This window comes from Tiliqua scincoides, chromosome 7 (assembly GCF_035046505.1).
Source record: "Tiliqua scincoides isolate rTilSci1 chromosome 7, rTilSci1.hap2, whole genome shotgun sequence".
Taxonomy (NCBI): Eukaryota; Metazoa; Chordata; class Lepidosauria; order Squamata; family Scincidae; genus Tiliqua; species Tiliqua scincoides.
The window spans coordinates 57,691,267-58,159,393 of record NC_089827.1 but is presented as its reverse complement, the minus strand read 5'-3'; the positions used below and the strand labels follow the sequence as shown (position 1 = coordinate 58,159,393).

The following is a 468,127-nucleotide window of genomic DNA, read 5'->3' as shown; positions in this document are numbered from 1 at the left end:
GCCGCCATGGCTATCTTCGTCTCTTCGCTCATGGAGGAGATGGCAAGAAGGCTAAGAGGGCTACAGCCATTTTTATCTTCTCCTCCTCATGGGTGGAACAAAGTGGTCATCACCCTAGTCATCTCTTATCTCCTCCTCTGCTAACGGACTGGAGTGGAGGAGACAGCAGCAGCAATGTGGGGGGGGGGGGAAGCAGGAGAATTTATGCAGCACTTCAGGAGCCATTTCCCCTTTGGGCCATGTCTGATCTCATGTTATAATGCAGTTAAATGATCAAAAATGAATTATTGACTCTTAGACTGGTTCCAATTGGCAGGAGATCTATAATGAACAAAAGGAAATACTTCACAGAACACACTTAATCTATGGAGATAGCTACCACAAGTTACATGATAGCCATTTGCTTAGACTGCTTTAAAAGGGAATCAGACAAATTCATGGAGAACAAATCTATCACTCGCTACTAGTCATGTCAGCTAAATGTTTCGTCCAGGTGTTCTGCCAAGCTCCCTGTTCTGCCTAGCAATCCTATGCCCACTTTAAGTCAATTAGTTCCCCCAGCTTAACCACAGCTACATCTAGCAGACTGCAGGAACTACTTGTGCCCCAGCACCAGCAGGAAGGAGACCAGTAGATGGCTTGCCTGTAAGTCTGCAGGGCCCCTCCTCCCAGCATTCCAAACAGCAGACCTTTCAGGTACAACAGAACCACCTCAGCTCTCTACACTCAGCAGTCTGTTTGATTAGTTCATTAGTCAGGATGCCAGTTAATCCATCCAAAAGTCCAGTAACTCATATGCTGGTCTGTTGGTTCATTAGCAAAGTCACAGGTCAGTCAGTGAGTTAACAGTCAGTTAGCCAGTCCAATAAGCAGAGCCATGAGTTAAAGGTAGGTAGGTAGGTAGGTCTATTAGAGACCTCATTGCCTTTAGTGCTGCAGCTGTGCTGCACACTCTCTGCTGAAAGCCCAAGTCTTAACCCTTAAAGGGCTGTGCTGACACTACATCCTATCTCCTCGCCAGATCTTCCGCAGTTCCAATACACCAGGTTCAGAAGCAGAGTACACACCTGACATGGTAGAATCAGAGCAACACATTGAACCAAGTATGTCACTCCATTGCTGCTGCTTCTGGATTGTTTCCTCCCAAAATGTCTTCTACATTCCCAAATCTGAATGACTGGGTTGAGGAACACTAGTCTTGTGCTGGTCTTGCTGCCTTCCTCCATCCCTTGACCTATGCTCTCCAGGGAGCCAAGGTGTCCTAGGTGGATGGAGGAGAAAAAAATTGTCTGCACAAAACTTGCACTGGCAATACTTCCACCTCCACTCAGGATCTCTGAAAGGAATTTTATCAGAGAGCACAAAGTTTCTTTGGAGCCCCTTCTCAAAGGGGGGAGGGGCAAAATGGAGCAGGGAAAGGGTGGGTGGAATGGGGGTAGGGAGGGAGCAAAACAGGGCAGTGGGGGAAGCAACAAGTCTCTGGAGCCCAGGTCTACCCAACTGGTAGACCTGGTCTCCTGGTTGGCACAGTTTCCATCTTTCACTCTCTGTGAGACCAGCTGAGAACTCAGGAAATTTCTGGTTCCACACCTTTGGCTCCCAAGTCCCCCTTTTGACCTCAAGCATGAGGAATCCCCTGCAACCCCCTTGAAGGCCCTGCTGCCACCAGACAATTCCTGTCACCTACACATGCTGCTGAAAATGATAACAAAGACAGTTGGAGTGAAGCTGAAGAGGAATGGAGGAAAGCAAGGGAAGTGACCACCCTTCCCCAGCTGCACAGGTGGAGGGAAAGCCTTGAGGATACCATGTGCATGTGCACATACGAGCCCTTAAGAAAAAAAGCCCAGGGGCCAGCACAGCCTGGTGCTGACACTGGACTGAACTGGACTGCCTCTGGCCATTGGATATCTGTTTGCTCATCCCCAGCTTGCCCTGGAGCATGGCATTTCCCTTTGACCATTGGGAACACCATCTGCCTGTTATGGAACCTGATCACCAGCCCATTTTCCCATACTAGTCACCACATACCACACTGGGTACCGTTATCCCTACAACCTGGTGCCTCTGCTGATATTAATGTGTTAGTACGGGGTTGAGAGTGGAAGAGTCATTTTTAAGTCAACTTACATTCTAGCCAATGTAAATTCGCATTGGGAAATGCAAACAGTGCTTTCAGAGTCATGAGTGAAAAGGTACAGCAGCACTAGGGCCACAACAGGAACAGAGAGATATGTGCTGTGTCAGTATCATGCAGATCAGGTTATTTTACTGAAAATAAATGCTTTCTTATCCTCAGTTCAGCATCACTGATTCCCCATCTTGTCTTAGGGCCCAATCCTATTCAATTTTCCAGTGCTGGTGTAACTGTAGCAACGGGGCATGCAGTGCATCCTGTGGTGGGGAGGCAGTCACAGAGACCTCCTCAAGGTATGGGAACATTTGTTCCCTCACCTCATGGATGCATTGCGGTTGCACCAGTGCTGGAAAATTGGATAGGATTGGGCCCCTAGATGAGAGTTTGGGACCAATTCTACCCGTTCTTCTCCCACCAATGCCGCTGTGCCAAAAAGACTTGTGCTGTATCCTGTGTGTGGGAGGGGGACAGTTCAGGAGGCCCCACATAAGCCTTCCACCGCCCTTGCCACCAACTCACCCTTGCCTCCCACTCACCAGTGGGAACTGCTCCATCCTCTGGCACACAGTAGACCTCTGGGGCCTGTTCACTGGTGCTCTGGTAGCACAAAGTTTTGCACATAACTGGAGCAGCTTTTATGACTGCCATAAGGCAGTCTCTGCTGCTGGAATGCCGCTGGAATTCTGGCAAAGGACAATAGGATTGGGCTGTCTAGTTTCAGCTTGAGATCTCTTGTGTCATTACCATCCATGTAGTGCCTGTGTGTCCTTCTCTACAAGTATTATTGATATTTTATTTATTATAAACTTTGGGTACTGTGTTTTCATTCAAAATGTTCAAACCAGATCATAATAGAAATATAAGAACACAATAGACTGCACAAATGCACAAATTTATGACCCATGCTAAAATCTAAAATCACAAAACAGCTTACACCACAAATAAGATAGTAAAAAACTGCATTTAAAACAAATATAAAATAATTATATTTTTAAAATCAGCAATTTAAGTCCACAAAAAAAAATCAGCATCAGAATTAGGGTTCATCAAAACATGTTAAGGAAAGCATATGTGCCTTCATGAGATATTGGAAGGTTTCCAAAGAAAGTGTCTAATAACTGTCTTTTCTGGAGTTTTCCATAAATCAGTTGCCACCTAATATCATTTGCTGACCATAGACAATCAGATAGTATTGGCACAACACAGGTGTCATGGATTGGCTGTGGAGGGCTCTGGCTGAGGCCTATGCACCCCTGAAGGCCCATCTAGGTATCCTGAGGGCCTCTCTACAGTACCCACCTTTAAGGAAGGTGGAAGCGGGGTAATGCACTTGACATGACCTTCTGTCACTACTTTCCAAGCATGATTGGCTGGTGGAAGGGAAAGATAGAAGAGCCCATGCAAGACTCACACACAGGGCATAGGAGAAGGGGTTAAAGGGCGTAATTTGTACCTGGGCCCAGGGTCAAAAAGGGGGCCCAGGAGCCAAAGGAGGGGACCCGGAAATTTCCTGGGATCTTATATTTTCCTGTTTCATCTGGACATGTGGAATGCTGGGTGCATGCCTGCTGCTGCCACTGAAAGCCATATGCTGTGGGCCAAGGAATGCATGCATGACATTCCTTAACACTGTCAAATCTGGCAGGAAACTGGTGTGCTACAGTCACTTTTTGGCTTGTGGGGCCACTCCCCATGTATCGGAGCTCAGGAACACAGATGCGGGGCTACAGCTGCTGCAGAAGTATGTATGGTGCACACAGGACACTTTCCACTCTACTGTGAGCCTAAATACAACGATGCTAATTTTCTGCAATGATTTGCTATGCTTAATAGCTTTTAGAGAGACTTGAGAGTAAGTTTGGTTTTCCATATTACGATATCTAGCTGCCAACACTGCACGGGCAGGTAGACCTGTGCTCCTCATTGGGAAGCCCAGTAAACCTGGGCTCCAAAGTCTTTTCCAGCTGTTGCTACCCTCCTCTGCTCTGTTTTGTTCCCCTCATTACTAACCTCCCTCAGTTTCTTCCATCTACTCTTGTTCCCCTTTTGGAAGGGGCCCAAAATAAACTTTATACCCCCTGATAAAATTCCTCTCACATAACCTCTTCCTTCTTTCCTCACTCCCCAATCAATCTGATTGAACTTCATCAACTCTTTGGATGCAGAGGGTCAACAAGCACAATTGACTGAGGTCTGAGTGGAGTCAGAAGAGACTCTGCAAGATTTGTGCAGGCTCTTTACCCACCCCCTCAGTCAATGAAGTTGCTCCCAGGGACCTGGATGCACACCATAGGGGAGAACGTGGTCATAGGAGTAACTATCCATACACTTTGTGCATGTGCAAGGGCTCTCCTCTTTGCAACTGCTCAGTGCAATTGACTCAGTGCAACCTGGCACTGCCCTTATATTGGCACCAAGAGCAATATCACTCCAGTGTATGCATCTGAAAGTTCAATCCTTATAATAAGGATTATGTATTATAAAAAATATAATTGGAGTTGAGTTCGCTGAGTCTTTCTGCAATTTTATTCTTCCCACAGATAAATAATTGGAAAAAAGCCATTTTTACAGATGCTACAGGGGATTTAAATAGGGAAATGCTATTCTGCACACAAAGGCACAAGAGCCCTATCTCATGTGGATCATGGCAAGCTCAGTTATGGAGGATCCTTGTACTCTGAGGACCTGCTTAAGGCCATGTGCATGGACATCTGAAGGCATCTTGCCTCTGGCCATTTTTGGAAACAGAGCACAGGGCCAGATGGACTTTGGTTTGATCCAGCATTGCTAATGTGCAGCAATGTGTAGAAAAAAAATTAGTTAGTTATTCAGGACCAGCCAAAGATCTTTTTGCATTTGAGGCAGAAAATTCAAATTTCTTTCTCCTTCTACAAAATTTTACTAGGGTTTCTGTTGACTGAGGTCACTGTCTTACTCCTTATGATGGGGCTGGCCAGGTATTTGGTGCTATGATTAGGTGACTATCAGGACTTTATTTAAATCAGCCCCAGAATCTGCTTTAAACACCAAGGTTCAGCCAGAGAGCACAAGAAGCAGTGATACTATCACAGGCTGAACTAATTCACTGGAATTTTCTCCCACCCCAGTTTCTGTGCACTGGTCTGAATGCTCCACACAGCACGGAGCTCAGCAACTGGGAATTTTAGCGATGACCTGATGTCAGCATGGCCCAAAGTCTGGAAGTGGCATCATGATGCAGTCGCGATGCTGCCCAGCTACAGAAGGGATCCATGCACTAGCTTGGATCCCTTACAGGGAACACTGGCCCTGGATCTTCTGCTATTCATTGGATAGCCCCAAGATCTAGTACTGTGGCAGAGGGAGAAAAACTTTTCTGTATCCACATCATAAACCTCTCTGTCATGTTCCCCTTAGCGACTGTTTTTCTAAACTCAAAAGCATCAATGGTACAGCCCACAGATCATTTTTTTTTGCCTTTCTCTGTATCTTTTCCTGTTCTGCAGTATCATTTTTGAGATGTAATGACCACAACCATACCCAGTTCTCCAAGTGTGGCCACACAATAAACTCATATGAGGTAATCACGATACTGACAGATTTATTTTTCAGTCCCTTTCCTACTGCCCACTACTATGGAATCAAACTTCTAGATAATAAATCTGATGGGTTTATCAAATAGAAAATGACCTGACCATGTACAGAGTGCCTTCCCCCCCCTCTTTCTGTGAGAAACCATAAGAACACAAGAAGAGCCCTGTTGGATCAGGACCAGGGCCCATCTAGTCCAGCTTCCTGTATCTCACAGTGGCCCACCAGATGCCTCAGGAAAAAGACAAGATACTTGGATCTTGCTGCCACTCCCCTGCATCTGGCATTCTATTTACTCTCACATCCCTTAATGAAGACACCAGCATGCGGCTTGGGTCTAACTTGGATGACTTTATTAGCTAACCCTTTGGTCTCTGGGACCAGGAATAAAGGTTTTCAGGGTAGAGAAAGTGACATCAAGGGCAGAACCTGTCACTGAGGACAGGTCAATGATGTTGCATTTCAGAATAATCTGTTTTTATCTGCTTGGACCACTCTGCGGTCATTTCTTTCCCCTGAAAATCACGATATAGTATTTATATTTTTATGACTAACAACAACAACATCAACAAGCAATGGAGAATCATTCATCTTTTCATTTTGTCTGGGCAAGAACTCTTGGCAGCTCACTAGCAAGCAAGCTTTCACTTTGCCCAGGAAACAGAGATCGTCATCATTTACAGTACTTCTATATTTTCAATTCCCAAGCATTTTACTTTCAAATGTGGCCTTTTTCAAAAGCACAATGCAATGCAGCGTAAGAGAAATATTTATAGGCCTTTTTTCAGAAACATTCCAGAGTACTTTTCAGAGATCAGGCTTTAGGGAAAACCTTTAACTTAAATAACAGAGAAACCCTGCAGTGTTTTGTATTTAGATTAAAGTTATGTGGTAGTGTCTCTTTAAGAAATGGACTACATTTTCCTTTTACGTAATCATCACTGAAGACTGGGAGGAAGCTTCAGCAGTCAGTGAATCAGAAAGCTCTCTTCAGAGAATGAAATCTCAGCTTCCCCATACAAAGTCTTGTACACCCACCTACTCATAGACTGCTGTGTCTGTGCATATGCCATGAACAGCAGCCAGGGAGTACTGGCTATGTTGGGTAGCAGATGTTATCCAATCAGTGCCTTTTTTTTCCTGAAAGGCATGAAGGAAAAAGATAATACAGTTTACCATTTGCAGCAAAGGCCAATCAAGTCACAGGCAATTTCACTCCCAGCCAGTCGGACAACTGGTGATTTCTGACTCTGCCAATCAGATGTATCCCTGAAGCTCCACTTCAACTCCCATAGGGAGCTGTTAATTGTAGGTTTGTAGCTGCCAAGATCTGTTCCTTTACGCCTGATGGTCCCTCGTTTCACCAATCGAGAAACATTACCCCCAAACTGAGTTCCATCCATGATGTCTTATTTATCCAAAAGAAATTCACCTGGAAATAATAAACATCAGCAAAAATGACATCCATTTAACCCTGATCCTTTTGGGCATCTGTTTTGAGCAGTTCTGGAGGTTTTGCAGTTCAACAATGAGACAAAAAATTCCCAAGCTTTTCCAAAATGCCTCATGCCACAGGGGCCTGTGGACACAGAGCAGATTAATATGTGTTAAATGATATGTATGCAATGATGTTAAATGGCATGAAAATATATGTAGGCACTACTACATGTTTAAGTATATTAAGCTTGTCCAGAGGTATGTCATGACCTGATGAGTTAATCCAGTGGTTCTCAAACTGTGGATTGTCACCCACAAGTGGACCGTGAACTGATTTTTGGTGGGTTGCGGGCCCGCGCCACAAGGTGTTCTGAGGCATGGCAGCTGCATCGTGCCCCAGAATGCCTTGAGGTGTTGCATTGCTGGGGTGCAACTCAGAAGTTGCAAGGTATTCTGGGGTGTGCCATGGTCACTGCGGCCGATGAAGTATGTTGTGGAGGTAAAACATTTGAGAACTGTTAAGTTAATACAACCTGCCTGCACAATCATTTTCATGCGAATGTTGCAAATTATGCTCCTTACCATATGCTAGTGTTTTATTTATTATTATTATTATTACCCGGTAATACTCGTTAGCCTGGGAAGGCAGCTCATCTGAAAGAAGGAAAACTCTGATCCCAAACCTCCACTGCCTTGTGGCTACATCCAGTTATGGAAAAGGCTTCAGGAGTCAACCTCGAGGCAAAAGCCGGAGCCGGAGTCCCTAAGGCAGTTCATGGCTGAACACAGTCACGTTCTGGCAACTCCTGCGACGCCGCTGGAACCAACCGTATTGGCTTCTGCCTTTCCATTGGACCATTTCAGTGACGTGGAGAGGGGGGATTTGCTGCATGGGTAACAGCCTATCCTCCATACCTACTTTACCCAGGCTTCGCGTACTGGAGAGGACACTCTGTTCCAGAACCACCATTCAGAGCGTGACACCATAGTCTTCCGAGACTGAAGGATGCCAACACGATTATTATGATTATTATTAACTTTATTTTTACCCCGACTTTCTCCCCCAAGGGACTCAAGGCGGCTTACAAACAAAGTTAAAAACAAATTAAAAAACAATTTAAAAACAGATAAAAACATAACGACATATCATAAAAACAGTAGTCAGATAAAAAAGTAGTCAGGCAAAAGAGCATAGCGCAGCAAATTAGAAAAGGCCTGTAACCAGATGTTAAAAAAGATGTTAAAAAGCCCAGCAACTCAGAAGGCTTGTCTAAACAGAAGGGTCTTCAGGCCTCGCTGAAAAGTTTCAATGGAAAAGTTTTATGGAATCAAGTTCCCCAAACAGCAAACTGACAAACTGAAAACTGTGCCGGGGGGGGGGCGAGGGGCAGGGGGGAAGAAAAGCACTGTATTGCTTTGCTTTCCCCTCCCTTGTTCCCCCTTCAGTGCATTGGCCCAAAACCAATTCAAAAATGCAACATTGATTGGGACCAGCCAACACTGATGTAGCTGAAAAAAGGGGATTCACACAACTCTGCTATTTGGATCTTGACCAAGACACTGTTTCCTGATTCTTACTGATATGATGCTGAGCAAATACAACCTATCACAAAGTGGGGTTCTCTACCACATAGTTGGATACTCATCTGTGTTATTACTCACATGGTGTAATATTTTCTTGTAATGTATTCTTATGTGTGGGAAGGACTGGGGTCCTAGCAGTAAGACTTCCTCCCGTTTTGCACATGTTGGATGGTCATCTGTATTAGGGTCAAAGCACTGCTGACTTTAAATGTGTGTGCTGGCCCAGGTTTGTCTGTTTTCCAAAATAGTGCTGGGGCGTGTCCAAAACTGGGCACAACAGGGACTGGAGCGGAGGGTGCTTTAATACTTGGTCCTTACTATTGTTCCAATTTCAATCATGTCCCCAGTGGCATAGCTAAAGCATCTGGCACTCGGGAGCACAGATATTTTTTACACCTACTATACAACAAAATCCAGAAGTAATTGCAGTGATGTGATGATTCCACTGCCAATTACTTCCAGGTCATGTTGTGCTTGGAGCGGTTGTGTGCTACTCCGAGCAGCCGACTGTTTTTTTTAGCTTTTTTATTTCTTGAAAAGAGGGGAGGGAAAGCAAAAAAAGCATAAGTCATCCAATAAAGTAGCCAATAAAAAACCAGTGATCAACTTGATGACACACAACTGAATAAGAGTTCTTCTACTATTAGCTCTAATTACTATTATTAAGAATATTTATGTACGTACTGCTTTTCAACAAAGCTGTTTACAGACAAAATCAAATAATTAAATGGTTCCCTGTCCCAAAAGGACTCACAATCTAAAAAGATGCAGAAGAACACCAGCAAACAACCACGAGAAAAGACACTGTGCTGAGTGGGTGAAGAGGGACAGTTGTTCTCACCTTGCTAAAAGTAAGAGGAGCACCACTTTGAAAAGTGCCTCTTTATGCGGTTAGCAAGGGTAACTCTATTATGATACAACTGCTGCAGTCTCATCTGATTTCAAGCATCTTCACTGCTATTTTTGAAAAAAAGAAAAAAAGATGAAGAAAAACTAGCTAACACATGCATGTAAAGTAATATGCAGCCTCATGCAGATTACCCATGCTCACTAGCTCCAGGGACTACCCGACTGACAGCCCAATCCTATACATGTCTACTCAGAAGTAAGTCCCATTAGATTCAGTGGGCTTACTTCCGGGAAAGTGTGGATAAGATTGGGTTGTGAAGCTACAGGATGTCAGCTGGGGGAAAGCTGGGCTGTGAAGCTACAGATGTCAGCTGGGGGAAAAAAGCAGCAGAACACTGGGTGGGAAAGAATGGACCAGCTTGAATATACGTATATAACAGCTTTATCCTGGAGGTGGACATTGGGTTTGAAGGAATGGAACATAAAAAGAACCCCCCTCCCCAAACAACCTGACATGTTTTGAAAAAGCTCAGAGGTCCCTAGGAGCCATTGAAGGTTACAGTGTCTGTTGGGGAGAAGAAACCAGTAGAACTTGGGGGAGCATGGCAGGGAGAGGGATTTGGCTTGCTTGAGCCAACTGGGCATTAGGGTTGGGGAGATGCAACTTTTGCAGTTGGGCTATCTTGTTACCTTAACAACAGTTTCATGATGACTCTTTTTCAAAGGTATAGCTTGTGTTTCCAGCTCATTATCTGTTTTTCAGATTTCACAGTATTGTTGATTGTGTATAAAATATTTAAATATGTGCAATTTTTGTGCTTGAATATTATTCTTTCTGAAGAAAACATATTATGATATCTTGAAAGCACGTGTGTTTGTGTATTGTGTGGTAAGTTAGGGGGTACATATACTATTTTATTTTTATTTAAGTGTGCAAAATAGACCTGGGGCAAACGCTCTCAGTGTTTATTTTTATTTCATAAGGATTGCGCACATGTGCACAATGAATAAACAGGACGATGCTTCTGTGAACATTACATACGTATTTGAAAACACTATTGTCCATATGAGTATTTAAGATTGTGGGAACATAATCCTCTACTTCTGTAGAAAAAGAACCTGTAAATAGTAAAAACAAAGAACTCAAACACTGCAGCAATGCGTGGAGGGATCGGTAACATTAATGTTTTACTCCATAACAGCAGAAGAAATCAGTAACTAGAGTTAGAGTCAAACCACACATGATATGAAATGTGTCCTTGCAGTTCTTTTTTTTTTCTTGAGTACAGTTGTGGAGGAAGAGTTTTACTATTCCCCATCCCAAATTTGCACCCAGAGCAGCTTCTCTCCCATGGTAAACAGCAGGGGGGGATAATGACCCCCTGATTCAGACTGAGTCCCCATTGCTGCTTTAATACATTCATCATCATCATCATCATCAGGACCACAAAGCTGAAAACGTTATTGAAAATGAACGAATTAATATTTTGTGGGATTTTCATATTCAGACAACCTAGCCAACAATATTCTGGCTTTGAAATGCTGAATTGAAGCAGGTCTGGACAGTAGACTGGCAATACCTGGAGATGCAAGAATTGAAGAGAAAGAATAGAAAAAGATCACAAAATATAAAGACTTGCAAACTGAAGTTGAACACCTATGGCAGAAAAAGGCTAAAATTGTACCAAGTGTTGTGGGTACCCTAGGCGCAATGCTTAGGACTTGGAAAAACACCGGACCATCCTAGGTGTAAATGAAATCACTACATACCAACAATAGAAAACAGCCTTACTTGAAATAGCACATATTTTACAGAAATATCTGTGAATATCCCAGTTCCTTGGGAAGGGCTTGATGTTTAACTGGCCAAACCCAGGCATCAAAACCTGGTGGGCTTTGTACAAGAACTATAATACTCATTTTCAAAAGAGACAGAAATACAAAGACACATTTCACCTCACATTAGTTTTACCCTTAGAGCAACAACACGCACCAAATACTACAAAACTAGTCCCAGGAGCCTGCATTGTGTGGCTTTTGAGTACGCAACTATGAAATGAACAAACTGCGCCACCTCTCCCACATGGTACGATGGGCATCAGTCATGATCTGAAAGCATAGCCAGGACAGTGGCTAGGGCTGGTGCTCCCCTGTATTCCGAGGTAAATTTTTTATCTTGTTTTAACTATAACTAGCTTGTCAGAGCTCACTGCAATGCAGTTTTATTAAGCTGGTTCATAGAGGAATTGATTGTTCCCTTGACAAAGGTTCAGCCTCAGAATGTTTGGCCTGCCAGTCCTTGCAGCCGCCCCAGTGATGGATTTGTGTCAGTTAACAGCTATCCTTTGGGCTATCAGAGCTTTCTGTGGCTAGCCAAGAAGCACCCATTTCAGGGGGCTCAACGCCGTCGCGGCGCGCTGTGCCTAAGGAGTGGGCCACGAAAAGTTAGCCCTTGGTGAAAGACAGGCGGCTGACTAGTTTTGGTTGCCATGGGAACTAGAGAACTCAGAGAAAGAGAGGTCAACCGGGAGGGAGAAAGTGACAGTGGAAAACTGGAAGGAGATCTGTCTGAGCCCCGGGAAAGCGCTCTTCGGAGGACCCTGCCTGGAAGTCAAGGGGAGAGCTCTGCCTGGGTGGAGGGAAGTCAGAGGATGAAGGGAACCAGAAAGGAGGCCCAGCAGCTGCACTGAAAGTCCCCCCACCAATAGTGGCTGCAAAGGATTGTCATCCAAGGGAAAGGCTGCCAGCAGAGCCTGGCAGCTACAACAGCAACAACTGAGGCTGCAGTGCAGCTCTGGGTGATGATATATGGGAGGAAAAGCAACTGTTGTACAGAAACTGGAAAACAGGGCGGTTTTATTTTATCTTTTTCCATAAGCCACCATTAGATGGTGGTTTGATAACTTTCTTTTTTCTAACTGAAGGGCAGGGTAAATGAATACAGCTCACAGCCCAATCCTATACCTATTTACTCAGAAATACATCCCACTCTGTTCAATAGGGCTTATGGGCAGGTAAGCATGTGCAGCAGCAATTTTCAATCTTTTTCATCTCATGGCACACTGACAAAGCACTAAAATGGTCAAGGCACACCATCAGTTTTTTTACAATTGACAAGGCACACTGCACTGAACAGCAGGGGCTCACATCCACCAGTGGCCCTAACAAATGATCCTCCCCCAAGCTCCCATGGCACACCTGCAGACCATCCACAGCACACCAGTGTGCCACAGCACAGTGGTTGAAAATGGGTGGTGTACAGGATGATAGCCTTAGATTTAGTGACATTCATAATAGATCCTATTTGTTCTTTAGTGCATGACTCACCAAATTCTGATTACTTACTTCCCAAATAAATCTCACCTCTGCTTCTGAAAGCAGGCTAGGGGTGTAGTCTCCTCTGACTGTTGAAATGTGAGGGTTTGAATATGCAGTTATGGAAATATTGTAAAGTCTGTGGAGGGGGGGAGGGAGAAACCACAGAAATGTGCTGAAAAAAACTTGATAGAGACTTCAATAAAAACATTTTTTATCACCCAGGGCATTTCGAGCAAGCTCTTCTTCAGAGGTGAAAGTCAGATTGTTCTGTTAATCATTCACTATAAAGAGAATAGCACCAATTGCTGGGAGTCTTTTTTTGATGTGAATTGCAACTGCATTCCTTTTTCCAGCAACTAACACAATAATCTTAGTTTCACTTCTGAAGAAGAACTCACTCAAAATGTGTCCGATGTGTTTGGTGTTTCTGTCTTTTCAGCACTTTGATGTGATTCTATCCACCCTTTGCACAGACTTGTCTACATGGTCACCCCCACCTTTTTCCCCAAAGCATTGTACATAAATTGGTGGTAGCAGTGGGATGGGGGGGGGGGAAGATAAGCAAATCACTTAAATGTCTAAACAGAAAACGCATTTATGTATAGTTATTTTTCTGTTAAATATTTAAGTGTGACAAGGAGCTTAACATTTCTGGCAGCTACAGCTTCAGTGGCCATCCACTATATGAAATCCTTTCCATTCTAAGGGTGAAGAGTAAACAGGGATTGATTTCAACACACACACCACACAAAGAAAATAGCAGAGCCAGAAGCATCACCCAAGTAGTACCACTTGTATTCAACCACGGAAGACAGGAATGAGTCACTATGATTCTGTCCATGTATTGCAGTGATGGGAAAGGAAAGCCTATCCACTCATCTCAGATTTCAATACAGCTCCCGAAGCAGACCTTAACATCATCAGACTCTGACAAGAAAGTTTCAAAGGTAAACTCCAATCTGAACCTGCCAAACTGGTATTTACTACTGCGACGTCAACCACTTTGGTTTTTTGTTTTTTTTTAAGCGTGTGCATGTATATACAGACCAAAAAAAAACATGCTTGTAAGCATTATAGGTAAACAGCCATGAAATGCAGGGTGTATTATCTGTGACAATTCTATGTGAAGCTTAAATGTATTTAAAGTAAGTGCAGTGGATTGTACCCTCAGATTGCAGAGTACAGTTCTGTTATTTAAAGCTTTTTCTGCAGGCAGGAAGAATGTTGGGACCATGCAAGGGACCTTTTTGCAAACAGGAATAGTCCAATGCCCCTTCTGCCTGTGGAAGAAGCTTCCAGTGATGTAGCTGTGCCCTGTATCATCTTAGGGTCACAACCCAGTGACTTCACATTTATAATCATTTATAATCATTTATAACAACAAAATTTCTTACATTTAGGTTAACACATGCAATGTGACCGAAAAAAAACCATTGCAATGCAAATCTGAGCAAGCAGAATCAAGCCTCCTGATAATTCTAATTTAGCAATTTCATGCTGAACTCTCACTCTAAAGCTGGACTCAGATCAGCAGCAGATAGCCTTAACAGCCTGAAATGTTTTCCCCATTGGTTTCTGAATGCTGCCATTTTTTAAATGTTGAAAACTGTCTAGAAACCTCCAGTAGTTCACAACAGCCTAGCCAAAAGATAGGCAGTGGAAAGTGGAAATATGTTCACTGGATTACAACTGCACTGGCAACCAGTATTTTTCAGACAGAATTGAAGATGCTGGTTCTGTCCTATAACACCATAAACATAGACTATAACACAGTCTCAGCTTGGAATCTCTCAGGGAAAAACTTGTATTTTCCTGTAATATGTCCCTGTAGCAGTGATAAAGGAAATTGGACTGTGCATGGATACAATGCATATGAACATTCATCACCATCTTGCCAGCAACTGTCCTCACTAAACCTCTGTTACTACCCATCAGGGTTGACAAGTTAAAAGGGCAGCAAAGTCACTGTCCAAAATCTACCACCAGGAGCAAGAGCTCTCCCCCCACTGCCACACACATCAGCAGCAGGCCTCTCTGGTCTCTCTGCCCTTTATCATTTCCAATAATTCCCCAACTGAGGGTTCCCATATTCCCTCTCCTCTTAGGCAGAGTCAAGATTTCAACAGATGACTGTATTTCTAACAGCCTATGAAATTTTTTCCTCTTTCTCCAGTTTAAAGTGATGCAAGTTTCATTGAAAAGACATGGATTCTTTTTTCCAATATTGTTGAGTTGTTCTGAATTGTCCCACTAGAGATATCAGATTACTTCCACCTGAATTCAGACAACGCAAGTAAGCTTCTGATTCATGGGCTACTATTACCTGTATCCTCCCAGTGCAGAGACGCAGACAACATGCTTCGATAATTCATCATTATTTAAAAATGTCTCACACTAATATTCTGTGTAGTAGTTTCATGAGTTTCCTTGCTGCAGCGTCCTGTGTACGTATGCTTTAAAGCCACAATGTCTGACTACCCAGTAAATATAAGCAGCAAATAAGAGTTTCTGCAGAGTTTACCATTTGTTGGCATCCTTCAGTCTCAGAAGACTATGGTATTGCACTCTGAATAGTGTTCTGGAACAGAGTGTCCTCTCCAGTGCGCAAAGCCTGGGTAAAGTAGATATGGAGGATAGACTGTTACCCATGCAGCAAATCCCCCCTCTCCACGTCGCTGAAATGGTCCAATGGAAAGGCAGAAGCCAATACGGTTGGTTCCAGCAACGTCGCAGGAGTTGCCAGAACGTGACTGTGTTCAGCCATGAACTGCCTCAGGGACCACTATCACCTTGTTAATACTTGTTTGTTGACAAACTCCCCTGCTAGCCATAATGGTGTGAACATGGCAACTAGGAAAGTAGTAACCAACACTGTTTTTGTTCTGCCTAAGTTGCAGAATTGCAGCATTGTATTAGACACACGACCTGCACCATGTAGCGAGGATGTGGGCTTTGCCCACCCCCAACCTTGGACTATATGCCACCGAGCAACATTGTACCTGCTTGCACGCGCTGTTGGAGAAGGACTGACATATGCCATCTTTCTGCTTTATTCTCTTCCCCTTCACCCTGAACATGACTTATTGTCTTGTATGTCACCTTGGGCTCTGATTTGTGCCCCACTGCTGTAATGCATGCTTAGAACAAACCCATCCACAAGCCAGACACACCAGTAACAACCAAAGAGGCCACCTACAGGCCACCCCTGGATCCCCAACCGGAGGCTGCCATCTGCGGAAGTAGCCTGGCGTGGAACAGTTGGCCACGTGCAAGGCAAGACTGGGCATGTCCCACTCTCTAGCCTTGGTCTTAGTGAGCTATGGACTCTAAACCCACCACTTGTAAACCCTGAAAAAACAAACTTGCATAGTATGCCTGAATGCTATGCTTATGATCATCAATATTTTCCCAATGTATATAACCGTATTTCAGGACTTCATATTTTCTACTTGGTTGTTCTTTGTTTGTAAATGTGAAACATTCTCTAATAAAAAGTCAATCTACATATAGAAAAACAAATCAATGTGATTATTAAGTGAAAATACATTGTGCAGTTTATGAACCGTCTTTGCAACAAGTAATCCATCATTCCACAAGAGCAAAACAGTAATGAAAGACCAAAAACTCTTCTCAAAAAACAGCTTCTAACACCAGTTTAACTTATCAGATTTGTTTGAACTTTTCTTATGCAAGTTCTGTTCATAAGCATTAATTTCTTAAAAAGCAATGTTATGCTGCCTGTGAGAAGTAGTGAAAACAGGGTGGGGATTGAATTCATTCTACCAGAATGACAGCAGCATTTTCTCTATCATTTGAAATCTCTTTTCAGTAGATGACTCATGGGTTATTACAACTTACAGGAACAACAGGTGAAATTTCATGCAACCTGTTCAAGATGGAGGCTCTCAAAAGCTTTGAGAGGGCTTAGAAGTGAGCCAGTGAGAAGAGGAAGTTGTTGCACAGGACAGACACCTGCAGAACAGGAAGTATAGGAAAGACTGGCTTTCATCCCTTCCTGACTCAAACATTTCTTACATCACCTTAAGGTCACACCACTGTATTCCAATTAAGAACTTAAGCATCTATTACAAAGCCCTAATTATACCAAATTGGTGCTGAGAAAGGAAAGTATCAAACTTTATGTATCTACAAACACAATCTAATGATCACTGCATGTTCTTGCATCACAGTGCCTTAAAAAACCAACTTAAATAGCTTATCTGAAAATGTTCAGGTATTAAACATTTCTTGTATTTTCTACTACTTCCTTATCAAAGCCTCTGTCCTCAGTCTAGCAAACTGTCTTAACAAGAGGTGAACCTCTCTGATAAACCCTGTATCCAAACCACCATTTTGAGTGTTCAATTGGTTAGTTTCAGAGATCTAGCTGCTTTTTAGGTAAACAAAATTGACTGTTCTCAAAATGGCAGCTTCCACTATGTTGGATTTTTCAGTGTCAGCGCAGTTGTCAAAATAACATATCATGTAGTTTTCAATTTTTTATCTAGGTCTAATTGCAGTGGACTAAGTTTCATGGAGTAGTGAAAACAGTGGATGCCATAGCCTACCTACCTGAGTTTCAACAGCAACATCCAATTGCACTGATGTATCAAGATTGAAAAGTAGATTTTTTTCCTAAGCCCTATTGGGAAAGCTTAGGGCAGTGCTATTCAAACTGAGCATCGCGACGCCCCAGGCTGAGGGCCCTGGTCTCTGCCCCTTAAGGGGCGGGGCAGCCTAGAGGTGGGGGAAGGCAGCGGCCCAATCCCTAGGTTTGGGCCGCTCAGGGAGTTGCAGGGGCTTGGGTGCACTTACCCAAGCCTCCTGCAGCCTCCCTGGGGTGCTGGGAGCCCGGTGCTACTTCTGGCAGGGCTCCCTGCAGCAGGGAAAGTGGATGCAGAGCGATTGCGCCCCGCCCCCGCTAAAGCATGGGGAATTGTTCCGCATCCACTTTCCCTGCTGCAGGGAGCCCTGCCAGAAGTAGCACCAGGCTCCCCGCACCCCAGGGAGGCTGCAGGAGGCTTGGGTAAGTGCACCCAAGCCCCTGCAACCCCCTGAGCAGCACAATCCTGGGGATCACGCCGCTGCCTTCCCCGGCCCCCGCTGCCTTCTCCTCCCGCCCCTGCAAAGACTTACTGGCTCTCAAACGCTCCCAGAGAGTTTGAGAACCACTGGCTTAGGGTAAGAAGACACAGGTAAACCTTTTAGGACACTCCCATCCTGTGCCAGAATGAGGAGTTTTCCTATCATTCTGGCCAGAGCACTAGATAGATCTAGGCTGAGACCTGAAAGCATGTATTTTCATATGTGTAGAACTATACAGAAGTGAGTACAAGCTTATGTGCCCCATTCCAAAGAGCCACTTACCAGCACTGTCAGTATAATTGCTCATTACTGCCATTAAAAAAAATTGTGGAAAAAGCTTAGGAAGGTGGTATGCAGAGACCAAACACACATGATCAAATTCAAGATAGCTAATATAATAAGCCATTAAGTAAGCTGCCATTTTGAATCTATGTGTGGAGTGCTATTTGTCACCAATGCTCAGACAGTGGTGCAACACAATACATCGTTTCTCCCTCCTGCTGCTGCCAGGGGGGGCCAGTGCTTTTATCCTCTGCACTGGGCAAGAAACATGGTACCTCAACACTCACTGAAACAGTTTATTTCAGAACTCAAAACTGTGTGAGAATTCTATCTTTTACCAGAGCCATTTGTGGACCTCAGTTGGGCTTCCCTTGAATGTCAGAAACTGCACCTCCCACCCCAATTACTTCAAGACGCAAAGCGTAAGAGGAAAATTATCTTCTTGCTTTAAGAACTTATGCCCCGTTAGATAATCAGTGATCAAAGAATAATCATACTGCCTCTCTTTACAAAATGAAATTGATTTTGGAATCAGGAGATAAGAACATTATTTTATTTTATTAAAAGTGGCCACCCTGGAAGTACTATCCATGTACCCTGGAACATGATATACAGTCATGTTTGGTGAAGACGGCTTTGCAAACCACTTTGAATATATTCTATCTATAAGAAATTCTTCACAATACAGAAGTGTAGCTCCAAAAACTTGCATCCAGTTTAAGATCAAACTAAAAAATAGTTCAGACAAGAGGCTAACACATTTTATTACTATACACAATGACTGTATTAAGTCGTTAACTCAATAATGACTGTGAAAACAGAAAACAAGACAAGTGTATAACAGCATATGGAATCGTCCAAAGATCCACCCACTTGCAGGTGAAAGGCTTAACTGATGACAAAACGAATTTGGTGATCATCTTTCTCTTGCTAGTGTCCATACCTAGGAGAAAAAAATTTAAGATTCAGTAGCAGTTATGCCAATTAAAATTATTGGCTTTCATTCCTATGATGAAATTTGATTGTATATTTAATTACTGAATTTATGAAATATAATAAGTCACTAAGTTATGATGACCAGCAGTCAAGGGGCCCATTAACTCTAAATAAATTTCAGGCATGTTCCTACCTCAGCTTTCCATTTAAGTCAATCACTTCTTATTTGTACAGGATGGTTACTCTGCCATTTTCAGGATGGTAAATGAATCAACTGGATCTGTTTAGACCAGGGGTTGCCAACCCACAGAACACATGCCACTAGTGGCACAGACACTTTCTGAGTGGCACATGCTAAATCATCATATATTTTTGAAAAGCACTTAAATAATAACAAAGAGTACCACAGCAGTTTATGGTTTGCTTTATTTCTTTTCTACGCCTTACACAGCACACCCCCAAGTTCCTACAGTTGACACACACAGGGTGGCTACACCTACACTGCTTGATTTGCTCTGGTTGGAAGATGGAGAGAAAGGTGAAGAAAGAATGATGGGCAGCAGAGAAAGCCAATAGGGCAGATGCTAGTGAGCTGCATTCCACTAACTGGCATATAATTTGCTTACCCAAGAAGGCCTGATTGGTGGAGTGCTGAAGAAGCAACAGGCAGGCTGCGGAAGGTGACGGGGTTGAGCGGGACAGCACAGAGACGGCTGATAAGATCAGCAAAGCCCAGGTGCCCCAGCCAGGTAGAGATACCATTTTCAGGTATCCATAAAGAGATCTTGGCTAAGATCATCTTTGAGAAGGTGGGCAGGCAGAGGGGGGCTGGGTTGTGCGGAAGAGCAATGAACACACCTTTAATAAACTTTGGAGCAAGTCTTGCTGTATTGGACTAAAGGTCCATGCAGGTCACTTTTCTGGCTTCATAAACTGGCAGCCAGGTGTCTTTAGAAAGCCCCAAATAGGCAAAAGTACTCCTGTATTTCTTACTCTGTACCTTCTGGCACTCAGAGATATACTGCCCTTGAACTTGGAGGCTCTATTGAGCTATCATGGTAATTGCAAAAAGTGATGTTAAGGTGAAGTGGAACATTCTAGATTCTCTACATAAGAAGTGGCATGTGCCATGCTGCGGTTTGGCCACCCCTGGTATAGACAGACATACTTAAACCACATTTAGCTAATATCTACTGTTCCCAATCCCAAATGGCACAGGACATGCACAGTGCAAATCTCACAAATCTAATCTGTATCAGACCTATGCAAATCCTTCAAAGCAAGCAGAAATATTGCCAGCTTTGCCCAGAGTGAAGAGGAGCTGCAGTCTTGTACAGGACATACACCTGTACCACACTGATTTTGGGGACAAAGCTAAATAAGGGTAACTTCTCTCTAGGTCTGTAGAGAACTGTGTAGTGCAGAGAAGTCATAACCTGCCACAGGCAGATAGTGGACAGCTTCCAGATACTACTCCACACAGCTCCACAACAGGCTCTCATACTTCAAACTTTTACTTGGTGTTTATTTCCAACAGCACATTTGTACTACACTAACTACAGGTCTTAAGATACAAACCATCATGCCAATAAATTGCTCTTTGATTCTCCATAGTAAACAATTTACTGAGCCAAGTTTACTTGTCAGACAATAATTAACACAGAGCAATTCTATGCAGGTCTCCTCAGAAGCAAGCCCCAATGGAACTTATCCCAAGTATGCATGCATAGGATTACAGTGTTTTTAAGCAGACAATACTAAAATTCACTGATTTCTGCCAACCAACACTCAAATTGATGTGGTTTTGAAAATCCATTTTACTCACAAAACACAATATTTATAAACACTTTTGTTTTCAATTAATTTAACCTTTTGCAGTGTAAAAGATGAAACTAACAACATTTTCACTAGTTAATCTAAGTTCCCCTAAGATTAATTTCAGAGTACAAAAGCACTTTGTCCCATAGAAACTGCATTAAGTCAAATCTGAGTCCTTACAATTACAATGAACAGCTCAAATTAAGGGGTGCATCATGGATGGTTAACTCTCTGCTTTGTTAAAAGCCCAGAATACTTACTTCTGGAACTCCCATTCTCTGTTGTCTAATGGGCACACCTGACGAGTCTTAAGCCAGCGAGAGATGCAATGAAAGTGGAAAGCATGCTGAAAAAAAAGAAGGGCCAAGTTACTCTAAGATAATACTATGTGCTGTGTATTTCAAACAAGTACAGTTGTATTATAAAGGGATGAGTTGAACAGTGCAAGGGAGAGAAGAAGTTGCCATCCAAAATGAAGAGACAAGGCTGTTGTGGAATAGCATCTGTCAATTAAACTATGTGAAAAGCCTTGTGAGGTCCTTGTGAGTTTTAATAGGTCAGAAAGGAAAATACATTATGGACAATCTTAGGTCTGTGGCACACCACCAGATTAATCGCCCCCAAATTCTGTTAAGAAACATTCTAGGCCTCAGGATTTATGGAAAGCAGTTTCATAATGCAGAAAACTTTTGGGAACAGGAAAGCAGAAAGGTGTTGGGAAAGTAATGTAAGGGGATAGAATTTATGTCTTATACAGTATCTTATCTCTCCCCAATGTCACAAGTTCCTGCTTTGTCACTGGCATCAATGCCCTTTCTAAACCACTCTTTTCACTATCTACCACCCTTTGTGATTACCTAAAGTAGATATTTAAAGCATGTGTACAGAAATATGCGTAAACAGGGCCTCTTTTGCAGTTTTCAGTGCTCCAATTCAACAAGACAAGCTTATTTTAAAACTCAAATTTTGATTCCCTTGTCACTCTTAACAGCAACAGCGAACATTATGAAGGAAGTTCTGAAGGAGTACCTAGTTCACAGGTTACTTGTGGGCTTTGGCCAATTTCCAAGTTAAAAACAGAACAAAACAGTGCAGTATCTGTGCAGAATTTTAGTTTCTTCCACAAAATATATGCTATCAGGTAGGCAGACGCCATCTTGTATGTCCCACAAGGCAGATCAACTTGCAAGTCATAGTCGTATGAGAAGCAGTGTCAAATTTGTTTCCAATAAGAACTGTGAACCAGAACAGGGCACACCTACCCTTTACATTTTTATTTTCTTTCCACCTATGTGGAACATCTCTTCAGTCTTATATCTCATTTACCCTTGACTTCTCAAAGCATCTATGATTTTGGTTCCAAAAATTTTGCTTCTGGCAACTGAGGCATCTGGATAGTTTACTTTAGAAGTCTAACGTTAAGAGTGGAAAAGGGATTCTTCACAAAGGAAAAAAATAGATTCCTTACGTTACAAACACCCCATGCAACGGTGCACTCTTCAGAGGTAGCTGATGCTTGGTTAGCTTGACACTCTATGCCTATGGGAATGAAATGAAAATAGATATATGTAGCATTTGACTCTTATAGCCAGGAAATAATTATTGTGAAAAAATATCCAATCTTGCGTGATAAATTATGCTCGTAAATAAAAGAGGCAACTACATTGTATAATAACACCAAAGGAAATGTGCAAGAAATAACGCCAGAGGAAGAATTGAATGCCAGTATGAAGTCATAAAAACAAGTTCCCCAGCTCCCATCTCTGTCACACCATGAAAACTGACTGCAGCCTGACAAGTTTCAGAACCCATGGGACCCAGAGCTATTTGTTAGCTACCTTTCTTCACCATGGCCGAAGGGGGACACAATTAAACTCCTTCTCTGACAGTTCCAGGCCTCAAATGGGTCTCCGAGTCAAAAAAAGTCAGAAAGAACAAAGCTGTTCTCTTCCTGATTATACTATGAGCTAGCAAGACAATCTCCAAGCTTCACTGGCTGTTCTGAGCTTTAAAACAAGCCACAGTGGCATGAGTGGGGTCAGTCATGGCTACCAAGCCTAGGAAGTGACTTGGAGCATGAAGAAAGATGTGTTATAGTCTAGCAAATATATTTTTTAAACGCAATATTTTTCAAATTTTTATACCACCCTTCCTCCAAGGAGCTCACGTGGTCTACATAGTTCCTTCCTCCTTTCGCCTCATGACAACCCTGTGAGGTAAGTTAAGCTGAGAAATAGTGCCCAAGGTCACCCAGGAAGTTTCATGGCTAAGAGGGGATTTGAATCTGCACCTTCCTGGTCCAAGTTCAACTCCAGAACCACTACACCATCCTGATTCTCAGATTCCTAGAGAACTGAAGGATGGAAAACCTGGCTCCCAATAAGAACACAGGATGCTGGATCAGACCAAAACCAATGTAATTTAGTTGTCAGCATGACATTTTTGAAAAGTTCATAATCAGATCATGATGGCAAGACAAATTCTGTTGAACGTGAAGGTTCCATTTAGCCAACGTGGCTAATGGCTACAGACCTTATTATCCCCAAGAATCTGTCCAATGATCTTCATGTTTGCTAGTGTTTTTTCCAATACAAAACAGAACATACAAAAAAGTGATACACACACTATTCTAGTCCCTCTTGCTTGTAAGCAAATGTTTATGATCGCACTGAACAAGTCCCACTGTATTCAGGGGAATTTACTGCTGGGCTAAGTGTGCACAGGGCCGCAGCCAACACCCATGGCCTTGCATTGCCTCTTCACATAAAGTCAAGGACAGTTATGGGAGTTGCTCCTACCCATCTTTCTAGTTCCAAGTGTGGAAGCTGAAGATGATTCTGAAGCATTAGGGGTGCATCTGCCATTCAATGCCAAAATGCCATCCAAAACCAGACCCAAACTTCCAATCTAAAACTACATCAAGATGGAAAAGCTTGACGTTTCCTTTGGTGCTGGCAAACCAAAGTATCCAGGATATCTGGATAATTCATTACCAACTCTCATCTTCCTTTCCAGCTTGGGGCTAGAGAAGTGGGCCTGCACACACGCTGTATGTACAATTCTACAAGCTACAACTGCTTTATGAAGATTTCCTGTTGTTATAGTTGCCCACCATCACCCAAGGAGCTACAGTTCAGTGAGGAGACTGAGGATCTGAGTTCCAAGACCACTATATCATCACAATTCCTGGGACTCCTGTAAGTAAAGTAGTAACAGTGATTTTAAGTTAGCACTGCTGATGTAACAATTTCATCTCTAGCCTAGCATCATAATTCATCAAGAGTTGGTGGGGCAGCTGCCTGATTATTTCCCGCATCACTACTTTGCTCAACCTTGGTACACTCATTATTGCACACACCAAGACTCTCTATATAGGTACTTACATAGATCCATAATGTGGTTTCTACAAATGGCACAGTTGTCAACCACGATGTCCCAAGCCCAGAGAGCTACTGCATTCCACTAGAAGAAAGAGACATTTCTCTAAGCTTATACCTATAGTTATGCTTGAATTCACTTTCACCATTCCTCCCAGTCAACTCTGACCTCCCAACCTAGCTATTAACTGAGAAGGATTATTTCATAATTAAACAGACAATACAGTATACTTGAAAATTACACAGAGAAGACAGGACATCTTGTTTAAGTGTGGAAACATGATTCCAGACTCATTCAACATTGCAGTGTAAATACCATCTATATACAGACTTTTTAAAAGTGTGTCATGAAACTGACAGACTGATAGCTCACAAGGAAAATGTACTGAGCCCTATGAAAACTAAAGGAGAGAAGCATATGCACATTTACTCATGATTTACACCAGAATGGTCTGAATTCAATGAACATAGAGCTCAACAATGCTTCAAGAGCAGGGTAACCAGATGCTATAAGTGCAAAAGAAGACAAGAAAATGTAGAACATCCAAGAAAAATACAAAATGTGACAAAAGCTAAAAACACTCATATCAATTTCATGTGGTTAAACACTATATAACTTACTATAAGTTTAAGACTACATTACATATAATTTATTAATTACAAGAAGGCTATGCGCTGCTTGCTCAGAGGGAAAAGGAGGACATTTAAATATTTTTTCAGGACACAAAGCTAAAAAAAAGATGGCATGTCCTGGAAAAAAAGAGGACATCTGGTCAACCTGTCCAGGTTAACAACAAAAAATTGCTTGACTTTTTGAGGAGTGATGGGGACAGTTTAAAAAAAAAAATGTAGAAAGCCCCCAAAACATGTACCTTAAAGTCTTTCCTTAATACCTCTGCCCTGTTTGTGAGGTTCAGTTGTCTCAACCATGAGCGCTTCGAGGAGAAAACAAACACTACATCTTTCTGAAAGTGAGGCTACATATAACTTAACATGTTATAAGTTATGTGTTACATAGAACATAACACATGTCACACATAACAGGCAAGTTAGATGGCAAGTTATATGTAACATAAATGTTACATATAACATGTGAGTTACATGTTACATATAACTTAGCAGACAACTTAACTTACGTTATGTGTAACATACGACTTATATGTGACATGTATGTTGTATGTTACATGTAACACAGCACAGGCCACGCAGCTGCAGGGGGCCTCAGCCACGAGGCGTCAGGATGATGAAGCCCCCTCTCAAGCCTCTCTGTCACACTCGCGCTTGCCCATCACCAAGCAACAACAGCCAGCGATTGGCCCTCCCATCGTCACGTGACGCGGTTCCTCCTCGCCCATTGGCCCAGAGTAACGCTCATCCACCAAAGTCCCACCTCCACCCCTTACCGGGGACAGAAAGCCGGTTGCCGAGAAGCCCCCGAGCCGCCCGGCCCACCCAGCTTGGCCAGCACGCTCCCACAGCCGCGGCCTCGAGGCCCTCGGCGCCCCCTCACCTTCTTCACTTCAAAGCGCTTCTTCCCCGCGCCGCTGTTGGTCCCGCTCGGGGTGTCAACATCCATCGCAGCGGCCATTTTGGATAGGCGAGACTCCCGGCGGTACGCCGTCAGCGCACATGCGCGAGAGTGGGCCTACGAAATCTCGCGATGCTTCCTCCGCCCCGCCTCTTTCTATAGACAGGTGTGCGCGAGGAGAGGGAGTGGGCGGGGCTGCTCGCGCCCCACCCCTCCCTTAAAGGCGCAGGTCAGGGTGGAGCCCTTCTGCGGGCCCTGCCTGCTCCTGGAGCCTTCGCTCATCGCGGAGCTGCCCAACCCCGGGCGGGGCGGGGTGAGGGGAAGGGCCCAGCAGCCGCCTTAAAGGGACACCCTCGCAGCAGGCGACGCTGAGGAGCGAGCAGGGTCGGCAGAGCCGCTCTGAGGGGTGCCCCTTCTCCGCCGCAGCCCTCAAGGGGGTGACTGACCCCGGCTCCACCGGCACAGCCGGTCTCCCCGGGGACAGCCCGCGATGGCCCAGCATTGTGTGCGCCGCCCGCCCCTCCCCTCCCCTCCCGCCCTTTGTCTTCCGCAGAGGGCAGCTCGGGCCCCGCCGCCTCCATCTTTACTCCCGAGGAAGCCCTCGGAGTTCTCTGGCCCTCCGTCAGGCCAAGCCGGCAGCAGCTCTGCTCGCCAGTCAAGGCCCACCCTCTGCGTGCCTACTCGGAAGTAAGTCCCGCTGTAGTCAATGGCACTTACTCCTAGGTAAGCATGGATGGGATGGCAGCCTCTGCCCCCACCCAGTTCGAGAGAATTCCACAGGGATCGCCTCTCAAAAGGCCCCTCTGAACGTTCCTGGCTAACACAATCCTAGGCGGTCTCCTCAGAAGTAAGCCCCACTGCGTTCAGGGGGGTCCTACTTCCAGGCAAGTGTGTGCAGGATTGTAGCCTTAACCCAGTCCTGCCCAGGCCACAGGCCTGCATGCTCCATCCCTGTGGCATCTACAAAAATGCCTTCAACTGCTGTTTTTGGCAGTCATTGTCAGTCTCTGCACATTTACTCAGAAGTAAGTTCCATTCTAGTCATAGGCTTACTCCCAGGGAAGTGTGGCTAAGATTGCTGTGAGCTGCCTCAGGTGCTTACCTGAAATCTCAGTCGACTTCCTCCAAGTCGCACCTCAAATTGTCTGTGCCCGTTGTGAGTCTGAAATTACTTTTCCACCACATGCAGGTGCGTGACTCTTGTGAAAGGAAAGCCCAGTGACGAAGGCATCACCAGGATTTCTGCTGCCACAATAGCTGGAACTGACCTGCCAGTCCCTTGACAGCAACCAACAAAGCCGAGGAGAAACATTGGAACATTAACATTGGGCGCAGTCCTAACCCACTTTCCAGCACTGGCATAGCGGTGCCAATGGGACCTGTGCTGCATCCTGCAGTTGGGTGTCACTCACGAAGCCCTCTTCAAAGTAAGGGAATGTTTGTTCCCTTACCTTGGAGCAGCACTGCCCTTACGTCAATGCTGGAAAGTGAGTTAGGATTGCGGCCATTATTACACTTGCTATTCATGCAGCAAAGGCTGTCGTCCTTTGCAACTTAAGTCAAGCTCCACCAATCTAGCTGGGATTTATTTCTGAGAAAACATAAAGGATCAGCCTGTTCTTCTGACCTCAACCTCCCCGTCCCAGCAGAGACAGTCCAAGTCAGTGTATTCTTAGTATCACCTCTGCGTATTAAGAATAGTGTGTGAGACTCCGCTTCAGTCCAAGAAACTGGACTATTTGTTTTTTTAATGTGATTTAGAAGTTAGAACATAAGAAAAGCCCTGGTGGATCAGGCCAAAGGACCATCTAGTCCAGCTTCCTGTATCTCACAGTGGCCCACACAAGCCAACAAGAGCCCTCCCTTGAATCTGGCATGCTGAGGTAGCCTACTTCTGAAATCCGGAGGTTGCACATACCCATCATGGCTTGTAACCCGTGATGGAGTTTTTCTCCAGAAATTCATCCAATCCCCTTTTAAGGCAACTAGGCCCGATGCATCACCAAATCCAGTGGCAAGGAGTTCCACAGACTAATTACACTCTGGGTAAAGAAATATTTTCTTTTGTCTGTCCTAAGTCTCCTGGCACTCAGTTTTAGCGGATTCCCCGGTTCTGGTGTGTGTGAGTCCTATTGAGTTCAATACGGCTTACTCCAAAGTAAGTATGTATAGGGCTGCAATCTTATAAAATCTCTTAACATATTTCAAAATCTTGAGTCTTCTTTCAACTCCTTTTTTTATATTGTGAGATGTCTTGTGGTAGGCACCTCAACAGGGGAGCAGTGGTGAAAGAGAGGTATGCTTTCATCTGTGGGCTTCCCATGCATTTCTGGTTGGCTATTCTAGGAAATAGGATGCTGGACTAGATGGGCCTTTGGCCTGATCTAGCAAAGCACTTACATTCTCTTCAGTAAAATGTTTTACCAATTTTCATAAATGCTTAAGCAGTTTCTGCTCAACACTGCATATACGCAACAGGGACCAAACGTGTACACCTGTGGGCTGTGCAAAAATGGGTTAAGATAGCTTAGCTTACGATTCAAAATAACTAACAAGTAAGTTTCTTACTGTGGCTTTTGAATCCGACTCTGCCACATGTTCTTCGTTAAGAATCTTTTTTCTGGATACCAAAACCAGTCAAAAATTATTATAAAAATAATATTTTTTATACATACGCATACAGAGGTTAGGTGGCACTTTGCATAGTTGCCAAGCTGTAAGCCCTATTGAAGTCACAGGGACTTCTGAGAAAACATGAATAGGATCTCACTGAACAAACAGGATTGAGAAATTAAGGCAAGTTTGATCGCTCTGCATCTACTTTCACTGCTGCAGGGAGCCCTGCTGCAGGTCGCGCCGGGCTCCCCGCACCCCCAGGAGGCTGCAGGGAAAGAAGGAAGATGTGTCTGGATGGATGAGTGCAAGGTGCCTATATGTGTATGAATGGATAGTGTATGCATGCATATGGATGGATGGGGTGAAGGAGTATGAGTATGTATGGGGCAATGGGGTTCATAATGTATGTGTATGGCTGGGTGGAAAGTGCTTGTGTATGGAAACTGTGCATGTGTGACAGATCTCATTTTGTGTGCTGGCAGCCAATTTATGCTTAATTCCACTCTCCTTGACAGCCAATTGGTACTTGGTAGTACCTAGTTGGTGTTTTGTGCTAACCTCCCTATAGTGGCCATTTTGTGGTGCTGCCCATAATTCCTTCTTAGAATTGCTGTGGCACCAGCAGCCTCCATAAGGCTAGGACCCCCTGCCCTAGATGTTCTGGGCCCAGGTGCTCTAAAGGACTGTTTTATCTTTTGCCCTTTTGCATGTGACAACACTTCATTAGTGCTGCTACTGCAACCTAAAACTGCATTCACTTTCTGTGCAGCTGCATCATGCTGCTGACTCATGTTCAGCTTGTTATCCACTGCAAAACACCAAGATCCCTTTCATACATTGTGCTGTCAAGCCTGGTAACTCCCATTCTATTCCTGTGCCTTTGAGGTTTTTTGCCTAAACACAGAACCCTGCATTTGTCTCTGCTGAGTTTTATTTTGTTAGTTTCAGCCCTGTATCCCATTCTATCAAGGTCCTCCTAGATCAGTGGCAAACCTATGACATGTGTGTCACAGGTACCATGCCATGACATTTTGGGTGACAGGCAGCGTTCACCAACACCCAACAACAATGGGGTTTGTTTTACTCTTATTTCATTAGTGTAATTATTTGATATTTCTTCTATAATACCCATGATTAGACATTTTTTTAAAAAATGAATATGTAAAAACTCTGGACTCCAGAGTTTTTTTGGAGTCTTTTGTTGGATGGGACACCAGCAGAGTCGTTAGGCATTTTCTGAATTGTTGACACGACAAGCCCAAAAGGTTGCCATTACCATTGTAGATTGATAGAAAGGGACCTACTGGTAGATAAGGGTCATTTGCAAGAAAACAGCAAAAGTATCTGATTCTCAATGATTTAACAAAAACAATTAAAAACATCTTTGCTGCCGTGGCTAGCCTTGTCTTACATTTCTCCACCTCAGTGTTTCTTTACCTGTAAAATATGACTATTAACCCATTTCTGCCCAGCCCACAGGTGTATACATTTGATCCCTGTTGCATATATGCAACACTGGGCAAAAATGGCTTAATTGGTTGCCTTTGACCAAGTCGTTATGCAGCTGTGCTGACTGGTTTTGTATTCAAATCCCTAACTCAGATTTAGATTTGTAAAGGTCATCCCAGTATGGGGCTCATGATGACTGCCTCTACTCCTTGTGCCACCGCTTTGTATCTTGCGCCTGTACAGTTCCACTCCTGTTTTTTACCTGGACCCATTTCATGAAAATCTAGATCCTAGTAAAAGACCAGAACAGATCCCAGAAGCCTAACATTCACTCCCCTGTTACAATTAGTATTCCAAAAACTACTGTTTATTAGACTTTGCAACAAAACTAGGAATAGGGAAAGAGAACAAAAGAGGACAACCTAGTTCTCAGTCTAGTTTTCCCTCCCCTATTAAAATTACTGGTTAAATCCTCACATTTTGTCCATCCTCTTTATGCTAGATCAGGGGTCTCCAAACTTTTTGGCCAGCGGGCCGCATAAAATATCTGGCACAGTGCTGAGGGCCGGAAAAAAATTTAAATATAAAATTTAAATAAATAAATAAGAGATTAAACTTAGATGAATGAATAAATGAATGAGTGGGCTCATTCACTCAGTCTGTCTGGCCCTCAGAACACCCTCCAGATGGAATCGGAGCACAGCTCTGGTCATGTTCAGTCAAGTGGGCCAGAGGCTTTCAGGGGACAAGAGGCTGGCTGCGGGCTGGATAGAGGCTCGCTGCAGGCCGCATCTGGCCCTCGGGCCAGGGTTTGGAGACCCTTGTGCTAGACAACTATGCCTTTCCTTAAAGGGCTTCTAATGTACTAGCGCCAGAGTTTTTCCCCAAATGCAAATACTCTGGGGATAATTTCTGCAACTCCTTGTTCCTAAGTTGGTTTATGTCAAATAAACCAAAAAGATGAACAGCCAAGCACCTATTTTACATCTTCTATCTAGTACGTTATGGCTGCAATCCTAACCACACTTTCCTGAGAGTAAGCCCCATTGAACAAAATAGGACTTACTTCTGAGTAGACCTGGTTAGGATTGTGCACTATGTTAGTAAATTCTTAAAGAAAGGTGAAGCAGTGTCAAACCTGGAGTATTTGACACCTGGGGTGGACAAAACTATGAGTAGACCTAGCCTTCATCTTGAGATCCTCAGGGGCAGCCAGGACTACTAGTTGCTCAGTAGCTCAACCCCAGGTGGATTTGACACAAAGGGTGGGCCATCCCCCCACCCCTGGTACACTATGGGGTGAAGGTCTTCTCTCTATGCTCCCTCACCACCATTGATAGCTTGTACGAATCAAATGAACATGTGCCAGCGGGTGTGTGTTGAACAAGATATAGTAGCAGAAGGAACATGAGCTGCCTATAAAGAAAGGAGCTGTCTAGCATCAGGTTGTCAGAGAGAATGAGTCCTTGATTGTGCATTCTGCATGGCAACCTTGCAGGGGGGGCATCTCAAAATTATATTTCTTGACGCTTGAGATTCTTCCTTTTACAAAACCCAGTGCTTAAATCGAGCTTCTGTTGTCTTTTTAAAAATAATCCATATCTGTACTTTCTCACTGCAAAATTAAAAAAGAGTTTACTTTCTATGGCTGCTACTGATGGTAAGCTAGAAACTCTCCACATGAATGATGTTATCACAAGAAGTTGGCTGCCAATAGTAAAAGTCTCTTGATTTGAAATCTCATGAGTTTCAAAGTAGTTTTTATTTTAAATTTAAAATGACACCTTTATTGATACAGAATTCATTTTGGTATTAGCAGAATAAAATATCTTTGTATATTATATATAAATATATATAATATTACCCTGTACAAATACAATACATCTCATTCAGAGATCCTAAAAGTGCTTCAGAGTCCAAGTCTAGTTGCTGGATTGTTCTGTAACATTTCTTCCTGTATAAAAGTGTTATGACGAAAAAATTTCCTTCTAACTAAACAATTCCAGGCTTTAATTTGCATTGGTGCCTGCTTGCAGCAAGTAGCCTGTTTTCCTACTTATTATGTTACCAGAGAATCAGAGCAGAACTGTTGCTGTTCCATGAAGAGGGCAGATTTGAACTCTAAACCTCAACACAAAAAATAACACATTTGTCTAAGAGCCACATCTCACTTCACACTTACAAACTGGGTATAAACATTCAAAAAGACACATTCATTTCATCACTTCAGAATGATAAATTCTTGTTTAAATTGCTGTATTTCCCAGAAAACTACATGAAAGTATAAGCTTGATCCTTTCCTAGCTGCTATTTCCATATATATTATCCAGACAAGTAGCAATTGGAAGACACATGCAACTGTTTTCGGTGAATACAAGGTGCATATATTATGTACTTAGAATCTGCACCCAAATACAATATGTCTATGCCTTCTGCCCAAAGACTCTTAGAAGAGTGAAGGAGAAGGCTGAAGAGAAAGAAGGCTGCAAGGCTGAAACTGTAGGAGGAGAAGGAAGAAAAACAACTGAAGCCCAGTGGCAAGGATCTTGAATCTAGTGAGATTCCATGTCCATCAACCAAACCAGCTCACAAGCTGTGACCTTTGTCTGCCTATTACTGACCTAACAGTTCAATCATATGCAGAATTAGGTGACCTTATTCAAACTCCAAAAAAGCATACATCAGCAGGAACATTTGCACTCATATTTTGAAAATACGTACATTTCACCTTTTGCAAAAGCAGGGAAAAACAACAACCAAAAGAATTCGTTTCTGCTCTTGAAATAAAATTAAAGCAATCTTCATGATAGATTGAAACTTAGCTCTGCCTCTCAGCTGAGAAACTAAGAAACAACTGGGTCACTGTTCAAAATACTGCTGTATGTAACAAGATTATGACAATACAGGCACAAGAGTAAAACTACTCCAGATAGTGGGGTGGGAAATCTAATTTCTGCATTTGATTTCTTTAGCATTTACATTGATCTAAAATCCCGTCTAACTTGGAAGTACATTTTCCCCAATTTAATACCAAGTTCTTGCTACCTAAAATCATTATATACTGAATTCCTTGCACGTAATGTTCTTCCAACAGCAACTGGATCCATTATTGTTGGCATCCCAATACTGCAGACTGCATTATATCTGAAAGAGCAACTTTCCTGATCTGTACCTGAGCAAGCTATAAAAGGAAGTGAAGAATGCTCAGTGGCTGCAGCCACAAACTTGCTCAATGTCATAGATCTCCTTTGGGCAGTCTGCAGACAGAATCAATGGTGCATTCTCTGTCACTACAACATCATCCTCTATGCGAACACCAGTGCCACGGAATCTTTCAGGGGCATTCATATCATCCTCGGGGATATAGATACCTAGATGTAAAAGAAGGTGATCCAAGGGCTTAGATGACAGGTTCTGCAGCAAGTTGATTGTATTATGGTTTAGAAAGTCACATAAAGGGAAAGGCCAAGGAATTGTACTGTATTTATTGCAAGGGCATGCAAAACTTCTCAAAATGAACATCTTTGGAGACGAAGAAGCCACCTGTCTAATTCTCTCTGACTTTCTTAGTTATGGGGGGGACCACTGCTGCAGGGTCCCCTCTCAGCCTAGGCTAATCCTCTGAGGCAGAGGGGCCACCAGCTCCAGGAGTCCTTGGCTGCATTACCACTAATGAAGGAGCTTCCTGCTAACTGAGCTGTGTGATGTGGTATTGTTGCCATGGTGCTGGTATTGGTGTGCCCAACCCCAAAAGCTCAGGTGTCTTGTGGGATCTCCCTGTGAGGTAGGGGAAACTGACAATGCTGAACTAGATAGACCAATGGGCCAAATAGGCCAACAGGCCAAAGTAGAAGTCTGTTCCCTATGCTGACGTATTTAAGGCCGGCAGACCTGCAGGCCAGAGAGGGAACAGCTTGGGAGACAAGCTGCCTGGGACTTGTCTCTGGGAAGGCTGAAGAGGAGAGTAATTACTCAGCACATTCAGTAATGACCAGATTTAGAGATACAGGAAGAAAGATGTTCAGCGGTGGCTTCCCTGGCATTAGAACCAAGGGGCCACATGGTGCCAGGTGCGAGACATCCTACGGTGTCTCAGAGCAGCCAGAAAGCCATCTGAGCCTCTGGAGGGGCCTTTCAACAGTACTCCAGTTTTCCAGAAGTACTGCTTAAGGGCCCGTCGGAGGCTCAGAAAGCTTTCTGAGAGCTCTGGGATGCCACATGAGGCTCTGTAGCACCCAGGTAAGCAAGAGGGGAGCACACTCTAAGGTTGTGATCCTGGGTGTGACATCACCCAGGGTCGCCACTGATGTTCAAGCACTTACTTCCAATTAATATATTTGTCTTTTAACAAAACAAGTAAAGAAAACTTGCATTGTCTGTAGGAGCTACTTGTACTTCGGAGAGCTATAGGCGGCTGTGCTTTTAGTCCCTTCTTCTATCTCTCACCTTGACTCACACTTTGATCAAGAACTGCAGCATGTCACTGGGTGTTTTTTTTTGGGGGGGGGGAGAGGGAGATGGCATGATATTGAGCCACGACAGGAATTTCCTTGTTCTTTTTAGGAATCAGCAAGGTGCTGCACAGTTGGGAGAGTAAATTCAAAACAACAGTAGCAGAGCAAGTGCTCAGAGCAAAGAAGGAAGAGGGATCCTCAAAGTAAGGCTGCTTTGACGACTGATAGTCACTACAGCCACTGGGAGGCTTCCATCCAGATCCTAATATACACACTTCCTTTTTTGAGGGTTGTTCAGTAAGTAGATCTAGGGTTTAGTTCATGTAGAATAAAATATATCTGAGCAGGTCTACATGACATGGCCTGTAGAATCTTCTTCCTTTGAGATTTTCATGAACTCACCAGCCCTACCTCACAGCATTGTAAGGATGACAAAAGTACTTTGGTTAGAAAAAACATGGTATTACTGGAGCCCCTGCCTCTAACCATTGAAGATTTGCTCAGCTCTCAAGCTATTGTCTTGGTTTTACTGGACGTTGTCTACATATTTTCTAGCTTTTTGCTGTACCCATAAAGTCTAGAAATATGTTTTCAAAACACAAAAAGCTGAGATTCTGAGAATGGCAACTGGAAAAAAAGAGACCACATATGACAACTGCATGAATGCAAGGAACATGCAAAGCCCCAATAATAAACATATACTCAGAATTCTAGCATTGCTGATGTGTCCTTTTACCTGGCTCGATGGTGATCACCATGCCTGGCTGGAGGGGGATTGATCGGGATATATCAGGTGTGTCATGTACATCCATTCCCAAATAATGTCCTACATGATGTGGGCAATATTTCCGAACAGCCTAGGAGGCAGCAAACAATCATTAGTAAACCACTGTGTGGAGAACTGCAGGACAGAAAACTCTTTCAGCTCTGAGTTTGATCTTGGAATTGTATGTTGAAAGGGAAGAATGCAACAAATAACTTGTTCTTGCTAACAAACAAGTAGCACACTTTGCGCAGACTCCATGCTTGATTGTACCTTATGAAGAGTTCAGTTATGGTCACCCTCACTAAAGAAAAATTTAGTGACATCAGTGAACTTCCAATCAGTAACTCAGTCTTATGTTCTCCCACCCCCACCCCCACCCCCACCCCACCGATGTAGCTGCATCAAATTGCCTTGCACTGCATCTCAGTAAGGCAACGTTTGTTCCCTTACCCCAGGGTAAGCCTCTGTGGTGTGGCAGGGTCTACTTGGACCTGCATCAGCAAAATTGCTTCCACAGGTCCATGTGGATCTGGGCTGCAGGATCAGGTCCAGGAAGAGGGTTTGGATTTGGTGGCGCCACTGCCACCGAACCTATCCCGTTCCCGGACTCATCTGCCCCTTCTCCATCCTGTCCCGTCATGCATTCTCCCACCGACTAAACTGAGTCAGTGAGTTTGTCTGGAGCCATCTCTGTGAGCAAGGCAGCTGCAGCCTCCCTGGTGGCACTCCAGCAGCGCATGGCTTTAGTCGCTGCTGGAGGCCCTTCTGTGTCTGCCATAAGACATACATGGCAGAACACTCATTCCATCAGAGGAAGTGCCCAATAGGATTAGGCTGTAAGGCTGCAATCCTATACACACTGGGAGCAAGGTCTATAGAACTTAATGAGGCTTACTTCTGAGTAGACATGCATAGTGTAGGTTTTCTAGTCAGATGGTGTTATTGCTCATTATTCAAAGCCTCAAGGGAGAAGAGCAGGAAATCATGAGAAAAAAATATATTGCATTTTTGCTCCCATTTACCTTATCATTTATGAGCCTCAGCATACACTTCCGTAACATATAACAGGTTTATTTCTGCAGCTATGAACACTGACGGAGGAATGGTTGGTGGGAGAGACTTATTCATCTCTCATATTTAAAGAAAGGGGGGGGGTCCTTCACTGAAATTCAGGCAGCATGTTTAAAATAAAACAGATGAAAGCATCTTTTTCATGGAAGCATGAGTTACACACCCTCTGTAGACATGTGATAAGGGAACCGCCACCATGTTCTAAACTAGAAGTTCAAGAGACTAGCATAAGGAAAAGTCCAGGCCCACTCTCCACATGGAGTGATCTCAGATAAATAACTTAAAAAACAGGAACCCCAAGCAGAAAAAGTCTCAGTTCCATACCTTACTTGGTGAAAAATTTATCCTGACCTGTACTTGCCAATTAAAACAGAATTTGATGCTCTCCTCACATGATATTATCTCCATTGACTTGTCTCCAGTTGTAACTGACCGCTTGGCCAGATTTAACCTGCAGGATCACCTCATTCATCCTTTAGTTTCAATATCTTTTGCCCCATGATGGACAAAAAATTTAACTCTACAATATACCATTATTATATTTTTATTATTATTATTTTAAAGCATGCTACAGTGGTGCCTGTCTTATTCCCCTCACCACTTCAGGGACTGTCAATAACAAGATGGGAATAACGTATGCTGAAACACAGTATTATCTGCCCTTGCTCATGTCCATCAAAGAGCAAAGCTAGAAAAACACACCTGTTGGGTGCAGCATTGCACAGCACAGCAGAATCAAAGTGAGTCATTTGCTAATGACACTTACAGAACAGTCAGTTTCTGACTTTTCACACAAACAAGATCGCTCCCCTTCCCCCCCCCCCCAAAGATATCCCATAACTCTCACCACCACCTCAAAAGGAGACATTTTTCTTCTGCCAGTCTGGCAATTCAGTTTAATGATCTCACAGGCAAGTTAGAACAGTCCCGCCTCCCATCTCCATCTCACTAAATTAAGGCTTGTCAAGAATTAAACAACTGGATGACTGAGTAATCTCAATGGCCTGCCATCTGCTGGGTGAAAGAGGCACTACCACCAGCCCGTGGCTAATTGACTGAACACATCGGATGGGCAACCTCTAGAGACGAAGCCTGTCAGAAGCTGGCATGTCAGTGCTGTAATGGCCTATGCAGTGAAATGCCTGTTTGTTTGGTCTGCTTATTTTCTTTGTTGGAGAAAAACAGTTTGGAGTGATGTAAAGAAGCCAGGTACCTTGAAAAGATGGTTCTCAGAGGAGCTGTTTAGAATCCCCAAATCTTTCAGCTTCTGTCCAATAAGGGTCAGCATGAGACTGTAGATGTTCTCGAGGCTCACGCCTGGAGAACAGAGCCTCAGACAGGCCTTCTGTATTTCCAGTACAGCCTGATACAGCTCTGCCTGGGGTCTCGTGAACCTGAGAATGAGAGGCGGGTGCAAGTCACCTCCAGTGGAGTTTAAACAGGAAAAAAGTCACCAATTGAACGTATGAAGATGCCATAAACTGGGTCAGTATAACTAAAGCCTGTTCCCTGAAATGTTACCTTTCTGCAAGGAGAGAGCTTCTGACTTGGGGGCGGGGGGGGGGTCAATCAAGAAAGACTTCCATCTGTATTCTGCAGTGGAACAGAACTGTGGAATATTTCTGAATGTGTGGCATGGCTCCACTTTACCACGGTTCTTAAGAGTCATAGAGATGTTTGAAAATGGTGTTATTTTACTCAGAAGTAAGCCCATTGTGTTCAGTAAGAGGCTGTAATCTTATCTTACTGGAAATGAGCACCTCTAGTCATCACTTTTGTTGCTTCTATACTAAGTCCCCTACGTATGTACTAGTTTGATTTCACAACAGAACTAGTTCCAGTTGTGGACATCCAGCTTGAAACATCCAGCTCTTGCTGGCCCAGCACTATCGTGCCTGCATGAAAACACCATTAAAGATGTACTGCACCTGTGCAAAAGCACCAAAGCAGCTCTCCGTAACACAGACATTTATAACTTGGGGAGCCAGGATATATTAAATGAGGGAGGAGAGTCTTTGAAGCACAGTGAAATTAGGAAATGACAAGGGTGAAACAGCCACATTGGGGGAAACCATGAAAGTAAGTAATCCACAATTTATTTATTGAAACTGTATCTGGCTCTTCTGCACCCACAAATACAGATAAGCATAGATATAACAATATTCACTGTTCCTTTAAAAAAATAGCATGTTATTTTCCCTGCTGGGAACAGAGCCTACCTGCCATTGATGGGCCAAGTGCGGGTGATGTCACTTACGTAACAGGATGACTCACATCCCCCATCCAGTAGAACCATTTCTCCATCCTGGAGCATAAGAAAAAGCAATTCCTTGGTCCTCAATGCAGAATACAACATTTTTTTCCTAGCTGAAACTTATGCCTAGTAAGGGACACAGGCTAGTCATGCTTTCTCACTGGGCAGCAGGCTAGGGCAGCGATTTTCAACCAGTGTGCTGTGGCACATTGGTGTGCTGTAAATGGTCTGCAGGTGTGCCACGGGAATTTGGGGGAGAGTCATTTATTAATAAAGCCATTGGGGTATGTTAGCCCCCCACCAGCAGCATGGTGTGCCTTGTCAATTATCAAAAAGTTGGTGGTGTGCCTTAACAATTTTAGCAACCTGTCAATGTGCCCTGAGATGAAAAACGTTGAAAATGGCTGGTATAGGGAATTTCCCAGTGTTTCCAGCTCTGGCCTTGCCCTTTCAAACAAACCCCATTCCATCCCCCATGCCAAGACATTTAACATTTGTTGCCTTGCTGGCTCCAGGTAGTAAGATATACAAAATTTACAGATTTATTTATTAAATGAAATTGTACCTGACCAACTGCAGCTTGTTGTAATGACCCATGGATCGAACAGCAGCCAGTTAACCCCTACTGGCAAATGAATTATACTTTTGAATGAAAAATGTTTTGCACTCAGGCAATGCTCTAAAACCAACGCATTAGATACTGTCTTCTTTCTGTTCTTTGTCCGTTCTTTCTGCTTCGCCAGATGAAGAGTTTTGTGGGATTGGAAAGTTCCATCAGATGAAGTTGTTTCAGTAGAAGACATCACCTTTCTTATTTTGTACAGTACATGTATTATTCATTGTGACCACTTCCTTACATTGTTTTCAGGTAGCACACATTCAGAACAGAGAAATGTTCTCTTAGTAGGATGTTGATGCTCTTCTGATTAATATTTTTGTCTTGATAAAACCCCGAGTTCCTTGAGAGAGCTAACAGTAGCAGCTGGAACCCCAGGAAGACTGGGTGGGGGAATCTGAGAGTTGCTATACCTGCACTGCCTTCCTTTTACTGCTGCTGAGAAGAACAAAACTGGGAGCCAATTACATCTCATTTCAGGTGAGGGAAGCTCTACCTTGTGGGACACAAACACCTGATGCTCCTGGGTCTATTTCTGGTTGCGTATTCTCTCCATGGGCAATGCCAGTGGGTTGTCCCAAAGGAGATGTTCTTTTGAAGCCTGAGTGAGGATGAAGGCATGCAGCCCACATGCCTTCTACTGAGGGACAAGCCAACTCTGTTGACAACTTTCTGGTGAGATGAAAGGGCTGGAGAGAGATGGACAGGCACTGAATTCAGGTGAGAGCTTGAGATACCATGGGTTATATATTTTGAATTTCTTTCCAACCCCTTGGGGACACAGTGAGAACCAGACTGTTTAGCCTTTTATTTGCCACTTGCTTAATTCTTTTCTCATATGCTTTGTGCATTGGTTTAGTGCTTTAAATTGAATGATTACTGTTCTTAGGTACAAAGAGGCAACCTTGGCTGAAAGGCAGGGCATACATACTATAAATAAAAAATGTAAAACTGTCTCCACACACTGACATAAAAAATAAGCAAAATTCTTTATAGATTCCACCTCTTGTACAGTATCATTCCTTCCCATTTACTCTGACATCAATGGCCAGAGTCATATTTGAGTCTATTAAAAACAAGAAACCACTTGTAATATAAAGCCTGATTGCAAAGGTGCAAATGGGATAACCTAATTATCATGTTCATAATCTACTGGGAGTCTAACCCATACCTTGGGTGCCATTGCACAAGGTTCAATCATACCATTTTAGATCTGGTTGTGAAGTCTGGGACAGTTTAACTCAATTGGATGGCGTGTGCACAAAAGATTCTGCTGTTCTGCTGAACATCAAAATCAATTTCAGAACAGCTGTGAACAGATATCTTAAGTTTCAGAAGAGAACAGTGGAGATAAAGGAAATTGTTTTTAAGATTTGATTTCCACTAATAATGTGTTAGTCAAGAAAAAGTACACCTGCTGTCTTGTAACATCCCCCCCCCCGTGCTTGAGTGCTTCAGCTGTTTATCATCATTCCAGTATTCCCCCCCCCCCCGCCAAGTGAAAAGATCAGAAGCCTCTCCACCAGTAGCAAGAGCCTCCTACTTATTTCCTAGGCATTATCAGTCACCTTTTGAAAGGCATCATGATTTTGGAGACTGACAGGCATAAAGTGGCCACAACTGCCAACCTCTTTGAAAGAAAAAAGGAGGTGAAAAGAATGTCTGCATCTGAGAAAATGGACCTTTCTTAGGAAATAACTGCAGAATAAAATATTGGACTGTAGATGGACAGAGTGGATAGGGAGATGCTCTTTACACTCTCACATAACACCAGAACCAGGGGACATCCACTAAAATTGAGTGTTGGGAGAGTTAGAACAGACAAAAGAAAATATTTCTTTACTCAGCGTGTGGTCGGTCTGTGGAACTCCTTGCCACAGGATGTGGTGATGGCATCTAGCCTGGATGCCTTTAAAAGGAGATTGGACAAGTTTCTGGAGGAAAAATACATTACGGGGTACAAGCCATGATGTGTATGCGCAACCTCCTGATTTTAGAAATGGGTTATGTCAGAATGCCAGATGCAAGGGAGGGCACCAGGATGAGGTCTCTTGTTATCTGGTGTGCTCCCTGGGGCATTTGGTGGGCTGCTGTGAGATACAGGAAGCTGGACTAGATGGGCCTATGGCCTGATCCAGTGGAGCTGTTCTTATGTTCTTAACATGAACAAGGATCAATACTGTTCGGGGTAATTTTGTAGGGGTTGTTCAAATAAAAAAGTGCATTATTTCTATTTTGTTAACAGTCTTTATGTACAGAAATACATTTCTCTCTCTTTTTTGCCAGAAAGAAGATAATTCTCAGTATAGTTATATCGCAGAATATTCCAGAAATTCTTGTTTTCCGTTCCAGGGAGCTAGTAGTTCTCCTCTCTAGACACAGGGTGCCCTGAAATGGGGCAGGTTCCATACTAGTAATGCTTATGTGAATGAACTATTCAGAAACAGGGAAATGTCCACTGGTTTGCTCTCTCTTTGCGTCAGCTCCTTTCATAACCCTGATTTGTACACTACCTGAGTAAGGGCCAAATCCTATTCAATTTTCCAGGGCTGGTGCAGCCATGCCAGTGGGGTGTGCACTGCATCCTGTGGTAGGGAGGCTGTCACAAAGGCCTCTTCAAGGTAAAGGACTATTTGTTCCCTTACTTTAGGGCTGCATTGCAGCTGCATCGGTGCTGGAAAGTTGGATAGGATTGGGCCCTAAGAAGGCAACCACTGCAAAACTGCTTTTGTTATGTGGTTGGGACTCCACATCACAGCAGTTTGTGTCAATACCATAAGCCATTCCACCAGGCAGTGTGGTCAGTTTCAACACTAGCACCAATATAACTGGATGGTTGATGATATCACTGCCATGAGAAGTAGCAATGCAATCTGGCCCAACCACACAATTAGCAGAGAACGTCTTTGAACCACAACCGTTTACCGTGAACTTGAGACCATAACACTAAATAATTCAGATGAGACAGTCTGGAAATTTGATGGGTGCTTCAACCTGTCATGCTCAAGTCATCTAAATAACTATCTTTCTAGCCCATTACAGGGACTAAAGACATTTGATACAGAAGGAGATTCTTTTGAAACTTTCTCTGAGGCCGCTTAATGTTTTCTATACTTCCTTTGAAGTTGACTTTCTAAATAGATTTGTGTTACCTCCAACATCTTCTTGTCAGTCGTCTGATACTGACTGATACTACGCAGGTAGGTAGTGGGAAATATTATACTATATATTTAGCCACATGGGTCTTACTAACTGATTCACTTACATCCAAATGATATAGAGAGCTGAAATTTGACATTAGTATAATTCAGGCTACCCTGTTTACTAAAAAATCAGAAAATGGAACACTTGTATAAATCTCCCTCAAAATGGGGGACTCGGTTTGTACCTCAAAGTCAAGGTACTTCCACACTAGCAAGAGATGTTAAATTTAATACACATGTGGCCTAAATCATTCTTATTAGGACTTCAACAAGCCCTAATTAAGTCTTAAAGGAAAAGTCTTATCCCACAACCCTATACCTGCTTACTCAGAACTAAGTTCCATTTTGTTTAATGGCAGTGACCCACATGTAAGTATCTCTGGATTATAGCCTCACAAGGATGATATTAATTCATTTCTTCTCAAAATGGAGGACAATGTGTTCCCTAAAATGGTTAAAATTTAGACTACCCAGAAAGCTGAAATGTGCTATACATGTAGCCTGAAAAATACTAATTACTAGAAAAATCTGAAAAGTGAATTTTTTTTTTTCTATCTAACAGCCAAGACTTGGGACATGAAGTTTTCATCACAACAGAAGCTTTCCAGCACATAGCAAGCCACACGTGGGATGGAATATTGGACAGCAAGAATTCCACTGATTCTCTGTCACTTCAGTCATGCTTGCCTTTGGTAGAAAGGGCGCATCCTGTAACAGGTGGGAACAGTAATCTGTACATGCCAAGTTCAAGCTTCCTTTACAATCTATATGCAAATAACAAACTCAAGTTTGTGTGCAGGCACACACTGAAGACATTTACTATTGTCACACAGAGATGCTTTAGGCATCAAATTAAAGATCTTAATGGCATGATTTGCCTGATTATGGTGTTTGGGACCAAAATGCCATATGAATGCAATAACCAAACAAGTTACCCACTTCCAGAAATCAAGTGATGCAGGCAGGTGAAAGTAGGAAAAGACATAGCAGAGTTGCCCAGTGTGTATTGAGGTACACTCCCTGACCACAACTCTGCTCCAGATTCTACCACTACTTCTAGCAGGACCACCACCCATGTAGTAAAGATCATGATATTGTAGGCTGCACAACACAACAAGCATCAATCACAACACACTTTTCCAAATAGTTCTGCAGGGTTTCATGGAGTTATAATATCAATATGCTGCAGGAAGAAGTGTGAGAAGCCACTCAGTTACCTTGATAAGTTGGTTGTTCTTCACATAATGCAAGGTGTTGGCCCTGTTGCCACCAGCAACCACAGGGGGATACGCCAAAATGTCAGCACCACGAGTCCGGCACTCAAATTCAAACTGGAATAAATTAAGTCGGAGGTGAGGAAAACCGTTAATTATGGCAGAGAAATTTAAGTTTCCGTCCAAAGCTTTTTTCAGTTTGTGTTAAGCAGCAGCCCAGACAGCCAGCTGGAGGGACAGAGGACTGTAGGTTTGCTAAATCCAGGATAGCTTTTCCATTTCTCCACATTGTCTCTGCCAATTCTCCTATTGGTTCTGTATATTGAACTCCATCATGCTTTTAATTTCAGTTCAGACCCACAGATACAGTAAGTCAGTTAATAGATTTCCTGCAGGAGAAGAAAGAAGCACAGAAATATAGATGCCGCCCCTCTGTTCTAAGCACAAGAAGTAATTTCTTCATTGCAGAAGAATTTGTTCATTTCTTCTCCCTCTCTACCTCCTCAGCAAAACTTTGGTCCATGCCCTGGTAATGTCTTGACTCATTTACCATAGCCTTCTTTTCTCTGTTCTCCCACTGGGTCCCCTCACTTCTGTCCAGGATTCTGCAGGAAAAATCATTCACCTCTCTCATCACTCCAACCACATTGCACTGACTTCCTACCTGCTCCTGGATCCAGCAAAAGTTTCTCACACAGTGGTCAAAACGCACTGTGACCGTTATGCCCCCTCACATAAATCTCTGCTCTCATATCCTGACACACCTGCCTGTGACCTTCACTCGTCCGGCTCTGCTATCTTCAGAAGTGTCCTGTTACCTCAAAGGTTTCTGCTCCTTGTGCCTGATCTGATCCACCCCGCCCCCCCCAAATGTCCACATACATCTCTTTTTTAAAATCCCTCTGAAAACTGCACATTTTCTGTGAAGCCTTTGGCCCAATCCCCTAAACTACATATTAAACTGTAACTAAGCCTAAGTAAGCATTCATGAAAGAATTGCACATTCTTTCCGTCTCCCCTTCCCTCCCTTTCATCTTTTGTCTCCAAGGGTTTCAAAGCAGGAATTGGGGGGGGGGGGAATTACCCCGGGTTAAACCCCAGCAGTCGCTATGCATCAAATCAGACCTGCACTAGCAATACCGCTGTGCAAGTCTGCGTTGACCTGTGCAGGCTGATCAGGCCCAGGAAGGGTGTTTGGATTTGGTGGATGCCGCCGACACCAAACCTGCTCCCCCACCTGGGCCCAATCCATTCATACCCCATTCCCTCCCTGTTCCACCCACCTCCGCACCATTCCCTCATCCTATTGTACCCCTGCCCTGGGTTGCCATCAGCATATGTGGGAAAATTCTGGCTTTCCTGCTGGTGTTTTGTGCTGCCACAAAGCACTTTGCAGCTACTTGGCAGCAGCCTGCACCACAGAACACACATTCTTACAATGTTAATCATGGATCGGATTGGGATGTTACACTGTGAAACATTTGGGGCAGTGACTTGTCTTCTCCCCTGACATAAAGTGCTAAGTTCATGAATGGAACTATAAAATATATTATTGCTACCACCTCTTTGTCTGTGTGTGTGTGCGTACATACACTGGAAGGCCTAAGAGGACAGGCTGGAGGGCCTAAGAAGACCTTCCGGATGCAACTAGAAGGTAAGACCTGTAGATAAAACTGAAGATTTTTTTAACAATAGAATTCAGTATCTGTAGGGGGTCCTGGAATGGATATCCCACGGATTCTGAGGGCCCACTGTACTTGTTCTTGAATATGCTGGTATAGATATCTGTCTACATGGAAAAATAACTGTTGCTCTTTCACTAATACATGTATCTTTTAAAGCAGGGGTGCCCAAACCCCAGCCCTAGGGCCACTTGCGGCCTTCGAGGTCTCTCAATGCGGCCCTCAGGGAGCCCCCAGTCTCCAATGAGCCTCTGGCCCTCCGGAGATTTGTTGGAGCCCATATTGGCCTGATGCAACTGCTCTCAGTGTGACGGCAACTGTTTGACTTCTAGTGTGAGCTGTGGGTTGAGGGCTCCACTGCTTGTTGTTTCATGTCTGTGATGCAGTAGCAGCAGCAAAGGAAAGGCCAGCCTTGCTTTGTGCAAGGTCTTTTATAGGCCTTGAGCTATTGCAAGACCTTCATTCAATCATATAAGTTCATCTTTAATATATTCATTTATGCAAATTTATTCAAATTTTAAATGTAAATTTATTCTTTTTTCCCCAGGCCCCCCCGACACAGCATCAGAGAGATGATGCGGCCCTCCTGCCAAAAACATTGGACACTCCTGTTTTAAAGCAACTGTTTACATTTGTCTTAACCTTCCATGAAGTCTGGACTCTATCACTTGTAGTGCTTTAGAGCAGTGATTTCCAACCTTTCTCATCTCATGGTACACTGAGAAGGCGCTAAAGTTGTCAAGGCATACCATCAGTTTTTTCACAATTGGCAAGGCACACCTCACTGTCAGCTGTGTGCTCACATCTCCCAATGGCCCCACTAATATATGACCCTCCAGCAGCATACCAGAATGCTGCAGTATAGTGCCTGAAAACTGCTGCTTTAGAGGAAAGGCTCATAAACAGAAGAAACATTTTAAAAAGAATGCATAAAGCAATGTTGGCAGTACAAAGGTGCTTGTTACCCACCCCTTGAAGCAATGATTCCATCTCACTCATGGGGACACTACGCAGCCTCTTCTTCCCTGCCCACCGGGCTGATATCACTCAAAATCTTATAAGAATAGAGGGAAGAAAAGGTTGTATAGTGCCCTCGTGAGTGTGCCGTGGTGCACACTTTGGGAACCTCTACTTTGAGGTTTACATAAAAGCCTAACAGTTCAGGGCAAAAACAAGCTGTAATGCAGAATTTCTTCTAGGACCCAGCCAGGCACATACCTTTGCATACAGAAAGGCTTCATCCACTGGAGCCTTGCTTGCAAACATTGTCTCTGTGAATGCCTGTCAGAAAACAGCAACAAGAGCTTTTGGTGAACAAGACTTGTGAAACTTTGGAACAAGTCCCTTGGATGTTCATTATGTTGGGCTGCACTATAATATTTGCTTAAAGAAAAAAAGAAAAAATGCTTCCTCCATTCTGCAAATGAAGAATCAATCTGAGGGGGATAAAGATTCCTCCAGGTCCAGGTTTATATTTGACAAAAACATCTGAAAAAAACAACAAAAGCGTAACAGGCAAAGATAAGTACTTGATTCATACTAAGCAAGTCCAGTGAGCCATACAGCATAGCCCCACAAACCTTATCTGGTAGTGTTTCCATTGTCTCATGGTTCAAAAGAATGTGACTGCGTTAGGAGTAGACTATTATAATGAGGGACTTATGGTATGAACCTAGGCTCCACTAAGCCCAAAGTTGTGCTGTACTCTTGAGCTATAGGTATTATTTACCCTTATGGTCCAATCCTAACCTTAAAATATGCCAGGGTATCTCCACATACACTGATGCAACAATACTGTTGCCAGCACATAAATCTACCCACCAGTGAACGCATCCTGGACACCACCACCACATCAGAAAAATACTGCACTGATGTAACTTGAATAGTGGTGTTACTTGGACGCAACTCCACCAGTGGACAGGTCAAAATGCTCCAGATTCAGGAGGAACATACTTTGGAAAACAACGTTTTAGCCGATATATTTTGATTGTACTTCCTGTTCCAAGACCAAATAAATAAATTTCAGTTGAAAATAAAGGACTGATGTATTTAACCCTTGCCTTCCTTCCCTAAGGCTGCAATCCTACACACACTAACCTGAGAGTAAGCCTCAATGAGCAGAGTGGGACTTTCTTTTGATAAATGTGTGTAGGATTGCACTATCAATCTCATTTTAACCACTTCAATTTTGTTCCTTCTTTATTCTTCTATCTATAAAATAAATCTATTCTTTAAGTGATTTCAGTGCAAATGAATCTTAGTAAGTATATCGGAATGGCATTCAATAGGGAATAAGTTGACTTATACCCAAACTTCCTTCCAGTCAGTACTGTTTGATAATGGGGCAGCCCCACTATGTACGAGATCTCGTATGTAGATCAATCGCATTAATAACCATGTTCCCAAAGATCTTTCACGGAGGCTATTCTTATAAGTCCCATTGCTGTGTGAGGTTTACCTTGGGGTACATGTGAGAGAATCTTCTCAGGGGTAGCCACTGTCCTGTGGAATTCCTTCCCACAAGAAGAACAACTTGCTCCTTTCTTACCAATTTTCTGGATGACCTTTTTGTTTCAGCAGGCTTTTCCCTTTGATTATTATCTTTGTATTTCTTAATCTTTCCCTTGCTCTCCTCTATTTGTTTTGCAGTTTTTTATATTGTTGCATGTTTTTAAACTTTTTTTATAAGCATCCTTGGCTCTGATAGGAGAGAGGCAGGATTTAGAGTTTTTAAATAAATAAATAAATACCCAGCTTTTCAGCAGAAAAGTTAAAGCAGCTAACAGGGCAGGTGGTCTGTATTAGACAGCCAGCTGGCTTGGAGATGTGTGTTTTATAAGTGTGTTTGGGTGCCCTTATGAAGAGATAGGGTAAAATCAAATACATAAATAATCTAATGAATAAATAAGGGTCAGCTGACTGTGTTCAGGCTAGCATTGCCCTCCTACAGATTGCTCTTTTTCTAGATTTATTTATCCTGGCTTGTTGAGAAGGCCGTATTTCTGGCCACCATCCCCCTAACCTCTCTTGACACAACCAATAGTGCCCTCTCTGAAGACCAAAGAGAATGGGCCGGACAGTCCGGAAGAAGACGATCTCTCAAATACACTAGTCCCAAGCTGTTTAGGGCTTTAAAGGTCAAAACCAGCACTTTGAATTGGACCCGGAAATGAACTGGTAGCCAGTGCAGCTGCCGAAGCAGTGGTGTAACAGAGTCAAACTGCCAACCTCCAGCAATCACACGAGCTGCACTAGCTGCACCGTCTGGATTAATGTTTTTTAAATGATGGTTTTTATTGCTACTGCTTGGCTTTTATTGTCTATTTTATTTTTTTGCATTTTATAGTTTTAATGTATTATCTTTTCTGTATTTTACTGTTAGCCACCTTGGGTGTCCTCGAAAGAGAAAGGCAGGGTATAAATCGAATGAATGAATCTTCCAGAAACAAGCCAGTTACATTCTGTACCCCTTTGCCCTCTGGCAAGTGCTCCAATTCAAGTTCCATGTCAGCTTTACTAGAAAACCCAGTTGGATGGAACTATATTACCATACCTGTGATGTCACCTTGCCAGCAATCTTCAATTTCTCAATCTCTGCAGAGGATTTGATCAGCCGTAGGTTTTCTACTAGATGTCGGATAGCCCGGATGTGGTTCTTGCTTCTAGCTTTTACCTCAGCCAGGGACACTAGGTAGTCAGAATGAAGCTGTGGATGGACTGGCTTAGCAAAGTCATACCAAACCACATTAGACCCATCTGTGAAACAATAAAATTAAAAAACAATGAAATTAGTAAACGTTATTTTGGGAAACACAAAACTTGCAAGTTTCTCCTAAACCAGTGTTTTTCAAACTGTGGGTCGTGACCCGATGTGCGGTGGGGTCACGAACCTATGTGCTGGGCCATTACACAATGCTCTCTCTAGCACAATACTGCTTTCTTGGGAGCCCCTGGAGGCTGCTTCAGGGTCACACTGGACCCATGACTCAATCCATTGTCCTCTGTGTGTCCCAGACTGCTCCGCGGAAGCAGCTTCTGTTTGCAAACGCAACTTCCAGTTTGACCAGAAGTGCTACAGGGAGCATCGAGTCACAACCCGCCAGAGGAAGAGATGGGTCCTGGTGCTAAAAGGTTTGGGTACTGCTGTCCTAGACTATGTGATGAAGGAGTAAGAAAAAAAGTCACTTTCCCCAATTTCTAATAACAGTTTAAATGTATGGATATCTGTAAAAGAGATGATGAAATAACTCTTAGACAAATTTCTTTGATTTTATATTTTGAAAGTATTTTGTAAATCTGCCTGAAGTAAACAATAATAACTGCTGCTATTCTTTTTATTCCACAGATACACCACCTCCTCAGAAAGGAAGATCTTTGTGTGTATTGAGTATTAATTGAGGAGAGGTATTTTATGATCAAAATTTATTTATTCATTCAAGAAAGATAATCTGATTCCTCAATCAGAGGTGGCATCAGGATTCAGCCAGACTGGACACTGGTCAGGGGAACACATTCCTCAGAGGGCCTTGAACTCCCCATACCAGAGACAGTGCAAATCAAATGAAAAACTTGTGTTGCTACAGTGCCTGCTACAACCATCTACAAATGAAAAATTCTCTCAGTCTTCTGCATCATTGCAGGACTTCTAGGCTCCCATTGACTAGTGGGATGAGTGCCTGTCACCTACTGCCATCATCAACTGCCAGTAAACCTGGAGGAATAGAGGCTCAGTGCAGAACTTTATCCCAGAGTCTCCAACAATCTGATGCCAGCACTGTCCTCAGTGTAAATAACTCGCTCCTCATGGATAACTCGCTCTTTAGATCAGATGCAATTGTAATAAAATTGTAAAAAAGACATGGGCAGCTGCCTGGCAAAAATGTCATATTGGTACACTAGCTCAAAGAGAGGTTTGAACTTAAGTTACAGGCATCTCTTGTTTTATGTGGAGGTTAGGTTCTTGAAAATCCGCACGTTTCAAAAATTAAAATTCAACAGGAACTCACACAGAATGCCAGCCGAACATGCAGGAGTGCTGGGAAGGTTTACCACATTCTTTCAAAAATTAGCGTGCGTAAATGGTTTCGGTATTAATTTTTGAAGCACGCTATTTTAAAAAGTGTAAACCAAACCCATCTAAAAAGAGATATAGCTGTACTTAAATTTTCTCTGTGGAACAAAAGACAAATTAAATTAATTGTGTTTCCATAGTAATCACTTCAATTATTTTACTATCCAAGTAACAATTAGTAATTTACAGACCGTTACATGGCCATAAGAGTATCTGCAATGTCGACTATATCTTTCCTCCAGTGTTTTCTCTAGCAGAGAAAAGTGGGGACGGGTGGAAAAAAGGCATCTAAGGAATGAGAGGTGCAAGATTCCTGTTCTTCTGGGTCCCTCAACCTGGGGGGGGGGGGTAAACTGCCAAAAGTTTGACCATATACCCTGCCAAATCTTCACCACTCTGTATTTTTTGCCTGCATCTTCTTACCTTTCAATTTTGCCACCAGGTGTCTAAACTCCTCTATGGTGTATGCTTCATCTACACCCGTAAGAGCTACTGCTCCATCAATACCAGACCGTGGCCCATCCCATAGTTCTCTGCTTGGATCCCGTCGTGGGACAAACAGCAGGGCTTTGTGAGACGGCAATGATTTGCCAGGCACACTCTGCAGCACCAAGATGCTGTCAGGCTCCTGGAACCCACACAGATAGAGGAAGTTAGTGTCTTGGTGAAAGGTGTATGGAATATCATTGCTCATGTAGTAGGTGGGATTGGATAGCAGAATCACTGTGTGGTCCGTCTCGCGTGCCTCTTTCTGTATCTGAGCCATCAACTTATGTCTACGGAGAGCATATTCGATTTGTGATAATCCTGGTGTTACTTCCCCTGTGAACAAAAATCAAAAGTATAATTCTTATTTCAAAAACATCTCCCTGCACTATTCAGTTTCACAGTTCTATGCCACGTTGCTTTCCTTTTTCCACCATGTTACTGCTCCTCTCAGCTGACCCTACTTGTTATCTCACATCTCTTTTTCTGCTCCTCAGTATTATTTTTCCTACTACCAGGGCTCCATATTCTCTGCTCATTGCTCTGTCGTAAGGAAAAAGAAAACTCTATTTTTAATATTTTATTCACATTATTCAAATATACTGCTGAGAAAACTTGAATACTCAAGGCATTCCAGAAGCAGACTGAAGTCGAAATATTAATTTTCAGACTGTGTAACCAGGAGATTAGCGGAGAGAAGAAAGAGGTAAACTTTAACACTTTGGAAATACTAGATTTTTACAACTTCTGAACATTGGACAGAGGGGGTTGTGCTGTTCACACACCCTTCGTGTGTTGTTAGAAGGGATATTCGACTGGCAAGGACAACTTCTCCAAGAACCACCAAGTTTCTTACTGTGAATACTAACGCAGTCTATTTTTAGTATTATTAGCTCTGAACCTAATCGCTCCAAGGACAATTTCTCTTTCTTTGAACTTGAGATTTAATTTGTTTAACCACATTTTATCTGCAAAGAATGCAAAATACAGAAGAATCTTTTAGGAAAACAGCACTGAAGACACAAGAACAGCTGATTGCAAAAAGGTACACATGGTATAAAAATACAGTTCTCATAAATCTTATGAGAACGACGTGGGCAAGTGTAGCTGGGAGGTCCTGGAGGCCAAATTTAGGCTTTTAGGCAGGAAGCTGAAAGCCAGGACCTCAAAGGTAGCGGTCTCTGAAGTGCTACCTGTTCCACGCGCAGGGCCAGCTAGGCAGGCGGAGATCAGGGGTCTCAATGCGTGGATGAGACGGTGGTGTAGGGAGGAGGGGTTTAGATTCGTTAGGCACTGGGGAACGTTTTGGGACAAGCAGGGCCTGTACAAGAGGGACGGGCTCCACTTGAACCAGAATGGAACCAGACTGCTGGCGCATAACATTAAAAAGGTGGCAGAGCAGCTTTTAAACTGATCCCTGGGGGAAGGCCGACAGGAGCCGAGGGGCATCCAGTTCGGGACTCCTCATCCCTATGGGATGAGGATGGGGAGGTTAGAGAACAACAAGACAAAGGCAGGGTAGGAGAAGAAATTGGCAAAGGTAGCGTGATGGGATGTGATAGACAGTTTGGCACAATGAGAGGATGCGGGGACAAAGGAGCGAATAAGCAGTGCATCCTAGGGCATTCTGTGTACAAATGCTTTTATGCGAATGCCCGAAGTCTACGAGCAAAGGTGGGAGAACTGGAATGTCTGGTGACAAGGGAAAACATTGGCATAGTGGGCATAACGGAAACCTGGTGGAATGCGGAGAATCAGTGGGATACCACAATCCCGGGCTATAAACTCTACAGGAGGGACAGGCAGGGGCGTGTTGGAGGTGGGGTGGCCGTTTATGTTAAGGAAGGGATAGAATCCTGCAAAGTAGAGATTGAAGGTGGGTCCGACTCCACCGTAGAATCTCTGAGGGTTAAATTACCAGGCTTGTGCAGCGATGTAATACTGGGGGCGTGCTATCGTCCTCCAGACCAGAAATCGGATGGGGACCTTGAAATGAGGAAACAGATCAGGGAGGTGACAAGGAGGGACAGGGTTGTAATCATGGGGGACTTCAATTATCCTCATATTGACTGGGTCAATTTGTGTTCTGGTCACGATAAGGAAACCGGATTTCTTGACGTGCTAAATGACTGTGGCTTAGAGCAGCTAGTCACGGAGCCCACCAGAGGACAGGTGACTCTGGATTTAATATTGTGCGGTATGCAGGACCTGGTTAGAGATGTAAACATTACTGAGCCATTGGGGAACAGTGATCATGCTGCGATCCGTTTTGACATGCACGTTGGGGGAAGAATACCAGGCAAATCTCTAAAAAAAACCCTTGACTCCCGACAGGCAGACTTCCCCCAAATGAGGAGGCTGGTTAGAAGGAGGTTGAAAGGGAGGGTAAAAAGAGTCCAGTCTCTCCAGAGTCCATGGAGGCTGCTTAAAACAACAGTAATAGAGGCCCAGCAGAGGTGTATACCGCAAAGAAAGAAGGGTTCCACTAAATCCAGGAGAGTGCCCGCATGGCTAACCAGCCAAGTTAGAGAGGCTGTGAAGGGCAAGGAAGCTTCCTTCCATAAATGGAAGTCTTGCCCTAATGAGGAGAATAAAAAGGAACATAAACTGTGGCAAAAGAAATGTAAGAAGGTGATACGGGAGGCCAAGCGAGACTATGAGGAACGCATGGCCAGCAACATTAAGGGGAATAATAAAAGCTTCTTCAAATATGTTAGAAGCAGGAAACCCGCCAGAGAAGCGGTTGGCCCTCTGGATGGTGAGGGAGGGAAAGGGGAGATAAAAGGAGACTTGGAGATGGCAGAGAAATTAAATGAGTTCTTTGCATCTGTCTTCACGGCAGAAGACCTCGGGCAGATACCGCTGCCCGAACGGCCCCTCCTGACCGAGGAGTTAAGTCAGATAGAGGTTAAAAGAGAAGATGTTTCAGACCTCATTGATAAATTAAAGATCAATAAGTCACCGGGCCCTGATGGCATCTACCCAAGAGTTATTAAGGAATTGAAGAATGAAATTGCAGATCTCTTGACTAAGGTATGCAACTTGTCCCTCAAAATGGCCACAGTGCCAGAGGATTGGAGGATAGCAAATGTCACGCCTATTTTTAAAAAGGGAAAGAGGGGACCCGGGAAACTATAGGCCGGTCAGCCTAACATCCATACCGGGTAAGATGGTGGAATGTCTCATCAAAGATAGGATCTCAAAACACATAGATGAACAGGCCTTGCTGAGGGAGAGTCAGCATGGCTTCTGTAAGGGTAAGTCTTGCCTCACAAACCTTTTAGAATTCTTTGAAAAGGTCAATAGGCATGTGGATTTGGGAGAACCTGTGGACATTATATATCTGGACTTTCAGAAGGCGTTTGACACGGTCCCTCACCAAAGGCTACTGAAAAAACTCCACAGTCAGGGAATTAGAGGACAGGTCTTCTCATGGATTGAGAACTGGTTGGAGGCCAGGAAGCAGAGAGTGGGTGTCAATGGGCAATTTTCACAATGGAGAGAGGTGAAAAGCGGTGTGCCCCAAGGATCTGTCCTGGGACCGGTGCTTTTCAACCTCTTCATAAATGACCTGGAGACAGGGTTGAGCAGTGAAGTGGCTAAGTTTGCAGACGACACCAAACTTTTCCAAGTGGTGAAGACCAGAAGTGATCGTGAGGAGCTCCAGAAGGATCTCTCCAGACTGGCAGAATGGGCAGCAAAATGGCAGATGCGCTTCAATGTCAGTAAGTGTAAAGTCATGCACATTGGGGCAAAAAATCAAAACTTTAGATATAGGCTGATGGGTTCTGAGCTGTCTGTGACAGATCAGGAGAGAGATCTTGGGGTGGTGGTGGACAGGTTGATGAAAGTGTCGACCCAATGTGCGGCGGCAGTTAAGAAGGCCAATTCTATGCTTGGGATCATTAGGAAGGGTATTGAGAACAAAACGGCTAGTATTATAATACCATTGTACAAATCTATGGTAAGGCCACACCTGGAGTATTGTGTCCAGTTCTGGTCGCTGCATCTCAAAAAAGACATAGTGGAAATGGAAAAGGTGCAAAAGAGAGCGACTAAGCTGATTACGGGGCTGGGGCACCTTCCTTATGAGGAAAGGCTATGGCGTTTGGGCCTCTTCAGCCTAGAAAAGAGACGCCTGAGGGGGGACATGATTGAGACATACAAAATGATGCAGGGGATGGACAGAGTGGATAGGGAGATGCTCTTTACACTCTCACATAACACCAGAACCAGGGGACATCCACTAAAATTGAGTGTTGGGCAGGTTAGGACAAAAGAAAATATTTCTTTACTCAGCGTGTGGTTGGTCTGTGGAACTCCTTGCCGCAGGATGTGGTGCTGGCGTCTACCCTAGACGCCTTTAAAAGGGGATTGGACAAGTTTCTGGAGGAAAAATCCATTACGGGGTACAAGCCACGATGTGTATGCACAACCTCCTGATTTTAGAAATGGGTTATGTCAGAATGCCAGATGCAAGGGAGGGCACCAGGATGAGGTCTCTTGTTATCTGGTGTGCTCCCTGGGGCATTTGGTGGGCCGCTGTGAGATACAGGAAGCTGGACTAGATGGGCCTATGGCCTGATCCAGTGGGGCTGTTCTTATGTTCTTATTAGGATAAAACACTCCTGTGACTTGTCAGAACCAACGGTTAGACTTAAATCGTAAACATTCTTACCTGAAAGTAAGTTCCACTGAAATCACTAGGACTTATTTCCAGACAAGTATGGTTAGAATAACGTTGTTGGCATTTTAAAATACTGTTATTTGGACTGTGCCTAAAACATTGTATGTTTTCTGTTTCATATAACTAAGTTTTAGAATTCTCTTTCTTTCCCATGTATTATGAAGGAATGGTGCTATCTGAACAGTTCATAGGCAGAATACCACTGAACACCAGTTGCTGGGAAGCCACAGCATGAGAAAGCTACGACTTTCACGTCCTTCTTGCAGGCTTTCCAGAGGTACAGGGCTGCTTACTGTTGCAAACAGACTAGACACCCTTCAGTCTGATCCAGCAGGGCTCTTGTTGTTTACACTTAAAGTAAAATACCTCAAAGTACTGTCTGATCTTGTATTGGGGGTCAAATATTTTCATTATAAGTTGTAAAAACAAAAAAACTGGGAGTTGCCTTGAGTATGCAAGTTGCAAAGAAAAAAAGCAATAACCTTTTATTAACTATTTCAGGAATAAAGCAGACACAAAAACAAAGGGGTCATTAATAGTGATACATACATTTAAAAAATAAAACAAAGCAGATGCATGCTAATTTCAGTTTCTCATTCAGCGCAATTAGAGTAAAAGTAACACAACACTTTCAGAGTATACAGCTAAATTTACAAAACAAATTAGCATGCAGGTATGAAACATCACAAGGCAACTATTCTCATTAACATAAAGGAATATATGCATATGGAGTAGTAGAAAACAGAAAGTTTACATGTTACATGAAAAAGTTTACACGTTTTTGTCCACTGAGTCATTCTGACCCCAGCAATTGGGTGAGATTAAAGAAGGGAAGAATAGCAAAAATTCAGCTATAGCTCATAGGATACAGTAGTTCAAAAATAAATACATGGCAATTTAACTCAATTACAAGATTGATTTTTATTTTTAATGGCACTAGAACTCCACCTGAAATCAATTGTCAACTATTAAAATATCTGCAGCATGACTTATAGAAATTGGATTTGTAATCAAAGCAAAATTGACGAAAATTGGTTTTCCAAGCAGAAATTTTTTTTAAAATATGAGACACTTTGGTTTAAAAATTTAGAAAGGACTTGTTTTGCATAAACCATAACATAATGTGCTTAAACAAAATCAATGGGTGGCATCTGACTAACGTTTCCATGATCAAGCACTCCCTCTGCAAATAGAAGCCTCCTCCATGAATGAAATGAAAGCCTCCTCCACGGTCCCTCACCAAAGGCTACTGAAAAAACTCCACAGTCAGGGAATTAGAGGGCAGGTCCTCTCATGAATTGAGAACTGGTTGAAGACCAGGAAGCAGAGAGTGGGTGTCAATAGGCAATTTTCACAGTGGAGAGAGGTGAAAAGCGGTGTGCCCCAAGGATCTGTCCTGGGACCGGTGCTTTTCAACCTCTTCATAAACGACCTGGAGACAGGGTTGAGCAGTGAGGTGGCTAAGTTTGCAGATGACACCAAACTTTTCCGAGTGGTGAAGACCAGACGTGATTGTGAGGAGCTCCAGAAGGATCTCTCCAAACTGGCAGATGCGCTTCAATGTCAGTAAGTGTAAAGTCATGCACATTGGGGCAAAAAAATCAAAACTTCACATATAGGCTATGGGTTCTGAGCTGTCTGTGACAGATCAGGAGAGAGATCTTGGGCTGGTGGTGGACAGGTGGATGAAAGTGTCGACCCAATGTGCGGCGGCAGTTAAGAAGGCAAATTCTATGCTTGGGATCATTAGAAAAGGTATTGAGAACAAAATGGCTAATATTATAATGCCGTTGTACAAATCGATGGTAAGGCCACACCTGGAGTATTGTGTCCACAACTGGACTTTTGAGACCACGCTGCATCTCAAAAAGGACACAGTGGAAATGGAAAAGGTGCAAAAGAGAGCGACTAAGATGATTACTGGGCTGGGGCACCTTCGTTTGGGTCTCTTCAGCCTACAAAAGAGGCGCCTGAGGGGGGACATGATTGAGACATACAAAATTATGCATGGGAAGGATAAAGTGGATAGAGAGATGCTCTTTACACTCTCACATAACACCAGAAACAGGGGACATCCACTAAAATTGAGTGTTGGGAGGGTTAGGACAGGCAAAAGAAAATATTTCTTTACTCAGCGTGTGGTTGGTCTGTGGAACTCTTTGCTGCAGGATGTGGTGATGGCATCTGGGCTGGATGCCTTTAAAGGGGGATTGGACAAGTTTCTGGAGGAAAAATCCATTATGGGTTACAAGCCATGATGCGTATGTGCAACCTCCTGATTTTAGAAATGGGCTATGTCAGAATGCCAATGCAAGGGAGGGCACCAGGATGCAGGTCTCTTGTTATCTGATATGCTCCCTGGGGCATTTGGTGGGCCGCTGTGAGATACAGGAAGCTGGACTAGATGGGCCTATGGCCTGATCCAGTGGGGCTGTTCTTATGTAAGGAGCCTTCAGATCATGAGAAGATTCCTTCCACTTGTGCAAGGGCACCTTTTGCAATGCTCCTTGTATTGGTAGAGGGAACTTCCAACAACTGAAGCCCTAGTTCAGATACTACTCTTTATATTTTTCTTCTGAAATAACCTGCTGGAAATAAGCCACCTGCTGGCATGAATTAGCCATGATGCTGCAGAATCAGAAGCCACCACTATGTTATCCTGCAGGCAGCTACACTAATTTCTTCCTCGGTCAGTAAGTCGAATGGTGGTCTTACTCTGATCAGTTGCAGCTCTAACAATGATGACAATAGTACAGGATTATCAGCCCAAGTATCCAGAAGACAGGCACTGAGATTATTAGCAACACGGAAAGGCTGTAATCCTACACACAACTTATTCATGACTAAGCCATTTCTGTCCAATGTTGCATATACGCAACAGGGGTCAAATGTGTATACCTGTGCACTGGGCAAAAATGGGTTAAGTCACACTGAAGACAGTGGGATTTACTTCCAGGCATATTTATATTGGCTCAGGCTGTAAATCTGGAGAAAGAGGCAAATTGCATCAGAAAAGTTGGAAATGATTAAGAATACAAAGAGTTGGGGAAAAGATGCTGGTTTTTGGTAGAAAGCATGGTTGGAGAGTTTCTTTTTTTTTCAAATAGGAAGAAAAGTTACTGCTACCTACAGAGTTGGTAAAATGATATAGGTCTAAATTACAAATATAATGTAATTAACCTATAAAGTATAGATATGGCTGACAAGAACTGTTGTTGCATTTGTTTCAGCTGCTGGAAACAGAAATTGCAGCTAGCCTTAACTGTTATCTTCTGAGGGGCCCAATCGTATTCAACTGTCCAGCACTGATGCAGCCACAATGGAGCCCTGAGGTAAGGTAACAAACGTTACCTTTCCTTGAGCAGGCCTCCATAACTGCTCCTCCACCACAGGATGCAGTGCATGCCCTGCTGAAACAGCTGCATCACTGCTGGAAAGTTGGATAGGATTGGGCCCCAAGTCGCATATTCCCTTTGCTCACAGAAATGCAAACTCAGGGATAAACCACCTTTGGGAAATACTTCCTGAGCTATAACCTTGGAAGTCACGAGTATGAATTCCAATAAGGATGTACAATCTGCTTCCTATTCAGGTTGCTTCATTAGAGTCACATAGAAGAATTGAACAGAATTCTAGTAAGAAGTCAGTATCTAGCAATCCTTACCAGGTTTGAGAAGGTGTGGATGTGTGAAAGGGCTGGGTTGGCCTAGGTACCGGTTTGGAATCTTCCTCCGATGAACAGGTTGGATGGATAACTTCCGAAGGAAACAGAACTTGCAGCCTAAACAGAAAACAGCAGAAAACAGCTGCATTGTATCAAGCAGAAACATCTTCCCCTTCCTAGCTATTCTACAGCAAACTCACACACCTGCCATCTCACTTTGCAGCCTAGGATTTCACTGTCTATGTGGTATAATTTGATTTTTCTTTGTAAACCGCTTTGTAGACTTTAAGTTGAAAAGCGGTATATAAATACTGTTAATAATAATAATAATAATACCAAAAATAGATACACTTGACATTGTTCAAACACCTGATAAAAAAAGTTATGTATATGCATATGTGAGTGCATGAAGAGCTCAAACCAGGTATCCTACAGCACTGAAAACCTGAATAGAGTTACACCATTAACTAACAATACAGTTTCAAAACTATACAAGATTTGGTTAGAGAGAGAATGACACTGTACTGTAAGCTTCACAGTAAGAGACAGTAGGAGACAAGATAAGTAATACAAGAATGTTGTACTGCATTTTAATATTTGTTTTAGAAAGGCATTGTTCCAATTCCTCTTTTTTAAAAGACGTGTGCATTGATTGGAGAAGAGTAGAGCTATCAGCTGACAAAAGAATAAAATTTCAGCCCAGTTCTAAACCCCCCTACTGACACAGACTTTATACATATTATTAATATCTGTCATTTGCTCCCAGTGTGGAAGGGATTGTCACTCCCGAATTGGCCTCTTCAGCCACACTAGACGCTGTTCCAGAACCACTTTTCAGAGTGCGATACCATAGTCTCCCTGATAGAGGGTAATACAGAATGACCAGGGTCACTCTGGTCATTTGCCATTAGGGCAAATGCTTAACAGCTTAATAGGTTAAAAAAGCCACAGCATTTTCATTTAGGGGAAAGGCTCGAAAATTGAAAACAGGCAAGCTCTGCTGAATTGGCAAAATGTCAAGGTTGCTCTTGGCAGCATAACAAGGCATCTTGCAAGAGATAAAATTTTGGAACAACACATATCTCCTGCCTTTGAGGCTCCCTGTTTGAATGGCAAACTAAAACAGATAACAATGAGCAGAAGAATGCCCATCTCAGCAAAGACAGTTTAAAATTATTATTCTTTCATGCTTTTTAGAGCAAAGGACAATGTTATTGTCTTAGCCAGAAGCCTTACATTGAAACACTGGAAAAATTGTTTGCTATTTACACAAAAGTCTCACAGAAGTGCCAAGATTATCACCATGTTTGCCTGTTAGTTATCCTTCCAAGCCTTTAAATTAGTCTCTGCCCTTAAAGCGTAACCAACATATATATAGAGAGATGGTAGCTATTAGAGTACATTTTAATTGCCTGATTTTTATTAGGTTTGATTAAAACAAAGAAACATAATAATAATGAAAACTATGTCCAGCAAAATCATAGTTAGCCTCACAGAGAAGCAGCTTAGTAAGCAGTTTTGCTAGGTTCACAGACATTGAAATTTGGACAAGGGAGTTGCATCTCAAAGATAAAACTCCTTTTGGCAGCAATATGCAGCCAGCCAACATGGGAAAACACACATATTTGCAACACTGTAGTAAGGGATAGTTATAGTTGGCAGGCTGAAATAGGGTTTTAGCTAGCGAGATACAGACACCTGCAGATACGAGTTTAGAACATTTAATGGAGATAAGCAAAATCTTCATGAGAAAATCCCTGTTTCAATTGCAACTGACATGAAATGCAATGTGTTTAAAAGTAAATGAGAAATGGATTTCTCATTTAAAAGAAATCCTTTATACAGGGAATGTTTGGCTTGTTTTATATTAAAATATACGAAAGGTGTATCATTATAGATCCCTTAAATGTACTCAAAGTAACAGGTCACAAATAGAATTAAGGCATAGAGTAAAAGCAAGTTCAAAGGACCTTGCTTAACAAAGGTTGGCAGAAAGCCCCACAGTGTTTTGCTGAGAACAGGAGAAGGAATGTGGGAGAAGATAAGGCAGGTGGCTCATGTGAGGTCATCCTAATAAGAAAAGAAGATGTATGCCAAAATAGGTCTAAAGACTTGCCAAAAAGCCCAGTTCTGAATAAAATAAGGTTACAATGCACTCTACTGGTTCTTGAAAACTTTAAATGTATAATTTTGCCTTATTTGGAACCTGTAACTTGAAGCTCACCAATCAAATGTCTCTAAGGCTATCTACAGCCTATGAAGAGTTAGCCCCATCTATGATGTCAAACTTCAGCCAAGTTCAAAATCTTCAAACAAAGGACCCAAAATGTTATAAAGGGTCTGGTTAAGACTGACACATGCTCTCAATGCTTTGGACAGGAGTCCCTTGAGAAGCCCATTGCTGGCAATGAAATAAAAGCTTGCAGATGATCACCATGACTACTGAGTCTTGCTTTTGAACCTTGCAACATCCCTAGACTGAAGGATGCCAATGCAATAAGTATATGCCACTTTTCAACAAAAAGTAGTTCACAAAGATATGAACCAGGAAGTTGCTAAGAACGTGCTTTGAGAACCACGTGCTTATTCCTCCCCCAATAATTTTTTATTGCAATTACTAAAGTGTTACATTTGAATAAACTGCTAAGCACAAAAGCCAACTACCTAGTAACTATATAAAACATTGCAGTTATAATACAACATAGACCAAGAGGCTAATCTAATTAAGGTTGTAATCCTATACCCATTTACCTAACATTGTCCCATTACATTAATGGGGTTTGATTCTGAACAGACATGCATAGGATAGTACTGGGAGCCTGTGTGCTACCTTAAGACAGTACATACTTGCAGACTTTAGCCCTTTTCCATCCTACCCAATATTGTCTATTTGCCCCATGACCCCTTTATTTTGCTTAACATTCAGCCTGAAGAAGAATTCTGGAGAATTCAAATGCTTGCTCCCTAATTTGTGACATTTTAGTTGATCCTAAGAAATGTCACAAATTAGAATTTTGTTCTAATAGAACGTAGCTAACAATGATTTTTTTTAAAAATGTTTATAAGAATGTCAGATTTAGATGTCCAGGAGAGGGAGGGGGATTATCTTGTACATCCCCTAAAGATGGGATTTAATGATGATGTAAATATTTTCAAAAGCAACTACAATACACTTTCATTTATGTGAAAATATGGTTGGGGAAGAATTCAAACCCTTCAGATAAACCATACTTGAATAAGTATAATTAGTATTTATATGCCAAGTAATTTTACCAACACAAGGCTGCATAAAAGACACTGGGTACAAAATAGCCAAAGGTTCTATTAATTTCCATAGGAGCATGTTTAAGCATCTTTTCCATTGAGGTCAATGGGACCTGAACTAGTTTATTTCATTGGGGTTGTGGTTACAAAACACTAAGAAATCAATGAATTTCAAAATGCACAAGATTTTAATTTGGAAAATTTTACTACAATATTTTGGAGTAATTAAGTTAATCCTATTCACCAAAATGATTATATAGTGTCTGAAAACCATAATTACCATAAAACCATAATTTAAAACCAGAATACTATAAATAACACAAAAACCATAATTTTAATTACGTCAAAATCATAAAAAGTTGATGTACTTTTAGCAGCACTGAAGTATCAGACAACTTGGACAATTTTCTGGAGGAAAAGTCCATTATGGGTTACAAGCCATGATGTGTATGTGCAACCTCCTGATTGTAGAAATAGGCTGATTTTAGAAATAGGCTGTAAGAATGCCAGATGCAAGGGCAACAGGATGAGGTCTCTTGTTATCTGGTGTGCTCCCTGGGGCATTTGGTGGGCCACTGTGAGATACAGGAAGCTGGACTAGATGGGCCTATGGCCTGATCCAGTGGGGCTGTTCTTATGTTCTTATATGTTCTTAACTTTGTCCTTCACCTTTATATGAGCTCTTAAGATCAGTGGTTGTCAAACTGCAGGTTTGTGGCCTGCCAGTGTATCACAACCCAATTTTTGGTGGTTTCAGAACTGACAGGGCAGATGAGGCTTTGTGCATTGAAGGTTATTAACCAACTTGGGGGGGGGGAGAATCACTGCTGCCCAATCACTTATAGCCACAGAGGCTTGAGCTGCTGGTAAACTGAAGCTTTTTATTTAAGGTGGGTCCTGGTGCTAAAAACCCCTGCTAATTGGGGAAGAGGCACTTTTTCAAGGGGGTGCTCCTCTTTTATTTAGAGGGGAGAGTAAGTGGCCCTCCTCACTCCCAGCAGCAGCTTTTCTAATGGTTGTTTGCTGGTGTTCTTCCATATCTTTTTTTTAATCAGTGTTTCTCAAACTGTGGGTTGGGTTCCACTAGGACAGTCACAACCCAATTACAGGTGGACCCCCAGTCATTTCAATATTTTATTTTTAATATATTAGACTTGATGCTACCATGATACGTGATTGCATTTGGGGAAATGTCACACATCTATGTAACATTTCTACTACTATGCACTATGCTTTTAACAATGATAGTAAATGGGTCTTACTGCTGAGTAACAGCCCAATCCTATTCAATTTTCCAGTGCTGTTGTGCCTATGGGGTATGCACTGCTTCCTATGTTGGGGGTGCAGTCAGAGAGGGCTCCTTAAGGTTTGGGAACATTTGTTCCCTTACCTGGAGCTGCACTGCGGTTGCTGGAAAGTTGGATAGGATTGGGCTGTAAGTGTGGGTAGGATTGCAGCCTAGGGTTGTTAAAAGTTTTCCTACTTGATGATGTCACTTCTGGTGGGTCCTGACTGATTCTCATTCTAAAATGTGAGTCTTGGTGCTAAACGTTTGAGACCCACTGTTTTAGATTGTGAGCCCTTTAGGGACAGAGAGCTGTTAGTTATTTGACTGTTCTCTGTAAACCACTTTGTGAACTTTTAACTGAAAAGTGGTATATAAATACTATTAATAACCAAAATGTTCCCAGTGGTGATTGGCGTTCTTGGTGCTGTTTCCCAAAAATCCCTGAAGAGCACCTGAACAGCTTTGGGGCCACAGAAATTACCACCAATCAACTGCAAAAAACAGCGTTGCTGGGAACAGCTTACATTTTGCTATGGTATTTATAGGATAAAAACCAGGCACCCCAGGTCCTTGTAAAGTACTTGATGTCTGGATAAAACAAACCAGTCAATAACATCTACCTGACTGTGCGAACATCTTGTAATAATAATAATAAGTTTAAGAACCACTGATGTAGAAAAAACACGCAGGGTCTCTCTTGGGGGAGTCTGGACTTCACTGTAGCCAAAATGATGTCTATTAACTGGGTAGAGTAGTCAAGTTAAATGCATGGGGGAAAGGCTGTTGGTGGAGACAAAAACAAGGAACACAGACTGGGTGGAAGGGGTGTGTGTGTGAGGCTGCAATCCTAACCACACTTTCCTGAGAGTAAGGCCCATTGAACAAACTAGGACTTACTTCTGAGTAGACCTAGTTAGGACAGTGCCCACAATCACTCTGCCCAAGAAGAAAACTCATCTTTAGAAGCAAGAAAAGTCTCTGACCTGAAGAGCTGCACTTGCCCCTTACAGCTGGGATAAGCCTCTGTGCTGGGAGCCACACCATGGCTGAGCCCCACCTGCAAGGACTGTACCACCTGCCACTACAGAGTGAGCCCTGCAGAGAAGCCAGTTCAGTCCCCCCCTCTGCTACTCCCCTCCTCCTCCTGGCCCCTCCCCCCCCAGCATGGCCACAGCAGCCTCAAGCCACAAGCATGGCCACACTAGGCACCACTGGCACTTTTGGGGACCTTCTCCCTTCCAGGCGCACTTGGATGACGTCAACTCAACGGGGGCATTGACTTTCGCCACCACTTCCTAGAGCGTCCCGTGAAGGTAGTTTTTCAGGTGTCTAACTACGACGCCTGATTCAATAAACGCCTCCCGTTAGGCGTCAAGGGCGCTTTTTAAAGCCCCCTTCGTTCCGATGAGTCAAGTTAAGCCAGTCTTGGTGTCCGAGACGGTGGTCCAGAGAGAGGTAGAAACAGGCTCTGTGAAGGACGACTAAAATTCCGTTTCTAGAAGGTTCCGGACCCCTGAGGCGGGGCCTATCAGGAGTGCACTGTGACGGGAGGAAAAGTGGGCGGGGCAAGAGTAACGGTATCTGGCGTGAGGGAGGGGCGGAGCCGGGAGGGGGCGCGCGCGACACCGAGGCGCGGGGCAGGCTGGGAAGTGTCGCTCGCCTGGCGAGTGGTGGCGGCTGAGGCGTGAGGGCCGCCATGGACCCGCGGAAGGTGAGCGAGCTGCGGGCCTTCGTGAAGCTCTGCAAGCAGAACCCGGCCCTGCTGCACGTCGAGGAGCTGCACTTTTTCCGCGAGTGGCTGGAGAGGTGAGCCCGCGGCGCCCGGCCGTGCAGGAGCGAGGGGGCGTGAGGCGGCTGGTGGGGCTGCCTCCCTGGAGCCCCCTCAGGGTCGCCCTCCGAGGCGCCGTCGCTGGGCCTCCAGCTGCCCTCAGAGCCTTCCCAGGGCGCCCCCCTCTCGGGGGCGTGGGGAGTGCTGGGTGCGGTGCAGGCGGCCGTTGCACTTCGAGCTGGGGAGTTGTGAAACTGCCAGCAGCGTCACAATAAGGCGGTGGTTCCCAGCCTGGGATACGTGTAGCCCCTCGCGGGGGCGGGCCCCCTCCCCTCCCCCCTCGGGGTTGCTTGAAAAGGTATTGCCTAAAGGCAGAATCTGTATTAGGATGCCTCTGGGGCTGCCAAAGCAAGAAGAAAGTCAGCTAGCTGGCTGCCAAAGCCCCACCAACTTCTAGTTTCTGGTCATCAATTTGTGCATTATCAGATTTGGGTCAGTAACTGGAAACATAAATTTGAAATAACAGCAGCTATATCTGTTACAAAAGTTTTGCTAATGCAAGGGATACAATTTATGGAAATGGATTACCAAGGGGTACACAAGTGGAAAAAATGTAGGGAAGCGCTGCAATAGGAGGTTGGGATGTCTTACTTGTTGGCCACCTACAATGCTTTCCCCTCAACCAGTGGTTCTTTTTAGCACCAGGTCCCAGTTTTTGAAATGACAATATATATCGTGACTAGAAAAATGTTTGTATTTATTAATAATAATAAGTTAATTAATAGCAATCAGGATTCTGTACTCCCAAGGATGCTAGAGATCTTACATATAGTGTGTGTTTAGACATTTGCTAGACTTCCTGGAAATGGAGTTCAAGGACCAGACGTTTCCAGGCATTTCAGGGTACCCAGAAGACTGAACTGGAGAGCAAGATATGCAGTAAGAGACTTCCTCAGCCAGACTAAAGGCTGAAACTGGGTTCACAGATTATCTATGGCATGCCAGTTACTAGAGAAAATCAGAAAATGTAGCATTTTAATTTGGGGTTTGAAGAATATCTCTTTCTACAGGTTAACTTTCAAGTTATTTTCTGCAAGAAGAACTGGGAAAGGATGCTTGCAAAGTGTTTTTTAATGTTTCAGTCCAGGGGCCTTCCCATGCTTAAGGAGAGAAGTCAGCTCTTTGATTTCTTCTGTGTTTACTGGAGGCCAATTTAGAGCATCCAGTAACCCAATATCAGAAGTTCCCATACGAAGTTCTTCACCCTTATAAAATAGGGTTAGAAAAGTGTTGTTGCCACATCTGAGGGATACTATGGACCTATAGTACTTTCCCTAAAAGATCGCAGAACAATAGCCCAAAATAGTTTGATATTATGAATTATTGCCAAAGTTTCAAAAAGTTTGCAACTCACCAAAAATAGGCTTGTGATGCACTGGTGGGTCCCAACTCACAGTTTAGGAAACACTGCCCTAAATCCTAGTGCGCGACTGGAATGCATTGCTGGTGTCCAGGACGGAAGACCTTGTCCTGTCATTGCAAATGGGTCATTCTTTTATTCGTCCAGTTCTTCCATTTTTTCCCTAAAGTGGGGACTTCAGGCTCTTAAAACAATAATGTATTCTGTAATCTGTCTATGAGTGCTTGGAACATGAATGCTTTTTGTACACAGAAAGCGCTTGTATGAAAGGGATAAAAATTACACCACATGTGTGCCTATTTGATTTTTTTTTAACCTGACCTGTATAAGTTATGGGTTATTCTTTGACCGCTTACTGCCCTGGAGCATATAACTATAGCGAAATATATATGCAGTCAAGTTGTACAACAAACACACTTTTTTCCTCCAATTTGAAAGTGTCTTTTGTGGAGAGCAAGCATTCTTTTCAAAGTAGTCTTGACCCTTGAATTGCTTAAGGTTGACTTTTCATTGTGTGGAACTGAATTTTACTTATGCCAGTAAGGGCACAGTTCAACTTTCCAGCTCCAAGGTAAGGGAGCAAACATTGCCTTACCTTGAGGAGGCCTCCATGACTCGCCCCAACTGCAAGATGCATCACACACCCCACTGGCACAGCTATGCCAGTGCTGGAAAATTGGTTAGGATTGAGCCCTAAATAGTTTTACCTATGCCAAAGTGTGAAACACAAGTTAGTGTAGCTACACGACATTAATAGAGATAATAAGGGGTATAAGGTAGTATTCCACCCTGTGTAACTGGCGTTATGTGGGTAGCCAGTTCATGTTAGAGTCCAGTGTTTTTCCTGTATCATTTTCCTGTATAATTGCATTAGTTATTCAGGACCTTTAAAGTACTTAACTGAATCACCCATCTCTTCCAGCACAGCAGCAAAATTTGCATTTAACATTCTCTAGATTGCTTTCCATAATCCGTTCATGATGTAAAATCCTGCTTGAAAGCAGTGACTATGTTGCCAAGAGTGCCATTTGTACAACCAACTGCATATCAGACAAATGTATAATTAAAAAATCAAAACCACAATAGCATTTTGTTTTGCAGTTCAGAACAAAAGTACTAGTAGCGTTGATTTACTGCTGTGAAAAACAAAGTTGGCTAGCATTGGTTTCTGAAGACCTTTAAGTGAAAGTATCATTCATGGCAATGCAAAAGTATGCATTTCTGAGCAGGACAGGAGGATGGAAAGAGCTATGATGTTGCACCATGATTCTTGTCATGTGGCTTCAGATTTTCTGCCATAGTGGTAGAGGTGAATGATTTCATGTATTCTTATGGCTTTGGGGGAATGGGGATCCACTTAAGTGTGTGCTTTATTTCTTGAGCTGTGTTCATGCTTGGAGAAGTCCTGTACACTTGAGCCCATTCATTTATTCATTCATCTAAGTTCCATCTCTAATGCATTTATTTAAATTTAATTTTTTTTCAGCCCTTGCCACTGTGCCAGGTATTTGATGCAGCCCTTTGGCCGAAAAGTTTAGAGACCCCTGTTTTAGATCAACTAGTTTAATCGTATAGTTTAGAGGTGTCATATTAAGGCTTTTGAAATCTGTGAAGGTGCCTAATTCTACATTAGGACTGGAATGTAAAAAATGTTTTTGAATGTTAACAAGAGTTTCATAAACAAAGTCACAAACATAGGTGCTCTTCTTAGCTGAGAAGTGTTTTATAGAATGTAGCTCAAGCTTTTCTTTTAAAAAAAGACAGTATATCATCCTGAATTTATTAAACATCAAGTATAATTTTCCCTTTTGTTCTGGTTTCCCTTGCATTCTATGGCAAACAGTTAGAGTGTAAAGCAGGTGCTTCAGAGATAAGCAGCAAAAGTATAGAACAGAATGGAAAGCAAGCTGAGCATCTGCATTCCTTGATTTAGTCAAGTTGCGAGAGTTATTCTGCATTCTGTTCATCCTTCTGGAAAAAGTGTGTGTTCTGTTGTGTGCACATGCTGTTTCTCCACACCAGTTTCTAGTGTTTCTAGTGTTTCTAGTTGATGTTTGCATAGAGTGAATATTCAGAATAATTTTTCTAGTGTTGTGAAATCTCCACAAATTGTTCCTAGATTGTCATGGACTGCTATGGTGGAAGATGGCACATATGGGCAAAGGGCAAAAGAGAGCAATGCCTAGCAGTTCACAGCAGCCCTTCCACCCTTGTTCTTCACCTTTTCTCTCCTGCTGGTTTGGCCTGGGAGTATTTGGGGATTTAGTGAATCTCCACTGCTGCTCCCACCTTGGAAAACCTGTCTACGTAATTTGAAAGGGATTTCCAAAATCAGTGGAATTCTCACTTGCACAAAAGCAAAAACCAGCAGTAGTGAGAACTGGGCAATCTGGGAAATTGCAGCAACCAGCTCTCAGTCTAGTAAATTGAGACCAGATAATCAGTAAAATGAAGAGGTGTTTTATTAAAGAGCTGATTTTTCCTGGCCCACAGGTGTACATAGTTGATCCCTGTTGCATATATGCAATGTTGGGTAGAAATGGCTTAAACAAGGTAAAAGAAAAGAAACTGGGAGGGGATGCAGGGGTAAAAAAACTCAAATAAAAAAATAAAAACAGGACTAACCAAAATGAGAGTTGTGCCCACATTTTGCCAGAGCTTGAGGACAAGCAGCAAATCAGAGTCCCTGAATGGCTGGGTACTTTTTTTAGCTGTTTGTGCTATCCAAAAGAAGGGAGAGGAGGGTCTGGTTCCTTCACCTCTAAGAGGAAAGGGTGAACCCTAATGCACAGGCACAGCACATCAAAAGGTAGCTGAGGCAATGCAGAGCATTTCTGTGCATAAATTAAAAAAAAACACCTACAGTTGCTGATGTGACAGGATCATCCAACTGGATCTTAGGATGACCTGGGCATCCCATTTTACCCCTAACCTTACCAGATGAGCTTGGCTGCATAGTTAGTTGGCACGTGCCAGTCTCAGCAGAAGGGTTGACCAGAATTCTGTGTTTGAGGGAAATCTAGCCTTGAAGATTCAAAATCCAAATACTTGTCTGGGATGCCATGTGGAGCTTCTGTGTAACGGTGGGGAATTCTCAGAGAAAAAGTGCCACTGCAGGAAGATGTCACAGTTGCTTTTAGATGCTGAGACAGCATAGAAGTCTTAGTGGGAGGCTAGAAATGTTCAGAAATAGGGGAAAAAAGCAGAAATGAGAGAATAAGTGGTTTTCAACATAACTGCTTAACCTTCTTGCCATTTTCCCCGTGGTTATTGAGTTTGGTGGCCGCAAATATCAATGAAATTGCCTTTGCCTTAAGGAGACAGAGTTGGAGGATCTGTTTTCGTAAGCTTTTATTTATTATTTTACTCAGCAAAATAATAATGAAGAAAACCAACTTGTGGTTAATCTGTCTCTAAGCTATCAATGTTATGTTTTGTAACTCCTTGAAGTCATGAGACCGTCATTGTAAAGTTGGCAGTTCATACTCTTGCACACATCTTAATCCAAACAGTATTAAACCCTATATCTCATTTTCCTCTTTTTTAAATTGTAAAGCATGGGAGGTACAATACCACCAGCTCCAAGCCACACTTCTTCAGAAAGACCTGATGAGGTAAGAGAGCTACTCAATTATTTGATAGCTTATTTGTGTATATAAATATTGTTTTATTAGTTATCAGATTGATGCAAAAACTGACCTCAAATGCATGTAAAAAGGGTTATATTATGGATGCTGCGTTATGACTAGTACAGCATTACAGCTTACATAGTGCCCACAATGTTTGGTTTCTTGTATTGAAAGGCAGGATAAAAATCTTATTTGTTAATAACCGACCTCTTAGAAAGTCAGTTTTTTGCATTATATGCTTGTTGCAAACTTGGGGGGTTTGGGGTGCTCAGAATTCTTGGTTCTTGAAACCTAAAGCCCTCAAGGCCCCTCTGTTCAGTAGTACTGCCACCACCCTGTATGTGCCAGTGCCTCAATCCAGGGACACTGAGACCCTCTAGGCTTAATTCTATCCCTTGCAGGCACTGAGTGCTTTCTCCAATTAAAACTTCAGTCCTCAAGTTACTAGACCTCAATGAGCACTTGGTAGCTTGCTGAACAGCTAGGCAGGATTCTGAACCTTTGTCCCCAACAGACAATGAAACAACTTAGCAAAAGTGTTTGTCTGGGTCCCTCCCAGATACCCTGACCCCTGATTTACCCTGGAGCGGGCACCCTATGCCCAGGGTGGGGAAGCTTCCCTACCCTTGAGGAGGGCAAAGAAGGTTGGCTCACCCCAACCAGACAGAGGGGGCTGGCAGGGCAAACAAGGAACACAGAAGGAAACAAGCCAGGAACAGGAAATGCCTTTTCTGCCCCACCTGGAGGAAGGGGAGGGGCCAAAAGGGGGCGGGCTTGCACCATAAAAGAGGGAGGCCAGGGGTAAGAGCGAGGCATTGTGAAGCAGGGAGCTGTGAGGTGAACAGCTCCTGCTCCCAAGCCAGGTGTGGCAGCTCTGCTAAGGAGGAGGACAAGGATGCTGGAACCCCTCCCCCCTCCAGCCAATCTGAGACCTCCCTGGGGGTGGAACAAGCCTGCTCCAGACTCCTCCAGGGGTGGGCCCCTACAGAGATTTTAGTTTATTAAGTACATAAGGCAGCAAATGCTAGAGGCATTAAACATCTAGGGAACATATCAGCAATAAAATAATAAAGCTAGCTGTCTATCTCTCTCTATTAATTCCTATCTCTCACCTGAGTCCGTTACTCTTGTAGATTTTTTAGCTCCAGGGCTACCTATGAGGCCAGGTGCCCATGTTGGACAATGGAGCTCCAAAGCATGCAGGATGTTGCACCCAAAACTCTGTCCAAGAAGGAACACAAACACCCCTTGAGGCACTCATTATTATACTTCTTATGCTGATAGTATTGAGGTGACTTCATACTTATTTAGACTGTCCAATCAGAAACTTTTGAGGACAGAACTGTCTTAAATTTGGCCTGGTTGCTAGCCCTCCTAGTTTTTACCCCTCCCAACTGGAGATCCATAGCTGCATTCCATTCCGCTTGATCAGGCGCCTCTCCGTCTACTAAGGTGTTAAACATTCCAATGGGTTGTAATTCTTGTTGTCTGTTCTTTCTGGCCAGCAAGGAGAGACAACAATCTTTTTGTTTATTTACTCACGTTCTTGCAGCTGGGAACTACTAGCAACTTCTCAGTTACACTGTCTTAGTGTGGTTCAGGTTTCTACTGCCAACCTAGGCCTAACATGTACATATTCATGACAATGCTAAACATGCACTTAGAGGGTTGCACTAGAACCCTTTACAGAGATGTTCCCTTTAGAAACATGCACTAGAACCCTTTACACAGACCTATCCAATATAGGAGAAACCATGGAAGCAGAGGGCACAATACTTAGATACATATGAAATAGTCTTTGTTTCTTTCAACAGACTTCACCAATGACTCTTGATATGCATTGTGAAGGATATTACCTAAAGGAATGCACAGTTTACAGCATAGATTTTTTTATGGTTCCTGTTGGTGTTTGAAATTGTCTAGGCCAGTGGTTCTCACATATTTAGCACCGGGACCCACTTTTTAGAATGAGAATCTGTCAGAACCCACCAGAAGTGATGTCCTGACCGGAAATGACATAATCAAGCAGGAAAGTTTTTAACAATTCAATGTTATAATCCTATCCACACTTACCCAGGAGTAAGTCCCATCTACTATCATTGTTGAAAGCATAAGCATGGTAGTCTGTTAAATGTACAGATGAATCACATTCCCCCAAATGCAGTCACTTGCCATGGGAGCATCAAGTCTAATATATTAAAAATAAAATATTGAAATGAATGGGGACCCACCTTATATCAGCTCGCGACCCACCTAGTGTGTCTCGACCCACAGTTTGAGAAATACTGGTCTAGGCGAATAATGGGATTTGAAAGAGTGATAAATTATTCAGGATTAATGAAGCATTTTGACTGCAGGATAGTATTTATTAGGAAAGTCTGAACTGGGCAATTGGGCATTTTTGTGTGTACAGGTAAAGCCTGTTTATTCATGAAATTTCTGTCTGTGAATCTTACTCAACGTGTATCCCCAGGACCTGCATGTAGCCAGAGTTGGCTCCACCTGAGCACTCCCGTCACTTTGGGCAAAACCAGAAGTGCCTCTCCAGGACCTCTGGGGGCCTTTCTGAGGCCCATGGAGGTGGCGCATGGCCTCTACGTGCCTCAGAAGAGCCTCCAGAGGCAACTGGAACACAGCCTCCACGAGCCTCAGAAAGGCCTCTGGAGGTCCCGTTTTCAACTTCTAGGAGTTCCAGAAGCCATTTTGAGGCCTGTGGAAGCTGCGCGCAGCCTCCACAAACCTCAGAACAGCTCCGAACACGACTGGAGGAAGGCACTGGTTGTGTTTGGAGCTGGGTGGACCCCAAATTTCATGTGACTTTGTGTGAAATTCGGTATTCATGTGGGTTCCAGGAATAGAAACTGAATAACAAGGGTCCACCTGCACTTGACTTTTCATATTTTAACATATGCCATACTTCTACCTCCTTTCTCATGACAGGGTGGGAAATGGTGTCATCACTTTCAACATTTTTTGTTGTGCCTTTCTAGTTAAATAAGTCCTTGAACTGGGATTGTACAGGTATGCCCCCTTATTTGCAGAGGTTCCATCCCGGAACTCCCACGGATAGTTGAAACCGCAGATACGGGTGAATGCCCTGAGGTCTGGACTTTCTGGAGGCGAGGGGAGCCCGGCATCCCTCCCTCTGGAGGGGCTTCTTAGCTCAGCAGATAAAATAACTAGGTATTTATATACCGCCTTTCTGGTAATCAGATTACTCCTTTGACTTTATTCAAGGCGGTTTACATAGGCAGGCGTTTCTAAATCCCTCAAGGGAATTTTTACAATCATAGAGGTTTTCTCTTTCAAGAACCAACAACATTTCAGAATGGATCTTCCTGGTTTGGTCTCACTTCTGGCCTCCCGTTCTCCCAGGCAGGCTGACAAGCAGCTCCATCTCTCACGTGGAGGGCAGCCAAGACACTCACAGCAAGAGCAGGTGGAATCACTCTGCTTGGCTTGTCAGCTGCTTCAAGGTCTCGCCATTCTCAGCTGTTCAGGGAGCTGCCGGTGCGGGCTAACGGAGGCTCTACCCTCTAGACCAGACCTCCTGCCAGGCTCCTGTTGAGCTCAAATTGAACTGTAGAGCTCAAAACACATGACTTCGGTTTCACAAACTGGAGGTGATGTTTATAATGCCTTATGAGTCATTAAAAACATCGCTTGCAATTTCTCCATGAAATTGGAAGTCACATGTTTTGAACTCTACAGCTCAGTCTGAGCCCGGCAGAGGCCTTGGACGAACGTCTGCTGTCTCTACTAAGCTCAGAGGACCTCTGGAGGTGAGGGAAGTGGGGGACACCCCATGTGCAGTTTTGTGTGACAGTTTCATCTTGTAAGACAAGGCAGAGCTATAAGAAACTATTGCAACTGTTATATGATACTGTTGGTTGGTATTCCATCCATTGTCAGTATTCTTCAGTATTCTGTCTTAGACCTGGTATAGCTGCCTCTCTTTAAGGATACTAGTAGTTTCAAACTAGTCCCAGTGGATTTAGTGAGTCTTTGTTAACTTGCTTTCCTGAGGCAGAGCTTTGCCATCCCCATTGCCTTACTGTTTTTCACTCTGTGGTAATTGGCTTGTTGCTGTATTGTATCCTAGATACTTTATTGTCTTTGTAGTTCTTTTTTAGATCTATCCTTCTGAACAATGTACACAGTTAAATACTGTAACCTGAACACAGTCTTAGCAATGCTGAAAAGAACAGTAGCGTTGTATTATAAGTGTTTGAAACAATTCTCCTTTTAATACTGCCTAAAGCATCACCACTAGTCTCTTAGGCGGCAACATCAGATTGTTACCTACTATAACTCCTAATTTCTCAGTCATGCTGTGGCCTAGCCTGCTACATCTATGTTGTGCCTTTTTTATTCTTCTGTGCATAATACTGTTGCAATTATTTGATTCCATTGTATTGTTGTCTGTGTGACCTTGTATTATGTTGAATCTTTATTCTATAAAGTTCCTTCCAGTTTTAGATCTGGAGAGCGTGATTCATATATTTATTGAGATAAAATGGGGAAGATGTTAACAGCACTAGGCTCAGTGCTAATTCCCATAGAAAGTTGGTGGAAGATTCTGTGTTCTGATTTAATTGTTTAGAAATTGCACATTCTTCATCCTGACCTTCAGCTAAGTTTCTTCCTTCTTGTGTTGTAGCTTTTTCCAGTTTGCTGCTGTCAAGTTTTTTTTTTAGGATAATGCTGTGTGATAGCAGGTGAAAAAGCTTGTGTACTGATAAAGCTCGTGTACTAAACCAGTAGGCCATAGGCCGGATCCAGCACCTCAGAATTACCTGTCTGGGTGCAGCGGTGGAGGCTTTCTGATCCATGCTGCAGACCTCTTTTTTTCTGCCAGTCTTCTCATACTTGTGCTGGGCGGCCACTTCCACCCAGAAATTGGGGTGGAAAACCTTCTGGGGCAAGGGGCAGTGGAAGCGGCAGCCTGGTACGAGTTTCTGAAAAAATCAGCAGCAAAAACAACGGAACGGAAAGCCCTTTGCCACTGTCCTGCCCAGACAGGTAATTTGGAGACGCAGCGAGTCATGGTTTGGAAACCACTGTTACTAAACCAATATGTTAAAAAAGAAAGCAAACCTGGTCTGGAATTACTGAGGCCCATACTGTGCCCACAATTGCCTCTGGGCACAGTGCCGAAACCTTACCTTTCTGGCATGGAGTGACCTGTTTTCGTGTCTAATTTGTGGAGCCTTATGCTGGGGAAGCAGTTCTGCTGCCGATCACCCCAGGAGGCTTTGCACCCTGATTTCTCAGTGAACTCTCCCTGGCGTAAGGCTTTGCTAATTCGCAGTGCGAAAAAGGGTAAGTCTTCAGCACCACTGCGCTGCACCCAGATGCAATAATTGGGCTCAGAAGATCCAGTCTGCAGACTGGGTTTGGAGACATGTGGTATGAAACCATTGATAGTATGATGGACTTAGGAGGCCAGTCTATTCCAGAATTTTAATGGACACATTGAATACTTCTTTCATTAGGCAAAGACAGAGGAAAAGAAACCAGAGGAGCCACCAAAACCACCAGAGCCTGATAGTGAAGAGAGTGATTTGGGTGAGTTTTATAGTGTTATGGTTTTTTCCATGTAGTTGTATTTGAATTTTGCCTCTTTTCCTTTTTTTTGTGAATAACTGAGAATTTGCTAATCAATAAAGTTTTTGTTTGCAGAAATTGACAATGAAGGAGTGATTGAACCAGACACCGATGAACCTCAAGAAATGGGTGATGAAAGTGTGGAGGTAATGTTGAAGCTTCATGAACTTGGAACCGTCCTTTAAAAAAGTTGCTTTTCAGATTGATCTGTCAACATGTTTTTATTGCACAGCAAGAAAATTGTTCTAAAATGAATCTGTAGACATCTACTAGAATATAGTACACCTACATAAAACTACAAATGTTTTTCCATTTTTTATGTAGGAAAATAACTGATAGTGAACAAAATCTTTCCAACTCTACCAACATTCACTAATATAAATAATTTTTGGTGGGGGGAGTACAAATTTCTGACTGCCTCTCCTTGGAGGATGTTTCTTTAATGCTAATGAACATTTTTATTTCTACTATTTAATGTGCTTCTGTTGAGGTGTTTTGTTTTGCTTGGCATGTCTTACAACTTGAGTTAGGCTATTCTCATTTATTAGATTTGGTCTGGATTCTTTGTTTTCTTCCCCTCCCTTAGGTAACAGAAGAGATGATGGACCAGGCTAATGAAAAGAAGATGGAAGCTATTAATGCACTAGGAGAAGGTGAGTTCTTTGTCCTTGGGTCATCTTAGAAAATCAAATGCATGATACCCACAAATGCTTCTTAGTGTTAGATCAGCAGGCACCAAACCCTGGCCCACGGGCCAGATCTGGAAATTCACGCCGGCCAGCCATTTCCTCATTCTTTTGCCCCAGCATATTCTGTTCCTGGATTTTTGACCAGACGTGGCTGACCAGTGTGAACTTTAAGGGAGATCCGAGAGGAAGATAGCAGGTTCCCTGGCCGAATTGTAAACGCCGTTCATGCCAGGGAAGGAATTTTTGATGTGCTAGATAAAATGTGACGTATTTGAGACTATTCCCACTTTCCAAAAGTGGTTTTTGACCATGTTAGAATTTTGGTGCAGTGCTTAGAAATTGATCCACCCAGTAACAAATCTCAGCATAGTTAGTCCCTTGTTCAGCAGTGGATAACCAAGTCATAATTTATCTGCCCAGAAAATTATTATGCTCCTTTTTGCATCATTACTTGCTTTCTGATACAGCACTCAGGTTACTCTCTGCTGTGAACAAAGCTGTCATCAGTAGTCTCCTGCTGTGGAGCCACATTTTCGCGAAGAGGTTAAGTGAACCCTTGTGAGACAGTGGGTTTTCTGGCCAGAGGATAGCATTATCATTTATAAGTAAATGACATCGCCATCTAACTCAACCAAGTTGTAATAGGCATCACTGGAGTACCTGCCTGCTTGCCATGTGGGACAGGGAGCTGCTTTCTCCATCCAGAGAGGGGACCTTGCCTTGAGACAACTGTATTAAGCCACTTCTACTCGTTGTTGCATATACGCAGCAGAGATCAAATGCATACACCTGTAGTCTGGGCAGAAATGGGTTGAGGACACTGTTGCAGTTGCTACATTCCATTCCTCTGCTACCTAAGCCATGACATCCTCCTCAGAGTGGTGTTAAATCCAATATATTACATTACCACATTGAAGATTTCCTTCGTAAATTACTAATTCTCTTGTTTCATCTGCCTAAGATGTTGGTAACTTTGCCCTTGCTAGAGAGCTTTAACTTTCTACCATATGTCCAGATTGCTCATTTGTGTGTAATCAGAATTTGTTCTTGAGGTACAACTGAAGTTTTATTATATTTTCAGGTGACTTTCAGAAAGCCATTGATTTGTTCACAGAAGCCATCAAGTTGAATCCTCATCTGGCTATCTTGTATGCCAAACGAGCTAGGTAAGAGCTTATATTTGAAGGCTTGTTCCTCTTGAGAAGCCAAACAGAACACATTCAAATACAGTTTGAATGATTTGAACCAGTTAACTCAAGAGTTCTTGTTTACTGTAGATATTTCCAAACTGATTACTGAATGTACTATTACTGAAATTTCAGCCAGTTTAACACATGACTATTTCCAATCCTGACCTGTTTGTAAAACCTGTTTAACCTCTTGGATTGCATTGCAGTCACTATTGGGTGCCCTGACAATCCACTTACAAGTCCTCTGCTACTCACTGACCACTGAGAAAATGAGTGGGCTTAGCATGTCATTTGTTAAATCTATTTTGTGAAGCTTATCTCCAAACTGGGATACTGTCGGATCACTGTTAATCACCTGAAACTAAAAAAGCAGAATTGTGACTGTGGAAATTCTTAGAAGGCAGTGTCTCTAGAAAACTGAAGGATTGCTAAATGCCTGTGAATTTCTGTGCCCTTCAAATGGACCTAGTCCATGTGATCTGGTTGATACTACCTTTTCTGTGTTATATTATCATTTCTGTGTTAATCTTTTCCTTAATATCACTTCTGTACTATACGTGGGAATCAGACTGTAGTGTGTGCTTTGTACATGTTTATGAAAAATAAGCATGGCAAGACAGGCCAGGATAGTGTAGGGTTTCTGGAGTTGGACTTAAACCTGGAAGATTCAGGTTCAGATTCCTACTCAGCCATGAGGCGCCCTGGGTGACCTAGGGCCAGTTGCTATATCTCAACCTCGCCTACCTCACAGGATTGTCACGAGAAGGGGAGGAACTATGGATAGCACCCTGAGTTCCTTGGAGGAAGGGTGGTATTAAATTGTGAAAATAACTTATTTGAACAGTATTGCCTCAGGAATCAATGACCCATGTTTTGATAGGGCAGGAGAGAATATGAATTGTCTATGCCTTTTTGGTTTCTACTAGTTGTCTTAAAATCTCAGTGGAAGGAAGCTGTCTGGCATAAGGCAAAACTAATTGAATAATAGCCAATTGTTCAATGGTTTGACTTTTGAGATCTTTCTTGTGAGAACAGCTTGTGATCCAAGCTTCTTTTTTGCAAGATAATACTCTTCAGGAAGTTGGGGTATGACCATTATTTTTAAATGGCATTTGAGATTCCAGTTTTTTGTCTTGATACATAAATAACTCAAGAGATAAAAGTTGAAGCCAATAAACTATTTTCATTGTCGCCTTTTAACTGACCAGGAAAGACAGAAATATAATCAACATTATGCCACTGAGATTGTGATGGTTTTAAGATGTGCATTTGAAGCTTGATATGCTTGTTGGAGTAGGATGTATAAGATCTGAAAACTAATGCAGGAAGGAGTGAGAAATCAGATGACTAAATATTATAACTGGCATGTAACTCCTTGTATGGTTCCTGAGTTCTCAGGTTGAGGATTCCAGCAATATGAAACTGGCAGTTCCTTCAATATGCATGCTTTCCTTTTTGTAATTGACAGTGTCTTTGTGAAAATGCAGAAGCCAAATGCTGCCATTCGAGATTGCGACAGAGCCATTCAGATTAACCCTGATTCAGCGCAAACCTACAAATGGCGAGGAAAAGCCCACAGGTAAAGAAACTGCAACCTTTCTTTTCATCCTCATCCATGAAGTGATGAGGAAGAAAACTTCCAGTCTGTTTTTCTCTTATAATATGAGTTAATTGCATGCCTGATATTCCATGCAAGGGCTGGAGGCTAGGAGAGAAGTGAGCATAACCCCACTGGTACCAGGTGTTCTAGACCAGTGGTTCTCACACATTTAGCGCTGGGGTCCACTTTTTAGAGTGAGAATCTGTCGGGGCCCTCCGGAAGTGACTTCATCAAGCAAGAAAATTTTTAACAATCCTGCCCACACCCAGAGTAAGTCCTGTTCGTTATAATTGTTAAAAGTACAGGTCTGTAACATTTCCCCAAATGCAGACACATACCAGGGTAGCATCAAGTCCAATATATTAAAAATAAAATTGAAATGAATGGGGACCCACCTGAAATTGGCTCACGACCCACCTAGTGGGTCTCAACCCACAGTTTGAGAAACACTGTTCTAGACTAACAGTTTGGCTGATGTGAGAGGCATGGTTGTGATCTGCATACCTTCCTCTGCTCATAAATATATCCTAACAAATTAGTTCAGATGTTTAATATGGTCTCTAAAGTTGTAACATGTTATTAGATATCAGTAGCTTGTATGAGGTGTGGGTTTTCGAATAGTCCTATACATGTTAGTGTTAAATGCTAAGTGCTCCATACCTTCCTAACTGTAAAACCTGAAAATTATCAACTTGTGGGGAAAATTCATGTAGCTTATTGCTTAGTTAAAGGCAAACTGGTGCAGATCCATCGTTCTTAGGTGATGAATGACATCTGATCTTAAAATGTAGTTGTCCAGGAGCATTGTCAACTCTGATGTTGGTATATTGTCATTGCCAGACTGTTGGGTCGCTGGGAAGAAGCCGCGCATGACCTGGCATTAGCCTGTAAACTGGATTATGATGAAGATGCAAGTGCCATGCTGAAGGAGGTGCAGCCTCGAGTGAGTAACAAGAAGAATGATGGCATGGGGAATTACTTGTGCTCCTCATAGTTGACTTCTGTGGTGTCAATGTAGTCTAGAAAGCAGTGCTTTGAAATTATAGATCATCTTGTAGTGCCAAGCACTTATTTACTGGCCTTGAGGTCCTATCTTCTGATTGCCAGAAGATTGGTTCATTTTCTAAACATCGGATGTTTGCAGCTTGTCTGCTACATGTGTCTTGTTAAGACATATGAAAAATTCAGAGACTGAGCATTAATCTGTGTATATGGAAGTGTGTTCCAGTTTTTACTTGGTTCAGTGGGGGTAGGGAGGAGAAGTAATGGAAATGCTGCAAACATATCTGCTGCATAAAGTAAACTGGCTCTGAAACCAGTTCATTGGGTGTTATTGACAGTTTGCTTTGCTAGTCTGCCACAAGGGAGCGCTGTTTGATTTGCTTAAACAGTTCAAGAAATTCTTCATCTGCAAACTGAGCTTGGTCAAATGGTCAAATTAATTTTGCACACTTGCTGAACTGTACTGTTGACTATGGTTGGAGAACAGAAGGAAACAAATTTTAAACTTGTACAGTCCTGAAATACTTGGAGCATTTTAATAGCTTTGTTTTAATATATCAGAATTGTTCATATCATTTGTTCATATGCACTTGAATATGCTTAAATCTTTGATTTGACTCTGCTTTGTTCTGCCATTGTGTAAGTAGAGCTGCTCTCTCTGAGTCTTGTACTCAAAGGGCAACTTGTTGAACAAAAAATTCCCACATACTTTAGTGAAATTTTGATTCCTGCAGTGTGGGAGGGGACTTGTCCCCCTCTCTCCTGCATGGGTTCTATGAGAGAAGATGCTTCAGGTCCTTGCTGAAGGGAGGTGGGACATGCATGTGTCCTATGTGCCTAGTTACAACGTCTTTGCCCATTTTCTTTTCCATAGGATGGAGAGTACAGGATAAGGGCTTGCCCCTTCAAACTAAATGTCCACCACTAATGGAGTTTGGTCACTTTAATACTTACTGCAATTTTTAGTCTGCGAGATAGTTCCATCATAATTGTACAACACTGCATGAAGTATAGGTAAACCTCCTGTGAAAACACTGAGGGCTTTGTCTTATTTAACTTACCTTGATGTCAATTTCCTTAGATTAAACTTAGAGGAATAACTTGGTTTGGCATGTTTAGTTGGCAACCTTCAGTCTCGAAAGACTATGGTATCGCGCTCTGAAAGGTGGTTCTGGAACAGCGTCTAGTGTGGCTGAAAAGGCCGATTCGGGAGTGACAATCCCTTCCACACTGGGAGCAAGTGCAGTCTGTCCCTGGCCTGTCTCCCTGGCTATGGGCCTTCCTTCTTTGCCTCTTTGCCTCAGACTGTTGGCCAAGCGTCTCTTCAAACTGGGAAAGGCCATGTTGCACAGCCTGCCTCCAAGCGGGCCGCTCAGAGGCCAGGGTTTCCCACTTGTTGAGGTCCATCCCTAAGGCCTTCAGATCCCTCTTGCAGATGTCCTTGTATCGCAGCTGTGGTCTACCTGTAGGGCGCTTTCCTTGCACGAGTTTTCCATAGAGGAGATCCTTTGGGATCCGGCCATCATCCATTCTCACGACATGACCGAGCCAACGCAGGCGTCTCTGTTTCAGTAGTGCATACATGCTAGGGATTCCAGCATGTTCCAGGACTGTGTTGTTTGGAACTTTGTCCTGCCAGGTGATGCCGAGAATACGTCGGAGGCAGCGCATGTGGAAAGCATTCAGTTTCCTCTCCTGTTGTGAGTGAAGAGTCCATGACTCGCTGCAGTACAGAAGTGTACTCAGGACGCAAGCTCTGTAGACCTGGATCTTGGTATGTTCTGTCAGCTTCTTGTTGGACCAGACTCTCTTTGTGAGTCTGGAAAACGTGGTAGCTGCTTTACCGATGTGTTTGTTTAGCTCGGTATCGAGAGAAAGAGTGTCGGAGATCGTTGAGCCAAGGTACACAAAGTCATGGACAACCTCCAGTTCATGCGCAGAGATTGTAATGCAGGGAGGTGAGTCTACATCCTGAACCATGACCTGTGTTTTCTTCAGGCTGATTGTCAGTCCAAAATCTTGGCAGGCCTTGCTAAAACGATCCATGAGCTGCTGGAGATCTTTGGCAGAGTGGGTAGTGATAGCTGCATCGTCGGCAAAGAGGAAGTCACGCAGACATTTCAGCTGGACTTTGGACTTTGCTCTCAGTCTGGAGAGGTTGAAGAGCTTTCCATCTGATATGGTCTGGAGATAGATGCCTTCTGTTGTAGTTCCAAAGGCCTGCTTCAGCAGGACAGCGAAGAAGATCCCAAACAAGGTTGGTGCAAGAACACAGCCCTGCTTCACGCTGCTTCGGATGTCAAAGGGGTCTGATGTGGAGCCATCAAAGACAACAGTACCCTTCATGTCCTTGTGGAAGGATCTGATGATGCTGAGGAGCCTGGGTGGACATCCAGTCTTGGGGAGAATCTTGAAGAGGCCATCCCTGCTGACCAGGTCGAGAGCCTTCGTGAGATCTATGAAGGCTATAAAGAGTGGCTGTCGCTGTTCCCTGCATTTCTCCTGCAGTTGTCTAAGGGAGAATACCATATCAGTGGTGGACCTGTTGGCTCGGAATCCACACTGTGATTCTGGATAAACGCTCTCTGCAAGTACCTGGAGCCTCTTTAGTGCAACTCGGGCAAACAACTTTCCTACAACACTAAGGAGAGAGATGCCACGGTAGTTGTTGCAGTCACCCCTGTCGCCTTTGTTCTTGTACAGCGTGATGATGTTTGCATCCCTCATGTCTTGAGGTACTCCACCTTCTCTCCAGCAGAGACAAAGGATTTCATGCAGCTCAGTGATGATGATCTCTTTGCAGCACTTTAGGACTTCAGCAGGGATGTTGTCTTTTCCAGGTGCCTTGCCAAAGGCAAGGGAGTCCAGGGCCACGTGAAGTTCTTCTAGGGTTGGTTCACTGTCAAGCTCCTCCAGCACAGGCAGGCACTCAATGTTGTTCAGCGCTTCTTCGGTGACTACATTTTCTCTGGAATATAGCTCAGAGTAGTGCTGCACCCAGCGTTCCATCTGCTGCGCCCGATCCTGGATGACCTCGCCTGCGGCAGACTTCAGAGGGGCAATTTTCTTCTGTGTTGGACCTAGGGCCTGCTTGATACCATCATACATCCCCTTGATGTTGCCCGTGTCAGCTGCTATCTGTATCTCGGAACAGAGTTGGAGCCAGTAATCGTTAGCACATCTCCTGGCAGTCTGCTGGACTTTGCTGCGAGCACCTCGGAGGACCTGCAGGTTGCACTCACTGGGACAGGCCTTGTATGCTGCTTGAGCTCTCCTCTTTTCCTCAATGACTGGTGTCAGCTCCTCAGAGTGGGCTTCAAACCAGTCTGCCGTCTTGTTGGTCTTCTTGCCAAATATGGACAAGGCGTTGTTGTAAACGGCATTCTTGAAATGTTCCCATCTGTTGGATGCGTTTGCATCGACCGGGCCTGGAAGAGATTCCTCAAGCGCTTGTGCAAATTCCTCCACTTTTCTCTGATCCCGAGTCTTGCTCGTATCAATGCGAGGTCTTCCTTCCCTTTTCGTGTGATACAGTCGCTTTGTTTGCAGTTTCACTCTGCTGCACACCAGCGAGTGGTCGGTGTCACAGGCAGCACCCTGATAGCTGCGTGTGATCTTGATGCTGGGAAGGCTGGAGCGTCTGGTGAGAATCAGGTCGAGCTGGTGCCAGTGCTTTGATCTTGGGTGTCTCCAAGAGACTCTATGTTGGGGCTTCGTGTTGAAGAACGTGTTGCTGACACAGAGACCGTGATGACAGCAAAACTCTAGCAGGCGTTGGCCATTTTCGTTCATCTTCCCAGTGCTGAACTGACCTAAGCAAGTGGGCCACGAACCGTTATCAGCACCAACTCTAGCACTGAAGTCGCCGAGGATGAACAATGGCTCTTTTACGGGGATCTTCTTGATAGTGGTGGCCAGGTCATCACAAAATTTGTCTTTGGCTTCTGCTGGAGACGACAGAGTTGGTGCATAAGCACTGATGAGAGTGACAGGTCCGGCTGATGACTGGAGCTGGAGGGACAAAATTCTTTCACTTCCCACAGTAGGTGGGATGATGGATTTCAGCAGGGTATTTCTGACCGCAAAGCCAACACCATGTTCCCTGGTTTTGTTTGGTGGTTTTCCTTGCCAGAAAAATGAGAAATTTCGCTCCTTGACAGATCCGGAATCTGGCAGCCTTGTCTCTTGAAGGGCGACGATGTCCATCTGCAGTCTGCTCAGCTCCATGTCGATGACAGCTGTTTTGCATGCATCGTCTATTGCTTGCAGGTCATCAGAGAAGCCAGGTGTCATTGTCCTAACATTCCAGGTGCCCAACTTTAGGGCAGGAGTTTTCTGTTTTCTATTGCATGGTGCAGAGTTGTCGATCCGCTTGTCGGTTTTCACCCTAAACCCCACGCACCCCGTGAGGTTAACGGACTGTGGCGAGGCAACACCTTACTGGCTGGGGACTGCCCAGCTTAAGGCGGGCGGTAGCTGCCCAATGAGATGCAATGATCTCTCCCACCGTCGGAAGCAGCCCCTGGCGTCATGCCCTACGCCAATCGAGCAAAGACTTATAACTGGTAACTGCTGCTTCCCGTGTTGTGCCGACGCCGTATGGCGAAGTTGGAGTGTCCTCTCCAGTGCGCGAAGCCTGGGTAAAGAAGGTATGGAGGATAGGCTGTTACCCATGCAGCAAATCCCCCCTCTCCACGTCGCTGGAATGATCCAATGGAAAGGCAGAAGCCAATACGGTTGGTTCCAGCGGCGTCGCAGGAGTTGCCAGAATGTGACTGTGTGCAGCCACGAACTGCCTGAGGGAATCCGGCTCCTGATTTTGCCTCGAGGTTGACTCCTGAAGCCTTTTCCACAACTGGATGTAGCCACAAGGCAGTGGAGGCTACACTTTGCCAAATAGGTTTGGCATGACCTATTTACAAAATGATGGTGTTTCCCCTCATTAATCTGCATGCTTCTGATGCAGATCAATGAGATCTGCATCAGATTCTTGATCATGTGATCAATGAGATCTGATTTCTGATTCTTGATCATGTGATCTTCTTGTGGAGGCTGTCAAAAGGAACCCTTTAAATAAAACTGAGATTCATGCAGTTATCTTCAAGAGCCCCTGGACCCAGGAAACCTCTGAAGAGGCTCTGTTACTAGAGTTTGTGGTTATTCTTTTTGCCAAGTGGCTTCTAATAAACCTGGTAACTTCTGATTCCTTGAGTTAATGATGTCTGTTAAGGTGTTATATTTTGATGTATGTAGACTCTGAAGCAAAACAAATCTTCTCTAAAAATGAGAGTGGCTTTACTGCTGCTGATCTGTGCTTTGATTCTGCAATCTTTTTGGGGGCCTCAGTAATATTGGTTTGACACGGGAAGGTGTGTGTGTTAAATATAATCAGTATTATAACAATAGAGAAAATAAGAGTACATGTCAGTTAAACAAGCTATGTCAAATAGAGTACTAAGATGGTTCTGTATAGATGACTTTGAGAAATCTAGGATACTTTTTTCACCTGTGACGCAGGCTCAGAAGATTGCAGAACACAGAAGAAAATATGAACGAAAGCGTGAAGAGAGAGAAATCAGGGAAAGGATGGAAAGAGTAAAGAAAGCACGAGAGGAACATGAAAGAGCTCAAAGGGTGAGATTTGCTTAAAGTGTTTACCTTGTATAAAAGAAGAAAAACTCATCATGACATTAGTTTGTGTTCCGAGTTATGCAAGGGTAACACACATGTTCCTTGACTTCTCAGAACCTCTTGAAAAGTTGCTCCTGGGTGATGGGAAACTCCTGGGAATGGTTTGGAATATGGTTGGGGGGAGGACTGCAGTGGGAGAGGGCAATTTCTGGAAACCCTGGCCCATTGACTGGTTTTCTGATGAGAACTCAGAGAATAGGTAGTATGAGTGCCACTGCACTACTTGGGGTACAACCCTCTTAAATTCAAGTGGGGTAATATGCATGAATTCTAGAACAGGCCCATAAAAGGAATGGGAACTGCTTCACCAACCATCTTTACAAGTCTGTTTTTAATTGAATCTGTGTCTAGTTGTAAAGAACCTGTATATGGTTGAGAACAAACAGGTGTATTCCAGTTTGAACTTTAGTGTTAGTATTGTAAAAGGGAACAGTGGGGAATTTTAAGCATTAAAAGAAATATATATATTGGAAAACTCCTGTATTCCATGGAAGGACTGGATACTTGGCATTGCACTGAAGTGAAGCAGTATTTCAGAAAACCAGAATATCTGGAGCATTTTGGGCTTTGCATCCGATGATCAATTTCCTCAGTTTTCTAGAAATTAGAAGTAGTTGAAGAGCATGTAAAGTATTTCCATGATTCTTTGAATACAGGAGGAAGAGGCACGGCGACAGACAGGAGGTCCTCAGTTTGCTGGCTTTCCAGGTATATACTCATTTCAATGCATTAACATAAATGGATAACTCGATCTTGTATGTAAGGCAATAAATGACTAATGGGAACAAACACTAAGGCAGCGGTTTTCAACTGCTAGTGTGCTGCGAGGCAGCCTCAGGTGTGCCACAGGGCCAGAGGAGGCAGGCAGCAGCCGTGGGCGGGAGAAGTGGCTGGTTTGACCCTCATGTAGCGGCAGCAACTGCTTTGCATCTCCTGCTGTGAGCAAGAGGCAAGCTGCAACCCGATCCTCCTTCACCTAGGACTAAACCCCATTGACTATTATGCGGCTTACTTCTGAGTAGACATGCCTAGGCTTGTGTATCAAGTCCCTTGTCTGCCCTGCCTGCTGATTGGGCAACCAGAAAAGCTTGGAAGATGTCTGGGCAGAGTGAGAAGGAGGAAGCTGGGCAGGCAAACAGGTAGGAAGCGAGCGAATCTGCTGAGGCCACCAGCCTAAGAATGGGCTGGCTGAGGGTCCAGGAAAGCCCCTTTTCCTTGCCACAGTTGCCTGCAGCTCCCCAAAGCAACCCTCCCTGCCTTGCCTTTGCCTTTCAGAGGAGGGGTATTAGGCCACAATCCTATTCACACTTTCCTGGGAGTAAGCCCAATTGACTGTAATGGAACTTATTTCTGAGTAGACATGCCTGGGCTGGGCTGGGCTCTCAAGTTCCTCTCCTAGCCCCACTTTCTTGGGAGTAAGCCCCATTGACTATAATGGGATGTACTTCTGAGTAGACATGCCTAGGGTTGGGCAAAGTGTCTACTAGTCACACTTGTTTCTGAAATACAGGAGCAGGCAATTGGGGGAGAATGTGAAGCAAGTGATTCTGGACCTTTGGAGGTTGTGGACTAGTGAGGGAAGGGATAGTAGGAGAGGTGTTAATTGCAATTATGAGATGAGGGGGGAATGTCCCTGTGGGAGAGGGTGGATGGGGGAGAGGAGGAGAAAGAAGTGCCAATTCCCTGCTCATGTATTTGAGAAAAAAGAGTGCAACCAAAAGCTCAATCCTAGGCATGTCTACTCAGAAGTAAGTCCCACAGGCACATCCCCCCCCAAGTCTTTGGCTGCAATCCTAACCACACTTTCCTGAGAGTAAGCCCCATTGAACAAAATAGAACTTACTTCTGAGTAGACCTGGTTAGGATTGTGCCCTTTGTCATGTAATGATTTAATTGTATTAATTATATTAATTAAAAATTAATTGTAATATAGTAATTTAATGTAAGTAAAAAACTAGGAGTGTGCCTTGACAATTTTAGTGCCTTGACAGTGTGCTGTGAGCTGAAAAAGGTTGAAAATGGCTGCACTAAGGGCTGTGGCCTGACAGGCTATAGAAAAAATGTGGGGCTAGAAAAGTTTTTTTAAACAAGTGAAATGTCCTGACTTTGAACTGTTAAGAATTGTGTAGGTTGTTGAATTTCTTGCCTCTGTACCCTTCAGCATTTTACCATGCTTGTAAAATCCTACAGAATAACAGCTTGTAGAAATTGCTATATTGCAATAGTTCTTGTATGGAATTGATAGAGTGTTGATATGTTGACGTTTCTTTTGTGGGAGAACCAAGTCTGAAGGTAGAATAACAGTTAAATGGGTACTTGGTAACTTTTTTTTCTGAGAAACTTCAGCTGAAATACTATATTTGAATACTGACTTTGTGGTGTAACTAAGTGTACGGGAAACATTCAAAATGAACTGATTGGTTTTCTGGGCAGACATAACTGACTTGTATGTTTGCTCTCTTGGCTGCAGGAGATTTCCCAATGGTGAGAGAATGTTAAAACATAACATGCACATGCCTTGCAGTAGACTAGATTCTCTAAATGTGTTGCTTTACATTTGTAGGTGGAATGCCTGGCGGCATGCCTGGAATGGGGGGCATGCCTGGTCTCAATGAAATTCTTAGTGACCCTGAAGTTCTTGCGGCCATGCAGGTGAGAACATTGCATAGATTATGGTCATCATGTAATGCTATACCAGTTCCTTAAATCTTCCCTCAGACATTTAAGGTCTTTCCACCATTTCATTGACTTGCAGGAATTAAATTTTTTCCCATTTAGAATGCTCACAACTGCATGGCTTTAATTACAAAGTGCAGAATTGCAACCCGTTTGGGTGGGGGTGACGGCAGGGTCTACTTGCAAATAGTACAGTTTGGTATATAGAGAAACTATCAGTACTTATTTTCATATAATGCTTGCTTCACAGAACACTCTTCTGCATAATTTTACATTCCTTAGCAATACTTTTCTCTTGCTTCCCCTTGCTATTAAAAATTCATCACATAATAGGAGGGTTTTACAATAGGGATACTGTCTGTGTTTTCTTTTCTTTTGGACAAATAGCATTGTAATATGCAGATTCTAAAATAACCAGTCATTCACTCATGTGTACCATTGGTGCCTTTGTTGCAAGGTACATAAAGAGTTTGATTTAGTTATCAAGCTAACGTGTCTCATAGGTGCTGCTAAAGGCCAAATACTAGGCAAGAAGATAATACATCTAAACTAGGCTTGATAATACTAACCTGAAATGGCAAATCTTCTCTTACTATTTTTTAAATCTATATGGCTTTTCTATAGTAAAATATTTTATACTGTCCTAAAGCAGTTGTAATAATGCTTATATGTGGATAAATATACCAGTTAGAATCAGGAAAAATATGGTTGCACTTTGGGGAAATAAAGAGTGGGTCTGAAAAGAATGTTTGATATTTCTGTTTATTTTGATCAGGGGATCAGGTTATAGGCTGTACTGAATGTGGCTATGCAATTTAAGCACATTTGCAAAGCAAAATATGTTTATATTTGAGAATGAAGGAAGGGACAGCTGTAGAATTCTGATTTTTCAAATCTAGCAGATGAGCAACACTAAGAAAGGAGCAGATCACTATGCTGTGCTTAATGCCCTGTCTAGTTACCTTTATTGCTTTGGCATTCACCATGCATGGCCCAAGACTTTGCAACTGGAATCCTGGGAATTCCAAATCATGCACCAAATATTCTTTTGCTCGTGTGACAATACCATCCATATGGAAGAACACACAATGATATAGTTTGAAAATGTAAATAGTAATTGTTCCAGATAACACTGTACATGAATATTTTGATCATAATTGATACATCATTGGCATTACCTATAATCTCTACTGGGATTGTATCTAAAAAGCATTTTACTTCAGCATCAAGGTAGCTTGATGTTTATCAGAGGTGACAGAAATGGCAACATACTGTACTTGGTACCCTCCACACTTTGCCATCAGATGAAGTTAGTGCTACTTCATGTGTAGTATTTTGTATTGAACCTTACTTTTCAAGAGCATAATGTGAGCTAACCTGGGGCATAACACTGAGTTAAGGATCCCATTAAAATTGCCTTTGGCATACTTGGTTCTTTGTTGCTTTGTGGCCTGAAATATAACACAGATAGTTCAATATCTTAGAGATGATTAAATAAATCAAGGGGGTGTGATACTTGGAGTACTAATTCACGGTTTGCTTATTTTTGGAATTCTTAATTTTATAAAATAGAATAAACTGAACAACTTCTGTCCTTCTTTTACAGGACCCAGAAGTTATGGCAGCTTTCCAGGATGTAGCCCAGAACCCAGCCAACATGTCAAAGTACCAGAATAACCCCAAAGTCATGAATCTCATTGGCAAATTATCAGCCAAATTTGGAAGTCAACCGTAAAATCCCCTTTCATTGCAAGAGTTGGGGGAAGTATTGATTACTTACCGAATGTTGCAATAACACCAACCCTTGTACTTCTGATTCTCAAAAGAACTGGAGTGCTCTGGGTGGAATCCGTCTTCTTCCTCCCTCCACACTTAGAAATGAATGGCAGTCAGTTCATGATTGTATTCTGTTTTTATTTCAAAAAAATAATTTTATCCACTTCCTGCCTTTGCCCAGGAGTGAGTTACTCCACAATATTATTTTATTCTTAAATTGTGTTAGTCTTAATCTGATCTTCCAGTAGATTGTACCAGAACATGTAGTGGGGAAAACTGGGGTGGGGTGGGGTGATGGTGGTTCTTTCTATGACTGGGTTTCTGCTGTCCATTAACTTGGGTAAAAACTTCTAACAGTGCTTAAGAGATTCTATGGTCTCTTTTTTATTTTAACTGGAAGTAATAGTACATAATTTGTGTTCATTTTTACATTCACAAGGGTGGGTTAAACTCTTCAAAGATCAGATGCCTGCAGCGATTGGAAATGTTCGTTCCTGTTTGATTTGGCTTGCAGTATGTTGGTACAAATGCTATTGAGGTTGAATTACTTTTCAGCTCTGTGTTAAGCAGAGTAACATGTTAATCATTTCTATCAGTGCATAAGAGATTCTATAAATGGCTATCCCTAGCATAAATAAGCTGACAGATCTCAATTTCTATTGTACTGATTATTCAACTGTGTGGCCTGGCTTAATATTGCAGGAGGATACAAACTGGTTCTCCTCACTGTCCCTCATCCATTGCATGAACAGTTCAGAATGCAAAAACACTGGAGAAATTCTGAGTTCATGAGTCCTAATAAGCCCAAAACATAAAGATGTGATATCAGTTTTCCACATTCCCCAGTTATCTGACTTTAACTTTGGTTTTATAGTATGTTGCTAATCTCATAATGTCACAGGGATGGCTGAGTATGGAAGGGAGAAGAAATGTCTGTGCTAGAAATGGCACACATTAAGTATAATCACAGCTTGTATATTCATTGAACACCTTGCTGAAATGTTCACTGATACTAATACAACTGAATCTTTGTCTATACTAAAATTCTATTTTCTGCTTTTAATGTTGGAAAACTGAATATAATTAGGTCTTGGTCACTTCTACAGCTTTGGAATGTTTTCTGTTCTGTGCTATTGTGATTTTGTCTGAATCCATAAGTGGGTTTTTTTTTTTAATTAAAACATGCATTGGTTTAGGAATTCAAAAGATTCTAAAAATAAACCCTAGAGTTTTTTCTCAAATGAAAGCAGAGATGAATAAATTTGTGCTTGAGAAATAGTTCTGAAAAATACTTCTAGTTGCCTTGAAAAATAAAAGACTGGTTTTGGAGAATACTCTTGGTTAATCTTGTTTTAAGTACTGTACAACTTACACAAAAGAATTGGAAGCTATTGCAAGCTCAAGTACTCCTAACAGTCATCCTGTCATAAAGAAATTGGAGGTCTTCATTTTGATTGAAAAAAATCCTGGGCAAACTGAAATAAGCATATCTGAAGTTCCAGGCAAGGAAGAATTTGTATGCTGAAATCCTTTATAAGTGTTACAAAACATGTTTTTAGTTCTTTCCTCCCTCTCTAGCTTTCTTAAGACGACAGCTGTTGGAGGCTATGCGTAAATGATCAGCACCATTCTCTTTAGCACTAGCCCTCTGGTAGTCTGGAGGTGAGCACTTGCCCACAGTCATAGCATAAATGTCATAAACGTGTCCACAGTCATAAACATACAGATGTAATTTGAGGGGTGCAAAATTGCAGCCACTTCCCCTAGCCCAGTACAAGGAAATTGAACCTTGACTAGCTTCTAGTTTTGTCAATTGACTTGCAAGTAAAACGTTAAAAAAAAAATTGTCTTAAGTGTGTTGAAGAGGGGACCCACACACTTGGGGAAAAAAAAACACCATTTAAATGTGTGTTAAAATTAATTCTGTGAAGGACAATGGGAAGCCTTATCTCCTATAATGTCCCTGCCCTGGTTATAGGTACTTGCATCAGCACTATTAACCTGCAAAAGCTATTTAAAACCAGAGGTACAAACACAGAAATGTTTACCATGCATAGTGATGATTCTACAGTAGCTGCTCCAAATCTCTGAAAAGATGTAGTTGGTACCCATCATGAATGTATATGACCCTTGGAAAATGCACAGTCTAATCACATCTTGTTGAACCAGGTTGATATGTATTCTACAAGTGATCCCTGCATGGCAAAAATAGTGGAATTGGCTTCTTCAGCTCTTATTTTTCACATTTTAAAACTACCCTCCCTCCGTGGAGTCCAGGTGGTATACATAAATCTCCCTCCTTTTGTCTTCACAACAACCCTGTGAGGTAAGTGAGCCTGAGAGATAGTGACTGGCCCAAAGTCACCCAGGAAGTGTCATGGCTAAGCAGGGATTTGAACCTGGATCTTCCAGGTCTGACTTCTGAACCACTTCATCATGTAACTGGATATTTTGCTGCTTCCCATGCCAAAGGTGAGTGAATAAGCCAGGAGAACAACATTAGAGGGATTGTATATGAGAAGGTAGTGGTGGTTAAAGTTCAGTAGTAGTGAATGGAAAAAATAAAAGGGTTCAGAAGTCATTACCAAATTATATTAAACATGTCATTGAGAGAAGTGCATGAACTCAACAGAATAGTAATCCATGTAATTATTTTATTAATGAATAAAATATCCATGCCATTTATCCATAATGAATCCATAATTTATCCAAATATCCATAATGAATCCTGCCATTTCCCCACACACTTGGGGCAAGAACAAATTTCTCACCCAAGAGGCTGCCAAATGTTTTTAACGAATGCATATTCTACCTTTCCATTAAATCTCTAACCTGGCTCACAAAACATAAAACAGTATTTTATTGGACATATCATAAAGAAACATCTAGGATACCGTGAAAAGACACCTAAAAATAATTTAGAAAACACTTTGTGTAGTAATGTTATTTTAAAAAAGCCATTCAGATCTCCCCAGGAAGGCGGTTCAAATAATTTTAGGGCTACCATAGAGAATACCTTGATCCTTGTCTTGTCCAACCATGTAGTACTAGTGTCTGTCAAGTGTGCATGCACACTTTTTTGAATGGTCTTGAAATCGTCATACTGTGGTCCTACACTTATGTTTTCAGTAATGTTCACTACAGCTTTGGGGCTAGCTTTATGGGCTTCTCAAACAGCCACCATGGGAAACCAGATGTAGATGATTGGTCTGGCTGATCCAACAGGGATTTTATATAGGAGTTTATATATAGTTTCTTTAGACTGCTTGAGTAAAGTTTTTGGAAAAATTGGGTAGTACAGGGATTTGTCTGCAAATAAAGGGTAATCAACTATTCCAGTTTAAAACATATTTTAGCATGTTGCTTTAGGCCAGTCTCCACACTTTGCAATATGTCCAATATGTTTGGTTGTGGAAATTTATCTTGGGGGGGGGGGGAATACGTTGTAAGATAACTAGACAAGAATTGCCTGCAGTTTCTGCTTTGGCAGAAATTGCCTAGGCTTTGGCTTGAGTAACTTAAGCCATTTCTGCCCAACCTTGCATATATGCAACAGGGATCAAATGTGTATGTGGGCTGGGCAGAAATGGGTTAAGTGTAGGAAGGTTGGTTTTGAACAAACCACCCCGTTGTGATATTCCAAGATAGTGGGTACCCATTTTGTGTTTTTCAAAATGTGCTGTTAGCTTACTGCAAAATAATGTTTCAAAGCTTGGAGGCAAGCCAAACTGCATAATATTTTAACAATTCTATTTCCAGTTGCAAGAGCTTTATTATGCGTTTCTGTATTTGGCCTAACATTTTAGTCCATGACTATGGGGTTTTTTAAAGGACTAGAGGTGAGAACCACAGTCTGTTCATCTCACCTCAGAGCAACTGACAATAACTGTCCACTGATCTTGTTCACTGTTGTTCCTTAAAGCAGAGTTTCTCAAATGGTGGGTCAGGACCCAATAGGTAGGTCACGAGCCAATTTCAGGTTGGTGAATATTTCAATATTTTATTTTAATATATTAGAATTGATGCTACTGTGGTATGTGAATGCATTTGGGGAAATGTTACAGATCTCTACTTCAACAGGCTACTTTGTATATGTTTAACAATGATAATCTGGCTTACTTCTGGGAAAGGGGGTACTTCTGGGCAGGAGGTCTGGTCTAGAGGGTAGAGCCTCCGTCTGCCTGAAGATAACATCCACAAGGTCGCCAGTTCGAGGCCACCAGCACCGTGCGACCTTGAAGCAGCTGACAAGCTGAAGCTGAGCTATTCCATCTGCTCTGAGCGTGGGAGGATGGAGGCCAGAATGTGAAGCCAGATCGGAATGAAACACCTGAATGTAGTGGTTCTTGAAAGAAAGAAACTTCTTTCAATTGTAAAAATCCCTATTTAATAAGGGATTTAAATAAAGCCTGCCTATGTAAACCGCCTTGAATAAAGTCTTGAATAAAGACCAAGAAAGGCGGTATATAAATACCTGTTGTTGTTGTTGTTGTTATTATTAAAGTGTGGCTAGAATTGTTAAATTTTCCTGCTTGATGATGTCACTTCTAGCAATGACATCACTTCTAGGTTAATCACTTCCTGTAGGTCCTGAAAGATTGTCATTATAATAAGTGGGTCCCAGTCTGAAAAGTTTGAGAATCACTGCCTTAAAGGACTATGAGCTTTCTTTCCACAGCCCAGTTCTGTTCCAGTTTCCTAGATCCTAGCATTTCTGAGGTCTAGTAGCCAAGCATTGCTGATCTCAGTCTCCTTCCTGTTCATATTTCAATGTTGTAGCTCTATTGCTTCCCTGTAAATTCAAGTTTGGTATTGGGTAGTCATGGACAATACTTGTGCATGTCAGAAATCCGTCTTTGCCATGTGTTCAGCTGTAGCTGATTTGTCAACTTGTAGCAACCCACAGTGCCTCATATTCTTTTACTCTACTGTTGACACTTCTTGTTATGCCTATGTACACATGACCAACTACATGGGATTCTATAAACCCCTGGTAAGGATAGGGGGTCCCTTGTGATTTTGCTGATTGTAATTTCTGCTGCATTTTGAGTGGGCTTCAAGATTGGTTTCAAATTCACCTGCAGATTCCTTCTGTGGGAAGGAGGAGACTTTGAGCATCAGTAATGCTTAGCCACCAGCCCTTAGAAATGATAGGATCCAGGAATTTGGAACAGGAAAAGAACTGGGCTGTGGAAAGAGCACATACTCCTTCAACCAGCCATTTTTAACCACTGTGCTGTGGCGCACTGGTGTGCCGTGAATGGTCTGCAGGTGTGCCACAGTAGTTTGAGGGAGGGTCGCTTATTAATAGGGCCATTGAGGGATGTGAGCCTCCCACCAACAGCATGGTGTGCCTTGTCAATTGTCAAAAAACTGATGGTGTGCCTTGAAAATTTTAGTACCTTGTCAGTGTGCCCTGAGAAAAAAGGTTGAAAACCACTCCCTTAAACAAACAACAGCGATCAAGATCACAAGTTATTGTCAGTTTCTCTGAGGCAGGATGACCAGATGTCCTCTTATGAGCCTTGTGTCCTGGAAAAGAACTTAAATGCCCTTTTCTCTGTGAGTGGACCCGGCAGGCAGCACATAGCCTTCTTGCAATTGATAAACTGTATGTAATAAATGATATGTAATATAGTTTTAAATAGGATGATAAGGAATATAATGTTTAGTTGAACCACATGAAATCAATTTGAGTGTTTTTTAAGCTTTTGTTATATCCCACATTTTCCCTGGGTGTCCTCAGGGGGGTGGGGTGGGGAGGCAGGTAATGCGGAGCCTCCCCAGGGACATGTGGTGGGTGGGGAGGTGGGTGAGGCAGAGCCTTCCCACTGGAGTCCTTTGAAAAGCAGCGCTGCGGCGGTGCTGCTTTTCAAAGGACTCCAGTGGGGAGGCTCTGCCTCACCCGCCTCCCCACCCACCACATGTCCCTGCATGTCCCATAGTTTGGGGTGCCTTGTCCTCTTTGGTGGTTATGACATCAGGTCACTAGACCATGGCCAATAAGCCTGCTCTTTTCTTACTTACAACACTACTAGTAGTAGTAGTGCCATTGGTCTGGGTAGGGGTGCACCTCCAGGGGGTGCAGAGCTTGCAAACCCTCGGCTGCCTGGTGTAAGGCAGCCCTGAGACTCCTGGGCCTCTGCCTCCCCTCAGGCCGTTGCCAAGGCAACGGGAGTGTCTGTAGAAGAGGAGGCTGGCGTGGTGGGCGGGGGGCGAGAGGACAAGCCCCTTTCTAGTCCTGATGCTCTGACTCGCTGCGATTGGCTGAGGCGCCACAAACGGTGGCTGCTCCCGTCACGTGGTGCTGGCCTGTCATGGGCGGGGGTGGCGCTGGTGACGTGCCGTCTGTCTTCCCTCTCCTGGCCTCTTCTCCCCCTTCACTCCTTCCACACCAGCGGGGAAGTTGGCGCCGAAGGGGTAGCTATGGCCGGGGTGCTGTCCTATGAGAGCCTGGTCCATGCAGTGGCTGGAGCTGTGGTGAGTGGCGGGGGGCGGGCCGGGCGATCGCGGAAGCTGCCCGGCTTCCTTCCCTGCATCAGGCGCACAGCCCAAGCCTGTGCTTGTCTACTCAGAAGTAAGTCCCATTATAGTCAATGGGGCTTACTCTCATGTAAGTGTGGATAGGATTGCAGCCTGGCAGCCCAATCCTATACCAGTCTACTGAGGAGTAAGCCCCATTATAGTCAATGGGCTTACTCCCAGGTAAGTGTGGATAGGATTGCAGCCTGGCAGCCCAATCCTATGCATGTCTACTCAGAAGTAAGTTCCATTCTAGTCAATGGGGCTTACTACCATGTGGCTAGGGTTGTAGTGTGGCTAGCCATGTACTCTCATGTAAGTGTGGCTAGGGTTGTAGTCAGTTTTAATCAGCTTGTCTCTACAGGTGATCTTTGTGTTTAGTCCTCAGGACAGGGTCCTTTATTTCCTACTCCCCCTGTGCTGATGCCTCCTTCCTTCCTTCGCACTCTCTTGGGACTCTTTCCACCCACCCCCATTACACCCGCCCAGTGCTGTTCACTGTAACCAGTGATCTTACCTATTTCATTCCTGTAAATCTAGTCCAGTGATCTTACCTATTTCATTCCTGTAAATTGTCCCAATCCCCCAACTGAGGCTTCGCAACCCTGTTGAGGTCCTGATCCCAAGGTTGAAGAACACTGCCTTATCCAGACTGCTTGGGACAGGAAGGTATCTGGATTTTGGATTTGTCTGGATTTCTGAATAATTGCATAAAAATAATGAGAAATGCTTCCTCTTGATCTTTTCACTGTTACCCATAAAGGTGTCTGTGACCCCCTTTGACATTTTTCAACAATTTCTATACAATTGTACAATTTGTATACAGGTATACACCACAGAGCAGAGAATAGAACTTATAGCCTGTACCTGCACTGTACGTGGGAATGAACACAAGACCTTCTAGTGTTCACACTACAGTAAACAAGGAACAAAAATGTCTGAATTTTGGATGTCTGGATAAGGGGTAACTACCTGTAGTAGGTTCTCACATTGTATGTTTCACCACTTGCTTAGTAAAGGTTGTCCTCTGTGATGGCTTGCCCAAGTGGTTAGGAGAATTTCATTGCTCTGGAGTTTCTGGGAACACACTTTTTTTTGATGTGGCAAGGATGGGAGACAAAATTATTCTCCCCCTTAGAGTAGGACATTATAGTTGACTAAATGCACATTGAGGCAAGTTTAGTGCCTAGTATAGTTCAAAGAGTAAGAGATTGAGCCCCTTGTAAAGACAGTGGGTTTTATTCCAGCAACTTTGTGACTGGAGTGCTGTTGGGGATGTGTCTAGGGAACTTGGCTTATTGGTGAACTACAGGGGTTCCACAAGACTTGCAAGGCTGGGGTCTAAAAACACCATTTGAGAGAATATGGAAATCAGATAAGACTGGGAATATGGTTGGCAACCTTCAGTCTCAAAAGACTATGGTATAAACCTACAGCACCCGGTATTCCCAGGCGGTCTCCCATCCAAGTATTAACCAGGCCTGACCCTGTTTAGCTTCTGAGATCAGACAAGATCAGGCATGTGCAGGGTAACAGTTGCTGCTGACTGGGAATAACTTGAGCAAGAAGATAGTTTCTAAGGAGTACTTTCTTTCCCAATCATGTTGCACTAAACTTATGAAAGAGTTTCTGGGACTCTAATAATGATGTACTAGATATTAGATGATGTACTAGATATTACAAAATGATATATTATGAAATGATATACAAAATGAAAATTATGCAGGGGATGGACAGAGTGGATAGGGAGATGCTCTTTACACTCTCACATAATACCAGAACCAGGGGACATCCACTAAAATTGAGTGTTGGGCGGGTTAGGACAGACAAAAGAAAATATTTCTTTACTCAGCGTGTGGTCGGTCTGTGGAACTCCTTGCCACAGGATGTGGTGAGGTGATGGCGTCTACCCTAGACGCCTTTAAAAGGGGATTGGACAAGTTTCTGGAGGAAAAATCCATTATGGGGTACAAGCCATGATGTGTATGCACAACCTCCTGATTTTAGAAATGGGTTATGTCAGAATGCCAGATGCAAGGGAGGGCACCAGGATGAGGTCTCTTGTTATCTGGTGTGCTCCCTGGGGCATTTGGTGAGCCGTTGTGAGATACAGGAAGCTGGACTAGATGGGCCTATGGTCTGATCCAGTGGGGCCGTTCTTATGTTCTTATGTTCTTATATACTAGATCAGGGGTGTCAAACTCGTTTCATACCAAGAGCCAAATGGCATTCATGATGCCTGCTGAGGGCCAGAAGTGATGTCATTAAACAACTCATAACCAAAAATTAACACTTTTCCTTAGGAATTCATTAACTTCAAATGACAGAAGATGAAACATGCAAATCTTTATCATATTTCAAGATATGGAAAAGCCCAATTTTTGCGGGGGCTGTCCTTTTAGCAGTAACACTTCAGCATTGCTCAGCAGCTGAGAGCCTGAGGGCTGAATGAAAAGCTTCCATGGGCCACATCCGCCCCCTGGGCCTTATGTTTGACACCCCTGTACTAGATGATGTACTGGATATTAGAAAATATTTACCCTCCTTTCCTTGTGAACTCTATAATTCCCTACAATAAACAATGCAAACAAAATATTTCTGCTGTAAATCAGTGCTTTGAATTTACTGCTGGTGTGGTATGTATTGCCTTGGTATCTACTAGTGTTAATGTGTGGCAGTTCCCAGAGTTTCTACAACCACAAACTTCATTCTTTCTTGAGACTCGGAACTGATTGCCACACATTTTCTGTGTTCTTTTCTGTGTCCAGTAATACCGCCAATAATGCTGTTTCATTATAGCACACTTTGTCCTTGGTGTGACTTCTTTACAGTACCATAAAAAAGCTAAAATCCATCAAACTGTTCTAAAGTTTGGTATGGAACACTATAGTTGTCTGTGCTGTGTTTTCAGCCAAAGGGAATTGCATATTTTCTAGAATGTTCTGCAGTGTATTCTGGCTAGCATGGGGTAAATTGTACCCAGGAAATGCTTTGGAAGAGAAAACAGTAGGCAAGGCAATCCTATCAAAGATGCCACCTTCAGCAAGAAGGATGAGTTCTTCTGCAGTTTCCAAGGATAAGTCACAACCTCCTCATCATTCTGAAAGTAGCTCCTCTTGTCATCTTCCACTGGAGTGATGGCAGTGATACCAATTATGCAGCAGGCTCCAGCCAATGAGTGAGTACACAGTACCGTGAACACATCTGCTTTAGAACAGTGTTATAATTCCCTCCTATAGCACTGTTTTACACAGTGCTGTTTTCCAGGAACATATCCACAGCATTAAGAGGGATTACTGTACTAGTATGTAAGAAGTCCTTCACAGGAGTTGCAAGCAAGGTGCTTGTTGCAACCTCACTCTGCAAAACAATTTGTGCTTTGCATCTGTTTTCCACCATTTACTCTTCTGGCTGCCATGTTGCTCTTGCTCCCTGCTTCTTTTTCATATTCTGATACTGCCCCTGACTTGCCATATTTTGAAGAACACGCTCTTCATTTGGCTGCTTTTTAGGTTCTTAGGTTTAGATAATACACTGTCATATTCTTTGAACAGTCCTATAGCTCAACATGGGGCTACTTTTGTTATTTTTGATCTCTAGCAATCAACTTGTGTTCAGTATTATAGATATTGTTTGTATTCTGATCCATTCTGTGTTTTGATCTTTTGCAAAAACTATCTTGAAATTAAGTAAATAATAAACAAACGTGCTCCAGTTTTATAACATACATAGAGAAAATCCACATTACTGCTGCTATCCATCTTTGCTTCATTTTTTTTAAAAAGCTAACTTCCAAAATATGTAAGATTTCAAAATCAAAAATCAGTTGTGTTACTTTTAAAACTAAATTTTGGGGATGGTTTAAAAGAGTGCAAGATATCCACACAATTCTCACCCAGGTTAACTTAAGTACTGATGCTAAGAAATTGGGATAACGATGATGAGCCCGGGAGACGCAAAATAAATTTTGCGTCAGAGGTTGGTGGATCTTGAAATGAGATCTGCGAGAGCCAGACTTTCTACATATGTTTTTCTTGGGGATCAAGCTCTTATGCTTTCTCCTGCCAGATATTTTTATAACATCGTTATTCCAAAATTCAGGATTGCTTTTACTAAAGCCAGGTGCAATGCACTTCTATCAGCAGTTCTTTTGGGACGTTATGTAAGGCGTCCTTATTCAGAGAGACTGTGCCCCTGCCATAATAATGTGGTGGAGACAACTGCCCACATTATTCTGCAATGTCCAAACTATGATGATTTGCGATCTAAATTTATTTCCCCGATTTTTGGCGCTGTAACGGGGATGCAGGTGGAGGAGCAGCTTGCTTTTCTGCTATCTGATGTAAATCCTGATATATTGCTCAGGGTGGCCCGTTTCTGCCATGCTGCACAGTTGATAAGAAAGAAAATCGAGAGTATAAACTGATGATTTTATGATTTTATATATGTGTAAAGGGATGTTGGTTTTAATTTTGTGTATTTTGTTGTGTTGATTTGTGACTAGCTGGTCGGATGACGGTTAATAAAGTATCTGATCTGATCTGAAATTGGATTCTGCAATCATCAGACTCCAGCTTGAATCTTGAAAAAATAAGGCTCAACATGCATTCTTTCTCTGCGAATGTAGATTTCCAGGGGTCTAAAGAGTGTACATTATTAGCATGCTTCACTAAAAGCTAAATTACCCAATTTTATGGGGCTTTACATCCTGTCCTAGATATACTAGTAAGAGCTTGCAGGACTAGTAAGGCCAGTCAGCATTTATTGCTGTAGCATGATGTGTGAGGCTGAAAGCGTATGACTTTCCTGCAATCATCTGAACAGTTTGTCTGTGCTGGGTTCTGAAGCAGGGCCTATAACTATGTATGCATATTTTAAAAACTGAAATAAAGCATTGTAATAATGAAAAGAATTTGCTGCATAGGAAATAAAGACACTTTTATTTACAAATTCAAGAGAAATAGTAAAAAAGTGTCTTCAGAATTGAGAAATCGGAGCTTAGTCAAAACCATGATGAAATCATACCATTTCCACATTCATACCATTTCCACATTCATACTACTTAGCAAAGGCAGCGCATCCAACATTTTTTTTTTCTTAATTGCTAAGGCAGACTTTCTTTGTGCATGTGCATGTGCATGTTGGGGCAGTTTTGAGCACTGGATTTTCCAAACTGTTCAACCCAGGGAAGTGGTTTATAATACTGTGCTATAGAGTAGTTCAGGATGGATTTATGGGTAAAATAATTACCTGGCTTCTCCTGTCCATCCCTCTCATAATTTGTTCATGTTTGGGCTTGTACAGGTAGAACAGAAATTGGAATGAGCTAGAGTTATTATGTATGCCTAGTGACATTAGACTTACAAAAATACCATTTAAAATCTTCCAAAGCTTTTGAAATCATTACATCAACCCCTTCTCTAGGTGCATGATTGAAAAGTCTTTGTATTCAGTGGAAAATGAGAATGCCTTTTAACTAAAGCCAATAAACTTGCCACAATATCTGCCTCTGTCTAGTGACTGCATAGGTAATTGTTAACTGAACATTAGTGTTGCTTTGCAAAAAAATTACTGTCCTAAGATTCCTATGCAACATGAAAAGTTTATGGTTTCTGAAAAAAATAAAAACCCTAGGAGTGCCATCAGTTGCATATGAGGGTTAAGGTAGCGTCAGAAAGCATGTTTACCATTTCAAGTCCCATTGTCTACCAGAAAGCTACTTTTAATATGTAGCACATATTAAATACATTTAATACTTGTATGTAAAGCTACATACTTTTAATATGTAGCTGGTATTTGGTATAATGTAGAGGTGACGTAGTATGTGGTCAAAGCTGTGCAGCTTAAAGGAAGAAAAAGGGGGAAAGAGGAAGGCAGGATCCTTATTGGTAATGCTAAGTCTTTTTAGTGGTGGACATTTTCTTCCTGAAATGGACAAGATTAGTGGCTGCCCTTTTCACTGTGGAATTTCTTTCCTCTTAGAAGTCTGCCAAAACCTGAGCCTAGGTTTCTTCAGGAAGAAGTACAGGACTTTATTACATTGACTCTTGACGTGTATCGTGGGGCTTAAACCATTTAGACCCAAATCCCAACCAATGTTTCAGCACTGCCATAGCCGTGCCAATGGGATGTGTGCTACTTCCTGCAGTTGCATGGCAGTCATGGAGACCGCCTCAAAATAAGGGGATGTTTGTTCCCTTACCTCGGAACTGCATTGCTCTTACGTCAGTGTTGGAAAGTGGGTTAGGATTGCGCCCTTAGTAGAGTTAGGTTATTAGCATTGCACACTCTTCCGATATGGTAGATAAACCAAATAGTGGCTCTCGTCTAATTCACTATGGCTTCGTTCTCTGCAAGTTCTCAGTCTTAAATGCATTTTTTCAAAAGTAAGTTCCACTCATAGCAATGGAACTTGGTTTTTCTAGTAAAATTTTTAGAACCATAACATTCATTTTACAAAGATCTATGTGTTTTATTGAGGTGTTCATTTAGATGCGGAAATTCATGGCCCAGAGCCATGGAGGGGGTTATTCTTTGCTGATATATACGTTAATGGACTTGCCGATTCATCTGCAAAATCCTGTCTAATACAATGAAGCTGAGTATCTATGTTTAAACATTTTAGGGTAGCATGACGGCAATGACTGTGTTTTTTCCTCTGGATACAGCTAGACTAAGACTTCAAGGTAAGTAAATATGTACTGTTACATTTATAATTTGCCAAACTTGTCTTCAGCTTTCCTTTTAACTACTGTATTTATTGTGTTATGTATCCTAATGCTGACTTAAGGAATTCAGGGCAACGTACATGATTTTATCCTTGCAATGAGCCTGTGAAGTAGGTTAGTCTGAAAGTTAATGGCTTGTTCAAACCTCTGCAGAGAGCTTCATGGCTCAGCAGCAATTGGACCTTGCAGTTCCCAGCCCATCCCCTCTAAAGTGATACTGACAGCAGTAGTTCTTAAGGATTTTTTCTCAGTTCTGAAGAAATTCTGTTCAAATATATGTAACAGACATAGGTTTGGATCCTGCATTTGGAAAAAAGAGATTGATGTGCCTAGCTTTGTGAAGTGGCCATGAAAGTCATGGTGGTATTTTGAAGTGTTATTAAGCTCTCTTTTTCAATTGTCCTATATTGTATCTTAATTCAGCAATTGGGTTTTGGAGAAAAAAACAGTTCAGTTTGGAGGCAGAGAACAAAAAAATGTTTTGAAATTAAGAGCTGGGGAAGAACACGTTCACTTCTTATAGCAGGCGTAAATTAAACTCTAGAAGTTAATCTGCAGTCTCTTCAGGCATGACACAGTTGCAAATTGGGTAGGAAGCACAAATGTTATCTTCATAGTAGCTAAAATATAGCTTTAGTGTCTGACCCTATTTCCTTTTTTATGATTGGCTTGTACCTCTATCTATGGGAGTGGGGGAAGCAAAGGTTATTTCAGATAAGACAGAGAAGCTTGGAGATGGGGAAAACAAGGCACATAAACATTAATTCCACCTGCTTCTTCATTACATCTTACCTAACTCCCAGAGCAATAGTGTAATGAGAAATTGACATTCTATTTCTTTCAGTATTAAGATTTGTCTTGTCTTCCAGTTGATGAAAAACGCAAATCTAAAACAACGCACACAGTTTTATTGGAGATTATAAAAGAGGAAGGCCTGTAAGTAAAGAATGTTTTTGTGAGCAGAATCTTGTAAGCATTCTGCATTCACATGTACTATGTCCATCTACTTCATATGTAGTAGTTTCATCATTTGCCCAGCATTTTGTATTTCACACTGAAAATATATAAACTCCTTTGCAATGAAACTTTAAAGAGCAAGGTATGATGTTGCAGTCACAATTGTGTTCTTAGTCCACGGTCACTTTAAATTTGGCATCATCTAGCTAGGGGTTTATTTTCACTGAAAAATATAAGCTATGTAAGGGACCAGTCCAGACCAGGACTGTGATGTAGAGGAAGGGAGTTCCTTTACAAATCCCCCGCCCTGGCAACTACTTAGTGCAAAAGTTGCCATTTGCTACAAAGGCATCTTCAAGTTTTAAGTAGCTGCATCAGGGCTGCAATTTTTGATGGGAAAACGGCACTGAAGTAAATAGCTGCTACTATAACACTATGTAGTTCAAATTCAAGTTGGGCCCTTGCATGTCTGCTATTTTTCCATGAAAATAAGTCCCCAGCGTAGATAGCAATGGCATATTTTATTATTTGACTACAGTGATGGAAAGTAGGCTGTTGTAACTTTCTGCTACAAAGACAACAATGTCCTGTCTTCATCCCTAATCCCGCTGACATAATGGTGCCTGAGGGCTTAATTTAGGCATGGGAAACTGGGAGAAGGGTGGTTTACTGGAGTCCAGTCCTCTTCCTGTGTGTGATCTAGAAAAATATATTGAACTTTTTGAAAAAGTGAAATTTTGCAGGAAACCAAATACAATATACATGGGTGTGTTCTTAAATTTATAATTCAAGCTATTCCTGTTATACAAATAAGTAATCAAGCACTCCACTGTTAGAGACTTTCTGTGGTGTAAGAAAGAAGCCCCAGGCAGACAAGGGCATTGAGAGGGCTGAAACAGTTTTCTCCAGTGGCAATAGCACTGTCTGATCACATGAAACTTTCTATCATCCTCCTGTGTAAATTGGGTCTAAATGAATTGGTGATAGAGTGCCTTGTGGTTTGTTGTTTTCAGTTATAAGGAGTAATGTCTGATAGGAAATCTTTGAACACTTATACTGTAGATTCTTGCAAATTTTAGAAACAGTTTGTCTATAATGCATCTTGAATCTAAAGCAGCTCAGGGCTATATACATTTAGTTGGAAGTAAGTAATCATTCAACAAGATCAAGAAGACAATCTCAAGTGTTTGTAGGATTGCCGCTTTACTGATATAAGGTAGTCAGGATCCACAATCGTATCTTAAACGGTTTAAAACTTACCTAAGGGCCTAAACCCTATTCAACTTTCCAGTGCTAATGCAGCCTTTCCAACAGGATGTGCCATGTATCCTGGGTGGGGGCTGTCATGGAGGCCTCCTCAGGGTAGGGAGCATTTGAGGCTACATTGCAGCTGCATTGGCGCTGGAAAGTTGGATAGGATTGGGCCCTAAATGTTATCACTTTTATCCAGTGGTTTTATTTTGCTGCTATTAGGTGTTTTAAGTTATCCTTTTAATCCACTTGTATGGTATTGGTACTAGTTGGTTTTAGTGTTTGCATTGTTTGAATTTTGTACAATTGTTTGTACAAACAATTTTATGCAAATATATTTGCATTGTTTGTATTTCATTTTTATTTTAAGTTATGTGTTACACTATGTATTCCACTTTAAACTTTTTGGATAAAGTGGAGTAGAAATAGAAATCTTTTAAATAAATGGTTAATATAATTAGTCACTGTGCTTTTCAAGGGCTAAACAGAAACCTGTTTCTACAGGCAGGGCTGTCACTTTGTTTCCTGCCAGTGGTGATTACATGATCTTGAGTCTTTGCTTTTGTCTTTCCTCCCTTAGCTTGGCACCATATCGAGGGTGGTTTCCTGTCATCTCCAGCCTTTGTTGTTCCAACTTTGTCTATTTCTACACATTTAACAGTCTAAAAGCTGTATGGGTCAAAGGTGGTCATTCAACCACAGGAAAAGACTTGATGCTTGGGATGGTTGCAGGTAATTGGATCTACCAACTGTGCTACAAATATGCTAAAATTGAAGGGGTTTAAACCTATTATTATAGATACAGTCTCTTGTTTCATGATGGTTCTTTAAAGCCATGAGATCTGACTGTTGTGAACTTGATGCCCTCTTTAACACAGAGTCCTGATTTTCTTTTTTTGACTTCTCATTATTCCCTCACTGGTTGAAACTGGTTGAAACCTTTCCCTGGTTGAAACCCCTCACTAACATTTGCATTCTTTGTCTTCCCTGATTCAACCTTTGATTGTGTAACATTTGGTTGAGTGGGGGAGGGGGGGAGGAAGGTAATTGGGTACTTATCCTTGTGAATACAAGAATATGTGCAAACCAAAGATTAATAGTATATTTTATATATCTTATTTTCTTAAATCAATAACTTGCATTTAAGTTGTGTCCTAAGTTTAGTTGGTCGTAGCTGACTTTCTTAGTCTTTCTGACTGATTAAACTTAGGACAAAACCCTGTATTTGTGGCACACTAGCATACCTGGCGGGAAGTCCAGGGGAGCAAAACCCCAGGGCACCACAGCTCCCGCGGCAGCAGTGCCGGCCAGCCCCCACCATCATTTTTCGTCAGAAAACCAGAAGTGACATTTAAAAGCCCCCAGAGGAGGTTGTGTGTGCCCCAGACATGACGGTAATGGGGGTGGCATTCTCCAGTCCTGGCCCCAGGCAGCACAGGATAGCAAGTATGGGGGTGATTGTGACCAGAAGTGATTGTGAGGAGCTCCAGAAGGATCTCTCCAGACTGGCAGAATGGGCAGCAAAATGGCAGATGCGCTTCAATGTCAGTAAGTGTAAAATCATGCACATTGGGGCAAAAAATCAAAACTTTAGATATAGGCTGATGGGTTCTGAGCTGTCTGTGACAGATCAGGAGAGAGATCTTGGGGTGGTGGTGGACAGGTCGATGAAAGTGTCGACCCAATGTGTGGTGGCAGTGAAGAAGGCCAATTCTATGCTTGGGATCATTAGGAAGGGTATTGAGAACAAAACGGCTAGTATTATAATGCCGTTGTACAAATCTATGGTAAGGCCACACCTGGAGTATTGTGTCCAGTTCTGGTCGCTGCATCTCAAAAAAGACATAGTGGAAATGGAAAAGGTGCAAAAGAGAGCGACTAAGCTGATTACGGGGCTGGGGCACCTTCCTTATGAGGAAAGGCTACGGCGTTTGGGCCTCTTCAGCCTAGAAAAGAGACGCCTGAGGGGGGACATGATTGAGACATACAAAATTATGCAGGGGATGGACAGAGTGGATAGGGAGATGCTCTTTACACTCTCACATAATACCAGAACCAGGGGACATCCACTAAAATTGAGTGTTGGGTGGGTTAGGACAGACAAAAGAAAATATTTCTTTACTCAGCGTGTGGTCGGTCTGTGGAACTCCTTGCCACAGGATGTGGTGCTGGCGTCTACCCTAGACGCCTTTAAAAGGGGATTGGACAAGTTTCTGGAGGAAAAATCCATTATGGGGTACAAGCCATGATGTGTATGCGCAACCTCCTGATTTTAGAAATGGGTTATGTCAGAATGCCAGATGCAGGGGAGGGCACCAGGATGAGGTCTCTTGTTATCTGGTGTGCTCCCTGGGGCATTTGGTGGGCCGCTGTGAGATACAGGAAGCTGGACTAGATGGGCCTATGGCCCGATCCAGTGGGGCTGTTCTTATGTTCTTATGGGGCAGTATATTACCTGACCTGTACAACACACTGCTAGCTTTCCTCATATATAATCCTCCTCCTTTGGTTGTCCCTGTCGAGATAGACCCATGTGCCTTATATATTGCATTACATGAGCTCTTTTACCTAAACTATTTTATAACTCTTAGTCAATGGTATTGCTTCATGTCCTTGTAATGAATGTAAGTAGATACATGAAACCTAAATATGACATGTGCAGCATGTTGAAGCATTAATTTTGTCTTATAATTTATTTTTTGGGAGTTTCTGACAACTTGATTTTATCACATTTATAACGATGCAATCCTAGCACATGGCATAATGGGAAAAGCTTGGAACAAGCCAAGGGAAATATTTGTGAGGGTTAAGGTGTGTACTTGTTACATGGAAGAACTTGTTTTTCCTGATTAACTGTGTTGATCACATACCTCATCCCATGGCATGCTGCTGGTTCTCACCAGCAGTGAAAAATTTTGAGAAAAGCAAGCTTCTCACCCTTTCATAGTTCTTCATATAGAATAGTGTGTATATATACATGTGTGCTTTTCCATACTGTATACATTAAGGGCGCAGTCCTAACCCCTTATGTCAGTGCTTTCCAGCCAATGGGGTGTGTGCTGCATCCTCCATTTGGGTGTCACTCATGGGGGCCTCCTCAAAGTAAGGGAATGTTTGTTCCCTTACCTCAGAGCTGCATTGCCCTTATGTCAGTGCTGGAAAGCACTGACATAAGGGGTTAGGATTGCATCCTAATTCTTGTTTTTAAGTGAATTGTACCTCTTTTCCCCATTTGTACCTCTTTTTCCCCATAGGGGTAGTGAATGTATTATTAACTACTCCACTCTGGGTAGTGAACACCCGCCTGAAACTCCAGGGGGCAAAATTTAGAAATGAAGACATTATACCAACCAACTACAAAGGCATCGTAGGTAAGTGTTGGCTGCTGTCACTTCTCTTTATGGATTTTATGTTGCTCCCAGGCTTGACAGCCTTTTTGACTGAAGGTCCCTATTTACAGGCAGGGGGGCAAATGTTGTCTCTTGCTATTGTGCATTTTGACATAGGGATATATACACTGCCTACTCGAAAACTGTGAACCAGTAGATGATAACCTAAAGCAGCGTTTCTCAAACAGTGAGTTGGGACCCACTTGGTGGGTCACGTTTCAATTTCTAGTGGGTCCTGCAGAGCCTCCAGAAAACGGGTGATGGTAAGATCGGATAACTAATTGCCTCAAGCCTTGGGGCAATTCTAAAATCAGATAGCTGCTAATTGCCCTGTAAAGAGCTGAGCTCCTGCAGTTTGCAAGCTTGTATAATATATACACATAAAAATATTAATAATAATACAATAATTCTATACCGCCTTTCTTGGTCCTCAGATTTCTCCTTAGACTTTATTCAAGGCGGTTTACATAGGCAGGCAATTTAAATCCCAGTAGGGATTTTTACAATTTGAAAGAAGGTTTCTATCTTTCAAGAAACCACAACATTCAGGTGTTTCTTTTTTGATCTGGTCACACATTCTGGTCTCCATCCTCCCACGCTCAGAGCAGATGGAATAGCTCGGCTCAGCTTGTCAGCTGCTTCAAGGTCGCACGGTGCCGGTGGCCTTGAACTGGCGACCATCGGATGTTATCTTCAGGCAAATGGAGGCTCAACCCTCTAGACCAGACCTCCTGCCCCTATATATATAGGGACATGTCTCTTTTCTGGTGTGTTTTTTCCAAGTCCACCAATGACAGGGAGTGAGGGCAAGTGAAGACTGGGTCACATAATTAAGTCCCTCAGGCCTTGAGGCTATTCATTAGGGCTGCCTCACTATGAGAAATGGATTGTGTTTTTTTGCAAATAAATAAAATGTTGTAAATAAAATATTATTTCTTTCTAGATCACCTTTTAAAAAAGTTTTATAAAGCTTGGTTGGTCCCAATAGAGTGTCATTTTAAAAAGTGGATCCTGGTGGTAAAAAATTTGAGAACCACTGAACCAAGGTGTAAAGAGAGGCCTTGTAAATGTGCTTTTCATCCATGGGGGGAGCCCAGCTCTGCAGCTGAAATGACAAATGTATATACCAGCCAATCAAGCACTGATTCAGCTATTACCTTTTCTATTTGTCCCTGTGCTTTAAGGAGCCTTCTGCCTCAGTGCCACATGAACATTCATACACTCTTCCATTCCTTTGTCCCTTACTAATTTAAAAAAAGTTTTATTTAAAGTTCTTCTCAGTGGCAAAACCACTAAGAAGACGGCTTTTTGTGATACCATGGGGATGAGGCAGTGAATCTGTGCAGTGCACAGACAGGTTCTGCTTCAGCCTTGCAAAATTATATTTATTGGTGTTCATCTTGGGAGAGGAATGAGATGTTTGGACTGAGAATAATAAATACACTTTTACAGCAGTGCTGCAAATACTGTGTGTGCCCTTAACCTGAAGTGGCATCATTTTACTATCAGTGTGAACTATGGTATATTAAACCATTGCTTCATTTCATCTTTCTCTTTAGATGCTTTCCATCAGATAGTAAGAGATGAGGGAATCCTGGCTTTATGGAATGGTACTTTCCCCTCATTGCTGTTGGTGTTCAATCCCGCCATACAATTCATGTTCTATGAAGGTCTTAAACGGAATATTTTGAAGAGGCAAGCACAGGTGAGATGTGAAAGCCTGCAAGTAAGGTGATATTTAACTCTAGCTTCAGAAGTTGATCCTTTTTTGTTAAGCTTAAGTATTACCAAATATGTTTCTACTTTCATATAACCATTTTAAATACTGTTTCAGCTTTCTTCACTGGATGCATTTATCATTGGAGCAATAGCCAAAGCAATAGCCACGACCCTCACATATCCCATGCAGACAGTACAGTCAATTTTACGGGTAGGTACCCACCACCAAGGCATTTTTATTTGTTGCTTTGTATTGCTACTAGATGCGCTTTTCAGACAAGCATTAACAGGCACACACAGGGTAAATTATTTTGTGTGCTGGGAGTCTCTGCAGTGGCCAATGTTATAGCTAAGTGATTGAGCAGAGAAGGAAGGGACTGCACATGAAGTAAAAGATAAGGTTTTTCTTTTACTTTTCTCAAACACAACATTCTTTGTGTTTGTTTACTCACATTCTTGCAGTTAGGAACTGCTGACCACTTCTCCGTAACTGACTTAGTTTGGTTCAGGCTCCACATGCTAACCAAGGCCTAACATGTACATATTCACGACAATGCTATTGTGGCATGGGTGCAGCCACCCATGAAATTTCCGAAGAAATGAGAGTCAGGCAAGGCTTCCAAGCCAGCCTGCTAAAGCATGGTGTGGTATGATGATTGCTCTGACAATTAAGTGTCCCTCCTGTAAGCCTATAGGATATACCTGTGTCACACTTCACACATTCAAAATAAAAAGGATCCTGTGACCAATGTTGACAACCCAAACTGACAAACATTCATCCTATCTGATGTTTGTTTGTTTCTGCAGTAGCAGGGCACCAAGTCCAGGTAAGCTTTTAGGAAGCTGTTTAGTAGAATAACACAGGCCAACACACATTTTGCTTCCTTTAACATTACACCAATTCCTGGGTATATTTGGGGTGCCAATTCCAAAAATGGCATCCATTTTGCCCTATCACTTCTAGTTTTGGAGACACGGCATAGCGTCTTTAGTGAATGGTTCAAGCAGCTTCCTCATGAGGAAGCCTGCACCATGGCTTCCTCACGAGAAAGCAGCTTGAACCATTCACTAATGAGGCTATCAGTGGTTCTCAAACTGTGGGTCGGGACCCACTTGGTGGGTCGCAACCCAGTTTCTGGTGGGTCGTGAGAAGCTGACGGCAGCCTTCTTGGAAGATGGCAAAAGACCTAGGTGTCACCATTTTAGAAGTGGGCAAAGCCTGGGCATCGCCATTTTAAACTTCCCGGCATTGAGACGTAACTAAGAGTGGCTTGCACATGTGCAAAGAAAGCAGCGTGCTGCTGCCTTATGGCTGGACCTCCCTCTGCACTTGGAGGCTTCCCTCAGGGGGGCCAATCACAGAGTGCAGGCTTGGATTGCAGGCAAAGGAGGACTGGGAGAGACGTGGACAAGCCAGCCAGGCTTCTCCCCACCAGCCTTTGTCAGCTTGGCTGCCTTGATGGGATGGACTGCCTCAGGGTTGCAAGACAGAGCAGCTCCCCCTCCCCACAGCTGAACTGAACTGGAGAGTGTGGGCGGAAACCTGAACACAGGGCTTGGGTGAGTAGAGGCAGACCCGCGTGATCTCCCCTCTTGTGAGCCTGCTTTGAAAGCAGCATTGCCGCCACCGCCACCTCACTGCCATTCGTGTCCTCTGCATCACAACCTCTCTCCCTTTCTGAAATCACCTGGAAGCCACGATCCTTTCCTGCCCTGGCTAGCATGTCCTCTTTATATCTTTGCTGGGGTGAGGGGGGATCCCTGGTTGTCTGGCTGGCAAGAGAGCACCCGGGAGGTGGGGGAGGAGGGAGGGCAAGCCTGGCATGTGCGGGAGGGAAGCACTCAGGGAGAGTGCTGCTCCCCCAGCTGCTTCTCTGACGTGCACCCTTCCCCTCTTCTTACTTCTCTCTTAGGCTGCAATTCTGTCTACTCTTACCTGGGAGTAAGCCCATTGCCAATAATGGGAGTCAATTCTGAGTAGACGTGCTTAGGCTTGGGGGAGATGAGGGGAAGCGTCCCTGTTTATCTTCCTTCTGAGGGAGATACTACTGTTTTTATTTCCTTTATTTACAAAAGCTCAGGCTACTTCTTGTATTGAGGTGCATGAGTAGAGTGCACTTGTTTCTTCCTAGTGCTGAGCACAGTATCAATAGCCACATCAGTGTTTGTTAGTTTCAAGCACAATGCAAGAAGTAGTTTGAGATTTTGTAAATAAAGACAGAAATAAAAACAGTAGTAAATAAATACACAAATATTTTGTTCCAGATGTTTTATTTTTTGCTTAATAGCAATGGTAGCGAGGGCAGGGAGAATAAGAAGAAGCTTCTGAGCTGGAATACTGTCTCTTGTCATTTACAGTTTGAGTTTCTAAGAACTTCCTGCTTGATGACATCACTTCCGGCTCTGGCATCACAGTGATGTCACTTCCTGTTTGATGATGGCATTTCTGGCTATGACATCACTTCCGGGTTGTTGACATCACTTCCGGTGGGCTCCAGACAGATTTTCATTCTCAGAAGTGGGTCCCAGGTTAAAAAGGGTGAGAACCACTGGGCTATACTATATCTGCAAAACTAGACGTGATAGGGCAAAATGGATGCCATTTTTGGAATCAGCACCCCAAATTCATATCAAACTACCATAAAGTTTGGGAAAACTTTTCTCACCCTCAATTTTGTAGGCCTGTGTAATCAACACTGGTTAGTCTACCTGGGCCTTTTTTTTTGTGGGGGGGGGGGAGGGAAGAAACTTGCTCAAATTAGAATTTACACTTATAAGCATGAAAGAAGTAGATTCTATCTTTAGGAAAAACAAATGCACAAACATTCCAGAGCTAAAACCGTAGGGGTAGCATTCTAAGAAAACAAGTTCTCATTTAAGTACCATTGAAATTAATGGGACTTGTTCATCATAACTTTATAAATGAGTGATAATGAACAAGTCTCTTGATTTAAATGGTGCTCAGTGAGTACTTGTTTGAATATGATCTGAAGTCTGTTAATTACATACAGTAGCATGTGGCCTCCATAATGGATGCTGCTGCTGTCTAGGTAAGTTACCCAACTTCACAGGCTGTGTAGCTGCATTTGGCAATAAAGTACGTAGGATTTGCTTGCTGCATAGATTGCGACATTACTTGGTGGTTTTCCTGCTAGCTATGGGCAGGGCTTTGCAGAATCAATGTCTGTCTGTCTGTCTGTCTGTCTGTCTGTCTGTCTCTCTCTCTCTCTCTCTCTCTCTCAGTATATGTATATATTTGCTTTCAGTCTTTACTATAACCTCCACTCACACCCAAGTGATCTGCATAATTTTGCTGTGCAGTTTAGGTTCTGTAGGTCAGGGTTTTATTGTTGTTGTGTTTAGTTGTTCTTAGCAAGTATGAGCAGTCCTGGCAGGAGCAAAGAGTATTATTAGCACTGAAAAATCAGGTATAGTAGATGAGTATTCAGTACAGGGCTGGTTTAGATCACAATCATAGCAAATGGAATATTGTGCTGAATTTGTTTGTAGATAAGCTAAGTAGCTGAAGCTTGCTCACACTATTCTGCATTGCTGCCTCATGCCTGAAATATCAAAGATTGTTCTGGTGTCATATCCTTCCCCAAACAGAGTGGTGAAATCATGCAGAAGTAATGAAGGGAAAACGGATGATTGTTTTGTTTTGTTGTCTTTTCAGTTTGGACATCACCGACTGAACCCAGAAAATAAGAGACTAGGCAGTCTTAGAAATGTTCTCTACCTCCTTCGACAGAGAATAAAGTGAGCTTTTTGTTTTTTAAATTCTTTAACTCTTTGTCTTGAACCGTTAATATTAAACTTTCACCCTGTCCAGTTGAGCCTGGTAATCTGAAAATTGAGTATGTTGCTACAAGGAGTTGCCTTCTGTAAATGTTTAAGTAGTTTTTTAAATGGATAAAAAAGTTGGCCTCAGTGTTGCATCTTGCATACAATATTAATATTTCTCTATATCTTGAGTCCATACATTGTAAATACATCCAGAGCGGAATCCAGTCCATTCTTTCTCTAATAATGTCTACCTCAGGTTAAATGTACCAATGATTTATTCACTTTTTCAATTTCTACCTCACCTTTCCACAGCAAAACCTAGAATAGTGTATAATATATCAAAATACTGATACATCAATTCAAGTTACATAGAGCAGCATGGTGGAAAAGGGGAAGCTACTACTGTTCTCCAAAGGCTTGCCAAAATAGGAAAATGTAGTTCTGTCTCCAGCTAATGACTTCAAAGCCTGGGTGCCACTTCTCTTCCTCTTCCAAAGTAGAAGAGGGCATAGAGAAGTGGCAGGTGGGAGATGGATGTTAAACCTTTTCCTTGCCTGCCAGTGTTTCCCTTGAACTCATTTTATCTCAGCTGTTTTTCCTCTCAGCTGGAGATGAAATGTGTAGTTTTCCATTGACCCCAGAAAGCCTCTTAGGAACATAAAAAGAGCCCCGCTGGATCAGGCCAAAGGCCCATTTAGTGCAGCTTCCTGTATCTCACAGTGGCCCACCAAATGCTTCAGGGAGCACAAAAGACAGCAAGACACATCCTGCATCCTGGTGCCTTCCCCTGCATCTGTTATTTTGAAGTAGTCCACTTCTAAAATCAGGAGCTTGCACATACCTGTCATAACTTGTAACCCTTTATGGACTTTTCCTCCAGAAATCTGTCCAGTCCCCTCTTAAAGGCATCTAGGCAAGATGCCGTCACCACTTCCTGTGGCAAGGAGTTCCACAGACTAATTACATGCTGGGTAAAGAAATATTTTCTTTTGTCTGTCCTAACTCTCCCAACACTCAATTTGAGTGAATGTCCCCTAGTTTTGATGCTGTGTGAGAGGGAAATGAGCGTCTCTCTCTATCCACTCTATCCATCCCCTGCATAATTTTGTACATTTCACTCATGTCCCACTCAGGTGCCTCTTTTCTAAACTGAAGAGCCCCAAGTGCTGTAACCTTTTCCATTAAAGGAAGTGCCCCGGCCCAGTAATAATTTTGGTTTCTCTCTTCTGTACTTTTCCCATTTCCACTATATCCTTTTTGAGATGTGGCGACCAGAACTGGATGCAATACTCCAGGTGTGACCTTACAATTTATTTTACAATGGCATCATAATATTAGCTGTCTTATTCTCAGTTCCTTTTCTAATAACCCAAGCATGCCTTTTTCACTGCTGCCGCACACTGGGTCAACACTTTCATCGAGCTGTCCACCAGCACGCCAAGATCTTTTGTTACTGACTCCATGAGAGTCTTTCATGAAATAATCTTGGACATCTTTGTTTTATGGCTGTTAGATGTGTATACAGTTCTCAATGAGCAAATACTTTATTGTCAAAGCACAAAAGCTGAAGTTTGGCTACTATACTATAGTATCCCTATCCAAAATCTAGCATAGTTGTTAATAGTGGGTGGTGGGAAGAGGCAGGTAGCCTTTTGGAGACCCTAGGGACAGATTGATAAATTGTCTGGAATTGTGTTATATAGTAAGCAAACACTTTCAGTTACATTAAATGTATTTCTTTATAGGCGTTTTGGATTAGCAGGACTCTATAAAGGGCTTGAAGCAAAGCTGCTGCAAACAGTTCTCACTGCTGCACTGATGTTCCTAGTCTACGAAAAACTTACTGCTACCACTTTCACAGTAATGGGATTAAAGCGGTCACTGAAGCACTGAGGTTTTGGAAGAACGTTCCTGAGAAGCACAAGAGTGGTACTAGTGGAATGGTGGGGTGCCAAAGAAGCTTCACCTCCAAGTCTGCAATACTCTTTCACCAAGTTCCTGTTCTCATTGAACGCTTCAGAATATGTCCAAAAAGAAACTTGAAGTGTAGTTTTGAAGTATCTGTTGCCAGTCACTAGCGTGGTTTGATCAATATTTTGGGAGGCCCAGTTTTAGAACACAAAATGGAAGAGAATATTTCCGGAACGAGATGAAAATCAAACTCCTTGGAGGGATTCAGTTTCTCTTTATTGGAAATGAGGGTGTTTGTCACTATACTTAATTTTTTCTTCAATTTGAAAGTACCTGCTGTAATTAATTCTTCATCTGCTGTCATAATGTGTTACAAGGATTTGATGGTGTATAATCTCCTTGATAAATTGATAATTAAAATTTTTTATTAGAGAACCATGTTTTTGTTTAAGCTTAATTTTCTTCTCATGGCTAAGAACTAATTTTGGGACTGATTTACAAGAGCCACCCATGTGATATCCTATAGACTGTGACTGCCATCAAAATATATTTATTTAAGCACAGGTTTTGTTTGTAATTCCTAGTTTAAATATCTCATCAATCTTCTCAGTGTATTTTGATTCTGTGATATGCATTAATGGTGAATCTTATGCAATCACCTGGGAAATGGTTTATCTCTGATCACTATTCATTACAGATGCGTAAAGGTTAATAATTGGATAGTTCCCTGTATTCTTCTTTCCCTCATCTGTCCCATAATATTACAAACATAATGAAAAATTAGAACTTCACCTTTTATTATCTTAAACATGCAAAAAAATTGCAAAAACTATCCCTTCAGCTTTAATTCTTTTGTCTCAAAAAGCCTTGTATTGATGTTTTAAAAACCCTGAACCACTGAATAAAACTTAAGTGGAGTGTACCTTTCTCGTAGTGCCTCCATCCTGCATAACGACCATGGCTTTTGATCATAGCACTAGGTAGGAAATGGTCAGATTTGAGAGTAGGGCTTCCTCCTTGCCAGGAAAATCATAAACTTAATTTGTTCCCAGTTGATAAGCTTGGGTAGTCCTCAGAATCTCCTGGAGAATGTAGGACTTCTCAGAGAAAACTATTAAGAGAATGGGGAGCTGCCCCAACCTTCTCAAACTTTCTTTTGTCTCTGAAAAGAAAAGCTCTTCCGCAGACTCACTTCAGCCCATCAGCAGTAAGTCTCAGATGAACCCCCAAACAGTTGCTATTAATGCCCTCTGCCACATAGCCAGACACTGTCCTTTGATCCTACCCAAGACGCTAGCATTTATATATTGTTTACATTACACAGCATTCATCCTAAAGGGAGTTTGCTATTACTTGGATACACTGCTTTGTACAAAATGCACAAAATCAGAAGTGAAAACCACAGAAAACAAAAATATGCTGTATTTTTGTACACAGTTCTTTGTGTGTGGTTGTTTTGTTTGAGCTGACTCCATGTTCCAAATACCCCATGGCAGCCTAGCAGAGCTTAGAGGAAAAATTTTCTTCAAATATGCTACAATATACACATTTTTCTAAATAATGTCTAATGCTTTGTCTTTTTCAGTTTAGAGGCTAATATTGGATTAATTTATAACTTTCAGAGAAAAACTGATAAAGTTCCCTGGTAAAGGTGGGGGCATTCCTTGACCAGTGGGATTGCCTCTTGTGCTTGCTGGAGGCAGAGCCATTGAAAAAGTTGGTTGAAGTCCTTGCGTGCAGGGATCCGGTTTCCAGACCGTCCCTGCCTAGCATGGAGTTTGGTTGCCTTTTGGTTAACTTTTCCTACCACTTCTATTTGAACACATTTACTTCAGCTTTATTTCTCCCTTGTCTCCCTTAGTCAGGCCTGGGATCAACAAGGGTAGTGAGGTGAGGTTGAGCTCTGGCGGTGATCATCTCGGTGCGGACCGATAAGAACAGTCGTGCCTATCTCTGTTGGGGCAATGGACTTGGCTTTTCTTCAGCCACAAACCTGACCTGCTGCTTTGAAAACAGTCTGGTTAAGTAGCGCCATTAATTCTTACAATATACACATTTTTTTCTGAATAATGCCTACTACTGTCCCTTTTTCAGTTTAGAGAGAACTCAGCTCCTCCATGTTGGATTAGTTTATAATCTTCAGAGAAAAACTTCAGAGAATTTCTGACAATGAAGGAAGCAGAGTTGGTAGGAGAGGCAAGCAGGGACATCCCGCAACACCTCTGTGAGTGTGCTGTGGCATCCTAAGGCAATGTGACAGTTTGGGAACCACTGCACTAGTCTGGTACCTGAGAAAAATAGAACAAAGCAGAAGGGGTGACTTTGACTATGTGAAAATAGTATAAAAGTTAGGCACTGTGTGAGCCACTTTCCTTTTAGCTTTGGCAGTGCTGAGATACTCAGGCTCTGCCAAGCTGTATAACCAACAAGGGTATGAAAGGATGTAGTCAACAGACAGATTATACACTCCTACTGTTTGATTATCTTTATTTCTTACAACTGTAGTAGAACTAAGGAAGAAATCCACACCAGTGTATTTCAACTATCAATGCTCATTTTCCAGTCCTGAACCCATATCCCTGTAGTAAGTCATAGTCTGTATATATGTTTGAAACAATTATTCCGCTTTTGATTGTGATAATTCTGCCTACACTTCAGTGACACAAAATGAGTCTTTCTCCTCTTCCCCCATCTTTCAAATTCTTGAAATATGTACATTCCAGTATATATTCAGTGTGCCTTTTCTTGGCATAAAAAAGCATGTCTTTGTTATTGGGTGCTACTTTTCGGAACAATTGGGTGAGTGGAGTTCATAAGAAGTGAGGAATGTGGAATGAAGTAGAGCAGTGTGTGTACACTGTGGTAGTTCCACAGAATGAAAGTAAAGTGGGAAATTACAACGTATGGATATAGGACTGCAAAGACCATTCACAACTTTACCTATATAGTGCCATGAGGAAAGGCATATCTGAAGTGCCTATTTTCACATGTATTCTTCTGAATATACATGTATGGATTGCCAGTGACATCCAGAGAATCTTGGCACACTGTTTAAAACATTTGAACTATTGTGGTAGGTTGCCTACAACCATTGTAGACAAGAAATTAAACCATTAAACTGAAAGACAGCCAGATAACCCAAAAATTTCAGCAGAATAGTGTTTCTCTATCATGGGATCTGGTGAAAACTATTTAACTAATGTGTGTTTGCAGGCTGTTTTGTGTGATCCATTTATATAGTTTTTAATCAATGTCTTAAGCTCTGGAAATAACAAAACAGCTGCATCTGAGTGGAATTATTAGACTGGAAAAGAATGTAGACAGATTTCAATAAAGCTTTACTCCTCAGGGTGACAAGTTCAGACAATACTAAAATAATAAATGGGAGCCAATTGATAGCAATTTTTTTTGCCAATGACCCATTTACAACACATTTTTCTCAAAATACTGGCAAGAGATCAAACATACCATCTCTCCAGTCCTGCAAAGAAGATTGAGGGCCCAATCCTATCCAACTTTCCAGTGCTGGTGCAGCTGCAACGCAGCACATAAGGTGAAGGAACAAATGTTCCCTTACCCTGTGGAGGCCTCCATAGCTACCTTTCCCCCCACAGCATGCAGCGCACACCCCTTTGCACAGCTACACCAGGACTGGGAAGTTAAGTTAGATAGGATTTGGCCCTGAGCTGTCAATCTCATTTGTCTGAAGCTGCTGGATTGGAGGGAGTTATTCTGGGTACATTAATGTACATCCCCACACTGCAGTGCTTACCTGGGTTCTGCTGAAGTGGCTGGATGTATAGCTGGATACAGATGGAGACACACATTCCTATCTTTGGTCACTGGTTACAGTGCTTGATCAGTGAGTTCAGAGCCAATGCTCTCAAAACAAGCAAGATGTCGCTTTTTTGTACTCCTGTTTTCTGAATAGTCTGAGAGTATTTAATAATCTTCTGTCTCTTGCTACAGGAATAGATGTCCACTCAAATACACCGCTGGAAGGAGCAAGTAGGAAAGGGGTGGGCACTCCAGATTTTAAAAATTCTTTTTTTATTTTTATATTGTTATATGTTATCTCTGCCTTCTCACAACAGGCAAAAACTAGATCGTCCATTATTTATTTAATAATTTATTCATAATATATCCCAAGTTTCCTCTTCCCACAAAATTGTGTCCAAGATACCTTTTGTCGCCCTGCCACCCCACATACTAACAGAATGTAATAATAAGGGGGTTTGTGCACTCTGGCTGCTTCTCCTCCTGAAAGGGCAGTTGGTGTTTTCCAGGGGGAGAGGCATAGTTCAACTCAACATTTAGAATTGGTGTTTATTTTGCTACTATGCAGAGGCGTAACGCCGTGCCCTGGTGCCAGGGGCAGTGACGTCATGCTCTCCAAAACATCAGCACCCTGGGGCAGTGATGTTACATGATGTCATTTCTGGGCTCTCCCCCAAGGAGAAGGCTCTGGTCACATGTGCACGGGAGAGCCCAGAAGAGACTACCTTTGTGCTACAAGTGAAGGCAGTCTCTTCCAGGCTCTCTCTGGATGAGAGGGCAGGTGCTGTGGCAGCTTCGTGTGCCCCATTGGTTCTTCTCTGGAGGCTGGGAGCCTCCAGAGATGATGGAATGGGGTGCAGGAAATAGCCACAGCATCCTTTGTAACTAGAGTAGAGCCTAGGGCCAGTCTTGCACCCCACCCTGGCAGGGCACCTGGGGAAGGTGCCCCTCAGACTATTCCCTAGTTATGGCTCTGCTACCAACTGCAGTTCTCAAACTTTATCTAGCTACACTTTATTTTTTCCAGTTGCAGAACCAAAATCATTTTCCAGTATTAGATACACATTTCTGAATATTTCAGAGCTGCCTATACCACATTTTACATGCACACACTCCACGCTGGATGACAAGCTCTCATAGTTTGTACTTGTGCATCAAAAATACATGCAAAATGAGAATCATCTCCCAGCTGTACTTTGAGAAGCTGGAATCATTTTTTTTTTTTTGCCACCCTCATCCCAGAAGCTGCTCACTGGGAGAAAATGTGAGAAACTTCTAGCAGAAGTCATGGCTGAGATGGGACCTGACCCTTGGATCTCTCAACTCTGCCCAATAGATCACACTATATGGGTTTGATTCCAACATTTTTTTCCCCCGCTGAAGAAGTTATGTGGGAAAATACACAAGGGCAAGCTGTCAAGAATCTAATATCATGTTTGTTTTTATAATCTCTCCAGCAAAATTCACATGGATTTTTTATTTGGACTATCTTTCTCAGAAACAACTTGAAGGATACCTAGTCGTTTCCTTAACAAAAAGTGTAACTTTTGACTAACTATGTGTGTGTGTGGGGTGGTGGTGGCAAATGTTCCTAAAAATGAGTAATATAGAAATAGTAACCTGGATGTATTGCCTCACACATGACAAAGAAGCGGCAAAGCAAAGAACACAGACTTTCATTAGGTACTTCCTTTTGGCAGTACAAGAATATAACAGCAGCAAAATAACAGGATCAATAATTATATATTTTTGAACATACAGAAAGGACACTCCACAGTAGATTCAGGTCAGTTTCAATTTCCCATTCCGTGCAGGTGGGGTACAAAAAAGCTGCAGCATCTTAGTGCATACCCCAGAATTGCAAGGGATGCATCCACAAGGCAATTAAGGTTCCAATCCTATCCAGCTTTCTGGCACTGGTGCAACTGCAATCCAGCCCCAAAATAATGGAACAAATGTTCCCAAACCTTGAGGAGGCCTCTGTGACTGCCTCTCCACCACAGGATGCAGTGCACGCCCCATTGGCACAGCTCCACTGGCACTGGAAAACTGGATAGGATTGGGCCCTTAGTTCCTTAAGGCTATTGTTATAACATTTACATTTATATTAAGAAGGATGAGCAATAAGGAATTGCAAAAGGTTGGAATCAAAATGTTATCATTTCCCCCCACTTTTCTTGGCTCCATGGGGGGGGGGGGGAGACTAGGGCTAGTTATCTTAAACCATCCTGAAGGGAGAAAAAAAAATCCACTCAAAGGTGTCTAGCTATTTCTCAAACCAATGAGCTATATTAGGGGTAACTGGTTAAAACTGAGCTTGGGGTAAGGTACAAATTAAAAGCAAAAGAACCTGATGACTGGCTGTCTCAATAAAGTTTATGCACTCATTCTGCTTTTCAAATCTTTACAGAAATTTTTCCTCATAATGTGAATTAGGCAGGAAAAACTTTTCCTGTCTTTTTGTCAGCCAAAGGCTCATAGTTTTATGCATTTCTGCCAAACTCAGGAGCTTTGCAAACAAAGAACTAGAGACAAGCTCTAAAATGTTTTCTGTATAAATGAAAAGTGTGGACTTCACAGTTTTTTGTGGTCTAGCATTTATCTAATGGACCTAAATCAATTCTAAAAGGGGGGGGATGACTATCACCAACACTAAAACTAAGTTTAAAACTGAAAACTGAAAACAACTAAAACTAAAACCAAGCTAAAAACCCTGAAAACTAAAAACCAAAAACACTTCAAGTGATGGCTGCATTGGCTCTGGAAAATTGCACCGGACTGGGCCCTCATAGCCCAGTCCTATGCATGTGTACTCAGCAGAAAGTCACACTATAGTACAGAGGTTCTCAAACCTAAATAAAAAAGTTTCATTCTACCTCCTTCAAGCTTCTGTGGCTATAATGGTGATTGGGCAGCAGTGCCCCCCCCACCACATGGCAGACTGTTTAACCCTTGATGCACATACCCTAATCTGCCCTGTCAGTTTTGCAAACCACCAAAAAATTGAGTTGTGATCCACTCATGGGCCATGGACCCACAGTTTAAGAACCACTGGATCCCAAACTTTTTTACCTTCATCTACTAGGCCATTGGCTGCAGCTCCCCATTAGGACTTTAGTCCTATACAATGTATACAAGCTTAAAAAAGAAACTCTAGTTCACAGCACATACAATATTCTTTTTTCTCATCTGAGTTTTAAAGCTTTTGCAATTGTTCTTTCAAACATTCTCCAGAACAATGTAAGCTAGAAGTTTTACTTTTTAAATATAATGAAATTAAAGTTGTGTTGTCACAACAAACCCAATCTTGATGCTACCCCCCCAAAAAAGAAATTCTTTACACTTTGAATGCAGACAAATTTACTTACAGCACAATCCTATGCATGTCTACTCAGAAGTAAGTCCCATTGTGTTCCACGGGGCATACTCCCAGGAAAGTGCATTTAGGATTGCAGTCTTACTGCATTTTTTCTTTCCTTTCTCCACCTGAGGGTAACCAAAGCAGCTTACAACAGATCAAATAAAAAAGTGTATAAATAATTTAAAAACACAATTGAACAAATTACAACATAGCCTAAAAAACTCGTAAAATATTAAAACAACCTAAAAACACGTACAATAAAAAGGGCAGCAGCAAACATCTTATAAGAGAAGGATTAATCTGTAAAAGCCAGATGTTCTAGTTCAAAAAGGCAGAGAACTCAGAAGGCTCATCTAAAAAGAAATGTCTTCAGGCCCTGCCAAATACTGACACATAACAAAACTGCAAGAATTTTTGTTGTTTTTCAAATCTTGAAATAACTGATGTTGCTGTTGAGTAATGCTTAAGATAAACTGTTGTATCGTGCCGCCACTAGGGGTCATAGGATGTCAGCAAAAGTAATTATATGACCCTGTATTCCATAGTATCATCTAGAGCAGGCATCTTCCAAAACACTGGGAGAGCAACAGTCCCACTAGCAATGGAGAGGGCCCCCTTTGAGAAAGATCCTGAATTAATAATGACTTATAGAGTACTTTCATTGGCTCAAAGCATAATATATGCACTTTCCTTGATGTAATCCTTACAATAATTCAGTAAGCTTAGTGAATACTCCAGAGAGCTTGTGTAACATAACAGAGCTAAGAGACTGATCTGTACACGAGGACTTTCCTGGTTTGAATATCTGTAATGAACCAACAAAGTGGTTTGTAATATAGTACACTACTGCTGCTCCCCACAATCACCTAGCCAAGGCTGGCTCATCTATGAGGCTGGCTGAGTCACTTCAGGCAGCGGATTGGTGGGGAGTGTCCATCTCCATATGCCTACTTGCCTTCACTTCTGCTGTTTCTCCTCCTCCTTCCTGAACTGAAAAAGGAAGAAGGGAACGGAGCAGAAGTGTGGAGAGTGGTGGGCTAGTGTGTCTCTTCCCCTCCCTTCTTCCTTGTCAAATCCAGGAAGTGGGAGGGCCAGAGGCTGGCACAGCACCAGGTAAAGGAGGGCAGCATTTGCCATGCACTTCAAGTTGGACTGATCTTACACTCAGGCAGTGCCCCATAGGCCCTAGCTTAGTAGACAGTGGAGGGGAGCAACAGTGGACCAACTGCCTCAGGGGTTGGTGGGTCATGAATTTTGCATGAGCACCACCAATGGTGTCATCTCTGATGACCGCCCCTATGCTGCAGGTGAGATAATGAGAGGAGTGGCTGCTTACCTAAAGCCAAGGTCATAGCCAGAGGGAGATTTGAACTTTGGACTTGGATTCGTAGCTCAGTCTCTTACTGCCCAATTCTATCCATAGACCGTGCTGCTGGAACTCACTTTCAACAATGCAGGGCCAGCCCACCTGCAAGGCTGACTGAGGCAGTCAGCTCAGGAAGTAAATTAGCCCACCTTCGTCTGCCCACTCACTTCTACTCCTGCTTCTAAGCCCTGAAATGGAAGAGAGGGACATTTGAGGAACCATCTGTGTCACACTTTTAGGGTCTCAGTAGTTCCCAGTAGCTGAGAGGGTTGCCAAACGCTGCTCTCCCTTACCTGGGAATGCATGAGGCTCTGCTCCTCCCAAAGCCTGGATTGGAAGAGTGGAGGAGAGACAGTGCTAGGCTAGGGGAGGCAGACTGTAAGTGCCAGGCAGGCTTGAGTTTGGGAGAAACTCTAACCCTGCACTCTCCTCCACACATCCTTTTCTGCTCCGCCCTTCCATTTCAGGGCTTAGAAGCAGGAGTAGAAGTGAGTGGGCAGACGAAGGTGGGCTAATTTACTTCCTGAGCTGACTGCCTCAGTCAGCCTTGCAGGTGGGCTGGGAACAAATGGGATAAGCACATACCTTGAGGAGGCCTCTGAAACTGCTTTCCCAACACAGGAAGCAGTGCATACCCCATTGGTAGAGCAGCACTGGCACTGGAAAATTGGATAGGATTGGGCCCTGAGTTGTCCTTGGTACCTGAGATCCTTATGTGGAGATGTAAAGGATTATTAAATAAAGAACCATCTGCATACAGAGTATGTGCTCTACCACCAAGCTAAGGCCTCTCGAAAAGGAGCATGAAAGACATGGTCATTTAGATTAGCCTTCTGAGGGCACAATCCTGATGACTGTGCCATAAGGCATATCTGTGACCCTTACCACCAGCCCAGCGCCAGAGCTGGCTCAGAGCGAGCCCATGTTGGGACAGTGCTGATTGGAATCTGGTGGATCACCACCTGGGAAGCACCAGGCGGTGGTGAGTGGAGGTGCGAAGGGGTTTGAGTTCCAGGGTAGGGGAGGTGGGAGGAAGGCATGATGGCAGAGGGAGGGGTGGGACCGACAGAACTCCGCCCCATCGGTTCCAGAGCCCCGTGTTGGACCTCATAGTTAACATGAGTAGCCCAATTAAGGGGTCATGATGCCGCGTGACTTTGTGATGTCACTCAGTGGGCTCTCTCCCGGGGCAGTGATGTCATGATGCTGCGTTGTGATGTCACTCAGTGGGTTCTCCCCTGTGGCAGTGATGTCATGATGCTCCAGGGTGCTGCTGGAGGAGGAGGTGCTGCTGGCTTCGCACCCCGCATTCCTTCCCCTGTGGAGGCTCCCTTGCCTGGGGCGAGTGCCCCTGAGGCTCCCCAGTTCCACCTCCGGGATCGGCCGTATGGCTTCTACAAGGAAGCCCCGTAGCACTGCAGAGCTTTGGTGCACTTCCCTTTAAGAGCCCCGTCTCCTACAAGGCGCCGAGCCCTCCAAGCCTCACCTCCAGCTGATGACGTCACTCTCCTCTTCCGATTGGTCGCTTCCTACCTCAGTCACCTGTAGCCCCGCCCACTCCCTTGCCCCTTCGCACCGCTTGCCAGCAAGTCCGCTCGCCTCTCCGAGCTCCTCTGTAGGCGCTGAGGGTCGCGCGCCACTCACCCGCCCCCGTGTGTTGATTGGCTAGGAGACCCATCGGTCCGCCGGGCCTGTGGGGAGCTGGTGGGCGGGGACTTCCGTGGCTGTGAGCTGAGGAGAGCCGGCGACGCTGGTGGCGGGGCCGGGCCGGGTCGGGCCTGCTCCGCTCCTCGTCTTGCGAGGGAAGTTTGCCCGTTGGCGACAGGGAGAGGACCGCGGGCGCCGGCAGCGGGGATGGATCCGTGACCAGGTGAGTGGCGGGGCTCGGCCTCGCAGGGCGGGACTGCCAGCTCCTCAGCCCTCCGCTGATGGGGCAGGGAACCGCCCTTCGAGCAGGCGCGGGCCAGGGACTGCCTCCGCCGCCGGGCGGGCTGGAGGCCTGGCTGGCCGGGCCCTCCCCCCCGAGCCTCGCCTCGCCTCGCCTCCCCCCACCCCAGGCTGGCCGCCGCCGCCACCCTTGCCAACTGCAGCCGGTGAGAGCCTGGCGCCCCTCCCGCAGCGCGCCTCCACTGCGCCCTCTGGCCGTGCAGCCCCGCCCCCACCAGGCCCTTCCCCTCCCCCCGGCTGTCCCCCCAGGCTGGGGAGTCCTTGCAGTCCTGCTGCAGTCTGCACAGCGCGCTCCTTGCTCTTCTCCGTTCCCTGCATCCTCATCCTCCAAATTACTTGAAACTGGTTGTAATCTGATATTGAGCAATCAATAGAAGTCTCAGCCTGAGACCTGACTACGGAGTGACATCACTGCTATTAATATCAATATCAATAATAGTAATGGCACTTATAGGAACATCATACATACTGCACTGTTACCTAGTTGATAACGGGCTGAGACTAATAATAACAATAATTATTATTATGAATAATATGGATAATAATAATGGTACTTTTAGGAGTATCATACATACTGTGTCGATACCTAGTTGGTACTTAAATCTCAGGCTGAGACTTGTAAACTGGTGTTGAGCAATTGATACAATTGTGTTTCATTAATTTGGATAATAATAATAGTATTTATATTTTGCTTTTTCAAAAAAGAGGTTCACAAAGCAGCTTAGGCCCAAATCCTAACCAATTTTCCAGCACTGGCTTAGTGGTGTCAGTGGGAGCATTCTGCAGTTGGATGGCACTCATGGAGGCCTGCTCAGAGTGAGGGAATGTTTGTTCCCTCATCTTGGAGCTGTATTGCCCTTAGGTTGGTGCTGGAAAGTGGGTTAGGGTTATGCCCTTACAGACAAAATTCAAATAACTAAATGGCTCCCTGTCCCTAAAGGGCTCACAATCTTAAAAAGTTGCAAAAGAACATGAGGAGGCAGCCACTAGAAAAGACGCTGCTGGAGCGAGGAGGGCCAGTTACTCTCTCCCTGCTAAATAAAAGAGGAGCACCCACTTGAAAAAGTGTCTCTTACCCAGTTAGCAGGGGTGCATCTAAACTATTTAATTTTTAAGGATTTTTCTTTATGCATTGGAGTGACTTGTTAAAAAAACAACAACACAAAACATGGCTCTTTCAGTGAGCCAGCTTCTTCCCAGAACATTCCACTTCAGTTGCATAGGACAGAGATTTCTCAACCAGTGGTATTCGTACCACTGGTGGTACTTGAGGTGGTGTCTGGTGGTGCTTCCTGACTCCCACCACCTGGCAGCAAGACCATCAATGCAAGACAGCAAGCAGAGTTGGAGTCTCTGCTTGCTTGATGGGCAGAACTCCAGTGTACCTTTGCACATGCTTGAAGAAGCCATTCTGACTACTCTGAGCATCTTACTGGTGTTTGTCATATTGTGCCTGGCCTCCCAGTCTGGAAGTAACTCATGATGACATAATCGCCAGTTACTTCTGGTAGTATTTCCAATAGGTGGACAATGCGAAGTGGCACGGCAGGGGACAAATGTTGAGAAACGCTGACATAGGAGACGTAATGTGCTCTATTTCCTGTGTAATTAGTTCTGGGAGAGTATTAAGCCTCTGGTTCTATTCTAAAGAATGTGATCCTTTGCCTTTTCACATAATTGCTGGATACATGGGATGAGCTTATTGTATTCAGCCGCTAACATATGCAGGGTTTGATTTTAAGCATGTTTTAGGGAGGGTTTCCTATTTTTGATGCTTCCCAGCAAGTGCTGGAAGCCAAATGCTGTGTTCAGAGGTGGGGGCGTATGTGACCAGCTCATGGTAACAAGGCTGGTAAAGAACGGCTTCTGTACAGCTTTTTCCATGGAAATCATCCAGTTGGTAGTTCTGTGAACACACTTGTATTCTCTCTCCTGAATGTATGAAGTCATAGTTAGGGTTGCTTCTTGAGTCCTGGCTGACTCAATAATGTCTGATAAGGAACTAAGATGGAGTTAGAGACTAGGCACGTTTTGGAAAGTGAGATCATTGGCCACAGTATCCTCAGATGATGTAATGACTTTCCAGTGGAGTCCTGTGTGAAATACAAGACATCATCTTTGTATGACTATGGTTCCATCTGGTCCTGCAGTAAGGCTTTTGCTAACTTGCTGACATGCCCAGTGTGTTGAGCAGTAGTTTCCCACTTGCTTTCATGAGTGACATCCCATCGTATAGGAAGGGTATAATTGGGGAAAATGGTTCACAAAGGATTCTTGTGCAAGTAGATTAGAGTTGTTTAGGATATCAGAGGGCAGAGTTTGCACAAAGATGCAAGACCTGGCAGCTATCCAAGTCAGGAAGAATTCCAACTGCCTTCCATCTGGATTTCTATTCCATGCCCATCTCAACAGTTTGCTTTTCTCGCCACAGCAGTATGAATCACTTTCTTGCTTGTGTGCCTTAAGCAGACAGGCAGTCAGGGGATCGTTATTAATACTAGCATTTATCTTCTAATACTGCAATTCTTTGCGCAGTTAGTTGGAGTGAACCCCATTGAACTACTTTGTTTTTCCACATTTACATACTGTTCACCATGTATATGGTGAATATGGCTCTTCCCTCACTTTTAATCCTCTCACCAATCCTTTGAGGTAGCTTTGGTTGACGGATGGTGACTGACCCAGAATCACTCGGTAAACTTCATGACTGATTGGAGACTTCAACCAGGTCTTCCTGGTCCAAAACCAACATTGTAGCCATTACATTGACTTTTTGAGTGGTCCTTCTGAGTAAGTGAGCATTGAATTGTGCTGTTTGTGTCTGAGGGTGCAGATTTCCTGTATATGCTATATAGCTAATTGTACTTTAATCTGCTTCGGCTGATGAAGTCGGTGTTTCTGCACTGATGGATATATATTCTAGATATACATCTGCCTTGGATGTGTTAGTTGGCTATCTGACCTCACAAATGACAACTGTATGTAGAAAAAGAATCATCTACCAGTTATACTCTCTGTCTAGTAGGAGACTGATATTTGAGGTGAGGCATTTTCCTGCAGCAGTTTTCTGGAATCTGCCTCTTACCTTGCCCATCTGCTGCTGCCATGTTGGCATTTCCCTCTGTAGCTCCTCTGAAAGTATCATACAGTGTTTTTAAAAACTATTGAATGCATGGTGAACATCACTGAACATCAGTTCAATGAAAGTCTTGAACAACTGATCTATGAGGTGTTACGTAATCAGTGATAATTATGTGCATTCATATCTGCAGTTTGCTATCTAGTGTATAAAGCAGAAAGCTCCTTAGAATATACATTGCATATACACAGCTGTATTGTACTGTACAAGTAAGCTGCGTGAAGGTTTGTTCAGCAGATGGGGGAACAATGTAGAGCAGTGGTCTTCAAGCTTTTCTCATGCCACGACCCCAATATAAAGTATGAGACTGGGGACCCTACTGTCAATCCTGTCCCCCTCCCAGGACACTATCTAGCTACCCTTCCCCTCTTGCCACCCGCTCCCTGCCCCCATTAATGCCATCCCAGCACTGTTTGCTGTAGCCAAATATTCTTAATAGAGAGAGCAGAAAAAGTTACCATGAAGCCTGGCACTAGTGAAAGCTATTTTAGCACAATTACTAAGAACCTGAGCAGGCCTGGGTCACTTTCTCCTGGTACCTGAAGGGTACACCAGATGCCTCCCCCTTTACCTGGTAGTGCTCTGGGCCAGTCGTCTTTTTTCATTCCCCTATTTTGCCACGACCCCACAACTGAGAGTTTGCGACCTCATTGGGGTCCTAACCCCAAGGTTGAAGAACACTACTATAGAGTTCTGGGATTACTGTGGAAGCACACTCTTCAGACCAGTGGCTGGGTGAGGTCTTTCCTGCAGTTGCCACAACATGCAGATGTTGTGGTGGAGCTGGAGTAGGAGCTGGAGTGTGGAGTGTATACCTGTTGCCTGAATAATTTTTTTTTTTGTAGACAGTTGAATATTTTCAAAACATTGAACCACATATTTAATGTGCAAGTGCTTTATAGTCTTTGGCTTGTTCTCCAGCAGCAATTGTGGGAGATAGATATTTTATTATTTCCATTTATGGATAAGGCAGATGGATAATTACTTGCACAGTGAATCTGTAGTTAAGGTGAGACGTTGCCAAACCTAAACCCAAATCTGTTTACTTGATGCAGAGACTTGAATAAGATATAACAGGAAACCATAGTTTCCCACCATGTGAATGAACTCTTGAGAGCTGCAGGCTTTACACTTCTTCCCCTCCCCTCTTCTTTTCTGTGTGAAAGGAAGAATATCAAAAGTGCATGTTTCCTGTTTTAGACCAACTCCAGTTCTGGACGTTATCTAAGAGAACTGGTTAGTTATAACTATAGTTTAACAATTCAAGATTAAATTCTGGTTCCAGATCCTAGTTTGTTCATAAACCAGAGCTAAAGCTACCCATAGTGCCTGATGTTATATGAAGATGTGGTTTGTTTAAAATAAAAAGCTTCTGCTTTTGATACCTTCCTTTGAATCATGGAGGAAGATAGATGAGAGGAGAGTGCATAAGACTGCAGATGTCTGGAGTTCATTAAGATACCAGGTAATCATTTGTTTCTCATTTTTTCTGAAGTAAGCTAGTGTTTCTCAAAGGAATTACTGTTTAGCTACGGTGCTATGTATGGTCAGCCATGTCAGTGGTTTCACCAAATCAGGTTCTCTGGTTTAGAATTGTTAATTTCACATTTTTCACGTAACTGAATACCTATGATGAATTTGGCGTTTGCGTGGAAGTTCTTTTTTACTTTGGACTATTTGGGGAAATTTGTTCAGTAAATTTGAGAACTTGAAACTACTTATTGCAGTCCTTTCGGATTGTCTGTGAAAATAGCTTAGGCATTCTTACCTGTAGCCAAAGCAGAAATCATTTGTTTAATATATGCACAAGTGTTTTTTACATCCCTTCCAGTGTCCTTCTTTGTGTTTTACCTGTTGGCTTTTCTGGTTTAGGAGCCACATGAATCCATATATTGTTTTGATGGATAAAAGAGTAGAAGAATTGAAACCTCTTGCTGAGCCAGTCTACCCTACTGCAAGAATACTGAAGGACATGTTAAGTAGCAGTGGAGCGGGTGTATTCTCAGCCCTAGCACTATGAATCATCAGCTTTTAGGTACACTGTGAGACTTTGACACCTACAGAAATCCTGCATCTTGATAGAGTAGTTTAATGTACAATCTTTGATTAAAATAAAAAGGGGGGGGGAATGGAACATGAGGAGGTGGTGGAAAGTTGCATGCACATACCATGTTAGCAGCGAGCTCAGTAATAACAACATACTATAAGTGGATAAGACCACTGTAGCCCAGTTCTCTGTCTTCAGTAGCTTCCAAATGTGTACAGAAAAGTCTTAAGCCGTTTCTGTCCAATGTTGCATATATGCGACAGTGATCAAATGTGTACACCTGTGGGCTGAGCAGAAGTGGGTTAAGCAAGGAATGATAGTAATAACTTTCTTGTCCCCAGCTTCAGTGGTTGATAGACAAATCATTAATGGATTTCAGTACACCCTTTAAAAAGCCATCTTTGCTAGTGGCTATCATAACATATAACAAAGAATTCCTTAAGTGTACTGTATAAGGGACTATAGCAGGGGTGCCCAAACCCCAGCCCTAGGGCCACTTGCAGCCCTCAAGGACTCCCTATCTGGCCCACGGGGAGCCCCTAATCTCCAATGAGCTTCTGGCCCTCTAGAGACTTGCTGGAGCCTGCACTGGCCTGACGCAACTGCTCTCAGTGTGACAGCCAACTGTTTGACCTCCTACGTGAGCTGTGGGACGAGGGCTCCCTCCACTGCTTGCTGTTTCATGTCTGTGATGCAGCAGCAAAGGAAAGGTTGGCCTTGCTTTGTGGAAGGCCTTGTATATGCATTAAGCTATTGCAAGACCTTCATTCATTCATTCATTCATTCATTCATTCATTCAAGTTCCATCTCTAATATATTCATTTATGTAAATTTATTCAAATTTGAAATATAAATGAATTCTTTCTTTTCCTGGCCCCCGGCACAATGTCAGAGAGATGATGTGGTCCTCCTGCCAAAAAGTTTGGACTCCCCTGGACTATAGTAAAAACTGTGGTATTATCTAACTTTTGCTTAGGCAGCAAACTGTTAACTGGAAGTATCTGGCCAGCCACTGCTTCAGGCATGCAGAGATGCTTGTATTCTGAAATTCATGTAGTGTGTACAGAAATACTTGATAGTACACATTCTAAATTGTTACCTTTTGCTTGCTCCTCAACCATTGGAAAAAAACCAGCCCTGATGAATGTTTCTTAAACTTTTGCATTGGGCAAAGTTAAGTCACTTTTCTGGATGGTATCTAGGAATGACTTCATCCTTGTTTTGAACTGCAGTTGTGTTTTGGAATGAAAAAGGCAAAAGCTTTTAGTATTTGAATCAGATTGTAGTAAGTCTTGGAAAAGGAGAATTGTTATTACTTTTAATACTGTATATAATAATTTGAATTTTTCAGAAACAATTTTATAAGTACTTTATGGAAAAAGTACTTATCAGTAGTAAACCATCAATAGTTTGTGCCTGAGATATAAGAAAATTGCATCTTGCTCAAACAAATTTGCATTGTGTGGAAACTTAACCTTCGAGTGACAGAAGGGATAGCCGCTACACAGCCTTAAAAATAAAGATTGCTGAGACGTTATGTCCCTTTTGGTGGTTTCAAAATACCATGTAATTAAGAGGAAAAACAGACTTTAATGTCATGAAATGGTGTTTATGTTCTTGCATCCCTGAGTCTCAGCAGGAGTATAACAGCCTCAAGGAGAGAGACTGAAATTCCCACTAATAGAGAATTTATGAATTGGTTCTATTGGGGTTTTTCTTGTCCCTTGAATGTGGTGCAAAAGCTTTGGCTTGAATCTTTTGTTTGCATTGATCACAACTGTAATTTGAATGCCTGTATCGTTGCCTCCCATCCCAGTAACTTCCCCTTTTCTTTGAGTCAAACTGGTGAATGAGTGATTTGGGTCAGACTGGTGAAAGCCTGGTGAGTGCAGTTTTTTTCAACCTTTTTCGTCTCATGGCACACTGACAAGATACTAAAATTGTCAAGGCACGCCATCAGTTTTTTGACAGTTGACAAGGCACACAATGCTGCTTTTGGGGGGCTCACATCCCCAATGGCCCTATTAATAAATAACTCTCTCCCAAACTCCCACAGCAAAGCTGCAGACCATTTGTGGCAGCTATGGCACAGTGGTTGAAAATGGCTGACCTAGTGTTTCTTTTTCAAAGTAACTTGCTAGGCGCTCACGTGAAATGGTTGGGACCATGACAAATGGATGGGTTCTTTAGCACTGTGGCTTCAAACTAAACTGTGCCCTCTCGCCATTTTAATGAGGAGAAAATTCATTGATTTTCAGTTGACATTTGTATCTAATTTAAAATAGTGCAGAAAGATATGATCGGGTTCAGAACTGCAATGGGAGTAAAGTGCTAAAGGATTCCCAATCCCCTTGCATTACATCCCATTTTGTGGCTCCTGCAGTGCACTGGTTTGCAAAAGAAGAAGAAAAAAACACCCAGATTGTTATGCATTTTGTGTAGCGTCTAGTTAGACCCTGAAATTTGCTGCTTTACTGATCTAGCCAAGCATGGAGCCATAGAAATTCCACCTTTCATCAGGTTTAATAACCTTTTCAGAACAAACAGATGTGTTCTTTGGAGTGTTGTACTTAAAGCAGAGTAACTCTCTTGCTATGCCAGGCCTGCTGCCTTTGCCACATATTCATTAGTGGAAAAGAGAATGGAAAAAAGACTAGTGAACTGTGGATTTGTCACATGATGTCTGTAGTTATTTACTGAAAACACAGTGCATTTGTCTATTTGTAACTAGTTTTAATGTATTTACAGTAGTGATAGGGATTGCTAATGATGCTATATGTCTCTGACACATTGGAAAGGCCATTTTGACCATGTGCTTTTTTCAGAAATATGCAAGGATATATGATGACAAATAGAATGTAAAAATGATATTAGATGGTGAGGTTAAAAGCTGATGGCTGGAATTGACTGAGAAGTTGAGGCAAGAATAAGTGGAGGGAAAAGAGATTTCTTGATAATTTTAGATTCGATAGAAAATTTGCAATCATAGTGAGTGGAATTCTGGAGCTGTCACTTGAAAAATTGTATGTTATAGATAATATTATGAAGTAGTTCATAATTTTAAATATGATTTTAGTAGTTGACTCTTTACGATAGAATTGGAAATGACTTTATTTGAAGGTGACAAAGTCCAACTTCTTTGCTATCCTCTTTCCAACAGGCTGGCCCACTTGATGCATATTATAGTGCAGGGGTATCAGACATAGGACGCTCCTTATTGGGCCCATGATAATTGAACTTGTGGTATTTGAGCAGAGAAGTGACTTCTCAGCAACACCCAGTTTAATAGGAGCTGAAAGACATTACCGCCAAAGTGATTTTCTTTGTCTAATCTCTCTCATACTGGCCTTTCCCAGGCAAGGTGATAGAAGTGATGCTTCTAAGTAAGTCAGTAACTTAGGGCCAGCATGTGGTGACTGAGAGAGGTAGCATTGGAAGGGTGAGTGCTGCTTGAGAGAGGATTGTAGCATGTGGGTATTGTGGTCATTATAGTTAAGGACTACCCATTTTAAGATAACAGTAGTTATATACTGCTCAGGTTGTTAATTGCTCTGCATGATAGGGAAAAAAAAATTAGAGGGAACACTGCTTGGCAGAGGTAGCATTGCTGACGGGGCACCCCATGTGATAATTAGGCTCTCCCATATCTTGGAAATATGATCAAGATTTGCATATTTTCTTTTCTGTCATTTGCAGTCAATGAGTTCCTACGTGAGAACGAAGTGCTTGTTTCTGGTCATCACCTGCTTAGTGATGAAACTTCATGTGTAATGATGTCACTTCTGGCCCTCAGCAGGCACCATGGATGTTAACTTCAGCCTGCTGTATGAAACGAGTTTGACACCCCTGTTATAGTGTCTCAAGTTGGGTGCCCTCTGCAAAGAGACTTGTGATGCAACAAGTAAGTGTAGTATAAAAAATGAGATAGTTCATTTGGTTCCTGTTACCTCTCCATCTCTTTTGAAATCTGATTCATGGAAATGGATAGATGTAGAGCAGTGGTTCTCTCACATTTAGCATCGGGATCCACTTTTTAGAATGAGAATCTGTCATGACCCACTGGAAGTGATGTCATGACCAGAAGTGACGTCATCAAGGAGGAAAATTTGTAACAATCCTAGGCTGCAATCCTACCCACACTTACCCAGGAGTAAGTCACATTGACTATCATTGTTAAAAGCATATACGTAGAAGCCTGTTCAAAGTACAGGTCTGTAACATTTCCCCAAATGCAGTCACATCCCATGGGAGCATCGAGTCTGTTATATTAAAAATAAAATATTGAAATGAATGGGGACCCACCTGAAATGGGCTTGCAACCCACCTAGTGGGTCCTGACCCACAGTTTGAGAAACACTGATGTAGGATTTTTTTTTAGGCAACACACACCACGTTTGGTATTTTGAAGACTTAAAATAAAGGTTTCCGATATGTGGTGTCTTAACAGATCTGTTGCAGGACTACATGTTCTACATTTAGCTTTTGTTTAGCAGCAGGAAAACAATTTCTTCACAGAATTAAAATTAAGGTATAGTATGCCTTTGGAAAAGTTATGGTTATTTTTGTTTCTGGTTGAGATAAAATTATTGTTTCTATCTGGAAACTTAATCAACTTTACATATTCTCTAACTCGATGGTTCTCGCACATTTAGCACTGGGACCCACTTTTTAGAATGAGAATCTGTCAGAACCTACTGGAAGTGATGTCATGACCAGAAGTGATATCATCAAGCAGGAACATTTTTAACAATCCTAGGCTGCAATCCTACCCACACTTAACCAAGAGGAAGTCCCATTGACTATCATTGTTAAAAGAATATACATAGTAACTTATTAAAAGTACAGGTCCCCAAATGCAGTCACATACCATGGTAGCATCAAGTCTACTATATTAAAAATAAAATATTGAAATGAATGGGGACCCACCTGAAATGGGCTTGCGACCCACCTAGTGGGTCCCAACCCATGGTTTGAGAAATACTGCTCTAACCCTTCTGTATCCGAAGCTTGCATATAACTAAAGCTGTATATTACTTTAAATATAAAGCAGCATATTTACTTTCTTGCCTTTTTCTGGTTATTGTTGCTTGGATTTCTGAATTGATTTTTGCATAGTGTCCCCAATTTTGCATTTGGGCTAAGACTAGTGTGAGATCTAGAAACTGAACATTTAACTAGTATTTCAGGTGATACCGTTCAGCAAGAAAGGAAGTAAAAAGTAGAGTTGGGGGAGCTAAATAAGGGCTGGAAGAGAGTTATTCCCCAAGAAGACACATGCTGTCCAGAAATTGATGATCAAATTTGTAAAATGATAATTTCAGCCTTTTAACAAAGTTCACAAGGTTTACTTGGGCTTTTAAAATTATGCAGTAGGTGAGGCATGTTATGAATATCTTAGTTGATGGGGGGGGGAGAAAGGAATAAAACCTCAGTTTTTGCGTTCAGGTTAGAGACTCTTAATGCCAGTTGGAGAATTTTCATGTTGCTCAGCTACGCCTAAGCTCTTAGTCACTACTAGCAAAGGCAGATAACCCGTTGTGATTGTTGGAATAGCAACAGTTTGGCCTGGACATGTAAACAGTGATGTATAAACATTTCCACTGAATTGAGAAGTTTATTAGCTAGACAAGACTTCTGCATCTCTTAGAGGTGACGTTATGTTCTCAAGAAACCCAAAACTTGTGAACTCTTCTTTTGTAGTAGTTGTACTGTAAAGAGAGATTGGGAAAAACTGTTTTTGGGGTGCCACCATCGGATTTGTCAGCTAAATCTTACCTCCATCATTCATCAACCTTGTTTTATCTGAAAGTTGGATGATTGAAAGGACTGCTTTGAATCATGTAGGATTTATGCTGTCCAGTCCAACAAACCGTTTGGATCATGAACGAGAGAAAAACAACAAGCCTGTGTACTCTTTCTTCTCCTTTATGTTCCTGACTGAGTGCAAAGCTTCCTTGTTTAAACCATAGTTTCCTATAGCAACTGAACTGAGGACTAGGAAACTGTGCATCAAATGGTCCCTAAAAACCAGACTATCCAAAGGAGTATGCAGACACACTTGATCTTGATTGCCTGAATGGAGACATATGTTTCAACTACATATGTTTCTAATACAGTAGCCCCATGTCTGAAGTTGATGATTCTCATCCCGCTCTACCTACAGAAATACCTGAGAGTACCTGAGACAGCAACGCAACAAGCAGAAGGAAAAAAGGAGAGGAGAGGAAGCAGTCCAGAAGACAAAGTGTTTTTACTCCTTTAGTGTTCTTTCTGTCTGCTTCCTCTTGCTGTCCAGTTCCTGTACAAGCAAACAGCTTGATGTTGGTGGTCAGCTAGATGAAAGTGTTGCACCAGTGTGTGGTGGCTGTGAAGAAGGCCAATTCCATGTTTGGGATAATTTAAAAGGGGGTTGAGAATAAAATGGCCAATATTATAATGCCAACATACAAATTGGTAGTAAGGCCACATATGGAGTACAGGCATGCCCCCCTATCCATGGGGGTTCCATTCTGGAACCCCCTGCAATTACATGGAACTGCAGATATGGGCAAATGCCCCCCCATCTACTTGAGTCGAGGGGAGGTCCTCTCCCCTTGCCTCTGGAGGGTCCTCTAAGCCTAGCAGAGGCTGTGGACAGATGTCCATGGCTTCTGCCAGGCTCAGACTGAGTGCTAGAGCTGAAAAGGTCACTTCCGGTTTTACAGAGAAACTGGAAGTGATGTTTTCAGGTCTAGGTCTCTGTCTGAGCCTGGCAGATGCGACAGACATCCGTGACCTCTGCTGGTCTCAGAGGACTCTCCTAAGGTGACGTGTGGGGAGGGGACATGGACCTGATTGTAGATAGGAGTTATGTGGATATGGGGCCCCCCATGTTTCCTGTAGTTTTGGTTGCCAGATTTCAAAAATTATATACAAGTTGTGCCTGCTTATCCGTGGATTTGTTACCTGAGGTTTTGACTATCTGTGGGTTAGAGGACCCATGGTGCAGAGGAACATAGAGACCTCTGTGGACCTCAGAACACCTCCAGTTTGCAACTGGAGAACATTTCTCATTGCATCCGGAGGTCCTGTGGACCAGATCAGTGGATTTGTTTATCTGTGGGTTTTGGTATCTTGGGGGGTGGGATGTGTGCAGTCTGTGAACAGATCACCTGCAGATACCAAGGTCCATCTGTAGCGGCACTGGAAAAGGTGCAGAAGAGAGTGACTAAAATGTTTAGTAGGCTGGGGCACCTCCCTTGCAAGAAAAGGCTACAGAATTTGGGGCTTATAAGTCTAGAAAAAGGCATCTGAAGGGGGATATGATTGATATGTATAAAGTAGTTGCATGGGATGGATAAAGTAGATCAGTGGTTCCCAAGCTTTTAGAGGCTCTAAAGATTGTTGCCTGATTTATAAATGCCAAGAGGTGTGGCTATAATGGTGACTGGGCAGCAGTGCTCTCCCCAAGTATGGGTTTGTTTATGACGCTTGTAACCTAACCTGTCCTTTCAGTTTTGCGACCCAGCAAAAATTCAGTCATGGCACACTAGTAGGTCCTGTAACCACTGTAATAGAGGGATGTTCTTTTCCCTCTCACACAACATCAGAACTAGGGGGCATCCATTAAAATTGATTGTCAGAAGAGTTAGAACCAACAAGAGAATATTTCTTTACCCATTATGTAACTAATCTGTGAAACTACTTGTCACAGGATGTGGTAATGGCACCTGGCCTAGGTGCCTTTAAAAGGAGATTGGACAAATATATGGAGGAAAATTCCACCAGGAGGTAAATTCAACCTCCTGGTTGAATTCCAAGGGATAAATGCAACCTCCTGGTTCTAAAAGTAGGCTATATCTGAATGTCGGATGCAAGGGAGTTGCAACAGGATGTGGGTGTCTTAAGTACTCTCTGAAGCATTCAGTGGGCCACTGTGAGACATAGGAAGCTGGACTACAAGGGCCTTTGGTCTTGTCCATTGGGGCTTCTCTTATGTAATGCTAACAGGAAGTGGGCTAGAGGACAAAGAGATGAGCTATGAGTATGTTGTGGATATGCGGGGGGAGTGGCATTTTTTGTACAGTGAGTCCTCATCTGTGGGCTTGGCATCCATGGATTTGTGCTTTCACGGATGCTGAGCCCTGACCCAGGGGGCCTCCTGGATGTGAATGGAATCCACTCCTGCTTCTTGGCTGGCTGGGAAAGAGTGCGTGCGCACAGATTGCACAAGCATGGTCTCAAACAATTGAAGCCTGTGAGATCGCATTCTTGGTAAAGTGAGTTGAAGATAGGGAGCCCTGTGTTTTCAGTAGCTTAATTTAGGTATTGTTTCAGTCTTGGAATTGCTTGGGGTGACACTAAAATACTTAATTCCAGTAATGAGAAATTGCGGGAGTGAGGCAGAAGCTTTGATATTGGTAGAGAAAACCAATGTGGCTTGTGTTTTGTGGAAGAGACTTGAATTTGTATGTTTTCTTTTTCTCTTGCAGTGATCAGAGCTCCTGGCATGGAATTCAGCTGGATTGGTTTGTTGGAACTGTAAGGTGTGTGAAAGTTTTTCCTTCTGTCTTCCAACCTTGCTTCTTGGTTTTACAACTTGACATGTTTTAGTTTGTGTTTTACCCAGACCTTGTTGGTGGTGCCTGTTCTTTTGGTGCTGCTTTACAAATGTGTGGCAGAAGCTATGTAACTGTAATAGTATCTTAAAACCAAAGCCGCCTTTTATAAAGCATAGAATCTGGGAGAAGTTTCAGAACCCATTATTATCACTCTGACCTTTTTGTGGTTGTGAAGTTTTGAAGATGTACTTGCAGTACCTAGCAAAATTTTGATGGTTGGACTGCGCATGACATTCAAAGGCCCCATTTTCTTATTGTCCATCTACTTATTGTCCATCTTAACATTCATGTCAATCCTTAGAAAGCTACAGTAGACATATGACTGGCTATAACTTCCTGGTACATACCCACTGCATGTTTGGAGATAGATTTTCCCCTTCACATTTTCCAGGTAAAAGAAATATTGATAACTCATCAGTATTGTATGCAGCGAACTTCTGGCTCATAAAGGTAGCAAAGCAGCAGGTTTCTCAGTGGGTAGACATGTGAGGGAGTGTGAGGTTAGTGGAAATTGTTTTGGGGAAGATGAGGTTGATCTGTGCATTCTGGAATTGCAAATTGGCCCTTATCTCCCATTCAGTAGTGAGTGGTCATTATTCTCAGCAACTTCAGTTTTTCTGCAGAACAGATCAACACTACTGCACATGATTCTGGAAAATGAAGTATCCTTGATATGATGCAGTTCATGCCTCTTGTACAAGATTTGAAAGCTCTAACTTCGGTTGGTCTTTCTGCAGTATTGGATGGGCCTCTGCTGCTTCCTGCAGATCTTGCTCTGGGAGCCTTCTTATGTGTTTCAGACAAACTTCCTTTGTTCTGGTGTTGCACATACTTGATGTTTGGTGAATTCAAATTATTCTTTATAATGTGAAATTTTAATGTTACAAACGTGCTGTTATTTGATTCAGGTTTTTTTTTGGTTTTACTGATTTTTCTTTAAGAAACTTTAAGAAACAAAAACACAGTCTTTGGGGGACTCAGCATAGCTTATAATGTAAATCTTAATGTTTCATAAAAAACATTATTAATAAAGCAATTTCTTGAAAAGTACCAAGAATAGATTTGCTGAAATTTGAATGCTGCATGAAATGAAGCTTTTGGAGAAATTGATCTAAGAAACAGGAAATGAGGGCTGATTGGTCCAGAGTACACTTCTTCTATTGGTTAGAATCACTGTCAGTCACATTGGGACAAAAAAAGATCACAATAAGAAATTGGTGTTAAAGAAAGTCATGTTGTGAAACATACAGCTCTACAAAAATACAATAAAATAATTGTAACCATTACAACAAAATGATGTATAAACAAATGAATCATACTTGAGAAAAGCTTGTGTAAAGATCTAGGTTTTCAAACTCAAGTGTAAAACTAGTAAAGAGGGATATAGTGGCACAGTAACAGGTAGGAAATTCCACACTTTAGTGGCCGCCATTGAGAGGATCTCTTGTACTAGTGCTAAGTGAACATCAGCAGAGTGTGGGGTGCATGCAAGAACATTCATTCCTGAGCTTAATGGATGGGAGGATTAATATGGAGAAGAGCAGTCCCTCAGGTGTCTTGGCCCTAAGCAATGATTTTGTCTCTGGGCAACTGAGATTGCTCAGAGAGTAAGCTTTTAATTGAATTAATTAATTGAATTGAATTAATTGAATTGAAAGTGTGTCAAAGCTTCTAACAACATTGAAGATGTTGCTACTGAGTCGGTTGCTCTTTGCATTTAACAATACAGAATTTGCATGTTAAGATTTTCCCTATTCTGCAGAACAATATGCACAAAGTAGAGGAACTTCCTCTCTTTTTCTAGTAGTTGAATACATTCCTTGGCTTCATGGACAGGAGTGTATTTCCTTAAAGTGTTAAATGAGTTCCTATCATTTTTCTAACACCATATTCACTGTTTGAATATTGAAATGCCAGCTTGTCTGGGATGATCTGGCGAATAGCCTTTCACTTTAGTCTCTCTTGCTGAATCTGCAAAGAATATTTGGAAGGTAGGTGATCACTCTTTGATTTGGGATGCAACTTGATTTTTTAAAATTCAGTTAGTGAGCATAACAGTGTACATAGTAGTTTGGATGCATATCCCAGATCTGAACAACTCTCTGCTGTCCATGCGGCACACTTTCTCAGTTGGGACAAGTTCCTGCTTGCTAGTCTCCTCTCAGAAAACTTCATCCAGAAGGAAGTGTAAAACCTTGCTAACTATGTCAGCATGAAAATTCATCCACTATGTATCCATAAAAGATTCCACTGTTGAGCCTTTATCAATTCAGCAGAAAATCATTAGTTTGACAATTTAGTGATACTTCTGTGGTGACATCAGCTTCATTGGCTACGAATTTAGTGTTTTCAAATTCTTAAGGCCCAATCATGAGAGGTGCTGGTGCTGGTGTAGCGACAGTGCAGAAGCCTGCCCACTGATGGATGTACCACAAGTGCCAGCACAATGTCAGAACGCCATGCTGATGTTGCTTGAATGCTTGTGCAAATCTACTAGTGGAGAGGACATAGTGGGGAGATTAGGGTGTGATGTGGTATGGCTGAGGAGGAATTGATGTGCACTGTATCCCAACAGCTCTTCAGGGAAGACATATCTGTGAAATCAGAAAAATCCTATGCCAACTACTGAGCTGGTGTAGGTGGGACAGGAGCAATGGCAAAGAGAAATGGTAGCAAAATGCAGGACTTGTACTCGTTTCCACCCCCCCCCCCAAACTGAGCATAGGATACAGACTTTAATTTGGCAGCCGTCCCAGTATGAAAGCCCTTACTAAGGAGACTACAGCACAGATTTCAGATGTGCAACATGGGTGTATACTTCTCTAGCCCCTCAGAGGCACTTTGGTGATGGGAACCATGGTCAAAAGGTACTTGGTGCATCAAGGGAACACTTTTTATAAGTCCCTTAAAAACAGTGAGTATGTATCACAAGTTGGATAATAGCTGTGTCTGATGCTGTTGCTTCCCTGTTACTCTGTATTTCACTTTGATCCTCACAGACAGCTGTGTGTATCCAGAAGGAGGCCTTCAGCCTGCCTGAAATGACTGGTGTGAGCCTAGCTGCTACTCAGCGAGGTTGCTAACCTATTCCTTTCAGTCATGCCTGGGTGGATTTGCAAGTTCCATGGCAGACAGTGAACTAACTAGTGCAGCCAGACCTCAGTGATACCTTCTAGCTCTCTGTCTGTTGGATAAGTTGTTGTGGCAGGAACCCTGCTAGAAGAAGATGGTTGGCAAAGCTACCTGTGTGTTTTTCTTTCAGATGCTGCTCTGTTCCTGATACAGCTCAATAAAACTTTTGGCTGGATCAGCCTTGTCTCTCTTTTTAGCAGATACCTATTCTTGTTGTTCCTTATCTCAGCTAACCTCAAGGTAGAACTTTGGAGTGGGAGAGGAGGCTACTCTGCTCTCAGGGTTTTCAGCCAGTGGGATGCTTATATGGGTAAGATGAAGGGACTGGAACCCTGGTTAGATGGGTCCCTTTCATTTGTCCCTTTGCTGATGATGTCACTGTGACTCCTGTGTGACTGGGGGGGGCGTGCTATGCTATCCTTGTGAGTGTGTGCATTCCTCAGTTGTGCATCTACTATGTTCATCTTCACACTTCTGCAGACCGATCCTGATGAATGATAAGATGCATTATCTTACATTGTTTTTATACATTAAATTCATATTCTGAAAATACTATATGCAGTGAATGCGCTGGCTGATCTAACCTTAACAGACCAATACTAAATTGCCATACCAGCTGAATGAGCAGAATAGACGAGCACTCAGGTAAAGCACTTGGTTTGACAGAACAACAAAAAGATTGTGGTGCTTCTCCCTTCCTCTCCAGTGTGTAACTGAGACAGAAGGACTCTTATTCAAGCAGAAAGGAATTGCTGCATGTCCAGAAACACAAACAGAAGCAGCACCGCAATTAGCCTAGGTTAGCCCAGGCATCAGTATGCTAGCTCAGTGGTTCCCAAACTCCTTACTTTGGTGACCCACCTTGACTGCTGTGGGTCCTGGGTCTGCTGCGACCAAGAAGCTGCAAGAAAATATGGTATGTGATCTATGTCCTTGGTTGCGTTGTCCTCCGTTTCCCAAACTGTGTCATAACTCACCACTGGGTCACAACCCAATTTTTGGACCAGGATGCTGCAGTGCAGTCTGAATTGCAGGTGTGACCCAAAAGTGATTTCTGGGTTGAGTGCTATATTGACCTGCAGCTTCCTGGTTACCGTGAGCCTGGGGCCCACCAAAAATTGGGTTGCCACCCACAGTTTGGGAAATGCTGTGCTAGTTCCTTGACCAGTGCAAAGGTGTCTTGTTCCCTTTGGAGTCCCTGATGGGTCAGTGGGTTCTACAAAAATCCATTGTGCATGCCTGTCCTATTTTCCCTCCCTCTGCTCTGGTCTCCTAAGAGTTGTCACTACCAGTGAAGAGCCTTATGTTCCCCATTATTAAGAAAATTTATAAACTGCTTTTCAGTAGGAGCATTTCACGAAGCAGTTTACATAGTAAAATCAGCAAGGGTCTCCCTGTTCCCAGAGGGCTCACAATTAAAAAAATATAGAAGAGACATCAGCAACAGCCACTGGAAAAGGTGACATGCTAGGGTGAAAGGGGACACTTGCTCTCTCCAAATAGGACACCCCTTTGAAGCTGCCTCTTTGCCCAGTTAGCAAGGGTTACCATCACCACTCTTGCCTGTTAGGAGGGAAAAAATATGCCTTTGAGTTATCTTTGTGAGGTACTTGCCTGCTGACTTCTAGCTGGAAAGACCTCGCTTTCATTTGCAGGATTGAAGTTTCCATTCTTAAATTTTGCTTTACCTGGTTGTCGGTAGTCAGATTGGCGCAGTAAGACAATGACTGCCTTTTTCCAGAGAGAGAGTTGTGAATCTTTACAGTAAGCTGTACAGATTCTAGCCTGCGCTCATTAGTTGCAGCTACTTATGAGTAATTGTTTGCTATTGCTTTTTTAATATTTGAAAAACCTCCATTGTTAAGCCATCAGGAATAGTAGTTCTAGGTATGCAAGGGGTTTTGATGTTCTGGTTTTATCTGTAAATCAAGTTTTTTGTAGGTGTTCTCCTCTTTACCTTCTTACCCTTGTTTAACTGAGCCTCACTTTGGCTCAAGGAGGTGGTTATCAGGAACAGAATAGATTTGCACATTCAGTGTTTTTCACTTAATTTTTGTCTTCAACTTTTCTGCAGAAAGATGCGTGTATGCATAAAAGGAAGAATGTTATTTCCAGCAACATTTCTCTAAAGGCTTCTTTTCCAGATATCATGCTGGAGAAGTGTGTTATAGAAATGAATGTGCTTCAGTGCTGTTGTGTTTGCTGCTGAGGAATGATGTGCAGATAGAAATAAATAGTACTTAAATATGTTCAAATCTCAGTAATTTGAAATGAAACTTAAGTGCTCATAGGTTTACAGTCTTCTTTTCAGATAGGGTATCTTTTAGTTTGCTTGCTTGGTCCTGACTTGTTTGCTTCTTATCCTTTTGTTTGCTCAGGGCATCCCTGAAAAGATTTCACTGTAGGCTGCTTACCCCTTCCTGTTGAAGATAATAAGGTGATATCCAGTGTTGGAGGCCCTCTTTCTGTCATGACACACCATCTGTCAATTCCTTATCGCACTTCCCTGTCTACATGTATTGTAAAACTTTTTGGTTTTTCTCTAGGAATGGATAGACAGCATTTGACTCCTTTTTGCAAACAAGCTGCAAGACTAGTATAATACCACTTAAACTGTTGATATGTGTGCTTTTTAGAGCATGGGTATAGAAACAGGTACACATACCACAACATTAGGAGTTAACCAAAGCACCCATGTCTGTGGGCATTCTGTGTGTCTCTTACTCTGTTTCCTTGCTAGGCCAAGGAGAGCGTCAGTGTGGGCAAGTTACTGCATTTCTTCTTTTGCATCCTTTATTGGACTGTGCACCTGAGCATTGCAAAGCATCAGATAAATAAAATCTGTTTTTTTCTCTGCACACTTCAGCAAAACTTGATTGTAGGAATCGGAAGCCATTGTTTTTTCCCCATCGCAAGAGCTGCCTGTCTTGAGTTCTAGTGAGGTACGAACATGACAGGAAGAGAGTACAAACATCTGCTGTCTTTTCAGTATAGTGTCTGTACAGCATTTATGCCAAGAACTATGAACAAAAATCAAGGAGGTCAGCTTAAAAAGTAGAGACCCTGTTTCACTCTGCCTTTTTTGAAGAGGAAAGAAGACAAGACGATGTTACAAAGAAAAACTATTTATATTGTCAGCCCAGTGCTCCCATTAATTACATCTAAAATCTGATGATCAGACATAATGGATTGTATCCAGCAGTGCCTTGCGTAAGGACAAAGGCACTTCTGCTTGCCCAAGACTTTTCCCTCCCCCCCATAATTCTGCACCTCATCCTACACTGCTCCAGCATGCTCCTCTGACACTTAAGCATATTTTGGGTGGTCATGGAGGAGCTGGGAGGTGGGGATGGGCAAGTCTTGTTGCATCAGTTGAAGTCTGCCTGTGCGAGAATAAAATTGTTTGTTTTGCCATAGTTACACTTTGGGAGACTTTAATAATTTATTCTTGGGAGACCTTGTCAGATCTCTTGGCTTTCAGTATCACTTAGAACTGGCTGTGACGGGGGGGGGGGTGTCTTTCTCCCGAAGAACATTTTACCCTCCAGTTCTGATCCCTTATTGAAAGCAGATATCAAAGTGTAACCTGGCTGAATACATCTTCATCCACTCCCTCTATTGTCTTCTCTGTAGTGATTTTTAGATTGTAAACACTTCTGAATGGAGACACGTTCCTGTTGTCTTGCTTGTTCCATGCACATTCATATAAATAAATTATATACTTGTGTCCATTTTCATCTTTGTTTTGTATGTAGTTGGCCTCCAATTGTGGTGCAATAAATCTTGTGGAGCTCCTCTGGGAGATAAGAACATAAGAACAGCCCCACTGGATCAGGCCATAGGCCCATCTAGTCCACCTTCCTGTATCTCACAGCGGCCCACCAAATGCCCCAGGGAGCACACCAGATAACAAGAGACCTCATCCTGGTGCCCTCCCCTACATCTGGCATTCTGACTTAACCGATTCCTAAAATCAGGAGTTTGCGCATACACATCATGGCTTGTACCCCATAATGGATTTTTCCTCCAGAAATTCGTCCAATCCCCTTTTAAAGGCGTCTAGGCTAGATGCCAGCACCACATCCTGTGGCAAGGAGTTCCACAGACCGACCACACGCTGAGTAAAGAAATATTTTCTTTTGTTTGTCCTAACCCACCCAACACTCAATTTTAGTGGATGTCCCCTGGTTCTGGTATTATGTGAGAGTGTAAAGAGCATCTCCCTATCCACTCTGTCCATCCCCTGCATAATTTTGTATGTCTCAATCATGTCCCCCCTCAAGCGTCTCTTTTCTAGGCTGAAGAGGCCCAAACGCCGTAGCCTTTCCTCATAAGGAAGGTGCCCCAGCCCCGTAATCATCTTAGTCGCTCTCTTTTGCACCTTTTCCATTTCCACTATGTCTTTTTTGAGATGCAGCGACCAGAACTGGACACAATACTCCAGGTGTGGCCTTACCATAGATTTGTATAACGGCATTATAATACTAGCCATTTTGTTCTCAATACCCTTCCTAATGATCCCAAGCATAGAATTGGCCTTCTTCACTGCCGCCGCACATTGGGTCGACACTTTCATCGACCTGTCCACCACCACCCCAAGATCTCTCCTGATCTGTCACAGACAGCTCAGAACCCATCAGCCTATATCTAAAGTTTTGATTTTTTGCCCCAATGTGCATGACTTTACACTTACTGACATTGAAGCGCATCTGCCATTTTGCTGCCCATTCTGCCAGTCTGGAGAGATTCTTCTGGAGCTCCTCACAATCACTTCTGGTCTTTACCACTCGGAAAAGTTTGGTGTCGTCTGCAAACTTAGCCACTTCACTGCTCAACCCTGTCTCCAGGTCATTTATGAAGAGGTTGAAGAGCACCGGTCCCAGGACAGATCCTTGGGGCACACCGCTTTTCACCTCTCTCCATTGTGAAAATTGCCCATTGACACCCACTCTCTGCTTCCTGGCCTCCAACCAGTTCTCAATTCACGAGAGGACCTGTCCTCTAATTCCCTGACTGTGGAGTTTTTTCAGTAGCCTTTGGTGAGGGACCGTGTCAAACGCCTTCTGAAAGTCCAGATATATAATGTCCACGGGTTCTCCCGCATCCACATGCCTGTTGACCTTTTCAAAGAATTCTATAAGGTTTGTGAGGCAAGACTTACCCTTACAGAAGCCATGCTGACTCTCCCTCAGCAAGGCCTGTTCGTCTATGTGTTTTGAGATCCTATCTTTGATGAGGCATTCCACCATCTTACCCGGTATGGATGTTAGGCCTATAGTTAGGCCTATAGTTTCCCGGGTCCCCCCTCTTTCCCTTTTTAAAAATAGGCGTGACATTTGCTATCCTCCAATCTACTGGCACCGTGGCCGTTTTGAGGGACAAGTTGCATACCTTAGTCAAGAGATCTGCAACTTCATTCTTCAATTCCTTAATAACTCTTGGGTGGATGCCATCAGGGCCCGGTGACTTATTGATCTTTAATTTATCAATGAGGTCTGAAACATCTTCTCTTTTAACCTCTATCTGACTTAACTCCTCGGTCAGGAGGGGCCGTTCGGGTAGCGGTATCTGCCTGAGGTCTTCTGCCGTGAAGACAGATGCAAAGAACTCATTTAATTTCTCTGCCATCTCTAAGTCTCCTTTTATCTCCCCTTTCCCTCCCTCACCATCCAGAGGGCCAACCGCTTCTCTGGCGGGTTTCCTGCTTCTAACATATTTGAAGAAGCTTTTATTATTCCCCTTAATGTTGCTGGCCATGCGTTCCTCATAGTCTCGCTTGGCCTCCCATATCACCTTCTTACAGTTCTTTTGCCACAGTTTATGTTCCTTTTTATTCTCCTCATTAGGGCAAGACTTCCATTTACGGAAGGAAGCTTCCTTGCCCTTCACAGCCTCTCTAACTTGGCTGGTTAGCCACGCGGGCACCCTCCTGGATTTAGTGGAACCCTTCTTTCTTTGCGGTATACACCTCTGCTGGGCCTCTATTACTGTTGTTTTAAGCAGCCTCCATGCACTCTGGAGAGATTGGACTCTTTTTACCCTCCCTTTCAACCTCCTTCTAACCATGAGATGAGCAGCCACTTACTATTGCACTTTAGCAGATCATTGAAGACTGGACCTGGTTTTGCCTGTAAATCCTGTTAGGCTTGATGGTGCTTTGTAGTCAGTGGTATTGATTACAAATATATTCTACAGCATACAATCCTTTGCTCAGGCACAGTGGTCCTCAAACTTTTAAGCAGCGGGACACACTTTTTAGAATGACAGTCTTTTGGAACCCACCAGAACTGATGACATTAACCTGGAAGTGATGTCATGGTTGGAAATGACCTCATCAATTTAAGTTTCTAACCTAAGCTGTGATCAACCAAAGGTCCCATAACACAGAGTGCTCATGTTGTTACTTTGCATAGCTTGGAATTCAAACATTCCAGCTCAATAGCAAAACACAGTCTTGGATCCTTCTCCGGCCACACAGTCCTCCCCCCTTTCTAGCGCCCCATCTTCCCACCTATTCAATGTCAAGCACCATCCCTCTCTTCCACTGGGAGCTTGCAGTGCTTAGTTGCTCTGCACCTTGTATTTTTAGCTCTGTATTTTCAATTGTGACTGAGCTAGGTGCTATGCAACCCAACTGAAATTGGCTCGCAACCCACCGAGTGTGTCCTGACCCATAGTTTGAGAAATACTGCTTATGCCGAAAGCAGCATTTCATAGTCTGAGGCACAACATCTGGTTATCACTGGATGCAGCTCAAAAGATTGTATTGCCATTGCACTTACAACAGACCTATTTTTTCCCCTTTTAAATAGAAGTTATGTTTTGGATGTCATTTTGAGGTCATTTGGCCTCTTCTGTTTTCCCCAAATCTTTATTTTTAGTTTAGGTCCCTTGGGCACAAGACTATTTAATACGTAGTAAATACACTCTAAGCTTCTCTGAACCCATGGGATAGAACAAGATATAAATTGAATAAGTCAGTGGTTCTCAAACTTTTAGCACTGGGGCCCACTTTTTCGAATGAGACTTTGTCAGGACCCACTGGAAGTGATGTCATGAATGGAAGTGACATTATCAAACAGGGAAGATTTTTTGCAATCCTACCTACATTTTTGTAGGAGTAAGTCCCATTGACTATCATTGTTAAAAGCATATACATAGTAGCTGTTCAAAGTACTGATCTGTCACATTTCCCCAAATGCAGTCACATAGCATGTGGCATCACGTCTGATATATTAAAAATAAAATACATGTTGAAATGAATGTGTAAAATTGGCCTAAAATTAGCTTGTGACCCACCTAGTGGGTCCCAACCCAAAGATTGAGAAACACTGGAATAAGTAATTAAATCTGTGAATCTCACATGTGTAAAAGTTCCAGGTGAACTAAGCTAAATGCTGTATATACAGTAGGCAGATGCCTCCTCACACCTCAGAAGGCCTCCAGGACATTGCCAGTAGCCACTTCCAGTTTGTACCTGTGACTTTGGTTTTGTCCAGTAGTTGTTCTTAGGCACAGGGAAACCGGTGTCCAACTCCTTTGGCCTTTCCCTGGCCTCAAGACACCTCAGATGCAAAACACCTTCCTGGCCTCAAAAGTGGCTCCCGATCGCATCCAGGAAACTTTTCAGGAGGCATGGAGACTCATGGAGTGGGCTGGTATGACCTCCAGAGGGCCTAGCAAGCATCAACGTCCTGTAAGTTATTGTAGCACCAGAACCCTGCCTCTGACTGGGACTCAAGCACCCACAGATCTGGGTATCTGTGGAGGTCCTGAAACAAATCCCCCGCAGATTTTGAGGGCCCACTGTATATGATATATACATACATGCTGGACATCTCCAGCTACATCTATGGTGACAAGGCAAGGAAAAGACTTTTGCCTAAAATTCTGGATTGCTGATTGAAAGAATGATATTTTTGAATAAATGTACAATTTTCAGTGCTTGGTGCAGTCTGTTAGCAGCTTGGTGGTGTAATTCTCTGTCTCTGAATTGGGACTGCCTAGCGAATTGCTCTTTTGGCCATAACACTAGTCTACTGTGTCTTCCCTCTCTGTTCAACTTTAAAGCTTGATCTCCTTAACAGCATTCTGCTCAAAGATTACATTTTTTTTGTCTCCTGATCACACTTGCCTGTCGTTTAACAGATGACTGTTTTTCAGTGCATGAAAAGTAGTTAATGCTTCCCAAAATAGTCTCCTTCCACATGCCACCTGCTGCTGCTAGTTGATGCATGTTGCTTAACAATTCCTAAATGACTACCAGTTGCTATTACCCTGGTAACTGAACTCCTAAATAGAAACTGATTTAAAAGAGCAAGTAATAGCTAGAAAAGATTGTATAACAGTTCTCACTTGTTCGAGGAATTATTTTCATCTCCTGCCATAAGGTAACTTTGTTAGCAATTTTGGTTTAGTGCTGGGGTATGTGGAGGATGAAATTCTGTTATATGATGCAGCTACAGTCTTGAGCCTACCATGCTGGCGAACTTTATTGGCTGTAGATGAGCCACCTTTATTCATCTTTTGAGTGTTCTGTTTACATGTGAAAGGGAGGGAATAAAAGAGAAAAAATTTCTGTTGCTTCTAAGAAGTGATAGCACACAATTTAACAACTGATTTGTTATTGCAAAAAGACATCTATTTTGGAATGTTGGTAACATATACACTTCTTTAAATCAATTGGCATGTAAATTTAAGTCATTTAACGGCCTTTGATATCCATGGTTTTGTTTTTGGTCACCAGCATACATTCTGTTGGGGACAATGACATAGAACAGGTTCATGTAATTCCTGTTGTGAAAACTTGTATCAGCTGGAGATTTTAACTGAGAATTGCAAAATAGAGTTATATTTACCTGCATGAGGTGTTCCTGTGGAGAAGGGGTTTTATAGAAAACCACAGAACATTCTATAACTGCAGTATAACAACTGCACGAGCTCATCCTCAATACTCCTCAGAGTCCTGCTTGGGCAAGAGGGTAGGATGCAGAAAGGGTGTGTATCACCCAGAGACCCCTGCAAGGAATTCTTGTAGTTGCTTTCCATTCACATTGGGCAGCTAGATAGGTTGAAAGTTGGAGTCCAAGGCTCATGCGCACTGCTCTTGGTCTGGCTGACTGTGCTCTCCTTAAGACGTGAGTGATCCTGATGAGGCCAAAAACAATGTGTTAGAGATGCACGTGCTAATTTTAACTTTACTTTTTGCCCTGTACAAAACAAGTACTTCCCAGAGTTCTTCGTAACTTAGCTCAGAGAACTCTGGGGATGTGACCAAAAGTGGCAGCTAGACCTACAGGAGACCTCCCAGCAGAACTGTTGCCAGCCAAGGCCATAGCTCTTTTTGCTTCTTCCATTTGAGAGTTTTGTTTGGAAGCGCAGCTTGTTTCCCTTCACTGCTCTTTCACTGATTCCAAACTTTTAGTAACAGCTGAACTGTTTGATACTGTCCAGGCTGGTTTTCAAAGCTTTGAAAATGTAGTCTTACTCCCAAGTACTATATGAGGTTATTGTTATTGTTTACATTCAATGTGTGCTTTAAATAAGACTTAAAACTGTGGCTGGATCTGTACAGCTTTTTTACAAAGGGGAAAAGCTCATCTCTGGACTAAGAATTTAATAGAGTGCACTCTATTAAATTTTTAGTGAACTTTATTACTGTCACTTTTAAAAGAGGAAAAATTACCACTGTGAAATACAGTGCAAAAATTAGAAGGTCCTTAGGTCCTTCAGATGCTCTTTGACATTTGAAAATCTAATTCAATAAAGATAAGGCAAAATCTTTAAAATGAAGTTGAGATAAATTTTGTCTGAAGGATTTTTATTGCTCCCATATTCATATTTTTCTTTGTGGAATGGGGATTTCCAGCCTTATTTCTGCTGCTGCCCCTTGTACCCTCTGAAAAGCAACTACTTAAGATCAAAAGATTCTCAGGAATGACGTGGCATGTAGTATAGGAGTATTTTCCAACAAGAAGCTAACAGAACATACCAAGATCCAGGTCTACAGAACTTGCGTCTTGAGTACACTTCTGTACTGCAGCGAGTCATGGACTCTTTGCTCACAAAAGGAGAGGAAACTGAACGCTTTCCACATGCACTGCCTCCAGTGCATCCTCGGTATCACCTGGCAGGACAAAGTTCCAAACAATACAGTCCTGGAACGAGCTGGAATCCCTAGCATTGCTGAATCCCATGCACTGCTAAAACAGACGCCTGCGCTGGCTTGGTCATGTCGTGAGAATGGGCAATGGCTGGATCCCAAAGGATCTCCTCTGTGGAGAACTTGTGCAGGGAGACCACAGCTGCGATACAAGGACATCTGCAAGAGGGATCTGAAGGCCTTAGGAATGGACCTCAACAGATGGGAAACCTTGGCCTCTGAGCGTCCCGCTTGGAGGCAGCCTGTGCAGCATGGCCTCTCCCAATTTGAAGAGTCACTTGGCCAACAGACTGAGGCAAAGAGGCAAAGAAGGAAGGCCCACAGCCAGGGAGACACCAGAGACAGACTACATTTGCTCCCAGTGTGGAAGGGATTGTCACTCCCGAATTGGCCTCTTCAGCCACACTAGATGCTGTTCCAGAACTACTTTTCAGAGCGCGATACCATAGTCTCCCGAGACTGAAGGATGCCGATGATGATGTAGTATAGGAATTGGCAGATGAAGAAATTGGTAGAAATGGGAACCCCTCCCCCTTTATGCAAGCCAGAGTGCCTCCTGCTTCTCCTGTGTTTCTGAATTTTCCACTGTCACATATAGTTTAGTGCTTGACATGTCCCCTCTTCCTTTTGACTTTTTCCTTTTCTGCAAGAAGGAGGGAAAGGGTAGCTGTTTGCTCGGTTAATAATTCACACTATTAGTTTATGGTTGGTATTCTTGGTTGTAAGTGGAAGAAGTGTTGAAACCCTCCTTTCCCCCCTCAGAGGGCCATGTGTCATGTATTAAAAAGCTGTATAGAACATTCAGTTGTAGCTGTTGACTACAATGGGTTCTTATACTTCCAGATTAGATACTTCCTCTTGAATGTAATATATTTCTTTCATTTAGTTCAGACTTTTGCATTCTGTTGTGTGCTATTGACGATGGCAAACTGATTAATTGCTGCCGCATGACCATTGTAATGTAAGACTGACAACTGAACAAATCCTGCTTTTATCACAATCATGCTGGGAATGAGACAGAAGTACAGCACACTTGTTTTAGCAGATGCTAAACTTTGATCTGCTACTGGGATGTTGAGACACCTGCCTAAGGTGGGTTGCACTAGTACCACCACCACAAATTGCTGGAGAATTTCTGGAAGAACTAAGGAGAAGAACTGGATGTGAGGAAGAAGGAAGTAAATAAAAATTGTTTTACTGTATTATAACCTGAAAGTGAGCCACATGTTGCAGATTCGGACCACGGCTGGATCATAAATTGGGAAAATTATGAGAATATTGATGCTAGCAGTGATTTTATTAGTAGATATTGGTGGGACATGAAGTGGGGATTTGAAAGTCTAATCTCTCATGTGCCAGGGGTCTGTTGCATGGGCCTTAGACAAGTCACTGTGTTTACAGCCTTGGTTGTCTTACATATGATTGGGAATAAAAATGGATGGTTGTGGGGGTGAACATGGGATGTGTTTTAAAAAAGAAATCTTGACAAATTACAACTTCTATAAAAATGGTATGTAGTATGATGGAACCATAACACATCCCAACCAGAATTCAAGTTGAAGTTCTGGGTTGGTTCAAAAGAACCTGAGCTGCCACTTGCCCAGTACTGTTGGATTATGCGTCCAATCTGGAAATGATTCTAGAGGCAAGTTCTAGTGTTCCTGATGAAATCCCCAACTGTGGTGGGTCATGATCTTGACCCACTAATATCTTCAGTGTATTTATGAGCCAGTGTTGTCATGGAGACTTGTGTGCTTGTAGACAGAGGCCTAGCACAATCACTTGGGCAGCCCAATCCTAACCTTTACTGTATCCTGCGCAGGTGAGAAGGTGGCTGTGGTACAACTCGGAGTAAGGGGATATATATCCCCTTACCTCAAGTCGTGCACTAGCCACCCTGCGGGGCTACTTGGATCTGTACCAGTAAAATCACTGGCGTAAATTCAAGCAGCCTTTTGTAATACCAGGCTGTCTGGTAGGGATTAGGATCCGGCCTAAGTTTGCTAAGGCCAGTCCTACCCTCAGGCCTGGTCTGCCCACTGGCCTCCCTCTCCCACCTTCCCCCACCCCAACACCCCTATTCCATCTTCCTGCCACCCTCTCCAACCCCTCCCCCCCACTGGCCTTTGTGCACTGGTGCAATCTCACCCTACACTGGTCTGGATCTGGTGCTGAGAGGCAGGTGTGCATCCTCACACTGGCCAACTCACGAGGTGGTGCAAAACATGCTTTATGGCACATTTGCAACACCTGAAAGGTGGCACAAGTCTGTTGAGTCTGCCTAATTGCCAGTTAGCGCTTTAAGCCTCATAGCTCGTGTTCTTTCTGGAAACTTGTGGAATTTGTTCAGAGATTCCTGAATTTACTTTGGCGTTTGGGTAGACCGGAATGAAATTAGCATGTTTCAGGATCTGCTGAGACTTTCTAGGCCTAGGAGCAATAGTGGCATCCATCTGTAGTTTATCAATACTTGCAGGGTGTCACAGGAACCAATCCTATCCAATTTTCCAGCACCAGTGGGGCATGTGTTGCATCCTGCAGTGGGGAGGGGCAGTAACAGAGGCCTCCTCAAGGTAAGGTAACATTTATTCCCTTACCCCAGGGCTGCATTGTAGCTGCATCGGCACAGGAAAGTTGGATAGAATTGGACCTTCAGTTTCTATTACAACTTGGGGCACAATCCTATACTTGTCTACTCAGAAGTAAGTCCCATTGTCTTCAGTGGGACTTTCTCTCAGGAAAGTGTGCATAGGATTGCAGCTTCAGCATTGTGTTACCTTTCCTCTAAGGCTAATTCAGGGTTTGTTTTATCTGGAAATAGTTTGTATTTTGAACTTGTAATCTGTGTTCCCTGCAAAAAGTTAAAAAGACTGCACAGAGCCCTACTTTTTCTGTGTGGGGACAACTCTGGAGCCCTTGGTGATGATGTCATTGCAGTGTTCAGAGTGCTGTGAGGGCAGCTGTGTGGGGCTCCAACTTGAGCTGCTTGGCTGTGCAGCTTAAAGAGAACAGTGCTTGAAATGGTAAAGTACATACAAGCAAAGAGCTATAAATAAGTGTGTAGAAGAGCAACTTGGACTTTGGTATATAAGCTATTCTACCTTCCTGGATGCAAATTCTTCTACGATTTTTTTCAGGTTGCCATCACGAAAGCCAAAGTGGATTTTTCCAGTGTGCTGTGCTTGCCCCCTTCCGTCATTGCTGGAAATGGGCTGGACGGAGGAGGGGCTGGCGAGAATGAAGATGAGACGGCGTTGGGGTGTCTTTCAGCGGCACCAAGCCCCCAGAGTGAAGCTGTTGCCAATGAACTGCAGGAGCTCTCCTTGCAGCCCGAGCTGACCCTAGGCCTCCATCCTGGGCGGAACCCCAATCTTCCTCCGCTCAGTGAGAGGAAGAATGGTAAGTAGAACAATGATGGTTCATATCTTGCTATTCTTCCCTAGCTTCCAACTAACTACTCAAGCAAAATATTTTTGAAGAGTCTCTGGATGTGATGCTTCTTATATTTTAATAGTGCAAAACCCATATGTTTTGTATCTGTTGTGCAGTGGATTTAAAAATGATCTCTTTTGGAAAAACATTGCCTGTGATGGTGAATGGGGTGCATAGAATTCTGTCTCTGTCTAATTGATTGCACTGTAGTGATGCGTGTAAGCTATTTGCACAGTCACATTACTTTCACATGAAAATGAAAGTAGTACAGGTCTTTATATTTTAACTGTGGTACTGACAGTATCTCGTGACTCTTTTCAACTTTGGTGTTAGAGTTGACAATATTTTTTTTCCTTGTCTGCTTATATTCAGTAGAGCAACATGTATTAGCACATAGGGTAAGAAAAAGGACAAGCAAAGCCTTTATTTTTGTTGTTGGTCAGGATCCCAATGACATCCTGTATAGGCATTTGCTTTCATTGGAGCCATTAGTCTTATTTTTGTTTGACTAATGACATTCCTTTAATTATGAAGGACACTGCACGTATAAAGAAGGGGTTTGTTTTGAAATAGTTTAGTCACTGATCTCTTAGATTTCATTGTTAAGGCAGCTTGGCATCTTAACTTGGCATCTTTCCCCTATGGAATGGTACCAGAGCAAAGGAGAGATTTGTGGACCCCAAGCAATGGGTGTTGGCAACGCATCTTCATGGTTCCTTAATTTGGGACCTTCATGTCAGTTAATCATGCAATCTTTCTGCTTTCTTAAAGCACAATATTATCTTAGAGATGGAAAATCTTTTGTGTGTGTGGGCCATCCTCCATTTTGTAGCTTTCCTTCCATTGCATGTTTTAAAATCTAGAGTGATCTCTTATGGAGATGCACAAGGAAAAGTGTAGCATTTTAAAGAGGCTAACTTCTCAAACTCATACTGTATATTGGATTTGGCAGTTTCCAGCAAGATACATGTGGTTGGAACTAGAAGTAACCCAGGTAGTACTTTATAGTGTCATCCCAAGGAACATAAAATTGCTACAAGAATGGACATAAATAAATCATTATGTTTCTCCTTTCTGAGAAATTTTGATTTGGAATTGTGTAATTGGTAGGTTATTTCAGGTGATATGAAGCCCAGTATGTTCAGTTCTTGCAGAGCTGGTGTAATGCCTGGGAGACAGAGCTACAAATCAGGGTGACTGTGAAGGATAGTGTACTGAAGATAATACAAGGGGACCACTGTATCCACAGATATGCTATCTGCTGTTTCAGGTATCCGTGAATCAGATCTGAGGGGGTCCCTGCACCCCCTCACATGGCCCCTCTGAGGCGAGGGGAGCCCAGCTCCCCTTGCCTCCTAAGGGTTTTTGGAGGCTCACAGAGGCCACGCAGACCACCTGTGACTGCTGCAGGCCTCAGAATGACTGAAAAGGCCGAAAAACCTCTAATTCCAGTTTCTGGAGGGAAACAGGAAGTGACATTTTTAAGGCCTTAATTATAGGCATTAGGAGGCCCTTGATTAATTAATCAGTATACTGAAATAAATGTTATTCTTTAAGATGCTACAAGACTCTGTTTTGTTTGCTGGTCCCAACTAAGGACCCAATCATGTCCTCTCCCAGTGCTGACACTGAGCTCTAGTGCTGGTGCTGGGTGCAGTAAACATGCTGTAAAGCACATTTACGGGACCAGGAGAGCATGGGGCACTGGGGGATCGCAAGTGGTGAAGTCCATCACTGGATGGCGCAGGGTTTCTGGGTGGGAGGGGAGCATTCTAGGGCAGGAGGGGATGGGACCAGCAGAGCCCTGCTCCACTGGATCCTATCTTCGGCTCTGTGCTCCTGTGCTCTTCCCTCAAGGAGGCTTCCGGCAAGCCCAGTGGGGCTGCTGGATACATTGGTCACCATTTTAGCACCACTGCACCCAGCACCACGATTGCCATTAGGATTGGGCTGTAACATGGCTACCCCTCTGGAAGTTATTGTTAACTGGCTATGCAGAGTGGCATCCATGCAGGTAGATCTGTAATTTAACATATTTATTTATTCATTCATTCATTCATTCATTCATTCATTCAATTTATTCAATTTATTCGATTTATATTCGGCTTTTCTCCCCGAAGGGCACCCAAGGTGGCTATGCAGCTGTTGCCATGATTGTTTGCTGTGTAGGAGTGACTATTTCCTTCTTGTCTGAAGCATTGCTGTAAATCTCTGGTATTGCTGTGGTAATGAGTTGCTGTTCACTGTTTGAACTTTACAGACTTTATCAAATTGGCACCAGAGTACATCTTGTGCGGTGGAGTTGACTATGTATGAGTAATTTCTATGTATTGGGAAATAGGAAGGATGTACTAGGAGCAGAATATGGGAGAGACATTATAATGGTGGAGACAAATTGTCCGTGTTTAGGTTAAGTTTTCCTCTGTTCACAACTCCAGACAGTGACTGCTGAGTCAGAAAGGAGTTGACATGTTGTGCTGAGTAGGCTTCTAGCAAATTAACCCTTGTATGCCTTAAATTTATAAGTATTTTCTAGTAGCAACAGTTTAGTAGTGGCATAATCTAGTTCTACAACATGTGCACATTTCCGTCTCAAACTTGGGAGTTGGGAGCAGTTGTAGCACAATGGCTAAGAGACTGTGCTGTGAATTGGGACTTGCTTGGTTTGAATTTTTCCTCTGCCATGAACTCATTGGGTGGCCCTGTGCAAGCTACTTTCTTGCAGCCCTGGCTTCCCAGCTGCAAAATGGGGATACTAATATTTACCTTGCCAGCTTGTTGTAAGAACAGCATCAAGATAAAACATGAGAAACACTGCACCATCAGAAAGCACTACAAGTTTTGAGGATTATTTTTGAATCTGCATTTGTATGCAGTGTGATGCAGGGCACAATCCTAACCAAGTTTCCAGCTTTGACATAGCTGTGCCAATGTGGTCTGCACTGCATCCTGCAGTGGGAGGTAGTCAAGGGGAGCCTCCACAAGGTAAGGGCATGTTTGTTACCTTACCTTGGGCCTGCATTGCAGCTAGGTCAGTGCTGGAATATTGGTTAGGATTGCGCCCTTAAGGACATAAGAAGAGCACTGCTGAACCACAGGCTCATTTAGTCCTGCTTCCTGTCACAGTGACCCACCAGATGCCTGAGAGAGCACTCAAGACAGATATCCCTTACCCTGTTGCTACTCATTTGCATTTGGCATTCAGAGATAGGCTACCTCCTTTTCCTCCATAAAACTGTCCAGTCCCTCTTTAAAGAAATCTAGGTCAGGTACCATCACTACATCATGTGGCAAGAAGTTCTGCAGATTAATTACATGCTGGATAAAGAATTAGTTCCTTTTGTCTGTTCTAACTTTCCCACCACACAATTTTAATGACTCTCTCCTGATTCCCTCTGTCTATCCCATGCATAATTTTGTATGTCAAGGTTTTATAAGTCTCTTTATAAAGTCTTTAATTTTGATATCCAGAAAATGCAAGTACTTGGTCTGTATACTGGGCAATGCTGCTTTGAATTTGGTATTTAAAGTTCTAACAACATGCTAGCCTGCTGATCGAAAAGAACTGAATCCTAAAGCTGTAATAACTGTTGGAACCACTATCACTACTAGATTAGAAGTTACCTGTGCTGCTTTTGACAGCTATTACAAACAATACAGTAGGGCCCTGTATCTGCGGATCCCATATTCACGGTTTCGCTTATTCGTGGATATGTGGATACAGGACACCCCCCCCCGCAACTCCTCTGGAGTCAAGGTGAGCCGTAAGTTCCAAAAAGGAACCCCCACGGATACAGGGCATGCCTATATTCTCTGTTTGACAGACCTTAATTGTACTGTATTAAAGTCTGTCATAGGCTGTAATCCTTCACATAATACACTTTTAGGAATGTCTCTTTAACCTCAGTGGGATTTGCTTCTGAGTAGACATGTTTAGGATTATACTGTAAGTATAGGTGCTGTAGGATTAGGTTTGATGAATCTCTCAGTAGTTTCAGGTGATCTATGCTGATCTTGGTACAGTTTAAAAGCTGGGAAAAATAATAAAGATCTGTGAATAACACAGCTTGTGGCTGCCAAATCCAACAAAAAAATTTCATGGAGGTTGGATTGTCCACGTGGTTTTGTGCACCTTTTGCTGAGATGCAAAACCTGGTCATCTAAAACCTGTTCAACACCTTGTCCTCTTGTAGCCCTTTTCCCTTCCTAACCAGTCTGAAGATTTTTTTAAGGGCAGGAGGTCTGGTCTAGAGGGTAGAGCCTCCGTTTGCCCGAAGATAACATCCGAAGGTTGCCAGTTCGAGGGCACCGGCACCATGAATGGCGAGACCTTGAAGCAGCTGACAAGCCTAGCCGAGTTATTCCACCTGCTCTTTGGCCGCCCTTCAAGCGAGATATGAAGGAGCTGCTTGTCAGCCTGCATGGGAGGAAACTGGAGGCCAGAATGTGATACCAGATCATAAAAGATCCATCTGAAATGTTGTGGTTCTTGAAAGACAGAACCTTCTTCAATTGTAAAAATCCCTACAGGGGTTTAGAACAGCCTGCCTATGTAAACCGCCTTGAATTAAAGTCTGAGGAGAAATCTGACAACCAAGAAAGACGGTATATAAATATTGTTGTTGTTGTTGTCGTCATCGTCGTCGTCGTCATCATCATCGTCGTCGTCATCATCATCATCATCTCAGAGACAATTTGATTACTAGTCACTATATCTACCTGGATAAGACTGAATTCATTCCAAAACAGCAGATAGCTAATATTATGAGAAGAATTAATGTTAGCCATGCAGTTGAAGCTTTACTTTACCCTTATTGGCATAAAGCAGTTGAAGCCTTTATTTGATTGCATGAAAATATCTGAAATTAACTGAGTTTTGTCCAGCCCACAGGTGTACACATTTGATCCCTGTTGTGTATATGCAACATTGGGCAGAAATGGCTTAAGGTTGCCCAAAATGAATGTTGGCTGACTTTTTAAAAAAACTGTTCGGGCAAGTTATTTTCTTTATCCTCCATGAAAACCTAAATGTTTCTTCTTATTGTCTCTTCTCTCCCTGCTCCACTGTCCCTTACTGCTAGAACATCCTACAACTTTATGTACTGATTCGGGTAGTTGGGGGCATAGTAATGGAATCTTAAGGCACATACTCTTATGTCTACTGCTGAAATAGTAGCTTGTGTAACTTGGGCTGCAATCGTATTCATACTACCCTGGGTGCAGGTCCCAATGAACATAATGAGACTTACTTCTAAATAGAAGATTGGGCTGTCATTTGGCTTATGCATAAGATTGGTGTTTGCACAAATGTTTCAAACAGTGCCTGCATTCATTAATAGCTGCTTATTATGTAAATAGCAATTCAAGCAATTATTATTTGAGCATGTTGTATGTTGATACATACAACAAGATAAAACTTTGAATAAAAATTGATGAGAAAAATTTTTGTATTTTTTTTAAAGTACTGTAGATACTCGACTATAGTAGGTAAAATTTTTGCCAAGTAATCAAGCTCCAATTATCACTTCACCTTATCTCCAGGTCAATCAGAGGGCAGAGCTTTTCAACTCTGAAAAGTTTTCTTTCTTGGAGGTCATTAGAAGCAATGCAGAGATTTGTTTCTATAGTAACTTCCACTGTGAAATTAGCCTGGTTCTGTTTTGCATTTAGCAGAGATCTGTTTTTGTCAACACCAGGATGGGATCCTCCTTTCCATTTGAAGCAAAGTCCCAGGCTACAGTTCAGTGCACCATTTCTTAAGAATAACACCTATGGAAAGCAGTGGGTTTACTTCTGAGTAGAAAGGGTTGCAAATATATGCAACTGCATCTCTCTGCTGTGAATTGAATTGCACACTCTCAGTTATGTGTTATGGGTTGTATGTTGTATGTAGAGCTTCTGGCTTAACACACCAGACACCTTAAAGGTGCATTTGATTCATGGATCTCCTGCAGTGGTTCCCAAACTTTTTCACTTGCATATCACTTGGCAGCCCATTTCCATAAATTGTACCTTTCATATTAGCAACATGTTTGTAATTAATAATACAAGCCCTCATCTCCTCTCTATGAAAGCCCAGACTTCATGTATTTATCACAGTGTTTTCTCTTTTTATCTGTTTGAAGAACAGAAGACTCTGCCTTTGAATTCCGAGAACCTTTATTGGCATACAAAGACTCTGCCTTTGCACGGCTTTGCACCAGAAGTGTGCTGAAAAATTCTGGGTGATTGATCACTTTCCATGTTATGTTTCAGCTTTTTTACTGTGCTGGTTTTCAATCGCTGGTTCATACAGGAATTGATGATCAAAAACTAGCTATTGGTGGGGCTTTCACAGCCAACTAGCTACCTTCCTTCCTGCCTTGCTGGCCCTGCAAAGCATTCTGGAGTATGACCTGCCTTTTTCTACCATTATGCCATTCTTTTTCAAGTACCCCTAAAGGTCCTGTTGAGTTCCTCTGGGAGTACATGAATCCCAGGTTGGGAACCACTGTTTTACTGGTATGTTGTTTAGGGTGCACGGATAGTGTTTACAAAAAGGTAAAGACCAGAATTTTAGAAAAATAAAAATGTATTTTATGATCTTTTACTATGTTTTTAATAAGCTAGAGACTACAGTTCTTAGGTAACAATTCGTGGTAAGTTATTTTTCAGGATTTGATCTCGGCTAAAATCAGTCAAAACTATAGTCAGACACCCACTGTGGTGGGAACCACTGTTCTAGTAGGATCAGCGTGGATGGTAACAACTGGCCATGTCCTATGCTTGGTTGGTTTTTGGTTGTATGTTTTTGTGGGATGGCTGACAAACCAATAAAATGAAAGAACCAGGATCATTATGATTTGTAATAGGTTTCCTTTGTTGGCTGCGTCACATTATTTTATTCACATGAGCAGCCCTGATCATCCCCGGGCATACATGTATGTGAGCAAACGTATTGCATAAGCTTGGTTGTGACATTTTGTTGTGACAGTATTGCCTTACTGATTGTCTAGACACCTGAGCTCTTCAGGGTGACTTAAAAACATCAGTTAACTGCATTTTAGAGTCTGTAACCTGGTAGAAATCTGTTTCTGTACTGCTGGAACTCTTATCAAGAATTCTTATTCCTTTAAGTCCACTCCTTGTTTTTTTGCTGTCAAGGGCAAAAAAGGGCAATAAAATGATCACGTCACCATTTCCTTGGTTTTCATTCCCAGTGCAGTCTTTTAGTCAACAGTGGTGGTAATCTTTCATCTGTCCTAAGGCTGTAAAACCTGTGATTGTATCTGTTTGGGGCTGTCTTGGTTCTATTTCGTTCTGGACTGTTGGAATGACTCTCCAGGTTGTTCATTAGTCAAATAACTGATTAGGAGAGAACTTGCCTTAGCTTGTTAATCTGTGTTGATATACTTGACTTTGCAGAAAAAGAACATACCTTGGAGAAATTCAACGGTTTAGAATGTATGGAATTTCAGTCTTGAGACAATTAATGCAATGAATGTACTGCCTCGGGTAGTGGAGAGCTTCCACTCTGATGTAGAGTGTATGTGGCTTTTTCAGACATGCTGTGAAATTCTAGACACATTAGTAGAATTCTTCTTAAATTAGACTGTTTTGTAGCTAGTGCAGGGCCAGTGGCAAGTATGTCTACCCTTTCAACAATTAGAGCATAGGCTATTTATTTTGAGCAGAACTGTGAATGTTGATGGTTGCAAATGTGAGCAGTCTGTATTTAATGATGAAAAACCACATGCTAATGGGTCTTTGTGAAGACCTGATCCAAACTATTTTAGCTTTGTTTTACTAGAGACTCCAGGAGATATACTGATTCAGCTTGAATCATCTAACTTGGCTTAGAATTGTTCTAAGTTGATTTAGAATTGTTGACTTATGGTGGTATTGTGGCTCCATTTCTCTTTTTATATTTAGTTGAAACCAAAGGAAGTTAGGTCATAGCTTTGACTTGCACATTTTTTGTAGGGCTGTGATCTTTCCAGGACCCTGTGTGCAAATGATACAGTGTGTTGGTATAGGAACAATGACTGCTTTGGATACCAAACGTTTGGAGGCATAACCAGAGAAAGAAAACCTTCCAGGTCATACAATACATTTGGCTTAGGAGTGTGTGTTGTGGGCAGAATTTGCATATTTGAGTGTATAATTTGCAAATGGGTGATTATTTACAATATTTTTGCCATATCTTCCACTACCAGAGGGGAGGCACTCAAAGTAGCTTACAGTAAACTAAAAATCAAACAAAACTAAAAATCAATCAAAATAAAATCACAGAAACAGCATAAAAACATTTGGCAAAGGACCGAAAGCAACAAATCAATGCTAAAATCATACTCCAAGGAGAACAATGTTTTCAGCTGTCACCAGAGTATTGGCAGAGAAAGGGTCAGCCTGATTTTGGTAGGCAGGGAGTTCTACATACAGGGCCATACCACAGCGAAGATCACCTCCTGCATCATTGCCAGTCAAACTTCCACTACGCGGAATACACAAACAAAAGGGCTCCTTCTGCTGCCCTCTCTGTTCTCATATAGGAGGAGACAGTCCTTCAGATACCCTGGCCTTAAACCATATAAGATTTCAAAGATAAGAACTAGCACATTGACTTGTGCCTAGAAATGAATGGCAACTAGTATTGCTGATAACACAATCAAGCTTTCTGGCACTGGTCAAAAATGGTGCAGTCACATTCTGCATTAGTTGAAGTTTTTGAGTGGTTTTCATGGGCAGGCCCACATGAAGCACATTACAGTTAATCCAGTCTTGATGTAACCAGTCTGTGGATTACCATAGTGAAATCTGCTTGGAAAAGATGCATTTGGAACACCAACCTAAGGTGGCCAAAGGCACTTCTGAAACACAGCTGCCACCTGTACACCCAGTTGGACACCAACTGGTACCAAAATATTGTGTGTGTTTGTTTTTTTAATAGTATTTATTTAAAAGGTTTATATCCGGCCTTTCCTATACTGGCACAAATGCTCAAGGTGGCTTACAATTCAAGTCTAAAAATATACAATATATAAAACAATAAATAAAATCAAGGGCAACAACAAATTGGAGGAGTGCAATGATTTATAACCAAAGCACTGCTATAGAAACACAGGGGGCAGACAACAGCACAGCACTCAAATGCAGGAACAGAAATGTTTTGAGTCGTCACCAAAAGGCCATCAGGGGGAAGTTCTTAGTTCCCCTGTTAGGAATTCCATGGTTGTGGTGCCACTACAGACAGTGGCGTCTCTAGGATTCACGTCACCCAGTGTGGGAGGCCTGCGCATCACCCCATGCAGTGGGCAGGGCAACACTCCAGGTAGTGGGCGTGGTGATGTACTATCGCCCACCCCCACTGGTTTTTTGGCTGTACCTTTTGATAGAAAACAGTTATTTCAATGTGTTTGTTTCATTGCATTCCGCATGAAATTACACATTGATTGATATATAACATGATGGGATTATTCCTCCAAACTCTGATTTTAGTGATTTTGAAAACTTGCAGAGTCTCTCTCTCTCTCTCTCTCTCTCGCACACACACACACACACACACACACACACACACCTTACTAACACCTTATTGCAGCAATTCTCAATCTTTTAGCACTGGGGTCCACTTTTTAGAATGACAATGTGTCCAGGACCCATTGGAAGTGATGTCATGGCCAGAAGTGACATCATCAAGCAAATTAAAATAAATAACTATAAATAATTAAATTAAAAAATTAAAATAAAAGAAATAATTAAATAAGGGGGAGCCAGTCCTGTTCCACCAAGTGAATTTTCTCTGTAGTCTGCCTGCAATAACACCCCCCTCCGAAAAAGAATCAGTGAGATTACCAGCCCTCCCCAGTGCCCAGTTTAAATTTCTTCTGTTGAAGCATACCAAGATAAAGACCCACCTGACTTTACAAAGTGCAAAATAGAAAACATTCCCCTTACCAGTTCAAGCCTCTTTTTTTGGTCCTTTTTCGTGGGGGGGGGGAGAGGCTGCCTTCTGGAGCATTTGTTGCGCTCCAGTTCCGTTGGATCGGGACCATTCTGGTGTCCTCTCATTCCCCTTTGCCTGGCCTGATCACAAGCCAAGGCACATCTGCCTACTCGCCAGTAAATGCAACCATGAGGCTGCTTCGTTTTCCATAGGGCTCAATACATTTGCAGCTGGGAGGGAAGGATATCCTTCTTGGGTGTTTTTGGGGGGCTGCATACATTGGATAAGGACCATTTTGATGTTGTTGGAGTCCTCTCAGCCTGCTCTTTCTGACTGACCAAGGCAAGCTCACCTACTCACCAGTAAATGCAACCGTGAGTCACTTTCCATAGGGCTCAATACATGCTGGGAGGGAGGGACCTTCTTCTTGGGTGTTTTTTGGGGCCTGCATTCATTGGATAGGGAACATTCAGGTGTCGTTGGATTCCTCGCAGACTGCCCTTTCTGACGGACTATGGCAAGTACACCTACTCATGAGTAAATGCGCGATATGGCTCGGTTTCACTCTCCATAGGGCTCCATGCATTTTTTTCTTTCCGTTATTTTGGCCATAACTGTTGAAAGAAAGGAGCTATTTCACTCTGGTTTTTTGCATTGCATTCCGCTGGAAATTCCACACCCAACGGTTTATGGCATGACGGGGTTGCTCCTAAAACACAATTTTAGCGCGTCATCCCCCCAGTGCGCATCACCCCCCTTGCGCGTCACCTGGTGCGGCCTGCACCCCCCAGCAATGCCACTGACTACAGAGAAGGCTAACCCCTGTGCCACCATCCCTTTACCTTGAGATAAAGGTGGCACTTGAAGATGAAAACTCAGGTGACCTAAGAACATGGGCCGTAATGTATGGGAGAAAGTGGTTCCTGAGATAACCTGGACCCAAACTGTGAAGGGTTATACGTATTATAACCAGCTCTATTAATTCCTAGCTTTGTTGAGGGGAGATGTGGGAAGAACCCTTTTAAAAATCATTTCTAGGCTGAAATCTTCTTCACATAGTAGTTGATGTCCAGTAGTCAAGTGAAATACACACAACTTAGACTAGGATGTTCTCGGCGTGTGTTTCTTTTCATCTGTAAATATTATTGGATGCAATGTGGTCAAAGTTACTGTATGTCTTTGGGTGAGACACTACAGCTTTCAGACTATATGAATTTCTGAGTGTAGAGTCATGTGGGTCTTATTCCTGGAACAGAATTTCCTCCAGTGCAGCTCTCTGGGAAATTCAGAGTTCACATACAAGCTCCTTTTCCGTTCTCAACAGAACAGACTGTGTGAGGAATGAGTTGTTCCAGAAAAGAAAGACTGGAAAGGATTCTTGCTTCATACAAACTACATTTCAAGTCTGTTGGAATTTCTATGCCTTGCTCTTAGTATTAACTGGATCCTGGATTGTATCTGCGTAGGGAAAAGGACAGATCTTTGTTGTAGCATATGAGGATATGCAGTAACTTGAAACAATGATTTGGATTAGTCTGAAGTTTCAATCCTTCCAGCATTCATTTTTGTTTTCTAGATAGTTTTGGATAACGTGAGGAAAGGAATCAATATGATTCTGCTGGAACCAGAAACTCTGATGATGGCAGTTCAGTCAGGTAATTTCCCACTAGTTAAAACACTATTAATGTGCTATATGTTTGCAGTACTGATTATATAGGGAGTAGAATAGAGTGCTTTGTTTTGGACATTTAGTTGATTTATTTAAAAGTGGTAAATACTTCAGCTTTGTGATTTCAGTTTTCAAGTAAAGGTTCCCTTCTCTGTAACTTTGAATATTTGAATTATGTAGTCACTTCTCTGAAATGTAGGCAAATTGCTGCTAAACTTTGGGAGCTTTTATGAAATGTGGCCCTGTTTCCTGATCACTGGCTGTGAACATGCTGATGGCTGCTTTTAATTTTGGTCAGTTTTACAAGGAGCCCTTTTCAGGGGAAAAATTGCATTTGCTTCTCTTTTACATATAGCGTTTACTTCTGCAGTTCTTACCTCCACTCCTTCAAAATGTATTAAGTTTTTCTGTAATTGCATTGCTAATTATTAAACTTTCTTGTTAGGTAATTTTTTTCTTTGTGATTAAACAGCATGACGTGAGATTTGGTTTCTGTACAAAAATGATACCATCTGTATCATTGTATAATGCCTTCATAAAAAGATATATTACAAATTGCTGGATCAATTTGTGACCTTGGAGGATCCCTGGCAACTGAGAATTGCCTAGCTAAAAGAAGCCAGAATTATCAAGCAGTGCCAGTAAGAAAGGAAGAGCAATGACTAAAATACTGCAGTTTGTTCCTTCCCAGCTCGTATGAGATTAACAGAGGCATTTGACTCCTCTTATGGTGCATTTTGAAAAAAATGTTGGAAAAGTGAACCACTTTTTTGAAATGAAGCATCCGCTTGTTAGAGCTTCTACTGGTAATGCAAGATTTTCCCCTGGCTTACAGTAGAAGTGGATTCTTCATAGCTCTTGGGTGTTTGGAATGTTCTAATTTCATAACTCCTTGAAAAGCTGTTATGCTGTATTAAAAAAATAAAAAAGATGATTGGGAGGGAGGGCTGTACAACTCTTGGTTACTGATAGTGTAAGCTTTCCCTTTTTAGAATGTTGTGGTAGACTTTGAAGCCAAATGAGCCCTGGTCCTATTAAGGACCATGGCTGGTTTAAAAAAAGCAGGACATGAAGGACAGGAATAAAAGGACAGTTTTCACAATGGAGGGAAATAAACAGTGACATACCATAAGGATCTGTATTGAGCCTGGTACAACTTAATTTATTCAAAAATGATTTGGAGTCAAACTGTGAAGGAGCCAGTTTTGCAGAGTGAGTAAAACTATTCAGGAGGGTAAAATATCACACAGAAAGAACTCCAAAAACATTTCTCTAAATTTGGTTGTGGACAACAAAACAAGATGAGACTCACTGTAACACTGAAGTGATATATCTTGGGGCAAAAAAATCCACACTTTACATGTAGTTGGAGAGAGTTTGAACAAAAGGAAGTACTTCATGCAGCACAATTAGCTTCTGGAATGCTTTGCAAACAAAGCAGGAGACTGCTGGCACAACAATGCTGGCTTGCTCATTGGCTAGGGTCCAATCAGTACTGAAGAAATATGTCCAATGTCTTTTAAAAAAAACTTGTTTTAAAGGGTGAAACTCATGCTGTGGAGTGTGCTGCAATTCATAGACTCTGACTCACTCACCACCTGGTTGCTTGCCTGCTGTGTAAATTGTTAATTGCAAGCAGGGCTGGCCCATCCATGAAGTGGGCTGATGAAGCTTGCATCAATGGCAGATGGGGGGTGTGAGTGGTGGCAGATTCAGGCTTTTTTTTCTTTTCTCCCCCCCCTTTGGAAGGGTGTGTGTGCATGCTCTGTTAACCATGATATCTAAACGGAATCTCCCTTTTGGAATTTCCTGAATATGAGAGGCTGGGGACAAACTGGGGGGGAGGGGGCAGCAATTTCCAGAGGGTTACTGGTGGAAACAAAGTGCTTGTCTAGATACACTTTTAGTAAGACACAACAGAGCATTTTTATGGTAATGTTCTCTGTTTGGTCTTGGATGTACATGACACTGAGCTACAGAAAATATAGAGATTGCTTACGCTGTACCGTAATTTGGTTGACTCTCATCATGAGGTTAGCATGCACTGATTTAGTTACAGTTCAGACTACATTAAGCTAAGGTGTTACTTGTAAAAGTTCAATAGAAATTATCACAATAAAGTAGAAATTCTCCAGAAATGAATAACTAATTTTGTCTTACAGGAGGAGCCTCTTTATCCATGGGGGTTCTGTTCCTGGACCTCCTGCAAATACAGAAAACCGCAGATAACGAAATCTGTTTTCGTAGCCTACCTTTACTCCGAATGTGACCAGAGTCTTGCTCCATCTGGAGCCGTTCTGAGCCTTGGACAGGCCATGTGCCACCTCAGGCAGTCTCTCCCAGGCTCAGAATGGCCCCTGGAGCAGTTTTTGGATGATTTCTGGTAAAACTGGAAGTCTTCCGAAAACTGCTGCGGGTGGTTTTCTGAGCCTTGGAGAAGTCGCACACCATCTCACACAGTTTTCAGACGCTTCCGGTAAAGTTGTCAGAAAACTGTTCCAGGGGCCATTCTGAGCCTTAGAGAGGCCATGTGCAGTAATGTGCGGTCTGTCCGAGGCTCAAAACCCTCCAGACGTGACCAGAACAAGGTTTCTGTTATGTCTGGGAGATGTGCGGGGGGGACGACAATCTGGGGATTCAGTTTTCATGGTGGGGTAAATCTGTGGATACTGAATCCATGGATAAAGAGGCCCCACCTGTAGTTGAGTCAGGCCTGCATCCACAGGTGGTGCTTGAAACTATATCAGCTGCAAATAACATCTAAAAATGAATAACTTAAGCATCTGCTCCTCTTCTCTCTATGCCAGCTATATTGGACATCCCTTTTGGTCTGATGCAAACTGTCGTGGGAAGGTAGGTGGTAGGCATATGAAGTAGAATTAAGTATTTGCTGGTAGTTACTCGATTTGAAATATACCTTTTTCTGACGTATATTTTCCTAAAGCTTTTCAGTGTTCCAAGACCGTGTGTCAGTGTGTGGTTAATAATATGAGAGGCAGTCCCTAAGTCTTGCTGAATATAGTTGTGTGTGTCAACTTCCTCATCTTAACAATTAGTTCCAGTTGTTTAAATATAATCTTCTTTGCATAAGAGGAACAGGAGAGGGGAAAAATTTTTAATTAAAAAAACAAACAAAAAACTTCTTCCCTTCCCTTTTATATCGCAGCCTTTCTGCTGTATTGTTGCAGATTGTGTCCAGATTACAGTGGTAATGGTGGTGAAGTAGTAGTAAGTGTTGGTCTCAGCTTTCTTCCGGAAGGAAGTCACAGGTAGCAAGTTGAACTATGAGTCCTTTTCAAGCTACATTAAAAGCAGAAACGAAACAATGTTTTATCTTTTTTTAAAAATGATTTTTTATACATTTACTTTGCAGTGCAAACATTTTGAGGCATGTTGCTGCTATACCCCTTTTAGGGATAGATAAGTAAATGTGAAGCACAGGGAGAAACTGACCTAATGAGCGCTGTGAAACTGGAAGTATTCGTTTCAGTTCAAAAACAGATGCTCTTTTTGCTTTTCCCCTTTGTGAAAAGTTGTCGGTGTGACATGATTGTCATTTTTACTTAAATAAAGTTCTTTATGATGGCGGATCTCTATATAGTAGTAAACTTGTGTGGTATTTTGCTGAAACCCTCTTTATGTATTAGTGATGAGACTGAGAGAATGTGAATGTGAGCCAAGAATTGAATGTGGGGTAGTTCCCTCTGTAGAGTAAATGTTGTTGTTTTTCTTTCCCAGCATGTCCAATATATTGGATAAGTCTGAGATTTCTGAACTTACTTGGTTCCCAGGACACTTCTCTTTCGTTAAGTCGTGTTTTTCAAACCTTGTTTGGCTGGTACCACAAATGAGTCTTGTATCTTGGCTTAAGCAGCAAATGTTGCACAGTGATGAGCTGCTTCCTTGGCAGTTTTGAGTGAGGGAAGCACACTAGGCATACTTTCTCTTGCTTTACATTTTTTCTTCTAACAATAGCTTATAAGATCACTGCATATGTATTCATAGACATAACTGGCAGCAGGAATCCTGACTAAAAAAAAAAAAGATAAATCAACAAAGTAATGCTGATGTTTACTATATGACCTGTGACAACTATGACAATAGAGATGGAGATAGAAAGGGTAGACTTTTTAAAGTTCTCTTGAGATGATAATGAAGAAAAGCCTGTTGGAGGAGAGCACCATGCAATATCATTTTCCGGGATCCAGACATGTAATTGTAGTAAGGTGTTTTTGATCAGAGCAGCGTAGATTAGTTCTGGGGAAATTGATGATGCTGCTGCTAATTAATTGATACTGTGCTAATAGATAATGTGATGGTAAATACCTCAAGTATTGGTTACTTTTAATGTATGCAAACACTTTTCTTAAAATGTGTGTTTGGGTCACACAGGTAATATACCAACATGTATCTTAGACTCCTTTAGCTCCCCTGTTAGAAAAAGCTCTAACATGAGTTATTTGGGATGTAAAGTAAGTCTAAATTAAAAGGTGAGAATCTTTTTGGAAAAATGTCTTGCTGCCTCATTTAACTAGTATCATTTGCTAGTCAAGAGCATGAGTTGTGAGCTTAGAAATCTGTTAAAATCCCGGTCTAGATATGAAACTGCTAGGTGCTTTTAGGGAAGCCACCATCTGTTAACTACAGCCCCGTATCTGTAATATGGGAAAACACTGGCAGTTCTATAGGGTATGAACTTTGAGTTCATTTGTGAAGGTACTGTATAAGAACAGCCCAACTGGATCAGGCCATAGGCCCACCTAGTCCAGCTTCCTGTATCTCACAGCAGCCCACCAAATGCCCCAAGGAGCACACCTGATAACAAGAGACCTGCATCCTGGTGCCCTCCCTTGCATCTGACATAGCCCATTTCTAAAATCAAACGGTTGCACATACACATAACCCGTAATGGATTTTTCCTCCAGAAACTTGTCCAATCCCCTTTTGAAGGCATCCAGGCCAGATGCCGTCACCACATCCTGTGGCAAGGAGTTCCGCAGACCAACCACATGCTGAGTAAAGAAATATTTTCTTTTGTCTGTCCTAACTCTCCCAACAATTTTAGTGGATGTCTCCTGGTTCTGGTGTTATGTGAGAGTGTAAAGAGCATCTCTCCATCCACTTTATCCTTCCTATGCATAATTTTGCGTGTCTCAATCATGTCTTCCCTCAGGCGTCTCTTTTCTAGGCTGAAGAGGCCCAAATGCCGTAGCCTTTCCTCATTAGGAAGGTGCCCCAGCCGAGTAATCATCTTAGTCGCTCTCTTTTGCAGCTTTTCCATTTCCACTATATCCTTTTTGAGATGCAGCGACCAGAACTGGACACAATACTCCAGGTGTGGCCTTACCATCGATTTGTACAGCGGCATTATAATATTAGCTGTTTTGTTCTCAATACCTTTTCTAATGATTCCAAGCATAGAATTGGCCATCTTTACTGCTGCTGCACATTTGGTCGACACTTTCATCGACCTGTCCACCATCACCCCAAGATCTCTCTCCTGACCTGTCACAGACAGCTCAGAACCCATTTTCCTATATGTGAAGTTTTGATTTTTTGCCCCAATGTGCATGACTTTACACTTACTGACATTGAAACGCATCTGCCATTTTGCTGCTGATTCTGCCAGTTTGGAGAGATCCTTCTGGAGCTCCTCACGATCACTTCTGGTCTTCACCACTCGGAAAAGTTTGGTATCGTCTGCAAACTTTGCCACCTCACTGCTCACCCCTGTCTCCAGGTCATTTATGAAGAGGTTGAAGATCACCGGTCCCAGGACAGATCCTTGGGGCACACTGCTTTTCACCTCTCTCCATTGTGAGAATTGCCCATTGACACCCACTCTCTGTTTCCTGGTTTTCAACCAGGTCTCAATCCAGGAGAGGACCTGCCGTCTAATTCCCTGACTGGAGCTTTTTCAGTAGCCTTTGGTGAGGGACTGTGTCGAATGTCTTCTGAAAGTCCAGATATATAATGTCCATGGGTTCTCCCGAATCCACATGCCTGTTGACCTTTGCAAAGAATTCTAAAAGGTTTGTGAGGCAAGACTTACCCTTACAGAAGCCATGCTGATCTCCCTCAGTATTCGTCTATGTGTTTTGAGATTCTATCTTTGATGAGGCATTCCACCATCTTACCCAGTATAGATGTTAGGCTGTCTGGCTTTTCGTTTCCCGGGTTCCCCCTCTTTCCCTTTTTAAAGATCCGCGTGACATTTGCTGTCCTCCAATCCTCTGGCACCGTGGCCGTTTTGAGGGACAAGTTGCATATTTTAGTCAAAAGATCAGCAACTTCATTCTTTAATTCCTTAATAACTCTTATTATTCTTTAATTCCTTAATAACTCTTATTAGTATTAAGAATGAAGAATAACTTCATTCTTTAATTCCTTAATAATCTTCCAGCCTGTCTAGACGAGAAGTGATGTCGGCAACCTTCGCACCAGACAGGCAAGTTGCCATGCGGTCCTCACATCCGTTGCAAACCCCCCTCTCTATGTTTCTAATAAGCGAATCCCCCACTACAAGAAGCACTATAAATTTGAAGTTGTGTTATAAATTCCTTTCAGTCTACTTTCTGGTGAGTATGTCATCTTCCCCTGTAATATATGTCCCTGGACAAAATGTTCACTTAAGGCTCCAGAAATTGCTGCTGCTGAACTTGAGTCCACTTCAGACATCCTCTATGTTCCCCATAAACCACAAATGCCCACACTAATATGTTCCATTTATAGATTGTCAGATTTGCTTTATGTTTAAACTAGTGAGTTAAGCTTTACTCAGAGCTGCCATAGATATTCAAGGTAAGTTGCAAGAGAGGCAGTGCAAGACACTGGTTCTCTCTTTCCATGCTTCAAGGCATCAATGAAAGGGGGCCAATACTGCTTCTCCCCACTTTGGGCAACCCTGAGAACCCCTGGTCTAAGCCCTTTCAGGTATTACAAAATTATCTCCAAGCAACTATTTGCTGAGAGAACGAATAGTTACCAGGTTGCCTTTTTAAGTGTCAAAGTCCCTTTTAGTTTTGTGTTGTAGTTCTCACAAAGTCCTCAACAGTGTATTTGTCATGAGCAGCTTCAACTCACTCTCCTGGTGTTACGTTCAAATTGTATTAGATCTAGAGCACCCTCTGCTGTCTAAATGCTGAGTTGTTAAAAGGGCTTCTCTGTAGCTAAATTGTTTAATGTGCCCTTTTCTGTCAGACAAGTCAGGCTTGTCTACTTTTTGAGACATGCCTGATATGCCTATCAAGTGGCAGCTGAGGTGTATGAAGAACTGATCTTTGTTGTTGTAGAGTTGCCCTGTCAACCTCCCAGATTTGCTTCTAAGTCTATACTTGGAAATAAAACTTCACTTGATCTAAGCATTAAACTTTATAATAGTTGTATTGCATAGCCATATTTTGTCTGCGGAGCTCAAGTGCACCATGGTGACGTTTCTCCCATTTACTGTCACCAAATCTCATAAAATAAGCTGGCCAATAATGATTTGTACCAGTTCATTCAATGAACTCTGTGGCTAAGTGGCAACTTGCATCAAAGTCTCTCTAGTCAAATACCCAATGTATCTTAGGGTGCAATCCAAAAGCATCCTAAGGAAGTCCCTTGCGCCGGCCCAGGAGGGCCTAATAGTGCCTCCTCGAGAGGAAACCGCGCCGGCACTCAGAGAAGCACCGACCTGTGGAGTCTGACGCAAGCCTCCGCGCCAGCTTCCTCTCTGAGGCTTGTGTTGGCTCAACTGGGCTGACACAAGCAGAAAAGGTAGGTGGGGGGAAGCATTCCTGGGTGGGGGGAGGGTGGGCAGTGGGCGGCCCCAGGGTCAGGTGGGCAGGGAGTGGGAGGCGGGGCTGGGATCTGGCAGTTACGCCGGATCCCGACCCCCATTCCTGGGAGAATGGAGCGGCTTCAAGCCGTTCCGCTCTTCTCAGACTTGTGCCACCTCAAGTGGTGGCGCAAGTCTGAGAAGACCCATAGGGGCCAGCGGCCCTTACCCAGGGTAAGGGGAAAAGTTTCCCCTTGCCTCTGGCTGAGCCGCTTCTGTCCCCTATTCTGTGCTGGATACAGCACAAGCCTCTTGTCTTGCCTGTTCCAGCTGTTCCAGTGTCCTTACTGGTTGTCTAGAATATTCTGCTGTAGTGGTCTGCAGCTTGTCAAGAGCTGGAACCAGTGTTCCCTGTGACTTCCATAAGAACTGCGGCATGGAGCAAACTCTAATGGAGCGGCATGATGGCAGCTGCAGAGCACTTAGCAATGATATCATTGTCTTTGCTGATTTCTGTGGAAGCTGTGAGGGGCTCAGATTCTAGCTGTGTGGGTGGCTGGTGCACAGGTAAGGGCAAACGGTGGCTGGGAGCATCTCAAATGTGCAACATGTAAACTACATTCAAGAGCCCAGCATGTGAGAGTAGTGAGTGAGCAGCCACAGTTTCAATTTTTTTTTTTGGCCAAATGTTAGCCAATCAGTGTGTGCTGATACTGTGGTGTTCTGCCCCTTCCTTCCTGATCAGTTGAAAGGAGAGAAGAGGCAAAATGTGGCATGGCAATAGCATGCACTGAATTTTGAAAAGCAGAAGGAACAAGGGGAACCAATAAAATATAAGGAAAGTAGATGGTGATAGACTGGGGTGGGGGAGGTCTTAGCCAAACAACCCCTCCAAACAAAGTGTCTTGAATATACATTATCTAGATCTCCTAGCTCTGGTTACTATTCAAACTGCAGGCCTAAGCCACAAAACAAAATGGCAGCTGCAGCATAACCACAATCCATGTCAGATTAGGCCATAACCCTCTTCTGGATGCTAATTCACCTGCTGAATACCTCTGCTCTGCTCACTCTTCCAAAATATGCAGACTCCAATTCTAGTCATTTTGATACTTGTTACATCATTGGATAGGTGCAGGGAGAGCAGACAGAGGTAGTTTGAGGACCCATTCCTTTGTTGCACACAGTGAAATGTTTTGTGCATGCACACATTTTGAGCTAAACATACCAAGTTTTTTGGATCAGTCAGATGTCATCCTTCATTCAAATAGTTAATAGGATCCCTAAATCTTTTGCTGTTCTGTGCTGCTAGAGATCACTCTAGAGGTGGCTCTAGAGATCACTCCATGCATTGAGCAAGGTGCAACATCTGACAGAAACATCTTGTTAATCTGGAGTTCATTTGATTCTAGACTTCTGGAAGATAGAACTAGAGGTGAGATGTCTGATTGCACATCTGTGGCGGTTCTTCTCTGAGTGGGGAGTCCACATCTTTAATGCTGATCCCAGGGAGATTGTCCTCATGCCAGCTCTTGCATCATCTTTGTGCCGGCAAAGACCTTCTTGTTTTTCCAAGCTTTTAAATTTTTATTATATTTTATGCTACTTTTAACTGATGTTTTCATGCTGCCTGAAGCCATTTCTGCCCAATGTTGCATATATGAAATTAAGATCAAATGTGTACTCCTATGGGCTTGGCAGAAATTGGTTAATATTTACTGTTTTAGTTGTTTGAACATTGTTCTTATCATATATTTTGCTTCACAAATTATTCTTTGTAAGTGATCTAGGAAATGTATGTGTTGAAAGGCAGGGTAGAAAATGTATATAAAATGAATTCTTGAACTGAAGGTAAAAACACAAACAAAAACTGTTTCCTTTCTTTGAAACAGAAAAAGCTTACCCTAAATAGCTAACATCCTGCAGTTTCTGTCAGTTTATGTTTCAGTTAAGTTGATTTGTTCTGAGTTTTCAACCCTCCTTTCTCTTTGAACTTAGTCTCACTTCTGCCTCAGATATTTGCTAGCTGAGTAAAACACTTTCACACTCCTCCCACTCTTCCATGGTGACTTATGTTTTCCTCTGATTTAGAGTCTGGGAAGAATGGATTCTTGGATTCTTTTTGTGGAAACATGTACCACTGAGAAACGTTGGATTTTCTGGCCTTTTAGTGAGCCAGTCTAGAAGCATTCCTTACCCAAACCTTTGCAACTTTTTATGCACAGGGTCAACTGAGTCCTATGTGAAAAGCCTTGATGAGTAGCTAAAATTGTGTGGGGATCTTTCAGCAGGATTGGACCAGATAGCTTGGCATTCTGCATTTTTGTTTTAACCTCCTGAATTGAACCTATATTTAATAGGGTTGTTCTTTGGTTGTATAACACAAAGGAGTTGTGAGGAAACAGCTGGGAGAAAGTAAAGGATTGGTTTGAGCAAAGGAAAATTCAGCAGCCTAGCCACATTTTCCAGCTGACTCCAGCCTCTCATCCTGACTTCAGACGGGATACTGTGCCACCACAGTAAAGCATAGTGATATAAGATAAGGGGGCAGGAGTAGATAACTGGTCTGGGGAGGTCTGGCTCAGTTGGTAGAGCTGCCGCCTTGTATGCCTGAAGATCTGAGGCTGCCAGTTCGAAACAACCGGAAGTACCTGAGAACTGATGACACGCTGATTTACTGATGAGCTGACCCTCGGTGGCAGAGAGGAGTTGCTGTCAAGTGGAGCGTGGGAGGCGAAGGGCCAGAGAGAGGCCAGACCAGGAAGGAATCCAGCTGGAAGGAGGAGTTCTATGAAAGACCAGAACTATTTAATTGTAAAAATCCCTACGGGGGTTTAGAACAGCCTGCCTATGTAAACCGCCTTCGAGTAAAGTCTGAGGAGAAATCTGACAACCAGAGAAAGGCAGTATATAAATACCTGTATAAATAAATAAATATAAATAAATAACTGGTGAAGTAGATGAATCCCTGCATGTTTGTAAGGTGGGCTTCCATTTCGAAGCCTACAATCCTGTACACACTTTCTTGATTGTAAGTCTCACTGACTTACTTCTGAGTAGACATGCGTACGATTGTACTGTAGGACTGTGCAGAAGTTTAGATTGTTGGAGACTTTAATTTACACTCGTCTTGTCTTGTCTTCTGTGTATTAGATATGCCAGTAAAGGATTCTGATTGACTGACTAATTCACACTCAGATTGGAGTATACCTTGACTTTCATCCACTTCTCCTTCATCACTTTGCTCTTTCAGCTGCTTTGGTTATAATCACATTTCAGATTTCGTCCACCTGCTTTCATCCACTTCTCCTTCATCACTTTGCTCTTTCAGCTGCTTTGGTTATAATCACATTTCAGATTTCGTCCACCTGCTTTCCTCTTTTGTCCGATTTCATCCAGTCTTCCTCAACATTCTATCGACATTATTATGTTGATTTTCTTTTATTTCTGTTTATTTGGGTTTTGCACACATTTGTATGTGTTATGAATGTTTTTCATCAGCCAAAATAAACTTGCAAGCTAAATAAGACTATTTAGCCTTATCTATTATCCATTTTTTAACCTATGCTCAAGCTCTGATCCCTAACCAGTGAAAGTGCAAGGTATTGCTTTATAATTTAATCAAGATCACTACTTATGCAGCAAGTGTTCGCTTTGTTTACTTTAACTTTCCTGTCCTTTCTACCCACAAGGGTTCTCAGAGCAGTTTGACTTTCTTGTCCTGTAGATGATGGTAATAAAGAACAATTAACCTATCAGAATGTAGAATTAGGAAAGAAGTAAAAGTAATGTTGTAAGAGAGACTAAAAGGAAAAGAGGAACAGCAGAAGATTAGGGAACCTGTGAAGGAGCGTACTTCCATGGAGAAAAGGGAAATACTGTACAGTGAAGAGTACGTGGAATATTCTCTGGGGGGTGGGACGGAGAAAAGTGATAAAGAGCATTGTACCGAATAATATTTTGAGGTCATAGTAATACATCTCATTAGACAAATTAAATTATTGGCTGCTGAGACTTAGCAGTGAAGCTGCTCTTCATATTTTGTAGAAATGTTCCTTCAGCAGTATGCTTGACATCCTTATTCCATCCCTGTAAATAACTTTTTGTAGTGAGAATTGACTACAACCCTCTTAGTACTCTCTTCATTTGGAAGTGATACTAGACACAAGAAAAGGAACGGATCAGTTCCCTTATTAGAAGTACAGTCCCTGCTTGGCTTACCTCTTAAGACACTCATATTGTTCCAGAGCATAATGTTGCATTATGGGTCAGTTGTCAGCTTGAATCTCAGAACTGTTTGAGAAAGGAAAATCAGTTCATTATTACAATATATCTAGCAATTTTACTGTCAAGATTATGAAGTACCTATTTATATCATTTTATGTATCTGGAGGTAGAACTGTGACTTTTCAAAGTTAATAGCCCACAGCTGAGTTGGACTTTTTACACAGTGCCCATCTCTTAAGCAGAATATAAATGGTCAGGGGGATGCATGATCATTTTTCCCTTTCTGTGGGTTGTCTGTCTCATCTCTCTGAGATGATACAGTGGCACTTCTGTAGTCCATCAAGAAAGGGTGTTTCAAGAAGCAAGGTGCACAGTATGTGCACCTCTGTTTGGGTTCCTTCTGGGGTGATTGATAGACATGGCACCCTGGCACAATCCCATAAAGGGGAGTTAACTGCCATTGGGAAGGGAAAACACAAAACAGGAGGGCCCTTCCTCTGCCCCAAGTGCGGGCAGTCCTGCGTGGCTATCCAGAGGGCTCCTCGAAGCTTCACAAATGAAAGTGGATCGATCGCACTCCGCTTCTGCTAAACCGGTGCCCCTGTGTGTGTGCCACGATGCCCTAAGGCAGAGGTTCCCAAAGTATGTGTTGCAATGTCTTAGGCATTTTGGCGCACTTGCAGGGGCACTGTGGAATGTCCCCAGTGACCCCCCCTATACCTTTTTTCCTGGGTCCCACCATCTTTTATCTCGCAAAACCTCATGATATTTGGATGCTACCATCTTGAATCTTGTGATACTTTGCAAGATTGAAGATGGTGGCACCCAGTTGAGCCAGGAAGAAGAGGCTATGGGGATGCTGTGATCCAGGTAAGTTTGGGAACCACTGTCCCGAGGTGTCACAATGCACACTTTGGGAACCCCTGCATTAGCCTATATCAGTGGTTCTCAAACTTAGGGAGAGTTTTACTCCCTAAGTAAGTCTTTGCAGGGGAGGGGCTAGGGCAGCAATTCAATTCCCAGGATCGTGTCACTAATGGGGGTGAAAGGGGGCTATTTTTACTTACTGAGCACTAAGCACTTCCTGGTTGCTTGGTGACTGGTTTTTCTCAACATTCTAACATTCTTCATCAACAGTCTAAGCATTGGGGAGCCCTGTGGAGGCTGATTGGGGCTCCTCACTACCAATAGCCCTCAGTAAGTAAAAGTAGCCCCCTTTCACCCCTTTTAGCTCCTCCCCTGCAAAGACTTACTTAGGGAGTAAAACTGGGAATCCTCTCCCTTCCCCTTAAAGGAACAGGGGAAGCTTTACACAAGCTGGTGGGTCACGACCCACCAGTTTGAGACCCACTATCCTATATTGTGAGGGAGCAAGGAAAAAGTGGGGTGTGACAATAAAAGCCTAAGCAGTAAACAAAAAAAAAATAGTTCTCTGGGGTGAACTAGTAATACATTGTTTTATTAAGATAGATGTATTCCACTTTCTAGGCTCTAAATCATTTACTTAAAACTGTATTTAAATGTTATATAAAATATAAATACATAACAATTTAGATTTAACTTAATTTACCAATAAAAGCTACATCCCATGGTCCTCATATTAGCTGTCAAAGGCCATGAGCAATATATTAGTTTCGTGACACCTGAAAGGTACCATCAGCATTACATTCCTTTTGGTCTAACTCTGAAAGTTATTCCAGAACTGCAGTGATTTTCAGAGAGATCCCCAGAGAGATCCCCATTTCCCATAATAGAGAATTGCAGAGCAGGTATTTTAGACCCAGGTTGTGAAGGGCCTTTGAAAGTGAGTACCAGCATCACCACTGGCACCTCATCCCACTTTGGCTACATCACATGTACAAAATGATATTGTCTGTTGGCATGGACAAAAAGATGAGGAGTCTCTTTTGCATTTGTGCTGGGACTGTAAAATGAGTAGCACCTTCAGACAGACTTTGGTGGAGAAATTGCCAATATCACCCCTGGTTTTTACAGTAAGACTCTAGGCTACCTCCTTCTCTGTTTAGGTGGATGAGTGCAAGTGGTTTTTGCATAAATATCACACTTCATGCTAGTGGTGGCTTATGGGGACACTGCACATTATTGGAAATCTTCACTGAGGTTTTTTTTATGCAGAAGTAGTACTCTCATGTCTGACATTTGGCATTTTTGCAGAAAGTGATGTATGAGTTCAGGCTTTCTAGAGGTGCTGTTAGATCAGATGTTTATTGTGACAGACACCTTTGCCACCAGACACCTTATTCCTCCTATGTGCCTTCCTATCATAGATTGTTTTGGAAAGACCTTCTTCATTAGCAGGCTAAGGTGGTCTGTGATAACAATTACATTTCTGTATTGCATTGATATTGTCAGCCCTCTTGACATTTTGTTTTTCTTGTGCAGTGTGTACATGTGTGTTACTCAGTAATCCTTTAAAAAAACAAACATGTTTTTTAAAAGGTGAGCATCAGTACAGTGGGCTCTTCTTTTCCATGGGTTTGACTTAACATGAATTTGGCTGCAGATTTAACTCAACACGGGTGCCTACCCCACATCTGGAGGGACTCGAGGACCTTCTGAGTCTGACTGGAAGTCTCTTCTGATCATATCCTGGAGGTGTTCTAAGGTGCAGGGAGGTCACAAGTGACCTCCGTGGGCCTCAGAAGGCCTCCCAGAGGCATCCAGGAGGTCCTTGAGGCCCTCCTCATGGATTCCATTATCCACGGAAATCGGTATCCATGTGGGGTCCAGAAACAGATCCGTGTAGATAGTGAGGGTCAACTGTACCTAGGTATTGGCCCGGACGCTTATAGTCAGCTCATGTAATTACACAATCGGTTCTGCAGAATGTTCTTGCATTCCAGTATTTATTGGGGGGTGAGCTGCGGCATTTTGGCTGTCATATAGAGAGCTTCACAGAATTAATCCTTTTCGGTTCGGGGAAGAGCCAGTGTGGGGAAGTGGTTAGAGCAGCCATTTTCAACAACTGTGCCGTGGCACATTGGTGTGCCACAAGAATTTGGGAGAAGGTCATAAATTAGTAGGGCCAAGGGGGTGTGTGAGCCCCCCTTTGGCAGCACGGTGTGCCTTGTCAACTATCAAAAACCTGATGTGTGCATTGACAATTTTAGTGCTTTGTCAGTGTGCTATGAGATGAAAAAGGTTGAAAATCAGTGGGAGAGTGTTAGACTTGAACCAGGAAGGCATGGGCTCAGACCTCTGGTCAGCCATGGAACATTGGATGATCCTAGGCTAGTCACTGGCTCTCAACCTAGCATGTCTTTCAGGATTGTTGTGAGGATAAAAGCTGTGGGGAGGAGCTATGGAGGAAGGGCAATATATGAAAAGTTTCGTGAAGTTATGGCAATGTAGGTCAGCATTGTGAAATTCTTGTTCTAAGAAGGGGTGGAGCCTATTTAACAGGTGCAAAATCTCCTTATCCAGGAGGACCCCCAGATTCTTAACTTGCTGTAATGGAGATTAGTTGGTTGTTGGCATCCTTCAGTCTCGGAAGACTATGGTATCACGCTCGTAATAGTGGTTCTGGAACAGAGTGTCCTCTCTAGTACGCGAAGCCTGGGTAAAGTAGATATGGAGGATAGACTGTTTCCCATGCAGCAAATCCCCCCTCTCTACGTCGCTGAAATGGTCCAATGGAAAGGCAGAGGCTAATACGGTTGATTCCAGCGGCGTCGCAGGAGTTGCCAGAACGTGACTATGTTCAGCCATGAACTGCCTCAGGGACTCCGGCTCCAGATTTTGCCTCGAGGTTGACTCCTGAAGCCTTTTCCATAACTGGATGTAGCCACAAGGCAGTGGAGGTTTGGGATCAGAGTTTTCCTTCTCTCAGATGAGCTGCCTTCCCAGGCTATCGAGTCCCATCTACTAAACAGAGGCTGTTTAGTCGCTTCTTATGACAAGTACAGCCAAACTGAGGGCCTATTCCCCAGCCCCCAGGAGATAATGGAGAATAGTACACTCCATTGAAATAGGCATATCTCAAACCTTGGAAATTGTCCATCAGTGTTATCTCCATTTTGCTGGATTACATTTCAGTAAAACTGCATCAATTTTCCCCTAGACCTGCACCTTCTAGACCCTTTTCTAGGACTGAAACAGCTGTTCTTGGACACTTGCTTAATAAAATACACTGGTTCCCTGAGTTACAGATGGCATTGCAGATGTACAAGTTATGGACTGAGGTGCTGGCACTTTAGTTAGGGCACAGTACTTTTGTTGTTGCTTTTGAACAGGAATGATAGCGCTGGGACAGAAACAGCCAGATGTATTGAGCTATGAACATTCCAACCTACATGCATGCTCCTGGAATCTAACTGGTAGGTAGGGGACTTGGTGTATAGCACTGTCAGGAGTGTATGGAGCTTGCATAGAGATTTTCCATATGAGCAGGCTATCAACATAAGCAGATTTCAAGTGTGTGTGGAGGGTTGCCCTACAGAAACAGTTTTCCTGCAGCTTCTGTGTTGGAGTTCTTAATTTTGGATTGGCTTTTAGCTTCCTCGTTGCGGGTATTGGATTTATAGCTTAATCACAGCAGTTGCCATAGCTCAAAATGTGTTAGGCAGTTGTGGAAATAATCCATTTGAGACTCCAGAAAGGGAAGAGGTGATCCCAACCTATGTATGCATTACAGCTCCCAAATTAATTTGCATCTTAACTAGTAAGAGGGTGGTTGCCTGGGCATGCATATTTTGGTACGTAAAATAATGTGCTACCAAAGTCAAGTAGAGCTGAATCCTTGATCTGTATCATACTGACTAGAAGGGGGTAGGAATGGTAATCTGACTCTTGGTGTTTAGAGTGCACTTTGGCAGTTGAAAGATTTAAAGGTCAGTGTACACAGATCTGTGAGGTAATGAGTAAGTGACATGGAAAAGGAAGCAGGGAGAAGTGAAGTAGTATACAGAGCTCAGAATGTGCTTTGACGTCATTGGATAGGTTTCCAGCCTGCAGCAGCTATTCTTGCATTTACAGTTCATGATATTTAAAAAGTCAGTTTATGCAGAAGCTCTGCCAGTGTGAGGGTGGCAGTGTATCCTGTGCGCATGCATATTCATTATGGGGGCAGAGACTGCTCCAGGACCTTTTAGTAACTGGGCATGGATCCAGGTTCCCAGACTGATTCCCTCCTCTTCCCCTGAGGGAAAACACAACTAGCACTTCTCTTTGGCCATCTGTCCATCAGGACTAGGAAGCTCCTGAGCTGCTTCAGCAGCTGCAACCAGTTGCCTGAAAGGATAAGCTACAGTTGCTGGGCAAGCACGTACAATGTTGCATACCTAGGAGTTTTACTCAATCACTCCGAGCATCTTTATGAGCACCAGGTGGGTTCTTGGGAACATCCCAAGCTTACTAACCTGACTAGTGACTTGAAATGCTCTAAGTGTTCGACTAATCCAGGGTAGATTTACAGTAAAACTTTTGAAAAGATGTAATCCCATTTATGCATCATGGTGATCTGAGTTCAGTCATTTGGATAGATCCTTCATTTTTTGATTTCAGTCTAAAATTTAAATGCAACTTGCGCACAGGGAAAATGTTGACTGCCAGTTAGAACATGCCTTTTCCACTGTCCTTGTTCAATATTTGTTCTAGCCACAAGACATTTTTTAACCTTAATTCCCAGGGATGAAATGTTTTCATTGTTTTCTCACAGGTAGTAGGATTAGGATTTATTTCCTAGTTTTCTTTGCCATGTAGTTTCTCTGCCAGGATGTAGTTACTTGAGACTCCAGAGGCAATAACTTTTCTGGTGAAACATTTGTAAAAAGAATGAGGTGTTCATTTTAGCCCTAGTGAAGAGCAAGCTATCACCCTGGGTTGGCAGGCATCTGTCCTGGGTGCTTTAGAGCTACAGAGTTTAGAGCTGGAATTAGATTAGGTCAGTGGTTCTCAAGCATTTTGGCACCTGGACCCACTTGTTAGAATGAGGGCCTGTCAGGACTTACAGTAGTGATGTTCTTAACCTGGAAGTGATGTCATCGCTGGAAGTGACATCATCAATTGAATCTTCAAACCTAATTTACAACCAGCCAAAGGTCCCATTGCACAGCATGCTTGTGCTGATGTTTTGCATAGCTGGCATTCGAACATTCCAGCCCAGAACTCAAAGCAGAATGCAGACTTGGATCCTTCCCCAGCCACACAGCACTCCCCTCTTTTCAGCATCCCAGCCTCTCTCCCACTGGAAACCTGCCCTGCCCAGCAGCTCTGTACCCTGTATTTTCAGTTCTGTATTTTTAAAAGCAGCTAAACTAGGTGCTTCGGGGCCCACCTGAAATTGGCTTGCAACCGACCTAGTGGGTCCTGACTCACAGTTTGAGAAACACTGGACTCTCTCTCTTCTTTCCAACATGCTATATTCGAAACATTATGACATAAGGGAGAGGAAGGACATACTTCCTTTCTCATGGAGGTGAGCATCAAATGGATGAAACTATTTATATGCTGGATCTTCCTCCTTGCCATCAGTTGTTGTTCTGCAATAATTGGTAGAAAGCAATCACAGGACCTTGTTATCTAACTTAACATTGAGGCTTATTCAAACTACCATAGAGACGTATTCCATCCCTCCCCCAATTATAACATTTCAAAATTGAAAGAAATCAGGGCTGAGGTAAACTACACATTGTGCTGTAGCTATGTTGGGCCTTAATGCCCAGAAAATTATCTGTAGGAGTGTCAAGCCAGGAACTTTTCTTCAAGTGTAAAGATTCATTGTTGGTTAAATTGGGAACAGGAAGGCAGCTCAGTGTCTGCTTGATCCAGAGATTTTCCTCTCAACATTGTGAACACAGTTTTAAACTTCAGAGGAGAAGAGGGCTGGAACTAAGTCACGTGATTATGCTTGCCTGGCATATGTCTTGAGGTCTGAGAAGAGAAACCAACTGCTTACTATTTTGGGTGAATGAGGTTAGCTGTTGGAGCAAGCAGCTTCATGAAGGAATCTATCCATCTGTCATTGTGCACAGCCGTGGAGATTGAGACTCAATCCTCCCTAGCCCCTCACTGTGTGCATGTACATGCACCCATTCTTAGGGGAGGGAAGGCATTTCTGTGTCTCAGTATTCTGAGTCTGGCTTCTGCCAGGAGCTCACAGATTCTGAACTTCACATGTCTACTGTCTAAATGCCTTTGGTGTGTGTTCGACACCTAGCGTGAGCTCCGCTTCAAGCTTTAGACTGGCACCTGAGCTGGCAAGGCTTTGTGAGAGCTATACTGGCACTGTTGTGAGGATTAAGCAGCTTCTGCAGGCCTGAGGGGGGACATCTTGGTCCTGGGACTTGCTCCAGCATGTTGGACAAAACCAAAACTCTTCAGCCCACCTATGGTGGAATTGTGCCATTGGCAGAGGTTGTGTCAAAGGAGGGAAAGAATGTAGGCTTTGGTCAGGATTCTTACCACAGCTTGCGGGAAGGTTAGTAACCTCTCTCCTTTTTACTCCGGCAGTTCTTAGTACCTTGCATATTTAATCTATGGGGTGTCTGTGTGTTGCGTGCACACGTGCATGTCTTGCAGCAATGTGTCCTCCTTCCCTGTTCACTGCCCTATTGTGCTTCTAATTTATTACTCAGGTATGTCCAGAGAGTTGGGATCTGCTGGTAGTGCTTAATTGCTTAGATCACTTACTTTTCAGTTTCTGTTGGAATCTGCAGTATATTCCTTTTTATGAAAGACTCTTGTGAGCAAATAACCATTTTGTGATAAATTGATTTTATTTTTATAGCCAACATGGAAAAATTAGTCTTGAGAGGCACTTCTGTTTCAGCAGCACAAAGAATAGTGTTGGTTCAGAGTCCTGGGGGTGGGGGCTTAGTAAGGGGCAGAAAGCTGTTTTTTGCGTAATAGATATAGTTCTGTTACAAATATTTATATTATGCTGTTCCAGTATGATGATCCATGTTCCTTTTGAACTACTAGCAAGAAGAACAAAGTATGAAATGACATTCAAGAAAGGAATGTTACTATGAACAGCAGAAACAGATGCTTGCTTGAAGCAGCAGAAATCAAGTGACATTAGAAACTAGAGCAGGGGTGTCAAAAGTTTTTGGCAGGAGGGCCACATCATCTCTCTGACACCGTGTCGGGGGCCGAATTAATTTACATTTCAAATTTGAATAAATTTACATAAATGAATATATTAAAGATGAACATATATGAATGAATGAAGGCCTTGCAATAGCTCAAGGCCTATAAAAGTCCTTGCACAAAGCAAGGCTGGCCTTTCCTTTGCTGCTGCTACTGTATCACAGACGTGAAACAACAAGCAGTGGAGGGAGCCCTCATCCCACAGCTCACTCGAGAGGCCAAACAGTTGCCCTCACACTGAGAGCAGTTGTGTCGGGCCAGTGTGGGCTCTAAAAAATCTCCGGAGGGCCAGAGGCTCATTGGAGACTAGGGGCTCCCTGAGGGCCACATAGAGAGGCCTTGAGGGCTGCAAGTGGTCCCAGGGCCGGGGTTTGGGCACCCCTGAACTAGAGCAAGGGTGTGAAGAAATCTGGGAAGCAAGCAAAAGAACAAATTGTGTTAGAAGAACTCACACCAACTTCATCACTGTAACATATCATTGAATAGGAAGACTGGAAGTGAATTTGTTGGAATGTTAAAGAGAATTGATATGATTTGAGGAGTATAAACAATCTAGAAATGGGCTTGAACAAATTGGCTTTAGGAAGTGTTGAGAATTTGCAAAAACTTTCAGAGGCAAACCTTTGATCACTGTGTTTGGATCTAAATTGTTAGTTAATCCCAGGGCTTGTCCAATTCAAACAGCATGTGTTAACACACATTTTTTCATGAAACACACCTCATTCATTTGACTGGAGAAGATGCTCAGTATTCTGAGTAAAGGCTTTCTCAATGAAACTGATGTTTAGTTTATGAATAATTATGTGTAGTGTACTATTTCCAGGCAGTCTCTTGTCTTTTGGCCTATAAAATGGAATCAGATTTAAAAACTAAAATGATACACAAAGGAGTAGCCTTTTCTGTAATGGAAACTAGTATGTTCTCTTTTATATTTTACATTTATATCTCATTTTGTCCCATAAATGTGATGCCCAAGGTGGCTAACAGAGGTTAAAATACAAAATTTACAATAAGATACAATAAAATCATGAAACTCATGATTGCTAAAAGCAGAGGGACTGGAGATGATAAAAAGCAATAAAGCATTAACAATTTTAAAAAGCAGAAATAATGATAAATATAACAATCCAATTAATAGTGTTTTAAAATGAAAACTAAAAGCAGCTTAAAAGGCCGGGGAGGGGGCGGGGACACACTAAGTGGTAGACAAATGTTTAGTCCCTACTGGAAGGTTAACAAGGAGGATACTGATCTTAACTCAATAGGGAGGGAGTTCCAGAGTTGAGATGCTACTAAATAGAAAGACCTGCCACTTGTGGTCATCAATTTGGCCTTGGCCAAAGTCAGTATCCATGGCAGGACCCTCTCTGATGAGAAGCAGTATTCTCTTGGATTTTTTTTCTCCCCATGGTAGCTGTGTGGCTGTTGCCATCCTGAGCATTTGACAATTACATCGTTGTTGTCATCTGAGCAGAAGAAGCTAACGGAATCTTGAGGGAGGGAGGCTCAAATGCCACAACTGCCTAGACCAGTGTTTCTCAAACTGTGGGTCGGGACCCAATAGGTGGGTCACGAGCCAATTTCAGGTGGGTCCTCATTCATTTCAATATTTTATTTTTAATAGACTTGATGCCACTATGGTATGTGATTGCATTTGGAGAAATGTTACAGCTCTGTACTTTTAACAGGCTACTCTGTATATGCTTTTAACAATGATAGTAAGTGGGACTTACTCCTGGGTAAACGTGAGTAGGATTGCAGCCTAGAATGTTTTTCATCAAGCAGAAAAATTTTCCTACTTGATGATGATACTTCCAGTTATGACATCACTTCCGGTGGGTCTTGACAGATTCTTATTCTAAAAAGTGGGTCCTGGTGCTAAATGTTTGAGAACCACTGGCCTAGACAATTCAGCTTGGCCACTCCTGAGCTCAATGGCTGCCAGGCATGGAATCACCACACTTGCCCTCTTGCTACTGGGCTGCCCTCCCTCCCCCCAGTGCATGGCAACCCTTTTTAGCTGTATGGGACTTCTATTACAACCGGGTGGCCATGCTGTCATGCAGTATACTGGGAAGGCTGCTTAATGGGTCAGCCAGTTGATTTGGCAGAAGGCAATCCTTTAGACACCTTGGTCCTGAATCATAAAGGTCTCTAAAAGTCAAAGCCAGCGCCTTGAATTGTTCTTGAAAATGAACCAGCAGCCAGTACAGCTGCCGGAGCAATGGCTGGACAGAATCAAACTGCCAAACTCTGACTACCACACAGGCTGCTGTGTTCTGCACCAGCTTCAGTTTCCGAACAGCCTTCGGGGCAGTCTCATGTAAATCGCATTGCAATAGTCAAGTCTTGGTGACCAAGGCATGGGCCGCTGTGGCTAAATACAACTCGCTCAAGTATGGCTGCAGCTAGCACACCAGCCTTAGGGTCCAATTCTATCCAAATTTCAATGCGGTGGGGTTGTGTCAGTGGGGTGTGCACTGTATCCTGTGATGGAGGAGCAGTCACTAGGACCTTCTTAAGGTATGGGAACATGTGTTCCCTTACCATGAGGTTGCATTGTGGCTACACCGGAGTTGGAAAGTTGGATAGGATTGGGCCCATATTTGGGCAAAAGTTTCCTGGCCACTACAGCTATCAGGTGATCCAGAAGGAGCAATGAATTAAGAAGGACCACCAAACTGTGGGCCTACTTCTGTAGAAGGAGTGCAAGTGAATTGATAGTTCACTGTCTGTATTGTCAGTTTCCTAACAAAGACCACCTCTGGATTTAATTTCATTTTTTGTTTGGATTTAATTTTTTTTTTTTTTACCTTCATCAGTTCCCAGCCACCTCCAGGCAGTGCTCCAGGGTTCCTATAGCCACCCTTGCTTAGCTGAGATAATGAGAGAGGGCTGGGTATCACCTGCATACTGATGACACCCACTCCACAACTCCAGATGATCTAGTAATTTCATATAGATGTTTAAACAAACATCCATATGAAACCACTGGGAACAGAATAGAATCCTGTGGCACCTGTATATCAAAAGTTAAGATGCCAAACAAGTGTTCCTTAATAATACCTTCTAGAATCTGTTGGCCAGGGAGGATCAGAACCACTGCAAAATGGTGCCCCCAGCCTGGCGAACCAACCCAGGACACCATGGTCAATGGTGTTGAAAGCACCTGAAAGGTCCAGCAGGACCAGGTGAACCCACGTTCAACCAAATCCACAGATACAAAATCTGCAGATAAGTAGGCTCAACCTGTACTTTCAGTGTCTAGTCCTTGGCACAGATCATCTGCCAGGATGACCAAGGCTGTTTCTGTCCTGAAACCTGTTCTAAAGCCACATTGACAGGTCCAGATAATCAGTTGCATCCAGAACTGTCTGTAGCTGGCACACCACCACCTGCTCAGTCACCTTGCCCAGAAATGGGAGATTTGAACCTGGCTGGTAATTATCCAACACAATGGAGTCCAGGAAGGAGGAACATGTATGAAAGATTTCCAGATAGCTGGGAGGACTAGATATTTATTTTCATTTTGATACTGGATATGAATACCTTATCACTGGCTAGGTGCAATTTTTTTTTCCTACTTTTCATTTCCCCTGCCCTAGTCAGAGAGAATAGGTGGATGCAATGCTGCTTACTGTTTTTAACAGTTATATGTAGCCTTTTCTCCAAGGGTGGTTTCTTCTCCCTCCTTTATTCCTTGCAACAATCCTGTGACATAGGTTAGGCTGCAAGATGCCTGGACCCAAGATCACTTATTAAGCTTAATAACTGAGAGCTGATTTGAGCTCAGGTCTTTCTGGTTCAAAGACAGCATTCTAGCCATTACACCCTACTAGTTATTACCTGAGAATACTGCTGTTTCAAGATGTGCTGCTTAACCATGATTCCAAGTGGCAAGAAGTGCAGTAGGCTGCCGAAGACATGTAAATAAGTCTGAACAATAGTCACATTAGACAGTGAAATATTGCAACTGAAGGATAGTCAGAAGGAGACAGGAAATTGGGAACAGAAATGATAGCTGGTACCTAACTGTGAGATGAGGGCAAGTGTATAGCAGAAACCCAGGCCCCGGGTTTGAACTGATTCTAAAGTTGGAAATGGAAGAATGTTTTTAGAACCGAATGTCTGGAGTCAAGACTTCTCATGCAGTATTCCAAATCTTTTGCTAGGTACCGTAAAAATGCTGGATATTGCAGGGTATGGTTCAGCTCTAGGAAGTGTTTGAGATACTTAGGCAGGACTCAGGAGAAGTATTCACATAAAAACAGGACTGAACAGCAGCCAAGAGCTTTCTCTAGGCATCAGTGTAACGCTCTGGGAGGAAAAAAAGGAAGCTGAGTGGAAGGCAGTTGATCAGGCTTTCTAAGCAGGGAAGTAATCTTAAGGGCTGACCTTATGAAGTTCAAGTTTATTGCCCAGAGTTCCTCTCCAACCCTGGCCAGTTCCTGAGGCAAAGCACAATTTATTGGGAGTGGATTAAATATATGAAGGCCTGGAAAAAACTTTTTTCTCCCAGGATATTTTTTCAGCTTTAGTGGGGAAAATTGAAAATGTTGGGAAACACTTGGTGTGAAAAAACTGCTTTTTTAAAATGAGTGAAATGTTTTTTAAAATTCAAGTTTAATGGATTGTTGTACTTGCCTTTGATTTATTCAAAATGCTTTCTAAAAGCCATCAAGACCAAATACAACATCAGGCATGTACAACTCTGAAACCTCTCATCTGTTTTAGGTTCTTCCATCTTATGCAGCTTGTGAAAGAAATATGATTATGTTTGACAATATGCATTCCTTCCTGAATAGCATTGTTTACTTATAGAATTTAACACTGATCTGCTAAGCTGGAGACATTTTATGTTGCCCTCCCCCCCAAATAATTTGAATTGTTTAGTGTATATATGCATCCTGTTATTACCCTCCAGTAAACTGGTGTTGCAAGTTTCTTCTATTTCTGCATAATGCTGACATTATCCGGAATGAATAGAAGGTTGTTTTAAGTCCAGATAATAAAAAAAAACTTGCTTTAGTTTACAATTTGTAATAGCTTCTACTTTTCATTTTTATTTTTATAGCTGAAAACACTAAGAAGTTTGGGGATATTTGACTGCAGCAACTTACTGCTACATCTTTACTACTGGCAGTAATTGTAATTATTGCTTGAATACCATTTATACTTTTGTATTTCATAAAGATGTCAAATAGTATAATTTTATGTGCTAACTGAATTATATATAATACATGTTATGTTCTTAAAGTAGTAAAATGTGGTCAGATTTGATGATAAAATATTGCAAATGTTTGTTTCCCAGATTTTCTGTGAGGTGAAAATTCTTAGAAAAAAAATTGGTGGTTTTTTTTTACCACAGTTCAACTCTTCAGGAAATTTTATAACTCTAGAGCAGTGATGGCAAACCTTTTAGAGACCAAGTGCCCAAACCGCGACCCAAAACCCACTTTTTTATCCCAAAATACCAACACGTCAATTTAACCTGAATACTGAGGTTTTAGTTTAGAAAAAACAATTCATACATTAACATCTTTTACCTACTATTACTTGTAACCCATAATGAACTTTTCCTCTAGAAATTTGTCCAATCCCTTCTTAAAGGCATATAGGCAAGTTGTCATCACTGCTTCCTGTGGCAAAGAGTTCCACAGACTAATTACATGCTGGGTAAAGAAATATTGGCAGGGAGGGGGTGGCTGCAAGACCTTGCCACTGCTCATTTTTTCAAACAATAAAATAAATATATTTTTTAAAACCCCACCCACAGAAGTGGGCTCTAAGGCTGCAATCCCAGCCACTCTTTCCTAGGAGTAAGCCTCATTGACTCTAATGGGGCTTACTTCTGAGTAGACACGCACAGGAGCAGGCTCTAAGGCTGCAATGCCAGCCACCCTTTCCTGGGAGTAAGCCTTATCCACTGTAATGCGGCTTACTTCTGAGTAGACATGCACAGGAGCAGGCTCTAAGGCTCCAATCCCAGCCACTCTTTCCTGGGAATAAGCCTCATCCACTGTAATGGGGCTTACTTCTGAGTAGACACCCAGGATTTGTCTCTGGCTGCGCTGCTCACCCCCAGCTGCGCCTGTGCTGTGGAGCAAAAGCCTCTCCTGTCGCTGAGTGGGGAGCTGCTCACAGAAAGGTGGGCTGCAAAGGCTCGCAATGGCTGAGGAGGAGGGCAGCTCAGCCAGTGAAGGGCCCTGAGCCATTCCAACAGAAAAAGCCAGGAGCCTGCTGGATGCTGATTGGCTGAGCCTGCTGGAGAGTTGGGGAAGGGAAAAACAGGAACCTTAAGCCTGCAGAGCAGGCAAAATTGAAAGGGGAAACAAACTCAGGGCAGGTGGGGCGATGGGAGAGGAAGGCAGTGAGCTCAGGGGGTGGAGGGAAGCAGCCCGCCCTCCCCACACACGGAATCTCAGAGAGAGCCTCCATTTTCTTTAGAGTGACAGCAGCTTCAGCGCCCCTCTCCAGGCTGCCCAGCTCAGCGTGTGTGCCCACGCAGACAGCTCGGAGTGCCCTCTCTGGCACGCGTGCCATAGGTTCGCCACCACTGCTCTAGAGTGTCTCTAATATGGTGCATTGATATCCCACTAGACTCACTGCTGCTGTTTGCAAGGGAAAGCACTCTTCTTATGCCAGCTGTACTTGTGTAATGCACTTGCAGATGCATGGGGTCAGAGAGAGATTAGAGGGAATTCCCAAACCCTGGCAGGATATAAACCACACCCTCTTCCACCAAACCCCTGAAGGATAATGTGGTCTGCTTATAATACCATAAGCATCCAGGTTCTTTTAAAGTACATTCCCTTGGTCAATAAAATGTATTGCACTTAATCTTCAAATAGAAGGATTTTATTATAAAACAAGTTAAACTTTGAAGTCTGTTTGCTCCAAATAATACATGCATTTTACAGTAACAGGATAGAATAAGAAAGGTTAGCTAACTTAACAGTTACCAACATTGTAGGCAGGTCAGTCACATAACACTCTTTCCAGCATACTCCTGCCCAAGGACTGCTGGCCCTAGCTTCCTTGTTCCTATGCTCTCTCTGAGAACCCACACCCAGGTTTTATACTCTCTAAATTAGCAATGAACTACACCTGGACAATCTCAGGTCTTCTGCCCAGCAACCAGCTTAAAACCTCTTAAAGGAAAAAGCACTTGTCCAACCCTGTGACACAGTTCAATTTAAGTTCTTATGTTTAAACCAGTGATTTTCAACCTTTTTCATCTCACGGCACACTGGCAAGGCACTAAAATGGTCAAGGCAAACCATCAGCTTTTTTACAATTGTGATGGCACACTGTGCTGTCAATGGGGGCTCACATTCCCCAATGGTCCTATTGATAAATGACCCTCTCCCAAATTCCCATGGCACACCTGGGGACCATTTGCGGCACACCAGTGTGCTGCGGCATGGTGGTTGAAAATGGCTGGTTTAAACCATGTAACTGCCAGGACCCACCTGGCTTTGCAAGTCTAAAAAAGAAAAAAATTCACTTTACCAGCTGAAGTCTCTGTTTTTATCCTTTTAAGTGGGTGGGGGGCCTGCCTTCTGGTGCATTTTTTGAGCTCTGCATTCATCAGATCGGGACCATTCTGGTAGCCCCGCATTCCTCTTGCCTGACCTGACTAAGAGCCAAGGCATATTTGCTCACTCACGAGTAAATTCGACCATGTGGCTCAGTTTTGCTTTCCATTGGGCTCAATACATTCATCCACTTGGAGGTAGGGACTTCTTTCTCGGGTGTTTTTGGGGGCTGCATTCATTGGATTGGGACCATTCTGGTGACATCAAATTCCTTTCAGCCTGCCCTTTCTGATGGACTAAGGCAGGACTTTTCAAACTGGGGCGTCGCAACGCCCCAGCCTGTGGGCCCTGGCCTCTGCTCCCTTAAGGGGCGGGGGCAGCCTGGAGGCAGGGAGGAGGCAGCAGCAGGATCCCCAGGATCACACCACTCAGGGGGCTGCAGGGGCTTGGGTGCACTTACCCAAGCTTTCTGCATCCTCCCAGGAGTGCGGGGAGTGCGGTGCGACCTTTGGCAGGGCTCCCCGCAGCAGTGAAAGTGAAAGCGCAGCAATTGCGCTCCGCTTCCACTTTAGCAGAGGCGGGGTGCAATTGCTCCGCTTTTACTTTCACTGCTGCAGGGAGCCCTGCCAAAGGTTGCACCGGGCTCCCCACACTCTGGGGAGGCTGCAGGAGTCTTGGGTAAGTGCACCCAAGCCCCTGCAGCCCCCTGAGCAGTGTGATCCTGGGGATCGCACTGCTGCCTTCCACCCGCTCCCGCTGCCTCCCCCCACCCCTGCAAGCACTTAACAGTGGCTTAAACTCTCCATGAGAGTTTGAAAACCACTGGACTAAAGCAAGTTTGCCTACTTATGAGTAAACATACGATACGGCTTTGTTTCACTTTCCGTAGGGCTGCATGTATTTTTGTTTTCTGGTTTTTTTGACTATAACTTTTGATAGAAAGAGATATCTCACTCTGGATTTTTTTCATTTCATTTTGCTGTAAATTCCACATCGAATGGTATATGACATGATGGTATTATTCCTAAAAACTGCAATTTTAGTACATAACCCTTCAGTGCACATCACCCATCCAGTACGGCCTGCAAACCCCCCCCCCACATCCCCTAGTGATGCCACTGCTCACTGAGAATGTTTTCTGTGATACTGCTGTTAGCAGTAGGGCTTCATCAATAAATTAAGGTTTTTAACATTTGTTGAATATTTGTTGAATTGCAACAATTTGCTGAAGTTACTTTTTTTTAAAGGAATGATTACAGTAGCATAGATGTACATCAAGGGGAAAGAAATCTGCCTGACATAGGACTTATTTTTCTGCCCATCCTTTGCATGTTTGATAATGCCAGGTATGGAGCAAAGGGAACGGGGGGGGGGGGTGTTGGTTTGTCCATGGTTTGTTGGATTTTCTGAACTGTTCCAGTTAAAGGCACTAGAGGAGAACTGTGTGGGATTCCTGGTCTTTTTCTTTCCAGAATCCTATTACTGCTTCTAGTATCTCTTCTCTCGTCCTCTGTTGTGGAATGTGATGCCTAACCTAGCCTGGGCAATGGTGTGCTGAATGAACTGTTTCCCTTCTGCTGAATGATGGCTTAGAATTGTATCTAAGGAGGGCAGGAGGTCTGGTCTAGAGGGTAGAGCCTCCATTTGCCTGAAGATTAACATCCACAAGGTCGCCAGTTCGAGGCCACCGGCACCGTGCGACCTTGAAGCCGCTGGCAAGCTGCAGCTGAGCTGTTCCATCTGCTCGGAGCGTGGGAGGATGGAGGCCAGAATGTTAAACCAGATCGGAGTGTAACACCTTGAATGTAGTGGTTCTTGAAAGAAAGAACCTTCTTTCAATTTGTAAAAATCCCTGCGTGGATTTAATAAGCCTGCCTGTGTAAACCGCCTTGAATAAAGTCTTGAATAAAGACCAAGAAAGGCGGTATATAAATACAGTATATTATTATTATTATTATTATATTATCTGCAGTTTACAAAGGGCGCAATCCTAACTCCTTATGTCAGTGCTTTCCAGCACTGGCATAGCGGTGCCAATGGGACATGTGTTGCATCCTGCAGTTGGGTGTCACTCACGGAGGCCTCCTCAAAGTAAGGGAATGCTTGTTCCCTTACCTCAGAGCTTCATTGCCCTTATGTCAGTGCTGGAAAGCACTGACATAAGGGGTTAGGATTGTGTCCTAAATCCCTAAATCAGTTATATAGGTTTGAATTTAGTAGTGTGCATGTTTAATATAATTTTTTATATGTATAGTTCTGCTTCTGATATAGATGTACAATAGGACCTCGGCACCCACAGAGGTTCTGTTACTGGAATGCTCGCAGATGCCAAAATTTGAGGATGTTCAAATTTGCTTTATAAATGTTTTTAAAAGTTTTAAAAAGTTAAAAAATCCATTCCCTACCTTAGTGCCGCAAACTGCTTAATGTTTGTGCTTGCTTTTTAGTGCTTGTTCTCCATTTAAAGGACTGCAAACACTGTACCCTCCAGCAGCTATGACAACATAAGTTACTGAAGCGGGAAGCAGACAGCACAGATGACAGTGACAGGAGGGCAAACAAAACAAAAACAGATGAGTCATGAGTGCAGTGGGAAAAATTTGTGAACTGTGGATAACTGAAACCTAGTCCCTGGATTGGGGGGGGGGGGAAATTCTATGCAGAAACCATACACCACTGTAAATGAGCCACTTTCCAGTTTGTGATTACTGGTTAAGCCTACTTATCCGCAGATTTTGCATCTGCGAATTTGGCTCAATGTGGGTACTCCTGATGAGCCACATTTTGCCCAACCTGAAGCCTCCCGGGGCCTCAGAATGGCCTCCAGAGGTCCTAGAAGCCAAAAACTGGAAATGCCTTTCTAGGACCTCTGGAGGCCACTCTGTGGCCTACGGAGACTCCATAATAATAATAACTTTATTTTTACCCCACCTTTCTCCCCGAAGGGACTCAAGGCGGCTTACAACAAGTTAATACACATTAAAAAAATAATTTAAAAACAGATAAAAGCATATTAACACATATCATAAAAACGGTAGTCAGATAAAAAGTAGTCAGGTAGAAAGAGCATAGAGCAGCAAATCATAAAAGAATCAGGCCTGTGACCAAGTGTTTGAAAATATTAAAAGATGTTAAAAAGACCGAGAACTCAGAAGGCTTTTTTAAGCAGAAGGGTCTTCAGGCCTCACCGAAAAGTCTCAAGACAGGGAGCCATTCTTAAGTCAAGGGGAAGGGAATTCCATAGCATTGGTACCACTACTGAGAAGGCCCTATTTCTTGCCGCCGCCCCACGTACCTCCCTAGGTGGCGGCACTTGTAAAAAGGCCTTCTCTGATGACCTAAGAGGACGAGCCAGATTGTACGGGAGTAGGCGATCTCTAAGATACCCTGGCCCAGAGCAGTATAGGGCTTTAAAGGTCAAAACTAGCACCTTGAATTGGGCCTGGAAACGAATGGGCAGCCAATGCAGCCGCTGGAGAAGCGGACTGACAGAGTCAAACCACCTACCTCCAGTAACCACACGGGCCGCCGCATTCTGCACTAATTGCAGTTTCTGAACCGTCTTCAAGGGCAGCCCCACATAGAGCGCATTACAATAATCTAACCTTGATGTCACTGTGGCATGGATCACCGTGGCCAGGTCTGCACGATCCAAGTACGGCCGCAGCTGGCGCACCAGCCGAAGCTGAGCGAAGGCCCCCCTAGCCACAGCCGCCACCTGGGAATCCAGGAGCAGCTGCGAATCCAGGTCGACCCTCAAGCTGCGGACCTGCTCCTTCAGAGGGAGTGCAACCCCATTCAGAAGAGAAGAACGATCTCTTCGCTGCTACCACCGCCACAGAATAGGCTCTGTAATGAGCTCTACTCCGTGTCCGATCGGATTCATCCCACGTTTTCTGCCATCGTCGCTCTAGACATCTGCCTTGCCGCTTCATCATTCGCAGCTCCTAGGTGAACCAAGGAGCTGCTCCAAATCCACGACATGGCAGAGGTTGAACCGGCGCAATCTCATCCGCTGCCCTGGTCATTTCCCCATTCCAGAGGTCGACCAGGGCCTCAGATGAGACACCAGTCTTGGCAGTGGGGAAATCCCCCAGAGCCCTCAGGAAAACGTCAGGAGTGGACCATGGAAAACGGTCCCCCACCTCTGCAGAGGTAGGAAGTTGCAACAAGCCTAAACCTTACCAGGAAGTGATCTGTCCATGACAACGGAGTGATCTTGACCTCCTCTACATCCAGATCACTACCCCCGTGCCCAGCTGTAAACACCAGGTCCAGCACGTGTCCTGCAGAATGTGTTGGGGCCAAGATCTTCTGGGACAGGCCCATGGTTGTCATGGCGGCCATGAAATCCTGAGCTGCACCTGCTGCAGGGGCCTCGGCATGAACATTGAAGTCCCCCAGCACTAGTAGGCGGGGGGACTCCAATGCTACCCCCGAGATCACCCCGGTCAGCTCAGACAGGGAGACTGTTGGGCAGCAGGGCGGGCGGTACACCAACAGAATCTCAATCCTGTCCGGCCCTATCAACACAACATGCAGGCACTTGAACCCAGCAAACTGCTGGACAGGGCACCTGGCAAGGGAGATGGACTCACGATAGACCATTGCAACTCCCCCTCCTCCTCCCTGCAATCTTGGCTGCTGCAACACCTGGAAACCTGGTGGACAAAGCAGTGTCCATGGGCCTCAGAAGAGCCCCCAGAGGTGACTGGAGCACAGCTCCAGTTCCCTCCAGAGAAGTGACCTTCGAGGCTTTCAGGGGCCTTTCTGAGGCCCATGGAGGCTATACACAGTGTCTGTGGGCCTCAGAAAGGCCTCTGGAGGTCCTAGAAAGGCACTTCCGGAAAACCAGAAGTGCCCTTCTAGGACCTCCAGAGGCAATTCTGTGGCCTTTGGAGGCTGCATTTAGTTTCAGTTTAGATATAAGGTTTTGCTGATAATTCCAGTATTTTAATGTCTTTTGAAAGAAAGTAGTCTACTGGACTGTGGTATGTGCTGCTTCTGAGTTACTGAAAAAGGTTTTTGGAATGACTTTCTAATGCACAAGCTGTTACCTTTTAAAAGCATTGTGTGATTCATTGGAGGATATGACCAGTGTGTGTTATCAACAAAGTTTTCTTTGTTTGATCTGTCTTATCCTTTAAAAATCTCTGTTTCCTGGGCTAAGTGAGAGTCACCATGACAGAGATCATGATCATCTGGTATGAATTTCCCAAATATCTTTAGGTATAAAGATTGTAAATGCAGCAAAGGAAAATTGTAGTTGGTGAACAAAGGAGTGTTCAGTGATGGAGTTGCAGGATAGGGGCTACCTTTTGAGTGGCTTGCTGAAGTTTTTTCAACCAAGAAAAGATTTCGTGATAAGAGGAGTATATTGGCATAGATGCCTGTAGTTGTACTTTCCTGTTCTACCCCTTAGGATTTATTTGACATGTCCCCTCTTCTTAGTTTACCAAACTATTCCTGTCAGTATAATGATCCACAGCTGTTGCTTTAGCTCTAGCTATTTTCATGCTGCGATAACTTCTTCAGAGACGAACAGCCTTACTTAGTACACTGTGATCTAACTGGGTTTTCAAGAATGTTCATTGAGTGTGCAGATTTTGAAACTTGAAGGCAATCAAAGAATCGTTTTTATTTTTGACATTCTTATGGCTTCTGCACTAGCAGAGGATGATCTGTAGGTCTGACCATGTTTTGGGATGCTTGTCTGCGACTGTAGAAAAACTTCTGACCACACTGTCCATTCAGGGTGTTGTAGCTCTTTATTAATTGTCTGATGCAGGAAACGGTTTGAACTCAAATGGCTTTTTATTTGAAGTCAGATTGCTGTCTTGACTTGTATGAATGTAGGATCTCTAGAAGGATCGCTTCTCCGGGGGCTACATTGGCTGCCCATTCGTTTCTGGGCCCAATTCAAGGTGCTGGTTTTGACCTTTAAAGCCCTATACTGCTCTGGGCCAGGCTATCTTAGAGATCACCTACTCCCATACAATCCGGCTCGTCCTCTCAGGTCATCAGAGAAGGCCTTTCTACAAGTGCCGCCGCCTAAGGAGGTACGTGGGGCGGCTGCAAGAAATAGGGCCTTCTCAGTAGTAGCACCAACGTTGTGGAACTCCCTTCCCCTTGACTTGAGAATGGCTCCCTGAGACTTTTCGGCGAGGCCTGAAGACCTTGTTGTTTAACCAAGCCTTCTGACTTCATGGCCTTTTTAACATCTTTTATACATCTTTTAGTTGCTTTTTACAGGCCTGATTCCTCTGCTGTTTTATGCTCTTTTATTCTGACTTTTATCTGACTACTGTTTTTATGGGTTCTGCTAATGTGTTTTTAATATGTTTTTATCTGTTTGTGAAATTATGTTTTAATCTTTTTTATATGTTGTTAGCCGCCCTGGGTCCCTTTGGGGAGAATGGCGGGATATAAATAAAGTTTTTTTTAAATTATTATTATTATTATTTTATAATGAGAGTTCTTTACCACCTTCTTCACTGCAAACCTCCTTCTAGAAATATGTCATCAAACTATCAATCTTTTTAAAAAAACTATTCTGTATATACCATATCCCAAAACAAACCTGCGACACCACTTTCTCTCCTTTTGCTCTAAATGAAACTTGTGTCTCTCTTCAGGTTGCTGAACTACTGACTTTCTATACAAATGAGTTTCAGTTCAGATATTTGAAGCAACACTTCTGGCAGGGACCAAAACTGTCCCATTGTATTAAGAGCAAGAAAAGGAATTTGCTGCTGAAGCTTAATGGCACACAGCCAGAAGAGATAATCCACACCATTAAAGTATGGATTAATGTAAAAAGTATTGCAACAGAAAGAATTGTAAAAATCCAGTTGAAAAATGGTGGTTTAGCCCAGGGGTGCCCAAACATTTTGGCAAGAGGGCCACATCATCTCTCTGACACTGTGTCGGAGGCTGGGAAAAAAGAATTAATTTACCATTGAAAATTTGAATACATTTACATAAATGAATATATTAGAAATGGAACATATGAATGAATGAAGGTCTTGCAGTAGTTCAAGGCCTTTAAAAGGCCTTGCACAAAGCAAGGCCAGCCTTTCCTTCGCTACCACTGCTGCATCACAGACGTGAAACAGCAAGTAGCGGAAGGAGCCCTTGTCCCACAGCTCAGGTGAGAAGTCGAACAGTCGTCCTCTTGCTGACAGCAGTTGCATCAGGCCAGCACAGGCTCCAACATTTCTCTGGAGGGCCAGAGGCTCACTGGAGACTGGGGGCTCCCTGAGGGCCTGATTGAGAGTCCCTGAGGGCCACAAGTGGCCCCTGGGCTGGGGTTTGGGCACCCCTGGTTTAGACTAAGGCTGCCCATGTAAACTGCCTTGAATGCTGTCTAGAGAAAGGTATTATGATGTATTATGCATGCATGTAGAAGTTTAGGGTTGTCAAATAAAAGCTGAAGTAATTCTTCCTAATGCTCGAACATGATCTGAGTTCTCAATGCCACATGTCAGGGCGACAAACTTTAATTATGAATTGTCTGCAAATTATCAAGTTCATTCTTAAACAGCAAAAGCCAACTCTTCTCTCAGCTTGTACCGTCAGCAAGGTGATGAAATTGATCAGTCAAAACAATGTCTTGAGGGTCACGTCTATCCCCATCGCTTTTTGCAGGAAGAACTCCCTCTGAAGATAGAACATCAGCCAGCCCCTGTTGATCTAACAGTGGGTCATGATGGGCTTTGAATGTTCAGCTTTACCAAGGAAGGAAATCACATTTTCAAGGGTTCACACATATCATCGTTGGCATGCTACTTAAGTCTTGATTATTCTCTAGTGCCCACATGCACGCACCACACTCTCCTAAGCACCACATACGCAGGGCCTGGCCCATCCCTGAGACCAACTGGTACTGTAACACATCAGGCAGAAGAATGGTAGGGGCCACTCTTCTCTGTTGGCCGTCTTGCATTCACTGCTCGTCCTTCTCCTTCCACCTTTTGGACTGGAAAAGGAAGAGGAAATGTGATGGAGAGGAGAGAGCTGAGCTAGAACATTAGAGAGTGGGGAGGAGCAGAAGCTGGCACATGATCAGGTAGGGGGAGGCACCTTTTGGCATCTGCTTCAGGTGTTAGGAGGTTTTGAGCCAACAGTGCACCTACCCTTTACATTTTCTGGATCAATGCCTAAAATATGGGGGAAGGATAGTGTGTGGCCAATTGTCAGGTGTCTGTTTTGCATCCCTGTCTACAAAATGTTATTGAGAAAGTGGAGAATGATGAACTTTTCAAGAGGTGGGAATCCTGTGGCACTTTGGAGACCATTAACTCATTGGGACTTATTTGTAAGCAAGCCCGCACACTGTCAGGCTGTGGGACATAATATGCATTTGTTAACAGAGGTTTTCTTCCAGCTGTTAATTATTGAGTGAAGAAGTGTTTTCTTTAGTCAGTACTGAATCTGACTGTCAGATTCTACGTAATTTTATTTTGAAAGAGGGGGAAAAGCTCTCCAGGAATTTTACTTCATAGTTGTCTCCACTGATAAACATTAATAAAGTATTGCATGTGGAAAGTCATAAAAGCAAAGCTAAAACAGTTCCATGCTCACAAAGCTTCCTCCCTGAATAATTCTTAGTGCTGATACTGCCAAGACAGACAGACAGACAGACAGACATACCTGTACATGTCTTGACTCATCTCAGTGCTGGGTGCTGCTGCAGAGAATGGGCAGTTGCAGTAGATAGGTCAGATCTGCTTTGATCTTGGCCAGTGTTGGAGTCAGAGTCCTAAGTCTTCTGGAGTGCGGGAGGGCAGGAGTACTGCCAAGTAAGAAATGAAATGAGGGTGGACCAGGGAAGCCCTGGGATTCAGGATTTTCAGCTGTGATGGGCACAGTTGATCCACACTTTTGTCCTACCTCCCTGACAGTTCTTTCTGCTGCTGGAACAGTCAGAAAAGCATATGAGAGGTGGGAGAGGTGTCAAACAGTACCAGGGCATCAGCAGCTACTGCTACAGTTATCACTAATGGGAGGCTTAGCTACAGATCATGTGTGTACAGAGCAGTACGTGCACGTCAGTGAGGGCATTTTGAGTGTTTAAACTTTAACACCTGCCTGAGCTTCATCACTCCCCTCTTGAGAAGAAGGAACATAAGAACATAAGAACACCCCCACTGGATCAGGCCATAGGCCCATCTAGTCCAGCTTCCTGTATCTCACAGCGGCCCACCAAATGCCCCAGGGAGCACACCAGATAACAAGAGACCTCATCTTGGTGCTCTCCCCTACATCTGGCATTCTGACTTAACCCATTCCTAAAATCAGGAGGTTGCGCATACACATCATCGCTTGTACCCCATAATGGATTTTTCCTCCAGAAACTCGTCCAATCCCCTTTTAAAGGCGTCTAGGCTAGACGCCAGCACCACATCCTGTGGCAAGGAGTTCCACAGACCGACCACGCGCTGAGTAAAGAAATATTTTCTTTTGTCTGTCCTAACCCGCCCAACACTCAATTTTAGTGGATGTCCCCTGGTTCTGGTATTATGTGAGAGCGTAAAGAGCATCTCCCTATCCACTCTGTCCATCCCCTGCATAATTTTGTATGTCTCAATCATGTCCCCCCTCAAGCGTCTCTTTTCTAGGCTGAAGAGGCCCAAACGCCGTAGCCTTTCCTCATAAGGAAGGTGCCCCAGCCCCGTAATCATCTTAGTTGCTCTCTTTTGCACCTTTTCCATTTCCACTATGTCTTTTTTGAGATGCGGCGACCAGAACTGGACACAATACTCCAGGTGTGGCCTTACCATCGATTTGTACAACGGCATTATAATATTAGCTGTTTTGTTCTCAATACCCTTCCTAATGATCCCAAGCATAGAATTGGCCTTCTTCACTGCCGCCGCACATTGGGTCGACACTTTCATCGACCTGTCCACCACCACCCCAAGATCTCTCTCCTGATCTGTCACAGACAGCTCAGAACCCATCAGCCTATATCTAAAGTTTTGATTTTTTGCCCCAATGTGCATGACTTTACACTTACTGACATTGAAGCGCATCTGCCATTTTGCTGCCCATTCTGCCAGTCTGGAGAGATCCTTCTGGAGCTCCTCACAATCACTTCTGGTCTTTACCACTCGGAAAAGTTTGGTGTCGTCTGCAAACTTAGCCACTTCACTGCTCAACCCTGTCTCCAGGTCATTTATGAAGAGGTTGAAAAGCACCGGTCCCAGGACAGATCCTTGGGGCACACCGCTTTTCACCTCTCTCCATTGTGAAAATTGCCCATTGACACCCACTCTCTGCCTCCTGGCCTCCAACCAGTTCTCAATCCACGAGAGGACCTGTCCTCTAATTCCCTGACTGTGGAGTTTTTTCAGTAGCCTTTGGTGAGGGACCGTGTCAAACGCCTTCTGAAAGTCCAGATATATAATGTCCACGGGTTCTCCCGCATCCACATGCCTGTTGACCTTTTCAAAGAATTCTATAAGGTTTGTGAGGCAAGACTTACCCTTACAGAAGCCATGCTGACTCTCCCTCAGCAAGGCCTGTTCGTCTATGTGTTTTGAGATGCTATCTTTGATGAGGCATTCCACCATCTTACCCGGTATGGATGTTAGGCTGACCGGCCTATAGTTTCCCGGGTCCCCCCTCTTTCCCTTTTTAAAAATAGGCGTGACATTTGCTATCCTCCAATCTTCTGGTACCGTGGCCGTTTTGAGGGACAAGTTGCATACCTTAGTCAAGAGATCTGCAACTTCATTCTTCAATTCCTTAATAACCCTTGGGTGTATGCCATCAGGGCCCGGTGACTTATTGATCTTTAATTTATCAATGAGGTCTGAAACATCTTCTCTTTTAACCTCTATCTGACTTAACTCCTCGGTCAGGAGGGGCCGTTCGGGCAGCGGTATCTGCCCGAGGTCTTCTGCCGTGAAGACAGATGCAAAGAACTCATTTAATTTCTCTGCCATCTCTAAGTCTCCTTTTATCTCCCCTTTCCCTCCCTCACCATCCAGAGGGCCAACCGCTTCTCTGGCGGGTTTCCTGCTTCTAACATATTTGAAGAAGCTTTTATTATTCCCCTTAATGTTGCTGGCCATGCGTTCCTCATAGTCTCGCTTGGCCTCCCCTATCACCTTCTTACATTTCTTTTGCCACAGTTTATGTTCCTTTTTATTCTCTTCATTAGGGCAAGACTTCCATTTACGGAAGGAAGCTTCCTTGCCCTTCACAGCCTCTCTAACTTGGCTGGTTAGCCATGCGGGCACCCTCCTGGATTTAGTGGAACCCTTCTTTCTTTGCGGTATACACCTCTGCTGGGCCTCTATTACTGTTGTTTTAAGCAGCCTCCATGCACTCTGGAGAGATTGGACTCTTTTTACCCTCCCTTTCAACCTCCTTCTAACCAGCCTCCTCATTTGAGGGAAGTCCGCCCGTCGGAAGTCAAGGGTTTTTGTTAGAGATTTGCCTGGTATTCTTCCCCCAACGTGCACGTCAAAACGGATCACAGCATGATCACTGTTCCCCAATGGCTCAGTAACGTTTACATCTCTAACCAGGTCCTGCGTACCACACAAAATTAAATCCAGAGTCACCTGTCCTCTGGTGGGCTCCGTGACTAGCTGATCTAAGCCACAGTCATTTAGCACGTCAAGAAATCCGGTTTCCTTATCGTGACCAGAACACAAATTGACCCAGTCAATATGAGGATAATTGAAGTCCCCCATGATTACAACCCTGTCCTTCCTTGTCACCTCCCTGATCTGTTTCCTCATTTCAAGGTCCCCATCAGATTTCTGGTCTGGAGGACGATAGCACGCCCCCAGTATTACATCGCTGCACAAGCCTGGTAATTTAACCCACAGAGATTCTACGGTGGAGTCGGACCCACCTTCAATCTCTACTTTGCAGGATTCTATCCCTTCCTTAACATAAAGGGCCACCCCACCTCCAACACGCCCCTGCCTGTCCCTCCTGTAGAGTTTATAGCCCGGGATTGCGGTATCCCACTGATTCTCCGCATTCCACCAGGTTTCCGTTATGCCCACTATGTCAATGTTTTCCCTTGTCACCAGACATTCCAGTTCTCCCACCTTTGCTCGTAGACTTCGGGCATTCGCATAAAAGCATTTATACACGGAATGCCCCAGGATGGGCTGCTTATTCGCTCCTTTGTCCCCGCATCCTCTCATTGTGCCAAACCGTCTATCACATCCCATCACCCTACCTTTCCCAATTTCTTCTCCTACCCTGCCTTTGTCTTGTTCTTCTCTAACCTCCCCAAGGAAAAGATCCTTGCTAGAGCTGGGAGGGATGGTCACCAAGGAAACCACTTTTGTGAACTCCTGCACGTTTTAGAAATCTCATTAGCATAGTAAGCCATGTAGCATCAACAGATATGTTTGACTGGAAGGCTATGTACTGAGTGTAAGATGCACAAGTAATAGAAGCCATTTTGGAAGGTGTAAACTGTCTGACTGCATGTTTTATAGTCAGGATGTTTACAGAATAAATAGTACATGTATACTTCTATCCCTGTTGCAAATAAGTCTGCATACAGTGTGGGTTCCATTCCAAGCACTCACCACTCACGTGGATGGCAAAAACACACTATAGCAAATCAATTTGAAAAAGTGCTTAGAAAGGCGCTACACTCAGCCCCTCCCTTCACCAATGCAAAGTGATCGCCTTTCTTTCAGGTGACCGGGGGAAGGGAGGGGTCGCCTGGAGAGAGAAGGATTGATGGTTTGTCAGCCAGCTGTCCTCTCTCTCTCTCATTAACAAGGCTGTTGTTAAAGGACTGTTCAGTTTTTAAAACTGATTTTAAAGGGATGCATTTTTCCCCTTCTCCAGGGATCAGCACATTTCTTCTCATTTGCAGTGGCCATTCATGTTGAGTAAAATCCGTGTATAACAAGGCTGGACCTGTAGTCTTATAGAATGACTGCAACTTTCTAGTAAAAATAAGGGACAAGCCAAAAAAGCAAAACCAGAAGCTATGATGGCTGCAGGGGGTAACAGGTTTTTTAGAAGTGTTATAGTTAAGTCATCATTGTTTTTATCCCCTTCCTCCAAACTATTTGTCTTAAAATATGTTGGAACTGTGATTGATTTTCTTTCCTGATTCAATTACCTTGTGCACTCATCAGAGCTTCCTGTACTGTGTTTTAACTTTCTATCAGCCAATTGTTGCATCCCCCCCCCCCCCCCGCTTCTAAAGTTTTGAGTTATAGGAAGCCCACTGCATATCCTTCTGAAGCCTTATTTTGCCTGTCTTTGTTTACTTGGAAAAACATATTATAGTTAGATCAGCTTCCCAGGAAAAGAGCAAAGTGTGCAGAGTCAAATGGGAGGGAAAAAAGTTAGCCTGCAAGGGACAAGGATCTAGTATGACTGTTGAATTAGCCATCTTTCTTGATGTTCTTGAAATGACGATCTTCTATTTGCCTAGACTCCTTGGAAACTCTTGCTTGGCTGTCTTCAGAGGCCCTACTAGAATGCAGATAATGACCAGATTTTCTCACTGACAGTTTCCTTAGCAATACAGCCTTCTTTTGAACCTTTCAGGAGTGGGGGGAAAGAACTACTTTCCTTCTGTTTCTCATGTAGTAAGTGATTTTGGAGAGACGCTATCCTTTCACCAACTGGAGTAGAGTGAAATGTTTTCTTAGTTCAAATGCAGTTAGAGGAACTGCTTCTGTGTTAATATATTTTGTATCTGCTTTGGTGGGCCTTTCTCAGTCCAAAGGGAACCAGCTCAATATTTCTCAGCATTTCTATGTTACTGTGATTCCTTGTCATGAATATAAACAAGAATGCGAGTTTCATCTAATGATATTACAGACTAAATCAACACATCCTCCTCCTCCTCCTCATTGTGTTTGCTAAGGAAGCTGTAAAGAAACAGTTTGAATTCTTCAGCAGTCATTGACTTCTGCACTGAGTAAAAGTAGGAATGGAATGTGAGATGGCTTCCTTTAGCCCAGTTATGGTTTTCAAAAGTTTTGTCCAATACTCAGTAAGCCTTACATTCACAAACATCATATAAGCACTATACACTTCAGTGAGAAGTTGAGATGGGAGTTGGTTCTTCCCCTTACTCCCTGTTGGTGCTGCATTATAGTACCAATTATTGCTGGTCCTCTTCTCCCAGATGGAATATGCAGCCGTATAATCCCTTCAGTTTAGGTGTTCTTTGCTGGCTGCTTCACTTACTTGCTTATGAGCTGTGCAATCTGCCAAAGAGCATACAGGGTTCACATTCCCCTTCAGCCATCAATGGATTAAAGTGGTGTTCTCCTAGTTACTTCATAATAGCATTGTGTTTCATTTACAGACCAAAGCCCGTTTATTAATAAACAGCAGCAAATTTAGCCTTGTATTTAAACTTGTGTGTAGACTGCAGGAAATGATTGGAATGTCTGGAAAATGACTACAGCTTTAGGCACTATACAGCTTCAGGGTTCATCATGTTCTGGCTTTGTAGCACTGGCAACCTCTGCTGTATACAACCATTTTAAAACTGGTTAAGTGTTTTGAACTATACCTATTTTGCCTCAAGAGTACACTTTTTAACTCTTCCTTCTTAATCAAAGACTCAAAGACCTTCTAAAGGTCTGAGCATTACAACCAAATATGTTCCATTCTGAATATGTGTTGTGAGCAGTGATTATTCAAAGGCAAGTCTTAGAAGCTGATATTATTATTATTATTATTATTATTATTATTATTATTATTATTATTATTATTATTATTATTATTATTATTATTATTATTATTATTATTATTAATAATAATAATAATAAACAAACAGTATTTATATACCGCTTTTCAACCAAGAGTTCACAAAGCGGTTTACAGAGAAAAATCAAACAACTAATGGCTCCCTGTCCCAAAAGGGCTCACAATCTAAAAAGATGCAAAAAGAACACCAGCAGACAGCCACTAGAAAAGACACTGCTGGGGTGAGGTGGGCCAGTTACTCTCCCCCTGCTAAAAAGAGGAGCACCCACTTGAAAAAGTGCCTCTTGCCCAATTAGCAGGGGTAATATGGGTCAGAGATGCATGATGGGAAGACTTCCTGAAGGGCTCTTTAGTGGGACATATCTGCATTGATAAGTTACCAGAGTCACTGTTGGGTTGTGGAGATTTGATGTTTATTTATGTACATTTTTAAACCATGGCTCACCTATCCATGAATGATCAAAGAAGGCACCAGTTCTTATTAGAGTTGCTATATCATCACTATTAGCATCTACCTTACGAGACTGTCTTTGGACTTGGTATTGGGACACTTACAAATTTGGGTCATGTCTGAAATGAAACAGCATGGTCTATACTGGAGGTTCTCAAACTTCTCTCCGCCATGACCCACCTATTGTGTGGTAGAGGGCATCATGACCCACCTCCTTCTCTGGCACTGGGCCTCTGCAGGCCTATGGAAGCAACCAGAAGTCACTTTCATGAACTTGGAAGTAAAACCAGAAGTGACTTTCCGGCTGCTTCTGGAGTCCTGCAGAGGCCTTCTGAGATCTGTGGTGGCCTAGTGTGGCCTCCAGTTGTGTTCAAGGGCTCTGATTTGGAACAACTGGACACAAGGGCAGGTGGGAGGGCCCAACCCAGGACTTACCAGACATTGGGTCATAACTCACCAAGTGGGTCCTAACTCACAATTTGAGAAACCCTGGTCTTCACAGATGCACAAAAATGAATGTTGTAATGAAACTTTCCCTCAAAGTCCAACACAAGCTCAAATACTCACCCCTAGCTTCTGTTGGAAGTAGAATAACTACCAGCTCTGAAAAGAGCACATGTTAATTTTGAACATGTATGAACCAAACTTAGAGAGTACAAAATGGGGCAAAGATTTGCATATTTACTCAGAATTATAGTAAGTTCCTCTGTATTCACACGTAGAATTGCAGCTTTAGTGGTGTTGACTCCCTGCAAAGATACAATGATAGTTTAATCTGATGGGGCTCAAACCTACTGTTTGGTGGAAAAGTAGTCTGTGTAGCCCTGGCAGCAACACAGATGACTGGAAAGACTGAAATGCAGACATGAGCAGGGCTGAAGTTTAGTTGGAAGCAGAGGTCTGAAGTAGTATGAGCCGAAAGCAGATTGTTGAGTTGGGGGAGGTGTTTATAAACTTCAAAAATGGAGATATAGTTATAAATATCTTAACATAATACAAACTTGAAAAGTACAGTTTCTATCCCTTTCCTTTCTTATGGAGTTCTTTTAGTAACTCTTTGTAGGGTTCTTTTAATAGTAGAATTCTGGCATACTTCTTGGGTAGTGACTTTCAAAGTACCTGAAGTTCCGTCATGTACTTTCATCTAGTTACAAATATGGGTGTTTTCACTTCCTATTCAAACGGTTTCTGCTGTTCAACTATTTTGACCCACCCTCTCAGTGGCTTCATTTGATTGCCACATTATTCTGGCAGTAGGATTGTTCTAAAAAAACAAAAAAAAATGCTTTCATTTTGAAGGAAGATGGCATAGAAAAGGAATATTTGATACTGCTCTCCAAGATGGATACTTTTATATTAATCTATTCAGTTGATTTTTATTTTGTAGTGTGGCACTGCAGATGGATTTTTGAGTGCTTAGGAGCAGGTCTTGATTGGAAGAATATTTAATTTGGTCCTCTTTTCCCACCCCCCACCCCCCAAAAAAATAATTTTAGGTTGTGCTGAAGCATTCTTGGTTGCACAGCATGTTTCCTGCCCATTGAACATGGATTGTGCTTAACTGCTGTCCAGTAAAGAAGACGGAGGAATTTCTCTAGTGGAGGCGTACAGCATTTTTTTTTTAACTGAGGCTTGTGTGCTGATGTGAATTTTGCAATCCTTCGGAAATCAAAACCAAGACAAGATATTGTGAAAATCAGGAAGCTCATAATCAGAAAATATTTTTCAAAGGTGATGGAAAACTTATTGCTGTTGCTGCTTGGCTTTTCTTTTTCAGAGATAATTGTGTTGCACCCCTAGGTCTGACTCTTTGGATAACTTGTATATAAGGTGCCCAACTTGTGTATGTCCAGGTGAAAATGAAACAAGTAGCGTTCAATAACAAAAGCAGTTTAAAATGCATTTTAGTTTTCATTAGAAATCAAAATAGGGTTTGCAGACGGGAAAGAGTGCAGTCTGGGCAGGTGGGTTATGCTATGATAGGTTTACAATCTGTGTTGTGTGCTTACTTTTTGGATTGACACCCTTGATATTTAACATTGTTTTCTCAAGTTTATAGTAGTACCTCTTTCATAGTAGTAAATTCTCATTTTGAGGGTCAGGAAGCAGAGCAGAGAGGTAACATGGAGGTCTGTTTTTCCTGCCACTGGGACAAACCCCTACTACTTTTTCAGGCATGTACCCACCATGCAGCCCTCATATATTGTCCTTCAAATCTATGTTTTTCATGCTTCTGCACTTCATGTACCCACATTTTAGTCATCCCTATGCTAAAACAGTGATAGCTTTACAAATCATGTCTTTTGGGGGCTTTGCTGCATCTGCAGAGACATGGCAAGATACAGTCCATTTCTGTTTGGCTCCTGGGATATAGCATTAGCATTCAGGAAGTGCTACCTCATTTTCTATGGCCGCAGCTACCCAAACCACCCCAAGATGGAATGACTCAACAAAGTTGGTGCTTTGTACTCAGTGTGGGGAACCACATGTACTATATAGTTTGGGCTGAAGGCTCAACTTATTCGTGTCTTTTATTTGCACATAATTGTAGATGATTTGCATGCTTTTGCATGAATGTGATATGTTTCCATTCAAGCTGTTAGTTTAGGATATCATTTGTGTCAGTTCTACATAGAAAAAAAAAATCCTAAGTCCAGGACAGAGATCCAAAATTAATTTAACTTCAGGTTAACAAACTCAGAGTAACTATATCCTTACTGATGTATTTTAGAGTTGCATCTCATTTTTAAGCATCCATTGAGGAACTGGAAAAAAAAAATTCTGCCACTCTAGACCTACTGTGGTAGTGGGGATGAAAGGATAATTAAGGTATGTTCTGAGGAAATGATGGGGTGTTACATGACCTTGTGTAAGGACACCTAAGTAATTTCTGAAGAATCCTTTGTCTCCTAAAATGAAGCAACTTTGAAAGTTCTTAAAATGTCACTTTTGGGGGGAGATTGATAGATCTTGATAAACATTGGTCTTAATGTGAGAAATGTTGGTGTTCATGAACAAATACTTTGAATTTGTTTTTGCAGCTCATTGTATCTGTATGCTTTTTTTCTTTGCACTTTCAACACATGCAGAAGAGTTAGGTGCTGTAGGATTTCTTGAGCAACAGCCCCTGTTTTTCATACTTGGTGGATTTTTATCAACTTACTAAAACGCTGCAACTTCCTCTCTCTGCTCTTGCAGCTGAATACGGAAACCTTGGTGCCTGAGGCCACTTCTGCAATTGCAAGTGTTAGAGTTGGGTGGGGATGACAGGGCTTCTCTCATCTGTACTACTGTTGTGGAGCTAGAAGAAATTAAAATGAACAGGAAAATGTGCTTTGCATGGTGGCAAGTCACAGTAACCTGTGTCCCACTCATTTCTTTGTCTGCCTCCTTGCAGTGCTGCAGTTGAAGCTCCAGCAGCGAAGGACACGGGAGGAGCTGGTCAGCCAAGGGATCATGCCTCGTAAGTAGAACTTATTTTCTTCTTCCTCTTCTTTGAACAAATGCTGCCTTTTTAAATTGAAAGGGGTAACTTTGAAATGTCTGTCCCTGTGAGATCATGTCACTTTGGTCTCCATGTAGAGGGTTGGAGCCCTGTTGAATAAAGCCACTTACAGTTTCTGGGATCAATATACTCTCTGTTTACTGGAAATATTGCTTGTGCACCAAGAAAGAAGTAGTTGTCTGTCTTGATACTAAGATGTTTTAGGGGAGAATGTTGCCATGTTAACATTTGCAATACCGACTGTGTGGTAATCACATTCCTAGCAAGCTTTCTGCCTAATGCTTTGCTCCTGTCATTCTTCAGCCTGAATATAGCTGTGCGCATGTTTGCACCAAAGTGCGGCCCTGTAGACAGCAGGTTTTCTTGCATGGTGACAAATTGTACAGTTGGTGGTACTTCAGTTATGGGTAAAATAGAAGATGAAATTAACGTATACATGGCTAAGTAATGCTTAAACAAAATGTTCGTATATGGAAAGTTGTGGGAGAAATTGACCTGCACAGACCTCAGCATCTGCAGCAGTAACACAAGAGCAAATGGGAAGGCAGGTGAATCTTGAAGCCTTCATGAAGGGTGGTCGCTCTCTTAAGGATTTCCTTCTTGGAGCTGCTGTTCATACTTTTTTGAGATTCACTAGAATGATGCTAAAGGTCTTATGTTGGGTACAGTGAAGAGAAGTTTCTTGCATGTTGCAGTTGTAAAAAAACACTAACATTTTATTTAGAAAGACAACTTCTTGCAGTTACAGCTGTAACTCTGTATGCAAACACTTTTACCAGTTGATGGGCTAGTTATACAGAATGCATATAGAACATATTATTATGCTTGAAATGGGTTTGGGTGCTTTGCCTTTTTAAATACTGAAAAGCAAACAGGGAGTTGAGGGGAGCACTTTGTCTCACTGCTCTCCTGTCTGTCTTGGCATACTGGACATTAATCTGTTCCTGCTGTCTTAAATTCTTGCTACTCAGGCCTATATTTTTAGAGATCATATTTATAAGACTTGTTAGATCATTCCATGGATGATCTCCGCACTATTCAGCACCTGTAGTTTCACATTGCTTTGATCTTGACTGTCAACCTTAGCACAGTTTGTAGGTACAACTACATGTTTTCAAATGGTCCTTCTTACCCGATAATGGCTTTGAGAATTGTCTTTCAAATACAGGACTTCTGAAGTGTCATTTTCAGACTGCTTTGCTTGGAACTTTGGTATCTAGCCCCTTCAAAACCCAAGCAAATATTGTCACCACCAATTCTATAAGCCTATTGTGTACTTGATGCCAGTTTCTACTGGAGTTATTTTAACCTCTTCCTCTGCAGTTTCAGTTGCCTCCTAAAAGAGCCACATGAAACTTGATTGAACATGCTACCCTATTTTGAGGGGCAATGACACTAGCCATAACCCATTTGAGAAAAGCTTGATGACTTTATATCACAACTTTTCAGTATAAAAGGCATTTTAGTGGATGTGGTAGTGCAATAAACAAATCCAAACTTGGTAGTACTGTGATGAAGAGAGAGTTTAAGGATCTTGTCAAAGGGAGAAGGGCCATCAATTAAAACAACAGCCTTCATAACAGAAATTGCAAACGCCTGCAGTGTTGCATGACTAGCTTTTGGTTACTTTTCTTTTCTCGGGCAGTATAGCGGAAGACACGTGCTACTCCACAGTCCTCCTGATGTCTTATTCTGCTGGAGTTTTAGGGTGCAATCCAAACTACGCCCTATGCTGGCCCAAATCCCTGGGCCAGCCTGGGAGGGTCGCAAATGTGCCATAAAGCACATTTGCGCCTCCTCAGGAGGAAGCCAGGCCAGCGCTCCAAGTAGTGCCAGCCTGCAGAGGCTGACGGACGCCTCTGCACCAGCTTCCCCCAGCTCCTTGCGTAGGCTCAGATGATCCAACACGCAAGGTAGGCATGGGGGGGCGGGGAGGAGGAGGGAGGGAGGCGTTCCTGGGCGGGGGAGGGTGGGTGATGGGTGTCCCCGGGGCAGGCGGGCAGGGAGCGGGAGGCGGGGCTGGGATCCGGCAGTTATGCCGCATCCCAACCTCCATTCCTGGGGAGAATGGAGTGGCTTGAAGCCACTCCGTTCTTCTTGGACTTGTGCCACCTCAGGAGGTGGTGCAAGTCCGAGGAGACCCATAGGTGCCAACAGCCCTTACCCAAGGGTAAGGGGAAAAGATTCCCCTTGCCTCTGGCTAAGTCGTTTCTGGTCAGTCTTGCGCTGGATGCAGCGCAAGCCTCCTGGCTTGCCTGTTCCAGCGCATTAGGATTGTGCCCTTAGTCTGATTAACTGTTAGCATATGAGCAAATTCTAGATTTATAACATTGTTTAAACATTGTTTTAAAAAAAACATTGTTTAGACATTGTTTAAAAAAATTCGGTCATATTTTACAAGAATGTGAAAGAAAAATTATTTATAACAATGCTGCCAAATAACAGATTGTTAAATCTGTGTTTTCCTCTGAGAGGTGGAAAGGAAAAGAGAAGCAAGTTTTAATTCATAAAGTTTTAGCAGGGTGCCTCTAGTTATCACTTCACATAAGATAGGGGGTAGATTTAAATTCAGCAATTGGTGTGTGTGGTGAAATTTGAGAGGTGGGGATTCCCCAGATAGCACCTGTGAGGAAGTCACCCCGTAATGTTGGGAATTTCCCTGAGTCTCCATGGAAAGGGCTAGCAAAGACCCTATCACCCTCTTGTTCCATTTCCAACCTGGTATGCTCCTTACAGATCAAGTCAGTAAAAGTGGCCTAAGGAGTTGGCATCTTGGGCAGCACCACCACCACTATGGCTTCTCTCCCCGATGACAGCAATAAATAACACCTTGATTTTAAATCTCTACCAGTGGTCTGTACAATTCTAGTTATCCTTCCCTGTAACATGTAGCCAGTGATTCTCAAACTTTTAGCATTGGGAGCCACTTTTTAGAATGAGAATCTGTCAGGACCCACCGGAAGTGATGTCAAGGCCAGAAGTGGCATCATCAAGCAGGAAATTTTTAACAATCCTAGGCTGCAGTTCTACCCACACTTGCCTCGGAGTGAGTCCCATTTACTATCATTGTTAAAAGCATATACATAGTAGCCTGTTCAAAGTATAGTAACATTTCCCCAAATGCAGTCACATACCATAGTAGCATCAAGTCTAATATATTAAAAATAAAATTTTGAAATGAATGGGGACCCACCTGGAATGGGCTTGCGGCCCACCTAGTGGGTCCCGACCCACAGGTTGAGAAACACTGTGATTGTGCCAATGTCTGATCAATGTCTCCGTATTTTAATTGGGGACAGGAGTTGACAGTCAGTGTTTCAACTCTACTTATTGTCTTGGCCTGCCTTTGATCAGTTCAGGGTGGTGTGCCATGGTCATTCATGCTGGTTACTTTGCGTATACATTACTGCAGTGTGTTCTCTGTGGGGCTGTTGTGAAGTCCCTCTTGAAACTTCAGCTTGTGGAAAATCATTTGCTGTGGTTTGCTAATTGGCACCTGCTTATACAATCATGAAGCACCATTGTTGATGCAACTACATTGGCTACCAGTATTCAAGGTATTGGTTATGACCTTTAAACAACATCTTAACAAAGTATCTCAAGGGCTGCCTTCCCCCACTTGAGCCTGTCCATCCTCTAAGGTCTTTTAGTGCCAAGCGCCCTAATAATTCTCTTGAGGGTTCTGCTTCCTTCTGATATGCAGTTAGCAGAACCTTGCAAGGGCATTCAATCTGATGGCCCTGCCTTTTGGAATTCCCTGACTTGTGAGGTGTGGCAGGCAGCCTTGCTTTGCATTTCATTAAGACCTAGCTCTCTTGGTAGACCTGATTTTATGCTGCTTAGTTCGGATGTGTTTGATATGGTTCTGTGTCTTGTTATTTCTTGGTTTGTTTGTTTTTTTAATCTGTGCTGTTTTTAGCATTTTGATTTTTATGTGTTGTATATGTTGGAAACCCCCATGAATTTTAGGAGAAGGGCAGGGTATAAATTTTTAAAAATAAAAATTTATGCTCTGCTTTTGTGCATTGGCTAGACATTGTCTGCCTTTAGTTGTGTCTACAATTTGGGATACAGCTACAGATACATGGGGTGAGAGACCATCACATTCTGTAGTTTCATGATTCAGAGCATACACTAAATTACTTAATTCTCTGTATTTGCTATCAGTTTCTAGGTAAATGTCCATCTATTATGATGCATGGTGGGTGTGAGTGAGAAGAACCCTATGTATCATAGGGACTGTAGTATGTAGAGTGCCTTGTGTGTATGGAGTTCTTGGCTCATTCAACTGCCTGCTACAAAATTGCCTTTCAGTACAGTACCTTGTTTTTTCCCATAGGCAAAATGATAGTGATTTATTTACAAGTGAGAAAGTGAAGTTATTTGGGGCACCATGAGAATGAGTTGTGATCCCAGTGATTGGGATGAGACTTATATTTTAGCACCTCTCACATTAGTCCTAGACTGAAGCCAATTAACTTGTTTTTAATGAGTACACTGAAGAACTAAGCCAGTCCATGTGTGCATATCTCCAACCCAAGTAAAATGTCTTGGAATGACCTGAGAGTGTGGTGGATCCCTGGGGAATGGTCAACTACGTTATCCACAGTGCATGCCTACTTTTTTGGAGTGTACAGGCAGGCTCCTGTATCCACAGATCTGCCCTCCATTAACATTGTTTAGAGCTTTAGCAGGACAAAAAATGTTCTTGCTTTTACAGGAGGGATTGATGTGTATAAAAAGGCTCCTATCTTTACCTTTTGGGGCACTCTTCCTAGATCAGATTTGAGACAGGAGCGTTTGGTTCCAAAGTAGAGCTGTGAGTTTGGAATGAACGAACACGATTTCAGTTTTTCTCAGTTGTACTCAAGCCTCCTTAAGTATTCAAAATAGCCCATATTTAGAAGAACTCAATTTGTGGGCTAAATGTGTGTGAGGGAGAGGGACTCAGGGTGAGAAAAAAACAGTAGAGAATTCAGTGCCTATACCTTTAACCATTGTGTAGAAGAGGGGGTTTTGGCAGGAGCAGCTCAACATGGAAGGTTTAAAAAACTGCACCTGCCAAAATTCCCTCTTCGATATAGTGGTTGAAGGTATAGGCACTGTGTCTTCCATTTTATTTGGTCACACTGGTAAAACAGCGTGATTGCACACTATTTATTTATTTCGGTTATGCTTTAAAACCATGTCATGAACTTTCTTGGTATGCCATTATGAAATAAATTTTTTCACTGACAGAATCTGTAAAATGTGATGAGCCTTTTTTAGACACAGGGCTCATAAAGCTTTATATACAGTACTCAGGCTAAACAGGGATAATAGGTAATGCAACCCTTCCTAATTGCTCCTGCCCCCAGCATAACTTTTACCTTAAAACACCACTTGTAGAAGAAGGTAAATATTGGTTTCTTTGTGGCATGGTTGAAGCATTGCCATTGCGAATTCAGTTATGTTGTTTACTTGCATATAGTGACCTTCTAGTGTTGGATTGGCTTAGTAGCATCGTGCTTTTTCCCCCCTACAAACTTTCTCCTTTAAGTTCTCTAGTCTGCACAGAGGGCTTGCAGAAGTTTTGCTTATTGTACAGGTTTGCTTAGTTTGTGCCAAAGTTGGTTAAGATAAGAAGCAGCCCAGAGAGCCCTGGTGTTTCTTTTAGAGCAAATCAGAGAAGACTATGTCTCTCCCTTGGTCTTCTGGTACACTCAAATTGCTTGAAGACAGGAATTCCTTTCTTTTGCACTGTGGCTGAGCAATGGTTATAAGTATATTTAAAACTCTGCGAGAGAACCTACTTCTTCTTGGAGCCCTCCAATTAAGAAGTGCAAAAGGCTTAGGAAAGTAGACAATGTTCTCGTTTGTGCTGAGGTTTGGAAAAGAAATAGGATTCTCTGCTCTCTTGCTAACCTTTCCGAAGAATTGAGACCTTGGGGAAAGATGCTGCTTGGCATCCGTCTTAATGGTATTGGTGAGTAGATTTGTGAATGCCTGCATACATATTTGGGAAGTTGGGTTTTTTTTTGTTTTGCAAACTTCACCATTTTGAAGAATATAAAAACATTGTAACATGCGTCCTCATAGAGAATCTTGTGTGATATTACTAGCCACATGGCTTTTAAGTGTGGAGCTTGATGTCATGAGAACATGGTAAGATGTTTATGTTTTATTCCAGCTACTATGTCATGCACTCCTCTCATCTGTTAGATCTCCTAAGGCAGGGGTGTCAAACTCATTTCATATGGAGGGCCACATAGCATTCATGATGCCTGCTAAGGGCCAAAAGTGATGTCATTGAACAGGTCAATAACCAAAAATAAACACTTTTTTCTCACTTAGAAACTCATTAGCTGCAAATAACAAAAGAGAAAATATACAAATCTTGATCATATTTCAAGATATGGGAGAGCGCAATTTTCATGTGGGCTGCCCTTTCAGCAGTAACACCTCATCCCTACTCAGCAGCTGAAAGCCTGAGGGCCGTATAAAAAGCTTCCGTGGGCCGCATCTGGCCCCCGGGCCTTATGTTTGACACTCCTGTCCTAAGGAGTCAGGAAGAGCCACATCCATGGAGAATAGCATTCACTGGGACAGTACAGAACTCACATTTACAAGAAACATGTGTGCAAAAATTTCGCAGTGAATCCATGAAAACAACTGCAATGCTTGTTTAGGCATAATAGCATCCACATAGCAGTGGTAGTTTTATATTTAAGATTAGAGATGAGACCACTGACTTCCTGACATACTTGAAAGTGCAGTTATCTTCCAAGACAGAAGTATCATATTGTAGGGAATATGGTTAATAATATACTGACATAAAACCACAGTAGACATCTTTGTATCCCAGTTGAAAATGGCCAACTCTGAAATGTCTTTGGTGAGCTTTTCCACTGTGTGTTCTGCAGGTTGTTGGATATTGTCAGTACTTCCAAACCACCAGGCAGGAAGGAAGTCCTTTGAAACTGATTGTGAAAATACAGCCCCAGCAAGTGCAGTGGACTTGTGGTTAGTGCTGTACTGAAACATCAGTCACTTTCCTTGTCATGGGACAAACAGAATGGAGCTGGTAGTGTTGCAGAGAGAAGTCTCCCCTTGATTCCTTGCACTGCTCTGAAGTGCTTCTTGCTCATCAGCGAAGAAATGGCATTCTGCAATGGAGGTGGAGAGCATTGTTCTGTTTACCTGTGAGGCTTGGGCAGGTCTGTTAAAATGAGCTGCTTGTTAAGTCCACATCGCATGTGAATAAAATTCAGGAAGAATAGTCCACACCAATGGATCCAATCTGCCCTTGTGCCTTATTGATGGCTCTTGTTTTTTTCAAATGTCTCTGGTTGTGAATGTCAATACTTCTGCAGTTAGAGCCTCAGTTCCCCTGTACCTAGAATATTTGTCCAAATAAATTGACCTTCCACTCAAAGGTTGCCATATTTGGGACTGTTTCTAAAGCTATTGTTTCAACACCAGACCTTTGTGCTGCATTGTGTGTAGAAGCCATGACACATGTACCCAAGTTCTTCTACACTTATAAAGTGATTTCTAAATTACAGTTCAGGTTATTAACATTTTCAAGATGAGGAGCAGAGGCCTGCTTGGTTTTGTATTGGCAACGTTTATATCAGGAGGGGGCAGCATCCAGCATTTCACTTCCTCAGGAACAGTCGACTCTAAATGCTACAATAATCTTCAATTTGTATTCATGATAATACTCACTACTTGAACATGTGTTTATGTGTTCATCATCCACAATTAACCACATTTTATTCAATTTGCTTCGCTCTGATGCACAGACAGGTACAGCAAGGAAGCTTCTAATTGAATGTTTCCCATGCTGTGTTTGCCCTATCTTGCTGCAAAATACGCTCATATAAACTCTATTCAAAGTGGTGAATGAAATATAATGATATTCCTCCTTGGAGAGCATTGGTTATTTGGGCTCCAACACACTTTGATTCTTAAGTCTGAACATGTTTTAGATGCCCCACTAAATCTAAACATACTTTTGGAAGTGGTGAACATTAATGAGAGCAAAATGGAGCTCTTGAGAAAGAGAAGATATTTTTTGCAGCTCAAGTCTTTTATTGAACAAGTAAACAACTTCAAAGAGTCGATTATTCAGATACAAACCAACTGTAAGAATGTTGTTGAGTTTACAAGAGCACATATTCAATATTTTCATTTCTAAAAACCAGGTTTACACACTATTTGCTGCCTTTGTCCTCAAGGTTGTGGCAACCATTGTACAAGAGTTAAGTTCCTACAGCATATTTTATTCTGGTCACAAAAACCTCACCAAACTACTAAATAAAGACCCAGAACATTTCTAATATTAAATATTGAAATAAGTGTGAGCTTTCGGGGCTGGAAAAATCCCATGCAGGCAAACTCCACAAAGACAGTAGTCCTGACTGGAAATAGAATTTTTTCCTCAACAACCTTAAATCTAAACAACTTATAATGGAACAACTTTAAGTGAAACCTTGCTGCACATTATTCCCTCTAATAGTGAAGTGAGTGGCCCTGTGCTGACCAGTATGGCATTGAAATAGAGTCATGGGTATAGTGATAACCTCAGGGAATAACCAATTTCTCTCTCCTTGATTCCAAGTAATCATCCCAAAGGAACACTTTGACAGAGGACACCCCTTAACAGTTTAAGCATCTGCTTTCAGTGTTTGTGCTATTATACAAGTCCCTGGTCTTAGATTTTTTTTAAAGGTGGGGGGGGGGCAAATTTGCAGCTACCATGTATGTTGGAGAATATGTTTAAAAGTACCAACTCATCTTTTACTGTTCTCTTCCACCATCTGCCAAGAGAAGTCTTCAGAGCATCTTCATAATACATTACTCAACTAGCATAGATGATAGCTATGCTGTGGTATAGAGATCATAGCTACTAATGGGTTGAACCGCCACAAAACTGTGTAATCCATTTATGCAGTCTGCCCTTACCATTTACTGTATCAATTGGTTACACAAGCCAACTGTATTTAATATGTAGTCTGAATTTCATTATATCATTAGCTTTTGTTCCCAGGTCTTCCATTTATGAATATATTAAATTACACAAGTACTAACATTAGGTATTGAGTTGCCAAACTGCTTGCCTGTCTCCACTAAAACTCTGTTGTTCTCTGAATATTTATTAAAAGGTAATAGGATGGATGCTTAGCATTTCTTTTTGTTGCTTGTCATATGGAGACAGCAGGCTTCATTGTTGGGGTCTGTCTGCTTCTTGAGAAAAAGCATTATAGCCCCTTCCAGTAGCCACAGTGCAGGTGTTCTTGGCTCAATTAGCCATTCTGAACTTGGTTAGAAATTTACTGCAGAGGAGACACATATGTTATTGCCTCTGTCAAATCTTTCTTCATATCCAAGGCCAATTTGAAAACCTTTCTGAGGAGGAGGAGGAGGGATACTCCCACTAGGAGGGGGCCTGAAAAGCCCCCAACACCAACTTCTAAGATACAGAGGAGGGGGCTTTTCAGGCCCCTTCTTTCAACCACATAGCCTTACACAACATGCAAAACAATAACAGAGCTATTAGGAAACTCTGTCATGTTTGGTATGAACTATATTGAACCACTGGTCTGTTCTGTACATTAAACTCAAAAGTGTGTGCAATGAAGCTTTTACAGAAGCAAACTTCTCCAAAGTTACAACTAATGTTGCATATACAGACCATATCAATATCTTAAAAGAATTTAAAGCACAAAACTTTGGAAGAAGAGTGAGTTTAATTTTATCCCATTGTCTTTTTAGTTTTTCTGTTGATGCCTGTGAGTGAGTTAGAGTGCAATCCTAACCCCCTTATGTCAGTGCTTTCCAGCACTGCACTTCATTGTCCATTGCACTGACAGAAGGGCAATGCAGCTCTGAGGTAAAGGAACAAACATTCCCTTACTTTGAGGAAGCCTCCTTGGGTAACACCCAACTGCAGGATTCAGCATATGCCCCATTGGTACTGTTATGCCAGTGCTGGAAAGGATAAGGGGTTAGGATTGCACCCTTAGTGGCTTTGAATTAAGTAATAGGAGTTGAACCCTCTGTCCTTTTTAATGTACCTTAGAACACTTCCTTTAATACTAAAATATCTAACAATATATGAAATTTGGTCTTCTCACATATAAAATGGGGTATGATATCTTGAATAGGATCCATAGGTCAGAACAGACCTATTTGCTGACCCATCAACTGGTCTTTTGAAGAAATAAATTTGTATATTTGAAGGGAAAGCTGGTTAAGTGGACAATGTGCATGAGTGGGTTCAGTTATTTCCAAGATCTACTGACATCAAAGTCTTGACAATAAGGTTGGGTGTGTTGCTTTACCTTAATGTTTTTATTATGGGGTGTTAGTGAATGAAAAAAAAAGAACCTGCTTTAGTGTTTTCCAAGTGCTGCTATTACTTGGTGTCCAATACGCAATCTCTACAGTATTTCTGGTTGGAAAAAATCCAAGCTCTACGGAGCACACACAAATTTGGGGCAGGGGAGAGAGTACAGTGGTGCCTCGCATAACGAAAGAGTTTTTCGATTGAGTTTGGTAACTCGCATAATGAAAATTTCTGGCCGTGCTTCGCATAATGAAAACTTTTTAGGTCCGTGCTTCGCATAACAAATTTTTTAAAAATTAAAAATTTCGTGTATGCTTCAAATTTTAGAAATCCTCTGTACAGTATGTATGCCTTTAAAGAGCACGTAATAAACACTTGTAAACCAAATTTGACTTCGTTTTGACCTTTTTTGCCCATAGGAACGCATTAATTAGATTTCAATGCATTCCTATGGGAAAACGTGATTCGCGCAACGAAAATTTCGCATAACGAAAGGATTCGCGGAACGAATTAATTTCGTTATGCGAGGCACCATTGTGTATATATATATATAGGTACTCCCTATAAAACATGGAAAGATGCATTCTAAGTTCTTATTGCTAATCAATAATAGCAAGTTATAGTAAAACTGAATTGGTTCCATTAAAACAATGTGCTGGTCTTGTACAGGTAGCCCTGTAGTATTTCAGCTATTTTTCAATTTGTACAAGTACTGTATTGTATTGTATTGTATTGTATAGGGATATACTATAGTATCGATGGCTTCAGTCCAGATCAGTACGAGTTCATCTTTCTCCCCTTGCCTTCTTCATTTTGCATCTTTAGCTCAGTCTTGATCAGAGCAGCTTTTATTAAAAAAACAAAAAACAATTGCAGGATAAAATCTGTGAAATTTTTCAAGCTAGTGTAGTTCACAGCTGACTACTACTTCAGTTACAATTACTATTTAAGTTGCAGTTCACAGCCTATCTCTACTTTTCAGTTCATTATTTTAAATATGGACCTTCATAAAAAGTAAATGTATTGGCTATGTTTGTGTAAGATTGTTCCATAACATTCTTGTCTCTTGCCCCCCTCCCAGATAATGAGCCTCTCTAAGGAAAAAATCCTTAGATTGTTGTCCTTTTGTTGTTTGACAAATGTCATTTCTTGGCCTGTCTTCCTGTCTGTCAAACTATGAGATCAAAATTGAGAGTAATCCTAACATGAGTACAGACATGTCTTGTCAAGCTTCTTAGATCTCACATTCTAAGAGGTACTAAAAATTAAAGAGGTCCTTTAATTCTACAGGTACTGAAATCTTCTACAGGTGTATGAAATCTTTCTGTCTGAAGTGTTTTATTGGCCTCTCCTCAGATTGTGTCTTATTCATGTGATTTCGGCAGAGGAACAGAGGAAGGTTGCATTTATTTCAGCAGTGGCATATCTGTGTAAACACAGAATGCCTCTAGCAACCTATGAAAATGGGCTGCATTCTCAGTTGGTTTAGATTGGCAAAGTACCAGAATGTGTGTTTAGATCAAGTGAAGATCTGGTCCATATGCTAGAAGAAGCAGCCTCAATGCACCCCACTTTGACTTTGGTTAAATAGCATGATCATGTTTAGAAATGTGGGAAATCAATTCCTGTAATTCATTCATTGTTGTCTTTCTAACAGCTCTGAAAAGTCCAGCTGCATTTCATGAACAAAGGAGGAGTTTGGAACGGGCAAGGGTAAGCCACCAGTTAGCTTTTAGCTATGTCTGCAGTCTCTCTTCAGATTTGTGTCTAAAATCACTTTAAACTCTTGAGGATCTTTAATTTTGCCATTCCGGATGCCCACTTGTATTGTGCTTGTTTTTGTGCCTTTCATTCTCTGTGGGTGGTGCTAATATGAATTGAATGAGAGCCTGAGACTCAAACCAGAGAGAGACTGCAACCATCCTTCAGATGTCCTGCAATTTGCTTAATTCCCTTAATGTCAATTTAGAAATGGAGGACTTAATAACACAAGAACAAAGTGAGAAAAAGCCTCCTGTTCTTGAGAAATCAGAAGCTGAACGCAGGCGCCTTGTCTTGTGCAGTTCTTGGAGATTTCAGTTCCTTTCTGAAAGAGCCTCTGGACAATTGAACGAGAAGTGAATACTGTATGGGTTTCTGGGTTCTCGTGCTTAAAATTAAAATCTGTTTCAAGTAGGACTGTTGTCCAATTAGTCAGTTAATCATATGAGTTTTAGTTGGATGATCAGTTATTGCTTAAATTTGTATAAGGGTAGACACAACAATTCTAAAGCAAGAAGCATACTTCCCTTATTTTTAGATTATACATGAAAAGGGGGAATGCCTCTTTAAAAATGCAGCTCTTTTAAGTACTGCTATTAAATTTTTAACAATATCTAACTAGTTAATCAAGGGCACCTTTTCAGTTGATGGTTAAAAACAAATACATCTGCCTAGTTTGAAATGAATGAATTTGGAGTCTGGGTGAAACATTCTATGCTTTGTTATTGTTTGAAAGGTATGGAGCCTGGTATTTCAAGGCATGCAATTGACTTACATTTCGCTGTCAGTAGATAACCTTTTTTCCTAATACCCCCTCAAACAAAGAAGCATTTGCAACATTTTTCCCCCAAAAAGACATTTAACCTAGTACAACACAGTCATCTCAAATAGCACTTGGCCCTCATGTTCTGTGACCTGCCGCCCTCAGGATTCTCAGTTCCTGGTTTGAATGCTATGGAATCCGCCTGCTTAATTAGTAGCTGAGATGGTTCTTCACCTTTTGTATTTTCAAATGACAGGGCTAATAAGAGTCTGAGAGAATGTTATTCTTATATGCTAACAATCATTTTTAACTGGGAAATCCTCCATAGTGGTTAGTCCTGTCTCTCTCCTTGACTTCAATACATTTTCTGTTTGTCTGCAGACAGAAGACTATCTGAAACGGAAGATCCGGTCCCGACCAGAGAGATCAGAGTTAGTGAGGATGCACATTCTTGAAGGTATGACTCTAGTGTGCATCTTCTCCATGCACTTTGCGTAGAGCAGTAGTTCCTAAACTGTGTCTCCCTGGGGCGCCTCTGGAACCAGCCAGGGGAATATGTGGAACTTGGATGCCTTCAGTTCCTTGTGTTGCCATAGCCGAAGACAGCCAAGCAGACGCTTAGGAAACACCCGCCACTTGACTGTCTTTGCTGCTTGCCAAAGATTGGCCCCAGCCTGGGAGCTGTGCCATGGGGGGAGCTGCTGTTGATAGCAGTGGCAAGCAGGGTCAGGCTAGGAAGAGCATTACAAGAAGCCCCGGCACTCATTGGAAGGTGGTGGTGATGAACTGCAAGGGGACAAGATGCAGTGTGCCAAGAAGAGGCAAAAGAGCTTGTGTTTCTCCAACATCCAGATCTTCCTGGTGTCTGAGTATGCCTTCATGCTGGCACAGGGCACTATAGGCATCCTACCTGGTGAAGGAGCCACAGCATGAGACTTGGGTATGGGAGGGACTTGTACATTTCTGGGCTTCACAGCCACCTCTGTGGTCTTGGCAAGGGCTGCAGAGGGAGGAGGAGAGCCAGGTGGTGGGCTTTTCACAAGGGTCTGCTTGGCTGTCTTTGGCTAGGCAAGGTGGTGCAGGGATCTGAAGGTACCCATCTCCACAGGACTGGTGCCTCACTGGCACCTCACTCATGGTTCCTCAGGGGCCCTGGGAAGGGAAGAAGAGCACCAGACCTCCAGTCCTACCCAGCCCACTGGCAGCCAGTGCCTTCCAGAACAGCAGTTGGGTGGTGGTAGTGCACAAAGCGTGGTGAAGGTGGCACCTATGTGGGTGTGAGCAACTGCCAGAGCGTGTGTGAAATAATACTGTTCCAAAAAAGGTAATATACAGCACTATCCTAGGCATATCTGCTCAGAAGTAAGTCCCATTGTGTTCAGTGAAACTCTCAGGAAAGTGTGTTTAGGATTGTAGCCCTAATGGGGAGCCACAGCCAGTGGCCAGTAGGTCAAAGGAGGGGCAGGTCAAAAAAGTTTGGGAAGCACTGGTTTAGAGAGAGCCATGAGTAGAGACAGGAAACATGACGTGTGGTAGCTGCTTCTCTGAGCTAGTGATTTGCTGCAAGTCTAAGAGGGTTGAAAGGTAAGGGTTCAGTTGAATTAGATGTGAATGATTCATTTGATGTTAGGAAAGATCTTGAATACTTTGCACATTTTGGTTGTACATAATTGACTCTCCTTAAATCACTAGAGAGATTTAAAATTCTCTAGAATACCACAGTAAATGTGGTATTTTCATTACAGGCCACTTGAGATTGTTCTGAGAGAAATAGTGAATAGTGAATTTACTTACGTATTTTAATCAATGGCAACTAGTCATGGTGTCCATGTGCTACCTTCCAGTTCTGAAGAGACCTTAAATACCAGTTGCTGGGGAGCAATGGTGGGAGAGGGCTATTTGTTTTGGGCTTCCTAAGAGCATCTGGTTGGCTACTAGATAGACCTTGGTCTGATCCAGCGTCTCTTTCTGCTTGTTCTATGTTGGGCATGAGAGCTAGAATTTCCTTTAACAGATAATCTTGAAATGCAAAACTTCAAACCTAAAAGTCATATCAAACATAACGCACTTTTATGCTGCATGTCCCTGGTGTGTAGAGTGGGCCGCTGTTATGGTGTAAGGCACATTTTGGGGGTGAAGAGGAAGAAGAGCTTCCCAATTAGTTTTCTAATTCTGTAGATTATTTCTGTAATTATTAAAGCAGGCTGTACACTTGAGAACTGATTATATTTTTGCTTGTTCCCTTGAGCAGAAACATCTGCTGAACCTTCCCTACAGGCCAAGCAGCTGAAGTTGAAACGAGCCAGACTCGCCGATGATCTCAATGAGAAGATTGCCCAGAGGCCTGGTCCGATGGAGTTGGTAGAGAAGAACATTCTGCCTGTGGAATCCAGCCTAAAGGAAGCTATCATTGGTAGGCCTGGTGGCAAGAGGTCACTTTTGTATGTGTGATGGTATGATGGCAGATTTTTTGCAATTCCCTTGATGGTCCCTAAGGAAAGCAAAATATAACAAACATCTGTCTAGATCGGGGTGTCCAAACATTTTGGCAGGAGGGCCACATCATCTCTCTGATACTGTGTCGGGGGGCGGGGGAAAAAAGAATTAATTTACCATTTAAAATTTGAATAAATTTACATAAATGAATATATTAGAGATGGAACTTGTGTGAATGAATGAAGGTCTTGCAGTAGCTCAAGGCCTATAAATGTCCTTGCACAAAGCAAGGCCAGCTTTTCCTTTGCTGCCACTGCTGCTTCACAGACATGAAACAGCAAGTAGTGGAGAGAGCCCTTGTCCCACAGCTCAAGTGAGAGGTCGAACAGTCTTTCTCTTGCTGAGGCCAGCACGGGCTCCAGCAAGTCTTTGGAGGGCCAGAGGCTCATTGGAGACTGGGAGCTCACCGAGGGCCTGATTGAAAGGCCCTGAGGGCCGCAAGTGGCCCCCCGGGCCGGGGTTTGGGCACCCCTGGTCTAGATGTTCAGTTAAAGTTCTGAGATGTGGAACTGTCTCTTGTCCAAGTAGAGTTAAAGCCAATGACTTAGCAAGAAAGTCATTGATCTCCAAACCTGAAAAGTAGGATTATTTCCGCCTTTAGGTTGTGTACCTTGCTTTCTTCTCTAAAATTACGAATGGTAGCTTGCAGTCAGTCTTCTTAGAGATCCAGTGCTGATTATGAGGAGAAGCAAGAAAACACAAATGAGTGGAGATGAGGTGAGAAATAAGAGTGGAAGTTTAGGGCATTTTACAAGCAGATGTTGAACAGATGCGTGGTTTGAGTGCCATCCCCTGGCTACAAGGAAAAGCTAAGAAATAGTTGCTGCATGACCTGTTTAACGGATATTCTTCTGTTTGATCTTGGTAGACTGTGTCTTGTATCATTCTTCAGAAATGAATAATGGAAAATAGTTTTGAGCAAGGCAAAATGAATCTTACTTGATGGTGAAATGCTGATGAATGACACAAATTAGCCTGGTATACAGGAACACTTGCAGCCTAGATTTGTCACCTTAGTTCATATGACATCCATAAATGGGAATAGGATACTTCCCCCATCCTGGAAGGAAGTATAGGATTTTTGTGAAGAATATATGTTCTGGGCAGATGGAAACTGCAAATATTACAAGTAATTCAGACCTTGCAGCTTACATAGGAACTATCTGTAGCTTATAGAGTGGGTAGCCAGGGTAACCCCTGCCCTAGGTGACGTGCCAGGGGGTGTGCCACCTGACCCCCTGCTGAGTGGAGGCTTGTATCACGTTTGTGGTGGAAGGGCCCTCTCGTCCTCTCTGAGGCTCTGAATGCCTGGAAATAGCCATCTTGGAAGCAATTTGGCAGTGATTGATTGTGATGACATCATCATGTCACTGTTGAATCACTTCCAGGTGCCGCGCCATTGCTCCAGTAAGTATGAGGGGTGTTGCACAGTGCGAGCAGAGGGGTGACATAGGCTCTGGGTGGCGTGTACACTTGGGATGCCACTGGGAACTATACCTATTTTTGAGTTATGGTAGCAAAGTGGTGCATATCTGGACAGTTGCTAGATTGATTGTAATTTGAAGGCATGTTTTCTTTAGATCTTGAAAAATGACATTTTCTGGATATAAAAAAATAATTTAATATTGACTGTGAAAACTATTATCTGTTGCAATGCTTTTCTTAAACAACAAGGCTGATGTAAACCTCATGTGATGCTTCCCCCCCCCCCCCAGTTTGAGATGTTCAGAATTGGGCTTTGAGCCTTGGTATAGCAAATGGCTTTTTCTAGTAGCACTTCCATCTGTCTCCATCGAGGCAGATGTTCAGTTCAGTTCAGTTTTATTATGGTCACCGACCAGCATAGAGAGGCAGATGAAGTACATTCGTGCTTAAACCATTCATTATCAGTTGTTAAGGATAGTAATAAAAATTTTGTAAAGGAGATTCCTGAAGCTTTTTATTGTCAGGCAGCCCAATCCTGAGCTGCCTGTTCCACTGGGACTGTTGCAGCGCCAAAATTGCTGCTGTGGCATCCCATGTGCAACAAGGCAGTGGCTGCCTGCTGCTCAGGAGAAGGGAACTTTTGTCCCCTTCCCCCGGGGAAGGGAAGTAGCCCTGCAATGCGGCCACCCTTGGGCTTCCGTAGAATTAAGAGCCTCCGTGTTGGGCCACGTAGCCTGACGTGGAGCTCAAGATTTGGTGGAGCTGAGCTCCACCAGTCCGCCTCCCTCCTGCCCTGCTCCCTTCCCTGGCATGCCTCCTCCCCTCCCCCCACCTCCCCCCACCCTGGAATGCTTCCCCTCCCCATGCCCCCACCTACCGCTCTACCGCCCGGCAGTTTGGATGACCACTGACGGAGCACCAGTGTTCTACCAGTGTTAGCCCAGTACCACCTGGTGCTGGGCTAGCTCCAGGGCTTCACTGGTGCTAAGGGCTCGCAAACACGCTTTATGGCCAGTGCACATTGTTTAGGATTGGACCCTCAATTTCTTGTGACTTAAGCACAGTCCAGAAGCGTCTCCTGCTAGTTATCGTTGATCTGAGCAGTCTCTTGTTCTCTTGTTCAGCTAATAAACTTGATTTTCATTGGTTTTTTAAGTAGGACAAGTGAACTACCCAAAGGTGGCAGATAATTCTTCCTTTGATGAGGACAGCAGTGATGCCCTCTCCCCAGAGCAACCGGCCAGCCATGAATCCCAAGGGTCTGTGCCGTCTCCTATGGAAGCTCGGATTGGCGAATCACTTCCCATCCCCACAGTGGCATCCCCTGCTCCGGTAAGTGTGTGGTTTTAGCTCTTGTGCACTCTGAGAACTCAGTGTGATCAGGCAACACAGGTGCCTTGAACCTTCAAAGAAAATATACCCTTCTGAAATGTGAATGCTGAGGGAATGGTTTTGTTGGGATTTGCAGCAAAAACACATTATGATGCCAACAAAACCTTCTTTATTGACTTACCTGGTACAGGCAACAGATGAATATGAACCCCATGAGATGACAGTGGGGAAGGAAGGAGGATCCTGTACTTGCTCTCTGGTGGGTTTAATGCAGACGCCCCCTGTAGCAGTGAAAAGACTAGATCAGGGTTAACAGGAAGTGGGGGGCATGGAGGGCTGCGGAGCAGGGTTCCTCTTAAATGCAGTTTCTGAATTCTCAGGAGGTCCCTGGAACAAATCCCCTGTGGATACAGGGGCATGGCTGTATTAAGCATTTGGTTTGCTTGCAGTTTTGTCTTCTGTGTCTGAAGCCGCAATGAAGGATCAAAAGGAAGGAACAAATATAAAAGTGAAACTTTTATTGCTTTCCTTTGCATGGTGTGTTAGGGGATGTGCAGTCTGTGTGCAGTGTGTTTCATTTGCATAAAGTTATTTCCTTCTTGCTGGGGAGAAGACAATAGGAGGTAATGATATATTAATGTTCATTTGTGCCCTCTTTGGGTATACTTTTGCAGGTTGTGTGTCAGCTGAAAATCAGTGGAGACTTCAGTGAAACAGCTTTCCTGCCTGAGCAGCCACTAACTCCCCTCCCACCGCGACCTCCGGTGCCTCCTAATCTCACGAACGGAATTGCTACTCCTGCTGCCAAACCACTTCCAACGCTTATTAAGGTATTCCTTCATACAGATTAAAAATTTACAGCAGCAGAAGAGTCCACTGTGTTTTGAGTATGTTAAGATTTGGTGAAAGATGTTGAATCTCACCTTATCCCAGTCTCTAGTGTTGTTCTGTAGTAGGACTTAGTACCTAGGACTTAATTTACAAAGCATCTACTTAAAACGGGGATTAAGGCTAGGTATGTGTGTACCCTCTCCACTGTTATTAGATGTAATGTATTATATAACTGTTAAGGTTAAGACCAGACTTACGCTAAGACAAAGTATTTTCTTGGGGATAGTATAGACTAGTGTCTTTTCTATTACAATCCCTTTATTTTTCTGTGTACTCCGGAGCCCAGTGAGCCATTGAAAATAATCTACATCCTGTATGTGGGGCAAAATTAGACTTTCAGAAAATTGCTTAAATCTTGTAAGTGGCTCAAATATTGGTGTCAAAGCTACCAGATGTGTACCAATATTTTGTGTATGGTGACAGAAGTGGCATCTACTTACTACTTGGAGAATATTAGCGAAAAACCAGCTATGCATCTCTCTCTGTGGTTTGTATGTATATATTCATTAGGGAAGATTAGTGGATGGGGAACATGGTTAGCAAAAGCTGTTAGTGTCTTAGCCTTTGCACCCTTTATCTTCACTTTACCTTGACCTTTCTCACTTTTCTCACTTTGAACAGCAAAGCCAATCCAAATCTTCATGTGAGAAATCCCAGCGCAGCAAAAAATCCAAGGAGCCAAAGCCAAAAGTCAAGAAGCTGAAATATCACCAGTATATCCCACCGGACCAAAAGCAAGACAAAGGAGCTCCTCCCATGGATTCCTCTTATGCCAAAATCTTGCAGCAACAGCAGCTCTTCTTGCAGCTCCAGATTCTGAATCAGCAACAGCAGCAGCACTACAATTATCAGACCATCCTGCCAGCTCCACCAAAGTATGGGATGCTGCTTGCTGTTTGTTTCTTACTTGATGCAAAAGTTGTGACCATCTGTCCTTCTCAGGGATCCTCATTCATGCAGTCCTGTTTCCCCACATTCTTGGTGTCTTCTGTTTTAAGCCTATCAAAAGTATGGTAGTTTTTCACTTTCCTACCAGTTGTGTGCATATGTTCCTATTTCTTTTTTCCATTGTCAGTAGGCAATGTAGCCTGCATCCTCCTTAGTGTTAGGCCAGTGGTAGTCCATCTGACTCCACTTTTCTTTTGAATTGATATCTATGGATTGCTTTCAAATTTTCTTTGTGAATTTGTTTCATTTACTTTCACCAATATCACATTAAATTCTCTCCCATTTCCTTTTCATGCCAGGATCTATAGGCTCTTGACTCATTAACAACTTATTAATAACCGCTAATACCCCCCCCCCCCCCGTTTGCTTATCCCTAACTGTTTTTCAGATTAAGTTGATTGGGCTCCTGATGTTAAAATGGTCCAAGTCTTGAAAATGTTGCTTTGTATCTGCAGATAATGAAAGCAGGGACACACAGTGGCATAACTACAGGCAGGGCAGCGCAGTAAGTACTGCAGGCTCCACAAAGTGCCATGTAAGCGGCCCCTCCGGCTCACCTTTTGAGGCATTATGAGCAGCAATGGCAATGTGGAGGCGCACCTGTGTATTGCTACTGATGTCCGAATGGCTCCAATGGTGAGTGGAAGGGGCCGCTTACACAGTGTGTTGCGGTGCCTGCAGTACTTACAACGCCTCCTCCTCGTAGCTACGCCACTGTGGACGCTGAATACCATCTCCATTCTGATTTGCTTCTTCTTATGTGAGAATAGTTTCATGAAGTTCTTCAATCTGAACAAATTGTTCTTTTGTCACCTATCAAATGGTATTCGGTTTGAAGCCCAGGCAGTGCTACCAGCTGTATAGTCGAAGCCAGTGGAGATGCACACAATCTCTTTCAAATGAAGTTTCTTCACTATGCTTTTAATATATGTTTTTGTATTTGAGTTCTGTTCATTAAATCATGTTCATGTTTCACTCTTCCTATCCTTTCATAAAGGTGTTTGTTCGCTCGTTCTATTAATGAAGGGAGATTGTCCTTAGTCACGAAACTGTGATACCAAGGCAATTAACATTTGAGCATGATGGTAATCAGTGATGCAAAGGATAGCTAAACTCCTCCTAATAGTATGTTAACTCATCATCTATGCCTTGATTCTGGCAACTTTATAGTTCAAAATAAACTTATTTAATATATATTGTTTTACAGTTTTCTATTGAATATGTCCCATAATAGAAAGGGCACCCAGTAACAGTTGGCAAGCACACATTGATACTGCCAAATTGAAATTTCCCAGCAGCCACTGAGCCTAGAAGAGTAACTTGCATTGCACCACTCCAGCATGCCCCTGTATCCATGAGGTTTCCATTCTGGAACCCCTTGCAGTTACCTGAAACTGCAGAAATGGGAGAATGCCTGCCCCTCCGACTCTCCAGCTCTGCTCCCCTCACCTCCGGAGGGTCATCTGAGCTCAGCCGAGGCCATGGACACCTGTCCTTGGCCTCTGTTGGAATCAGACTGAGCCTAGCAGTTTAAAATATGCAACTTGATTTCACACAAACCAGAAGAAACCAAAGAAACAGGAAGTGACGTTTTATAAAGCATTAGGAAGCCAGGGAAGCCCGTCTGTCTGTCGCCTCTGCTGGGCTCAGAGTATCCTCTGGAGGCCAGGGGAGCAGCGCTCCACTCACCTCCAGAGGGAGTGCACATGGAGCCCTGCAGATTCAGGATCTGTGGATGCGGGGACCCCTGTGTTTTGTGCGCAAGTGGTCAACCAACACCTTGACCAGTGCTCTTAATGATGCCTTAAGTTTCTCAGCAATGGTGGGTAGGGAGTGGGTAGTTCCAGTGGGTGGTTCCTGTCAGTTCCAAACACTTAATTCGCTCTTTCCTCCCTCTTCAGGCCTCCAGGAGAGCAGCAGAGTAGCAGTGCCGCCCCATCTATGCGTAGTCTCTCTACTGCTGCGGGCAGCACCTCTTCTGTGTCTTCCATTTCTAATGGGTTGATGCGACAAAACAGCAATGCCCCAGTGAGCAAGCCAGGAGCACTTCCTGCTAACCTGGATGATATGAAGGTATGTGTGTTATTGGGAGCACTATTTTGGTAGAAAGGTAGGTAGAAAGTTACAAAAAGAGATATTCACAATCCAGTCTGGTAATGCTTTATTTAGGACCAACCAAAAGTAATAACAGTATCTCACAACCTGTGGGGAAGTCATGTTGTCTAAACGCCAAGAGTCTGCAGGTTAAGTTGGAGTTCAGGGGTTTTTCTTGCAGACTAGAACCTAGCGTTTGAAAGTTGTGAGATGGCATGCATGCATGTGTAGAAGAAACAAAAAATGGTTGAAACGCTCATCCCAATTTCAGAAATATAAACTCTCACATTAACTCAGCATCAGACAAATACCAGGAAAAAGCAGACTCGGTGGACTCTTTATGTACTCCAATCAAGAGACAAAATCAAGGTGTTGCACAAAACTGAATGTCCATTGAAACCAAAATGTCTTGCTTTTCCTAGTGTTTGGAGAGCATTTTACACCCCTGAAGTGGACTCCTGTCATCTGCTGGTGATCTGTGCCTTGGAAAGAGCCTCTGAGGCTGCAATCCTAACCACACTTTCCTGAGAGTAAGCCCCATTGAACAAAATAGGGCTTACTTCTGAGTAGGCCTGGTTAGGCTTGTGCCCTGAGTTAGTGTTCGAAACTGGTCTGAGCTAACATTCAGACATTTTATTTCTAGAATATGGGGGGGCGGCATTTTTTGCTTTCCTTATCTAAAGCTTCCTCTGTGTGTTTAGAGACTGTTTTAATAGTGTGAGACAGTTTCAAGTCTGCAACACATACCCCTTTGTATTTTAGAAACTGCAGGGTATTGGCGCTCTTGGCAGTGTATAGAAGTGGAGCTGGGAGGGGCAGAGTGGTAAGTAACAGCATGCTCTGCAACGTGCTGTGTAAGCGATCCTCCCCCTCGGCATCAGAGCCATTTGGTACTTTGCTGTTGCTGCCCCTGATAGGTTTGACATCAGGGGGGAGGGGTGCTTACATGGCATGTTGCGAAGCGTGCCGTACTTACCACTCCCCCCACCCCCAGCTCCACTTCTGGCAGTGCATCCTGTTTCTCTGCTCTTCTTTCTGCCAAGTGAAGAGTTCTGTAGAACTCAAAAGCTCACTTTGATACTTTATTACTTCTGGTAGGTCTTAAACAAAGGATTGCCATACTTGGGATGCTGGATTTTCTTTTATTGGATCCACAACACCCTCCACATACACTTTTGTAAAAAGAAGTGTTGATATTGCTGGCAGAGAATTGAATATGTTAGTCTGTGTGCTTTATGGACAAAACTCTATGGCAGTATTAGCTGTTCTAGTGACATGTGGTAAATGTTTCGTTGCTCACCAGAAAGGCAGTTATTTTAATGGAGGGCATTATCCTCCAGGTCTGTGGCACTGACCTCTTACCCCAAATTGAAGTTCTGTTGAAACCAAGATTGTCCTCGGCCATACAGTTTTTGATTTAATTCTAACTCTTTGTGCTAGGTGGCAGAGTTGAAGCAAGAGTTGAAGTTGAGGGCCCTTCCTGTATCGGGTACCAAGACGGATTTAATTGAGCGCCTAAAGGCTTACCAGGAACATAATGGTACAGCAGGTCGAACAGCCACTGCTCCAAAGTCCAACACAGCAATTCTCCCAAAGGCTGCTGAAGTGGTGGTAGCCTTCCCTGCCACAAGGTTGGGTGCAGGGCCTGCGTTGGTCAGTACTGGCCTTGCTTCAGCAGAGGTGGTTGTGGCCACAGTCACTGGCAGTGGCTTGATGAAGTTTGGGAGCACAGGCTCAACTCCTCCTGTCTCGCCTACCCCTTCTGAACGCTCACTGATGAGTGCTGGGGATGAAAATTCAACCAGTGGAGATGCTTTTGGGGAGATGGTGACCTCTCCCCTGACTCAGCTCAGTCTGCAAACATCACCAGTGCAATTTTTGGTGAAGGAAGAAAGTTCCAAAGCCACCGCCTGTAGCCCAAATCCTGTGTTGAGAGCAGAGTCCTGCATCAGCAACAGGCAAGATATGGAGGTCAAGGATAAAGATCAGATGTTGCAGGAGAAAGACAAGCAGATTGAGGAACTCACACGCATGTTGAAACAGAAGCAACAGCTGGTGGAGCTGCTGAAGCTGCAGTTGCAACAAGAAAAACGATCTCGGCAGCCATTGTCAGCCATGGCTGCTGGTGAAGAGGGCACAGCTCCAGTCCCTGAGCCACCAAATACTGGCACTCAAGTTAAGAGTGAAAAGGGCTTTTTGAGTTGCCAATCTACAGGGCAGCGCAACTGCCAAACTGACCAATTAAAACCATCAGAGACCACTAGCCAAATGGACACCTCAGATTCAAGCTCAGTGCCAAAGAATGCCGTGATGGTGAAGCAGGAGGTGCCAACAGCTGAAACTGAGCCGTCATGCCAGACCTCACGTTTTTTTCTTGGTCATCAGGGTGGAGGCTTCAGTGACCTCATCAAAGGAGTCCCTCCCCCAACCCTCATCACAGATTCCGCTGGCACTCACATTGTCCTCACTGTGACCAATCAGAATGCGGAGAGGCAGAGCCTCTCCCCTCCGGAGAAAGTGGGGAGTGGTTCCTTGCTGTTGAAGGTATGCATGTCTGCAGTAATGCTCTGGAGTTTTATCCAGCAGAACTTTTTTAAAAAAACAAAAAAATGGTTCTTATGCCCACAGTGTTTGTAACTACGCAAGCCAAGGTGTCTTCATGTGTTTAAGGACAACTTGGCCACTGCGAAGGTGGCTTGGAATACTCTTTAGGAACCACATGGAATAATTTTGATGGAGGGAGTAGTTCTGATTTCTTCTGAGAGCTCCAGCTGAGTAGTGCAGGCCATGCTTAGTATGCACAGGAGGGGCAGCCATTTCTGTTAAAACACACACACTGAAGCAGTCGGACTGGGAAAGGACTCTCAACCATGGTTTGAAAGAGAAACATGTAGTCTTGAGGCGAACGAGTCCTTGCCTATGGATGTTCCTTTCACTCTGTATTTGAGAGGCCGTTGCTGAGTGGTGGAATAATGGCATCTCCAGTTAGAGGGAACTTGGGTCACTGGGCTCACCAAGACTGCCACCTGTAGCCATGCACAGACAATGCCAGTCAGAGCAGACTCTCCTAGGCCAGCTAGATCAGTGGATTTGTAACTGCATTGGCCTCAGCAAGTGTGTCCCTCATGATACAAAATTATGCATTCTTCTCTACATACTAGATCTGCACTTCCTCTCCCCCTTGTTCAAAACCAGTCCTACTGAATACATTCTCAGTTTCTTTCACCTGCACCCCTTTTCTCCAATTAATCCCTCTGTACTGATCTTGTGCTTCCACAAATACTTCTTCCCACAACACCCACACATATCCTTCTCTCCAGGCCACTTCGTCTTTACTCTGGGTCTTTAAAATGTTTCTCTCTTTTTTTCAGAGAGTATCCTCACCACCTACGAAAGCATCCATCCAGCAACCTGTAGGCAGCTCCCAGTCTTCTCTGCAGCAGCCACCAGGCGAGCCTATCAAGAAGGTAGCTCTCCACTTGTTTCCTAATGACTGGCTCTGTAGGGTGGGTGGCAGAAGACAGGAGGGACACACAAGGCAGGCATTCTGAATGCTGAATTTGCCAGATAAGAGATTCCCTCTACCACAGAGCTGCTCTCCAAGCACAGGCATGCAGCTGGGCGTAGAGTGAGAAGGATGACACATAGGGAATGGCTTTCCATTGTTGCCCTTTTGTTGCTCATGTTAGAAGTACTATTAATTCTTTAGGATTTTCCTTAGTAAGTGGAAGTGGTTGATGAGGGTGCACAATGCATTTAGGTAGGTTTGCATGAAGCAGCCTGGCTGCTATCCCTCAGGCAGCCTGGGGATAGGAGTTGCATCCCTCCTCCACAGCTGTCCAACTTTCATTCTTTTGGTCCCCAATTTTTCTTTCATTCCATTGTGGTGGTTTCTGGCTAAATAAATACATTTTACTTCCTTTTACCATCCCATTCCTTCCCTATGATCTGAATTATATGAAAACCCAAACAATGCAAGAGAAATAAAATATGCTAAGTAGGTTTTATGTTTTTGGTTTGCATCTGGAATATTTCTGTAGCATCCTTTTTGATGAGGAGAATGTCTCGTCCTGCTTTGGTGATGTGGGACTGTGACACTGCAAGCTGCCTGACTCATGCCAATCAATTGGACATTTTGCCTTTTGTTTCCTAACCTCTGTTGTCTGTCTCCATAGGGTCAGAAACCAAGTCTGCAGGTGGCCACTGGGCAGCTGCCCCAAACAGTCTTGTCTTTCTCTGCACCTCCTAACCTGCAGCCTTTCTTCCTGAATGGCTTCCACAAAGGATCCCTGAAATCCAGCATTCCTGGCAAAACTGGCCCTCCTAATGTGCCGAAAAAGGTACCCTTTCAGCAACTCATGCGGGCCAAATGAATAGGCAAGGCTGAATGGGACCAAGCAGCTGTTATAGGCCAAGCCTTTAGGAATTTGTGTCTCTGCCATGCTGAAATGCAACTTCTGGTGCAGTATGTAGTGATGAGATTTCCCCTCTGTTACAGGAGGACTGCAAATTTCTATTTGAAATTCAAATAGGGGAGGCCATTAGGAGTATGTGTTTTACAGATTACCTGTCTAGGACACTGGGCCTTTTGCAGGCTTTTTTAACCTACAGTTTTTAACCTACAGTTGGGGCTGAGCTGAAGTGGGAGGAGGGGCTCAAGAACGATCCTGCAAAATATGCATGCATGTCATTTTTGTGGTTGTTTGAGGGAGCTGTGTGAAATGAGACAAAAGTTGTGCACCCATTCAGAGTGAGGACAGGAAATATAGCCTGCAGTCTCCTTTGGCTTTGTGAGGTCATATAGCCAAATCTTATTGCCTGCATAATGTCATCATACTCCCTATCTGGTTGGGATTGCCTCTGGAAGAAACCTCTTAAAAAGACCACAGCAGCAACCAGTTGGCAAATGACATGTAGAAAAAGATAGTGGGCATTTGTGAAACCTCCCTTTTTACCTACCCCAACAATTTTATTTGGGCGGGGGGAGCAATTCAGCACAACCCTGTTAATTATCAAGATTTAAAAAAAATGATAATCCTTGTGAAAACATCTAGTAGCACCTAGTGAATATCTTTCATTTACTTCGTTCTGTATGAGGCACTGACTAGTTTGTGCCCCTTCAAGTGACCCTTCTTTCATGTTACCCATGTTTAATATGCACTATGTTTAGCCATTCCTCTCTGCTAGGTGTCATTGAAATGTCTTATGAGCAGCTCCCGAATTTTGAGAACAAAATTGTTTTCTTGGAGGAAAAAAAAGTAAAAAAAGAATGTTGGGATGTGGCCCAGGGAGGCTGACAGCTAAGAATACTAGAGTTGTGGGTTTTCTCTTGGCTGTGTAGGATAGGATAGGTGAATGTTGTGAAGCAAATAGTCACTGCTAGTCCCACAGTACTTAGTGGGCTGACTGTCTTGTCATTGGGGTAGAAATACTTGCACAAAATAAATTTCAAATGCTCTTCTGCAGCAATTGGGAAGGCATCACATAATGCTTGCGTAAGCAATGAATGGTGTATGGATGTCATCTGGTCCATAGTAGAAATGCAGAGCTTCATGGGCCAGAGAAGTCCATGTGTTGCGTGTGCTCCACAGGCAATACATTGCACCCTCTTGACCAAGTGCTGTGAAAGTGTTGGGATGGTGTGATAGCAGTGCCTCTGAAGAGGGAGCAGAACTCTCTCTGCATAGGGAGACTTATATTTCCAGGGTGCCCAGACATAGGTCATTTGAAAAGGCAGTAGGTGGCCTTTCATTGACACTTCTCATTCGTGTGTGTGTTTCCCACAGCTTCTGTCTCAACCAGGCTCTCCAGCTCCTCCATCACTATCCCAAATGGATCTGGAACAGCAGAATCCTTCCTGCTATGGTACTCCATCACCACTGTCTCTCCCTGCCTCTTCAGTATTGATGAAAGAACCCCCAGGTTATGAAGAGGCTGTGAAGCAGCAACCAAAATCCTCTGAGGTGAGAACAGCACTTTGCCTCCCACTGCATCAGTGCTGCTCTAGCACCAGGTAGTGCTGTTCTTTTGCACACACATGTTCAGTTGACTCCTTGAAATTTCATTGGAATTTCAAAAGCCAGTTGTTGGATCATTGGAATTGTCTCCCAGGGCTACAGCTGCCTTCTACTCATTGAAGCTAATTGCTCTCCCACAAATTGTAAATATCTACCTTCCCTACCAAGTTTTGGATGTGACACATTTGGTGGGTCAACAGGTTCTGGATCTTTTGGAGTGTGGAAGCTATTGTATGTCTGAGGTCAATGTTTAAGCAAGTACATGCCCCCCTCACCTCCCCCCCCCTCGTTTTTTCTCTCCTCAGGAGAATGGCTGCTCAAGTCAACAGATGGATGACCTATTTGACATTTTAATTGAGCATGGAGGTAAGAGGGGATGGGGTATACATAATTGATTTTGTTGCCTGTTTCCTCTGGTACTTTCTGTGGCTTCTGCAACACAGAAGCCAGTAACCAGAACTAATGTGCTAATGTGTCATTCTACAAAACTATAGAGGGTGAGGGGTCTGTAGGTTTTTGCTTTTTTAGTGCTGGAAGAGGCAGTGGCACCACATAAGATTGTCAGAGTGATGTAGCAGCCTAATCTGTAGCACTGCGGATAGATTATTCAAACCTATAATGCAGTTTTAGAGACTTGAAGTTGAGTGTTACCATTATGCAGATGACACCCAGCTCTGCCTCTCCTTTGCACTGCGTATTGGGGAGGCAGTTGATGCCTAGGCGCATTGCCTGGAGGTGATTGGGAACAGGATGTGGGCTATCAAGCTGAAATTAAATTTGGACAGCACAGAGCCCCTCTGGTCTGGAATCCATGATGCAGGTATTAGACTATCAACTTGCTCTGGTGAAGTTGCACTTTCTCCGAAGGAACAGGCTTGCGGCTTGGGAGTTCTACTGGATTCACTGCTGCTCCTGGACCAGCAGTTGGCAGCAGTGGCCAGGCGAGCTATTGCCCAAATTTGGTCACTGTGCCAGCTGCAGTCATACCTGAGTCATTCAGACCTGGCCACAATGGTCCATGCCCAGGTGACATCAAAACATGATTACTGCAATGTGCCCTATGTGGGGCTACCCTTGTAGACTGTCCAGAAAGTGCAGTTGGTGCAGAATGTGAAAATTCATGTGGTCACTGGGCAGTTCAGTTCTGCAGGTACATTTCTGGGCACAAATCAGGGTGCTAGTATTGATTTTTAAAGCCCTTCATGTCTTTGAACTGGGTACTCTTCAATTGTATATATCCACCTGCCCCCTGAGGGGGCATCTCCCACATATGCTGCCTCAGCTGAGGCTAGGGGGGTGGCAACTAGAGCTAGAGTCTTCTCTCTGGTGGCCCTGCAGTTCTGGAACTCTCTCCCTTTTGAATTGAGCTCTAAGTCCTCTCTAGAAAAATGGCAGGATTTAAAAACTTTTCTTTTTGTTTTTTTTTCTTTGTGGTGTGAGGGGTGTTTAGGTGTGTATGTATGTTTGGGGGGGATTTTGCTGTTAGTTTTTGTTATTTGCAGTTCCTGCATTGTGTTACTTTTTAATGCTATTATTTGTGCTCTCTGTGTGTTATTGTGCTTTTACCCATACTTTATATGCTGTTTTTATTCATATTTTATGGCACTGCTTTATCTATTTGTTTTTTTAATGCAGCTGCTTTTTATTGCATTGCTGTATTTTGTTCTATATTTTATTGTAATTTTATTACAATACAATATTAATTTTATTAGTTGTAAATGGCTTTGGGTGCACCATTGTGTGTGAAGGGGGGAGGGGAAAGGTTAAAAATACTTGGATAAATCCATTTCTTGACGATGGCTAGTGGTGGCTATGTAGGGGACAATAATAATACAGTTGGGCCCAGATTTTACATGAGGGTTATGTTCTGAAATCGGCACATCAAGCCAAAATTTAGTATTGTCAACTAAATCCAAAAAATCCATACAGTCTCTTTAAAAACTAAAACTAAAAACACCAGGCTTGTTGCCTGGGGAAAGGCAGTGTAGAAATATCCTAAATAAATAAATGAAATCACAGTATGGATGTCTGAGGGAGCAGCAGCTTCATTCTCCCATTTCAGGCTTCTGCGAGGCAAATGTTGAATATGCAGAATGTCTGGTACAATTACCTGCACTATTTAAACTGTTGTTTGTCTCTGGCCTTTTAAAAAAAGATGATGATGATGATGATTTGTGTTTTTTTTTGAGGGGGGGGAATACATATACTTGAATGCACCCAGGTAAAGTGTGCGTAAGATGTGGGACAATTGTACTACTGCTGTAGACTTTAAAGTGCAGTTTGTTTTTCCCTCCCAGAGATTTCAGGGCAATTTAAGGAGCAGTCCTCCCCAGCAAGGAAAGACACGACTTCTTCTCCCAGGTGCCTTTCTCCGTCCAACAGCCACCATTCGTCAGAGCTTCCCCCGCAGGTGTCTCTGGGCCACAGTAGCTCAGTGAATCCCATCCCACCGGGAAGGCTGGAAGACTTCTTGGAGAGCAGCACTGGCCTCCCCTTGCTGACAGCTGGCCCTGAGGGACCTGAGCCTCTGTCCCTTATTGACCTCTACAGTGAGATGCTAAGCAGTTCAGCTATCCTGGACCACCCATCTTCGCCTATGGACACGTCAGAATTGCACTTTGCCCCTGAGCCTAGTGGGGGACCAAGTCTGGACCTGTTGTTGGCAGAAGCTAACCTGGACAGCATGGATTGGTTGGAGCTGTCAGGAGGGCCAGTGATGAGCCTCACCCCTCTCAGTACTGCAACGCCTAGCCTCTTTTCAACAGACTTCCTTGATGGGCATGATCTGCAGCTGCACTGGGACTCTTGCTTATAGCTCTCTGAGCATGCAAACTGAAGGGAGTGGTACGGGTGGGTGTAGGAAATGGGTGGAAGCTTAAGTGAAGTTGACCGTCAACCTTATGGGCCCACATTTCGATCTGCTTTCATGAAGCTATAGCTAAGGGCAGACACCAGTGATTCAACCTCAGGCAAGCTACCATCTTTCTCATTCCCAGTGCTGAGAGGAGGCATGGCCCATTTCTCAATTGTTCAGTGGCCATGCCAGCCTTCTTTGTGATGATGGAAGTGCTGCATCTCCTATATGGGCCAACAATTTGGTGAGAAGTGGGGGCAGAGCTGGGCTAGAATTGAGAGCAATTGGGAAGAAATCATTGGGAATTACCCCCCGCTGGACTTGAGCTGGCCTTGTTGAGAAGTATTGTTTGCTTTTTAAACCTGACAGAAATTGGGCTGTTGCAAGGAAGGGCTTTTCTTAGGCTTCTCTTATGGACTCTGCTTCTGGCAAAGAGAACAAGGGAAAGAGCACAGGCCCAAGGGCTCCTATGATGCTCAAATGATATGGATGGGTATCCTGTTCAGGAGCCTTTCCCTAATCATACCATAGCACGGGTGCTTTCTGTCTAGCAAGAAAGCCAAGCAAGTTCTGTGCCAGTGCTTAGGTAACAGTCATCTTCACTCAGCTTGCTGTACTGATTCATGTGTGCTGTTGTTGGCTTGACCCAGCTTTAAAAAAAGCAGCTGGTCAACAGCTGGCTGTGGTGGTGTCTCTCCTTGCTGGATTCCCTATTCTAAGAGCCAAGTTGGCTAGTGGGCTTTCCTCTTTGGACCATGAATCAGACCAAGCCAGTTCCATCAGAGATGGTGCCTGCAGTCAGTTGCTCTACTGCCTCTTTTAGTGGTGCCCTCCCCCCATCAAGCCTAGTCACCTAGAAAATGCTGCTTGAAGCTATGGAGGTCTACAAAGTTTTGGCCTTTCTCTGAATTGACCTGATGGCAATTTCAACACCTGATGCAGTTGAGCTGCAGCATGCTGTTCTAGTGCTTACACTATTCATTCAACTACTTAAGATGAATCCTCTCCCTGCTGCCCTCCCTGGGGAAAAAAATTTCCTGTATGTAACTTCCTCTATTCTTTGGGTTGGTGTTATGGAGAAGTCTTGATTTCTGTGGGTCACGGTAATACCTCTCAGTTGATGATGGCTGCTTCAGAAATCAGTTGAAACTGAATTAGGGTTTCAGAGCATGATCGCCACCTTCCCTCCTAGAGAATGGCTTGCTAAGGAGCTGCATGTCTGACTTCTGTTGCTGCACTGAGGAAAGGAAACTTACTGTCACTGTTGTTCCTTCTGCTGTGGAGAGAGTGGCTTCAAACCACAGTCTTGCCTCTTGGTACCTGGTTTCATTTATAGCTGGTAAAATCTCTGTATATAGCTCTGTAAAATGGTTTTGGAAAGCAAATGAAGTTAGCCCACCTCCTTAGAAGGTGGTACTTCTCTTGAGCTTCTCCTCCTATGTGAAATGGGGGGGACTCTTTTAGCCTGTGGTTTGGTGAGAAAGAGGACTTGGTCCTTGGACTGCCAGTTTAGCCTTATTGCACATGTCACTCAAAGGAAATTGTATACTTATGATTTGCAATCTCCTCCCCTAGAAAATATATAGTTAATGCATCAACAGGCACTGCCCTTCCTTCCACAAAGCAGAGGAACAGGCTTTATCTCACATGATTTCAAGAGCCCCTTCTGTTTTTCTCTTCCACACTCTATAGACTAAATAACACATCCTGTACCTCACTCCAATGAGTGGACAAATCTTGAACATTAAGTTGCAGTTATGTGACGAGACATTGTCCTGGAATGGCCAGCTGCATGTGAAGCTTATTTCATCCAGTAAAAGTCACCACGTGTTGTTCCAAAGAACTCAAAATGGTTGTGGTTGAAGGCAGTGTCTTTATTCTCCTAATCATATCACTTAGATGGGTTAGACAGGAAGAGCTGAGGCGAGACACTTGAGTGCTCTCTAGTGTAGAACTACAAAACAGACGAAGAGCATGTGGTTCTGCAGGGGCGCCTTGCCTTGCCTCTCAAACCAAGAGTTGATTTAGTTTCTTTAAAGAGGCACTGAGCCAAGCAAATATTCAAACTTCATGAACAGCAGGAGTTCATGCAGCTGCCTGGATTGGAGAAGGTAAGTATGTCCTCCTTGTGTGATGTCAATCATGGAAATAAACACTGCAACACCTTGTACTGCCCTTTGTGGGGATATTGCTCTTAAATGAAACATGGGGACAGGATTTTCTCCAATATATAAAATTGATCTCTTTACTATTCTTTCTTAAATTCTCCTTTTGTAGCCCCAGACTAACAAGAGCCTGAGCCTCTGCCTCTGGGCTGACTGTACTCATTCTGCTGATAACCACTCCTTGTATGACTTGTATTCGATTAGCACGCACACTTTCTTCCACTATGCATCAATGAAGATGGTTATCAGCACAGGTGGGAGGAGGCTCAGGCAGTGCTGTAATATTGGCCTAGAGTGGACTTGCAACTGGAAAAAGGCATAGAATGAACCATTACTGGGGAAGAGAATGGATAAATCAAATTATTTTTTCAGTTAGATATTTGAAAAATCCATTTTATTAAAAAAATTGTGTTCTAGCATCTTTGTACATTTTGTCTTTGGTGAGGGCATCAGAGGTGCCTCTATGTGCCACCGTAAAAATACAGAGAAAGACATCCAGCAGTTGTGGAGTAATGTATAGCCAAGTCATGTGACTGGCAGGGTGTGGGTTTGGTTGAGAAAATTAGGGTCTCCTGCCCTACGTGTCCTTCCTAAGAGCAGCAACATTATAGTCATGGCAACTCAGAGCTGCGTTCTATACAGCTACTGGATATTTTATAGGCACTCCTATAAGTTGTGGGAAATGGAGTTTCTTGCTGCAGTTTTCCTTATCTACTCTCACCGACTTCTCAGGAAGAATATTCTAGAAGGCCACACTATAAAACTACCCCTTTTAAAGAAAGAATAGCAGTGGCTAAAACAACTGAGTAATAATTCCTTAGCTATTAACATAAAAAAGGTGTTCTGTTCTTACATCTATGGAACAGTAATGTTGCCATCTAAGATTAAAGATCGGTCACAGTCCTCCCAATACCATCTTAAGACACAGTCATCAGTTGTGCAATTTATTTAAAAACCAAAATGACACAAAACCTTCTCTTGATTTGATTGTGCTCCCCAACCAGTGCTTTCATTATCACATGCATTCCATTAGTGCTGCTACCCCACAGCAAGTTGTGTGCTCCTGCACCTGTTGCCACTGTCCTCAGCTAGGGCAGAAGCTGCGGTTGTCTCCCTGAGCCAGCTCAGACCTGAATCCACTTATTGAACTAAGATATGTCAAAATATACAGAGATTTCTGGATATAATTAATTTACATCTTTTGGTTACCAATTAAAAATCTGCTCTAGACTAAGACGACATCAAACTGATTCTGTTCTGCTACACTCTGCCCTTAAAAGGGGAGGCCATCACAATATCCAAGACAGTTTCAGTTACCAGCCAGTCATTTTAGGCACTTTGTGGCAGCACCACACCCACTCATGCACTGTAGCACCTGGTAAATATGTATCTTGACTACTTTTTCCATTACATGTGAAGTGCCCCACCTAATAGCCATTCTTCTCTCCCAAACAAAGAGGAATGCAACAGCCAAACTAGCTCATAGTGATGCTATAACAATTTCATGGCCCATGTCATCATTCACCCCTTCATACAGCCTTTCAAGTGTAAAGGAAAAGGTGTTTGCTCCCCTCAGATGCTGGGCCTGTGTAGTTCTCATGACTGTAGAGTATGTGCATGCGTGCTCTGCACAATCAGGATAGTGACACCATGGAGAAGGGAAGCTGGACAGTCAGACTGAGAAGGGAGCACAATTCCTGCCCTTCAGTGTGCTCCTGTCAATCTGTCCCCGTACACTGAAAACTATGATGACAGCCTTCATTAGCAAGAGACTATTGAAAAAGGGCAGGATTGGGTGGGACGGACAAGGCATAAGAGGACAACAGCAAAGGGGAGAAGAGGGACATATACCATCCCAAAAGTCTAAACTGAGGCCTGGTAAGGCGTCATCCATCAATGTCCCAGCTGAAGAGATGGTGCTTCACAAGCATGTCCTGAACTCCTTCCTTCAGTGGCTTCTTCTCCTTTTCCTACAGAAAGAAAGCACAGGGCTGAAGTCACTGGGCCCTTTCAGCTGCTGTTAGCAGCCACAGCTTCTGTCTTCAGTGTGGGGCCTGGCCTACACCATCCCTGAAGAGCAAAAGGGTATATGGGCTGGCAAAGGAGGAGCAGCTTCACTGTCAAATGCCTACAAAGACAACTCTAAATCAGAACTGACCCAATTGGTGGCGGTTGAGGCAAGGCCTCTGAGAGAGGGGTGCAGGAGGGTATACTGTATCTGGGCCTGGGGGCCCAGAAGCCAAATTCACACTGGAAAGGAGAAGGGAAGGGGCTGAAAAGAAACTTTGTACCCCCTGATAAAATCCCTCTCAGTGACTATAGGTGGAAGGGTCTGGTTGTTACAGAATTATGAGATTGAGGCTCAGCAGCACTTACCTCTCTTTTTACAGGAAGTTCCCAATCCTGCGAGAGGCTGAATGCAAACTTACTGAGAACTCTGTAACAGAACATGCCAACGGTTAGGGTTGAAGTGAGGTTGTGTACACCAGGCCGTCAAGGCAAGTCAACCAAAGGCACCAAGAAAAATGAGTTTGACACTTGGACATATTTATCCTGCCACCCTAGAAACACGGCATTTTCCATTACAAAGCGTTTTGCAGTTCTGTCTCATTCTGTTGCCACAAATCAAGGAATTTGCTCTTAATATTTTCATCCAACACCAGAACTGTGTCTATGAGAAAGCGCAAGAAAGGCAGGATGACTTCAGGTGAGAAGTGAGTGCAAGTGTGCTTAAGGAGTTACTGTGGAGATTAAGACAAGGTGGCATGAGTGGCAAGCTTTTTCCAATAGTTATGCTGGCCTGCCTTTTCTGGCTATACATTTTCAACCTGTTCTCTGCAACCAGGTTTTTCATGTATAGATTCCCAGGATCCCATTTTGAGCCAGGTACCAAACTCAAAACATGACTGGCAGGATACCCTGACCTGTGACTTCTGTGTCCTCTATGCTAGTGTCTTCTGTGACTCCAGCATAGGCCCAAGTACCGGCACCACCTCCCAGAATGACCATGCAACAATGCAATACATGCCCCCACCTATCAATGCTGTGCCTCCCTAGAAAGGCAAACACTGGGCTATGTAAGCCATTGTAAAGTCCCCTCAACACAGGTATGAATTCATACACCTGTGAACAGCTGCAGTTTTCAGAATTTGGCAGTGCAGTAAAATGGAAGAGGGAAAGAAGCTTTGCCCACCTGAGCTCACACTTGATCTGCACCCAGCCAGGGCTGCGCAAGAAGGACCATGGGTGAAACCATTTCTCCACTGTCTGCAGGCTAGAGCACAACACCTCAAGCCACAGGTGTAGTACCTGCTCACTGCAGGAAAAGGTACAGTAAGAGTTACTACTTGTACTTACTACTGTAAGGTAAACCAGTCCCATAAAATGAAAAGCTAAGTGACTGCCTGCTCCTCACTGAGCAGGATGTGGAACAACTCCTGGTTTAGACTGTTAGTTCATGGCCCCGGCTTGCTTCCAGCTGGACTCTTCAGTCAAACGTGATTCAGAACTTCCCCCTCATGATTGCCTCCTATTCAGTGCTAATCAAGCAGCCTTAAATGAAACAGCTAAACAACTTACTTGAGGCCAATGCAGATGAGAGACCGAAGCTTCACATCCATCTGGGCGTGTGCTGCATCATGCGACATGTTCACAGACTGCACTGCCTGCCCAGGAAAAAGAGAAAGTGTGTGGACTGTTACTTGGTGTCTTCCCTTGCAAAGACAGTCATAGACCGGAGCCCTGAAGAACCACACCTCATTCCACATGTGGCAGCACTTAGTTCCCTGCAGTCATGTGGATGAGAGAACTATGCTCATCATTCTCTATAATGACACCTGCTGAGCGATAGTGGCACCCACAGTCTGTTGGGCTCCTCCTAGGATCACATGAAGGGGCAGAATGAAAGCAGACACACTTTGGACCTTCTATAGAGGATTCTGGCCCCTGAATCATGCAAAGCAGTTTACTCACTCGATAAAGCAGCTCTTCTGGTGTGAGAACTTTCCCATCTTCATCCAGCCTAGAACAGTAAAGCAAGAGTTCCAGTATCATCAAATGACTCAGGTCAGCCATCTGCCCTGCTCAGAATTACATGCATAATGGCAGCTGCAATTCTGCTAGGAACAGACTGACAACAAAGCTTTGTAATCTTTTTCAGGCCAGGTGGTGGATGCTGTAACCATGATTGCCTCCTTTGATAAGGAGGTTCTACAGTATTGTTATTAATAGTTTTATATACTGCTTTTCTACAAAACAAGTAGTTCACCAAGTGGTTTACTTGGCAAAGTAGTTCTGTGAGTGAGTGAGCCTGTAAAGGGCTCACAAAATCTAAAAAGGATGCAGAAGAGACACCATTCACAGCCACTGGAATAGTTGCCATGCTGGGGTAAAAGGCGCAGTGCTTCTCCCCCTGCCAGATAGAAGAGGACCCCACTGTAAACACTGGGTGTCTCTCTGCCCAGTCAAGCCCTTACTCTCCTGCTGTATAGCAGGATAGTAGTTACTGGGACATGGTAACATGAAAACACGGCAACAGAATCAAGAGCTTCCCAAACAGGGGCAACACCTCATTCACTGGTTTGAAGAGACAAACTACCTGTATGTCTTGCAGAGCACAAGGCGAGAATACACAGAGTCAAAGTCTCGCTCCACCTCACGCCCAGCAGCCTAGAGAAGAGCACACACAGCATGACCCAAACATTATGGCTATCTCTGCGCATCTAACAGATGACAAATAACCCAGGAATGTACACTACAGAGATTACTCTGCCCAAATGCCTCCCTGCAGCCCAAGTACACAGAGGCAGGTGCTGTCAGACCAGGGTCAACTCGCCCTCCGCCTGTCATTCACAATCTGTCAGGCATATTATTAAAGATCCCCTAGACAGGAACTCTTACCTCTTCAATGAAAAGCCAGGGGTGGCAGGGCCCCCCCAGCAGGGTTGGCCTTTTCAGACCATGTTCAAAAATGGCCTTGAGAGCTGGGCAGAGTGTTCCACGAACCAAGTCCGTCACCCCCTCTGTGACAGAGTCATCTCCAGCAATGGAATACTGCAAAGAAGATGGCAGGCCTCTATTAGCACAGGCCACAGAGAGGAATGCCAGGTGAGCAGATCTGGCCCATACCGTTTGCAGATGCTGCTCCATGTGCCCTCCCTGCTGCTTTATGGGGAGGTGCCCATAAGAACCATATTTGTTATTTGCCTGCACAGGGCTACAAGCTCACAGCTTGCATTACCAGGATTCACCTGAATGTCTGAGTATAGTCTGTGGAAGAGACTCTATTTTTTCAAGACTTACATACATGCAAACTATGTTTCAGAGCCTACCAGCATACCCTTTGCAAGCTGTGAAAAATGAGAAGAATGATGCAGACAGTGCTGGAAGGTAACAGTGCCAGGGAGGAGGAGACTGCATGCATGAGGAGGGAAGGATTCCAGCCGCAGTCTGCAGGACATGTATAGCACAGGGGCCACCAGACTGAGCTGGGAATCCAGACTTCAGAGCTCTGAGTGCTGCCTCTGCCACGAACTCAGCAGGTGGCCTTGGGCAAGTCAGCACCTTGCAGCCTCTGCTCCCCAGCAGCTTTATGGGGATACCACTGCTTGTGTTATAGGGTTGTTGTAAGAACAGTTTCAAAATAATACATGCAATGTGCTTTACACACCTGGAATACACTACATAAATGCTGAATATTATTATAATTATTAAGTCAAACCCCTGGGGGATAAGAATAGGCCCTCAGTTTGGCTGTACTTGTCCTAAGAGGCTACTAAACAGCCACCGGGTAGATGGGACTCATCAGCCTGGAAAGGCAGCTCATCTGAGAGAAGGAAAACTCTGATCCCAAACCTCCACTGCCTTGTGGCTACATCCAGTTATGGAAAAGGCTTCAGGAATCAACCTCGAGGCAAAAACCGGAGCTGGAGTCCCTGAGGCAGTTCATGGCTGAACACAGTCACGTTCTGGCAACTCCTGCGACGCCGCTGGAACCAACCGTATTGGCCTCTGCCTTTCCATTGGACCATTTCAGCGACGTGGAGAGGGGGGATTTGCTGCATGAGTAACAGCCTATCCTCCATATCTACTCTACCCAGGTTTTGCACACTGGAGAGGACACTGTTCCAGAAACACCATTCAGAGTGCGATACCATAGTCTTCCGAGACTGAAGGATGCCAACAAGGTATTAAGTCACAAGGAGAATGTTTACCTCTTTACTCCGTTCATCCAGGACCTCCACAAACTTTGCAGGAAACCAGCCTGTAAAAGAGCAGGGTTAGGAAGGCAGCTTTAAATACAGCACCAGAATAAGGACAAAGGCTGATTTACAACATAGGATCAAAACTTAGCCAGACAGCTGCCTCTCAATAAAAAGAACAGTATTTGACAGCTTCCCCTGCAGAACATCTATGGCAGTGGTTCCCAAACTTACTGAACCCAGAAGTAAGTGGCAATGACAAAAAACATGTCACAATGATACCAATGCCACTTACTTCCGGGCTTGGAGCCCAAACGAGAACCTGGCAATAGTGGTGAGAGGGCCAGGGTGAGCGGGAGGACTTTTCCCAGTGCATAGTTTTCATGCGCTGCAGCTCTGCCAGCCATGCTGAACCTCCTGCTGTTGTTTGGAGGTTCACACTGTGGTCTTGCTGCAGGTGATGCCTTTGGGCATTGCGATGTACACTTTGGGGAACCACTGGTCTATGGAGAAAGTCCAGCATTTTACCACCACCACCACAGTCCCATTGGCACTCACCTCTCAGGCCATTCAGCTCCCCCACCCAACAGTGTTCATCCTTCTGAGAGATTATCTATGGGAATTGAAAGGAGAGACAGTGACTTGGCCACATGGAACAACAGACAAGGATGAAGAGCAATAAAGCGGAGCAAATGAGGAAAAGGTTCACTCTACAGAGATGCCCGACTGCATTTCTACCTTGCTTCGCTGTCACATGTGCAGCCTGAGAAAGGGTGCATGAAACTGTTGTGGGTTATGAAGAGAGGCAATTTGCTACTGAACTGCAAAACACATGGCTCCAAAGGGCTGAAATACAGCTGACTAAGCAATCCATAGCCCTTTCCCCACCTAGGTTTCCACACCTCCCAGGTGTGCTTCAGTTCATAGACTGGTCTTCATCCATTCTCTGCTTGTTTCTCTCTTATGCAAGCCATTCCAGGTTCACCTCCTTCTGTACCCTTTCTTCTTCCTTAACTTGCTTTCTGCGATTGTTGGTGAGTCTTCCTCTTGCTTTTCTTCAATTATAGCTTGGACTAGTCCCTTATTTCCTAGAAAGTGCCCCTCCAACCCTATCCATTCATCTACCTTTCTACTCTTCCCACTACACAGATTTCTTCCATGCCACATTTGAAATACCCCCTTTCTTCCATTTTATTTATAGTCCTATGCCAGGGCCCTCCATATGCTTCCATAGATTTATTTTGCAAAGATAAATTTGTCCACAGGAATTTCTTCCTATAAAGAGCCTGCTTTCACCATTCCTATTCTGCTTTCAACCCTAAATCTTCCATCCTTCCTTCCTAGATAACTAAGAGCCCAATCCTGGGCTCTTAGTGCTGGCTTACTGGTGGTGTGCACTGTTGCAAACTGCTGTAAGGCACGTTTGTGGGGCTTAGCACTGGCCCAGCACAGAAGCTGGAGCTCAGTGTGAGCACGCACTGGGCCAGGACCGGCAGGAGGCTGATGGTCCGTCGCTTGGTTTTTGGACCACTGGTAGGCGGAGAGGTGAGTGGGGGCATGGGGGAAGCAGGGGAGGCCGAGCAGAGGCATGGTGGGGGAGGGAGCAGGGACGAAGGGGGCAGGATCCTGAGCCCTGTGTCAGGTCATGCAGCCTGACACAGACCTCTCTGATTCTGTGACAGCTCCAGAGCTGCTGCAGAATTGACTAGCCATATTGTGGGGCCACTGCCTTTACTTGGGGGAAGGGAAGAAACATCCCCTTCTGAGGAGGCGGTGGTGGCAGCTGCTGAGGGTGTGTTGGATGGTGCAGAAGCCGTTTTTACCACTGTGGCAGCCCCGTGCTCTGGGCAGCTCAGGCTTGCGCTGTAAATTATTGTATATGCTCAGTAGGGCTGGCTTCATCATCCCCCTCTGCTTGAGGCTTGGCACATCCAGTGTGCCTGGCCACCAGCCTGCCTGTCTCCCCCACTTCCCACTTTTGCAATTCTGGAACGGCAGAGGGGAGAGGAAGTGTGTGGAGGAGACGAGATTCGCTTCCTCCACACACTTCAGCCTATTCAAAATGACAGGAGCAGGGAGGAGAAACAGGAGTAGCAGCTGCAAGCAGGCACAGGTTTGGGCAAGGCAGTTAGGAGCCAGCCAAAACAGCCAGAGAAGGATGCACACAGAGCGTCCTGTGCTTTCCACTGATATGCACAAGTGTCTGCAAGTGTCCCACACAGAGGGGCTCTTGTCACCAATATATTTGTTTTATTCTCAGTCATGTTTAGGCTGGTTCTGAAAAATAAAATTCACTGTTCTTTACTCTTTTACTTCCTCCCACAACCTCTGTGATGTGACCATTTCTCAGGGTCCCAGTTATCATACCGTGATGATATCATTCTTGCGGAAGCCCAGCTCATCATCGTCATGGCGCTCAAAGTCTAGCAATGCTTTGGCACGCCGCCGCCTGTTCTGGGAACAGGCCACGTAGCTTTCGTGGTCCCGCTGGTGGCTTTCCATGGTGTAATCTGGAGTCAAATCCTGGTTGGGGAAGGACAGGAGGAAGTCGTGCTGATGCAAAGCAGGACAAACACGAACCAAAAACAGAGGGATTTCTCTAGTTATGCCTCTTTTCTCTCACAAAGTGAGCCAGCATCTCTGTGTCGCTTGCCCACATGCCCTCAATCACATGGGCACAGTCGAGCAGAAGTTCTGTCTGGGGAACCCTTCACTCACTATGCTACAGCTCTTGGGATCCACACACTGAAAATGACGTGCCACTTGCAGGATGGCCTCGCGCAAGTCTGCGACCAGCTCTGTTTGCTTTATGTTCTTGGCCTTCAGCGCCTCCACGTCTTCTTCCCCTGCAGGGTAAGCAAGAAGTGAAGTTTCTCAAGCATCATGTGAAAAGCAAGGTTTTTTTGCATTTTGTTCCCAGTACCTGGCATTCAGAGGTCTACAGATGCTGCAGACAGAGGTTCCATTTAACTAGTACACTTCATAGCAGTTAATTGCTCTAATCCCCTTTAAAGCCAGCTAAGCGTCTATTATCACCTCTTGTGGTAGTGAGTTCCTCAAGTTAATTATGTGTAGAGTGAAGACGTACTTTCTTCTGTCTGCCTTGAACTGACTGCAAGTCAGACTACACTGTCTGACTCCAAATTCTACTGCTATGAGTGAGGAAGAATGCCTCTTTTCATAACATGCATCATTCTCAATCTTATCTATCTCCTCCTCAGGCTTTTTCCCCTCCTCAAGTATAACTTCTCCCCCAACATTTTAACCATTTCTCAATAGTATTTTTTAAATTGCCATTTTTTGTACAATAACTCTTTTGCGATGGGGCAACCAAAATCAGACACAGCTAAAAATTATACAAGTGGGTACAGAAAAGGTATATGTAATGGCATTACAATATGTGCCATTTTAGGTTTGCTCCCATTCCTAACTCTGTAGCACTGCACTGAGTTGATGCTAGTTACAACAGCCCTTTGTTGTTCGTCATGCCTACTTGCCAATCCCATGCAATACAAAAGAGTCACAATAGTACACACTCTCTAATTTCAAGTTAATTAATAGGTCTATGGGCTGAACAGAGAGGTATTGAGGCCTAATTCAACTTCAACCAAGTCCTTGCATACACAAGGGGGAAATACCCCCAATAAAAAAGTTTAAACTAGAGAAGAATAAGGGCACATCTTCACTGCAAACAAACAAAATAAACTGTCATGGCTTTCCCATAAAGAACTCCAGGAGGAACCTTCAACTGGCATGTAGTTTTAAAAGTATCACAGGCCATCCAAAGTGACTCAGAAAGCTAGAAGGGCAATCTTCCTTTGCTACTTGTGTGGATGCACACATTAGTTTCCTTTGAATTTTTCAGGTGGCAGAAACAAAGGAGGGGGAAGGCTTCCTTCTGGGGTTTCGCTGCAACCACAGACAAAGTTTCAGATGAATGTTTTTCTGCTTATATCAAAGTAAATAATTTGTCTATTGAACCCAGCCTATGCAAGGTTGACTATCTGTTTTTCAAACATAAATCTAGATGGGTGACAGAACAGAAAAACACTGACTATATGAAGCTGCCTGACACCGAGTCAGGCTACTGAACATACATACTGAGTCCCGCTGGATCAGGCCCTAGGCCCATCTAGTCCAGCTTCCTGTATCTCACAGCGGCCCACCAAATGCCTCAGGGAGCACACAAGACAACAAGAGACCTGCATCCTGGTGCCCTCCCTTGCATCTGGCATGATACTGATCCACCTAACCCAGCGCTGTCCTATACCAACTGACAGTAGCTCTCCAGGGTGTCAGACACCCTCTCCATCACTTTCCCATGGTCTTTCCCATCACTTCCTACCTGATCTTTTTTAACTGGAGATGGCAAGAACTAAATCTGGGATCTTCTGCATGTAAACCATGTGCTCTACTACTGAGCTATGGCTCTTCACATGACTTGCTTCTGCAACCCAAAAGACAAGTAGGTTACCTGAAACCAGGTGTGTAGTGCTAAGACACTCTTCATCACAGACACACACTAGGCCAGGGGTTTCATCCTATACATCTGTTTTGTGCTGCTGCTCAGAGAAATTCACCACGCCAGGGATGCGCACTTGTCCTTACCGAAAAGCAGCGAGGTGATGCCCGACTTCCTGCGTTGCGTCCTGCGTCGCACAATCTTAGTGAGAGGAAACAGAATAAACACATAAAGATAGGATATAACAGCCAAACCTATTTAGACTGGCTACATAATAGCTACTGTGACAAAGTAGATCTTGAAATACCCAACAGAGACAGGTAGTGAATGGGGGCAGAGAAGCAAAATAAAGGGCAGAGCGGTGGCAGGTTTGGTGACATTTCTCTGACAAAGTATCCAAGATTGTGACCCACCATCACCACTGCCAGGTAACAGATAAAGGCAGCAGGAAAGCAGAAGCTAAAGCTGAAGAAGGAAATATTAAAACTGATAATCTTGACAGGCTTCACAAACCTACCTTGGACAGGTTGACGGTAGCACTAGCATTCAGCAGCTGCCCTTGATCTGCAATGAGGTAAGCGAGGTGCTTGCAACGCTGAGTCTCCACAGCCACATCTGTCAATGAGCCAGCAACACGCATGGCTTCCTGCAGGAGCACATCTGGATCCTCAATTTGAGAAGGAATGTCCGAGAGTGTGTTGAAGATTGACGCAGAGTTCTCAGACTGGATCAGTTCATCCTCCTGCGTTAGTGGGAACAAGTCAGCCTGCTTATTATGGGCAAATAATCATGCTCAGAGAGACTTTTACATTTCTCCCGACACTGGCACCTGTATGCAATGTTACCCATAGTAAAGGCCTGCCTTTGTTTTCCCTGAACTGCACATTGCATTCTGTCATTTTTTTGTACCCATTCCAGTCATCATGTTGGTAATGGCCACTCCCATTTCTGAGCGATCACCTACCCTTTAGCTGTGTTTTGCTGCTCACAATAACCTTTTCTCCTTCTTTACAGGTTATGCCTTCCCTTTTTAGTGCATTTCACTCCAAAATTATCTGGGATGAAACATCTTTAAGGTTTTTTAAAAATTTACAGTTTTCTGACTTGGTAGTTACTGCTCAATCTATTTTCTTATCGTGAAAGACCCCTTCTGATTTTATTACCAAGTTCCCCATTTTTACAACAAAGTTCCCCATTTTTCTGTAGCTGTTTTAGAAAATCAAACACCCTTCAGTTTAAGATAACATTAAGGCTGTTATGAGCTCATTTGCACTTTAAGATTTATGAAAATCAGAGGTGAAGACATGGCTTAAGTTGTGGGCTGTGCAAGCAGTACAGCTGTATTGTCTCATGTATCTTCTCACACAAAGTTTCCCTATATTGCCCATTTTTAAGTTGACAGTGGTTATGTCCTGCTGAGGTTGTTAACTGCTCCACATGATAAGGAAAAAAGTTAAAGGGAACACTGCTCAGCAGAAGCAGTGTTGCTAAAAGGGTGGCCCGTGTGATAACAGAGCGCTCCCATATCTTGAAAATATGATCAAGATTTGCATATTTTCTCTTCTGTCATTTGCAGCCAATGAGTTCCTAAGTGAGAACAAAGTGCTTATTCCTGGTCATGACCTTCTTAATGTCGTCATTTCTGGCCCTCAGCAAGCAGCATAGATGCTAACTTCAGCCCACTGCATGAAATGAGTTTGACACTCCTGATTTACAAAGCCCTGAATGAAAGAATGGCTTCTGCCAGACAAAACACAGACTCCCTGAATATGAACTACACAAAACCAGAAAGAACAAGCATCTTTTCATGGCTCTTGTGGAATACGCCTATAAGCATCCCCTTTTAAAATATCCCTGCAAAGGCTATTCACTTTACAGAAATAAAGGGTTTCTAGAAGTAAAACAGTTAATGTTCAACAATCCTGGTCTGCATATTAATTTGTTGGTGTTATTCTGGAGGTGGAAGAGGCGGAAGTTGCCATTGTGAATGTATGCTGTTGTGAATATATACATGTTAGGCCTTGGTTGGCATGTGGAGCCTGAACCAAACTAAGTCAGTAATGGAGAAGTTGCTAGCAGTTCCTAGCTGCAACAATGTGAGTAAACACAAAGATTGTTGTCTCTCCTCTGCTGGCCCGAAAGGACAGACAACAAGAATTACAACCCATTGGAACGTAGCACCTTTGCAGAGAGAACTGTGCCTTATTAAGTTGATGAAATGCAGCTGCAGATCTCCAGTTGGGAGGGGTAAGAACTAGAATGACTAGCAACCAGACCCACTTTGAGAAGGTTTTGTCCTCAAAAGTTTCTGATTGGATAGTCTAAATAAGTATGAAGTCACCTCAGTACTATTAGTATAAGAAGTATAATAATGAGATCCAAAGGGTGGGTCTGGTCCCTTCTTAGACAGAGGTTTTGGGTGCAATAACCTGCACACTGTGAGCTCCAATGTCCAATATGGGCATCTGGCCTCACAGTAGCCTGGAGCTAAGAGATCTACAAGAGTAACTGACCCAGATGAGAGATAGGGATTAATAGAGATAGCCAGCTAGCTTTATTATTTTATTGCTGATGTGTTTCCTAGATGTTCATGCCTCTAGCATTTGCTGCCTTATTGTAGGGTATGTAACCTTATGTACTTAATAAACTGAAATCTCTTTTACCAAGTTGTTTCACTGTCTGTTAGGGACAAAAGTTCAGAACCCTCCTAGCCGTTCAGCAAGCTACCAAGTGCTAATTGAGGTCTAGTAACTTGAGGGCTGAAGCTTTAATTGGAGAAAGCGCTCAGTGCCTGCAAGGGATAGAATTAAGCCTAGAGGGTCTCAGTGTCCCTGGACTGAGACACTGGCACGTACAGGGTGGTGGCAGTACTACTGAACAGGGGGCATTGAGGGCTTAAGGTTTCGAGAACCAAGAACTCTGAGCACCCCAAACCCCCCTAAGTTTGCAACATATGCCCAGGTTTTAAAAGGGCAAAATACTGTATTTCTCATTCTTTTTTGGAAAGTATGACTTCCTCCCCCAGAAGATGCCTCAAAAACTTATGAGAGTATCTGGGAGAACTGTCCGCATAACATTCCATGAGAGAAAACAGAGGACTGGGGGGCTGAGAAATGGTGGTTACCTTCATGCTGAGCATACCCAGTGTGATCTGGAAGAGAACTATGGAGCCCTGGTAAAAGAAGAGATCCCAGATGCGCAGCAACAGCTTGATGTGCACAACGCTCGCAAATGACGTGAGGAACCAGTGGAGGGTGATCAGGGAGAGCTCTGTGAATCAACAGAGAGAGAAGCAACCCATTCCAGTTTATCAGTAACCTGAACTCACACCACTCTTGTTTTATACAGTCACTCTCCATTTCCACTGCAAAGCAAGGCCAGTCACAACTCTTTCTTCTGACTAAATAACCCTATCATCACTGTAATGGAAGGAAACAGAGCCCTCTTCTCAGTTCCTTTCAAGGAACATAGTGTTGCCTGTATCACAGCAGATGATACAGAGTTCAGGAGCATATGCTACAAATGAGTCTTGCACTCATTAAAAAAACAGTTAATGTAGTAAGTTCTGAGCACACACACACACTGAAAGTTCATGCCTTAACAAGTGCATTCAAAACTATACAAAAGATTATATACAAAACCACCACTTACATCTTTCACTCTAACCTACACCCCAAATTAAAATTACTTGCATTGTGTATGCAAGGGTTATTGGACTCTTGTGCTGTACAAAATTCTGCTAATGGTGGTGCTGATGAAACACATGGTATTATTCATGGAGCAGAGTTGGACCCTGAAGTTCACAGCTTACTGTGAATCCTTAAGGTAGTCATTAGCTTTCACATTTAATTCCCTATTTCAAAGCAGCGAATAAAAGTAACACCCCTTAGGAATATTGCTATATGGACTGTAAAGCAGGATGCAAACTATAAATGCTACAAATCTATAGGTACTGTAATGAAAAACAATTTGTTTATAAAACATAAGAGTTGATTTGGGGCCCCTGTTTGGCACCGTCCCACCACACTGAAGGATCAGTAGGTAAAGGAGACCCTCACCAATGTCATGTTCCTGAAGAAGTTTGTCCAGCTGGGGCAGGTACTGCACAATGAGGTGACGCAGCACCCGCTGGTCAGTCTGGACTCCCATCAGGGTGGTGCTGAAGTAGGAGGCTGGCACCAGGTCTTCAATGACGGCACACATCATCCAGAAGGCATCTTCCTCTTCCAAGAAGAGAAGCAAGGAAGCCACAACCTAGGAGTAGAGAAGGAGCAGTCCCAATGGAAGATGCAATGCCTGCTTCACATAGAAAAAGTCCACTAGTATTTCCCCTCACAGACATGCAGAGGCCCAAGGCATGAAGGCAGAAAGGAGCCTTGAAATGCTAGTGAAAGAACTGGAATGATGAAAGCACCATCCTCAGCGCCCTGATGCTGCTCTCAGGAAGAATTACGTCTGCTGCAGAACTAGGAGTCAGGCTGATCACTGAATGTGGCCCTGGTACAGGACTCTAGAAACTTTAGACATGCATTTGCTCTGAAAAAGTCATGAAAATAAAAATAAGGGGACAGAATAAAATAAATTTACAAAGCAATTTTGATTCTGTCCTGCAATGCCAATAACCCTGCAAGCTGAAGTAGCCGAAAGGGTCATTGTTGTGCCGTCCGGCCAGTCTGTTCCTCTCTCTCACAAGATTCTGAGCCGCAGCAGATATGCTGCTGAAAATGGCCCCTTTGTAGCACGGTAAGTTCTTCACCTCCCAGCTGCAATGTGCAGAATGTACAGAGTGCTGCCATCACATGATGCATTCCCAGGCCCCAGTTGGAGACGCCATTAATATTGGCAAGAATGTGACCAAATTATGGCATTTAGCTATGCGATAAGCTGTTTTGTGCAAACCTCGTGCTGTGAGGAATTCCAGTCAAAACGAGAGAGGGCAGTTTATCTAAACATGGGACTAAAGTGAAGTCACACTTCCAAGTGAGATCCCTCACATCGTGCATATAGGCAAAAACCAAGCTGAGGGGTTGGAGACTCACCTTGGGGGTGCCATTTGTGGTGGCAACCCCACAGTCAGAGTAACGTGTGATGCTGAGTTAATTAAGAACACAAGAGCTTTGCTGTATCACAGCAAAGGCCCCTCCAGTTCAGCATCCTGCTCTTCATAATGGCTAACCAGATGCCTCTGCAAACCCACAAGCAGAAAGTGAAGGAAATGAACCTCTCTTGCACTGCTACTCAGAGGCATACTGCCTCTGACTCTGGAGGTAGCACATGGTCATCATGTCTAATAGCCATTGACATAGTTTCTTCAAGAGTTATGTCTGAAGTGAATCTATTTTGTGTGCAAATATGTGCACTGTCATTGCTGCCACTCTGATTCCTCTTGCACGGACAGATCTCCAACTGTAACACAAGTAGAATCACAATGGGGAGGTTCCCTTACCATGCCGGTGCCTTGACAATACCCAATCTCTGGATATAGCCACGCCAGCCCTCGAAGTATTCTGCGTAGCCGAGGCACTCCGATGCTATTCATGCTGGAGAAGCAGGCATTGCTGGGCATGGTGCGGAGCAGGTCTTTCTCAATCTAAAACACACCACACACAGAGTCTAGATTCAGGCAGTGTAAGTTCCCCACTACCTTTTCTCCCTCTAGTTTCCCAGGGTGCTTGACAGTTCCATCACATTTCCTGCACCCCTGACAAAGCACAGCCCTTTAACTTCTGAACAACGTTTTTCACTGGGAGTGATCCCTGAAGTCTGTTCCTTAGTTTTTTCAGCACATGCCTGAAGAAGACTGGGACAGGGTGGGATGAGAGGGCATCAGATCCACTACGAAAACCTGACAAAGTTGAAATCCTGCTCCAGTTGTAGAAAACTGCCTTGTGATAAACGGCGTTGGGGGCTAATTTAGGGCTCTGAGAAAGATCTGATTAGAGGAGATTTCCCACTGAAACTACTCTTTTCCTGCCAAGGCCCCCTAATGGAGAAGTTTTTTGTGCACTACAAAGGAGTTCGCCAAGGATGGGAACTTGAGTCAGGTAACGTGAAAACCACCTGCTCTGATGACTCGGGCATTGACTTGTGTCTGAGACCACTTGACTCGGCACTGATTCCCCGTGCAAGCGCGTTGGAGTCTGTCTGTGTCTGGGTGTGCTTGCTTACTTTTTCATGTTGTGAAAGACCTTGTAGAGTCATCATTCAGACTGGGCAAGGAACAGGAAATTTCCAGCCAGGAGGCAGGGGTCAATGTTTTGCTTTTGCATTGGGTGGGAGAGCAGAAGGCGCGAGCAGGCTCTCTTGCCCATCTCTAAAGGAACCAATGGTCATTGGATGAAGGATGGGCGGTCCAGTTTTCTTTGGATGAAGTATGTCAGAAGGAGGAGCCCAAGGGGGTTCTTGCCTTAGAATTGGCTGGAGAAGCCCAGGGAGGGGGACAAGGTGGTTTGTAGTGATCACACTTCCCAACTGCATGGCTGGCTCCTGTGTGCTCCACTAGTATAGCTAGTATGATGGCAGCAGATGCACACACATTCACCCTCATTCTCTCTTTGTTCCACACAAACGTTAACCCAAAGAGATTTTGTGTGTTAGCCAATCTTTTCCTCACCGTACCAGAATGAAGGCCACAATCCAATTCTCCTAAAGCCATTTCCAGTAAGAGGAAGACAGGCACCTAAACTGAGAAACCACTTCTGAGGTTACTCAGCGCTCCTCCCATTGCTGCTCTTACCCTCCTTTACTTCAACCCACTTGACAGGGAACCCCTTTCTGAGCATCACAGGAATTACCCACTTGTTTGGCAGCTATAGTTTCATCATTTGAGCTGTTCTTCACAATTTCTCGATAAGACATCTCCGAATTTCTCTTCTTCTGCAAAGCGCCTGATAGTCGCATCCACAGCTGGGGAAAATGGAGAGAAAGGCTCAGAAACAAGAAGCAGGATTCTGAGAAAAAATTTCACCAGCATACCCCCCTACCCACATTAGCCAAGACAGTCTCACCTGTGGCCTCATGCTGTGAGGAATACCAGCCAACACAAGTGAGCGCAGTTTATCAGAATGGGGGAGCGTGACTTCAATCTTGTCCCAAGTGAGGTCCCCTACGTCATGGTTGTGTGTGAACTCCAAGTGGGCTTGCCATTTCAGCCTCTGTTGTGGGTCCTCAGTCAGTGGGATCCCTAGCAGTTTGCTGGAGTTTGGTTCAGCACCATCTGTAGCAGACAGCAGACATTTCAGATGGCCAAAGAAAAAATTAAGATGAGTGTTGCCTTCTACTTCTGAAAAAATATCATCCCCAATAGCTGGATTTTATAATCCAAAAAGACATGGTAATAATTGGGACTGGGTGCCTACATGCTTTATTTTTTATTGCTACCAATTTTTATTTTTATTTTTAGAGGATTGTGGTTTAATTGTATTGTTTTTACTTCACAATGTCAGTAACCTTGAGACTTACAAGCAAAAGGAAGAGTAAGAAATTCTGAAGAGAAACAGAGACGAAGAAAATTATAGGGACTTTGATGTGAACACAGTGAACAGCCAATTAATCTGGGGTGCCGGTGAGCATACACCAATCACCACTGTTTGCAGTCTCACAAGAAAAGGGGATCTCTGAGAGAGATCCTCAGGCAGTTCTTCTCATATGCCATACTAAAGAAGTAAAAAACAAAGATCTTGCCTTCTTTATCCACTCGGAAACCAAATTCATCATATCGGAATTCTGGCTGCTCAACAGATTCTTCTTTCTGAAAAACAAAAAGCAGAGCTTCTTTCCACTGTTTGCTGCTTGATGACACACGTGATTTAAACATTACTGACATTCAAAATGAAAAAGCGAGATATTGCCCCCCCAACAAATCTAAGGGAGAACTGCTGGAGGTTTCCATGGCATCACTTTTTAATTCCCTCTGATAATGAAAAGGATATCTAAGAACTGCAGTGTGGTAATGATTGGTATACACATGTAATTCTGTGTACCCATATGCTATATTTATTTCATTTATTTTTGCACCACCCTTCCTCCAAGGAGCTCAAGGTGGTGTACATGGTTCCTTCTCTCCTTTTGTCCTCACAACAACCCTGTGAGGTAGGTGAGGATGAGAGATAGTGACTGGCCCAGGAACACCCAGGAAGCTTGATGTCTGAGCAGGGATTTGAATCTGGATTTAAACAACAGTATATGCAAAGGAACTCTGCTCCCATCTATGCTCCTTCACCAGAGATGTGTGCGCTTCTTCAGCATTGGCTATCACAACAATTATTCTAACCTGTCAGATTCCCTAGGTTCATTCCTAATCCTATTTCCTTTGAATACTATTCTTGGACATCACTGAGCAAGTGTGCATCATCTTCACAATGTGCAAAGTTTCTATATCCACACAAAGTCACTTTATGTTTTGTGCCCAAGTGTACACAGCAGCACACTGTCAATACACTGACAGAAAGTGCATATGTGTAAACTTTGGTCAAGTCCCCTTAACATACCAGGGAGTAGCAAATGAGGCAGGGAAGACAGATGAAGTCCCTTGCTGCTGGGACGTCCATACCTTCCAGATCTGAAAAGAGCTGGGGTACCAAGAATTCTATACTCTGGACTCTGTATCCAAGTATGAGATATGAAGTGAGAATCAGACTTCACTTGCCTTAAGCCTGGCAACTCACCAAGTCTATTACCACCTTTATAATTTCTGTCCTGCCTATCTCTAAACAGACTTCTTTCACCAGTGCAGTTTACCAGAGAGTTAGAGATTCTTGTGGACAAGACTAAAGGTCATGATGCACCTGCCAGGGCAGTACTTTTAAGTGCCAGATATGCCTTGAGCAGGACTTGCAGGCACATCTAAGTATTCATCACACACATCCAGAACACAGTTTAGTATTTACTATTTCACAGCAAAAGAGGAGGCATAACACTTATTACTCCTCCTACACTTTTATCATACCTGAGTGTATTTTGCCAAGATCTCCTGAGGCCATATACTAGGAGTGAGAGCAGAAAAAGGCCCACCAGCAGAAGGAGTATAGCTTCCTGGGTGTAAAGAGAAAAAAACACACACACAGGAGTAGAAAATAAGCGATGGCACTGTCATAAAGGCACAGCTCTTACCAGCCAACCCAACACACAATGAGACTATGCAGTCAATAATTCTTGATTCTCAGCTACCAGGAGGTCAGGAACCACTATAAAAAATTGTGAAGGCATCTAGGAAAACTTTATTCCCTGGTAAGAGACAAAACTATAGAAAGAGTTCCAAGTATGGTTGTCTCCTAGAACAAGGGAGTCTCTGAATGATTTACTATTTTCTGCATACCAACCCCTTTACAAAATGAACCCCCATAATCCAGATTCTAGATGTACCAGAAGCAAAGAACATGGGGTATATTTCTATGTCACAATGCTACAGAACTGAAGAATAACTCTGTAAATTGTTCAGATAGCTCAAACAAGTGATCCAAGCCCTACAGCAGGGCATTTCAAGCTCTTGTCTATGCATGCGCCACCTTGAGCAAGTATCACCACTGCCACCAGATGTTGGCTGTGGATAGGAGTGGACAGCTTACTCTAGAGTTGGGACTTCACTCTGCATCCTCCTTCCCCAAATCATGCCACAGTTCTAAATTTTGCCCACTGGTGCACCACCGCTTGAGCCATCTCTGTTTCCAGGAGAGAAGGCTTAGGCACAGCAGAGCCATATGGTCTTTGTGGCAGTGGTACCAAGTACAGGTCCAACTTGGTTATACACTGATTTTTTTATACACGGATTTGACTCAACATGAATGGCCACTGCAAATGAGAAGGACTGTGCTGATCCCTGGAGAAGGGGAAAAAGGCATCCCTTTAAAATGCTTTTCTTACTGTTGAAGAGATTTTTATCTCAACATGATGAGAAGGGACCTTTAAATTAAAGGAAAACAGTCCTTTACAATAGTTAGATAGGGCAACCAGCTGAAGCCATCAATCATTCTCTCTCCAAGCGACCCCCTCCCTTCCCCCTGAACATGTGAAAGAAAGATAATCCTTTCTAAGCACCTGGAAAGAGACTGATTGCTGTCTTAATGACTCTATCTTAACATCACAAAGGTCAGTAAGGTTGTTTTTAAATCACCTGAGCAATGGGACTTTGTTTTTTAAATTGATTTGCTATACTTCCGATTTTTGCCATCCAATCCATCAGAAGCCCCAGTCTGAAAACCTCTGGGCTAGAGGGAGGCAGTGGCAGAGTTGGGATGAAGGGATACCCTGCTGTACCACCTGACATGAACCACATCATACCCTGCGGACACTTGCTTGAAACAGTTGCTTGAAAAAGTGAATGCTCAGCAACAAGATAGCTGAATTTCTGTCTCCATGCTGACCTTTTTGTTTCTATTTCAGCAATGTGCCCGATTTAATGTGCGGCAGCCTGTCGGGACAGTAACACCAGTACCTTCCATCAGAATTGGATGCCAACATGTACAAATGCTTACTGTTGCTCAGACCCTAAGCTGTACAATTTCCAATTATCCAATTTAGAGTATAGATGACAGAGGAAATTAAAATGACTTTCCCAAAGTGTAAATAATAATTTAACCAATTATAGATGAGCACGTGATCACACATAGTTAGTTTTGAGGACAATAAAACTGGTATAATTGATCAATTATTGAACTTTCTTTTATTCAAGGACATTATGAAACGTTGGGAATTATGATATTTCATCAGCTCACCTGACATTGCGTTGTTGGAGTGTGGGCAATAGTTGCTATTTGACTGTCCAGAAGACCACTGCAGGCATAATGCAGAGAAAAAGAAAAAGAGGTATTGGCTCTTGGACCAACAATTCAAGAGGTACCTATAAACAATTTGCTTCTCCTCTTACTTTCAGAACCACAACTATGATTAAAACTATACTTCAATGTCAGTAAGTGTGAGGTCATGCACACTGGGGCAAAAATCAAAACTTTACATATAGGCTGATGGGTTCTGAGCTGTCTGTGACAGACCAGGAGAGAGATCTTGGGGTAGTGGTGGACAGGTTGATGAAAGTGTCGACCCAATGTGCGGCGGCAGTGAAGAAGGCCAATTCTATGCTTGGGATCATTAGAAAAGGTATTGAGAACAAAATGGCTAATATTATAGAGCCGTTGTACAAATCGATGGTAAGGCCACACCTGGAGTATTGTGTCCAGTTCTGGTTGCCGCATCTCAAAAAAGACATAGTGGAAATGGAAAAGGTGCAAAAGAGAGCGACTAAGATGATTACGGGGCTGGGGCACCTTCCTTATGAGGAAAGGCTACTGTGTTTGGGCCTCTTCAGCCTAGAAAAGAGACGCCTGAGGGGGGACATGATTGAGACATACAAAATTATGCAGGGGGTGGACAGAGTGGATAGAGAGATGCTCTTTACACTCTCACATAACACCAGAACCAGGGGACTGTAGCAGTACATTACTACTTGGGAAGCACACAAGGCTTTAGGGCCTTGTGGCCTGAGGGAGTGCAAAGAACAGAAGCACTGAAGGGGGTTGAAAGTGGGAACTGGAACAGCGAGGAGCAGAGCAATGAAAGAGACGGCAGGCATGGATTTAGAGAGATGCAGAGAGAGCAGAGCCGGGAGCGGGACGGAGTGAGATCGAGACTCTCCCGAGAGAGTCTCGAGAAAGTCTGTCTCCGGCCAGCCTTCTGCAAGCTTTATTGACTTTCCAACACATGAAGCAATACTACGCAATACGAAAGGTTGCTGAGTTTACACTGGCTATAACTAGCTGGTTCTTTAGCTTAACCGCAATACACATTCTTGAGATATGATCCTGTTGTTTACTGCAATGGGCTCAGACTCAGCATGACTCAAGGCTATGATGGCAGAGTGTACTCTTGCACAGACGCAGGTGTGCCTGCTGTCGTGTTGCCACATACTAAGCCCAGCTCCTGTGCATAATTACTACAGGGGACATCCACTAAAATTGGGTGTTGGGAGAGTTAGAACAGACAAAAGAAAATATTTTACTCAGTGTGTGGTTGGTCTGTGGAACTCCTTGCCACAGGATGTGGTGATGGCGTCTGGCCTGGACGCCTTTAAAAGGGAATTGGACAAGTTACTGGAGGAAAAATCCATTACGGGTTACAAGGCATGATGTATATGTGCAACCTCCCGATTTTAGAAATTGGCTATGTCAGAATGCCAGGTGCAAGGGAGGGCACTAGAATGAGGTCTCTTCTTATCTGGTGTGCTCCCTGGGGCATTTGGTGGGCCGCTGTGAGATACAGGAAACTGGACTAGATGGGCCTATGGCCTGATCCAGTAGGGCTGTTCTTATGTTCCTTATCTCTCCTTCCAAGAGGAACTCTATCAAGATTTTTTGATGTACAGCACAGAGGATAGAATGTTGGGCTGGAGAGAGTTGGGCTCAAATCCAAAGAATCTAATTGATTCAAATCCAATGACTCTAACCAGGATAGCCTTTGGCAAATTTCTAATATCTGCCTAACCCAACTCATAGTACCATTTTGAGGAAGAATGAGATAACCCCAAGTAAATATGCCTGATCTTCTCAAAGGAAGAGTGGGATATGAATGTGGCTGAGAAATCTACATTTAAAAATAAAAATTTAAAAAAGCCCAAACTCTACATTCTAATAATTTCTCAGATACACAGCTGTCCAAGACAAATTGATTTTTGAGGAGTATGCATCTCTTACTTTACTTTTAAATCTTCCATAAAGTTCTTGCCTTCAAGTCTGGACAAAACTTTCTTAGATTAGAAATGAAAATGTTAGATTTTAGCCAATTATTTGATTAGGGGAGCAATCCAAACCCCTTATGTCAGTGCTGGAAAGCACTGACATAAGGGCAATGCAGCTCTGAGGTAAGGGAACAAACATTCCCTTCCTTTGAGGAGGCCTCCATGAGTGACATCCAGCTGCAGGATGCAACACATGTCCCATTGGCACTGCTATGCCAGTGCTGGAAAGCACCAGCATAAAGGGTTAGAATTGCACCCTAGATTAACAAACTTGAAAAGTTTTTGATTGATTATGAAAGGGGTTCAGATTAATCAGGCAGCGGATTAAAAAAACAGTTTATTATTTTTACTTGAAGTACTGACACACCTCTGTGTGGCAGGTGCCAGCTTAGAAGATGCAACAAATGCATACATCATCTAAAAATAAAGAAATGAATGTGTTCCTTTGGAGTTATCCATGCCTGGTACACAGGGATATTTTAATCAATAAAAAACTCAAGTGAGTAATTGACAAAGAACTGTTTAATCAAGTCATAGGCCTATAAAATACTCAGGATGAAATTTAGAAAGTAACGTATTGGAGGGAGCAACGTTCCCTATATTGTTAACTATCTTCAACTAGAAAACAGATGCATTTTTAAACATATGCAAGGAATTGGACAAGTTAACCCTTCAGTTGCATTCTACTATCATTAAAATTGTAATTATTCAACAGGTTTGTTTGTTTTTTTAAACCAAACCTTAATCTATACTCGGGAACAAGGTCTAGAATTATTTATAAAGGTCGAAAATGCCAAGGAGCAAAAGAAAGTATCTTGAATATGTCAAGGGAAAGTGATTAGGAACAACTGGCTAGGCATGCTCAACTTAAAAGACAGTTTCTAAAAACTGTGATGGCAATGAGACAATTAAATAGCCTCAAAGGAAGTGACCAAACCCCCATTGCCTGAAGCTGAATCAGTGATATTGCCAAGCAGAAAAGTTACATTACAGTTCACCAGATCACTGTGTGATTCTGCAGTGACCCAGCACTTAATCCATCACTGGTGTGGCCTTTCAGCACTTCAGAGAAAGATATACCTTTTAAGTTTGAAAATGGAACACTCCAAACTTAAAACATAAATATGGAAATAGCAGATGATCAGAGATGCAGATGATCTGGTATCCACTCTGTCCTGATTAAGGAAGTCAAAGGAAGTTATTGAGGCTTGCAATAAATTTCCTCCTTTTCCCATTAAGATTTTGAGCTACTGCCTTCCTGAGCAATATCAACAACCTTGACTGTCTCTGTTAAAATGAGACATGGGATTTCCCATTCAGAACTCCCCAGCAGCTATTTTTTATCAGTTACAAACACAAACCTGATAGCCTAGGCCTCTAAGCTTGTCTGCTTGCTGTCATTCCAGGGCAAGGGTAGGCATTGTGGACTGAAGTGGTTCAGGTCTCAGACTGGAGGTTACTGCAAGAAACAAGATAAACAGTTCTTCATGAACATGAGCAGTGGTGATTCTTTTACTGTTAAATTTGAAAATTTGTCCAGATTGGAGCAGTTGTCAGCCCAGCAGGACAGACTTCACAAAGTTACTGCGTACTCTCTCTTATCTGGGTTTGTTATCTGTTACTGTCACCTTGAGAAGTGATAAAAAAGAAGGAACATTTTTTCTTGAGAAGTTGCAATTCCTCACACCTTGAGTGCAATACCAAATATATATTCTAATGGAAAATCAAAACTCAAATTCCTGGTCACCCACAGATTTATTTTGCGACCCAGTCACATACTCGCATGGTTGATTCTCACTTTTCAGATGGGAAACATCAATGACTTACCTCCAAGAGAATAATCAGATTATTTGACAGCAGTTTATAACACGTTAAAGAGCTATAGAAAGAACAAACAGCAACAATATGCTAAGCAAGAGATCCCTGGATAACTCTTTTCTACATATAGTATTCATTTGATGCTTTATCAGTCTGTGACTCTATAGCTCTTCGACTTCCTGCAGTCAGCTGCGGACCTCTGCAGCCCCGCGCCCAGGGCAAAGCTCCGCGATGGTTCCGCCCAGCAGGCTATCACTGCCCCCCTGCGCAGAAATCCACCTCCCCCATTCACCAGAGGCTCACAGAGTCTCATGTGAATGCAGCCCACACTGGAGAAGCCTGTGAGGTTCCCCAGTGCTATAAACTGCGCTTCCGGCAAACCAGCACAGTTTCCACCCCCGTTGGGAGCCTCAGAGAGGCTTCCGCAGGGTCCTAGCAGCCAGCACCTGGGGTTTTTGCCCCATCTCACCCTATGGTAGGCACACAACTGTCTGCAATTTTTCAGCAATTTTGGTATTTGGAATTTTAAACAAAAATATAGCAAAAGCTTGAAGGTGACTGTCAAGTACACAAAGCATTTAACAGTAAACAAAACCCAAAGTAAACAGATAACTTTGGCCCAACTCTAGCTCACACTCAGAAATACCTTTGCATCCTGAAGCAGATCAATAGGATTCTCATATACAGAATCCTATAGGACTGAGCTGCTTCCAATCCCAATAACTTTTGACTCTATACACAAAATAGTATGCACAAGAGCGTGTTTAGCAAAAAGTGGAAGATTCCTGAAGAGCAGCCATGCATCTGAAAGATTACCAAATGCATGAACTTTCATAAACAAGGTCTACTTCAGCAGTTCCATGATACGGAATAGAGCATGTATCAGAGAGATTCCTACTGCTTTCCCCACCAATGAAAGAAGACAGTTATGCAAGAACTTGTCAACCTCCTGGATCCATTCGATAACTGAGGGTCTTGTCAAAATGGTCTTGTCTCTACAGTTCATTTTGTCTACCTGCCTCCCATAGAGCTCACTAAATATATTCAAACACAGCTGAATATTAAATACCCTGAACCAGGTGGGCAGGTTTTTCCTGCCTTTGGTTGCTATGGAACATTCCCTGGCAACTGCCTTCAGAAAGGAGGCCAATAAAGACAGCACTGCAAAATGAAAGTTGTGCAAGAGGCCCTGAATGAGGGGAAAGGGTGGAGGAATCACACCTGATGACCTGGAAGGCAGGAAGGGGCCATATCTTGCTATGCAAATAAAGGAGTAAAAGAACTGGAATTCAGCCAGAGATCTGGACTTTTCTAGCATAAAGAAAGCTATCTTATTCTAAACTTCTTCCTTAATTTCATTAATTGAGATTGCGTTTCCACCCTTAAAAACAATGTCTGAGGGGGGACATGATTGAGACATACAAAATTATGCATGGGAAGAATAAAGTGGATAGAGAGATGCTCTTTACACTCTCACAGAACACCAGAACCAGGGGACATCCACTAAAATTGAGCGTTGGGAGGGTTAGGACAGACAAAAGAAAATATTTCTTTACTCAGCATGTGGTCAGGCTGTGGAACCCCTTGCCGCAGGATGTGGTGACAGCATCTGGCCTGGATGCCTTTAAAGGGGGATTGGACAAGTTTCTGGAGGAAAAATCAATAATAATAATAATAATAATAATAATAATAATAATAATAATAATAATAATAATAATAATAAGGTATTTCTATACCGCCTTTCTTGGTCCTCAGATTTCTCTTTAGACTTTATTCAAGGCGGTTTACATAGGCAGGCAATTTAAATCCCCGTAGGGATTTTTACAATTTGAAAGAAGGTTTCTATCTTTCAAGAAACCACAACATTCAGATGTTTCTTTCTTGATCTGGTTGCACATTCTGGCCTCCATCCTCCCACGCTCAGAAAAGATGGAATAGCTCGGCTCAGCTTGTCATCTGCTTCAAGGTCGCACGGTGCCGGTGGCCTCGAACTGGTGACCTTCGGATTATGGGTTACAAGCCATGATGCGTATGTGCAACCTCCTGATTTTAGAACTGGGCTATGTCAGAATGCTAAGGGAGGGCACCAGGATGAGGTCTCTTGTTATCTGGTGTGCTCCCTGGGGCATTTGATGGGCTGCTGTGAGATACAGGAAGCTGGACTAGATGGGCCTATGGTCTGATCCAGTGGGGCTGTTCTTATGTTCTTACATTCCATAATGCTTTTCCAAGCATTAAAAACAAGCAAACACGATTCATGATACTACTTCTCAGTTCTGTGCAGAGATAAATATTAGGTGTCCACATTAAAAATCCTGGAGATTGCTAGATGTTAACAGCAAGCCTACCTGCTTATCCATGTTCTACTACAGCATTCCCAAGTATGCTCTAGCGATTATAGATCATCCAGGCGAAAAAAAGCCCAGAACCAAGAGCCATAAATAGCTAGGGACAAGCATAAGAGGGTAAAAAGGAGTAGCACAGTCTGCAATACCCTTCTACTTGTTTACTTCTAGTATCTGGATATAGGAGGAACATGAAGGTAAGTTTATTTTCAGTGCAATCCTTTTCATATTATTTGGAAGTAAGCCCCATTATGTTCTATGGAGCTTACTCACAGATAAATGTCCATAGGATTGCTAGCCCAAGGGCGCTGACATAAGGGGTTAGGATTGCGCCCCAAGTTAATGAAATAAGGAGCAGCAAGTAACCCTACAATAGCTTCAAGCAGCAAGTGCCCTGGGCTACCAAAGTTGCCAACAAGCTCAGGTCCAGCAATGTGCTTCTTCTAGCAAAAAGACTTCTGGGAGCAAGTTTAAGATATGGAATCAAAATATTTTCTCATATAATTCTTTCTACACTCTGAGGATGCAAAACAGAAACTTAGACAATGAAATTAGCACTGGTACAAGGCAACACAAGAATACTTGACAAAATGCATAAAAACGCAACTATCTTATTGATGAACAAGAACAAAGCCGCCAAACCATTAAAATAGTTCAATAAAAAGAGTCAATAATTCAGTGAAATAAAATCATCATCATTACACCTCTAAAAGCCGGTAAGGACAAAGCCACTTTCTAAAGGGTGTGCTAGAACCTTGGTGCCACAACAGAAAAGGCCCTGTCCCTCAGGTCCATCTATTGTGCTTCTAAAGGCAGAGAGACACAAAGCAGGGCCTCCAGCATTAATTGCAATGTTCTAGGAGGTTTATATGAGAAAACGTTAATGTTAATCCACAGTTTGCATATATTTAGTTTACAGACGTGTGCTACAACCGTATAATTGAGAATTTTATCTCTGTAACTTTTAAAAAGTATTAAATTAATAATTCTATACACCTTAGTGTATGTGTGTGGGTGTGGGTGTATTATAGAGAGAAGCAACTGCTTCTCAGCCCTTTAAATGTTTTCTAGAGTCGGCTAAGGCCAAGCAAACAGTATAAATTGTTCAATGTGACACGTGGAATTTGTAAAAGCACAAGGAAGTATTATGTTGCAAGAGGCAGGGTTGTGCCAACAGAAGGTAGTGTTAAGGCCACTCTGTGTATCTGCTTTGTACAGACTGTTAGGAATGTCTTCCATGTTGAGTATTTAAATGAGGTCATTCAGGAGACCACCTCCTCACAAAACAAGGTAAATATGAACCAGGTATTAGAGGTATTTATATGCAAAAGATGCACAGCTGCAACAAGTTGGAGAGTCAACAATATGGATCAGCGGAATCCTGAGAAGAACACCTGTGGTGGTTGTTTTGATGACTCAGGCTGCAAGCCTAACCACACTTTCCTGAGAGTAAGCCCCATTGAACAAAATAGGACTTACTTCTAAGTAGACATCAGTATATTTTTCTTGGGCTTTTAAGCAATGTGCCAGTTACTGCAACTATGAGATTGTGGAGACTTCTAAAGAGACACTGTCAGAGTTATTTGACTGATCATGTCATAAACCAATTCTATAGACCCCCATATGCAATATGCCCTCAAGTTAGTATTGCCATAATTTTGAAAAAAGGAAATTCTTAGTCCTTAACTGAAACTAAGAGTCTACAGGCACCTTAAAGTCTAACAGATTTGTTGTGATATACAGTACATTTTCATTGACTAAAACCAACTTCAGCAGATGCAAAGTTTTGTAACTAGTCAACAAAAGTGTATGCCACAATTAATTGGTCATAAAGCCACTCTCCTAATACATAAAGCCACTGGTCATAAAGTGGTCATAAAGCCACTCTCCTAATACAACAAAAATGTTATCTTGTTTTTGCTGCAACAGGTGAACATGGCTACTGGTAATTCTCGGGGAGACCTTAACTAGAGCCAGAGGACTTTGAGGAACTGTTTTTTCCCTGAATTGGAAGACTGGCTGAAGAGAAGAATGCCCTTGAATATGTGCAGGTTAACCTGCCCTTACCTAAGGCCCAATCTTATGCATGCCTATTCAGAAGCGGGTCCTACTGAGGTCAATGGGGTTTACTCTAGTCTAAGGTAAGTGTATTTAAGACTGTACCCTAAATTATTATTACTACGAAGGACTATCAGTGCAGCTAGTGACAGAATTTTCCTCCTAGGCTTGAGTCTGTCTTTATAAGAAACTGGGTTGACGGGGTATAAATATTCAAGACAATGATTTTTTAGCTAATAGCACTGGTGGTACTTTACAGTATGACAAATCCTACTTGGTCCACTGCCACAGGCACTGAATGTCAGTGCCCTGCCTGGCAAAACCCAGCCAAATGGGAGATGTCTAGGGCAGCAAAGTTCCAGTGAGTGATGGGTATTGTCATTCAGAAGAGTTGTGCATTGAACAAGTAAGGAACAGAATGGAAAAGAGATAAGGAGGCAGCAGCCACTGAAGAAGCCTCTGCCTTGCAGCAAGGACAACTATGGGGTAAGTTATTCACAGAACCTCTGCTCTGCTTCCACTTCTCTGGTGGCAGTGAGACTCAGAAACGTGGCATGTGCCCAAACTAATAAAATTGAAAAGCAGACTGTTCAGCAAATCTATGGGCCAAAGTGTGATTTGAACCCAGGGTTTCCTTTCGCTATTAAAGTGAAACAGTTGGCTCACTACACCACACTGGCCATCTTTATTACTCTATTGGATTATTATGAGTATTATTCCATTATTTTAATATATTTTATGAATCTTTGTAAGCTGCCTTGATTGCCTCGAAAGTGGGGGGATGGACCGACTGTAGAGTACAAATCTTTTCAATAAAGCTAAAAAAAATGAGATAATAAAGGGCTTTGTAATATCAATTTCTCTGGTGCAATAAAATGGCACTAAAACAAAACTAGCCAATTGAAGGCCAAATTCTATCCAATTTTCTAGTGCTGGTGTAACTGTGCCAGTGGGGCATGCACTGCATTATGTGGTGGGGAGGCAGTCACAGAGACCTCCTCAGGGTATGGGAACATTTGTTCCCTTACTTGGGGCTGCATTGTGGCTGCACCAGTGCTGGAAAGTTGGATAGGATTGGGCCTTTAGCCTCTTATACCGCTAATGAAAGCTCAGCCCTTACAATCTAACTGCAGCATTCCTTTCTTCTGCCTTCTCCCTTTTCATGATGACTTTCTTAGTAAAAAGAAATGCCTGTTTTGGAACATACTTGGAAAACAGCAGGCCAATCATACAGACCTTTTTTAATGCCTTGTTTAGTTCCTGCAGCGACACAGAAACACCAAGGCAATATTTCCAACTCCTGCGAGCGAAATCAAAATGTTAAGAACTAGCTCTGCTATGGGCTGAAAGTCCATTCAGAATCTGGGGGGCTGAGATTGAAAATGTAGCCTGGGATTTTTCTAGTCCTGCATCGAAGTACCATAAATTAGTCCTCCACTGTTTTCTGAACTTCAAGATACCCTAGGAAAGTTAGGCAATTGTGCTGCACAAAAAGTCTGTTTCCATCTCAAACATTTTGTTTCCTCTTGCACTGTTTAACAGAGAAAAGGCCACAACTATTGTTGCATATTCTTTTGTCCGCATTACAAAGTAAAGCAGAAAATGATGTGAAACAGAACTCAAATGTTTAAATCTAAAGAATCAACTACTTAAATCCAGCTGTCCTGCATCTTCAGAAGGAAGAGGCACCAGAAACACACTCACATCTGAAGAACTTCCTCCTGTAGCCCTAGACATTATTGTGGTATTATTATGCTGCAGAAATGTTATCTAAAGTTATTCCAGCACATTTTCTCTGGATGTTTCCCTTTCTCTGAATGTGTACTTTCTTCCAAAAGGTCTTACAAAAGACATCTGATTCTTATTTCTTTAGAAACTTCTAAGATTAATTCCTATCCAAGGTCAGACAGACAGTGCAGTTGGTATCATGGCTCCTCAAAAAACCACACACCCAGTCCTATGCATACCCATTCAGAAGACAGACCCACTGGGTTCAACGGGCTTATTCTCAAGGGTGCATATAGAGTTGCAGCCTATAGCTACTGCAATCTTATGCATATTTAATTAAAACAGAGACACAGTAGGACTTACTTCTGAGCAAGCATGCGAAGAGTACAGTATTAAGAGTTGAAAAGATCAAGTCAGAGGCCTTCAAGGGAAACAGACAGCATGCAGGAAGAAAATCTGAGAGAAGTCTGGGAGACAAATAATCATCAAAAAGAAAAACGAACACAGAGCCTGCAGAAAAACAGATATCAAACAAATCCAATTACAACTGAACATGAATACTTTGACAAAGTGAGTCAGAAAATTGCAGTGGGGGCCTGTGAGTCAACCAGATGGAATAAAAAGAAAACTTGCAAGGAAATATTGAGAAAGATCAATACAATTACAGATTAATCATGCACATTTCATAAAATGAAACTCTCACCTGCTACATCACCTGTTTTGTTTTTTTATACTGCAATACACAGAATCATTACAATTTAGCAACCCAAGTCAGATGAAGCAACAGTCTGTGAGTTCCAATGCTGCAAATTTTTCAACAGACTGATTAGAATTCATATCATGTGGGTGCAATTCTAGCAGGTTCTAGACCTGAAGCTATAGTTGATTCTTGCAACAGGAGTACAATCATAGAGGTCCCAGATTCTGGGAGCAAAAGATGGTTGTTGGCAAGCCTAGGTGGGCACAGTACTGAATTTGTAAGAGCTGGGGGGGGGGTATATAGAACATCCTGCCACACACCATCAATATGTATTGACCTGCATATGTATTTGGGACAGCCCAGAAGACAGGTTTTAGCTGGGAAATGGGAGATCTTGCTATGTGAACTCTGGTAAACAGCACTAGTCTAGTTGTATTTTAAATCTCCCTTCAAGAAAAGTGAGATACATCGTATATTTGTAGTGACAGTCACATAATTAAACAGGGTATAGACATGTTATGGAAGGAAGTACAAATGAACAGAAACAGGAAGTAGTAAAACAGGGGAGAAAATTACAATACCAGGATGAGTAAGAAATGCACTTTAGAGCAGTGATTTTCAACCTTTTTCATCTCGCGGCACACTGGCAAGGCACTAAAATGGTCAAGGCACACCATCAGCTTTTTGACAATGGACGAGGCACACTGAGCTGTCAATGGGGGCTCACATCCCCCAATGGTCCTATTGATAAATGACCCTCTCCCAAATTCCCACGGCACACTTGGGGACCATTCGCGGCACACCAGTGTGCCATGGCATAGTGGTTGAAAATGGCTGCTTTAGAGGACGTTTTATGTCAAGTGACATCTGACAGTAAACCTCACTGCATCACAAGTAAAAACACTATTATAGGCAATGCGATGGGTGCCCCAAGCAAGGGAATAGGATTATCTCTTACAAACTACAGTACTAACCTATTTCTATAGCAGCATCCCAGTCAAAATGCAATTCTGTTCCCCTCTATATAATACTGTACTCCTGGTACTGCAAACAAGCTATGCATTTGTTCAAGTAGAAGGAAAAGAAGTATAGCAATAGAAGGAGGTCATAACTCATCTCTAACCCTCCCCCCCCCAATTCCCACACATTACAAAATACTTGCACCTTATGATCAAGGACACCCCAATACGTGATCCTTTGCTCACCACTGATCAGTGTTGGTGTAGGGTTGCTTTTTTTTAATGGAAGAAGGGAAGGTAGGGGAAAAATAATTCTAACATGTTCTGCCTGCTTGAGTTTAGATCAGGAATGTGCCCTGCCTTTAACTACAGTTTTGCTCCAACAGCAACCGGATCTCTCTCCCGCAGCTCCAGCCCCACTGCAGTGTGCCCTTCCCACCCAGATTGAGAGCCAATTTTACAATACAGTCCCAACCACGTTTACTCATCAGTGAGGCCCACTGTGTCCAATAGGACTTTCTCTATTGCAGCCTTAACCCATTTTTGCCCAGCCCACAGGTGTACACATTTGGTCCCTGCTGCATATGTGCAATGTTGGACAGAAATGGCTTAATCTGAGCGGGGAAAGGCATGGAGATGTTCAGGGATCCCTTGTCTGTCCATGCCAAGCCCATCAGTCTCCTAAACTTGAAGTCTCCATCCTGTGAGGGACTGGACAGTTAGTTCGTTGCCAGGCTGTTCTTCTAGGACTGCCTCCATCTCTCTTTGACAGCCCACCTCTCATTTTGCCAGGATGAATATAAGAAGAGGTGAATGGGCCCATCCATCTACCTGTGTCTCACAGAGTGGCCCACCAGGTGCCTCAGGGGGCACTCAAGACCACAAGATACCCAAGCCACTCCCTGGTGTCTGGGATTCAGAGACAGGCTAAAGGATGTGGGGATGGCATCTGACCTTGATGCCTTTAAATGGGGATTGGACAAATTTCTGGAGGAAAAGTCCAACACAGGTTAGAAGTTGTGATGGGTAGGTGCAACCTCTGCTTTTAGAAGGAGGTTAACTCAGAATGCCAGGTGCAAGGGAGAGCACCAGGATGCAGGTCTCTTGTGGTCTTGGGTGCTTCCTGAGGAAGCTGGACTAGATGGGCCCTGGGCTTGATCCAACAGGGCTCTTCTTCTGCGCTTATGAGATTCCAGCCAGGCTCCTTCTCCAAGTGGTGAATAAAAAGGAATGTATTTCTTTACCCAGCATGTAATTAGTCTGTGGAACTCCTTGCCACAGGATGAGGTGACCTGGATGCCTTTAAAAGGGGATTGGACAGATAGATGGAGGAAAAGTCCACCACCGGTTCAGCTGTGATGGGATTGTGCAACCTCCTGGTTTTAGAGGCAGGCTACCTCAGGATGCCAGATGCAAGGGAGGGCCGCAGGTGCAGGTCTTGTGTGCTCCCTGGAGCACACGGTGGGCCACTGTGAGATTCAGGAGGCTGGACTAGAGGAGCCCCCTTGGGCCTGATCCTGCAGGGCTCTTCTCATGTTCTGATGTTAAAACCCAGAGGCTGCCTACAGTCATGGCTTGTGAGGTGTGATGGACTTTCCTTCCCTCGCTCTGTCCAGACCCCTTATGAAGAGCTCCAGACCTTCAGGCGCCATCACAACAGCCTGTGGCAAGGAGTTCCACAGGCGCCAGCAGAGGAAAGCTTCTGCTAGCCCGGGGGGGGCAGCAGCCTGGGGGGGGCAACGCTTGGCTCGCTCTGCGGCTGCCATCCTCAGCCTGGCTCCTCCAGGGACCCCGCTCCTCTCCGCGTCCCCAGCAGCCACGGCTCACCTCCGCTCACCACCGGTGTCCCCACAGCCGCGCGGCGTATTCCAGCCCTCCCTCCCGCCTGCGCCTCCGAGCACCCACCTTCATCACACCATCCCGACTCCTTCCCTCGTCCAGTTCCTGTCAGCGCTCGCCTAAGCCACGGCGCATGCTCGGCACCCACCAGAGGGGCGCAGAGCATCCTGGGAACTGCAGTTGGCAGCTCCAAAGCACCTGTGCCTCGGAAGCCGTTTCCCCCTCCTACAAAGGTGGTGGGGGATGATAGCTGCCCATCACAAATAATGGGGAAAGCAAGCACTTGGGCACGCTTGTGGTTGAGAAGCGCTGTGCTGCTCCCCTGCACTCAAGTAGAACTAAAGGCTTGTTCATTCTTTTTCCCCCTTACTTCATTAGAAATTTTTGATTTTTAAAACATTTAAAATTATCTTGCAAAAAAATTTCTTGCATGTTGCAAAATCATCTTGCAAAAATGTTGCAAAAAAATTTTTGCATCTTGCAAAAAATCATCTTGCACATTTAAAATTATCTTGCAAAAATAGTCCATCGTTATTAACCTGCAATGTAGCCCATGGTTATTACATCTAGATCAGGGGTGGGCAAACATTTTGACAGGAGGGGCACATCATCTCTCTGACACTGTGTCAGAGGCCAGGGGGGAAAAAAGAATTAATTTACAATTCAAATTAGAATAAATTTACATAAGTTTACATAAATGAATACATTAGAGAAGGAATGTATAGAATGAATGAATTTTACTGAGCTTATTTATAATACACATGAGAACTACAATACAGGCATGTAGAACCTTATGAGAACTATGAACTGTTTGCCACTCATCTCGTGCACAGTGAAAACATACAGACCATGCCAGAAACACATGGAGACATAAGTTGTTCAGAGGCAATGGAGGGAGGTTAACATAATGCCCAGCGCAAAGCTGAAAGCGCATGGAGACTATAAAAGGCCTTGCTCTAACTTGGCCCACAGCTCACATCTGGCAGTCACAACCAGTAGTCGCATGCCAGTGCATGCTCCAATAGTCTCTGATGGGCCAGAGGCTCATTGGAGACTGGGGGCTCCCTATGGGCTGGACTGGGGGACCCCAAGGGCCGTAACTGGCTCCCCAGCTGGAGTTTGCCCACCCCTGGTCTAGAGATTATAAGAGAATGCAATCCACTGTCAAAACTGCAGGTCCGAGGTGACACTGAGGCTGCAACCACATGTTACAACACTCTTGCAGTGCAGTCCACAGCTGACTATCAGTAGGTGGTTGGTTTAGATCGCTAACAAAAACCAAAATAAATCCTCCCAATTCAGAGACTGTATGTCACAGTACACCAGTTGGCAGGGAGTAATAGCAGGGAGAGGAGTATTCATGCCCAGTTTGGACTTTCCAGACTAGTCCAACAGGAAACAGGAGAAGACTCTTGGTCTGATTGAGCAGGACTCTTATGTCCTTAACCTTCCTCTTTTGTTTTGTGTTCAAGTTGATTTTACATGCCTCAAACCTAGTATACTCTCTACAATGTTCTTTAGTTATCCACAAAGCCTAGATTCCACATGGAGGAAGGGGGGAGAATAAGGTTGTCACCCAATTAAAGAAATCCTAGTTGATGAGTGGTATGGATTTTAATCCATAAATATGTACACATTCCTATATAAATAACCATTCTCAGGAAAAGTTTTTTTAAAGATCGTGCCTGCTGAGAAATGTGCATCTATCTTAGTACAAGTAAGCACTCCTATTACAAAATATTACAGTATTTTTTAAAATCTGCTTGTTAATCAATGACATCTCTGTAATCTAAAGATTAAAAAAATCTAACAAACAAATCAACTAGACACTGCAGCCTTTGGAGTAAATAGCTATCATTTTTCTTCATTTGTATGTTTTTTCCCCAACAATTTCTAAATATCTCTGTTCCAGAACAAATTAAAGGCTGTTGATGAAAATCATTCTTCATTTCAAGTCTAGTGTTGCATTGCAAAGTCAGACTGTTTAGAAAGGCACCTGTATTGAGCATCTGATCATCATCATCTTGTATTTCTTCATGGAATTATAACAGTTAGATTTTAGCAAATCTTGCAAGTGCATGAACTCTTTGAAGCCATATCCAGCCTCTCAGTTTTACTGCCGCTCCTTCTAAGACAATAGCTTTATATCCTTGTTTGTCTCAGCCACTCCCCAATTAATAGCCAGAAACCTGAACGCACTGTACACAAACTGTACAATATTTCATAAGGTTTCCCATTTTGGCTCACAATTGCAATTTTAAGCCACTATAGAGAATGGCCATTTTGAAACAGCTTCACTAGGTACCTGTTTGTTTTTGACAAAATTTGAAGTGCTGGTGCTTACCTTTAAAACCTATAAAAGTCAGGACTTGCATACTTGAAATATTTTCTTTTCTTACATGTTAGTGCAAGGGTGTTAGGCATGGGCATTAAAATGTTTGTCAGAGGCCCTTCTTTGGGTACCCTTGCCTTCTAAGGTTAAGAGGATGGTAACCAGTGGGAGAGCCTTTTTGGCTCTGGGGTCCTGTTTGTGAAATGCTCTCCAAAGGAAGCATGCCCGGTGCCTACTTTTCTGTCCTGGTGTTGGGTGAAGATGTTTTCTTATTTTCTCAGGTCTTTTAAATGATGTGTTTTTAGCTCACCCCTGTTGTTGCTGGGACTGGTTTCAGCCTGTCCCTGTTTTATGCTTCTGCTCTTATTCATTCATTAACAGCCCAATCCAATGGATGAATACTCAGAAGTAAGTCCAACTATATTCAATGAGGCTTACTCCCAGGAAAGTGTGGATAGATTGCAGCCTCTGTGGTTTAATTGTTTTAAGTACTGGTAATTGTAAGTTCACCATAGGAGTAACTTTTACTGAGGGTGCAGATATTGAGTTGTATAAAATAAAAATGCATTATTTTTCCCTTCCTGGTGTGTGAAACTCCTGTAGTGTCTGGCTTAGCCTGAATTCAGCTATACTTTCTCCTCCACAAGCATTATTAGCTCTTACAATTTACCAGAACACCAAAAAAAGCCTGTTGACAACCATCTTGGATCATTCAGGACGGAAACCACTGAAGACCCCTAATGTTTTAGACATAAACATTTCTTTTTTAAAAATATTTTATTATTTCCGACACACATGCCCCAGTGAACCACTAATTCAAAGAGAGAGCTCCATTTTTACACCCATCTTGCTCTGATAAGGGATCAACACTGGGTAGACCTCTTCTTTCAGGAATCTTGCCACCTGTTGCAAATGAAGCGAGAAAAAAGGGTTAAATATACTACTCTGGCTCAAGTACCCATTAATCCCCAGCTTATTAACCTCATAGCTCTGTTTTACACACCTCCAAATAAAGCTGCATGGAAAACACATAAATAAGAAGTATGTCACCTCCAAAAGCCTGCCATTTTATAACTAAGAGGAAACAGAATATGATTTCTTCCAAACAAGGAAGAATTTTGCCCAGATTGCCGTTGAAGAATCTCATTAATACTTTTACCACCTCTGTTTTCCTTACCTGCTGGGAAGCACGTCCTGTGAAGGATGTGGGCTCTAGGAGAGTTTCCAGCTGCCCTTGGATAGGGCTGAAGTAGGGATCTGCACGGATACGTGCAATGAGATCATTATCACCCCCTTCTTGCTTCACAACAGCAGCTGCCTGCTGCGACAGAACCCGTATCTTCTCATGACAATCCTAGGAGATTTGAACACTGCATTACACATGAGGAAGAAGCACATTAAATCCACTCCTCGGGAATGATTGAGGGGCCTTAGAGACTCATCAAAAGGTAGCTGAGCTAGGCTGCCTGGAAATGAATGATGGTGTTTGTGCATGACAGAATTAGTGCCCAGCTTCTTTTTTCAAGGTGTTCCTTTACAGTTCAGTGGATCCAGAATAATTCTTACTTAAATTATACACAATGTACAATGTGATGGCAACCTCTGTCCTCCTTGAACTCTTGGGATACTTTACAGACTATTTTGAAGAGACAATCAGCACAGAGGATTTCCTTAAAGACTAATCACAACATTTGACAACTAGTTACATGGCTCTAGATGTACTGCTGAAATGCAAACAAACATTAGCAGGAAGCAACAAACATAATTCAGAAGGCTCGTTGTAAGGAAAATTGTCAACCGAGATTTGGGAAATGTATCAAATTATGCACTCAGAGTCCAGATGCTTCCCCAAAACCAACAGCCCCATATCAAGCTGTGCACCATCTCCTTTCTAATGTGCCAAACAGCATACCTGATCTCCTGACATTATGCTGTGAGTCAACACTGCATTAGGAAATCAGGAAATGTGGTAGACTGTAACATGCGTTACAGAGGGGAGAACCTCACACAAAGTTTTCTTATAGGGTGGAACTACATATTACAATATAACCAGCCCAAACTCTCTCCCTCTGCCCCAGTATAATGTGTAGATCAAATTAAGCTTGAAATGCATTTTTTCCAATAACTAAGAGCTTTAAATACCATTTTCAAACCCCAGGATGAAAAAGGAAACCAGGAAACTATGAGGCTTCCAACAGTTTCTGATTTGCTGACGTTTTGATGATACGTCACCCTCCCTGCACCCTGAGCAGAATGCATGCACCAAGAGAATAAAAGGCCTACATTGTAAAAGTTTTCATTTGGTCAGCAAACAAAGAACCTTCATCACCACCTCTCCTCTGCCCCTTATCTTTCTGAAAGTCAAACAGCATTCATTGAATTTGATGCAATAGTAAAAGTGAGCTTTAGCTGTCTTGTATCTCAGAACAGATGCTAGTGAAGGCAAAATCCTAAGAGGTCACCTCTTACCCTTTTAGTAAGGTAAAACCTGGGTATGAAAAATCAAGACACCCCAATCTGGCAGTCTAAACATTTACATGGCAAATACTTCACTATGAATACAGAACATGATCTCCCAGTCTCTCTGCCTACTTCTCAGTCAAAGACGACAGTTCTATGTAAGGACCAAATGCTTCACCCATCTAGTGAGAAATGCATGGAACCTATATCGGATCCTATTTAGAGTGTCCCTCTATCTAAAGTCATAATATTGAACAAAACTGAGCCATAAGTGACAAGAAATTGCCTACCAGCATTCAAAGCACTTGGGTAAAAAACCAAGGAAACAGCAGACATTCAAAAAGGGCAGAAGTTTGTTAGTGTAGAAGCACTGATATTAAAACAGCTTTGCTCAGTGCTGCATTTACTTGGTGTTAAAGATATCTGCTGCAGCACCTTCCTTTAGCATTTACAATGTTTAATCTACCTTGAAAGACCGCCACATTGCCACATTCTAGTTCATTAACTGTCCTGCAAGTACTTTTACAAGAGCCATGCTTGCTCTGGTGGATTAAGTTATGAGAAACACCCCCCACAAGCCCTCTTTCCACTTCTTTTACAAAACAAGGAGAGCATGCCATCATCTCTACTTCCTCCTCCCCTTCCTATAGGTAGAGCTCAAGCTCCAAGGGTTTTGTGAGCTCATTAACACAGCAGCTATAACATAACATGAGAAGAGTCCCACTGGATCAGGTAAAAGACTCATCTAGTCTAGCATCCTGTATTTCACAGTGGCCCAACAGATGCCTCAGGGAGCACACAAGATATCTGCATCCTATTGATATCACAAGGATTGTGCTCTCAGACTCTATATTGGCTGCAATTATAATAAACAGAAAAAAGTGGAGCAGTTAATCCTCCCTTCCTGGGTTTTTTCACCCTTTCCATTTCTTCACTCTTCCCCTGGGAACATGCCTAAGTAGAGGCCCTTTGCCTTACAGTATAGTCCTGAGTACAGCCTATGAGGTACCACAATCCCCAATCCACCTACTAGGTCACAATCTCTGCTAGATCACTAGACAAATTCAGTGTCCCTAGACAGGTTACTCCGGCCACATCTCTAGGAAGAGATCACTCTAGGTAGGCTGGAACCTTGCACTGCTGGCTTGGCCTTGGGGCATATGCTGCTTCCTTCCTCCTGGGTCTCCACCCGCTCTTCTTTTCCCTTGTGGCCATATCCTTTCCAGCCTGTCCTGGCCTTCCCCCATGGGTTCTTGTTTTCCTTTCACCCTTATCTGCTTGGGTTTCAGGGAACAGTGCCTCTTCTTTAGCCTTATTCCTTCCGCCTTTCTCCTCCTTCTGCCTCTTACTCTTGCTGTTTCAGGGCCTATATAAAAGTCTACATCTCACCCCACCCTGTCTCTGCCAGGTACCACATCTGTACCAGCCTGTCTGTCTGCTAGCCAGGAGCAGACAACAGTCAATAGTGTCACTAGCTGATGCTGCAGTATCTGGCCGCCTGGCAAGGCCCTGCCTATCTGCTTTCCAGATGATTGACTGTGCTGCCTCCCAACTGGTTAATGGGGCTGCCTGCGTCATTAACCAGCCAGCCTGTGCCATCTCCCTCTTGGCTGGTGGGTTCCCACCTCCCACTGTCCAGCTGATTCGTGGCACCACACCTCCTCACCACCCACTGTCTGAGCTTACAGATGAATAAAAGCAGGGTTTAAACAGGTATAGGAAGAATGAGCCAAGGTATTGGCTTCAGAATCTTTTCATAACCCTTCTATAAGTGTGCAAAATCCCTTGATAAGTCTGCTATTAAGAACCTTAACAAGTACATACCTGACGATTGCCTCCAGCTTTCACCATAGCCATGATAATATTTTCTGTGGACATGAATGGCAACTCCTGTTGAATGCGTCTTGCAATTACCTGGAGCAGCAATCAAATAAAGGAGTTAACATACAGGTGCACTACTAGATTGCACGTCCTTCAACATTACTCCAAACACTATTCTCTCAGGACCCAATCCTATCCAATTCTCCAGTAGCTGTGCCAGTGGGGCATGCACTGAATCCTGTGGTGGGGGGACAGTCACAGAGGCCTCCTCAAGGTAAGGGAACATTTGTTTCCTTACCTTGGGGCTACATTATGGCAGCACCAGTGCTAGAAAGTTGGATAAGATTGGGCCCTTCATGTACACCATAAAGCTAATAGCTTCTTCCTTACCTGGCAGAAATAAATTTAGGGAGATTGATATGCTTGAACCCTAGTGCAGGTGTAACTGTTATAGTTACTGAATGTTTAAAATAGGTTTGTTTCAATACCTTTCATAGCATTGTATAGAAACCACTCACAAAAATGAGAAGAAAAAAAAGAAGTCACTGCCTCATATAGCACACACACAAACAGAACATTAAAGAAGAAGTTGCAGTGGATTTTTCTCCAGTGGAGTGAGACTGGCTGCCATCACAATGTAAGTGACAGAAGTACCAATTAGCAAATTGAACCCAGCTTCTGTTGTCAGACTTGTCCCTTCCCAACGTTTCAGGCTGTGTGCTGTTTCATTTTACATGCTGCAAACTGATTTATTCATGTCAAACTTGATTTTTATCAAAAGAATACTAAAACTGATGTGGAGATGATGGAGGAGGGAGAGGCAGGTTCATATTGCAACAGGTGCCAGCACTGTGCACAGTTGGCATATGCTGCCAGCTTGTAGAACCTAGTCCCTCTCATACAAAAATAAATGAATGGTATGCCTTAGATGTCCTAAGTGCACTAAGTTACAAAGATAAGCTTTCAGCTCAAGCTTTGAGCAGATGAATTAAGAACTTTATCAGAAAACTTATATGAGCTCCATATGAGAATTTTGGCAAATTCTGCAAGAACAACCTTAGCAGCAGAATTTAGTGCCAATGCCCCTCTAGTTGTGCAGAATCCATGTAGAGCAATTACTTGGAACATTCTGTCTAACAGGCACTTCTAGTTGAAGCCTTTGTTTGAGCAAAGGGTCTTGTAGTTGGTACTGTACCAACTGCAATTGTACCTTTCCTTAGTTTTGGGATCCTGCTGCCTCATATCCCACCTCTGCAGAGAATTATTCTCCCATGGTCACTAAAGCAGCATCGGATGTACTGATGAGGGTCGTTCCTGGTAATGGGAAGAACCACCACACTGTCCACTCTGAAGCAAGCTAGTACTTTTTATGTGAGAACACAATGATACAGTAGTTAGAATATTTATAACTTTTTCTTGTCCACTCTTTTTTCTATTTAAGACCACTATGAATCCAATGTATTTATATTCAGAACCAAGAGGATTCCTCACACCACATGTTCCGGAAGTCTCTGAAAACTGCCTCTTAGAAGCAGATGGGAGACATCACCTAGCCCTACAAGATCTTGTCATCTCTATGATCACAAAGAACCTTCATGGTTAACTCCAACTTTTTCTCCTCTTCACATGTGCACACTCCAACACTTTCATTCATAAATATATGCACATTGTACAGATGCACACATCACCAGTTCCCCCACTATCTTCTAACATCAAGCAATCTATGAAAGCCACTTGCACACACAACTCCCTCATATCTTCCTCTACCAGCTGACTGTAAAACAAGCAGGTTTAAGTCATATGTAGTTCTAAGAACATAATCAGCAGAACAATTTCCTAGACAATCAGCATCCCTTAAACTGGTTGGTCCCATGCTGGTATCTGCTCAGTGGTAACTTTCAATTTCCACCACTGCTACTCAGGCACCTGGAATTTTGCAACAGATGTATGAGATTGCTTTAGATCCTCCTACTAATTCAGTACTGGAAATGGATGGTTTAGGGTAGCAGTTTTAGAACTTTCTGAATTTAAGAAAATGTTCCCATGTAGAGTTGTTGTACAGATTCCACAGCAAATAATGTTGTGGAGAACTCTGGGAAATATTTTAAGGTACATTGTTTTATCAGGGGTGCTGACCAGGCCTGTTGGTCTTCAAGGTCACCCTTTGTTGACTAAGGGCACAATCCTAACCAACTTTCCAGCACTGACATAGCTGTGCCAATGCGGCATGCACTGGATTCTGCAATGGGGAGGTAGTCAAGGGGGCCTCCTCAAGGTAAGCCAATGTTTGTTACCTTACCTTGGGGCTGCATTGCAGCTAGGCCAGTGCTGGAAAATTGGTTAGGATTGCACCCTAAGTGTGTATCCTACAACAGTGTTTCTCAAAGTGTGCTCCTAGGAGCTCTGGGGCTTCCTGAAACCCTTCAGGGACTTCACAAGCACACTGTAAGTAGCTGCCCATGCCCTGCTACTCCACACATGCGCTGGTGTTCTGTGCATGAACCGGCAGGGTTCTTCGAGACTTCATTTAAGAGTGTACAGAGACAGAAGTTAGAGCTGTCCTGCCGCATATTCAACACAATCCAGAAACTGCATTGCAAGGAAGATTAGCAATGCAGACAACAGGGAAGCTCGTCAGTCAGCACTGATGTTTTCAGTGGGGAAGCTCTGATAAGCTGTCAAGGAATTCAAGGGTTCCTTGGAAGTCAGTCTGGAAGCTACTAGGATGCAGGATGTTAGTGGAATATACTTCCTCTTCTTTTACTATTTCTTACCTTGGGATACACCACAAGACCTTCAGAGATATTTTGCAGGGTGCTAAGTATTATGTCAGCAGTGAGGAAGGCCTCAGCTAAACACACACGCCTGTGGGGAAAAGTCACAAAGGAGTACTAGGATAGGTAAATAAATATCATCCCTACAGAAAGGAGTGTTTTAACATCTGAGTATTGATTATGATTTTCCTCACTGGTTTGCTTGCCGCTCTTATTTTTCCTATCAGGTAGAATCCTTAAGAAACATTTTGTTGAGATTAGCCTTTAGGAATTATGGTCTTCAATGCTGGCCTTATATGCCTGCCTCTGTCAATAACAAAAAGTTCCTTGATAAACATTCTTTAAAAAATATCCTGGAGTTTCAGTTCAGAGCAGATAATTTTACCTGAAAATGCTGCTTTTATCTAGCATTTCAAACTCCTTCCATATAAACTCTAAGAATGCAATTGAAAGCCGGGCTACTTGGCCTACATGAATATAAGCTGGGTTCCACTGAAATCAAGGGGGTTTACTTCAAAGTATGTATGTTTAAAGGTATTGCAAAGAGCATCAGTCACCATTGTGCTTGTAGCCAGTTTTACACTTTAAGACACATGTAGCAACTCTTAACTCCACATCCAATCCTATAAATCAGGAATATACCTGTTTGCACTATCATCCAAAGTGCGCTCGAACCATTGCACGGAAGCTGTCTGGAGGGGGTCAAGGACCAGAACCATAAGGTGGCGAGCTAAACTACAACAACGTTCTGAACGCATGGGATTCCGTTTGTAAGCCATGGCACTTGAACCTGTATGACAAGGGGGAAAACAAAATAGACAGCAGTATGAGAAGAATGGGTACATAATAGTGAAGCAAGGTGGAAAGCATGGAATCAAGTATGTTAAAATGGTACTACATTCTTAAGTTCTCTGATGGTTCATCTAAAGAAACTACTTAAGTCTTCAGAAGACAGTTCTCCAGAAGTCTTTGACATACTTGGTTCAGATGCAAAATCACAGTTTGGTGATATGAAAATGAACCTTCAAGATGGCTTGAAAGCTTGTTTTTTCCCCTCTGTTGCCGTTTTTTCCTGAAATAATACACTATAGTTTGAGTTTTCTTTGCAAACCAGAATTGTAAACAGGGATCAAACCATGGTTTCCACTCCTGTTTTGCAGTGCAAGTACAACCCTTGCTGACTTGGGCAAAATGGTCAATTATGGTTTGCCCCAAACTAGAAATGGGAACTGTCAAAAATGAAGGAAGGAGGGAGCACATGAGTCCAGGTTTCCTTGCATGCCCCATTCTTCTAGCACCAAACCATGGTTTGCTACTATACCAAAACCAGCCCATTAACTCATTTTCTCAGAGAAGCCATAATTTCAAATCAGCCTACAATGATTTGCTGAATGGCTGGTGAAGCGATAGCTTAGAAATGTGCTACAGAGTATTTTCAGGTTCCATTCAGTTTTAGTGGAAACTGTAAGCACTCATCTCTGCATTTGTCTCTTACATATAATAGTGGAATACACATCTGTTATTATATTTTCTCTAGGAGTTTAGACAAAGTTATAACTAACTTATTTCACTTTCTGTCATTCTATTACAGTGTATACAGATCTTCAGTCAAATGGGAGACAGACTTAAAAAAATATGATCACCACAGCCTAAACATGATTGATTGGAAAGAAGGCTGGATGATCCATATGTGTTACAACAAAATTTTAATAGAATGAAGGGACTAAAAAAAGTCTTGTTTCCATGTCAACTACTTACCAATTTGTTCCTTCTCAAAAGGTTCCTCTATTTCTTTGAGGTTGGCCAGAAGGCGAATATCAGTACATATCTAGAGAAAAACAAGTCAGTTCATAAACAGCATTAGTGACCATCCATACTCTGGGAGCTTGCTTCTATTACTAATGGCCGAGGAAAGAATGCATTTCAGAACATGAATACAGCCCAAAGCACAGAGATTTTAAATTGGTGTGCGAGATCCTAAAGGAGAACTAATACATAATTATGATCGAATGGTATTTATATAAATCAGAAAAACCTTATTAAGATGAACTATGCAAATTGCTGGAGATACCAAGGAATTTTCTACATATATAGTGGCACCAAAAATACAACTATATTAGGCTCAGATTGTTGCTGTAAAAAGACACTACAGTAATAAAACACCATAGATTTGAACTGACAACTACAGGCTGCTCTCAAAATAGAATTAAAGAGAACGTTGAAGCTGATGCAATAGGATTTCAGAAAGGGCAAGGAGATGAAAGTATTTGTTGAGAATTAACATAAAAGTGATGATATTTTATCAATCTAGAAAAAACGTGTGCAACCAAAATGTTAACAAAATTATTGTAGGCAGCAAGATAATAGAGAATAAGTACAGGATGAAGAATCTTAGATGCTTAATAGCTAAAGGGGTGCAGGGGGTAGCAGCTGCACTGGGCATCAATCTTTAGGGGGGCAACAAGCTGAGATTGCCACTAGTGATCAAAATTGTGAAAATCTTGGTATGTATGAATAATACTATCATGTTATATATCATTGGAAAGATAATTTAATGCAGAATGCAATGAAATAAACCTTATTGGAATATCTGTATTCTATCAAACATTATGACCAATTAGCCAGAAAATGAAAACACAACTGCGTTTATGGAACACAAAGTGGATTTGCTTAACTCAAAACTGACCTATGAGACTGATTGCCAGTGAGATGTTATAATGATACAGCATGGAACCAATAACTTTTTATTTATTTACTTAATTAAATTTGATTTTGTCATGGAGGGGAAGCTACAAAATTTTATTTGATCCCAGGGAGCGGAGAGACGTCTTAGATATGCCACTAACTGGGGGGAGGCTGCAGAGCAAGTGGGTGGTGAGCTGCAGGGGGGAGGAGGTGGGTTCCTCCCATTTTCACTTTTTAAAAAGCCTGGGTGTGACGTCACTTCCGGTTGTGACATCACTTCCAGGGCAACATTTTGAGTTTAGCACCGGACTACGTGATCATTAGCTATGCCACTGTATACTACTATAAATTAGTTAAGCATCTGGTTTGGTGTTTTGATTTCACAATTTTTCAAAGCATTTGCTGTTGTCGTTTTTGAAATCCACCTGTAATTTCAACATACTTTGGTTATCTCCCTGGCATCAGACATACTAGAACAAGCTAACTTCAACAATGAACAAAAAAAATCTGAATGAGATTTGTGCTTCTGAAACTTAGCATACATATGAAACTTTAGCCTCCATTATATTAACTTAAAACTATCTAGAAAAATTATCTGTGAGGTTGCGCTCTTCAGGTTAGCATTGCTTAGCAGTCTTCTCCCAGCTATGTCTTTGAGTATGTTGTTTCAAGCTGGTTTTACCTTGTGTATGGATGCTCCCAGACTGGCCAAAACAGACAGGACTTCAATATCTACTTTGCGACTGTATGTCTGCCCTGTAACAATATAAGCCCTGGAACCAAACACAAGAATAAAACATCATGAAGTTGAACAGGTCCATGTACAAGGCTGAGTGTGCATGCAGTAGTGCAGGCATATCCTACAACATCACCTGGATCCTTGGCGCTAAGTTTATGCTACTTTCCTGATGCCTTAAATTGCAGCTGCACAATTTAGGCTAGCATGTAGTAGAGTAACAGAAAGAGAGAAGTTGTGCTTTCATGCAGAGATAAGAGCATGGTGAAAAGCAACATCAGAGACAAGATGGGAGGGAATTTCATGGCAAAGTCACATCACAGTGCAGATACTCTGCTCTCCTAAGAGGTTCAAACAGTTTCAGCAGTAAGAACGTTAATTGCAGAGTATATTTCAAATTCATACACAAAGGAACAGAAGCTCAGTTTAACAATGCCCCACTAAGTGCAGTGTTAATGCTAAGGCAATGGGGAAGGTATGTTACATACCGCTTAAATCCTGCCATCTCAGTCACCAGCCTGTCAAGCTCCTCCACCTCAGGGGAAAAACAGACAGGAACCGTAGAATGCAATGACTTAGAATGCAATGACCAGCTCTTCCACCATCCTGAACCCAGTAAGTATTTTGCTGATGTAATCAATGTCATGCCCAGTAACTCCCTTGCTTTCCGCTCCATCAGATGACAGAGCTCTTCCATGAGTTCCACACAAAGCACAAACCTGAGGGATCACCTCTTTTCCTCCTTTAAGTGTAATTGAAACAGACTTATGCTGGGAATACTTACCTTGTCATGATCTCCTTCAAACAGCTGCAAGAAGCTAGCCTGGGTGCCAGTGGTGCCCTTCACACCACGAAATCTCAATTCATCTCGTGCTCGCTCAAAATTATGAAGGTCCATGCACAGGTCCTGGATCCACAGGCAACACCGTTTACCCACAGTGGTTAGCTGTGCAGGCCTAAATGTACAAGACAGAATGTCACTTAATGACAAGCCTACAGAGTCTTCATACATGATATTATAAAGTGACTGTATTTGCTGCTATGGAAGAATTTCCATAGGAAAAAGCTATTACATCTTTCAGTTCACTGATGAAAAATATTATACACGCACACAAACATGGTCTATAAGAATCATATGGCAACCTTTACAGTTTTATTTATTAAGCCAGAATGCCAGTTGATGGACTTTCATGGAAAATTACATTCTTCTTTATATTTTGAGCGAGTGCCTATTCAGGGGCAGAACAAACATGCAAAGACATACATTGAAATGAGCATTTGTCATGAAATCAGTGTACATTTGGATGCAAAACCCATGCAAATTTCCTTATACACAAGATATCAGAGTCCTTCTCTCTTGGTTAAAAACAGAACAGAATGAGGAAAAAAGTTCCCTGTGAAAGCGGGAGTAGCAAGTCACATGATATGCCTGAACCAGGAAATTTTCTGCCCTCAGAAAGGTAAGTGCTCAGGAAACTCCCAACCTTTCCAGCAGGCAGGTGCTGCTGGGGTACCTGCAAACACAGAAAGACTGCCAAAGGACAGTGAGCAGTGCAGCAGGAGAGACTAGCATGAGTTTTGCCATGAAGAAATTCCCAAATTGCAGTGAATGTATGTTTGCAAATTTCATGTGGAGCAATACTCATGGATGTCACCCAGAAACATGCAATATGAGGATGGCATATCTATGCCTTTGAATACCTATGTTCTTTTGCAACATATGTCAAAGGATGGACATTCTGTGTTTTCAAATGCAACATGGTCTGAGTCACTCTTGAGGATGGAGGAAAAGGCCTAGTCCCCCAACCGAAGTCATATCAAAGCAGCTTTAGCTGTAGTTCTGTTCAATGCAATACTTGATACAAACACAGCAAAATGCGTGGGCTCTGCTGGATGCCTACCCATTCCTGGCTACAAGTTCTGCCCAGGAAGCCAGAATCACATTACATAATATTAGCAGAGTTTCTGACTAAAGCAGGATGTAGAAGTGTTCCAAATATTAGAAATAAAAATATTACGCTTTTATTTTAAATAAAAGAGACAAAGAAAAGAGATTTTAGTTAACTATACCCAGATTCTAAGTTCCACTAGATTTATTTGTATCACCATTTCTTTTCAGGTTTGATTTACAAGTCTGTAAAGCCCATAGAGAAGGCAACTTATTTCCCCCCGTTGCAGCAACAACAGAAGAAATGGTTTTCTAGAAAACTGTATCCATGCACTTCATCTTGCAGTGTTAGAGAAAGTGCCTTTGGCACCTGTAAGTCCTGTGGTTATTGATTCTTTTTGGCTTGTTTGGCTGAAGGACATGAACAGGATCATTGGAAGTGCAAGTGAACTCTTGATCCAGTCTGATAGGTCAACTATCAGAGGTGGGCTAGCCAAGGTGAGTAATTAATGCTTTGCTTGCAGAGGACAAAGTTCCAAAAGACTAAAAATAGCAGTTCGGTGCCCCCTCAAAGAAGTTCACTGTTGATCCCAATATGTTGACTTGTAGATTGTTTCAAAAGAGAATAAAAGCCGCTGGGAAGCTTGTAAAAACAGCTTCCCTCCCCGCAATGAATCTTGAACCTGTTTCTCATCTCTTCATTGCTTCTCTGACTCCTTATTCTGCTACATCAGTCATTGCTACAATGTTGGATAACAACCAGTTGGTTTCTAATCTTCCATTCTTGGGCAAAGTGTTCAAGTGCATTGTGATGAGCCAGGTCGAGGAATTCCTGGAAGAAACTGATTATGTTGATCCTTTCCACTGTGGCTCCTGACCTGGATTTGAGACTGAAGCAGCCTTGGTCATCTTAGAGCAAGATAATCAAAGAGCAAGATAATCTACACTAGGAATTGGACAGGGAGAGAACATCCCTGTTAGTTTTTCTGGACCTCTCAGCAACTTTCAATACCAAAGAACATAATATCGATCTGAACCATCTGGTCAGGATGGAGCTAGGAGGCTGTGACTATAGTCTTCCAGCAAGGAGTTTCCGAAGTTAGTGCCAGGGAACTCCTGCTCAATACCTTGGCTTCTGACACGGTGTTCTACAGGGCCCTACTCTTTCCCCAACACGATTTAACATCTACATAAGAGTGCTAGGAGAGATGATCTGGAGGTATGGTGCTTGTGTTCTTAATTTTTACTATAAGTTGCCTAGAGTGACCCAAAGGGAGAAAGGTGGGGTAAACACTTTTTAATAAATAATAATAGCAGCAGCATTTGAGGTCCGATGAACTAAGGCAGAATAAAAGAGGTGAGGAAGATAGGGCAGCAGCATCCACAACACTGAAAGGATAAATTTCTGAACTACTTACTGGTAATGAGTAAAGCCCAAGGTGGGCAAGTTCGCATACTTCTCAGCAAAGCCTGCCAGACGACTGATCACCGTGGCCAGCTAGCAAGAGCATGGGGAGATGGAAGAAAAGGAAAATGAGACAACATATTTCACTTATGGACGTGCTAAAATTTGCTCCCTGTAGTTCTACAAAACAGGAATCAATATTAAAACAGGTTGCCATTTCAGCAGTTAGGTCGGTCAAACTATTACTAGTATTGAACAGTAGTTGGCCGGGCAATGACCAAGTTCTTTAGAACTATTTCCACAAGTCTGTGAAGTCAGAAAGTATGAAAAAAAACTATTTTCTAATGACTTTCATGTCTCTATATGAACTCCATAGAAACGCAGCAGTATTCAGTTACAGTGGATCAAATGCCCTGTAAGATGCCTGCTTTTTTCCCTTTCCACATCTTTCCACCCAATGAATTAACTCTGGCAAACCGTCACCTAGAAATAAACATCACTCACCCCTTCAAAACTGTGCATCTCACCTTGGGAAGCAGCAGATTGAATCCATCCTGAAGAACTATTAAGTCCTAAAGGGAAAGAGGAACACCACATTTAGGTATAAATGCAGCCCCCATTTTTGCTCTCTTCTCAGTGGAGGCTGCTAGTTCCATGAAGACACCCAGATGTAGCTACAAATATTTCTGTACTACTACAAAGATGGGTGCTGCAGAAAACCAACTGATAGTTAGAATGCTATCTGGGGATGACAAACACTATCACTAGTTACAGTCTAACTGCTACTGTTTTATATTTGTTAATTGTTTCAGAATGAGTAAGCGTGTATAGAATTAATGTAGTCAGCTACCATGACCATTTAACTGAAAATAGAAAAGATAAAAATAATTATAAGAAATTAGAGCAAATGCAGGATGCTGCTACTGCAGCAAGCTATACATCTGCAATTCCTCATGCACTTTAACAGCACAAACCTAGGCATATCTACTCAGAAGAAGCCCAAAGCTTCAATCCTATACACATTTATCTGGGAGTAAGGTTCAATAAACCTAGCGGGCCATACTTCTGAGTACACATGCATAGGATTGCACTGTTAAGTTTCCCATGCAGTATTTCACTGGGTTTTGAAATATTAGCTGTAATGTACACTTGTGGGGGTTTTTAAGATCCTCTCTGAACCACTGTGTTTGGTGTTAGCAAGTCGGATTCCATATTCCTCAGCAACACTGTGGCCATGGTCACTGTTAGGACTCCATGTGTTGGAGCCAAAGGTTGCCTTCCAGAGAGAGCAACCTTCTGGATCCAACCCTCAGCTTCCAAAGGAGAAGATACATTATCATTTAATACTCATACATGACAAGTAGCTCCTGTGTCACCGCAGAAGTCACAAAACTGACTTGGTTCAAAATCGCACTTGAAGTCCAGAATAACATTTCCCCACTCTCATCCTGGATAATCGTATTCAGAACCCCAAAATGGGAAGCGAAGTATCAGATTATCTCTAGAGCAGGGTGGTCCAATATGCAGCCCATGAGGCCCTATTTGGCGGCTCTTGAAAGCTCTACCACATCCACCACTAACAGCCTCCTACCACTTCAGCAACTTTTCAGTCTTCCTACTGTGCCATTCCAGCTTCTCCTTTGGAGAAAAAGAAGGTGGAATGACACAGCAGGGAGGCAGAAAAGCCCCACCGCACTCACCACTGCCACCTGCTGACTGAGCCTACAGAGAGACTTAGGTGGTTCAGAACCAGGAAGTAACTGGCAGTGACGTCATCATGTCTCCACCAATTACTTCTGTGTCCAGTCAGGGGGTGATGACAGGGTTGTGCACACTCCCCCCAAGCTGTAGGATGTTGGACCACCCTGATCTAGAACCTAGTGGTTGTAGTACAAGGGTTTAACAAGACATGGACATAATATAGAAGCCACAGTATCCTTTATAGCTCATCTAGTTTGACAAATTTGCTTTATGATAATTTGCAAATTATCCTTTATAGCTCATCTAGTTTGACAAATTTAAAGAAAGGATTGTGGGGAAATGATAACACGCTTTCTCCAATATACCCAGCCACACTGAAACACTAGGTTCTCTGCTTCTTCTGCAGATCAGCCCATCATTAGTGTTGAGAAGATGTGGGTTGCATCAGTGGCAAATTGTGAGGTGGGGTTCAAGAGTGATGGATTCAGTATGGCCTTGCCTCCCTAGTCTGCCACTGCCATTCCCTCCAGCCTGCTGTAGATGTAACCTGCACTGATCCTCTTTCTATCCACTAAAAGAGAGCAGAAAGTGGATCACTTACCTCCTTACCTTGCTCCAAGTGAGATTTCTTCAGACATGGAAATGCAAGAGTTCTGGTTTGATTTAAAGGAACCACACAGACAAAGGAGCTCCTTCATTTACACAGTCCCTTTAAATCAAACCAAAGTCCTACACTTCCGCAACTGAAGAAATGCATGAGGAGCACAGTAAGTGGCTACCACTCTCCCTCTCTCATAATTGCACAGAGCTGGTAGTCCCAAGGAGGCATTGGGAGACATTCTGGGTCACATTGCTGCTGTTCTGTATTCCATAAATATATTAGATATACAGTGGGGCCTCGCAAGACGAATGCCTCGCACACCGAAAAACTCGCAAGACGAAAGCTTTTTCGCGATTTTTCTGGTGACTCGCAAGACGCATTTTTCTATGGCCGTGCTTCGCAAGACGAATTTTAAAATTAAAAAGTTGAAGTTTTGTGCTTGAAATTTTTGAAATCCTCTGTACAGTATGTATGCCTTTAAAGAGCACTTAATAAACACTTTGTAAACCAAATTTGACTTTGTTCTGACTTTTTTTGCCCATAGGAACGCATTAATTAAATTTCAGTGCATTCCTATGGGAAACTGCGCTTCGCAAGACAAAATTTTTGCAATACGAAACCACTTGCGGAACGAATTAATTTCGTCTTGCGAGGCACCACTGTATATATATATATAAATATAAATAAATATAAATATATTAGAGTAACTCAATTTTTGTCATTTGTAAGATAGTGATCAACTGGCAAGATCAACACGTAATGTGGTTTTCTTTCTTTCTCTAGTTTCCTAGACTTAAGTACTTGGCAAACCAATTTACTTCTAGCAAGATGGTTTATATAAGTAGCATTTAAGAGATTCAGCTGCTTGAGAATGATTAAAAATGCAATTTCTTTCAGAGCACAAGATAACCATACTCTACATCTCATTACAGAAGCTCAATTACTAAACTCATATTTCTGAAAGAGAACATTCTCGGCAAAGGGGAAAGCAAGCATCTTAACCAGTTTTTAACTTCCTGAACTCCCCCCCCCCCCAAATTACGGTATTGTCACCAGACAAGGTGAACAGAATAGAACAAGATAAAGTTAAGAGTATCTAAATGAAACCCAAATTGAATATATTCACAATGTATTTTTTAAAGGAACTGCAAGAAATAGATCATCATTCTTGAGTGACATTTTAATAATTAAAACCAGTCGTATGGTAAGCAACTTCAGAACACTGTTTTACCGTATTGTCCCCCACATAGCAGGAAGTCGCTCCAAGGTGAATGATTCCTGCTGCCTTTGGACAACAGTGTGCAAATGTATGTACATGAGCCATTACATCATGTCGCAATCGCTTCTCCTCTTCTGCTGCCATCTTGAAATCTATGTTGTCCAGATTTGCTTCCATTTCCTGTATTTGCTCATCTGTGATGGGTAGACCCAATGCCTACAAGAAAAACAGTTTCTGAAATTAACCTACATGATTGATGTTAATCAATGGGCAGCCCAATCCTGAGCTGCCCGGGGCGCCCAGCCTCGGTGGCATGGAGAACGGCTACTGCTGGATCCTGAGCGCCTTGGGCTATCACAGGCAGCACCTCGGGAGAAGGGAATTTTTGTCCCCTTCTCCCGGGTATGCGAAACAGCCCTGCAATGGGGCTACTCACTTTACAGCTGACCAAAAGGTTGGCGGTAAAGGCGTCCGTGTAGGGCACCAAGCCCCACATGAATGCCTTGGATCTAGTGGAGCAGAGCTCCAAGGACTCGCCTTCCTCCCTCCCCCCGGCACGCCTCCCGCTCACATCCTCCAGTGGCCCTACTAACAAATGATCCTCACCCAAATTCCTGTGGCACTCCTGCAGACCATCCATGGCACACCAGTGTGCCACAGCACAGTGGTTGAAAATGGCTGCTCTAGGGACTCTAAAAAGTTTGGGAACCACTGATCTAAGTGTACTGAAGTATTAGTATGCTTGCATGCAATTATATTTGCTAGAAAAGGTTGTTCTTACAGATCATTACAATTTAAAGAGATCAAAACAGTATTTTGCCATTTCTCTTTTGATTTTGACAGTAGTGCATAATTATTTCCCTGGTATTTTCAGGCAGTTACTCTGGTTCCTTATGACTGCATATCTCAAACAGTCTGAAGAATGAAGTGGGAAAGGCTGTGATAAAACTAGACTGAAGTTGTCTCAAACTTGAAAGACAACCAAGTTGCATGAAAGTACACTGCAGTGCCCTACAGAACTAAAAGCTTCTCTAGTGTTATGGAGAGTGCAGTCATGCCATGATTCTTCTATGCTACTTGAAAACATTGTGCAGGAATTACTGACACAATTAATTCTGTGAATTAATTCTGTCTGATATTTCTCTGCTTCTTTTGCAATTTCTCAGAGGTTCAAAAATGCATGTTTGGCCTCTGCCAGACTTGAATTGCATACTCACCCATCACTTCTGCTGTCCCAACTTTCCAGACCTAGGGTTATTTTTTACCAGTATTCTAGTGCTATACAAATGGTTATGGCTTAAGTGACTTAAATAAAAACTGGGAAGGATATGGTTTATATAAAAACCAAGGCAAACCATGTAAAAATGTTATTTACTTTTCACTACATTTGATCCTCCTAACTAGAAATATAATAATCTCCCATGACAAATTAAAAGGAGAAGCTATTGGCACTCAATACAAATAATCTGACAGGGTCTTAAAGAAGCAAAACAGGTGCACGATGTGCCTGTCTCTCCATTTGCAGCTGAAGATCAAGATCATGGAGTTGTAATGCCTGAGGAATACAATCACACTGATAAAAATAACAGGTTGCATCCTCATATAGAGCATTCAGGATACATTACAACAGTATGCCATACTTTCTGGAAACACAGTTTCCAGATCGCACTGGCAATTTTATTTCACTTACCTTGTAAACCAATATGTATGTGGTTCTAAACACCAACACAGTTCTGGGGTGCACCTGGGATTTCTGCTTTATATATTAATATGATAGTGTTGCCCTTCCCCAACCTCTCACTGCTGTGAAAACTCCCTTGTCTGCCAATCCTTCCTGTCTACAACACGTTCTCCCCAAGCATGTACTTTCAACTTCCTTCCTCCTTTTTCCAAGACTCCTCGAGTCATCCTTCCCCCATTAGGTTGTGGAGTAAAGGAGATCCTAGGTATGAGGACTAACAATTCAGTAAATGGCTGTCTAACTGCTTGCTTCACTTGCCTGAGTTCTCAACTCCACACACACCATCACTCCACTATCTAACAAGCCTTTCCTACACATTTAGTGGTGGGATGCAACATGAATCACATCCTACTGCACAGGACCCCTAAACTTTCAGCTGCCAGGGCTACATCACTCAGTCTTGCTCTTATAGTAGGCCAGAGGAGATCAGTTACAGAAAATATATACAGTACAGGTCCAGCCTTGTTATACACGGATTTGACCCAACACAAATGGCCCCTGCAAATGAGAAGGAATGTGCTGATCCCTGGAGAAGGGAAAAAAATGCATCTCTTTAAAATCACAGTTTAAAAAACTGCTTTTTACTGTTGCAGAGAGACAGTCATACAAGTGATTACAGGTATAACCTAAGTATCCACAGATTTTTCAGTCTCAAAGCAGATGGGAAGGGCCCTTTAAATTAAAGAAAAACAGTCGTTTAATAATGCCAGAGTGGGCAGCTGGCCGACAATCCATCAATCATTCTCTCTGCAGGCTTCACTCCTCCCTTCCCCCTGAGCAGGTGAAAGAAGACTAAATGGCAGTAATTATCACCTTCTCCGTTCTTTCCCCCTTGCTGGGGCTCCTGGTGAAGGAAGGGATTGCTGCTTCCTAGTGAAGCCTAAGCTCCTGGAGAGAGACTGACGGCCTTTGTGTGCATTACAAAGGTCAGCAAGGCTGTTTTTAAATCACCAGAGTAGAGAAACTTTCTTTTTAAAATTGATTTGCTATAGTGCTATCCACATGAGATCTTGGAATAGAACCCTTGCAAATAATGAGACTCAATCCGTATACATTTTGGAGTTCTCCAAGATGTTGAAAGTGGAAATGCTGCGGGGAGCAGACATGGAGGTGAAAGTGGAAGCAGGAAACCTGACTGCAGGTAAGACAGAAGTAGTGTTATGGAGTAACTTTATTTGGTGTTATTATGGTGAGCATTTGGGGGGGAAGGGGTTATCCATGAGATTAGGTATAATTTCTAATATCCGGACAATTACAATATCCAGCAACCTTTTGGTCCTAGAGATACCAGATACTGCAGCTTTTATGGTATATGGAACAGTAATTAATGGCAGGAGAGAGAATGCATTTGGGGCCCCACCAAATTCTAGAAGAGAGACTCAGCAAAATGATCTATAGCAGTGTTTCTCAACCAGCTGCACAGGTACCAACAGTGGTACTTACTCATTGGCCCCTGGACACCTGCTGCCTGGCAGCGAGACTACGAACACAACACAACAAATAGCAGTAGGAGGCTCCAAAACATGCTTTTCCATGTTCAAAAAAGCCCTCCCATCCACCCTGAGCCTCTTACTGGTGTTTGTTGTATTGCATCTGGCCTCCGAACCCAGAAGTAACCAAGAGTGTTGTAATCAGCAGTTACTTCAAATGATGCTTCAAATAGGTGGACCATGTGAAGTCGGATGGTGGAGGACAAGCATTGAGAAACACTGAGCTACAGGGTAATTTGTTAATGAACCACCTTATGCTGGTGAGCTATGATGTGGATTGCAAGGGAATCTCAAATCTCTTCATGTTCATAGAAGAGATGGGACTTCTCTTGCTGGGACTTGGCCACAGACACAACTGTACAGCCAAAAAAAGAGAAGAGTACCATTTAATAAAGACTTCTGGAAAAGAGACTGATTGCCTTGAGAGTTGAAATGGGCTTAAATTTTATCAGAAGATGAAATCTTTGTTTACTCATTTTACAAAATCCACTTGCAAAGCAGAATCCACACTATAAACAGTGCTCTAGCTTGAGAGGGTCAATCCCCTCTGTGCTGATGAAGCAATGGGGTATAGAAAATGTGACTTTAAACTAAAAAGCTGGCCTAGTATCCAAGTATGATTTAGATAGTATACAGAAGGGTTGTATAACTAATGCATTACAAACTTTGCTACTACCCCCTTGACGTCAGGTGTGTTACATGTGGTGAAATGAACCCATTTGCCATGTCCTTTATCTGCAATGACCTTGTACATGTTAATCAGAAGACAGAGAACAGCAAGAACTGCCAGAGATTGTGTCACAGTTCACTTACAAACTTCAAGTTGTTCACCTATCAGTATCGAAATGCCCAAAGCAGCATGATCTGAAATTTGTTAGCTTTCAGCTTAGTGAGTGTATTTTACCTAATTCTGTCAGGACTGATCTTCCCAGCTTAGGCCAGATAACTTTTCAAAAGCTTAGTAGTAAGAGAGAACATGGACCATGTTTTGGAAACCATTTCAGAAAAGCCAGAAAGTGAGCGCAGAAAAATGAACCAATGGGGAAACCAAAAACTGGGGAAACCTAACTAGATACTTGCAAAAACTAAGTAGTTTTTGCTACTTGCAAGGGGGAAGTAATGCAAGGATCACTGAAAGCCAAAGCATTCTCTCACCATATCTGAAGTCATTATCCCCACCTATAGCTGGGGATAATGTGCTCATTCCTCAACCAGGACTTACCCTGTCACCTTTCGCATCTGAAGCACGTATAGGCAAAAGTGGATAGATATTCTCAGATATCCTATTTCAGTCTTGAGAACTTTTATTAGCTCTGTAATAATATGCAGGCATAATTCCCACATCATATGATAAAATTTTACAACATAAAATCAGCATTTAATAGTTAGATTAGAAAACAGGGCATTAAAAAGGTGCAATCATTTAAGTTTAGTCAGAAGTAGCGGTTTCTCAAACTGTGAGTTGGGACCACTTGGTGGGTTGCGAACTGATTTCTGGTGGGTCCTGCAGTGCCACCAATGAAAACATGGGTTATGGAAAGATCAAATAACTAATTGCCTCAAGTCCTGACACTATTCAAGTTGAGCTCCTGCAGTTTGCAAGACTGTGTAAATACAGGGAGATCAGTGTTTGCGGGTTTTTCTTATGGTGTATTTTGGTGATGAAAAGTTACATTGAAACTACTCAGCCAAGCACTTTTCCCAGTAATAATTATACAGTAGCATTCTATCTCTCCCTCAGGAAGGAAGAATTGCCACACATTCACTAGACATGGCTTGCAATGCACCACATTCAAGCAAGTTGCAAGTAAAGTAAATATTAATTCATTAAACTAAAATGTTAGCTGAAAAGTTCCAGCTCCTAGTTTACAGAGTGGCTGCTGGTGCTAAATGCTTCAGTATGGTTTTATACTATCTTGTCCCATAACAATGAAAAACCAAAATCACAAAAGCAATTTCTGATTAAGTGTTTTGAGGCACCAAATCTGAAGGAACGCCCCAAAGTTATCTTCTTTGTATTACAAATTGTTGTCACTATGGTAATGAAGTCCAGTCCATTTGGAGCTTAAAGATTGGGTCTCTTTTCTAAAACAGAATCATTTGTAGTCCTAGCCCTCACAAGCAAATACAGCCACCTTTTGTGAGTGTAAAGTATGCACCATGGTAAAGCAGGAGAAAAATTTGAATAGTCAACATGCAACAAACATGCACATGGGGAGAATATAGTGAACAAGTCCACATCAGGCTACCATTGGAATGTATTCTTCCAATACTTGGTTAAGGCTGTTTTCCTACATGTCTCAGTCTTTTTTCCTCTTGATGGAGAAAAGAGATCTGTAGAAAAACAGTTTTAACCAAGAGTGGAAAATGCACAGAGGGTGCTGAAGGATGACATAGGGAGAGGATGCTCACTCCTTCCTCCACCATTCTTGAACCTATACTGACATGAATGCAAGCCTCTTTTTGCATATTCTGCAAGGATCTGAAGGCCTTAGGGATGGACCTCAACAAGTGGGAAACCCTGGCCTCTGAGCGGCCCGCTTGGAGGCAGGCTGTGCAGCATGGCCTTTCCCAGTTTGAAGAGACACTTTGCCAACAGTCTGAGGCTAAGAGGCAAAGAAGGAAGGCCCATAGCCAGGGAGACAGACCAGGGACAGACTGCACTTGCTCCCGGTGTGGAAGGGATTGTCACTCCCGGATTGGCCTTTTCAGCCACACTAGACGCTGTGCCAGAACCACCTTTCAGAGCGCGATACCATAGTCTTTCGAGACTGAAGGTTGCCAATACAATACAATTTTGCATATTCAGAGTGTTTTTTTATTTTTTTTTAACTATCAGCAATCTGCACATGAAGCATGCATTCAGGTACCCACACCCCAAGGAGGAGCAGTTTGGTGTAGCTTGGGAGCTGAACTTAGACCTGGAAGATCCGGACCTGAACATCTGCTCAGACAGAAAGCTCTCCTGGGTAACCTTGGGTCAGCCATTATCTCTCAGCCTCACCTCCCTCACAGGGTTGGTATGAGGGCAAAAAGGAAGGAAGGAACCATGTACATCAGTGCTCCTACTGCTGTTTGTTGTGTTCCTGGTCTTGCTGCCAGGTAGCAGGGGTGCAGGAGTCCCATGATTACCACCAGACACCATCACAAGTACCATTAGTGGCATGGCACCTGTACCACTGGTTGAGAAACACTAAGCATTCACAATGGGAAAATCAATGTGAATTGCACTGTTAGTTCTCTTTCAGAATCTAACAGAGTGATTTTCAACCAGTGTGCTGTGGCACATTGGTGTGCCGCAAATGGTCCACAGATGTGCTGTGGGAATTTGGGGAAGAGTCATTTACTAGCAGGGGCATTTGGGGATGTGAACCCCCTCCCAGCAGCATGGTGTGCCTTATCAATTGTCAAAAAACTTATGACAATTTTAGTGCCTTGTCAGTGTGCTGTGAGATGAAAAAAATTGAAAATGGCTGTGTGGGGTAAAGTCCATTCCCTGTTACTTTGTCCCCTCCCTGTCCCTCTATTTTCTGATCACTGCAATGGAGGAAAAGGGTATTTCAGCTTTTTTTGGAAGCAATTATTGTCCCTTTAAGAAGCTGCATGGAAACCAGACTCTAACAGCAGAAAATTTACCATGCAGAGAGTAAAACTGCACCTGCATGTCCCGTGGTCTCTTCTAGGCAACTCCTTCTGAATGGTGACAGGTCTAAGGCTATAATCCTAAATCCACTTACCTGGGAGTAAACCCCATTGACTGGAATGGGGCTGACTGATGAATAGACATGCCAAGGATGGGGCTCTCATGCTGCAGTCCTATCCCCACTTACCTGGAAGTAAGCTACCTTTATTATAAGGGGACTTACTTCTGAGTAGATATGCAAGGGATTAGGCTGCAATCCTAACCCCCTTATCTGGGAGTAAACCCAATTAACTACAATGGTACTGACTTCTAAGTAGACGTGCCTAGGATGGGACTCAGGCTACAATCCTATCCCCACTTACCTGGGAGTAAACCCCATTGACTGCAATGGATGGGACTCAGGTTGCAGTCCTATCCCCTTACCCGGGAGTAAGCCCCACCGACTGTAATGGGGTTTACTTCTGAGTAGACATTCCCAGAGTGCGCCCCCCCAGCGGTACCTGCTCAGCCCGGGCCAGGTAGAGCCAGAGGCGCCTCCAGGTGCCGAACTTCTTCCTCTCGCTGAAGTTGAAGGCCATGTCGGGGCTGGCGTAGCGCGAGACCAGCGGGGAGCGGTAGCGGCCGAAGGCGTCTTCCTCGCCCGCGGGAGCCTGCGCCGGAGTCGCCATGGGGACGAGAGAGGGAGGGAGAGCGGCGCCTCTCGCTGCCACGCGCGGGCGACTGAAGCTCCGAGTCCGCTCTCCTCCCAGACAGCCAGCCGCTGAGGCCCCGCCCCGCCCCGCCCCGCCCCCTCCGTCACTCGGCAGCGGCTTAGCCCGCAGCGGCCTCTGCTGCTGGGGAGGCCGGAGCGGTGAAGAGACTGGCAGCCCAACCCTGGCCACGCTTACCTGGGAGTAAGCCCCATTCACTGCACTGGGACTGGCTTCTGAGTAGACCTGCACAGGATGGGGCTAGGCCCAGGCCAGAAGGGGCTGCTCTCCTTTCCCAAAGGCCCTGTGCATCATTAGCTGGATGCCTTCTGTTGCTTTGCTTAACCTGTTCCTGCCCAGCCCGAGGTGTACACATTTGGTCCTTGTTGCGTATATGCAACGTTTGACAGAAATGGCTTAACCCAGTGTTTCACAACCAATGGTACTTGTGGTGGCATCTGGTGGTACACACAGGACCCCTACCTGGCACCAAGGCCAGGTACATGACACAACAAACAGCGGTAGGAGCCTCAGCTTGGCAGGCACAGGGTGACCAGATCCAATGGAGGACAGAGTGCCTATATACCTTTAACCACTGTGTAGAAGAGGGGGTTTTGGCAGGAGCAGCTCAACATGGGAGGGTTTAAAAAACTGCACCTGCCCAACTTTCCTCTTCTATGCAATGGTTAAAGGTACAGGCACTCTGTCCTCCATCGGATTTGGTCTCCCTGGGTAGGCAGAGCCCCAAAACATGCTTTTCCACACTCAGAAAAGCCCTCCTGTCCACACTTGAGTCTCTTAGTGGTGTTTGTTGTGTCACATCTGGCACTCCCAACCCAGAAGCAGGGTTGGGAACTCGGTCAGTGACTCAGACTCAAGTCGTGAAGGTGCGTGATTGTGGGCGACTTGTAAGCCACGCACGTGGAAGACTCTGAAAAAGACTCAGTCAGGAGTGCAGCCTCTAATAGACTCAAGTTGTGTCGACACACAAAAAAGTCCATTTAAAAAGCCCACCATTGGAAAAAAGGGGCTGCTGCCAGGCACTGTGTGTCGGAGCTCTCTTTGAACACTCCCCTGCTCATTTGTAAGGAGGGCAGGAGGTGTTGGAGGGACTGAGTGAGAGACATAAGCGGGGAGAGGAGGTGGATCACGAGTAACAGCTGTGAGGCGTACCAGGACAATCTGATCACTGCAGCCAGTCATTCAGTGGGGCTTCCTCCCCCCAAGTAACAACACAGCCAAGAGCTATAAGGTTGGAAAGCAGCACAGGGCAATATCATTTTCTCCTGCCTCTGTGGGCTTTTGCAGCCCATTGCAAGGCAAGATTGCAGCCAGTTGGGTTCCTCCTGCTTACACTCAGCCAATAAAAATATCCAAATGCCCATAGTTGGTCCAATAATCATTGGTTCCTTCCTATCAGAGATGGAGAAAAACAGCTCACTCTCACCTCCCACCCGATTCCTCTCCCCCTCCCCCTGGAACTTCCTGCTGCCCACCAGTCAGAATTCCTGCACTCCTAACCGCACTTTCCTGAGAGTAAGCCCCATTGAACAAAATAAGACTTATGTCTGAGTAGACCTGGTTAGGATTGTGTCCAGAGTCACTAAATGGTGACTTGGAAAGTGCCCGTTATGACCCTTTTCAAATCTAGGGGGGGCAAGCCCCACTGGGTTTTCCCAACACTACCCTGAAGTAACTGGTGATGATGCCATCACAAGTTACTTCCAGTGGTACTTTGAATCAGTGGACCATGTGAAGTGGTATGGCAGAGGAAAAACCTTGAGAAATACTGTCTTAATAAATTCCATTTTTGCCCAGCCCACAGGTGTACACATTTGACCCCTGTTGTATGCATCATTGGGCATAAATGGCTTAAATCTTAAACTTGTTATCTGGTGTGCTCCCTGGGGCATTTGGTGGGCCACTGTGAGATACAGGAAGCTGGACTAGATGGGCCTATGGCCTGATCCAGTGGGGCTGTTCTTATGTTCTTATCTGTATTTAATAAAGCTTGTTTATAATTGGAGAACCCTGCCTCAGAGTGGCTTCACCTGGGACAGGGTTGGGCAAACTTTCAACTTTAGGGATCCTGAACCTTTAACAATTGTATTGAAGGAATACATCCGTGAGATGACAAGCTGCACCTGCTGAAATTCTCTTTTCTACACAATTGTTAAAGGTCCAGGATCCCTAATGTTGAAAGTTTTCTCACCCCTGATCTAGGATTTAAAAAAAACACACCTATTTTCCAGAGAGAGCAAATGCCAGCTGGGTCAAAAACAGTTCGCCCTCCTAACATTGCATAGTTGGAAAAGATGCATAAAAAAGTTTAACTAAAATAATCAAGGGACTGGAGTAGTTCCTAAAAGCAAAGGATAAAGAGAAGCTAATGGGGTAGAAGCATGATAAAGATGCAACAATTTCTGAATCATGCAGAGAAATAAATGGAGACATTTCTTATAAAACTAAAACCTGAGAGTCATTTCAGGGCAACAGGTTTAAAAAAGTAGTATGGCACACACTATTTACCTGTGGAATGCATTATTGCAATTTGTGGTGTGGTTAGTTGTTGCTTAATCTATCCATTAATCCCATCTCTGTTTAAAACTATCTGTTATGATAGCTAAAAGGAACAACAGTGTTCAAAGGCACTATAACCATGAACAGAAGATGTTGAGAATGGCCATCTTTAATTCCCTACATGTGGGCTTCGAGCAGCAACCGGCTAACCCATTAGAAACCAAACTAGATGGATTTTCATCTGATGCTACAAGGTACTCTGCAATTGTTCTGTACAAATATCTGCATTTGGATTTCCATTTGTGATGTTGTAAACCAGTTCGTTTCTTTCAAGGGATGAGTCTGTTTAGCTTTTACTATTTTGAAGCTTGGCTGATTTTGCTGCAAAGACAAGTGTTCCTTTTGTTAACTTCACTTTTCATTTGTGCATTCATTGCTAGTTTACATAACAGATATGAACTTTTTTCATCAATTGCAGATTCATGTTGCTTTTCTTGGTACCCTTTCCCCCCTCCAAGAAGCACAGAGCAACATTTTTAGCCTCACTGCAAATATAAGAGTGACTTGCCCAAGGTTCTGTAATGAGCTTCCCATGAGACCTCTGACTTGAATTGGACCAGCAAATGTATTGTGCTGATTTAACATGCTACACTGTACCACCAGAACATACTATTCGTCCTGGATGAACAACTCTGGGCTGTTTAAATATGTTTTATTCCAGTTAACCTGAGCAGCTGCTGGAATCCTTGGGATCCAGGAAAGCCCAATCAGATGTTCTGACATAGAAAAGACCAGACATAATAAGCAGGTAACATGCTGCCATTGCTCAGGATCTCTGTTCAGCGTGTACTGAAGAATTATTGAAGAGACATCTTGGGAGCAGTGCTGCTACCCAGCATGTGTGCCTGAACCCATCTCTATCTAACTAAACAAAACGTTGCAGCACCACCTCAAAGACAGGTAGTGAGTGGTATGTTGGTACATTACACAGGGTATGCAGGGTCAACCCATGGCAACCAATTTGCTGCTCCCTCAATCCTTTTCCCTCATTCTGTGTATCATTGCCAACATACACATGCTTGTGCACAACCCACCACCATTTGCCACCTCCTTTGTTGCTTCTTGTAAACTGCTGGGCTGGGAGGATCCTGTTCCTTCCCACCTGATCACTTTGCAAGAGGTGAAGAGCAAGCAAAAGCAGCTGGCCTTTTTCTTAGTGGTTAAGAGAGTGCTTTGGAAAAGCAGTGGAGAAACTGGAAGAGAAAGTAAGCTTCCCCTCCTCCTCTCTGAGTATACAAGAAGATAATGGGGCGAGTGCAAGCTGTGGGGCATCCTGTGCCAGCTTGCCACCTTCCTCTATCTGCTGAAGTGGCTGTTTCAGTTGGCCTCTTGGGTAGGCTCTCCCCGATAGTATGTAAGGCAGCAAGTGAGGGGAGCAGACAACCAACCATTTAGCTCCCACTTTTATAGCTGAACAGAGAACACTTTGATTAGTAATTTTTCCATTCAGAAAGCAAGATATATACACTTTAAAGGACAATCACTAAAATGACTTTATCTGTATTGAGATCAGTACAGGTAATTTTATTTCAATTTTGCTCTGTGTCCTGACCATTGATGCATTTCATGTATATACATTCCTCTTAGAATTGAAAGGCTCCTTTCCACCTTTTTTTCTTGGCCAACAGACCGAGGCAGGGAGGCAAAGAAGGAAGGCCCATAGCCAGGGAGACAGACTACACTTGCTCCCAGTGTGAAAGGGATTGTCACTCCCGAATTGGCCTTTTCAGCCACACTAGACGCTGTTCCAGAACCACCATTCAGAGTGTGATAACAGTCTTCCGAGACTGAAGGTTGCCAACAACAATGCTGCTGCTCAAAGAAATTAGAAGAAATCGTCACCAAGTCAAATAATTTTGCAGGCACAAATAGTGCAAATTCACAATTTAAAGACTCCAATAGTGAAAAGGAGAGCCAAGGCAATGGCTAGAAAGAGGGGCCATTGGGAACTCTTGTCCAGATCCACACAAAATATTACAAATCTTCAAAGGGATACAAGATACATATTCTGTTGCTTTTCCTAGTAACAGTTATGGATCTCAGAATCTGGTGAGGATCATTCTATGTGCAATGCCTGCCAACAAGGTGCACTTTTTTTTCCAGCCACAGCACTTTTGTTGACATAGTTCTTGTCTTTGTCATACCAGCTGAGAACTAATCGTTCAGAGGACCAAAGTGAAGGTTAACGAAAAACAAGTGTGTTCAGTTTGGTCCAGAATGCCAGCAGCCAATATTTGTCAGAATGCCAGCAGCCAATATTTTAGCACTATCTTTCCTGAATATTGGTAGCGGGATAAAGTCTGGTTAATTAAATTTGCAGAAGTGATAAATGGGAATGGTGAGTGCGGATGGGAGCCTGTAAAATGTCTGGAATATTATGGATGACAGAAAATCAGATCATGACTCAGACCCATTCCTTAATTGTCAGTCTCTTTACAAGTTCTTTTTCCAAAACTTTAACATCAGCCAGTGGTCCCCCCTCCAACACGCACAGAGCCTGCAGTTCTATACATTATTTTATAGAAGTAAGAACAATTGGAACACAATGGGAATTCTGAAGATATGCATAGGATTGAGCTGTAATATTTTTAAATCTTTTAGACTCCAGTGACTTTTTGGCAGTTAGAGGAATTTAAAACATACTTTTGCAGAATAACCTTTTTCCTGTCTTTCCTTTGGCCTTGTTACAAAAAAATGTAACTTAATTAGAAGTAGGTAATATGCTGATACATTTGTGGGGATCTCAGATTTGAAACATCGGAAATCTAGTGTGTCCTAACAAGAAAATTTGCAGCCATAATGAGTGCAGTGAAACACGTGAGACATATTTGTCATTGACACCAGAGGAAAAGGCCTCTAAAGGATAGGCAGTTGCAGCTGCTGATGCTGTTGGCAGTGGAAGGTTAGTGATAAACAGTGGGAGAATGTTGTTTTCACAGTACTGAATGTGTGTAAATTAATGCCTATGAACTTTTTCATGCCCAGGAACATTTGTGCCCCCAGAAGAGTTTGTGGTTCTGTGACTTCAGATGTTGCCCTTTCTCATAAAGTTCATATGTTCCTCTTGAAGTGCACTAGTTGGGGAAATCCATCATGTTGTATGTTTAGGCTGAGAAATCAATGAAAGCAGAACTATCAACAGGACTTGTTACAAGACTGGATAGTAATAGGAAAGGCCAGAGTAGTGATCTCCCAGTAAGACCAAATAATAAAATAAATAGGCAGAGTCAGAGGATTAAATGCTTAGCAGCCAAACACATTTATTAGTCTTTCTTTTTCCAGGAACCCAAAAATATTTTGTAGTTATAATGTAAGCAACTGAGTTGCACATAATACAATCATATCTTAAAAAAAATAAAATAAAAACAAAAGCTGTTTAAAAGCAAAAAAACCCTTCAGAAAACGTAATATATGTATTATACCATCTCTCAATTTCAATGAAATGACGACGACTTAATTCCTTATTACTTTTAACTTGTTACACTCCAATAAAACATCACCCTTTTGTTGGTTTGAAATCCAGCATGAGAAATACAGTACCTGCTATGGCAAAATACACATAAATGCAACATTTCAGCTTATTTGTACATTAGTAGAGTTTAAACATTTTATTGTCTTTTTTAAGTGAACCAGTGATTTTAAGTACCACTATACTAAAATAAAAATAGAGAAGAGAGGGAGAAGAGGAGGGGAGCATGCCATGCAACAGCACATAAAGTGCCAAGTTTCTGTGTCCATGTGACTCCCTAGGATAGAAAGTAAACAGAAATAAAGGTGATACGGTGAAAGATTAAGCTCTAGTATGAAAAATATTGTGCCTTTTCCTGTTTTCCACTGTCCTGCACTGTATTTCTTGGATGCCCAGACAGACAAATGGATAGGGGGAAATTATTCAAGTATAAGGAAAAATACTTATAGGTATATTTGCAAAGAGTCTCAATACATGTATCCACTATTATGCCTGCTTGGTGAAGGGACAGTGTTCAGGTAATAGCACTTATGCTGTACCTTCGTATTACCTATTTATGTGCAAAGTAGAAAAGCTGCCTCTTCTAATCCAAATCTTTTAGACATAATTTGCTTCAAAATAAGGCTAGATGGAGTTAACCTCTTCTTCCATTTCCCCTCTTGACATCTGCCAACATGGCTGCTCATAAAAAATGAAGCAAATTTCACTGCTGTATATCCACCATCAGCCGGTTTCCTGATCAGTTCTTTGTAAACATAGCTCCTTAGGAGCTCTGAAATTAAAGCAGCATTTCAAGTCTCTATCTAAATAGTGGAAACTAAAGTAGTTCTAAACTTCTCAACCACACTCTTTCCTAATCCCTCCCGACCCCAAAAAAGTATTATTTTAAAAAAGCTTTAAAATGTTAACTTTTCCAAAGGAAGCCATGCAGAATTATCAGCAAAGCAAAGCTATGTTTATTTTAATGTTGGATGTTTTGGGTGTTTCACACTTCAGTTTTTCTTCCAGATTGGTGGAAAGAAGAATTTAGAGTGAGCATACGTAAGCAGAGATTCTACATACACTCGCACCATACTGAATTTGATCCCTGTAGAATTACTAGTCACTTAAACAGTTGTGCACAGGGATTAGAAGAAGCAGAGCTGCTCCTTGGGGAGCAAAGGATGAAAAAGATGAAGGAGATGGAGATAAAGAATGGAACCAAATCTCAGGCTTTTAAAGGGTCAAAATTCAAATCAGGGGCTCAATATGCACATCCCTGAGATGCACGTCTAAGACTGAAGAGAAAAGAGTGACTGCACTGTAAGCAGGAAAGAAAAAAGTAGCAAAAGTTCTTTACTCCATCCCACCTACCCCCCCCCCCGTAAGATTTTGGGAAGGCTGTAAGGCATAATCACAAGCAGCATCTATTAATGAATGCTACAATGTTTCCAAGTTTTATTGGTGTACAATGGCTTGCATGTACTGGCAATGAGGCAGCATGTTTAACATTTAAACAGAGAAGAAGGACAGTGTCCACATCTCTAGCTGCCTACTGGGCAGATCCTGTCCTTTTACAGCCCTCAAAAACTGCACAGTGATCTTTCCTTCTTTCCCAATAGCAGGAAGAAAGGTCTCTTCTATTCTAGGGTTAAGCTAGCTAAAAGCTGATATCTAACTTAAAATGGAGGAAAAGACAAGCTGCAACTCCATTTAGATACTTTGTGAAAGATATGGGAAATTTAGGATATTTCAATCCATGAGATATTTAATTTCTTCTTTAAAATGTACCTGTCAGACTGGCATTTCCGTACATGTGGAAGAAAAGAGGAAGACTGACGTTGAAGAAAAGGAGATTATAAAGCAATGTGGATGGTTCAGCTCTTCAACTCCTTTCTAATTGCTAAAAGTAGTTCAGAGTACAAGTTTCTGATGGCTTAAAAAGATTTACAGTGTTTCCTCTCCCTCTAGAACAGCATGGGAGAGGAGGTATCCTGTTAGTTATACCTCCATATAATAATACTTTTTAAAAAGTACTTTTTCTTTGAAGCACTTCACAAAAACATCATTCCTCACAAACCCCCTGTGAGGTAGGTAAGTATTATTATCCCCATTTTACAGATGGGGAAACTGAGGCAGAAGTTAAATTACTCTTGCCTAAGGCGAAAAGAGGAAAGAGTAAAGGCCAGGTTTAGATCTCAGGAGTTTCAGCCTCTCAATCTAGTCTTCAAACCACTAGTCCAAGCTGCTCATTAGAGGAAAAGTTAGGAAGAGTAAACCTTCACTAAGGATGAAACAGAATGTAATATTTCAAAAAGGCTTGTTACACTAAAAGTAAATATGCACCACGAGGTATTCTGCAACAAAAAGCTGAAACTTTTTTCTTTAATTAAAAAGGCAATCTACCAGAGAAGAATTCTGATAAGATCACATCTGCAAGGCAATGCATGTGAGAATGACGGATCAAGTCTCGTATTCATTACAGTACTGTGAACACCAACAAAACATTGCTGCATGAAAAACACTGAATTACAGGTAGGAGATTCTCTTGGCTATAAAACTGCATCCAAGAATGCCAAGGTGAAAAAGGCAGAGACTATAGTTCACAATACCCAAGGGAGACAGTCAAGGCAAGACACCTCCATTAATACAGGAAATAGCCTCTACATTCCAGAGATTGTACACAGAAGACATGATTTTGCCTTTTATAGCAGCTTCCTGCCAGGAAAAAGGGCAGTTAAATTTAGGCCTTTAAACAAACTAAAATTATGGACCATCTTCCATATAAAATTTCCCCTTGTAGTCACAGCTATCGGCTGCCTTCATTTTATTACTGGTAGCAGTAGCCCAGAAAAGTCACATATGGTCACTAGCATGTTTAAGTCTTCCTAGACCAGTTTTGACTGGCATTAAAGGACAAGGAGTTAATCTTGTCAGTAGAGTATATATTCCACAGCAATCCCTGGGAGATCCTGTTATTTGAGTTGCATCTATGATGGAAGCTAGTAGAAAATTTTAGGACAAAAGGTTAGAAATGCAAGAGTGGAGAAGCTATGTTTCAACTCTCCTGAGGAACAAGGGCAGTTACAAAGGAAAATGAATAAAACCCTAAAGACAGTGCTTGAGATGCTGTTTCCTGAGGTTGAAGAGAGGATAGAGGAGCTGGTGGTGGTGGTGGTAAATTCTCTCCTTTGGGAAAATGGGCTGTTTTGTGTCATGCTGCTGACCTTGGTCTAACACTGCATGGCAAGAATGCATAGTCCTGCAGAACAGGTAGAATTTTCATTTCTGAAGCCAATGTTATGCCACCCCACCCCCAAATTTGCCCGACAATTAAAGAAGTCAACTTCTGAAGAGACAGGTTCCCAAAAGTCCTCCAGTGACATCAACCTTTTTCCTCCTACACCAACATGGGAATTCAATGGACACAGAAACAGTTTCAACAGTTTAGCAGGGCTCTCTCTTTCTCCCCCAAACCATCTCTTGCCAAATGCATAGTTTACAATTCACTTACAAGATAAAGAAGCAATGCTGACCACATATGGGACCTTTTTTTTGTTGTAAAAGAAACAACCTCTTCTTAAAGTTCAGTATCAAAATTCACATTTGCATAATAATACATTTCAAGGCCATTAGAGAGGAATGAGAGCGAAGCAAAGAAAGCTGCAGCATCTCTCCTCCCTTTGTTGTCCTGAATGGAGCTGAAGAGAGCCTGCTGGAGCTTTTCATTTGGGAAGGGAGCTGAGAGGTGCTACAGCAATTCTTGATTTTGTTACACCTTGGATTTGAGGCGGGGAGAAGAAGAGGTGGAATATATATGAAAAGAACAAATGAGACACTGCAGATTCCCATGTTTAGCTACAAACAGCTTCAAAGAAACAAAGATTTAAATTTATTTTTTAAAAAACACTTCTTCCTCACCATTTCAAAAACATCCTTTTGTGTGTGTAATACCCTGTTCATTTAAATGGCAACATTAAGTGTGCTAGAAGTTATAGGGTAGAATTTGTTTCTGTTTTTCATCAGGACACTGACAGAGAGGGCAAAAGTGTGCCTACACCCACAAATGGCAGAAGCTACAAAATACCTTCTTCTCTACATGCATAAATGTGTCTCAAACATCACTGCGTTTCAGTTTTCCAGTGCTTTTTTAAAAAAAGGGTTAAAGCAAGCCACATACACAAACATAATAGATACATAATACAGATACAAATTCAACCAGCAACTGAGAGCTAGCCTAAATAATGTCAACTTATGTGAATTACAACCCATCCACACTTGGATGCATCTGTCACACAACTGCATATTGCGCAGCTTAGAAACCAGCCCCCAAAGACACTGCTTGTCAAAAGGTATCAGCAGGCTGGAATCTTTGCATTTGACCTTTAGAGAGAATAAACTGACCATCATCTCCCCTGATCAGTCCAAGTAGTCTCCTTGAACTGACAATCACATACTCACAAAGGCACATTCAGAGATACCACATTTAACTTACTGCTTGTTTAAAACTTTTTTTTAAAAAACCAAACACAAAATCAAAAAACCCACAAGGGAATGTTAAGCGCTTATATCCCAAATCCCATACCTACTGACCCAGCAAAAAGCATCACAATGTATCACTTTGTGAGACCCTACTCTACCTTCAGAAGGTACATATTTCTTTAAGAAGTTAACACTTCTTTTTGCATAAATGAATTTTTTTTTTTCATTTTTGGCTTACACAATTTGGAATACAGCACACCCTCGCTATAAAGCTCTGTTGTAAGGCTACTCCCCAAAATAAGGCTGCTCTACCTTGGCTCCTTTTTATTTCCTTTAAGTCCCTGTTCCCTCCCACCCAAACTGCAAAGCACTCAGCATTTTATATAAAAAGGAGGGTGAGCTAATCTGGCTGGGATAAGGGAGGAGAAGAAAAGCACTTGATATTCACAACCATGCCACAAAAAATATGAACCAGCAAGCTAAGCAATCTTCATAAGAAGGACCCATAGTTAAAAGGTTGCATTTTCCAACACAGAAAACTATTTTTCCTAGTTAACACATGGTAAAAAATGAGGAATTTAGTTATTTGAATGCATTGATTGGTACACTAATACCTAGGGTGGAGGCACTAAGCGCTTAAAGAAACACTTGCTCAACACTGCCCACCTGTGTTTTTTATCCATAGGAAAATTTCCCATATCCCTATTTTCTTCTGTTCTGTACATAGCCAATCATGTATCAAAATATATCCACAAGCTGCCTGGCACAAGCTTTATTTTTAATAACCTGGAGTGCACTGGTTTTGAGTTAAAATGAATGGCTCTCAGGCTCAAGTAAAAACATAATTATATGGCTAGTTTAAAAAAAAAAATTCTACAAGGATCTTGCTTAAAGTGTCACCATAACCACCACAACATATGGAAATTGGCTCTTAGCTGAGGCTGATTCTTTTTGTTCTTCTATGGCCCATATTTTGGAGATATTATCAAATATTATACTGCAGAAGCAAACTCAAAGAGCAGGTATGCCGAAAACATGTGCATCACAGATTTGGGTCTATGGTGCCTGTTAGATGTTCTCCTAGCCACATGAGAGTTGCTTATCGGAAAGAAAATTTGACATGTCTGGGACCTCCATCTAATCATGTGAGAAGAATTGATTACTTGAGTTTTTCCCATGGAATTAGCTCCCCCATGTGGTTGGAAGAACATTTAAAGGATACACTGGTCTGACAACTGCTGAACATTTTGGGGGCCTGCCAATCACAAGACCAGGCTAGAAGTTTGGGTCCCTTTGTAACATAGGAGGGGCCATAATACCTTTATCATTTGGCTACTGTTTATAGGCAATTCAACAACTTTATGAAGAAGGATAAAAGCACTAATTTTAATCACACTTTGTTTTATTTCACTTCTCTCACCAAGCCTTAAGAGAACTACTTAAAACCTCACATGTTCATTCCTGATTAAAAAAACAATTGTATGAATCAAATTGTATGGATCCAATTCAAAGGTATTGTATTTTTCCAAAATCTCAGTCACAAAAGGATTACACTATATAGATGACTGCTACAGTAGAAAATTCAACAAAATATCTAAAGTAGAAATTAAACAGTATTTGTTCTTTGTTGTCTAAATCTTGTATACAGCAAGTTTAACTGTAAGGTTTAATGCATTATGAAGCAACATATCTATACATCGCTTCCCATACCATTTACAACATGGAAACTAATCAGTGTTGGCATCAATTATAAATTTGGAAAATCAGGGAAGCCAATAAAATACTACAGATTCTATAAATATTTCTTCAACTAATAAGATTCAAATCAATGTGTGCTCCTAAAGCATATATTAGTTCCAGCACACATAATTTTAATGACATTTTGGGTGGCATTTATATTATCTGTAGGAGTTTTTACGTTGCATAAAGGAAGAGCAATCCATCCCAGCTAAATGAAAACTTCTCAGAGATAAGCCTTTGTCTCAGTCATTACTACAAAAATGAAATCAAGTACTTTGGAGCATTGAAATATCTTGAATAAATCCTTAGTTTATATGGAATCTGATGTTCTCTGGTTGTGCTGGTGACAATGTATCTCTCCAGCTATGATCTTCTAGTTACGTCTGTGACTCCCTTTCTCATATATATATATATACCATCTCATGTATATACCATGCTTGTTTGCAAGAGAAAGCTTAGGTGTTTCAGATTCCAGGGACCAGGTTTAACTATAGCAATGCATGCTTAGTCAGGGCTGAATACAAATGGCATTATTTGATGCTCAAAGGGCTGCTTTTTATGAGATACTTTCACTAAATTACAACACCTGAGAACAAAATAAACATATATTGCAACAATTATGGGAGTACCAGGGTGGGCCAATTGTGACCTTTTCTTTCAAACTATCACGCAAATGGCATCTTTACTGCTCAAGAACTGTGCATTTTGAAAGAAAGAACAGCCCATATTAATGCGCACGTACACCCTTCCTGACACAATACACTTAGTATTTTATACTCTGGTATGGTAGTTGATACTAACATGAAAAGCAGGTTTAAGGCATAATAAACTGATCTGTAAAGTACTGTCTGGGCCCACAATGAAGGTATAAATAGTGGATACAGGGCAACATTTGTGAAGATAGTAGGGAACAGAAGAGAAAGTTGGCATTAAAAAGATGTTAACTCCTGTCATATTTTCCTAATTCATATACCTGCAATTCAAATCAAAGTGGAATGATCTGTCTGTTTACATTCATTCATTTATTTTAAAAAAACCCAAAATCTTTAAAAGGGGAGTTCAAGAAAAAAGTGTCTCAATTGAGTGTAACAGTAACTTGGTTTCTAATCTTTTGACATGGCTAACTGTAGCCAAGGTGAACAGGTTCCAGGTTCTGTTGTGTTTCAGGGGAAGTAGTTGAGGAAATGCATATTTTATGATTTTCCTTGTCAAAAGAAACATTAACAAAAAGCTCACAGCAACATAAAAGTATGCTGGGGAAAAAATTGCTTTTCCTAAGGAAAGTACAACTTTTCCCAACTATGTCAGCATGCCATGTTAAGCAGCTTTCTAGAAACAAGTCATAGTATTGTTACATAAAAATGAGTTAGAAAAAAACAAAGGAAGGTCATACCCATCCAAATCATATTCTGAACATATGCAGTATTTTGAACAGGGCAAGGAAAAGAACCAGAAGTAGTAACAAATTAAGGGTTGACTTTTATGTTAGATAGGCATATGCATTTACAACATATGGATAAGAAGAAAAACAACAAAATTGATATGGGTTGTTTCTCTTTCTTGAAGGATGCAAAAGTTGTTTGAAAACAAGAATTATTTGACATGCGGCTTTAAGTTGCAGAGGGTATTCTAAGAAATCTCCAAAGCCCTGTGCTATTCTTTGCCTCTTCTGTGCAAAACACAGAAGAAAATATACTATCACCCACAACATAGCTGTTCTCTGTCCACTGTGATTTCAGATTCCTTCTTGAAAGTAGAAGAAACCTTATTAAACTACTTATTGCAAAACCTAGCTTGTCTTATACAAATTTCTACTTCTTATTTGAGTAAATCTATCCTTAAAAAACTGTTCTTGATTACAGCTTGGTGCTTATGGTTCTCAAAAACAACTCTTACTGGCCAAGGGGAGTACATTAGATTAAAAACACAACAAACATGTGAAAACCTGTAGTGCTTAGCACAGCCCAAAGAGACACAACTAGCCAAATTTCAGAAATTCAAGGATGGAAGGTTGCTAAGTTTTATTCCAATATTATATTTTGATATTTTGACTTTTAGAAAGTGACAATTTCAATTTGCATAGCTTGAAATGCTGAGAAGGCAGCTTTAAATATGAATAGTCAAGCATTTACTGTTCTACCCTTCTTCAGCAGATGCCAGCTAAAGTTCTTGTCAAGTGACAGGCTTGGGTTATTTATTATTAGTCTTAACTAAAAATTGGTTTCTAGCAGTTTGTCAGCCAATAAACCAAATCATCTGACAATTTGGTTTATTAAACCAAATCATTCAGACAAATAAACCAATAAACGAAATAAACGAATAAACCAATCATTCAGACAAGTAGCTTCATTTCAAAAATAAGGGGGGAAATTAGAAAGGACCCCTCTCATGGTCTATCACACTAGGATCTGTTGATGCTTCTTTTTCAATTTGCACTTGAGGGAAACAATGCAGCATACTGCTATAAATGGCAACTGATGTCACAAAACACAACCACACTTTATGTGATGTTTCAAACACAGACACAGTATTAATGTAGCAGAAAAACATGAGTTCTGCAATGTCTGAACTGCAGCGTGAGGTGGGTTTTTTGTTGGGTGTCATCGACATACCAATTAGAGAACTATGGTGGACAAAACAACGCTCCTTATCACATTTCATATGTTCTGGCAATCCAAGATTTTCTTATATGAAGATCATCTCAAAACCAATAGCAATGTATGACGTTGCCCTTAAATTTTCCAAGGAAAACATTATATCATTCTGTATGCAACTCCTTGCATTACAGGCCTTTAAGGCTTCTTTTCAGCATGCTCAGAGCAACCATATTAATTTATAAAAATGGGCTTATTCATTTTCCTGGAATGACTGAACTGCATATGTTCCCCCATTTTTTGCAGGATGCATGGGTGTATTACAAAGGCACTAAAGCGGTTTCTGATTTCATTCTATCTAAAAAGCTTCAAGCAGATTAAGTCCCTCTCTTTTTGCGCTGGGAGCTGGGGGGCATCCACTCCAGACTAGGGCTTCAGAAAGCCGGTTTTCAAGGATGGATGTTCTGATAGCTGGCACTAAGAATTAATGTAACTTATTCAACCTCCACCCACATCTCAAAACTTCTGTGTACACTCTGTGGCTGAAAAACGAAAAAGCAAACATCAAAATGATTAAAATTAAGTGGTAGCAATGTTTTCTCTCCAATGCACACTTCACTGGATTCTTCCATAGACATGTCTCTTTCTCATTTACTGACTTTAAAATGAATACAAGTTAAAACTGTTCCATTACTGGGACACAATAAAGATACTGCTTTTCTGAAGCATTCTCTTAAAATTTAAAAGTGGTTTCAAGAAGCAACATCCTGTACTCCCAGCTCTTCCTCTTCTGTGGCCGACTTTACGCAGTCAAACCAAACTGCATTTTATATATATATATATATATATATATATATATATATATATATATATATATATATATATATATATATATATATATATATAGTTTTTTGCTTTTTTTAAAAAAAAAAGGTGCTTGGTAGAAGAGTCCATATTAATTTTCATTGTGAAATAACTAGGTTATTATAGTTCCATTCACACACAGTCCTCTTCCCCATACAACTGTACACACTAAGTTCTACAAGTATAAATATTCTCATGACTTGGACTTTTAAGAATACAATGAATTTTTGTTGCTGCTATTAAATTCTTTTGTAATCAGCTTTTATTTTTAAAAAAATTGATCCCTACTTCTGACAACTGGAGTTTGTGTTTGTTAGGCTTTGTTTTTCAAATTTTTTGCTTTTTGTAAAGAAAAAAGAACTTTTAAACTTTTTGAAGATTCAGGAACTTGTAAAAGTTTAACAAGAAATTAACAGCCATCTATCTAGAATAAGGTTAAATAAACCATCTTCAAAAACTGGCTTCCTACCCTAGAATTCCTGAGAATGCTTGCAAATTTAAAGCAGGAAAGTAAATGTTAACACAAAAAACACTGTTAAATGCTCCCAGAGTTAGTCTTCATCTTATATGTTTATGTATGTATATGTATGTGTGTGTATACACACACACACACACACACACACACACACACACAGAGGTGCGCGCACATGCACTTTTTGGTCTTTTTTTGTAAGTTTTAATTTTTTTCCCTTTAAGCTTGTGATGGAAGAACATTTTAGCTTTTCAATTTTTTTAAATATTTCAAATCCCTCATTATGTCTTGTAAACAAGAGGGGCTCTAGCACCCGGCTTTCACCGTAGTATCGTAATGAACTCAACAAATCCAAAGTGCAGGCAAAGAGACCATAGGGCAGATTGGGAGAGAGTGGTAACACAGTAGTGAACCAGTTTGTGTGTCAAGTCACATATTGGAGCATATAGCTGCTTATCCAGGCCATGAGGTGCTGCATGTTGATATTCTTCCAGCTCAGGGCTTGTTAATAGTGCATCTTGCATGTTTTCAACACTGAGACCCCAGAGACAAATAGCTGTTTTAGGAGCAAGCATGTGTAGGGACTGTAAGGGAAACCTAAGTGGCAGGAATAGGGATGGGAGAATGACATTTTGCTGCATCATATGAGATTGAAGGACAGGGGGAGAAAACAAGGAAAAAAACTTGAAAGGTCACATAACAGGCTGCAGAACCTGAAGTTTAAATACACCATACTGATCTATATTTACTAGCTGACTTGGTACACAGCATAACTATAGGCAAATGTAAACGCAGCAATCCCCTTATTTAGTCTTTGTCACACTTGAGTTTGTGTACAGATTTCACAAACTTTTCTCCCCTTTGACAAGAACATACAGAATTTTGCTTTAATTTTTGCTGTCAATACTTGTGTTTATATACCAGTTATCACTGTATGTGTTAAGTGAAAGTGGTGAATGAGAGAAACTTCTGTTGTGATCCTATACAATATTATCTGCTACTTCCAAGTGCCAGAGTACGTAGGTATTTGCTGGTACAGAATATTGCAGCACTTATTTGCTCAGTATAATACAGAGCTAGTGAAAAGCCAAAGCTACATTCAAACACTTCAAAAGAAGAATGCCTGCATCTTCCTCCCTGTTCTTCTCCTCCCTGCCCATTTCAAAAACTGCTTTGTGTAAAGGCAATGTTTGCTACAGCTTTCTTCACAACAAGCAATTCCGTTCCCAGTGCACACACTGGTTATCTTCTGAATTATAGATCTCCCCTATCCTGCCCAGAGTACTACTACACTGATGTTTAAAAAATAAACAAAAAAACACACAACCTTTCTTTAAATACCAACATTAAAAAGCAACAGTACAGGAAAAAGTAAAAATAATAAAGGTGCAATACTTTATAAACAAAAGAAGTCTTTGCTAGTTATATGCCTGCCTAAGCAAAACCTAAGCAAGACATACACAGGAAAATACACAGAGAAAAAAAATGCTCAAAGTACACACTGGCTTAAGAACATTCATAAGTAAACGTTTCTGTCAGTGATGGTCTGGTGCTGTAATACACCTAGGCCTGGCACAGGTAACGCTCACCATGAAGAGAACAAAGGTTGCTGCGTGTGCTTTCACAATGCGAGATAGGCCAGCAAGCTACTGACTTTTTACTTTTGCTGTAAACAGCAGATCACATAAGAAAATACACTTATGCCTGAATTTTTGGTGGGTTTCCATGAATGGATAAGAATCTTCATATACAGACTTGAGGAACAGGTACAGGATTCAACTCTTAAGGACTGCAGAAGCCACAACCCTTACAAAGGTATTTGTCATAAAGAAATGTGATGTCTCTTCCCTCTGAAGTCCTCAGAAGGAAAAAGTCCTTGTCATTAAAATAAAAACAAGTTTGGGTTCACTCAAGAAGTCTCATGAGAGGCAAGAATATACTTCTAGGCAAAACAGAATTCCCCCCTACCCCCAAACGCCCACACTGGCACCCCCTCACCAAATCCTTAGGATATGGCAGTGTTTTGCTCTATGATGGGGTCAAAATAAGATCCGTACAGCATTGTGTACCCTGCTAAAAATAGAAATACCACCAGCTGACACATTTTAACACAGTTCAATTTCATTTTCAGTCATAGGCACCATCACAATTCAGTTTAAGCATCTAGTCAGATAGGTTGCTGACCAACAGCAATGCAGCTTTCCAAGACAGAATGTGTGTACACACACTCTCTCTCTCACACACACAACCATGCACACATACACACTCACACAGAAACACACACACACGGGCAGTTACATGTGCCAGAACATACTGGTATATATCTACCAGCCAATCACAAAGTGTTTTTTTTCCTTTTTTGTTTTTTAAAGTGAGGCTCCGTCAAGTCTTCCCTCCCACCCACCCCCATTTCTTTTCAACCCTGCCCCATCCCAACATGGTAGACTGAAGGACGGAAACACACCCAGTGCAAACAAAGTTAAAAAGCTATTTTTTCAGTATATATGTTTCTTAGCAACAACTTCCGTTTAACATGAAAAAGTGAAAAACTAGAAACTAATTTTTTTTAAATTTTTGTGTTTAAGATTTAAATGGTATGTGTACTTGCTTCACATTGTCTTTCTAAGTTGGCGTTCATGATTCAAGTATTTCAAGAGTGATATGTTCTCTTTTTGGATTCATATTCCAAACGAAAAAAATGAAGTTATAAGGGAGGCAACTATGTGCTCAGACAGTCCTGTCAATGACCCACCTTTTTTCTCTCTCCATTTTCTTTTTTCCTTTTAAAATGTATTTATTGCAAGTTGAAAAAAAAGAAAAGGTCAAGTTAGTGCTGCTGCTGTTCCAAAAAAGGTCACGAGGTCAGAGTTGAAAGTTTTAAGTTCAGATTGAATCCGACCCTCCGCCGAGAAGGTCTCCAGGTAGTAAGGGAGCAGGGCTTCCCATCCTGTGGGGATCTTCCACACTTTGGACCCCCCACAAACTTGAAGAATAATTTGGGGGGCCCCACAATGAAGCACCAGCAAGGTCACCCCCACTGCTGCCACCACTGCTCCACTGCCCAAGCCCTGCTGACCCACCAAAAATATTCAAAGCCGGTCCAACTGGATCTGTCTGATTCTGTCCTGTCTCTAGAGACTGCCAGCCTGCCGTAGGTGCGCTGGGTGTTGCTGCAGGTGTAGGAGGCTGAGCTTGTGCCAGAAAGCGACTAACCTCCTCGTCCGTGGCAAACTCAGCCAGGATAGTAGTGTTTCCCAAAACACACCTACCAAAAAACAAGAGGGTAGAGTGAAAAGGCAGCTAAATTAAAAAAAAATCCATACTAATTCAGTTTTGAACATTACACAGAAAAAAAAACTCCACTGATTAACAGAGCAAATCAGTGTGTACTATGCCTGCATCTTAACAACACTTTCTGGAGGCCACTTGTTCCTTTAAAAAGGAAAACGAATATTTCTTACAATTTTAGGCATATTTTTGCATGTCTGTTTTGGAAGCTGACATGCAAATGAAACATCTGAAGGCATATCATCAACAATTTTGGGTTAAGAATACATTACTTACATAGGAAATATTATTTTCATTCTTGTATCTCAATTGAACAAATTACTTATTTGTTCAGTTGAACAAATTATTAAGCTGAGTTGAGCTAATTATTTTAAAAAAAGTTAGAAAAATGGTTATAAAATTGTGGACACATCATATAGGGCTCAATTTGTTTTAGGAAAGGTAAAAGTTGTCCCACAAATTAAGACCTACAGCTCAAATCTAACGAAATACATCCAGTTCCACATGCACAATGTGCCTTTCCCACCCCCACTTCCTGCTGCAGCTCCTTGCATCCTTTGAAAAGTGACTTCTGAGGGTTAGGAGACTCTCTGTAAACTTCTTCTTCTTTAATGGCATCTGATATAGTGCAGAGGGCTTCAGCCAGGGGTGTGTGGAATTAGCAACTTCCCTATCCACAAGCAGAAAGCATCTTCCATTCATTCCCTGAGCACTCTGCATCCAGATACAAATAGATTGTTAACTGTTCCCTACTTATTTAACTGCATTTTTACCCCACCTTTCTCCCCCAAGTGGACTGAAAGCCATGGCAAGAATTTTGGCATAACAAAGACTTCTCCCAAAAGGAGAGAGCATGAAGACAATTCTAGAAGCTGCAGTGTACTCAATGGAATCCTTGACCAATTTAGGTTGCAATCCTAACCAACTCTTCAGCACTGACATAGCTGTGCCAGTGGGGTATGTACTGCATCCTGCAGTTGGGGGGCACTCATGGAGGCCTAGTCAAGGTAAGGCAATATTTGTTCCCTAACCTCGGAATTGCATTGCCCTTATGTCAGAGCTGGAAAATTGGTTAGGATTGTGGCCCTAATCTCTTATCAACTCTAATCTGGCAGGACAATGACCAAGAAAGGCGGCATATAAATGCCTGTAATATTATTATTATTATTATTATTATTGTTATTATTATTATTATTATTAATCTCTCTAAAATGCTAAGAGGAACAGAATTCAGAACTGAAATTCAAGGGAGACAGGTAAGTGACTCATTATGGCAAAATACTGACATAATACCTTTTAAGATATTTTAACATTAACTTTTAACAGAAATCTCAAAATTTTTCTAACATATATCAATTTGATTTTTTAAAAGTCATAGAAGTCTATTGCTGAATTTAAAAAAGTCTAATTGTCCCCCGGCACTCTTTTTCTAGACTGAAGAGCTCCAAATGCTGTAGCCTTCCCACATAACAGAGGTGCCCCAGACCAATTACTCAGTCACACTCAGTGACCATTTTGGTCACTCTCTTTTGCACCTTTTCCAGTTCCACTATATACTTTCTTAAATGCGACAACCAGAACTGTTTCCCATACTCCAGGTTCGTACTCAGTACAAATACAATAGTCACACAATACACAGTGAGGCATCATCATTTCTATGCAGGGTTTGTATCTATTAAGAAAAAGAGGCTGTGAATGGAAAATGGTACTGGAATAACTCACATGTGCAGTGCAGTCTGGGCTTTGGCTGCCTCCTGCTTGGTGTTGTATCGGATAAGCGCGGTGCCTTGGGTCAAGTTCAGATGGAATGTCAGCAATGGACCATGCTGCATGCAGATGGTCCTCAGGGTTGACCCATCAATCTTGAGAAGAATAGCAAAGACAAATAGTACGTTTATTAAAAGAATGGATCAGAGATTTTTCCCATGATTGGAATACACCTGTATACAGGTCAAGGATATTACACAAAACATTACAAATGCCACAAGAAAAACAATGTGCACTACTAAAATTAATGAAATTATGTCTCAGGGCTTGCTGCTCTTGATTTTTGTACAAGATGAACAGAATGCTTAGCAAGTTATATTTCTTTCGTTTAAAACCTAATTGAAAAAGAGATCTAAGTTTTTGTTCTTTATGCAACCCTTGTGTCAACACAACACACACTTTTTCAATTAACTATTTTGGTTCATGGCTTAAACCTTGTTGCACTGTAGCAACAGGAAGTTGCTCTAGGGCAAAGTCTCCTTTCTTGAATAGAGGACAGTCTGTTCCCAGTTATCTGCTATAATAATTAGCACCAGTAAAATCAGCAAGTTCTACAAATTAGTTCAGGGCTTTCCAAACTAGGGCAATGCCCCAGGCCTGAGGGCCCTGGCCTCTGCCCCCTTAAGGGGTGAGGGCAGGGGGAGGCGATCCCCTGGATCACGTCACTAGACGGCTGCAGGGAGCCCTGTGTGACACTTCGCAGGGCTCCTCAAAGCTTAAAAAGTGAAGTGATCGTGTTTCACTTTTGCAGAGGCAGAGCGTGATTGCTCCGCTTTCACTTTCTAAGCTTTGGGGAGCCATGCGGAGGGTTGCGCAGGGCTCCCCGCACTTCCGGGAGGCTGCTGCAGGGACTGATAAGTAAATGTCAGTCCCTTCAGCCCCCTTAGTGAAGCAATCCTGGGGATCACGTCGCTGCCTTCCCCCCAACCCCACTCCCATGCAATAATTTACTGCAGTCCTCAAACTCTGAGAGTTTGAGAACCACAGTCTTAGTTCATAGCTCTAAAACACAGCAATATAGTGTTTGCCTGAATAAGAAGTTAATACTAGCAGTAAAATGCCATGCATTCCAACTTTAACCCACTGATTTTTGTTTTTACCGTCAGCTTGATCCTATACTTGATCCTATGGTGCAGCCATGCCAAAAAGATGCGTGCTGTATCCAGCAAGGATTGGACTGGGGGTGAATTAGGAAGCTTTGAAAGGCGGAGGGGATTTAAATCTTCTTATCCCTCCATAAGCCTCTTGCTCCGCAATGGGTCTTATTGGACCTGCATCAACAATTTTGCTAGTGCAACTCCAAGGAGAGAAAGGATGGGAGCCTGCCATAATTAGTGGATCCACCCCCTACTACAGTATTCCTGCCCCCATTCCTCCCTACCCCCTCTTGTCTCTCTTGCTGGTTTACGCACTCCAGTGGGTAGCCAAAGATCTTGGCAATGCATGCAGGAAGGCTCCGGCCTTTCCTCTAGCACTCCAGCAGTGTGCTACTCTGCATGCTGCAAGAATACACTTTACAGTGGCTTTGCTGTCATCAGCACTGGCAGAATGTGCATTCCGCCAGTGGAGGAGAACAATAGGATTGGGCTGTAAGTGATATTTAATACAATGTTTCACTCTGATTATCATGTTCATATATCCTCTCTACCTTGCAGCATGTCAGGTGTACCATGTTTTTGCTCTACCTAAAAAACAGCTTTACCTACATCACACTACTTGAAAACCTGAATTCAAGGGCATGATCCCCAACCACAATGTACTACACACACCCATCTACACACCAGTGCACCAGTGCAGTCAACCCATCAAAAATCTCATGCATATCAGATATCACACAAGGTTCATTGGTATCTATAAAGTACATTTTCCAAATCTTATTACTCTGCTTTACATTTTGTTAGGACAGGAAAGCTTATTAGCTTTTTGGATAGACCAGTGGTTCTCAAACTTTGAGGGAGCTTTACTCCCTACTTGCGGAGGAGGGGTTAGGGCAGCAACATGATCCCCAGAATTGCACCGCTAAGGGGGGGCAAGGGGAGGGTGCTTGTGACTTACTTTATGAAGACAGGACTGCAGCAGGCTGCAGGAGGTGTGGGGAGCCCTGCGCAGTGCTCCCCGAGGCTTGGAACATTAGGAGAAAGCGGGAGCAAAGCACCTCTTGCAAATGGAAGTGCTTTGTGCCTGCTTTCTCCGAACGTTCTAAGCCCTGGGAAGCACTGTGGAGGGTTGCACAGGGCTCCCTGCACTTCCTGCAGCCTGCTGCAGCCCTGTCTTCAGAAATGAAGTCACAAGCACCCCCCCTCGCCCCCCTAAGTGGTGCGATCCTGGGGATTGCTTCCCTGCCTCTCCCCTTCCCCCGCCCCTTAAAGGGACAGGGGAACCTTTACACAAACTGGTGGGTCACAACCCACCAGTTTGAGAACCACTGTGATAGACTGTTGAAATCTTTAGCCTATCGCTGATGAGTCAAGTCTATTATCTACTTGTACCAAATGGTGCCCTTCCAGGTGAAGGCAAAAATTAGAGCCTCACAGGCAATGGGTATAGTGTGATGAGTCTGGATGGCTGATAAATAATTTATGCTTGTTTGGGGGCTGCCCATGCTTTCAGAAGATTTCTGGAGGTTTGCCAATTGTTTCCAATGAGGGGCAAACTTACTAGCTGCAGTCTATATAGATCTGCCTTCCAAGGTTTCCTCTGCCTGAGAAGCCTCCTAGGTTAACCCTCATTGTTACCAACTAAAAAGTAATTGGTAGATCAGTTAATCTTCTGAAATAGTATTTCAGAAATTTTTAGTTTCTTCATTCCAATTCATTTCAGTATCTAGCCTGTGTCTTTTCCAGTGACTATTCTTTACCTTGTGTTTCATTTTAGATTGTGAGTCCCTTTGAGAAAGATAACCATTTTAATTTTTTCCCCTCTAAACTGCTTTGAAAATTTCTTTTTTGGATAACAGCATAAGTATTCTTAACTGTAATTCTAACAAAAGAAAATGAATTATATCATAGTTCTTTTTCCTGTTAATGACAAATTTCTGCTTTTCAGTGACTACTGAAAATATATAAAATCATCATTCATTTATACTGCGGAAGACTTCCATTTCAACTCAACTGAACCAAAGATCTCTACCCACTCCCCCCTGCCTCCCTTCCTTCAAACAGAAATGAAAAGTATGGATAGTGCAATATCAATAACCTTTGTGGGTAATTTTTTAACCGTATCTGGTATCTAGTGACAATGTTAGAATAAGCTGTTCAAACCAGTGATATAAAAGAACTTGAATGAAAAAGCTGAGACAACAAATGTTGGAGCAGCCTTTCTAGCCGGGTGTTTTTGGCAGAAGCGCAGGAAACATTCTGTGGTTTCACTATGGAAACATAAGGGAAAAAACTGGCACTTCTGCCTAGCTCCTACATTGTCCTGTAGAAGCTGGAGCTTTGGTGATAAACACTCTGCTTTGAATTCACACAAATGTTTGCTTACCTAAGTTCTACCATTTTAATTCACAATTCAAGAATGGGCTAGGTCAGTGATGGCGAACCTTTTAGAGACCGAGTGCCCAAACTGCAACCCAAAACCCACTTACTTAACGCAAAGTGCAATTACATTAACATCTTTATGCTGCTTCCCTCAGCCTGTGCCGTGCAGTGTAGAGTGCTAGCTGGGTGGGTGGTTGGCTGTATGAGCGGCAGGAACATAGGAACATAAGAAGGTCCCGCTGGATCAGGTCAATGGCCCATCTAGTCCAGCTCCTGTATCTCACAGTGGTCCACATCTATAATAAGGAGGTAGCACATACCCATCAGGGCTAGTAACCCATGATGGACTTTTCCTCCAGAAATTTGTCCAATCCCCTCTTAAAGGCATCTAGGCTAGATGTCACCACCACATCCTGTGGCAAGGAGTTCCACAGGTTAATTACAAGCTGGGTAATTGTGCTCACTGTGTACATGCTGGGCAATTACATGCTGGGTAAGTGAGTGTTCCTCTTTTAATGAGCAGGGGGAAAGTAACTGGTCCTTCACACCCCAGCAGTGTCTTTTCTGGTGGCTGTCTGCTGGTGTTCTTTTGTTTCTTTTTACAATGTGAGCCCCTTAGGGACAGGGAGCATATAAAAGCTGTCAGTAATAGTAATACTGTGCAAGATTGCATTTATTTTTTAATTAAGCCAGCAGTATCCTAGTTGGATGGCTGCATCATGCTGTATTTCATGAACACTCACAGCTATGTAAAATTCTGCATGCACTTCTTTTCCAATAGGATTGGAGAAGCAATTCTGTGGTTTACCTTTAAGATCATATAAAAATTAGTTTTGTGTGAGTTTCTTACAGAAAAGCCTCCAGCAGGCAACAAGACAGGGCCAGCAGCATGTGCAAGGCTGTCGCCGCAAAGCCCGCTCTGTGGCCCAAGCGCTCTGCTCCCCTCCAGCTCTGATCCCCTCCAGCTATGCCACGCTGTGAGCTATGCTCCCCAACCTAGCTCCTCTCCAACCCTAACACGTCCCTCCGGCTGCAATCCTACCCTCACTTTCCTGGGAGTAAGCCCCACTGACTACAATGGACTGACTCCTGAGTAAACATGCATAGGGGTGGGCTCTCAGGCTGCAATCCTAGCCAGCTTTCCTGGGAGCAAGCCCCACTGACTATAATGGAACTGACTCCTGAGTAAACATGCATAGGGGTGGGCTCTCAGGCTACAATCCTAGCCAGGCTTTCCTGGGAGCAAGCCCCAATGACTTTAATGAGACTTACTTCAGGACCAGCACCATGTGCAGGGCTGGTGCCCCAAAGCCTGCAGCAGCAGCTTCCTGTGTGCTGCCTGCCTTACCCCATACAAGGAAGGGAGGAAGCTGCTAGGCTGGGGTGCTAGGCAGAGGGGTGGGTGATGTGAGAAAGTCCCCTCACAGAGCTTCCTCCTCCCCGGGTGGCCTGGGGCACCTTAGGAGCACACCTGAGTCTTTGGCATCAGCCCCTCCTGCCTGATCTCCCTCTTCTCCCGCTGTCCGTTCCTTTCCCCCCCTTGGCCTCGCTCCTCCCTCCTTTGCCCCGGCGAGGCTGGCTTTGTGGCTGCACGTGGGCTCCTCAGCCTTCCAGGGCAGACGCACAGCTGCTGGTGCCTCCCAGGGGCTGCGAGCCTTGAGACTCGCGCCTGGCAGCTGGGGTGATGGCACGTGTGCCCACAGTATGGGTTTGGCGTGCCCTGTCTGGCACACGTGCCATAGGTTAGCCACCACTGGGCTAGGTTGAGGTTGGGACACTGTGTTTACTAGGACATACTAGTACCTTATGTCCTAAAAACATACTACTCACACCAGTCAACTTGTGTGAGTACTGAAGTAAACACAATTGCAACACGTTTATTAAAGAATTAACAACTCAGGATTTTAAAATGTCAGCATGAAAAGCAAGCAGAAGGAGGAAGTACCTGTGGAGTGAGATTGTGAAGAACCAGCCAGTAGCTAGGACGAACTGATCCACCATCACTCCATGTTGAGGCTGTAAACAATTAAGCAGTAAGTGTAATACAATTATGAGCCACAGAAAACTAAATTCTCACAATCACTCTGTTTACATTTGCTTGGGACTCACCTCACAAATTCATTTTAAATACAAAACTTTTAAAACTTCCTAACAATTTTCTCTTTCAATTTCTCTTGGCAACATCTGGGAAACATCCCAGTAAGGTATCTGAGGGTGCAATCCTGACCCGGGCTTGGGTGGGCAGCCCTGGGGGCAGGCGGGTCTGAGATCTGGCAGTTATGCTGGATCCCAATTCCCGTTCCCGGGAAGATCGGAGTGGCTTCAAGCTGCTACGCTCTCCTCGGACTTGTGCCACCTCAAGAGGTGGCGCAAGTCTGAGGAGACCTACAGGGGAGAAGGTTCTTTACTCACAAGTAAGGGGAAGAGTTTCCCTTTGCCTCTGGCTGAGCTGTTTTTGGCACCTATCCTGCGCTGGATACAGTGCAAGCCTCCTGGCTTGCTTGTTCCAGCACAGGATAGGATTGCGCCAAAAGTCATTTGAAGGAATATTCAGTTGGACCTCAATATCTGTGGGGAATCTGTTCCCAGACCCTCTGTGGATACAAAAACTCACAGGTAAGCAAATCTGTGGGTCCTCCAAACATGACTGGAGATATTCTTGAGTCGGGAGGTGTTCTGAGGCCCAGAGAAGCCTCTACAGGTCACAGAAAAGGCCTTTGGAGGTGCCAGAAAGTTTTTGTAAAAACCCAACATGCCTTTCCAGCACCTCCAAAGGCCTTTCTGAGGCCCGAGTGTGGCCTCTGTGGGCCCCAGAAAGCCTCCTGGATCTGAATGGAGAACAATTCCAGTCAGAGCCATGACGACTTAAATCTGCAGGTCCCGAATCTGTACACCCAGAGGATAGACCTGTACCATCCATCATTAGGAAAATGCAACTGTCTCCTCTTCATGGAAGGTTTCATGAACATACTTCCTAATGTTACGGAACCTGCACATCTTTGAAGTTCAAATAATGATACTACTAAGTGATGATTCTCACCAGAGGCAAGCCTTGAATCCTGTGCCCCCCACCCCCGAACTGAGCGGGGTGCTGTGCTGCTCCAGGGAGAGGATGGTTTCGGATTACTCAGACCAGGAGGTGGGCGGGGCAGCCCTGTAGTGTTTCTTGAGGAAATATGGTTTTTCCACATCTTGTTGGAGAGATGAGTGGGAGTGGGTCCTATGGGATCTGGGGACCATGCTGATTTGTAATCACTGAACTTTGCTAAAACAGAGATAAAGAAAAGATAATAAGTAGTGACAATTAGCACACATGATGAGATTATATAATTATATCTATTGTAGAAAAAGTGAGTTTGAACAGAATACTAATCGAAGCCCACATACCTGAAGTGCTATGAACATTTGTGAAGGAATTGTCAGAGGCACTGTAGGGCCAGGCACCAGGTGAAGGCAGCGAGGTGTTGAGGGAAGAATTAGACCCTATGACAAAATAAGGGAAAATAAGGAAAACAGTCAGATTAATAGGGAATCTATAATAGGTAACCTTCATAAAGATAAACAATATTTTTAGCAATGACAATGAGCAGAGAACATGCTATATAAATATTTTAATGAAGGCTTACCATAATCGAAACCACAACAGTTTTCTTGTCCTCAAAGCCTTACAGCAGGGGTCCCCAAAGTAGGGTGTTGTGACACCCTAGCCTGAGAAACCCTGTCTCTGTTCCCTTAAGGGGTGGGGGAAGGGGGAAAGCAGTGACATGATCCCCAGGATTACACTGCTGCCGGGGACAGGAGGGTTTGTTTTTTTTAAAAAAACTTACCTGTAGCCAGTGCTGGAGTCCTGAGGGGTCCAGGGAGCCCTCCGCAGGGTTACCCACGCTTCCAAATATCTAAAAATAACAAAAAAATGGGCACTTCTGGTTTTCATTATGAAAACCACCTGGACCCCCCAGGACTCCGGCGCTGGCTGCAGGTTAAGTAAAAAAAAATCCTGAGTAGTTTGAGAACCAAGGCCTTATGGCCAAGTTACACATCATGATTGACTTGACCCTTTGTTTTATCTTTTAAATTAGCATGGGGGGTGAAGCTGTGATCTGCAAAACCAAAGGACCATAATATTTCATCCCTGCCATGGTTGTGATTCAGACTGTCAACCCCGTGTGTGTTATTTACAGTAATAAAAAAGCTCCTACTGAAATCAATGGAAACCTTTTTACTAGTGTGTGAATATTGTGGGGTGTGTGCATTTGTGACCCATCTGGAATCATGTCAGGGACAAAGATTTTAAACCTCCACTGTGATTTCATTTCAGATCACCACCTCCCAGGTGCACAAAGCACAAACCTTTTAGAGGGTGAGTTCACACTTTTATCATAACATGTAGTTTCTCTCCTTAGTGTAGAACTGAACATTATGAGACAAATACAAGGTACCCAATCCCTATGTTTGCTTGCTAACACCAACAATTTTACAAGGGGTATTTGGAGGGAAAAATTGGTCAGTGGACAATGATAAGTAATTATCTCACTAATAATCTGCTACTGCACAGCTCCTTCCCCATGGCCTGGTTTTGCTTGCCTGAGGCTGATTCTGAAATTAGAAATAAGCCTCAATGGGGGAATTAGGACTTAGAGAAACAAATGCAGGAAAGAATAAATGGTTAGCGAAAGATTAAACATAATCTCTTCTGCTGGTTTTCCCCCGCAAATACCACCCCAATAACTTGCAAACACATGTTTGGGGAAACATTTTTACAGAAATTTATATTTTATCGTAAGTAAACCTGTGGTGTTGTCCCGCAGAAGTTGGTGATCAGTATCTACAATGGGGGATGTGGCTGTACCCCCCAGTACACTTCCTGGGGTCACATATGGGTCAGATTCAGGGTCAATGTTTGGAATACCTTTCCATGGCACTCCTGGTTGAAACTCTGAAACAGAAAAACAACAATTAGGTGCCATTTCAAGTGCAATTTCCAAGGTTTTCTTTAAGGTTGTTGTGTACACTTTCACAGCTAAAAAATGCTCAATGTCTGCGAATCTCTGTTTTGTTTTGGGGAGGAAAGGCTGAATTTCTTGCTCTAATGTTATGTAGAGAGCATGCAAATACTGAAATCTAAGAAAAGCTTAGCTATTTAGTCGCAACTGCCAATAGGGCTTCTATGCCTCTTGCGGCCTGAGCCTATTCAATTTTCTAGTGCCAGTGTAGCTGCAATGCAGGGCTAAGGCAAGGAAACAACCATTCCCTTACCTGGAGGAAGCCTTCTGGCCAACCCTCCACAGCAGGATGCAGAGCACACCATGTTGGCACGGCTGCATTAGCCCTGGAAAGTTTGATAGGATTGGGCCCCGAGTCTCATCAACATGATCAGATCTACCCCACTTCTTTGTCTTTTTACAAGGAACAACTAGAAGATTGTTCAGGGGACAACAAGTAAATCTTGCAACAATTATATTGCAACCCCCTGCTAATTGGGTAAGAGGCACTTTTTCAAGTGGGTGCTCCTTTTTTTAGCAGGGGGAGGGTAACTGGCCCACCCCAGCACTGTCTGTTCTGTTCTGTCTGTTCTAGTGGCTGTCTGCTGGTATTCCTTTGCATCTTTTTAGATTGTGAGCCCTTTTGGGACAGGGAGCCATTTAGTTATTTGATTTTTCTCTGTAAACTGCTTTGTGAACTTTTAGTTGAAAAGCGGTATATAAATACTGTTAATAATAATAATGTTAATAATAATACAAATAGATATCCCAATATACTGAATTTATTTTGAGCCCAAGTCTGTATTTTCTTGCCACAGAGAACACACATGGTTTGAGCTGCTCTGGAATTCCAATGCTATGTAACACTTGTAACAAGAAACAAACAGAAACTACATTATAGAACACACTTGCCGAACATGTGGTGCTCTCAATAGGTGATATTCCAAAACTACTGTCTACCTTTCACTTTAGTCTAAATTTGACTTTCTTCATATCAGCTTAGCTTAAAATACTGAATTGTTTGAGAGAACAGAAGTTCTGTTGAGGAAAAAAAGCACTGAGGGACATGGGTCACAAGGACATATAACGGAAACAGGAAACAATATGAGGAAAAGACCAGACCTCAGACACAAACATCCCCATCCACTTCTACTTTTGGTAGCCTTTTAGGACTGCAGCAGATCCCTAATGCAACTAGGTTTCTCTTACACAGTGTACAGGTGTGTCCCAGTATCCGCAGTCCCCATGCATTACCTTCATTGTATTGGAGAAGCAATGTTCTTAACCAGTGTCTGGGCTCCCGTTTACCTGCTATAGTGGGGGAGTGACTGGGCTTCCTGGAGGTCTGGAGATGGCTGCTGGGCTCTGGTGTGGAGACGGGTGCCTTGTCTTCGCTCCACTGCTGTCTACCACCAATTTTGCTCTCATTGCTCCTGTGCCTTTAACAGCTCTCAGGGTTGGGAGGTGCTGGTGAGGCAGCAAAATGCTGCTTTCTGCCTGGTGCAGTGCATTTGGCCAGCCACACCACCACAGCATGGGGGGTTCCCCTCTAAAGCTGGGGGCAGAGCCTGGCAGGGAGGATTGGAGGGGGGGAAGTGGGCGGGTGAGACCGAGGCTCCTTTTGAATGGGAGAAGATATGCAGGGAGGGCTGAGAGGATGGAGTGGAGCGAGCAAGCAAGCAAGCAAGCAAACGGGAGAGAGAGACAGACTAATTCTGAATGGGGGAAGGGAGGACATGTGGCATTTAACCTCTACCAGGACAGTGATAAGGCAGGACTACCAGAGGGTAGGTAGCAGTCCCTGCCAGGCAGCTGCCAATGACCCAGCAAAGGAGTCCGAACTCTGGAGGAGGATGCAGGGTTATGTAACCCCCTCCCCTGACCAAACCTTGAGACCCAAAGGATGCACTTTAGGTGACTGGAAGAAACCTGAAAGCCTGGGCAACCAGTACCTCTATCGGCTGGCAGCCTGTGGGGTAGTCAGCCCTAGGGGAATCCTGTTGAGCCCCCTTGCCTGAGATAGACAACCATTTTGCTTAAACTGAACAGCCGACCATACAGGCAAGTAGCCTGCACAGTAGAGAGTCTAGCAGGAAGCAGAAACCCCTATTAGTCACCCTCTAGTGTGCAGGCCCATTGCCTGCAATTTAAGCAAGATTGTCAAAGAAGAACATCATGCTGCAAGCACTTTTTCAATATAGCAAAGGTAATTCAATGGGAGGATGTGCGTATCCACGGATAACTGAAACTGCAGGTACAGAAACCGTGAATATGGGGGCCCTTTCCTCATCTCCGTAATATCAGATTTCTTGTGTAACTAACTGGACCTCTTGTATGCAAGGAAAGATTGAAGTCTTACAATGATCAGGAAATATGTCCATTTGCTTCTCACACTTAACAACTACAAGCAACATATTGTTGCAATTTTGGGGGGCAGTGCCATGAAAATGAGTATAACAGCAATACTATAAGACACTACGTTTCTAGTATCTAAACATTTCATTCAGGGTTTTTTTTTGTTTTTTTTACAGATTGTGCATTCACACATTGCTCTGCATAATTGGCCATTAAAAAATTATTATAACAGCCACAGACTAGAATCCTCACTAACAGGACTGTGAAATAAACGAAAGTAGCAAAGGTAGGCAACTGCCTTGCCAGAAGCAAGGTATGTTTATAATAACGACTGTGTGTATATCACAGTTTCACGTAAGTGGAGAAAGACTAAAGAAAATACTATTAGTAAGCCCTGAAAGTGTGAATGTGCACACATGTACACAACAATTACTGGCAAAACCTCAGAAGTCATAGGGATTGCTGAAGATTTATAGGGCTCAGGGTACAGCTTCAATGCTCTGTGCAGTTCTCCGTATCCCTACCCAAAATAATTATGGAAAATCAAAATATGCACAATTGATTTGCATTATTTGCACAACTGAGACAATTTAATTTCCCTTGGTGCAGAATTTTTATTTCTTTGTAAATACACACTATCCTGTTTACTACTTTGTAACAGTTTGAAATACACAATTTTAGGACCCAATCCTATCCAACTTTCTGGATAGGGGCTGCCCCTGAAGACGGTCCGGAAGCTACAGCTAGTGCAGAATGCGGCGGCTGGTGTAGTTGCTGGGGGTCGGCGGTTTGACTCTGTCACGCCGCTACTCCGGTGGCTGCACTGGCTGCCCATTCGTTTCCGGGCTGAATTCAAGGTGCTGGTTATGACCTTTAAAGCCCTAAACGGCTTGGGACCAGCGTATTTGAGAGACCGCCTTCTTCCGTATAATCCGGTCTGTTCTCTAAGGTCAACAGAAGGGGCCCTGTTGGTTGTGCCGTCATTGAGAGTGGCGAAGGGAATGGCAGCCAGAAACGGGGCCTTTTCAGTGGTGGCACCTACACTATGGAATTCCCTCCCCTTTGAATTGAGAGCTGCTTCCTCATTATTAGCATTCCGGCGGGGCCTGAAGACTTTTTTATTCAGGAAAGCCTTCGAGGCCCATAAGGGCTGTTGCTATAAATTTGTCTTTTACTGCATGCTATGTATTTTATCCATGTATTTTATCTTGTTTTAACTGTTTTGTATTTTTAATCTTTATCTGCTGTTTTGTATTTTTAACCTGATTGTTAGCCGCCTTGGGTGCCCTTCGGGGAGAAAAGCGGAATATAAATCGAATAAACAAACAAACTTTCTAGTGCTGATGCAGCTGCAATGCAGCCTTGAGGTAATGGAACAAATGTTCTCTTTCTTTGAGGAGGCCTCCATGACCCCCCCCCCACTGCAAGATGTAGTGCACACCCCCTTGGCACAGCTTTATCAATGCTGGATAGGATTGGGTCATTAAACAATGCAAGACCTGGAAAAATATTAACCAAGTTTCTATAGTAGTAGGTTGGTATGGTAAGGGAAACAAGATTTCTACTGAACGGACAATCTATAAACAAATTGCAAGGAGTACATTGAAATTACCTGGAGGCCAGCTGGCATTGCTGGATTTGCTTCCAATTTTACTTGTTGGCGGAGATTTGGCAGGTAACCAACTATCGCCAGAAGGACCTGTGTGGCTGCCCAGTGGATCACCAGGGATCATGTCAAATTGGTTGTAGGGTGATCCCCCTCGGGCTTTTCCTGGTGGCACAATTGTGCCTAGAAAGCAGAAAAAAGTGTATCTTGACACAAATACATTAGGGCAGCAGCTGAGGCAGGCTCAAAATTAATATACAAGAAGAATGACAGTTTCACACAAGTTTCACAGTAATGATAAAGTTACAGCTGTGAAACAGAATGACAATAGTACTGGTGAACTGCAGAGTAAAAGTTATAATTACATTTTTGTGTCAAGATCTAAAAATTAGAGGTGGCATTTTTTTTAATGTTAAAAGAATCATACACACAATAAAGGAGGATGAAGTTAATGTTCAAATATTTAGTTGGAATAAAAAGTGACATTACAGAAGGGCCTTATTACCTATTTCCGGCAACATAATTCAGAGTCTCACCATTTTTGTGCATATTGGCATCTTGGGAAGCTACAGAGGGCAACCCATCCATCATAGAAGTCCACTGTTTAAAACGAGATTCTGTTCCAGTTTCTTTCCCTCCCACCATGCCATAATCCATTCCACTGGAGCCAAAACCTATAAAAACATCACACAATATAATTTCATTTATTTTAAATGTGCTTGGGCAGTTATAGCAATGAATCAAAATGAGGAAACCAGAATATTTTTGTATGCCTTAGGCAGATCTGTATAAGCAGTTCTATTCTCACTGTCTTTTGCTAGCTGTCTGATTCAGAAAATGCTATCAGTGGTGATAACCACATTCCGTATTTATGCGTATAAAGAATATTGTATTGGCAACCTTCAGTCTCGAAAGACTATGGTATCGCGCTCTGAAAGGTGGTTCTGGCACAGCGTCTAGTGTGGCTGAAAAGGCCAATCCGGGAGTGACAATCCCTTCCACACCGGGAGCAAGTGCAGTCTGTCCCTGGTCTGTCTCCCTGGCTATGGGCCTTCCTTCTTTGCCTCTTAGCCTCAGACTGTTGGCAAAGTGTCTCTTCAAACTGGGAAAGGCCATGCTGCACAGCCTGCCTCCAAGCGGGCCGCTCAGAGGCCAGGGTTTCCCACTTGTTGAGGTCCATCCCTAAGGCCTTCAGATCCCTCTTGCAGATGTCCTTGTATCGCAGCTGTGGTCTACCTGTAGGGCGCTTTCCTTGCACGAGTTCTCCATAGAGGAGATCCTTTGGGATCCGGCCATCATCCATTCTCACGACATGACCGAGCCAACGCAGGCATCTCTGTTTCAGCAGTGAATACATGCTAGGGATTCCAGCACGTTCAAGGACTGTGTTGTTTGGAACTTTGTCCTGCCAGGTGATGGCGAGGATGCGTCGGAGGCAGCGCATGTGGAAAGTGCTCAGTTTCCTCTCCTGTTGTGAGCGAAGAGTCCATGACTCGCTGCAGTACAGAAGTGTACTCAGGATGCAAGCTCTGTAGACCTGGATCTTGGTATGTTCCGTCAGCTTCTTGTTGGACCAGACTCTCTTTGTGAGTCTGGAAAACGTGGTAGCTGCTTTACCGATGCGCTTGTTTAGCTCGGTATCGAGAGAAAGAGTGTCGGAGATCGTTGAGCCAAGGTACACAAAGTCATGGACAACCTCCAGTTCATGCAGAATATATAGTATGGAAATAAGTTTTAGAACACAAAATATAATACCTGAAGTTGAAGTTTAACCACAATATGGACAAAAAGACGGACACAATGCATTCTCAGGTGACACTGAGTGAAAGGAGGAGCCTCGTCGTGACCAGGAAGAGTCTGCAGGCAGCTTGGAAGACTGCTTGCAGCCCTGAAGACGCAGTGTTTCGCTACAGTAAACAAAGCTATTTTTAGCATTCTCCTTCACTTTCCCTAACATTAAAGGACGTACCTGGTATCCATGAAACTACAGATACCTGAAACTATGGATACCTGAAACTGTGGATATGGAGTACATCTTTATATGCATCCAACTAAGCCTAACTAGGCTTGTTCCGTAATGTAACCAGGTTCCAAATCAAAATAATATTCAAAAGCAATTCAGCATCTGAGTTTAGTCTCCTTGGCCCAGCTTTTCATTTTTCAGACACAGCTCTCTCTTTCTAAGTTGATTTAAGCTCTGGTTTTAGCTTTCTGTTTCCTAACCTTTTAATCTCTCTGCCTAGAGCTGAACTGTAGTTTACAAAAACATTTTTTCTTCAACCATTTAACAACATAACCTATATAATGTAACACAAATACAAAATGGAAGGAACAGGCACATTCTTTCACAATGCTTTTGTACAAACAAATTACTCATGAAATGATACCCTGCATTAAATAAGTCACTCTTAAAAGAAAGTTAATAGCTTAGACCAGTGGTTCTCAAACTTTTTCACACTGAGACCCACTTTTTAGGATGAAAATCTGTCCAGGACCCACCAGAAGTTACGTCATGGCCGGAAGTGACATAATCAGGCAAATTAAAATAATTATAAACAATTAAAGTAAAGTAAAAACAAATAAGGGGAGATGAGATGGGGAAGCCTGCCTGCAATAACCTCAAACCCCCACCCCACACCCACAAATCAGTAAGATTTTCAGTCCTACCCAATGCCCAGTTCAATTTCAGTTCTTATATTTAAACCGGTTCAGTGTGATTTGGGAAGAAAACAGAGCCTTCAGTTGGTAAGGTGAATTTTTTTTTGATGGATTCCGGTGCACAGTTGCTTACTCATCAGTAAATGTAAATGTGTAGCTTACCAGTAGTTTTGGTTTCCACAGGATTCAATACATTCATTAACTTGGAGAGAGGCACTTCCTTGGGTGTTTTGGGGGGGCTGTAATCATTGGATCAGGACCATTCTGGTGGCACTGGATTAATCTTGGTCTTCCCTTTGCAATGAACCAAGGCACTTTTGCTTACTTGCGAGTCAATGCATGATATGGCTCAGTTTCATTTTCTATAGGGCTCCATGCATTTTTCTTCTCAGCTATCAGCTTATTAGTTTCAGTTCCTTGACCAATCAACAATCAGGTCATGACCCACCAAGTGGGTCCTTACCCATAGTTTGAGAAACCCTAAGACCAATACTGAGTTACACTTTGTACCAAACAAAGAGCTATATAGTTCTATGCACCAAGGTAGTTTCAGCAATACAAGTGATACAAACCCAGTACAGTCAGTTCTTGCTATCTGTTAGGGTTAGGTTCCAGGAAACCCTAGTGGATAGTGAATTCTATGGGATCAATGGGGTTAGATGCAAGGTGCACCCTAGGGGGGAATGGTACCTTACCTGCCATTTGAAGAATCAAGCAGAGACTCTCAGGAAGTCAACAGATTGCAGCAGAATGTGCCAAAAGATCCCTGAATGCTGCAGAGACCTTCAGAATGACCAGCACAGGGCCCTTTAGAATGGCCAGTGGATGCTTTCACCTAACATTTTTAAGAGGTCAGCGCTGGTCACAGGTGCCATTCTGAAGGTTCCTGCAGCCTCCGGAAGATCTCTGCATAGAGGATTACAAGAACGGAGGCATGGATAACATGAGGTAGATAGCAATTCTGCTCCTTGTGGATTTGCATATACTTTAAACATAACTAACTGTATTTGAGTTTGGTGTACCAAATTATTACTGATTCTTGGTATACAAGAAATCAAACTGAAAATGTAACTATCTGCAGTATTACCTGAACCATATCCAGGAATTGGCCCTTTGGTCTGTATATCTGGGAGATTCATATTCAGGCCACTGGGTACTATGCTGTCTAAATGTGGCTTAGGCCCAACTGGATGGGATGGAGAATGTTTCATGCCAGGTTGCCTCTGCTGTTGCTGAAGGGCACTCACCATACGGGCAAGCTGCAGTCAAAGAAACAAATAATAAGGCATATTTACTTTTGATAATTATGGGTACAAACAAGAAGTTACATGTCAAGAACAGGATTTTTTTTAGAGAATTGTTGGTAGCATGAACAAATACGAAGCTGCCTTCAACAAATGAATCAGATAACACTGGTCCATAGGTCAGTATTAACTGTAATGACTGGCAGCTGCTGTCCAGGGTTTTGGAGGGTCATTTTCCAGTCATATTTAGCAATAGCACTTCCTATTCTGGGAAGAGGAAGGGGACATTTCTTACACATGGGAAGCTCCTCCCCTCTGGGAGGCAGAGTTGGTCCAATTAAAAGAGTCCTCCTTGGAGAGCATCCCCTCTTCCCCAAACAGGCAATGGAAAGCTGGACACCCACTTCTCATGCATCCTTCAAGACTTGGCAGTCAGTTGACATGCGTGCGGGTATAGTTGAAAGACAGACAGAAGCAACAGAAAGAAAGAGCAGCAGAGAAAAAATCCGTCCAGGCCAGGGAAAAACAGTTACCCTGGACTCGAACTAAATCTGGAACCCCCTGAAATGGAGACCTGTGGCATGAAAAGACAACTCCACTGAACACGCCTAACAATCTGACTAAAAATTTTTTTTTTAAAAAAATACTGCTTAGCATTCTAAAGAGTGAGATGCCAATCCCAAGCGAGAGTAAGACAGAATGCCCCCTACCTTTTCCCGGAATAGGAGATTCCCAAAGGTAAGAATTCTTATGTTCTATGGCAGCAGAGGGGGGCATTCCTTACACATGGGATGTGCCAAAGCAGTATTAGCGGGAGGGCTAGAAGAGGCTCTTGTTCAGTGTTTAACCATCTGCCTTCTTCCATTCTGAGCACCTGCTGATGCCAACCTGTTCACATTATAATGTCTAGTAAAAGTATGTACAGACAACCAGGTGGCTATACTGCATACTTCCATTGAAGATGATTGCCCTTCAAACACTGCCAAGGTTGTGGCCCCCCTTAGTGAATGAACTGTTCTTCCCTCTGGGGGCACCATTCCTGATGAGCCGTATGCTAGCTCAATGTAAGATCAGAGCCATTGTGCAATGGATCCTGCCAATGCCTTGCCACCAGTTTTAGTACCCCATAAAGGCGGGAGTCATGTTTCTGCCTGTAAGGTGTTGCCCTTTCAGCCTCCAGAACCTTTTTGGAATGGCTCCGGAAAGGGTACCACAGAGGACTTACTGGGACCCTTTGGAAAGAAAAATTTGGAGAAGGAACCTGCAAGACTTAACTAAGAGAGGTTGTCATCGACCTTAGAAACGTGACCTGCATCTCTTCATGCTCCTGATCAGGATGATGGCAGACTGAAGAGCACCGATGGCACATTCTGTGGTCCCTCCACTGTGGTGGTGGGGATGGAGTGCCTGCCCACAGCCAAGAAAAGCCCTGTCAAAGCAGTGCAGGTGGTGGCACAATGATGAGGCCACTCACCTATCTCTACCGAGCGAACTGAAGGGGCACAGTGCAGGCAGAACAATTGTTTGCTGAGTGCTGGCCCTGAGTCAGGTGGAAAGGGCGTCAGCAGAGTGATGGAGCCACCGCCAGGATGAGTACTAGTGTGATCCCTTTCAGGGATTGGAGTGGCTACTAGGCCAAAGGCCTCAGTTGCACAAAAGCATGGGCTCATTGCCACCTTAGTGGCCTAAGAAAAAATAAAAGGGATATAAGCCCTCCTCCCCCCCTTTTGTTGGGTCCTTGCCCTAACTAGCTTGAGGGAAGAGAAGAAAAAATGAAAAAGAAGACAACTCTGAGCTAAAAGTTCAACAGAGGACCTGTTTCACTAACCTACTCTGAACTGAGGGAGAGCCAATCTGGGGGACACCCTCCCAGGAGGAGGAGACTCTTTCAATTGCACCAACTCTGCCTTTCAGAGTCGAAGAGTTTCCCATGTGTAAGGAATGCTCTCCTCCTCTGCCAGAGAACAGAACCTTCTGAATACGAAGCCCGTACTCTATCACTGAGCTTACAGCTTTTCTTGTTGATAATCTGCTAGGCTTCTCACGTATAGCCAGGGCATGCACTTGACTGCTTAAAGATTATACCTGTTGCTCTTGCTGTTGTCGCACAGCCTGCGAAATCTTTCTCTGATTCTGTAATAGCTGCTGCTGCTGCTGCTGTTGCTGCTGCTGCTGGAGGAGGAGCTGACAAGCCTGCAAGGCAAGCAAAGGAGGTAAAGAAGCGAACTGTAATAAGAGCTATTCCTGGAATTAACTCATCATAAAAAAGCAACATCTTTTGAGTAGATGGAAAGAGACCTTTGCATTATTAGTAATAAAAGGACAGTACGGTGAAAGACTTAGGTTCTAGAGCAGTGCTTCCCAAAGCACTTGAGTTGGGAGCACTCTAAGTATGTATGCGGAAGGGCTAAGGCAGCAATGTGATCCCCAGGAGTGCATTGCTGCGAGGGGGCATTTCAAATTACCTAAGGGGATGCCAGCCTTCAAGAGGTGCAAGGAGCCCTGCAGATGCCTCTGCAGGACTCCCCAAGCCTCTGTAATAGTAAAAAACTTGACTGAAAGCCTGCACCCTTCTCTGCACCCTCCAGAGGCTGACACCCTCTTAGGTAAGTGGAAATGCTCCTCCCAGCAGCAATGCAAACTTGGTTTGTTCACCTGAAACATAAACCACGATTAGTTGAAAGTCCTGATCAAACAAACCACAATTACATAAATTAAAACATCATTCTGCCCAACATCAGCATACAACTATTTTCCATGCAAAACCACTGCTAAATTTACTTTCCAAGTGATGACAACAATCTTACACACAAGCCGCAGACACAATACACATTCACAATAAATGCAACTCACAACATATTTCCAAGCAAATGAAACCTACAAGAACAGGCCTGGGAGGAAAAAGAAAGTCAGCCTTTCACTGTAAGACAACAGCTACTTACAAGCTGAAACTGGGGAATCTGTGGAAGTTGGCTCAGCATGGCAATCTGTTGAGGAGAAAGCTGGGGGCCCATATTGAAAAGACCAGGGTTCAGACCACTGTTAGGAAATTGTTTTAGCATAGAGGCAGACACCTATACAAAAAGAGCAGAAACATGCATGGCTTAAGCAAACTGAAAGAACTACGAAGATCAATTTAACAGAGAGTAGACTCTACCCCAAACTCAAGGGCCTCTTTTTAAGGCATACCAGGTCTTAAGAGTCAAAGTAATACAATTAAATACAGTGGGTCCTCCTAATCTGCTGGTTTGGAACCTGTGGATTTGTTCCAACACAGGTTCTACAGCCACGTCAGGGGGATCCACAGACCACCTCCCTGGGGCATTATCTAAGGTAAGGGGAAAATATCCCTTTATCCTGAGAAGATTTCAAGCCTGCCCCAAAGTGCGCTGAATGCAGGGGAGGCCATGCAGCTCCACTGCACCAGCGTGATTTAGCATTGGACTGTCAATTCAAGACTCCTTCCCTCCAGTAAGAACAAAGTGTGTAGGGACACACTGTGCCTGCTTGGTGCAGGCAACAAAAAAAAAGTGCAACTGATGTCTCCTCTTTTTACCAAGGCTTCCAAGCTGGGCATGCCCATGTGCAATCACATATGTGGATCAACGAAGAGAGCACAACAAATACTCAACATGAAGCCTTTAAATTGCTTACCTGGGGAGAAAGAAATTGGGGAGGCACTTGTGCCCGTATGCTGGGGGAAGGATTTAGGGGTTGCACTGGTGGGTGCATTCCTCTAGATTGTGCTGTGCTGTTTCCAAACAGACTTTGATTGCCACCCTAAAAAAATGAGCAAAGTTTAAACATTGTAACTAGAATTATTATGATATAATTATTTCAACAGTGATCCAATTTTGTGCTACATGATTTAAAAGATGTCAGTGCCATCACTATTATTTCAACCCGATTCCTTTGCCTGACAATTTTTCAACCATCTGCTTTTAAAGGTTTGATTCATGTCAAATATTTTAAAGATGAGAGAAAAAGGCCTAGAAAAGCAAGATAAGCCAAAGCTTAGGAACAGTTTCATACTCAGACTTTAAGTAATTTGTGTTTAATTCTTGACTGCTATAGACCAATGGTTCCCAACCTTTAGGAGCCTGTGGACCACTGAGGCAAAAACTGGCATAATCATGGACCACATGCAAATCCCCCCACCACACAAAAAATACAATTAAATTTGCAATAATTAAAGATGATTTATTAGAGATTACAAAGGCCAGTGAAATTGAGGGTCAGAAAAACTGTTTCCAAAATTTATGGTGGTTTTATATGAATTTGGGGTGCCAATTCAAAAAATGTTAGTTTTGCCCTAATCACACCTAGTTTTGGAAATACTGCAGAGCCTTGTTAGTGAATAGTTCAAGCAGCTTCCGCATGAGGCTGTGTAGGCTTCCTCATGAAGGAGGCAGGAAGGAGGGCAGGAGGTCTGGTCTAGAGGGTAGAGCCTCCGTTAGCCAGAAGATAACATCAGAAGGTCGCCAGTTCGTGGACACCGGCAGCTCCCTGAATGGCTGAGAATGGCGAGACCTTGAAGCAGCTGACAAGCCCAGCTGAGTGATTCCACCTGCTCTTGCTGTGAGCAAGAAGTGTCTTGGCTGCCCTCCATGTGAGTGATGGATCTGCTTGTCAGCCTGTGTGGGAGAACTGGAGGCCAGAAGTGAGACCAAACCAGGAAGATCCATTCTGAAGTGTTGTTGGTTCTTGAAAGAGAGAACCTCTATGATTGTAAAAATCCCCTTGAGGGATTTAGAAATGCCTGCCTGTGTAAACCACCTTGAATAAAGTCAGAGGAGTAATCTGATGACCAGAAAGGCGGTATATAAATACGTTGTTGTTGTTGTTGTTGTTGCTGTTGTTGTTAACAATAACAATAACAATAACAATATTATTATGAGGAAGCTGCTTGAACCATTCACTGAGACTATGCCATATCTCAGAAACTAGACACGACAGGGCAAAATTTATGGCATTTTTGGAACTAGCACCTCAAATATACCCAGGAATAATCTAACTTTTAAAGCACCAAAATGTATGGGCCTGCATTATTTATAAAGAAATTTGTGGGTTGCACTTTTGTTGCCCACTGCGGCTGCAAGCAGTTTATTCTTCACCCTCTCTGGTGGTCTGTGGGAGAACACTTCCTCAGCAAGATGCTGAAAGTGATCAAGAGTTATCTTTTTATCTGAGACCTCACAGACCACTTCTCAGGGTCTTCTGGACCACCTGTGACCATGGACCACAGGCTGGGAAATAGTGCTATAGACTGTGTTATTTATTACATACAATAACAGAAAAAGCCAGAAACTAACAAATAAAAAGTTTTCTAAGCTTTTAGTTTCATATTAATTTACAATGAAAATAGAAAATTGAGTTAGAGCTCCTATACAGCATTTAATATATTCTCTTTGTGAGGAAATACCTATAGAAATAACCCAATCCATATGTTGCAATAAAATTCATTCTGCACTTCTAAAGGTAACAAAATCCTTGCAGAAATAATTTTTGCCATTACTTCTAGAGATCTTCAAACTGACCAATTATTATTATTAACTTTTCTTTTTATAACTACAGGAAAAAGCAGATTTCTTCAAAACATACAAAACACACACACAGCCCTCCCTCCACTACAAAATATCTAGACACTCCTGCTAAATTTAGTGAGAGATTTTAGTGACAAATCAGGTTTTTAGAATAATGTAGTCATCCTTCCATGTCCAATAAATTCATTTGCTAATTTTTAATAGACTTCCCCGATAAAGTGAAATCTCGGATATGCTGAAAGGTGTTACCAAGTGGTCAAAACAACATACATAAGTGACATACTCAATAACTAGAAGGAAGAAAGAGGAATTGATGGGCTCCTAAATTTGAGACTTGAAGATTAATTTGAGTACATTTTTCCTGAACAATACCATCTATTAAATCAGATATGGTGAAAAACTAGCTGACCAGAATTAAATATAGGGTGCAGCTAAGCAGTAATATAAGCAAGAATGTGACCTCCTTACTTGTCTAGCAGCGAAGTTTTGGGGGTTGAGCCCTGAGCCGATTGCCCCAAGACAGACGTTGGGTAGTGTGGAACCAGAGGGAGATAGCTTGTAGCTGGGAGAAGGGAAGAAGGGAGAGCAGGGAGCCTCATCCCCAAGGCACCCATCTTGATTGGAGAAAGGCAAAGTCAGCTGAAGCAGTAGTTAGATAATCAGCAGGAGTTGGTTAGTGAAGCAAGAGAGTGCAAGAAGAGAGAGAGTGACTTGAGTGATCACGAAAATACAAAAAGTAGCATGATGCTAGCTTGAATTCCGATTTTTAAAAACCTACACTACATACATTTGAGAAGTGACCTCAAAGGAAGCAGCTAAGAATCAATAAATTCTAAAAAATTCTTTTTTCCATCATAAAAAAAACTTTCCACCACAGCTAATCCTATCCTGCTTTTGAAAGTGATCATTTTCACCAAAAGTTATGACAGAATTCTCTTACTCATTCCATTTCTCGACAGGAGACCTACAAATGAGTAATACCCAGAAGAGCAGAGGCAAGTCAAGAACAACTCAGGCAAGTGGGGAAGGAAATACGTTTTCTAGAACAGTGGTCTCCAAACCATGGCCTGCAGTGCATCTGCAAAAGGATCTCGGGTGCAGCATGGCAGTGGCGAAGGCTTACTGTTCTGCTCTGCAGCCTCCATTCTTTTGCACCTGATCTTGGTAGAGAGTTGCGTTGGGCAGTAGCTTCTGCAGCACATCACCCCAGAAGGCTCTGCACTCAGATTTCTGGGAGAAGTAGCTGCCTGGCACGACTGTCTGCCAAAATCAGGCAGGAAGAACAGAGGCTGCAGCCAGAACCATACAGCGCTGCCACTGCCACGTGCACCCAAGGTCACACGTACATCAGATCTGGCCCATGATTTGGCACTCCTTGTTCTAGAATGTTAACAGTTATTTCCAAAGCATTTAAAGGGTATGGCTTTGTTCTTCTATCCAGTATAAAGATGTGCCCCCGTATATGTGGGGTTCCATTCTGGAACCCTCCCCCCCTGCGGTTAAGTGAAACCACACATATGAGAGGACACCCCCACCCTCCCAAGACAAGGGGTGCTGGGCTCCCCTCGCTTTCTGAGGCCAGTAGAGGCTGCATGTGACCGCCCATGGCCACTGTGTGCAACAGAATGGCTGAAAAGGTAAAAAAAAGCAATTTTCTGTTTCAACTGGAAACCAGAGTTTGCTTTTTTGGCCTTTTGAGTCATTTTGAGGCTCGCAATGGCTGCAGGTGGCCTCTGTGGTCCTCAGAAGACCCTTCTGAGGTGAGGGAAGCCCAGCTTCCCCTGCCTCCAGAGGGAGGCACGGGGGTGCAGGGGGCCTCTGTGGATATGGGATCCATAGGCTCCTAAGTACTGTATTAGCAGCAAAAGGCAATATTGTTATGCACATTCTTTTCAAAGCAAGAAAATCAACAGCCTTTCAGTGTCAGTATTTGGTCATTATAAGCTTTTTGGAGGAAAAAATACAAAAGAATGTTGCTAATCAAGACTTTGGTCATTTCCTTAGGATCCTGTACCCCAACTAACATATGCAATTGTCTTAAGTGTGCAGGTCAGTTTGGGGAACCAGTATGAAAATACTGGAAAACCTCAAAATTGGTCATGCTGTTTTGCATTACACACACACACACACAAAATGACTAATCAAGGGAAAGGGAGGCAGGTCTGATGGAACTCTCTTCTGTTAATCCTGAGATTGATCACTGTCTTCTTTGAATACAATTCGCTACTGTCTGAATGACAAGCAAGCCAAATATAGATAGTTTAGAGCTGCTTCTCAGCTTAACTTTTTTTTTGTATTTTTGTGCTTCCTTCTAACGGAAAATGCTTCTATGAAACGACCCTTAATGTCTCCTTTTTCTGATCTGGCCCCACTGCTCCATGAATTTATACTAATGAATTGATGTTTTCTGCGGATGCTCATGCCCTGTGTAATTCCCTGCCCTGGGAGATATGCAGGATCTCTCACTGCTGATGATGGGTAATGACCAATATCTTTTAGTAGGTATTGCAATAAAGGTACAATGCTGCCATGTGGTTTGCTAGTTATATCGGATGTTTCTTGCTTTTTTGTTATTATTTTGGGTTTTGACTGCTGATCATCTGTTTAAACTTACTGATTTTTAAGTTTTAAATGTTGTAAAAAGCCCTGAATCTTAAGAAAAGGGCAGGGTACAAAACATTAAATGAGCAATTAATATATTAAAAATTGAATTAAATTATTTTTCTGTATTGGAAGAGCACTTCATTTCAGCCATTAGGCAGTGATTTTTGTCTTTGTTCATTCCTCAAGACTTACAATACCAACACTAATTGATCACCAACAGAACTCTTGAAGGTGATCGGTCATTTGTGCAGTTAGACACTAAAATGAATCACTATTCCAAAAACCATAGAACAGATCATTTGTAAAATTTATTACAAAGGTGCTCCTAGATCTCTTATACTCCCTACTGAAAATGGAAGAATCTGGGCTAAGCAAGTGAAGTCAGAGGCTGTGATGTAAAATGCTATAAATTTGGACACATCAGAGTGATATCCTCTACTTTTCACAAAGAACTTCAAACACTGTTTTATTGAGATTAGAAAACAAAGTGCAGCCAAGAGAACAGGAATTTTTCACCCTTTGGTTGACTAGGGACTGCTCTCCCTTAAGGAAGCTATTCTTCTAATGACCAATTAGGAAACCCTCAAAGTTTGATTCACAAGGAAAAAAATCTGAGGATCCTGGAGCAGTCTTCTGGAATATTTCACTCGGTAATGAAGACACAGAATACCTAAAGGTATGTATTAGCCTTAGAGTCCAATTCTACCTCCCCTCCCTGGTGAAGCTGGAGTAAAAAGGAATGCACTGTATGGGGGGGGGAATTGGGAGGCTTTGTAAGGTTCCCACTCTGCAATGGGTCTCCTCAGACCCAAGAAGTCAAAAAAGAGAAAGGGGGCAGGGGAGGCCACTGACAGAGGGGACAGGATCCAGTGCATGCCACTGCCGCCAGATCCACACCCTCCCTGCCCCATTACTCTTCCTGCCCAGTTTCACCCTATTCCCACCCAATCTTCTCCAGCAGGTGTGGTAAGGTCTGGTGTCATCTGGGGAGCGGTGCCACTTCTTGCAGCAGCATTCCCAAAATGGCTGCAGATGGAGTACCAAGTGCTCCTTCAGCAGGCATTTTATGACAACAGAAGCGACTTTCGCTGTTGTAATGCCCTACCACTGACAGCCCAACCTGGAAAATGATTCCAATTCCATTTGAGTTGTAATCTGTGTAAGGAATACTTTCTAAAACACATGAATCAGCTATCTTTTCTGAGGAAAGTAGCAAACGTAGATGATGTGACAGGAAATAGAGACCTCAGAGGTCTGTTCTTGGTCTGAACAAGATCATTACCAGATGACTCTTAGGAGAAAGCATGATTAGGTATAGTGGGATGGTCTTGACCTAAACAGAGCAAGATTAGGCTCTACCTCAAGTTACAGGCCTCACACTAGTAACCAAGTGCCTTACATTGGCAGATTGATTTCTCGTGATACTATGAAATCACTTCCACAGCAACAGAGTTATGCATGTGAACTAATTATGCTGGCATTAAACAGCAGATTAGATATATTGGGCAGTGTCCTCAATTACCTGTACTAAGTGCTTCCTTACAAGGATGACCAAGTCCTAGGAGAATTTGAAGGCTCTGAAGTTTACAACTCATTTTGGAGAAAAAGGAACAGAATTGTCAACGAGAAGTACACTTCTTATTCCCAATGGGAAAGTATCTTGAGTAAGAGGAGTCTAAAGCCTAGCTTTCAAAAGTTTAGCTGCATCTCAGATTGAACGTTTTGAGGCAGATGATATAGCTCAGCAGGCCAGCTTTAAAATTTATACTGCACTTCAATTACCTCGAAGTGGGGCTGCAAACCTACCCACATTTTCCTGGGACTAAGCCTCACTGACTACAATGGAACTTGCTTCTGAGTAGAAAGGCATAGGATTGAGCTCTCTATCCTCTACTTGACTGCAGCCCAGATGAACATGCATCTGTTGTGAAAATGAAGCTGAATGGGAACACTTTGAGCATGACTGTTCAACAACACAAGCAGTAAAGGGCTTTGAAAGGTATGAGTATCTTGTAACACCAGCCTTAATGCCATCAAACAGATAGGAATCATAACTGTAATTGTTTCAATTAAAGAAAACATGAACACTGATCAAGGTGGTAAGCACCGTCCTGCATTTTATAGTTCAAGTTGATTAGATGTCAAGGAAGGGCAACTAGAACTATAATAGAAGAAATAGCACCATAAATTGGAGGAAGAGAGACTGAGTGAAAGATACACACAACATTTGATCAGAATAAACTCTTAAGTACTCTGTTAGCAATATTGGTTTAGAATTCACCATAACAAGACATGGATAAATTCTGAGGCATTGGAGGAGGATTTGGACTCATCCTGAAAATTGGAATCAGATGAAGAGCATTTCTCCTAGTGAGGAGGCTGAAGTAGATGTCATTTAAATCAATAGAAGTAACATAGCTAGTGCCACTGGCTGGGTATGAGTTGGCAGCAAGAGAGAAGAAACAGTCATTAAGAATGAAGGTAAACCTAGTGAAAAAAAAATGGAGGACATACCTAAGGGAGTCAGCTATTGTCAGTGACTGAAGGTGGTGTAGAAATAGATGTTTAAGCAGAATTAGTATTGAAGCAGGAGTGGAAATCACTGCAGAAGCTGTCATAGGCAGGACCAAATTGATACCATGACAGATGCAGGCCAATGATGAAACTGGAGGTCCCGGAATGAAGGATGTGAGTGAAACGATGCTCCGCATCATGATATAGGTGATAAAGGCATCATGGCAATTAGAGGTATGTTTCTCTATGAGAAGATCAAGGCACTGAGCTCACTAAGGAAAATCTGCCCTGGTCTTTTCCATAATAATTATACGCATTCCAAAAGGTTAAGATTGAATGCATGTTGCAATGGGCTATGCACTTTTGAGAGATTTCTGCAATCAAATCCATCTGGTGACTTGAATCCCAAGGTATAATCTTACACCCAGATGCTGTAGAAGGGTGATGTTGGCAGAACAAGTAGGATTTATGGAAGGAACCTAATTTGTGTTACCAAAACAGTAGCCTGGTGCTCAGCAAGAGTATGAGCTGCGATCAAAGTAGTCAGTGTCTACTACTACTTAATTAATCTCGGGCACAATCCTAACCCATTTTCCAGCTCTGACATAAGGCAATGCAGCTCCGAGGTAAGGGAACAAACATTCCCTTACCTTGAGGAGGCATCCATGATTGCCCCCCCCCCAACTGCAAGATGCAGCACATGCCACACAGGCATAGCTGTGCCAGTGCTGGAAAGTTGGTTAGGATTGCGCCCCTAGTCTTTCAATGTGAAAACCAGAATTTGCATATCCAAGCTGATACTAAACTTTTGAGTACAGAGCAAGCATAGTAAAGATTTAAGATGCTGTAAGAGTGGCTCAGATTTGGGAGAAGAACCTCCAGTGATACACTCGGGGCTGAAAAGTCCTATGAGGCATCAGTGGAACCAGCAATTTTCTCAGAAATGAGAGTGACAGAAGAGGGCTGTTACCATGCTGCTCCTTTTTCTTATTTGGTTTGTCCAAAGTCCTGTCAGGTCTGAAGTGTGCAGTCCTTTTCATGACCCTTAGACCACTTATCTGGGCACTTAAACACACTTAGTCACACATTTGGCTGTACAAGAAAAAGCCAGACCAGGCACCGTGGCCAGAGCTAGTTATCTTGAAGTTAGTTTGGGATGCTAATGTGTCACAGCCATGCCAAAGATTATAGTTTAAAAGCACATTCTCAAAGTAAAACATGGAACCTAAAGGTATGATTTCCTGCAAGGTTACTTTATAAATTTCTGGCAATGAAAACATTAATCAACACTGTGTTCCTACCCCTAAACAACTGAAACAACTGTTGTGCCCATGTGGAGTGTGGACACTATCCCATTATCACAGTACTTTTCAAATACCATAGGAAAAAAAGGAAGGAGAGATACTCCCTTAATAGAAGAAAAGACAGAAGAATGGAGCTCAGTAGTTCTGCAGTGACTGCCAGAACTAAAAATGCAACATTTCCAAAACTACTACAGTAATGGGGGGAAAAAGCTGGGAAAACTATTCAAAATACTTCTTAAAATGAAAACTAAACTTTATTTCACATTATTCATATCATACTTGAGAGAAATAGCTCAGAAAATAGATATCCCTATAATCTAATTAAGGAACAACAACTTTGGATACTCAGATTGCAATCCCATCCAAACTTACCTGGGAGTAAGCCCCACTTACTGTAATGTGACTTACTTCTGAGCAGACATGCATAGGATTCAGCTGTCAGTTACAAGTCATATTAGTTTGAACAGTTCAGTCTTATTTCCTCACCATATAACAAATATAACAATTACAAACAAGCTGTCCTTATGCATTAGATTTAGATCCTACTCAGTAAATACAACCTTAAAAATAGCATTACTCAAGTTTCTTAAATAAAGATCAGTCCTTGTTCATGTGTAATACTAACCCATCACTATTTATGGTATTTATGTATCATTTTTCAACAAACAAGTTCTCAGAGCAGTTTACATAGCAGAAAGAATGAAGGTAGTTCTCTGTCCCCAAAAGACTCACAGCCTTTAAAGAAACATAAGGGGAACACCAGCAACAGCCTCTGGGAGAAATGCTAAATGCATAAAGACAGTTGTTTTAGCACAACTACATATAAGACAATCACCACTTTAAAAGTGCTTCTTTGCCCATTATCATGGATAAACTAAGATTCAATGCTTCAAGAATGAGCCACTGCTAGTCTCTGGCTCATGCAACTCCAGATTCTGTGGTTTATTCTAACTACAGCTCATTAACAAACCAGATAATCAAATCCTTATTCTTCGATTTCTTGTTGAGCTTCAAACACATCAGAAAATGAAAGATTTTCATAAACAGAAGCAAATTTCGCAACTCTTTTTTCATATATCAGTTTGTTCCTCACTTTAGAATATGTATTCTTCTCATCTGATGCAGAAGGTGGAAGAATCTGGGCAAAGCAAGAGAACTCAGAGGCTGTGCGAAATAAAGGCCTGCCACCGTGCTGTTAGAGCAACACGCTTGGCAAATGGCCAGCCTGCACGCCTGCGCCCAGGACCAGCACTTCCATGAAGTGAATGATAGGGACCACATCAGTGGCAGGTTATTGGGGGAGCCATATCTCCTCCAACCATACCTCCTTCAGCCTGCCTCAGACTGAACGGCATCAAACTGCCTCCATTTCTCTACCCACTATTCCTTTCCTCATATTGTCCCTTTAAACTTAAATGGACTGTGAGAGAAAAGGACAAGGTGAGTGGGTATGGAAGCAGATTGCTGATGGCAGTGCCAAAAAACCCCAAATGGGCAGTGGCAGTAACTAACCTGAATCTTTCATTGCCATCAATGGCCATAATTTTAAAACATTGCTAAACAAGCATTTCATCAAGGTGGGGGGGAGGCAAAGTGTTGTGGGGACCCTCTGCAGGGTCCCTAGCAACCTGGCACTAATTCAGAGATTGCAATATCTGTCTTTCCCTCAGAAAGCAAAACACCTTGGACAGTTTCTTCCTGCATCAAACAAATGAAATACCAGAATACATTCTGCATTTACAGTACCAAAATGCCAAGTTGTAAGAGTACCAAATGTCAAGTATTATGCTTATTCATATAGTGCCAACCACTGTATGAAACAAGTTCCTAACCTGAAAGGTTTCCAATCAAAAAATGATTCCACTCAAATGTTATAGTAATGTTAATTTCCTTCCCCTGCCCATGTGAGGCCTTGGGAACAAACAGGAAAGAAAAATGCCTCCTTTCCCTTTCCACGTTTCACTTGTATGCCAAATAAGAATTCTGGCCCTACCTGTAGCAAAACTGCATCAGATCATTATGGGAGCTTCCACACACAGCTTTCAGTACATGACTGTTTAGGGCAGATGCAGAGGCATATCTATGTCATTTATCGCCCAAGGCCCATAAATTTTTGTCACCCCCATATGACATAATTTTTAAAATTAATTAATTAATGAAGGAACAGTGAGAGATTAATTAATTCACTTTTTATACCACCCTTCCTCTAAGGAGCTCAAGGTGGTGTGCATGGATCCTCCCCTTATTTTGTTCTCACACCCTGTGAGGTAGGTGAGACTGAGAGAAAGTAATAGTCATGACATTAAAGGAACAACAATAATCATGACCAGAAAATTAAATAAGGGGAAGCCAGCCCTGTTCCACCGAGTGGATCCAAGTGAATTTTCACTGTAGCCTGCCTGCAATAACACCCCCTCCTCACAAAAAATCAGAGAGATTTTCAGCCCTACCCAGTGCCCAGTTCAATGTAAGTTCTCCTATTTAAACCATATCACTATCAGGACACACCTGGCTTTACAAGTGGGTCTGCAATCCTAACCACACTTTTCTGAGAGTAAGCCCCATAGAACAAAATAGGACTTCTGAGTAGACCTGGTTACGATTGTACCCTGTAAGACAGTGGTATTCGACTGGGGCGTCGTGACGCCCCAGCCTGTGGGTCCTGGCCTCTGCCCCCTTAAGTGGCGGGGGAAGCCAGGAGACAGGGGAAGGCAGCGCCGCGATCCTCAGGGGGGCAGCAGGGGTTTGGGTGCACTTGCCAAAGCCTCCTGTAGCCTCCCAGGGGTGCGGGGAGCCCTGCACAAACTTCAGCAGGGCTCCCCAGGCCAAGAAAAGTGAAAGTGGAGTGACTGCGCCCCGCTTCGCAAAACCGGAAGTGGAGCTTTCCGCTTTCCCTTCTGACAGGGCTGCAGGGACTGGAGTGCACCCTCCAGCAGCCGTCCCTGTGTGCGGGGAGCCCTGTGCTAGCGCCTGCAGGGCTCCCTGGGTCAGGGAAAGGGAGAGTGGGGCGATTGTGCTCTGCTTCCGCTTTTTCGGAGGCAGAGCAGATCGCTCCACTCTCCCTTTCCCTGACCTGGGGCGCCCTGCAGACACTCGTGCAGGGCGCCCCACACACAGGGATGGCTGCTGCAGGGATTGGTGAGTGCATCCCAGTCCCTGCAGCCCCGAGCGACGCAATCCTTGGGATCCCGTCACTGCCTTCCCCCCACCCCTGCAAATACTTACTGCGGGTTTCAAACTCCCGGAGAGTTTGAAAACCGCAGCTGTAAGAGGAGGAGGAGCCAACAGTGGATGAACAGACATGTCTCCAGGAGCTCCTGTGAGATATCATATGAAAAAAGTGTGAAGTGTAAAGTTTAAGTTGAAATTCAAGATAAGTACATGTCAGAGTTGTCCCCGGTTCTGATTGACTGATTTGGCTAAAAGCCCTGGATACATGGGAGGCGTTAATGAGAACTTGTTAAGGATGCTGAAAGTGCTTTTTATTTTGTAATGGAATAAATCGGTGGTGAACTATAATTATAATTACAACTTGGTGTGTGGACTAAAATCCAGAATTATATCTGGACATAACTCTCATTAAACTTGAAAGAATTTTGGGTTTTTTTTGAGACTTTTTTTTTTACTTGTTTCTCCTTCCATTAACCACACTGAACTGTTATCTGCAAGAGGTATGTAAGGTATGCAAGGAATTTCTGGCTGATAGAGCAGTGCTGTGGTGCAAGCAAGGAGGATAATACGTGGTGGACAACTTGTGGATTGGAAAGAAATTGCAAGATGGATCCTGCTCCAGATTTTTGGATTCAAATGATGTTTACAAATATGGAAAGAATGCTCGAGATGGAACGACAGAAGCTGAGTCAGTCCTTAAAGATTCAAGCCAGTTTAAAGACTCTCTTTCAACAGATAGATGTGTTAAAGGAGCAATTAGAAGACATGAAGAAACAAGTAGAAGATAAAGGAATGAGAAAGCGGAAAAGATGATGGTGAGGAATGAAATCACCATCAGAAGAGTGAATACAGAAATTAGAAGAGTGGAAAATCAACAGAATCTAGAGGGGACGTTGATGGAGATCAAGATAGAGAAGATGGACAGAGCAATATGGGTGCACAAAATACAAAATTTGTTGTAACAAGAAAACATATCCCAGTTATAATTGGAAGAATGAACATACCTTATACAAGAAAGTGTGAACCTATTGGATTTTGTTATAGAGATTAATAATTTATCTCTATAAATTTCTTTCCATTTTTTCTCCTGTAATATCTTTAATAATAAAATGGAAAGAAAGAAAAAGAAACTTGAGGGTTAAAGAAAATTGGAGGATTTTATTTAATAACTGGTTTAAATCTACTTAAAAAACAAATACATATGAAATTGATACATATGAATTAGAATGAATTAGAAAAAAATAGCTGGAAATGTTAGCGTGTGGATGAATTGTTTTATAGGTGGTTATTATGTTAAAGAAAAAAATGTAATCAGATTGGAGAATGGTGAAGAACATATTGTAAAAGATTGCTGGTTTTATAGTTTGCAAAGTAGATTATTATTATTTGATATTAATGAGTAATTGAACTAGTTGAGATGATAAAAAGTGAATATTTAGAAAACATATAGGGAATTAGGAATTTATTATATTTGATATAAGAAATACATAAATGAGTAGAAGAGTTAGAAGCAGATGGAAGAATTGTTTTATATGTTGTTATATTTCGGAAATTAGATTATTTTGTAATATTAATGAGTGATTGAAGTGGGTATATATTATATAAATAAATGGATAAATTAATAAGAGGTAGATGAGTAGTAGATTAGGAGATATAGTATGACTAATGAGTAATGGTGTATGGTATTTAGCACTCCTAAATGTATATGTTTGTATATCTGAGGAGCTCGTTTGTATGAGGAGCTCCAGAAGGATGTCTCCAGACTGGCAGAATGGGCAGCAAAATGGCAGATGCGTTTCAGTGTCAGTAAGTGTAAAGTCATGCACATTGGGGCAAAAAATCAAAACTTCACATATAGGTTGATGGGTTCTGAGCTGTATGTGACTGATCAGGAGAGAGATCTTGGGGTGGTGGTGGTGGACAGGTTGATGAAAGTGTCGACCCAATGTGCGGCGGCAGTGAAGAAGGCCAATTCCATGCTTGGGATCATTTGAAAAGGTATTGAGAACAAAACGGCTAATATTATAATGCCGTTGTACAAATCGATGGTAAGGCCACACCTGGAGTATTGTATCCAGTTCTGGTCGCCGCATCTCAAAAAAGACATAGTGGAAATGGAAAAGGTGCAAAAGAGAGCGATTACTGGGCTGGGGCACCTTCCTTATGAGGAAAGGCTACTGCGTTTGGGCCTCTTCAGCCTAGAAAAGAGATGCCTCGGGGGGACATGATTGAGACATACAAAATTATGTAGGGGATGGACAAGAGTGGATAGAGAGATGCTCTTTACACTCTTACATAACACCAGAACCAGGGGACATCCACTAAAATTGAGTGTTGGGAGAGTTAGAACAGACAAAAGAAAATATTTCTTTACTCGGCATGTGGTTGGTCTGTGGAACTCCTTGCCACAGGTTGTGGTGATGGCGTCTGGCCTGGACACCTTTAAAAGGGGATTGGACAAGTTTCTGGAGGAAAAATCCATTATGGGTTACAAGCCATGTTGTGTATGTGCAACTTCCTGATTTTAGAAACAGGCTATGTCAGAATGCCAGGTGCAAGGGAGGGCACCAGAATGAGGTCTCTTGTTATCTGGTGTGCTCCCTGGGGCATTTGGTGGGCCGCTGTGAGATACAGGAAGTTGGACTAGATGGGCCTATGGCCTGATCCAGTGGGGCTGTTCTTATGTCTGTGTTTGTCAATTAAAAATAAATTTTTTAAAAAAGGATTGTACCCTGTAAGAGAAAAAAAATTGACCTTACCAGCTCAAGCCTCTATTTTATTCTTTGGGGGGGGGGGGAGAGCCGCTTTCTGGAGCATTTTTTTGCTCCACTTTCATCAGATTGGGACCATGCTGTTAGCCTTGCATTCCCCTTTGCCCAACTTTACCATGAGCCAAGGCATATTTGCTTACTCACAAGTAAACATGACCGTGCAGCTTAGTTTCGCTTTCTATAGGGCTCAATAGATTTGCAGCTTGGAGGGAGGGACTTCCCTCTTGGGTTTTTTGGGGCGCTGCTTTCATTGGATCAGGACCATTCTGATGTCACTAGATTCCTCTCAGCCTGCCCTTTCTGATGTACTAAGCTAAGTTCGCCTACTCATGAGTAAACATGCGATATGGCCCTGTTTTACTTTCCATAGGGCTCCATGCATTTTTGTTTTTCTGGCCATAACTTTTAATAGAGATATTTCACTCTGGTTTTTTTCATTGCATTCTGCAGGAAATTCGGCATCCAACGGTACATAGCATGATGGTATTATTCCTATCCACCGCGACTTTAGTGATTTTGGTCATTTGTGATGTCACCCTCCCCGGCTGGTACCTAGGGCAGACCGCCCCCCACCCCTCACTAGCTACACCACTGGGCAGATGTTGAACACACAATAAATTCAATACAAGGATTATCATCTTGTGTAGTCACATGTGACTAAAGGACCTTCAGCAAAAGCTTTTTTTCAGAGCAAATATTATCCTCCAATTTATTTCACACAAGCATTTTCATTTCTCAATTTTGTAAAACTGTCTTCATGTTCCAAGATTAAATGCTAAAGTTGTATTTAGAATAGACTGTAATTTTATTGAAGATTCTAACCAGAGAAGTCTCACCTTTTCAAAGTAAGGCCCACTACTATCTGGGGTACCCATGTCTTTGGAATTAGGAGGACGAAAACCAGACCGACCCTTTCTCATTATGTCATTAAAATCCCCGAGATTCATGCCTCGCTTGTCCACATCAAATTTCTTATCCTGGAGGCCACCTGCAGGAAAAGTGAAAATGAAATTTTCCATGTCAATTATCATTGACTCTTTGATGTAAACAGTAGGAATCTATGAAGAGTTGCATCCTTTTTCCTGTGAGAAATGTTTGTGCAAGTTCTCCTCCCAAAACAAGCTTCCCTACCCTCTTGAAAAGTGACTCCTGTGTGGGGGACATGTGAAAATGTCTCTCTACCAGAGGTCACATTTCACTACTGAAATACATCATTCACTGCTGCACATCATCCTCATAAATTAAACCAAAGTCTGCTGCTTCCCTACTACATACATACCTACAGATAAGTCCATTTTATTGCCTGGAGTGTCCTCCGTTTGATTCTGGAAAAGAAAGACACAGAAAACTTTCTTGCAAAATTGCTAGAGTAAGAAATGAAACAAATGTATTTATTTATTCATTTATTTATTAGATTTTCATCATGCCTTTCCTCTGCCAGAGCAGATGCCCAAGGCAGCTTACAATTTAAAGATAAAAAATATAATTTATAAGAACAATGAATAAACTCAGGCGGAAAAAACCCTATTGGAGGAGTGTAAAACTATTTACGCTCAAGGATCTGCTACAGAGGCACAGGAGGCAGACAAACCATCACATTATTTTATAAATCTGGCTTCCAAATCCCCTACAAAAATCTTATGTGCCTATTCTAACCACTACACAATGGCTGTGAAAGAGAATGACCTTATAAAAGTTTCCCTACTCAGTCAACTTGGAGGCAAATTCTTACTCGGCATATGCAACCAGGTGAGTAAATAAGCATGCCAAATATTGGTCAGTAAGCCATATTTGTAATCAAATGATTTATAAACATTTAAAAAGTCTTACCAACAATCCCATATTCGAAATCTGATCAGATAATGTATTCATCCATGAATCGCTACTTCCTCCTTTCAATGAACACTGAAAAAAAGACAACTGATCAGTTTCTACCTTACCATTTTTTCTGTTGCATCCTGAGATGTAGAAACTTCATCAAAAATAAGGTCTACAATAAAGTGTTTAAGAACAGGCGCTAAGACATAGAATTCCTTGATTCAAATCTCAAGATGCGTTGTAAACTACCTTGGTAAGCCTCAGACAAGGTACTATCTCAAAATTGTCCATCAGAGGAACAGTGGCCTACCTTATAAAAATTTGACTGAGAAGGAAAGTTAAATAAATAATAAGCAGAAGTATCAAATGATGTTAAACTTTATGGACACGGAGTATATTATAAGAAAGTTGTAAAAGCATAATCTTGGTCACTCTTCCTAACCAGATATAAGACCCAATTTTATCCATCCACAGCATTACCCAGGACACTGTGCTAACTGGTTGCCCAGGGGCGTTCCCCTCCCTCCAGTTCTCCCCTGATGCTGTGACTGCTGTCTGACCAGAGCTGTAGCCCATTCACAATGAGAAAAGCCAGCTGCCACCTTGCAGGCCTGCTAGGTTGCGACTCTGTGGGTGGCCCCAGTGGTGCCTGTATTGGCTATGCTGTCCAGTCTTGGTCAGGCCCAGACAGGCTGGCAGTGAGCCTAACCCTACCACTGGCACACCCAAAAGCCAGCAGAGGTGGTGAAGCACTGGGGACCTCCCCTTGAGGCTGGCCAGGGTAGAAACCATCTCCAAAGGTAGTTGCTTCGGGGAATGAGGGTGGGGTCCTTTTTGGGTTAGGAAGGAGGAGGAGGCAAGGCTTGTGGGAAAGCCACCTGTATTTAAGTATGTTGGCCAATGAGGGAGCTCAGTAATGGGTAGACACCTGTCTGGGCTTGGCAGCTGTCAGTGACTCTCTAAGAAAGATAGGGTTTTGTCATGAAACCAGAAGTGGCCTTTTTTTAGCTGTTTACAGCAGTTTGGAGGAACAGTGAGGTATGCAGATGGGATCGTTGGCAACCTGGTCCTTCCCGAGAGCCATAGCAACACCCAGGTAAGTTTTTTTTTTAAAAAAAGCCCTTTTGTCCCTGGCAGCAGCGTGATTGTGTTGCCACTGTCACTTCTGCCTGCTCCTTAAGTGGGCACTGAGATAGATTCCCTGGCTGGGGCATTGCAATACCCCAGTTTGGGAACCTCTGTCCTAAGGGATCAGCAGACTCTTTCGGGGAGAGAGAGAGAGACCTTCAAGAATATAGGTAATATTTAGGGCTTTATAGGTAACAACCATCTCTCTGAATTGTGCCCGGAAATGATGACGATACAATGGGGTGAAATAGATCACAATCCCTGGTACCAGTTAAGAATTCTGCACTAACTGAAGTTTCTAAGCAGAGGCAGTCCCAGGCAGAGTACGTTCTAGTAATCCAGTGGTTCACAAACCAAGAGCGCTGCAGCAAACTCACAGGAGTGCCATGGGATGTGCCTGGTGGCCTCTTCATCTGGCTCTCCTGAGTATTGCCATCTTGGCAGGCCCGAGATCACATGAGATTTCTCACAATTCTTTCGTGATTTCAGGTAAGTCATTGGCACCACAACAGGGTACGTGGAAGAAGGGTGCCATGATCCCAGTAAGTAATCCAAACCCAGTGTCACTAATGTGTGGGTAACCATAGCCAAGTCTGCTTTCCCTAAGAACAGACATAGTTGGTGCACGAGCTGAACCTGGATGAGGCTGCCACCTGCCCATCCAGAAGCAAAGCTGGGTCCAAACGTATGCTCAAGTTGTAAACCTGTTCCTTCAAGGGTACTGTAACTCATTCAGAACGGGCTAACCCTCCACAAGTGGGCAATAACTCACCTGAACAAGGCAGTGCCTCTGCCTTGTCTGAATGTACATTCAGCTTCTTTACCCTTATCTGGCTCATCACTTACTCTAGACCAGGGGTGTCCAAATTTTTTGGCAGGAGGGCCACATTGTCTCTCTGACACTGTGTCGGGGGCCGGGGGGATTAATTTACATTTAAAATTTGAATAAGTTTACATAAGTTTACATAAATGAATATATTAAAGATGAACTTATATGAATGAATGAAGGTCTTGCAATAGCTAAAGGCCTATAAAAGGCCTTGCACAATGCAAGGCTGGCCTGTTCTTTGTTGCCACTACTGCATCAGACATGAAACAGCAAGCAGTGGAGCAAGACCTCATCCCACAGCTAACGTGAGAGGTCAAACAGTCACCCTCACTCTGAGAGCAGCTGCGTTGGGCCAGTGTGGGCTCCAACGAAGCTCCAGAGGGCCAGAAGCTCATTGGAAACTGGGGGCTCCCTGAGGGTCACACTCCTCGGGGGCCGCAAGTGGCCCCAGGGCCGGGGTTTGGGCACCCCTGTTCTAGACAATGATTAAAATGACGACAGCCCTCCCAGCTGAAGGTGGAAAAGGCAGGTCAAAATGACTGTCAAAGAGTAATCTGTCAAAGAGGAATCCAAGTTGTGGTCGATGTGAGCAATTTTTTTTGTCAGATTGGTCACAATTTACTTGCCCAAGTGTTCTCGTCTTTCCTGGAACAAGACTGTGAACACAAGGAAAAGCTCCACTGGTTGATTCAGCAGATTATCAACTATTCACTAACCAAACAACACTGCTTTTTTGCTCACCATTGTTAGAACAAGCTGGAATTTTCTAGTTTGGACATCTTGCCAAAGCCTATTTGTCTGAACCTCAATTACAAGTTCAAAGCATTCAAGGTTCATGTGCATTACATTAAAACCACGTCTTGTGTGATGTATGAACTGGTTCACTTGATCTACAAGCACCGGCATATTCTGTAGACCAGTGACCCTGTGGGTTGGGACCCACTAGTTTGGTCGTGAGCCAAATTCAGGTGGATCCCCATTCATTCCAGTATTTTATTTTTAATATATTAGACTTGATGCTCCCATGGTATCTGACTGCATTTGGGGAAATGTTACAGATCTGTATTTTTAACAAGCTACTATGTATATTTTTTTAACAATGATAGTAAATGGAACTTACTCCTGGGTAAGTGTGGGTAGGATTGTAGCCTAGGATTGTTAAAAATGTTCCTGCTTGATAACACAGAAGCACTTCCCATGTAGGAAATTTACACTAACCTTATTTTCGTTTACAACCATTGCTTATTTTTATATTTCACACTGGAGTTAAACAGTTCTCTCCAATTTGTGGGCATTCATTCCACATATGCTTTTGTCTCATTGTGCAGACTAAAGGGCACAAGTTATCCAGTTTTATTTGTCGCAAGAACTGTTTTAACTCTGCACTTTTAACAGAGGATTTTTTTTGACCTTTTAATTTCTCACTGTTTTGAATTACTAATGACTGAATAAAATATTCCCATGATATACACTACAAAATGAGATGTATTCTACTGTGTGTGAAACCAGCTGGACCCCACACAGCCCTCATTATGGCTTTCAAAGCATTTCAATCCCTGCCTTGCTTCCCCACTAATCATGCTGCTCTGTCCTTGGCGACAACAGTATCTATGTCTCGGTTGTGTGCCATATAATTGCTTTCAGAGGGTTTCTAAAGACCTAGCCTCACAATATTTCAGTACCAGCAACTGTGCAAAGGATTCCTGATAGTTGGATGGGAGACCGCCTGGGAATACCGGGTGCTGTAGGCTTATACCATAGTCTTTCGAGACTGAAGGTTGCCAACCATGCCAAGTTGAAAACTGAGAAACAGCAGTTGATTTATCTAGTTAAAAGACTGTATCATCTAAGTATTCGATTTCTCACCTTAATTTGAGGTTTCTTTCCTCCTTGTCCCCAGCTTGTTGAATTATGGGAGGAACTGCTTCCCTGAGAGCCCGCTGTGTTCCAGACTCCTCCTTCCTCTTCCTCTTCCCAGCTGGAATGCCGTGTTCCTGATACTGGCCCATCATCCCCCCAACCATCTTGAGGTGGTTTGGAACCTTTGATGAAAAAGGAAATATTGCCAAAAGATAACTACAACTATCAACTTAAATAATTTTGTGATACCAAAAATCACAATCAAATGGGTTTACAGGCAGCCCCATAAAATTCATTTTTACTCAGAAGTAAGCTGGTATTCAGTGGAGCTTAGTCCCATCACTGTGCACAGGAAGCAGACCTAGCCTCCCTTCTTTCCAAATTAAAAATTACTAACAAAAGACAGAAAACATAACACAGATGTCACTGTGAATGAACAGAAGTAGTTGTTAGTTTCCCTTGGGAAACTGGGAGTTGCATTCTTTTGGCTCTGTGACCCAATATGAAGCTCAGAGAGGCAGTGGGTGGACGCACACTGCCTCTGCGGGCTTCAGAAAACCATTCAGAGGGGACCAGAACACAGCTCCAGTCCCTTTTGGAGGGTTCAGGTGGGACCAGAGTCTGGCCCAACACAGGTCTGGGGGACCCATGTTGAGCCAGATCTGCAGATGTAAAATCTGTGGATAAACAGGCTCCACCTGTAGTTTGTTATAACAACAACAACAAATTCCCTCCATCTGTAGTATCCCAAAGAACTTATTTTCCACTGACTAGCTTTCCAATTAACAGGAGAATGGTCAAAAAGATAAGTAGAACCTAACCACACCAAAATCCTTGGTTGTTTTCACTATTATAGTGATTAGATGTTACTGCTAATTTGTAATTAAATTATGCACAAAGTAAGCAAACATAAAGAGGTACAGGATAATTAAATTTGTATGCTAACAATACAATAAGCATCTGATAAGGACCAAACAAGAAAACTACTGGCAATACAAGCTTAAAATAAATAGTCACAGCACTACTCTACTATGTTAATTGTTTCATACACTAAAGCCAAACAGAAATTTTTTGTATATTGTACTTGCTGATGAGATAGAACTCACACTTGCTTTATAACTTGGTAGTCTGGCTAATCTCCTGCTTCCTGCTAGTGAATCGGCACCTAGTCAGTCCTTACCTTAATAATGGCTAAATATATTTTCCATTCTCCTATTTGACCTATTCTTTTTATTGTTTCCCCTAATTGATTTTTGCCACCCATACATGTGGCAAGATTAAAAGGTATTTGAGACACTGAAAATCGACATAAAAGGCAGCATTCTAATAATTAAAGTTCAAGTGCAGCAGCCACACTTAGTAGAATACTGCATATGGCAGAAATTACTGTCATAGAGCCTCCAGAATATTCATCTAGTCAGCAAATATTTTTATATTCTCTTTAATGCACTAAATGTGGCATTAACACAATGCTCTAAAATTGATTTGGGGCCATCCTCAATAAAAGCATGAGTATGACAACTCAAATGTTTGTCAACATTATGATAAACTTAATGTTTAACGGCCAAAGATCAAATAATTCTGACTAATGGGGCACTATTTCTCAGAAACTAGTTTTTACACCTATAAGCATTATAGGTGTAAAAAGCAGCTGTTAAGAGCCACTTAATTCTTTTTATCAACAAGACACCCTGTAAGAGTTAAAATGGGAGAAAAATCACACCAGTTTTTATCCACAACTACATTTTAGACTGCAACAAAAATAGAAACTGGAAAATACTCACTAGGTTTTATGGCATTTGGTGCACTGGAGGATGCATTTCCCCAACTGGTAGAAGCCCCTGCATCATCAACTTCACCCCATCCTGGGCTGGTTTCATTTGGTTCACCCCAAGCAGCTGTACCATTATCTGGAGCAGGAGGTGTGCTTTTGTTCCAGACTTTATATAGAAAAAGTTTTTATTATGCATGATTTATGAAGTTGCTTTTGGACACTTTGTACAGTGTCAAATCGAGCAAAAAAACAATCACCAAACCCCGGTATCTTTCTAAACAGCTGTCCCCATTCTATCATCCTCTATGCTCTGTCATTTGTGCTGGTGCTCATGCTATTTTATTCTTAGTGCTAGAAAAAAAAAACTTCTCAATTAAGAGTATAACAAAATATTATTGTATTAGATTACAGTCTAATACTACTTCAATGCAAGTTTCTTTTTTCCCAGGTACCTGGTAGTACACTTTACACACTGAAGTCAAGTGAAATCAACTATCATTTGAAGTTTGCAAAGAAAACACAAGTTCAGATAGTCGGGCAAGTAATAGCTGTTGCACATGAGGAAGGATTAAGCACTCCTTTCCATTTATCCCCTTTCTGATGAAAATCACCCTTCCCAAGAATCTTTTGCAAGAGAAAAAGTGCCCTTGAGACTTTGGGACACATGGCTACAGCGCCATCATGAATTCTGCCAATAAATGGCTTCTCACATAATGCTATGTAATTAACTACAGTATAGAAAAAAAGGTACAGAACTGCATTGCCCCTTCAAATGTCTGGGGAAAGTCAAACAATAAGGCAAATCAGATAACCTGAACTATGAACACTGAACATAATGCTCACTGAATCTGAACACATGCTCATTGAAATATCAGCTGCAGGTCAAATGCTGCCTATAAATGAAACTGCATTTCTGCTGAAGAAGAGGTTGTAAATATTAACAAGAGCAGATTGACTGGCAAAAGCATTATTACTACTGACAGTGGTGTGCTTTGTCTAATCAAAGACAACAGAGTATAGCAACAGACTGCACACGCTTACCTGGTGAGCAGGTATAGTTTTGAAATTACACATCTACCTATAAGGTGGGGAGGTGAATTCCACCCCGAGAGCCTACTTTCACAAAAGGCAATCAGTGACAGTGCCAGTCATTTGAAGGGGTCCACACGTGAGGTTCCAATCTGACAACTAAAACTGTGCTTGCCACCTGGGAATTGGACAAAGGAATTCAGCCATGGGGACCATGCACACAGTTCCCAATGCAGCAAGGGATCCATGCACACAGGTCTTCTGCATACATATCTTGCTCAAGGGATATGAATAAATATGTCTGAACTCAATAAACAGAGGTTGACAGTTTTAGAAGTATCCTTTCGGAGTACATCCGCATCAATGGAAAACTACAGGCTGGATAAGCATTTACTATGCATGCACACACAACTAAAGTATGGGATCCAGATTACAAAACAACATAATCCCTATTTTCATTGTCTGAATAGGGATGAGAGCAATGCTGGCACCAGATCACCCTGTACCACACTACTCCTACTTTAAGTAGTTACACACACCTCAGGGCTCCCTATTCCAATTTCTGTCACATTAGGATTATATTTAGCCTTACTTGCAAATGGACAACATTTCAATAGGAATAGACTAATTTGATCGGTGCCTCAATTATTCAGGTTTTAAACTCACTTATCACAAGCACACTGTGATAAGTAAGTCTGTGTCTATGAGAATGCTTTCAAAAATCATTTCAAAAATAATGAGCTAGTTAAACCTTCAGCTTCTACAATAAGAAAGAGGAAAACTAAGTCAAATACCTGAGGTTGCAGATTTGCTAGTCCTTGGAGCTGGAAGGTTCTGTTCTCGTGGAGCTGGTCCACCTTGCGAGTTCTTGTCCCACAGGTTCACATTCTTGTAGTTGTAACTGCTAGGGTCTCCCCATGCTGAAGTGCCATCATCAATATCCATTTTTCGACTAATTGACTGAGGAGATGGTTCTTCCCAGCCACTGGGTTCCTCATCTTTTGGAGCAGTTGGCTGTGGCCCATTGTTCCAATTAGGATTGGGTGGCCTCCCATTACCTGGAGGCTGTGGTGGTGGACCCCAGGAACCAGGTGCCTCTGGCTGCTGATGGTGCTGCTGTTGCTGATTATTCCAGGAATTGGGTTGTCTACCAGTATCATTCCATGCTGGAGCTCTTTTATTGTTATCCCACCCCCCTTTTGAAGAACAATTTACATTTGCACCATTATCCCACGTTCCAATCTCATTTTGACCAGCTTCACCCCAACCTGACATTGACTTGTTTCCTGAACTTTCCCAATTACTGTTTTTTGTTTGATCAACCTCCTCTCCCCAGCCATTCTTCCCAGAAGACCACCCTTGATTAGATGGCCGTCCATTCCATCCTGGGTCTTTGTTGGAATTCTCATTCCAAGATGCTGTCACTTTTTCATCTTGTCTTCCTCCTCCCCAGTTAGAACAATTGTTTTTGTAATCATTCCATCCTCCAGTGTTTTTGGGCTCTTTCCACTCTGTTGGAGTGGAGAGCTCACCCCATCCAGACTTAATTTGATTGCTTTGGCTGGGTGCATCTCCCCAGCCCCCTGAGTTCTTTGTCTGTATGGCAGAACTCTCCCACCCTCCAGTTCCTTTATCAGTCTTTCCCTCAGGCCTTAGCATCTCTTCTATGTCCCAAACAGTATCTTGCTTTATTTGTGTTTGACCCCAGCCAGTATTTGAAAGCACTCGGGGGTCCAAATCAGTTCTACTCAGCAAAGTTTGCAAGACTGCCTGGCAATCAGGATGTGTAGGCCTATATGATCGACGTCCAGAATTGTGACTGTCACTACTTCCTGCTTTGTGGTTGCTTCCAGTGCTTTGACCTCCAACCTCACTTCCTGTAGAGCTGGAAGATCTTCCCCAACAGGGAGCCTGGGAATTGTCTTGGTTTTCAGGAAGGGGGTGGCCCTTTTGATTGTCCCATGCTCCAGTGCTAGAATTTGGTTGGTTTGGACCACTCCATTCTCCAATCTTCAACTCATCGGACCCAGACTGCTGTTTCCATTCTCCCTGAGACACCCCTGATGTCATTTTGTTCCCTTCACTCCATTTGCTTTCACCAGAGTGTTGAGGGCCAAAGGTCCAAGACCCATCACCCGTAGACCTGTTATTGTTATCCCAAGAATCATTTCTTGACCCATTCGATTTTTGAACAGAAGCTCCCTTCCATGAGTCCTCCTTATCCTTTCCATTGTTCCCATGATTTCCAGAATTGCTTTGACCAGACACACTGTCTATTCCAGGAGGCCCCCTGCCTGTACCCCAAGATCCAACACTCCCAGTCTTTCTCTCTCCAGTGCTTTGTGAAGGGGCATCAGTGCTCCTGGAGGGGTTCCCAAAGCCCATGTCAAAGGGCATTCCCTTATTCTCCATTGGGTTTGGTGAACTTAAGCTCAAGGAGTTAGTGTTTCCATTTTTTGGTCCATCAGTGTTGTGGATTTGAGCCTGCTCTCTGCCAGAGACAAAGTTAACACCCGCATTTTCCATCTTTGACTGCTGTTCCCTAGAAGTCTGACCTGCTGTACTAATCTGTGCATTGGAGCCACCATTATCGGATTCTGAAGTCCCTTTCCTTGGATTGCCCTCTTGACTCAGTGCTGGCCAAGCAGATGGATTGCTATTTGGGTTAAAGTTGCTGAAGCCAGAGCTGGGGCCAATTCTGTCCTGCCCACTCAAGTTCCTCCAGCTTGCTAGACCATTGTGACTCTCAGCTGCAGGATTGGAAGATTGAACAGATTTAGCCTTCGGATCAGATTTCCAGGCCCCAAGATTACATTCGTTACCAGAGCTTCCAGGCTGGCACTGGTTGCCTTTTCCTTTGTTGCTAGTGGTGCTTCCTGGCAGAGTGCTTTTCTCCAAACCAGGGTTCGAGGCACTGTTGTTGTCTGTGGTGTTTTCGGAAGAAGACTCAGTATCTTTGCTGGCTATACAAGGCCACTCTTCCATGTCAGACCCGTCTACAATCACCTTGTCCCAGACATGAGTTGGGTTGGCATTGGTGCTGTTGGAGGAGGCTCCAGGACCCCAAGTGGAATTTGCATAATTTGAAGCAGCAGCACCTCCAGTTGTTGAATCTAAAAATGAAACACGGTCACAATTATTCATAGACAAAATATCCCAGTTGTTTCTAATCATTTAAATTTATAATCCATCATTTATTCTGCACATAATGTAATTAAATGCCATAAGATACATTGATCGCTAATATGACTTTAAAAACAAATTCGCAGAGATTGTACCTATCAACAGCCATTAGCCATTATACCTAAACTGAATCCCCATTTTCAAAGGCAGTATAGTTCTGAACACCAGATGCTGGGGAGGTCATGGGGACAGACAATAAAGGAGGACTGTTGTTTTTAGTCATGTTTATGGACTTCCCAGAGACATGAGGCTGGCCCCTGTGATGCTAGAATTGGATCTCTCACCTGATTCAGCTGCGCACTTATATTCTTATTAGATATTCTAAACATGCTGCATTCAATTCTGTACGTGTTAAGCACAAGCATGCAAAAAAAAAAGTCTACCAGCTGTCACAGGCTATCAAACTTTCTAATGTATAAAGCTGCTATTTGGGTAATGGGTAATAAGACAGCTAATATTGTAATGCCATTGTAAAACCAATGGTAAGGCCACACCTGGAGTATTGCATCCAGTTCTGGTCGCCACATCTCAAAACGGATATAGCGGAAATGGAACAAGTACAGAAGGGCACCTCCCTTATGAGGAAAGTCTACAGCATTTGGGGCTTTTCAGTCTGGAAAAGAGGTGCCTGAGGGGGGACATGATTGAGACATACTAAATTATGCAGGGAATGGACAGAGTGGATAGAGAGATGCTGTTTTCCCTCTCACATAACACCAGAACCAGGGGACATCCACTAAAGTTGAGTGTTGGAAGATTTAGGACAGATAGAAGAAAATATTTCTTTACCCAGTGTGTAATTTGTCTGTGGAACTCTTTGCCACAAGTAGTTATGGCATCTTGCCTAGATGCGTTTAAGAGGGGATTGGACAAATTTCTGGAGGAAAAAGTTCATTACGGGTTACAAGCCATAGTAGGTATGTGCAAGCTCTTGGTTTTAGAGGCAGGCTGCCTCTGATTGCCAGATGCAGGTGAGGGCACCAGGATGCAGGCTATGTCTGTTGTCTTGTGTGCTCCCTGGGGCATTGGGGCATTCCTGAGAGATACAGGAAGCTGGACTAGATTGGCCTGATCCAGTGGGGCTCTTCTTATGTTCTTATGCCATATAGGGTAATTTAAACAATCATTCTAAGTTAATACATTCTGGTAGTCAGTATTAACTGCACTGCAACTTCTGAGGTTGCACAAATGAGAGATGCACAAAGTGGTTAATAACCAAAATATTAGTATTGGTCAAGCGTCCCATAAACAAAGCTGATTCCATACTGAAGTTACACTTGTGCAACTGCACTTGTGCAAGTCTCTTTCCCCATGCCTCTTTTCTGAAGCCCCCTGCCAAGCTGCCCCTGAGTGTTGGAAGTACCATAAAATGCAGTTGGGGGGGGGGGGGGCTGCAAGAAGGAAGGAGCCCAGAAGCTATGAGGGAAAACTGTTAGGTAGTACGAGTGGGGTGAGATAGGATGCTTAAACAATTTTGTGAGTATAACCTCATGATAATAGTTAGTATCTTTTGCAAGGAAAAATAGTGAAGAATTCCTTAAGAATATTTAAAGAGAGCCTCTGAATTAGAACACTCTATTACACTTGTTACTTTCTGTGGAAAAATCTCAACGGAGAACACCTCCTGAGGACACCTCCCCACGTTGAGGGAGAAATGGTGGTCATCTCAAAGTATTACTTGAACTGCCAGGCAGAATTAGATCAGCTTTCATGTCATCCAGCTTTCTTCAAAAGCAACCATTCAGGTGGTCCACACAGTCCAAGGTCATGTTTCAAACCAGTGGTCAGCTAGATGCCCTGGAAAGTGCACAAGTAGGACACAAAGGCAATAGACCTTTTCTGTGGCTTGACCCCAAGATTTGGTGTCAAAGAAATGCTGCCTGGGAACACGAAACATGTTTGGCCTGCACCTCTGGTTACATCTTTCATGTTTTCTACTACTACTACTACTACTACTACTACTACTACTACTATTATTAATAACAGTATTTATATACTGCTTTTCAACAAAAGTTCACAAAACTTTTCATAAGTTCACAAAACACATACAAAATTACTGTAAGTTCTTTTACTATCAGGACTCTAGCAGAGATAATCTTACTATTGAAATGGAAGTACAATGGAATGCAATGGCCCAATACCAACAACCAGCTTCAAGGCTGTTTAATTTGTAAAAATAAGCATATATTCCATTTAAATGTAATCAAAATGATAATAAAATAGTGACTATGCCAGGAGAACAGGAGCAACAGATTTGTGGAACTGACAAGGGATTTGTTATGGGCAATATATAGAATAAAATGAATGTAACCAAACTACCAATATAAATTTTACTATCCTTTGAAAAAACCTTACTTTGTATAGCAACAATACAAGACTGATATGCTGTGCACGCTTACCTTAGAGTCCCATTTAATAGTGGGACTTACTATAGCGTAAACATGTATAGGATTGCACAATAAGTCTGCAAACTATTAAATTTATGACTATGACCAATGGTGTCAACCTGTTCTTGTGGTGCCTATTTGGAGAACTACAGTACAATTCAAAGCACAATTCTTATATGGAAGATGGATTATAACATTTAAAATAGAAAACTTATAATAATTTAGAAAAGAAGTAGTCCAAGGAAAGACTTTACCGAGACCTGTCTTGGCAATCTGTAGTGTAACACTTGTATCACACACAGCAATTGCTTTCTATCCAAATAGCTAAAAAGTAATTACTCGGCCACTATAGTACTGCACTGATTTTTGTGATCCTCAGTTAGCTGCCATTCAAGTCATACAGTGTTGCCATGGAAACAACCATTAGCAAAATCAAGGAAGAAATTAATACTTGAAAGAATCTCATTTACAAATATAAATGAAATGATCTATCATAAGAGAGCACATAAATTCCTTACAAATTTCAAACTACAAGATTTTTAGTCACAGGAAAGTACATATTAGATTCGGTTCCTGGATTCTCTTTGTTGCACTCAACAAGAAATCAAGACTGAGTTCTTTTTTCATCTAGAAAAAAAATGCAGAAGTGACATTTCCAGCATGCTTCTAGCACAGTTATTTTAAACATGGAAAAATGGCATTCCCATATTGAAATCTATTGTATGGGGGTCGCCATGTTTTCACCATACACTGCATACAATGGAAGCGCTCATATTCTTGACAGGTTCCTCCATTTGTTTTGACAGAAAATAGAAGGAAGTGATGTAAGCATGGTGGTGACCATCTTTTCTAGTTCCAAGCTCACCTGGAGAAATTCTAGCGTGCCTACCATGCTAGAACTGAAAAAGTGACCCAAGTGCAAAGGAAGCTTAAAAAAGGCTCTCTTGTGCTAGAATCCAAAAAAAAAAAAGAACACAGCCCAAGTTAAGAGTGGGGCTAAACAGCAAACAGTCTGTATTCTCAAACAGAAAGTAGCATCATGCTCCAGATAATGGGGTCCCAAATTTCTCTTGAAATTCTAACTGACTTAAAATGATGGCAACTTGTTTTCCACTCCAAATACTAGGTTCAGAAGTGGGAGAGGGCAGGCATTAATCCACCCTGAAAACATTATAGAGTACCCTGTTTTTTTGTCCCATGTTAAATGAAGGGCTGCAATTCACCCAAAAGCAAAAGTATTACACCTGAAGACACAATTTTCTGTGGAGGCAAAATACACTGTGATCTACAGGCAGCCTCTGCAATGTAAGACTCCTTTCTGATCCAAACTGCCTACAATTATACCGATAGAAATTTCACTAATTTCACACAATCAGCATGGATGCATGGCATCAAATGGCATTTAAAACACAAAAATTTAATCCAAAATTAAATTCTAGCTATCTGGGTGAAAGTAACATCTAGCATCTCAATCTAGCCATCAAGCATATTGATATGAACAACATGAGAGACAGCAGCAGTGGCTAAGGAGACCCAATTAATATATTGTTAATTCTGGATTTACTGGTATATCTTCTGGATCAATGTGGGCAAACCAACTGTGACACCTTAAATATCCATCAAACATGTTACTAAACCTCTATAGGTGGAGTCTATACAACTTGCTATGTTTCACTGACTGATACTGTTTAAAATGATCTAGGATCTAACCATGTGCATGCAACTTCTTTCACAGCAGCCACACAGAATAGACTACTATTCTGCTTATAGCAATCTTTTTAGTACTCAAAATGTTTGTCCCTCCCTAAGCCTCACCTTCCTAGATTGCAGTCCTCAAGCTAGATAAATGGCTAGCTTCATAATTATCTTTCAAAAGAACCATTCAATACTGTATAACAATTAGTTTTCCTATCTTTAACTAGAATACTGAAGTAAAATTTTTATTATTTGTTTGGAAATCATGTATATTGCCACAGGAACTTTCATATTCTGTCTATAATTACAGCTGTCATACCTGTTGCAGTCCCACTGTCACATGGCAGCAGTACTCCTGTTACTGGTTGTGCGTTGTTTGGATTTGCTCCAGTTGCTGAAGAGAGAGGCGGCCCTACTCCACTCCCAAGGAGCATACAGGATGGCGGAGGGGGCTGCCCACGTTTCAGTAACACTTTGTGGTCCTGCTGGCAACGGAATCGCGGCGGCACCTCCCGAGGCATGTAGCGGGCGGCGCTTGGCGGTTGCCCGTTCGGCACTGCCACCCTTTTGGCATTGTTGCCACCGTTGACTGGTGGCGATGGAGAGCTGCCAATTGGGCTGGCGGTCACTGGTTGGCTTAAACTTGGTTTTGTCGCTTCGGGCACTAAAAGAAAAAACAGGGTTGGTGTTCTGAATTGTTTTGCAAATTCAATCCAGAGCTATATTGTAAGATGACAATCTGGATGATCTCTAATTAAAAAAAACATTTTTAGTGTTAAGTATATGAGAAGTATGGAAAAAGGGCAATAATTAATTTTGAGTGGCTTCACATAAGGCACTCAAAAATTTATCACAGGGACCATACCTATATCAAGAAAAAACCACCCAAGAGACTACAAACCATAATTAAGGTGAAACAAGATAGCAACCACAGTCACCAGATCTCAATGATATAATTGTCAAGAGTTCCTAGATATTGTTCACGAAAAACTCAAAAGAAAAAAGCGATATAGTACATGGTGTATTATTATTGAGCTACCTCATTGAGTCCTTAGCACAAGTAAGTCCACAGGACATAACAGCACTCTATTTTCTGTCAGCCCATTGAAATGGAAAATGATTGGTATTCTGCCTTATGAAACACTCAAAACAAAAATAAGGGCGCAATCCAACTGCGCTGGAACAGGCAAGCCAAGAGGCTTGCACTGTATCCAGAGCAAGATAGCGGCCATAAGCAGCTCCGCCAGAGGCAAAGGGAAACTTTTCCCCTTACCCCTGGATAAGGGCCGCTGGCCCCTATGGGTCTCCTCAGACCTGCACCACCTCCTGAAGTGGCACAAGTCCAAGGACAGTGGAGCAGCTTATAGCCGCTCCATTCTCCCTGGGAATAGGGGCTGAGATCTGGCATAACTGCCGGATCCCAGCACCACCTCTCACTTCCCGCCCACCCATCCCCGGGTCTCCCACCACCCGCCCTCCTCCGCCCAGGAACGCCTCCCCCCCCACTTACCTTTCTTCCTTGTGTTGGCAAGTCGCGAGGAGGGAACTTGCCCGGCCCAGCTTCCTCTCGAGGAGGCGCAAATGTGCCTTATGGCATGTCTGCAACCCTCCTGGGCCAGCATCAGCCCGCTTTTGGATTGCGCCCAAAGTTTATGTTGCTTATCTATAACAATAATTCTTCAAGAGGTCATGTAGTCACATGAAGTAGTGTTTTACATATGCAGAGTTGACCTCAGAAGCTTCCAGAGCATTCTTAAGCATTCTGCTTCTATGCCTGAGAGGGTAGACCCTGTGCACAATTGCATGTCTTAAGCACTGGAAGAATGCCAAATTCCTCAGTTCCTTTGAAGGCTGCCTCTCTAGGTGGAATTTTGCATAACTGGGCTCCAATCCTCAGAGCCAATACTAGGATTTGAAAAGCAGATTTGCAAGGGGGACTGCCAAGGAGGTCACGTGTTTGCACAGGAGACCACTAAAAGAACTATACTTGCCAAGTAAGCTAACTGCTGTCCTCCTTTGTGGTCTGTGCAGTTACATGTACCTAGCAGATAGATTTAGCCCCTTATCTCAAGGCAGGTGCAGGTTGATTACAGGAAGACACTCTGCAGCACTCCTTGTCGAAACGAGGCATTGGTTCCCGATTTCATGTTCATAGAGGCTGATGAAAATCAATGAGGTTGACAAGGTTGCCATCCTGCAGTGCTCTAGGTGCAGGATACCTCTCAGGTTAGCGGTAGAGTATGATGAGACCACTCCGCAAAAGTGTGCTCTTAATGAGGCTGGTGGCTCTCTCTTGATTGATAAGCCAGGGAAATTGTGTTTGTGACTTAGGGACCTAGCTGTTGGACCTATTCTTTTCCTTATGGGGTCATCTAGTAGCAGATGAGAAGCTTCTTGTCTGAAATTATGCAGTTTTACTAATGTAAAAAGAAAGTTCATAAAACATCTAAGAAACTCTTCTTCCTTCTGATGTCAGACACTGAAAGAAGACAGGCAAGATCAAATCTTGATTTACGTGAAATGCCAATGCCACCTGACATCTGATAAATAGAGGTCAAATCGCAAAGTGCAGAGCTCGCTAGCCATCCATGCCAAAGTAAACACTACTATAAAAATGGTACTGAAAGTTATCAGCCACAAGCTTACCATGGTCAAAGTTTACCCATCAATTGTGCTAAGACGAATGAAAGAGTCCATAATAGTTCTGGAGGCTTAGTCAGAGGCTGCGTGTTAGAAAGTATGAGAGAAGCCTCTAAGGCAGAGGTTTTCAGACTGGGCATCGCGGCCTGGCCTCTTTGCCCTTAAGGGGCGGGGGCAGCCAGGAGGCAGGGAAGAGGCAGCAGCATGATCCCCAGGATCGCACTGCTCAGGGGGCTGCAGGGGCTTGGCTGCACTTACCAGAGCCTCTTGCAGCATCCCAGGGGTGCAGTGAGCCCTGCGTGGCTGACCGCAGGGCTCCCTGAGGTTTCCAAAGTGAAAGTGGGATGATCTTGCCCCGCCTCCGCTAAACCAGACGTGGAGCACGATCGCTCCACTCTCACTTCTGACAGGGCTGCAGGGACTGGGGTGCACTCACCAGTCCCTGCAGCAGCCCTCCCTGGGTGCGGAGAGCCCTGCGCAAGCCTCTGCAGGGCTCAGGTCAGCAGCAGTGAAAATGAAGCGACTGCACTCCACTTCCGGTTTTGCAGAGGCAGAGCGCGATTGCTCACTTTCACTGCTGCTGACCTGGGGAGCCCTGCAGACACTCGCGCAGGGCTCTCCGCAACCCCAGGACGCTGCTGCAGGGACTGGTGGGTGCACCCCAGTCCCTGCAGCCCCCCTGAGCAGGGCGATCCTGGGCATTGCATTGCTGCCTTCCCCCCGCCCCCGCTGCCTCTCCCCACCCCTGTAAGGACTTACTGCAGGTTTCAAACTCCCAGAGAGTTTGAAAACCGCAGCTCTAAGGCATTCAAGGACATCTAGTCCAACCCCCTGCTTGAAGCAGGTAAACTCTTTCTAGTTCTTCTTGAAAAAGTGATTGTCAAGCTGCTGCCTGAATATTTTGAGTGAGGGAGAACCCACCACTTTCCTCAGTAATCTGTTCCATTTCTGAACCACTCTTACGATTAAGAAAATTCTCTTGAAACTTACCCAAAATCTAGTCTCCTGCAGCTTAAGCTCATTAGATCTGGTTTTGCTCTCTTGGGCAATATAGTGCAAATCCTTGCCTGCTTCCATGTGACATGTCTTCAGATATTTGAAGAGTGCTATCATGTCTCCCCCTAGCCTTCCCTTCTATAGGTCAAACACACCCAAGTTCCCTCAACCTTTCCTCATGGGACTTCCAGACACCTGATCCTCTTCGTTGCCTTTCTCTGGCCCTGCTCCTGTTTGGCTGCATCTTTCTTGAAGTGCAGCACCCAGACCTGGACATGGTACTCTAGATGAGGCCTGATGAGTACAGTGTAAAGCAGAACCACTATTTCCTGTGGTTTGAAAACCATGATTCTACCAAAGCAATCTAAAATTGCATTAGCCTGCTTTGCAACCGCATCACACTGCTGGCTCATGTTCAATTTGTGATCCGTACAGTCAAGATCTCTTTCACACTTAGTATTGCCAAGCCAGGTATCATTCTATACCTGGGCCTTTAATTTTTTTTTTTTTGCCCCAATGTAGAACCTTGCATTGATCTCTACTGAATTTCATTTTGTTAGTTCCAGCTCAGTATTCCATTATGTCAAGGTCCTACTGATTGTTACTATAGTCTTCTACGGTGTTCCCTATTCCTCCTAGTTTTGGCCATCTGAAATTTTTTTTTGTTTCTGTATTTGTTTTATTTATAGTAATAAAAAGGAAAAGGAAAAAGAAAAACACAATAAAAAAGAAATTTGCTGGGTCATCTGCAAATTGGTAAGAATTCCTTTTATCCCTTTAAGTCCTTGACTGAGATGTTGAGGAGAAAAGGGCCCAAAACAAAGCCTTGGAGCACCCCATTCAAAATACGTCTTGCCCAACTTGACCATGAAAATACCCAGTGGTATGATGTGACAGACTCCCAGGAGTTGAAGACCTCATGCTCCAAAAATTTGGGAAAAGTGATGTTGGAAACATAGGATGTCACAAATTTTTAGTGCCAACGTTGGGGATACTTTGAAGTTGATGTTGTAGAAATCAACACTAGGGTTGATCTGTGGAGAAATGTGTGGAGAGGTGGAGTCAACAGCTCTGTTTATTAGCCCTGGCCACCTCTGGAGATGTGTACTCTTCAAGAAGAGGGACCTTGCTTGTCCTTCTATAGGAAGATTTATTGATTTATTGTACTGTGTAAACTGCTCTGTGAACTACTCTTATTGAAAAGAGATATATAAATATTCTAAATATTAATATTAAGAAACACATGTGGTGCAGCTTCCGGAAATTTCTGTAGGCCATTCAGAGGCCCATGTAAGCTGACAGAGTGAGTTGCCAACCTGGCGCGACATGAGAGAGGCCTTCAGGCCCTCTCAAGAAGGCCCTGCAGTGCGTCGTGATCTGCCATGGAGGGAGCCACTGGTTTAGCGGAAGGAAGTCTTGCTTTACAACTTTTTAGTATGATGTCAAACATTTAGACTGAGGTGATCTATTTGGCATGAACACTCACAAGCTTTTTGATCAATGACAAGTTCATACGTGCATGTTCATTACTTGAAGATTTTAGCAACAAGTGTAATCTTGCATGTGGGAATGTGCCACTGTGATTTTTTTCACTTCAGACAGGGCTTTCATACCAACTACTCAATGTCAGTAAAAATGACAGAAGAGATTTAAGATGGAAAGTGATCTACAATGGAAAAAAACTTCTAACCCTGTATAGAAGGTGATGGAGAATAAGTCAGCTTTGGGTACTCAGAAAAATCATCTAAGGTCATAACAAAACTCATTCAAAAAACAGTTTACATAGCACAATATAAAAAATGATGAGACACCAGCAAACAACCACTGGAAAATATGCTGTGCTGAGGTAAACAGGTACAACTGTTCTCTCCTTAATAAATATAAGAGAACCACTACTTTAAAAGATGTATCTTATCCCAGTTAGTAGCACTGGTTATAGCACAAGGCATGCAATGCCTACTGCTAAGTGAAAGAGACAGTGCAGTATGTGAGTGCATATATTGATATTCAGACTACTGCAGACCTGGATAAGTACAGTTTCATGTTGCGCAAGGAATACATTCCAGAGTCAGCATGTAAAGCTAAAATTGCATATACTCAAAATTGCCTTGAAAATTCCTAACATCCAGAATATGTTTACTATCTCTTTAAAAATGACAAGAAACAGGTGAGAACTGAGACAGAACAGCAGCTTCATTCTCCAATCTCAAGCTTGATTCAGGGCATGTATTTATTAAGTAGAAAGGTGGGCAGAATCACCTGCATTATTTAAACTGGTTGTTTGTCTGTTTTGCTGGCTGCATATGAAGATGAATTTGCACAAGTCCATCACATGCAAGATGGAAGAGTAAAATGATTTCTCTAATAAGTGTAAAAGAATATTGTTGGGAGGGGGGAACTGCTTAAGGTCCAAGAAAAGTCTAAGATGAATAGGATTTTAAGAAACTAAAAAGATTCTTACCTTTGGTTTTTTGATCTGTGACCTGTAAGTTAAACAATAAGAATAAATAAAAAGATTCAGGTTTCCAGGGTTTGAATAGTTATGGTTGTTTCAGGGTGAGATCATCCATAAATGGAAAAAGATAACCTGTTTAGGCATATGCAATTATTAACATTTCAGTCAAGTAGCTCATTTTTTCCTATATTTGTATATTTTCTATACAAAACTCTAGTCACTTCGCAAATGTCTTAATATTACTTTACAATTACATCACAGAAAATGAACACCATTGTAGGCAATGGGACCCCAAAAACAGAGTACATTAAAAGGCAAGAGAGTTTACTTCATCCAATAAAGGAAGTATTTTGAAAAATCCTCCCAAAGAAATGCAGTGTCTTAAATCAGGGATGGTTTCAAAGGGTGGGTCTATCAGGGCACATACTGGGGCTCCCAGCATACTGTTCCACAAACTGGGGCTCCCATACTGTTCCCACCCCATAACTGGCTGCCATAAGACGGCTTCAAGATGAGTTGACTGAAGAAAATCTAGCATTGTACAAGACTAGATTTTCCTAAATCAAGTAATGCTGAGGCTCATGCAAATCATGGTGCAATCGGCATGGCAGCTGGTGTGATCTTTAATGAGCCCTCTAGTATGAAACACCAATGCACCAATGAAAACACCAATGCATCTCCTTTGAAGACTACACCAATCTTCAAAGTAGCTTTCTTTGACATACCATTCGATTTTCAATGTTGTTCAAATGCAAGTTGCATATAAAGGCACCACTAGCAGCTAAAAGCTTATTAGGAAAGTCAAATAAATAATAATTCAATCTGAATAAAAAACCACAACTTTTTTCTTAAACAAGAAGATAAACCAAGTTATTATTTGATAGTCTGTCACATCCAAATTCAAGCAGTTATTTAAGGAAATTTAAAATTATCAATTCAGGATAAGCATCCAGGTAAAACCCTGATGTGCTAAAGTCACCAGGTGAACAGAACGAGTTATAAACACCCCATACCAGTATCTCGATTTTTTAAAAAAAGATTTTGTTTATCCATAGTTTTGTACACCAACCTCTTCAAGTCTGGGAAATAGTATGCAGACAAGACCCCTGCTACTCTAAGGCAGAAATTCAGTGTAAGTTTGTAAAGCTAAAAGGCTTGTTGGAGAAAGGGGAAAAAGACACTAGGCCGAATCAACACCCTCTTTGTTCAGATGATACTCCAAACATCAGATGATGTGCCATGGATGGGTGCACACACGCAGAGACTCAGAACCTGGGTGTACCCCAGGATCCAGCCCTCTTCCCTTCCTGTGCATGAATGCACTCCTCTATCTCCTGGCACCTGTAACAGCTAACTATGATGCCCAACTGGGCAACTATAGTTAGTATTAACCTTCATAGTTTGAAGTGAGTTTTGCAAACCACTGTTCGGAAGTTTGCACTACAGCTGTTTGCTAAATATGGGCATCACTATCGTTGAAGGAAAACAGTCAATGGACGAAATTAATGGAGCAAAGTAAGTGGGTAAGAAAAATGGGGTGAAGGAACATGCAAGTTGACAGCATATTCCCAATACTGCAAAGACTGGAACAGGATGTCTGAACTAGGCCAGCATTTCTGTGCACTGTGGAATGCTCACTGCATCCCCCAGACTGCTAGTGCTTAGCTAATCTCTATAGCATTCACTGTGTGGTCTTAAGTTGTTCTAACCTTTGACCTAAAGTTCAGTATATGCATAGTTCAGAAAATCCGTACAAATAGGCTGCATCTTTGGCAATTAGCTTAGAAGGTCCCTGGGTAGTACAGAATACAGCAGTCTCCTAGTGTTCAAGCCCTGAGGCAAATAATATTAGGGGAGGAAAGAGAATGCTTTAGTATGGTCATAAATGGTGGATGAGTAAGTAAGTGAATGACTTATGTTAAATATTATTAAATATAAGTTTTCCCAAATGCAAATCACTGACTTTATAATATCATTCTCTCATGTGCACTAAGTTTGTTCAAGAGTACTAAAAAGCTGATTCAACTTAAACACAGCTGAAGACAAAATTAAATTCAACAAAATGTTTGGTGGGTTGACTCTATGCATTTAATTATTATTCAAGATTTCCTGTTACAATTGAGTCAAATATGCCTCTAGAGAGTTCCTCCCTGTGTATTCTGGCATGCATCTATAAACTATAAATCTTCAAGTCATTAGCATGGGTACAGAATATAGTATGTGTCGTGTTTTCAGCTACTTTTTGAAGGAATTTGCTGGGCCCTAATTCTGGTAGTGCATAGGAGCAGTATGTAAAAGCATAATGCGAATTTAGTGTCTATATCAACCTAGTCAAAGCTCTCCAGTACAATAAGGCACAACACAAAAGAATACTCCTCTCTTCTTGCTGCCCTTGTTCTAATTGATGAAAACAAAGTTATAATATGCCTTCGTATGTGCATATGCCTTACACTAACAATTCTGCCCAAAGTATTCTAGTTATAGAGCCCTAGAAGAGCTGGTAAGAACAGTGAGCTTTTTTGTTAATAATCATCTGAAATCTGCAACAGGCAACCTCATCCAAAGGTGTAAAGCAGGCTTCAAAAAGTTGCAGAGATCAGAATTTTCCTATCTAGAAACAGATTGTATCTCAACTTCATGCAGAGTACTCCATCTTCTACTTCCACTTGGTGAACAGGAAATGCTCAAACATCATGCTTGCTTGATTGCAACTTTACTTTTGCATACAGAAGTAGAAGATGATTCCAGAGCACTCACCGTTTCAAGTACAAACATCAAGAGGAGACATACATTCCAGTAAAGTTCCTGATCTTTGAGCAGCTCAATCTTAAGATCCATATTGGGGGAACAGGCAATATTCCCTCTAAGGCAGGGGTCTCTGAACTTACCGCTGATACAATGCCCTGTCCTGCTGCTGGTGTGAAGTTTGGCACCTGGAAGTAGTCAGTGGTGACAGGATTACATCATCACCATTTACTTCTGGGTTCGGGATGACGGGACCTTAAAAACAGTGGTAAGAGGTTCAGGGCCAGATTTTCAGGTGCCAAAAACCACACTCAAGAGTCTGCCCGCTGAGCCTCTTACCTCCGGTTTTCAGAACTGTGTTGGGTGTGAACTGCAGGGTGGCGAGCATCCAGTGACACCCCTGAGCAGTTTGCCATGCTGCCCCATTGGAGTTGTACCTCACAGATTGGGGTCTGCACCACTGCATGGATGCCTTCTCCAGTTGCGTGGTAGTTCAGTGGCATTTCCGGACACATGGTGATGCCATCATACACCATTCCTAGATTTCTGAAAATGCTGAGCTCTAAGCTTCATGGAGCTCAGCTTGGTTCTACTTTGAGCTCTGCAGTTTAAGAGGAACAATGCTCATAGGGCTCCTGTTTGGTTAATTCCAGGGTTCCTTCTCAAAGAACAATAGATCAGGGAGGAGCAATCAAAAGTAGGGTGGCTATGAATTTCCTACCCTCACAGATGCCTGAATGAAGTGAGCCCAGGCACAGCCCTCTAACAGGATCACTAGCTACTACTGCCTTGGTTTGGCTAATCCTGGACAGCAGAGCAGATGACTCTGCAACTCTCTCTGTTACCCAATTAAATTGATTGGCAACAGATTCAAGACAGACAAAAGAAAATTCTTTACACAACACACATAATTAACATGGGATTCACTGCTATGACATACAGGAACAGACCCTGGTTTATATGGCTTTCGAAAGTCATTCATAATGAATAGTTCTATCAAGACCTATTAGCTATGATAGTTAAATGGTATTTCACATGAATTTCAATTGTTGAGGGATAAGTAAGGAGGGAGAGCTGTTGTTTACATGCCCTCTCATGGACTTCTTAGAAATACTAGGCTGACCACATGATGGCAGATTAGATGGCCCCTTGCAGTGATCGAGCAAGACTCATGAGGTTAGGAGCTTAACTTAGGAGACTCAAAATTAGAGCTTCCCAGAAGAACTGCGAAAGCAGTAACTATACCATTTCTAAAATATTTTGAGAGGAATATGAAGAACAGGTCACTATCATAAAGGGACAGTAAGATGATCTAAGAGTTATTGAATATATTTACTTGCTCCCAGACATTATGGATTGACTCAGGGTATCCCTGGTAGTCACCCTCATAAGGGCTTCAATTTTGATCTCTATCATTCCTGAGAATAAAATAATTTGGGTGCCTGCTGCCAGAAGATCTGGTTGCTTGACCAAGCCAAGTGAAGACCTTGTGCTGAGCACCTAATGGAGTGAAAACCATGAATTTCATTATCCACAGTTTTCAGTATCCGCAGGGGTGAGAACAGATCCCTGTGGATAACGAGGCCCTACCTGTTGATCAGCAGATTTCATACCAATTCAGAAAGTAAGTGAAGACCAAAGGAGTTCTGCTCAGGGAAAGACAGGCTGATACTAATGTTTGAAGAAAGGAAGGCAGAAAAGGACATGCACATACTTTCCAATTAATAAGAGAGCTGGCTATTGAGTGATCATAGGATATCTCTCCCCCATCTACTCCTCCAGATGAGCAAGCAATGGAAACACTAGCTATCTGCAAACACCTCTGGTAAAACTACTTCTATTAAACAAACTATGTCCCCTGGCTCTCCACACACACACACACCTCATACTAATATGATGGTCCCTAGACAACATTAATCAATTCCACCGCATTCTGGAGAGTCTCTGGGGGGGGGGGGAGGCAAGCTTTCTAAGGGCGCAATCCTAACCCACTTTCCAGCATTGACATAAGGGCAATGCAGATCCCAGGTAATGCAACAAACATTCCCTTACTTTGAGGAGGCCTCCTTGAGTTCCACCCAACTGCAGGATGCAGCACACGTCCCATTGGCACCGCTATGCCAGTAATGGAAAGATGGTTAGGATTTGGGTCTAAAGCTTCTTAGGATACAACCCAGTACAACATGGACATTTACTTTCCCTCTCATGAAGAACACTGATCTGCTCAGTTATTACTTGCAGTGGCGGAGAGAGAGTATAGGAGCCTGGTCCAGGCATCTCAGGACCTGCTCTCTGGCATTATCAGAGATGAATGTCTTCTAATTGTTTTGTTCTTCGCAAATAAATAAATAAATAAATAAATAAATAAATAAATAAATAAATAAATAAATAAATAAATAAATAAATAAATAAATAAATAAAATTAAGTTGCCAAGTCACCAGTTTAGTTCAAACTATTGTATGTACTATGGGTTGGCCCAAGTTATTCTGGAACAAAATAATCTTTGGTTTGCAGGAGGATGATAACTCCAGAATCTCACTCACAGCAGCTTCAGAAGAGTTTAAACAGGTTAGATTGAAATAATTAAGTATGAAATTAAGAACAGTTCAAAAAGTTCAATGTTTACAAAAGCACACTGCATCCTGGGAACACTTCTCAATTCAGAAGCAGATTCCTACATCAGTTCTTTAAAGGAACATGTTCGAGAAGAGAAGCAATTGTTATTGTACAAACACTCAAGTTCAAAACTACACAACATGATTGTTATGTAGTTGCTTGTACAGCTGGATCAGCACTGCCCTGTGCTTAATACAGCAGGGGCAAACTGACTGTATTGATTCAAGATCTCATCTCTTCTAGTCTCTGCAAGTGTGCTGCAATCCTAAGCACACTTTCCTGAAAGTCCCACTGAACAAAATAGGACTTCTGAAGCAAGTGCAGGATTCACTGGGGTGGGGGGAAGGGAGAGAGAGAAAATGGGAGGCAACTGGTTTTGAACTTTGGAAGGTGGGAAAGAGGGAGGGGAGGGGCAGTAAGAAAGGGGTTAATTGCAATTATGATGGGGGAATGTGTGTGCTGGAGGGGAGGAGGTGGGTGGGGGGAAGAAAAGCATCACTTGCCTGCTCATTTATTCAAGAGTGTGACCAAGCCTCTGTATGTCTACTCAGAAGTAAGCCCCTTTATAGTCAATGGGGCTTACTCCTAGATGTGAGGATAGGATTGTGGCCCATACCCTTAAAGCCAAAGCCTTGCCAGTGGAGGTGACGCAAGGAGGGTCACTTTGGGGCATTGCAGGCAAGGAAAAGGGTCTCTCAAGGATCCTTTCCAGTCAGCTGCTTCTGGCTCTGTACCTGCTTCCACCTTCAGGTTCGCTCTCACAGCTCGCCCTCACTCCCTCCACGTTCCCACCCGCCAGGAGCTCTTCCTGACTTCTCTAGCTGCCTGCCCAATCAGTGTGCGCAGCAGGCACCAGCAACAGCAGGAGCATCAAAGCCCTTTCACAGGTTGCCCCTTTTTCTCCTGCTGCAGTGCAAGGCTCCAAGCGGCCGCTTCTCCCGCCGCCTGACTCCTTGGCCCTGTGGCACACCTGAGGCAGCCTCACAGCACACCAGTGTACCGCAGCACAGCGGCTGAAAACTGCTGCCTCAGAAAGTTAGCCATGACTAAGTTTAATTGAAATCAATGGGATTAACTTCTCTCATTGATTTCAAGCGTGCTCAGTCATAATTTTCTTTGGATGTAACCTGTAATGCTTGATACTCTGATTTGCCAACCATAAAAAAATGACCTTAAAAAGAGTACAACCACTTGGCCTACCTTCTGAGTAGATTCCTTCTTTTTCTTATCCTCTTTCTTTCTTTTCTTGTCTTCCATTAACTGTTCTTCCTTTTCTTGCTCTCGCTCTCTGTTAAAAGTTTAAAACATAAAATTTACTCCTATGTATATGCTCTACTCCAAAAATTCAAAACCAGAGAAATACATAATGACCACTTCTATGCTCTGCAAAATACTAACTAAAATGATAACAAGCTTCTGTGTTCTCCAGAATTCTTTATCAGACTGCATAATAAGCAAAGCAAAAATAGGCAGTAATGGTAGCTAAGCAAAAACCATAACCCAAACTTTACAGTTTATAACAGTATTAAGATGGAGTGCAGGACTTGGGGCCCAATTATATACTGTTCCCCTGCCCTGCGGTACAGAGGCACCAAAATGGCATCCTACAGGGCAGGAGACGCAGCTGGAGGTCTCCTTGGGATAAGGGAACTTCCTCCTGTAGCGCTCCCAATGTCCCTATGGGTTGGTGGTGTAGATCTGAGTAGTTCATGTATGGCTTTCAAATGCAAGAAGGGGGATAGGATCCAGAAGCAGCCTCTGCTGCCATTTCCACCCCCTCACAGGCCTGAACCACACCCAGCCTGCCCTCCCCCACCCGTTTCAACCCCCCTTGTCACTTTCCTCTGCCTAGGAATGCCTCCCCACCAACCCAGTAGGGAACTCACTGTCTGAAGCTCCTGCTGTTCTTCTCGCTGGCATGTAGGCCTAAGGTTGACTGGCACCTCTTCCCTCACGGCCACTGCAACATGCCTTTCAGCATGCTTGTGACGGCTGTTGCTGGGGAAGCCTATGGGTTGCCAGCACTGACCCAGTGAGGGGACAGGCTGCCCATTTTATTCAGATAACTAAGTGCTACAGAATTATTTCTGGATGCATCCTATTTCCCATCGCCCATCTCTAGATTTTAGGAAAGGAAGCTGTAGACCATTTGCTTCCTGTTCAGCACAACTTTGGTTCAACATAACCACCAAATGTTTCAAGTGAATGCTTGTCGCTGTGTTCTGAAACCACATAGCCTGCCTATCTGCAATCCTTTTAGCTTTGTTAAAAAAAATATTTTCTGCATACCCACAGCATCCACTGAGTATGTAGAATTTCTCTCTGAATGACCCCGTTTCTCTGCCATACTGGTTGGCATGAGGTTACCCACTTCGCTATTGAGGGAATGGGGGCTCATAACTCACAAAAGTTGTCAACAGATGCTGCGGTCATCAAGCTATGAACATGACTATGTGACAACTGGCACTAGAATGGACACTGAGTTTAGACCTTTATGCATTTCTGCTTTGTGTGCTCTACTGACATTTATGTGTATATTGTGACTGATAAACTGTATCAACAATATTTACATAACAAAATATACAAGAATAAAGTTACAACTGAGATGTTAAGCGGGCATCAGCAAAATACCAGAGAGAAGTAGCAATTTGTGAAAAAATAGTTACTGGTTCTGATAAGACTTGTTCTGAATTGAAACATTTATTTCACAAGGTCTAAGATTTAAATTCCTATTGCAAAGCATTTTATTTGCTTTGTTACTTTACACAGAAACAATTCTGTAAAAAGAGAGCACAGAAGGAGATTAGAGACTATTCAAGGTTTATGAGGTAAACCAATGCTGGAAAATGGACAGTGTTAAAGTCAAGGTTGTTTCAGCTGTATTACACTGTACCACAGCCTAAGATCCAATAGCACATTGAGTAAAATATGAATCTAACACACGGGTGTCAAATGTAAGACCCAAGGGCCTGACCTGGCCCCCATGATAATTGGGCTCTCCCAGCACCACCATAAGCTGTTCTCAGCTGCTGAGCAGTGAAGTAACACATTGGCAGAAGCAACACTGCTGAAAGAACAGTACTTGGAGAGCTCAATTATTATGTGGGTCACTTGTTTCTCAGTGCTGCTACTGCTGAAAAGGTTACTTGTGTGATAACTGAGCTCTCTCAGTGCCGCCCTTTCAGCAGCACTGCTCCTGTCAAGGCACTGGGAGGGAGTGACAGAAGGAGGCCACAGTGGTGAGGGGAAGAAACAGACCAAGTGGGGTGAGAATGGGAGAGTGTCTGCTTTTGGTAGAAGTGGCACTGCTGAAAGAGCAGTCTGTGTAATAATTGCTGAAAATATTATCAAGATTTACCTATTTTTTTCTTCTGTCATTTGCTACTAATGAGTTCCTAAATGAGAACAAAGTGCTGGTCATCTTCTGTTTAACGATGGCTCATACTGCTTAATCACTTTTGGCCCTCAGCAAGCACCATGAGTACTATTTAGCCTGCTGTATGGAACAAGTTATGACACCCCTGATCTAACACATCCATTCAAGAATAACCTCCATTCTATACACGGCCACCCTCATTATCTGCAGAGGTTCTGTTCCAGGACCCCGCACAGATACTGAAATTTTTGGGTTTCGGGGGCCCTGTAATCCTCCAGTGGTGATGGGAGCTGAGAGAGTTCTCAGAACGCGTTCTGAGGCCTCCCAGAAGCCTTAAATGGCATTCTGAGGGCAAGAGAGGCCACACACAGCTTCTGCAGCCCTCAGAACACCCTGAAGAAGCAAAAACAGCTCCCACTGCCTCCAGTGGGTCCAGGTGAGTCCATGGGTTCAGGGACCATGGATACTGAAATCTGATGGGCCCGAATTCATGGATAACAAGGCCCCACCTGTACATTTTCTGCATAAAAATAGTAACACTGTAATGGAGAAGGTGCCAATCGGGGAAAAAGGTCATAGCTCAGTGGTAGAGCAATTGCTTTGCAGGAAGAAAGTTCCAGGTTCAATTCCTCCCTCTATTATCAGAAGTTCATTTGTTGGGTACTAGAGACCAGGCCTTCACTGTGGTTCTGGTGCAGGCCAGTCTCAGACATCTAGAAAGCTCCTTCTTGTGCTAATCAGGTAGGGTCACATGATGCTTTTTGCTCCAAGAGGAGGGAGATTCCCCTCTCAACTCCACCAAGTAGAGTGAGGATCTGGAGAAGCCCACTCACATGCAGCCACTAGAATTACTCACCTACAAGGGGCAAACATTTCAAGCAACTCCTGAGAAGTTGCTTTTCCAGCAGCAATGCAGAAGCACAATGTAGATAATTAGAGAGGGCTGTTAATCTCCAAGGCACACCCCCCCCAAAGCTGCAGCCAAAGTTAACCTTTTCACTGCTCCTGAGACTTCCATTGAACTGAAGCAAGCCTCCCTCTCTAAGTTTACAGAGCCTGCTGCAGCCTCCTTCTGTTTTGCAATGCTTGCATTTTGCAGGTCTGTTTTTTTAAACACCAGGATGTAATCCTTGTTTCCATCTGAAACAAAGTCACAGGTTACAATTCAGTGCATCATTATGGGAAGCAATGGGTCTACTTCTAAGTAAATAGGATAGTAACTATGTGCAGCTGCACTTACAGTAATTCCTTCTTGCTTGTCTCTCTGCTGTAAATTGAATTGTACATTCCCAGTTATGTGTTCTAAGTTGTGTGTTATATGTTGAGCCTCTGACTTAACGCACCAGGCACCTTAAAGAAGGGTTTGATTCATGGTTCTCTTGCAGTAGTTCCCAACCCTTTTCACTTGCACACTTCTTGGCAGCCCACTTCCATAAATTGTACCCTTCATATTAGCTAATATGTTTGTAATTAATATTATTATAAGCCCTCATCTCTGCCATATGAAAACTCATACTTCATGTATTCATCACAGTATTTTCTCTTTTTGTCTGTTTGAAGAACTGAAGACTATGCTTTTGCACTGTTTTGCACCAGAAGCGTCCTGAGAAATTCTTGGTGATTGATCACTTTCCATATTATGTTTCAGCTTTTTTACTACGCTGATTTTCAAATACTGATTCATACATGCATTGATGACCAAAAATTAGCTATTGGTGGGCTTTCAAGCCAACTAGTTACCTCCCTTCCTGGCCCTGCAAGGCATTCTGGAGCACTACTTGCCTTTTTCTGCCATTATTCAACTTTTTCAAGCACTCTTAAAGGTCATGTTGAGTGCCCCTGGGGGTACATGCACCCCAGGTTAAGAACCACTATTCTACTAGTATGCTTACAGTGCACTTACTCTGATAGTGTTTACAAAAAGGTTGTGAAGACCAGAATTTAAAAAGTTAAATAAAAATGTATCCTTTGAATTTAACTAAATTTTTAATAAATTAGAGACTGTACAGTTCTTAGATAACAATTACTGGTAGGTTATTTTTAAGGATCTGGCCTCAGGTAAAATCAGCCAAAACTATAGTCAGACCCCCTAAGTTTAACCCCCAACTTATCCGAGGGTCATAGAAAATTCAATGATTTTGGCTCAAAAAACTTGACTTTTCTGTGAAATCAACTTATAGGCGAGTATCTATGGTATGCTAAATTGGCTCAGCTACTCTGAAGACCACCTTTTGTTTTTATAAAGCAGATTCAACTATAAACAAGGTTTTCCATAACACCCTTTATTTGTGACTGGCTCTTGTAATTTTGCTGACTTGTGATGTACAAATGAGTACGTAGGTACTTCACTTCTTACATGTTATAGTAGAAACCTATCCTTTACATTCAACTTCAATCTAAGTTGCATTTCTAATAGAGTTAAACTGAACCATCCCAGTAAATGAGGAAATCAGGACTATAAGTTTAGTGATAAGTTGAAAGTCAAGTGTAATAGCTATAGGTGTTTGAAAATGGTTGTTTTTTGCTTATTTGCAGATTCATGATTTGAAAAAAAATGAAAAAGGCAGAAAGTAGTATTGTGCTTTGATTCCAAGTTCTCATATCAAGTTCTCATTTTCATAAATTTTCAACACTTTACAAGTGTAGTAGGTGATATGGGTGATACAGTAGCAGCAGATGCACTCACAGTATTATTTAACTGAAAAGATAATTTATATTAATATTCTCATATCCATAAAATGAAAGATGTTCATCCAAAGCAGACAAGCACCCCAAAGTTCACTTGTAGTTGCAAAATGCTACACCAGTGGTTCTCAAACATTTTAGCATGGGGACCACCTAGCCTTACAAGTCTAAAAAACAGTTTCACCTTACCAGCTGCCCAAGTCTCTGTTTTTATCCTTTTTACTATGGTGGAGGGCCCACCTTCTAGAGAATTTGCTAAGCTCCACATTCAGACTGGAACCATTTCGTGTGGCCTTGAGTTCCCCTCTGCTTGGCCTTCAATAGAAGTAGAGTAACAGTTGCCTACTTGCAAGTAAACATGCATGTGCACTCAGTTTTGTTTTCATAGGGCTCAATGCATTTTCCTTGTCAGTTTCACAAGCCACAAATGATCAGGTCATGACCCCCTTCTGGGTCCTGACCCACTGTTTCAGAACACTGCTCTACACCATGCTTTGGTTTTGCCAGCCCAGGTTTAGTGAATGCTGAGCTGCTGAACTAGTCTAGTGGGATGCATTCAATAGTTTGCAAGTCACAAAGTAGCTATGATATATACAAGAATCTTCAGGTATTTTTTCCCATATTTAATTCAGATACTGTGACTGAAAGACTGAATTTTTAAGCCAACAAACTCCCAAGGTCAAAGGGAGGTAGACTGTTCTCAACTCTACTTTAACCCTTCTGTTTCTGATCTTATTTGGTTCATGAAGGGCCAGGCCTCCATTGGAGTTAAAACAGAAAAGGCTGTGGGTCCAGGTACAGCTCTGTCTAAATGTTATAACCTAGAACCTTTGCACTGTTTAATGGAAATATTTTTTCTAGGATATATGGACTATACTGCATTTTTCTTACAAAGTAGAGCCCAGGCCCTAAATACTGCAGTTCAGATATAAAGGTTTTTAGAAATATAGGGAGCAGAGATGGAAAGGTGCCTAGCAATCTAATTTCTTAAAAACTTTGTGGGGTTGTTTTGTTTTACAGATTAGCATTTTGATAGTTTGGGGAAAACAGAAGGGCTCCAACTTGATCCATACAGCAAGGCCAGACAGTTTGTAATCTAATTAGCATAGTCTCTATTTAAACTCTGTTTCTTTGTTTTAAAGAATGCTCTGACAGGCATTTCTAACACAATGCAGAACTCCTATTCATTGAGCCAAAACCATACTACTTCTCTAAGTGGGGGGGGGGATGCAAGTGTTTCTAAAGTGGTGGAACAGTTTCCTTGTGAAAGTATCCCAAAAATGAACTGGAATGGGTTAAGGGTGAGAGGCAGACACGAAGACAAAGGGGAAAGCAGGGTTCTATTTTTATTTGATACAACCTGAATAGGGGTCTAGACAAATTTATCACTGAAGAATTCCAGTACATCCCCATTCAAGTTAAGCACTGCAATAACAAGAGTACATACAAGTCTTGAAAAGTCACAGTCTACAGAATCAGAAGTTACAGAAGCTAAAACTCAAAGCATGAATGCAAGGTATATGTGCCAGATGTAGTTGACAGTATTTTCATTGAGGGTTAACAGCTCATTCAAAACTATGTATTCTCATAACTCCTTAGCTATTCAAGCTAATTTTATATCTCCATGAAGAATCTGTACATGCACTACAGCTTTCAAAGGCTTTAAAAAGGAGAAAGAGTATTCAACACATTCTGCCAACTAGGCAAGCTGTTGAAGAAACCATGATCCAACAGCTTTTATAGGCAGTTTTAAGCAGCACAATGGAGTAGGAGAGCTCAGCCTCTTTGTTCTCTCTTCCTCTCATGCCAGGGAAGCAGCAGCCTAAATACATGCCGTCTTAGCCAGCATCTGGCCTTAGCAACAGAGGCAGGAAAAGAAGGTTCACATATCTTTTCCCTCCACAGCAGAACAAGGCTTAATTTCAAAGTCAAAACAAAAACCTTTTTAAAGAAGGATCACAGAAGACAGTCTTAGAAAACCCAACTCGGGGTGTGCATGCATTACATATGTACACCTTTCATAAGTGGGTAACATGTGGGTAAAATTCAGTCTGTATTATGTGTAATACTAGCATTTTTTGATACAACTAACTTTAAAGATGGGGGGACAAGAGAAACTTCATACATAATCACTTTCCTTAGCAACTGAAGTAACAGTGTCACTGCATGTAAATTTTACTATCTCAGGGAATATCAACTTGACCCATATTAGTGGATGAGAAGAATAAAAAAGGAAATTCATCTGACAATACTGCTACAGAAGAAAAGACAGTTTTTGCTACCCAAGTATTAACTGTACTCTCTTGCTCATTTAGTCTCCCAATATTTTCAGAGGACCCTGCTAAGAGTGCCTCACCAATCAGAGAGATATTGAGAACAAAGTTGAGGGATTTCTCAATTGTGAACCCTGTCTGGAATTCCCTGATCAGAGCCTTAAAAGTCCATTTATCCCTTAGTTTTTACAAGAACGATTAATGTGTCTCTTGGAAACAGATTTGTGCCTGCTTATTAGTCTTGTTCCACATTAAGTGCATTTTAGCCAATTTTGTGTTATTCTGTTTTAGTATGCATTTATTATTGATTTTGTATGCAAACTACTTTGGATACTTCTTTGGAATCTTTATCCTGTATCTGAGCAAACACAAAAACATTTGTAATGATTCCACCATAGCTGGGAACAGTTATGGGTCACAAAATTCCCCAAATGCGGTTTCTCCTCATCACCACAAGCATTCTGCAATTTGTAAATGCATACAGCAGAGCTGTTTAAGACACAGAGGAAGTGTACTCTAGATAAAAGCAGGATAGTAAAGGACCTGCGCTATTCTATGAAATGGTAATCTAATGTGTAGAGATAAAAAGACAGAGAGATGGTTTAAGAGAATTACTCAAAGAAACACAAATCAACACTTCCCTGCTGAAGTTGGAGTTGACCGTTGAAGATTTTTCCTCTGTCTGTAAGAACTTCAAACATTTAATAGGAAACATCAGGCAAAGTTCCAATAGTCTTCCTATGAAATTATATCTGAAGTCAAGGAGAAATCACCAAATGTTACTACTCAGATTGGAACACTAAACTGGAGCTTCCAGACAAGAGGTTTCACCTTGTTGAAGCTTCAAAATGTTCTGCCAGAGCTGCATACTCAAAATGTGAAACTAAATTTTATAGGATCATTTTTGCTTTTACAGCAAAAGCAAGAGAGGAACTCATGATTAACCAAGGCTTCATACCTTAAACAAGATGGCTAGTGACGTCAATAGGTTCAGAGTACACATTAGAACAGGAAGGCTTTGAGGGAACATGAACAGTTTGGTTTTGCAGGGAACAGTTTGGTTTTGCACACATTTGAAGTTTCATTGCCATGATGCATTTGAGTAACAATACTAGACAGACGAACAGAAAGGTGGATGGAGGGGGAATTTGGGGTAGAGCAGTACACTTAGTGTTATAAGATTTATCTCGCCTTTCCCAAACACATTTTCACTACAAGGTTGCTTTAAAAAAAGACACAGAAAACCAACACAATATAAGTTGATGACAACCAGCTCTAAATGGTATGGAAACCCCACATAATTTGACATCACCCAGGGACAGTATAAACACAAGAGCAGTAGGCTTAGGGTAGATTCCAACAGGACCCGCTCTTACATTCTTCTCTCCTTGTGAGTTGGTAGATATTTTGGCAGAAACATTGAAAGTGCCATTAAACATAAAATCTCTCTCAAAAAAGTGCAAATCAGCTCCTACTCTGCTGCTTCACTAATGATCAAGAGATGGACAACCCCCATACATCGCAGAGGCTGCTTCCCCCCCCCCCACAAGAGTGTGTTGAAGTGCCTGAAGGCACTACCCTGCCTCAAAATTTAAGAATCTTTCCAATGTAATCCCTCAACCATTGAGAAATAGTTGTCATGGAAACATCTGTTCCCGTGCTGGAATTTTTAAGATTGATATCCTGCCTCTTCCCTTATAAACAATATATCTGAGGCAACATACAATATAAAAATACAAAATAAAACACAGAAGCTCCTTTAAATGTTTTCAACTTATGAACTTTCAAACATAAAATGTGCCTAACCATATGTCTCTTCAGAGTGCTTGTTCAGATTAACAGTCACAAGCAAAACTGCTGTGCAAAAGAAGGCACCAGCACCCTTCCCAAATGTTCCCACTGTCACCGTAGTTGCTGTGGATTTCATGGAGCCGGGGAAATTGACATAATCGAAGAGGAACAGAAGGTTGAGGAATATCAAAAACCTGATGGGGTGAGTTAAAGGGGGGTTTGGTACAAAAAGTAGGAATTTCTTACCTGAGAATTCCAGTTCTGGGAAAGGAAGAATGGCATTCCTACTACTGGGATGCCCCTCCTCCTGGAAGGTAGGATCAGAACCTCAATGAACAGATACCTCTCCCATGTTGGGGGCATCCCATGCTGCTCCCCAGTCCAGACTCGACAAGCGGAAAAGACCTTATGCTCCCCTGCTCCTCAGCAGTGGCCTGGCCCTTGATTTGTGGTGTGTCCACCGCGAGGGTTGACTATGACGATACCTAGCCAACTGTGGGAGTAACTACAAACAGACAACAACCAACAACCCCAACAACTGCGCAAAAGGATCCCGCTAGGGTTTTCTGCCCCCTGTGGGGAGGCCTGAGGTAGCAGTGCACCCCCAGAGCTGGAGAAGCGGCAGGCGGAATGCCATCCTTTCCCAGAACTGGAATTCTCAGGTAAGAAATTCCTACTTTCTCTGGGAAGGAAGGGATTCCAGCATTCCTACTGCTGGTATATACCAGAGCCAACCAGAAAAGTGGGAGAGCAAGGGGTCGCTCACGGCCTCACCACCTGTTACAGCACCTTATGGCCCATAGCGGCGTCCAATGAAGTGGCTTTGGTTATCCGGTAGTGTTTGGTGAGGGTGTGGACTGAAGACCACGTTGCCACCCTACAGATTTCCATGAGGGATGCATACCCATCGAACACCACTGAGGCGGCAGTGCTCCTGAGGGAGTGAGCCGTGATGCCTTCTGGGCGAACTTTCCCTCTGGTCTGGTAGACGTATGCACGCTTTTAACCAGCGCACTAGTGAGCTGGCAGAGGCCTTGTGGCCTTGGTTGGAGCCCTTGTAGGTTACAAACAGGGACTCTGACTTCCTAAAGTCTCTAGTGTGCCCGATGTAATAACGTAAGGCCCTACGCACGTCCAGAGTGTGCCATGTCTTCTCCCTGGGGCAGAAGGATGGGAGAAACAGTTCCTGAGCCCTGTGAAATAGGGAGTTGACCTTTGGGACAAAGGTTGGATCCAGGCGAAATACCACCTGGTCCTTATGGAAAACGCACAGCTTGGGGTTGATGGACAAGGCCCCAAGCTCTGAGATTCTCCTGGCTGAGGTAATTGCCACTAGGAAGAGAACCTTGAACATGAGTTCCCTAATGGTAACTGAGGCCAGAGGCTCGAAGCATGCCTCAGCGAGGGCCTCCAGAACCTTGTTCAGGTCCCAGCTAGGGAACCTGTGGACTGTTGGGGGGTTCAGCAGTGCCACGCCCCTCAGGAACCTGTGGACGTGAGGATGGGATGACATGGATTCCTCTGAGCCCGCTCCCAGGATGCTGTCGAGGGCCGCCACCTGTCTCTTGAGTGTGTTGGTGGACAGACCCTTGTCCAGGCTCTCCTGCAGGAAGGCCAAGACGTGCTTTACCCCAGCCATGATTGCCCTGACCCCCCCGAGCCTCCACCCACCTAATAAAGGTGTGCCAGGTGGACTGGTACACCTTCCGAGTGGAGGACTTACGTGAGGCCAGCAAGGTGGCCGTGACCCTGTCGGAATACCCCAGCCTGAATAGCATGCTCCACTCAACCTCCATGCTGTCAGATTGAAGAGGTGTGGCTGAGAATGTGCCATCGGGCCCTGGAGCAGGAGGTCCTCCTGTAGCAGGAATGTTCAATGGTTCTGTGTTGACAGGCGTATGAGCTCTGGGAACCATGGATGTCTGGGCCACTTGGAAGCTATCAGAATGACTTCCACCCAGAGCTGCTTGATTCTGTTGAGAAGATGCTGGAGTAGCAGAACTGGTGGAAAGGCGTACAGAAGACCCTGAGGTCAGGGGCTGCTTAGAGCGCCTATGGTCTCCACCCACTCTTGTGGGACCCTTGCGAAGAATCTTTGGATTTGCACGTTCTCTCTTGTGGCAAAGAGGTCCACGAGTGGGGTCCCGAATCTCTCTCTCACCAGGCTGAAGACCCGCGGGTTTAGTGGCTACTCTGTCTCCAGGATCTGCCGCCTGCTTAGCCAACCCGCTACGGTATTGTCCACTCCAGCTACGTGCTCCGCCTGTATGGCTACGAGATGGGCTTCAGCCCAAGTGATGATGGCTGCCGCCTCTTCCTGAAGGGCTGTGGATCGTAAGCCTCCTTGTTTGTTCACGTAAGCCTTGGCGGTTACGTTGTCCGTCCTCACTAGAACTTGCTGGCCTTGGATCCAGGTGGGCGAATTTGCCCAGCACCAGACGGATGGCTCTGAGTTCCAGCAGGTTGATGTGCATGTGGGACTCCTCATAAGAACAGCCCCACTGGATCAGGCCATAGGCCCATCTAGTCCAACTTCCTGCATCTCACAGCGACCCACCAAATGCCCCAGGGAGTACACCAGATAACAAGAGACCAAATCCTGGTGCCCTCCCTTGCATTGGCATTCTGACATTGCCCATTTCTAAAATCAGGAGGTTGCACATAAACATCATGGCTTGTAACCCATAATGGATTTTACCTCCAGAAACTTGTCCAATCCCCTTTTAAAGGCGTCCAGGTCAGATGCCATCACCAGATCCTGCGGCAGGGAGTTCCACAGACCGACCACATGCTGAGTAAAGAAATATTTTCTTTTGTCTGTTCTAACTCTCCCAACACTCAATTTTAGTGGATGTCCCCTGGTTCTGATGTTATGTGAGAGTGTAAAGAGCATCTCTCTATCCACTCTGTCCATCACCTACATAATTTTGTATGTCCCCCCTCAGGCATCTCTTTTCTAGGCTGAAGAGGCCCAAACGCCATAGGCTTTCCTCATTAGGAAGGTGCCCCAGCACAGTAATCATCTTATTCGCTCTCTTTTTGCACCTTTTCCATTTCCACTATATCCTTTTTGAGATGTGGCGACCAGAACTGGACACAATACTCCAGGTGTGGCCTTACCATAGATTTGTACAACGGCATTATAATATTAGCCGTTTTGTTCCTCAATACCTTTTCAAATGATCCCAAGCATAGAATTGGCCTTCTTCACTGCCGCCGCACATTGGGTCAACACTTTCATCGACCTGTCCACCACCACCCCAAGATCTCTCTCCTGATCTGTCACAGACAGCTCAGAACCCATCAACCTATATGTGAAGTTTTGATTTTTTGCCCCAATGTGCATGACTTTACACTTACTGACATTGAAATGCATCTGCCATTTTGCTGCCCATTCTGCCAGTTTGGAGAGATCCTTCTGGAGCTCCTCACAATGACATCTGGTCTTCACCCCTCGGAAAAGTTTGGTGTCGTCTGCAAACTTAGCCACCTCGCTGCTCACCCTGTCTCCAGGTCATTTATGAAGAGGTTGAAAAGCACTGGTCCCAGGACAGATCCTTGGGGCACACCGCTTTTTACCTCTCTCCATTGTGAAAATTGCCCATTGACACCCACTCTCTGTTTCCTGGTCTTCAACCAGGTCTCAATCCAGGAGAGGACGTTAACTCTTGGGTGGATGCCATTCGGGCCCGGTGACTTATTGATCTTTAATTTATCAATGAGGTCTGAAACATCTTCTCTTCCAACCTCTATCTGACTTAATTCCTTGGTCATGAGGGCCTGTTCAAGCAGCTGTATTTGCCCAAGGTCTTCTGCCGTGAAGACAAACGCAAAGAACTCATTTAATTTTTCTGCCATCTCTAAGTCTCCTTTTATCTCCCCTTTCCCTCCCTCACCATCCAGAGGGCCAACCGCACCTCTGGCAAGTTTCCTGCTCCTAACATATTCAAAGAAGCTTTTATTATTTCCCTTAATGTTGCTGGCCATGTGTTCCTCATAGTCTCGCTTGGCCTCCCGGATCACCTTCTTACATTTCTTTTGCCACAGTTTATGTTTAATCCCCTGGAGGCATAAGTGAGCCACGAGGGCCACAAGGACTTTTGTGAACACGCGTGGGGCTGAGGTCAGGCCGAAATCAAGAACACGGAACTGTAGATGGCATGATCCACAGCAGAAGTGCAGGAAGCAGCGATGGTTCGGGCGTATTGGAATATGCATATAAGAATCAGAGAGATCAACAGAGCCCACCGCGTCCCCCTTCTCCAGCGCTGCCACTATGGACCTCCAGGTCTCCATCTTGAAACGGCGCTTCCAGAGGAACTAGTTTAGCCACTTGAGGTCGAGGATCGATCTCATGTTACTGTTCTTCTTTGGGACCAGGAAGAAGGTGGAATAGACTCCCTTGCCCCTCTGTGCCAGCAGGACTGGCTCGACCGCTTCAATGTCCGGCAGGTGGCGAATCACTGCTCGCATGCGCTGGTGCTTCTCCTGTACCTTTTACCGTGGCACCCTCCAGAAGCGGTTCCCGGGTTTGGTCTTGAACTCCAAAGAGTAGCCCCTGGTCACTATCTCCAGCACCCAGGCGTCTGTGGTGATCTTGCTCCAATATGCCGCAAAGTGCTGGAGGAGCCCTCTGATCTGGGGCCCCCCCATCCGTGGTCTGGCGTCATGCGGAGTGGGTGGGCTTGGTGGCCCTGTGGGAAGAGGAAGAAGAATCTCCTCTTGCGGAGGACGGGACTTAGGGAAGAATTTCAACTTGGCCCATCCGGGCTTGCGGGCGATGGAGTCCCTGAAGGAGCCTCTAGGTCTGAATGCAGGGCATTGTGAGCGAAAGGGCCAGCCTGGCCTTGTTGACTTGCCTGCCTCCTTGTGTGCTGAGGGTAGCACCTTACACTTGTCCCTGCTTTCTACCAGCAAGGGATCAAGGGCTTGACCAAACAGTTTGGACCCCGTGAAGCGGAAAGCTACGAGACATGCCTGGGAGCCCTGATCTATGTCCCAGTGTCGGAGCCAGATATTCCTCCTAGCCACTACGTTTGCAGCCACCGCTCTAGCGCTGAACTGCATGGCCTCCAGGGACGCATCTGCTGAGAAGGCTGCTGCTAGCGACAACTTCTTGAGGGTGTTACGTGTGGGCCTAGAAAGGGACTTGTCTGAGGCCATCACGTCCTCCACCCAAGCCATAAGAGCTCTTGTCATATGGAGGTGGCGGGGGTACCTGCCCCACAGTGATCCCGCTCTGAGGGGTGTGGTAGTGCCACCCACTGGGCACGCTGCCTGTTGGTGTTCCTGCTCCCCCCGTGCTTGCCCACTGCTTCTGAGAAGGCGTGGCCACGCTGTCTGGGGGCTTACTGGTTCTGCCGCCACTGCTGCAGGTCTGCGGGGGGCCGCACCGGATAAGGGGGGACCCTGCCAATGCTCCGCTGTCACTTGGGGGGAGCGGCGACCAACGGGTGCTTCGCTGCCCCAGTGAGCTTCCTGTGGGGTGTAGCATCACTGGGGCCTGCGAAGCGCTCCGGGGCTGGGCTGCCTGAGTCTCTCCCCCGGGGAGGGGGGAGGGCCCAAGATGGTGACCGCCGCGTGGCAACGCTGCTCCTGCTGGCTGCCCTGCCAGTAAAGCACCAGTTCCGCACAGGGGAGGGGGTCAGAAGCCTCCCACACCACCTCAACCTGCCATTCCTGCCTGCTTGCAGTGGGGGGGGGGGCAGCGCTGAGTCCCAGCAGTACGCAAGCTCTGGGCTGTTCAGAGCCTGGGAGGCGGGGGGGGAAGTTCTACCCCCTGCTCCAGGGAAGAAGGCTGAAGTCAAAATAAAGAAAAAATACTGATGTTGTGCCAGAGCACAACAGAGGTCTGTCCTCATTCCTAGAAGGTAGGACCGGAAATGGAGGAGCAGCATGGGATGCCCCCAATGTGGGAGGAGTATCCTTTCAGAGGTTCCAATCCTACCTTCCAGGAGGAGGGGCATCCCAGCAGTAGGAATGCCAGCCCTTCCTTCCCAGAGAACAGGCTGAGATCCCATAAGAAGGTATCTAAGGCTGCCTATAACTTTTCCAGTTTCAATTAGAAGAACACAGAATTCTGAGGACAGCCTATGGATTGATTTGCCATAGGATGAAGATCATGACTCTTCTTCCAGTATATTCCTCAAAAATGTCAGTAAAAGGAACCACAAAGTGTTTGTCAGATCCTGTCTTGGCACTCACGTGTAGTGCCAGAGGTCCCCTTCCTGGATGGGTGCAGGAGGAGCCAGCAGTCATCCCAGGAAGCAGTCCCTGAATGCTATCACCAATGCTCCTTTCCCTATCATCCTATTTAAGATGGGAAAGGAGGAAAGAGAAAGAAGCTGCTGGTGTTTAATGCCTGGCAGGAGCTAAGCAAAGAACTATCTTTCTAGCCAGGTAGAGTTAGTCTGGGAATTCTTTCTCTAAGAAAGTCCATACTACCCTTGGTACTCTTCTACATGTGATCCTCTCTGGCTAACAAGAGGAGCAGTTTCACAGAAGTTCAGGCTGGCCCATCCCAGAGAAAGATAGAGGCCAATGACATCACCGCCAATTATTTTTGGGTTGGCACAACTGGGGGCAACACTGGGGTCTTGCCGTCATTCCCCATAGTATTAAAAGTTGGATCGCCTTGATTAATTACTCCTTTCTATAAAGACACTGCAGTGTGCAATATACCCAAGATATTTTTCAAATTGCAATCTAAGACCCATCAACATTGCAAGAATATTTAGTCACTTGTCATTATACAAAATAGGACAGTGCAGTTCTGAATTCAAAATTTCTCTGAGTATTTGCGTATAATGTTTATTAAGTGACATCAAGTGTAAAATATTGTAGGCTTCTTTTTCTCTGTTGACTCCAAGAGTGCTTCTAAAAGTATCGAGGTCTCAGACACAATGCATCTGGGCCAAATTAAGACTGTAATAAATGTTTTAATTATAAATACTGCCATTCTGTCAATGATGGCAGTTCATGTTTAACCCTCAGTCTTGAAAACAAAAATATTCTTCATCTTGACCCATTAACTGATTGAGATAAAGAATAACCAAGAGTTGCAAAGTAAAGATTCCTTCCCAATTTGCAATTCTGGATTAGTTCACAATGCCCATTTGGCATGTAAATAAAGGTCAAATCCATATTTTTGTGCCATCATATTCTATACATAATCATATTGTTAATGGGATGTGCCAGGAGTGTCAAATATGTGGTCCATGGGCACCCTACCTCATCCCACATGATAATCAGGCTCTCCCAGCACTGCCACAGCGCTGGGAGGGATAGACAGATAGAGGCCTCAGAGGGCAAGGAGAAGGGGCAGACCAGAAAGGGAGGTGTTGCCAAGGTGCTAGAAGAACTCGATTATCATACCAGATGCCCTTTCAGCAGTGTCACTTCTGCCAAGGCATCACTTCACAGACTACTCTCTATTACTGAGCTGTGATGTCTTGACAGAAGAGGCACTGCTGAAAGGAGGGCCCATGTGATAACTGAGCTCCCCCTTATCTTGAATATATGATCAGAATTTGCATATTTTCTACCATTTGCAGCTAGCAAGTTCCTACAAGAGAACAAAGTGCTTATTTCTGGTCATCAGCTTAATTGTATCACTTCCTGCTTAATGATGTCACTTCCCGGTCCTAGCAGGTGCCATGAATGCAATTCAGTCCGCTACATGAAACAGGCCTGAAAACCCTGGGATATCCTTAGTTTTAGCACATGTAGATTCAAATACCATTACTTCACTAGTGGAGCCACTGTAGGAACTTGGGCTAGCCTAAGATGGAATTCCCTGTTGGACAGAATAGTTCTAATAATTACTGGATGTTAAAAGATAAGCTTGATGATACAACCTAAAATCAGGAAGTCCAAATCCTTCTTCACTAAATAACTGCATACTTTCCAAGTAAATCTGTGCTATGCTGTAAGAATTTCCAAAACAAAACAAATTTTATTTACCTTTGTGGAATATGTATAGAAAATTGCACACAAAACATGAGGTATAAAATCCATTTTAAGTGTATTAACCTTAACCCAAAGGGATAGGTTTAAAGAGGCCCATCTATCCAAAAAAGTTAAGCTTTCACTATTTAGAAGCCACATGGAGACCTGCAAGTGCACTGTGGGGAGACCTACAAGCACACCATGGGGCTCCCCACACCCCCGGACCTGAGAGCACATATGTTTAGTAAAAAATAGCCCCATTCCCCTGCAGGGACATGATCCTGGGGATCACTTTGCTGCCCCTGCAAAGACCAGGAGTAAATCTCCCAGGAAGTTTGAGAACTACTGCTATATCAAAAAGGTTGACACTTTTCTGGTTAAGAAGTCTTCTGAAAGAATGACAACCACCACAAGAACTTCCATATACACTACATTAATGGTCAAGCTTCTATAATGTCACTTGCTCAGGCAAGTACCTCCGGATTGGTGAGGAGCCTCCCAGAAGCCTATCCAGCAGTTGGATAAGCCATGTTTTTCCTCCCCCTTCTCTGAAATGGTCTGCAAATGACAGAGAACCCAATCTCTCCAAAATTCATCCTCCTATAGTATCACTTGCACAAGCAGTAATAGAGAAATAATCTTGATATCCATACACACCATATCATGGTCTTACTGAACTTTAGCGGCCAGATACACGACCTGTACCACACATATGGTTACATTTTCCTACAAAAATCAGAGAACTTATAAATTTGAGCTTAAGAGTCAATCTAAAGCAAAACTCTAGGTAGCTTTTCACTGTCCATTAACTGCTGCTAGATTTCATAAGTAAATTCCCACTGATGAGTTCTAGAAATAAATTCTCCAGTTTAATTCTGTAATATGGCGGACATTCCACAAAATGTCTTCTGAATGAGTCTTTAATAGCCTAAAGGTCTTCACATCCTTGCAATTTAACTCCAAGAAGAAGCTGAGTCAGACATTTGCCCCAAGTAGTATTAGGACAGTTCATGAACCCTTATCCCTGCAAAAATAGAGAATGTGAGATCAACTTATTCACTTGTAAACATTCAATTGTTTGCAAGTGAATCTTGCAAATGAATCTAAGACAGCAATCTTATACACTCATTCTTGAAAGCATGACCCATTGATAGAGGTGTTTGAAAATAGTGCAATTCTGTCTACTCAGAAGTAAGTCCCATGTGATTAATAGGTAGAGGTATTGGTTTCTTGTGAGCAGCTAAAGTCTTACTGAACAAATTGGCTTACTTCTGAGTAAAATTGCACTGTTTCATTAGGATATTAAACTAAAAGACGACAAAATTGCTTTCAATAAGAGTATATTAACAGCTATAGTAGCAGTGTCAAAAAACAAGACATTCTGGATACGCAAATAACTTTCAGAATTTGTGAGTGGAAATCACTGAAGGTTGCAAAGTTTCATCCATCTATTTCTGAATCCAGCAACAGAACTTTATATAGGTCTTTATACAGGTCAACTTTCACAAGTCCTTTGAGAGCATTAAGGTTGCACTGCTCCCTTAACAACCCATGCTTCTCACATATAAAGAGCAGCAGGATTAGAGATGACATGGAGTTCAGCAACACGAATAGGTGTTACAAGCAAAAGTTAAACCACACACACTATTATTAAAAGTAGCATAAGAAGGGGACAGTGATGGAGAAGAGTTTAAAAATACGAATAGTTTCATTCAAATGCCTTCATACCGAATACGTATTTCACAAATGATATCAGTCAGGTTTACTCACTTATGAAAACAGAGGTAGTTCTAGGAAATGTAGGCAGAAAACTCCAGGATTCAGAACTACTTCAGTCTCTCTAAATAGAAGATAGATGTGTACAATATTTTTCAAATGGATTTGCCTCCATATGCCACTAAATGAAAATTAAAAATACATATATACACTTCCCCATAAGATTTTACTCTGTAAACTGCTTTGTGAACTAAATAAATCAGTGGTTCCCTAGCCCCAAAAGGGCTCACAATCTTAAAAAAAACATAGAATATGTATCAATAACATCCACTGGAAAAGACATCATGCTGAGGTGAAGAGGGACAAATCATTCCCCCCCCCCCCGTCAGAGAACAAGAACAGGAAGAAACATTAGCCAGCAAAAGCTAAACTACACTTTACAAACTCATCAAATGTACACTTATAGACCTTTAGACTTGGTATGACACCCTATACCAGGATTGTCCAAACATTTTGGCAGGAGGGCCACTTCATCTCTCTGACACTGTGGTGGGGGGCCAGGGAAAAAAGAATTTAACATTTAAAATTTGAATAAATTTACATAAATGAATATATTGGAACTTATATGAATGAGTGAAAGTCTTGCAGTAGCTCAAAGCCTATAAAAGGCCTTGCACAAAGCAAGACCAGCCTTTCCTTCACTAACACTGCTGTATCACAGACATGAAACAGCAAGTAGTGGAGGGAGCTCATAGTTCATGCAAGAGGTCGAACAGTCACTCTCACACAGAGTGGTTGCGTTGGGCCAGCATGGGCTCCAGCAAGTCTGCGGAGGACCAGAGGCTCACTGGAGACTGGGGGCTCTCTGAAGGCCGGATTGGGAATCCCCGAGGGCCGCAAGTGGGCACCCCTGCCCTATACAGATGTTGATTTCCTCATGGAATGTAACAATCTTAAAGGCAGCTTCAGCGTTAGGGTTTGTTTTAAACTGGAATTGTGGAATACATTCCAAGCAGATTTTCCCCCCCACCTATAGCAGTGGGGAAATGTTTTGAGGGAACATTTTAGTGGGGAAATATGTTTCAGACTCCTTCCTTAGACTGAGCTTTTACAGCCTTAATACAGTGTTTTAGACAAGTTTTAATGTTTCAATGTGAAATTCTAAGGAAACAATTTCATACATGTTTTATGCACATTAATGAGAATAAATGAAATAGTTATCCTATCTTTCTGCCAAGCATTTATTGTGATGCCTCAGCTTCTCGCTTTCCATTTCTTTTTTTAGGCAGATTGCCAAATAAAAAACCAGAAGGACCTGTTAATGTTTATTCAATAGGAACTAATGATCAGGATTGTTGGGAATTTGAATGAGAAATACCAGAGCTTGGAAAGGAGACACCCATCCAACTGATGGAGGAGAGAGGTGTTCTTGGGCCTCTAAATAGCAGTTTGCAAGGCTTTTTGAACAAAGAGGGAAGTAAAAAGCAGTGAATTGGCTGCAGCTTTGAGACATAGAACCTCACTCTAGAGCAGGGGTGTCCAAAGTTTTTGGCAGGAGGGCCACATCATCTCTCTGACACTATGTCGGGGGCCGGAGGAAAAAATAATTAATTTACATTTCAAATTTGAATAAATTTACATAAGTTTACATAAATGAATATATTAAAGGTGAACTTATATGAATGAATGAGCTATTCTTACAATAGCTCAAGGCCTATAAAAGGTCTTGCACAAAGCCAGGCCAGCCTTTCCTTTGCTGCTGCTACTGCATCACGGATGTGAAACAGCAAGCAGTGGAGGGAGCCCTCATCCCACAGCTCACGCAAGAGGTCAAACAGTTGCCCTCATGCTGAAAGCAGTTGCGTCAGGCCAGTGCGGGCTCCAACAAATCTCTGGAGGGCCAGATGCTCATTGGAGACTAAGGGCTCCCTGAGGGCCACATTGAGAGGCCTTGAGGGCCGCAAGTGGCCCCAGGGCCGGGGTTTGGGCACCCCTGCTCTAGAGCAACTGACAAGGCACTCCTGCTGCTGGCAGGAGCTTGCATCCCTCAGTGGCTCTGCTAACAAATGATCCTCCCCCAAACTCCCATGCTGCAGACCATCAGTGGCACACCTGTTTGCCACAGCACAGTGGTTAAAAATGGCTGCTCTAGAGATTGGTAGCAGGGTAGATCTACCTTGTAAATATGCCTTTCTCTGCTTATGTGCTACTTGTACACTTGCAAATATTACAAAGGTGCTACAACTCTCCAGCATACTCTCATCCAAAGGAAGACCCTGGAACTTTTCACTTGCTGGGAAAATAGGGAGCGCGCGTGCGCGCGCACACACGTTAGTGATTAAGAGACTGAGTTGCAAATTAGTGCTTCCCCAGTTTCACCTATGACATAAACTTACTGGGTGAGCTTACTGGATTGAGCTATGCTACTCCCCCTCAATCTTAGTTCCTCAGTGGCAACAGAGGGATACTATGACCTACTTACCTTGTGGAGGGTTTTTTTTTTTCAATGATTACATCAGGACAGTACATGTGTAACATTTAATCTCTCCCTCTCATCACCATCAAAGTAGTACGAGGATGTTTAGAACATTAGGTTGTTGTTGTTCAGTCATTAAGTCGTGTCTGACTCGTCATGACCCCATGGACCACAGTACATCAGGATCCCTGTCTACCACTAGCTTCTGGAGTCTGTCCAAATTCATGTTTGCTGCCTCCATGACACTATCTAACCATCTCATTCACTATCATCCCCTTTTCCTTTTGCCTTCAATTTTTCTCAGCATCAGGGTCTTTTCTAAGAGTCTTCCCTTCTCATGAGATGACCAAAGTATTTAAACTTCAGCATCTGTCCTTCCAACGAACAGTCAGGGTTGATTCCTGTAGGATTGACTGATTTGATCTCCTTGCAGTCCAGGGGACTCCCAAAAGTCTTCTCCAACACCATAATTCAAAAGTATCTATTCTTTGGCATTCAGCCCTCCTTATGGCCAGCTCTCACAGACATATATTACTACTGGGAAAACCATAGCTTTGACTATACGGACCTTTGTTGACAAGGTGATGTCTCGGTTTTTAATTGTCTAGGCTTACCAGAGCTTTCCTCCCAAGAAGCAAGCATCTTTTCATTTCCTGGTTGCAATCTCCATCTGCAGTGATCTTGGAGCCCAAGAAGATAAATTCCATCACAACTTCCATTTCTTTCCCTTCCATCTGCCATGGGTTGATGGGACCAGATATCATCTTAGTTTTTTTGAAGTTAAATATAATGTTATCACATTATATTAAAATTTATAAGTATGGATCCCAGGTTATCTATATACCTTCCTAAAGTACTACTGAGAAAAATACAAGTGAACTTAAGACATCAGTATGTATGAATCTTGCCTGAAGAACCATCATAATATAACTCTGAATTTCAATGTGTAATGGGTTCATCTTTAGAATTTTGAAGGAAGCACTGAAAAGTTTGTGCTTCATGAAATTTTGAACAAAACAGATGCTTTACTACCAAACAGTAGTACAATATAGGTACTTATAAGTTGCAGCATCAATTTTATGTTCTTTCTCCTGTTCTGGAGTTGCTGTAATGTGTAACTGCCACTGGTTTAAAACTGTGAACTTTATGATGTTCACTGCTGTATTGCTACAGTTCCATCTTTTGGATTTCATGTATTTGTACCAATATAAATCAATAGTGCAGCTCTTCCATAAATGGTTCTAGATCTAGAGCAGTCAATGTCATATATCAGAATCTGAAGTTTAATTACTACTTTTTATCAGCTAGTGCTCCCTCCTTTAACTATGCAAATCTTTGACTGTGTACTACTTTATGTCTTGTTTCCCTCCATTTCTCATCACAAAATAAGAAACTGGGGGAAAATTTAAAAAGATTAAGTACATTAATGTTGCAGAAGGATCTGCACAGGAATTAGAAGTTGAATTATCAAACTGGGAACTAATGCAGTTTTCTTCAAATATGACAAAAGAACGTTGCTTCAGGTCATCTAGCACATGCCTGTAAGGACAGATTTGATTGTTTCAGGTCACTGTTGGGAGATGTTTTAAGATTATCTATTGAATAAAAACTATTCTATTTCTTCTGTTAAGTGAACAAAGGAGAAACTTACACAATTTACACAGATTCAGGAAAAGCAACTGTACCATTTCATACACATGCTGTGACAATGCAAACATACTGAATCTTACTAATCAATTATTAGGAAAGGGTTCAAAACAGTACCATAGAGATAACTGTTAGCAAGTGAACCATGAAATATGCAATGTTAGGCCATATGTCAAAGGTGACAAGTCATGATATTTTGGGTGGCAGTCCAGCACTCAACACCTGACAACTATTCTTCCTGTCTGAGATACCAAAGAAACAGAACAAACAAATATACAAGAAATATGTGAATCTGCACCCAGAGCCAGCTTTAACCCATTTCACCAACTGCACCAAATCTGCCCCTGATAGAGCCCCACATATTAATTGGTTTCTACTGATTTTACCTATCATGGAAAGGGGAGGAAAACACCACCACAATAAAAAAAATGGGGAAGGAAACCTACACTAGGTACTCAAAACAAGTTTTTTATACTGCATGTATATGTCTGAAGCTCCACACTCTCTCAAGGGCACAAAAAACTTAAGAGGTATATGTCTTTTAAGCGTTCCACATTGGTGGAGCCTTTCATAAATATTAAGTTTTTTTTTCTAAGTTCTGGATGAAGTCAAATGCATCAGACACATGCATCCGATGTAACAACTGCTTTTTCCTTTACCTAGCACACCATCTAAAATGGTCTTCACAGATTACTGTTTTTCTTTAATGAGGTTCACTGCCTCACAAGGAACCTGTGTGTTCAGCTTAGTGCTGAAGGCAGAGCGGGAAATGTAAGACTTTATACAGTCATCTTTGTTGTTTCATATGATTATCCCTCAGCAATGCCACTGCCCAGTTGACTCTTGCACCTAATCTTCATGATGAATCCTTCAGTGATCTTTGACCAGTGCCTTAAACATATGAACCATCACTGTTCCATAGTGCAAACTGAAATTTGTCTTGAACCTACCTAGTAAAGCCAAATCTATGTCTGTTTGATACCTCCTGCATTTCATCTTAAGATACAAGTCAATTGCAAATAGCACACTTTGGGGCTTCAACATCATGTGCAGCATTTTCTCTTCCTGCCTCTTGCTTTGGTTAGCATCCAGCTGGAATACCTCAGAATGTCAGATGCAAAGGAGTGGCACAGGATGCAGGTCTCTCATTGTCTCATTGTGTTCCCTGAGGTATCTGGTGGACCACTGTGAGGTACAGGAAGCTGGACTAGACACGACTTTGGCTTGATCCAGCAGGGCTCTTCTTATGATCTTGTGGAAGACTGCTTCTGAAGAACTCAAAACTAGTTTGATATTTTAGTTGATCCTAATAATCATACTGTCCTACTGTGGTTCTAGGATTTCACCCCTCCCCACCATAACCACTACTTATGGTTCATACAAATAAAACTGAATTAAATAAACTAAACAAACATACAATAGTGGGTGTCCACAAAAACTATCCCTGATTTCACAATGATATCTAAACTAATTCAAATATATTGATAAACGTGTTGTGAACCAATTCTTTAAGTTATTTCATTTCTGCCGTATCAGAGAGGACAGTGTATGGCCCTTTCTTCTTTGAGGGAGGAACTGTTACTCGTCAAAGTTACCTGGAGATGCTGACCAGTTGGATGTTTCTACAACTAGCTGCTGAGGCTGATGACTACCTTTTCCAGCAAGATGGTGCTCCGCCACACTGGCATCTCGCTGTCAAAGAGATTTCTCAATGAGCACCTGCCAAACAGATGGACTGGTCGTGCTGGACGAGATGATCAGGTGTTCTGCAGGTGGCCTGCGAGGTCACCGGACCTAACTGTTTGTGACTTCTTTCTTTGGGGGTACATGAAGAGCACAGTTTACGTACCACCATCTACCCGCAACCCTAGAGGAGCTGAAAATTTCGATCACTGAAGCAGTTCGCATGATAACTCCAGATATGCTGCAGAGCGTCTGGACCGAACTGGACTATTGCATCGATGTTTGCCAAGCAACCAGAGGGGCGCACATTGAGTGCCTTTAATGCTACCCTATACCACATGAAACTGAATGAAATCCTGCATCTGAAGCTACTAACTGCGAAAGATTATTACAATAAAGTTGCATGTTATACCTGTTTGAAATCAGGGAGTGTTTTTGTGGACACCCTGTATATTAAAAGTGAATGACTACAAAACGAAACTAAGCTAAAGGTTGCATTTCTATCTTGAAGAAAAATATCCAGCTTCTGAGATTAGCATGATAAATATGTGACATATTGTATTATGATTATATGTGGGCTTCCTACTTGATCCAAGGCCTGTACACAAGTGCTAGAATCTAGGATAGGGTGTCAAATATAAGGCCCAGATGCGGCCTGTGGAAGCTTTTTATCCAGCCCTCAGGCTCTCAGCTGCTGAGCCATGCTGAGGTGTTATTGCTGAAAGGGCAGCCCACTCGAAAACTGAGCTCTCCCATATCTTGAATATGATCAAGATATGTATATTTTCTCTTCTGTCATTTGCAGCTAATGCGTTCCCAAGTTAGAAAAAGTGCTTATTTTTGGTCATGACCCGTTTAATGACATCACTTCCTGCCTAATGACATCACTTTCAGCCCTTAGCAGGCATCATGAATGCTATTCAGCTCTCCTATGAAATGAGTCTGACACCCCTGAGAGATGCCATTCTGTATTGTACTACAACCATAAGTGATCTGAAAAATAATAAGAGTGCTCTAAAGTGTTGCAATACCTTCCTATGAAGAAAAGTGAAAGTATTCAGGACTTTCAGTTTAGGAGAGTGAAATGTGCACAAATATATAACACTTAGTTCCTTAAAAGAGTGTATTCCTGTTCAGGGCTCCAACCACTTTGGAACAGTAGACTTTTTCAGAACTGAGACTGAATGGGGAAGGGAGAACATGTTCTCTTTCACTGCATTGAGATCCTTTCTTTGAGTACTACTGTATATAGAACTACAAGGTCACATTTGGAGCTAGCTTGCCAGCCCTTAACCTGAGGCATTTAGTGCTATTTCATTAAGAGGAGGGATAGCAGAGAGAAATAAAGAGGTTGCCTTTTTTTTTTTTTACTTCCCACCTACCTGAAACATTCCTGTATTGTGTGTGGAGTTCAACCTCACAGCATGTATCCCCCCCATAGGTCATAATATACTATACATAAGCCTAGAAGGGCTTCTGCAGGTCGATTCCCCTTTTCCCCTCATACTGAGCTGACATCTTCAACATTCTGGACTGCTCTCAACCAGAGACTTGGCAGTTAGACTCACTTAGGCTGAGTAACTTCTGGTTCCTTTAGTTTTTTAGACCATTTTTTCCTTTTTCAGGGAGGAGGCAAGATCAGCCAGTTGTTACTGAGCAGCAGTGGCAGCAAGTACTCCTCCCCAACAAGAGGTAGCAGCTAAGGCAGAAGCGTAATCTCTCCAGACAGTGAGAGGAGTTTAGCATTTTATCATCTAGGCATTTAATAAGGTCCTGAAAGTTCACAGATGGGAGGAGACTAGTTTTTTTAAATAAATCATTAGCTTATTTATGGAAGATGCTCACTCAGACTGATAAGGCTGAATGCATGTAGTGACAAGGGAAGGAGAGCTGGATAAGAGGGAGGTGTATAAAATCATGCATGGCATGGAGAAAACATTTTCTCTCTATCCCATAATATAGTACTATTAACACTGGGTCACACAAGGAAGTTGATTGCCCAGTGATTCAGGACAAAAGCAGTGTTTTTTTCACAAAACAATTTATGGAATTCACTGCCACAAGTTATGATGGCAATCACTTGCTTACACAGCTTTGAAAGGGAGATTAGGCAAATTCATATTCATGGACGATAGCTCTATTATTAATTATATAACACCATCTATGTGCATGAGATGGTGTAGCTATGATAACAAAATGAACCTTTATGCAGAGAAGCAGAGTGCCACTGAATACCAATTACAGTCATACCTTTCAGAACACTGCTTCCCTTAGTGCCACTTCATTATACCACTCTTTGTCCTTGCATAACTGACAGTCATTCTAACCAATGGGAACAGTGCATTCTGAGCCAAAGAGCACCAGCCTGTTAGGTCAATAGAGTAGAGTTGTTTCACACAGCACTCAACTTGCAAGGAATGCATCCCCTCCATGCTATTTGTTATTGCAATACTGGGGGAATAAAAACAGCAGGGGAGACCATCACCTTCATGTCTTGTTTTTGATTTCCAGGAATTCAAGCCTTTTTGCTTGACAAATAGGAGTACAAGATGAGAACATAAAAGCTCTATGTCCCACAACTACCTGAACTCCACAATGCAAATATTTATGACCAATAGTATTGATATTCATTTTAAATCTCATGGAGAAATACTGTTTTGCCTAGTAGCCACCAGACCCTGCCATGATCCTACAGTCTGATCCTACTCATGCTTACTATGAAGTAAATCCTACTTATTTACTGGAGCCTGTTTTTAAATAGGTGTTCATAAGACTGTAGCCTTAGCCTTCAAGCAAGTGACCTTGCTCAAGAACCTTACATCATCATTAATATGTTTTTCAACAAAAAAGATCACAAAGCCATGTAAAGAACAGTGTTCCCTAACTCAAAAAGGAATCACAGTCTAAAAAAATACAAAACATACCCCAGCAAGCAGTCAACAGAAAAGAAACCTCTCTCTGTGTACAGAGAAAGGCAAACAGGAATCAGCCCTCTTTGCTTAACTGATATAATTATGCAGTGCATATGGGTAACACGACCCCAAACATCTGGATTTTGCCCTTTGGTTGCACAGAGGCTTTGCTTAGTTGCAAACCAGTTATATTTTAATGGCTACAGCAACCAGTTAATACACATGCTTACAAGGGAAACATGAATTTCAAAAATGGGGAACTTCATTTAAGCAGCAATTCTGTGCATAAATCCACTACCAATGGAGTCTGAACAGAAAGTGTGCACACAGCTGCAGTATTAGTTTTTTCTTAAGAAATTAAAGTCAACCCCTCCTGTTAACAACCTTTTGCATCCCCCCCACCAGGAATGGCACATGACAACCAAGTTAACTTAATGGCTTGCATGACTCAAGGCAGGTAACTCATTATCTCTGCCAAGTGCAAAAGGTTATCACATCATTAAAAATAGTTGGTTCCAAGTCCCTCACTAGATCTAATGACACATATGGAAGTACACAAGTTACAATATATATATTGTCTGTTGGCCCTAAAAACTGAGTCAAGATTAGTTTGTGGTCTTAAGTAGGTCACCAACTAACATGTATACATGCAATTTTATGCCAATAAAGGTCTTACTGAACTGAACTGTATACATGCACATATGAATGCACAATAAGCTCAAAGAATAGAAACACTATCAATACAACTCCAATTCAGCACAAGGGTTATTTTCTCAAAATCTACATAGCATAATTCCTTAAAAAAATCAGAGAGCATAATATTATATTGTGCTAAAGAGTAAGAATCTGGCAAGATGATTCAAGTTTTTGCTTGATTCGTCCTGTAAAACCATACAAGGGATAGATTCATTAAGTTTCCATTACCTATAATTTATCAATGACAGTAAAAAAAATTCAGTCTAGCTCCATCTCTGCTCTATAGAAAGAATCACAATGCAAACTGAACACAAGGCCTTTCAGAAAGAGGGAGAAAATACATGACAATCGAAATGTATACTGTCCTATTCAATTCCACCCGACGAGAGGTACATTACATCACATTCTCACAATGCAGGGGGAAGGGCTTGCCCACAGAAAGCAAGATTTACAATGATCTCCCGCTGCTGTTATGCTTCCTGGGGGAGGGGGAAAGAGAAGGAGAAGGAGAGGTGTTGAATTTTTTTAAAGGAACAGCATTTGAAATCTGTTCAAGATCAGCTCCTGTAAATACTCACGCACAGCAGTATAATTCGTTCCATGTCTAAAACCTAAAATTTTCCAAGTCTCATTATCGAGAGCGAGACTGATACCCATACAGCCAAATTTAAACTTGCTAAGTAATATGAAGAAAATCTGCTCAAGGAAAGGGAAACAGCAGGATACAATTTCCAAACCAGCATTAATTAGCAAGATTGCCTCTTTTGAGCTCTAAATGCCATGTTTACAGGGCAAGACCATTTGGCTCCAACAATCAAAATGAAAAAGCATCTGGTAACAAGGGGGGCGCTAACGGTGGCGGGGGGGGGGAAGGCGCGCGCGCAGAATATGCACCGATATGCATTTTGCCTGGTAGATTCTGAACCAGTCATCTTCCAAAACCGCAAATAGCTTCCACACACACTCCCAATTCCTATTTAAAAAGGTGCAATGCTACATGTTTTTAGCTCTGCAAATCTCTAGAAAGTATAGATTTAAAAAAAATACGCCTCCCCCTGCCCTGGCCAATCCTAGCTGCAAGAAAGAATGAGAGCCCATTTAATTTATGCTAATTTTTGCAGCAGATTTAAAGCCTCAAGTGTGTGTGGAGGGAGAGCACCTGGAAAGAGTCATAGGAAACAAGCAATACCAAAAAAAAGCAGCCAAGGACTCCAACCTAGTTCGAATGCAGGCTTGTTAAAAACGCATCTCAAAAAGCCTCAAGACGTGCCACGTATTTCTTAAAGAGCCTTCCATCCAACTGCATGCGGCACAAGATCAAAGCAATCCGCAGGCGTTTGCACGAGGCGAGCAGCGTCGCGCAAGCAAAGATTCAACGAAAAGGTCGGACTAAAGCCATAAGAAGCACCAGCAGGCAAAGGAAGGGGCATTAGATGGACACAGGACTGACCTCATAAAGTGCAGCAGTGCTTAATCCAGCAGGTGAGGCAAACAAGGTAAAAAGAGGCTGGAGTGGAGAGATCCCAGAACGCTCCTGCTTTCCGTTTTCTCAATTGGAAATGCTCAGAAGCCAGCAGAGACACCGTCGGCCATTTTGGCTTGAACTCGCTTTCTCCCTTCCTCGCGTGCACGCGCGCGCGCGCGCACCGCCCTGCTAGTTCTCCCCCTCCGCCTCTACAGAGGAAGCAGTTTTTGTGACCTTCAAATAGAGACGAGTCACGTGACCCGGGCGCGCTGTCAATCGGGGGGGGGGTTGGAAAGCCACAAGCCTTAAAGGCAACGCAGCTTTCCCGAACGAGAGCAGTGCCCTTTGCTTTTCCTGCGCAGGCTCTCCGCTCTCTCCCCACTGCACCGAGGGCATCGCGCCTTCTCAATTAACGACCCAGCAGAGCTATTCACATGCACGTGCTTTTTCCTTTAATTGAGCAGCTGTTTTAAAGCTTCCCCATTTCTCTTTGCACCTCCCACTAAACACTATGAAAACAAACCGAAAGAAACGAAGCATATAGTGCATCAAGCAGGGCAAAGCAGGAGAGGAAGCAATCTGCAGTTGTGTTTAGTTGTCCTTATTAAACCCGCCTATGGTTAACAGCTAATGCAAGCGTGTAAACCCAGCGCTACCCTGCAAACAGGAGCAAGGATACATTAAATGTAAGTAACAAATCAGAAATAAAATTGATGATTTTCACAAAGTCTGTATTTTGAATCAGTGACAGGGAGTTAATACTGTACATCAGCATTAAAAAAAGACTACATCTGCAATTCAAATTACAAACGCTTTAACATAATCACTTTTCAAGCATTCAGGTTCCAAGTTTCTGATTAGAGGCATTACTTTTTGGCACTGCAATACAAGCCACAGTTTCTGCAATATACCAATTGCTCTTTATAGGTCTGCAAATGTAGTTATATTCAAATCTTCGGCCCTTTAAGTTTAACATATTTGGAAACACATTTGAACATAAACAGCATAATTGTCTGCATGTGAGAAACTAGTCTCACTGTATTAATGGGCCTTAGTCCCCAGGAAGTGCACACAGAATTACAGCCTGTGCCACCCAATGTTGCAGAACTTAATTACTGTATGCCACCAATACTACACTTCTAAAATGGCTTATAAAATTTTGCTTTTAACAGTAACTATTTTATCTGGATCTATTTGTTTAGAAGTTCTTATGCTTAATGTCCAAATCAAACCAGTTTGCTGCATTCCCATTTATTATTTGATACAATTGTATACCTGTTTTCTAGTGTAAAAATATATCCAAAATGGTTTAAATAGAAACACACATGCACACACGCAATTTAAGTATATCACCAATTGTAAGACTCTTCCTATGGGCTTTATGACCACATTTCTCAAAATAATTTCTACTACCTGTACTAAAGTTTCTGCTACTGAATTTGAGGAATGTGGTCATAAAGTCCATAGGAAGATTCTTACAACTGGTGACAATTCTGACCAGAAAAGCCCAGGTTCCTAAATCAAGTAAATGTAACAAATAATCCATGTCAGCTGAAAATCATCAAGCCAGCTAAAATATGTTGGAACAAAGCACTGGATTAAGATCAATTAGAGGCCAAACAGATGCATTCTGAGGAACCTTTGAAGGCTGTCATTGTGGCAGTCTGGTGGACTTCCTGAAGCCAAATGTGCCACTATTCATCTTTAGTACCACCCCTCCAAACCTATTTATTCTAATGCACATTTCAGCACAAAGTGATTCACAAATCTCATTTACTTAACCTCTGGAGTTATGTCAGTTCAGCTTTATAGTGACTTGCCAGAGGTCACATCCATAGCTAAGCTAAAATACAACTCTAGGAGTCAAACTTAAATACAGCCTATGCTAAGCATTGGTGGCAAGACTATTTTAAAGTAACTTTGCCTGCCATTTCTAATATTTTCATGGAGGAACCTGACAGGGTTCACCAGGATACCCATTTGTAAACCATGGCTTTAACATCCTCAGACTTTTAATCCTTAAAAAAAAATGTAATGGTAGAATGACCCAATTGCTTTCCACAGCTTCACTGAGTGTAACCTAAAGTAAAAATGGTCCGTATGATCCATAAGAAAAATTGGGAATGCACCTATGGCACAATACTTTGATTAGGATCAACTGAACTGTCAAAGCATTTAGCAAGCCTCCATGTTCACCAGAACTCTCCTTCATATTAGAAAAGAGGAACTGTATTACTTTGCCTTTTAAAGTCCATCCATGTCCTAAAATGAATTGTAGAAGGCCAGGGCTTTGTTCACAATTTACTATAGTTAGGCTTTTTTCTAAGCCAATGATGCACCACATTCTAAGATAATTACTTCCAAATACAAGTATTTATAAGTGTATCTTCTTCTCTAAAAGAGCAAATAAATTGTTTAAAATAGAACATTAGCAGAATTTTTATTCTTCCATCAAAGGAAAACACTAAAATTCTATCTAACATTAAAATTCTATCCTCCCACTCATATCCTAACCTAGAAAATCCAGTCCAAATATACACAGTAACAGTTCTGATATGTTTTTAAGCTCAGAACACTCCCCAACTTAAAAGAAGAGACAGCAATCACCAAGAACACCTCTGCACACATTACTTTCCGAACACACAAGGTCCACATAATTACAGGTAGGAAAACATCCTCTGTCAATCTTTTGTTACACGTCCCAACTTCTTACAAGTTATTGTGTATCCCCAGCTCCCCTTCCTTCCTTGCACCTTTCTAATCTATGGCTAAAAAACCCTCAACCTTTCACAAGGATTGGAAGTCCCTGAGCATAAGTCCTATTGCACCTTTCAGGATTCCCCTCCCCCTTTCAAATTGCAAACCAATACACTTCTGCATATTTGGAAGAAACTACTATGGAGAAATCAGCATCTTGTGGTGGCTGGCCCTGTTTTCTACACTGTAAACAGGATCATTCAAGTTTGGTATTAAAATGGAGGCAGCATTGCAAGACACTGTACCTAAATTGATAGGAAAGTTACAGATTAAGGCCAGAATGACAATAGGTAGCTTGTACAAACTAGAGAAAAGTAGAATGCCATAAGTAACATATCTCAGTTAGTATGTGGAGTTATATGCCAGCTGAATTTTCTCAGTCACCAACAGAAAAAGTGCAACACAGAATACTGCAGTCGTCTAGACCCTTTGGCATATAAATGAATTATGAATCTGCTGCAGCTTGATATTCCAGAGAGTGGTGGTGCTGCAGTCACCTCTTATCTTTATGGAACAGCTTATAAATAGATATATAGAAGTGGTTCCAACTTCCAGAGCATAAAGTACCACAACACTCAACCTTTTGGCCTAGTAAGAGACTCATAAAAGCTTGAACAACTAGGCCAAGAAGGGTCTTGTTACCATATATAAACAAATATTTACACAAGGTCTAAGGCAGGGTTTCTGGAACTGTGGGTTGCGAACTGATTGTTGGTGGGTCAAGAAGCTTAAGCTGATATCTGAGAAGGTAAATGTATGGAGCCCTAGGGAATGTAAAACTTAGCCATGTCATACATTTACTTGTGAGCAGGCAAAAGTGCCTTGGTTTGTTGCAAAGGGTAGGCCAAGAATAATCCAATGCCACCAGAATGGCATTGGCATCTGATGAACACAGCCCCCAAAAGACACCAGAGAGAAGTCCCTCCCTCCAAGCTGACAAATATATTGAGCCCTATGGAAAGTGAAACTAAGCCACACAGCTGTGTTTAGTCACAAGTAAGCAAACATGCCTTGGCTGGTGGAGAAGGTCAGGCGAAGTGGAGTGCAAGGCTACCAGAAATGTGGAGCTAAATAATTGCTCCAGAAGGCAGCCCCCCCTTCTAAAAAGGATAAAAACAGAGGCTTCAGCCAGTAAGGTGAATTCTTTTCTTTTTTAGACTTGAAAGCCAGATAGGTCCTGATAGTTCAAACTCCCTCTCTCTCTCCCCCGCCCCCGTGGAGCCTAATTTCTTCTCATCACCACTCTGGGGTTTTAATGCTGTTTAGAGGGAAGTTAAGAATCTTAATCTAGCCCAAACCAAAAAACATGGTTTAAAACTGATTTTATCCTAAATCACACTGAACCGGTTTAAATATCTTAGATACTCGCCTATAGTACGTAAAATTTTTGCCAAGTAATCAAGCTCCAATTATCACTTCGCCTTATCTCAAAGCTGAGGGCAGAGCTTCTCAATTCTGAAAAGTTTCATTTCTGACTCAAGCAGAAGATTAGATTCTATAGTAACTTTGATGGGAAATTCCTGCCAAAGTTAACCTTTTATTCTCCTCTGTTCCATTTTGCAAATGCAGTTTGCCTGGTTCTGTTTTGCAAAGGTTTTAGCAGAGATCATTTAGCAGAGATCTATTTTCTTCAACACTAGGATGGGATCCTCCTTTCCATTTGAAGCAAAATCCCAGGCTACAATTCAGTGCACCACTATTTAAGAATAACACCCATGGAAAGCAGTGGGTCTACTTCTGAGTAAAAAGGGTTGCAAATATATGCAGCTGCATCTCTCTGCTATGCATTGAATTGCACACTCAGTTATGTGTTATGGATTGTATGCTGTATATAGAGCTTCTGGCTTAACACAACAGACACCTTAAAGGTGGATTTGATTCATGGATCTCCTGCAGTGGTTCCCAACCTTTTTCACTTGCATATCCCTTAGCAGCCCATTTCCATAAATTGTAACCTTCATATTAGCAAAATGTTTGTAATTAATAATACAAGCCTTCATCCCTATATGAAAGCCCGGACTTCATGTATTTATCACAGTTTTGCACCGGAAGTGTGCTAAGAAATTCTGGGTGATTGATCACTTTCCATATTATGTTTCAGCTTTTTTACTGTGCTGGTTCTCACAGATGAATGTTACCCTGCGCGTGCCTGATCTCGTCTGATCTCGGAAGCTAAGCAGGGTCAGGCCTGGTTAGTACTTGGATGGAAGACCGCCTGGGAATACCTGATGCTGTAGGTTTATACCATAGTCTTTCGAGACTGAAGGTTGCCAACCAGTGATGACCAAAAACTAGCTATTGGTGGGGCTTTCACAGTCAGCTAGCTATCTTCCTTCCTGCCTTGCTGGCCCTGCAAAGCATTCTGGAGCACGACCTGCCTTTTTCTGCTATTATGCCATTTTTCAAGTACCCCTAAAGGTTCTGTTGAGTGCCTCCGGGAGTACATTAATCCCAGGTTGGGAAGCACTGTTCTACTGGTATGTTGTTTACAGTGCACGGATAGTGTTTACAAAAAGGTGAAGACCAGAATTTAAAAAGAATAAAAATGTATCTTATGATCTTTTACTATGTTTTTAATAAATTAGAGACTGTACCGTTCTTAAGTAACAATTAGTGATAAGTTATTTTTCAGGATCTAGCCTTGGGTAAAATCAGTCAAAACTATAGTCAGACACCACCTAAGTTTAACCCCCAACTTATCTGAGGGTCATAGAAAATTCCATGATTTTTTGCTCAAAACCTGCCTGTGACTTATCTGTGAGATCGACTTGTAGGCGAGCATCTGCAGTAAATTGAAATGGGCATTGGGTAGGACTAAAAAATCTTACTGATTTTGGGGGGGGGGGGAGGGTTGAGTTCATTGGAAGCATGTTACAGAGGTAATTCACTTGATGGAACAGGGTTGGCTTACTCATTTCCCCTTATTTATTGGTTTTATTTTATTTAAATTTGCTTGATTATGTCCCTTCCAGCCATGACATCACTTCCAGCAGGTCCAGACAGATTATCATTCTAAAAAGTGGGTCCCAAGCTAAAAGTTTTTAGAGCCAATGATCTAGGGTACAAATGCAAAACAAAGTGGGGGGAGGAATAGCAACCCATAGCAAAATTGCTGCACAGCCACCTGTACCATAGTCAGGACTGGCTATGGCTTCCAAATAGCACTGAAAGCCACAAGTAATATTGCTACTGGGCTGTCCTTCACTATATCATTCTGTCTAAACAGAAACCACTTCTCATATTATAGCTTCTCCAGCTTCAGGAAAAGCAAAATTGCACTAACATAGTCTATATACTTCTTAAGTGTCCCAATTTTCAGAGAGAAACAAACCTTTACATTTACATTATATATGAGAGAGCACGGGCATCATACACCCAAACCAACTAAAGTCATAAGTGGGCTAGGACAAGGATATTTGAAGGATCACCTTCTCCAACATTAATCTCCTCATCCTATACTACCATCTTCTGAGGCTCAGCTGCTGGTAGCTCACAACAAAGGTTTCTAAAAAAGTAAAAGCCATGTGTCTTTTGAAGAGCCATGCGTCAGTAAAAGCACCATCCACAAAATCTGCAAGAAAGGTTTTCACTGGCTGATGGGGGGGGGGGAATAAAATATGGCAAATCTCCATGGACAGGGAGTTCCAAGGTGGAGGTACAACTAATGCTATCTCCAGGGTGAGAATTTGGCCTAAACTAGGACCAAAGAGGGAAATAGCAAAAGATGCAGACAAACTTTTTTTTTAATAAAAAATGGAAGCAAGCACTGGATTGGTTACTGGTTGGCGTGGGCAGCCTATAAACACAGCATGCTCCTCTATGAGCTGGTTTCCATGGATTTTGGCTTTGGTTGTAACAGAGTAGGCCAAATGTGCTACTTATGAGTAAACAGTAAAGTATGCAGACCTTTAAAATTAAGCTGTTTTTTACCATTCATATGAGACACTCACTTGGAAGGCTATTCACACACAATTTTGCATTTTAGTAGGAAAAAACACTTGCTATTAGAACTGAATGAAGGTTATATTCACCTAATAGAAAAAGACTTGCTGCTAAAGTCATAGTTTCACAATGTTTGTGGAAGCAAACAGCAGCTCTAAAATGAAAGTGGCTGTGCAAATAAAACATTTCTTGCTATTTGTGCCATTTTCTTCATGTTCTAATCACACTAGGAAAGCTGAACCAGATTTGTGAGTTTGCTGACTAGTGGTGGGACAGAGAGCCTTGGAGCCAGATGAAGCGGCTGACAACTTATACAGGAACATAAATTTGAGTAACTGTCTCTAGACTAGTCACAATTTCAGGCATCCCTATACAAAGACCTCAAGAACAAGGAGTTTCAGTTATGCTGAACTCTGATGAAATTTTCAAGTTATCACAGACAATCAGGTACCAATTGCAAATGCTAGAATTTTTTTTATTTTTTATATTCAACTTGAGCAATAAGCATTCTGCACAAAATTACTTAAATTGCAAGCATCCAGTTTTGTGGTGTTTATCAACTGGCAGATGTGTGTTGGTGCTAGGTCAATCATTAGATGTTGCAGAACTTCTAAGATTTGGTTCAGAACATTACCAAAACACGGAAGTGTTTGTTTGCAGAAGCTAAGAGTGCATGATATACAGTATTTTAAACTGTTAATTGCTTTGGGATGATTCATTTCATACAGTGGTTTCAAACAACATCACTTCATACAGTGGGTCGAATAGCATTCATGGTGCCTGCTGAGGATTGGAAGTGACATCATTAAGCAGGAAGTGATGTCATTAAACAGCTGATGGTCAGAAATAAGCACTTTGTTCTCACAGAACACTAACTGCAAATGACAAAAGAGAAAATGTGCAAAAATTGATAATATTTTCATGATATGGGAGAGCCCAATTACCATGTGGAGCTGCCCTTTCAGCAGCACCCTTCTGCTACAGTGTCACTTTGCAGCTCAGTAGCTGAAAGGTTGTCTGCAAAGTGACACTTTGGCAGAAGTGGCGCTACTGAAAGGGCAGCTGTTTGATAATTGGGCTCTTAGTTCCTCAGCAGCTTCTCCCTCTCAACCCTCAGTGCTGCTGAAAGGGAGCTCCAGGAGAATCCAATTATAATGGGGGCCAAATAAAGAGCTTCTGGGAGCCATATCTAGCCCACAGGTCACAGGTATGTTTGACACTCATACCCTAGCCCTCACCATTTTCATTTGCAAGTTCTAACCATAATTGTAGTGTATTTCAAGCTGCTTAAGGAAAATACAGGTCCAGCCTTGTTATACACGGATTTGACTCAACACGAATGACCCCTGCAAATGAGAAGGAATGTGCTGATCCCTGGAGAAGGGAAAAATGCACCCCTTTAAAATCACAGTTTAAAAAACTGCTTTTCACTGTTGCAGAGAGAGAGTGTCGTACAAGTGATTGCAGGTATAACCTAAGTATCCACAGATTTTTCTATCTCAAAGCTGATGAGTAGGGCCCTTTAAAGGAAAACAGTCTTTTAATAATGCCAGAGAGGGCAGCCGGCTGACAATTCATCAATTATTCTCTCTGCAAGCTTCACTCCTCCTCCCTTCCCCCTGAGCAGGTGAGAGAAGGCTAAATGGCAGCGATTATCTTCTCCATTCTTTCCCCCTTGCTGGGGCTCCTGATGAAGGGAGGGTTTGCTACCTCCTAGTGAAGCCTAAGCGCCTGGAGACAGACTGATGGCCTCTGTGTGCATTTCAAAAGGTTAGCAAGGCCTTTTAAATCACCAGAGCAAATAAACTTTGTTTTTTAAATTGATTTGCTATAGTGCATTTTTTGCTATCTATCCAAGTGAGTTCTTGAACTGGAACCCTCATGTATAATGAGTCTCGACCTGTATATTGTTCGCACGCATGCACACACTGCAGGGAGCCACAGTCAGTCAGGGATTTCCTGCACTGTGTATGTTTATCACAAGTTACCACATAACTTTGCTATTACAAGTTCACAAATTTGTTTCAGTTTTTATCAGCTAGCCACACAAACACTAGCCTTCTAAATTGCTCTTGCATTCAGCAGGGATAAGCTACTTGCAAAGACAATGAGATGCAGCAATTGGTTACTGGGAAAACTGAGGATATGGAATTGAGGGCCTCAAGAAAGGAGACTAATGATCCACCTCATAATATTTTTTTTATGTAAAGTTATATATATACCGTATGAAACCATGAATACTATGTCTACAAGAGCAGGTCTAAAAGCTCATGAGAGTGCTTTATCTATCTGGCCATAAGTTTCCCATGATAGCTTTGGGCATGTCGCCATTGTACTATTTGAATTTAGTCTCCACGCATATACATGCAGCAAGATCAGGAGTATGCCTCAAGTCATGTCCTAATATTTCCACCATACACAGAATACCCAAACTAAGAAGTTGTAGCTACATGTGAGATTACTCCTAACCCTTTGAACTGAACCTAATTTTTCTAAGAGAAAATGTCCAAACAGCCTTCATCTCAACATAATTTACCTAACAGGATTGTTATGAAGATAAAATAGGCATGAATAGATCTAGTGGTCTTAAATTTCTCACAATTAAATCCCAGCCTGAAATATTAGCTACATTTGGTAAAAGTAAAATATAAAAATATAGCTATGTCCTTCTTGCTTGTGTTCTTTCAGAAGGAGAAAAGGGAAGCATAAAAATATTAGTGAACTGCTGGTATAACTTTGGTCATTGTGACCCTGGTGTGGATTACAGTCCACCACCTAAAGGTTAATGCTCCCCATGTGTACTCAAGGCTCTGCACTGTTTTCTTCTCTGCTTCAACTTTCATTTCTAGGTGCTATTTTAAAGCACTGACTATTAAAGTAGGAGACAAAGATTATGGGAGGCATTTCATAAGTCATCTAATGTAATCTGACATATTTTTCTCAGAACTCTGTTAATGGAATAAAAAAACTGGGCAGGCACATTCAACATCATAGCTTTGGAATGTACATGTAGTAGAAGGATTCCACTGCAGGCAATCCAGCAAGTTCAAGGTTTATTTTAAAATGCGCACATTGCAAGCCGCCCTAAGTCTCAGGAGAAGAGCTGAATAAAAAAGTAAACACACACTTCATTTCATTAAATGAAATGAAACAAAACCATGTATCAATTTACACCTATAACAGGTCAGCAAAGTCCTGCTGAAAGAGGCAGGTCTTATCAAAGTTGAAAAACAGATAGCAGGGATGCTTGCTCAATTTCACAGGGCAGGGAGTTAAATAGGGTGGGGGGCCAACACTGAATATCCTCTCATGGGTCACTGACAAACAAACCTCAGAAGGAGACAGGACTCATAAGAGGACTTCCCTAGAAGTTCTTACAGGATAGATTAACATGGGGACAGGAGGTCCTGGACATACTTATTAACTTGCATATGTTAGTATTTTTGACTGAGCCTTTGTGATGATAGCATTTATTGATGGGGCATTATTGCAGTTTAGTATATAGTATGATATCATATTCTGTGCTAGAAATAAATATTTCCACAAAATCAGAAAAAAACAGAACATAGTAAAGAGGTTGTTGGACATCAGCTTCTCAGACATAGAGGTTAGTTACTGTAAGCTATTTGAAATTTTGCCTAACATTAATATCCAGAATTTCAAAGATCCCAGTTTCCTAAATGAAAAGCAGTACCCAAAACAGTGGTCTACAAAACAAAAGGCCCATGAAGGGGAAGGTGGACTTGGTGGAGGAAGCCTTTGCTGTATCCTATCTCTCCCAGGCCTGAACAACCTACATGGGCTGCTTGGACTTTCTGCCAGTGATTTAGCTGGCACAGATCCAAGAAGTCCCACTGAACAGGCTGCATGGTTACTTGAGGTAGGGACAAATATCCCCCAACCCCAAGGAGACCTCCTGCCTGTGCCCAACCAACGCTGGATACAGTGGAGGCCATGTGATCCTGTCACACCAGCACCAGTTAGGATTGGGCAGTGAGTGTGCTACATTCCATACAGATTTGAATACCAGCTAGTTAGAAATTCCTTTTTATCTATGGGTCTGAAACAGAACCAAGAGCTCTAGCTACATGACTCATGACACAGCTGTAGGATGTTTCCTAACTTACTGCAGATAGTATTGATTTTTAAACCATTGCTACCAGTCTATCAAATGACTAACATAGCCATCAATGCAGTACACCTTTCTCTATTACTGAACTTAAAACAAATTTTTCTGCAGAAATTGTTAAATTTGACTACACTCTCAAAAACCATTCACTATTAGCATGACAACATTATACCAGCATTATACTTTAATATCTGTAAGCATAAAAAAAATGAGAAATATATGTTTACATGAAGTTTATTAAAAAGTATTTGGCTGTACCAGATAGCATGTAGTTTCTGAAAGAGGTAAACACAACAGCTAAACTACAGGTGTTACTGAAGACAACGACAAGTACGTTTGCTTAATCCGAACAATCTGAAATGAAAGGCTCACATTTCAGAAAGGATCCATCCAAGATACACCTAATAAGTTATTAGTAGATAGGAGTATGCAAAGTAAACCTATGCTGCCTAATAAAGGGGTCTAACATTCTATACAAACACTGGTTTATATCACAAGAAAGCTAGTCATAATTAAGACCCACAGGACTTTAGTTGCAACTAATGTCTCACTGATTTAAATGGTACTTAGTTATGATTAACTTTAAATGAATACAACCAAAGGGTAGTATCAGAACATCAAAACATAATTCAAATGTGTGGAGTCCATTATATAATAGTTCACTTATTCTGACCACTTAAGGTTTATTAAAACTAAAACTTGAATACTTCGAAAGGAAACAAGGTTTCAAGCACATTTATTCTTGAGGGCTTTGTATCTGTTAAGGCCCTTTTTAAATAAACTTGTGACTCACTGTTTGTTTTCTTCACCAGGAGGTGGAGTCTTGCCATGCCCTTCCATTACAAAATCCTCATGTTCCATCTGCGAAGGCAAGCATTGCAGGTCAGCATTGATGGAGCAAAACACATGCTGCCCTAAGTGGCCCTTTCTCCATCAGTACTTATCACCACCTTTTTACTGCTAATCCTAACTAAAAGACTGTCATGTGTCATTAACAAACAATACTATAATCATATTGTCAATTAATGGTACATTTTTCTGAGTATATGAGGGTAAGCAGCAGGAAGAATGCTTTCATAGCCAATACATGAAATAAATATACAAGAAAATCTGTTCCCCCTCGTATATGGACTTCCTTTCCCCTTTTTGGCCTGTTAAAAAGCCTGGTTTTATAGTTAAGGCATGTTAAATTCTGTATTAATGAACAATATGTCTTATAAAATCAACAAAATTTGTTCGATCACTATGAAATTTGGTATGGAATACCTCTTGAGTATGGCTATGAATTATCCAGATGTAAAGAAATTGGATAAAGATGGCTCACCTTCCTGCAGTAAGAATTGGAAGAAGACAGGGATTTTCATGGGCATTTCCCTTAGTTTGTTGGACAAGTGTCATAAACTTCTGCCTGGAGCTGGAGCTCCTTTCAAACATTCAAGTGTACCACTGAGGAATGCCTTTTACTTAGTTTTGGAAAATGTGCTCAATGCAATGTTATGCTTTCCAGTTCCCATGTTATTCAGTAGGGAGAGATGAAGATGTAATTTATTCATGTTCAGTGGCAGCTACCTCTACAGGAGGACAATGAGCGCAAGTAAATTTGTTGCTAGGAGGGAAAAGGTTTGACAAGAAAGATCTGCCAGGGTCAGTTCAAGGTGTAGATTGTCCTGAGGCAAGGTGTAGATCATCCAGAAGTAAACCTTTTCTGGCCCCCAACACACAGAAGAGAAAGGAGGTTAAATAGAGTAGGGACAAAGCAAACCTTTGTGGTGCTGTGACAGCATACAGGCTTGAAGACAGGTAGAAAAGCATTGGTTAGATGATTATGTACAGGAGAAGAGGCATTTTGTTTGGTGTTCAAAAAGCAAAGGAGATGACATAAGCAGGGATTTCTTGGTTCATTATTTTTGTTTTAATAATTAAAAAAATAAATATTTGCTGATATCCCAGAGGATTACCACATGGTGGCAGATCTTATCTACTGCAGCACAGACTATGCAGAATGCTGGTGTAGAATGGTAGCCAAGTGACTGAGCTGCAAATCAGGATTCCCCTGGTTCAAATTTCACCTCTGCAAAGAACTCATGAGGTGGTCTTAGCTAAGCCATCTAAGCCTTAACTCCCCATTGACAATATGGGAACAATAATATGTAGTTTTCTTACAGGACTGTTGTAGGTGGGGGCTCACATAACAATGTTTTCAACATCAGTGCTCCACATAGAGAAAAACAGATGTTGGAAATGAGGCTAGAAACCCCCTAGAGTTGCAAGAGCCATTCCATAGTCAAGGAGTCTTGTGTTCTCTATCAAACTGTGTCAGATAAAAATTGAGATGACTTATTTTTCAAAGGAATCTCTCTCCAGTAAGGGATCCAAGCTATCCAAATTTCAGAGATCATTGCTGAAAAATGGCTTAAACATTATAGCAGTTTAAAGATTGGAAGCAAAACCAGAAGCAATTTTAACCAGAGATTTCCCACATTTGTTGATGTGGAAAACATCATTTCAGTGGTCTAGAGGCAGTTCAGAAAGTTTAAGTATGCTGCTGAGGTATTCTTTCATTTATTTTGAAACTCCTTTGAGCATTTTCAGTTCCCATCATATTCACGGTGGTATAATTTCTCATTACACACAGTGACAACTTTTGCCAAGCAGGCACCTTTATCTAGTTCCCCCAGCTCATTTTTCATTCTTAGTATTCCGTACTCATTAGAAGCCATCTAATGCCACCATACGGCCGGCTACCATCACTTCCAGGCTAAGCTGGCAAGCTTCACCTGTGTTTCAACACAAGTAAATCAGTCAGGGTTCAACAGCTTTCTTCTCGCTGCTTTAGGCACAGTGCCACAGCCACAAAGCCAGCAAAACACTGGCAGAAGGGAGTGTGCAGCATTAGCAGGCTTGTTTTTCCATCTCTAGCCGGATGACCAGTGAGTGAGACAAGTCAGGGGTTGTCCAGGGTTGGCTGGTGAAGAAAGGGTTAAAAGTAGTGGAGAAAGGAGCAGACTGGAGCCAAATTCACCCTATGCGGCATCAAAGGAACACTCTAAAAAAATCCAGAGGGATAGCAATAGACACATTTGGGGAGGACCAGGGAAACAGGTTATCAGCTTTAAAGAAAGTGACTTCCTGTGTGGCATTCTAAACACAGAAGTAGTTTATTAAGACTAGAAAGGATCTAGGTTAGCATGGCAGCAGTGGCTGACTGAGATAACTACATGAGATATACATGAGATATACTACAGCATTTTCTTCAAAAAGAAAAAGAAAAAAGAACCACACAACAATTACATGGACATTCTATGGTAAATACACCCCTCAATTTAAAAGAACAGCAGCACAGTCCTATGCATGTTTACTTGAAAGCAAGTTCCTCTACACTTGATGGAACTTCCTCTCTACTAAGGGTGTTCAATACTCTTCAATACTCTGAAATTCTTTCATGCTTTATAAAGCATGAAAATTGTGAGTTGGCTTCTGCCTTAACAAGTACATCATGTAAACAGTAAAAAAAAAAAAGACACTGTACTCTCAAATAATGGTGCTTGCTTACAACTAAGGCAATACTCAGTTGCACACTGCCTTTGAATTTCAGCTGCAGCCATTTTCCTCCACAGGAGAGAGGCAATACTGAAACTAAACACAGTACAGAGGTAGTAAGAACCTAGATACTCCGACTCCTTACATGCCATTATTTGGGCAATGTATGTGCAGATAATACATGGGGGGAGGCAGAGGAGAATGTATGCACTGGCAACAGAGGCACAACTGCTAAATGGGATTCTACTGGGAGACAAGACAGAGATGGAAGATCAATTCATTTACAAAGTCTGCAAGATAGGTAGGCACAGAGAAAGTTATCTATATAGGAAGTACCAGGGTGCTGCAAGGGCATGTATAGAGGGATATGGACAATGAGCACATGTCAGTATTTGCAGGAGATACATTTTCTATTGCTATGTATTTATATACAATTTCTGTTAGGTTTGGGGCAGCTGGAGGTTATAAAAAGAGAGGTAGCAATATTAATAGATATGGGATGTTCAACTGACAGACATGGGAAGCACAATTTGAAGAACACCATATGCAAGGGCAGCCTGATGCTAGGTGCACTGGGGGAAATGCTCCAAATAAGCTATGAGTAGAGAACAGTGTGGCTTTAGGAAGCAGGTATCTATTTATTGGGAAAGGAGAGCAATGAGATGAAACAACAAGATGGGAATAAATGCAAAGTAAAACAGAGAAGAACTAGATTGTTCTCCAACATAGTTTCTTATCCTCCTCCTCTTATTCCCCTCCTGCCCAGAACCCAGGTCATTCTACCCATTTGTTCTAGCATTCCACCTGCTCCTTGCAGCTGTGCACAATCCAAAAGACGGTCCCCTCTAATTTCACTCATGCTCCCTGATGCCTTTTTCATTGTCCTGCAACCTCATACCCTCCCCAACCCTAAAGATGAAGCTTCACTGTGTTCTTTCACAGCCACTAATGGAATGTGCAAATGACAATAGAATTAATTTGCAAATTGGAATTGATGTTGTGTCCATTCTTTCCCATGGAAATATCATGACATTAATTTAAATATGTAACCAAGTTCTTATTACATATTGAAGACTGCCCCAATATTGTCTCTAGCCAACAGAGGAAGAGGGTTGGGGGTGAAAGACAAAACCAAAAAGTGGATGCATGGAGTTATAGTCAAGTACAATGTGTGGTATGATAAAATCTTTATTGTTCACATGGTGAACAAACTAAAGGAAGAACTTATAAATTCACTCATGCTCCAGAAAGCACAACAAATAAGATTTAACTCTTTCCTTAAACCAAAGTTGTTTGATCCTATAGCATACATCTGATTTGCAGGACATCTTGAATGTATACATCCAAGTGCAGCTTTTTACTTGATGTGGAAGTAATCCACACTTTTGCCAGTAAGTGAGGCACAAGCATCAGAATAAATACACACATGGTTACTTAGACATTTTCCTTGTTTAATCAGCCTAATCCAGTGTTTTCCAAACTGTAGATTGAGATCCACCAGTGGGTCTCCACCTGATTGTTGGTGGGTCATGAAACTGACAAGCAGAAAACTAAAAAGGAAAATATATTGAACACTGTAGAATGTGAAACTGAGTCGTGCATGTTTATTCACAAGTAGGCAAACGTGCCTCATTCTACTTCAAAGGGCCAACTGAGAGGAATACGCCACCAGAATGGTCCCAATTCAATGAACACAGGATCCCAAAAAACAAACAAGAATGCACCCCCTAGTCCAGCCATTATTTGGTATTTTCACAGATTTCTCAGTTTATTTTTTTGCAGTTTTCAGGGCTGCGTTTTTTTTTTACAAAAATGAGAAGTGCAGAAAGTAGTGCTGTGTTTTTACTTCGTTATCACCAAAAAACACACCTCTACCCAATTACCTATGCAAGAGACTGCATAGGGATGTGTACATTACTGAGTTGATCACAAAGCCAACGTCAGTCCAATTGATTCTAGACAGAAACTATAATATTAAGAAAAGGTTAAAAAAATCAATATCCAACCACAGAATCTTAGAGCAGTATGCACAAAGTATCCATTCAAGTGCTTCACATTATGTTGACACTACACTATTTCCTTGTTTACAGAAGTTCACATCATCTTGAGAGACTTCATCTATATATCTCATTCAAGCAGAATGTTTTAAAAAGTGCTCAAGAGCCAGTAGCTGAATAGCCAAGTGGGCTCTGAACTGAAGTTAGGATTGTCCATAGACTTTGGTTAAATTCCAGCCATTCTGCATTTAACCAGGTCTCCATATTTAACCAGGTTTGAAGACACTCCTAGAAAGTAACAGCATACCCTATGAACTGTCTGTGTGCACCACACAAGAACATGCACTGGCAGCTTCACAAAACAAAAAATGCCACAAAAATCACTCTTGTCACACACTTTACAGCTAGGATTACAATAAGGGAGATCTGGGTTCAAGTCATGATTCAGTCATAAAGCTCACTGGGTGATCTTTGATCCAAGTTACTCCCTCTCTCAGACTAACCTACTACACAAGGCTGCTGTAATGACAAAGCTGAAGAGAGAGGCTGCCATAAGTTCTTTGGAGGAAGAGTGGAATAAAAACAGTGACCAACTAAAGGGAAGATTGTTAGCAAAATACTCTGGGACAGGATCACAAAATCATTTGAAGTGAAAATCGAGTGATGCCCTGTAACAGAGAACCTTGATATATCAAGTCTCACCTAACACTTTTGACTGATTTTAAAGCCTGTAACTCTAAATTCCTAAAGCTATCTTGATTAGTGGAAATATCAAATAGCATATAATACGTACTACTATATAATAGCATATATATGTGGCCTGAAGAAAAGTTAAGAGTCTTAATATAAAAGTCTTAAAATAGTCATATGAAGTGCTTCAAATTATACAGTTGAAAAGATAAACCTATGAGAAAGGATGAGGAAAGCTAGAAGTCATCATCACGCTACAGATGGTTCAGAACTGGCTGATATACTTTCCAAGTTTTTTAGAGCTGTTCGGTCAAACCTACAAATGCCTTACCTTCAAAATGTCACATTTTATGCAGCCTGAATGCTTCTCTAACCTTTCCAACACTAGGACACTGCCTGAACTCAGAACTCATACACATAGGCCTCTGCTCTGAAGTTAGAGCCTAAACTCCTTGCTAGGCTTTACTGATAAGCTCTTATCAATCCCAGCAGACAGAGTTTTGGCTGAGCAATGCAAGATTGCCAACTTTAAGACTTCTGACTTACATAACTGACAAAAAGATTGTAAAAAGGTCAAGTTATAGAAGTCAGATTCTAATTCATCTGAAATTACTCAAGATGAAAACTTGGACAAATAAATTGGGATACAAACACTGGTTAAGAGCTACTTGTTACTACAGAGAATATTGTTGCTTAAGACATTTCTGCCCAACACTGCATATACACGACAGAAATCTAATGTGTACACTTGTGAGCTGGGCAGAAATGGGAAAAGTTACCATGGCACTGATTTTTTAGAAGTTGTTTATAAAGTACCTAAAATTGCTAAGCATTGTACAAAACCTAAACAAAGGCCCTAATCACAGGCTTGCTATCTAAAGATAAAAATCAAGACACATTGGAGGGGAGAGTAAAAGTAAAAGGTCATCAGGATACGTCAGTGTGAACAAATGTGTCTTAAAGAGGCATTTTAATGCAACCACTGAATAGTGTAGGACAGGGGTCTCCAAACCCCAGCCCGGGGGCCAGATGCGGCCAACAGCAAGCCTCTTTCTGGCCTGCGGCCAACATCTTGTCCCCTGAAAGCCTCTGGCCCACACAACTGAACATGACCAGAACTGTGCTCTGATTGTGTCTGGAGGGTCTTCTGAGGGCCAGAGAGGTTGAATAAATGAGCTCATTATTTATTCCCTCATGTTCCATCTCTAATTTATTTAAATTTTATATTTAAATTTTTTTCCCGGCCCTCCACATCACGCCGGATATTTGATGTGGCCCTCTGGCCAAAATGTTTGGAGACCCCTGGTGTAGGATGTCAGGGGAAAAGACTTTCCATGATAGGGAAATATTTGCTTCCAGTGAAGTCTAAGGGAAAATCTGGTTCCTAAAGTGGTGTCACTGTCTGTTAGAATATTCACTTCCTGTGCTAAAAACTCTAGCTCAGAAACCTTTCATTTTCAGCCTAAGCACAACACATCACTGGAAAAACAGCAGCAGATTGTGAGGAAGGGTGGGCAGATTCAAAGAGAAAAATCAAAAGAACAGGACTGGAAAGACTGAAAACTGAAAGGCTAGCTATGACATGCTAAAAACTCCCATCCACCCCTTGCAACTAAGAGTGTGTGACCCATGAGCAAGTTTATTCTCAAGTAAGCCCCATAAAGTCCAGTGAGATTTACTTCCTGAAAGATGTAAATACGGCAACATTTTTGTTGCAGAATTCCACTCAACTATATAGTAACAGTAATAGCGGACTCACATGGTCAGCAAATAGTAAACTCATCTATCAGTCTGCGCGTGAAACAGAGCACTCCACCAACATAGTGGTTTCTACATACTTGGGACACTCTCTAGGAATGCAGAAGTACAAATACTGAAAATTAAAAAAATAAAAATAATCCCAAACATCCTGATAGATTGAGCATGATTAGCTGACTCCAGGAGCCAAAGAATCTTGAGATGTAAATTGAAAAGCCAGCAGAAATGTTAAGAGGTAGGAAGAAGAAACATTTGCTTGCTTTAGTCTTGGAACAACTTATACAAGAGGCACACATTAGGACTCAAAAGATACAATACTTTGCTGCAGGTCCCCTTACTCTGAGGTGACCTCCAGCAGTCAAAAATCCACTGCAAGATGCACAGTAGCAAATGCTGGCACTGCTACAATGCCATGCAGGGATTTAGGCTGGGTTGTTCGTCTCCTATACAACTACACTTAACACCATACAGGTCCATTCTCATCTGTGGATTTAACTCACTGCAGGTTCTGAACTCATGATGGAGGGCCGACCTGGGCTCCCAGATACAACCAGAGATGTTCTCCAGTTGGAAGGTTTTCTGAGGCGTCAGAAAGGCACTTCCAGTTTTTATGAAAACCGGAAATATCTTTCCAGCACCTCCTGAGGCCCACAAAAGCTGCACGTGGCCTCTGCAGGCCTTGAAACACCTCCAGGCATGACCAGAGAATATCTATAGTCAAGTCCAGAGGTCCTGTATGGGCCTACGCACGGATCCCGTTAATTACAGATTTTGGCATCTGTGAGGAACAGAGCCCCCATGGATGCCAATGTGGGACTGTAGTTAATTCAAAATGTATTTAAAACAATAACATTGCCAGCACAAAAGTACCATGAAAGGATGTACTACACCTGTGTGAAAATGCCAATGTGATCATCTGTAACTCAAGAAGTCAGAGTATATAAATACTAAGCAACAGGATGCCATGGTAACTGGCAAGATTAAATATAAATGTTATAGAAATAGACTATTACAGAAATAAGTCTAGTGTATGTAATTATTAAGAATATTTATATACTTTTTCAACAAAAGGTAGTTCACAAAACTAGCAGTACACAGCAGTTCAAAAGTTCACAATAGTTCAAAAAGTAGTTCACAGCAAAATAAATTGAAATGTAATTGGTCATGAAGGCATTTAAAAGGTATTATAAAGATAGCAGATTTGACTATATTTCCAAGCCCACTAATTGTATATTATGGCATGGGGTTGTTAGCAATTGCTTTGACATAGCCTAGTTGTTCCCATTACAGTTATAACACAACTGAGACTAATCAGAGTATTAAAATTTGTCTCCGATATCCATTTTTGGAATACAATTGCAAAGTTTCATAAATGTTGATCCTTGAATGTGCATCAGTGATGTGTATGAATCATGTCTGAAATTTTTCAATTTTTAAAAACTTTAATTAAAAAAAAGAAACCTACCTGGCCTCATACTGCTGTCAGTCTAGCAATCCACATACAAGGTACTTCTTGAGCCATGTGTAAGTCTTATACTCCACTGAACTGCTAATCTAGATGATTTACCAGACCTGCATACTACTGCGATGACAAGTGAGTTTCATTTGTCTCACACAATTATTTTTAACAATTTGGTTTGTACAGTGTCTTACATAAAACTGTGAAGGGGTTTACTGTGAAGGGGTTCTCTGCAAATTCAAACAATGGAAAAATCAGAGCTAACATGACTAAGTTCATGAACTATTTGCCTTTTCTTATTAAACATCTGTGCTCAGATGAGTTCAAGTTTTGTTAAATAGTTTCAGATAATCACTTTCCCATTGCTTATTTTACAATGTTTCAGTTACATACAGAGTTTGCTGCTGGGGACCTCGGATAATGAAGGTGGCTCTTTAACACGAGAGCAGGATGATATTTATACATGTAGAGAAATAAAGAGAGGGATTGGGAATTGGCAGCTACTGGAATTACTTTCCTATATGAAATCTGACAATCTCACCTGTGAGCATTCATAGCTCCAGAACAGTCCAAGTGTGACAATTTTAGGACAAAATATGCATGTCCCATCAGTAATGAAAAACAGTTAAAACCAGAGATGCCAATTTTTTTCTTTTTCTACAAAACTTAGGAGACAGTAAGGAGGGAGAAATTAAGACTCAAGTGCATTAGTGAGGGGATATCGTTCTTGCTGTTGTGTTCTGGTCTTTCTCCTCTTTTCCCAAACAGCACTTAAGCTTAAATTGGGAGGTATCGGGGCTCAAGCATATCTGGAAAATCAGAATCTTGACGATAAGGAGCCCTTCCTAGAATAAGCATTACTGACGGAGTTTAGGAACTAAAGTACTAAAGAGGAAGGGCCCACATAGCAGAAACCAGCTTCTTGCCTTCTTTAATAACCCATGGGTTAATAACCCACTCACCAGGAGAAGCCAAGTGGTAATGGAACACAGCAATTCTTTTGTGCTCTTGATTAAATCTATTGAAAATTTAAATATCACTGCCAAGTTTCTCTTGTAACACCACTAAACCAAAGGGATAACTGAATACAAAATGGCAACTGAAACTCTAGATCAGTTGCCATGGCCAGAGGGGGGTTTTGGTAGTAATTTCACTGCCACTTGCCCAGGAAACCAGGCTATCCAGTGGGGGTCCCTTGGGCCAGACCTCTTCCCTAACTTAATGCAAAGTCTCAGGGGTCTTTCTCAAGATCATACTGATGAGAACATAATTCCACTGATATCCTTACAATAAGACAAAGAAAAATATGAAAACAGATTTTATTAAATGGTAAAAGAGAAGAAAAGATGGCAAAGCCAATTGTACAAGAACAACCAAGTCATCAAATTTGGCAGAAAAAGAATTACTTCTACAAATATAACAAACTCCACAACAAGTCAACAAAGGTTGGAAAACAGCAGATAGATGACAAGCTCAAAATAGACCCTGACAGCTCTAAATACACAATCCCTAACTAATCAAATCTGGATAGTGAATTCTACCAGCATTCTCTAACTCACAATCACAGAAATCACTTGATGGGCAATCCTTGGAACTCTCACAGAGGCTCAGATTTCTTGAACGTTTATCCTCCAGCTGAAAGAACATCCTGCTTTCTAATTGGATGGCACTAACCGTCTACCCTTCCTGTAACCTGAAACTTCCGACAGGGAAAACCAAACAAAGTAAAACGAGGAATAGCTGGGACTCTCTACTAGCAAAAGGAGAAGGGAAGAAACCCACAGGGTTATGCACAGTATTTTACAGAGAAATAATCAAAAGAAGATTAGCATGCCCATGAAATATAACTATTTCATAACAGTACAGTCGTGCCTCAGCATCTATAGGGGTTCTGTTCCCAGAACTCCTGCAGGAGCCAAAACCTGCAGGACAGGGCACCCAGACCTCCGAACATGACCAGAGCTGTGTTCTGGTTGCATCTGGAGGGTGTTCTGAGTACTGGGGAACCCAGATGCAGCCTGTCCAGCCCTCAGAATGCCTTCTAAGAAGGCTTTAAAACATCACTTCTGTTTTTTCCAAAAAAACTGGAAGTGATGTTTGAAGGCCACATGTAGTTTCCCCAAGTCTCAGAACACCCTCTGGACTCAGAGGGTACAGGTTGGGCCTAAATGTAGGTCAGGGAATCCAACCTGAATAAAATTTGCGAATGACAAGGTCCAACCTGAACTAGTCAGCAAACTTTGCACACCATGGACACAAAAAGCACTTGATTTTTTTTCCTTCCAGAAAATGCTGAAATGAGAGGGGAAGCATGGATTGGAAAAAAAGAAAACAGAGTTATGCAGTACACAGGGGAAAAAACTGCTTCTTTACCAAGAGACCTTAGGCAACTGCTGCCCACAGTTCAGATCTTTGCTCACAACAGCAAATTCTCAAAATTCCAAGAAGTGTCAGAGCGCATCATGTTATATACAGTGTACTAATTAAACTGGTTGTCTTGATTTTTTAAAATATTCTGCACTGTCCTTGAAAATGTACTTTGAGACAGGCACAGGTCAATCCTATAAAAACCAATATATTTTACTGTTAATCAGGCAGCAAAGTAGAGCCTTCCCTATCTTTAGAGATCATGAATTCATAACCTGTGTTTGTTATCCTTGACTATTTCCTTCTATTGGCAGTAAGAGCTCAAAAGCATCAAATGTTGCACAAAACCACCTTTTATCTTACAACAAACCAGGCTAACACACAAGACATCAGGAGTTTTGGCTTACCTTGGTAAGTCCTGTTCCTGGTAGAGACAGGGGGCATTCCTGACAGATGGGAATGTCCCTCGTTGCTTCATATAGGCAGGTCAAACCCAAAGGAGGGTGGAGCTCCATGTGCGTGGGGACCAGGACCCAGACTAATAGCCGAGCCACAGTCCTCAGAGACAAAACTTAATAACTGGAAAAGATTAAACTTCAGCAAAAAAAGGCAGACCAACATCCAGGATAGAACAAAGGTCAGCAAGACCCCAACCACCAGTATTAGCCCATCATGTGTAACAAAATTTAACTGGACCAGAAGGGTGCAGAGTTCAATGAGAATAGAAGAAGGGAGGGCAGAATGCCCGTCTCCACCAGGAATAGGACTTACCAAGGTAAGCCAAAACTCCCGATTTCCCTGGTGGAGACAGGGGCATTCCTGACAGATGGGATCTCCCTGAGCAGTAATCCCTGAGTTGGGCAGGATCAGATACAGAACATATTAAATGCTAAGCACCGTCTGGAGGACTCTACGTCCGAAGGCGGCCTCTGCAAATGTGTGAGAATTAACTTTATAGTGTTTTAGAAAAGTATGGGCAGGAGGTCTGGTCTGGAGGGTAGAGCCTCCATTTGCCTGAAGATAACATCCGCAGGTCGCCAGTTCGAGGCCACCGGCACCGTGCGACCTTGAAGCAGCTGACAAGCTGAGCCAAGTTATTCCATCTGCTCTGAGCGTGGGAGGATGGAGGCCAGAATGTTGCAACCAGATCAGAAAGAAACATCTGAATGTTGTGGTTTCTTGAAAGATAGAACCTTCTTTCAAATTGTAAAAATCCCTACGGGGATTTAATTAGCCTGCCTATGTAAACCGCCTTGAATAAAGTCCAAGGAGAAATATGAGGATCAAGAAAGGCGGTATAGAAATACCTGTATTATTATTTTATTTTATGTGGTGGCGACCATGTAGCCGCTCTACAATCACAGACAACAAGGTGATGTCATCAAAAGCGGCTGAAATGGCTGCCCCTCTCAATGAGTGAGCAAGGATCCCTTCAGGGGGCTGAAGTCCCAAAGTGTTGTAAGCCATGGAAAGGAAAGGCAGGTTCTCAACCACCTAGCTAGTGTCCTAACCTGAAAGGCTATAAGGGCATCAGTCTTTCTAAAGGGTTTTGTGTAAAATCTAGTAGCCCTACCTACATCCAGCATATGGCAAGATCTCTCTTTAGGATGTTTGGGATTAGGACAAAAGGATGGCAAGACTAATTCTTGTTGACAGTGGAAAATTGTCAGTGGACAAGAAGATCTGTCCAAAGAACCAGGTTATCTTCGTGAAGATGCAGAGCTTGGGATGGATAGACAGCTCTCCCAGCTGCGAAACACTACGAGCAGAGGCGATAGCCACCAGGAAGGCAGTCTTGATAGAGAGTAGCTTTAAGGGATTGTAGCTATAGGCTCAAAGGGAGCACTAAACAAAGCTGTAAGAGCCTTGAAAAGGTCCCAAGCAGGGACTCTGTGAATGGAAGGAGGATTAAGCAGATTCACCCCCTTAAAAAACCATTTAACATGAGGGTTCATCAGCAGTGACAGATGACCTCCCGCTCCCAAAGTGCCTTGAATTACTGCCACCTGGCATCGCAGGTTGGAGGTCTTGAGGCCCTTCTCTAACCCATCCTGCGAGAAAACAAGAACAACAGAGACTAATGGAGAGGTGGGATCAAGGTCCTTTTCTCTACACCATGAATGAAACTCTTCCATGTGGTTCTATAAACCCTTCTTGTGGAAGAACCTCTAGAAGATAACCTGGAGGAGATTACCCTCTTAGAGAGACCAAAGTGTTGAAGCTCTAACCTTTCCACACAGACAGATGGAGTTTGTATGACTGTGGGTGATTTAGCAGACCCTGGGACTAAAGACCTGCTCGATGAGGAATTTCCCAAGGGGGAAGAACTGACATCTGCAGTAGCTCTGGTTACCTGGGCCTTCTTGGTCAGCTTGGGACGACTAGGACCACTGGTGCCTTGTATACCCCTATTAGACTGAGCATTTGCGTCAGAAGGGGAACAGGAGGGAAGGCGTAAAGAAGACCCTTGGGCCAAAGGTTTGATAACGCGTCAATTGCCTCTGCCTTCAGGTCCTTCAGCCTGGAAAGAATCTCACCACTTGGGGCATTTTCGGCCATAGTGAACGGAACCAGTACTGGTAGACCGAAGTGGACTGTGATTTTCGAGAAGGTCTGAGGATGCAATTCTGCCTCCGCAAGCCTGCTCTGACTTAGCCAATCCACCTCTACATTTGGTTCCCCCTCCCAATGTTGTGTGCCTAGAGACATTAGATTTCTTTCTGCCCATTGAAGGATTAGGTTTATCTCCCTCATCAGCTGCCTTGACCCCCCCTTGGTGGTTCAGGTAGACCAGCTTTGGCTGACCGATTGTCGGTCCTGTCTAGGACGTGTCCCTGGCGTAGAAGAGGTTCAATCACTCTCAATTCCAGCAGCTGATGTTGAGAGATGATTCCAGGGAGGACCATCGTCCCTGAATTGATCTCCAGTTCAGATGAGCCCCCCCCCCCATCCTATTCAGCTGGCATCTGTGGTTAGGACTGTTTTGGTATGAGCATGAAGACTGACCGCTAGAGCTAACCAGTTCTCAGTCAGACACCACCGCAGGTCCTTCTTCAATGACAGAGGAACGTGAATCCTGAGCTGAGACCTCCTCTCTGTTAGATTTGTATAAGGGGACAGAAACTGCTGAAGTTTCCAAAAAGACGTGCCCAGTTGACTAGCTGAAGACACAAAATCAGCATCCCCCAAAACCTGGCAAGTGTGTTTAACAATTGTGTGATCTTCTGTTGTCTGTCTCTGGAGAGGAAAGCTCGAAAAACTCTGGGTATCGAACTAAACCCCCCCAGGGGATTAAGTACTTGTGAGGGTGTCAGCACACTTTTGGTTTTGTTGATGACAAACCTATACTGTTTGAGACACTGTACTGTAAGGGTGGTGTGCACCTGAGCTAAATCCCTGGATGACACTTTGATCAGGAACAAATTTATCAACTTTAAATCTAGGATCCCCTGCATCTCTCCATTTCATTTTGGAAACGGAGAAAGAGATTAAGTAGACCCCAGAGTTCCTTTCTGGCAGAGGAACCTCTTCTACCCCCCTATTGAGAGAAGATGATTTAAGGCATCTAGCATAGTAGAGAGTATTGCTGGTACCCTGGAGAAAAGAACCTGCCGGAACCTGTCTTGAGGCATTCTGAGGAACTCCAGGGAGTAACCTCTGCTGACAGTTTCCAGGACCCAGGCATCTGAGGTGATTTGATGCCATAGGAGGGCAAATTGAAGAAGCCTGGCTCCCACTGGAACTGAGGGGGGGAGACTTGGCATCATGCCGACTTATCCTTGGAAGATCTGGGGTTTGAATTGGCCCACTGAGAAGAGTGGAGTTTCCCCCGTTTCTGGGGAAATCTGCCTGTGTTCCACCTAGGTTTAAATCTGTTTGTTCTCTAGATATACCGGAGGAATGAAAGGAGCGAAAAGGCAAGTTTAGTTTAAACTTGACCTGACTTTTGGGTGCAGAAGGCTTGTCCTTGTTTTCTACCAGGATAGGCTCAAGAGACTGTCCAAAAGGTTTGCCCCCTTCAAGGGTGTGCCTACCAGTCTGCTTTGTGAATGAGAATCAGCATCCCAAGGGCAAAGCCCCAGGTTACGTCTAGCAACTACATTGGATGCCATGGCCCTGGATGAGAACTGGAGTGCATCCAAGGAAGAATCGGTCGCAAACGCTACTGTCAGGGAGATATTTTTGAGGGGACCTTGATGGCCTTAGGGAGAGAGAAGGGCTGGAGTTAGACTGCTCATCAACCCAAAGAAAGGTAAGTCTAGCAAAGATAGAAGTTGTAACCACAGCACGCAGGGCAAGAGGAAGCCTCGAAAGCACTCTTGAGAGCAGGCCTGATTCTCTTATCGGAGGGATCCTGAGGTCTGCCCTCCGCTTTGGATAGAATGATAGCGGCCAAGGCTGCTACCAGGGCATCAACGGAAGGTGTCTTAAGTTTCTCAAGAACTTCCTTGGGGAGGGAGAAGAATTTGTTGACTAATCTAGCATCCCTCCTGCCATGTAAAGGTATTGCCTACTCAGATTCCATGATCTTAAGAGAAGCCTCAGGAAAGGGTATCTCTGCCTGGCGGAAAGGCAAAAAAGGGGAAAAAAGAGGTCTTCCAGATGCACAGTGCTGCAGAGCTAGGCTCACCCTCTGCTGATGCTTTGAGGCTTAATTACTTTCTCCAACACCCTGGGGAGGAATACTGCTGGAAAAAGTCAATTCATGTTGGAGTCAGCACCCCCTGGTCTTCCCTTGAGAAACTCCCTTTCTTCTTTGGAGGAGTGTTCTTCTGAGGAACTAAGTTCAGAGCCCCCATAACCCATAGCTGTTAGGAGCTTGGGATTTTGCCAGCATGTGTGGCTTCCCGTGATTTAGGGGATTTGAGATTTTTCTTGTGCCAGGAGGCATGGGAGTCTGAGGCAGCTGAAAAATCAGACCCCTGCAGAGCCAGGGGGGAGATAGGGGGCCTGGGGCATTTAGCTTTGCCCTTACCCTTGGTGCTGGAGGGATACTGTGGCTCAAAGGCAGAGCCATGTGCAGCCAATCTGGAGTCTATAAACCCCTCCAGCCACAGTACAATATGCTCTCTGTCTGCATTCCCTAGAGGTGAGGGGGCAGCAGGAGTCTTGGTGCCTTGTGAGTAGGTGCAGCTCTACCCAGTGATTTGGCTAATCTGGTATGCGTGAGGTACCCAGGTCAGGAAGGCTGGGTTCAGAAGTCGCATCAGAGGACATTGTAAGTTCAGAAGAAACTAACAAATCTCTATGAATGCAAATAGATTTTTTTTTTTTGAGGAGGGGGGGCAAAGAAAGTTTACCAGCAAAAGAGCAAAGAGCAACTAACAATTTAACAGCCTCAGCTGAGCCAACCAGACAAAGCCTAAATAGAAAATTTTCACCAGCCAGAGCCAAGACACTGAGGCTGCAATCCTAACCACACTTTCCTGAGACTAAGCCCCATTGAACCAGATAGAGCTTACTGCTGAGTAGACCCGGTTCGGAATGTGCCCTAAATCACTGTAAAAAGGCTTCCCAGCCCCTTGCAACTCGCGGGAAGCATGAGAGCAGGCACCAGCAAGCAGCCCTGAAATGGAGGGCTGACAAATCCAGGCTAACAAATCCATGGAGGCGCCTGAAGCTGGGGTGCGCGGGGCAGATCTGGGCCCCTAGAACTTGTGGAGTGATCTGCCTGGTCTGAACCCAGGCACTTCTTTAGCACCGGGCAGACCTGGGGGGAGAAGGCAGTCATTCCCCCCTCCCTGCCGCCACCTCTGAGAGGCGCGGACCAGGCGCGCTAAAATCCTGCTGCTACTGCTTCCCTGGGAGTGGCTGCGACACTGCAGGGACCTTGGAGCGGCAAGGCATGGAGGCAGGCTGTGAGCTCTGCAGGGAGGAACGTGCCTGCCTGCTCCAGAGGGCTTCCCACTGCCCCTGCCTTCGAGCCCCAGGAGGGGAGAGGGAGAAGAGGCACGAGGAGAAGAGGAAAGACGCGCTGTGAAGGAGAGTTCCAGGAGGGCAACCAGCCTCTGTGCGAGGCAGGAACGAACTGGGTCCTGGTCCCCGCGCACAGGGAGCTCCACCCTCCTTTGGGTTTGACCTGCCTATATGAAGCGACAAGGGACATTCCCATCTGTCAGGAATGCCCATCTCCAGCAGGGAAATCAGGCTAACAAATCAGGCTAACAAACAAGACATTTTCACAGCACAGACAAGGAAAAGCACACAGTGAATCATCTTAAGATCCAAAAGAAACTAAAGCCCAGCAGTAAATTGGCCAATTTGACAACAGATCACAATAGAAAACTACCGCAGATACTCGCCTATAAGTCGCCCCCACAGATACGCCGAGGGCAGGTTTTGAGCCAACAATTGTGGAATTTTCTATGACCCTCGGATAAGTCGGGGGTTAGAGGGGTGTCTGACTATAGTTTTGTCTGATTTTACTCCAGGCCAGATCCTGAAAAATAACCTACCACTAATTGTTACCTAAGAACTGTAGCCTCTAATTTACTAAAAACATAGTAAGAGATCATAAGATACATTTTTATTCTTTTCAAATTCTGGTCTTCACCACCTTTTTGTAAACACTATCAGAATAAGTACACTGTAAACAACATACCACTAAATCAGTGGTTCCCAACCTGGGATTCATGTACTCCCAGGGACACTCAACAGGACCTTTAGGGGTACTTGAAAAAGAATGGAATAATGGTAGAAAAAGGCAGGTTATGCTCCAGAATGCCTTGCAAGGACCAGCAAGGCAGGAAGGGAGGTAGCTAGTTGGCTTTGAAAGCCCCACCAACAGCTAGTTTTTGGTCATCAATTCATGTATGAACCAGTGATTGAAAACCAGCACAGTAAAAAAGCTGAAACATAATATGGAAAGTGATCAATCACCCAGAATTTCTCAGCACACTTCTGGTGCAAAACAGTGCAAAGGCAGAGTCTTCAGTTTCTCAAACAGATAAAAACAGAAAACACTGTGATGAATACATGAAGTCTGGGTTTTCATAGAGAGGAGATGAGGGCTTGTATTATTACAAACATTTTGCTAATATGAAGGGTACAATTTATTATTGCCAAGGGATATGCAAGTGAAAAAGGTTGGCAACCACTGCAGGAGAACCATGAATCAAATCCACCTTTAAGGTGTCTGATGTGTTAAGCCAGAAGCTCTACATACAATATACTACCCATAACACATAACTGAGAGTGTGCAATTCAATTCACAGCAGAGAGATGCAGCTGCATATATTTGTAATCCTTTTTACTCAGAAGTAGACCCACTGCTTTCCATGGGTGTTATTCTTAAGTAATGCTGCATTGAATTGTAGCCTGGGAATTGCTGCTTCAAATGGAAAGGGGTTCCCCCCCCCCCAAAAAAAAAGACCTCTGCCAAATGCAAAGCCTTTGCAAAAGGGAATCGGGTTGCAGCAGCAAAAAGGAATGGAGGGGAATAAAAGATTAATTTTGGCTGAAAAGTCCCAAGAAAGTAACTATAGCAACTAACCAGCTGCCTGCCTAAGCTTAGAGAAAGAACCTGTTCAGAGTTGAAATGCTCTGCCCTCTGATTGACCCGGAGATAAGGCGAAGTGAGAATTGGAGCTTGATTACTAGGCAAAAATTTCACCTACTATGCCTGAGTATTTATGGTAAGTACTGTATGTCAGATTACTTCAAATTAAATCAGATTATATCAGATTACTTCAGATCAACAACACTATTAATCTGCCAAAATGTTTTACACTTCAATTTCATTTGCCTTAATAGCCAATTACAAATTTTGCCTTTTACTGGGGCAGAGTGCAGCTTTTCCAAGACTATGGTGTAAATTAATGGTAGAAGATGATTTCAAAGTCATTCAATATAATCACACTGGTTCTCCATCACAAGCAGCAGCTGCTCAAGAGAGACATAATTCCACTTAATTCATAATTCCACATAATTCCAATATCAATGATATAGTATGATGAACTAGCGAGGTACACGTTTAGATGAACCACCACCAGCTGACATGCACATGATGAATTTTTAGTTCCAGTAGTAACTACAGCACGGTATGTTCCATAATTTGCTTATCTATAATAGTGGAACGGGCTTTGCATGCATAAGGTTCCAGAATACTGAGTTAAATTAAAAAGATCAGGTAGCAGTGCTAGAAAAAGACCTCAGAGTTGCTGTCAGAATAGGTTGCTCTTACTCAGATGTGCCCAACTCATAAAGCCATTTCATATGTTCTATGCCAGTGGCTCTCAAAAATTTAGCACCAGGACCCACTTTATAGAATGAGAGTCTGTCAGGACTCTGTCAGTGATGTCATGACCAGAAGTAACATCATCAAACAGGAAAATTTTTAATAGTCCTAGGCTTCAACCCTACCCACACTTACCCAGAAGTAAGTCCCATTTACCATCATTGTTAAAATGTTAAAATATACAGAGTAGCCTGTTAAAAGTACAAATCTGTAACATTTCCCCAAATGCAGTCACATACCATGGTAGCATCAAGTCTAATAAAGTATTGAAATTAATGGGGACCCACCTGAAATTGGCTCATGACCCACCTAGTGGGTCCTGACCCACAGTTTGAGAACCACTGTTTTATGCCAGCACTCTCTCTCTCCAATAACAAATTCAGCCATGCAATCTGTCCCTCTTAAGGGGCAAACTACGACTATCCCAGAGAAGCAGCAGAGTACTTATATGTAACAGTGTACATTGTAAATCAATAACACACATCATTGTTATTTTTAACATAGTATTAGGCTATATTTCCAGAACCAGGGAAACCTAGCAATGCAGCGGCTGTGCTTGTAATGCTGGTCATTAATTCTCTCAAAACCTATGTACCACCCTGCCCTCCCCCTTTACATGGGCTACATGGCAATTGCTACTGCTATATACCAGGAACACACACACAAGAATGGTGCAGTACACCTGGTAGCAGTGGAAGCTACAAATGCCTCATGAACACTCAACAATGGTGACATGCGGTTTACACAGCACCTGCCACAGCATGTTGGGGCAGACAAGTTGATTAACTAGTCAACCAGTGGGCAAAAGAGCTGCTGTGGTTCCTTTTCTTCTTGCTACTATATCCTCTGTTTCTACTTTCTTTGCAGGCTGGAGGAGGAAAGGGAAAAAAGGGTGGCATGGCAACAACATACACTCAATGCTGAACAGTGGAAGAAAAAGGAAGTAAGAGAACTACTGAAGAATAGAGGGGCTGCTTTGGCAAAGCCCCTCCCCCCAAAAAGACCTCCTGGCTTAAATTTCATTTAGAACCTCCTAGCCCTGCCTACTGTTCATACAGTAGGCCTGAATCACAAAACAAAAAGGTGGCAGCAGTACTGCAGCAAACCTACTTCTAGGTCCCAATACACCTCTAGTTTAGAACTCATCTACACATAATACATGTTGACACACAAGTTCATTATATTAACTGTCTAAATTTTTCTTAATATAGACTGAAAACAGCATGACACTTTGGAAAGATTTCTTCAGAGCTACTCTGCAGTGACATGCAGTAATCTGAAAATATTTAGAAATGCTTTTTATCATTAGGGTTTGCGTTACTTGGTGTGGGCAGTCAGCATGTCACCTCCATGATGGACCATCTCACATGAAGTAGGGGGGGGCAATGACCCAGGTGGTGGGCATGGTGATGTACTATTGCCCCACCCTGCTGTTTTTTTGGCTATACCTTTCAACAGAACACAGATATTTCAACATAGTTTGTTTCATTGCATTCTTCTGTAAATTACATACCAAATGGTATAACATGATGGTATTATTCCTAAAAACCACTATTTGGGTCACTAGTAGTATCACTCCCTCCCCACGGCGTCACCTTACTGGTTCCATGCTATGCCATAACATCTTTTTGGTTCTTTGAATAATCAGTCTCATTGGTCCATTCTGAATTAAGGAAATGTATTTATAATAGAACAGTTGCATTTCTTTTGGCAATAAGTTTTGATAGAATGGAGATATTTCATTCTGGGTTTTTTCACTGCATTCTACTGCAAATTACACATTGAATGGTGTATGACGGTATTACTTCTACAAACTGATTTTAGTTATTATGGTCACTAGAGCATGTCATTCCCTTCTTTACATGTCACCCGGTGTGGCCCGCACCCCCCTAGTGACGCCATGGCTTTTTCACTAGGTTAGCTATTTGAACATGTTTTAAAGTTTAAGTTAGCCTCGCAAACCTTTCCATCATGAATTTGTCTCATCTCCCATTTAAAGCTATCCAAACTAATAGCCGTCACCACATCTTGCGACAATGAATTCTGTAACCAAATTATACGCTTGTGTCCATAAACAGACATTTTGAAAAGTTAGTAGTTTATCTGCTCACACATTATTTATAGTAGACAGATATCCCCTTATCTATGGGGGGATACATTCCTGATGCTACTACAGAAACCCAAAACCACAGATAGTAGCAAATCCTACTCAAATCCCCCATCATACTCATGACTCACCTCTCTTTGTTTGCAAAAGGCTTGCAAACTTTTTGGAAAAAGAAGCAAAAAGCTAGAATCCAGACTTGTAGCTGCTGGAGGAACACTAGAGGCAACAATAGAGAGAATGCTAACAGGAAGCCGAGTCTAGCATTCTCGCTGTCTGCCTCCTGTTAGTATTCTCACTGTCACCTCCTCTAGCAGCTACAAGTCTAGGCTCTTGCTTTTTACTTCCTTTTCCAAGCATTTGCATATGTAAAGAGGCGAGTCATGAGCACAATAGGAAAATATTTGCAAATCACAGATATGAGTCCCAGGGATACAGGAGGACACCTAAATTCATGACTAAAATGCAACCTCACTGCTTTTCTAGTTTACAAGCTTCCCTGCCCAATTGCCTAGAAGCAAAATTTTCTTGTGTAGCCAGGCCATTTATAGCACTACTTGAAAAGTAGTACTCAGAATTGTTGCAGCACTCATGAGTAAGGACAGTCTAAAACAGTAAAAACAAAACAGAACACATATATACTACTTATAACAGTGATTACACCTGATAAAAATGATTTAAAATTTATTAACATTTTAATTTGGAATAAAAACACATAACACTGCTTTCACTGACATCCCTGAAAAAAACTGTTTTAGACTGCTTCTATTCATGAGCAAATATCTTATACAAGTATTCTTAACAATATCCTGTTGAATGCAGCATTCTTTTATTAACAGTTGCATACTTCAATCTATCAATCTTCAATCTATCAGCCCTGGGGGCTGGGGATAAGAATAGGCCCTCAGTTTGGCTGTACTTGTCGTAAGAGGCGACTGAACAGCCACCGGGTAGATGGAACTCGCTAGCCTGGGAAGGCAGCTCATCTGAGAGAAGGAAAACTCTGATCCCAAACCTCCACTGCTTTGCGGCTACATCCAGTTATGGAAAAGGCTTCAGGAGTCAACCTCGAGACAAAATCCGGAGCCGGAGTCCCTGAGGCAGTTCATGGCTGAACACAGTCACGTTCTGGCAACTCCTGTGACGCCGCTGGAACCAACCGTATTGGCCTCTGCCTTTCCATTGGACCATTTCAGCGACGTGGAGAGGGAGGATTTGCTGCATGGGTAACAACCTATCCTCCATACCTACTTTACCCAGGCTTTGCGCACTGGAGAGGACACTCTGTTCCAGAACCACCATTCAGAGCGTGACACCATAGTCTTCCGAGACTGAAGGATGCCAACTTCAATCTAATTATCTTTAGTGGACTTAGAATTTACATGAAAGTCAGGTTTATTTTATTTTCTGTCAGTACAAGAAATGCTATTTGAAGAGAAATACTGTATTAATTTCAAACTTATTTTTGAACTGCAATCAATACTCATATTACAATTGATCCTAGTCCTCCTACTATCTCACTGACCTTGGAACTGCCTTCTTCCAAAATTTCTCCCTCATCAGTTTGCATGGGAACAGAATCTGTGCAAAACTTTGCTGAAATACGAAATTCTGCCTAAAAGAAATAAAAGGAAAACATTGAATAAATTAAGTTCAAACCGGAGCTTTCCCGAGTCATACATAAATACTAGAACTCCCAACCCATAAAAATATTTCATCCAGCATGAGAAATCCCTGTTGCAAATATGGGTAGTAAGTGAAAGTCAGTGAAATTAGCAGCAGGGGAAGGGAGAGAGAGAAAGGAGTACTGATTGTGTAGCTATACATAAGCATATGGAGAGATTTGAAGGTGATGGACAAAACCTGAGACAGTCATTTTTTATTCTCCCATACAATTCTGCTGCTGACTACCAAATTCTTTTAGGACAAGAGCAACTTTTTAACACTTCCAGTTAAAATTCAGTATTGTTAACAAGTATCAGTATGCAAGGACCTATTATTTTCCTTAATCAGTCACTAACACACCATGAAGGCCACAATCTGTATAAGAATGAAGACTGAACTCTCATTTCTCTCTCTAGAAGTAGAATTCAGAATTGAGTACTGAAAAACTTGCTCTAGCTGCAATAGAGGGTGGTTTGAAAGGTTTAACATCTTTAATGAGCAAATGCAAACACCGCAACTACTGAAACAAGTTTCTGAATTCCTCTGTGTTAATAAAAACATTTATCTGTTCCTACCATACACATACCAGCATTTCCAAATCCTGTGGTATGATTACTGATCACAATAAGTATACTTCTACACATTACTTACAGTATCCACAGAAGGATTTACTTTTTATGGAATACTGTATGCACATTTCCTTCTGGTGTCTGCTCATCTGCAGAGAGGGAGGAGATGCTAAAATTGTGATTTAACCAGCAATAGTAAAAGAAAGCCTGAGCTGTAGAAGAGGCAGAACACAGCAAGGCAGAATGGTGCTCCTATAATTGAAAGGGGGGGTGCAGAGGAGGGCATCTGTGTGATATGGAGCCAGTGTTCACCTATGCACACAGATTTGGAAAGAAGAATGTTCTGCTGACAGGTAAAAATGGCTGTAATCCACAAATTTCAGGACATCTGCCACAAGTAATTAACAAGTACAGTACATTAAAGGCTATACTACATTCACCTTTCTTTGGGGGGGGGGGAGAGAAAGTGAAGCAAAGTCATTCTGGCCTTCCTTTCCTTCATTGCGACATGCAATGCTGCATGTAAAATACTAAAACTCTATACATTATGCACCTCTATAAAATGGGGAACTAGTCTCTACAATGCCAGTTCCAATGTACTGAGGTCTCTAACATATATGCGTGCAACTCTCACCACCATCGCATAAACTATGTTGTAAGCTGGTCTTTTCTTCTGAGTAGTAAGATGATCACAATATCAGGATGACAATATAATGGCAAACATTTGCTAACATTAACCAAATTACCTAAATATATTCAGTTTGCGCAATATTTGCATAATATATACAAATCAAGTGATATTTGACAGGACAAGACAAAAATATTTCCATATGAACAGGTATTCTGTGGGGGCTCTGAGATGCCAGGAGTGGCAAATATAAGGCCTGTGGACCAAATGTGTATCGTAGAAGCACTTTATCTGGCCTGTTTGATAGCTGATCTCTTCCAGCACCACCATCAGCAGCTGAGCTGTGAAGTGATTATTGGCAGAAGCAGCACTGCTGAAAGGACAGTGCTGGGACAGCCCAACTATCACGCAGGCCATCCTATCTGCTGCGGTGCTGAGAGGGAGAGATGGAAGGAGGCCTCAGAAGGCAAGGAAAGAGGCAGCCCAAGAGGGGTAAGAAAGGAAGAAGCTGCAGATGCACTGGGAGCACCCAATGATCACGTGGGCTGCCCTTTCAGCAGTGCTGCTTCCTTCAAGGCATTACTTTGCAAAGTAACTCTAAGTTACTAAGCTGTGAAGAGACACCACGGCAGAAGTAGCACTGCCAAAAGGGCACCCACATAATAATTTGGCTCTCCCATATCTTGAAAAGATGATCAAAATTTGCATGTTTTCCCTTCTGTCATTTGCAGCTAATGAGTTCCTAAGTGATAAGTGCTTATTTCTGATCATCACCTGCTTAATTATGCCACATCTGGCCCTCAGCAGGCACCATGAATGCCATTAAGCCTGTTGTGTGAAACGAGTTCAAAACCTCTGGTCTAAGTCCATCTTCAACATATTTTTTCTGTTCTTTCAAGAAAAGCAAGACATAAGATCTCAATCTTGTAAAATGTTGAACATGAAAATTAAATAACTTTCCTCCACATTCTTGATTACATCATGATGGTTAAAATTCAGAAACTGTCAAATTAATTTCAACAGTTTATTGTCTGCAGTTTATTGCCTGTAGCTACCAGGCAGCCCAATCCTGAGCTCCCGTGGCATGAAGCTTCGGCAGCACCAAAAACAGCTGCAACCGCATCCTGTGCGCCACGGACTACCGCAGGCAGCACCTCAGGAGAAGAGGACTTTTGTCCCCTTCTCCCGGTTAAGGGAAGTAGCCCTGCAATGGCTTTTACTCAAGGTAAACGCATTTGTGCAGGGTGCCGAGCCCCAAACGAACAGACAGGATCCCCGCTTCCTCCCCTTCCCCCTCCTCCCTGCCCCGTTTCTGCTTTCCACCCACCTCCCCCTTCCCCAGAACGCCTCCTCCCTGCCCCCACTTACTGTGCAGGGGCTCGGTGGCCCGTGTGACCGCTAGGCAACTGAGGCCAGGCGCCCGCCCAGCACCGGGCTAGCATGGGTGCTCGCCCGGCAGTAAGGCGTACAAACGTACCTTATGGCATATTTTTGATAGTGCGTGCCAGCGATAAGCTGGCACATTGAGCCCAGGATTGGGCTCTTAACCCACTACACCCTCTTCTATACTATTAGTGCGTTTATACTTCAACTGAGTTACCTTGACAGTTTCTCAGGGCTACTGAAGCCCGAAAGGATCCGTCCTGGCTACATTCAGTGCAAAAGTCAAGCCACTGTTTTAAGAGGGAAAGAGAGAGAGAGAAAAGGCACACTGTTAGTCTCAAAATACATGTGAAAACAGCAAGACCTTCCTCATAAGAAACAAAGCAAGGTCAGGGTTGGGAGAGGTTTTTTGGTCAGTATTGTTACAAGTGGCAGAGAATGCAGGAAACATTTCACACTAGTTAACTCTGATATGATTGCACTTACTGTCTCAGAACAGACTGTGCAAAGATACACTACAATACTGACGACTGCTTACCTGTCTCAGACCCCCCCTCCCAAACCAAACCTGTAGCAACCATCAATACAGTGCAACAAAGAACCAAAAGGGGGGGAGAAGGCAAGAAGAAGACAGGAAAAGCATGAACTTGGGGGAGAGCTTAAAAGAATTAACTGCTCTGCTCATTAACTGCTCTGCTATCAGTTGGCAATGTTTCTTGGCAAACTAACGAAGCATCTAGCTAGCTAACCACAGACACCTGCAAGAGATGAACTTTAATTAGAGAAGCAAGCATCCTTGAACAAGTCAAAGTGAGACAAGGCTATTCCCCTTTTGAAAGTAATGAGAGGGCGAGAAAATGAAAGGGACTGAGTGGAAAGTATCAGGAAACTTCTGCTTTTGGAGACTCTTTGTTTGAATTGCAACTGAAATAGAGGCAGGCCATATGGGACTAAAAGTTACTTGAAAAGTTTAAGAGAGCAAAGAAGCTGGCTGAAGCCTTAGTTTAGAGAGATTACACTTTAGCAGGTGCTAGGCAACCACTGAGGAGGAATGAGGTCACTTCTTAGCAAGGACATACACCACTATGCCTGCCAATATTCACTTATAGCTTTGTATTATATTCTTTCATGCTTTTTAGGGCAAAAGACATATCCCTTAATACCAATGTACTCAAGGTAACTGGTCACAATAGTTATACAGAATTAAGCTATAGAAGTTTTAGTTTAATAAAGCTTTTGAAAACCCCTTTTAATAAAAGGAACCAGAAGCTATGTTAAGTAACAAGTGTAAAAGAAAAAAGGACCATATCAGGGTGCACTAAAGAGATGGGCACGCCAAGAAACAGGTCTGAAGTTCTGCCAAAGAGGTCATCACACCTGTGTTGGTACCCTTTTAATGAGGTTAGTAAGAGGACATGTCAAAACACTCTGAATTGATGGATGTGAATAAGGGTCAATACTGGAAACTTTGTGATTCAATATGTTTAATTTCTCCTTTTTTTAGAGACCTGTAACTTGAAGCTCACCTATGAGGTGTCTCTAATGTTATCTTTAGCCTGTTAAGAGTTAGCCCCATCTATGATGTCAAATCTTCAGTGAATGAGAAGTCTAGACTTGAGGACAAAGAGCTGTGAAATGTATAAAAATGTTTCATCCCTCTGAAGAGGGCCTTCTGGATTTGAGCTGAGTATCCCAGAGGCCACGGGCATGCCTTGCTGAAACAATAAACAGCCTTCCACCCTTCAGCGTCTTGCTTATTTAGTCTCAGCGGCACTGGACAGACCCACCCGGTCTACCAACCGGCGCTGCCCTTCAGGGCAGGGTACAACAGTATAATGCTATTTTATGTATTTGCATAACACAACAACAGCTACAAAATATTTTAACTAGTGAAGGTGGAAAGGTTTTTCATTCTGAAGTAGTAAATTACACAATGCAGCACCTAATCAGCAAGGGAGAGAGAACTCAAAAGGGAGGAAGCAGAAAGGCAAGGTGTCAGCAACTGGCATGCACTTCAGCAACCTGACAAAAAATTATGAATCAAATTGTAGCGCAAGTTGTTCTTCCTCAGAAGTTACACTGACTGCCAATACCCAAAAGTGCTTTAACAAAAGTCAAACTATCCAGACAAAGCAAAAAGTATAATTTGAAGTTACTGGACCATTCAGGGCACACTTATAAGCTTGTAAGGGAAAGTAACTAGTAGTTAAGTAAAGGGATAAGCAAGAACAATAGCCAAAGTGTCCTTGTGGTTAAAGCACTGTATGCTTTAAGAGCTTTTCAGAGACTAAACCTCCATACCAAGAACTCCATTTTTGACAAGACTTTGAGACTTACTTAAAATCCGATAAACCCTTTGTACAGTTAAAACTCTCTATAGAAAGAATACAGCTGTACAAGCACAGTGACAATTTAGAAAACATTTCTGATTTTACGGACCAATAACTGAAAAACCAGAGTAAATTCTCTTCGCTGTATACCACCTCACATTACGTACACTGCAGAGTGTATAGCAATCGCTTGATAAACATTAATAGTTATTCATTCTTCAGTTTCATCAAGTACGTGGGGAATCAGTGGGAGGAGAGCATTCAAAGTGTCCATTTTTGAAGATCAAGTTTCTAGTCATTACAGAGAAAGCTTAGAAATATGCAATGCTTGGACATTTATGGGCTAAAAGCTTTGAAGTGCTCTTGCCTCCTATGAGGCAATATAACAATTATGTAGACATCTGAAGTGTGGCAAGAGCATGGCTGAGGGGAGATATAATTGCTGCAGTTCTTCCTAGCATCTCAAGGTATTAAAAGACATAAGCACCACCTTAGGATGAAGATGTGGCAGCTTAACTCAATGCCAGCACTCACTATGCCATGTTCCTAGTGAAAGTTTAAAACTCACTCATTAAAATATTTGTGTGTAGTACATAAGTAACTCTTAGGTTATACACTGCCTGGCTTACCAAAAACCCTCTGAGTGCAACTAACCGAATAGCACTCACAAAGGTGCCTTTTTAAAATAAAACAAGATGGAGATTAAGTATCACACTGCAATCTGCAAAGTGCAGCAGCTTCTAACCAACTTTTTCATGCAGCTGAGAAGACACCAGTGATCATATGAAGAGATTTTATAACATTATTTGGTTCACCTATGTCAGTACTGTCTATACTGACTAGCAGCCTTTCTCCAGGATTTCAAGGCAATATTTCTTTTCCAGACCTACCTGGAAATGCTGGGGACTGAATCTAGAAACTTCTGTATCAAAGCAAGCATTCCACTACTGAGCTATGGTCCCATTCCCAATTGTATGTTGTGTAATACACATTTAAATAGTGACAAGAAGAGACCACAGTTAACAAGGCATCACACTGGGTCTAATTTGTCACATGATTCTATAAACTTAAGACAATCCCTTTAGTAATAACAGCAAGACAATGCACCTAGTCTACTCACAAAGTAAAGCAAAATGGTAGCCTACAGGTAGAGGTTTTTGAAAACAGTGTTATTTTACTCAGAATAAAATATACCTTTGTTATACCTGCAAAATATACCTGTAACCCCTTTGTTATACCTGCAAAATATACCTGTTGCTCTCACAACAGGAGAGGAAACTGAACGCTTTCCACATGCGCTGCCTCCGATGCATCCTCGCCATCACCTGGCAGGACAAAGTTCCAAACAACACAGTCCTGGAACGAGCTGGAATCCCTAGCATGTATGCACTGCTGAAACAGAGACGCCTGCGTTGGCTCGGTCATGTTGTGAGAATGGATGATGGCCAGATCCCAAAGGATCTCCTCTATGGTGAACTTGTGCAAGGAAAGCGCCCTACAGGTAGACCACAGCTGTGATACAAGGACATCTGCAAGAGGGATATGAAGGCCTTAGGAGTGGACCTCAACAGGTGGGAAACCCTGGCCTCTGAGCGGCCCGCTTGGAAGCAGGCTGTGCAGCATGGCCTTTCCCAGTTTGAAGAGACACTTGGCCAACAGACTGAGGCAAAGAAGGAAGGCCCATAGCCAGGGAGACAGACCAGCGACAGACTGCACTTGCTCCCAGTGTGGAAGGGATTGTCACTCCCGAATCGGCCTTTTCAGCCACACTAGACGCTGTTCCAGAACCACCATTCAGAGCGCGATACCATAGTCTTTCGAGACTGAAGGTTGCCAACAACAATCCCTTTGTTTTCTGTAAAACATAGGCTGTAATCCTGTATCACTCCAGAAACAAACACCTCTATAGGTTATGTATGACTAACTTGCCAGTTTTATCCTACACTTGGATTTTATTTAAGGTTCTGCACTCCCCATTTGAAGATACACACAAAGGCCCTTTAAGCCTCTTATCACTTACAATATAAAGCACTTAGCAGTGAAAGTGGGATTTCAGCTATACAAAGTTTATGGCAGGAGGACAGGCAATAGCTAGATAAGAGAGCCTGGCTAAGTCTTCAGTTTAAGCTTAACAAAGCTTGTTAATTACAAATTGATCCTATGCACTATTTCTAAACTTCCTTTACTGCTGAGTTTCTCGACCCCTCATTATTCTACCCACATGGAGAACTTGCTCAAGCCTTCCCATATATAAGGCACAAGCACAATTAAAGACGGCTTTTTAGTGTGCTTAGTTACAACTTGGAAAAAGTAAACCAAAAGAAGGAGAGAGCAGGTTAAGAAAGTCTACATGATTGAAAATGTAGAGTTTGTGCAAGACTTAAAACAACTTCTAAAACTGTTCAAAATGGCTAGCAAAATCCCTGCTAAGGATAACTTACTCTTGTGGAAGAGCAACAAACTATCAGAAAGGTACTGGTACCAACCTACAACTCTCAGAGTAGATTATGCCTACACAGGGAGAAAACGCCCTTATTTTGCCCAACAAATTAATCAACCTAAAGTGAAAAAAAAAACAAATTATAGCATTAAATAAATGAGTAATGATCGGTCAATATCCATGCAAACGAAAAGCTTGTTGCAGTATAAACTGTTTTACTACTTCATGATCAATATATTAATTTACCAGGGTGATCTACATAACACAGTTACTCTAAGAATAAAACACTATTTAGGAGAGGTTTTAAGAAGTGGGAAGTTATTCAACACTGTGCAAATAAAGTTACTCCACACAATGAGACACACAATGCAATCCTAACTGAGCAAGCAACACCAGTGGGATGGCCTTCACAAGCCCACCAGTGCTGGAATCCAAGCTCCTGGTTACCAGTAGAGGTAAGCTTTGTGCCAAGCCGTGCAGGAGCTTGTGGAAGAGCAGTTTCTGGGCAAGACAGAACAGGATGGCAGTGGAAGGGGCCAGGACTGATGAAGGCCTCCTCTATCATATCCTGTCATGGCAGCCTTACACAGAGCTTCTCAGAGTTCTGCCAGCTGAATATCTGGCAGCAATCCAAGTAGCCCCATAGAGCAGGCTGGTGTGTCACTCAGGGTAAGGGGAGAATATCCTATTACCCCAAGGAGACCTCCAGTCTGCTCCTAACCTGAGCTGGATACAGAGAAGGCCATGTGGCCTGGCCTTGCCAGCACAGGTTGGGATTGGGCTGCCCAGGCTTATCGCCAATGTAAATGCTCACCATTTATTGATTCACCCTTCCCTTTACAGTACAGGTTGAGACTCATTATTCACACAAAAGCAAATCAATTTAAAAAACAAAGTTTCTTTGCTCAGGTGATTTAAAAACAGCCTTGCTGACCTTTGGGATGTAAGATAAGAGTCATTAAGAAGACAATCCATCAATCAGTTCCTCCACTTAGAAGCTTCACTCAGCCCCTCCGTTCACCAATGCAAAGTGATCACCTTTCTTTCATGTGCTCAGGGGAAGGGAGGGGTCGCCTGGAGAGAGAAGGATTGATGGATTGTCAGCCAGCTGCCCTCTCTCTCTCATTAAGGAGGCTATTGTTAAAGGACTGTTCAGTTTTTTATACTGATTTTAAAGGGCTGCATTTCTCCCCTTCTCCAGGGATCAGCACATTCCTTCTCATTTGCAGTGGCCATTCATGTTGAGTCAAATCTGTATAAAAAATCAGTGTATAAATAGGCTGGACCTGTGATTATATTAATTGTCGAAGATCTAAATGTCTATGCAACTATAATGTTAAATCATTCTTCCCATAGAGCTAGTTGTGAAAATTCTCTCTTCAACCTATGGCATTAACTAAAGTCTTTACAAGTGTGATCTCCATAAAGTCAGGCAGATAGCATACTGTTGAAAGACAAGAAAGTTTGCTGCCACAATTGTCTTGCTACTAAAAGGGTTAATGATTGACAGGATGTAATCAAACTGAACTTTAGTCTCCTAAAGCTAAGTGGGTTCTGATAGGGTGTCATTTTAAAAAGTGAGTCCCAGAGCTAAAAGTTTGGGAACAACTGCTTTAAGGTGACAAATACATTGAGAAGCATGGAAATTGACTGATAACCAGTGAAGAGAGCAAACAGGAGTTGCATACTCCAAAACATACATCCAGTAAGGGTCTCTGCCATCTCATTATGGACCAGTTCTTTGAGTGCTTTTCAAAAGTAGCCCCATGTAGACAGCTTTACATGAGTTCGTTCTTGATGTGAAAACCTAGACCCAGACTCACAAATGAGATGATGACTGTTTCTTTACAACAGTTAAACTACAAG

At 42.8% G+C, this 468,127-nt stretch overlaps 8 protein-coding genes, 1 long non-coding RNA gene and 1 pseudogene across 15 annotated transcripts; 4 read left to right on the top strand and 6 right to left on the bottom strand.

Annotated features, from left to right (window-relative positions):
- Positions 1-19,001: 19,001 nt before the first annotated feature.
- RBX1 (ring-box 1) lies at positions 19,002-26,021 on the bottom strand. The gene is made up of 5 exons (XM_066634028.1): positions 25,904-26,021; positions 24,400-24,478; positions 22,485-22,555; positions 21,277-21,362; positions 19,002-19,205 (listed from the first exon to the last, which is right to left on the bottom strand). Exons 1-5 carry the CDS (start codon positions 25,979-25,981, stop codon positions 19,193-19,195), a joined length of 327 nt encoding a protein of 108 aa, XP_066490125.1. The 5' UTR covers positions 25,982-26,021; the 3' UTR covers positions 19,002-19,192.
- Positions 26,022-31,729: 5,708 nt separating this feature from the next.
- Positions 31,730-64,810, bottom strand: XPNPEP3 (X-prolyl aminopeptidase 3). Its single transcript, XM_066633791.1, has 10 exons — positions 64,690-64,810; positions 59,155-59,271; positions 50,741-51,139; positions 48,800-49,002; positions 46,465-46,527; positions 43,568-43,681; positions 38,497-38,582; positions 37,491-37,671; positions 35,177-35,297; positions 31,730-33,357 (listed from the first exon to the last, which is right to left on the bottom strand). Exons 1-10 carry the CDS (start codon positions 64,748-64,750, stop codon positions 33,191-33,193), a joined length of 1,512 nt encoding a protein of 503 aa, XP_066489888.1. The 5' UTR covers positions 64,751-64,810; the 3' UTR covers positions 31,730-33,190.
- A 518-nt stretch (positions 64,811-65,328) lies between these two features.
- On the top strand, positions 65,329-92,088 carry ST13 (ST13 Hsp70 interacting protein). 2 transcript variants are annotated; one of them, XM_066633434.1, is made up of 12 exons: positions 65,329-65,512; positions 70,451-70,508; positions 76,019-76,091; positions 76,206-76,276; positions 76,717-76,783; positions 77,901-77,985; positions 79,478-79,588; positions 80,450-80,552; positions 86,129-86,245; positions 86,959-87,010; positions 88,866-88,954; positions 90,585-92,088. In XM_066633434.1, exons 1-12 carry the CDS (start codon positions 65,403-65,405, stop codon positions 90,711-90,713), a joined length of 1,065 nt encoding a protein of 354 aa, XP_066489531.1. In that variant the 5' UTR covers positions 65,329-65,402; the 3' UTR covers positions 90,714-92,088. The 2 variants fall into 2 exon arrangements, with proteins under 2 accessions (XP_066489531.1, XP_066489533.1); XM_066633436.1 differs by having other exon boundaries at positions 65,342-65,417.
- A 4,997-nt stretch (positions 92,089-97,085) lies between these two features.
- Positions 97,086-117,452, top strand: SLC25A17 (solute carrier family 25 member 17). The gene is made up of 9 exons (XM_066633946.1): positions 97,086-97,234; positions 103,902-103,962; positions 104,874-104,940; positions 106,793-106,944; positions 109,467-109,583; positions 111,161-111,306; positions 111,436-111,531; positions 114,997-115,079; positions 116,852-117,452. Exons 1-9 carry the CDS (start codon positions 97,181-97,183, stop codon positions 116,997-116,999), a joined length of 924 nt encoding a protein of 307 aa, XP_066490043.1. The 5' UTR covers positions 97,086-97,180; the 3' UTR covers positions 117,000-117,452.
- Positions 98,704-98,823, bottom strand: LOC136658111 (5S ribosomal RNA; annotated as a pseudogene).
- Positions 117,453-127,137: 9,685 nt separating the features above from the next.
- Positions 127,138-157,711, top strand: LOC136657643 (uncharacterized). Its single transcript, XR_010794763.1, has 3 exons — positions 127,138-127,391; positions 141,126-141,179; positions 157,686-157,711. It is a non-coding gene; the product is annotated as an uncharacterized lncRNA (long non-coding RNA).
- A 58,067-nt stretch (positions 157,712-215,778) lies between these two features.
- On the top strand, positions 215,779-250,156 carry MRTFA (myocardin related transcription factor A). 2 transcript variants are annotated; one of them, XM_066634623.1, is made up of 14 exons: positions 215,779-215,839; positions 227,869-227,924; positions 229,117-229,192; positions 230,987-231,148; positions 233,816-233,988; positions 234,663-234,818; positions 235,501-235,754; positions 237,729-237,900; positions 239,362-240,465; positions 241,293-241,388; positions 242,097-242,261; positions 243,708-243,884; positions 244,244-244,304; positions 246,236-250,156. In XM_066634623.1, the coding sequence occupies exons 1-14, from the start codon at positions 215,833-215,835 to the stop codon at positions 246,751-246,753; spliced, it is 3,177 nt and encodes a 1,058-aa protein (XP_066490720.1). In that variant the 5' UTR covers positions 215,779-215,832; the 3' UTR covers positions 246,754-250,156. The 2 variants fall into 2 exon arrangements, with proteins under 2 accessions (XP_066490720.1, XP_066490719.1); XM_066634622.1 differs by having other exon boundaries at positions 233,813-233,988.
- Positions 248,656-283,919, bottom strand: SGSM3 (small G protein signaling modulator 3). 2 transcript variants are annotated; one of them, XM_066634624.1, is made up of 23 exons: positions 283,860-283,919; positions 273,708-273,805; positions 270,332-270,389; positions 268,567-268,652; positions 267,303-267,369; positions 266,627-266,835; positions 266,418-266,525; positions 265,066-265,209; positions 263,678-263,873; positions 262,744-262,889; positions 260,137-260,361; positions 259,766-259,820; positions 257,876-258,003; positions 257,525-257,710; positions 255,716-255,770; positions 255,170-255,219; positions 253,857-254,009; positions 253,555-253,625; positions 252,930-252,978; positions 252,537-252,622; positions 252,151-252,273; positions 251,334-251,394; positions 248,656-250,927 (listed from the first exon to the last, which is right to left on the bottom strand). In XM_066634624.1, the coding sequence occupies exons 3-23, from the start codon at positions 270,336-270,338 to the stop codon at positions 250,844-250,846; spliced, it is 2,289 nt and encodes a 762-aa protein (XP_066490721.1). In that variant the 5' UTR covers positions 270,339-270,389; positions 273,708-273,805; positions 283,860-283,919; the 3' UTR covers positions 248,656-250,843. The 2 variants fall into 2 exon arrangements, with proteins under 2 accessions (XP_066490721.1, XP_066490722.1); XM_066634625.1 differs by having other exon boundaries at positions 257,525-257,680.
- Positions 283,920-286,883: 2,964 nt separating this feature from the next.
- On the bottom strand, positions 286,884-311,053 carry ADSL (adenylosuccinate lyase). Its single transcript, XM_066633239.1, has 13 exons — positions 310,790-311,053; positions 303,428-303,631; positions 300,422-300,466; positions 299,908-299,987; positions 297,386-297,557; positions 297,090-297,136; positions 296,548-296,638; positions 294,939-295,008; positions 293,823-293,970; positions 293,181-293,271; positions 290,410-290,499; positions 287,303-287,479; positions 286,884-287,028 (listed from the first exon to the last, which is right to left on the bottom strand). Exons 1-13 carry the CDS (start codon positions 310,955-310,957, stop codon positions 286,942-286,944), a joined length of 1,470 nt encoding a protein of 489 aa, XP_066489336.1. The 5' UTR covers positions 310,958-311,053; the 3' UTR covers positions 286,884-286,941.
- Positions 311,054-329,742: 18,689 nt separating this feature from the next.
- TNRC6B (trinucleotide repeat containing adaptor 6B) lies at positions 329,743-461,783 on the bottom strand. Of its 4 annotated transcripts, XM_066634079.1 has the most exons (24): positions 458,772-458,778; positions 435,889-435,956; positions 394,801-394,888; positions 388,245-388,266; positions 382,467-382,811; positions 375,677-377,995; positions 373,864-374,019; positions 372,086-372,261; positions 368,275-368,349; positions 367,724-367,769; positions 367,281-367,432; positions 354,549-354,719; positions 352,192-352,317; positions 351,480-351,611; positions 350,623-350,730; positions 348,381-348,552; positions 345,172-345,309; positions 344,642-344,818; positions 340,482-340,628; positions 339,080-339,175; positions 338,733-338,957; positions 337,638-337,708; positions 332,169-332,308; positions 329,743-330,423 (listed from the first exon to the last, which is right to left on the bottom strand). In XM_066634079.1, exons 2-24 carry the CDS (start codon positions 435,954-435,956, stop codon positions 330,042-330,044), a joined length of 5,532 nt encoding a protein of 1,843 aa, XP_066490176.1. In that variant the 5' UTR covers positions 458,772-458,778; the 3' UTR covers positions 329,743-330,041. The 4 variants fall into 4 exon arrangements, with proteins under 4 accessions (XP_066490176.1, XP_066490174.1, XP_066490173.1 ...); XM_066634077.1 differs by lacking the exons at positions 354,549-354,719; positions 435,889-435,956 and adding an exon at positions 461,709-461,783 and having other exon boundaries at positions 458,772-458,861; XM_066634076.1 differs by lacking the exon at positions 354,549-354,719.
- Between the last annotated feature and the right edge of the window lie 6,344 nt (positions 461,784-468,127).

Bases quoted from the DNA above. Each gene is read 5' to 3' on its own strand.
- SLC25A17 (XM_066633946.1), top strand. From the start codon at position 97,181: ATGGCCGGGGTGCTGTCCTATGAGAGCCTGGTCCATGCAGTGGCTGGA. The intron at 97,235-103,901 runs GTGAGTGGCGGG...TAAACATTTTAG, and splicing joins ATGCAGTGGCTGGAGCTGTG to GGTAGCATGACGGCAATGAC. The intron at 115,080-116,851 runs GTGAGCTTTTTG...ATTTCTTTATAG, and splicing joins CTCCTTCGACAGAGAATAAA to GCGTTTTGGATTAGCAGGAC.
- ST13 (XM_066633434.1), top strand. From the start codon at position 65,403: ATGGACCCGCGGAAGGTGAGCGAGCTGCGGGCCTTCGTGAAGCTCTGC. The intron at 76,092-76,205 runs GTGAGTTTTATA...TTTTGTTTGCAG, and splicing joins TAGTGAAGAGAGTGATTTGG to AAATTGACAATGAAGGAGTG. The intron at 77,986-79,477 runs GTAAGAGCTTAT...TGTAATTGACAG, and splicing joins TTGTATGCCAAACGAGCTAG to TGTCTTTGTGAAAATGCAGA.
- TNRC6B (XM_066634079.1), bottom strand. From the start codon at position 435,956: ATGGAACATGAGGATTTTGTAATGGAAGGGCATGGCAAGACTCCACCT. The intron at 367,433-367,723 runs GTATGTATGTAG...CTTTTCCTGCAG, and splicing joins TAAAATGGACTTATCTGTAG to GTGGCCTCCAGGATAAGAAA. The intron at 338,958-339,079 runs GTATGTGGGCTT...TCTCTGTTTTAG, and splicing joins AAATGTTCATAGCACTTCAG to CAAAGTTCAGTGATTACAAA.
- XPNPEP3 (XM_066633791.1), bottom strand. From the start codon at position 64,750: ATGGTGTGGCTCCCAGCACAGAGGCTTATCCCAGCTGTAAGGGGCAAG. The intron at 51,140-59,154 runs GTAAGGATTGCT...TTTTGTTCACAG, and splicing joins TCCACACCTTCTCAAACCTG to GGGAAGTAACACCAGGATTA. The intron at 38,583-43,567 runs GTAACTGAGTGG...CTTATGCTCCAG, and splicing joins AGAACAACCAACTTATCAAG to GATGGAGAAATGGTTCTACT.
- RBX1 (XM_066634028.1), bottom strand. From the start codon at position 25,981: ATGGCCGCTGCGATGGATGTTGACACCCCGAGCGGGACCAACAGCGGC. The intron at 22,556-24,399 runs GTAAGTACCTAT...TCATTCCCATAG, and splicing joins AAACCACATTATGGATCTAT to GCATAGAGTGTCAAGCTAAC. The intron at 21,363-22,484 runs GTAAGGAATCTA...CTTTTTTTTCAG, and splicing joins TTGCATGGGGTGTTTGTAAC to CATGCTTTCCACTTTCATTG.
- ADSL (XM_066633239.1), bottom strand. From the start codon at position 310,957: ATGGCGACTCCGGCGCAGGCTCCCGCGGGCGAGGAAGACGCCTTCGGC. The intron at 295,009-296,547 runs GTAAAACCAGCT...GTTTTTCTCTAG, and splicing joins TGGGAGCATCCATACACAAG to ATATGTACTGATATTCGCCT. The intron at 293,971-294,938 runs GTAAGTAGTTGA...CTTGTCATACAG, and splicing joins TTTTGAGAAGGAACAAATTG to GTTCAAGTGCCATGGCTTAC.
- MRTFA (XM_066634622.1), top strand. The intron at 229,193-230,986 runs GTATGACTCTAG...TCCCTTGAGCAG, and splicing joins GAGGATGCACATTCTTGAAG to AAACATCTGCTGAACCTTCC. The intron at 240,466-241,292 runs GTATGCATGTCT...TCTTTTTTTCAG, and splicing joins GTGGTTCCTTGCTGTTGAAG to AGAGTATCCTCACCACCTAC.
- SGSM3 (XM_066634624.1), bottom strand. The intron at 260,362-262,743 runs GTAACCACCATT...CCACTAACGCAG, and splicing joins TGGGTATGCTCAGCATGAAG to GAGGATGAACTGATCCAGTC. The intron at 252,623-252,929 runs GTGAGTAAACTG...TTTCCTGGGCAG, and splicing joins CAGAAGAGCTGCTTTATCGA to GCAGTGCAGTCTGTGAACAT.